Consider the following 576,716-nt stretch of genomic DNA (forward strand, 5'->3'; position numbering starts at 1 on the left):
GAGATGCTGGGAATTGAACCTTGGGACCTTCTGCATGCAAACCCCTGAGCTACAACCCCTCTCTTGAATTTGTTGAAACTCTATTAAAGAACACCAGTATTCCAAAATGGTGATGGACTATTTCTCCCCACCCCTTACAATTAAAAAGGGGGGGGGGCACATGGGAATATTTTTTCCCCATTACTGTGTGTAAACGACTAAACAGTTTGTCCCTGAGTTTATCAGTTTGGCTTGGATGAAACTTGGTTGATATTGCACTTTTCATTTACCTGAATGGCAGAAACTGCCAAGGTCAGATAGCCTTTTACAGAGCCAGTTTTCTTGTGAGGAGGAATTTAAGGTTTTTCTGTATTTCCCTAGGTAAGCCATTTTCAATCACTGTGCTGTGGCACACTGGTGTGCCATGAGTGGTCCACAGGTGTGCCACAGAATTTGGGGGAAGGTCATTTATTAATAGGACCAATGGGATTTGTTAGCCTCCACTGGCAGCATGGTGTGCCCTGTCAATTGTCAAATACCTGGTGGTGTGCCTTGATCATTTTAGTGCCTTGTCAGTGTGCCATGAGTTGAAAAAGGTTGAAAATCACTGCCCTAGGTTTTCCCCATTTAATTACAAATGTACAGATTAAAATTGGGAGAGCAGGCAAGCACCCAGACAGACTTAAAGAAGTGTTTGTTTCCAATGAGTAAAATAAGATTACAGCCTAAGAGCCCAATCCTATCCATGTCTATTCAGAAGTAAATCCCATTGTAGTCAATGGGGTTTATTCCCAGGAAAGTGTGGATAGGATTTTAGTCTAAGGCTGCAATCCTAACCACACTTTCCTGAGAGTAAGCCCCATTGAACAAAATAGGACTTACTTCTGAGTAGACCTGGTTAGCCTTGTGCCCTATGTCTTACTGAACACAATGGGCTTACTTCTGAGTAAAATAACACTGTTTTTAAAACACTTCCAGTAATGCATATGCATTAGGACAGTGTATCTCAAACTGGGTTGGGACCCACTATGTGGGTCGCGAGCCAATTTCAGGTGGGTCCCCATTCATTTCAATATTTTATTTTTAATATATTAGACTTGATGCTACCATGGTATGTGACTGCATTTGGGGAAATGTTACAGACCTGTACTTTTAACAAGCTACTATGTATATTCTTTTAACAATGATAGTAAATGGGACTTACTCCTGGGTAAGTGTGGGTAGGACTGCAGCCTAGGATTGTTAAAAATTTTCCTGCTTGATTATGTCATTTCTGGTCATGACATCACTTCCGGCGGGTCCCGACAGCTTCTTATTCTAAAAAGTGGGTCCCGGTTCTAAATGTGTGAGAACCACTGCATTAGGATATGCATGGAGACCCCAAGATTGCTGCAATATTCACTGTTACAGCATCTCTCTTTTGCTGGCTGCATTCCAGCGGTCCGACCTTTTCTCTCAGCATCCCCCAACTTCAACACAGGTGGAGTTAGAATTGTAGCTGGTATCCACCAGCCTTCAAAGGTTGGCAAGTCTCTTCCAGCCTTTAGCCTTTCCTACTCATGTAGGAAGCATCTCTAGCACTTAGTTAAACAAGAGCTTGGAGTGCTCTTCTCCCACACTGAAAAGATGCTGCTTAAAACAATGGGATTTATATGCAGCAGGCATGCAAAAAATAAAAGGGAACGAAGCTGAAGTCTTTAAGGGAAGTGATAAATTATCTGTGAATCTTCTCTCTTGGTTTGTCTCTAACTTGGGGGCCTGTTGGATTCTGGAGCTGCAGATTGAAGCTCAGCTGTTCAAGGGAAGGTCACCTGCTGTCAGCCACCCACAAGGCAGATCTGTGACAAGATGGGGGGGGGAGGGTGCCAACTTTAACTCTGAGGCAGACGTGTTCCTCATTTAAGATTTAATTGGTAAAACAATTTTTGTAAAATGGTGTTGTTTAATTTGCTCAGCTTCTTGACCCTGAAAGGATAGAGAAACTGGCCATACTGCCTCATTGGGAAGGAGAGGTCATTCGGCCCACACCCAGAAGTCCTCACTTCTCCAACCAGGTTGTGGGTACAGAGGAAAATAGGACCAAGTGATGGACTATGGTTGCTTCAGAGCAGGAGATAGAAGTAAGGGGAGGTTGAGTGTATTATGAGGTATAACATCTAGTGACTGACACCTCCCACTCCCTGTTTATGGCTTCACTCTCTTTGTTGGGTAAATTGGAATTGGATTGAGGAGCGGTCGTTTTCACTGCCACCGCCCACAGACAGAAAGAGACCTCCTTGTGAACATCTCTCTCAGGCTAACAGATCTGGAGGTGGGGAGATTCTCTTAAAACCAACCAGGAGCAAAATATGGGAAGCAGGGCAAGCACTCCTTCTGAAGTGAACTGAGACTGATAAATAATAAAAAAAGACGTACTGAGAAGACGAAAAATCATCACAACAGAGGGGAAAACGCAAGGAATAAAAACAAGGCACTGACCAACTAGCAAAAGAATAAAAATGAGGGTGGTGGCAAATGTTGGCAAGGATGTTAAATGCAGTCAGGAAACAAAACAGAAATCCTGGTGGGATTTCTCTGGGTGCTTCCTGAGCCTGCTTACTCATGCTGTCTACAGTCCTGGTCCCAGCATGCACACGTACAGCAAAGTAAGCAGGTGAATCCCCGAGAAGCATCACAAGCTTCTGACACTGGAGCTGGGCAAACATGCAAAGGAGTGTATGTGTATATTAACCAGATTTCAACTGTGGGATTGGGTACTGGTAGTTGGTCCAGAGTAGTGGAGGTTGAACCTCCCTGTTCAGGGAGTTGCATGGAGGCCAAGACCCTCCATCAGCCATGACACTATTTGCTTTGTGCCCTGAAGTTGAAAAACTTGGCAGGCACCTTGTTCTGTGACTGGATGCCCTAGTGGCCTTACTGGAGTTGCTCAACAAGATAATGGCTAGGGGCCGAATCGTAAAGCTTCTCAGTGCAGGCACTGAGCTCCAGCGCTGGCACTGGGTGTCAGAAACGTGCTGTAAGGCGCATATGTGGCACCCAGAGAGGATGTCCAGAGCCAGTTGGTGCTGAGCCTTAGTGTAGTGAGGAGGGCTGGCTGGCGCTCCAGCAGCACTGGTCAGGGCGGGGGGGGGGGTGTAGAGAGTGGGCAGAATGGGGTGCAAGAAGGTGGGATTGGCAGAGATCTTCTCTGCCAGATCCCAAACTCCATGTCGGGCTTGAAGGCCCAACATGGAATCTCTCAAGGCAAAACAGCCAGCACGGGCTTGACAAGCCCCATTGCGGGGCTTGGAGCTTCACTGAGGTGACTCCGAATGGCTTCCCAGCGCCTGCTGGATAAAGCTGTAGCCACTTTGGTGCCGCTGCTCCAGCAGGTGCCGGGAAGCTCCGGATTTGACTGTAAATTGTCTGGCTTCGGCTTGGGCATTTGAGCCCAGTCTTCAAAACCTCTGCTCAACAGGATGTCTCTGTGCACAGTCTTGCCAACACCACCACCACCTGCTCAAGTTCTTACCACTAAACTCCACTTCTAATCCTGTTTTCATCCCTCTTACGTCCATTTGCCTCTCTGTGTCCATATACAGTATGAGTGTTGGTGATTCAAGGCCGTCTCCAGATGTGCTTTCCTCTCTCTCTCTCTCTCTCTCTCTCTCTCTGTGTGTGTGTGTGTGTGTGTGTGTGTGTGTGTGTGTGTGTGTGAGACATCATTTGTTGTCTGCCCACCCCTGCTGACAGTTATTCCTGTCTGCATGGATGCTCCTACCTCCTCGGTCATGCAAAGGAACATTTTATGAGCCAGCCGATGAATGAGCCAAGGGCAGTTTTGAAATAACCCATGCAAGCCCTGTTTTTTGCAGAAAAACTGCTCCTGTTTTCTGATAACAAGCAACTGATGATGCAGATGACCTCAAGCACCCATTTCTTGGTTTATTAGTAGTATTTAATAACAAGAAAAGGCAGTGCTCAGGGTACACAAAGGTTCAGCCTCAGCCCTCAGAGACTATTTTCAATGTCAGAGCTTGATTCTGAAACACATGTAGCAATGCTGGCAGTTCTCAGAGCATGTGAAGGGTGCTTTTCATTCACAAGTCAGTTACAACTGCTAGTTTTCAATTATCTGGGATGAGAGGGCAGGGCATTTCTGCACTAACAAGCCCAAGCAAAAAATAAACAGAAAATCTAATTTTGGAGGTCAGAACACCTTATGCAAATTGAGTACTCACTTCCAGAATTTTAAATTAGTTTGATGCATGGGGTGCGGCTGACAGAGAGGAATAGAGAACGAGGATAGGCACTTAACCCTTAATCATATGGTTTGTATGCAACCAGGTTGCCTATGGGTCAAAAGCCAACTACCTACTTGATCTAATACATTCACCAGTATAGATTGGATGTCAAGACCAGTCAGCAGCACATTTTGAATTGATGAGCTGATGGATGTCAGAAAGTGCTGCAGTCTGTGCAGGGTCAGCCCACCCTTGAGGCCAACGGAGGCAGTCACCTCAAGCAGAAGAATGATAGGGGAAGCCCACTTTTGTCTCTCCTCTTGCCTCCACTGATGCTCCTCTTTGTGCACCCTGAACTGGCAAAGGAAGAAGTGGATGAAATGGAAGAGGAAATGTGGAGGAAAGGAGAGAGGTCAACAGTGGTGTCTGGTGCTCAGCTCATCACTTTCTTGTCTGCTCCTTCTCCTTTTTTCCAATCCAGGAGCAGGAGGAAGAGAGGCTGGCCCAAAACCTCCTGACAAGGCCAAGCCAAATGCTCTCCCCCTTTCACTCAATAATGTGCCTTCTCCTCCCAGTCTCCAATGTTCTAGCTCAGCACTCCACATTACGTCTTCCTCCCAATCCCCAACCCCCCTCTTCCTTCCACTTCCCTGGAAGTGGAAGGAGGAGCAATGAAAGTTAATCCACAGACAAAGATTAGTGCCCACCAACAATTTGCTGCTTGAAGTGATTTATACAGTTGGCCTCATAGATGGGCCAGGCCTGGGGTGAATCATCACAAGTTAAGTGGGGCATTATTTGGGACACTACCTCAGGTGCCAGGAGGACTTGGGCTAGCCTTGTGCCCGTGCATCAACATCTGGAGCTGGCCAAAACAGGGAACTGCAGCAAGACTTGCCATGCCTGCCAAGGAAGTCTATCTGCATAGATCAGGTTATTCTTCTGATTCCCATTGGGGCAGTGTGACCTAGAACACTGTCTTACCTCTTCTGCTGTAGCTCTCTATAAAATAAAGCTCCTTACCATGCTTCTCATGTGGTTTCATCAAACCCAGAAGTGCAAACATTTCCAGTTTTACTTAAAGGGATGGTGCAGAAAAAAGGAGCTATAGTAAACCATCCCACCCTCTGCACAGGAGTTGAGTCTGACAATGAGTTCCAGACATCCCTTGTGGTTTGTGAATGTTGATTGTAGGAAAAATATTGAGGGGATAGGGATCTACAGAAGGGCGTATGAACTTGTACAGGGCAAAGGCCTAGCTTTCACAAAGCAGCTGAGGTGGCAGCTCAGGCTGTGTCTGGCATGTGCCACCTCTGACTGCAGCTGTATGAGGGGTCTCATATGTCCAAATGTTCCTCCATACAAAAAAACAAAAGCAAAATGAGAATATCAGGGAGATGGCTGGGCTGGAATCTTTGTCCCTCACTTTCCTGTCTGCAGGGATCATTTTTGTATGGAGGAGAATTCAGGCATGTGAGACCTTTCATCTGTAGTGCCACCTTTTCTGTGAGAAGGAGACCTAAGAGATGCCTTCCCACACAAAACTTTTAAGGTTGCCTAGTGTGAGTCCAGCCGTGGGCATGTGTTAATTCAGTGTAGCAGAGCAGTGTATTTAAGTGCAGTCAGATCTGACAAAACGTAGCAGAGGGTGTTATTTCTCCTGTGCCATTCAAGAGCTTTAGATTTAGTTCAAGTTGCATTGAATGCTTTTGGCTAAAATCTGAAGCAGACATTTGTTTCCATGGTTGCCACACATGGGGAGAGGTACCCAGTTGGCCAACCTCATGTTGCAGAAGCACGTTGCAGAAACACAAATGATGGAAACAGCAAAACAATTTGTGCAAACTTTTTCTCTTCACATTTATTTTTCAACAGATTTTTGAAGTCTATTCCTGTGTCGGTTTCTTTGGAGCAAACCAGGAACACCAGCAATTTGCTATGCAGTAATCAGGCAAGTTGTCCTGTAACTTGATTTTGTTTTCCAGCTCTCTGAGTTTATTTCCATTAACATGTTGAATGCTCTTGACTGTAATAATCAGACTACAGAAGAATACAACTTCCATTTAAAAAAAACCCAAGGTTTGAAATAGGCACAACTCATGGTGGATATCCCGCTCCATCCTCATCAGTGTATGAGCTGGAATGTGTGAACTTTACATGGTGAGATTAAAATTAAGCACCAAAAAATGCTGGGTTCTGCAACCTGTATGCAAAGACTATGCAAACGGAGCAGATTTGCATAATTTCTTTTGTTTTATGTAATTAATCCTGCAGTTTACTATTTTGCATAATTTATTCTGGTTTTGTCAGTGATGAGGCACAAAACTATGCAAGGCACTGAATCCCATTCCTCCAACCAATGGAAATTTTATTCAGCCATCTCTTGACTTTTGAGACTTCAGCAGTCATTACTCAGACACTTCTCACAATCATAAGAAACTTGCTTGAAAAGAAAAGAAAAGAAAACTTAAGAGCTGGAATTCTCAGGAAGTTGAACTCTGCACCCGGTATACCATTCTGTGACATTCCCATGCTCCCATTTGATCATGACATATGCAAAGTACTTTGTATGAAAGGGAGTATTATTAATAGTGATGTCTCAGTCACTGACCCAAAGGTGACTGTTTTGTGTACAAAGCCTTTCTCAGTCTGGATTTTTGTTTGTCTTGTAAGACCTAGAGCAGCGATTTTTGGACTTTTTGCATCTCTTGGCACACTGACAAAGCACTAAAATTGTCAAAGCACGCTATCTGTTTTTTGACAATTGACAAGGTACGTCACACTGCCGGCAGAGGGCTCACATCCCCCAATGGCCTCACTAATAAATGATCCTCCCCCAAACTCCTGTGGACCATTTGTGGCACACCAATGTGCCCCTGCATGGTGGTCAAAAACCACTGGCCCAGCACATGACATGATTTATCTGTTAAATAAAATATTTGTACCCCAACTTACTGCAGATTCAAGACATCTGACAACCACCTGAGAATGTCCATATTGGGCTCCACCAGTTCCACTCTCCTTCTGCCTGGTTCCTCCACCTGCCCTGCCCTCCGCCACTCCGGAACGCCCCTAAGGCCCTCATCATCGCACAGAGCTCGGGGCGACATCTGTCCAGCACCTGGCTCAGCGCCAACTAGCACTGGGCTGGCACTGGGCTGGCACCAGTGCTCACTCCTCTCTGGGTGTCATGGATGTGCCTTATAGTACTTTTGCAACACCCAGCACCAGCAATGGAGCTCAGTGCCAGCACTAGAGGCCCATAGGATTGGGCCCCAGATTAGTTCCTGGCTGAGGACCACATCCATCAGAGAGCCTGTTTAGCCAGATGCTGCACCTTTAGTACCACTGAGAGTGGTACTGTCCAGTGTGCCTGTGGAGGGCACCCGGGCTCCACAGCAACTTGGCACCAGGACTGGAGTGGTAAACTTTCATCACAGCCCAGCCCAAAACTGGCTAGTACTGGATTTACTCCACAGCCTTGAGTGAATTTTACATACTCACATATGCCCACACGATACAAATATAGGTTAGTTTTATACTAGTTTAGCAAGTATACCCACAGGCCCATTCTGTCTCTGCCTCGTTTTCACTCCCACAAAGGCCTTTGCTACTCTGCTTTTGCTTGGCATTACTACCCTTGCCACTAGCTTGGCCTGGTACATCTCGCCTTTGTTGCTTGCTAGGGCTTGCTGGCCTGTTACTCATCCACCTTGACATTCAGGTTCCCACCCCCACGCCCTGCCCCACGGTGGCACGTAACCACCTGTTCTGTTTGGCTCTGTTCGTCTCGTAAAACCCAGAAGCCAACAAGGGAGGCAAGGGCAGAGACAGGAGCTGCCCAAACCTGCACTTGATTGGGAGATGCTGTGGAATGGCTCAGGAAACACAAACGCGGGGTGGAGAGCTGGCATCTGGCTGTGCTACAGAAGGGATTATCCAACTCAGGTGTGTCTTGTGTTTATCAGAGCAGATAGAAGCCCAAATACTAGTCACTAAGCCTTTTCAGTGGCTTTGCCAACACTGGGCAATTCCCTCCACAAGGAGGTTTGCCAGACCAGCTCCACTAAGATCTTCAGGATACCAAAAAGACGTCTGTACAGTATTTCACCAGAGTTTCTGCAAACTATCATACGGTTTTATCTTTTAACATGAGATGTTACTGCTGCTGGTGTTTTGTATGTTTTTGTTTTATGAACTGTTTTATTGTGATTTGATTGTAAACTGCTTTGAGACCACTTATAGCTGAAAAATGACCTATAAATCTCGCTCTAAAACAGATAAAACAAAATAATAGCTTTATAAAGTAAGCTCTGTTGGCTAGGGCAAGGGAATAAGCTTCCATATTGTATAGAATTCTTGGTTGAGAGATGGGAGAAAAATAATAATAAAAGAGCCAACAGCAAATAATGCCCATGAAATAATTCCAGGTGTCCTCCGTGGTGTTCAATTCTCCCACCAGTGTTAATTTCTTCAGAGAGGTGCTGGGCATCAAACCTGCCTGGGGTTGTGTGCCTCATCCTATGAACCAGAAATCTTATTATGCCATAAACCAGTGGCAGGCCTGGGGGGCAGGGGGGGGCAAAAGCCCCAGGTGCCACACCTGCAGGCTCCGTTGGGGTGGTACCACCGCACCCGCCATGGCATTGCCTCCGCCCGCTCTCTGGAGCTGTTCTCGGGCCAGGCGAAGGCACGTACTGTGGCTCCATGGTACTCCAAAAGCCTTTTGAGCGCCTTTAACAGTACTTCTAGTTTCCATTGGGAAACCAGATGTACTGTCAAAGGCATTCCAGAGATCTCAGAAAGCTTTCAGAGTGTCGAAGAAAGTCACGCAAAGCTCCATAGTGAAGGTAAGTATTCCCTAGGGGGCCGGTGTGTTGAGGACCTGGCACAGGGGCCAGGTTCATTTCTGCCATGAACCCCTGGTGTGTGAAGACTGGCTGGAGTTACCCAGTGTCCATGTCACTTGGGGCATGCGATGAAGTTCAGGGGATGGGCTGCCAGCCAGGTCAGCCTCACTCTCAGTCTTCCATTCATTTGACATACCTCAAAAAGGAGGGGGAGTTGTAGGAGGGGAAGTCAGTTTCCAAAAAAAGGAAAGGAAAGGTATGACAATCAAAAAAGGGGGGGGAAGGCCACCCCCTCAGTTAAGAGTGGGTGCTTCAGATGCCTTAGGAGAGGGTTAAGGCAGTGGTTCCCTAACTTTTTCAGCTAGCGGCTCCTTGACCTACTGGACCATTGGCCGCAGCTCCCCATTAGGGCTACAATCCTATACAATCTCCAGGAATTGCTTGAGTCAGAGTTGGCAACCCTAGACTTGGGGCCAGCTTGCCTGAAATGGTAGCCTCAGGCAGCAAATTGGGGGGGAGGGGAATCCACAGCCACCACTCTTCCTTGTCCTGCTCCTTGGATTTAAAATGGAAGAAGGGAATGGAGTAGAAGAGGAATTGGAGAGAAATGGAGTGGAGAGGGACAGGCTAGAGCATCTCATCTACTTCTCCCACATGGAATGGAGTAGGAGAGGAGAGTGGCAGGCTAGAGCAAGGAGAATGGCAGACTAGAGCCATGGTATCCAAACTTTTCGGCACAAGGGCTGTAATGTATATCTGACATGTTGCAGAGTGCCAGGAAGTAAGTAAGTAAGTAAGTAAGTAAGTAAGTAAGTAAGTAAGTAAGTAAGTAAGTAAGTAAATGGAGAACTGATTATTGAATGCAATAAGTGGGTGGGGGTGGAAGGAGGAGAGGAGCAGAGGGCAAAATCGACTTGCACAGGAAGGGGAAGGTGCATTACATTCATCAAATTATGCATGGGAAGGATAGAGTGGATAGAGAGATGCTCTTTACACTCTCGCATAACACCAGAACCAGGGGACATCCATTAAAATTGAGTGTTGGGAGAGTTAGGACACTCAAAAGAAAATATTTCTTTACTCAGCGTGTGGTTGGAACTCCTTGCCACAGGATGTGGTCTGGATGCCTTTAAAGGGGAATTGGACAAATTTCTGGAGGAAAAATCCATTATGGGTTACAAGCCATGATGTGTATGTGCAACCTCCTGATTTTAGAAATGGGCTATGTCAGAATGCCAATGCAAGGGAGGGCACCAGGATGCAGGTCTCTTGTTATCTGGTGTGCTCCCTGGGGCATTTGGTGGGTGAGATATAGGAAGCTGGACTAGATGGGCCTATGGCCTGATCCAGTAGAGCTGTTCTTATGTTCTTATCGCCTCTAGTGGCTGAATATACCTAGAAATGTGTCTGAGTTATTTTTAGCCCTGAGAGGCTGGGGAACCTTGGGGACCAGATGAAATCTTCCCAAGGGCCAAGGTTTGGAGACCCCTGGGCTAGAGCATCTCTCATGTTTCTCCCACAGTATTGCCTCTGGCCCATCTTCTTTTGTCTCTTCTTTCTCTTTATTCCCTAGACCTGCGGTTTTCAAACTCTCCGGGAGTTTGAAACCCACAGTAAGTCTTTGCGGGGTTGGGGAGAGGCAGCAGGGGCAGGGGGAAGGGACTGTTAGGGAGCTGTAGGGACTGGGATGCACTCACCAGTCCCTGCAGCAGCCATCCCTGTGTGCGGGGAGCCCTGCGCGAGCGCCTGCAGGGCACCCCTGGTCAGGGAAAGGGAGAGTGGAGCGATCTGCTCTGCCTCCGCAAAAGTGGAAGTGGAGCGCGATCGCCCCACTCTCCCTTTCCCTGACATGGGGCACCCTGCACCCCTGGGAGGCTGCAGGAGGCTTGGGCAAGTGCACCCAAGCCCCCGCAGCCCCCCTGAGTGGCGTGATCCTGCAGATCGCACTACTGCCTTCCCCCTGTCTCCTGGCTGTCCCGCCCCTTAAAAGGGCAGAGGCCAGGACCCACAGGCTTGGGTATCGCGACGCCCCAGTTTGAATACCACTGCCCTAGACCTGTATGAATCCAAGGAGCATGAGGAGAACCAGTAGCTCCAACACTGGGTAAGAAGCACTGACATTTAGTGTGCTGTCTCAGACACTGGGAGATCTTGGGCCAGCCCTGATGGAACAAGTTTAAACCCCTCCTAACTGTTTTCAGATGACAGCTCTTCTCTTTTGTCCTATACCACTTCATGGGAGCCATGGGAACAAAGCCAGCTACTAACTTAACTCCATCTTGGGTTATGGTTCTTGGCACTATATACTGCTGTAGATTGTGCTGAAACCTTGGGAACTGGCTTTTATGTATATATTTGTATTGGCAAAGTACCAATCATTATGACAAAGAGCTGGTATATTTGTATGGAACCTTTGGCTAGTGTGTCTCTCTGTACACTGAAACATGTTGCAGCCCCTCTAGGATCCATGTCACTGAGTCATTCAGTGTCAGGGATGGAGAGCAGGTTGCTCTCACTGCAACACTGATCCCAAATGCTTTGCTTTACTTCTGCCCCTTGATCATGAATTACTACCATTATCTTAAATCAGTGGTTCCCAAACTGTGAGCTGTGGCTCCCCAGGGAGCCGCAGAAGCCAACCAGGGGAGTCGCAGAATCCTTGCAAAAAACCCACTGCTCTACACAATATATAGGATTGTAGCCCTAACGGGAAGCTGCAGCCAGTGGTCCAGTAGGTCAAGGAAGCCACCAGTCAAAAAAAGTTTGGGAACCATGGTCTTGAATGGAAGAAAGTAAAGGTGTTTTATTTGGGGGTGTTGTGGCAGGGGGTAAGAGCTACACTGGCACCATATCCACAGGTGAATCCAGACAATAGGAGCAGACTTCTTATCTGCATAACCCCATTCTGTATTCTCTTTCTTGGTCATACTTGCTAGGGTGAAAGAATGCTAGAAACTGACTTACAGATGGATTGGGTAAACCGAGCCTTAGTGGCATAGCTAAGGGGGTGCAGGAAGTAGCACGTGCACCAGGCAAGAAGCTTAGGGTGTCAACAAGCTGAGCTTGACACTAGTGGCCAGAATTGTGAAAACCTCTTATGTACGAATAATACTATCATGTTATATAACATTGGAAAGGTAATTTAATGCAGAATACAATGCAGAAACAAACCGTACTGGTATCTGTATTCTATCAAAGGTTATGGCCAATTAACCAGAAAATGAAAACACAACTGCCTTATGGAACAAAAACTGACTCAAACTGACTCTTTAACTCAAAACTGACCTAGGAGACTGATTGTTCTGAGAGCCAATGAAATGTTATTATGATGCAGCAGGGAACCAATAAGGTGTTAATATGAGTCAGCTCTCATTTCCATGTATCATAATACAGTTACCCCTGCTAACTGGGTAAAGAGGCACTTTTTCAAGTGGTTCTCCTTTTAAATTTAGCAGGGGGAGAATAACCAGAATAACCGCCCCTCTTCACCCCAGCACAGTGTCTTTAACTAATAAGGGGCACACTTTTTATTTATTTACTTAATTAAATTTGATTTTGTCCTTTATGGGGGACTACAAAATCTTCTTTGACCCCAGGTAGCAGATAAATGCCTTAGCTATGCCACTGGCTGGGGGGAGGCGGCAGAGCAAGTGAGTGGCGAGCTGCTAGGGGGAGGAGGCATGTTTTCCCCCTTTTTTCACTTTTTCAAAAGCTTGGACGTGATATCACTTCTGGCTGTGACATCACTTCTGGGGCATCATTTTTAGCTCGGCACCGTACCACATGAACATTAACTGCTCCACTACTGAGCATTTGCTCAGAGCTATATACTTTGAAGCAGTTGCTTCTATCCAGTAGCGCTCCCAGAACACACCACCCCAGGAAAAATAACATATTTGGAAGTCTTGATCGATGTGGGAGGGGAGCTCTCAGAGGTATACTGCATTCTGAACCCCCATATCCTGTGTATAATACTCAAAGCACAAATGCATGCATTTTGACGCAGAAGACAGTTCCACTGGTTGCAGTGGGACTTGCTCCCAGGTGAATGTGTATACAGAATTGTAGGCTTAGGTTGCAATCCTATATACAGACTTCCCTGGGAGCAAGCCCCATAGAATACAATGGGACTTACTCCTAAGTGGACCTAAATAGGACTGCACTGTAAAGCCTTATTATGATGTTATTTATAAGGATGCATGAGCTTCCTAATCATTACTTTGGATTTGAAAACTGGGCGTGTGAACCCAACTCCCACTGCAGGTGTGGGCATGTCATAAAAACATGTTCTTTGTTGATATGTTCGGAAATCATGACTGATTTTAGGGATGGAACAGGATGTTTTTGCCTGCCTTTCTCCACCCCCTTTCTGACTCTCAGTCTGTCTCTAGGTTTGATATTATTGAGATTCTAGTTTCCCTTTTCTTATGGATGCACTTCAGAAAACATTTCATATTTCTGAGAAGCTTAAAGAAGGGAAAGACAATAATGTTTCAGGTGGTGTAGCTGTAGTAAGAAACAGTAATAGTTTCTTATTAGGTTGTGTGTTGCATTAATCATACGTTTAGGGCTGTCAGCACCCTGATTGCGATCCACCCAGAAATACTCCTTTCGCAAGTCCCATTGAAATGAGTGAGATTTGCATCTGCTCCAATACAGCTGCCAGTCATTTAAAGGGGGTTTGTGCAAGTGGAGCTTCCAGGTGGACTGAGAACAATATTTTTTTGAGGGCCCAATCCTATCCAACTTTCTGGCACTGATGCAGTTTAGCAATGAAGCGTGTGCCTGTAGTGTACCTGAAAGGGGAAAAGGGGGTCAAATGTCCCAAGCAACAGGCTTGGGGGGTTAATGCCGCCATCCATCCCCAACAGCACTCAGCTGTGCCAATCTGAAGGCTACTCTTGAGGGCCTTTTGCCCAGAGGCATTCTGAGGGATGGGTAAGCAGCGTGCTGTCTCCTTGACCCTCCAAAAGCCTTGTAAAGCCCTTGAAGGACCTAAAACCATTACTTCTGGTTTCGTGGAGGAAACCAGAAGTGACATTTTTATGCCCTTTTTATGCCCTGAGGGCCAGTTTCCTCCGTGAAACTGAAAGTGATGGTTTTCAGTCCTCCTAGGGCTTTACAGTCTTTGGAGGGTTGGGGAGGCTGCACAGTCTCCTTGGGCCTCCAGAAGGGATGCAGGCGGTGGCAGCCTAGTCAGAGGGGGGAGTGTGGCAGCGTGGCCAGTGGGGGGAGCAGTAGCTTGCGGTTGTGGCCCCAGGCAGTACTGGGGCCAGGATTGCCACTGGCATGAACTACATCCTGTGGTGGGGGAGCAGACACAGAAGCACCCTCAAGTTAACTGAACATTTGCTTTGCAGTTGCATTGGTGCTGGAAAGCTTCATAGGATTGGGCCCTGAGACATATAGCGAAGAAGCAATCACCTACAATTGTAACTTCTAAATAAAGCAAATCAATGATGGTGTATTTATTATGGGTAATTGGTACACCAAATACCGGTGTTCTGGACAGGGCCACATCAGTTCCTATAGCTGATAGAGACCTCTGTGAGATTTTTTAAAAAGCTGCCCATGTTAGCTGCCTTTCTCAGCAGAGGGGTCTTGTGAGCCAAGATGCTTGCTGTTCCCCATGCTGTTCCCCATGTTCTCATTCCCCAGATACCATGGAATATTTGGGGAGTAACTGAATGTTAATTCAACTGATTCTGCAAAGCAAACTCCAGCTGTATTTTTTCCTGTGCACAATCCCCCTTCCTCACAGCATTATATCTAGCCTTCAGTAAAGAGGCGATGAAAAGGGCTAGATAGATTCATGGAGTTTAGGTCTCTCTAGGATAAGAATAGGCCCTCAGTTTGGCTGCACTTGTCATAAGAGGCGACTAAACAGCCACCGGGTAGATGGGACTCGTTAGCCTGGGAAGGCAGCTCATCTGAGAGAAGGAAAACTCTGATCCCAAACCTCCACTGCCTTCTGGCTACATCCAGTTATGGAAAAGGCTTCAGGAGTCAAAAGGCTTCAGGAGCCGGAGTCCCTGAGGCAGTTCATGGCTGAACTGGCAAATCACGTTCTGGCAAATCCTGTGACGCCGCTGGAACCAACCGTATTGGCTTCTGCCTTTCCATTGGATCATTCCAGCGACGTGGAGAGGGGGGATTTGCTGCATGGGAAACAGTCTATCCTCCATATCTACTCTACCCAGGCTTCGTGCACTGGAGAGGACACTGTTCCAGAACCACTATTCAGAGTGCGATACCAGAGTCTTCCGAGACTGAAGGATGCCACCAACAAGGTCTCTTGAGAGTTAGTATCCAGGATAGCTAAATAGCTGCATTAAGAGACAGTGTGCTTCCGAAGACTGGATTCTGGGAACAAATCACAGGGAGACGCAGTAGCCCTTATGCATTGCTTATAAGGTTTCTAGGGGCATCTGAATGGTTGCTGTTGGAAACAGAAGGAGTACTTTTAGCCACTAAGGCGAGAGCAGGAGGAAAATACCTGACTGGGAAACTTTGTCAATTTCACTTTCTATTACCATAGAAATTTTAAAAATTTTAAAAGCTGGGGTGATATATACAAAGCAGCAATGGGAAGGAAAGCTGAGCAAGATTACTGAAAAGTGGTTACCAGCAGGGGCATGGATCAGGGGTGTCCAAAGTTATTGGCAGGAGGGCCACATCATTTCTCTGACACTGCGTTGGGGGCCGGGGGAAAAAAAGAATTAATTTACATTTAAAATTTGAATAAATTTACATAAGTTTACATAAATGAATATATTAAAGATGAACTTATATGAATGAATGAGGGTCTTGCAATAGCTCAATGCCTATCCTTGCACAAAGCAAGGCTGGCCTTTCCTTTGCTGCCACTGCTGCATCACAGATGTGAAAGAGCAAGCAGTGGAGGGAGCTCTCATCCCACAGCTCACACGAGAGGTCAAACAGTCACCCTCACGCTGAGAGAAGTTGCGTTGGGCCAGTGTGGGCTTCAACAAATCTCCGGAGGGCCAGAGGCTCATTGGAGACTTGGGGCTCCCTGAGGGCCACATTGAGAGGTCTCAAGGGCCACAAGTGGCCCCCGGGCCGGGGTTTGGGCACCCCTGGCATGGATGAAGGGGGAAGAGGAAATTCTGGTATTTTCTTACCCCTTTTGAAGAAAGAAGCATTCCAACCCCACAGAATGAAGAGGAAAAGCATCCCTAAGATTTGGAACATGAATAACCTCCTAAAAAGACAAACGAAGTGGCATTGCCCATGGATGTAGAGGAGCTATGTTGCTCATTGCTAATGAAGGCATTGGCAGTATGGTGGTGGTATTTGCGTAGTATTGTCAGTGTACAAGGCACTTTACAGAATAACAGAGATAGTAACAGGCAAAGTAACAAGGCACTTTACAGAGATGCAGAAGACAGGGTCCAGCCCTAGGTGACTGCTATTTAAATTTAGAATGTGTGTGTGTTTGTGTGTCTGCACCCATGTATGTGAGAGAAAGAAAGTTGCATGATGGACAAAAACAGGAAGGAGAGAGTTTAAGGCCTTACCCACTAGGATTCATGCAAGATTTCTTCATACATGTTTTTGTATCAAGCTAAAGGAAGCTTGGCCCTCTTTGAAAAGACGAAACTTGGACTATGCCAACAACAGTTTCACATAGACAGACCGATAGAGATTCCCAGACGTTTCCTGTGCAAAAAACGGAGTCAAGCAAGAGAACCTGTTATCGGAAGTAGGATGTTTTCTAGACATTTGGCAGCCTTTGTTTTTCCTCCTTGAATAATTTTTGTCACTCTTAGTGTCACCCTATCATTCTTTGAAGTGCAATATGTATGACTTCACCTACATCCCATCCCAGGGAGTTCCTCAGGTGAGTCTAGCTGTTCATTTTGCTGCCACCCCTGTTAAATGGAGTGTTTTATTATTTTGCTAAGGAAGGGCAAAATATCAGAGATAATTTATGCTGGTGTCCGCCTTATATTTTTAACCCGAGAAACAAAACCTGTGCAAGCAGCATGGCCCTGAACTGGAACTCCAAAACAATGCTCCTCAGTTTTTCTCTATAGTTGGCAACCTTCAGTCTTGAAAGACTATGGTATAAGCCTACAGCACCTGGTATTCCCTGGTGGTCTCCCATCCAAGTATTAACCAGGCTTGACCCTGCTTAGCTTCTGAGATCAGATGAGATCAGGTATGTGCAGGGTAACAGTTGCTGCTTTTCTCTGGTGCAGAGAATTGCCTGTGAGGTATTGCTTCATAGCAAAGGCGGACAGTAGCGAGAATTCACTGTACTCTTGGCCATTGCTGTTCAGCTGGTGGTTCATGGTGACCATGCTTAGGTCACTGACAGCCCGATCTTATGGAGGGCTTACAGTGACAGATCTCCCAATCTGCTGCCATAAATCCTTTTACGACCTTGTAAATGCTGTTGCCTGCTGCGGGGCCACTGGTGCAAATGGTCAGAGGCCCTTGCATGCGTCAGTGGCTCCCAGATGCTGTGCCAGTGCAGGTAAGCTGGCAATAGGGGCAGTTTGTGGACAGTTTGGGAAAGGTTTGGACAGGGAGTGGGCTGCGCAGGGGATGGAAGAGGTGGATTTCAATGGTAGCAGCACATCCAGGAGCCTATTCCCATTTTGGGGCTCATGCCTTGACCTCTTCTGCTTTGCAGAGTTATTTCTGCATCAAATAAAAATATGATTTTCCATGAAAGTAGAAAGTGATATTGGGCAAACTGGTTCAAATAATATTCAAGAGGGACAACAATAGCAAATGTGGCATGCATGTGTCTCAACACACACACACTCAGAGAGAGAGAGAGAGAGAGAGAGAGAGAGAGAGAGAGAGAGAGACTCTATAGCTTCTGTTGTATAAGATCAATGATTCTTTCCAGGAAGGATACCTTCCAGTTAAAATATGTTAACCTTGATAACGCTTCCCCCCCCCCCCCATAAAAGCGCCAGGTATGATGTTGCTAATGCAAAGATTAGTCTGGATATTCTTACATAAGAAGTATCTGTAGTTATTTATTTCATTGATGATGACAATAAGTAGCATTTATTATGGTTCTATTTTTGCCCATTGCAGAGTACTGAATGTATGTAACGCTACATTTAAACATACATTTAAAATCTTCTTAAATGTATCTGCCACAGTGTCACTCAGTTAGGGAAAGACTAGCTGCTTTAGATATCCATAACAGATGCATAAATCCCTTTGCTTCAGAAAAAAAACGGTGACTGGTTCATCTGTAAAAACAACAAATGTGTTGGAACACCTGAAAGACAAATGTATTGTGAAAGATATATTGTAGCTTAAGCTTTCATGGACCGCAATCCACTTCTGTAGATTTGTTACAGTGTAATCCTAGGCATGTCTACTTAGAAGTAAGACCCACTGAGTTTAATGGGCCTTGTTCCCAGAAAAGCCTGTATAGTGTTGCAGCATTTGTCTTTCAGGTTGTTCAAGACTCTTGGTGGTTTTCCTGCTGCACCTAACTCAACTACCCTACTGGAATTGATTCTTCTGTTCCTCTGAACCTTGTTCTGGTTCTTTTGAGATGTAAAAAAAGTAACCACAACGAATGCTGTTAACAGACCCTGCTTCTTTTTCTTTTTTCTTTTTGCAGTTTAAACTTGAGAATATACTGCAATAGACCTTTGAATTTATCTTGACTCCCTCACCCTGAAATCTCTTTGCCCCTAGCTAAAATTTGGAATAGTGTCCCTTCTTTGGGGGTGGTGCCATAGGGGTGGCATGCCCTTCTTCAAGAAGTCCTCTGTGCAGGGCTGGCCCATTCATGAGGCCAGTTGACGTAGGTTTCATCAGTGGTAGATTGTGAGGGGTCTGAGGGGGCATCGGATTCAGGGTGCCTTTCGCCCCAAGTCAGCCACTGCTGCTGCTACACTTCAACCCACTGCTGATGCAAGTCACAATTATCTGCTTCCTGCTCCTGCATGGCAGCAGATAATTGTGCTCCTTTTGCGCTGTCAAACCCTCAAGTGCAGGACTTCTTGTTTTATTACAGGGACCATGCAAACAAAGGAGTACTTCCAGATATGAAGACAGTGCATGAGGACCACGGTTAGGGTTAGGGTTTTTTTGGAGCATACAGATAGCAAACTCAAGATGTCATCAGGTGGCATTCTTGGTCATGCTGCCCCTGCTTCCATGCAACATCTTTATTAAGTTTTAGAAGATTGGTGCAAGCCTACAGCCCAATCCAATCCACACTTTCCTGGGAGTAAACCCCATTGACTCTAATGGGACTTACTTCTGAGTAGACATGCATAGGATTGGGCTCCTACTCATTCTGGTAGGCTTTGGGGGATAATGATTGCTACTTCAGTAGTGCATGTGTTTTGCTCATCTTCTTTTGGCCTGGAAGTGTCCTCATAGTTTTTCAGAATAGCATGGACCTAAAAGACGAACATGACATGAAAAAACTGTCATAAAGCAATGGCAAATTATTACTAATTAATGTTACAAAAAGTACAGATGAATGTAATTGTTACAATTACAGATGAAACTGAACCCCAGCTAATTGGGTAAGAGGCACTTTTTCAAGTGGGTGCTCCTTTTTTTAGCAGGGGGAGAGTAACTGGCCCACCTCACCCCAGCACTGTCTGTTCTAGTGGCTGTCTGCTGGTATTCTTTTGCATCTGTTTAGATTGTGAGCCCTTTTGGGACAGGGAGCCATTTAGTTATTTGATTTTTCTCTGTAAACCGCTTTGTGAACTTTTAGTTGAAAAGCGGTATATAAATACTGTTAATAATAATAATAATAATAATAATAATAATAATAATAATAAATACAATTATTTTATACATGGATTTTATCATTATTGCTTTATGCTAATATTACTTATTTTATACATAATGTAAAAGTATAATTTTTATAATGTAATAATGTAATGTATAATGTAAAAGTAAAAATTTATGCTAATATTATTTATTTTATACATAATGTAAAAGATCTTTAGAAAGAAAAGATCTCTAAGCCTTTTTGTAGTCTTTCTGAAGATATCAGACTATTTTTTTTAATGTATCCAAGTCTTCAAAAGCATATACAGTCAGGGTTACCAGAAGTCCTCTTTTTCCAGGACATGTCCTCTTTTTTAGACTCATGTCCTGGAAAAGAATACAAATGTCCTCCTTTTCCCTGTGAGCAGGCCCCTGCAGGCAGCGCAGAACCTTCTTGTAATGGATACATTTTATGTAATTATATGTAATGTAGCTTTAAATTTAATAATAAGTAATAGAGTGTTTAAATTAACCACATGAAATCAATATGCGAGTGTTTTTAACTTTTATTTTTCTTGGATGTCCTACATGTTGGAGTGCCTGGTCCTCTTTTGCGGTTATGACATCTGTCACCCTGTATACAGTACTTCCTAGGGAGGATAGGGAAACAATTTCTGTAAAAGCCACTAAACAAAGGGGGGGGGGGAGGATATTCAGTATAATAAAAACCTCTGACCCAGCCATTTTCAACCACTGTGTGCTGTGGCACACTGGTGTGCTGCAGATGGTCTGCGGGTGTGCCGTGGGAGTTTGGGGGAGGATCATTTGTTAGTAGGGCCACTGGGGGATGTGAGCCCCTGCTGTTATTACGGTATGCCTTGTCAATTGTCCAAAAAACTGATGGTGTGCTGTGCTGTGCTTGGACTCTTTTTAGTGCCTTGTCAGTGTGCCGTGAGATGAAAAAGGTTGAAAATCGCTGCCTAACCATTCGGGCAACTAAAAGGATGCAGAATATTTCACTCCATGGCCCTGAGAGCTATTTCTGCAATCAAGACTCAAAGAAACCCCAATGAAACTTGCAACATCATCACCTAACCAACCTGATCCCTCATCCTCAGGCTGTTTGTGGGGCTGCCATCCTAAACACACTTTCTTGAGAGGAAGTCCCATTGCACGCACCGGGACTTCCTTCTGAGTAGACACGCATAGGCTTGCGCTCTGTGTGTGTGTGTCTGTTTCTGCAGTGCCAGCTGAAGAGGTGTATCTTGGCTTCACTGCCCCATGCAACAAGTGCAGGCAAAAGGGGGGGGGGGGAGAAAAAGGAGTGGTGCAAAGAGGGAGCGGGGGATCGGAGAAGGGGAAGGCCGGGGCGGGGCTGGGGGAGGCTTGCTACCTTCCCGGGGAGGAGGAGAGCTCGAGACGCCTGCTGCTGCTCGCCGATTGGAGCTGCCTGCCTCTTTCCAGGCCAGAAGCGAGGAGAAGGGGGGTTCCTGCAGGAGGAGGGGGCCGAAGAGAGAGGGACCCCCCCATGCATCCTCCCCTGCAGACAGGCAGGAGGCTGCATCAGCCCCCACTGCTGCTGCTGCTGCTGTTCCCAGTGGCCGCTGCCTCCCCCGCTGTCATGAGCATCCATAAAGGAGGATCCCCCTTGCAGCCGCAGCCTGGCGAATAGGAGGGCGCCCGGAGTGGCAGAGGCGACGAGGCAGGAGCTGCGTGGCGGCGGCGGAGGGAGACAGAGGGCTTGCGGGCTGCTGCCTTCGGCCACCGGAGAAAGCCCTGGTGGGGTCGGGGCGCGCGCCTCGCCTCGCCTCGCCTCGCCTTGCGCGGGGCAGAATCCATCCAGACTGGGCATCGCCTCCTGGGGTGGCCAGGAGCACCGCCTGCCTTGCCACCCCTCCCACAGGTCTCAGGACTGCCAGGACGCAGCGCCATCGGGGGTGCCTCTCCAAGGAGAGTCAAGGAGGACAGCCCCCCTTCAGCCTGCTCCCTCATTCCTTCCTGCGCTTCGCTGGATTGGCCCCCATCCCCCTCCTGCCACGGAGGCAGCTCCTTGCCACCCCCTGATCCGGATTTTTCCCGTGCCACCCCCAGCATCTGGCCCAGCCATGGCTCTCTGATCCCAGGTTCTCAGCCCCTCACCTTGGCACTCCAAGCGACCCGCCCCTGATCCCCCCAGTTGTGGCCAGGGCTGAACTGAACACATTGGATCACCCCTCGTCCTGGGGCCCTGCTGCGCCCCTCAGTGCCCCCGCTGTGGCAGGCGGGATGAAGCCTCTGGAGAAATTCCTGAAGAAGCAGGGCTCCCACTTGGCTGCCCGGGCTGGCCCCGGGGCCGGGGGGCAGATACCCCGCAGGCAAAGCGTCTCCAAGATCCTGCTGCCTGGATTTCTCAAGGAGCCCCCCGAAGAGCCTCCCGAAGGTGGCACAGAGACCACTGGGGATGGGCACTGGCTGGAACTGCGGCCCCCTGATTCTGCCCTGCGCTCCCCAACGTCCTTCTCATCCGAGGAGTTGTCCCCGGGAGGCGGTGGCGGGGGTGAGACCCAGCTCAGCCCCGAGTCTGTACCCACCTGCTGCTGGGCACCCCTGGCCGAACCCGAGAGTCCTGATCGCTTGCTGGGAAGACTTTTGGAGAGACTGGGAGAGGATCCGACAGCCCCTCATGGGCATGGCTGTGGTGCAGGTAGGGGACAACTGGGCTGGGGCCCTGGAGTGTCAAGGCAGGAAGCAAAAGACAACATTATGTCAAGATCATGTCAAGAATGCTAGGGGAAAAGAGAGGGATAGATTTGAGGTTGGGGATGGATTGGACAGGTGGCCAGGTCTTCATGCTATGCTCTGGATTTTGAGTGCCAGGGCATAATTGTGGAGAAAAGAAAAGCACTTGCCCTGTGTCCTTTTCTCCTGAACTGCAGCCTGCCCCCAGTAAAGGCTGCGCTCCTGAGTCCAAGGGCCTCATTTACAAGCTGACATGAGCTTCAGCGCACAGACTGTGCATTATAGGCCTGCTTTTTGAAGAATGAAGTGGACCAACTAGGAATGCAGGTTCCCGTCTGCTTAGAGAACAGGTCCTGGGATGATGGGATTGGCATCCCTCACCTGGCCATCTGTTATCACCTGAGTTGAGCTGGAGGAATCACAAGTCCAATGCAGAGAGAATTTTCAAGGGAATCAGAAAAGGAAGGTGGACCAAAAAAAAAAAAAAAAATTGAGAGGGGGCATCCTTTCCTGGTGATTGCACCTGTGTAAAGCATGGGGGCAAATGAAGTCCAGTCCAATTCAAGTCCAGGAGCACTTTCTGTTTGCAGGAATACAGGAAGGCAACTGGCATGTTTGTGTGTGTGTGAGTGGGGCAATGATGGGGAGAATTGGGATGGTTATGTTTGGCAGGGCTTGGGGAGTTGCTTGATGCCTGGTAGTGTGCAGTAGATGTTTCAGTTTTGGGAGGAGGTGTAGGTGGGAAGGAAAGCCCAAAGGCTTCTGCTGTTTGTTCCCACCAGATGTAGCTTTCTGTAGATCTGGTAGATGTACATCTGTACAGATCTACAGATGTAGATCTGGTTTGTTCCCACCAGATGTAGCTTTCAGTTGAAGGTTAATGGCATGATAAGGCTTTTAGGATGAACAGAGGTCAAAGAGAGAGGTTATTTAGGGCTATGTCAGGGAGGAAGTGAGGGGCATCCTGAAAGCTTCATATGTGGTTCATGGAACATAAAGAGGCATGAACTCTCAACCAGTTCAAAACTCCATGAAATCACACAGCATGTGATTTCAGAGCATTGTCAATCGGCCTCAGCTGGCCTACCTTGCTGTGTTGTTGTAAGGATTATTGATTACTACGTGGGAAGCACTTTGAACCCTTTGACAAAAATCCTATGTAAAAAAAAATCCTTTTTCTAGAAGTGTACAAAATGTTTTATGGTAATTGTCTAATATATATATATGTGTGTGTGTGTATATATATATATATATATATACATATATATATATACTCAAAGCAGCCCTGTGAGAAGAATTGCTATTTTATTGCAGGCTTGTAAATAACTACTTGACTGGCTGCCCATGGCTGAGTATGAAACAGATCCAGGCTGGGAAGCATTTGTGTTCTCGAAGGCAACAGCTGTTTGGTTTTTTGTTTTGTTCTCCTTTCAGGCAATAAATGACTAACAAGAGGGCTAATTTTAAAAAGTGTGTACAGACTAGTAACTTTTGTGAGTTGATTTACAACTGTAGGCCTGTATTATTCCCATTCTGTGAGTGGGGAACTGAGACTCAGAGGGCGACTTGCTCAAGGTCAGTGAGGAAGTCCCATTTCTCAACAGAATTTGAACCTAGACTATGCATGCATTTCACCTGATTACTCTGACCTTGGTGATTGGGAGCAGAATTTGTGAACTGAATTCAGTGGTAAGCATTGCATTTGAGGTGATGTTGCAAAATGATATGATAGTTGTGCTTGTAATGTTAGATCTGTGATGGTCCACTCACTCATAGAAGTAATCATTGGATGAACATGCATGTGTGAATGTGCCCCTGAATACACCACAGTAAATGTACTTTTGAACCCACCTCCCTCTTTTTTGCTCTTTGGGAATATGTGTGAATAACTTCAGTGCTATTTGAATGTGAAAGGAAGCAGTTGAGAAACTGTGAAGGGAATTTACATTTTCACAGTAACAGTAATGTGCTTCATGTATCACTGATGAGCAGACATGGTCTACTTGAAGCTCAGCATTACCATAAAGCTCTATAATACTGAAGTTTTCTGAGTGATAATTAGTGTTTTTACTGTCACATGCAAAAGTGCCCCAAGTCCAGGATTCCATCTCTGACACCAACCCTTTTCAAACTTTCTGCTTTCGGGGAACAGTTTCTACAAACACTCATCTGCCTAGGACCGCCCTTGTGTGTTGCAGAGGATATTTGAATATTTTGTACAAGGTTGCACGCTCCATTCTTGAAGGGCATTTGCTGGGTCTACTGGGCCTCACTGTCTGCCTTGGTAAATTGAGAGTGTACCCTGTAACGCACTCGACTCTCTCCTGTGGCTGCACATTGCGGGAAAAGAAGTGGTAGTGGGGGACAGTTTGTCTGATGGGGGATTTTGTCTGCCATTACATTTCTCTCTACATGAGCATATAAAGGCATACTCCAGAGGTGAGCATCCATCCAGAATCACCTCTCTTTTTCTTTAAAACAGCTGTGTAGAACAGCAATCCTGGTTGGAATCAGGGCTCATGAAGAAGGGGAAGTTAATTCTTCCCCCACATGCTGTTTTAAATCTGAAAATCACCCCACTGAAAATAGTGATTTGCTCCAGAAGTGAAACAGTACTTAAGGGGCAAATCCCCTCTTTGGCAAAACCATTTTCAAGTTTCAAATAGTAGATGTGGGAGAGAATGAACTTCCTTCCTTCCCTCTTACTGTGTGCCCTAGCTCTGATCAGGATTGCTGACCCATGTGGCCAGGGCTAGTACAAAATCTCCTGGTGCCTGAGGTGAGGTGGCATGCTAAATGCTGCCCCCCTTATCTAATGGTGTGCCAGCTTCTGCTTCTTCCACTCCTCAGCACTCCCCTCCCCTTTACATTTTCTTTTCCTCTGTATCCCCCTCTTTCTTTTCCAGTTCAGCGAGTGGAAGGAGGAAAGACAGTGGAGGGAAGTAGGTGGGCAGAGATGGTAGCCCCCTCCACCAGTCTGCCCGAGGCAGCTGCTTCATTTGACATCATGGATGGACCAGCCGTCCATGTTGATGTTTTAAAGAAAGAGGTGCTTCTGATTGGATGCTTGTCTCTGGAGTACACGTTTACATGCTTATGTTGTTTGGTCCTGTGAACCTGGGACACAGTTAGAAAAGCCACTTTCCCTATGCCACGCATGAACTTAGGACAGATAATCTAGCTTGGTACTTTCTATACCAGTGTTTCTCAAACTGTGGGTCAGGACCCACTAGATGGGTTGTGAGCCAATTTCAGGTGAGCCCCCTTTCATTTCAATATTTTATTTTTAATATATTAGACTTGACGCTACCCTTGTGTGTGACTGTATTTGGGGAAATGTTACCCATCTCTCCTTTTAACAGGGTACTGTGTATATGCTTTTAACAATGATAGTAAATGGAACTTACTTCTGGGTAAGTGTAGGTAGGATTGTTAAAACCCTTCCTGCTTGGTGATGTCACTTCCAGTCATCACATCACTTCTGGTGGGTCCTGGCAGATACGCAGTCTAAAAAGTGGGTCCCAGTGGTAAAAGTTTGAGAACTATTGTTCTATACAGTATTTCAGACAGAACTCTTTCCTAAGCTGGTATAAAGATACAAGGGATTGAACCTGGAATCCTTTGCATGTGAAGCATGTGCTAAGCTACAGTCCCATCTCCAAAGGTGCTGTGTCTCAAAAAGTGATGGAGATGTGAAGCATGTGCTAAGCTACAGTCTCATCTCCAAAGGTGCTGTGTCTCAAAAAGTGATGGAGATGTGAAGCATGTGCTAAGCTACAGTCCCATCTCCAAAGGTGCTGTGTCTCAAAAAGTGATGGAGATGTGAAGCATGTGCTAAGCTACAGTCTCATCTCCAAAGGTGCTGTGTCTCAAAAAGTGATGGAGATTGGATGAGGTGGAGATGGCTTAGAGCAGCAATCTTCAATCTTTTCCATTACAGGGCACATTGGCAAGGCACTAAAATTGTCATGGTACACCATCAGTTGTTTGACAATTAATAAGGCATACCATACTGCCAGCAAGGGGGGGGGGCTCACATCCCCCAATGGCCCTGCTAATTAATGACCCTCCCCCAAACAGCACACCTGCAGACCATTCATGGCACAAGTGTTGCCATGGCATACTGGTTGAAAATCACTGGTTTAGAGAAACCAAGGAGAGGGGTGTGTGTGTGTGTGTGTGTACATTACTGAGCTAGATGGTCAATCGTATGAGAAAAATTCATAAGTTTGTGCATGTGTGATATGGGTAATGCGACTGTAAAAAATATTGATAAAGATTAATATTTAGAACGATGTCACAGTCTTATTCCTTTCTTTGGAACAAAACTTTTCCAAATGACTTTTTTTGTTTTAAGGAAAAGGGGATAATGCCCCAGTTTTCAGTGGTCTCATTGCAAATGTAGCATCTCCCCTGCAAATGTTGATGAAAATGCATTTTTTTAAAACTCCCACCCCTCCCCCCAATTTATGGGGGGGCGAGGTTACCTTCAATTCTGGAGCAAAACTCAAAATGCTTAGAATGGTTGGCAACCTTCAGTCTCAAAAGACTATGGTATAAGCCTACAGCACCCAGTAGGTCTCCCATCCAAGTACTAACCAGGCCTGACCCTGCTTAGCTTCCAAGATCAGATGAGATCAGGCATGTGCAGGGTAACAGTTGCTGTCTAAATTGCTTAGAATCATTGTAGTAATTCGAAAGGAGCCTTAGTGCTGGTGTCTCCCTCCTTTCTCCTCATCTCCCCCTTTGCCAGGACCAAAATTGGTAGACTTCACTGCCATCATGAGTTAGAAAGACCCATCCATAGAAGCCTCCCTCTCACTTGTGGGGAGCATTCCCCCAAACCTAATAGTTGGTACCCCAGGTTTGAGGAAGAATGTGGCAAAGCTCTCACTGAATTTAGCCTACAACAGGCGGGAAAATTTAAAAGACAAAGGCTGCAATCCTAACCACACTTTCCTGAGAGTAAGCCCCATTGAACAAAATTGGACTTACTTCTGAGTAGACCTGGTTAGGATTGTGCCCAAAAGCAGTTGATTAAAACACAAGAAAAGGTGGGCAGGTGGATAATACAAAGAATAGAACAAGCAGTCTTCGAAAATGGCTTGGGCATTGGAAGTGCCCAAGTGTGGAACTTAGGAAAAACAAACAAGCAGGTTTTACAAACTTCAAAAGAAAATAATTTTCTAATGTGTTTTAGCTTACTCTGGTCCCTGTCTGAACTTACTCAGGGCCATTCCAAATGTCTGTACTAATTCCCATTGAATCGAATGGAACTGGCTACATGCAGATTCACTCTGAGAGACCCAGAATAGAACACCTATGAGCATCCTTGGATCTTTAGTATACAAGATTACATGAGATCAGAGGTCCATCCAATTGGATGGTTTCTGATCACGGAGCATCTCTACCCTCTGACCTGGTTAGATGCCTGATCAGCTGATGCATTCCAATCCCAACAGGTAGGCTGGGTGAGAGTTGTTCTTGGTGGACTCAGGTGATGGAGAGAACTAATCAACAAACAACCAGTCTGCCTGGCCATTTGGTCTTTCTGCAGTTGCACTCATTTAAATGTGTTGCAGGGGAACTTCTTTCCTCTTCAACATTATATTGAGAATTTTCTTAAGGAAATCATGAATAGAAGAAGGGAGCAAGGGAAGCACCATCTTCATACCCGTATTAAGTGAAATCCTAGGGTTGTGAATCTAAAAGAATGATAATTTTCTTTTATGACAAGTTTGCCATGTTGAAAACTAAAATTTGGTATGTTGTGACTTTGCTGACTCCCTGAAGATGAGCCATAAATTAAAATGCAAAGTTTTATCTTCCTTGCTTGTCTATGAAGCAGTAAAGTTAAGTAAATTGCTGTATATAAATACAAAAACCAACTATTTAGAAGATTAATTTTCAAGGCATTTTTAACATGCAACAATCACAGGGAGGTAGCCAGCCATTATTTGTAATTGAAAGTGGGAGATTGACCCATGTCCTCTTGCATATGCCAAGGCTTTATGAAGGGGAAGGCTCAGTCTTTTACCATACTAGACCTCGGATACAGTAGTGGTAAGAATCTCTCTCTGCCTCAGAGCACCTTCAAGAGTGGCATGAAGTGAGACACCAACACCTCCCTTCTCTCAGGTATCCAAATGCAAACTTGCAGTTCATTTTGGTTTAAATAAACCATTAGACAGAAGAAATCAGTGGTCTGGTGCTACATAATTCCTTCGGGGCACAAAACAGATGGCGTGAACTATATTGAACCAGATGACATGGGTGGACTTTGGTTTTGACTCTTGCATGGCACATAGCATTGATAGCATAGGCCCCAAGTTCACTGACCTCTTTGTTAATCTTTAACACCACTCTGATGCTAAATGTAGCTGTGATGGGTAGGAAAAGACAAGAAGCAACTTGGAGAAGCTTTTGTTCTGCCTGGAGAAGGATGTTTAGCAAAGGGAGGCCCCTCTCATGTGTTGATCCTCCACCCCTTAGGTATAGCAGACACACCCCTTTCAAGAGTTTCTTGAGGATTATGGATGCTGTACAATATACTCTTTCCCGCTTGAGTTACAACAATTGAAACTTGAATAGCACAGGAATCGTGATGTGATAAAAAGATTCAAAGACATAAAAGTATAAGGGGACTTTCCACATGTACTCCTTGTAGAGTCGGCTAGTCATTGCTTTTCCACTTGCAGAATTCCATGTAGAATTAGAACTTTTCTTGCACACCACAGTAGATACAATGTATTTTTGGGTCACAGTACAAAAACTCTCCTCCTTTTACCCCTTCTGTTTTCATTGTGGTCTGTTCAATCTGAGCACGTGGCTCGCTCGCTCTCTCTCAAAAAGGGATGTTAATACTAATGACTGTCTGCATGTGTGTTAGTTGCACTGCTGTACCATTGTTCTTAAGAGGTTGAATATTCTGCATTAATAAAAGTGACAAGTGTGGGAAAAACACAGGTTTGAAACCTGGCTGGCCCACCTATGAGGCCGATTGAGATGGTTGCCTAAGGTAGCAGACTGATGGGAGATGCCCTCCTCATCCACACTGTCTTCTATTGCTGCTGCTCTTCCTCCCAGTGCTTGGATTGGAAAAAGGAAAGGGAGATGGAGAGGAAGTATGGAGGAGAGAGGAGTGATGGGCTAGAGCAGCGGTGCCAAACTCGTTTCATACAGCAGGCTGAATGACATTCATAGTGTCTGCTGAGTCCCGGAAGTGATGCCATTAAGTAGGTCATGATCAGAAATAAACACTTTGTTATCACCTAGAAACTCACTAGCTGCAAATGGCAGTAGAGAAAATATGCAAATCTTGATCATATTTTCAAGATGTGGGAAAACCCAATTATCATGTGAGCTGCCCTTTCAGTAGTGATACCTCAGACAACTCAGCAGCTGAGAAGAGCTGGTGGTGGTGCTGGGAGAGCTAAGGACAGCATAAAGAGCTTCTGTGGGCTCCATCCATCCCATGGGCATGATGTTTGACACCCCTGGGCTAGAGCATCAGAATAACTCCAACCCACCTCTCCTCTTCCACTCTGTTCCCCTCTTCTTTTTCCAGTCCAGGCAGTCAAAGCAGCAGAGGTTGACACATCACCAGGTAAGGGGGGTAGCATTTGGAATTCCATCTCAGGTGCTAGGACATCCTGGGCTGGCCTTGCTTACAACCGATGGATTATCTTGAATGAACCTCCCTCAAGAGTGAGTGAACAAACAAAATGTGATAATCCCAGACTCAATACCTCATCTGGAAGGGATGTTGTGGATCCAACTTGTAGCTCTCTGGCAGTTTTCCACATGTTCCGCCCCCCCAATGTATGGGTGGGGCTTGGAATAAACAAATGTTGCTGGTGACTTTGGTGCTAGTTTGTTTTCTTTCTGGGTATCGCCTTTGAGCAGAACAAAGTTATAATCTGAATACTTTGCCTCAGGTGGAGAGTTAAGCAATACTGGAATATGGCTCCTAAATTCTCTGAGCAGGAAGAACTCTCAGGTCTTTTGCATGATTGGGTTCCTTGTGAGAAGAAATTACTGAAGACCTGTGGCTTCTGTTGCCTATGTGATATCAGTTTGTTTATAAGATGTGTGTGTACACAAGTTGAGCTTCAGAAAGCAGAGTACCATCCCAGCAGCAAATCTTTAGAGCAGCTTCAGTCCCCAAGAAAACGGCATATTCTTGGAGCTTCCACTCAGTTACAAAAACACAGTCTTAGCTACCTTCACTGATTACAGTCCCATTCTCAAACTGCTTCTCTCTAGCCATATCCCCAAACAAACAGAACAGCTTCCGTCAGGGCTAGCCAAACCATGAGGCCAACAGAAGCAGTTGTCCCAGGCAGCAGATTCAGGGAGGGGCACCCATCTCTGTCCACCTACTTGCCTCTGCTTCTCCTTCTATTCCCTGGATTGGACAAGGAAATGGGGAACAGAGAGGAATGTGGAGGGGAGGAGAGCTAGAACATAGGAGAGTGAGAGGGACAGAGTTTGGAACATCATCGGGTAAAGGGGGGCAGTGTTTGACATGCTGCCTTAGACATCAGGAAGTCTTTGGCCAATCTTGGTTTCTATCCTAGATGGGAAATACTTCAGTGCTTAGTTGTTATCATGAGATTTTCGCACAGTCAGGTAGGTGTTATTGACTGGTTTGTTTTATCCAGACATCAAGTCCTTCCCAAGGATCTGGGATGCCTGGTTTTTATCCTACTTTGATATTATAAATACCTTTGCAAAATGCAAGCTGTTCCCAGTAAAGCTGCTTTTTGCAGTTGATTGATGGTAATTTCTGTGGCCCCAATGCTGTTCAAGTGCTCTTTAAGGTGTTTTGGACTAGCACTGAGGGTGCCAATCACCCCTGGGGTCACTTTGGTCTTCTTCTGCCACAGCCTCTCAATTTCTATTTGTAAATCTTTGTATTTTGTTTTTTCCCCCCAGTTTTTTTTTCTTTTACTCTGCTATCACCTGGTATTGCTATATTGATAGTTTTGACTTGTTTTTCTTTATTCACAACTACAGTTATGTCTGGTGTATTGTGTGATAGATGTTTATCAGTAGTCTGAAATCCCATAATATTTTGGCATCTTCATTTTCAACTACTTTTTAAATTTTGTGGTTCCACCAGTTTTCGGCTACAAATAACTTGTATTTTTTACAGATGCTTCCTTATATCATTGTTGCTACCTTGTCATACCTTTGTAGTCCATTTGTGCAATCTTTTTACAGTAAATAATTAGGTGGTCCACTCTTTCATTCGTTTCTTTACAGAGACGGCACTTGTTTGTTGTTATTTTTTCTATTTTTGCTTGTATTGCATTTGTTCTTAATGCCTGTTCTTGTGCAACCATTATTCGATCCTCTGTTTCTTTCTGGATGCTCAACTAAGGGCCCAATCCTATCCAGTTTTCCAGTGCCAGTGCAGCCAAACCCATGGGGCATGCACTGCATCCTGTGGTGGGGAGGCAGTTACAGAGGCCTCCTCAAGGTATGGAGACATTTGTTCCCATACCTCGAGACTGCACTGCAGCTGCACAGTTGCTGGAAATTTGGATAGGATTGGGCCCTAAGTTGTCCTGAGTTCTGTAGCCCACTGATCACCAGGTGCCCAGGAACTCCAGCACCTGGCACAATCCTTGTTGACCCAGATGATGACCAAACCAGTATAGCCTTGGTATTCATTTTTCGCACTATACTAGAATGGGTTTGGGACACATTTAGTCTGATTTCTCAGCAGGGGCTTGTCTGATTTGGTGGCCCTGTCTAGCTTAGCCCCCTGCCTCGCTGAAGTACACAAGCTCCACCACCACTACAAGGTAGCATCCCATGGGGGTTGATGGTGATGATGATGATGATGAAATTAGATTTCTATACTGCTTTTCTAAAAACCCAAAGCAATATACAAACATAAACACACAAAGATAAAATATTAGAATCAAATATTAAAATAGAAACCATAAAAACCATTGTAACAATTTTAAAAATAACGATGAAAGTGAAAATTAAAATGTCACTAGTGTACAGCAGCAAAAAGGAGTTAAGAAGGGGTCCCTAAGTAGTGCTTCCCTCTTCTGGCAGCTGATTCCAGAGGTGGGGTGCCACAACCAAGAAGGCTGTACACCTCGCTGCTGTCCCCCTGGCTTCAGATGGCAGAGGTATCCTAAGAAGTGCCCTCGCAGGGGATGTGCAGGAATATATGGGGGAAGGCGGTCCTTGAGGTGTCCTGTGCCATATAGCAGTGGTTCTCACACATTTGGCACCGGGACCCACTTTTATAGAATGAGAATCTGTCAGGATCCACCGGAAGTGATGTCATGACTGGAAGTGACATCATCAAGCAGGAAAATTTTAACAGTCCTAGGCTGAAATCCTATCCACGCTTACCCAGGAATCAGTACCATTTACTATCATTGTTAAAAGAATATACATAATAGCTTGTTAAAAGTATAGTTCTGTAACATTTCCCCAGATGCAGTCACATACCTTGGTAGCATCAAGTCAAGTATATTAGACCAGCCAAGTTAGAGACGCTGTGAAGGGCAAGGAAGACTTCCTTCCGTAAATGGAAGTCTTGCCCTAATGAGGAGAATAAAAAGGAACATAAACTGTGGCAAAAGAAATGTAAGAAGGTGATACTGGAGGCCAAGTGAGACTATGAGGAACGCATGGCCAGCAACATTAAGGGGAATAATAAAAGCTTCTTCAAATATGTTAGAAGCAGGAAACCCGCCAGAGAAGCGGTTGGCCCTCTGGATGGTGAGGGAGGGAAAGGGGAGATAAAAGGAGACTTAGAGATGGCAGACAAATTAAATGAGTTCTTTGCATCTGTCTTCACGGCAGAAGACCTTGGGCAGATACCGCTGCCCGAACGGCCCCTCCTAACCGAGGAGTTAAGTCAGATAGAGGTTAAAAGAGAAGATGTTTCAGACCTCATTGATAAATTAAAGATCAATAAGTCACCGGGCCCTGATGGCATCCACCCAAGAGTTATTAAGGAATTGAAGAATGCAGTTGCAGATCTCTTGACTAAGGTATGCAACTTGTCCCTCAAAACGGCCATGGTGCCAGAAGATTGGAGGATAGCAAATGTCACGCCTATTTTTAAAAAGGGAAAGAGGGGGGACCCGGGAAACTATAGGCCGGTCAGCCTAACATCCATACCGGGTAAGATGGTGGAATGCCTCATCAAAGATAGGATCTCAAAACACATAGACGAACAGGCCTTGCTGAGGGAGAGTCAGCATGGCTTCTGTAAGGGTAAGTCTTGCGTCACGAACCTTATAGAATTCTTTGAAAAGGTCAACAGGCATGTGGATGCGGGAGAACCCGTGGACATTATATATCTGGACTTTCAGAAGGTGTTTGACACGGTCCCTCACCAAAGGCTACTGAAAAAACTCCACAGTCAGGGAATTAGAGGACAGGTCCTCTCGTGGATTGAGAACTGGTTGGAGGCCAGGAAACAGAGAGTGGGTGTCAATGGGCAATTTTCATAATGGAGAGAGGTGAAAAGTGGTGTGCCCCAAGGATATGTCCTGGGACCGGTGCTTTTCAACCTCTTCATAAATGACCTGAGACAGGGTTGAGCAGTGAAGTGGCTAAGTTTGCAGACGACACCAAACTTTTCCGAGTGGTAAAGACCAGAAGTGATTGTGAGGAGCTCCAGAAGGATCTCTCCAGACTGGAAGAATGGGCAGCAAAATGGCAGATGCGCTTCAATGTCAGTAAGTGTAAAGTCATGCACATTGGGGCAAAAAATCAAAACTTTAGATATAGGCTGATGGGTTCTGAGCTGTCTGTGACAGATCAGGAGAGAGATCTTGGGGTGGTGGTGGACAGGTCGATGAAAGTGTCGACCCAATGTGCGGCGGCAGTGAAGAAGGCCAATTCTATGCTTGGGATCATTAGGAAGGGTATTGAGAACAAAACGGCTAGTATTATAATGCCGTTGTACAAATCTATGGTAAGGCCACACCTGGAGTATTGTGTCCAGTTCTGGTCGCTGCATCTCAAAAAAGACATAGTGGAAATGGAAAAGGTGCAAAAGAGAGCGACTAAGATGTTTACGGGGCTGGGGCACCTTCCTTATGAGGAAAGGCTACGGCGTTTGGGCCTCTTCAGCCTAGAAAAGAGACGCCTGAGGGGGGACATGATTGAGACATACAAAATTATGCAGGGGATGGACAGAGTGGATAGGGAGATGCTCTTTACACTCTCACATAATACCAGAAGCAGGGGACATCCACTAAAATTGAGTGTTGGGCGGGTTAGGACAGACAAAAGAAAATATTTCTTTACTCAGCGTGTGGTTGGCCTGTGGAACTCCTTGCCACAGGATGTGGTGCTGGCGTCTAGCCTAGACACCTTTAAAAGGGGATTGGACAAGTTTCTGGAGGAAAAATCCATTATGGGGTACAAGCCATGATGTGTATGCGCAACCTCCTGATTTTAGAAATGGGTTATGTCAGAATGCCAGATGCAAGGGAGGGCACCAGGATGAGGTCTCTTGTTATCTGGTGTGCTCCCTGGGGTATTTGGTGGGCCGCTGTGAGATACAGGAAGCTGGACTAGATGGGCCTATGGCCTGATCCAGTGGGGCTGTTCTTATGTTCTTATATTAAAAATAAAATATTGAAATGAATAGGGACCCACTTGAAATTGGCTTGCGACCCACCTAGTGGGTCCCGACCCACAGTTTGAGAAACACTGTCATATAGGACTTTAAAGGTAATCACCAACACCTTGAATTGTACTCAGAAAGGAAGGGGCAGCCAGTGTAGCAACCAGAGCAAAGGCATAGGAGAGTCCACGTGCTGTGCCCCAGTGACCAACCGAACTGCCGCATTCTGCACCAGCTGCAACTTCCAAGCCATTTTCAGGGATAGCCCCATGTAGAATGCATTGTAGTAGTCTAACTGACAGATCTGGCTGCAGCTGGCACACCAACTGAAGCTGGGCAAAAGCCCCCTGGCCACAGACCCCACCTGACAGCTGCGTCTCCAAGAGGACTCCCAGGCTACGAACCTGCTCTTCCTGCAAACCTGCCCATCCTGAGCAAGTTGTGGGTCTAATACCTGCATAGCTGCCTTCCTGATCAGGACCTCTGTCTTGTCTGGATTTAACTGTTTATTAGCCCTCATAGATGTCATTGCGATACAAGGACATCTGCAAGAGGGATCTGAAGGCCTTAGGAGTGGACCTCAACAAGTGGGAAACCCTGGCCTCTGAGCGGCCCGCTTGGAGGCAGGCTGTGCAGCATGGCCTTTCCCAGTTTGAAGAGACACTTGGCCAACAGACTGAGGCAAAGAGGCAAAGAAGGAAGGCCCACAGCCAGGGAGACAGACCAGGGACAGACTGCACTTGCTCCCGTTGTGGAAGGGATTGTCACCCCCGAATTGGCCTTTTCAGCCACACTAGATGCTGTTCCAAAACCACCTTTCAGAGCGCAATACCATAGTCTCTCGAGACTGAAGGTTGCCAACAACAATAGGCCTCATCCAGGTCCCAACTACTTACAAACAGCTCTTCAACAGCTCGCTTAGAACTTGGTGGAGAAGAGAGATAGAGCTGGGTGTCATCTGCATATCAGTGGTACCCAACTCCAAATCCTCCCCCGCTGGTTTCATGTAGATGTTAAACAACATGGGGAACTAGATAGATCCCTGAGGCATCCCCCAAGTACGGAGTGTCCCCCAGTCTCACCCATGGGGGAATGAGTGTCCCCCAGTCTCACCTTCTGGATACGATCTGTCAGGAAGGAGCGGAACCACTGCAAAACAGTGCCTCCAAGCCCCAACCCAGTCAGCCAGTCTAGAAGAGAACCATGGTCAATGGTGTCGAAGGCTGCTGTGAGGTCCAGCAGAACCAACAGGGACACATTCCTCCTGTCTAGTCTCTGGGGCAAGTCATCAAGCAAAGCAACCAAGGCCATCTCCATTGTGTGACCCAATCTGAAACGAGACTGAAAGGGGTCCAGATAATCCGCTTCCTCCAGAATTTCCTGGAGCTGAGACACCACTACCTCCTCAGTCACCTTGCTCAAAGACAGAAGGTTGCTACTGTCTATCAAAATCCCTTTAAAGGTGCATTTTTTAGACCCAGTTCCCACTGAGGATTACTAGATAAACTACAGCAGTTTGAGTGCTGTGGTGGAACTGCACCTCCCCAATGCTCAATGGCAGCTGAATGTGTGAACTGTCTCATGGTTAGGCTGACATTGGGTGCTATGATGTTTCTATCCATAAAGGTCAGTGTGTGTTGGCTCATTTGTACATGCATGTCTCACCACCTGATTCTCAAGCTGACAACTTACCGATGCCAAGTGGATTGACTAGTTGCCATATCTGATGGTGGGGGTAAAGAATTGGCTCAGCTCACTTGTGTGACTCATCCGTAGCTATTTGTTCTGCAGGGACCTTTCCGCATTGCAGCTGCTGTCTGTCTGTGGCACACGTGGCCTGATCTGGGTAGGGAGCCAGTGGGCACCTGCCTTTGGGCAGAGGGTAGGATCAGCTGGATTTCCGTGTGTTCAAACTATGGCAATACAACGTTGAAAATAGTGAAGGGGGAACACTTGCTCTCTGCACTGCTTGACTCCACTATTCCTTCCTTCCTTCCTTCCTTCCTTCCAGCTGATCTTTTGCCACTTTAAGTAGGGTATGCATTCAAAGCCTTTGAACTCGAAGCTGCTTGATTTGCCCTGCTATGCATCTACCAGAGCTCACTGGCTTTCCTCTTACTTCAATAATACCTCCCAGGAGGTGTGAACATGTCAATTTATAATGTCCATCCTCCTTGAGTTTCCCCTTCCCTTTTGTACACTGGGCGGACCAAAAGTTCTGTACAACATAAAAATTTTTAATTTCTTATCTCTCCCGTTGAAGGTGTCCTCTACATAGTTAGCAATCACATAGGAAGTTGGTGTGCACAATTTTAAGAGGCTCAAATGGGAAGCTGGGTCTGCAGGATTCAGCAGATTCATTAGTTCCAAATTGCATGTTTTGTTAAGCACAATGTGCTTGTTTTCTTCTCAAAATAGTAGCTACCAAGGAAGCCAGATTGGCACCATGGAGTGGGGGAGGGGCTTTAACTCTTTTGCCTCCACTGTGTTCTGATCAGTCCTGACCTCCTTGTCTTGCAGCTCCTATTTTACCCAGGACTATAGCTCCCAATGGCACCAGTGGGGATAATAAAGCAGCCCCTTTTTGTAGACAGGCAGTAAGAGGTCTCCAAAACTAGTCAAGCCAAGAGACAGTGCCAAAAGCTGGGCCATTGGTCCTTGCCTTGTCAACACAGCAGCATTCTCTGTTGCTGCTCTGTAGTCTCCTGGCTTGCATTCCAGCATCCTAGTGTAGGAGGTCCAGATCTCTCTGGATCCTCCTCCTGTCCAACCCTTCTTTACTTATTCTGGCTCCCTTTGCCAGCTGCCTCATTTCTGTTCCAGCCAGACTTTGAATTGTCCATTCGGCAAGAATCTATGATTTGATACATGCTTATGTCCTGGCCATGCTATCTCCTGGTCATCATTCTGTACCCTGGAACATTTCCTTAGGCTGGTCCAGCTTGTCCACCCACCAAGATAATCTGCAACAGTCCCAAGCCTGCAATTTACCGCTAGGCATGATTCCATAGAAGGCCATCCACAATCCCAACTTGACCCTCCTCCTCTTTGACAAAGCAGGTGTTCCATCCCCCTTGCAAGTGCATAACTTGAAAGTGATGGAAATTACTCCAGAGGAAGGTGTCTTTAAAGCAAAGCAAACAGCATGCCCTCTGCTCTTGTTAACTTTTGTTTGCTAGGTACAGCACAACTCCTGCCCTACCTCGGTGGAGACAAGAAAGAAGTGAAGAGACTTTAAGTTTGGGGACTGTATAAACTGTGGGGATTGGATATTTACTTGACGCATATCCATGACATAATCCATCTTCAAAACTGCTATGCAGATGCACCTCCAGTGTATGCATTTAGAGCCAGAGATTAGGGTCCCATAGGGAGGGACAAGATTATTTGTTGGGTGAAAACACCATTTAGCTTTCTCAGCCACCATGATTACTAGAACTGTACTGTATTCTTTTTAACAATAATAACAACAATAGCAGCTGAGAGTCACAGGGCTCTGTAAGAAAGGATGATGAAAGCCAGCTTTGTTTGCCTTGTGGGGCACCTGGCAATTAAACAGAGTGTAGCTCCTCGGGGTTGAATCCCATGGAGAACTCTACTAACTCTCCACCCTAGCCTGGGGTTCTTAAATTGTGGTCACTGTAGATATAAGAAGTCGCTTTATATGTTGAGTCAGACTAATGGGCTGCTGACTCTGGACTGGAATTGTTGATTGCAAATCAACCCATCTTTCTGAGTTGAGGGGGCAAAGATTTGTTCTCATCCAGGATTCTTAACTGGATTGAATGTAGACTTTCAGAGGAGCAGGCCTGGCTTCCAGGGAAACCTGAAAGAAAGTTGGGACTCTGTGCTGAACCCCCATATTTATTAAGAGCGCAGTCCAAAAGGAGCACTTGGCTGCTGGCCTGGGAGGGTTGCAAACATGCCATAAAGCACGTCTGCACCGAAGTCGGCCGAGCTGGCGCAGGGATGCACACTGGCCCACAGAGGCTGCATCCAGCCTTCGTGCTGACCGAGACCATTGAGTCCGTGCCAGCCAAGCTTGGGTGTGGGGAGAGGGAAGGAGGCAGGGAGGGGGCATTTTGGGGTGGGGGAAGGGAGGGTGGGTGGGGAGCAGGAGGCAGAAGCCAGGATTTGGTGCTTATACCAGATCCTATCCCTGTTCCCGGGCAGCCTGGGGCAGTCCGGGGCTGCTCGGATCTGCGTCACCTCTTTAGGTAGTGCAGAGCCATGTAGCCCCATTAGGGCTGCTGCGGCTCTCCCTGGGGTAAGGGGAATTATTTCCCCTTGCCTTGGGCTGAGCCACAGCCAGCCCCAAACTTGTGCTGGATACAGCGCAGGCCAGCTGACCTGCCTGTTCCAGCACAAGTTAGGATTGCACTGTAAAACATCTATGTTTGCCTTTCCACAGATTCTGCATATCCAAGGCTGTTTACAAAAGTAGTTTTTAAAAAGTAAATTAAAAAAACTAACTTCAGACTCAAATTCGGTTTAGGCACTTCACCTGACCACCAGGAGCACCTGTTCCCAGAAAGGTGATTTGTTTCAGCCAGCAGTAATTATCCTATTGTTGTGCCCCTGGAGGATAGAAGGAGACAGCGCTTCTGAGACTGTGCAGAGTGTCTTTTCAGTTATTACCGAATAACCACAGCATCTGCCAAAGCTGAGGAGCAGGGATTTCATGTCAGATGTGTGTGGCTTTCAGGAGGTTTGAGCCTCAACCAAGCTCTGCTTAATTGCCTCCTTCCAACCACAGAGATTCCCTCTTCATTTCACCCCTTTTCTTCCTCCTCCCCCACCTAATGGTATGGCCAGCATCTCTCCCATTTTGTCAGAGGCTGCACAATCTGGGACTCCTGGCTCCTTGAAGTTAACTCATTAGAATCCAGGAATCTCAGCTCCCAGCTCCCCACTCCAACCACTGGAGACACAAGCTCCTTTTATGTTGCTCCTCCTTAGGATATAATTATATGCCCTTTTTTCCCAAAAAGAAATGCAAGACCCGTAGGCTGTTGAGGGCTGGCTGAAATGTTTGCACAGGCCTGCCACGCCTGGGAAAAACCAGGTTTTCTTTTTTCTTCCTTTATTGTTGTGAATTGCTCATTGCAGGACCACCCCAGCCTTGGAGCAGGGCTCTCATTGTGCAGAGGTTTTTCCTTAATCCTTCCCTCTCTTCACCACCTCTTGCCACACTTGGGCAACATTCCCCCCCTCCCCCCCCCCCCCCCCGCAAAGCGGCCTAGAATTGCTTTGATCTGAGCTTGACATCCCAGCCTGGGTTTCTCTGCTAGAGTGAGGATTTCCCAGAATTCATGACCTCTTTCTCCCAGAGGCTCACCGCTCACATGATGAAAGAAGGTGGTAGCTTCTGCCATTCATACTGAGAGGGAAGATGAGACTGTAGGAATTGTTTTGTTGGATTAGATTGAAGGCCCCCAAAAGAGGTCAGCCAGCTGTCTCTGAGATGCTCGCAAGCAGGGCATGATGTAAACAGCTGCCTCTTGGTATTGCATCCAAAATCTGATAAGTGGAGGCATCTAGCCTTAACTGTCATGGCTCGTCCCTCTTCTTCAGACTCTGCCCTGACTTCCTCCTCTGTTGCTCCCCACACCAGCACCAAATCCTCATTTTCCAAACTCTCTCGAGAATCAGGATGGTGCAGTGCAGTGGTTCCCAAAGTGGGACGCTTTCCCCGCCAGGGCAGTGGGTGGTCTGCAGCGCCCTGGCATGTGCCTTGAAATGTCCCAGGGCATCGCAACACACAGTTTGGGAACCACTGGTGTTGTGGTTCTGGTGTTGGATGTTGACCTGGAAGATCCAGGTTCAAATGCCCGCTCAGCCATGAAGCCCCCCCCCCACGGCCTGTCACTATCTCTCAGCCTCACCTACCTCACAGAGTTGTTGTGAAGACAAGGGAAAGGGAGGAACTGTGTACACCACCCTGAGCTCCTTGGATGAAGGCTGGTGTAAAACTGAAGAAATAAAAATGGATTGGGCCTCATCCGCCTCACCCCTACACCAGAAGTACAAACAGCGTCAGGTCAGCTTTTGGAGGCCCTAAGGCAAAAGCTTTGTGGGGGATCCCCAATTGTTTGGTTTTAGAGGCAGGCTGCCTCTGATTGCCAGCTGCTGGGGAGGGCACCGGGACGCAGGTTGTGTCTGTTGTCTTGTGTGCTCCCTGGAGCACTTGGTGGGCCACTGTGAGATACAGGAAGCTGGACTAGATGGGCCTTTGGCCTGATCCAGTGGGGCTCTTCTTATGTTCTTATGTGTCCCACCATGCACATGTATGCATCAGCTACCCAAACACCCACGGTGCTTGGGCAACCTGAATGAGAGCATCTGGGGTTGCCACCTGCTCCCCACCACCTGTCTCCCCATTGGGTCCTGGGATCTACTTGGCTTACCAGATGATGGTGAGGAGCAGCAGCAGGAGCAGGCTCTGTAAAATGGCACTGGGGGAAGAAGCGGACAGCCCACTGCCGCAGCTGCTGCGTCTCGCTGTTCCCTGCTAAGTCAAGTGGGGAAGGTTTCCCTGCTTTGCTAAGGGAGGCTTCAGGGGCATGAGTGTGAGATTTGGAATGAACCCATGATGTGGGAGGAAGGGTTGGACCCCCTGTCCTCTGTACTGTGGCCCCAATCCAAATCCCCCCTTCCCCATGGCAGCTTTTTAGAAAAAAAAAAAAAACAACCATCAGGAGATCCAACCATACAACTCCTATATTGTGTCTACTTGACCCCTTATTCAGCTGCAAGCACTCTGGGAATGGATTGTATTAAATCTGTGACTTGAACAGCACCTAGCATTCTGTTGGGGCTCTGTAACGATTTGGTCGGAGTAAAAAGAAGGGGATTATTTTTCTGTAGACTGTTCCCTGGCGGTTATCCAGCCATTACCATCTTTCTCCATTCTTCTCCTTCGGCCCTGGGCCAAATAGGTGGTCAGCATTTGTATGTGGGGTTCTGTGCCACGGAGGGAGGGTGAGTCTGTGACACTTTTTTCCTGCCAATCCTTTCCCTATACCGCAGCCTTCGGAGCCAGTTGGCTGTCTCTCCCATCTCTGAGTAGTTTTTCCTGGCTAAGCATTTGGGTGACTTTTTGGTATTAATTACGCTGGGCCTGGATTGCTGCACGAAGAAGTTATACTCCAAGACTGTCGCCTCCTTGAGCAATTTCTTTTTGCTGCTGCTTTTTTTCACATCACTATCTTCTTGGCCCTTTTCTTGCATCTCATTGGCCATCCTTTTTGCACCAGCCTTCTTTTTTTGATGTCTTGTGTTCATCATCTTTATCAGGCCTGGTATTCCATGTTTAAGAACCAAACTAGGCAATCATAGATAATATGATTGGAGCCTGCATTTCTGTACTATAGTTTTATATTTAAATAGCTGCTGTATGCACCCTCTGATTTGGATGGAACCAGAGCGGAGTGGGGGAGTAGAGGCCACCTGTAGTTCCTATTTTCAAGGCCCCTGCCAAGAACTCACTTAAGCAAATATCTGGCTGTCAACCTTTCAGGGCTGTTGTACAGATCACTAGTGAGGTAGCTGCTTGAATTAGCATATAAAGTGGTTATGCCGTATCCCCAAGACTAGAGCCAATCAGGCAAAACGGATGCATTTTTGGATTCAGCACCCCAGATGTACCCAAGAATAGGTCTAATGTTTAAGACAGCAAAATGTTTAAGGGCTTGTGTAATATGCTGAAAACTCTGAAACACCTTATAATGCTAAGTGTTATTTTTACTACTCTCCACTGTATTATGCTAATTTCAGGGGGGGGGGGGAAATTCCAGCTCCAGAATAAAAGGCAGGGTGTCTGTTTTGGCTCTCTTCCAGCTCTTAGTGGTTAAAATTTAAATCCCCAAATCAGACAGGGGCTAAAATCCAAGGCCGCTCTGATTGCAGTGACCAATATGGCCCAGTTCAAAGAGTTCTGGGCTACAGGTTGCAGCAGGATTTGTAGCTGTGTTCAAATACTGAAGCACAAAATGTGCACAGTCTTTTATGTCAGGTTCTAAAGGGCACCTACATGTGTGACCTAAATCTTTCTCCTCTAAAAGACTCCTGATTCTTTCCCTGTTGCTCCTAGTAATTATTTTGACAAGAAAAGTCTCTCCCTTTTGCATACGTTTGATTTGTCCAATTAGAGCCTGCCAGTACTGGAGCCATATATCTTTAACCCTGCACGGCGAAAAGCAAGTTGCAGAGAGCACTTTTGGCAGTCTCATGTGGAGGAGAATTATGCAATTCTTCCTATCGCTGCAGTGATAACATTTGGAGCCCCTGTTGCAGTACTGAAGTTAAAAATATTAAGTATTTATATAGGGTATTAATTAATATAAATATTAATATTGAGACAGTTCATTTGTCCCTTACAGAGGTGTAACTAGGGCGGAGTCTGAGGGGAATGTGCCCTGGGCACTATGCTGGGGGGGGGGGCATGACAGCCCCACAGGCTTTACCCCGGCTCCACCAGGAGGTGCTGGTGGCTTTGTGCCTCCCCGTTCCTTCTCCTTCAAAAGGCAGCCTCCACAGGAGAAGGAATGGGCTGTGCAAAACCACTGCAGCAAACACTCCCTCCTCTGCGGAGAACCTGGAAATGATGTCATGATGTCACAAGTCCTTGTGTTGTCACTGCCCCAGGTACAGGGGCTGTGCATTACACCTCTGGTCCCTCATGTCATATCTTGTTTGGCTCTGAGACCCAGGTTTAAAGGCAGTAGTTATGAATGCCCCCCCGTCCCCGTCCCCCGTGTGAGCTTCCCTTCCTACTGTGGTCCTACTGTGGTCCACAAGCTCCTTCAAGCCAGGGTTTTCAAGCTCCTTCCAAGTACCAGTCTTGCAAATGCTACTTTCATGAGTACACCTGCCAGCCATGACAGTTGCTGTCTTCAGGGGCTTGCTGCACTGTTGTCCCCTTCTTCCCCAATCTGTATCTCTTTCAAAGAGCCCAGTTGTTGCACAGGCGTACACTTGTGCCCTAGCCACCTCCACTTATAGTGGGCTCAGGCTAGGCAGAGCAGTGCCACATAGTCATGTAGTAGGCAACCTTCAGTCTCGAAAGACTATGGGCAGGAGGTCTGGTCTAGAGGGGAGAGCCTCCGTCTGCCTGAAGATAACATCCACAAGGTCGCCAGTTCGAGGCCACCGGCACCGTGCGACCTTGGAGCAGCTGACAAGCTGAAGCCGAGCAATTCCATCTGCTCTGAGCGTGGGAGGATGGAGGCCAGAATGTGAAGCCAGATCGGAATGAAACACCTTGAATGTAGTCGTTCTTGAAAGAAAGAACCTTCTTTGAAATTGTAAAAATCCCTATTTAATAGGGATTTAATAAAGCCTGCCTATGTAAACCGCCTTGAATAAAGTCTTGAATAAAGACCAAGAAAGGCGGTATATAAATACCTGTTGTTGTTGTTGTTGTTGTTGTTGTTGTTGTTGTTGTTATTATTATTATTGCGCTGTGAATGGTGGTTCTGGAACATCGTCTAGTGTGGCTGAAAAGGCCAATTCAGGAGTGACAATCCCTTCCACACCGGGAGCAAGTGCAGTCTGTCCCTGGTCTGTCTCCCTGGCTATGGGGCTTCCTTCTTTGCCTCTTTGCCTCAGCCTGTTGGCCAAGTGTCTCTTCAAACTGGGAAAGGCCATGCTGCACAGCCTGCCTCCAAGTGGGCCGCTCAGAGGCCAGGGTTTCCCACTTGTTGAGGTCCACTCCTAAGGCCTTCAGATCCCTCTTGCAGATGTATTGCAGCTGTGGTCTACCTGTAGGGCGCTTTCCTTGCACGAGTTCTCCATTGAGGAGATCCTCATGACAACAGTGGAATCAAGTGATACATGAAAGTCATGACTTTTGGAGACTGTGGTCCAATTCCCACAGCCATCTGAAATTTGGCTGGCAGCAAATCCTTGGCAGCTACAAGGAGCAGGTTTTTCTCTGTGGTGGCACCTGGTCTGTGGAACACTCTGCCAAGGGAAGTTCACCAGGTCTATCCTTTGTGCTTTTTTTAAAAAAATCTTTCAGAAGCCCACTGTCCCTGGGGATGCTTATCAGGTGATTGTGGGGAAGCAGCAGGAGCAGTAGACAGTCTGCCATTCTATAATTCCCAGATGTCCTGTCCCCCAAAGCCGCATTGGGGTTAAGGCATTGGGAAATTGTTAAACACTACCAGAGGGGTGAAAGAGGATGGCTGCACTACTGCCACCTGTTCTCTGTTGTCTGCTGCCCAGCATCCCCATTGGGTGCCTGTCTGGGCAAGCTAACCAGGAACTGGGCAGCAGACAAGCAAGAGTCCTCCTTCATCACTGCTCTTCTAGCTGCAGGTGGTGCATAATGGTGGTGGTGCAGCTGCATGATGGAGGATTTGCATCCATGAGGGAGTAGCTGCTGACATGCACATGAGGTATGAAAGGAGGCCTGGGCATGCTTTTGTCCCAGAGTCCCCTTAAAGCTAGAGCCACCACTGTTCCAATGCCCTTCAAGGTTTCACAGATGAAAATAGGGACATGAAGGCTGCAATCCTAACCACACTTTCCTGAGAGTAAGCCCCATTGAACAAAATAGAACTTACTTCTGAGTAGACCTGGTTAGGATTGTGTCCTGATTCACATTGGTCCTGATCGCTGCTTGAGTGTGAAATATGCCCCTTCTGGCGCTAGTACACATTACCCAGGGCTCTTCTCTGCATCCTGCCCTGCAGTGGATTAAAAGCTGAAGAGGATGATAGTTACTTTGGGTTAAAAATTTCCTAGCACAACATGGTTGTTTTATGAAATGTTCAGAATGAACCTCATTGGCTGTAGTACCCTTACAGAGCGGGCTGTGCCAATGTATGGGGCTCTAGTGCGTGTGTGCATGTGTTTCTGCATATATGAGCGTGATGCATCTACTTCCACTTGAATTGAGCTTCTGGAGCCTTGGGGAAAGGGCTGAAAGATGAAGAATGGTAACTGCAGCAACTCCCAGTGAGATCAATTTTTCAAAGGCGCTTCGGACAATAATTACCACGAACAAATACCAGAAAAATCACAACTATCCCAGTGAACAGAGGCCACTGGAGCGTTTGGAACCTAATCAAGTTTTTCGCCCCCTTTCGTTTTCTTCTGTCCCTGGTGGGGTTTTGCACAGAAGGCATACCTTCTGGGGAATTTTGCATAACTGTCTGTGGTGGTGGTGGTGGTGGGGCCTCATGAACTATTCAGACTGGGTATTATACTAGCTTAGCCTGGTATTTAGAGTGGTGGAAAGCCCCGCCTGAGCCTCTCAAAAGCAAGGGGTTTATCAAAGGCCTGGCTGAGCCCCAAGGGTGGCACGAGGCAGATCCAAATGGGCGTGCTTAATTGGGGAAGCAGAACCGCATCATTCCTGGCAGCGCAGCTCCCTTCTGGACAGGCTTAATTGGCCAAACCAGGAAGGAATGCTGATCTTGTTACAATATTGGGGTCCTGTGAGGTTTATCATATCCACCCAGTGTGGTGTGAGTGTGTTTCTAGGTTATTTCCTTCCTTGAAGGTTTACATGCTTTTGCTGAGAGACTCCAACCCAATAAATAAATCTGGCAGGTCAGGGCCAGCTGAAGACTATCTGATGCTTGATGTGGCCTGCCCAGTGCTGCCCCTGCTTACCCGATGACACACCAGCCCCTGCTCCTCTCAGTCTTCTGGATTGTTCCCTCCACATTTCCTCTTCCTCTCCCTTTTCCAATCTGGGAGAGTGGGAGGAGGAGGAGGAGGAGTGGAGGCAAATAGGTGGACACAGAGTGGTGCCCCTCCACCAATCTGCTGCCTGAGGCGACTGCTCCATTTGACCTCATGGATGGGCCAGCCCTGTGGCAGATCCTAGCTTAGCTCTTTGAATTATGTGGAATCCAAAACAGCATGATTGGCGTGCTAGTAAACCATGTCCCCCTGTTATATGTATGCTCCTATGCATGTCTTCTCAGAAGTAAGTCCCACTGTGATCAATGGGGCTTAGAGCCCAATACTATCCATATCTACTTGTAGCCAATGGAGCTTACTCCCAGGTAAGTGTGGATAAGATTGCAGCCCTCCTCCCATGAGTTTCTTGCCGTGTTTCCTGGTGCTCCTGTACTTTCAATGCTCTTGAAATGTAAGGCCTCTCACTAGTGTTGCTACTGCTCCCACCTTGGGGACCTTAGGGAGAGGAACTGGAAAAGAGTTAGTACTTGAGTGGGGAAGAGGCAGTGTAACTGCTAAGCAAGTACTTCTCTGGAGGTGACTGGGCTGAAGTAGGCATCAGTGTCCAGGCATCCTTTTCTACATTGCTAATCTGCACCCTTGCCAGTTTGGCTTGGATTCTCCCCCCATTCATGCTTTTCTCTTTCATTCTTGGGGGTGTTGTCTGGCGCAAGGGAGGGAGGAATCTCTAGATCCCCGTGGACCATTTCCCCTCTCCAATTAATTAAGGCTTAGCTCACCAACCGGCAGGGAGCCAGCTTGGCAAGCTAGCTGGATTGCGGAGTTTGCGATGAGCTCTATTAAACGAATGGTGCTTAGCAGTGGCCAGTGGCTGCCTGAGACTTTGTGCTCTTCTGGGGAAGACACTATATCCCTCCCTGTGCTGACCAGGTCTGTGACAAAGTAAGACACACTCCTTAGGACGGTGATGTGATTGCTGTATCTTCAACCTGATCATGGATGAGACTCAAAGGACTTGTGTGCGCACTACAGGGGTGGGGCATGCAATCACAAGTTTGCCCCCCATTTATTATTTTACCTTAGTAAGGATATGTCCCATCGCACATGCCCTGGTGGCTCTATTCTTACAATGGCATGCAAATTAGAATGTCGTCTTCAGGTCAAGTTCTTATGTTTACTGAGCAGGAATTAATAAACTGTCAAGTGTGTGATGGGGCTCTTATTGCCCACTTCCATAGAGCTTCTCAACATACAAATGTGATTTAAGTGTATTTTGTTTATTAATATATTTTCAAGAAAATTGATTACCTCTTCAATTATCTGGCAGGCTGACAAACTCTGCTGCAGAAGGGATATTAACAGCAGCCAAAGTCTAAATTATCTTGTCAGCTCCTGGGTTAGCAGGCTGAACAGTTGCTCTGTACTCATTACAAGCAAATACCAGTGCCCCCAGTCCAGCAACGCACAGCCAGTGTGCGTCATTGTTGCAGTGCACATCTGGTCCCTACTGAGTTGGCTGGGTTCGTCTTGGAGGAGGATGGGGATCGGCTTCCCCGTTCTAAGCTGCTGTTTGTGTGAGCAGCTAGGAGTGTGTGACCAGAACTGGATCAGGGCCATTGTGTTCTGCAATACTTTTACCCTTTAATTCATCCTGAAACTCGCCCACCCCCCACCCCCCAGGACACATACGGGTCCCGTTGTGGCTTACAAGAACTGTCATGCTTTTTTTTCTGCTGAAAAATTTGGCCGACGTTATTTGTGAAAGAGAGAGGCAGCCACCAAATCCTGAGCTTTGGGGAATTTTGAAGGATCTCCAAACAGAGTCAAAAGTGGGCCAGTCCTCTCCTCACTGGGGAAATGCCAGAGATAATTAGGCCCCAGCAGTGCAGGGAGTGTTTGCTAGGACCCTGTTTTGTGGCTGACTTAACACAATGACTAATTCAGCCCACCCCTAGGCATTCTTTCTCTTGATATATAGAAGCCTGTGTGCATCTTAACAGTTTACTTAGGGATGGCAGCCTGGGATTTAGAATGCGGTGGCTTGGAAAAACATAATACAAAGGTGGCTAATTTAACTTCTTCTTGTTTCCCCCCCTCCACACCGCCCTTCATCCCCAGTCAGACAGTTTTGATTATCCGAGAGCCCAGCTCTGAGGATCCTGCTGTCTTTTGATGTCTAGCTGATACAAAGGGATTAACATGCTGGCCTCCTTTTTCCTCCCCACCCCCAATATACTGAAGTGAATCCAATAGGATTTTCTTGCTTGCAGGGGCTGTGATAAATTTGTCAGGAAGGCAAGAAGTTCTCTCTCTCTCTCACACACACATACATACACACACACACACCCTTTTCCTTGTCTAGCTTGTGGCGCAGTGCAGAGAGGAAGGAGGGACAAAAGCACATTCTTGGTTGTTGGATTAGCTGCCACAGTTCTACCCCCGAATTGGCTACTATTCTGAAACCAACATGAATGCACCTCTCGAGTCAGGGGTGGCCCATCTATGAGGCTAATGGTGCAATCCTAACCCCTTATGTCAGTACTTTCCAGCACTGGCATAGCGGTGCCAATGGGACGTTTGCTGCATCCTGCAGTTGGGTGTCACTCACGGAGGCCTCCTCAAAGTAAGAGAATGTTTGTTCCCTTACCTCAGAGCTGCATTGCCATTATGTCAGCGCTGGAAAGCACTGACATATCGTTGTTGGCAACCTTCAGTCTCGAAAGACTCTGGTATCGCGCTCTGAATGGTGGTTCTGGAACAGCATATAGTGTGGCTGAAAAGGCCGATCCGGGAGTGACAATCCCTTCCACGCTGGGAGCAAGCGCAGTCTGTCCCTGGTCTGTCTCCCTGGCTATGGGCCTTCCTTCTTTGCCTCTTTGCCTCAGACGGTTAGGATAACCACTGACATAAGTGGTTAGGATTGTGCCCAAAGTGATGCAGGTTGCCTCAGTGGCGGACTGCAGGGTAGCGAGAGGCAATATTCCCACAAATGGGGTCTGTACCATGATGGGGACTCCTTCCCTTACTCTGTGGCATCTCCTTGGCATTTCCACACAACGATAATGCCAAACATCATCTGATCTTCCAGGAATGCCAAGCTCCAAGCTGCAGAGAGCTTGATTTTGATGGAGTTTGAGCTGCATGGCATGGCAAAAGAGGGTGCCAGATTTGGGGTGCATTTCAGCTCAAGCCTGTCGCTGCCACCGTCTCCTTCCCGCCCAGCCTGGGGCAGTTTCCTCAAACACAGACGTGCAGGATTTCTGGTTTGATAGGTAAGGACTACACAAATGAAGGAGCTCCTTCATTTGCACAATCCCTTTAAATAAAATGGAAAGTCCTGCACTTCTGTGTTTGAAGAACCTGTGCCAGGAGCAAGGTAAGAGGTGTGTATGTATGTGCCTGCAAAGGCAGCAGTGTCAGACCGGGGGAGGCATCAGGAGTCATTCTGAGTCGCACCACCCCTGTCTCCAGTGTGCCTGATTTCCTTCCCTTTCTCACACTTCAAGGTGGAGCTGATGTGCTGCCTGTGAGTTTAGGCTCTTGCACCTCAAGTAAAAATATCTCCAGTAGGAAAGCTTGTGAAGAACTTTGCCTGAGGCTGGAACTCAGCAAGTAGGAGAGATGTGTGGCTGTTGCTGGAAGCAGCAACCCCATTTTTCCTGACCCTGATAATAAGGAAAGAAACAAAAAAGGTGTTGTTTGAAAAATGTATTTTTTTTTATTGTATCCAACTTTCTTAGGCAAAACCCTCTGAAAGCAGCTAAGATGCATTAAAGAAAAATCCATAACAACTGTGCACCGGTTAAATCATCAGAGCAAGAGTGTAATTTTCTTCACAGTGGAAGCTGCCTTCTTCTCTTTGAGACCATTGGTCCGTGTAGCTTGGTAGTGTCAACCCTGACCAGCTGCAGCTCCCCAGGGTTTCAGACAGGAATTTTTCTCTGCCTTTCCTGGCAATGCTGGGGATTTAACCTGGGACCTGGGATGTTGTGCATGCAAAGCAGATGCTCTGCCGCTGAGCAAGGTAGGAATGGAAGCATCAAAGCACAGTGGTCCAACTGGTCCAAAAGACCAACTTAGTCAACTGGTCCAAAAGGATGAAATGACTGATGGTACTGAAAGCCACTGAGAGATCCAGGAGAATTAGCAGGGTCACACTCTCCCTGTTCTCCTGGCAGAGGTCATCCGTCAGGGTGACAAACACTATTTCAGTGTCCAAACAAGGCTGGAATCTGGATCAAAATGGATAAGGATCATTGGTACCATCGAAAAATGGCCAGTTGCACTACCACCACCTCCCAGAATGTTTTGCCTCCCAGAAAGATATATCTGATAGCTGGAGCAAAGGCTGCTTCTTGCAAGGAGGAGTAAGAAATGCAGAATTGCTGCTTTCATTGTCAGCCACACATTTCTCACATCATCTGGTTCCTTCCTGAGATCTTGGACTACCACCTAGATCCAGCTGGTCCACCCTTCCCTTGCGTAATGTAATGAGTCAGGGTGGGCACTGGTAAATGGGCACTCCTCCAAGCACCTTGTTCATGTAGCTGGACCTCAATATCTGAAAGTCATCCCATAACACAGGCTGAGTTGGTGCTCAAGGGCACAATCCTAACCAGGTCTACTCAGAAGTAAGTCCAATTTTGTTCAATGGGGCTTACTCTCAGGAAAGTGTGGTTAGCACTGCAGCCTTAGCCATGTTGGTCTGCAGATCTGTAGACCACATGGGTTCTTTGTTGGCACAGGTACAAGCATATTGTTGGTACAGGTATATTATTTCCAAAGTGCTTTGCAAAAGAGTCACAGCAGACTTCTGAGGGATCCACTTCATTCACCTGCTTCATAGCTCATAGCTCCTCAGTAAAGCTCCACTTTACTGAGCTTCATAGCTCCACTACTGACCAGCTGGAAGAAGGCTTTGCACCACTTAGAGCCATCCCACTAGAGACGGTTGTTCTTATGTTGTTCTTATGAGGACGTTTTTATGGTGGACTCAATGGTGGTAGAGAAGTGTTGCTTTTTGCTGCCAGCTCTGACACATGGTAGGCTCTCAAATGAAATCTTGAGCACAGCTGTCAGCTGAGGCTCACGGCCCATCAGTAAATGAAATAACTGAATGAGTTCTGTTTGGAGGGAGCAGGCATTTAGGAGCAATTGTAAATAAATCCAGTTTTTCTGAGAAGTTTTATCGTCTCTAGACCAATTCTGCAGTAAATTCTGGCATGGTGCAGGTTACTGGAAGGGAGTCTCCCTAATCCCTTCAAGACCTTTCGAAGAATGAGGTTCTGGCAAGCTAGGAAACTGGTGTCAGCGGAAGAACAACCAGACGGGTTGGGGTCCCAAGTCATAAACTTTGAGAGGCACAGCCAGAAGCAACCAGATCACCCCAGCTCAACTACCAGGTCTCAGTAATGCATGCCAGGTTGACTGGCACCCTCATCGAAGACTGACATCATCTCATGACATGACCTGTCATGTGACACTCTGAGTTTCAACACTCTGAGAGTTGCCCTTCCCCTGTTGCTTGTGGGGACAAGCAGACTTGGAGCATGAAGACTTCACAACCCATGTTTTGTTTCTCTACATGATACTGCAATAGAGAGGAGGAAGAAATGTAGAGGTGCTGCTTTTATCTCTCACTCCATTCGTTTCTACTTGAGATTTCTGGACAGATCTTGATGCTGGTCAGAATGGACAGTACCAGGCTAGATGGATCAATGGTCTTGCTTGACACTGAGACGTTATTAACTGATATGGCCTGCATTCTGCATGCTTTGATATGTTTCCAGCTAACACTGAAAATATCCATCCAAGGACCACTCATGTGTATGAAGATACAAAGTGCTGGTAGGGTGATGATGCCATTTTAAATGGCAGCTGGTCTCCAACCCTCTATCACCTGTGCCACCCATGTTCAGTCCCATTAGCAAGACAAAAGGATTAAAGCCTCATGGGCCTGGCATGTCAGAGGCAAGGTGCGTGTCAGGTCAACCCTGTTCAATTCACCTTCTGCCTCTGACTCCTTAGCTCTATAAAAGTCTTGCCTTCTTGGCTCTCACATGGGTATCCAACCATAATCTGCCCTCAACTGCTTCTCTTCTCTTGCACACACCCCCCCCCCCATCATACCCTTCTGTGCCTTAACTGGATCTCCTTTCTAGGGCCAGTCTCAGCCTCTAAGCAAGACACGACAGAAGGAGGAAATCCCATATTCCTCCATTGAGGCACATTTGTGGATTTTTTTTTCCTGCTCTCTGCTGAAGTGCTGGCTGCTGTATGCTTCAGCATCCTAAACAGGAGGCAGTGTAAGGAAACCACTTCAGATCCCACATGTGGCCTCACATCAAAAAGAAAAGGCTGCCTGTTCCTGGAAGAGAGGAGAGAAATGAAGTGGAATAGCACTGTATTCACACTAGGCTTCACACTAGGTATTCCTGCTTTGACAAACACCCCTGTTATCTATTCATCAAGTTGTACAACAAGAGTTAAAAAAAAATTAGTGCAACAAATGTTTGGGGGAAATAACCTGATCAGATGATAACACAACCCTCACGTACAATTGTACGTGAGATCTTTCCCCAAGGTGCTTTTGAGAGCAGCTTAAAAACAAGAATCAATTGGTTATAGGTGGGGCTTCCCACTCCAATTCATGTGTTTCGTAATCCAGACTATTTAATGTCTTTTCTGAATCAGTTTGGTGCTGAAGGGAAAAAGAAGCAGAGGCAGATATAACTTTGGCTTTGTGATCTTGAGGGAGTGGTGCACAAGCGTAACATCAGCCAAAGAGTTTAAGGAATGGATGCTTCAGGAAGTATTATGAAGCTTTAGGGATTGATTTCATTTTTGTATACAGCTGGCTTGTTTGTTGTTGATTTAGGGCCAAAGAAGACATGATGTAAGAAGCACGTTCCAACATTTTTTGTTTCCATTTAGCAGTTGTGAAGGGTTCCAAATTTGATCAGACCAGCAGTGGGGGGGAGGGGGGAAGAACAGTTTCACCTTTTCTCTACAGGCTTTCTGGGTCAAAATCATTTTCCCAAGAAGCTTTCATTCATTCATTCATTCATTCATTCATTCATATGCTACCTTTCACAAGTAGACCCATGGGCAGTTATAATGAAATCTCAATAATTAAAAAAAAGGGCACACAATAAAACCAGATAAAAAGTAGTTGTTCAAAGCAGCAGACAAAAAATAAAATTTTTTAACAGCAGCCCACAAACCAAAAATCTGGCAGAACAGGTGAATCTTAAGTACCTTTTTAAAAGCAGGAGAAGGGGGTATTGAACTCCCTGAGTTCCACAAGGGGTGGGGCTATCATGGAGAAGACTCTGTTCCAAATGCATGCCAGGCAAGCCTTGCTCAATAACAACATGCAAGGCAAGGCAGCTGCCAAAGTTCTTAATGGACAGATGGGTTTATATAGTGGTTTCTCCCTACACAGAGGAACAGAGGAAAGGGGTACTGTGTCCTTTCTTGGCAGGCTATTTTCCTGAACAAAATTCCACCCCGCACCCCCCACCCCAATTGTTTTTCTCCCTACATAAAGGAGGTATCTTTTACACATGAGAAGAAAAGCTGTTTGGGGTGAGTTTTTCATTTGGAAAATTTGTTTCGGGGACAGGGTTAAGTACCACTTCTCCCTTATCCCCAATACTCTGTTCAAATTCAGAGCCTCCCATAGCTATATTAAAGCAAAAACTACTGGGAGGTGCTGCATCTATCCCCTATGTAACTTCTCGTTTTGCTGTCTTATTATAAACTTAAATCTGTTCATGTGTCATTTTAAAAAAATGATATATTAATAGTAATAGAAATCAACAATGGTAAACCACAATCTCAAAGGTCTTAGACCTCTGATTTTTGTGCCTCCAGGGGGTGCAGGAGGGGGGAGGATGCCTCTTTCTTCACTCCCGAGGAGGACCTTCAAAGAAGGATCTGACTTTCTTCCATATCCTTTAGATATAGTTATCTACCATCTCTTTGTGCCAATTAAGTACCCTTAGGAGGAACTGGTTGGATGCGGTGCAGGTGTTGTAATGGAGTGTTGTGTGTCCTCGGACATGTGCTGAAAGTACGTGGTGCAGCTGGGGAAGAGATGAGGTGATGTTGAGGGAAGAGCCAGGGAAAGAGAAATTAAATTCTTAGGATCAGCACTATGAATGCAGCAAGCCAAAAGAAGAAAGATGGCGTCCTTGGGAGAGGACAGGCACATATAAATAAATGCACAAGTCTCCCCAGGGCAAGGGCTCAAGTTGCTGTGGAAGGAGCTCTTTTGTCACAGAAGGGACTAGGATAAGAAGAGCTCTAATAGCACTCCCATAAGCGACTGCTATGCCACTGCACAGAGATCAAGGCTGGAAGCCAAGCAAGACAGCTACAAGTCCAGTCATGGGGCTTGCTGTCACTAATGTCACACTCACCTTTTGCATGACTGGCCAGAAACAAAAAGAGGAGGTGGAGTTGTCTGGAATTCACACTAGCCAGTTTCTTTGGGCTTGTATGTAGCATAGAGCCCCTATTGCAGCAGCCTGTCCAGAGAGAGAGAGAGAGAGAGAGAGCATGGTAGAAAACAAATGACGTGATCACAAGGGATCACCCCCTCATTGCCCTCCCCAGAACCCAATAAATCAGAGAGTGAGGATGCTGCAGACCTTGGGCCCTGGTAGCAGACAGTCCCCTCCTTCCTCCCCATGGAGCTCCACCCTGAGGCTAACTGATATATGAAACAGCTAGGGTGGGGGAGAGAGTATCCCCACCTGCTAACAAAGAGAAAAGTGTGATTTAGTCAGAGTTTTTATTGCACAGTTTCAGAAACTGAGCAGCATCTGAAAGAGAGACACAAGATGATTACCAGCCGTCTCCTCCCAGCAAGCCTCTTGTCCCTTTGCAAGTTGACAGATAGCCAACCAGTAGGTGTCAATGCGGTCTGGCTGCGCCAATTAAATCACTGTCTGTCATGGAGTTTGCATGGTGAGATGGTTCTGTCTGGGACAAGTAGGTCAGCAACCTTACAGAGGAACAGCTGGGATCACACTAGTCATGGCTTCCAGGCATGCTGCTGGCTTCTCTTGTGGTCTGTCTATTTGGAGGGTCTTGTGTCCTCTTGCCTTGTTGGATAACTGCCTGTAGAGAACAAAAAGAAGCAGAGAGAGTGTTGCAAGACATAGTAGGATCAACAACACACAGTCTCTGGATTGGAATGCATACTCCGTGTTTGTGGGGGAGAGTTGCGCTAGCTGGATTCACATGCAGGAATGCCCTGTTGAGGGTGAGAGTGTGGTGCCCGAGAGCATGGCCTCGCCCGATGGAGATTGCAGTGGAACTCTGGGAGAAATGACTGCTCTGTGCCATGTGGCAATGCCACAGTCCTAAAAACAAAAAGGCTCTTTATGAGTGTTTGACCAGCAGTTTCAATGGTTGTAGTACCTGGTATTCCCCAAGAGAGAGCAGACACTCAGTGATGATAGCTGTTGCAACAGGAAGGGATGCTTAGGCCACACAGTGCACGGCACAGGGGCATTGGACAATACCGCGGGCAGAGGAGAGACATGAGGCAGATATGCAGCACCAGCATGTTGAGATATGAAATTCCCTCCCCTCTGTCTATGTGGGGGGCATTGTCCTTGCTCCTGTGTTTGTGTATAGAGTACCTGCAGTAATTATTCTGAGAAGATGTGTGTTAACACAGTATATTGCCATCCATGTTGTGAAGGCAGCAGGTTGTTTTTGGAAAGAGCCCTTTCTTCATAGTTTGCATCCCCATTCTCATGCAAGCGTGTGCTCTTAAGTGTGCAAGACATGAAGTCAGAGAGGTAGTCCATGCTGCATACTCTTGCATCTGTTCTGGGCTCCCTGGCAGGGGCTTAGTGATGGGCTGCAGTTAGCTACAGAGTATTGTGTGTATCCTGTGCTCCACTGTAGGAAAGTGGGCAGGGAAGACTTGTGGGATTTTCTGGCATTTTTATGGCAGCTCCAACATTGATGTAGCATTCTTTTAACATTTGGGTCATGTATATTGTTCAGAGGGGTTTTGCATGTTGGCAACCTTCAGTCTCGAAAGACTATGGTATCGCGCTCTGAAAGATGGTTCTGGAACAGCGTCTAGTGTGGCTGAAAAGGCCAATTCGGGAGTGACAATCCCTTCCACACCGGGAGCAAGTGCAGTCTGTCCCTGGTCTGTCTCCCTGGCTATGGGCCTTCCTTCTTTGCCTCTTTGCCTCAGACTGTTGGCCAAGTGTCTCTTCAAACTGGGAAAGGCCATGCTGCACAGCCTGCCTCCAAGCGGGCCGCTCAGAGGCCAGGGTTTCCCACCTGCTGAGGTCCACTCCTAAGGCCTTCAGATCCCTCTTGCAGATATCCTTGTATTGCAGCTGTGGTCTACCTGTAGGGCGCTTTCCTTGCACGAGTTCTCCATAGAGGATTTTAGAGGGGTTTTAGGATATGACATACTTCAGCTCCTTCCCATCCCACACCATCCCCCATGTCACCCATGTCTCCACCCTATTTTGGGATTTACACGGGCTGTAGTTGTGCTGGTGGTTAAGGTATGTCAGCATAGAATTGGTGTCTGTGGCACATGGTACTGGGCAGTGGCGTCACTGGGGTTTTGTCACCTGGTGCGGGAGGTCAGCGTGTCACCCCCATAATAAACTTCCTCCCATGCAGTGGCAACACCCAGGGCAGTGGGCGTGGCTATGCATCATTGCCCCCATCTCCGCTGGTTTTTTGGCTATAACTTTTGATAGAATAGAGGTATTTCAGCACGGTTTATTGTATTGCATTCTGCTGTAAATTACACATCAAATGATACATAAATAATGGTATAATTCCTAAAAACTGCAATTTTAACAATTTTGGCCAATAGTGGTGTCACTCCCCCCAGTGCACGTCACACCCCTAGCGATGTCATTTAACTGGGGCTTCAATGGCAGGGCTTGACTAATGCTGGTGAGAGGCTCCTGTCTGGAACAAGTAGGTCAGCAACTTCACAGAGGAACAGCTGGGATCACGCTAGTCCTGGCTGCCAGACATGCTGCAGGCTTCCCTTGTGGTCTGCACAGCTGGCCACTTGGAGTGTCCTCTGTCCTCTTGGACAGTAGACTTTAGAAAGCAGAGTTTTCTATATAGAGATTATAGATCTATAGTTGTGCCAGCAGAGATGTTACTGTGTTGGCATCTGAGAGCATGTGCCATACCCTGTACCCTGTATTTGTCAAGTGTAGGATTGTGCTGTAAGTGGTGGGAAGGGGTGAGAGAAGGTTCTTAAATTATGAGTGCTGTGGAGATTGGATAGAGAGAACATGTCCCCTTCTCTCACAGTACTAGACGTTGAAGTCACCTAATGAGCTTTAGTGACCAGCGCAATAACCAGGGCTGTAGGGGTTCTGCAGTATGATCCATGTGCTTTCTGGAACACTATTGGTGTAGAGATGCAGCGTAAACTGTGGCTCTGTGGCCTTTGTTTCTGTTGTTAGAGACAAAGTAGCTATTTTTTCAGTATGTAAAAAATAGTAAAATTAAAAGGCAAGATCAAGGAAGAAATATATGAGAAAAAACTTGGTAGGATTAGGGGTTGGGTTGCGATTGGCTTAATTTGTATGATAAGATATATGGGACCTCAAGAAATTGCACTGTGTCTCAAAAGCTTTCTTTCTCATGAAAAACATATAGGACCTAATTATGGTTTATTCATTGGTTTTGCAGAAACACTCTCTACACATGCTAATGCTCTGATTTTATTTCTCATGTTCAGGATCTGAGCTCTGGGTCCTAGTGTGCCAATTTCTGGATTAAATCAGGCTCTGGTTTTGATTATGTATGGATGGAGAGAGTAAAAATCAGCGATAAGGTCCAATATTTCCCCACTTGAGGCAAAAACTCATTGCAAAAATGCAAGAGGCGGGGCCCCTGAAACCTGTTTGATTTGGGCGTGTTTCAGCCTTCTTCTGACCACGTGCAAGGACTGTTCACATGGCGGCCTGCATGTCCCAACCCGCTACATCACTCAAGAAAAGAGGGTGGTCCAGATTCCCTGTCGTGGCTGTTGCCTTGTACTTTGAGGGCGGGACAGTGGTATCATCTCTCTCTTTTTCTCTCCCTCCCTTCCTGCCTTCTCTTAGACCTGCTCTTAGATGACATCGTCCTCACCCACTCGTTGTTCCTGCCCACAGAGCAGTTCCTGCATCAGCTGCACCAGCAATATCCTTCCTGTGTGATGTTGGGAAAGGGACTTTTAAGAATGGTGGTGTTTGGGGTGGGTGGCGGAAGGGGGGAGGCGTGCTCTTCTGGCTCCTTAACTACTAGGGAAACTGGAGCTCCATGATTCCACACTTGCCCTGCACTAACTCCTCATGAGAACCCCAGCTTTAATTCTTCTTTTAAAACAAAGTTTCTAGTCTTTACGGCTTGTGAAGGTGGTCTTGAAAATGTTTCTGCATTGCCTTGGTGAAATCACAAGCCGGAAAAAGAACATTTCCAGTGCCCAGAGTCATTTGGCTTCAGTGTTCCACCTTGTATGCTGTCCTTCCCCAGGGCTAAAAGAAGATGAATAAATTATGCCAAGCGAGAAGATTAGCATTATCTTTCTTCTGGCTTATATGAGGAGGATTCTGCTTTTTCTCTGTTATCACCGTTCTAGATTAACTTACAGCCAGGGCTGACTTTTAGGCAATTCAGGAGATTTTGCCCAAGTGGGCCCCGCACTGCCTGAATGCCTATCGCTGCTTCCCTTTGGCCTGAAATTGGATCAGTTTGGAAGCAGCTCCCACCCATTGTTGCTGGCCCGAAAACTGGGGCTATGCGGGTGGCAGCATGCACACCTCACTCTTTCCCCACCCTCGCAGCTTCCGGTGCCAACCACTCTCCCGTCCCAATCCAGAGCGGGCTGCTGTGATCAGGGCAGTGACAGATAAAGTTGGGAAGTGCTGTGGGCTGGGTACGCACTCCCTCCGGCTGACCTCCCAGGTGCCTATTTCGCGCAACCACTAAAGGTACAGGAGCCCTATCCACTTGCACAGAAGTCACAGATGTTTATTTCTTGGTCTGGCTCCTTTCAAGCTAAGAGCTAAAAAATTTAGAGGGGGCCCCGCAAAAATGTTTCCAGTTGGGCCCCGCAGCTCCCAAGACTGGCCCTGCTTACAGCACAATCCTGTGCATATCTACTCAGAAGTAAAATCCATTGTATTCAATGAGGCTTACTCTCAGGAAGGTGTGGATAGGATTGCAGACTTATCCTGTGTTTGGATGGCCAGTTTCAAGAGGTTGCTTGTAGTGCAACAACAAGGGAGGTAATTACTATCCTGTTCCTGTTCAACATTGATGAGATCTTTATGGGAGGCTCCATAACTTGGTGATAGAGCTTAGTCTTTGGCATCTCCAGTTAAAAGGATCTTGAGTAATCTAGACTTTGGGTAGCTTCTACCAGCCCAATTTGGCATTATTGGGTTATGTGGACCAATAGCCTGACTCAGCATGAGCCAATTTATGATTAGTCAGCAAATCCATCTTACATTCAGCAAGCATAGATAGTTTCCTGACTACCACTGCATGGCAAAATCTCTCCCAGTTAGAGGGCTGTTTAAAGCACACATAGGAAGAATTCACCCTTCCATTGTGAACTTTGTCCCATTTGTTCAGACAAACATTCTAGATCTCACTGAAAACCTTTACAGCTCAGCATGCTTGTCTCCATGTGCTGTGGCTTGCTCTTTGCTGGAGTCTGAGCTTCAAGAATGATGCATACTTCGTTTCCTGGATGTTTACTATTAAGTGTTTGGAGCTACTCATGGGCCCCTTTTTTGCTGGCAAGGAAGCATCTGAGCAGTGTGGATACACTCATGACTGAGCGTGAAGGAGTGAACTATTTAGTCCCCCAGATGTCCTCATTCAAACATCAATTAAGCTGATTCACACTTAATAGGACAGTCACGTTTTGCCACCTATGTGTGTAAACTACAAAGGGACAGCATGCATCTCTAAACACATGTGGCAGGAAACTGTGACAAAATGTTTCTTCCAAGGTGGAAGACATTCACCTTGAGTCTGCAAGTATTTGAAGAAACACATACCCTTGTCATGTTTTACAGGTATATGTAGTAAACATGATTGCTGCATAGGGTGAAAACAGCTACAAACCCCACTCGGGGATCTTGGACAAAATCAATTCCAAACAACATCCTGTGGTGAGATGCACAGGGACTCTCAACACATGTCTTCCCTCACATCTCCTGGGCGATGTGTAGTTTTTGAAAAAATTTGATGTGACGCTATTGTGTTTTGCATTTTCCTCCCCTCATTCCATGCTGTGGACAGTTGCTTGGATGGGTGGGTAATGCTAACATGATGTTATCACATCATGCCTCATGTCTTTGCAGCGATGCTGGAGAGATGTGGGTTTGGTGATATCCACAAGTCCTTTGTAGTTTTGGCCTCAATCTAATCGACTTTATACCATTGCTCTGAGGATATAGTGATAATACATGGTTATCTCCCCATGGATGTCCCCTTCAGCTTTTGGGAGAAAGTGCGGCTCTGACAAGACGGAAAAATGCTAATGAGTAGTGAAGAATACACTGGGGGAAGAATACAGCAAAATTTGTGAAGAACTAGACTCAGTTTTAGTTAATGCCACAGGCAGATTTAATCTTAGCCTAGTTTGCTTGACTGGGGAATTTAATCTGTCTCCTCTGGCCTCCTGGATGAGCTTCTTTGAAAGCGAATCTTGGCACACAAGGCTTTTGCCCAAGTAAGATAATGTAACGTGACTGTGTAACATAAACAGTCTGTTGGACTTTGTTAATATCAGCCAACCAGTGATAATTAAGGTGCCCATCCCTGTTACCAGTCTGTCCGTCCCCTGCCACAAATATGGGTTTCAATATGTGCAAGGGTGTGTGTATGAATGTGGAATGTTACCTTCTCTGGTTCTGTGAGTTTCCAGGGATAACTCACACATACACAGAGATGTACACACTAACTTCTGTATTGCAACAGTGGCCACACCTTTTAAGAAAAGAACTAAAAATAATTTTTTAGTCACTCCCTGCTTAACGCATTTTCTTAGATCTGGTTTGCACATTTTGACTATACATGAGCAGTCTCAACATGAGTATATCTGCAACTAAAAAATCTAGAGACTTGCTTTCATTTTCTTCCTATCTTGAAAAGGAAGGAATAAGCTGAGTAACGAATAAGCTGCACTTAAATAAGCTGAGTTTCCCATGATTCTTGGCATCAGTAGGAGCTTTTCTCCTGGGCCAACAGCAGACATGTGTGGAGAAGATTTGGATTGAGGCCATAACAGGGGTAGGATTAAGCCCCCCCTCCCAGCAGTGGTCTCAATCTGTGGGGGCACAGGCTGATAGCTATTTACCAAAGAAAACTGAGGTTTGTAAGTGTGCATGAGAGGGTCAATGTCACATTTATTTATCATGTATTTCGGCCCTTGTGAAGATGTTTATTATTGTTTTCATTTCAAGTTTCTGATTTTATGCTTTAATTGTAACCTGTTTGCTGCTTTAAATAAAGCACACTTGCAGGTGCGCGATAGATGAATGGGATTGCACTGCCTTGCAGTGCAATCTTATGTGCATCTCTTCACAAGTAAGCATCATTTTGTTCAGTAGGACTCCCATGCATGTATATAATATATAAGATTGCAGCTTCCACTTATTAAATATAAAAATAATGTATATTTTTATCACTCTCCTTCTCCAATATTTTATCCTCACAATAGCTCACTCAAGTATGGGCCCAATCCATTGCTCACCAGACTCTGGTGCTGAGCTCCAGTACTGGTGCTAAGTGCTGTAAATGTGCCGTAAATCATGTTTATGGCACCATGGGAGGAGGGAGCACTGGCATCTGGCCAGCACCAATCGGCGCTGGGTCCAGCGCCAGAAGGACGCTGCCTGAAGCAAGGTAAGAGCTCCAGGTGGCAGTGTGGGCTTTTGGGACAGTGGAGGCATTCTGAGGCAGGGGAAAGGCAGAGCAGGGGGAGGAACTGGCCCGGGAGGGGGTGGGACCAATGGAACTCTGCTCCACTTGATCCTGTCCTCTGTGTTGGGCTGGAAAATAGCCAGTGCGGAAATGAGAAACCCCATTGCAGGGTTTGGGGCTTTCCTTGGGGAAAGAGACTGAAAGTCCCCTACCCCCGAGGAGACCTCCAGTGGCCTCCGTGAGACTGCAGGATACAGCAGTCACCATTTTGGTGCTGTGGCAACCGGCAACCGGCAACCTTGCCAGGGATAGGATTGGTTGTAAGAGAACTTATGTTTGGTCCACTGAACTTCACTGAACTTTGACCCCAGACCTCCTGGCCTGGGGAGGTCTGACATCAAGTGGGATTCTTAGGGATACCTTAGATACCTATGTGCACAAATATGTAGTTGTTTGGAAAATATATATAATATATATAGCACAGGGAAATGGGAATAAATGGCCCATTGGCATCCTTTGCAGCTCTTAACATTCTCCAACCTATACTTGACATATTGCTATCCGTTTTTGATATATTTCTAAAAAGTTAATCCCATACCCTTTCCATTGAAAATGCAGCTTACATTATAAAGAATAAAAACAATACATTCAAGAAAAAGCAATTACAAAATTAGTAGAAAAACAATTGGCGATTAAAATAAAGATCAGAACAAGGTGAGGGTCAGAACCGATCTACATTCATGATAATTACACAAAGGCCTGCTGAAGAAGTCAGGTTTTCAGCTAGTAGCATGTGTCAGTAGGGGGGCCAGCTGTACCTTGCAGGGCAGGGAGTTCCACAGACGGGGCAACCACCAAGTAGGCTCTCTCATGGATAGTTACCAACTGCACTTCAGAAGGAACTGGGCCCAGATTTCTTCCCCTCCAAAAAAATTGCCACTTGGAATGTTTGTATCTCTTTCGATCACCCTGTGATTTGTCCTTGACCTTCCTGCGGTCACCTTCGTGACAGCATCGACAATCCCAGCACCGCCATGTTGGAAGGAAGGCGAGGCCATGCACCGGAAGAGAGCTGTCTTGGTCATCTTGTTGCACTTCTTAGAGACCTACAAGGGGATCTTGCAGGAGGAGGAGAAAGCAGGCAAAGTCATCAAGGTACAGTTTGGCCATCCTAATCCCTCCCTCCATAAGAACTAGAAACTTACTGAGGTTTGTTTTTTTAACACATCCATACTGCCAGAATGCAAGATAATGCTGCAGCCAGCGTTTTCCTATGCCAGCACACCTCCTGATATAGCAAGACCAAGCTTTTTGCTGGAATGTATCAGGTGGGCACGAGCAGCTGGTGTCCCTCAGCATCAGTGCACTGTGGCCCAAGCCACCTTCTTTCTGTTTTCTCCTAGGATCTGTATCTGCTGATCATGAAGGACTCTTCTCTCTATCACAAACTGGAAGATGAAATTCTGAAACTACACCAGCTGGTAGAGACCGTTGAACTCAAGTAAGTAGAGAGCAGGAAGATGTAATTAGGAAGAAGGTAGAACGTCTACTGCACTAGCAAGCCCTGAGGACCTAGGAAGCATTACAGTGATAGCGTTGCTTTCCCCAAGTTATACCCACCTAAGATGTCATTTCCTTGGACATAAAGATCCAGAGACAAAATTGTCTCTTGCTTTGAAAATCAGTGTTGCTCTGTGGATATGCCTGTTTGGGTGCAGCAGACATGACTGCACATTCCAGCTTAGCCATACATTCAGGCTCATACTAGATGTGATGCATAGTTGTGTCTGTACTTCTCCGCTACTTAAAAAAAAAAGATAGCAAGTTTTAACTGAGGAAGAAATGGCAGGAGGAAAGGGTAACTTGACCCTTTCACCTTCTGGCCATTTTTCTACCCAAATGTCTCTCCAGGTGCTTTTCTCCTACTGAATATTTGTATTTTTCTCTCTCTCCTGCAATGGAATAGCAGCTCAGGGATGGGAGATCTGAAAAAACTGCTGGCGTGAATGGGCTAATCCCTGTTCCTACCACAATTCCGCCTCTTAAACTCATAGTCTCACAAATCTGCTTTTAGTTTTTAAAGACGTGTGGGGAACAGTACATATATGCAACTTTGTTTCTTGTCTAGTTTGGTCTTCACAGGGTGGCTTTTGGTGAAACCCAATAAAATGGAAATGCTGGTGACAGTGCAGGCTGGGCCTCGGTACCTGCAGAGGATCGGTTCTCGGAACCCCCCCCAACAGATGCCAAAATTCACAGAAAAGCAAATCTGCGATTGGTCCCTTTAAGCCCTGTGAAGCCCTGTGAAGGTTCCCTGTGAAGGGAACCAGAGCTGTGTCACCTTCAGGGGCTTCCCCAGAGTGCCATATATGGCGTAAAAACCCAGTTTCCTTTGGGAAACTGGAAGTTGCATTCTTTCAGCCCAAACAGCCACTCTGAAGCCCGCAGAGGCACTGGGCAGACATGCATTGCCTCTGCGGGCTTCTGAAAGCCCTCCAGTGGACCCAGATGGGTCCAACTCCACATGGGTCTGCGGATATGGAGGCCCTACCTGTATTTCATTTTTATACAGCATTTTTCTAAGCTCTCAAAGCACATCACGCACATCATCTCAGAAATTCTTACAGCAACCCCTTAAAGCAGGCCAGTGCTTTTGGTCCTGTATGAGATGGAAAAGAAAGGGTAGAAAAGCCATGGCTCGCATAAAGCCACGCAGAAGGTTTGTGGCACAGAAGAGATTAGAACTGGGTTATCTGAGCTCATCCTATGGCACCAGCTCTGAACAGCGGAAGCTAAGATAAAGCTGCGGTAGATGTCATGATGCCACCTTGCGACCTGAAGACACTACCTGTGCCAATAATGGTACTTATGCAGCACAAGAAATTCCTACAGCTGGGCTACCTGCCCATTTTCTTCCTGGGTCCTTGTCACTCACTTTCCTCCCATCTGCTGGGTTATTAATGTTTATCTGTGAATAAAGGAAGGGCGACTTGGCAATGAACAGGGAGATGGAGCAATGACTATAACCTCTCTTGAGGCACTGGTACCTGAAAAACTTTGACAATCTTAGGTAAATATTTGAAAAGTGTCCAATCAAGGGTCAGATTGCGTGTGGCAGAAAATGATGAGTGCTTCTGTGCTTATTTTTCTTCAATAAATAGTAGCAGGATTACACCCACCTCCCTCAGAGCAGGACCATGGCAACGGTTAGAAGGATTTAACTTTCTTCCACTGCAGTCCCAATTGGAATCCTTTCCTGTGGCTCCTGTTTGTCAAGGGGAAAAAGCTTTTGTGGGCACTGCTGCCAATGGAAGCTTTTTTTGCCTTGACAAATAGGAGTACCACTGTGGAGCAGGGGGCAGGATCTGGACTGGGACGAGGGCAGGACCACAGGGCTAAACTCCTTAATTCCAGAGCGGTCATCCCAATCTGTGGGGGGCCCCAAGACAGCTACTGTTTGTGGTTGAAAAGAACAACAAGCATGGAAATGCTAAACTTGCACGTCCTGTAATGTGTAGTTTGATCTTTGGTGGGTTGTTGGGCCAGCTACCAAGGGACTGCTCTCATTATTTATTATTATTAACTTTATTTATATCCCGCCTTCCTCCCTGCAGGGACCCAAGGCGGCTTACAACAATGGTTAAAACATAGATTAAATAATTTAAAAACAAAATAAAACATGTTAGCAAAAACACATCTTAAAAACACCAGTCAGATAAAAGTGTAAAAGAGCACAGAGCAGCAATTTATAAAAGGATCCAGGCCTGTAACCAGGTGTTTAAAAAGTATTGAAAGATGTTAAAAATGATGTTTAAAAGGCCAGGAACTCAGAAGGCTTGTCTAAGCAGAAGAGTCTTCAGGCCTCACCGGAAAGTTTCAGGAGAGGGAGCAGTTCGTAAGTCAAGGAGGAGGGAATTCCATAGCTTTGGTGCCACTACTGAGAAGGCCCTATTTCTTGCCGCCGCCCCACGCACCTCCCTGGGCAGCAACACTTGAGACCATATGGTCTCATGGCCATATCCCTATCCAAAATGATCTCTGAACTCATAAGTGCTCCTCAGAAACTGCATTTCCCCCCCCCTTTCAGAAATTGTGACAATTTTGCATGATTGTATCAACTCCCTGCCTGTATAAAAGTGGCACACAGTACAATCAGGATTCTTTGCCCTTTGTTGACTTCTCAATCTTGCCTTCTGGCTACAGGGTGACTGAAGAAAACCATCCCCCCTGCAAACAAGTCAAGCCCCTTTTCCGTCATTTCCGGCGCATAGATTCCTGCCTTCAGACACGAGTGGCTTTCCGTGGGTCAGATGAAAGTGGGTATTCACAGGATGGATTTCTCATGGGTTATCTTTAAAATTCTGATGAATAGCAACAGCAGTTTTGTCATGTGTTTTCATTCATAAATGCTTTTCTTTATTTACCATAAGTAAAAGCAGAGGAAGTTGGAAGTCAGAGTGCCAGATGGAGAGTTCAGTATTAAGTGATCGATCTCAAAGTGTAAAATGTAATGTGGTCATTTATGGAAGCAGGTGTGTTTAAGCCCAAGTCCACTCCCAAGCATTCCTGGCTACTGCCACAACCTTGGGATTCAGAGTGCGTGGTTAATCCAGGAAACACCCCAAGACTGTGAGCCTGTGTGACCAGAGGAGATCCAACCATGGCAGATTCCCAATTTCTTCCATGGCCTCTCAGTTATCATTATTTCAATCTTCTGCAGATTCCATTTGTTGACCCACTTGCACTCAGGCCTTGTGGCCAGTTCATACTGTTGTTTGTAGGACTACAACCCATGATTGCCATCCTCTGCAGATTGCACATGACCACTCCCCACCTTTTGTCCTTCTAGTCTTCTGCCGTGTCTACATGCCCGACCACTCCTATGTCACCATCCGCAGCCGCCTGTCTGCTTCTGTGCAGGACATACTCACCTCGGTTACAGAGAAGCTACAATATTCTGACGAACAGCCCACACGGGAGGAGGCACTAATTCTGGTGGCAGTAGCATCATCAGGAGGTAAGTGTCACCTGGGAGATGTGATGGAAACCAGGCAACAGCGAAACCTGACAAACTTTTGTCCCTGCTCAGAAACTTTCTGTCTGATGAAAAAAAAAATCAGACAAAAAATTTCCATAATTTTCTTCCAGTATGTTAAATGTTATGAAGAAAAGAACAGCCTGTTAGTATTATCTTATCACAGTTTAGTACTGTAGACAAAGGAGTTGGATTGTCACCTTTTTTAATTAGCCATAGCTCCTGTACAGCAGCTTGGAATACCAAAATATCGCAGGTTTAAAAAACAGTTATCTTCAAGGTAAAATGATGAGGAAAATTTCACTGGCTACCTTTCTAGGTACTAAAGACTTCGAGTTGAGACTGGAGAAAAAGGTGTTAACTATATCTATTGCTACCAATGCCATGCATGATGTTAGGCACATTTGGGCTATTAGTCATAAGACTGGAAAAGATCAAAAGTTCAAGCAAACAGTGAGAGGCACAACCATCCATCCACCAGGCTTCCAACATACTAACCTTCTTCAAGGTGCTCCAGGTTGCTATGCTACAATAGGAAAAGAACTATCCTTCTGGAAGTTGTCCCTATGCAACCAAGACCATGTTGTGCTTGTAGAAGAAACACTGAGGAGGAGCACTGCATTAGCTCCATACGTGTCAGACAAGCCAGCTGGCCTGCATGCTGTCGCAGAAGGGTGGGGAGCAAGCGTCACTAACCCTTTTGACTTGGTGGAAAAATCCCCCTTGGCCTGCAGTTCCCAAACTGTGTGCCATGGTGCCTTGGGGTGGCACAGTAAACTCATGCTGGTACTGCAGGCTATTGTAAATTTCCAAGAGAAACACATCAGCAGAACAGCAGGGGCAGTGTGAGCAGATAACGTTTTAGGAACTTCTGTCCTAGGCCACAAATACGGCAATTGATCAGACAGTGAATGTGTGCCAAACCCCATCTACCCAAGTTTCACCAGAGAACATTTGACTTTCCTCTGATTTTTCAGCCATTCTAAGCAACTCATTATCTGTTCCATTCTTCCTCACCCCTAGAGAAATCTGTGCTGCAGCCCAATGAAGAGTGTGTTTTCACAACCCTGGGGATAAACAGCCATCTTTTTGCTTGCACTAAGGATACTTTCCCTTCTCTGGTGAGTAAATGCCCCTCCTTCCATTTATATGTTATTCTTGTGTCTGGAACTGAGAGGGCTTGGGGTGTCCTTTTGCTATGTGGGTGTCACTATCTGTTTGTTAGTGTAAGCCTCTATGTTCACTATATCAGTATCTTCCATCTTTACCTCTTGGTTTTAACCCAAAGAACTATGTGTGGTGTAGTGGTTAGAGCAAGGGTCTACATAAGGCCTTCTAGCCGAATGCGGCCCCCAGAATTTATCCATTCCCCATTATAACTGGGCTTTCCCAGCGTGATAATTGGGCTCTCTCTTATCTTGAAAATATGGAAAAGATTTGCACATTCTCTCTTCTGTCATTTGCAGCTAATTCTATGTGAGAACAAAGTGTTTATTTCAGGCCATCATCTGCTTAATGATGTCACTTTCTTCTTAATGATGACACTGCCAATTCTCAGCAGGCACCATGAATGCTAGCTTTGGCCCTCTGTATGAAACAAGTTAGGTTAGAGTGTTGGACTAGAACCAAGTTCAAATCCCAAGTCAGTCCTGAACTGCACTGAGTGACCAGTCATGCACTCCCAGCCTAACCTACCTCACAGAGTTATGAGGATAAAATGGGAGAGAAGGAAACCATGTACACCACTCCAAGGTCTTTGAAGGAAGGGCAGGAGAGAAGTGTGGGATCAACAACTAATAAAATAAATGGTGGAAATTCCTTTCCCCCACCTGCAATTGACCTTTCCTCCAGGTCCCCCTCCCTGATGAAATCCAGGTATCGCCAGGTGACACAGAGATCCATCGGATTGAAGCTGAGGATGTGGCCAATCACCTTACTGCCTTCCACTGGGAGTTATTTCGCTGTGTCCATGAGGTGAGAGAGCTGGATGCACCTAATAGCTATTGGAGGATGAGGGATATGTCTGTTTCCAAGGTGTGGAAGTTGGACAGTTTTTCTATTTAAGGAGGAATTGCAAAGTTGTTTAATGATGTGCATAGTCTTTGGGAATAGTTGGGAGCTGAATTAAATGGCAGTATCTCAGTCCTGATTCCAGAGAGACTGCAGAACCCCACTGCACAGAGGGCTAGAATTGGGCTTGAGAGTCCTGTGTTCCAATCCAGTTTAGCTGCAGACTGAGTGCTGATTCTTATGGTCAGAAAGGCCGTGTAGTGCAGACCTTGGTGGACTGCACTGTCTTGGAACACTAGGCTAGAAAGTAAGAGCTCACATTATCCACATCACAGGGGCTCCTTCTGAAAACATGAACTCCTTCCCCACCCTGCTTTACATCTTTGGCTCCTGCAAGCAGGGGAACACTCAGTGTCATGATGCCAGGATACAAGATGCTGAACTACACGTCACAGAGGGGGAACAGGGACCTTAACAAACAGCTGGTGTTTTCAACAGCAGGCCCTTGTTTCTGATAATGTGTAGTTCTGTGCTCAGCCTTCTGTTTGACTTGCTAGCTTTCTGTGTGTAGGGAGAGTCTGACCAAAGGCCCATTCAAACATGTGCTCTCTGAAGTGACGGCTGTACTATGTGCCATTCTTGGATGCTTGAATCAACTCTCCCCCCCCCCAAAAAAGGAAGAAAGCCTTTGTTTGGGTCACTATGTCTTGACCTCAGTTGTCCATCTGAATAAAGGAACAAATGGAGGGGCCATAGCTCAGTGCTAACTTTGTACACAGAAGATCCCAGATTCAATCCCTTGGCATCTCCAGGGAACCCTGTCCAAAACCCTAGAAAACCACTGTCAGTCACCAGAGACAATACTGAATAAGATGGACCAACTTTCTGACATGAAGCCACCAGTATAAGGTGTATTATGACCTTCAGAATATTATGAAGTGCTCTGTATGGAGAGGAACGTATACCTCATCTTCTACAACTGCAGTACAACTATTGGCATGTGTATTTCTTCACTTGGTGCATTCTTCACATGCATTGTTCCTTCTTCTGCTAGCCACAATCCAAGCTCCCATTCAGACATGCTTCAAGCCCTTCTTAGTGCTCTGCTCGGAGATGCTGCCTCTTGAAATTTCCACAGGCATTGCCCACACACCAGAAGGGCAACTAGGGTGGAGCCTGAGGGGCACATGCCCGGGGAGGTGCATGACTGCCCCTCAGGCTCTCCACCCTAGTTATGAAGGAGGCGCTGGTGGCTTTGACCTGCCCCGTTCCTTCTCTTTCAAAGGGGAGCCTCCATAGAAGAAGGAATGGGGGTGCGAAACCACTACAGCAAGAGCTCCCTCCTGCAGGGAGAACCTGGAAGTGATGTCATGATGTCACATGACATTGTGATGTCATTGCCCCATGTGTCAGGGCAATGTGTTACAACTCTTCCACACACTTTTTAAGAACTAGCTGGCAAATTCCCATAAGTCACAGTCCCATTCTGGGCTGATTGCAGTCCTACTGAGACCTTTATATCTGGCACCAGTTGTGGTTGGGAAACAATTTGGTAGCAAACCTATTCTTACCAAAATGTCACGTCTTGGCTGTTATACCTCCTATATCCTATGCCTAGTTCTTGCTGTGTGTGGACTGAACCACTTCAGTCCTGCAGGAGCTCCTGTGCTCCTTATTCAAAAATTATTTTCCTCCACATAGGACACTAGCTCAGCTGTGTTAGGCTGGAATCCTTTTCCTTGGCATCTCATTTTCTATGTGGAAGGATATTTTTGTTTGAAGAAACACTCAGTGATATGACCGCCCTACTTCTGCAGTTTGAAGTGGTACATCCCAGACATGGGGTATATCACCTCAGTGAGTACAAGGCCTTAGCATAAGTTCCCTTTATCTGTATTATATATGAATTAATGGAAGGACAGGGGACGGGAGGGGTACTTATCTTAATAGAATGTGTTGTGGTTGTAGTCTGCGGGGATACTCGCTTTCACTCCCAGTTTGGGGATGGCACACAGGATAGTGATTTTCTCATGTCCTTGTTGGCAGCTGGAATTTGTGGATTATGTATTTCACGGGGAACGTGGCCGACGGGAGACAGCTAACCTACAGCTGCTGCTGCAGCGTTGCAGTGAAGTTCAACACTGGGTAGCCACAGAGGTGCTCCTCTGCGAGTCCCTGGGAAAGCGGGCCCACCTCCTCAAGAAGTTCATCAAGATTGCTGCTGTGTGAGTGCTGCTCCTCATCTTTTTACTGTTGGTCAGCATGGACACCTACAGATACTTGTCCCTTGGTGACTGCTTAAAACTCTGGCAATGTCGATCATCTGTCAGTTCTCTGGTTTTACACAGTTCATTCTCTCAGGGGAGTAGCTTTATTAGTCCACTGTTGCAGGAAAAACAACAAGCATCTTGTGGCATCTTAAAGGTCAAAAAAAATTTGTGGGCTAGAGCCCATGAATGCATATGTTAAAATTAGTCAGTCTTCAAGGTGCCACAAGATTCTTCTTATACTATTCTGAGATGCTTGCTATTATGCCCAGTTTATTCTGTTTTTGCTAGTCATAGGCCAAAATCCTAACCAACTTTCCAGCATTGACACAGCTGTGCTAATGGGGCATGTGCTGCATCCTGCAGTTGGGTGACAGTCACAGAGGCCTCTTCAAAGTTAGGGAATGTTTGTTCCCTTACCTCGGAACTGCATTGCCCTTGGTGCTAGAAAGTTGATTAGGATTGTGCCCACAGGGAAATAAAAGCATTATGCAGGACTTGGAAGCCCAGACAATCTTATCTGGCCACTTGTTTTGTCACCTGAGATCTGCACAGGCACTCAGTGGCAGGCCTCCCCAGCTTTGTGCCCTGGGGCAAAGATCCTTGATGGCATCCCCTTGCAGGCTGTTGCCACCCCTGCAAATTCACTCCCCCCACTCACCTGAGGCTCACGGAGCCTCACACAACCCCAGGCTGCGTTGACTTCGCTGTCGCTTACTGAGGCTTCGCCAACACTATGAACCGTGCTTCCGGAAAAATAGAAGCACAGTTTCCGACTCTGTCGAAAACCTCAAAGAGGCTTCCATGGGGTTCTAAAGACTTGCGCCCGGGACATTTGCCCCACTGAATATAATGGGAGGTCTGCCACTGCAGGCACTGCCTGCACACTTTCAAACAACTCTCAATACCCATAAAGGCTAGAAACGTGTTTTTGCACAATCAAGAACCAAAATTCTCAGAGAGCTGAATTCTGTGCCAGTGCTCATATTCTGTGCTTACACTGCACTCTTGAAGAATCACATCGTGCATACACCGTAAGCAGAGAAACCTGTTGTCAACCAACATATTTGTCTCCCCAGGTAAATTTGGTAAGCTTGGAGAGGGGGTTAGAAAATTATCTTTCCCCATTACAGAAGATGTGAGGATCTATTCTCCTCTCCCCGCTCACTATCCCCATAAATGTAAATGTGCTGGCATCTTCTAGTATTCTTCCTGCAGAGCCACTGCCAGCCAGAAGTTGCTTCCATACCAGGCATTTAACCTGGGTTGTCATCCATTGTTCATTCACTTTTAATGAGAATCAAACTACATCACTGCCAATTCATGACATTTCAGTGCTTTGTGTGCTGTCCTCTCCCAGATCTGATTTGTGACATTTTTTTCCCCACTTAAAACACTGGACAAATTGACACCACAATGTGGATGGCGTAGAGCTGTTGAAGTTCCTCATAAGAAGAGCCCCGCTGGATCAGCCCAAAGACCCATCTAGTCCAGCTTCCTGTATCTCACAGTGGCCCACCAAATGCTTCAGGGAACACACTAGACAACAGACACAACCTGCGTCCTGGTGCCCTCCCCTGCATCTGGCAATCAGAGGCAGCCTACCTCTACCCTGCACATACCTACCATGATTTGTAACCCGTGATGACCTTTTCCTCTAGAAATTTGTCCAATCCCCTCTCAAAGGCATCTAAGCAAGATGCCATCACTATTTCCTGTGGCAAGGAGTTCCACAGACTAATTAAATGCTGGGTGAAGAAATATTTTCTTTTATCTGTCCTAACTCTACCAACACTCAACTTTAGTGGATGTCTCCTGGTTCTGGTGTCACGTGAGAGGGAAAAGAGCATCTCTCTAACCACTCTATCCTTCCCATGCATAATTTTGCATGTCTCAATCATGTCCCCCCTCAGGCGCCTCTTTTCTAGGCTGAAGAGGCCCTCTGGTTGTAGCCTTTCCTCATTGTAGCCTTTCCTCATAGGGAAGATGCCCCAGCCCGGTAATCATTTTGGTTGCTCTCTTATGCACCTTTTCCATTTCCACTATGTCCTTTTTGAGTTGCGGTGACCAGAAACCTCAAAAACCTTCTATCTCTTTATTTAGATGCATCCTCCTCTAGAAAGAATAGCTTCCTTAGCTTAAGAATAACTCTCCACTAGAAAGAATAGCTTTCTTTTAACACAGCTTCTTCTTGTTCAACACAGTCCCAAAGGGTACAGGTGACTGTGAAGTTTTTTGTTTTCAGTTAATCAGTGTTTGGTTCTGGTTTTTGTCTGAATCTAATCTGACTTTTTTTTCACTTTTGCAAAGTAGAAAAAAGAAGGATTCAATACCGTAGCTAAAGGGGCAAGGTGCTGCAACATGCCATGTAAGCATTCCCTCCCACTCACCATCAGAGCCATTCTGGGTGGAAACAGCAATGCACAGGAGATGCTGTTTGGTTCATCGAGTATCTTTGTGTTGTCATTGCTGCCCAGAATGGTTCTGACAGCAAGTGGGAGGAGGCATGTTGCAGTGCCTGCAGTACTTACCCTTTTTCTCCATCTCTAGCTATGCTACTGCAAAGATTCTGGAGATGAGATGTCCAGAGTTGATAGAACATACTCTATTTGCACAGTAAAATTGCTGCATTTTAAATTTATGTTTGTCTCAGCCACCAGGATTTCCTTTCTACCTTTCTCCTGCCTATTCAGTCCACCTTCTCCTTCCTCTGTTTCTCTTGGCACTAATGGCTAGCAAAGTCACAACCTTGACACCATCACCCAGACTGACTTTAATAATCCATGACACTGTTATCATTGCCTGAGCCGCCTCCTCAGCTTGCATTTTACGTAGGAGGTGGGATTCTGCAGCAGAGGTGCTGAGAGGTGGGATGAGCAACTCAATAGAACCATGGTATTTACTGTACATTGAAAACTGCAAATCAACATTAGTATCAAAAAAGATCTTTAGGTGCTGTCTCTGTGCCTCAGTGGCTTCCAAACGGTGCTTAGTGATTGGTTTTGCTGGGGGACCACTTTGAGAATGGGAAGGAGCATTATTTCCCAGGATCCTGCTATTACTATGGAGAATGAACTTCTGGCTATGGTTGGCAACCTTCAGTCTCAAAAGACTATGGTATAAGCCTACAGCACCCGGTATTCCCAGGCGGTCTCCCATCCAAGTACTAACCAGGCCTGACCCTGCTTAGCTTCCAAGATCAGACGAGATCGGGCATGTGCTTCTGGCAAGTCCTTTGGAAACTCACACCTCTGGATTGGCAACAGCAGACCAACTGTTGGTACTGGGAGGGTTAGATTTGGCCCAGAGGATGCCCGTTTCTGATCCCTAGATTGCAATCTGTATAAAAGGGACAAGAGTATGAAGCAAGGATTAAGGGCCGACAGAAAAAAAGAGTGGGGTTGATTGACAGCTATTTTTCCTAATATGTCTCCCGTGCCTTTAGAGCAGAAGTTCAACAACAGAAGTTTTTCTCATCTCTGCATGTTGGTGTTGGGAAAGCTGCATCTACTGAATATCTGCCTGCCACACAGCTGTTTAAAAGGCATAGAGCTTCTGTTTGAGGGAAAAGGGTGTCAGCCCTCATTTGAAGGGCAAGAGTAGTGAAGTGGAGACTTCTCGTGTTTTTATATGTTGCTGTCTTAATTCTTAACTGCCCCCCTCTTTTCTGCCCTGCAGATGCAAACAGAACCAGGACATGTTGACGTTCTATGCTGTCGTTATAGGACTGAACAATGCACCTGTCAGCCGGTTGCGTCTCACCTGGGAGGTAAGCAGGATTTTTTATTTAAAAGGGGAACAAGTCTGTTTCATGTGTGTATGTATTCAGGGGTCTGCACTATATGTAATCCCCACTTGCCCCCTCTAGTTTCTGCAACTAAGCAGTCCACCTTTGCAAAGGCTATACTCCTAACAATGTAACATTTTATTTTGTTTAAAAGTCATAACTTGCCAGACTAACCAACAATAGGCCTTTGTGACAGCTCACGAATATTTAAAATATAATTAGCATCTTAAAAACAATGCTAAGACATAGGTTCAAAGATGGCAAAGAACCCACAAGGCATAACAACAACCACTCACAAACCATTCCATGTTAAGTCACCTCTATACAAGGAAATTCAGCCCCTACAACAACAAAACCCACACTCAACAAAAAGCACATATATGTGTATATTGGCACACATACTTGTGTATTAAGAGCTGTTGGAAGATTATTAAACCCAAACATATTGTACATACACACACACCCTCTTTCCTTCATTGTGTGTGTTCAGCCCTTTTGCAATAGCCACCTTTCCTGTTTACCAGGAGTTGTAGGAGCCTGTGTTTTATCAAACCCATTTTCATTTCTTATGCTCCGCCCTACAATTTTACACAATCTTTGCCATCAAACTGGGTCATGACTGAGCAGGAGACAAACAAAGAACATCTAGGTTTCTGGAAGGAACAGGATTCTCTCCTGAGGGGTGACCCCAAATGGTGACACATGTAGGGCTTCTGCAGAGGGTACTTTGTCATCAAGTGCATTGTGCTGGTGGTTGTTTCACCCCAGATTTAGCTGTGTCGTGGTGCATAGGCCAGTGGTGTTTGCGTCACCTGGTGCAGGATGCCAGCACGTCACCCCCCCATGCAGTGGGCAGGGCAACACCCCAGGTGGTAGGTGTGGTGATATACCATCACTCCTTCCCCACTGGTTTTTTTGACTGTACCTTTTGATAGAACAAAGACAGAACACATTCTGCATGAAATGACGCATTGATTTATATATAACATAATGGTATTATTCCTCCAAACTGTGATTTTGGTCACTAGTGGTGTCACACACACACACCCCCCCCCAGGGTGAACTTAATAACACCTTATTGCAGCAGTTCTCAAACCTTTAGCACTGGGACCCACTTTTTAGAATGACAATCTGTCCAAATCCCACCAGAAATGATGTCATGGTGGAAGTAATATCATCAGGCAAATTAAAATAAATATAAATAATTAAAGTAAAACAAATAATTAAATAAGCAGAAGCCAGCCCTGTTCCACCAAGTGAACATCCTCTGTAGCCTGCCTGCAGTAACACCCCCCCCCTCCAAAACCAGTAAGGTTTTCAGCCCTGCCCACTGCCCAGTTCAATTTAAAAACTTCTGTTTAAACCAGATCACTGTCAGGATCCACCTGGCTTTGCAAGTCTCAAAAAGGTTCACCTTATCAGCTGAAGCTTGTTTTGATCCTTTTTAGTGTGTGTGTGGGGGGGGGGGGAAGCACTTCTGGAGCACTTGTTTAGCTGCAGGTGCATAGGATCAGGACCATTCTGGTATTCTTGCACTCTCCTTCACCTGATCTTCCACACCAGCCAAGGCATGTTTGTTTACTCATGAGTAAACACGACCATGAGGCTTATTTTTGCTTTCCATAGGGCTCAATACATTCGTCTGCTTGGAGGGAGGGACTTCCTTCTCAGGTGTTTTTGGGGGCTGCATTCATTGGATCAGGACCGTTCTGGTGTTGTTGGATTCCTCTCAGCCTGCCCTTTCTGATGAACTAAGGCAATTTTGCCTACTCGCAAGTAAACATGCGATACAGTTCACTTTCCATAGGGCTCCATGCATTTTTTTGTTCTCCAGTTTTTTGGCCCTAACTTTTGAAAGAAAGGAGATATTTCACTCTGGTTTGTTGCATTGCATTCTGCTCAAAATTCCACATCCAACAGTATATAATATGATGGGGTTACTCCTAACCACCGTGATTTTAGCATGTCACCTCCCCTTGTGCATGTCACCCAGTGTGGCCCGCACCCCCGCACCACCCTAGCAATGCCACAGCATAGGGCCAATATATTTGAGAGACCGCTCCCCAATTCACTTCCTGTATCCCATCATAGTATTGGTCAGAGCCTAAGAACAGCTTTGGCAGCCAGATCCAAGTAGCCCCATTGGGCAAGCTGGGACTCAACATGGGGTAAAAGGGAAAAAAATTCCCTCACCCTGAGGTGACCTCTAGCAGTCTCCTAATTTGCACTGGGTGCAGCGCAGGCCACTGCTGCCTGGCTGCGCAGGCACAGGTTACTTCAGGAATTATTCAGAGGGCTGGTTGCCCTTTTTTCAGCCAGTTTTTCATAGATTTCAGCCAAACTTACATCTAAGTAAGTGATTAAAGGATGACACTCTTCAGTTAATGAATGGGTTGGGCCTAGCATATCTCAGGGAGCACCTTCCTTCCATATAAAGCTGCCTATTTTTGATTGGTTAAAATTTCTGCCCAAGGTTGCATATACGCAACAGGGACCAAATGTGTACACCTGTGGGCTGGGCAAAAATGGGTTGAATGTTCTGAGCAGAGTATTTTCTATAGCAGTACTGCAGTTTTGGACTTGCCTCACCAATAAGGCCCACCATACAATCTCTCTAACTTTTGATGTTAAGTCAATATGTTGTTTTGCCAGGTTTTTCATTCTTCTTAACAGTTTTACTGCTAGAGCTAGCTTTTAAGAATACCCTTCAGGTTATACATAAGATGATGCATTAGTTGTAGTATGGAGTTACACTTTCAGGGCATAGTGCACTTCTCAGTTTCACTGATGTCTGTGTATCTGTGTATGCTATCCCAAAGAAATGAGTGGAAAGCAAAAGATCTTAAATTGTGACTGCAGGCCATGAACTCTGATAACTGAATACTGTACCAAAATTAATGATGAACCTCCATGCACAGAGGCAGTGTATCTCTGAAAACCAGATGATTCTGGGAACAAACAGGGGAAGGCCATTCCCTCTTTGTTCTGCATGCATAGTCCAAGGGTCATCTGGCTGACTTTTGTTATAATGTGAGACTGCATGGACTTCGGTCTGATTCAACAAAGCTTATCTTAAGTTCTTCTGGATTGTGCCTGTATTTGAACATAAGAACATAAGAACATAAGAACAGCCCCACTGGATCAGGCCATAGGCCCATCTAGTCCAGCTTCCTGTATCTCACAGCGGCCCACCAAATGCCCCAGGGAGCACACCAGATAACAAGAGACCTCATCCTGGTGCTCTCCCCTACATCTGGCATTCTGACTTAACCCATTCCTAAAATCAGGAGGTTGCGCATACACATCATGGCTTGTACCCCATAATGGATTTTTCCTCCAGAAACTCGTCCAATCCCCTTTTAAAGGCGTCTAGGCTAGACGCCAGCACCACATCCTGTGGCAAGGAGTTCCACAGACCGACCACGCGCTGAGTAAAGAAATATTTTCTTTTGTCTGTCCTAACCCGCCCAACACTCAATTTTAGTGGATGTCCCCTGGTTCTGGTATTATGTGAGAGTGTAAAGAGCATCTCCCTATCCACTCTGTCCATCCCCTGCATAATTTTGTATGTCTCAATCATGTCCCCCCTCAAGCGTCTCTTTTCTAGGCTGAAGAGGCCCAAACGCCGTAGCCTTTCCTCATAAGGAAGGTGCCCCAGCCCCGTAATCATCTTAGTCGCTCTCTTTTGCACCTTTTCCATTTCCACTATGTCTCTTTTGAGATGCGGCGACCAGAACTGGACACAATACTCCAGGTGTGGCCTTACCATCGATTTGTACAACGGCATTATAATACTAGCCGTTTTGTTCTCAATACCCTTCCTAATGATCCCAAGCATAGAATTGGCCTTCTTCACTGCCACCGCACATTGGGTCAACACTTTCATCGACCTGTCCACCACCACCCCAAGATCTCTCTCCTGATCTGTCACAGACAGCTCAGAACCCATCAGCCTATATCTAAAGTTTTGATTTTTTGCCCCAATGTGCATGACTTTACACTTACTGACATTGAAGCGCATCTGCCATTTTGCTGCCCATTCTGCCAGTCTGGAGAGATCCTTCTGGAGCTCCTCACAATCACTTCTGGTCTTTACCACTCGGAAAAGTTTGGTGTCGTCTGCAAACTTAGCCACTTCACTGCTCAACCCTGTCTCCAGGTCATTTATGAAGAGGTTGAAAAGCACCGGTCCCAGGACAGATCCTTGGGGCACACCGCTTTTCACCTCTCTCCATTGTGAAAATTGCCCATTGACACCCACTCTCTGCTTCCTGGCCTCCAACCAGTTCTCAATCCACGAGAGGACCTGTCCTCTAATTCCCTGACTGTGGAGTTTTTTCAGTAGCCTTTGGTGAGGGACCGTGTCAAACGCCTTCTGAAAGTCCAGATATATCCACGGTCCACGGGTATATCCAGAAAGTCCACGGGTTCTCCCGCATCCACATGCCTGTTGACCTTTTCAAAGAATTCTATAAGGTTGGTGAGGCAAGACTTACCCTTACAGAAGCCATGCTGACTCTCCCTCAGCAAGGCCTGTTCGTCTATGTGTTTTGAGATCCTATCTTTGATGAGGCATTCCACCATCTTACCCGGTATAGATGTTAGGCTGACCGGCCTATAGTTTCCCGGGTCCCCCCTCTTTCCCTTTTTAAAAATAGGCGTGACATTTGCTATCCTCCAATCTTCTGGCACTGTGGCCGTTTTGAGGGACAAGTTGCATACCTTAGTCAAGAGATCTGCAACTTCATTCTTCAATTCCTTAATAACCCTTGGGTGGATGCCATCAGGGCCCGGTGACTTATTGATCTTTAATTTATCAATGAGGTCTGAAACATCTTCTCTTTTAACCTCTATCTGACTTAACTCCTCGGTTAGGAGGGGCCGTTCGGGTAGCGGTATCTGCCCGAGGTCTTCTGCCGTGAAGACAGATGCAAAGAACTCATTTAATTTCTCTGCCATCTCTAAGTCTCCTTTTATCTCCCCTTTCCCTCCCTCACCATCCAGAGGGCCAACTGCTTCTCTGGCGGGTTTCCTGCTTCTAACATATTTGAAGAAGCTTTTATTATTCCCCTTAATGTTGCTGGCCATGCGTTCCTCATAGTCTCGCTTGGCCTCCCCTATCACCTTCTTACATTTCTTTTGCCACAGTTTATGTTCCTTTTTATTCTCTTCATTAGGGCAAGACTTCCATTTACGGAAGGAAGCTTTCTTGCCCTTCACAGCCTCTCTAACTTGGCTGGTTAGCCATGCGGGCACCCTCCTGGATTTAGTGGAACCCTTCTTTCTTTGCGGTATACACCTCTGCTGGGCCTCTATTACTGTTGTTTTAACATTTGTTTCATTATTATCCTGCGGGTTTGTTTTTTTAATGTGAATGATAGTTTTATAAACCCTTTTGGGTACTTGTATTTTTTTTTTTAGAAAGGCAGAACAAAAAATGTGAAGGGGGAAAAATATTTAACAGTTCAAAGCACATTTTGGGATGGAATGTTTTTGAGTTTCCTTTTCTCTGAACCAAACTTGCCATGCCTTGTGGTGTTGTTGAGGGCAGTGCCTGTTGTCAGGCGAGTCATTGCACAAGAGATCTCTCTTCCAAACAAGCTGTGCAACAGGATAAGCCAAGCACCAACACCTAAGTTGACTCATTGAGCGAGGCAACTCTGGCTTGAAATGTTTGGCTGGATGGGCTCATCATCCATCCCAAGTGCTTGAATTGAGCAAGGATATTATCACAAGAGAGCAGAAAATGCTGTTCCATTGCATATGTGGGTCACTCCTCTTATGCCAGCTGTGTTGGTGCAGGCTTGGATGTGGGTGGTCTACACTGTAATCTTAGGTAATTCTAATTTAATCTGTTTGGGACCATAGAGAGCTGCATATCCAAATCCAGACCTCATGTGCAGACTTTCCAACGCAAAGTCCCTGTTCCTGGAGCTCGAAATGGAATTTGGGACAAGCCAGAGCCTGTAGTGTAGGATGCAGAAGGTACTGCTCTGTTGAGACAGGAGCAAAATGTCAGGCTCCTAGTATTTATTCTAGGCTTGGCTAGTTGCAGGGACTGATGTTGCACACATCTGTTTTCTGTACCTGGCACCAAGACCTGAGCACACAAAGTCCTAGTTGTTTCAGTTCCAACCCAGTGCCAAAGTTGAGTTGGTTCAAGCCCTAGACTCCTAGACAAAGGGGCAGCTTGCAAAATCTTCCAGAGCAAACAAGCTCCCTAGAATGTCATCTTTAATTGATACTGGTATGTTTTCTATATTGGGAACCTTAAACTGCATGAATCTTACATGTCGTTCCTCTGTGTACGAAAACTGCACATGTAACTGGTTCACCACATGTACATATAGCAAAACAGAGACCTGTGTATTTTCAACTGCATGCTATTTCCTGCACAGGAATGACATCTCATCTCATGTGTTTTCAGAAATATATGTAGCAAAATCCTATGCATTTTCACTTGGAAGTTACTTCAATATGCCAAGGATTGCAGCTATGTGGCATGATTCTGTGTGTGTTTACTCAAAAGTAAATCCCACTGAGTTCAATGGGATTTCACATGAGTGTGCACACAATTGCAACATTAATTACTGACTTTAGTGCAAACGCCATCTGGAACAGCTTTCCTAAGCATCAAATGACATGTTACAGTACCAAAAAAACACAACAACCCTCAAGCCTTTTTTGGGATGAAAAGAGGCTTCAGAAGATGGCAACTAGGAGTGGATAAATGGCGGTAGGATGGAGACACTTCATGCACCTGCCACTTTCCCAGCTCCATATTTCCTCTTCCTAGCTGCTTTTCTTTCTATAGGATTTTAGATGGGTATCTGCCCTTGCACTGAGTACCTAGAAATTGGGATGAGATGCATTATGTTTCACACTGAGGACAACTATGAGGTATTAATTTGGTTTATGTCTTCATGGCTGTTGTTCAGTACATCTTGCTGTCCTTTGAATATTATGAGTTGGTTGTGGCTGGTACACTTGTGACACCTATGATTCATTTTCCTTTTGCAAAAATCTTGATTCTTTGGGGATGAGGGAATTGTGGAAGTGAAAATGGTGAGGGACATGTCTCCTTCTTCCATAAATTGTACCTCCCCAAATTATGTACCACAGCAGCTTGCTAGAGACACACATCTCCATGTTTTGAAGTTTGGTACAGTAATTCAGCACTCAGCAGCCTCACAGATTAACTCACATCAATTGCAGCAAGAAAAATAGACAACTATCGGTACACAAGCTGTCTTAAGCCCCAATGATTTTTATGCTCTTAATTAGCAGTTTGGAATGGAGCCTTTCCTTGAATGTTTTGTTTTGTTTTCCAGAAGCTTCCTGGCAAATTTAAGAATCTTTTCCTGAAATTTGAGAACCTCACGGTGAGTCATTCACACAGACCTGCTGTAAATTTAGGGGCTAAATATATAAGATAGTCTCCAGTACAAGAACTCTACTGCTTGGCCTTAGGGAAGCCCATGTCTGCCCTCTCAGCCTCACACTCATCATTTAATAGGATGTAGCATAGTGGCTAAGATACTGAGACAGGATAGAATTAGAAATTAGGACTTCCCTCTTTCCAGTCTCACCTCTGCCATGAATTCTTACTAGGTGGGTCTAAGGCAAGCTACCTCAGCTACAATATGGGGATAATAGTGCTTATGATAAAGGTTGTTGAAAAGATAATATCACGATAATACAGGTGAAGTATTTTGCAAGCTCAAAAATTGCTTTGTAAATGTTAAATATAATGTAATGCCTGTTTTGCAAGATTACGGTAGCAATCCCTGAAATGGTGTGTGTGCAACATTTCTGAGAGTCTAGGAAAACATCTGAGCATGACAATACTGCTTGGCAACCTTCAGTCTCGAAAGACTATGGTATAAGCCTACAGCACCCAGTATTCCCAGGCAGTCTCCCATCCAAGTACTAACTAGGCCTGACCCTGCTTAGCTTCCAAGATCAGACGAGATCGGGCATGTATAATAATCCCTTTCTCCACCCCCCCCCCAACAGCTCGATTAAGCCTTATTCGATTAAGGCACAGGTCTTTTGCCCTTTGATTAGCTATGTTTGGTGTATGAAACAGGGCCTGCCCTATTGCCACGTCTCCCTTGAGATTTCCATTCTCTTTTCTAATATAGCGGTTCCAAGCTGTATCTTGAGGAAACCTGATGCTCCTTGGATGTATATTGGAGTTCTTCAATGAGAAGATCAGTAATGGCAGAGAAGCTTCCTTGTAAAGCACCGTTCCTGATCTTTTCATACAAGATGTCCAGTTGCAGGAATATGTTGGGGTTGTTCTAGGTTGTTCTCTCAGTTTAGATGGGGCAACGAGCGAAGTCCAATAGCCAGTGTCCTGTGTGAAGTGAGGCTGTGCCCTTGAGCACGACCCAGAATTCTCTGCAACCTATAGAAGTTCCTAAACATATGAATTGATATGAAAATTCCCTGACGGTGCACAGTTTTGAAAACCACCACCCTGATAAATTGACTAGGGGAGGTGGGTTCGCATTGTGAGGACCACAGATAGAAGAAACTTGTTGACCTTTCCCTCTCCTTTTCCCTCAGTTCCCAGTCCTTTCATCTGAAAAAAAAAGGCCACATGGAGGCAGGGATGACTTTGAGAAGCATCATAATTTTAAAATACACTTAGAAAATACACATGTCTGCATATTCAGTCGTTTCCACCATCAGAGTTATCTTTTGACAGGACAAACCCCCTCTCACCTATGACAACAGTTGATTTTCTATCTTCCTCCACCCCAGAAACCATTTTATCTTTTTCTCTTTGCATTGCAGGACCCGTGCAGGAATCATAAAAGCTACAGAGAAGTCCTCTCAAGGATGAAGCCCCCCATCATTCCCTTTGTGCCCCTCATCTTAAAAGGTGAGCAGCACCCACTGTGGGCTTTGTGCCTCTGTTCCCTCCATCAGGACGCATTGAACTGGAACTGCGAAAAAGTCTTAGTCTGGGCTTAATTTGATTTAGGGCCCAATCCTGTGGCCCTGTAGCACCGCACTCTAGTATAATCAGGAACGAGCACCTAGGATAGGTCTATACAGGTTCAATGCAGATGATGAAGTGGAAGCAGGCTGGGTTCCCAATGAATGGGGTCACCAGAGGCAGGGGTTTGGCCCGTACGCCAGAGGTAACCTTCAGTTAACTCCTTTATTTTCTCCCCAGTATATGAAGCTTTCATGTTAACTCCTTTGGGGAGAGCTAAAGCACTGAATTGGGGGGGGGGGGGAGGGCATGATCTTTTTCTGCTGTGTTGAAGACAATTCTCACCTTTCAATCTCGATATTAAGTGCCACAGCCATCCCTGACTGGGGTCTTGTGGAATATAAACATTTCTGCATGCACAATGTGTTTCAAAGCACTGCGTTTATTATCATCATAATTATACTGCTTTTCAGCAAAAAGTTTTCAAAGTAGTTTACGTGGCAAAAGAAGTGAAAAGATGGCTTCCAGTCTCAAAGAAGCTTACAATCCAGTTAGACACAAGGGATGAATAGGGACAGTTGCTCTTCCTGATAAGGGAACCACCATTTGAAAGGAATCTCTTTTTGCAGTCAGCACGACATATATATGCTCTCCCCTACACGCCCACTGCACTTGTCATAATGATGGATATTTTACAACTAACAATGACAAGTGCCTTGGAGCATGTGCAGAACTGTCTTTTCTCCCACTCCAGAATGATCACATTCCAAGCCATGAACTATGATTGTGACCTTGGACCTTTCAAAATTAGAAATTAACCACTGCCTGATCTTCATTTCTCCTCTCTCACTCATTTTTCCCCCTGTCTGTACACTTTTAAAATTCTCAGATCTGACATTTTTGCACGAAGCCAGCAAAACCTTGTTGGATGGATTGGTCAATGTAGAGAAACTGGTAAGAACCTGCCACTCGCTTTTCCGCCCTCCCCTGCTTGTTTCTTTCCTTGGTAGCAAAAACATATGTCCTCACTTCCTCAATCTGCATCACAGGAATGATGACTCCATAGAGTTGGGCTCCCAAAGGTGAAATAGCACCCTGTTTTACCAGGAACAGACACTCCAAAATTGTCCAGGGATTTACCAGAGATTGCCTCTAGTAAATAGAGTCCATTGGAGTCTGAACTTGGAGAGCGTGTTCTCCATTTCAGGATTCCTGAGGTCAACAGCTTGGACTTGGGCTCGAGGGTAGAGGGTACTGCCCTGTTGGCTGGGTAAGGGAAGAGGGTCAGGCTCCAAGACCTCCTGAGGCAGTAGGCCAAATGCTGCTCCCCTTACCTGGTAATGCTCCAGCCTCTGCTTCTCTCACTCTCCAATGTTCTAATTCAGCACTGTCCGTCCTGCCCGTCTTAAATGTTCAGCACATTTAAGAACATAAGAAGCTGGATCAGGCCAAAGGCCCATCTAGTCCAGTTTCTTGTATTTCACAAAGGCCTACCAGATACCTGCATCCTGTTGCTGCTCCCTTACATCTGGTATTTAGAGGTGGCCTACTTCTAAAACCAGGAGGTTTTATATACCCATCATTGCCAATAACCTATGATGGACTTTTCCTCCATCAATCTGTTCAATCCCCTTTTAAAGGCATCACCACATCCTGTAGCAAAGAGTTCCACAGACTAATTACATGCTAGGTAAAGAAATATTTCCTCTTTCTTTTTGCTCCACTGTTCCGTTTCCAATCCGGGGTGTGGAAGGAGAAGGAGAAGTAGTGGTGGCATGTAGGTAGACAGAGATGAGTGTCCCCCACAAATCTGCTGCTTGAGGTGACCACTTTCGTTGAACTCATGGATGGGCTGGCCCCACTCCTAGTATTTACACCAAGCCTGGCCAATCCACAGGCTCCATACAGCTTGCTGACTGCAAGAGCCAGTTGCAGAACTCTGTCCATGAATTCATCAAAGGGTCAAACAAGGTGTGATATTGGGAGATCAGTGAGAATATGTAGGATCTCCTGCTGTTTCCCACACACACACTATTTGTCCCATGGGGAAAAACACAGAGGTACTCTACTGGGTTAATGTACATGGGGAGAGGTTTTTTTTTTCCTTCTGTCTCTCTGTGGCCTAAGAAGAAACAAATGTTTGTGGGTGATTGAACCTGCCCCTTTTGTTTATTCTTGCCCCTTCCCCCCCCCCCCCACTGATCATGTTGCTCACCCAGGAGGGTGCAGGATGAGTCTCAAAAAACCTCACTGTGATTTTTGCTCCTGCTTTGTATCTGCGGAGTGACTGCCTTGGTTAGATGTCACATGAAGCCCTGCCAGGCAAATGCAGTGTGACTTTGTGAGGGTGTGAGTAAGAGTTCAGGTGGTCTCTCCCCACCCCCACTCACCCCCTCTGCCATCTCCCCCCCCTTCTCCTGCCCTCCAGGGATTAACGAGTGGTCGGTCCTCTGTACATCTAGGCTGGTGTGACAGTGGCGTTGCCACAGCAACGGCTTCTTCGCAGAAGCTCCTCCAGCTCTCCTTGTGAGAGGGATGTGGAAGGGAGAGGGGGGAAGGGATGATCTCTGCTGGAGTTGGCCCAGATTTTCCTGGCCCCTGGGGAGGAGGGAGTGCAGGGCGGGAAGGGGGGGTGAGAAAGGAAGCTACCTCCTGTTAGCTGAGTCCTAATTTCCACCCTCATCCCCACTCTGGTCTAAAAAGCACAGTATGCTGAACACTCACATCCTCCAATAACAGTCCTCATTCTGTAATTAATTAACATAAAGTATTCCAAACAAGGAGATTAATTTCTTCCCAATGTTGCATATACGCAACAGGGACCAAATGTGTACGCCTGTGGACCAGGCAAAAATGGATTCATACAAAAGTGCTTATTTTTACAATGAGATAGTTGGTCTACTTTGAACCTGATTGTTGTTTTTTAATGGAATCTAGAGCAGAGCAGGGTGGGTTTCTGAGGTTCAGCAAGGAACAACATATTAGGAAATATGTAATGAATAAGAAAGAATATAGGATTCTACCGAAGGAAGGAGCAAAAAGATCCAGTCAGATAATAGGAGAGCCATGCACAGCAACGGAACTCCATCCTTTAAACACCATGGCATTTTTGCTGAGATAGCTCATGCTACCATGAGGGCTAGGAACATGATTTTGAAATAATAAAAAACAGACATTTAGGAATCCAGAATATGTGCTGGAGAGTTTACAGCTGTATGTGCTAGAGTTCATAAGAATTATTCTGCTGCAGTAGACCGGTAAAGCTGAAAACATATTCACACTTCCCTGGGAGTAACACAATGTGCCTTACTTCTGAATAAACATACATAGGATTGCACTGTAAGTTGCCTAAGCACAGCAATCTGTAGTTAGACAATGGGGCAGTATCTGTGTTTCTGGGAAGTTAATAAACCTTATCTACCCAACCATTGTTAATTTCCGGCATTTGGTAATCAGAGGCAGGGCACACCACAGTTTCACTGATTTCACTGCTTGGGTTCACACCAGGATATGTGATGCGCCACAACAAAAGGGTGAGTTTGAACATATGAAAAATTAAGCGCACTGCTTGTTGAGCAGGGAGTAAGGAATAAGTATTTCTACTTTGACAGCAGCTACACACAGGGTAAATGCAGATATGTGTTACTGGGAGAGGAGTCTCCAGCTGTCTTGGCTGGAGAGAGATTGCCTAGCTGTAAATAGCAATACTGAGGAAAGACAGTTCCCCTGCCCCAGTAACATGTTGAGACACACATGTGTACCATCTAAAACCAAAGGAAGTACAGTATGTTTTTTCCTTGAGAATTATTGTCCTTGTTTTAACACTATCTTATTAAACTCATAAGTAACTTATGAAGATATATTTTTTTTAAAACAGGTGGTAGCCCTTGTTCCCTCCTTTACTTTTCTAATCATAGCTTGAAAAACAAAAGTCATGGGGTTTAATTAAAGAATCCCAAAAGGCCAGGCTTCTTAAATTGACCCTTTAGTACCTAGTGGTGAAATAAGCAATATATCAAACGGGTACTGGTTTGAAATGTCTTGATGGAAGATAATTTCAGCATATAACCTCTCCATTTTCCGCCCACAGAAAGGGTTTCTCTTGGACTGTTTCAGTGGGATGGTGCTCCCTCTACTGGTGCAGCACCATAAAACAAGATATAAAATGCATCTCACAGCAAACATCTTATTTGTAGATCTTGGTAAATCCATGTACCAAGCCTGGAATCCTGGTCAGCAACTACTTTTACAGGAGTGCCACTTGGAGGAGAGAATGGAGGGTGAGGGATTAGAGTCCTTCCCCCATTCTGCAAAGTGGGCTGCCAACAAGTTTTGTTTCCACAGACACCTGTGACTCCTTCCTCTCTTGCTTTTGGGTTGGCAGCAGGAGAAGCAACTTGTCTCCTCGGGAGGCCCAGATTTGTCCTCTCATTGCTAATCACTATGCTAATATTACTTCTAGACTCTGAGCAACACAGGCATTTCATTTATTCAAATCTGTGTTCTACCCTAACCCACAAGTATAGGCTAGAAAAAATGGTGATAGATGGTGATAGAAAGACAGAATAAAATTATATATTTTTAAAACTTGCAATATATTACATTAAAATGTCCCCTTATGATCTTAACTCCTCCTTACTGAGAGGAGACTTTTGACAGGGACAGTGAGTGATTTAAATAATGATAATTTTTTAAAAAAATCTGAACCGAAAGCATGAATTCTGTGGCTCAATAGCATTCTGCAGATTGACAGCAAATGTGCATGTTTTTCTTATTTTATAATTTATACTTCAGTGTTTTGCTATTTGGTATAATTCTGGTTTTACTAACCATGCAGAAGGGCTAGGAGTTACGCAGGTCTCTAAAGTCTTCACCAGCTACTCATTTTATTCAGCCTCCTCACTCTTGCTTTTGGGGCTGTTACAGTCACTATACTTTCAACCAATATTTTGCAACTATTACAACTAGAAATTTCCCTTTCTTTTGTGCTTGAAAGCTGAGATTCTTTGTAGATTTTTGCCCCACATTCCACATTCTGTGCTTTTAGAAGACTCCAGTGGAAACAAGGCAGAAACACAGGCCCTTGTGCCAGCTCCCAGCTGTTGCGAACATGCTGTAAAGTGTGTTCGCAATGACTTGGGAGTAGGATAGAAGCCGGCTCTGCTCCCAGAGGAAGTAGGTTTGTGCCGGCACAGGGGGTGGGAGAGGGTGGAGGGAGAGATGAACAGAGGTGGGGAGGGGGGTGTTTCAGGGTGGCGAAAGGCAGCCCAGGAGTGGACCAGACCTGGGGGTGGGGGTGGCCGTGGTAGTGCAGGCCAGATCCCAGACCCAGTCCCTAGCCCAAGTGGTGTTACTTGGGCCACTCAAAATCACTGATGCAGGTCCAGGTAGCCCCATACAGCTGCCTGTGGCATTGCTTGGGGTAAGGGGACTATAATCTTCTTACTCCAAGTTGTACCTTGGGCCGCACCAAACCTGTGCTGGATACAGTGCAGGCCAATGGGACTGTCTATTCCAGTGCAGGTTAGGATTGCATCCTAAGAGGTGCTCTCAGTTGCTTATGGAAGTGTCCATTTCGCCCTTCGTCCAGTTCCTCCTCTTATTATTATATTGCTGTGGAGTTTGTTGTGTTTTCTGTGTTGTTACTGAACAGATAGTGGATTAGGGTCCTGTTGAGAGTGTCTGCAACAGTAACACCGTGGGATGTCTAACTAGACAAAGCTGGCCCATTCTTGAGGCCACTGAAGTGGTCACCTCGAGCTGGGATTGGTGGGGAGCACCCATCTCTGTTCGCCTACTTGCCTCCCCTGCTCCTCCTTCTCCTTCTCCTCCATGGTTTGGAAGAGGGGGGACAGAGGGGAAGTGTGAAGGGGAAGAATGTGCAGAGCTAGAACATTGGAGAGTGGGAGGAACAGAGGGTGGCACACAGGGTAAGGAAGGGCAGCATTTGGCATGCTGTCTCAGGAGTCAGGAGGTCTTGTGTCAGCCCTGTAACTAAAGATGTTTCAGATCCAATACCTACAACAATTAAACTTTCTCTTTTCTTTTCTCACATCTGCAGCACTCTGTAGCAGAGAAAGTTCGGACAATCAGGAAATGCCGGAGCCGGCCCCTCTGTGAGTACTGGTGCTCATAAAAGAAAGGAAATGCAGTCACTGTTTGTGTGTGTGTGTGTGTGTGTGTTTTACTCTTTGTACATATAGAGCTAGCATGTTGGTGAAAGATTGGTACTAGTCCTGTTCCGGACAAATAGCAGAGGGGCTGCAGTAGTTCAGTGGTAGATCACATGTAGAACATTTCAGGTTCAGTTCCCAGCATCTCGATGCTGAAAAATGCTTGAGAAAAATTCCTGTTTGCAACCTCAGAAAGTCCTAAGCATTGAGAATATGGAGCTATGAATATTGAAAATACAATGGTCCAATTTGGTGTAAGGCAATTTGCTAAGTGTGGAGAATATTTACATGGCAGGAGCATTCAGACATTGAGCTCCCTCCCTCCCCCCCCCCCCCACCTATCAGGTGGATTTCTGCTTATCTGTTGAATCTATAAAGCTGCCTTGTACTTTTGGTCCATCTAGGTCAGTATTGTCTACACGCAGACTGGCAACAGCTCTCCAGGGTTTCAGATAGGGGGTCTTTCTCAACGCTCCCTGGAGATACCAACCTCTTTGCCACTCAGGTGCAGCCTTCAGCTCACATGATAGAAATCCTTTTGTGGAAAGAAAATATTTTAGTCAGTGTAGGTGAGGCCATTGCATTAAGTCTGCTTGGAATGGCATGGCATGGCTTTCAGTCTGACTAAGAAAGGATGTGAGATGTGCACTATGCTCCCTGTACCCATCATGCCCTTTCCCGAGTGACACCTTTTCTTCTGCCTCTTCTTCTGGCAGGCCTGGACATGGAGTCATCTCCCCAGCAGCTACAGACAAAAGCTTACGTCCGGCAGTTCCAAGTCATCGACAATCAGAACCTGCTGTTTGAGCTCTCGCACAAGCTGGAGTCAAACAGTCAATGAGGCCACTGCCCAGAAGCTGATATCACTAGCAAAGAATGTTTACTCTGCGCGATACTCAAGCACTTTTTGGATGTACAAGGGTTCCTCCTCGGGTTTGCTGTGGTTGGAGAGGACAGCACGGAGTTGCCAAACGGCAGGGATAACCAACTTTGGTCAGGGATGGCCCAGGACATTTTGGTGCCTCAAGTGGAATATCCAAACAGCACCACCTTCCTCCTTACACGGACACAGTCTGCTGGGGAGTTCTCCTGCCAGGGCCAGGTCAAGATAATCTGATGCCAGAGATCTAAGAGATCATTCCTCCCCCCCCCCAGTTAAACAACAACACTATTTAAATATCAATCGCTGCCTTTTAATGGCACCTTACATTGACTGCCTTTGCCTGACAGTGAAGCCAGCACTGTCTCTTGCACAAGCTTCATGGAAATGAATGAGAGCTGCTCAAGAGCATGTTTGAATGGTGCTTGTGCAGGAAAACCTTCCAGTGGGTTGTGGCCCCTTGATCAGAAATCTATCTCCCATTCTGCCACTTTTAAAGGCACTCAAAATCTACCACACAAGGCAGCCACCTCAGCGTGCCTCACAGTGGAGCTTCTTTTGACCTTCGTTTTACTAGAGCAGTTAGACTGGAAAATACAAGACAGGAGATGCAACAGTGTTTTGTGGAGGAGGGAAAGCCAAAACTGGACTTCGTATCTTGCTTGCACTGAAGGTTGGTGCTCTGCTCGGACAATTTCTCTCTCCATCGTGAGCATAAAGGGAACAAGTCCTTGAAAATTACACATTTTTGAATCAGCTAGATAAGCTTCCGGTGTCATGAATCGGACACATGACAACCACCAGAGACAGCATGTGCAGAAATGTTGAGAAATGTTACTTTTTAAATCTTTTAATCCTCCTCTTATGTCTACAGTGTTAGATGCGTACAGTTAGATGACCATTTAAGAAAGGTTTAATGTGGACACCTTTTTTTAAAAAAACATTATTATTAATTATTCCCAGGAGGCTCTTGGTAGAATCTTCTCAGGTTTTGTTCTTGCAGATGGCTAATATTAAACAAAATAACCACACTCTCCAGGTAACTAAGGTGGGGAAATGCTTTTGTCTTTCTTTTTAAAATCAGCTTTGACTTTTAATATGTGAGAATTTCCATTTTGTAGAATTTTAGCTGCTGGAATTTAAAACGCTACATCAAAATTATATGTCTATTTTAACGCTCTTTGGAGCACATCTATGTTACAGATTTTAACTGGCCTAAAGGTAATTCCATCTCCCCAGAAAACTACAGTTCCATGATGGGGACGAGGGCTAAGAATGTCTAACGGAGAATCATCAGCAACCCTGCCAACTACAGTAGCCAGAATTCTTTTGAGAAGCCATGACAGTTCCCCTGATTTAAAACTTATATACATGGTATAGATATATGTGGTTTCTGGTTCTGGCTCCTGTCTGGATTTCTTGTCTGGTGTTGAATCACTCAATTTGCGGATTCTTGGAAAAGAAGCCAATACTTTCTCCTGTTGAATTAGGGTCACCTCTGAGCTTTGGAGTGTTTACTCCAGCAACTTCAAAGAGTCATGAAAGGACAGAGGGATTGGCACCTCAGGGTCATCCTTCTCTATAAAATCATAGAAATATTTGTAAGAAGATTAGATACATTTCAGTTACCCCTTGCTGTCTACAGAGTCTTGATGATGATTACACAATGACAAAACCACCTTGTTTTTACTCTTCCAAAGTGCCTTTAAAGGATATGGCATCACAATTCAAATCCATCTTCAATCCAGATGAATTATCTGGAATAAATTATCAGGATTAATATTGGGGTAACATTTCATAGCCATTGATAGAAAGAGCTTATTGGAAAGGGAGTTGCTCTCTTATTATCTGTTGGCCCCCCTCCAACTGTGTGAACAAAAAGTTGGTACAAAATGTACTAAATTGTTCTTAACCCTGCTGACAAGTGATCTCAAGAACTCTTCCGTTCACAAGAGCATTAAATGGAATCTGTGTTAGCAATTTTGAGAACAGAATCAGAGACCATATTTTTTTCTGGATTAATTCATTTTTGTGGGTCCCACAAAGGTTTTAGATTTCTTTCTTGGGACAGAATAACAAACAAACCCACCTACTTAGACCCCTCTCGCTCATAATCAGTGGAAAACCCATCAACCTTGATTGTGAATATTGGCAGGAGGATTCAACAGGGCAGGCCTTACTATTTTGCAAAAGGTGCCTTGCTTCTTAGCATCTCCTTAAGAGCCCTTCGGACATCTTCGAGATTTGTATAGCCCGTTTCTCCATCCCTGCCCCATCCTTCTGTCTGGGTCTAGTCTCAAGATCTAGGCAACCAGACAAACGATCTGTCTTTGTTTTTCCTGGAAAAGCCTGAAAAGTTTTTTTATGGACTAAGAAAGTATCATATGGTAAGATATGATAACCCATATCATCATCATTCCATAATTCTTATAAGAAAAAAAAACTAATACCTCAGGACTCCGCTTGGTTTGAGTCCTGGATTTTGTTGTCAGTGCCATGGGTCAGTCCTGGAAATATGAAATCATGAGTGCCTCTGAGCATGTCTAGAGTGCATCACCCACACTACTGAGTAACCACAGCCCACTTCCACATTTTTTGTTTCCACATTTTCTGATTAGGAGGCAGGGTTTTCATGTTAGAGAATAAGGCTTAAAATTTGGGTGCTTTTCTTTTTAGAAATGAACTGCTCTCCCTGCCGTATTTCTAATAGCTTTAATATTTGGTCACACTTTTGATAAAAATAAAAAATAGGATATCAAAGAGCCTTCTTGCTTTTAAACAATTGAGTTTGTGCTTTGCAGCTGGCACAAAACAACAAAAAGAGTTGTTTTTATGGTGGAGGGAGGTGTTTGCCAATCACGGCTTTTTGTTCAGGGACTTTTGTTTCAGGGTCTCTAGCTTTTCTCTGTATTACTTTCTCTCTCTCCCGGTGAGAGCTTCAGGTCCTAATGTGACAATGTGTGTATGTGCGTGGGTGCGTATGTGTATATACATATATATATTTTTAACGAGACACTCTTGAATTGTACATTTATTTTTTAAAAAAGACTTGTATCATATCTGACCATTGTACAGTGAATTTTCTACTGCTGGAATGAGGGACAGCTTTGCCTACTTATATATCCCAAAAGCTTCCACGAGGTGGAATGTAAGATGTGCTTGTGTTGTACTGGGGAAGCTCAGTTTATTTTGGGTGTGGCTGTTATTATTATTATTGTTATTGTTATTATTTTCCTACAGAAGCACTTGGATGAGAAGCCAAATGGTGGAAATTAAAAAATGGTGAAAAATAAAACCAGTGATTGGCTTTTCTGTAGCTCAGGATGTGGGCAGATGTCAGGTTTAAAGACCTTCTTTACTTTCACTAGAACCCCAAAGGCTCCTCAAAGCCAAGTCCATAATGCTGCCTTGGGTAGGGTACAGAAGACTGCTTCCTACACCCCTGAATCATATTCTTGGATCTGCAGATATAGACATAAGCAGGGATGTGCCGGAGAAACAGCATTGAGTCCTGAGTCTCTGCCCACCTGGACTTGAATTGCCCATGAGCCATAAGGGTAGCCATTGCAACTCATCCAGAACTGCATTTTGAGGCATTTTGACTCATCCGAGTCATTTCGAGAAACAAGTTGAAGCTTGCTTCACAGAAGCTCCGAAAAAAATCCCTGCTTAGCTTCCTGGGTGACCTTGGGCCAGTCACTTTCTCTCAGCCTCACCTACCTCACAGGGTTGTTGTGAGGACAAAAGGAGGGGAGGAACTGCACATCACCCTGGGCTCCTTAGACAAGCGCTGGTATGAAAAATAAAAATGCTTGGGCTTAAGAGTGCTGAACTTGGAACAGGAATACTGATATTCAAACACCTGCTCAGCCATGAAGCTTCCTTGGGTCTGCCACTATCTCTCAGCCTAACCGACCTCACAGGGTTGTTGTGAGGATAAAATGAGAGGGAAGAGCCATATGCACCGCTTTGAGCTCCTTGGAGGAAGGAGGGGGTATAAAAATGTGAACTATAAATGAATATAAATAAATAATGACTGGCGCATCCCCTACAGCTGCCCCAGCAATGTTGTTGCAAAGGAGATGTTGCATTAGGTTCCCAGGCACTTGGGAAGCGAGCCTTGCCTCGGCTCTGCAGCATGACTTGAGAACACTGCCTGCTTGCACACTAGAAGATCCTTCAGGCGGTGAGGTCACGGGGCGCCACCCCTCAGATGTCTCCATTGGCTGTCCCTGCCAATGCAAATCAGGTCCTAGATTTGCATCCTAGAACGTCATGCAGAACAAAGTCAGCCACACCCAACTCTCAGTCCCCCCCCCGCGGGAGGCAGCCAATGGCAGAGAGCGCCAATGGGCAGGGGCGGGGCCTCTCTGCACCCTCCATACCTAGAATGGCTTTTGCTGCAGTGTCAAGTGTGTTTAGTAGGGGTTGCTTTTTCTGTTGCTGTCTACAGTTCCAAAACAGCTATAGGAAAGTGACCAAAAGCTGGTACAACATCACTTGCAGCAGACAATTTAATGACCCTGATTGATGTGCAAAAGTGTGGCTACAGTGTACTAAACCAGTGGTTTCCAACTGGTGATATGCATACACATATGGTACGCATATGATACGCAGTGGTATGCATACCACCGGTGGTACACCGGGTGGTGTTGGGTGGTGCGCATAGCACCCACCACCCGGCAGTGAGATTGTGACAGGAGCTTCCCACAGTAATAGGAAGCTAGAGCTGGCAGGCAGAGCACTCGTACGCGGTTTTTGAGTGCAAGGCAAAGTTCTCCCACCCGTGCTGAGCCTCTTACTGACCTTGGAAGCTCCTGTCGCGGTCTCCAAAGTAACTGGTGATAATGTCATTGCCAGTTACTTCCAGTGGTACCTCTGAGGACAGTGCGACAGTAAGTGGTACGACAGAACAGCAGCGATAAGAAACGCTGTACTAGATGTTCCTAAGTACTTATTTGCAGTGAGTGGCCACATGGCATGGTTATTCAAGCCACTTTCAGGGCCCAATGCTATCCAACTTTCAAGCCCCAATGCAACCACAATGGAGCCACAACATAAGGGAACAAACATCTCCTTTCCTTGAGGAGGCCTCCTTGGCTGGCCTGGCCCTCCGCTACAGGATACAGCAGGGCTTTTCAGACTGGGGCATCACGATGCCCCAGCCTGTGGGCCCTGACCTGTTTCCCCTTAAGGAGCGGGGGCAGCCAAGAGGCAAGGAGGACTGGGAGGAAGGGAGGAAGAGCTCAGGGGGGCTGCAGGGGCTTGGGTACACTTATCAGAGCCTCCTGCAGCCTCCCGGGAGTGCGGGGAGTCCTGTGCTGCTGTCCACAGGGCTCCCCGAAGCTTCACAAGTGAAAGTGGAGCAATCGCGCTCTGTTTCTGCTAAACTGGGTAAGTGTACCCAAGCCCCTGCAGCCCCCCTGAGCTCTTCCTCCCTTCCTCCCAGTCCTCCTTTCATGTCTGCCTTCCCCCTGCCCCTGCTGCCTCTCCCCCTGCCCCTGCCAAAACTTACTGTGGCTTTCAAACTCCCTTGGAGTTTGAAAACCGGAGGGATACAGCGTAAGCACCATTGGCACAGCTACATCTGTGCTAGTAAATTGGATAGGATTAGGCCCTCAGCCTCCTTTCCTCATCCCCTCCAGCCACTGAACTCACTCTCAGGGTCACCTTCCACATATAACATTGACAACACTGCAGAGCTATTGTAAAGTAGGGCCCAATCCTATCTAACTTTTCTGCACTGATGCAGCCATACCAATGGGGTGTGGGCTGGACTGGACACTCCATAGGGTGTGCGCTGCCAATGGGGTGTGCAGTGGAGGGACAATCATGGAAGCCTCTTCAAGGTAAGGGAAGATTTGTTCCCTTACTTTGAAGCTCAATTGCAGCTGCAACAATGCTAGAAAGTAAGTTAGAAACTTTGGTTAGAAAGTTGGAGTACTTAGTGCCCAATCCTATCCAACTTTCCAGCACTGATGCAGCTGTGCCAGTGGGGCATACGCTACGTCCTGAAGTGGGTGGGCAGCTGAGAAAGCCTTCTCAAGGTAAGGCAGCAGTTCTTCCCTTACCTCAGGGCTGCATTGTGGCTCCATTGGCACTAGAAAGTTGAATAGGATTGGGCCCATAGACCCAAATCCTAACCAACTTTCCAGCACTGGCACAACTGTGCCAATGGGACGTGTTCTGCATCCTGCAGTTAGGTGGGGCTCACGGAGGCCTCCTCAAAGTAAGGGAATGTTTGTTCCCTTACCTCAGTGCTGCATTGTCCTTATGCCAGTGCTGGAAAATGGGTTAGGACTGCACCCTTAATCTTTCACCCAGCACCACATCACTCAGACTGCAGTAGGGGGATAACCATGGATTGTATTTGCATTTGCAGCACAATTTTTTTTTTAAAAAAAAACTACATTTTCACACAAAATAAGACCAGATGAAGAAAACCTTCAACTTCTGTCTTTGCTATGCTTTTGGGGGGGGGGGGGCTGCTGCTATTGCTGCTACAACTCAGTTACTACGGTGATTAAATTCTGCATTTCTCCAACATAAGAACATAAGAACAGCCCCGCTGGATCAGGCCAGAAGCCCATCTACTCCAGCCTCCTCACAGTGGCCCACCAGATGCCTCTGCGAGCACCCAGGACAACAAGGGACCTGCATCCCGGGGCTCTCCCTTGCACCTGGCCTTCTGAGGGAGCCTCCTTCACAAACCAGGAGGTTGCACACACCCATCACAGCTTCTAACCTGTGATGGACTTTTCCTCCATCAATTTGTGTCCATTCCCCCTTTAAAGGCATCCAGGCTAGGTGCCATCACCACATCCTGTGGCAAGGAGTTCCACAGACTAAACACACTCTGGGTAATGAACTATGGCTCATCCTTTCCTATGAGCAGCTGTTATGCCTTAAGAACCCAATCCTATGCATGGCTACTCAGAAGTAAGTCCCATTATCATCAATGTGGATAGAATTGCAGCCTTTATCCTGCTGCTGACACAAAAATGGCGCCTAATGTACGTCTCACTCCCAAATTCAGGCAATGGGATTCTCAGTCTAGACTGTTTAAGTCTATGGTGTTTATTTAACGGCCTTCCCAGTGTGAACCCGGAATTACCCCAAGCCTGCAGTGGAGGTGTCACTCTGCCTTTATAGCTCTATGTTCCGCTCTTCCCTACAGCGGAGACCCCTCAGTTTTGCCTGAGCGCCTTCCTCCCCCTCAGGCGACAGGTGGAGGGGGCGGAGTCACTTTGGCGCATGCGTGCTGGCCGAGGGGGTGCGCCTCGCCGCCATTTTGTGTGGCCGCCGGGCGGGCGCGCGGCTGTTTCCGGGTTGGAGGCCCCGGGTGAGAGAAGCCCGCAGAGGGCAGCGGCCCTTCTGACCTTATGCGGCGCTCGGGCTGGTGAGGAGGAGGAGGAGGGCTCTTGATGAAGAGGGGTGACCTTTGACCTGTGGGCCCCCCTGGAGGTCAGGCTTGGGAGGTGTGAGGACAAGAGGTAGGGCGGGGGGCTGGTGGTGGGCTGGGCAGTCCAGGCCCTGGTGGGGGGGCAGGCTCGTCCTTGTGTTGGGGGCGTGGTGAAGGGGGGCTCTTGGTGGCCTGATTGGGGTGGTGGGGTGGGGTAGACAGGGCTGTGGTTTAGCACCTGGGCTGGTTGAGGTCGCAGTTCTGTCCACTATCATGGGACTTACTTCTGAGTAGACCTGCATAGGACTGGGCTCTCAATCAGGCTGCAATCCTATCCACACTTTCCTGGGAGTAAACCCCACTGACTGTCATGGGACTTACTTTTGAAGAGACATGCTCACGATTGGGCACTGAGTTGGGGGGTGAGAATCAGCAGTGTTTGATGTTCAGCTGTCTGGATTCTTTTAGTCCTTTTTTGGGGGGGGGAGAACAGGACATTACATATTGGATGAATGGGGTAAGGGTAGTGGGTACATCTTGCCTTTGAATGGGTGGTTCAGAAACCTCTGATATCTTGGTTAGCCACATCATAAAAAATGGTGGTATAGATGAATGTTGTTTTCCAGGTAAGGACTGTGTTGGGATATGAAGTTTTTGTGAGTGAATTGTCCATTGGCTTATAAATAGGGTTGCCACCTACAATGGGGGACAAAGGACCTATATTATTATTATTATTATTATTATTATTACAGTATTTATATACCACTTTTCAACAAAAAAGTTAACAAAGCAGTTTACAGACAGAATCAAATAACTAATGGCTCCCTGTCCCAAAAGGACTCACAATCTGAAAAGGTGCAAACAACCACTAGAAAAGTCACTGCTGGGGTGAGGCGAACCAGTTACTCTTCCCCTGCTAAAAAGCGGAGCACCCACCTGAAATAGTACCTCTTGCCCAGTTAGTAGAGGTACCTTTAACTATTGTACAGAAGATGGGATTTTGGCAGGTGCAGCTTTTTAAACCCTTCCATGTTGAACAGCACCTGCCAAAATTTCCACTTCAGAACAGTGGTTAAAGGTATAGGCACTCTGTCCCACTTTGTATCTGGTAACCCATGTTACCAGATACATGTTAGTTCATGTTACTTATAACATGAATAAGAATGAGTGAATGTGAAAATTGTGGGAATGTGGATAAGTCACATTTATGATTTATTGTGGTTTATTACCATGTTGGGTGGTAAACTGAGGGGGAGTAGGTGTGTGTGTGTGTGAGTGAGTGACAGGTTAGTGAGGCAGAACAAAGTGGTCATGGGCTGAGAGGTCTGTATGTGGGAGATTTGTTGAAATTTTGGTGGGGTGTGTATCCCTGGGAGTGCTGGAGTAGTGATTGGTGTAGGTGAGGGTGTGGCATGAGAAACTACCCTTTCTCTCTCTTCGGTTTCCAAGTTGTAGGGAGTTACGTTCATAGATTATGGGCACAGATTAAGAGTACTGTATGTCCTCCCTTGCAACTTTGTCCATAATCTGTTGCTCATGATTCTTGTATGAAGTGCTGAAAACCCTGCAGGCAGAGAGATGGGATATGTTTTCTTGAGAATGCTTCCTTCTGAAGGTGTGTTTATGTGTGTGTTGAATCCAGTATGCTTACTGACAGTCTCCTGAATTTTTAGTTGTCTGTTATAGTCCTTTCAGTGTTCTTCCCAATCAAGAAGTAACATCCTTTTTATCCTTTTTTGCTTGTTGTCCTTTCTCTATTCTTAAAAAAAGTCTTTTTTGCACTTCCTTAACATTAACAACCCCCCTCCTGTCCCACTGCAGGTGGAGGTTGAGCTGCCTTTCTTAGGATGCTATGCATGTCAGTCTGGTTGTGGTGTGTGCTGACTGAATGTGGAGTTTTCCACATTCCAGCATACTTGGGAGTGGAGGATGTGAAAAGATTGGTCAGAGAGAAATCCTGGTAGTGGAATGAGAGATTTATCAAGTTAGCTTGCTACCAAAAGACTTCCTCACTAGGCAGAATCATAGCTTTTTTTATATACCTGTTTGCCTAGTGCTTCCTCTTTCCTCTGCCCCTCTTATAATTTGAGAGTTGGACCTAGACCTGGAAGATCCAGGTTCAAATCCCTGAACAACTACAAAGCTTCCTTGGTGACCTTGGGCCAGTCACTATCTCCCATCCTCACCTACCTCACAGGGTGGTTGTGAGGACAAAGGAGGGAAGGAACTATGTTTATCACCCTGGGCTCCCTGGAGGAAGGGTGGTTTAAACATGTGAAAAAAGTTGGAGCCTTGCTTGCTGTGGATCATGTTGAGAATCTAGTAAGGTGGTGGAGTAGAATAAAGGATTTTGGTCTGGGTTCAACCAAGTGTTTAATTTGTTAGGAGGTTTTAGGTAAGTTACAATTTCTCAGATTCCCCATGTTATCAAATGATCATGATGGCTGACTTTGCAAAGCATTATGCATTTGAAAAGTGTTATGTTAATGTTCCTGTTGGAGTGTTTGTTATGACATTTCTAATATGCAAAGCACTTCCTAGTTATATCTGCATGTGTAGCTATTTGCATGACAATGGTGGTCAATTGTATTCCAAAACAGCAAAATCTTGCCACAGGTCCAGACCTAAGTTGCACAGGCATCTGTTCACAGTGAGTTTAGGTACTGGACCACCAGTCCCAGTGGGAAATTAATTAGGTCGCAATTCTAGATTCACCAACCCTTGGTTGTCAACACTGTTCTTGAACTGACTCGAAGCCTGCTTTCCCTTGGTACCAGCTCTAGAATAATGTGTGTATGTCCTTACAGTCCTTGTATGTACTTCTAACCTCTCTGACCCATTTAAGTCTTTCTTTGCCTACATTCTTGTCTGAACCCTGTTGCGCTTCCACCCTCCAAGATTAGCTGCTATACAAAGATGCTGGTCCTCATGCTGGTCATAACTAAGCAGGCTACCATGCTTTTCACACCTTTCTAAAACTGGCAAAACAAATTGCTGTTGGCAGATCTCTAGGTAAAGAGTAGCCTGGTCTATATCTAAAATTGATCCTGCGCGCCGGCTCTCTCTTTACCTAAACTAGCTTTTCACTTCCTTGGCAGAAGCAGCATTGTTTTCAACATTGGCATGTTAACCATCAACAGTTACAATTCTATGACACTATAATAATTGAATAATATAATAATTGAATGCAATGCGACCCAAACTTACCTTCACTGCAACACCCTCTGTGCTTCAGTCATCACAGTGGTGATGACATACTATAATGACACCATTGCCAGCTGAAGATTATGGAGAAGCACTGAAAATGGCAGTAAGAGGTGGGCCCTTCATGCACCAAGCACTGTCTTCCAAGTCGAGCTTCTTATTGCCAGTTTTCAGTGCTGCATTGGGTGACACTATGACAGAAAAGGTTTTGTGTCTTATGCCTGTCTGCTCCATATCCAGTGGGACAGAGAGAAGGGCCTCAGAAATAACAGTAGTCTATTGTGCAGGTTTGTATGGGAATAGGTGATTCCTAAATAAACATTCTCCCGGGCTGTTAAAGGCTGTAAAGTTCAAAATGACCATCTTGATTTGAGTCTGGAAACAAACTGGCAACCAGTGAGACTGCCCAAAGCCTGTTAAATAATCCAACCTGTAAGTGACTAGTGCATGACTGAATAGTGTCTCAACCCATTTAGCTGCATTTATCAACCGGGGCCAGCCGTTGCCACCTTTCATCTCACATAGTCTTGGTGTCTTTGCTATGTTCAGTAAGCTAGAATTAATATATGTTGTATAAAGTGTGTACATACACCAGTAAACTCTGGTTTGCAAGTGACTCGATATGGACTCTGGGTTTCCAGGGAATTAAAAACTGCGTTGTTGCAATGATTAAGGGTAGGTGTCTGTATTCAACACAAAACAAGTGAAACCTGCAGAACTGTACAGTTTCTAAGCCAGCAACTTTCAAAATGTGTCCTTCGGAACCCAAGGTTTCCTTCAGAATTCTTGGGGCTTCTTAAATTGAAGATCAGTTATGGCAAATTAACTTTTGTGAAAGCTAGTTTGACTATCACAACTGATTTTTCCTCCAGAATACATGGCTTCCAAGGCATTGAGTTTTTCTTAGTTTTCTTAGATCCCAATCTTATACTTACCGTGCATCCACAGTGAAGATTCTCTGTTGGCACTGAATGTCATAAAACTGTCAGTGCCAGTCGGAAAAGGTGCTCCTTCAGCATGCTGCACAGTGCATTGCTGGGAACACCTGTGGGAAGGCCTGTGCCTTCCTGGCCACATTGGAGCTTCTCCTGCTGATCACCAGAGCATGTAAGTGGCAGGAGGGTGGAACGAGAGCAAGGAGGAGCAATACAGAAGGGGGTAGGCCAGTGGTTCTCAAACCGGTAGGTCATGACCCACCAGTTCGTGTAATGCTTCCCCTGTCCCTTTAAGGGGCGGGGGAAGGGGAGGGACAGCTAAGGGGGGCACGAGCGGAGTGCTTTGCACTTACGTACTTCAAGAAGGCAGGGCTGCAAGAGGTGCAGGTAGCCCTGTGCAGGGCTCCCCGAGGCTTGGAATGTTTGCTAAAAGTGGGCGCAAAGCACTTCTGATTTGCACCTCCTGCAGCCTGTTGCAGCCCTGCCTACATAATGTGAGTGCAAAGCAGCCCCCTCACCCCCCCTTAGCAATGTGATCCTGGGGATTGAATTGCTGCCCTAGCCCCTCCCCCGCAAGAACTTACTGAGGGAGTAAAGCTCCCTCAAAGTTTGAGAACCTCTGGGATAGGCAGATCGGACCCAGGAGGGGGGTAGGATTGGTGCTGCCACTGATTTCCTAACCTCCTTCCCAGACCCAATCCTGCAGTATGGGTGCATGTGGACTTTCGACAGCTATTTATCTGTTGCAGGTCCAAATAGACCCATCCGTGCCATGGAGGTTTACCCAAAGGAGGTCTCCAGGACTACCACCAGCACAGGATGCAGTGGTCACCATTTTGGTATGGCTGCATTGAAGGGGCGGTATTGGATTGGGCTGCAAGAAGAACAGTGAGGTCAAACAAACCTGACCAGATGTGTGTGTTTCCCAGAATCTTCTGTGCAAACAGCAGTTGTTTAGCAGGCAGGTCAGTATGGAACGGATTGGTAAATAGCTTAAAAATGATATATGAAAATAGAACAAGCACTCATAATACCAAACAAAAATTATCCTCCAAAGAGTCCTATAGCACCTTAATGACTAATTTATCAAATTAAGTAGGTTGTTGGCTCATACAACATCATTTGTTATCCTTTAAAATGCTGCAAAACTCTAATCATGTTACTGCTGAAACAGCAAAACTAATCTATAACAATTTCTTGGTAACCCAGGAAACCCTTCTGTGCTGGATGACTAAAAGCCATCCCAAAGTAGAACCAGTGTTACGAGAAAGTGCTTAGGCTCCAGTTTTGGCATAGCACATAGGGGAAGCACATTTCAACAGCTGTGCATTATGTATCTTGGTCTCTTTCATCAAGAAAATATCTAAGTCAATCAATCAATCAATCAATCAATCAACAGTATTTATATACCGCTTTTTAACTTAAAGTTCACAAAGCGGTTTACAGAGAAAAATCAAATAACTAAATGGCTCCCTGTCCCAAAAGGGCTCACAATCTAAAAAGATGCAAATGAATACCAGCAGGCAGCCACTAGAACAGACACTGCTGGGGTGAGGTGGACCAGTTACTCTCCCCCTGCTAAAAAAAGGAGCACCCACTTGAAAAAGTGCCTCTTACCCAATTAGCAGGGGTTGTCCTTTCCCAGTCAGTGACTTGAGCAAGCCACTCTCCCTTAGTCTCAGTTACAGAAATGGAAACTAGTATTTTACTTCAGTGTTGTGAGAATAAACCAGGATAAACATGTGAGGAACATTGGAAAAAAATGTTCAAATGCTATGCCACTTTAATATGAGCAAACGTTTCTCATATGTCAATCTATTGGTTGGGGGGAGATTAACCTTTGTCCTGTCACAGGCCATTTGTGTGTCGTTTATTCTGATCACTTTGATAGTGTGCTGAGGATGCTAAGTAGTTGGGGGAAAATTATATTTATCATAACTGAGTTGAGACAGATCTTTACCTGGCATTTCTGTTAGTCATTTGCTCAGGGTCGGTAATAATTCACTCTAAAAATGAAGCAGTTCCTACCAATTTTGTAGCTTATCAGGTATTCAAGCAGCTTTCTGTCCCATTATATTTAATGGTCTTACCCTCATGTTTTCTTCCTATTTCTCTCTTTTCTGTGCTGCCTTTCCTGCATCTACATCTCACCTTGGCAAATACTTTCCAGATTTTGTGCAAATTTGAAATACTAGCCTTCCAGTTGCTCTTTTAAGGCTTACTGAAATGATTGTATTGAAAGATAGTAAGCTTTTAGAGCCAGTCTACTTTATCAGATGGTGGCATGGAGCTGTGGACTGAACGTCAGAACATTTGAATGTTCATGTTCTTCCTTCATCTTTGAGGGACAGTTACTTGTACTACAAAGTTACTTGCACGGCACACAATTAGAAGTGCCTTCTCTTGTCTTAATCTGCACATGGGGCTGTAGGTAGTGACAGAGCATCTGCTTTGCTTGCACAAGGTCTAAGTTTCAGTCTCTGGCATCTTTACATAGGGCTGGGAGAGACCTCTGGATGAAACCCTAGAGTGCTACTATAATTGACAGTAGCACTCTGTGGTTTCAACCAATACTGAGCTATGTGGACCAATGCTCTAATTTTGGTGTACATCACTAATCTCACTATTGGGGGAGAGGCAACCAAACTCCTTTTTAGGCCCTTGTTGTCACTTTTCCAGCTTCAGCTCCCCATGCACAACACAGGAAAGTACGTCACAGAGTTTTTGTGAATGAATGAATAAATTCCTGTTTTGCATATCATGCTATTTTGCATGCTCCAGGCATCCACAGGGATTGGTCTTCCCGGTAATGGTTGCTGTCATTGTCTGGGAAGGGCAAAATGTTCACTCATAAGCTTAATATATTCTTTCTGTCAGATATATGTCCATTCATTCTGTTTCTAAAACAGTAGTCCTCTCTGCCCAGTGTGGCTTGCTGTGACTGATGTTTTGTGCAAGATTTTATGTACACTACTTCAGTAACTTTGCAATTGAAAGTGCTGAAGCTATAGGTGGTGGTGTTCGATTTTTCTGATGATGTTGCTAATAGCACACTGGGCACTTGGGTCTATATTGTGCTCTGATGTGATTTTTGTTAGTGTTCTTGTGTAGTTGTCCTAAGTTAAAGGATTGCTGGTGTGTCAGCATTGTTCTACTCCTCACAGCCTCTCAGAGTTGATCAGTCTCCAAAATTAGTTTATAGTATCAAGGTTATGATACATTGTATCGTATGATACTTTCTGGAGAGCTCAATCTGTGGTGTTCTGCTGCTTCTCTTGTGCAGTTTATGATGTATTCGTTGTGCCCTAGGTATTGGTATTCATAGCTTTTGCACTTTGGTTGTTCACTCTCACTGGGTCATATCTTAGACTGAGCTATAAATTGTATATGAACTGTGCCATGTGTTTGCATCATTGTTGGGAATTGAAAGATGCGGTTATAAAGCATGGATTGGGTATACACTATAGAACTTTCTGTCTTATGGCTGATTGCAGCTCATAATATGAACTGGCTTTCTGTATAAGGTAATTTACTGAGTGATTGTAAAGTCCTTTTAAAAACAGTATGATTTCTAGAAACTCTATATTCCTTAGCCTCCTCAAGTAAGGAGTTTGAAATCTTGATGGAATCTCATGAGGAATTCTTCACCTTGAATCCAGTTTAGGAATGTCCTCTATACACTGAGGTATATGGTGAAGGCAAGTGGTAGCTTCTTGGGAAGCACTGCTGTTAGTTTTGGTGTATGTTTAAAATATTTGTCCCACTTTCCTCTCCCAATTGGGAGGTGGCTTGAAATCAAGTCTACCATAAGCAAACTTTTATAATACGTTGCCCTATGTGTATTAATGACTGTGTTTTGAATTTGTTGGTGTAATTTATTCAGAGATTTTATGTATTTGCACGTGAGGGCAAAGCATGACAGTACAGTGACAGTGAGAGCAATTAATGACTCATGTTTAATCTCCTGCCCTTCCTCCAAAGAGCTCCAGGCAGTTTACATAGGTTAACCAAATTTTATCTTCAGGACCCTGCAGGGCAAGGCAGATTAGACTGAGAGACAGTGATTCTTACAGTAGTTAGTTTCATGGCTGTATGGGGATTTGAACCCAGGTTTCCTCAGTCTTAAGCCAATATAACTGTTGTGCCACCCTAGCTTAGTTGCTCTGTCTGGAATGATGATCATGAGTTGCCTGTAATCTGTTCTCACGCAGGATGTTAACACAATGTTGGATTCAATATCCATGATAGCTGAGATGTTTCCTTCCAGGCATTCCTTAATGTTGCTCTCTGAAGCTGTTTTCTGAGATAATGTAGAATGAACTGGAATACTTGGCTTATAAATTTTTAGCACCAGATGAAAGGTACAATTTTAGTTGTATTGTTGTCTCTTATGTCGACTGAAAAGAGCTTCTGTAACTTCAGCACATCTACTCTCATTTATTAGCTTATTTGGCAATGATATTTAGATTTATGAGATTTTTAGTGGCCCTTGGTTCCATTAAGGGAAGGTTTTGCATACTTGGAGATTTCTTGTTTTATGACTTGGGCTTATCAAACACAATCTACATGAAATTCTGGTTTTAGCAACATGGCTTGGTCTGGACATGATGTTAAATCATTGCATAGTTCTCCATTTTGGAACTATTAAGTGGCAAAAGAAAGTTGTGGATTTACTATGTATCTGCATTATGTGGAAGAGTTTTGGAGGGCATAAGAGTTGCCCACAAGAAAGTGTAAAATGCTCTTCTATCCTTGGTGGAACATGCAGCTTGATAAGTTAATGTGATCTGGAGTATCTTGATTTCCTAAGTTTGTGGTCCATTGTTATATCTGTCTGTATAGTTCAGGGGTGTCCAAAGTTTTTGCCGGAGGGCCACATCATCTGATGCTTTGTCGGGGGGAAAGAAGACTCTGCCTTTGCACTGTTTTGCACCAGAAGTCTGCTGAGAAATTCTGGGTGATTGATCACTTTCCATATTATGTTTCAGCTTTTTTACTGTGCTGGTTTTCAATCACTGTTTCATACATGAATTGATGACCAAAAATTAGCTATTGGGGCTTTCACAGCCAACTAGCTACCTCCCTTCCTGCCTTGCCGGTCCTTGGAAGGCATTCGTGTCTTGCAAGGCATTCTGGAGCATGACCTGCCTTTTTCTACCATTATTCAATTCTTTTTCAAGTACTCTAAAGGTCCTGTTGAGTGTCCCTGGGAGTACACGAATACCAGGTTGGGAACCACTATTTTACTGGTGTGTTGTTTACAGTGCACTTACTCTGATAGTGCTTACAAAAAGGTGATGAAGACCAGAATTTTAAAAGAATAAAAATGCTTCTTATGATCTTTTGCTATGTTCTTAATAAATTAGAGACTACAGTTCTTAGGTAACAGTTAGTGGTGGGTTATTTTTCAGGATCTGGCCTCAAATAAAATCGGACAAAACTATAGTCTGACACCCCCCTAAGTTTAACCCCCGACTTATCCGAGGGTCATAGAAAATACCATGATGGTTGGCTCAAAACCTGCCCTCGACTTATCTGTGGGATCGACTTATAGGCAAGTGTTTGCGGTGCTTCAGTTTGATGACAATTAATGTAATTTAATTCATCCAGGACTTCAGAATGAAAGTGGGAATTGCATGTATGCCAGTGTACATTTTAAAAAAAACAAAACCCTTCACATGGATAGCTTGTATATTTGGGCAGTTAGGTTAGAATCTTTCTCCCAAGTGTGCTGGCTTTCCAAAGGTGTGGAGTTCTCAGTGGGAAAATGTTTCAACGTGCAGTCTCTCCTTGCATGCATTCTGAAGTGGTACAGTCCTGGGTAGTACTTTATCTGAGGCTGTGTTTCCAAGTGGGGGTTACAGTTTTTTTAATGCAGCTTATAGCCTAGTGCCTTTGGTTGTTCTCCATTTCTCCTTGCAGGAACCTTTAGCATGTGAAAACATTAAAAAAAAGGGATGCCCATTCTTGTAGTGGCTGTCTGCAGCAGGAGTGCAGGGTCTTCCTTGAAGAGCTCATCCTTCCACTTAATGTGAAGATTACTCGAATAGTATCTACCCCTTTCCAAGATATTGCTGTTTGATTCTATATGTGCTAGTCCTAACCAGAGTGGCAATCCAAGTAAATATACCTTTCTGTTGCAGATTGATTCACTTTGGAGAACCTTGCATGTTTGAACTTTGAACTTTTTTTTTTAAGGAATACACTCCTATGTATAAAGCATATGCAAGCAGAAACATGGACATTCATGAATAGCACTGTCTGAACTATCAACATAATGTCTTTCGCTCAAATTCTGTCAAAGAATGTGTGGGAAATGCAGTGATTGGATAATCATGTTTTGAAAAGTTTGTCTTGTTCAAAGATTCTTTGAGGACCTTGAGCAGGATCTTAGTGTTAAAATGTTGTCAGCTCATATGGAAATTTCATCTGTGTTGGCCTAAGTATTGGAACTGAATGTGATCTTAAACTTTTTTGCTCTGTGTTGCACCTGCCCTGGCATTTGTGCAGGAGTCAGATAATATACAGTACTGAATTTGGATGGGGGAAAGACAACTTAGGAGTCCTTTTATTTCCTTGGAGTGCCTGCCTTTTATCCCCCAATGTGGTTGAGAGTGCTTTTGGCAAGATGCTGTGCATTGTGGCTGCTGTGTCGAGAGTCCTCATTTAACCTGCATCAGGCTGTGCTTGAGAGGCCTGACCATTCATGCGGCAACTCTACTAGCCCTTGCCAAAGATACCAACCTAAGCAAATGTTCCTCACATCACAAGTTGATTTAATTTAAGGTGCAGTGATGCCCTACTTGGCATGTTCAGACTGATGGGAGTATGCCCTCTGAGGCCCTGCCACCTGAGCCTATCTCTTGTGGTAGTCTCATCTTGGATTCGGTTTCTCACAACCTGGAAGATCCAGCTTCACTTTTCTAGCAGCAAAGCTTTAGAAATAAGTGGTGTTGTATGTATGGCTTTTCAAGTGCCAGACAGCCAGCTTCTTATGCCTAAGCAACGGCAGAGGAATCTGTCTTCTTCTGAGTCAGACTCTTGATCCATCTCACTCAGTATTGTCTGTACTGACTGGCACAATAGAATGGCATATTTGAGACGGCTTCAAGACCATGGCTGAACTGGAGCTAACCTGGGGATAGCTTCTTAGCAGACATGCCCACAGTCTGTAAGGGACCCTGGGGCTCAGTTTTGTTATTGTGCTACTACTAATCCAGACTGCACTGGAAGACTTCCTGGTCTGATACCTTTCCTTAAGACAGAATGTTCTATAGACAAAGCTACACCCATACTGTCCAGTATGACTACTGAATAGATAGACCCATGAAATGTGTCAGAGGAGAAGCAGCCAAGATGCTCCACACTAGCCTTATTTCAGGGACTGTTTAGAGAACAGCAAGTTGGCAAAGCCCTACAACACTGGGACAGGGAAAGATAGAGTTTCTGGTCAGATTTGGAGCATGCTCCTCTAGGTTAATCAAGGTGTTCTAAGGCAGAGCACTCATTTCCTGAAGCTGTGTGATTAAGTGAGTAAGAACCAGTCACTTCCCCTCCTTTTCAGGTGATCATGCTATGAAACTGGTCATGCTGCCCTCATGCTATTACGGTGACTTCAGGGGCAACGTGTCTTTGCATGTTTGTAAAACCAAGAGCATAACTTCCTAGCTGGAGAAGGGCAGAAGCAAGAGAATGTTTTGGTTCAGGCATCTGTAGGTGAAACTGACCATATTGTGCTTTGTTGCTTCTTGATTGTAATTTTCCAAGTAGGTACCTTTAACGTTTACTCCAGCTTGCAGTTGTGGTGATTTGTTGGTACTTGTAAAAAACCCTGTAAATGTAAGAAATGTTGGTTCTGTTTTTATGGTGTCTGCGCTGATCAGGTTGCAATTCTCTTCATGTTTAACTTGGAGGAAATGCTGTTGAATGCAGTGAGAATGTGTGTAGGCATGCTCTGAAATTTCAGGTTGTCTGAAGGGGATTAGCATCACTGGATGATGACCAGATGTCTATCTGGTTTTGGGTATAAATATGTCTATTTAAATTGCTTTTAATCCAGTTTTTTTTCTCACTCCACGCATGCTGCATTTCTATATCGTAGACTAATGGGCTGAAAAGGGGGATTGAACACCTGAGAAAAAGTTGAGCATGGGTGGATAAGAAGTAGTTAATACAGTTGCCTCTTAATACAACTGGTACTGTATAATACTTCTTAATATACCAGTTGTAGTGGATCAGTGTGCCTTCATTTCTTGCTAGTGGGCTAGGCAGAGATGACTGGTGTATCACTGTGGGATTCCAGATGCTGGAATAAATGGGCCTTTGACCTGATCCAGCAGAGCTCTTCCTGTGTCCTTATTCCTTTTGGCACTAGGAAACTGGGGCAGGTAACCAGTTGATCCTGCTGTCATAGGGCAGTGGTTCTCAACCAGTGGTATGGGTACCACCAGTGGGTGGTGTCTGGTGGTCCGCACAGGACACCTGAACACCTGTTGTCAGCAGCAAGACCACCAATGCAATATGACAAACAGCAGTAGAAGGCTTGGCTCAGTGGGCAGAGCTCCAAAGCATGCTTTTCTGCACTCAGAAAAACCCTCCTGACATCCTGAGCCTTGTACTTATGTTATATTTTGCCTCCCAACCTGGAAGTAATGGGTGATGATGTCATTGCCAGTTACTTCCAGTGGTAGTTCCCATAAGTGGACCATGACAAATGGTAGAGGACAGATGTTGAGAAACAGTCATAGAGTCCTCTTGTTTCAGCTTGCTGGATGGGGCAAAAATTTATTTTATGCCAGCTTAATAGTTTGATTCAATCAGCTGAAAGTCTGACAATAAATTGATCAGAATGTCTTTTAATTGTCTTGAATCCATGGTGTCTACCCTGTTAACATGTATAAAGGCAATCACAAATGTGCAAACAAATGAGTCAGTGTTGCAAATAACAAAAATAAGCAATGGAATAGAAGGGTGTATATTCTTACAGAAGATTACAAGCTGACTGTTCCTAGCCAGCTAACTTGGTTGTGGGAGGCCACCTTGAAGGTTAAAGGGCTTACCTGTCATGGGTGAGGAGCTTTCATTCTTGCGCAGATGTCTCACACTATTCACAAAATAAAGATTCCCCCCAAAACCAGCATTCCTTGGGGCTTCTATCGAGCAGCTGAATCCTATGATGCACCAGTGCCCGGTGGTACTGAAATGGCTGCCACTATATCCTATGGGGCTGGGGCAGCTGCTGGAGTCTCCTCAGGGTAAGGGAATGATTGTTCCCTTACCCCATGTTGAGCTCTGCAGTTGGCAATGGGTTGCCTTGGAGCTGTGCCCACTATTTAATGGGCGCAGAACTGAGGAGGCCCATGTCAGCCTTTTGGGCTCTGGATGGGGCATAGAATTTGGTGGCAGACTCTGCTGCTGTCCCCTCCCCCTGGGTCTGATCCTCCCTTTAGTTCGTCCTCGCTCTGCCCAGTTCCACTTTCTCCCTCCCCCCCCCCCAAAAGCCTCACCCCCAGCTGGTGGAAGCACTCTTTGTCTTTTGCCAGCTGCTTCACTCTGAAGGCTAAATCTTTCCTTTTCTACTAACTTCTGAGTTACACACAGGTCACTTGTTTTCACAAGGGAGGCTAGTAAATAGCCTGATCTAGCAGGTTAACTCATTTGATTAGTCACCTATGGCAAATAAGAATCAATCCCAGGAGACCAAGCAGGAAAACTTTACAAAAAGTAGTGTGCCCCTCCATCTTTTGACTCTAAGTGAGTGACTTAGGAGTATGTGTAGGGGCAAGCAGATAGTAAAAATTTTATAGGGAGTCATTTTGTGTCAAATCATCACACTTAATAATAATTTTCTACCTCATTCTCAGATTTTTGATAAGACTTCTCATACTTAATGAACCTATGTAGTTATTGAAGAAATGCATTTTTTTATTTTTAAACTCAGAGAAAAAATATGCAGCATTTGTCTAAATTTTTATTTGAAAAATGGCATGCGAGTGATACTTTATCTGTAAATCAGACACTAGTTGAGATACAGTGCTAGGAGTGGTCTCATTTTAAAACATCTTTAGTGAGTGTTCTTGTGATAAACAACACAATGTGTTTAATAATTTTTTTAATTCAATTTAAAGTTTTAAAATCAATTTTCTCAACTGGACATTTTTAATATAAATTAACTTTAATATGAGGTCATGCCCAGATCTGTATCCCCACTGGCATCTGATTTACAGCTACTTAAAAGTATCACTAGCATGCTATTTTTTGATAAAATTCTGAAAATTTACATAGCTATAAAATCTCACATAAAGATGATTGGCCACTGAAAATTAGTATTTTTACATTTACACCATAAGATTAATAATAATAATAATAATAATAATAATAATGCAGGTATTTATATACCGCCTTTCTTGGTCGTCAGATTTCTCCTCAGACTTTATTCAAGGCAGTTTACAAAGGCAGGCTGTTCTAAATCCCCGTAGGGATTTTTACAATTGAAGAAAGGTTCTATTTTTCAAGAACCACAACATTTCAGATGGATCTTTCTGTTCTGGTATCACATTCTGGCCTCCTGTTTCCTCCCACACAAGCTGACAAGCAGCTCCTTCATCTCTCGCATGGAGGGCAGCCAAGACGCTTCTTCACTCACACCAAAGAGCAGGTGGAATAACTCGGCTTGGCTTGTCAGCTGCTTCAAGGTCTCACCATTCATGCTGTAGGTGGCCTCGAACTGGCGACCTGCGGATGTTATCTTCAGACAAATGGAGGCCCTACCCTCTAGACCAGGGGTGCTCAATAGGTGGATCGCGATCTACCGGTAGATCGCGAGGCAAAATGAGTAGATCATGGAGTGCTGACCCCCCCCCTTCAGGTGCCTCTGGGAGGAAATGCCGGGAGTAAGGCCCATTGTACTCAATGGTGCTTACTCCCAGGTAAGTGTGACTAGGATTGCAGCCTCACAGCCTAATCCTAGGCATGTCTACTCAGGAGTAAGTCCTGTTATACTCAGTGGGGCTCAAGGTACACCAACATACATTGTACACATAAATGTTATATGTTATGATGGCGCGAACATTGTAAAAAAAACTCTGGTAGATCTCCGGGCCTTGCTGGGTTTCAAAGTAGCTCTCGAGCCAAAAAAGTGTGAGCACCCCTGCTCTAGACCATACCTCCTGCCCCAAATAAGCACCCGAAATTTCATAAAAATCTAAGGAGGTTAGTTAGAAAAAGTATAGTGAGTATGGAATGACCCCTAGGGTAATAACTTTTATAGATTTGTTTGCAGGTATGATGTAAGGGAAAGTTATGAAACTTGCATTTGTGTTTTCAAACTTATGGTTTTAACCAAAGTCCTTGTTGTATTACATTATCTCCCTTTCCTTTACAGTAAACCCCTAATTGTGTCTTTGCATTCCACTGTTGCATTTTGCTTGACTCCTAGGAAAAACTGCACTTGGATATTTGTGAAGAAGCACCCCAGCCCTATTGTGCTACATAGCAAACTTGCAAGGGATGGTGTTCCTTATGATGCCTATCGCACGTAGCAAAAACTGCATGGAAGTTATTACGACTTTAATGAAGTTATAACCAGAGCTGTGGAGTTGGTACCAACTTCGCCTCGACTCAACCCCAAAACTGCTTCCAACTCCACCCCTGCTTAGTGAGAGTCAGAAGCAGTTTTGAACTGAGGCAGAGTCAATACCTACTCTACAGGCCCTGGTTATAACTTCCCTAGAAGAATGCTGGAAGTGGAGCCCATAATGCTTGAGCATGCCCAACTCTATGCTGAAGTGCAAACAGCTTTGCATGCATTTTTGATGGAAATAGGAACAGAAGGTATCTAATCACTAATGTGTCCATTGTATCGTAAGCCATATCATGGGGAAGGCAGCTGATATGCATACCATCTCTTTAAACCACAAGGGTTGGAAGTTAGCTTTTAAAAATCAGATTTTTCTGGAGTCTGATATGTACTCACAAGTTGTATCTAGCCTGAAAGCCATGACTCTTCTTGTCTGCCGTGAGCAAAGTCTACTGCAGATGCGTGCTCCTGCTTCTTCTGTTAGTTTCAGCAGATCTTACCTTGCACTTCTCTTACCCTGGTGGACTGGGTCTGTAGACCAAGGAATTGCTAACTCATGTATCTTCTTAAAGTGGGCACAGCTGAGGTTATAAATGTTAAGAACTCAGTTTTTGATCATTCACTCTTAGCTGTCTTTTGACCAGCATTTGAAAAGCTTTATGCTACTTCTAGCAGGACTAGATATTAGTCAAGGTATCTAATCACTTATGCAAAATAATTCACATTCAAATACAAGGATTTCAGGAGCGTCAGCTATCTTCATGGAGGCTTCTCATTTCGAGTTCACTGGAATACCACCATCTTCTTGTCTTTGTGATTCTTGCTTTGGCAGGCAGCTGCTGAAGCCAGGTGCATTCCAGTAGCATTAGTCTTCCTTGAATGAAATAGTTCTGACTGATGTGACTTGATGTTGTTCAACCTGTGGTTTCGACAGGTATCGGCACTGTACTGCCTGGGATGAGTCATGCCTTTTCCTGTATCTGTTTCCTCTGTTGTATTGCATATTTTGTGATGTGGTATCTGGTGGAGCTTCATGTCTTTCAGGTTATGCAGAGCTGACATACTTGTGGGATACCAGCAAGTGTAGCGGTGCATCAAAGTGATTTCAAGTTGTACTCTCTAATCCAAATCATAAGCTAAGGCCTACTCTAGAAGGGATATTGTATTACCATCCTAGTCTGTTGACTTGTTTCTTTTTGCTTTTTGTAATGGTTTCCTTCTCTGTTTTGTTTTTAACATGTAGATTTATGAGTGACCAAAAGTCATCTTTACGCTGAGCCAGCAGGGAGTGAGGTAAAGATGCCAGTACCTCCTCCCCCTCCCCCTCCACCTGGACCACCCCCAACCTTCAGTCAGGTAGGTTCTTCTCCTGCTTTTACATGATGTCCTTCTGTACCCGCCCCCCTCCGGTTTAGCCAACAGGGGATATTGGCCACCTTCTGGTTATTAGAGGGCTAATAGCAGTGGGAAGACCATCTGTCTTCCTTGGAGCATCTTCATGCTTGGATAGTGTGGCTGGGAAAAACGTATGCCTGAAACATTTGAGGATGATAGACAGCATAAGCTGAAACATTGATCTGGTTCAGTGTAAGGCAGTTTCTTGTATGAGAAGGAGCCACTATTCAAGCATAGCTTATGTACTTGTCTGTAAACGGGTCCCGATTTTGGTCCTTGGCTGCTCCACTTCCAATGATCTGAAGCAGTGGAGCTGAGAAGTATCTGTCTGATTAGATGTTCTGGCTAGATAAACTGGTATAGGTATAGACTTAGACTTGATATTATTGCTGTCCAGCTGCATGCAATATCATCATATAGGCATAGTACAGTTCCTATGTAGCAGCTTTACTATCTATTTTGGATCAAGAGGACTGATGTGGAGCCAGCAATTAGAGTGGGATATAAATCCTTTAAATAAAATGGCAGAAGGGGATTGGGTTGAGAGATAAGGCACTGGTGGTTTGGTGCTGTTTATTTCTGTGAGACTTGAGGGGAAGTTCATGAGAATCCCTTACCCATCTATATGTTTTAGTTACACAAACGCAGGGTGCTATACACAACATTGGGCAAAACATGATTCTAGGCTGTCTTGCTCTGGTTACAGTGTGTACCTCTTCTATGTAGTCCCTTTCATTCATTGTGAGAAGCTGCCAGAGGGAAGAGAGAATGTGGCTTCTCATTTCCAAGAAGCAGCTGTTGAAGGCCTACAAAACTACTTTAGTGGTCACCTTTTCTTCATTTGCTTGCCATTTTCTTCCTTCAGGCAAACACAGAGCCTCCCAAACTGACCAGAGATGAACAGCGAGGGAGGGGGGCCTTGCTGCAAGACATCTGCAAAGGGACCAATTTGAAAAAAGTGACCCAAACCAATGACCGGAGTGCACCCATCCTTGAGAGTAAGTATGGGGGCGTTTGTAAGAGAAGGCCCTTGCTAACCAGTTGAACCAAAGTTATCTATGGTCATTAAATACCATAACCCAGTTTCCAGGTGGCACTCTTTCAGCTAAATGAGCTGAGAAAATGATTCATCAATGAGAACTTCCACAAGAAACAGCAGATAGGTTAGTGTGTATGCAATATTTATTCATACTCTGTAGCAAGTGACTTGGTTCACTTGCTTGAGTTTTCTGTAGCTTATTTACAAGCATATGCCGTGATGCAACCTCAATACTCCATCCAAGTTCCAACCACAGCTCTGAGCAAAATCCCCCCACTGTATACACTAACCTGCTTGGGTCACTCATTTGAGACATCTGGAACTATTGGCTTAGCAAGCAATTTCTAAAGTCTTTTTGCTTTTAGCTTATTGGACTCTGTGGTCTAAACTGCATAGCTTGATTGCTGGAGGAAGGCTCACTTTATCATGCTGTGACTGGGAGTCATGCAGGAGAAGGAGTCAGGCAGAAGTAATTGGACAACCATTGTATTGTTAATACAGGTGGCACCTCAGAATCTGCTCTTGGACTCCCTGCAGATACCAAAAACCGTGGGTAACCTGTAACCTGTGGTTTCGGTGCCTTTAAACCACTGGTTTCCAATCTATGATCAGTGGACCACAGGTGGTCTATGAGACCCTCAGAAGTGGTATGCAGTACCCTCAGAAAAAACAAGATCACCTTTGATCCAACATCTCAGTGAGTAAGCATTCCCCTATGGACCACCAGAGAGGGCTGAAGTGTGGATTGTGGGCAGTTCATTCTCCACCATCTCTGGTAGTCGCTGGGACAGTGCTTGCTCAGGAGATGCTCCCCGACGGACCGCCAGAGAGGACAGAGAATGGACCACCTGCAGCCTTAGACAACAAAAAAATCTTTTCTATAAATAATCTAATACGTCTAATAAATCTTCTCTGTTACAAATTTAATTGTATTTTTGTGTGTGCAGAGGGTAGGGAGTTGCATGTGGTCCACAACAATTTCAATTTTTGCCTCAGTGGTCCACAGGCCACTAAAGATTGGGAACTACAACTTTAAACCCTCCAAAGATGACTGGAACAGTGCTCTGGTCCCCTTTTGGGGGGGGGGGGGTGTTTCTGAATGAAGCCCTGAGGCAAAAAAAGCGACTTCTTGTTTCCCAAGGAAACCGGGAAACTGGAAGTTATGTTTTAATGCCTTGCAAGGCATTCTGAGGCCTGGTCGCCTTCGGAGGCCTCAGGCTGAGCCAAGTCTGGCTCAACACGGGTCCTGGGGATCCATGTTGAGACAGATCTGTGGATATAAAATCTGAGGATAAACAGGTTCAGCCTGTAGTGATGTTTATTCACTTCATTGCTGTTTGCACTGTCATTTCAGCTGGGAATGAATCCAGTACTGGTATCTTTGCTTAGTGACTGCTGTTTTAGTTAGGGGCTGTCTCATATTCTCATGTGTTGAATTAAGTATAGAGGAAGCTGCCCATGAAAACAGCACTTGATGTAGCATAACAGAAATAGTTAATGGTCCTTGCTCCAGAACTCCTAGTGCCATCTGTTTGAAGTCTTCCTAAGGGGGGGGGGGGGGACAGGAAAGCTATTCCTGGATTTTCAACAATTTCACACCAAGTTGCCATTGCTAAGTGCAAACCTGATAGTGATAGGAACACCATCACTGATATTCTAGCAGTAAACTGCCTGCTCAAGCATTGCTTTATTTGATGTGTTATCTAATTTGGGAACATTTTCTTTCAGAATCCAAGAGCAGTAGCAACTACAGTTCCAGTTCATCTCCCCTGCTGCCAAAGGGAGGCCTCTTCCAAGGGGGTGTTCCCAAGCTTCGACCTGTGGGAGCAAAAGACTATTTAGGTGATTTGGCCACGTTCCATGAACTGGATTAGACAAGGGTGATTTAAAACACGGTTTGAAACGCCAATCTTTGCTGCTTAGTACAGTGAGCCCTTGGTATCCGCCGGGGATTGGTTCCACAACCCCCATGGATGCTGAAATCCATGTAGGGCCAGGGTCATGGTTTCACAATAACTTACCTAGTGGTTGTAGCCAGCCCTTCAGAGGTTGCACCAACCTCCTCAGAAGGCCTTCTGAACATGACCTGAAGCCACTTCTGGTCACATACAACAAGTGCTCTGAGGCTCGGGGAGGCTGCACGTGACCTTCCAGGTGCGACTGGAAGTTGCTGATGCAAACCAGAAATGACTTCCATCCAGGAGGCTCTCTAAGTCGTGGGCTTGGCATCCACAGATGCTCATATCTGCGAACGCTGAGCCCATGGATAAGAAGAGCCCATTGTATTCATGTAATCCTGTATTCATGTAATCAAGCCATGAGTTATTTGGTTTTTCTCTGTAAATCGCTTTGTGAACTTTTGTTGAAAAGCGGTATATAAATACTGTTAATAATAATAATAATAATAATAATAATCAAAATATTCTGCTTCCTCAAGATTGACTTCTAACTTGATATTGAGACGATCAGTAAACATTCTCATTGAGTTCTAGTGGCTGTTAATGGAACTGAGTGGTCTTGCTTATTAGGTAGTGTAAACCCTGACTAACATACATTATTTTGACTTGGCAGCTGTTTTGGAGAGGAAAGTGAACATCCCCAAATGTTTTTGAAGAGTGCTACTTCCTTGAGAGTAAGGAGTCAGTTTGGCTAGAAAAAAATCTTACAAAGTTTGCTGGTGGCAGAAGGGAAGAAGCAGAGAGGAAGAGGCAGGAGTTCTGGGAAAACAAGGAGGTGAAAGCTAGGAGGCCAAGTGAGCAGAGTTGTGGAGGAATGCAGAAGGTGATGGACTGAGAAGTGGATATCTGAGGAAGCAGAGTAGGCCAAGAATAAACTGTATAAGGAAGGAGGTCATTCACTATACTGGAGGGTAGAATAATAGAAGAAGAATAGCATGCTGATACTATTAGCATGGGTGGGGTGAAATTAGGGGTGGAATTAGATAGGTGATGAGATAGTTGTCCCAAAATCCATGGGAACAGGAGGGCCAAGGATGAAATAACAAAATTCGTATTCCTAAATGAATTAACTATCCCCACTTGGCTGTATGTCTCTAGCCAGAATAAAATTATGAACCCCCAATTGCTTTTCTTCAGCATTTAATATGAGCTGCTTAGCTCATATTGCTAGAGGAAATGACTGAAATGTGCAACAAGAAGCTAAGACACTGGGGTTACTGCTGGAAATGTGTGCAGACCTCTTATTATGTAAAATGTTTATGGCCAGTATACCACTGCTAGAGACCCAGTGCAAGAAAGGTCAGTCACTTTCACTGAATTGGATAGTAGAGTCCTGCAGTGGGCACAGTACTCGTATGAGGAACAGTATGACTTTTTTTTTTTTACTAAGATCAAAGCTGTTTTATAAGAATTCAAAGTTGACCTATTTAACTTCACTCATGGGTAATCTTGTATGCCTTTTATGGTTTCAGAGAGCCCCTCTGGGAAGCAGTCACTGCAGGTTCCTGGATCCAGATCAGCTGCACCACGGCCTCCTGTGCCTGCCACCAGCAGCCGGCCCCAAGATGACGCTGATAACAGCCGGGCTTCTCCCCCAGAGCTTCCGCGTATGCAGAGACCTTCCTTGCCAGATCTTTCACGGCCAAACAGTGCCAGCAGCACTGGCATGAAACACAGTTCATCGGCTCCGCCACCTCCGCCACCAGGACGCCGAGCCAACGCACCCCCTGCTCCCCCTTCCATGCACAGCAGCAAAGCACCTTCCTATAACCGTGAAAAGCCATTGCCACCAACTCCAGGACAGCGGCTCCCTGGGAGTCGGGATGGACCACCAGCTCCTCCCCCTATCAAGCCACCCCCTTCTCCAGTGAATATCCGAACAGGACCAAGCAGTCAAGGCCAGAGTCTGGCACCCCCTCCTCCACCTTACCGGCAGCCCCCTGGTGTTCCCAATGGCCCTGCCAGCCCTACCAGTGAATCTGCCCCTGAGCTTCCACAGAGACACAATTCCTTACATCGGAAGACTCCGGGGCCTGTGAGGGGCATGGCACCTCCCCCACCACCTTCAACTTCCCCTTCTTTACAGAGCAGTCGGCCCCCTCCTCCCGCCCGTGAGCCTCCAAGCCGGGGTGCAGGTAAGAGCTTTTTCCAGCTGTGGTTTTTCTCAGGAACCCTGGAGGTGAATTGATACTATTAGCAGACTTGTTAGTGTCTAAAAAGAAAGGTACTGGGGTCAAACTTGTCTGAAGGCTAAACAACTTGATTTGGAAGCCCTGGTCTTAATCCAAGGATTTATGGGAATGAACTTCCAGAAAACTGGGAATATTGGGTAAAAACTGACTTCATGTGTGATTTCATTTGCTGCCAGTGTGAAATTGTTGAATTAAAATTCCTGGCTAGTCTTATGTTGGAATGTGTCCCTCATTTCTGAAGAGAGGCATATGTCTGTCTGTATGAGTTTGCCTGGACTCAACGTCAACAACACTGCCTCACTGTCCCACTCCCAGTAGCCTTCCACCATGATCGCCCATCATCAGTGTGCATGCTCATTGACTTTCTTCTGACCCAGGGTTTCTCAAACTATGGGTCGCAACCCAGTTGGTGGGTTGTGAAGCTTTAGCTGATAGTTGAGAAGGCATGGAGCCCTATGGAAAGTGAAATGGAGCCATATTGTGTGTTTACTTGCAAGTAGGCGAACTTGCATTGGGAAGGACAGGCTGAGAGGAATCCATTAACACCATAGTGGTCGCAATTCTATGAACGTAGCCCCCAAAAAACGCCCGAGAAGGAAGTCCCTCCTTCCAGGCTGAGGAATGTATTGAGCCCTATGAAAAGCGAACATAAGCTACATGGTCGTGTTTACTCATGAGTAAGCAAACGTGCTTTGGCTTGTGGTCAGGTCAGGCAAAGAGGAATGCAAGGCCATCAGAATGGTCTCAATCTGATGAAAGTGGAGCTCAACAAATGCTCCAGAAGGCATCCCCCCCCCCCCAAAAAAGAATAAAACAGACGCTTGATCTGGTAAGGTGAATTTTTTTCCTTTTCAGACTTAGAAAGCTAGGTGGGTTCGGATAGTGATATGATTTGAATATAAGAACTTATATTGAACTGGGCACTGGGCAAAGCTGAATATCTTACTGATTTTTGGGGGGGGGGTTATTGCAGGCAGGTTGCAGAGAAAATTCACTTGGTGCAACAGGGCTGGTTTCCTCTTATTTAATTGTGTATTTTATTTCACAATTTATTTTAATTTGCCTGGTGATGTCACTTCCGTACATAACATCACTTCTGGTGGGTCCCAGACCCATGCTAAAAAGTGGGTCCTGGTGCTAAAAGTTTGAGAACCATTGCCCATACCAATCCCATTGTTTCTTACGGGGTAGCCAGTTTTCATTTATGCATTTTCAATATATGCATGCTTTTCCAGGAACATAACCCCCATGTGAATCAAGAGCTGCCTATATTGGAATGCATAGTAAATACTAGTGGGCCAGGAAACTTCAGCTCCAGAAAGAATGAATTGGCAGTTGGCACAGTGAGCCCTGATTAGGGTACCCAGTAAAGCAATTGTGTGGCTGCTTCAGTGAATGCACTTCCCACCATGTCCCAGTAATTCACATCTCACTATGCTGAAATTGTTTGTATGTATATGTAAGAGAGAGGGGGGGGGGCCTCTTCAGTAAATAAATTCCTGGGCGGAATTGGAGAGCTCAGAAAAAGTAAAAACCTGTATTACAGCTGTGGGGCAGGGCATGGCTGTTGCAGGTACATGGAATTCATGATGTTGTTGGAAAAGTTGGATGTTGTATGTGCCAGACAGCTTGACTACCCAGAGATAACTGCCATGTGCACACACCCCCTAGCTACTGAACTAGTTTGAAATAATACCTGACCTGAGGAATTCTCATTGCAGCCCCACCCCCACCCCCACCACCCCTGAACCGGAACGGCGGTAGGGATGCACCCCCACCTCCACCCTACCGAATGCATGGGTCTTCAGATCCCTTGAGCCGTGGGAAACCGCCCCTGCCACCCACCAGGACACCAGTTGGACCGCCGCCGCCTCCCCCACCAATGAGAAATGGTCACCGGGACTCAGTCTCCACTGTCAGGTCTTTCTTGGGTGAGTAAAAGAACTTGCTATTACCTTCCTAGAACTTGGATGGTGTTCGGCTAGGTGGTATGCTCTGGGTTCTAAAACTGCACAGCTGACCCAGAACTGAACCACTCTTACTGACCTTACTGACTCTTACTGTCAAGTTCAGTTATTATTGTGGAGGTTAGGAAAATATTACAGTTGACCAGGGCAAATTGTGAGGGATAAATAGGGTGGGGAAGGCAGGATCCAAACTCATGTATTCAAGATTCAGAGTATTCAAGATACTTTGGGGGCTGGCATTTTTTGTAAATGAAATTCATATCTTAGGCAGTGGCTCCCAGTGAGTCATGGTTCCATGGGACAGTGTGGCAAACACACAGGAGCGTCATGGGCTGCTCACAGCCTGAGCTACTTAGTAGTGAGAACACAACACAGTGCTTAAGACCACGGAGCAGAGGCTCAGCTCCATGGGAACAAAAAGCCAGCCTGCCCTGAGCTGCTTATCACGTTTTCAGAGTCATTTCATGATCTTGCAACCTGGACATAATCGACAGTCGCGTCCTCATGTCCTTGTCAATTACTTCTGGGTGCCAAACTCAGCATCTGCAGCGCTGAGGGTGTCATGATGACATTAAGCATGGGGGCCACTGTCTTAGGGTAAGAATTGCCAACCAAAGACCTTAGGGCAATTCTTTCCTTAAAACAGTGATCTTCAAGCTTATTGTCGTCATGACATCCTTAGTGCTGCAGATGCAGAGCTCGGCACCCAGAAATAACTGGCAATGATGCAAGGACACATGTTTTTATGTTCGGTGCCTGTGGCCCTGTTCATTTCAGATGAAGGTGTTGTACAAACCTTGCCCTCGTTACCACACTTGTAAGGAAAATAAACTTCAAAGTCATGAGAGAGTCTATTTTGTTACCCTCTGAGTTTTGTATAAAGCAGATCTATCTTTAATAGACTGCTGAGGTGTATAGCAACTCAGAAAATGAAAAGGCTGTGTTTTGCATTTATGTTAAGTGCCCGTGTGCGCATTCTGGATTGATGTGGTTCTTTACTTGGAAGTCAGATGAGGGAATGGACTACATTAGTGTGGTGCTGCACTTGGGAAGCCCTTACTACTAGTTGACAGTAACTTCCTGGTGTGTCATGTCCCAGATCTCTCTCACTCTGAATTGTGCCCAGAACCTGCCACAAAAGGGGGCCATCACATCTGTAAGGCAATCTCGAATAGTCACCTTATCACTTTCGCCATCTCTTGACCTCAGCTCAAGGATAAAAAGGAGAGCAGTAGGAATCTCCTTAGTCTAGTGGACTAGATGCCTACCTCATGTTGTCTACCACCTTGATGAAAACTACTTTTTTCCCCTGGTCTGCAGATGACTTTGAATCCAAATACTCATTCCATCCAGTTGAAGATTTCCCAGCTCCAGAAGAGTTCAAGCACTTCCAGAGGATTTATCCTAGCAAAACGAACAGAGGTGAGTTCTGGTTTGACTCTCCTGTTTCTTGAAGTCCAGGGCCCAGTGGAATCATTTGTAAGCAGTGCCATGCTTTAGTAAGAAGTGATGGGTGATTTAAAGCCGTTCCTTGGGGCTGAGCACAATTTGTCAATACAGGTATAACCTAATTATCCACAGATTCTTTTTACCTGTGGGTTTTATTTTTAATACTTGTGATGAGGGCCCTTTAAATTAAAGGAAAAAAGTTGTTTAACAATAGCCTCCTCAGTGGAAGAGAGGGCAGTCAGCTGGCAATTCATCAGTAATTCTCTCTCTGGGTACTTAGAATGGAGAGAGACTGACTGATGGATTGTCTGCCTAATGACTTTGTCTTATATCACAAAGGTCAGCAAGGCTGTTTTTAAATCGCCTGGCAAAGGAACATTGTTTTTTAAATGGATTTGCTTTAATGCAATTTTGCCAGTTGAGTTCTGGGAACAGAACCCTCTCAAATAAGAGACTCAACCTGTACTTTACCCATCCATCCATCCCACCTTTCTCCCACACCAAAGGGGACTCAAGGCGGCTAACAATGTAAAATCATAAAAATACAATTCATTATATATTAAACATTAAAACAATTTAAAAACACCCAGGATCACAGTTATCAAAATATATAACATTAAAAAGCACCAGCCCCCAGTATCGGTTAAAAGCCTTCCTGAATAAGAAGGTCTTGAGGCATCTTTGAAGATCTCCAGAGGGAGTCATTCTAGGGGAAGGGAGTTCCATAACGGAGGTGTCACCACAGAAGGCCCTATTCCTAACAGCGACCCCCTAGCAATTTGAATTCAGTCTGGAAATGAACCATTTACAAGAGGCATTTCACCATTAACTACCAATCGTTCTGTTTCCAGCCTTTCTCAAATTCTGGGCATGTTGCAGCTTTGTATAAATTTGTTTCCATTACATACATTTTGGTTTGGGTTTCTCCAGATTCAAGGAGCATTGGCAAGGAAGAATAGGGGAATACTCAAGTCTACACCAAGTCTGCCAGTATTGCAGAAACTGAGTGAGAAGCAGAAGGGAGGGGGAAGAGGAACTTGCAAAAAACATATTGCCCTTCATGATAAATAATGTGTAGGTGGCACTGTATTCCAGCTGCTCGGGCTCCTTTGCTTGCTGCCCGGCAGTTCCTCAGCATTTCCAGACTCAGCTCAACTTTGGAGAACTTTGAACTGTGCAGCTTAAAGGGAACAGCAAGAGGGAGACAGGTATAGGATGTATAGGATCTATTGGATCTGCCTGAGAAGTTAACGATCTCTTAGGAGATAGACAGGAAAACTGACACTTTGAGGGAAGGGGTTTGTTGAGGTTATTTAGAATAGCCTCAAAATCTGGAAGGAGACATTTGCTTGGGTTAGTGGTAACAGCGTGGGAATTTATAGATTTCTCTTGCTTGGGAGCCAGAATCCTTGCAGAAGCTGGCAGCCTGTTGCATGGCATTTCACAGCCTCTACTGTTTTTTCAGCTACTCGTGGGGTCCCACCTCTGCCTCCCATCCCCAGGTGAAAAACAGCGGTTGGACATCGTTGCGCAGCACCAAAAGAAATGGACCGATGTTCTTCTGATTCCCTTCACATTCTTTAGAAACTTGCATGAGAAACTGCTGTTTTATTTTTTGTTTTGTGTTTTTAACTGTTGCAAGCATCTGGATGAATCCACAATTTCTCACCTCCATCTATGCATTTCACATCTGGACTTGTGGACGCCTTTTGGCACAGTTGGGTGAGAATCCGCTTTGGCAGATCTGCATCGTTTTCCGCTTTCTCTACTGCTCCTGTCATACAAACAGAGTCCCTGGTTCAGGAACAAGGGTGCGGGAAACACTTCCCAGAAAAGCAAACCCAATAGGACACATTTTGGAACTGTGGACTGGGGGGGGGGGTAACTGTTTCTAGGTGCTCACCTGATTTAAAGAAGGGAAATGGCCACCTGATGGGAAATTCTGTTGAAGAGAGACAGCGTGAAAACTGTATGTGTCAAGGACTGAAATATCATTCCATGGTTGAATTGAGACATTGTGTGCTAACTGGCTAAACTGAAGAAGAGGGGAGGGAAGGACAATAGTATATTAACAGCTTCCCTTGGAGAAAATTCTGAATGGGGAAAACTGCACACCCATGTGTGATTGTTGATCCTGAGAGAGTATGAGACATTTGACAAAAATTCAAGGTTGTTTGACATAACCCTTGTGCTTCACATCCTGGGCTTTCCCATGGGTGTTGGCTGTGTCCCAAGGCTGTTGGCATCCCACTTCAAGCTGCTGTGACTTCTAATGATACTGCATCTGTGCCGTGTAAAAAAAAAACCAGTGAACACAGACGGTTACATGTGGTGGCCACCAACCTATGCATGCATAGTCTTAGTACATAGATGAGGGGGCAGAGAGGCTCAGTAGTTTGATAGGAAGAATACAATAGGATGATGCCCATGGGCTTAGATACCGCAATAGTGCAAAATGTGTTTTGTGCCCCACATTGATGTGGGGCTGTGACCACTGATTGCCCTGCTTCTTTCTCAGAAGATCATGTTCTGCTTTTCCCTCAAATAGAGATACATCTCTGGCTTATCTTCTTATGCTGTGGATAGCTTACAGAAGGAAGCCTGTGTTAGTTCACCTTTGTGCTTAAGGGGTGAATGAGCACTGGCTGCCTGCCCACTCTAGGGAGGACACTTACCAGGTATTGGAAGGAGGTCAAATTGAGAAGTAACTTTTTCGGTTGATTAGTATACTGCTCTGGCCATATCTCAGATTAGTGTGTCTGATTAAAACACTTTAAGTGCTTAACCCAACTGTTTTAACCCAAAGTAGTTGCTTTGTTTAACCCAAAGTAGTTACTTTGAAAAAGTAACTTTTCATAAGAGCACTCTTCATGTACTTTTGGTCCATTGTACACGAAGTCTGTTGTCAGTAATTCTTTGATATAGGGGTGGAAGAGGTTGCCATCCAAGTGTGTAGCAGCTGGGGATACTGCTTGTATCTCCTATGGCATGCTGTCGGTCTGATCCTGGTCTTTTTTTATTAGAGCAGTGGTGTTCTTATCTTTAAGGGGTGGAGCCCCAAGTGGTGGTCTTGCTTGTTTTTCCGGTCATGAGGAAGAAAAGCTTATTGTGAGTTGCGCATGTGCTTCTCAACACAGTAACTTTCAGCACAGACAATAGCTTCTTGTGGGAATGCATGCCTCTTGTCTTGGTTCACATGCCGCCCATTGGGAAATTAGTGCTTGGCTATTTCCCAGCAGTAGACGCGTCCTGTGCTGCTGCTGCAGAACACCATAGATCTGACCCCTGGTAGAATTTCTCTCCTCTTCTCATCCTTTACTGTTCATATTTTATGCAGACAGTTGCATAAAATAGCCTAGCTTGCTGGTTGGTCTTTGCCTTACACACTACTTCCGTCATGTGATTGGTACCAGATTTATTATAATTATTGTGTCTAATTACTCTTAAGTAACTTAGGGTGAGAAATACGTGTTATAATCACAAATATTGATCTATTTTGTATGTTGTAAAAAGTTTGTAATATAGGATCGAGGTGGGCTTGCCAGCTGTATGTGAAAGAATTTATCTCACCTTCCACTTGTCTTTTTTTCTATGATGATGGAAATTCATCTGCTTTTATGTTAACGACCAGGTAGCCCCTCATGTTGAGGGCCAGTGCTTGGTTGGAGGAATTTCTTTTTCTTCTGGAGGAAAATTAAATCTTGCCCAGCGTAGCTGGCTGGGAACAGAAGTTAAATGCACTATGCATTGAGGGGAGGGGGGTAATTTTTTTAAAAGGGTATGTTCCCTGTAATGTTAGCTTCCAGTACATAAATCCTTTGTTTAGGAAGCAACTATGAAGGGGGGTTTCCTATGCTTGGAACAGCAGTGAAATTAAACAATAAAAGAGGCACATGTGTTTTACTTGCAGGCTCTGGGCCAAATCACTGCTTCTTTCCTCTCTTTTTTCCCCCTGTTGGGTTTTTCCCCTGTGTTGGGTTTTTATTGTCCAGTGTGTGTCTGTTCTGCATTCCTTTACTAACCAAAAGTGTGTTTGTACAAGGGGAAGTAAAGGTGTGCATTGCCCCTGCCACATTCCAGAAGTTCAGAGCAGGTTTATGCAACACTTTAAAAATCATTAATGTAAAACTCCCCAAGATCATCACCATCAAGATTACGTTTTCTGTTTGCCCTCCCAGCTCTTATATGAACTCTTTCAAATTGCATTTGAGCGTATGGTGAAGGCTACTGCCACACACCTCCCTGATTGCAGTGACTGGGCCAGTTAATATATTCAGCAGAATCAAGCATTAATTCTTTCCCTGGGCTGTACCATCTTGAGCTGCAGGTGTGGAATTGCATATTGAATACTATCCCATCTAAAAAAGTGCCTTGTACATTGCACATATACACCCAGGCCCTTATCAGTGACAAGGCTCAGCCTAGCCTTCCTGATTTGCTGTCTTTCTAGGTGCAGGCTAGATTTTTTAATGGACGAGTGTTCACATATGTGACACACACTTTTACATACTGAAGGTATAGCCCAGGTAAATCGTTCTTGCTTGCGTCTACTAAATTATTGGCCCACTGACAGAAAATGCTATCAGTATATCAATTTTGTAGTATCTGTTTCAATTTCTCTAGCTTTGTCCTGTTGAAATTCTTATGGGATAATTTATCAACCAACGTAATTGGATAATCTCAGAAAGTAACCTGGGATGCAACTTACAGGGCTCTGCTGTTTGCTAAAACAGGCACTCTTCAGATTTGGTTTCTCAGACAGCAACCTGACATGACAGCACAGTGTAGATGTTAAGTTGCCTCTGACTGTAAAAGACTATAGATTATGGTGCTTTCCATAATCGGTTGCACCATGTTTTAGATGCAAACACTATGGATTGGTTACCAGCAGCTCTTGGGGCCAAAGTACATGTGGAATTAATTGCATCTTTGAAAGAAGGGCAGAGGTGGACCAGAAGCAGTTCATTTATCTCCAAAAGTTAGCTGAGGTGAAGGGAATTTGCCCAGGAGCATATGCATGGCATGTATTAAAAACAAACCTTACAACACCGCACTGTGTTTGTGCCAAAAATTATTCCCCTTTAGCAACAGCAAAAGGTTCCCCTCCCCCAAGCAGCTACTTGCTACAAGCTGCCACCGGGAGGGGGTTATATTCAGCATGCAAACTAGACAACAACTTCATAATATGTCACATCGCTGGGCCATATCAAGCCCCCCCCCCAACTAATTCTTAGGGAGATAAAAGGACTGCCTCCACTCCCATATTTTTGCCCGTCTTCTAGAAAGTTATTGTCATGTGCAGTTTGTCACTTAATCAGCACTGTGTGTTCAGTGAGTCTAGTAAAATACTCGGAGATGTCCTGAGTGCACAATTGGCAAGTTGAGAGTAACAAAGAAGTAACCCAAAAGGTTTTAAGCTTCCAAGGGATGCCTGGAAGTGTGTAGGCTGTGGTTTCTCAAAAACCAATGGGATAATTGAATATTTTTTGGTAGCTCAGGGAAAGGATTTCATTGTCCTGTATAGTTCCTTGACTAGCAAAAGTGGAATAAATGATATATTAGAATACATCATGGAACAGTCTTGCAAATCTGCATAATTGGCATAACTCAAAGCTTGCAAAATTCCACATTTTTTGGTGTGGAATTTCGGCTACTCTGGCTCAGTCATTTTTCCTTATTCCACCTTTTGATGTTGCAGTTGTACTTGTCTTCCATTGCAGCTGAAGTATGAAACTGCATGAGTGTGCCAGAGTGAAAGGTGTAGTATCCATTGTTGAATAACAAGTTTGTCAAGCTTCACTCTCTGTGCCTTATCCTTAAGTAGGTCCCAGTGTTGGTCTTCTAACACATGTCAACCTTTACTCTTGTGAGCTATCATACATTCTTATTCTTAATCTTAATTCTTTTGTTTAATAATACCACTACTCTGAAGAAACACTACTGAGAGCCACTTCCTGTGGCTTCAAGAACCAGAATTTGGTCTCTTGCACTGATACTTTGTTCTGAGTCTGCGCTTTCCCTTTAAAATCGAGGGGGGAAAAATCTCCTTCATATACTCCTCCAAACCTTGCTTTTCTTTGTGAAGGTTTGGGGGGGGGGAGAGCAATCTTTTTCAGTCTTGATCTGCAAGTGAAGAATCTTAGGATTCTTGAGTCTTTTGTACGGGGCAGAGACGTATCTAATTTTTGTTAAGGAAAGGGTTTTTTTTTCTCAGTGGGCTTGCATAACATAGACAATTTTCTTACCCCAGTGCAAGGTGATCAACTGAAGAGCTCTCTCCAGGAGAGATTCTTGTTAAGGCATTTGTATTTCTTTGGTTTTACATTCATGTCATTAAAATGATCACAATGGTTTGTTTGAGATGCTAGATTTCACAAATTGTGAGTTATGCCAGTAAGCACAGATCATTTTCCTGTATGCTTTTGCTATTCTTGTATGAATGGAATATATGATTGGTTTTTTAAATATACTAGGCATTCCTCTTTCTGATGCTCTTTTCTAATGGGATAACTGAAGAGCATTATCTGCCTGTTTCTCCAAGAGTAATTTGCGTTGAGCAGTAGTTACGATGCAAGTTAATAAGAGTGACTGTCTTTATTCCCAATGCTGCTGCCAGAGGGGTTTAGGTAGGAGTCAGTGAGTAGTTGTGCTGCACAACACAAAGTGAGATTTCATTTGCAGCACAGTCACTTGCCAACCCACTGTACTATACAGCCTGGATCAGAAGATGGTATGTTTTCATCGTCCTTCTCATGATTCCATGCCATTCATCAAAAGTTTAGCTTCTACTTCTTAATGAGCAAATCCTAGGCTTTGATGTTACAGAGATGAAGGTTGAAAATGAAAGTAGCATCTGCTGGAGCTTCTTGAGAGGCAGGTTGGACAGGGTGAAGGACGTCATTCTGCTCTCTATGTACTGTGTTCTGCGGTGCCTCCTTCCCTCTTACTATTTCACTACTTCGCAAGACACTGTATCTGACCCACACTAAGTGGTGCCGTCTCTACTAAAATTGTAACTGCACCTGTTGATGCAGAGTTGAGTCTGTGTCCATGATCTAATAAATTAATCAAATACAAATAGCGTTTGTGTCATTTGTTTAATTTGCACTATGCTTGCAGGCAAAGAACATGCGGATTCTAAGTAGCCTTCTATTGCGGTTTTAGTCTTTCACTACACTTTCAGATTCACATTCAAAAGTGTTGCTGCTTAGTATATTATCTGGTAAGCTGAAAATTCTGTATAATTTAAACAATATCTGCCTGTCCCCCGCAGGGCTCACAGCTGAAATATTAGATTTGAGTGGCTTGACAAATGCAAAAGCCAGCTTGGGTAGAGGAACCTACAACTCCTGTTCACTGCTGCAGTCTTACTGCTCTTGTTCCCTTTCTCCCAAAATGCAGCACTTCTACTTTACAGTTTGTTCTAGTTTCATGTTTCTCCCACTTTACTTGAATTTTCCGATTATAAACAAAAAGATACAACAAAAGGCACACTGGAGAAAATTGGAACTCCCTCTTCCCCTTAAAAACAAAATTTGGTTTCTTACACTGTAGTCTGCTGTGTGAGGGAAGGATCCTGTTCTCCTTGATGTAAGCAAGGTCAGATGATAACATTGCCTTTTCCTTGACTGGTGTCTTAGAAGGAAGTTGGATCTACGGTAAATGGCTCCTGGGAGGAGAGCCGCCTTCTAAGGAACTCAGAGCCATATATATGTTGACTCAGTCCTTTTTCCTCTGCTAGGCTTTTATGCCACCATGATCAAACCTTAATGCCTTTGCATGTTCTGGGATGCTATACAAAACCTAGGAAAGACAAAGGAAACTTTATTCTTTGTAATGCTAAAATTCAGTACAGGACCAACCTTGTTATGCATAGATTTTTTTATACACGGATTTGACTCAACAGGAATGGCCACTGCAAATGAGAAAGTACTGATCCCTGGAGAAGGGGGAAAATGCATCCCTTTAAAATCAGTTTTTAAAACTCTGCTAGTGTCCAAAATTTTGGAAATCTTTTAGAAAGTATTTATGAATGATAGCATCTTGTTACATCATTGGAAAGGTACTTGCATGCAGAATATAATGAAATAAACCATGGTGAATTATCTGTATTCTATCAAAAGTTATGGCCAACTAACTAGAAAGAAAAACACAACTGCTGTATGTAACAAAGTGGATTTAATTATCTCAAAACTGACCAAAGAGACTGATTGTTCTGAGAGCCAAACATGGTGTTATGACACATCAAGGAACCAATAAGGTATTAGTATAAGTCAGCTCTCATTTCCCTCATACTAGAACTCTTATTCAGTTGTGTGAGTGTCATCAAGTTGGCCGCTGGTTTCTTTTTGGGTACTTATATATTGGGTGACCTGTACTGTTACATATTAAATATAGTTTGTAGGAGTTACACTAACCCTAGTGCTGACACTGCATTTAGACTTTTGTATGACATTGCAATTCTGTCTGGTACGGGAGGAGGCCTAGCATGGGAGTGCTGCAATGAGCTCTTGCATCAGGCAATGCACTCTAGTGATGCCTCTCTTCCCAGGTTAGGGGAGATGGCCTCAGCATGGCAAGCAAGAGTGTCCTTAGGACAAAGTAGAATATACCAGTGGTTGTCACACCTTTAGGGCCGGGACCCTTTTTAAATAAGAATCTGTCAGGACTCACCGGAAGTGATGTCATGAGCGGAAGTGACATCATCAAGCTGGAAACGTTTGCAATTGTTGGTTGCAGTCCTACCCACGCTCACCCAGGAGTAAGTCTCATTGACTATCATTGTTAAAAGAATATACATAGTAGCTTGTTAAAAGTACAGGTCTGTCACATTTCCCCAAATGCAGTCACATACCATGGGAGCATCAAGTCTAATATGTTGAAAATAAAATGTGGAAATGAATGGGGACCCATCTGAAATTGGCCCGCGAGCCACCTAGTGGGTCCTGACCCACAGTTTGAGAAACACTGGAATATACAGTGTAGAATAGACAATGTGTGGGGTGGAGGTTGCCCCATTCAAATTTCATGCCTGTCCACTTTTTGGACTACATATCCCAGCATACTTCGCTTCAGTCTTTCTCCACCCCCTCCAAGATTTGATGGGAATTGACTACTGTTCTGGGAGCGGGGGAGTACAGACATAAAAAAGCTAGAGTCAAATGAACAATATGGGCTTTCTGAGTTATTGGCAAGCATGCAGATACCTTGCCTCTTTTGCCTTTGATCCCACGTGGTGTTACTTTTGGTAGTCTAGCCTTTCCAGCTCTATGCTGAATCTATTTCGAATGCTCAGACAGTCCCGCCAGGAAGGGAAGAAGGCGATTGGCTGGAGAGCAAAGGCGGCGCGGGAAAGGGATGATATGCACTTGGCGCGAAGAGCGGTGATTGGTTGGGAGGGGAGGGTGCGAAGTGGGAGCCAATGGGTGGGCTGGATGGCTTACAGGGAGCGCGCGGGCTGACGCTGCTTGCCAGACAGGCTGCCTGACTGCTGAAGCGAGCGGAGGTGCTGTGCCGGCTTGCCCTGAAGGTTTGAGTGGGGGGAAGGGGGTGTGCTTGCTGCCGGGGTCAGGAGGGGGGCTGTGCAAAGCTGTGTGGAGGGGGACGTTGGAAGGAAAAGGAGAGGCGGGGTGGTAAAGAGCTTGTGGAACTCCCTGCCACAAGATTTTAAGACTGCAAGCTAAAGCATGCTCACTAAGGAGTGTGGATCTTGGGGTTCTGGGTAGATGTTGGTAAAGGCTTAGCTTATGGAACTCTCTGACACAATTTTTTAAGGCTGTAAGCTGAAGCACGCTTAGTAGGGAGTGTGGACCTTGGGATTTCTGGGTAGATGTTGGTAAAAGCTTAGGTGATGAAACTCCCTGCTGCCAGATTTTAAGGCTGCAAGCCGCAGCACACTTACTAGGGAGTGTTGACTTCTGGGGTGTTTGGGAAGATGTGCTTTGCCTACATTTCTGACCTCCTGCAAGGCTGTAAGGCTGATAACATTGAGAGAGGTACTGTGCCCACGCCCTAGTGCTATTGCTCCTTCAATCAGATTCAGAGCCATTTTGTGCCTGTTTTAAAATCATGTATTTTAAAAGGAAGTCACTGGATAGCAGATCGCAAAACCCCTGAATAATCTCTGGGTGACTGGCCCAGCGTCACCCAAATAACTTTCCAGGCTGAGTGGAGTTTTTAGGTTTGTGTGTGTTCTCTTTGCTTACACCTCCCCAAAAAGTATAAGGTTGGCACGAAACTAGGGAGTCAGTCTCTGAACACTCCTTGGCTAAAACGGACCCTCTTGAGCGATGCTGACTGCTTCCCATGCTGTGTCTTTTACCAGCCTTGGGTATGGAGAAAAGTGGAAGAGTATGGGAAAAAGAGGTACTTCTGGCAACAGGCCTTATTACCAGGCCACTTTCAAGACTAAGAGTTATGAATAATAACAGCAACAATAATTTGTGCTGGGGTGAGTGTAATTAATCTTGAGAAATGGGGGGATTTGGAAGTAGCGGATAGCTTGCTGAAAAGCTCATCTTAAAGCTCTGTCTTCTAATCCTAGATGTAGGAGGTTGATGGTATTCGCTCTGTGAGAATGGAAAAATATTTGGCACACACTCCAAGCCATTCTTATCCTCATTATGTGCATAGGAAAGAAGTGTCTATGAAAGATAGGGTAGTTATAGGGGCTACTTTGTTGTTTGCAAAGTTTTATTTATTGAATGTGCATACTAATCTTGTATTTGCTTTCTTTGTTATCAGACTTCATGATGCCTAGTACCAGGTCCCAATCCCAAAACCAGAGTACTATCAACTTTCCAAAGCGGAAATCCAGCCGGACACCTCACAAACCTGTAGAGAAGGAAGTGGACCTGCCCACATTGTCTCTCTCACCACTTTCCTCAAGGGAGCAGATCTTGCCTCTCAGCCCCCGCAAACGCCTAGGTGAGGTTTCTTCTTTCCAAAATATCCTAAAATGTTCTGGTAGGGCATGTTTCTATGTTCTGTCTTTAGCACCAACCTATGAACATATTCTAAAGCTTTGCAAATCAGTGCCAAGAAGTGGACTTTTGCTGGCTGCAGCAATGCATACAATACCATGTTCTGGTAATTAGAAAAACCCAGTGACTTCCCCAAGCTGAACAGTGGCATTTATGGTATTCATGTAGCTATATCCTATGCAGAGTTAGGCTGTGCTTAACCACTTCTGACTATTCTAGGATAGTTCTTGACTCTCCTATTTAGTTACATATCTGTTGAGCCACTGCTGATTAGAGTATTTCATTTTCCATGAAAGGTAATTCTTTTGGGTAGCTCTGATGGCACTGTTGGTCTTAGAATAACTGCTCTGCTTAATCGTGTGTTGCATGTGTTCTGAACCCAATGCTTGAGTTTTTGGAATGTCAGGAAAGGAACAAGTGGAGGGTTAGTAGGATTGTTTCAGTAAGTGTACATAATAAAAAAAGTCTGGAGGAAGTCTTAGGCAGGGCACATCAGTTCTGTTCTCCTAAAACTTTCTTCCAGAGTGATTCTTCTAGGTATGAGAGAACATTTTTAAGAGAAAAAGCAAAAATCTTTTTTTTAAAGTTATCTTCTGTGTTAGAAGTTGATTCTGCATAGACTAAAAGACAAGCAGCCTATCTTTGTCACTGAATTCTTGGCTTTCATTCACTTTCATTTCTGCCTCTTAATGCTTTCTTCTGAACTAGATGTCTTTGTTTTCCACAGGAGATGACAATCTCTGCAATGTTACTCAGTTGTTACCTTGCTCCCCAACCAAGAAAAGTAAGAAAGAAAACAACTTTCCACCCACGTCCCCAAAAGGACGACGTTTACTCTTCAGTGAGCATTCAGCCCCCACATCTCCAAATAAGAGTAGCAGTTTGGTTCCCTCTCCCTTCCATAGGGGCCAAGAAACTCCCAAGCCTTCACGGCTTCACCATCCAAGGAAAGAGCTGGTGTGTACTCGTCTGTTTAAGCAAGAAGGTAGGTAACAGTACTGTGCATGGTGAAGGACTGGATTCTGCACCTCCTGTGTCATTTCTGATTTTGTAGATATGCTTGTTAACAATTGCTGTTAGCAGTTGGGCTGTTTTATACTGTCTCTGAGATCTTCCAGGGAACTTAAGCACAACATTGTGCTAGTAGAGTGTTCTTTCTTCCTTTCATTCTATTTTCTAGTTATTTAATGTTTTAGAGAATAGTGCTAGTTGTGTCAGTCCTACAGATTGGAGAACCTAGGTCATGGCTGCGCCACACATTTAAATTAGTTTCCAGGCTTGTTTAACAGTGAAACTCTTTATAGACAAAGAGACTCATAGCACTTCTATAAAATGGGTTTGGGGGTCTTACAGCCCCATCCTATGCATGTCTATACAGAAGTAAGTCCCATTAGAATCAATGGGGCTTACTCCCAGGAAAGTGTTGATGGGATTGGACTGTTAATTCTCAGCATCTTCACAAAATGACAATTTCTGTGGTATTGGAAACCAAGATGCTTAAACTTCTAATTTATAGTGTAGGTGTGAGCACAGAAAGCTTGAAATGATGTACATGTTCAACCTTGTTATAACATACAACAAACCTTTATTAGGCATATAGTTTTACAACTAATATCTCCAAACAGTCATGTATGAAGGTATATATTAAAAGAGAGATAAGAAATAAGGGTTAAAACACACCAGTTTGCTTACACAGTTACTCCAAGTTGCTTAGAACCAGCAACTTAGCCCGCTTCAAGTTGCTCAAATGTAGAAATTTAGCAACTGGAAGGGTCACAAATTCAAATTCACCTGCCAGCAAAATTTGTAAAGAGGTGATCTCAGAGAGACCTTTTTTGTTTCCTGATTATTTCTTCTTTTTTTTTAATGCAGGCACCTGTTACCAACAGGCAAAGAGTCTTCTGCACACGGCTGTTCCAGACCAGTTGCATGCAAGGGAAAAAGAGACTGCCATCCTTCACCAGTTCCTCAGGATGCATGTCTGTGGGGAGAAGCCTGGAAGTCTTTATATCTCTGGACCTCCAGGCACTGGGAAAACGGCCTGCTTCAACAGGGCCCTACTAGACTTAAAGGTCTGAATTTGGATGCTGAGGCTTCATGTGACCTTTGCTGTCAAACTTAATGTGTGGTTTTTTGTTTATTACAAATGAATAATCTCTTCGTTCTTATTAGACTTGACTTTAACAAACTATGGTTTCTTATAAGAATAAGCCACACCAGTTATTTTCTTTTGTGTGACTTTCATGTATGAGAAGAGATCAGAAGTGCCTGCTTCTAGTTTGCAATAAACCACAGTTGACAATATTCTGATGAAATGGAAAACTGATTTGTTCAAATCTGTATCTGAAATGAAGATTTCAGATCCTGGTTTGAAAGCAACCTGTGATTTGAACCATGTTTCATTGTCTTTGAATCAGGCCTGTGGTTTAATGTGGTGTCTAAATGGACAAAAGCCATAGGCATAGTTTGTTTGGCTAGCTGCAAATCTGTGATTTGAAATGGGCTTGCAAAGTGTTTTAACGTGATATCTCAGTTGACAAGCCATAGTAATGGATTACAGGAATGAATCTATGGAGCTGATAGGAGCAAAAGTGGACAAGCAACTCTAAAGCATAATTTGCTGCTTATACGTTTGAATGCTCAAACCATGGTTCATTACAAGAAACAAACATTTGTTTTCTGCTTTACACTTGCAGTGAATAAATACCACACAGGTATTGACTGAGGCTGCCTTTCACATAATTTAACTTGAATATGGACTTGAGAGAACAAAAAGCATGCCACCTGTCAGGTGTGAAGGGAACGTGGTGTGTTTTGGCACACACTGCATCTTCTATGATATATGTAAACTGAGGGCCAAAACAGAGATTTCTAGAGTTCCTTTTCCAGGGAAGAGAGCTATGTGCTCATCATTTGTGCCTGATTGTACGGCTCAGCCGAATGGAAGTTTACCTGCATGAATGTGCATTTGTCCATCCAACATGTTGGATTATTGCACTCCAGGGCCCAAGAAGGTTGTTGCCTCCAGTGTTCAGAATCCTGTCTCAGGTCCTGTTGTCAAAATTTTCAAAGGATTTTCTCAGAGGTGGTCTGCTACTCGTGCTTGGCATGCACAAGCACTCCATTGAAAAACTCTCCTCTGTATTTTTCTTTTGTGTATGTCTCTGGCAGACTGAGCTTACTGGGATCCAGACTGTGGTCCTAAACTGTATGGCCCTGCAGAGCTCCCAGGCTGTTTTCCCAGCAATTGCTGAACAATTGGACCTGGCCGGAGCAGACAGAAAGGCCAGGAGTGATGTCATTAGAAAACTGGAGACATGGCTGACAGCAGAAGGTGCACCCATGGTGTGAGTAAAAGCCACTGGGGGATGTGAGCTTTCTCTTCTGATCTCCAGAGAGAAAGTGGTTCGCCTTCCTGTGTTGTGCATGTGGTATCCTTCTAGCAAAAGGTGGATCAGGCCCTATTCTGGTAACATTAATACAATCAACCAATTTGGGATAGGAGTACTGTTTGAAGAGGAATTGCATGCCTTCCTTGTGCTACCTCGAACACTCTGTTAATATGCTTAAAATCCCTAAAGAATGCTCACTATTTGATAAACTGAAATAATTGCTCATGTGTTGCATGTTCTGTGATTAAGCCAGTTCACAGTTACTCCTGATGATGATAAATGATGGTTGTAAAGACACTCTGTATGCTGGAAGAGCACTGTAGAAATAAGACAACCTTTATTGGTGTTGTTTTGCAGGAGCTACTTTGCAGAGAATGTGCAATTTCAATCCTGTGCTAAGCACTTGGAGGCTATCTGAAGTTGGTGGGTGTTGAGTTATCAGAGTGTGGCAGGAAAGACATAGCGCAGCATCTCTTTTCTTTTCAAGGGCATCTGTCAAATTCTATACATTACTTTCTCCTTATCCCTTAGAAGGGTTGGTGTTCATATGCCTACTGTCTTTCATCTGCAGTTTGGTTGTGTTGGATGAGATGGATCAGCTGGACAGCAAGGGACAAGATGTGCTCTACACGGTGTTTGAATGGCCCTCCCTCCCCAAATCCCGGCTCGTCCTCATTGGTTAGTATGGAAGATGCAGAAGTGTAACCTTACTTTCGCAGGAGAGCAGAGGAGGAGGGTTGGAGTTAAGAGTAGCAGGGTTCCAGGATCACTGTCAGAGGCTGGTATAGACAAGCACCTCTGGAGGTTCACAAGCACCTCTGGAGGTTCACATCTCAAAACCTGCCCATGCCCATGCCTGGCTTCCACTGCTTTTTGCCCTTGCTGCTGGTTTGGCTGCTCTTCTCTCTCTCTCTCCCCCCCCCCCCACCGGTCTAGAAAGGGCAAGTCAGTGGCAAGCTACTACTGGTGCCCTTTCCTTCTAAATGGCAGTGGAGATTGGACTCAAGTTGGGTCAAATTTCTACTGTAGCCTGGAAGGTGAGATGATCAATGGCAGTGAGGAGGAGACGCCATGCAAAGGGTGCCTTATGCAAAAGTCTCCCAAAACCTGGAGGTGGCACCACACAGCACCACCTCCAGCAGAATCTATCTCACAGCCTCCTCCTTTGAGCTGCTTATGGGAGAAAAGGTTGTTCAATAACTGCTTCAGTGCATCATGTAATGGCAGTATAAGTTATAAAGAGAGACCAAGAAGCAAACATGCCAACCCAGCCAGGCTTGCACAGCTCACCTATGCGATCTAGATCAAGCAGACGGAAAATACCTGCAGTGCTGTAGCTCTAGATCAGGGGTGTCCAAAGTTTTTGGCAGGAGGGCCACATCATCTCTCTGACACTGTGTTGGGGGCCTGGGGAAAAATAATTAATTTACATTTAAAATTTGAATAAATTTACATAAGTTTACATGAATGAATATATTAAAGATGAACTTATATGAATGAATAAAGTTCTTGCAATAGCTCAAGGCCTATAAAAGGCCTTGCACAAAGCAAGGCTGACCTTTCCTTTGCTGCTGCTACTGCATCACAGACGTGAAACGGCAAGCAGTGGAGGAAGCCCTCATCCCACTGCTCACGCAAGAGGTCAAACAGTTGCCCTCAAGCTGAGAGCAGTTGTGTCAGGTCAGTGTGGGCTCCAACAAATCTCCGGAGGGCCAGAAGCTCATTGGAGACTGGGCGTTCCCTGAGAGCTGCATTGAGAGGCCTTGAGGGCTGCAAGTGGCTCCAGGGCCAGGGTTTGGGCACCCCTGCTCTAGATGACTTGGCACAATATGCAAATATATGGCAACGTGCCTGTTGCAAAGAAACATCTGATAAACAAATGACAAAGCCACTAATTGTGATGCCCTATATGAGGTCTGCACCTCTCTATTGTATTTTTGAAGAGCAAGCATTGAAGGGAGCTGAAGCACAACCTTGTATGTTGGCTACCTGGCAAAGCAAGGCAATACAGTATGGACAGATGTGTGTGTAGGCAGTGGGGTAATGGAATGGGTATGATTGGCATTTCAGACAGCAGGTGCAAGATGAGGATTCTGGATGAATTCTCCCAAGTGTGCATGTTGTGGGAAAAACCTTCATTTCTGGATCAAACTGAAAAGTGGGATGAAGTGGAACAAGTAGGAACCAGTACCTTCTTTGCCTCCTAAAAAGTTTTTTGCTTGACAGGAATAGCAAACGCCTTGGATCTCACTGATCGTATTCTGCCACGCCTGCAGGCCCGCCCCAAGTGCAGGCCCCAGCTGCTAAACTTTCTCCCATATAGCAAAGACCAGCTTGCCTCAATCCTCCAGGAACGCTTGAAGCAGGTAAGACCTTAATAGCTCATCTCTAAAGCTGTTGTCCTGGAAAAGGGAGGCGCATCAGGCTACAGCCTTATGCAAGTGTTCCCATCCTGTACATTGGACCAGGAGCTTCTTCAAAATTCCCTTGGGTGAAAAGCAAACCAACTTTCTCCTTGTTGCAAGAGAAGGGAGCAATGGCCCTTTCCTTAAGGCAAAGGAAGGCTTAGAATACTGGTAGTTTTATCGACATGAGAATAATAATACTCTGCTGCCCTAGTTTGTAGGAGCAAGTAAAAACAGAGTGGACAAAAGAAGGGAATGCAGAGGACCTGGGAGTAATTCCAGAACACAATTTAGAAGGTTGCAATTACGTTATGTTGCTAGAACGCTAAAGGGTGCTTGTTGCTACTTTGCCCAGTAAGGCATAGTACACCTTTCTCTCTTTATATGTAGCTGATCTGTTCCTGAAAACAGCCCTTGTAATGAAAATCTGGATAACAAATACAGGTTTGCGCCACTTAATGATGGGGAAAGTTCTCCGATCCCTGTTATGCGATTAGGTCATTAAGTGAACATTCAGTCCAATCTGTTGCCTTTGTTGTGTAAACAGACACTCCCTGCCAGATACTAGCTGACTGCACAGGCTACTGGAGATAGACTGCCTCTTCTTTGCATTAAGAGCCTCTTTGTTGTGGAAACAACTCTGCCACTATGGGAGACACGATTGCCTCAATCAATCAATCAATCAATCAACAGTATTTATATACTGCTTTTCAACTAAAAGTTCACAAAGCGGTTTACAGAGAAAAATCAAATAACTAAATGGCTCCCTGTCCCAAAAGGGCTCACAATCTAAAAAGATGCAAAAATGAATACCAGCAGACAGCCACTAGAACAGACAGTGCTGGGGTGATGTGGGCCAGTTACTCTCCCCCTGCTAAAAAGAAGAGCACCCACTTGAAAAAGTGCCTCTTACCCAATTAGCAGGGGTTAAGAGCCTCATTAAGAGCATCTTTATTGTGCTTTGACCACTGTCATATATGCAGTCTGTTGTTAAGTGAACAGTTAAGCAGCACCAGCATGTTCAATTATTACATAAATTTCAATGGAAAAAAATTCTAACTCATTTCAAGTTTGCCATAATGCCTAATAGCGCAAGGAAGAAATAGTGTGACACAGTAAAATAGAATAAACATTCAATAACATTATACAGCATCAATAAAGTGTTAACGTTGACAATGAAAATTTTAGTTGTAGTATTGTAGAGTGAGGTTTAGCACCTCAAGCTTTAGTTGCAAACTACAAGCAATTCTCTTATGTGTCACACATTTTTCCACGTCTTCCATGATTTTTTTTCCATCTTTTTCTGTTCTTTAGGACCCATATTCACAGTAATTTGTAGAAACATGCACAAAAACAGCTACACTGTAAAAGGGAGCATGCAATTCATGTGCATTTCACTGTAAAGAATGAGAACCTGCTACCCATTGGGCATCTCGCATGGAGAGCTTCTTTCCAGCCATGCTCAGTCCAAGGGTCCTGAAGGGCACTTTCACTAAAGCCCTGTGCACACCCAAGAAGGGGGATGCTTTCTGGACCTCTTTCGTACCAGGGGGAGAAATCCAAAATTTGATCTGACCTCAACTTTGCATGGGAGGCAAATTTGTCCTCTGTAGTGCAAAATGAAGAGGTGATGTACCCATTGGGTGAAATGGGAAGGGAAACAGACCTTTCCGCTGTTGAAATACTTGGTCCTTCGCCCTCCCCCCACCACCATTCGCAGACCTTTTTTAAAAAAAATGTTGGCATGGATAACGAGGGACTACTTGCTATGTACAGTATGGATAAGTGAATATCTGTATGGTGAAAGTACGGTACTTAAAAAGAGGGAAGAGTGTATATGCTGAGAGCTCTGTACCCGTCTGTTACAAACTACTTGGAATCTGTCCTCATATAACCCAGTAGCCTGATAAACCAAGAGGCCTGACCTTAGCTGTAGTTCCTGCTCTGAGATTCTTGTTCTCTCTTAGCAGCTGGGCTACTTCCTGATGGTACCAGATAAGGCAGGAAGTTGGAGAATAGTAGCAGCAATGTAGGTTTGATGAAGTGCAAAGTCTTGGGCTGCAGTGAAGGAACAGTCTGTATACATGCCCAAAACAGTGTCAGTATTTTTTTGACACTAGCAAGATGTTGCCCAAGAGGGACTCTCAAGATTAACTACCCACTTTTCTTCTTTGTCCCTAAGGTGTCAGGGAAGCAGGTGTTGGACAATGCTGCCATCCAGTTCTGTGCTCGAAAAGTCTCTGCCATCTCTGGTGATGCTCGCAAAGCGTTGGACATCTGCAGGTGAAGAATATATTGCACTCTAAAATCTGGGCTAATTACAGCACATAGGATGTGATTTAAAGCTTCATTATGGTCTTCAGTCCCCCTGCCTGAGAGAGAGGGAGAGAGCCCTCACGTCCTTGTGGTGAGCAGGGAGAGCACTGCCTCCTGACTGTGCTAATGTCTGGAAATGTTCACAGCCCATTACCTATGAAGGGTGAGAGGAATTGATCCTCCCTGCTGCGATTAGAGATTGGTTAATTACATTTGGATTGCAAAAGGCTCTCATTAACAGTTCTCAAGCAGACATCTTTATGGTGCTTGGAAGTGTTTTCTTTTCCCCTGCAAGTTGCTTTATAGGGGTTGCGTTCTGCTTTCCTTGACCTCACTTGGGGGTTGGCTTGGTAGCCCCCTCTGCCTGGGTTTGCCTCCAGAGCAGAGTAAAAATTACAGAATGCAGGTCTCTTGTCTTGTGTGCTCCCTGATGCATCTGGTGGGCCACTGTGAGGTACAGGAAGCTGGGCTAGATGGATCTTTGACCTGATCCAGCAGGGCTTTTCTTATGAAAGGTGACAGGGGTCACTCCCTGGCAGAGGAAAGAGCAGAGCTGTTGCTTTCAGGTCAGATTTCTTTGGTAGTAGATTAGGTACCTAAAGGCTGGGGAACTGAATTCTTTAAACCTGTCCTGTCCCAAGGCAAGACCCTGCAGCACACATTAATCCAAACCAAAAGCAGAGATTAGGAGCAAACAATGGGCACCACCCCAAGAAATCTGCAGAACAAATAGCTCCAGGCAGCTTACTTGAGTTAGTCAAGCTGTAGGGAGTGGCATAGCTCTCAGCCAGCCTGAACTTCATGGGAGGAAGAATATTCTTCTTAAATGTCAAGTAATAAAAAAAGAAGCAAAGCTTCAAATGCTCAGAGCTCAGAAGCAAAGCAAATGCTCAGAGAACAGAAACGTAAACTGTGTTGTTGATGTTGACATTTATATTTACTCTTCCTCCAAGGAGCTCAAGAAGGTGTATATGGGTCTCTTCTTCACCATCTGATACCACTGTCTAATTGCCCTCCGGTTCACTTGAAACATGTTTCTTTAATATTTGCCCTGTTCTTCAAATAAAAATGATGATGTATCAGAATGAGGGAAAAGGGCTTTTTATACACCTGCAGGGAATTCCCCGTGAAGCTCCTGGCACTAGACTAGAGCAGTCATTTTGATAACAGCGTGCTCTAAGTGAACTGCTGCTGCTTAGACAGTGAAATAAGATTGTCTTGTCTGAAAAATGACAACAGATAGTCAAACCATTAGGATATATTAAGCACTTGACTTTTTTGCTTTTTGGCGTGCTGCCCTCCTTCAGCTTGCGTTTTGACTGTATAATCCTCAACGCCACTGTAAGAAATTCTTTTTTTTTTCCCCACGCACCCTTGAGACTTGGATGGTAGAAGAAAATATTAGTTTATCTGGTTATGAAACTTGGGGATTGTCAGTAATTAAACTTGGGATGAAGGGAAAGCACGTTGCTTTTCAGGACTTCATGTAAAAGGCTAGATTTCTTTGGTGGAGTTAAGTAACACAGTTGCAGTCATAGGGGATAGATCAAATGTTAAAATAAATACTTCCATTTATTTCAATGGAAGAGCATTACATATGTACTTGGAACTCTCACTATAATCCTATACTATACACTAGGTCGCCTACTTAAGTAGAGGTTGGGTTCCAGGGTTCTCTGGTGTATTGGCTTAGGAGTTGGACTATTCCAGGTTCAGATTCCCATTCAGTCATGAAACTTCTTGGATGACCTTGGGCCAGTTACTCTCAGCCTCATCTACTTCAAAGGGTTGTTGTGAGAACAGAAGGAAGACCCATGCACTGACCCTGACCCATGCACTGACCTCCAAGGACCCTGAGCTCCTTGGAGGAAGGGCAGTAAAACACATGAAAAATAAATGCTTAAGCCTAACATTTGGTTCTTGCTGGCCTAGTGCTATTGTGCTTGCACAAAAGCACCACTGAGGAATATACTGTGAAAATGCCTGTGCAGCTGTCTATAACTCAAGGAGCCAGTGTAATTCAAACACTTGCCTGTGGGCAAAAGGAGGGTGCTGTCATACAAATGTTCCTTTGGTCTTAGTTTTTGGTCATATTAATTCTAATTAAACTAAAAGGTTTAGATTGTAATATGTTTTTCCTGTGTTGCTTTTTAAAGAGAGTAGATGTAGGGAGCCTTGATCGTATTCAGCTTTAACCTTTCCCCCTCCTTTCCAGCTTGGTAGTTGTAAAAGGTGGTTGTGTTCTGTTGTTGGAGCTGCCTCCATTCAGGGCCTACTTTTTCTCTTATAGTATTAATGTTCCCCTGCGCCTCCAAGTATCTCCCCTCTCCCTGTGCCCAGTCAGCCTTGGCCATTCCGACCGCTTTCTTCATTCTCTTCTTACCCCCAGGAACCCTCTGATTTAAAATGTTATCCAACATTATTGGGTGGTTGTCTTTCCTATTGCCACAGCAAGGGGTCACTGTGTTCAAAATTATTGAGCTGCTCTATAGACTCCAGGCAGCTTCAGTGGTTTTGCCTTGCAGATGTTTTCACAGCTGTGACTGCTTCAAAGCCCTTCGAAACCTGTTTTTAAGTCAGATGTTTTGTAACTTGAACATCTGTAAGTCGGAAACCCTCTGCACACTCTTCTCTGAAAAAAGCCCCATTGAATTCAATGAGATTTACTCATGAATACACATGTGTAGGATTACACTGTAAGAGCATGTAACTGTATTTGGATTGTGTTCGCTGTATTTTTGTTGTTGTAGGGGTTTTGTATCCATTCTTACTGTTACTTGCATTTCTAACAATTTTTAAATATTCTGTAAGATTGTTCTCCAGAAGGTTTGATTTAACAATCTAAGTATGGTTGGTTTTTTTTTACACTTATCCCATTTGTGTGCATGAACTATTTTTGCTACCATCCAAACCTTGGGGGAGGGGGAATAGGTGGGGAGGAGTAACAGAACATGAATTCATGGGAAACTGAGAAGGTCCCAGAACATAATTTGAATAGACTTTCATTCAACAACAAAAAAATGCCATTATGAAATATATTCACCTCCAAGAGAAATCTTTTGTTTGTGTGTGTCACTCTTACTCAAAAATACTTATGGCACTATTCACCTGGTTAGAGGGTGGTAGAGCTTTTTCTTTTATCGAAGTCTTGATTTCGCATTTGAAGGTACTTCCCTGGGGGGGATTATCAGGAAGGACCGATCGTGGAGAAACAGAAGCTGAGATGCTTCAAAAAACTGAGTTTTAATCTATACATCCCTATGAATTTGGTTCTAACCAAAGGAGAATAATAAGTAGGTATCTTCTAGGTAGGCCTCTCTGCTGGAAAATATCCGGCATGCACACTTAGAGCATGAATACTGGAAATTGTGTGACTCCTCATGCTCCCTGCGGCTGATTTGGGGGGCAGCTGTCGAATAGGACAAGTTAAGTCTAGGGATGTTTAAGTAAGGGGGGGTTTGAGCAGGTCTATGAATTTTTTCTTCGTGAAGTTATAAAAACGGTCCTGAAAGTCCAGGATCAGCACAGTGTTCCTGATTACAACTGATTGAGGGCCCAATCCTATACAGTGTGTGCTGGCTCACCGCTGGCGCACACTGTTGGGAAATGTGCCTTTGCAGGCCCTAGCACCAGTGCTTTGCCAGTGCTAGCCCAGCGCTGGCCGGTGTTGGACGAGCACTGTGGGGCAGCAGAGCTCCACAACTCAGCAGTCACGCGGACTGCGGGACAGCAGAGAGGTAGGTGGGGGCATAGGGGAAGGCGAGAAGAAGGCGTTTCGGGGCAGGAAGGTGGTGTGTCTGGGGGAGGGAGTGGGGTGGGGTGCAGGTGGGACCTGTAGAGCTTTGCTCCACCGGATCTGAGCCTCCGTTTTGGGCCGGTGGCCTGACACGGATCCACACAATTCTGTGCGGCTCCTCGGGTCGACATAGAATTGAGTGGCCACATTGCAGGGCTACTTGGCTTACCCAGGGGAAGGAGATGAAAGTCCCCTTCTCCCAAGGAGCCACTGGTGCTGCCTGCAGAGTGTGCAGGATGAAGCAGCAGCCATTTTTGGCACTGCTGCAGCCCTGGGCACCAGGAGCGCCGGATTGGACTGCCCAGTAGTTGCAAAATTCTGCTTCCATGCTAAATTTTAGATTTATCATGTTTGGGAGATGTTCTTATAGACACCTGCTTTTAATGAGCAGACTCTTGCCTATTTACAGTACTATGCTTCCCTTTGCATTTCCCAAGAAAGCAGATTCTTCTGTTTGTAAAATGTGCATGCTTTTTTGGAATTTAAATGATTCCCCCCCATATTTACCGTCCCTGCTAGAAGTCAAAGCAGATTCTGCGGGGCTCCTTGTGTTGTCTCCCATCTCAGAACCAACCAAATCCATGCAGCTTTCACTGAGCTAAAGTATTAAATTTTTTCAGGCCATCCATTGAGCCCAGATATTCAGTCTTAAAGTACAAGTGTGGCAGCACAACTCTTTTCTCCACCTCAGACTGTTTGTTTTTTTAATTATACATGAATGACTTCAACATCATTAGCTGCTTTGAGTTCCCAACTGAGAAGAAAAGTAGGATTGTAATTTTGCTAATAAAGAGATCAGAGTTGAAGCATGCAGTTTTATAACGCCCAACATCCCATTTTTGGTTTTGGCTGCATCCCTGCAAGAGGTGTAGGACGAGAGAGATTTTTAACCCATGGGGTGCCAAACCAAAACACTAGAATAAAAAATCATTTATCTAGCTCTGTTTCAAAATCAGCAGGATTCTTTGTTGTCAACATAATTTTGCATCTCTTAACTGTTTGTTTTTGTTTGGATTTGTGACCTAAATTTTGTTCTAACTATTGAACAATTGTCAACTTAAAGAGAGATTTAACCTTGCTTCAAACCACCTATGGAGTCGCTCAAATTAGACAGTGCTTGGCACTGGGGCTTCAGGTGGGAGACTGCCTCCAGCGTTGCTTCCACTTCAGCAAATAGAGCGTTTGTCTCATTAAGAGGCAAGATGATAATGAGCCCCATTAATGGGCCATGTGTACCACCTCAGGTCTCAAAGTGTAGGGTATGGTTGTATGGTTTTTTCCTCTTGTGGCTTTTTTTTCAGTACTTTAGAAGGCAAGAAAGAGAACTACAGATCAGATAACCATGCACTAAGAAAATGTTCGATACATTTTTAAAACCACAGGCACAATTCTGGGTGTCCCATCTTTCTAGGCTATTGTCTTTACCCCTTGGGTCATGGCAAAAATTGGATCATGGGCCAGCATGAGACTGCAGCTCTCAGTTTTGTTTTGTCTTTTTTTTCTCCATTTTTGCTTTTATAGAACCAGGGAAAGAGAGGGCAAAGAAGGAGGTCTATGGGGATGGGAGGAGAAAGTGCAGAAAGATGAACTTATAACCTGCTTGGACTAGCAAGTTTCTAGTGGAAGCAAGGTATTGGTGTATATGAGCATGACTTGTTTGGGGTGAGCTCTTCAAAATAAATTTCATAGAACTTCAGGCCCCATCATCCTAATTGATTAACTTTCTCCAAATCCTCTATCCTGATCTCCTAGATCGGCGACTTTCAATCTTTTTCATTTCATGGCACACTGACAAGGCACTAAAATTGTCAAGCACACCATCAGGTTTTTGACAATTGACAAGGCACACCATGCTATCCGTGGGGGGCTCACATCCACCATTAGCCCTATTAATAAATGACCTTCACTCAAATTCCTGTGGCACACCTGTGGACCACTCATGGCACACCAATTTGCCATGGCACAGTGGTTGAAAATGGCTGTCCTAGATATAAAATGCCTGGGACAGATGCTCGTCCAACATTTGCTGGGGAAAATCTCCCACTAAGGAAACTTGTGGGTAGAATTCCATGGCAGTGCTGCTCCTGTTGATCCAGAATCCTTTTCCTTTAGCTGCATAAGAACTTAGGCCTTTGCCTGATCCAGCAGGGCTTTTCCTATCTAGTCCAACTTCCTGTAACTCACAGTGGCCCACCAGATGATCAGAGAGCAAACAAGATACCTGTATCCTGTTGCTACCTCCTTACATATGGCATTCTGGGATAGCCTTCTAAAACTAGGTGCTTGCACATACCAGTTACAAGCCATGATGGGTAATGGGCTTTCCTCCATAACTCTGTCCAATCTCCTTTTAAAGGCATCTAGGCCTATTGCCATCACCGCATCTATGGCACGATGTGGCTTTGAACTCCTTCCCAAAATACCGATGTGGATCCCTCTCTTCTGTCCTTCAGAGATGTCAAATTTCCAGAAATTTTGAAACAGAGGAAAAAACAAAAATCTGGGGCAAAACTGAAGTGTATGCAATATTTTCTTGGTAGATCTAAAGTTCTTTTACTAGTTTAAGGAAATTGGTATGTATTGTGTGCAGTGCAGTTAGCACATAACATTATACTGTTTATGAAATTTAAAAGTACAAATGCATTAGTTTTATTCAAAAAATAACTGCAAATATCGCCATTACTAGAGATGAATCAGTTACTCGCTGCTGCCAGAGGTACCACATGGTCTTAATTTTTGCCACTTGTAACAACAGGGGAAAAATAAAAACTGGAACAGAGACCATCAACATTTCTGTAAATACTAGGAAGGTTTTTTCTTATCTGGACTTAAGCAGTCTTCTCTCTGTACTGGATAATATCAGCATATAGTATGTACATAGTATATTATGTCATCCAGGAACAGAAGAAACTATGTAAAAGCATGGAATGTCTATTAGAGTCAGAATGAGTATACACATCAAAACAATCCCTTTTTCAAACTGCTGTAACTCTGGAAAAAGATAAATCTGCCTCCTGCTTAACCGATCACTGTGTTAATAACCATTAATCAATTTTGAGATTAAGGGCCAAATGTGTATTTCCAAACACAGCCCAGTTTCTTTCCCATGCTGCAGAAGATGGTTGAATCTGAAGTGGGTGAACAGATGTGATAGCTGTATGTGTGTGTAGTGTATAGGAATTGTGATTGCTTAATCCTATAGATGGTCTTTCATAATGATTAGAAAGCATTTTAAAAGAATAAAAGGCAGTTACAACAATATTTTAAAGCCTTATCTTGGGAAACATTGCGGTCATCGTTTTAAGAAAGAAAATGTAAAAGTTTTTTTCAGTGTTTGCCAACATTTCTAACTTTTGAGGGCTTGGGGTACTCACATCTCTTCTTAAAACTAGTCTTTTGAGTGAAGCCATATGAGTTCAACTAGTCCTCATCCTCAGCTGAAAAACAGTAACTGATTTTGCTCGCCTCCACCTCTTCTGTTGCCCCCTTGTCTAAGTTGAGTGTGTGTAAGCTCTCCAAGCAGGGATTTGTCTTTTTTAGTTATATTGCTCTGTGAAGTAATTGAGGGTGCTGCAGTATTGATATAAGTGGTTCAAATTCTTTACTCATCTTAGGGGTGAATAACTGTCCTCGCCCTCTTGAAAGTCAACAAGCATCATCATTTTACCTCACTACTTCTTCGTCCCCTGGCAGGCTTCAGACATTTCTGCTTGAAATGTTCCATGATGGCACCTTAGACATCACCCTGGTTTTTGGAGAAAGAATCCACTTATCTCCATTGGAATTGCAATAGTGAAAATAAATAGCTGCCCCCTTTGGCCACTTGGTAGCTTCTCTTAAGTTTTTTGCACTACGATACACTTGTTGTCAGAGGACCAAGCATATTTGGTGTGCTGTGTTGCTTAATTCACTGCTGTGGAACAATTATTTTTTGCATTTTTATGCCACTTATCCTCCAAGGAACTCAGGACAGGGTTCCTTTCCTCCGTGTGTCCTCACAACAACTATGAGGTAGGTGAGGCTTAGAGATAGCAACTGGCCCAAGGTCACCCAGGAAGCTTTGTGATAGATCAGGGATTTGAACCTGTATCTTCCAGGTCTAAGTCCAACACCAGAACCATCACACCATCCTGGCTCTGTTTGAACATTTGAGATTCCATATTAGTATAGGCTCTGTTCATAATGCAGCCTGTTCATTTGTATGGGTAGCTCACCCAATTGAAATAAGTGGGTGGCTAAGCTGAACAGGTTTCTTAGAGAGCAGCCAAATTTCACTCTTTCAAACTATTACTGCTGTGTAGAACCTCAGAAGGTGTTACAAAATCTCTTGGTTTTATACACTGACTCATTTAAAATATAAAAGTTTTACTGGAAAGATGCTTTCTCGGGAAGAGAACTTCTCATGAAGAAGATCTGATGCAACTATTGCTTCAGAGGGAAAATGAAGTTGCTCAAAATGTGTCAAGGCCCAGTAAACTTGTAGAATGCTGTTTATATTAATTTTTTCATGGCATCATTTGAGATACTCCTTTTTATCCAGTTTGATGTCTAATGCTGCCTTTCCTTTATTGCTGGTTGTTCTGAGCGATGAACAGACACAGAATGTGACAGGAACATAAGGTTGTAATTTGTGTGCATGGTTGTAATTTGTGTCTTTTGCACTGATGCTAATGTGTTGGGAAGTGACTCTTGGATTTGGGGAGGAAGCTACTGGTTTGTCAAATTAAACAGTAGGCTTTGTTGCACACAACTTGATTGAAAAAAAATCCAAAGTGGTTCTGTGTGTTGCATATTTCAGAAAAGTTAACACCCTGGTCTAAAACATTACTCTTGTCCTTAGGAGGGCCATTGAAATTGTGGAGTCAGATGTGAGGAGCCAAGCTGTCCTTAAACCACTGCCTGCCTGTAAGTAGCTTTTTTCCACTCTTCCCCCCCTAAGCAGGTCATAGGCTGTGGCGCTATGCTGTCATGTTTCATTAAGTGTTTCCCTGATCCCGATTAGTAGCACATCTTTCCAGGGACTTGTGTAGACGTACTGTGGGGAAGATGTGTTCATGCAGATGGCTGACACAAAACGTATTTTCCCTTCCAGCATTCAGGAAGCAGACAGCCCTGTAGACGGAGGTTACACCTGCTCCCTGCCTCTCCTCTCTGGTGCTGACTTTTAAGTGTAACATGAGTAGTGTAAAAGGCCAGGTGTGGAACTGCTATGAATAGGTAGCAAAAGACAGGCAGTGTCCGTTTTTTCAGAGCATTTCCCAGACAACATCTATAAATTGTTGCAGGTTTGGGGCTGTGTATTTATTCAGCGCATTGTGTGCGCGAAACACATATTGAGGCTGCAAGATTGTGTCCAGCCCTGCTTTCATCTCCACAGACTTGCTGCAGGGTATAAATAGCACATACTCTAGATAATACATGATCTCTGTTTGCTTAAGTTAGGGGGGCCAGGCTCACATGCGTTAGCACTTGGTTTGAAAGCATGCAATTTCAACAGCCTTGGTAAAGATGGACAAAACTAGATCTGGTTTGAGTGGGAAGCTGCCTAGATTTTGCCACCTAAAACTCTTTGGATGAAAGATAGGATATAAACACATGCACTCTTTGTATATAATGGGAATGAAGCTTGCCTTGTTTTTTGCCTTCAGATATTTAACTGTGTTGCCCTGCTGTGTCCAACTGGTTCCCCCCCCCTTTTATTGCTTCTGTTAGGCAAATCTCTTTCTAAAGCAGCCACAGACTCAACCATGCCCAAACAAGTGGGACTGGTCCACGTGTCCCAGGTGATCTCTGATGTGTACGGCAACCGGATGGCAGCTGGTAACAGCTGTGGTGATGCTGACTCCTTCCCATTGCAACAGAAAATCTTGGTCTGTTCCTTGCTGCTCTTAGTCAAGCAGCAGAAAGCTAAAGAGGTGACCTTTGGAAAGGTAAGTGTGCAAATTTCCTCCAAGTGCTGCTGTGTGCATGTGTTGTAGCAATTTTAGCTGGAAGAATGCTTTGTTAGGTGACACGCAGGTTACAGTGGTTAAGCACATGAATCTTACCAGGGGCCTACTTAAAAATGTTTCACGGTTGTCTTTGTGGCCATCACACTCGGAACTAGAGTGCAGAAACCTGCCAGGTATTTGGTATCATCTATTTCCCTCTACCTGTCCTGCCACACATCCTATACTCCTTTTTTTTTTTTTTAAGAATTATTGAGATGTGGTTACTGATGGAAGTCTTTTTTATGAACTGAATGGAAACTCTGAGATAACTGTTTGAAATGTACTCTGGTGCGATGTGGGTAGACGTCCTTGCACCTATAAAACTACCTACTTTATTTCCCATCTTGTCCTCTTTTGAGGATCTGCTGGGTTGGGAGGGGTGAGGGTGGAGGAAAAGCAAAAAGCTCTTCTTTCAGTTCCTGTCTTTTCCTGCAAGGGAGACTGATACAGGGATGAGGATAGGCAGGCTTGGCTGACTGTTCCCTAGTTTACTCCACAACTCACTGCAAGCAGTCATAATTCCAGTTTTGCAACTAGGGAAATGGCAAGCATTATTTTCTTGAGGCCATCTGATGAATTTGTGAGCAAAGGGAGATGTTTAATACATGTTCTGGATCTGTTGTGATTGCATGTGAAGGATGTCTCTATTCCCTTCACTCTGCTGTTCCTTTTTTTAGAAGTACACAACATAGTAGCAAAGCTCATAGCCCAGAGGGGTGTACTGATCTGATGAATTGGCTTCTGAGCAACTTCCTTGGCTGGGTGCTGTGAGCCACAATCAGCAGCAGCATCCAGTTACGTACCCTGATGAGAGATCAAGCTAGCCTGGGGTGTTCTGATGAAGCCAGAGCGAGCAAGTTCTATCATGCATGCTTGTCTGTGTTCCCTTGTATTCAGAAGCTCTCTTTTCACTAATATTTCCTCTTCCCAGCTTCATGAGGCCTACAGCAAAGTTTGCCGGAAGCAACACGTGGGAGCGGTTGACCAATCAGAGTGTCTGTCACTCTCGGCCCTTTTGGAATCCAGGGGCATTGTGGGGCTGAAGAAGGCTAAAGAAGCCCGACTAACCAAGGTAGCACTGCAGAGCTACTTCTGCTATGGGTGGGTCTGCAAAGGGGACAATTGAATCCAAGCCTCTTATGCATATGTTGGTGGCAGAGCACGTATTTCGGTAGTAGAGCAAAGCACAGTGTGCTTTGCATGGTGAAATTCCTTTCCTAGGAACTTGGGTAACAGGGCAAAGTAAAGACTTTTGCCTTAATTCCTTGGAGATCTGTTGACAAATAACCTCACTCTGTTTCTTCTATTTGGAGAAATCAACCGCTAGTTAATATTGGAACAAAACCCTATCTTGATCTGAACTGTCGTTGATGATAAACATGTCCCAGAGAAAGGGAGGTGCTTTGCCTTGACAATTCTTAACATTGAAGTTAATCCCTTGTCTCTGAAGTTGTTAGATTAAGAGCCCACACTATCCCTAAGGGCTCAGTGTGTGTAATGCTTCCTTATTACATTGATCCCTGTCACAACTCTTTTGAAAGAGTTCTGTTTTTCCACCTACTGATCTATTGGAAGAACTAATGCTGAGCAATGATGACTCATCCTGTATTTTCCTGGTTTCTGTCTCCTTTGGAGAATCTTAAGTTCTAAACTGCTGTGATGCTGAGGAATATACTGCTGGCTCTTTTCTTTGGTGCAGCTTCCTGTTCCTCCTAGGTCTATCTTAGCTTTGTGTTGGCTGAAAAGCTGCTACCTTCACACTCTACTTTGTTTATAGACAGTCCACAGTCATGAGAGGGTCACGGCGCCAGCCCCTTTTTGTCATTGCTGACCAAAGAGGCTCTGCATGGCCGTGAGAGCTGGAAAAATCAAAGGACTCAAGTATAGTAGTACCTCTCATAAATGCTGCTTCGTTTAATGCCATTTTGCTACAGCCCTCTTCATCCTTTGGTGTGATTTGACAGCTGTTGTAGCTAATGAGAGCAGTTATCCTGGTTAGCGTGAGGTCAATCCAGCCCAATTTCCTGTCTCATCGACTTCTCCCATAGCGCTGTTTTACACAGCAATGCACGACTTTTGGGCAACATATTCCCCTTGTTATTACAGGTATTGCTGCATCACTTTCTTGTAGGCAACAAGAGAAGGAGCACATGCAGCACAGTGCAAGGGCCCAGTGGTTTCTTGCTTAGGTGGGTTTGATCTTCACATATAAGACCTGCCTTCACCTTCAGTGTGCCAAACAGTGGTCATGGCTCTACTGTATGGAAGAGGAGGTCCCTGCATTGTCTTGTCCTTCATGGCTCCTGGAAACTGTGGCAAGTGGCTCTGCTGATTGAATTTATGGAGGAAGCAAGTCTTGAAGCACTCCCTTTAGAAGGGGTGTTGCACTCTAAAGAAGGCCCTGCACATGCAGAAGTCCTGAGGGATGCCAGAGTATGAACCAGAGGCAAAACACCTGACTTTCCTGTCTCTCAGGTGCAGTGTGGTTATAGGGTGAGGCCAGTTCTTAACAGTGAAAATCCAGCTATGGCACAAGGAGACAAAGCTAACCATGATTCGTAGGAATTGTGAGCTTGAGGGAAGTTTATATTCCACAGCCAGAATAATATATTATGCAAGAAAGAAGATAATGATGCACAGTTGCTAAATGTTGGCAAACTGGAAAAATGTTCTGATTTTTTTCTTTGCTTTGAATGTAGCATTAGCTGTGAATTGGGGGTAGAAATAAAATACTGAATGGAGGAAGTACAAAGACCTCCAGAGCATTATTGCACCTGCTCTCCCTTGTCAACTAAACAGAGACCAGGAAATTCTCATCATCCTGTAATGTGTTCTTGGGGTTGTATCTTCTAGCAACAATTGGGCACTCATCGCTTCCCATCACTTTTCTTTCTAGGTCTTCCTGAAGATAGAAGAGAAGGATATAGAGCATGCCCTCAAGGATGGAGTCCTGATCGGCAGTATCTTGGCTGGAGGGCTTTAAAATTGTTGCTCGACTCGCTCCTTGTACAAGAATTATCAGTGTCTTGTTATAAAGATGCCCAGCCTGGATTTATTTAGAAAGACCTATTGTCAACTGTACAGTATTCTGCCTGACTGAGATTTGGGTGGGATTGATCCAATTCTGCTGTACTTAGGATGTGGACTTCTGCGTGTTGCCTGTAGATTGCTACCATCCCCTTCTCAGTCCCCTTTTTGAATTTCAGTGGGATTCCCCCCCCCCCCAAGTGTTGACATCCTTTTCTCCACCTACCTTTTCTCCACCTACCTGTTCACGCATTGGAGCCGCCTGTGCTACTTCTGGTCTGTCTTAAAACGTCAGAGATGAAAGAGGATGAAGGGTATCGGCAAGAGAGCTCGTTCATAGAAACAGTACCGTTAATGTCGCAGGAGGAAATAAGAAGGCAGCAGCTCCTCTCCCGAGCTCCTTTGAAGTTGGACTATTTCCGTGAAGCAGATGTCAGTCATGCTGAGGCTTAGCATCTTAGAATCTGCAACAGGGCTTAGTGAGAGAGAGACACAGACCCGAGGGCTCTGAGCGCCTTAACGTTTATGAGCTGCGTACGCAGTTACAGCACTGGTGCTGGTTTAGGCCTGGGGCAAAGAGCTGATGTGTTTTATTTCTGAGCTGCTTCTTGCAAAAAGTTAGTTGATTGATTTGCTGCTTTTGTCTGTACGAATCTAACGCTCTTATTAATAGCGTGGCGTTCGTGCATGTACCATACAGAGGCTGACTTCTGAGTTGGCATCTTTTCTGCCTGTCTTTTTTCCCCTACAATTTTTCTCTGAACAGTCTAGTTACAGATCAAAGTGCTGTGCATGTTTCCACATCGCTCCTCCTCCTGGAGTGGCTTGTAGCGTGAGGAGGGAATGTTGGGATGGTGCCCCCTCTAATGCACTAACAGTCTCTGACATAATGAAATGTACCTCCAGCCAGATGTTTTAGCAGCTGAGAGTTTTAACATTCCCCTTTTTAATTTACAGATTAAAACAGTCTGTTTATGGTTTTGATGTGTGTGTGGGTGTGTGCATTGTGTAGTTTGGCTGCTCATATCCACATCTTTGAATTAGCTTTCTTAGGGAATGGGGTGGTACCGATTAATTGGGAATTAATGATTCCATTCTTGAGGTATTGCATTTCCAGCAGCTTGTTGGCAAATGAGGAAGTAGCTAGTTTATAGTGTAGGATTGCAACGGAAGCAAGTGGCAGCATCTGGACTTTCTGAGGCTGTTTCAGTGTGCCCTTCCAAGCTCTTAGATATGGCAAAGCAGGTATGCTTCTAGCTCTCATGAGTGCAATGTTACATTTTTGAAATTTTGGAAGAATATGGAAATAAGCAAAGCAGCAGCAAGTACAAGCAGGTTGTCCTGCCCTTACAACCTATTTAAGATATCTCAAGGGGTAATCAATCAGATTTCTCTCTCCTTCCAACAATACTCATATTTAGGAGTGGGTATTTCATATTATCTATTTTGCATTGTCCTTAATCAAGTAATGAAACATGCCCTTCTGGCTGTAGTTTAGTATCCACTGAATTCCTTGCTGTCTGCTGCCTTAAATGTCACAATATGCAAATATACCTATATTTCTAGTACTGCTCATAACTTGCTCCAAATTTTCGCACATGTTCAGAGTCCATCATAATTGCTTTTGTCTGATTTTTTTTTTTTTTTTTTTTTTTTGGAAGTGGGGGATACAAATTTAGCAGTTCATCCTTCCGCTGTTCTGCCATATTACATGGCTTTTGGGGGGGGGGGTTCATAGTGCTGCCGCAAACAACTGGGGTTCTTCTGTTTTAATTCATGTTTTCTTAATTTTTCATGTCACCCAGCACCTCGGTCCAAAAAACCTTATTTAAGCTGACTTGCTAGGGCAGGAGAAAGACTGCATGCATTTTTTGGCAGGCCACAAGCAGTTTGGCAACTCTCTCTTGTTCAAATATAGCAGAGTGGGACGACTTGACCCATCTGCAGCCCTGATGACTGGCTCCTGTAAACCACAGTGGCATTCAGTGTTAAAAATCCGTGACAGTGTTAAGAAAAACCAGCCCAGCCCAGTAATAAAAAGGGGATTTTGCGGCTGTTGTCCCCTTGCCTTAACCTGTGGGTGGTTAACCCTTGTGAAACTGCTACAGAATAGGCAGCAGCTCATGGATGCTGGTGAAATACTGCCAGCCTGTAGGACTCTTGCTTCTCTCCTTCCCCAAGTTTAATAGCTTTCTCTCCTTCCCAGAGTTTAATGACTGTTTTGCCCTCCCTCATGTACAGGGTTTAAGAGAACCGTTCCTAGACTTGGGACTCCCAATGACGTAGCTTGCTCACAACAAGCAAGTTTTTGAAGGGTTAAAAGCCTATAGCAGGCACAACTAATAGGAAGCAGGCTTTGAGAAGGATGGAGAGCAGATGGGCAGCTGGCGTTTTTAATCATATTTCACTGGTTGCTGGGACCTTGAAAGCAAGCCGGCATTCAGCTACAACATGGGTTTCTATTGTCCACCCTGCAGCTGTATATAATCTGTCAGTGTTTAAAAGTTCTGCAGGTAGCGTAAATTATTTTCTTGCTTCCCAGATGTGTTTCCAACTGTTGGGGGAGAGGGAGAGAGAGGAAAGGGCGAATGAAGAAATGCAGTTGTCATGGGCACGGCGTGCATCATGGTAGCTATAGAGGAGGAACAAGGTGTCGCATCAAGACTCCCATGTGGCGCCTTGTCCCACTTCCCATCATTCTGCATCATCCCCATCACTTAATGTTTAGCTGCAAAACTTGTATACTTGCTTCCCTTTTCCATGTGAATGTGGGGTAAGCTAAATAAGGGCCCTGGAGTACATTAGTTGTCTGGGGTGGATTTTGCATGCAATAACTCCACCACCCTTTTTAGGAATGGGTGGGGGGTATTTTCTTAATGCTTACTTGTTAAGGAAATTTGACCAGTCCCTTTCTAGTCAATCTTATGCCCATTGCCTTCATTTTTGTGTCTGTTGGCCTTGAGCATTGTACACAACTGCTTTTTTTAAATATACAAAGTATTGTATATATATGAAGAAAAGTACTCCTGAGTTGATTTGGAATGTAAGCAAGCATGGACTCGCGCAAACCTTTCTGGGGTATAACAGCTAAAATGTTTGGGTGTACGGTACCCCCACTTCCCACCTCCATCCCCTACTCTACCACATGCTAAAATAACAAACTATGCCACTTGAAGAAAGGAATAGTGACCAGTGGTTACATATCTGGACATTGAACCCCTGAGCGGTGATAAGCCAAATAAAATATAAAACAGTCTATATTAAGCCAGTTTGATGATGATGATGATGATACAGGTATTTCTATACCGCCTTTCTTGATCCTCAGATTTCTCCTTGGACTTTATTCAAGGTGGTTTACATAGGCAGGCAATTTAAATCCCCATAGGGATTTTTACAATTTGAAAGGTTCTATCTTTCAAGAAACCACAACATTCAGATGTTTCTTTCTTGATCTGGTCGCACATTCTGGCCTCCATCCTCCCACGCTCAGAGCGGATGGAATAGCTCGGCTCAGCTTGTCAGCTGCTTCAAGGTCGCACGGTGCCGGTGGCCTCGAACTGGCGACCTCCGGATGTTATCTTCAGGCAAATGGAGGCTCAACCCTTTAGACCAGACCTCCTGCCCTCCTGCCAATGATGCAGTTGGCAGACTGTGAACCAATTCATGGTTATTAATTTATGTAAAAGAAGAATGGGGTGGGAATGTGAGGGATTTGTTGTTTAAGTTTGGGATTTGGGGATTTCTCTTTGTATTAATGCTTTCTGTAATTTCTTTAGAAATCAGTCTTTAAAAAAGGTAAGCTATGGTGATAAGGGAATGAGTTCACATGTGACTTGAGGACATGGGAAATTTGTGGTTTTTGCCATATGCGGGTGTTTTTTTAACAAGTCCATTTAAGGGAAGAACAAATGCAAGGAACCTGCTCATCTAGAGAAACACATTTTTACAAATTTATCTCCCTGGATAATTAGTTGCTGTTGAACTTGAACAGGATTCCCCCCAGGAGCTGTGGATAGATGTGGGGGAGGGGCAGGCTTCTGCTTTCACCCACTAGCTGCTTGTTCCCTGGGAACAAAAAAACAAGAAGGATCTTCCTTTAAAATTTTTTTCAATGCCTTAATTGGGTTCTGAATCACGCCAGCTTGCTTTGATTTCTCAGCCGGTTCCCACACAAGTCCAAGAACAGCCTCATCAGCAGTTTCTAATGAGCAGGCCGTTGGTGTTCTCTGGTCCGACTTCTCTGGCAATGAAATGGTAAAAAGGAATCAGCTGCTCAGACATGCTACCGCCTGTGAGGCCTACAGTAATGAAGTATTCAACTGCACCACTTGGAGAAACTTGTTAGGAGGCAGAGGTGGGACTTGAGATGAGTTCTGAGTTATTCCTACCTTGGTTTAAAATTGTGGTTGTGAACTACAAATCAAAAAGATCAAGACCTTTTCTGCATTAACTGGACACAATAACCATCCTCTGCATCTTTACTTACAATCTAATTTAGTAGATTCTACTTCTATATGTGCATAGAACAAGAAGTGGGGATCCACCTTTGGGTTGATAACACAGGCCTGCAAAATGAGGGTCAGAAAAACTTTTAATCAAAATTTATGGTGGTTTTGTATGAATTTGGGGTGCTGATTCCAAAAATCAGCATCGGTTTTGCTCTATCGCATCTAGTTCTGGAGGTACCGTATGGTTCAAGCAGCTATTTCTCATCTCAGTAATGATGTGGCTTCTTTCAGTGGTAAAGATATGGTGCAATAATAAATATGGATGCAGTTGGACTCCAAACTGAAGTCTCTTCACCTGTCAGTAGGGACAAGGTGTGATGCTCAGCAGTAACAAATTCAAGGAGCTTGCAACATTTCTGAAATGTGCTTAGGCTTTGGCAAGACTAGCTGCATAAAATTGCACAGCTGAGAAGCAGCTAGTAACATTCTCTCTTGCTTGCTTTTGGTGTTGATACCTTGGTGGAATTTAAATGTATGTGATTGGTCAGTCTTAGATATTGTGAATAGAGCAGAGAAGAAGACGGTCTTGCAGGTAAGGCTCACCCAACTTCCTTAGAAGTTTTATCAGAATGTGGATTTGAACCAATCCTAGACCTCATTTCCAGTGCCGGAAATCGGAGAGGTTTGCACTTGCTTCATGAAAAGTCACAATAGAGGAGAGCACCTCGGAGCAACTGGGGGAGTGTCTTTCCTTCCATACTACACAATTATCCAGAATTCCACCCCTCCCCTTTGCAACACATTTGGGCCAAAGAATGGTTGGCTACCAGGCAAGAGGAAAGGCCTTGTATAAATTTTCTTCAGGAACAATTATGCTTGTAGCTGTAACTGTTCAGCACCTTGGATTTGTGCCCAGGCATAAGTAGAGCACAAGTGCACATAGATGCTGGGGTATTCTGGGAGTGGGGAGAATCCCTATGGTCTTGCCCATAGAAACTAAATGGAAACTGTCCCACTCGGTTTATTGAAGTTCAAATGCAAAAAGAAAAAGATTCCATTATTGGCATTAAAAAACAAAACCTGACTACTAAGAGCCAGAGGGGAAATGGACTGTGGTCCCTCTTATAACAAAATTTGCTAAGGGTGTGGTTAAAATTTTGATCTTTGGGAGAGGACGAAAGCTATAGATGGAATGAAGACAGTGGAGAGGAAAGGATAACTAGGAAGCATTTCTCAAACTGGGTCAGGACCCACTAGCTGGGTCATGAGCCAATTTCAGGTAGGTTGTGTAGCACCTAGATCAGCTGCCACTGCAAATACTGGTGGCATAGCTAATGATCATGTAGCCTGGTGCCAAGCTCAAAATGTTGCCCCAGAAATTATGTCACAACCGGAAGTGACATCACGCCCGGACTTTTTAAAAGTGAAAATTGGGAGGAACCCACCTCCTCCCCCCAGCAGCTCACCACCCACTTGCTCTGCTGCCTCCCCCCAGTCAATGGCATAGCTAAGGCATCTATCTGCTACCTGGGCATTGAAAAAGATTTGTAGCTCCCCCCCCCAGACAAAATCAAATTTAATTAAGTAAATAAAAAGTGTGCCCCTGATTGGTTCAAGACACTGCTGGGTGAAGAGGGATGGTTATTCACCCCCTGCTAAGTATAAGAGGGGCACCACTTGAAAAAGTGCCTTTTTACCCAGTTAGCAGGGGTAACTATTATGTTACATGAAATGTGAGCTGTCTCATATTAACACTTGATTGGTTTCATGTTGTATCATGATAACACATCATTGCAACATGTCACTAACCCAATAACATGTCTTTGGCTCTCAGAACAATCAGTCTCATAGGTCAGTTTTGAGTTAAGAAATTCATTTTTTGTTCCATAAGGCAATTGTGTTTTCATGTTCTGGTTAATTGGCTATAACTTTAGATAGAATACAGCTGAGGTATTCAATGTGTGCGTCCCACCTTCCTAGTGAGGTGTGGCTAGCCTCCAGGGGCATCACCAGGCATCTTGGGGAGAGAGGTGGCCAGCAGCTGCTCTGCTGCTGAGCTCTGCTCTGCTGCACGTGCTGCCTGCTGACTTGCTGCTTTTCTGCAGCTGTGAACGAGGTGGCTGGGGCAGCAGGAGGCCGGGAGAGCGTGAAACATGGTGGGGGGAGGTGGGAGAGAAGGCTGGCTCTGCAGACAGAGGTGCTGCATCTCATCATGGAGCGCTCTCCATGTGCAACCTTGCCCCAAGGACTACATTTCCCAGTGTACCCCTTGCCCTGGGCATCCTGGGATTGGTCAAGGCTGCTTGGGAAGGAAGGAGCCAGCCTGCTCCCAGTGCGGGGGTGTCCAAATGCCTCAGTCTGCATCCCTCTGTCTTGCCTGGGGAGAACAGGGGTGGCATCTGCATGTTGGGTGTGTGTGTGTGAGCAGCCTGCATCTACTTTGGGGTGAATTGTAATCTTGCTGTATGTGGCTGCAATCCTTTCCACACTTTCCTGGGAGTAAGCCCCATTGACTCAAATGGGGCTTACTTCTGAGTAGACCTACATAGGCATGGAGTCTGTGCCAGTTTAACCCAGGATCTTCACCTTTCTCTTTTTCCTCCCTTTTCAAAAAAGAAAAAAGCCACTCTTGATGGCTTTGTCTTCAAAAATTGATTAAAAATAAAAATCCCCATTCCTTTTTTAGCCATTCCCCTTTTTCCTCCTACCTCCTTTTTTTTGGGTGGGGTGGGGGGGGCTCTGTTGGCTGCTATTGTAAGACAAAAGGCACAATCCTAGCTAGGTCTACTCAGAAGTAAGTCCTATTGTGTTCAATGGGACTTACTCCCAGGAAAGTGGGATTAGGATTCCAGCCAAACAGTCTCTAGGTCTCAGTTTGCATCAGTTTGCAATTAGCAGATACACACAAAACAAAGTCTTCCCCTCCTGCAAATTCATCACTTCCCCCCTCCCTTTCCAAAACCCTCTAGGTGTGCTGCTAACAAACTCAGGGCACAGTCCTAACCAGGTCTACTCAGAAGTAAGTCCTATTTTGTTCAGTGGGGCTTACTCTCAGGTAAGTGTGGTTAGGATTGCAGCCTCAGATTGCTGGCAGCCTTGTTTCTAGTGTATAATTATAACACCTTCATCTCCATTTTGGGGGTAACTGAGGTGAGGTGTTGTGTTGGGGAGCCGCGGCCAATGGCTACAAGGATCAGGGGAGGTGCGAGCCAGAAAAGTTCAAGAACCACTGGAACACAGATATTCCAATGCAGTTTGCTTCATTGCATTCAGCATTAAATTACCTTTCCAATGATATATAACATGATGGTATTATTCATAAATACCAAGATTTTCACAATTTTGGTCACTACTGCAAAGCTCAGCTTGTTGCCCCCCTAAAGCTTGATGCCCGGTGCAACTGCTACCCCCTGCACCCTCTTAGCTATGCCACTGGAAAATACAGAGCTGAAAATACAGCGTACAGAGGTGCAGGGTGCACTCCTGGTGAGAGGCATGGTGCTTTGCCCTGTGTTCGTGGGAAGATGGGATGCTGGAAAGGGGGGAGGGCTTTGTGGTTGGAGTGGGATCCAAGTCTGTGTTCTGCTTTGACTTCCAAACCGCAATGTTTGAATTCCGAGCTATGCAAAATAACAGCACAAGGGTGCAGTGTAATGGGATCTTTGGCTGATCATGGTTTCTGTTTGAAGCCTAAATTGATGTCACTTCTGACCATGACAACACTTCCAGGTTAATGGCATCACTTCTGGTGGGTTCTGGCAGGCTGTCATTCTAAAGTGGGTCCCAGTGCTAAAACATCTGGAGAACCACTGAACTAGGGGGTGCTTTCAAGGTGGAGTCTCCACGTAATTTCAGTATGAGGCTTAAGTGCGTAACCAGTTGTAGGGAGATTTCCTTGTTTGCACATGTGTTCGGTGGCCATGACTTCCCATGTGTTGATTACAAGGGTACTTAAAGAAATGCTGTTTTCAATTTTGCTATTGCTACACTGCAATGAATTACCCTATGGATTTTAGACTGGAGGGGGGAAGCTTTGTATTTCTTCCCCACCCTGTCTGCTTTGGTTTGATTTGTATAAAGTGCTTTCCTTTCCTGTCTCAAGTTTTTAAAAGTCAACTGCTTCTGCCTTTCTTTGACCTTCCTAATTGTTTTACTTGCTCCTTAATGCATCAAGTATTGGTACGACATCTGGCATCGATTACAAGGAAGGCCGTGTTTGTGGATCATGGGACCCTCTGGGAAAGTGGTTTTCAAAATGTCTACCTTATGAGAACTCTTTCTGCATAGGCCAAAGAATCCCCAGCTGTTGCAAAGGATGCTGGTTGGGCACGTACTCCATTCATGTAGGCTCCTGGCCAGGCCTGTTCATCCATAATATTGCCTTGTATGATCTGAGTTTCCCTTCTAGGACAAACTCCACATTCTCAAGCTGTGTGTTATGACAGAAGATGATACCGGAGAGTAAATTGTCTTTCATGGAAACATGTCCACCATGAATGATTTTCTTAAGCAAAAGCTTCCAAGGAACTCCCAGGCTTCTGTAAAACAGTCCTTGAAAGCCACATTTCTGGAATATTTAGTTTATTTTTCCACATATATATCCTGCTCTTCCTTTACAAAGCACCTTCTATTATCCCCACAACAACCCTGTGAGCTAGGCTTAGAGACAGTAATGGGCTAAATGTTATGGCCCTGCTATTTATTTACAAAACGTTCTATCCATTTCTTGTAATGAGGCAGCCCTAATTAACTTTAATGAATGCTCTCCTTCCGTTCCTGTTTCTCCCCCCCCCCCCAAAAAAAAAATAAAATAACACAACAAAAACTACTGCTTTGAGGGCAATCCTTAATTGGGGGCATCAACTAAGTTACATGTGCCGGCTAAGATACCTTATGCCACATGCTTGCAAACTGCAGGAGCTCAGCTCTTTGCAGAGCAATTAGCGATCTAATCTTTGTATAGCCTCAGGGCTTGAGGTAATTAGATCAGTTTTCTGATCTTTGCATCACCAATGTTTTCACTGGTGGCTCTGCTCAACACTCTAAGACCCACGCAAAATCCATGACCCACAGTTTGGGAACCACCTCTGTAGTCTATTACTTTCCTCTCCTCTGCACTTCCCCTTCCGCTCTGTTTCTCTGTCTTTCCCAGTATAGAAAGTAGAAAGAACAGAGGCTGGTACGTTCCCAAGTAAAGGGGGGCACATGTGATATGCCACACTGGCTCTGGGAGGTACTTGGCTTGCCCTGTAGTTATGGTGAGTTGGTTCTGAACATTACTGCTTTCAAGTTAAGCAGCAAGACTGAAGCAGGGTCACAACATTGTTGATTAGTTTAATCAATTTAAAAATGCTCTGAGTAAAAAAAGAAAATAGCCCCCAGTTAATGGGCAATTGCTTTTAATGCCCATACTTCTCCCAAACTATGAGTGGCAGGCACCGTCTTGCAAGGGGTGTTTTCTCTCACAGGAGAGACGCCACTGGCTGAGTGACGCAAGTGTGATTCATCAAAAGCAAAGGCTGTTACTTGTCTTCCAAACTGCTGTATCCACTCATGCAAATGTACTCCTAGACAGGTAACCCTAGACCTCTGTTCTTGCAAAAACCGCAAAAAAGTTTTATACCACCTAAAGACTTAACACATTTATTTCCATGAAAGCTTATGCTATACAAAGTGTATTAGTCATGAAGATGCCAAAGCTGTCTGTGGCAGTGTGTCCCAAACTTTTTAGCACAGGGAACCACTTTTAAAAATAACAATGTATCGTGACCTACTAACCAGGGGTGTCCAAAGTTTTTGGCAGGAGGGCCACATCGTCTCTCAGACACTGTGTCGGGGGCCGGGGGGAAAAAGAATTAATTTATATTTAAAATTTGAATAAATTTACATAAGTTTACATAAATGAATATATTAAAGATGAACTTATATGAATGAATGAAGGTCTTGCAATTGCTCAAGGCCTATAAAAGGCCTTGCACAGCGCAAGGCTGGCCTTTCCTTTGCTGCCTTTACTGCATCACAGACGTGAAACAACAAGCAGTGGAGGAGCCCTCATCCCACAGCTCATGCAAGAGGTCAAACAGTCTCCCTCAAGCTGAAAGCAGTTGCATCGGGCCAGTGCGGGCTCCAACAAATCTCTGGAGGGCCAGAGGCTCATTGGAGACTTGGGGCTCCCTAAGGGCCGCATTGAGAAGCCTCGAGGGCCGCAAGTGGCCCCGGGGCTGGGGTTTGGGCACCCTTGCACTAAACAAAAGAGAGATATTAAAAGAAATATTTTAGTTATTAATTAATAATTGGGATCCTGTGTTCTCGAGCCTACTGAAGACCTTACATATTGTGTGTGTGTTTGTGTAGATATTGCTCAACTCCCCTTAGAAACAGAGTTCAAGGACTGTTTCCCCCAAACCTTTACAGACATTCTAGGGTACCCAGAAGACTGAACTGGAGAGCAAGGTGCGCAGCTGGGGACTTCTAGTCCAGACAAAAGGCTGAAACTAGGTTCACTTTTCATGACCCACCAAAAATTGTCTTGTGACCAGCTGGTGGGTCCTGACCCACAGTTTGGGAAATACTGGTCTGTGGTTTTGTGAGGCCAATTTAAAAGAACTCTGTATCGTTTGTGATTAATAATCTGCTAAGATTTTGCTGGGAGGGGGGAACAGCTCTGTGTTTCTCCTTGCAAAGTACCCCTCCAAAGTGAACATCAGCAGTGGCATCTAAAAGCTGTTGAAATTCAAGGCACTCAAATAGAAGGGCTTGCTTAACTAAGAATCTGGGTGAATGGTGGTTTTCTACCCAAGGAAAAGCCAAAGGGACACAGCCAGGAGTAACTGTTAAGATTGAGAATCCACCTGGAAGTTCTCCTGTATGTGCTTTCCCTCATTTGAATGGGCCTTTTGCAAGCGCTCTTCCAGAGGGATCATGGCCAGGAAGAATACAAAATGTGCTCTAGTTGCCAGAGCAGTAAACACATCGCAGACATGTTTCATCAGCTGCTTTCCTATTGATTTCCAAGTGTGTTCAGTGGCAGCAAACTTTGTACTTCTCCCTGGCCCTCCCCCAGTCTTCCCAAGTGACCTTTGCAACCGGATGAAAGTTGAACAAACCCAGCAGTGCCATTCGCTGTACAGTGCAGCTGTGGGAAACAAGAGGCCGGTGAAGGCAGGGTGTTAGGACCCAGTGGGAACTGGCTTCGGCTTGCAGCGTTAGCAGACAGACCGTGCACTGAGCTAGACAGAGGGGGAATCCTGTTTGCCACCAAGAAGGGCTTCCCCCGGGAGCTGAGCAGACCCAGCTCTCCTGACAGCTCTCCATCCTGAACCAGGTAAGAAATCTCCACTGTATCTCTATACATGAATGCAAATGTTAGCAGTGTTCAGAGTACAAGGAGAATGCTTTGCCATTTTCTTAAAAACAGAACCTTCCGTTTCCTTTTCTCTGTCTGATCTTCCCTTCCCCTACCTCCAGGTCACCCCCTGTTCCCAGTCTGCAGGTGCTGTGACCCCACTGGGACCTCCGCCCACTGAAAAGTTGTGTGCAGGAGGCAGAGAGCTGGATCAAATGGCCATGCTGCTTGTGTGTCAGTTTTGAAAGGTGCTTCCTTTAAACGCTTGCATGGAACTCCCCTTTCCGTTCAGCACAGAATCGGATCTTCCCCAGCAAGCTGCACCAGAGGATGTGGAGAAAGTTGGGATAATTGTATAAAAGATGCTTGTCCTTGCAGAACTCCTGGTTCTGCCTTTGTGGCAGTTCTAGTATTAGCAGCTTTGCTTTTCTGGGTTCAGTTCACATAGTTGTGCATAACTGTTTTTCGTGCTGTGGGAAAATAGAGTCATGGATTGGAGTCATGTAGGTTCCAGTGCTATGTGGTCAGTAAGGACAGCTAAGGGTAATCCACTGGTTTTTTTAGCCTAACCTCAAGGTTGTGAGCATTCCAGGGGTAAATCATATCTGTGTTCCTTGAGGAATGGTGAAATTTTAAAAATGAACTGACACAGTCAATGATTACGTAGCTCCAAATGGAAGTGGTCACAACCAGAAGTGACGTCACGCCTGGGCTTTTCAAAAAGTGAAAATTGGGGGGAAACCTGTCTCCTCCCCCCCCCCAGGAGCTTGCCACCCACGTGCTCTGCCGCCTTCCCCCAGCCAGTGGCATAGCTAAGGCATCTATCTGCTACCTGGGGTCAAAGAAGATTTTGTAGCCCCCCATGACCAAACCAAATTAAGTAAATAAATAAAAAGTGTGCCCCTTATTGGTTAGAGACACTGTGCTGGGCTGAAGAGGCACAGTTATTCTCCCCCTGCTAAATATAAGAGGAGCACCACTTGAAAAAGAGCCTCTTTATCCAGTTAACAATGGTAACTGCATTATGATCCAAGGAAATCTGTCTCGAATCAAAACCTTATTGGTTCCATGCTGTATCATAATAACATCTCATTGGCTCTCAGAACAATCAGTCTCATAGGTCAGTTTTGAGTTACAGAAATCTACTTTTTGTTCCATAAGGCAGTTGTGTTTTCATTTTCGGGTTAATTGGCCATAACGTTTGATAGAATACAGATATTCCAGTACGGTTTGTTTCACCGCATTCTGCACTAAATTATCTCTCCAATGATATATAACATGATGGCATTATTTGTACAATACCAAGGTTTTCACAATTTTGCCCTCAATTTTTCAAGTTGTTGCATCCCTAAAGCTTGTTGTTTGGTGCAGTTGCTACCCCCTGCACCTCCTTAGCTACGCCACTGATTACTCCCATTTTATAGCTTGGAACCTAGAGGCTGAGATACACAGAAACAGTGTACATTGAGTTCATCACAAGCTGTGACTGGAAGCCAGTCTCCCAGAGCTGACTCTTTAACGCCTTGGATTGCATTAAGAGTCTTCTGGGTAGATTGTTGGACTGAGGTTTGGGTTTGAGTGCAGTTCTGCACTCAGTAGGCTGCTGAGTGACTTTGGGGAAGTTGTTGCTCAGTCTCTTGACCTTGGTTATCTTGTCTGCAGGATGAGTGCATGTTCATACCCTACCTTTGTGCAAGGTACCACAAGACAGAGGCACTAAGTAGTTTGCAGAATAAAAGTGATTTGTACACATGACTCTTTTGAACCAGAGTACCACAGCAGTCCCTGAGATCCAGAGATGACATGCAGTTCTACAATTTTCTGGCGGATGTTAGTGTACTCCAAACCTGTCTACTCCCCTCCCCACAGCAACCAAAAGATAGCATTGCCCATGACTTTCCTGTTTATGGCTGTTTCCTTGACAATTCCCAGAACTTTTTCAGGGTCTTCCGAAGGTCCGAGTTGAAATCTGATTGAATCAGACTTAACTCAGTGTGTTGAGAGTGGCCCAATAGTAGTAGTGGCTTCCTTGGTGGTTCCAGGAGTCAGACTTGTCATAATCATAAGGAAAGCAGAGATGGTCTTGAAATCTCCCTCAAACAATTTTATCTGACCCTTGCATCCCTATGAGATTTTAATCAAGGGAGTGTAAAGGTTGGAGCTTATAAGGAAAAGCCTCAGTATTTGGTGCTTGCAAGTTTAGATGTAAAGATGATAAAGAGGAGATATGATAGAGCAGAGGTGGCCAAGCCATGACTCGCAAGTCACATGTGGGCTCTGGCATATAATGTGTGGCTCTCGGAAATATGTTGGCTGTGCTTCTTTTTTGCATTGCAATTAATATAAAAGGTATATAAGACATTTTTCAAGCTTTATAAATTATTTACCAGCTATAAGCTGAGAGTCCACTGAATTAAAACATAAGTTTAATGTTTGTGGTGAGTAAATATATTTATGAATTGAAATGCTTCTTAAATATTGCGGCTCTCTCAGGCATCTGAAGCTTATTGTATGTGGCTCTACCGTTAAACAAGTTTGGCCACTCCTGTGATATAGTTTACTAAATACTGCATGGGGTGGGAGACAATTTTTCTCTCCCTCACTACAAGAGCTTGGGTTGACCTAATTAAGCTGATTGCCAGGAGCTTCAGCACTGTCAAAATGAAGTCCTCCTTCCCCAAACTTATAAAAGACTTGTGAAATTCACTCCTACAAAGGTGGTGATGGGTGCTTGCAAAGTTTTAGAAATTCGTAGGTCTGGAGCTACCTTCTTCCAAGTCAGACAGTTGCTTCATATCTCCATAGCTCTCCAGGGGTCTTCCCAGAGACTACAGTATCTGTCTCCAAAGCATGTACTCTATTATGGAGCCACAGCCCTTCCTCTTTAGCTCACCAAAGTTTCAGAAAGGGTTCTTTCCCAGCTAGGCTTGGGGAGGTGGGGGTTGAACCTACCATCTTCTGTATGCAAAATCTGGGCTCTACCACTGAACTATAGTCCAATTCCCTCAAAACCCACTGACAGGTTTGTTTTTAGCCGTGACAGCTAAACAGAACCTCCCACACAGAGGCAGGATACTTGTGAAGCCTACATTCTGAGGACCAATGCAGAAACTGTCACCTTTGTACCTTGATTGAGAATTCCCAGAAGCATCGGGCTGGCTGGCTGCTGCTGATGGCAGAATACTGGACTAGAGAGACCTCTGTGTGTTCCAGCAAGGCAAATCATGTGTTTTTAGACAAGACAATTTATTCTTTTCCTAAGTAATCCCTAGCATGTATTCACTGCTGAAACAGAGACGCCTGCGTTGGCTTGGTCATGTCGTGAGAATGGATGATGGCCGGATCCCAAAGGATCTCCTCTATGGAGAACTCGTGCAAGGAAAGCGCCCTACAGGCAGACCACAGCTGCGATACAAGGACATCTGCAAGAGGGATCTGAAGGCCTTAGGGATGGACCTCAACAAGTGGGAAACCCTGGCCTCTGAGCGGCCCGCTTGGAGGCAGGCTGTGCAGCATGGCCTTTCCCAGTTTGAAGAGACACTTTGCCAACAGTCTGAGGCTAAGAGGCAAAGAAGGAAGGCCCATAGCCAGGGAGACAGACCAGGGACAGACTGCACTTGCTCCCGGTGTGGAAGGGATTGTCACTCCCGGATTGGCCTTTTCAGCCACACTAGACGCTGTGCCAGAACCACCTTTCAGAGTGCGATACCATAGTCTTTCGAGACTGAAGGTTGCCAATACAAGTAATGGAGCTAATCCATGCTACTGTTGCATTTCTCATTAGATTTTGTATACAAGGCCACAGTAATGGTTTGGTTGGCAACCTTCAGTCTCGAAAGACTATGGTATAAGCCTACAGCACCCAGTATTCCCAGGCGGTCTCCCATCCAAGTACTAACCAGGCCTGACCCTGCTTAGCTTCCGAGATCAGACGAGATCCGACATGTGCAGGGTAACAGTTGCTGTCAAGGCCACAGCAGTTTCTCCAGAATAAATGCCCCAATTTTCTTGACACAATTATCACCCTCTCCCCCTCCTGTTGCACTGCCGAGAGGAGAGGATACAAAATATGGCCATTCCTCATGCAGGGGATGAGAAGAAAGTGGAGGGCAGGACATAAAATCCACGAAAAGCCTCCACTGTTTTGGCTAAGCAAGGGTGAGAAGGTTTGAACCTTGCTATTGTATGTCATCTTCATTTTTCCAGATGTTTATTATTTAATATTGTTGTTTTATTTGAGGGTTTTAGATCTTGCCCTTCCTGCCAATGCCAGCCCAAGGCAACTCGCCATGAAAGAAACAAACATCATCATCTAAAATGACAAATTAAAACAACCAGGCAACAAAGCTAAAAACACTATCAAAGCCCCAGCATGAAAGCAAAGGACAGTTAGCAGATGAACAGCAGCAACAGATGGTTGTGCTAAAATCCATGCTATGATGTGCTCTGCTTCTGTTGCATGTAGAGGGGCTTGGTGTGGCAATCCACTTTTGGGGTTCTGTACAGGACACATAGGGTTGTTTCACCACCTGCCTCTTCCCTAAATTTTTAGGCTTCATCATGGCTTAAGAGTCCTGTTTTCTCCCAGCTCCTTTGTTGGATCTGTCTTAGCACTTGAACATGTCACACTCAGGACGTGGCAGAAATAAAGAAATGGATGACAATATGAGGAGTGTGGAATCAGGGCTAGCTTTAAGCCGATTGGGCCATGCATCTAAGGGCCCCCTGTGCTAGGGTAATCTGTTCTAGTCTTGTATGTAATTTTATATGAAAATGTCCTTAGTGCATGTTTTTGATTGCTTTCCATTCTGCCACAGAGATAAGCTTTATAATACATTTTATTTATATATTATAAGCTTTACAATACATTTTATTTACTTCTCTAAAATTCTACAGACCTTGGCTGTGAACCTGGGGCCATGCAAAAAACATATTTCCAATTGGACCTCACAGCTCGGAAGCCTGGACCTGACTGGAATGACTTCTGTAGTGGGAGGAAGGGCCCAAGATGCAGAGTCTCTTTTTCTTCCAGCTCTGGTCCTTTTATATGTAGCCTGTTTACTAGATGAGCCCAAGGATGTATTGGGGGGAGGGGTACAACTTTTGCTATAGCAGGAACTGGGGCATCATCAGTAAGAGGGCTCAGATGCTGTCTTTGAATTCCCCCCCCCCCCCAAAGATTCTTAGATGAAGAAACGGCATCACGCTCAGCAGGAAGCAAACAGAGAAATTTGCCCTGGGACATGCATTACTGTCTAGCTAGCTGATCTTTCTGAAGAACTGTCTGCAAAACGGTCTGCAGCTCATGTTACATTAAGACTACCATATTATGCAAATCTACCTGTGAGTAAATCTTATTGAAACACAGTGAGACCTGCTTCTGAGTAAACATGCAAAGGCTACCACTCTCACACCTTTTATATTTACCTGCGACATCTTTAAATTCAGTTTTTACACATTTGGTAAACTATTGCAACCCACTCCAAGAGCCTACAATGAAATGAGCTAGAGATCTTTAAGTGGAATATAATACGTTTCAAAATAGGAATAAGCAGCAGGAGAAGAAATCCCCCTAATGAAGACATTTAAAGTTGATTTTGTTGTTGTATAATCTTAGTTGGGTTTGGCTAAGGGGGGTGTCATTATGACTTTATGCTCTTCAGAATTTACTGCTATACCACTGGGCAATCCTGCGTTTAAAAAAAAAATAAAAATTGCCTATGTGTGTGAACTGGAGAAAATATTTAAATACTTTCAAATATGTGTTCAAACAAGTGTTCAAAATGTTTCGTATGTGTTCTATTCATGGTGCCTGCTGAGGGCTGGAAGTGATGTCATTAAGCAGCTGAAGACCAAAAATAAGCACTTTTTTCTTACTTAGGAAGGAAAAGTTCTGCAGAAAGCCTTCCTTCTGTGCCCCCACTAACCCCTGCCCTTGAGTTGATCACCTTAATCATAAAGAGGCTGAATGCCCAAACTCTATGGCCTCTGGAGATGATATTGGGCAAGTTTCTGCACAATCTGCCCAGCTGTAAACATTACAAAGAACTAATCTTCAGTCATGTACTGTATATGGATTGTACCTGGGTTTTGTCTGAAAAAGTTTTGCCTGGCTGGGATGGTACTTTTCTGTAGTTCTGCCCTTCCCAAACAAACACCAGCAGCATCTCTTCCTTGTTGTTTTCATATGACACCACCAGCTGCCAGCAACAAATCTGGGTCATGAAGATGGGGGGAAAAGCAGGGAGGAGCCTGCCTCTCCATCACTGGAATATAGTGCAGTATAAATTGCATAAATGGATGAGGGTGGGGAGCGTGGAAAGGCAGCTTCAATTGTATTCATGGCTGCAGGTGATTCTAAACTCCACCGCTTTTGCCAAAGGAAGGGTGCACAATGAATTTTGAGCCCAAATCTACTACCAAAATTCATTTGTGGCTCTTTACGGAGCTGGGGCAGATTCCTCTCCCCCATGCCTTGTTGAAGATCTGAGTGTGAGTTCTCCTCTTGAGCCTGTTGATTTCCACCCTGCTTCGCTCTAGAAAAGAGACAAGACTGGATCCCACATATAGGACAAAATAATTCGTCATGGGTAGAAAAAAAACTTCCAAGCCTTACTCTTTCATCTGTCTATGCGCACATTAGTTTTACTCCACAATGCTCATACCTCCCATGGCTGTGTGCCAGCTGATGCAAAATATTTGGGTTGGCTCCATATCAACGTGGCACGCAGTGTCCTGCTGTGGTGCAGGATTCAGGCCAGGGCTGACCCAAGTGAGGGTTTCTTTTTCCCCCATCCTAGGTGCATTAAACTGTTGCTCCCTCACCATGTCATACGCTAAGCAGCATAACAAGAGCACATTAAGAATTGACTGGACACTGTTTTCTCAGTTTCATGTCTTCTTTATCTTTACAACTATCTTTACAACTTTACAATCCTGGAAAATGAGTAGCACTGGGATGCCTCCTTCAGTCAACAAGCAACTATATGGGCAATTCTGCCTCCGAATGAGTAGGCAGTGGTGTTTGCAAAGCGAGTCAGGCATCTGGGAACATTGGTACCCCAACTGCCTGTCTTTGCCTCGAGTTCTGCATAATCACAAATGCCTACACCATCTCTGCTAATACAGTTCTAAGGCCTGCATGTTGTAAGAAAGCATTATGGTCAGTGTTTAATTTGCAAGCAGAGTTAAGTATCTTAAGAAAGCACAGCCAGCATAGCTAAATGTACTTTGGGTTAGGGATCAGAACACATGCTTCTTTAGGGTGCACTTGTCCTGTATAATGTATCTGTAAAGCAAGAGACAACTTCTATCTCCCAATACCAGATTGTATCTGTTAATGAGGGAGCTTTCAACACAGAGTGCAACATTATGGGCCAGATTTTAGAGGAGAAATTCTAGTTCAAGATATCCCAGCTGCCACTGTTCCAAAAAACGACTACCTACCTCTTTCCAGAACTGTGGGCTTGGATTTTTTTCCCCCCTAAAGTGGATTGGAACATTCGCACCCTTATGTATGTGATGAATTTGATGCAGTGTGTTGAAAGAGGTGAGGTCCTAGGGATAGGCTTGTGAAGTACCTGAGTTGAGCTTCTGCTAAGAAAAGAATTAGTGGAAGAAATGAGCAACCTGCCTAGGATGTTTGTGATTGCAATGAGACAACCTCAGTTGTCTCTGGTGATGATGAGAAGGTGAACAAGCCACGCAGAGCTAAAGTCTCCCTTGACCAGTGGTGGGATACTGTGTGCCTGTTTCAAGAGGCACAAAATTGCATACAAATCAAGCTTAGAAGTGTAGTGCGAAACAGGGACATGGCAATCTCATCCAAGGAAGTAGTGTGAAAAACATTACCTCCTAATGCAACTTCAGTAGCGGATGGTACAGAAAGGCACCAGCTTTGATGCACCCTAAGAAATTTGCCTAAGGTTAAGGTCTGGTTCACACATGGTTCTACAGCTCTTAAGTTCTCATCACTTGACTATGTAATGCTTAATAACTGGCAAATGGAGTTGATTAAAAAGCAGCATTTGAGATGATGTGAATGTTCTGCCTGGAACATTGATCTCTCTGATGGTTGTCTTGCATGTTTTCTCACTTAATGTTGCAGTCATCAGAGAATAACCATGCACGTGTGACCCAGCCCTAAGTGGGCTTACCTAACACCAAATCACCACAGATCCTTGACAAATTTTCAGCTGCCTTTGCATGAATGCACCTGAGAGTGATAGAGGAAGAGGTCCTACTCAATCCAGTTCTTTGCCCCACCACTTTGTGACCCTAAAATTTGGGTGGGGTGAAGCATGACTCAGTTGTTGGTTGTTGTGTTAACAGGAAATAATGCAGGGCATGATGAACCAAATATTTTTCACAAACACAATGGCATTTTAGCTTCAAAACAATGCCGTGCAGTGTTCCCATTTTTGCAATTGGGGAACTGAAACTGTTTGTTCACCGTGTGCCCGCAGCAGAGTCCAGAGTTGAACCTGGGGTTGGGTTGTTTACTACTGACAGAAAAACCCTTTGGTGATGGTTCACCTTGAATTTAACTCTGGTGCTAGTATATTTGCATGAGAATCTGCTCTGCCTAGGTCCTGCAGGTCAGGATTGGGTTAGAAGGTATATTGGGACGTACTGCTGAACCTTGGGATGATTTGCAGTAGGCTAGCAAAGCATTCTCAGCTCCGATTGCTAAACAAGGACAAAAAGGCTTCCCTCTGCCTCTAAACTAGGTTGCTGAAAGAAGGAAATCCTAGAGGGGGGAAACCAAGAAATGGCTTTTTCGTGAAAGGACTGTGAGTTCAGTGCTGATAGGGTGAAAACAAATTCCTGGACTGAGAAGTGCATAGCGTGCAGCAGGGTCTTCATGGTGTGGCCCCTACATTTTGGAACACCTTTCTTCAACAGCTGCATTTGATTTCTCTGTTACAAAGTTTGTTTTTGTTTTTCCAGCAAGTGAAACCATTAATGTTTCTTGGGGCTGGGGGACGTCCCAGTCCCTGAGGCTGTATGTCAAATGCAGCCCCCTCCCCTTACCTGATGATGTGCTAGCGTCGCCTGGATTGGAAGAAGGAAACAGAGTGGAAGAAGAAGTGTGGAGTGCGCTTTTCCAAGCCAGGGAGTGGGAAGAGGATGAGGAATACTGGGGGTGAGTTGGCAGACAGATGTGAATGCCCTCTGTCCACCTTCTTAGTTGATTTCTAAGTAAACAAGATGGGTATAAGCATGCCAGGAAACCATGCCCCTGGCCTGAAAGCCTGTCCCACAGTCCCAGGGGGTTGTGTGGGGTGTGTGTGCGTGTATGCATGTGTAGCTGTGGGGAGTGAGGAGGGGTAGAACCAGGCCAGCCTGAGACCACCTGAGGCGGCACACCAAATGCTCCCCTCCCTTAACTGATTATGTGCCAGTCCTCAATGCTCTAACTCAGTACTCCACTCTTCCTCTCTGTCCTCTCTTACTTTTCCAATTCAGAGAGTGGAAGGAGACTTAGGAGCACTGGAGGCATAAGAACAGCCCCACTGGATCAGGCCATAGGCCCATCTACTCCAGCTTCCTGTATCTCACAGCGGCCTACCAAATGCCCCAGGGAGCACACTTGATGACAAGAGACCTGCATCCTGGTGCCTTCCCTTGCATCTGACATAGCCCATTTCTGAAATCAGGAGGTGGCACATACGCATCATGGCTTGTAACCTGTAATGGATTTTTCCTCCAGAAACTTGTCCAATCCCCTTTTAAAGGCATCCAGGCCTTTAAAGCGCTGGAATGATAGCTAGACTTGACTCTGAGAGCTGGTTCATTTATGTGCATGTATGTCAAGTTTGTGACTCGCAGCTGAATGTGCGAACTGGCTCCACTGAAAAGCTATGAGATTGAGGCTATGTAAGAAGGTATGAAAATTCTGTCTGTGGTGTTCAATCTGACTTGGCTCGGTCATGCGAGTCACCCATTGAGGTTGCCACCAGCAAGTGAGGGGCGACGTCAGAGGCTGGTCAGGCCAGGCACTGGACAAGGGCCCACACCCATCAGAGGGCCCATCCAGTCAGGCCAGCCCCTGAACTTCCAGTACCAGTGACTGCAGTGCTGCCCAGTGCATTATCAGGAGGTGGCAAGCGGTGCTGTGGCAGTCTTGGCCTGAAGACTCCCCAGCAACCTGGCACCAGCACAGCATCAATAATAATAATAATATAATATACAGTATTTATATACCGCCTTTCTTGGTCTTTATTCAAGACTTTATTCAAGGCGGTTTACACAGGCAGGCTTATTAAATCCACGCAGGGATTTTTACAAATTGAAAGAAGGTTCTCTCTTTCAAGAACCACCACATTCAAGATGTTACACTCCGATCTGGTTTAACATTCTGGCCTCCATCCTCCCACGCTCCGAGCAGATGGAACAGCTCAGCTGCAGCTTGCCGGCTGCTTCAAGGTCGCACGGTGCCGGTGGCCTCGAACTGGCGACCTTGTGGATGTTAATCTTCAGGCAAATGGAGGCTCTACCCTCTAGACCAGACCTCCTGCCCAAGTGTCTTGAACTACCCTCTAGAAAGGGTCCAACGTGGGAAGTGGGCTTTCTTTGGCTTCTCCTTGCAGGTCTTCTCTCAATGTGCCTCCCCCTCTCCTTGTCTACAATGTCGGTGAGTGTCCTGGAGCCTTTATGTGTGTCACGAGGTCTGCCTCTCCTCCCTTGACTCAGAGAGTAGTTCTGTTATTTTGTCACTAGTGTTAAGTGAAGTGTGGGAAGGAGTTCCCTTGGGTGCTGAGCACCTGCATTCCTTGGAGGGTCAGAACTCTCTGGCTTCTGGTGACAGAACTAAAGAATGTGAAAGTGGGGCAGGGGGGAGAAAGAGAGAGTGAGGGAGTGGATGGATGCCAGTTCTCATGTTCCCCTGCTCCCCCCTCCCGCTTCTGTGTCCCTGTGGCTTCACCAACCAATCGAATGCCTATGTGAGCTAATCGGATCTGACAGCTGAGAAATACTATGTTGGCTTTTAAGGCCAGAAATGGGCAGGAAGGGGGGGGAGGCACGGTGTGTGTTTGTGCAAAGTGCAGATTGATCTTAAAGGGACTGTATGCTGCCCACAGCTAAAAATGGAAACAATACTAGAGACCATCTCTGAATGCTAAGTGTTTTGAAGGAAATGAGGCTGAAATGCTCAATGCTCTGCATTTGCTGAGGAGGCAGACTGATGTTGCTCCTCACCACTCCCTCCTGTAGCAGGGAGTCCCAGGGGCTCAGGAGAGACCACTTTTCATTTCAAGTCCAAGAGCTGCTAGACAGTTGGTGAGAAAAAGAGATGTGAAAACAGACCGAAAGAGCAGCAGAGTTGAGAAACTGAGGGGGCTGGAGTGGAAATCACTCACTCCTTTGTGTTCATTGTCAGAAAAGCCAGCACTTCTTGCAGAGTCGAGAGAATAACTGAGATTTCCCTAGCAATTGTTAGCATTTTGGCATGGTGATGGAGGGAGCTGGACTAGATGGGCCTATGGCCTGATCCAGTGGGGCATGTTCTTCTGTTCTTATTCCCTCTGATATCTGGGCTGGTGTTTCCCAGTGATTCAATATAATGGGGGAGGGGGGAGAAATATTATTTATTTGCATAGTACCTTCATTATCCAGCTTCTTTACCCTAGAATCTTTCAATCTCAGTTTTGCCAAGTGGAAAAGCAATAAAGGGAAGGTAGGATGAGTGGCAGGGGTAACAAGGGTCAAATGTGTGTAAGGGCAGTAACATGTACTTGCAGAATGAGGAACAGACTTTAAGGAAAAGAGTAGGATTTGAAGGGAGAGAGAAAGGTAGTGGGGGGGATCAGGAATACAATGGATTGTAGAATATATACATCTTAAATCATGCCACTGGTTGAGCTCCAGTTGCCTCCCAAATGCAGCTGACTGTGGTTGGTTGAGGCAGGTTCATTGCAAATTGGCATGCTAAGCTAATACTGTATGCAGATTTAGTCCAAAAAAGCCTTTCCCCCCAAAAAACCACAGAGTTAGGCAATGTGAGCAAGAGAACTCTCTGCATTTTACATCTAATTTGAAGATATTGGAAGTTCCCACCAAACCGTGTAGAAAAGGATCTCTTTTTTCCTACTAAAAGCAACGATATTGGAACATTGCATTTCTTCCCATTGCTGATGCTGTGGTGTAGTCTTGGTGCCCCCGCACTGGTGCACAGTACTACTTCTACCCTTGCTTGAAAAGTATACTTCAGTATGAACGCTTGCACAAGTTTGAATACAGCAGAAGCTGGCAGAATCAAATACACAAAGCAAGCATTTGCTCTCCTGGGGACGGACGGACATGGCTCTTGATATCAAGTCCTAGATTTATGGCCAGATTCTTATGGTCATTTGTTTAACCTTCACAATAAACTGGGAGTTCTGCTGGTGACTATACATTTCTCATCTTAGAAACTTGGCAAACTGAAGTTGAGAGTCGGGGACTTGAGCAATAGAATATGTGGACTGAGCCTTAGGATTTCTGTTAAGCCTGGCTAGTGCTGGTGTGAGGTGGTTGTGTGCCCTGGAGCAAAGCCCTGTCCTTGTCTTTCCATGGTACCCCTACTCACCCATCTATCCCCGATGACAAATCATGTGCTACCACTTCCACCAGTACTTCCACTGGTATAGGATCTGCCTGGCAAGGTGAGACCTCCCTTGGGCATAGATCCTTGGCAAGCACTCATCCTGACCAACCCTTGATGCCACCCCTGAACATGACTTTGACCAGGACTTAGCCCCAGAACATATCTTCAGTGCAAGGAGTGAGCTCTAGACAGTATGAAATTCTATCGAATATTGTGCATTGATTATTCCTGAGTGGGAAATCTTTTTGTTTCTGTTAGCAGCTGTCTCTGAGCTACCTTATTCTTCCGTTATATATGTACATTTGGGAGATTTACCTATCCTAAGGTTATTTCAGACCAGATAAATATAATTCCCTTCTCTAGCTAGGTTTACTTGGGAAGCTAGAACAGAAGAACCTGCTTCAGTGCTTCATTCTGGCCAAGTCATGCAAGTGAATTGGTTTGCTTTGGAAAAAGCTCTTCCAGAAGGAAGATTCTAAAAGTAGGAACTTTTGATATAGTGCATTAGCTGCAACAATTTTTCCATGAAGCTTTTAAGAGTATGTGCCTCTGAGCATGTGTAGAATGTTTTTCTCTTATTTATTGAGTCATAACTCAGGCGGACTGTGTTGAGGAACAAGAGATGGAATCTGAGGATAGAGGAAAAAATGGATTGATGCTGTGATAAAGTGAAGTGGCCACCGGGTGTCAGCATTGCTCAGTGTAAGAGAAATAACAGCTTTGGGGCAAGGACCCTGAGGGAAGGGAGGGGGGTGTATGTGTGTGTGTGAGAGAGAGATGATCCACCTCCATCACCTACCAACCCAAGTGTAATGTGATGTGTTAGGTTTCAAGAAGATCTTTTAACTAGTTCCCCTAACCCCATAATTGAGAGGCTACCATTCACCAGAAAAAGAGGGGCACCAATAACACACAAGTGTTCCTGTGGATCCTTTGGAAGTCTCTGGCCAGCTACAAGCTCAAATCAAACTGAAATGAAACCTGGGCCCAGTACTCCTGGCCTCGTGCCCTGGCACCACCATCCCTCCCTTCCCCTCAGCCAGCTGCTGATGTCTCTCTGACCTTTTGCCAACTTGGCAGTGAAAAAAAGTTGTGGCTTGGAGCCTGATTGTGGGAGTGAGCAGGCTGGGTAGGTGGGTGGGGGATGCCTCCCAACCAGGAATTAACCAATACCTGTCCACCAAGCCCTTCCCCAAAAGTGGCTGTTGAGGAATCGGTGCTAACCTCACCCCAAAACTCTAGAGTTTTCTCTCCCATCTATCGGCAGGAACTTGCTGGCTCTCAGGATGCCTTATTTATAACCCACTTGCACTTCATTCTCATCCCAGAAAAGCAAGTCAGGAGACCCTGTTTGCTTTTTGGAGAATCCAGGCATTCAAATTTTCAGAATTCATGGGAATTCTCTCCCATAACGTATTAAATTCTCCTGGAACCTTGGGAGTCCTAATTCCCAGAGGCTCTCTTTGCAAACCTATATAGACCCTTCTGTTGTCCCCAGGACAACAGTGGTCTGACTCCCAGAATCCTCTGCTCTAGCTCACTGTACTTGTGTTCCCAAAGAACCCAGGAGTGCTGGCACCAAAAGTCCTTTGCTCTTACCTGATTCACCCTGCAGTAGAGAATGGGCGAGTTCTACATCGCCTGTTGTAACCCATTTCACTCCTTTCTTAGAGTGGCTAACAGGACCCAGGAGTCCAGGCTGTTCCTTGCCTCACAAGATGAGCTGCATTTCCTACACACACATACACACAAAGCAGATAACACCCCCCAGTGACTATTTATAGTACATAGTCCCTAGTGTATGTGTGGTACGTGCTCAGCAGCATAAGAGACAGGCATGGAGGGAGGGAAATGTGTGCCAGGTTCAGATCAGGATTCTGGCCTCTTCAGGGAATGTGGCCTGTGCCAGCTGCTTGGCTCATCCCACCATCCTTCACGTTGCTATGGTGACTAGCTCAGCCCTGGGGAGTCCCCTGACAACATAGCCTCTCCTATGGGGGGAAATGAAGGGGCAAGACTGCGAGTGGGGGGGAGGGAACATGTGTGTGTGTTTTGCTTCAAGCCCTACTTAATTAGAAGATGCACATTAGGGATGTTAGGACTAGGTAGATCTTGAGATGATGCCATGTCCATTGTTTGGTGTAGAGCTGGCACTAAGACAAGTTGACAAAAATGGGGGAGGAAGCAAGCCCCAAAGTGCAGCAGCAAGATGTGGGGTAAGAGTTGTTGTGGAGCTGCAAAAACATCAACAGTGCTTATGAAGGAAAGCAGGCTGTAGCAGTCTTAAGGCAACTATAGGATGTTTTGCCACCACACCTCCTAATTTTAGCCAAGGGGTTCGAATATCGGGAGATCTCATTGGTACAGCAAATGCTGTGTATGTGCACAACTTCCCAGATTTAGTACCTGGGGTCTCTGGTTAAAAAGAGATCTTGGGAATCATCAGGACTACCTTCCTGAAAAGCCCCTTCCTGAAACCTTGGAGGAGCCACAGCCAGAGGAGACTGTACTGGGTAAAATGAGCCAGTATTTGGTCTTGTTTGCTGTAAGGCAGCTTCACACAGGTTTCCAAATGCACTGCGAACCAGAAGGGAAATGTGTTAGACACGGGGCTGCTTTTGGGAAATGTTTAGAAATTTGAGTTAGAATATTGTAGTGGTGGTCAATTGTTTACTTGAGACCATCTGAACTGCGCCCATTTCACCAGTGTGAAAGATTTGAACTGGTTCCCAGTTTGTTTCTGGGTGCAACTCACAAAGCTGGTTTTGACCTCCAAAGGCCTAAACAGCTGGAGAGTGAAGAAGCATTGTCTCCTGCATGTGTGATGCCTGTCTATTGATGTCATTATAAGAACATAAGAACAGCCTCACTGGATCAGGCCATAGACCCAACTAGTCCAGCTTCCTGTATCTCACAGCAGCCCACCAAATGCCCCAGGGAGCACACCAGATAACAAGAGACTTGCATGCTGGTGCCCTCTCTTGCATCTAGCATTCTGACATAGCCCATTTCTAAAATCAGAAGGTTGCACATACACATCATGGCTTGTAACCATAATGGATTTTTCCTCCAGAAACTTGTCCAATCCCCCTTTAAAGGCGTCCAGGCCAGATGCCATCACCACATCCTGTGGCAAGGAGTTCCACAGACCAATCACATGCTGAGTAAAGAAATATTTTATTTTGTCTGTCCTAACTCTCCTAACACTCAATTTTAGTGGCTGTCCCCTGGTTCTGGTGTTATGTGAGAGTGTAAAGAGCATCTTTCTATCCACATTATCCTTCCCATGCATAATTTTGTATGTCTCAATCATGTCCCCCCCAAGCGTCTCTTTTCTAGAATGAAGAGGCCCAAACGCCATAGCCTTTCCTCATAAGGAAGGTGCCCCAACCCAGTAATCATCTTAGTCGCTCTCTTTTGCACCTTTTTCATTTCCACTAAGTCTTTTTTGAGATGTGGTGACCAGAACTGGACACAATACTCCAAGTGTGGCCTTACCATCCATTTGTACAACAGCATTATAATATTAGCCGTTTTGTTCTCAATACCATTTTTAATGATCCTAAGCATAAAATTGACCTTCTTCACTGCTGCCGCACATTGGGTCAACACTTTCATCGAGCTGTCCACCACCACCCCAAGATCCCTCTCCTGATCAGTCACAGTCAGCTCAGAACCCATTAGCCTATAAGTGAAGTTTTGATTTTTTGCCCCAATGTGCATGACTTTACACTTACTTACATTGAAGCGCATCTGCCATTTTGCTGCCCATTCTGCTAGTTTGGAGAGATCCCTCTGGAGCTCCTCACAATCACTTCTGGTCTTCACCACTCAGAAAAGTTTGGTGTCATCTGCAAACTTTGCCACCTCACTGCTCACCCCTGTCTCCAGGTCATTTATGAAGAGGTTGAAAAGCACTGGTCCCAGGACAGATCCTTGGGGCACACTGCTTTTCACCTCTCTCCATTGTGAAAATTGCCCATTGACACCCACTCTGTTTCCTGGTCTTCAACCAGGTCTCAATCCAGGAGAGGACCTGCCCTCTAATTCCCTTTTTCAGTAGCCTTTGGTGAGGGACTGTGTTGAATGCCTTCTGAAAGTCCAGATATATAATGTCCATGGGTTCTCCCGCATCCACATGCCTGTTGACCTTTTCAAAGAAATCTATAAGGTTCGTGAGGCAAGACTTACCCTTACAGAAGCCATGCTGATTCTCCCTCAGCAAGGCCTGTTCATCTATGTGTTTTGAGATTCTATCTTTGATGAGGCATTGCACCATCTTACTTGGTATAGATGTTAGGCTGACCAGCCTATAGTTTCCCGGGTCCCCCCTCTTTCCCTTTTTAAAGATGGTGTGACATTTGCTATCCTCCAATCCTCTGGCACCGTGCCCGTTTTGAGGGACAAGTTGCATATTTTAGTCAAGAGATCAACAACTTCATTCTTCAATTCCTTAATAACTCTTGGGTGGATGCCATCAGGGCCCGGCGAAGTATTGATCTTTAACTTATCAATTAGGTCTGAAACATCTTCTCTTTCAACCTCTATCTGACTTAATTCCTTGGTCAGGAGGGGCCTGAGGTCCCTCGAGCAGTATCTGCCCGAGGTCTTCTGCCGTGAAGACAGATGCAAAGAACTCATTTAATTTCTCTGCCATCTCTAAGTCTCCTTTTATCTCCCTCCCTCCCTCACCATCCAGGGGGCCAACCACTTCTCTGGTGGGTTTCCTGCTTCTAACATATTTGAAGAAGCTTTTATTATTATCAGAGGTCTTGCTCTGGGAACAACCAATTGCAGAAGTGAGTCTGATGGCCACCAAGGACAGGATCTTCTCTGTGGTGGTACCCTTTCCAGAGATATTCATGTGACACTTAGGGCCCAATCATATCCCACTTTCCAGCAGTGATGCAGCTGCAATGCAGCCCCGAGGTAAGGGGACAAAATTCCCTTACCTTGAGGAGATCTCTATGACTGCCCCCCCCAAGAATGCAACCATTCCAGCATTGCTGCAGTCCTATACACACTTACCTGGGAGTAACTCAGTGGGACTTACTTTTAAGTAGTCATCAGGGATGGGCGAGTCAGTGTGGCTTGACTAGACTCGAGTCGCAAGTCTCCATCCCCGCATCTCGACTCGAAAATGAGTCCTAACAGATCGACTTTCTGAGTCGTCCATAACATTTTTGTGACTTGAAAAGGCTTGAGTTGTTCCTTTTGAAAAGTCTGCCATAGCTCAGTGGAAAAAACAGGGCTGCTGCCAGTCAGTTTCAGAGTTCCTTTTAAATACTCCCTTGCTATACCAGCCCATCCCATCTAAGGCTGCAGTGCAGAACTCACAGATCTTACCCCTGTATGATCCCATCCCAGCCGCAATGAAGGAAACTCACCCCCCTTCACATCATGGGCACAGTAGCCAAGCTTCTGTCTGTGTGTCTGTCTCCTCGTCCTCTTGTCCAGGGGTGTCTAAACCCCAGCCCGGGGGCCAAATCAGGCTCTCAGGAGGATTTTCCAGGCCCCCGAGGTTCCCCAGCCTCTCAGGGCCAAAAATAACTCAAAAGCTGCACTTCTGGGTATATACCATATTCAACCATTAGAGGTGTTGAATGTAATAGAAATAAATCATTCCATTACATTGCTATGCATTCAGTACCTCTAGCGGCTGAATGAGATATATGCCGATGCTGAGAGACCTGGAATATAAACATAATGTTAGTTAAAATGGAGCAGAAACTGAGATAGAAGTTTGAGATTTGCATCATAGGCTGCTTGATGCTTTTTCAAAACCCATTCCTCCTTTTTCCTGGGCAAATCAATTTTGCCCTCTGCGACCCTTCTTCTTCCACCTCCACCCACTTATTTTATTCAATCAAACTCTCAGCATATTGATCCTAGATGCATTTATTATTTATTTTCTGGTCCTCAACACTGTATCAGATATGCAACGTAGCCTTCATGCCGAGAAGTTTGGACACGCCTACTCTTGTCTATTTCCAGACCGTATATCACTCTATCCCTTCCCATTCCTTCCTGTTCTTCACACTTTGCTTTCAGGCCCTCAACCTGTTCCACACTATTGCTGCACCCCAAAGCCAGCTATATTGGGTCAGTGCAGTTTTGCCACAGTGGATAGGAAAGCATACTGTTGGCTACTGATGGAACATGTTAAGTTTACAGTCTTTTCCTTGCTCCTCTTTACAGGGCTGGCTTCAGCACATGGAACCCTTGATTCGTGACTGCCTCTGAGGGGACCACAACTGACACCTACCTTGGCCTCCAAGGAGGCTCAAGCCAGAAACTAGTGGTCTTCAGCTGGGTAGACTTCCTTCACCTTACCTAGGCAGTGGATGTGACAATAGACATGAGAAAAAAAATAGCAACCTGCATCTGATGTCACATTCCTGTCAAGATAAGGGGAGGGACCTTGCTGAAACCCCCCCCCCCCCCAAACTTGGAGCAGGCCCTGCCACTCTGGAACTGTCCATTTTCCCACAAAGAAGAAACTGAGGCTTGGAAGTAGTGGTATTCTAGTGGTATGCCATTGTGAATCTGTAGCACAGTCCATACTTCATACCGCCTTGGGCCTTTTTATTCTAAAAAGGATATCAATGTTTTAAAAGGAATAATTAACACTCTCCCAATTTCATCCTCCCTGCTTGAGTTCTATCTTTGGTCCTTCCAAGTAATCGTCTTCCATCTTGGCCAAGGGTGACTTATCCTGATCTTTGTTCCAATTTTCCCATAAGGAACATCTTGTTTACCTTCTCCCTAACTCCCAACCCTTGTTGTAGTCAAGTTCAGTTCCCTCCCAGCAATATAGTGGTCTTCTGCCACTCTGCTTTGCCTAAAATAAGGTCTAGGTATAACGACACAAGGACTAGAATTCCCTCTAGGCCACTTTCTCAAACTGTGGGTCAGGACGCACTAGGTGGGTAGCAAGCCAATTTTAGGTGGGTTCCCATTCATTTCACTGTTTTATTTCTAGTATATTAGACTTGATGCCACCATGGTATCTGACTGCATTTAGAGAGATCTGTACTTTTAACAGGCTACAATGTGTATGTTTTTAACAATGATAAGTCAGTGGGGCTTACTCCTGGTTAAATGTGGATAGGATTGCAGCCTAGGATTGTTAAAAACTTTTCCTGCTTGATGATGTCACTTCCAGCCATGACATCACTTCCAGGTTAATGACCCACTTCTGGTGGGTCCTGACAGATTGTCATTCTAAAAAGTGGGTCCTGGGCTAAAAGGTTTAAGAACCACTGCTCTAGGCTATACTCACTCACACCAAAGCCCAGCCTCTCAGGAGAGGGCCACAGATTAAGATAAATGAAATAAAAGGTGGGCCTAGAGCCCCTCAAAATAATGTAATAATTATAATTTTTATAATAAAAGAGACTCAAATAGCTTAATCCAATAGACCCTGTTCCCAAAGCCCTGTTTTGACTCCCTACCCTGAAATTGAGACTCATTTCCCCTTGCAGACTTTGAGAGAAATTGGAAGTCCTGTCCCCCTATTACAACCAATGCACATCCCACTCTCCTCTCCCCAGAGCTGCAACCCTGGAATTATGGCTTTTAGTTTAATTTAACCAATCCTATTTTCTTATGTTTTCAATTTTTGCCATTGCTGTTTAGGGCAGGCCTCCCCATCAGTAAAGCCTTCAGAGGCCCAAAATGTGGAAAGCTCAATGAAGTATTTAATGATATACCACAGCTGTGTGAATGTAGTGGTGATGTGTGTGCGCGCAAGGGGCCTTCTTTGTGGCCGAGGCTGGTGCATGCTGGCTGACCGCAGGGGAATTCATCTTCCCGCCCTCCACTCCCGTTTCTGCCGCAGTGCGTGAAAAATCGATGGCGCAAATTGATTCACTCCCGCTGGCGGCAAAAAAAAAAACACCCCCCCCAGCCCCCTCTTCCCACGGGAACCGTTAATCAATTCCCTCACCAGAAGCTCATAAACAACTTCTCCCTGGTGGGATACAATGAGGGCTGGGATTGCAGAGATGGAGGGAGCAGGTTGTGAAGAGGGAGACGGTTGCCCCACACATTCCATAAGGATCAAGATCAAGCAAATGGCTAGTTGGGATTGTAAGGGATGATCCTGACAGAAGGCGCAGCGCTGAGACTATTGGAGGTGGTATCTGTAGTGGAATTGATGAGCACCATTGTGCTTTAGCCAATGACTGGACAGGGTAATAGGGACACAACAGAAAGAACCTTTGTACAGTAACTCAAATGAAAGACTTTGTTCAAGGATGAGGGACAGAACCTTAGAAAGTAGCAAGGTGTGTGCAGTTTGTACCACATTGTGGAAACCAAGGAGAAAACGACTGGAGGGACAAGAAGGGTCTAGTACTTGTACTGGGCTGGATTGAGGGGCTGGGAGTTATCACCATACTGCACTCCCCTCCTGTGGTGGTTGCTACGTAACATGGACACCACAAGCTCTGTCCTCCTCTAAGTTAGTGGCTAAGCCACATGCAGGCCTTGGTCATCTAGCAGTGTTTGCTAGGCAACACAGAAGCTGCGGTTTTTTGATAGTCACTAGACCCTAGCCTCCCTCCCAGAAAAAGCACCATTCCATCCCTTCTCTAGTAGAATGTGTACTCGTGAATATTTGGCCTGTGGTATAGATGTCATAAGTGGCAAAGGCAACAAGTATTTATGGTATGCCTGGACAGGACCTGGGGAAGGCAGGGGTCCACAGGCCTTGTAATGGCATAGACTCAGGCCTGAGCTACTGAGTGCTTCTCCTGTGCTGCGCTGCTGCCTGTTCACTAGGCTAGAGCAGTGGTTCCCAAACTTTTTTGACTGGCAGCTCCTACTGGGCTGTTGACTGTGGATCCCCATTAGGGCTACAATCCTATACATTGCATAGGGTGGTGGATTTTTCATGAGGATTTCCACGGTTTCCCAAGTTGGTTTCTGCTCCCCGGGGAGCCATGGCTCACAGTTTGGGAACCGCTGGGCTAGATGCAAATTCATGCCAAAGCTGCATATATAACGCAGCGCTCACTAGAATGGCAGGGTCTCATACTCCAGATGTGATGTTTGGCACACTTGCTCCAAAAGTCAGCCACCACTGGACCTGGGCTAAGTAATGCAGAAATGTGGCTCTCTGTCCTATTGTGACCTGGACTGCCCTGGTTCTAATCTCAGCTCTGCCATGTGTTCACAAGATGGCCTTTTAAGCAGGCCAGCCTCAACTCCCAGTCCCAAAAAAAGGTTAACAATGCTTCCCTTAAAGGGTTGTTGTAAGGTTCACAACACGACGATATATATGAGAAGTGCTTTGAACACTTGAAAGCGCTATACAAGTACTAAATATTATTAAATCCACCCAACCCCCCCCCAAACAGTAGCAGCCATTGCTAGGCAACATTGAACATGTGGCTCTCCATTCTCCTCTAGCATGTGGTTAGTAGGCCACATAGGACTATGGTACTCTATTCCCCCAAGCATGGTGGCTGCTGTCCATGCAGAAATTATGGTGCTGCCACCCTCTAGCAGTGACTGCTAGGCAACAAGTTATGGCAGGTTGTATGGCTACTAGAGCTTCCCTTGCTAGCATGGGTTGCTTGGTCCAACCCTGCTTTCTCCATCTACTGTAGTTTGCTATACTACTCAGAAGCTCTGAATCTTTTATCTCCCTACAGTGGTAGGTTTCATGGCCACAATCCATGAGATCCTTACCTGAGCCTGGGTTAGCAACTTCAGCGGCAATGGCATCTACATCGAGCCAACTGTCCCATACCTCACTCTATAATGTCTTGATATATAGAAAACGGTAAGCGTTGTGTTCAGGGGCGAGAAAAGTCCTGTCCCATTTGCCTTGTGGAAGAGACCTCCCCCCCATCTTCTGTGGAAGCCCACCCCAATCTCCAGGACGCTCCCTCATTCTGCTGCCTGCACCGCCTGCGCCAGCCTCTGCGTCCTGTCCTCCCCTGCCCTCCCCTTACATAAGCCGCACGTGGCGATGTCACCGGCTTGGCCCAGATTTCTTCTGACAGCAAGTGTTTTCCACACGGCTGGGCTTGTGCTGCTGCTAGAGGAGCGGTGGTGGGGGATGGGGACCCCAAGTAACCCCCCTCAACAAAGGAGAGCCTAGTTTTTCCCCCTTGCTGTTTTCCAGTGAGGTGAAAATTCCTGGGACCATGGCGGAGGGTGGGGTCTGTCCATGCTTTTGCTTTTGCTCCAAATTGATAGGTTTGTTTGTTTTTTTGCAGTGATGTGGTGCTATCTAAATGTGGGGCACTGATGGAGGCAGGCCTATGGGTCAGGATCTGAGTGCTGAAAGTGCTATTCTGGAATGTGAATGTTTTCAGACTATTGACTCCTCCATTCCTAGATTCAATTTATGACTTCTGAGCCATTACTCATAGCTTGGTTTACAATATATTGGAGTGTGTGTTGTTGTTGTTGGGGGGGGGGGGTTGGTGTTTCTCCATACATCTGTCCCAGCTGGGCCAAGGCATCAATGCAGTAAAGGGACCAGCGGGTGGGCGGGGAGTACCTTTGAGGCTCCCCCCCACGCTCACTTTTATGTGTTCACTCCTTGTCCCTGCAAATCTGTTCCAGCTGGTTGAATTGTGTTTGGGCTCCAGATGAAACCAGGAGTGCCAGTGGCTTATGGAAGTCTGGAATTGGTCCCTTTGCTGTCTGGTTAGGATAGGGATTGGGGGAGCAGAGAATACTTGAGGGTTGGTGCAGTCCTGTACCTCTCAGAGGAGCCTCCCAAGCCAGCTCTGTTGGCCTCACCATCAGGGTGAGAGTGAACTGCGGCCAGTTAGAGAATTTCATCTCTTGCATACCTCTCTGATAACTGTGTTCTGGGATAATGATGCCAACCATATGTTCCCAAGCCTTAGTCTGAGACATGACAGAGACCAGAACCTTTTTTGTCAGAGCATCAAAGAGTCCAGCTCCAGAGCATGAGAAATAATCATAAGGAAAAGAGGGCCTCTAAGCATGTGGAGAGTGCAGCTAAGTAATCATTGTCAAAAAATGGTCGGCAACCTTCAGTCTCGAAAGACTATGGTATAAGCCTACAGCAGCCAGTATTCCCAGGCAATCTCCCATCCAAGTACTAACCAGGCCTGACCCTGCTTAGCTTCCAAGATCAGACAAGCTTGAGCACATGCAGGGTAACAGTTGCTGCACAACCCTTACATATTTCAGGTTAAGAGGGTGGGCTTCCAAGTCAGAGGGTGTTGTAATGTTTGAGCAAGCTTTAACCCTGGCACCTCTCTCTCTCTCTCTCTCTCTCTCTCTCTCTCTCTCTCTCTCTCTCTCTGTTTTTAGACATTTAAGCACTGTGTGTTCCTAATCCAGGATTTATTATCTGTGCTGCAGAGGAGCAGGGAGCACAGATTGGGACCCATGAAACTGCCTTCTTACAATGAGCCCCAGGGAAGCAGCATGTGGCAGGGTAATATTTATCTCCTTGAGAGTCCGTCCCTGTCCACACAGTCAGAGAAAACTGGCTCCTGCATGCTACACTTTGTAATAGCTGATTTTGTTTAAGGAAAATCCTTTTCAAAAAGTTTAATTTACTCTTTGCCTCTATCTCTGTCCAATATCTTCTGAATCACAGAGTTCTGCTTGTCCCTGGATTATTGCTGGTAGGGTGTGGAAGGGGCATGAGCACACACATCTGGCAAACATTTGGGCCATTCCTGGCAGCTGAGTACATGGTGTCGATGGATGGGTGGGCCTGGGGAAGGGGCTGATTGTGGAATCAGCCTGAATCTGTCTGAATCTGCTTGCTTATTAATGTGTGGTTTCTTTCCCTGTTTCCTAGGTATAAGTCCATCCTACCCCCCCCCCAAGCTACCTACGATACAAAAAACCAGTGCAAAAAATATGAAGGTTACATTATATGATGGGATTTTACAATGCAGTTCCTTTCTGGATATGGTCTCTATCTTGTAAGGTGTGTCGAGTCAGTGTGTCTTGGAAAGTGGGACTTCTGAGTTCTTAGAAGGAAATGTGGGGGGTTAGGAGTTTGCAGCAGGGGTCTCTATTCTAGAACAACGCGCATCATCTTTTTTTCCTCTGCAAAGGAAGCCCAGCTTAGAACACAGGAATCTGCATCCGAGTGTTCTCAACACCGTCAGCTTGTACAGCAAAGTGGAAGCAAGTCCATTCCACCACATACCTTAGAGAGCACCTGGACATTTCATGTTAATCTATCTGAAATAGCTCTTGCCTCCGAGTTCTGTGTGACAATCACTACAGTAGTTATGCTACACTTGTAAATTGCTCCTTGTCTGGTTATCTGTGACAAATAAGAATCACCTCCAGGTGACCAGATGGGGAAAACTTTTCTTGTGAATGACTGTACTGGAAGAGACTTGGTTCCTTTCTTCAGGCTGTGAGAATGTATAGACTTTGCAGGCAGGCTAGTAGCATATTATTTTGTGGGCTGCTAGTAATTTTTGTGGAATTATTTGCAAAACAGCCATCAACATACATGGGGATGTCAGCCCTGTTGCCAAACTTTTTCAGCCACTCTGATTGGGATTAGGAGAGCAATTAAAGGGTGCAAAAGGTAACAGATACTTGCTAAGTGAGCACCTAAATGAACTTTTAGGTGTGAGAACCTGGACTGGAGTTCAGTTGCCAGGTTTGGCAGCAAAGCAGTGCTGTGCAGTGTAGCATGTTAGAGAAGGTGGTGGCAATAAGTTTCAGTTCTGTTTTTGCCTCTGGAAAGAACTAACTGAGCCAAGATTCCAATGTTTGTTCCTCATGCTCTAGACCAGTGTTTCTCAAACTGTGCTTCCAGGAGCCCTAGGGCATCCTGAGACCCCTTCAGGGTTTCATGAGCACACATAAGTGGCTGCAATCTGCCCCCTGCCTAGTTTGCTTGTCCCTCCTGCCTCCTCTGTTCATAGCCCTCCTTCATTCTTCTCCTGTTCTAGCTCTTCATTGATATTCAGCCATGGACTTGGTGCTATGCCATTCTGCACATGCACCAGCACTATGGGGCATCGTGAGACTCTGCACATGCACCATAAGGCTCCCTGAGACTCTGCACATGTGCAGTCATGGCTCCCTGAGACTCCTAAAAGGAGTGTAAAGGGCTCCAAAGAGGAAAAATTTGAGAATCACTGTTCTAGACCAGCCATTCTCAACTGTGGCCACATGGTCCCTGGGGAGCCCTGGCACATTTGAAGGGGGGCACAGACTGAAACCAATAATAAATGATTTTATATTTATCTGTTTGTGTTGTATCCTTGTTTGACAAGACTGGTCAAACAAGTCACAGACTGAAACCAATAATAAATGATTTTATATTTATCTGTTTGTGTTGTATGCTTGTTAGACCGGGGGCCCTGGAACCTGAGAAGAGCTCCTAAGGGGCTGTAGCTCCTAAAAGGTTGAGAATGGCTGTTCTAGACAATTACTTCTCATGGGGGTGAGGAAGACAAACATCTTGTCTCACTGAATTATTGCCTTGTTTGTTATTATTATTATTAATAACAATAACCATTTTCTTTACAAGATTTGGGTGATAGAGATTTTAACATGGAACAGAAGCATTCTGAAAATAGCATTCTGTGATCTGATGAGGGTGACACTGGGGTGTGTGTGTGTGTGCGCGTGTGCGTGTGTGTGTGTGTGTGTGTGTACACACTGTAGCAGGGTCTGTTCTCCAGCCAGCTGCCCTCTGCCTGGGCCCCTCTCCTGGCTTCAAAGGGTCCCGGAGGCCTTTTACTTTGTAGGAAAAGATAAATCTGCCACTCTCCCCCAGCCTAGTTGGGGAAGGAACTTGAAGGCTGGGCTCCATCAAGACTGACAACCAACTTGCAGGAGCGAGATGGGAGACTAGCATGATCTTTTTAATTTGTCTAGAGATGAGTGTCTTCTTCTCTGGTGGGGTTCAAGCAGTCTGGCAATGTTTGGGGTCAGCAGTGGGTGGGGCAGGAACTGCATTTCTGGTCCTGAGGGTGATTATGAAACCAATCAAAAAGGTTCAAGAAAGCTGGGTAAACCAGTATTGGACACAGGAGACAAAAATACGTACTGGGGCTGATTGGGACAATCAGATCTAATAGAGAAATAAAGTCTTTAGGAATTGCTCCCTACAATTTAAAACTGGAGACCATCCTAGAAGGATTTGAGGAGAGCTAAGAGGATGATTAAAAGAGATTTTTAAAGAGACAAGATGAAATTGCCCATCCCTGTCCCTCTGTCAGATAAGCCTGTGCATTTGTCTGGGGAGAGGGGGTGAGATAGCCACAATTTAACAGTATCACTAAAACAATATTTGCTGAAATGACTGGTATCTGTTTGCTGAGATTTCCCTGTGCGTGGAATTTCATGCAGAATCTGGAATCAGTTACAGGATGCATAGCCCTTGGAATTCCAGCTTTCAGAAAATGGAAGGTTTGTTCAGTCCTTTAGAGCAGGGGTGTCAAACTCTTTTCATACCGAGGGCTGAACAGCATTCATGATGCCTGCTGAGGGCCGGAAGTGATATCATTCGGCAGAAAGTGATGTCATTATTCAAGATATGAGAGAGCCAATTTTCATGTGGGCTGCCCTTACAGCAGTAACACCTTGGCACTGCTCGGCCACTGAGATCCTGACGGCCGGATAAAAAGCTTCCACAGGATGCATCCGCCCCCTGGGCCTTACGTTTGACACCCCTGCTTTAGAGATACATTTTCACAAAGTGCAGACAATTGCTGGAAAATGCTCCTGAATGTAGGGGAATTGAACATTTGTATGGCTATCAATCATACATCCGTCTCTGCCTTCTGCATCTCTTTTGGCAACATCCCTACTCCTTCATGCAAAGAATCCCATTTTCAACAGGTATATTGAACAAGGTTATGCATGTATTTGCATGTAGTTGCATATTTAGAATACAGCCTATATTGTTCTTACTGCCTAGTCCCTTTGGAACTAGAAATTTGAACTATAGCCCATGTCCGATCTTGTGAAAATAATATTTAGAATATGCAAGTTGTTTATCCTTAATGGCAAAGGAATAGCAATGGAACCATAAGTACTTTAATAGAAGACTCTCTGTGTAATTCCAGGTAATATGGGTTTTTAAAAATCCAGCTTACTTAAGGCAGAAGCCTTTTGTTACATTATATGCAGACCAAGCAACCCATGCTTTCCTCCCTTCTCCATCTCACTACCCAGTCTAAATAGAAATTACATAGGCTAGGCTAAATTGTAAAAGAAGGCACAAGGAAGTCACTCAGAAAGCCAAACCAAGCTGAGAACAGGACCCACAAATCCTGGTTCCCAACCATGCACTGTTCAGGCCCCCTAGTGTCAGTAAGAGGCATCAAAAGTTGTCAGAGTAAATATTGCAAGCCCAGCTGCCATCCTTGTGCACAGCTTTCCACCTGCATTCGGACCAGTTTGTGGCGGCATACAAAAGGTAGCTTTTGTTTGCAGAGAGGGGCAACCCAATCGTATGCTTCCCAGTGCTACGGGTTACAGCTGTGCCGAAATGGCTGTGGCTGTATCCTGCAGGGCCTGCGAAGCTGCCGAAGGTCTCCTCGGGGAAGGGGGCATTCATCCCCGTACCCTGAGTAAAGCCCCAGTCCCCACCATGGGGCTGCTCAAGTTTGCACCAATCGCTGGTGCAGACTTGAGAAGCCCCATGTTGGACTTCCAAGCCTGACATGGGGCATAGGATCAGGTGGAGGAGGCCTCGCCAATCTCACTCTCTTCCAGGCTGGTTCTACCCTTGTTCCACACTCCCCCCCCCTGCCAGGAATGCCTCCCTCTGCCTTCCTACTACCATCCCTGCGCCATCTGGTGCTCACCTTTCTTCTGGCGGTGGCCAGGTCCTCTTCAGTAGCATTGGTTTCCCCACTGGTGCCACCTACTCCATGGGTGCCATGAACCTGCCTTATGGCATGTTGGCGACACCCAGCACCAGCAGTGCAAGTGTACCACTGGCACTGAGGCCCATAGGATTGGGCTGTTACTTAGATTCTGCATCAAAAAGGAGCCAACTGCAAGCAGTGCAGCAATGGGAATTTTGTCCTGGCTACATTGGACAGGGTGGGAGAAGAGAAAAGGAGTGCATGGCAGTGAGTGGACCAGAACAAATGGGAAAGAGTGGGGTTATGTTAACCTACAATAAACTCTGAGGTATTTTTGAGGTGTAAGCACAGGGAAGCCAAACACTTACAAGAGCAGAGAGAAGCTTATCTCCATTAATTCTACAGCTCTGACATTCAGCACAAGCCTCAGAGGGCATAGCCCTGCCTCCTCCCCCCATCTTGCCTTGATTGCAGTGGGGATGGGGGGGCTATGGGTTGTCACAGCCTCCAAGCTGGATCCAGCTTGGCAGTGGTCTTGTGCCTTTCCTGGCAGAGGTCTGTGCCTCCCTAGTGACTCCAGCGCTTCGAAAACCATTACACAGACCTGAATGTCTTCCCAGAACTGGGGAGAAAAACCTAGGAATTCTGGCTTCCATTCTCTGTTTCTTTAACGCAGGCAGACCCACTCCAGTGCGCTGGCTGCGCAAGCCAAGCAGATCTAGTGAAAACCCCCTCTTTCCCTAACAATCTTGAAAAATCATTGCTGTTCCTCCTCAAGACACAAGATGTCCATTTCCAACCAGCTCATCTCTCTTTCTTCCCCCCCCCCGCCCCATCGTGATGCCCAGAAACTCCCGCCTGGGACTCCAGGCCATAAATCAGGCCTGGATTGAAGTGGGGAGACTTTCCCCTCCTGCTTCTCCTCCCCCTCGGATCCGTTTCCGGTCCCTCTCCAGCAATTAATATAAATGGACAACAACGGGCTTGGCAAGGGGAAACACAGCCTTTGCCATAGTGTCAGGGGGCCAACTGGGGTTTTGGTTGGGAGGGGGGAGTTGCTCCTTATGCAGACAGTTCCTCCCAGCTTCTGGCAAGGAGAGGCAGACCCACCCCTTAGTCAGGCTCCCATTGCAAGCTAAGGCTTGGCTTTGGGATAGCTGCAGTGCTGAAGACCCAACAGAATTGGTTTCCCATACTTCTATAAAAGAAAAGAAAATTAACTCTTCTGTAGACTGCCGGAAATATGAGTGCTTTGGGTTCTGATTGTGGGATTATACCTATGCTGAAGAGTCCCATCTGTATCCCCAGCTCCCCAAAAGGTTCTGATTTAATATATCAAAAAGTGATTGTTAAAGTTATTTTTTAATTAGGATACAGTCTTGAGTCAGAGTTCGTTGGGAAACTTGTGCTGAAAAACAGAAATTGCCTTTGAAAGCCAAAGATCACCACTAGGTCACTACACCTTGACCCACACATCTGGGATTAGGGCAGGTTTGCACAACTGGTGATCCAATTGTCCAAATGCAGCTCACGTGAGCTATGTCTTCTGACTTGTCCAGTGCTTGACACCTTGTTCTCTGCCCAGTTTATAGTTCCATGTAAGCAGGGAACTAGGAACTAGGCTTGCAATGCAATCCTATTCTTGTGCAGGGCTGAGTGATTTTGTGGGGAGGTGTATTTTTCTGTGGGGGAAGGTGGAACGGGGGTGGGACAGGCCCAGGTGGGGGGCAGGAATGGTGGAGCAGGCCTCTTCCATATCCTAACCCCCTTCCCTGGCGGCATTATGCCCGGCTTTCTGGATTTCCATCACCTAAATAGCTGGTGCAGATCCAAGAAGCCCCATAGGGCAGGTTGCGGCTTTTCCTGGCATAAAGAGAAAAATATCACTTTACCCTGAGTTAGACCTCCAGCCTCCTCCTAATCTGTGCTGGATACAGCATAGGCCATGTGGCCTGGCTGTGCTGGTGCAGGTTAGGATTGGGCTTTTAGTCAATTAATTGATTATCTTGATTTTTAAAAATACTTTGATCAATTAAAAATGTGTCCCCTATTAATCTGCCAACTTTTAAAACATGTTAATTATTTTTACCAGAACTTGTTACAAATCCAGGGTGGCAGGTTCTTTCCTAGATAACTTTACTTTTTAAAATTATATCCTGCGTCTTTCCTGCAGATTTAGGGTGACTTGCTATGTGAACCATACAAACTGTTACAAAATCAATAACAATATTCATACTAATGTTGTAAAGGCCAAAAGAGGCAGAAGAGAGACAGCAAGAGGGCCTGTTGAACCTCAGAAGGCAGGGAGATCTACAGGGTGGGGACAACCAGAAAGTCTCTTTCATGGGTATCCACCAGCTGCACTATAGTAGGAAGTGGAACCATATAACAAATCCTCTCTGAAAGATTGGTCAGGGCAGGCAGATTCACACAGGAGAAAGCAATCCTTGAGATGTGTTAGTTGCAAGCCGTGTGGGACTTTAAAGGCACTTTGAAACAAGCACTTTGAATTGCGCCCAGAATTAAACTGGTGCCCAATGCAGCTGCATCCAGTAACCTTGTGGCATGATCATACAGCCGGGCACCTGTCACACTCTGTACCAGTTGATGTTTCTGCAGGGTCTTCGTGGGCAGCCCCTAGCATGACAGTAATTATGCAACATAACTAAAGCATGGGTAATAATGGTGATTAGGCCTGTCTGAGCCAGGAATGGGCATAAATGGCACATGAGTCAAAGCTGGGCAAAAGTACCCCAGGCTATGGCCAAGCCCTGTACCTCTAGGAGCAAGACTCCCTTCAGCAGTACTCCCAAGCTGTGAACCTGATCCTTCAGAGGACCACTCGTCAAGAACAGGCTGACCCATTAATGCCACCCCTGAAGACTTTCCTATCAGGAGAGCCTCTGTATTGTCTGGACATAATTTCTGCCTGTTAGATTTCATCCAGCCGTTTGCTAACACCAGACACCAGTTCAAAACTCTCCCTCCAGCTGGGGATGGTAAAGAGATAACATTGCATATTGATGATCCTTCCACCACAAATCACCAGATGACACCCACCCCACCCCCTGATTTCATGTAAATAGCATGGGGGGGGGCATTGAGGTATGGTACATGATAAGCCTTGGTGTCAAGCAAGTATCCTGCAGCAACACCCATTGGATACAACCCTCCCACCCACTCCTGGAAGGGCCAGAGCTTCTGCCAAATGGTCCAGAAGGATACCACAGCAAGTCACTTAAAGGTTCAGCAGGAATGCACTCCCCCTGTCCAGTTCCCAGCATAGGTCCAAGGTCAGCCCAGCCAGGAGACCTGGTGAGGCACGCCAGTGAAGGTGGTGAATTGCTGTGATCCTGCAGCTGCTTGCTACCCCCTAGCCATGCCATGATGGGAGTGGCAGAATTACCTCTTCCTCCAGGGCTGCTGCTACAAGCTATTGATCACAACAGAGAAGCAAGCAGGGTCTCTGAAGCACCCTCTCTCTCCTTATGAGTCTGCCCATCCACTTCACTTCAGGCAGCAGTGCTGTAGGTCTACCTGGCAGGTAGATCTGGGCTCCAAATCCAAATGGAAGCCAAGGTCTACCTGCCTAGAAGAGGGCTCCAGAGGGCAATTGGAATGGGAGCCTTGGTCTACCCAGCAGGTAGATCTGGGCTCCAGGTTTGGACAGGAGCCTAGGTCTACCTGCCTGGAAGAGGTGGCTCCAGAGGGTAGTTGGGATGAGAGCCCAGGTTGACCCACCCCACAAACCTTGGATACAGAGGCCCAAGTTCAACCAGGAGTCCAGGTCTATCTACCTGGTTGATCTGGGCTCTGGAGAAGATAATGCTCATGTCCCCCTAACACAAACACTGGATCCACGCATGGTGTCATCCCTCGGAGTGTCACCTTGTTAAAACTTTATTGGTTCCATGCTGTGTTAATAACATCTCATTGGCTCTTTGAAAAATCAGTCTTACTGGTCCATTTTGAGTTAAGGAAATTGTACTTTGTTACGTAAGACAATTGCATTTTTGTTTTCCGGGACTTTTTGGCCATAACCTTTGATAGAATGGAGACGATTCACTCTGGTTTGTTTCACTGTATTCTGCTGTAAATTATGCATAACGTGATAGTATTATTCCTAATAACCATGATTTTAGCAATTTTGGTCACTAGTGGTGTTACCCCCCCCCCCCAGGTTGGCACCAGGAGCAGACCACCCCCGCCCCTCATTAGCTGCACCACTGCCAGGCAGTTTGTGTATGCAAATAAAACTAAAAGAAAAATGTGTACAAAATTGGGAATTAGGTTTGCCAGCTCTCAGGGTTTGATCTGAAGTTTCAGATTTTAGCCTTCAGGGTCTCTAGAGCAGAAATGTCAAACTCATTTCATACAGGGGGCCGAAGTTAGCATTCATGCTGCCTTCGGAGGGCTGGAAGTAACATCATTAAGCAGGGGATGGCCAGATATGTGCACTTTTGTTCTCACAAAGAAACTCATTAGCTGCAAATGTCAAAAGAGAAAATGTGCAAATCTTGTTCATATTTTCAAGATATGAAAGAACCCAATGTTAATGGGGGCTGGAGAAATTGCTTTGGGGGGCCACATTCGGCCCACGGGCTGTACGTTTGACACCCCTGCTCTAGAGGATGTACTGAAATCTCAGGATATGGGGACAGAAACAAAGAACAAAGTTTTTCTACTTAGTTTTGATATTATCACTGCCCCCATTTTATTCCCCTGAAATGTCTAATTCCTCCTTCTCTTCCCCATCAGACCTCATTTATATTCCACCCCTCTTCAGTCAGGCCCCGCCTCCTGACCTATTAGGCACTATTCCCAGGCTTTGCCCTCTATGTTTCGGGATCTGAGAATCAGATGACCTGGCAATCCTGCTGGGAGGACAAATTCCACAGTGCAGCATTTCTCAAACTTCTGATGGCTGAGGCGCTTTTGTTCACTTAAAAGTAGAGGCACATGTCACTTTAGCTAGTGCATGAAAGGTTTCCTTTTATAGCAAGTAAGTGTAAGAGTAAGAATTACCCACCTTCGCAGAAGACCACTTTCTTGCGCTTATGCATGATTCCAGCATGAGTTCTGATAGGAAGGAAGGAAGCCCACAGAAAGAATACGTTCAGAGACACAACGTGCAGCCTTCTCTGAGGACTGGTAATTCTGAATGATCCAATCACACCCAGTGCAGTGATGGAACAGAAGTAGTTTTTCCCAAAGGAGACTGATTGGAAGGAGACAAGACCAGAGTAGTAAATCATTAAGGGACACAGTGGGCAAACTTTTTGGAGGGTGGAATTTTGAAACTCACACAGGAGTCTTTCATTACTTATTTAATTCATTTGCTGCGGTGCATGAGCACTTAAAGCCCAGTAGTATCTCTTGGCAGATCATTTTCAAGGGACAGGGATGGGTGGATTGCACACCTCCAATGGACCACTGGCTAATTTCTAGTAGACCAGCAAGTGCCTGCTGATTGCTGGCACTCTTGCAAGATGTGCTGAATTGAGTGCACTGTGGTCTGCTCTTGCAAGGCACTTCTTAGACTCAAGAGTGCATCCTCAGGATCACTTAACACAGACTTATTTCTTATAAGTGAAGGCAGAGTTTCTGGGCATGCATTCTTGCTTTTTAAAAGTAAAATACACCAGTGGACTACAGGAGGTTTTAGGGCAAAGGTAAGTACAGCACAGAAGACTGAATGAAGTCAGCTCAGCAGTACTTGAACTTTTGGATCTGCAGAGAAATGCTTAAAACAAATTGACAAGTGTCCTTTAAAAGAGGAAGGACACAAACCTTAAGCCTAAGCCTGGGTCCCTAGCTGGGCTTAATGTATCCCTTGATGTTCCTGCATAAGTGTGAGCCTACAGCTGTTTGCCAATAGAGCAGAGATAGCAGGACCAGGTATTTGTTCTACAAAGAGATGCTTCAATCAATTTAAAGATTCCCTTATCATTTAAATAGAAACTATGGGTAATTTCCTATTGGTTATGACCTGCACAGGCAGGTACACACCCCAAGCCTTTTATTTACAGATTTATGTTATTTTATTATGGGTACTTACTGATTGGGACTTTGTTTTGGTTGATTTAACCACATTTTTATTTTTAATTCTTTTAAATTTTCTGTTGTGCAATGCTCTATGCCTGGTGACGAATCCAATTACAATGCTCTTTTAAAATTAAAAATCTCGTAGTGCCCTTCTTTAGCACAACATCCTGGAGTTACATATTCCTGAGTAATTCAAATAAATGAGCACATGCATTCCTTACACTTTTTTCTTCAGATACACCTTTCATAGGAACCTGGATTTCCGTATTACCCACTCTTTTCAAGGTCTAATTTGAAGCAAGTTTCAGCATTGGAACCTTAAGAAAGAAAGGAAGAGAAAAGGCTCACAGCCCAATCCTCTTTACACTCTCACATAACACCAGAACCAGGGGACATCCACTAAAATTGAGTGTTGGGAGAGTTAGAACAGACAAAAGAAAATATTTCTTTACTCAGCGTGTGGTTGGTCTGTGGAACTCTTTGCCACAGGATGTGGTGGTGGCGACTGGCCTGGACGCCTTTAAAAGGGGATTGGACAAGTTTCTGAAGGAAAAATCCATTGTGCGGTACAAGCCATGATGTGTATGCGCAACCTCCTGATTTTAGAAATGGGTTATGTCAGAATGCCAGATGCAGGGGAGGGCACCAGGATGCAGGTCTCTTGTTATCTGGTGTGCTCCCTGAGGCATTTGGTGGGCCGCTGTGAGATATAGGAAGCTGGACTAGATGGGCCTATGGCCTGATCCAGTGGGGCTGTTCTTATGTTCTTAATCCGATGCATGCATACTGGGAAGTAAGTCCCATTGCAGCCTCAGGCTGCAAACCTATCTACACTTACCTGGGAGCAAGCCCCTCAGAAGAATGGGACTTTCTTCTGAGTAGACATGCATAGAATTGGGCTGTCAGTCTTTAAAAGTTTAAAGTTGTTGCTAATGTTTTAACAAAGGCATTCCTCTAGGCATGTGTAGAGTGCTTTTTCTTTCACCTCTGGAGCATAAAATTGCATTATTGTTTCTCAGTGGGGCTTCTAATTGAACGGTTAGTTCTGCTTTAATTTAACAGAGCACTTTATTTTGTCAGCATTCCTGTCCTGGGAAGGGACATCTAATGCTCCAGTTTTATAGATTATTAGGGAGAACCAAAGCTGAGAGTGACTTCTCCAAGTCCCCAGGATGAGTCTATTGGAGAGCTGAGTCTCAATCCTAATTCTTTCAGTTCTTTTAAGTCCAACACTCTAGCTACTACATACACTAATATTGTATCTTAGATTAAGGGACAATGCTCCCAGATTGAAAGTGGTCTCCTATGTAAACTTTAATAATAAAATAATGATGGCACTTAAAAGTCACACAAACACATACATACACAAATCCATAATAACCTTGTAATGTAAGCCAGTGCAATTATCCCATATCGCAAAGGTGGAACTTAGAGACAGAGCAGTGGCGTAGCTAATGATTGTGTAGCTGGGTGCTAAGCTCAAAATTATGCCCTGGAAGTGATGTCATGCCTGGGCTTTTAAAAAAGTGAAAATGGGGGGAAATCCACCTCCTCCTTTCAGCAGCTCACCGCCTCCCAGAATCCCTAGCATGTATGCACTGCTGAAACAGAGACACCTGTGTTGGCTTGGTCATGTCTTGAAAATGGATGATGGCCTGATCCCAAAGGATCTCCTCTATGGAGAACTTGTGCAAGGAAAGCACCCTACAGGTAGACCACAGCTGCAATACAAGGACATCTGCAAGAGGGATCTGAAGGCCTTAGGAGTGGACCTCAACAAGTGGGAAACCCTGGCCTCTGAGCGGCCCGCTTGGAGGCAGGCTGTGCAGCATGGCCTTTCCCAGTTTGAAGAGACACTTGGCCAACAGACTGAGGCTAAGAGGCAAAGAAGGAAGGCCCATAGCCAGGGAGACAGACCAGGGACAGACTGCACTTGCTCACGGTGTGGACGGGATTGTCACTCCCAAATCGGCCTTTTCAGCCACGCTAGACGCTGTTCCAGAACCACCATTCAGAGTGCAATACCATAGTCTCTCGAGACTGAAGGTTGCTAACTACAGTTGGTTCCCTACTGTATCATAACAACACCTAATCGGCTCTCAGAACAATCCATCTCATAGGTCAGTTTTGAGTTAAGAAAATCCACTTTTTGTTACATAATTTAGTTGTGTTTTTATTTTCTGGTTATTTGGCTACAACTTTTGATAGTATAGAGATATTTTGACACTGTTTGTTTCTCTGAATTTGGCATTAAATTCTGCATATAGAAGGTGGTATTATTCAAAAATACTCGGGTTTTCACAATTTTGGCCACTAGTGTCCAGCACAGGTTGTTGCCCTCTCCTCCCAAAGCTTGTTACCTGGTGCAATCACTACCCCCGGCACCCCCCTTAGCTATGCCCCTGAGACAGAGTGGCTTGTGTGTGTGAGGACTGTTGAATGGTTCACACACCTTCTTAATTCCTGCCCAGCCCACAGGTGTACACGTTTGATTCTTGTTGCGTATATGCAACGTTGGAGGCAGAACTGGCTTAACGCTGCACTACATCAACTTTTGCAACGGGGGCACCTCCTTTGGGGGAATTTTTAACTTCCTTCTAAAGGGACTTGCAGCCCAATCCTATGCATATCTACTCAGAAGTAAGTCCCATTAGAGTCAATGGGACTTACTCCCAGGAAAGTGTGGATAGGATTGGGCTGTGAACCTGCCTCTTTGGAAGCTGCAGTCCTGTGCCCGCTTGCTTGGGGAGCCAGCCCCCACTGGATCTCATGCCCAAGGAAGCATGCATGCTCGGAAATGGTCTGGGGTGGCACCGGCTCGCACGTCAGCCTGCATGGGGTTGCCCTGCACCCTGAGAAAGCCCCAGAGCGTTGCTTCCGAGTAAGCCTGTTTACCATCAGGCAGCCAGTTCCGCCTTCCCCTCCCCAACGCCTGCAAAGCCAGGCACTTCAAAGGCTACTCCGCAACCACCGAGGGTAGATCTTTCCCCAGCCTTCCCCCCTCCCCATCTCATGCCCCTGCGGCAGCGCCATTGGCTGGGAAAGGGGAAATGGGCGAGGCCCGACCCACCTCTGCCTCCTCCCCTCTCTGCCCTCTCCCCCCCTTGCAAGCCCTAGTGTAAAGTTTCACCCAAGCACATGACTGGCTCTAATGGCTGCTGAGCGCTGGGCGCGCGCTCTCTGGCCAGCGCAACGTTCCATTCCCTCCTCCTCCTCCTCCTCCTCCCCCCTTCCCCGCCCGCCCCAGTCCCAGTCCCAGCACGAGCAGGGCTCGCAAGTCGTTCTCCGGTGACTTTGCAAGGCTGGGAGCGCGGGGAGGCTGAGCGTCCTTGTGCCTCCGCGGGAGGAAGGCGAGCGCTGCTGGGCTCCGTCCCGCACCAGGGCTGGTGGGAGCCCAGCAGAAGGAAAGGGACCTGCCTCCAGGTAAGAGACCCCGCTGGGGTGGACCCAGCCCCCAGCCCGCCTCCCTTTCTTCTGCAAAACTTTGCCCTGGGTGTGTTTGCAAAGAAGATGGGGCAGGAAAGGAGACTGGGTGGTGCATTGGGTCCCCTTGCAATCTCCATGTGCAAAGTTGCGGCGGGGGGGGGGGAGATAGAAAAGTCTGCCCCCCTTTCCCCCCTCTTGTTTTGTTCCTAGTAGATCCCGGTCTGAGGCTAGAGTTTCACTGCTGCAAAACCCCCCATCGCTTTTCTCCTCCTGCCTTCCCCACCACCTTCCTTTCCAAAAGTTGTGCTTGGATTCCGGGCGGCTTGGCTAAAGGGAATTAAGGGAACTGACTTCTGAGTAGACATGCATAGCGTTGGGCTGTCTGTCTGGCCGCCTCCTCTTGGAAACGACATCCTCCCATCTCCCTGCAAAAGTCCCATGGAAGTCAAGGGAGCGTTAGTGGTGTGTATGTTTTGTGTGTGTGTGTCCCCACCAACCACACTGCCCAAAGATCCTGCTGCAGCTTATGGCACTGATGTTGAGAGCGCAGACTTATTTTGGGGGGGAGGAGGGAACAGCTGCTAGAGTGATATTTTTTGGGGGGTGGGGAAGGTGATGGTGCAGGCTGATTGTTTAATACCAGATTGTTTGTCTCCTCCTCCCTATCCTCCTTTCCACTTCTGAATCAAACCCAACTGTTGCTTCCAGTAGTCCCGTCCAGCTGTCACCAGGGGCTGTCCATTTCCCCACTGCCACTGTCTGCTGGAAGGGTTAATCAAGCCAGCTGGTGGGTGGTGGGTTTCCGTGGGGTCCTACAAATCCGGCATTCTTCTGCACACACGTCTGCCTGTTCTGCTCCCCCCTGCATTTATGCCTCTCCTCAATTTATGGAGGACATCTTTTGTGTGTCAGTGTGGTGGGACCCCATATTGTGGCCAAGGAGGTTTTTTAAGGCTGATCATGGTTCCTCCTGACTTTCCCATCACTACATTAAATGCGCTTGCGTTGCATGAAAGTTTTTTTTTTCTTGCTTAGAGTTTTGGGTTTTGGATGGAGAGTCCAGACTGCTTGGGAGGGGGGATCGCTTTTCTCCCTCTCTGTTTATCTGTGGGTAGCTCTCATGTCTGTCTTCCCAGATCTTGGAAGAAAAGGCGAGCATGTTCTCAGTGCCACGTGTGGGTGTGGCTGGCGGTGCCTCAAAAGGCACTTTTGTACTTAGTTTTCTATCATTGGTGACTGGTGTATAATTTTTTCCTCCCAGTTACATCGCTCTTGTGGGTTTTTTGTGATTTTTCCCCACCACCACCTCTTTATTTCAAGGTGCTGTAGAAATGTTACTGGCTGTGTCACCTCCCCGGCATGGTTGCAATAAATGTCCTTTGCAGGGAATCTTAGAATTGAAATGGACAGAAAGCCAGCAGCATCAGTCCTGCCAAGCTGCCAAGCGGTTGGTCGACCCGTGGGTGGAAAAACAAGACCGTGGCTTAGCTTTCAAGAGGACATTTCCAACTTGGTCTGTGTTTTTGCAGCGTCTGAGCAGTCTTGTGGGTGTGAAATCGGAGCCGTGGCTCTCGCATTTTTTTGTGCCCAGCTCCCATAGCTGGATATTCAGTCCCATGGTGCTCTTGTGTTTTGGGCTTAGTGATATTTGGTTAGTCATTTTCAAGCGCCGCTGATGCGTGGTGTCGTGTGTGGCCTAGGCCCGCAAACTGTTTGCAGTGGAACCATAGAAATGGCCTGGAAGACTCCTGAGTGCAAGGTGGCCTGGTGCGCATAGGTGGGTGCTTGGAGTTTGAGATGGTCATGGCAATGTGCAAGTCCAGCTCTGACAACTGCCTGTAACAGTCAACTGCTTTTTTTTTTTAAATGAATCCCAACCATGGTTGGGTGCATAGCTGTCACTGATGAAGAGGAAGATCTTTAAGAAAGGAAGCAGTCATCCATTGAGAGGAATTATCAGCTGGTGTAACTTCAGATGTCAGGGAGGCAAGGGAAGTGTGTGTGTGGGAGGGATTCCCCCTTAGCATTTGTTCATGATGCATCTATGGCTGTAGAGCAGTGGTTCTTGCACATTTAGCAGCGGTACCCGCTTTTTAGAATGAGAATCTGTCAGGACCCACTGGAAGTGATGTCATGATTGGAAGTGACATCATCAAGTGGGAAAATTTTTAACAATCCTAGGCTGCAATCCTACCCACACTTACCCAGGAGTAAGTCCCATTTACTATCATTGTTAAAAGCATATACATAGTAGCTTGTTAAAAGTGCAGGTCTGTAACATTTCCCCAAATGCACTCACATACCATGGTCTATTAAAGACACCATCAAGTCTATTAAAAATAAAATATTGAAATGAATGGGGACTCACCTGAAATTGGCTCACAGTTTAAGAAACTCTGCTGTAGAGAATTCCAGGTTCAGGAGGGTGGAGTTCTTTCCCCCAGTGTGTTTTCATTATATTTATTTATATCCCACATTTCTTCCATTCCCAGAACACAGGGTGGCATACCTGGGGTTTGCTGGCCAGACCCATAGTATTCTAGTTTCATCGAGATTCCTGCCTCGTGCCTTCAGACGAGATTCTGGGAATTTGTATAGTGCTTTAGAGTATCCAAAGTGCTTCAAGTTACGATCTCTCAGCCTTGTCTACCTCGCAGGGTTGTTGTAAGGACAATAGGAGGGAAGGTATACCACCCTAAGCTCCTTGGAGGAAGGGTGGTATAGAAATGTGATAGCATGGTTATTTTTACAGCAACCCTGTAAGGTAGTACTTTCTCAGTCTCTGGTCTGCAATATGGATATTATAATCCATTATAATATTTTATATTATAACAACATTATAATTCATTTTAATACCATATTGCAGACTGGAGACTATTAATTTGCCTTAAGACCACATAATGAAGCCACAGAGGAGATGAAATTTCAAATCAGGAGTTTCGGGTTCACAGCTTGCTGCCTTTGTTACACTAACTCTGCTAATTTAATGAATCTGTCAATTGTCCTTTAATAAAATTAGTGCCTGTTTCCCTTCTGACAAGCAACTGGATAGGATCTAGAATGGTTCAGGATAAATACACCTTTATTCCTAGTGTGTGTGTGAGTAAAGTAGAAGCTTCTAGGTTGCACAAAGCTCTTCTTCTAGCAGGAATATATTTTAGGCATTCTTTTATTACAAATGGGTATATCCTACCTTTTTCAATAAAAAAATGTCCAAAGCAGCTCACAATGGAACACTTAATTGCAACTTAGCTGTGCATTGCATGTTATATGAGAACTTTCAGGATCACTCTGGCACACTATAACCCTCTAGCCACAAATCAAGGGACTGTACTTGGCAATAAAACCTACATGACTTATGTCTTGGCTACCCATTTTGGGAGGCAAGAGCCTTTCAAATCAGTGGGGCTTATTTCCTCGTAATCTCTTCTAAGATTGTGTAAGAGACTAACTCTTTTCTGTGACCTTGCAGGATCAGTTGAGTTAAATGCTCTTTTAATTATGCCGTCCACGTAACTGAATTTGTACCTCCAAGTGCATGAGAGAATGTCAGAACGTAAAAATTGCTCTGTGTAATCAGATCAAATATCTGTGTAACTGAGTACTTTGTCTTCAGTAGTGACCAGCCATTTGTTCCTGGGAGGCTCACATGCAGGGCAAAATGGAAATAGCTACACCCATTTGTTGTAAATTGACGATATAGTGCCTCTGACTATGAGGTTCCATTTTCAGCTGTCGTTGGAGTTGGGCACAACAGTAAAAGAGCCACAGTTCCAATTTCATGTCCACAAGACCTTTCAAACATACAGACCAATTTGGAAACATCCTCTTCAAAGCTAGCTGCCATCAATAGACCTGTGTGCCATGCATTTGTCTAATCCCTTCTTTTAAAGTCAGGGCAACTGACAACTATTGTATCTTGTGGCGATGAATTCTGCAAGTTAATTATACACCATGTGATGACATTCTTTCTATTGTTTGCCTCGTCAGTGTTCCGTGTGGAGAGTGTTCCAAAGAGAAGAAGCTTTTCCACAGCTGTCAAATTCACTCCCCAAGCCAAATCTTGAGGGTCTTCTAGATGTGTCATAAAGATGATTCTGTTCAATCTAGTTTAGATATAAGGGCTTAACTTATTGTGAGTCAGACCACTGAACCATCTGGTTGAAGCTAGAGCATACTACTTGGCTGCTTTCCAGAGTTGTCTGGATGAGTCCGTTCCCAACCCTCCTACTTTTTTAGTGGAGATATTGGGGGGCTAAACCCATAATCTTCTACGTGCAAAGCACTGAACAATGGCTTCTAGCGACAAATCCTTTCATGACAATTTAAAGTCTTGAATGTATTTTGTGTATTAAGGCTGCAGTTGTAAACACAGTTACCTGGGGGTAATGTCCACTGTACAGAATGGGACTTACATGTGAGGAAATGCATATAGAATTGTGCTGTGAGTGGATGTTTAAAGCAGCCTCATGAATGGATCTACAAAAGATAAAAAGTACTGTAATGGCATTCTTGCCCACACATTATTAATAAGAATATTTATATACTGCTTTCAACAAAAAAGCTTGCAAAGTGGTTTTGCAAAGCAAAATCAAATATCTGCTGGAGTCATTTTTGGCCTAATAGGAAAAATTTTTTATTTTGTTATTTTTTAATGTTGTTATAATAATAATATTTGTAGCATTTTGTTCCTGGTTGCCTAGATGTGATTTTTTTCTTGCCCCAGGTGACCAGACAAGTTGACAAGCCTGGTGTATAGGCTTATGCTGAGTTTATACATCTAGATTGCAGAGAAGACAGCAATGCTACCAAAGTATGACAGACTAAAAACAAAAATATGCTTAACTTTCTTTTCTTTGTTCACGTGAAGAAGAAAAAGCTGTTGCTGACATAAGACAGTCTTTAGTCTTCCTAAGGATGTTCATGGGATTGTTCTTGTGATGCAGTGTTAAGACCTGTAGCTCCTATCCAGAAAACTGTGGGAACAGCAGGAGTCTGCATTCGTGTTGCAACAGCCATGAATAAACAGTGCCTAGTGCACACAGTCTTTCTAATAGGGGCACAATGCACTCTCTTGTGGTGTTGATTGTACCTTCAGGCACTAATTGCTTGCAGTTTTTGCCCCCCCCCCCACACTTTTTTTTTTTGGTACTAGTTTCTACAGTTTATGTATGCAAATTGCTTTTGCTGGGTGGCATTTTTTTCCCTTGCCACCCAAGTCTGCGAGTTAGGCTGGGTAGAGAGGTGGGGTCTTGCTCACAACCACCCAGCAAGCATTGTAATTGACCGAGAATTTGAACCTCATCTTCTCATGTCCAGAACTACTACATCATGGCAGTTCTGGTAGGAAGAGCATTGTAACCCAGACCAAACATGCAGTACGTTCTTGGGGAAATTGCATCCATGAGTTACATCTGTGAGTGTCAATGCACGTGGGATTTGCAACCACAGATTAACCAATTTCTGCCCAGCCCACAGGTGTACACATTTGAACCCTGTTGCATATATGCAACGTTGGGCATAAATGTCTTACCTTCAATCTGTGGGTTTATCTGTGGGAAAAAACTGAACTAGTCCCTCCTCTGGCACTGTCAGTCATCCTTCAGCCAGCTTCTTTTGCCAGCTCATATCCCAGCAGCACTTGCTCCCCAACTTGGGATGGGAGGTTAAAAACTTGAGAAAATGAGGAGAGAAAGGGACCTCCCCTGGGAGAGAGTCTAGGTCTAGGATGCTGTCTCATCTCCTGAAGAGTCAAAACCCACAGATATTGGACAACCATGTCAGTTTCCTGCCATACATTCAAAACCCACATGACTGTTTCTGAACTTGCAGGTTAAGAAAAAGGTACATGGCTAACTCCACTGGGGGGGGGACACTTGTAAATAAGGAAACACACCTGGGTTTTGCATCCAGACATGTGTTGCATCTGTGAGAAATGCTGATTTCTATGTGGATTTTTGCACATTTGTTCAGGGCCTCTGTTTTCTGAACTTTTATGGGTGAGGGGTCCAGCCTAATGATTCCCATGTTAACATTTTTATATAGAGGCAGGTTCAGGAGGGAGAGAGTATGTTTGTGATGCAAACATGACCATGGCATTGTCTTGTGTATTGATTTATTTTGATCCCACTTATAATGCCTTGGAAATCTCTTCCCTGCTGTCACTGCCTAACTTGTGTCTGAATCCCACATTAAACAAAAACTTTCCCCATTTTGGTACCCATGTGCAAACCAGCATTGGGGAAGTTGGCCCTGGGAAGCAAGTGTTCCACATGGCAGACATTTGTTTCGGTGATGACTTCTCTATGCTGCTTGTCTGGGCAAAATTCACACAGAGGCAACGGGACACAATCAGTGGCTCCCTGTATGGAATTGGATGCAGAGGAAGTCCTGTCTCACAGGTAGTTGTCCCCAATGTCTCTGGACACCCATGTCCCTGTTCATGTGTCCCTTGTCTCAGCTGAATGAGCTGATAGTGTAACCAGTGGGACAGGGAAGTGAACAATGAGGCAGGACTGTTGGAGCCATGTAACATCAGTGGGGGCAGGGGATTAAAAAGAGATCTGTGGTGAGGTTGCTTTGTGTGGTTGTCTGGTTTAAGTGGGAATGCTTATTATGAGTATAGAGAAGGTCTGGAAGAGAGTTGCTAGTCTCTTGTGGTTGATCTGAGCTGTGAAACCCACGCAGTGACTGTTCGCTGAGACAGTATCCTTGTGGCTGGACTGTTCCACCTCAGACTGCAGGCAGGGGCTAATACGACAGAATGCTCCCTCACGCGCACACACACAAAAATGTTCTTGCACATAGAAAAGTAGATTGTTGGGGGAGGGAGGAGACGGCTAAGCTAGCATCCTTCTTGCTGATATGGTAGTTATCTATGTGCAGAAGTGTTTCTTGTTCTATTGAATTGCATTCAGTCATATCAGCCCTTCCCCCAGATCTACAGCTTGAAATGGTATAGTCCAGACGCAGGTTTTCTGCTTCAGTGAGAACTGGAGCTGAAACATCTGGAAAGATGCTGCTTGTTTGTCATGAGTTTCAGTCCGCCTTTTGATATCCGCTCTTAAGGTTTCAAGTGCTTCTGAAGAGTTGGTTCTGACAATCACGTTTTCCCCCTCTAAGCACAAGAGGCTTGATATGATGTCATTCCCTTTCACAATGAATTTGGGCAATCAGGCATATATTCCACCAGTAAACTGATTTTTTTTTTTTTTAGGTCCTGAGTAATGAGAAATCCATTGAAATGCTGATAATGCATCACAGGGGTCTCCCCTCTCTCTGCTTGTGCAAAGCTCTCTGTTCCCATGAGCGGAGAACCCATGAGCCAGCAGCTTGCAGTTCTTGGCTAGAGCAACTTCTGCAATTTCCCAAAGCTCTGAAATTTGTCTGAGATCACTGTGGTTGCCAGCTGAGGTCTGTGAGTTGTGTGTGTGTGTGTGTGTGTGTGTGTGTGTGTGTGTGTGTGTGTGTGTGTGTGTAGGGGGGTGTCCCATGATGCTCATGCAAATGAAGAACTCCCTGTGAGTGGGGTGGGGGGAGCAGGGAAATGAGCTATGGACACACTTCAAGATATCTGAAGGGTGCAACATCATGTGGCCTTTGCCACTACCACACACATGGAGCCGGCTGACGGATTCAGATGTGACAGAACAGATGCGCAACAGACCCATGTTCTCCAAATTTTGTTCTCCAAAATGTTCTCCAAAAATCTCTAAATTTTGAGTCAAATGATGTTTTCATTTGTCCTGCGAGGGCAATTATTTATATGTCACTCTTGCTACACATTTTATTGTGTCAGATGTTGATTGGGTGCAGTGGATCGGTTGGTGAAGTAAGAACAGTGTTTGATTCTGTTGGAACTCTTCATAATTTTTCTGCTTGTGAAGAGTGCAAAGGGAGGGTGTCCGTTTTTGAAGCAGTTCACATTTTTGTTACATTTCTCTTGGTTGAATCAAGTAAATAGTTTTTTTTAATTTAACTACTTCAAAGCTATTTCATGCGCAGCTCAACCAAATTGCAATCACAGGAATGTCTTAACCGTTTATTCGCAAAGTGGCTTCATGGTCTTTATTGTGTCCATCCCTTCATCAGTCCTTTTGAGGGAGGCCCTGCTGTTCCCATTTTTGCAGGACACACAATCTATTCTGTCTCCCACCCCTCTTCTTTTTTTCTGTACCTCATCCTTCCCCCCCCTCCAATGTTCAAGTTGTGTTCTTAAACTTTTGCAGAACCAGGGACTTTGTAGTTTTGAACTTGATTTACCATGTCAACGGGCAGAGCAATCAGTTACTTCCTTTTTAAAAGCAAAGAAGACGCACGCACTGATTCCATTCTCAGCAGTCTGTTTGCAGGGATTGCAAAAAAAAGAAAAAAAGAAGAGAAAAATTGGGATGTTGAGTGGGCTTGACTGGGCCATGAATTGCAGTGGGAAGAGTAGGATGGACTGACCCTGGCTGCTGTGTGTAAGTAAATTAGCCCTTTTGTTCAATGGCTAGTGTTGGCGGTAGTCTTCAAATTCCAGCAATACAATTTGGTCTGATCTTGAACTCCTCAGGTCAACTGAGGACAAGATTGGCAATCCCGTGCCTTGTGGTTTTTTTGGCCTGATTTTCAACTTGTGTGTGAAACAGAGATGTTGGTGAAATGGTTTTGGGGAGTTTTACATCTTGAATGCTCCTCCCTGGAGTATCTAAGTATGTAGTGAGTGACAGCAAGACAGATCCATGAATGGAGATCTGGGCTCATGTGGATGAGGACAGTGGAATCCCAGGTGGGTCCTCTGAATAGGAGCAGAATTCCTGGGCATCTTTCCTGAGTAGAAAAGGTGATGGGGTGTCTCTGCCCCCTTCCCTAAAGTTGTGGGGAGTTGGGGTTGTAATTGTAATAGAAGGATGCACTGGACTGAGTTATCTTGTTGCACTCTTAAGAAGGGGGGAATGTGGGCAAGGAAAAATGGCTGGCATTGAGAACCAGGACTGAAGGTCGGCTTTAGCAGCTTCTTGCTCAAGAGGCAGGCTAAGAATAGCTGAGCCCTGACGTCACTGTCCCTTTTAATTGGGGCCTTTCCCAGTCCTTGGCTGGGCACTGCCTGACACTTCCAGGGGTCCGTCAGCCAGGGAGGGAGTTGTACATGTTCCATTATCAAGGGACCTTGTTTGTACAGGTAACATTATTGCACCTGACCATTTCTCTTGTCAGAGGACCCAGACTGTATTAGGAAGTCTTTAGATCACAGACGTCACTTCTGGTTTTACAAAACTGGTCATGTATTTCAGTGTCTGTCCTCAGGTTAGACTGCAATGTGCCAATGCTGTTTATGACTATGCAGGAGATTCTGTGGCATTCTCTTATGTACAGCTCTGTTTCTCCACCTGTCCTGGGACAGTTATGACCGCTTTGGGAACTTTTTGTTGAAAAGCGGTATATAAATACTGTTGTTATTATTATTACTATTATTATTGACTGAAATGGTTCTGTGAATCAACCGTGAGAGGAAATCAGTAAGGAGGCGGAAAAGGTGTCGAGGCATCTTCTTTTGTTTTCTGTGTTTTTGGGGTGGGAGGAGGGCTGTGTTCCTCGCCTCTCCTGAGAATTTTGTTTAGCTCTTGTATGAGTCTTGACAGGTTTGTTTGCTGTTTGGAGTCAGGTGTGCTCCACCCCTTCCCAAAAGTGCAGCTGCTCAGTGTGTGAATGTGAGAGAGACTGAGACTCCCTCTCTAGAATTGGCACCCAGCAGAAATCCCCACGTAGATGTCACTGGGAGAAAACACCAGGGAGTGTTTTAAAAGTGTGTGAGATAAGTACGGAAATGAGACATCTGCCCTTGAATAACCCTGGCCAAAGTACCTAGTTGTGTTGATCTTATTTTTGTGAACATGACTAAAAGAAAAAGTTGGGGGGGGGAGAGAGAGAGAGAGAGAGAGAGAGAGAGATGAAATCTCAAGCTGTTACTCAGAAATAATAATTTATTGGTTCTTGTGAATTACTGAGGTTTTAATGCCTTCATGGGACAAAAAAAAGTACTTTTGGCCGTCTTGATCTTGGACAGTGGCAAGATCAGTTTTCATTTCTCCCTTCTGTGCCTGCCTTTTTTTCCTGTCTGTATTGCTTTTTTAAAAAGGCAATGAGAAAAGAAAATCTGGGAGAGGGAGGGTTGTTTTATGTGTGCCTGTGTAAATCTGCTATGGTGCAATGATGAATCTTTTTGCTCCCCCCCCTCCGGTCTGGTTTGCTAGTGGAAAAGTCCTGTGTTCGCAGCACAGCAGCACCTCTGCCTTGTTGCTTGGCCTTGAGATTAATACACCAAGTGTAATATACTTCCCACTCTGCAGTCCCCCCCCTTTGGGAATTTTACAGCTGGGTCTTTTGGCTGATGTGTTCGGCTGTGTTTATGCAGCTATATTGATTATTCTCCAGAAATCCATTGAAGGGGGACTGTGGGTCAGGGAGGTGGCTCTCTTCAGGAATCAGTTGATATTAACCCAGCTAAAGAGTGGTGGTTCTTTTGCATTTAGCAGGGCTTGAGCAGTTGCCCCTTTCCATTAGCATCTTGTCCAGTGGCTGTTTACTGGTGTCTCCTCTGTTTTGTTTCAGACTGTGAGATAGGGACTGTCTTCTTGTTCCTTTCACTCTCATCTCTTTGAAACTACTTTGTGAACTTTTGTGTTGCTGTCAAGAAGTGGTGTGTGTAGAAATTTGCTGAATAATGTTAAAAATGCCATTTAGGAAGCAGTTGCATTTGGAGCAGGAGAGGATTCTTTCTTCATTCAGCCTTGTCTTAATTTTTAACTTCTGCGTTGGCAAGCCCTCCAAATTAGGTCGCCGTTGTCTTAAGAACTGTGTGTGTGTGTTTTTTAAAGATGCAACATTAAATGAGTGCAGCCTTGCATGAATAAATGGCTTCGGCTTTAATCAGTAAGGGCACAAGAAGATGATGCTTAATGGATCAGAGCAGGATCCATATTGTCCAGCATGGCTTCCAACAGCAACTGATGGCATGCTTGTTCAGAAAGGGATGGTCTCTCCCTCTTCTCTCCCAGCACTTGAAATTCAGTGGTTATGCTGCCTGGAGGTTCCATTTATTTAAAATGCTTAATAGCTATTGACAAGAAAAATCACCTCTATGGCTGGCCAGCACCACACCTTGTGATGGTGGTAATGAATTCTGTCACCCAGTTGACTGCCCTAGGTGATGCTGAGTTCCACAGGAGGGATCAGAGGGTTCCCCAACCCCAAAATAAGAGAGGCAGGGGCTTAAACATGTCCTCTTCAGTGGTATTGGGAGAAGGGGAAATAGCAGACCCTACAGCAACTTAATATGGTGCCCTATCCCAAAGGAAGTGATGTGGTGGTTACTCAGCAGGTTTATTTCTGTGGCTTTTTATTTGGAGGTGGTGCAAATGGCGATCCATTGAGGATGACATATTTTCCACCACTGTACTGCATGCGCACTGAAATAACCAGCACCCTAAAAACATCAGCTTTCAGTTTAAACACAAAACCCCCAAGTTTGTAGCCCTCTGCTGCAGACAGAGTCTTAAAAGCATAGGGGCAGTTACTAAAATCTTGGAAGCTCGTGCAGATTTCCAGCAATCAGGAGGGGAGGTTTCAGTGCTCTGCATTAGGTGGGAGGGATGCAAAGAATAACTTGTGCCAAGAAAGCAAATATATGCAAATATACTTTGATTTGTAGCCTTTAATATTTTCTTGGCATGAGTTCCAGACTACTTTGGACCGGAATTTAAATGACGTGAGTATACTCAAGGTTTGTATGTGCACTAGGGATCTACTGAGCGCAGAATGTTGTGGTGGACACAGAATTAAAGCATGTGAGCCTCCTATCTTTTGTTTTCCTAAAAATCCAAACCCCACCCCACAGGTTTCTGGCCCTTGTGGCTTCAGTGCAGAGAAATCCTTGAATGTATCTGACCAGTGCCTGCTGAAATATAGGGTCAGATTGGTGGCTGAAGAAGATTTCTTTAGATCAGGGGTGTCCAAAGTTTTTCGCAGGAGGGCCCCATCATCTCTCCGACACTGTGTTGGGGGCAGAGGAAAAAAAGAATTAATTTACATTTAAAATTTGAATAGATTTACATAAGCTTACATAAATTAATATATTAAAGATGAAGATATGAATGAATGAAGGTCTTGCAATAGCTCAAGGCCTATAAAAGGCCTTGCACAAAGCAAGGCTGGCCTTTCCTTTGCTGCCGCTACTGCATCACAGACGTGAAACAGCAAGCAGTGTAGGAAGCTCTCATCCCACAGCTCACACAAGAGGTCAAACAGTCGTCCTCACGCTGAGAACAGTTGCATTGGGCCAGTGTGGGCTCCAACAGATCTCCAGAGGGCCAGAGGCTCATTGGAGACTTGGTGCTCCCTGAGGGCCACATTGAGAGGCCTTGAGGGCCACAAGTGGCCCCAGGGCCAGGGTTTGGGCACCCCTGCTTTATATGTTGGGAGGGGCTTCAGCACCATTCATAGGGAATTATCTTACTCCCTACAGCAAAACCAGAATAAATAATGCAAAACACAGAATACATTTTACAGAGCAAAGAGATGCAGATGGAGCAAATTGACATGTTTGTGTAGCGCACTGATCTCAGCCTTGTGCAGAATTTGAATTTTCTGAGTGCAGAATTTTACATTTGTGTTTGGCACAGAGTACGCACAGCTCTGTGTATACCACAGCCTTTATGCCACACCTCTGTGTATACCACAGCCTTTATATTATAGATCTGTGTATACCTTTGTATAGCCTTTATACAAAACATAGAAAAGTTTCCATATCTACCCCGAAAGGTTTGCAGGCAGCTTGCAGGGGAGTTGCTTCTGTCTTGACAGCCGAGTACCCATCAGGGTAGGATAAAGTTGGGTTGCATTTGCAGGTGTGACAGAATGAGGTTTGGCTGGTTTGTAAAAGGTTGTGCTGAAAGTATGTTATCATGGGGCTATAGGCATAAGGAGGCAGCTGTAAGGAGGGGGATACAAACCTCTCATAGTGGGGCTGTGTTCCAGGTCCTATAAATTTTAAGGTGACTCTTCTTTCTAATGAAAGCCTTGGAGTTAAAAATGTACAGGTTGTATTTAAAACACTCTTCTTCCAGTATTCAAATCTATGGACTTGATCAGATATAATGGCAAACCATGGTTTCTCCCTACATGAACATGGCTTTGAACCATCCCAAACCCATGCACTCTTTGCCCTCCCTTTCTCTTGTTTCCTTCCCTTATGTTTGTCACCATCCTTTGTGTTTGTCACCACAGCTTGTGCAAAGCTGGGACCCGTGGTTTAACTCTTATCTTCTAACCAGGATGTGAAGCTAACTTCAAAATCAGGTTTCACATCCTGGTTTGGACATGGAAGATAAGCCACAGCTTCTGGCTTTGCACAAGCTAAGGAGCTGTGATTGAATTGAACCCAGCTGTTGATACTGCAGCTCCACAACAGATGTAAAGGGAGGAGGGAGCACCTGGGCTTAAGAGAGCTAGAAGCCAGGTTTATCTCATGGGAAACCACAGTTTCCTGCCACGTCTGAAGAGGGCTAGTGAGTACAAAGGCACCAGGAAGGCTGACAAGCATTCGGGCACTTGAGAAAATGTCAACAGCATTTGTTTTTAAAATTTTTGCTTTTAAGAACACCATGTTAGTTGTATTTAGGATTTTCTGTTCCATGTTTTCTGATGGCTGTCACAGTAATATATCTCTTCCCACCCTAATTTCTTGTTATGGACTTGAATATTCTGTAGGGCCCATACAGGGTGGTAGTAATTTAACAAACAGAGCAGGGTGACATCTAAGATAACTGAACCCAGTGTGTGTGAATGGGCAGTTGGTAAACCCTACAATGCACTCTCTCTCTTTCTCGGAATCCGAGCATACCTCATTTGGATATACATTTCTACACATACTGCTGGCATAGTGGAAGACAGCTGGGTTAGGTTTCTGTTCCTTCCTCCCCCTCCCCCACTGATAGATGTTCCTCTTTAGTTGGAATTGAAACTGCGCCATGTGGGTGACATCAGGAAATATTGCGTCAAGGCTGACGGCTGGGTTCTCGTCACTAGATTTTTTTTCCTTTAAAAAAAAACAAAACTTGGGTTTCCCTGGGAAAATTGGGTGTCTCTCTTTCTCTCTGTCTGCAAGAAAGAATGAGAGTGAATGAATATATTAAGTCAAACATTAATACGAAACTGGATTGTGGGGACATTTCTGGGGGATGTGGGTGGGTGATAGAAATCAAAGGTAAATGTGAAGCTGTCATCTTTGACTGTGCTATGATTTCCTGGAGCTCTAAGAGAAACACGATATGTGTGTGTGTGTGTGTGTGTGTGTGTGTGTGTGTGTACCTCCACTCCTTTGGTTGCTAGGCAGTGCCTTTAAGATAAGCAAAAGAAAGCACTGTTTCAGACCATGCTTTCCCTCTGTGGAACTCTGTGCCACAAGATACTGTGACAAGTCATTTGCGATTTTCTGTAAAGAACTTGAAATATTTTTGGTCGCTATTGATAAGTACGGTTTTAAGGGGAGCAGAGTGGGAGAATAAGCCTGGTGGCTCCTATTTTAACCACAAAACCCAAAAGATCTTCAGAGATGGCATACTCATGACTACCGGATGCTGAGAGATTTGCTGAGGGTAACTGCTGCTGTACTGCTCTTCTACCTCTCTATTTTTGGCGATGATTGATTGCTGTGAGAAGACAAAAATTGTGAGTTGGCTGGATTTTTGCAAGTTCCATTATACGTATTCTTTGGCTATGTCCATTTTTATTCCCTTCAATATCTGGGTGGGTGTGTTACCATTTTTCTCCTTACTCTTAATGCTGCATTAGATCACCTTGCCTTTTGGTTTGATATCGGTTCACTCCCTGGTTATAATATGAATAAAGTAGGACAGGAATTTTGGGAAACCTCATTAAGCAGAGAAACGTGCATGAAGTTGTTGAAGGTGTAGGTTGTTTGTGTCTAGTTCTCTCCCCCCTCCCCCATTTCACATAAGTACACATTAAAAGGCCAAGAGAGCTTTATTCTTTGAGGACACCTGGACTAATTTTTTTTATGATTGGATGTGATGGCTAAAGGGCAGCTATAGCCCTTTAACATGATGGTTAATGTGATGGCTTTAAAGGGCAGCTAATCCACATTTTGTGGTTTTGAACATGCATCAGCTAAGTTTTACAAAAGGAACTCTGGGCTACTAATATCTGCAATTCCAAAACAGTGGGTCTTGGACACTGTTGTTGAGTGTTGGAATCAGGAAGACAAAAGGGTGTGTGTGTGATTAGAGCCGAGAGACGGACTCTTGTGAACGAAAGCAAAAGTTCCGTTGTACATCCTCTTTGATGTGTGGGTTCTTGCACATCAGTAGGGTATTCTATCATGATTGAATGAAGCATCCTTTGGTCAAAGGGTTTCTGGAATATAGTTTATCCTGGCAGGAACTTAAGAAATGCTGTTTTTTTATCCCCCCCCCCCCAACGTGTGATATATTACTTTGTGTCTTCCTCCTCCTGTAGAATGAGAGTAGCGTGCCAGCATGTGGACAGATCTTTGCCCCCCAGCAGGCAGGCAGGAGAGTAGCACAGAGGGGTCCAGACAGGTGCCCTTCCTTCCCATTGCTTCCTGCCCAAGGGCGGTGTTGGTTCAGTATCTTAATACAGCTTGACATGGTTATGGAGCTGAGCAGCTGCCTCCACCTTTCCCTCCCATCACTTGGCCAGTGTGACCTTTAGATACAAGGAGTAAACCCAACTCCTCACGCACCTAGGGGAGGCCTAGACAGGGCTTCTCAACCTTTTGTTGTTGTTGTTGTGAGAACCTGTTTTGTGACTACAACTGCCTGGTGGGCTGCTTGCCCCACAGTTGGGGCTTTGCCCTCACCCTTCTTCCCCAAATTACACCTCTTTGGGAGGGCCTGGCGGTTGCAGAGTCTCATCTCGCCCATTTTTGCAATCTTGCCTACTTCCAGCAGAGTTGGGCCAGGCAGTGCCACATGGTCGTCATGACAGTGGGGCCAAGTGTTACCTGCCGTACTGCCAAAAGAACATCATCTAATCTGAAGGCCACACATCAGCCTCCTTCTGTGTATGTTAAGGCACATAATCTGAATCGCAGTTTATCGCAGGCAAAGAGCTTGTGGGTGGAAGAGCAATAGGGTGCTTGCAGATTGGATAACTCTAGGTGTCTGGCACAAGTGAGCCAAGTGACATGTGGGAGGAGTAATGCTAAATAACTTCCACCTTCACCAGTTAGTCTGAGCTGGGGAGAAATTCTTTGCTGGCCCCAAACGATGACAGTAGTCAGAGTGTAAGGCAAACCTCTCCGGACTTATTGCGCTATTCTACAAACAAAACTTGTTTTTCAGAGAAAGTGTTATCTGGGGGTAAGTACATTTTTTTAAACGTTTGGGGAAGTGGCTTTTTGTAGAATACAACATGCATTTGAGGCATAACCAGCCGGTGTTATTTATTGCCAGGTCCACAGCTTTGCTTTGATTTTTCTTTGTCTTTATTAGGAAGTTAAGGAACTTAAGAGGATTTATTTTGGTGTACTATTATAACTTAAAAAAAAACACACGTATTGTATATTAAAACTGTTTAAAGAATGGCTTGTAAGCGGTCTCAAATTCACGTGGGACATTGAGAAACTTGTAGGCGGTATTGGGATTTCCCTTCTGAGGGTTGGAACTATTTTACTTTGTGTGTTTCTGGAAGCTGAAGATATTTCCAATGTGTGAGCATATGAGAGAGAGAGAGAGAGAGACAATTTGCAGTCATTTATCATTGCTAGTGTTCAGATATACTTCTAGAGAGATGGTAGTACCCACCTACCTCTGCACTACTTAAGGCCTGTTTGTACCATATGTTGACCATACCGAGATCCCCCTTCCCAAGTTAGCTAGCTTCTGTTATTGTGTAGGTATATTTTGGCTGGTCAATTTTCTCCTGGGATGAGGAGAGCATATTTTGATCTTACCACCATATGGGTGTAGTTAGGATGCAAGGGAAAAAAATACTGTATCTTATTTTCCTAAAAGATCCTCCTTCTGTCTCATTCCCCCTCCCCCCCAAGTTTGCTTGCATTGGGGCTGGTTTCTCCACATTTATCTTCAGAACAAATGTTGCCTTTGCCTCCCCACCTCATCAGCTTGCTTGCAAACAGTGCTCTGTTAATCTCCCAATCTGGGGAAGATTTGCTTGGAGATAAAGACTTTAAAACCTAACCATAGTTAGAACTGTAGGAAGGGTGGGGGCTTTTATGACTCCATCCAGCTGTTTTCTCTCTTTAAAAAAAAACTTTCTCTCCTGCCACTGGTAAGAGGCAATGACTCTATTTGTGTCTCCAGGCTCTGCTCTGTTGGATCCAAATAGCACAATGAGAGACTGCTGTAGAAAAAGCAAGGCTAGCCTTGAAGGTTCAGGCCAGGGGTTTGTGGGAAGGAAGAGACGAGCCAGATTGGAGTGCCACAGCGCAGGTGAGGTCTTAGCTTGTGTGTTTGGAAAAAGCTTGGCACTGGGATGACTTTGAGGGAGTGCTTGGGAGAACAGAGCTGCCATATTTGATCAGTTGTTGTTCTTGGGCTATACATATGTTATGCATGATGTTGGGAGCAGTTCAGACACTTGGAGAAAGTTGAGGCTTTAGTTGGGGGGAAAAATCAAGTTTCTATCCCTTAAGGCCTCTAAAGCATACACTGCATAGGGGAAATCCCTAGTTAAATCTCAGAAGCTTGGTGGGGAGATTTGGTGTTCCAGTAGTCTAGACATAGAATTTCAGTGTTCTGCAAAGATCCCCAGTCATGCGAAACTGGGGAATACATGCCACTGTGTCTAACATGCAGGGCTTTGTGTTCAAGTCAAAGAACTTTGCTCTCTGGAACAGATTTTGGATTATTCTGGCATGTGTGGCCCACCCTGATTTGACAGAGCCTTGTGCCTCGTCTCTTCTTTAAGGCCCGTTATCACAAATAGTATTTGAGAAAGCAGAGTTGCAATTCGGTGATTTTTTTTTTCCTGCTCAAGATCTGCATGTTTGTGTATGTGTGAAAGGGCTTCCATGTGGTGAGATTACAAGTTACCCTGACTTGAGAAACAATTCTGCCTTTCTTCCCCCTTCATCTGCTAGTGACTAGTAATTCAAGATGTGCTAAACTATCGGTTATTACAGTTATTACTAGGAAGCCCACTTGCAAGATCGCTGTCCCACACAGTTATAGATGCAGAAGAGAGTCACATGGTGATTATCATGTTGAATGTCATGTAAATTCACTAGGGAAGGGGCATTTGTGCTTCTTGGAAAGGTGGGAAAACAATCCGTTTCTCTCACCACCCCCCCAGATTTTTCAGTCTACCCTGGGAAGATCTTGTTCTTTCACTTGAAGATTTTTTCCAGTTCTTACAATTGCAAAATCATCCAAATTTTGCGGCGTTTTATTACCCCATTTTACTCCTTGCTTCCCCAACCTATTGTTGAGAAATACCAGGAATAGTTACTAATAAGAACTTTTATGCATTGATTTCCATGCCCTCAGAATTGTCCGTGGTGGTGTTGGGAAGATTGTTTTGTGTGAGAGAAGGGACAATGCTTTTGGGTCTGTTTTCCCATTGGCCTTATTGATGCCCACTGCTTTGTTGAACAGCAGCAACAAACCACTGAGACTCTTTAAGACTGGTCTGTACTGTAGCTAGTAGCAGGGAGTTCCATGGGCTTAAAAAGGTGCATTTTTGGAAAAGCGTTGATTATATACATGACCTAGGGTGCCTAGGGACCAATGGGACATGCTGCATCCTGCAGTTGGGTGTCACTCATGGAGGCCTCCTCAAAGTAAGGAAATGTTGGTTCCCTTACCTGGGAGCTGCATTGCCCTTATGTCAGTGCTGGAAAGCACTGACATAAGGGGTTGGGATTGCGCCCCTAGTCACATAAAACCTAGTGCATTAACAGCGGAAGTGATGGACAGGTAGCTAACACATTAGGATTTTAAGGCACTTTTCCTGTTACTCAGATCCTGCAAACATGCCCCTTCAAAAACATATGTTCTTTTAAAAATAGAAATGTTCAATCCTAGTTCTCCCCCTCTCCCAAGGTCCCAAAGGCACATGTTTATTTATGCTTTAAATAAATACAAATGTAACCATAGGCTAGTTCTTTTGGAGCAGGAGCCATACACTAGTGACTGTACACTTTGTATGCGCCAAGTCCCAAGTACAGCTGAGCAAGACGTTGGCTTGATACCCTGAAGAATCACGGCACTTTGTCTTAGACAGCTCCTTATCTTTTTGGATCGACATTGTCTCAGGTCCTGCAAGTCTTGAAATCCAAATTCTGTCCTCTTCCTGCACCCATCACCTTGGCAGGTGCGGCAGTAAAGGAGAGTGTAGTCAGTGGTGATTGTGCGTTGTATCCCTCCAACACCCCAAGAAGCTTCCTTGTTCTGCATTCAGATTACAGCTCCCTTTTTTGTGTGGTTTTTGCATAACCTAAATCTGATTTGGGCCGCTGAAGGATCTGGATAGTGTTCCCATTTTTACAGGTTGGGGGGCATCTGGGCTTTGTTTTGTTCATTGTAAATATTTATATCCCGCTTTTCCATTCCACATTACAAATGCTCAAGGTGACTTGCCTGAGACTACCCACTTGCTCCGTAGCAGAGCACAGACTGGCATCCAGGGTATAGAGATCCAGGGTGGTGCCCTGGTTTTGGGAGTTGGACTAAGACCTGGAAGTTGAGGTTCAAATACCCGCTCAGCCATGGAGCTTCCTGGGTGACCTTGGGCCAGGCACTAGCTCTCATCCTTGCCTACCTCGCAGGGTTGTTGTGAGGACAAAAAGGAGAGAAGGAAGTATGCATGCTGCCCTGATCTCCTTGGACGAAGGTTGGTATAAAAATGTGAAAAAGTATAGTTGGCAAGTGCAGCTTTTGAATTGAAGCAGTCCTATGATTCACAACCTTCTAAACCCAAATGGATGCATCTCCCCCTCCCCAAATCAAGACAAGCAACAAGAACCTCAACACCTATTCTCCCCTTATCATTCACCCACCACCCAAATGCCAGTGGCACTAACCAGGTGTGGGGAAGTGGAGAGGGTGTTTGAAGGTTGTTGCAGTGCTGGGGGAGCAAATGCTGCCAGCCTTCCCCTCCCTCCCTTGGGTTGCAGAGCCAGTGAAGGGAAGGAAGAGGGGGGGAACCCATGTGGTTCTTGAGGATGGCATTTCAATGCAGTCCACTGATGCATCCGTGTGCCTGCAGGGTGTGCGCGCCTGGGCAGCATGAGCAGCGGCGGCTGTGAGTGGGTGGGGAGAAAGCAAACACTTCTTGCCCCAGCGAGTGCCCAGGGTTTCCCGTAATTGAAAAGGGCACGGATTCAGAGCGGCACGCACCGCCTGCCGCCTTCCCCTGTGGCCCCCAGCACTGGTATTTACGGACCTTTATCCTTCTGCTCTCCATCTCTCTTCGGCATCTCTATTTATAACCGGGAAGTGGCTTAGGTTGCCATGTCTCTGCTGCTGCTTTCCTCCCAGGCAGACTGCTCAGGACCAGCCCTCCCTTATGCTCTCGCCTCTTCCCAGACTCTCCCCCCTCTCCATGGATGGGAAATTGTTTTCTCCCCCGGAATTGAGCCAGAAAAATGATATTTCTCTCCCCCCTCCCCCCCTTTTCCCTTTTGACAATGAGCTGGCGATGGAAATGTCAGCAGCTGTGATTTAAGAGGTGGCGGGGCGCCAGGACTCCTGGGTTCTCTCCCCAGCTGTAGGAAAGGAGGGAGTGGGCTTTTAGGGAGGTAGTGAGAAGAGGAGGGGAAACAGGACTGGATAGCCTGATAAGCTCTGGGGAAAGAGTGGGGCTTAAGGGATATGGAAGTAAACCCATACCTTGCCTGGGGATGGGTAGAAGGGTTTGTTTCTGGTGAGTACGATAGGTTTACAGCCTCTTACTGAACACAATTAGTTTATGAGTAAGGTTTCTATGCCAATAAAGGTTGCTGAATTGATTAAGGTAAAAAACAGCTCTAGGTATGGTCCTTCATGCATCCCTTCCACCTAGGTCTTGATCATGTGCCACAGGGAGCTCCTGTTTTTTAAAAAAGGCAAAGCCTTTCAGTAATTTCCACAATTTTGTGGGAATAACTTCAGCACCTTTTATTCTGGAGACACTCACTTTCTCAAACCCACCTACCCACCCCTTCTTTACAGCTCCCTTTGTTTCAGAGGCTCCAAGCAAGAGGTAAACTTCCTGCAACTCATTTTTGTCACAAGATATATGATTCCCTGGTTTTCCCACTTTACAAATAGAGAAACTGAGGCTGTTAAGATGATGGATTCCACTCAGTAAAGCTGAAGCCCAGCTGTGCTTTTGAACCTAGAACTGGAATGGGGGGAAAAAAAGATCCCAGGCCAGTATATTTAATACTCTGCACTGTAGTGATGGAAGGTACTGACACTTTTAGGCCTGCAACCATATAGCAGTACAATTGTTTTTTTACATGCATGTGTGCAGGTGTAAACTTGCAGAATTAGCCGTCATCTAAGCGACTACAGATTCCTGTCCAGAATTATGTATATACGTATAACCAGGCATCCTGCACTGTGAGATGTGCAAAACCAAAGCAGGTTCTTAGCAATGTTATAAATACAGAAAACTGGAATGGGTGGATGTGAATTACAGTCAGAACCCAGAGAGGAGAGGCTGTGCAATGCAGGGTTTCAGTGAACGTGCAGAAACCACAAAGGCAAGAGGAAAAAAAAATCACTTTTGCTGTGATGGGGTATTGTGGCCATTTTAAGAGACCAGTGGACCAATTCCCTCCCATCCAGAAACAGTTTTATTTGAATCTTCCACCCCAACTATTTTTGTGAAGGTGTGTGTGGGTTTGTCTTTATCAGCAGAGGGTGCTGAAATGGTGCTGATAATATGGAAATTAAATAATTTCCATAATTATTAGCTTAATCTGTACTTTTTATTTGTTTCTTTCTGGTAAACAAAGTTTGGGACTACTGTCCATTTTGCCTATGGTGAATTTCCGATGTGGGTAACTACCTCTGTGTAGGAAATTGGGTTTCTGGTGTTCTTATTGTTTCATGTGATGAATGTACATGTAATATGTGGCAGGGACCTTATGTGTGGCTCCTTAATATATGTATATATTGTATGCCGGACAGTAGTGTATATGAGCGTTCCAGTGCAGAAATGTGGAACGGCCTTCTCTAGTCAGCTCTTATTGCTGCTAGGGTTCGGTTCCTGGAAAACCTAGTGGATAGTGAATTCACAGATAATGAACTGTTGATCATTGGGTTTAGGTACAAGGGGTACCCAGGGTGGAGGGGAACCATCTGAAGAATCCAGCAGAGACCCTCAGGAAGCCAGCTGAGTACAGCACCAAGTGCCAAAATATCTCTGAACGCTGCAGAGACATTCCAGATGCTGGAGGGACCTTCACAATGACACCTGCAAACAGCACAGACCCCTTTAAAATGACAGGCAGAAGCTCCCGCCAGCCATTTTAAAGGGGTCTGTAATGGTCACAGGTGCTATTCTGAAGGTCCCTGCAGGTTCTGGAAAGTCTCTGCACAGTGGATAATGAGAACAGAGGTGTGGATAAAGAGTGAAGGTAGCAGTTCTGCCCCTCGTAGATAAGTGAATTTGCATACAGCAAATATGCATATAAGGAGAATTGACTGTATATCGGAGAAGTTGGGTCTTGGTTCAGTTCATGTGGAAGACCTGAGACCTTGCTGGAAAGAAGCAACCATGCCCCTCTGGTTCCTCTTTGGCTATTTTGTAGAGCAGAAACAGCTTTAGATTTTCAGGCTTTTCTCTACACGGACTAGAAACGTGAACACTTAATTTTAAAAAGAAAAAAAGTATGAAAGCAAATTCTCAGCGATCTTGAGAAGGCCTTTACTGACTTTCTGCATGAAGTGTTGCAATTCCAGGATCGTGGCCAAATAGCTTTGCAGCATTCAGGATCTTTTGGAACTGAATTGCTCTGAACTGATCTGTCAGTTTAGAGAGGGTGGACAGTCTCTGTTCTTTTGTGTGTTTTTTAGAGTTGGGGCCAGGCCAGGGGGGGCAGAGTTGCATTAATCTTGCTGCATCTCTGTATTTCCTACAGCCCTTGAAGACTGTTGGAATGGTTTTTCTGGACGTGCTCTTGAAGTAAATGAGAACTGAGTGAATAAAGTGACCACATTAACAAGATGTAGGCAGTGCAGCCATCCCCAGAGAGGGAAGGAGTAATTACCTGTCCATCCTGCCATTGTTGTACCTCCCCCCACTGGCACCACCTCCACCCTGTTCTCTTGCATTTGCTCTCCACCCCCCCCCCCCAAGCTGGTCACTGTGCACCCAGTTGGGCAGCGAACTGTAATCACATTTACGGTGACAAATGTGGTTATTAAAGAAAATGGGTTAATCCGCCTCCCGCAGCTGGAGGTGGCTTAGTGGGGATGGAGAAGGGGAGGGGCTCCCTCCCAATATCAAAGGGGCAGGCAGAGTGGTTGAGGAGGGGAATGAGTGACTTGGGCAGCTTCATTAACCCCTGTGGTATGGGAGGGCAAACCAGGCAAACAAAGGGGAGGATGGGTTCGTGCTTTAGAGAAGCTCTGCTGACAGCTGAAATTTGGGTCTACTGACTTTCTGCGTGGCCTTGGCTTGGTCCTTTTGCCTTCTATTATGGTTATGGCAGGGATTCTCACTCCTCTTTTCCTTGTGATAAAAAAAAACAAACACACATAACCCCATCATCTAAGTGAGTTTTGTACAGATTTGGAGGAGGGGACTCTATTACGTTAGTTCTTTCTCCCCATTCCTCCTCCCAACACATTGTTAACAGTGTTGGGTTGCCAGCCAGTTCTGCCGTCACTTTGAGTTCTGGTTGGGGCATGCACGCCTCCAGCCTGCCTGTTTTGGGGGAAGGAAATGTATGAGTCAGGAAGGGACCTCCTGGTCAGCCGGGCTTGGTCTTGGTCGCTCCATGGAGACTGCTGGCCAAGGAGAGTGTGTGTGCTTCCCTCATCTGTGACTAAGGCCTCAGCCTGCCCCACTGCAGGCTTGGGGGTGGGGAGGAGGAGATGTCCCTTTGAACAAGATGTGGTCTGTAATTGCCAATCAGTTGGACAGTTCTGCACAGCTGTCCCCATACAGTCAAGGCTGTCTGTCTTGCCTTCTGCAGTTGTGCTTCACGCATCTGGAGTTGGGTATTGGGTGCAAGTTTCAACGCCCTTGACAGCATGTTTCTTGCCCTTTATGGCTGTGAAGAAAGACCTGAAAGCAAGCAGAAAAAATCTCATTTCTTGGTGGGGTGGCTAAATAGGACTTCCAGTGTTCAAACAGAGGAAGCTTAGCTTGTCATCATCTTCTCCTTTGCCCCCTCCCCTTTGCTCAAGAGAATACATAATGCAAATATATTCACAACCTTTGTTTGGAAAATGTATTCTAGTCACTATATTCAGCTTTGCCTGTACTTCACTGGGGTTGCTATTTATTTATATATAGGTTTACATTCCACTTTTTTCCTTAATGGGCACTCCAAGGCGGATTCACAACAATTTTAAAAAAGTATAATGCAAATAATACATAATGAAACAAAATCAGTACAACAAAAAAAAGTTGGTTAAAAAATGTAAATCACCAATGACTAAGAAACAGCAGGAGGACCATCAGCTGACTATCTGGGTCAACTGCCACTGCTAACTTTACTATTAAAATGTACAATATTTCATCCAGGTTTGCAAATATCTTGCTTGTTCGCCTGGGGTGAGGAAACATCCCCTCTAGGCAACCAATCACCGAGTGTTTTAAGATATGGGTTCTTTTAAGGCACAAATAACAAAAACAGGTGTGTGCTGTATGCATGTGAGTCAGAAAACATTGGTTGTGCTAGTAACTTCTGCAGCATTATTTGCAGGGCCGTGTCAGTATTTTAATGGTGGAGCATATTGTTTGCCCTTACAACTCTGTGAGGTAGCTTCCTTTTCTAATGCTCATTTTGTCTGTGGGGAATTGACACTGATAGCAAGTGCCTTTTACTTAAGGGCAAGTAGTGCTTTGACCCCCTGTCTAAGTGAATTGCTTTTTTGCAGGGGTGGCCAGCTGGCATCCTCCCAGCCAAGACGATCCTATTTGGCCCCTGGCAGCACTTGGCAGAAAGCTTGCCTGCACTTTCATTTTTAAGGAAAAGAAAAAAAAAATGCTTTCAGGATCTGTGAAATGGAGATTGAGAATGCGAATATTATGTTTTGCTTTTGGAATGTGTAGGTGCCATGGATGTCAATGTGCATGTTTGTATAAAATGCTGTGTTCCCCACAACTTTGGAAGCCTTTGCTCTTGGATGGGAACAGCTTTCATGATTACTTGAGAGAGGTTTTTGTGGCCAAATACACTTGCGTTCCCCGCTGCCCATACTGCCAAAGAACAGAACAGCCTCTGAGAATGCACAAGTTGGCCATTCTTGCTTTCGTCTGTAGCACTGCATTGATATGTCTATTTTATTAAATCTCTCCCCCCCATTCCATTTGTGGGTTACCTGCACCTGAGCTTCTGGTGAGTGCATGATGGATAAAGTTGAACACCTGTGCTGTGCTGGTACAAAGGGGTGTAAATTCCACGGCATCACTCTGAGTAACCTGTGGTAATTTCTGTTCTGTGAAGGAGATGGGGATGGTTTGGGATCCATAACAAAGAGCTGAAAGTATCCGTGCAGTACTACAGTTCTTTGGGAAGGTCAGGATATACAGATTTAAAACTTGTTCAAGCTTGAAGCGTAGATGTGCAGTTTCCAGTTCTAGATTTGTGCCACATGGAACCCACAGAATGGGTGGGGTGCAGTTGGAGGGATGAATGGAATTGGCTTCCCCAGTGAAGACTTCTCTCTCTCTGTCTTTCCTCTTCTTCCCTCTTTCTCCCCCATCCCCATTCCTTGTGTCATTCCCAAAGACACTGCCTGACTGGTCTTGAAAAATAGGCTCTATTATAATCTTTTTCTCCCCCCTCGCCCCTCTTCCAAAAGCCCGTAGCCTTTTTCTGAAGGCGTGGGAGGATAGGTGGGGCTCTGCCACCTGTCACTTGGGCAGGATGGCGTGTCTGGGCCTCCGATGGGGTAACCGGAGTGGCACATTCTTGGCGGTAATTTTAGCTGCTCAGGCTGAGCCGCTTCAACAGGTGGAATTTCATATTGCTATTGAAAGGCCTGTTGTTGGGAGGAGGGAGAGAGAGAGAGAGAGAGAGAGTGTGTGTACAGGGTGGCGGGGAGGGGAGGTGGATATAGAATATAATATGCTAGACATTGTTCTTAAGACTTGGGAGGGGCGCTGAACGTTGGCATCCAGCTCTCCCCCTTGCTGTCCTTGGAATGTTGCAAGTGCGATAGGCCCACCCCAACAGGGTGGGGAAGGGGTTTGGAGGGCTCTTTTCAAGAGTCTTGCTGAGTAAGCCCTGAGTAATTATAAGGGATATAACCACAGCAGTCAAGGGAATGTGTGTATTGTGTTGGTGATATTTAGGTAGACTGATCCATTAATGTGTTCCAGTAAGAGTGACAAGGTGCTCCCGATTAATTGGGCAGCACACTTTTACAAGAAACATTGTTTTTTAATATGAGTAATTTATAAAAACTGCATGTGACAGACAACACCTTTAGAAGACACATTCCCACCCCCCCACCCCCGGAATGTCTCTCCTAAGATGTTCTTGTGATGTGTGGGCATCAGGCATAATCTAAGTACAGTGTGCTTTATTGTCTTGATATGAGTTTCATATGTAGATTGTATCTGCAATCTTATGTGTACTTACCTGGGAATAAGCCAGATTGAATACAATTGGATTGATTGCTGTGTAAGCATGCTTAGAATTGCGCTGCAAAACTCAAGTTGTTCAGCGCAGTCCTAGCCAGGATTACTTGGAAGGAAATCTGACTACGTTCAGTGGGATTTCCTCCCAGGAAAGCATGCCTCTGATGGCAGCCCAAGTTTTGTTTTAACTGAATGCAAAAAGAATCTCGACACACCGTCTTAAGCGAGCTTTTGAGTTCTCCAGAATGCTTCATCTGCTGGATGTTATAGCAAAAAGTGCATTGTTAATTTTTACTGTTATTGTATCAAATGTTCTAATGACCTTACCTAGTACATTAATGAATAATAATGTATAATCATGAAAACAAATGGCTTTTCCTGCCCCACCTCCAGTGATGAAATATGTTTTGAAAACCCTAGGATCTGGCCACGCTGTGTTTAAATTTTCAGTTGGATCTAGCAAGGATTTTATGTACTTTTGCTGATTCAGTTAAAATATTTATTTCTTTTGTTCCCCAAAGTAGTTTACAACATAAAGCAATTAACAGTGAAGGAGACATTAAAATAATTTAACAATATAAAAATCTAACATTAAAAAATATCAACAATAGAATAAGCAGTGTTATGTCAAATTATTCAAGCGCACAGTTTTAACATGAAGCCTAAAGATTTGTTTGAAGAAGCGAGAATTTGAGGATGAAGGGGCATTGCTATCCTCTCTTACCACCTTCATTGATTCTCTGTCTTGTCCTTCCACCAATCCCTACAAACTCTTGGTTTTCCAGTTGCCACTACCTCCATCATACTGTCTTCCTGGGGCTTCCTCCTTGTACGCACCAGTGGAGTAGTGAAGGGAAAAAGAAAGACAGCACAACTTCTTAAATGTGGGCAGTAAGTGAAATTTTTGGGAACTAGAGTCTTGTGCCTGGAGACCCTGGTTTTAAATGCACCACTAATCAGAGCTGGCTGGTTAGACAACTTCTGTTTTCCCATCTGTAAAATTTGAATAATGGATGTGTTTAAAATTGATGCTTATAGTTTTAAAATGTCGCTGTAATGTACAAGAATCCCATCATCTTACCTAGGGGTTTATTTAGCCAGTTGGCAAGATTCTGTAGACTGTAGGACAGTGGTTCTCACACAGTTAGCTTTGGGACCCACTTCTTAGAATAAGAATCTGTCAGGAACCACCAGAAGTGATGTCATGGCTGGAAGTGACGTCATCAAGCAGGAAAATTTTGAACAATCCTAGGCTGCAATCCTACCCACACTTACCCAGGAGTAACTCCCATTGACTATAATTGATAAAAGAATATACATAGTAGCTTGTTCAAAGTGGAGGTCTGTAACATTTTCCCAAAAGCAGTCACATCCCACGGGAGCATCAGGTCTAATATATTAAAAATAAAATATTGAAATGAATGGGGACCCACCTGAAATTGGTTCGCGACCCACCTAGTGGGTCCTGACCCACAGTTTGAGAAACACTGCTTTAGGATTTGTGTGTCTTATTAATAAATGGTGTGTCTCAACGAGGAGGAAGTGAGAAATGTTGCCTCTTGGGGTTCTCCTCTTTGGGCTCCAAGTTAGACACAAGAGTCTTGTCCAATATAGATCCAGAGTCTGGCAATGTTAATTGGGAGGAGGAGACAATACTGGCACTAACCCAAAATCTTAGCTGAAAGGTGGCATATATGAAGGGTGTTGATTTTGTGACCTGCAGACAAGTCTCCCTAGGGCAACAGGATGGTGCTAAGCGCTGCTTTGTCTTACCCTGGCATAATTAGCTTTAAAAGAGCAGGAAAGTAGATGCACCTCAAAAAGTAGGGGGATCTTTAATTTCATGATGTGATATTTTTGAGGCTAGGGGAGATGTGTGTAATTTCATGCTCTGAATGCTATAAATGAGGGATTGGGTTAGTATTTATTTTTTCACATTTTTATACCGCCCTTCCTCCAAAGAGCTCAGGATGGTGTATGCAGCTGCTCCCCTTCTTTTGTCCTCAGAACAACCCTGTGGGGTAGGTGAGGCTGAGAGAAAGTGACTGGCCCAAGGTCACTCAGGAAGCTTCGTGGTTGAGGGAGGTAGCTAGGTAGTAGGTAGGTTATGCCACTTGTACAGTACGTGCCAAGCATGTTTTCACTTTGGCACCAGAGCTGGTGGAACTTGAGTGACAAACCGCTGTCTCTTATTGCTTTGGAGTTGTGTGTGTGTGGAGGTGTAAAGTAAGCAGACATGAGAGTTACAGAGAACCCCTTGCCAAGGAAAATTAAAAAGTATTGCTACAACATGATTTGGAAGGAGCCCGAGCAATTTTGGAGCCTGAATTATTTTGGTTTTGTTTATCCGTTCTGACGGTGGCCTGATGCTTCCCCCCATCACAAAATGAGAATTTTGCTCATTCATGGTCCCCTCCCAATGCACAGTACCCTTAGGTTACTTCTTACCTAAACAAAAGCATTTCTGTAAATGAGCTACAAAGTATACCTACTGAATTGAACTTCTTGGGCCTCCCTTCACCACTCTGGAGATTGGGCAAACTGAACATAGTCAATGTGTTTCTCAGCTGTCTTTGTCTTGCATGCGGGTGCCATCTTTCTCAGGCATCTGGAGGCAATCAGCAAAGCTAGGTTCCTCTTCTCATCTGCACCCTGTGATGTGCCACCGCTGAGAGCTGTGTGCAAAGACCTGACGGAATAGTGGTGATGGAGAAGGGGCTGCCTGAATCCAGAGTGATTCATGCCCTGTTCACTCTTCTCTTCCCCCCACCTCTCCCTTTCAGGAGAATGACTATGACTCAAAGGTGGTTGTCTGAAATGCTCCAGGGCCATGGGATGTCTACAATTGAGTAACCTCGTCTTCCCAATCCCCTGGCTTTGTTTATAACCTTTACTGCCAGGCTGGAATCAAGCTGTCCGAATATCCACCATAGCTCCATTTTTGGGAGGGCGTGGGCTGGTACATTTTTCTCATTCTCATGGATCTGAGGCTCTTTCTTCTGCCCCTCACCCTTCCCTGATGCTGGCGGCTGTCGCGTGTGAGCCCAGCGCGTAGAGCAAGGAGGGAAACCGCAAAGCTGTGACCACACATCAGATTGTCATCACACTTCCTGTCTTGTCCCCAGTTCACACTCGTTGGGGAAGTGGGGGGGGGTGAGAGGATGGCACTGTCATAGCAACAAGTTCATAGTCATTGTTGCCCTGCTAGGGCTGCCTACCTAGCTGCTATCTGAGAGTGACTAATGCTCACTTTTCAAGTTCTTTTCAGTCCTTGAAGTAATGGGTCCCCAGGTTCAATATAGTAGTTATACATTTCTGGTGGAGAGCATAGGAAGTAGTGGGAGTGTCCCTGCGAAAGTACAGGGTGCCTGCCCACAGCAATTTTAAGGAAATACAAATGGCATGTTGTTTGGAAATTAACCTACAGGTTTTCAAGGTGAGAAACTAATCAAATTTTTGTCCTTTTCCAGATAATGGGGGAGAGTGGAAATTCTTTGGTCTTAAAGCTTCTGTTTTTTTAGTCTGACATTGGTTAATTGGAATGGGGGCAATGAAGGACCGTCACTTGTTGCTAAAAGGAAAGATGCCCAGGCTTGCAGTTTCATCCCCGTGACGAGGAAGGCTGCCTTTTAATCCCAGATGAGCAGGGGACTGGCTGTGATTACACAGCTGTGAGGAAAATGAACTCCATGCACAATTGGATGTACTGTCATGTTACTTAAGTGGTTCCGGGTCACCGAACTCCGCCATTGACCAAAGGCTCTGGTGCTTATTCCCACTCAGATGTGGCCCAGATACTAAGAGTGAACCAGCAATTTAGGGTCGACACTGAGAGACGTTGATTGGGTTCCTGTTCCGTGCCTGCAACCTCAGCCTCACCTGCACTGGCTAATTCAGCCCCACTCCCGTAGCCCAGCTTAGTATGAAAAGAGACAGAGGAGAAGAGGTGTCTGTTGAACCACAGACAGCGATGTAGGCCTTGCAAACAATCCATGTTTGACTTGTGAGGAGAAGTGAAACTGGACAACACTGGGAATCGAAATTGGCGACAGGGAAGTTGTGGGTGGGCACGCTCTAGTTGCAGGCCTGACAGGAAGTCCTTGGTTGGCATTGTGCCTAGGGAGGGTAAGGGTGGCAGCCACTTTGCCTGGCAGCCATTTGCAGTACCCAGAGGCCTACGATGTCACTCACCTGAGCCACCATCTCTGCCCGTCTAGCTCCCTGGGCAGGGAACATCATCACATTCCTCCTTACTCCATGGGTTCCATAATGCCTGTTTTCTCATGTGATACTGTCATCTAGTTCCTGTGTCCCTTGGGAGCATTGCTCTTCAGCAAGCATGTGTGAGATTGTGAATGGATGTGCCAACCAGGCAGAATAGCTGTACCCAACTTGCTTGCTTGGGGGAGGGAGACTCTGTCCTTGAGTAATTTGCATCCCCTCCCCAATCCTATTAGCAGGCCAGAAATTATCATGGCACCCTGCCTTGCCCACTATTCCTGTTCTGCCATTCTATCTCGCACACATTCTGGCTACCTGCATCTTGCCATTGCCCATTCTATGTTTGGGAGGGAACTTATGTTTTGTGGCTGTGTTGCAAGTCCAAAAGCTGTGTTGCTTAGGGTTGTGTATCACCCAGCCTTGTTGCATACAAAACATCTAGATCATGATTAGAAGGTGCTTGCAAATCTAGATTGGAGAGGGCAGGTGAGGCTGCCAAGGTGTTCTGAGCATGGAGGATTGCCAAGTCCAGGAGGTGGGGATCCCTCATGCTCTGTAGGTTGGTTGTTCTGGACTTTTACTTTCCCTGTAGCTTACAGGTGACAGGTCTTCAAGAATCAAGAGGTAAAATAACCTGGTCTCCTTATTGGATGTTGTGCTTAGTGAACTGACAGTGGCAGCTTTGCTGGGTGCATTAGACTCAGAAGAAGGCTTTTAATCACAAGGGTTGTGTTGTCCTGGAGAAGTCTTTCTGCTAAGTTATAGAAACCACCTAGGTTCAAGATATAAGTGGATGCATTTATGAAGGATAACTTGATCTGGTGTGTCAATTGCTGTCTGTTCCTGGGCTGGAGAAGTTCCAGGCCCCTCTTGAAGCTGCTAGGTGCTTCATCAACATCAAGCTTCTAAGTGTGATTTGAATCTTTTGTATGGAAGAAATTTAGGGCCCAATTCTGTCCAACTTTCCAGCACTGATGCAGCCCTGAGGAAAGGAAACAAACATTCCCTTACCTTGGAGATGATTCCATGACTGCCTCCTTACTGCAGGATGCAGCACATGCCCTGCTAGCACGGCTGCACCAGTGCTGGAAAACTGGATAGGATTGGGCCCTTAGTCCTTGGAATATGATGATTCCTCTCCCCTCCCCCCTTATAATACAATTCTTGGCAATGTGCAGTTGCAGGGAAGTGCAGGGCGTGTTCTAAGTCGCAATTTCGGTTCACAGCTGTGAGGCCCAAGGGAACAGGCCAGTGCCCTTGTTTCAGAATCCCCTGCAGTGCCAAGGGGTTCTGTGGCAGACCAGCAGTGGTTTTTAAGCAGATGTCAGCGTGGAAAGGGCTCCCTGAAGGTAGACTGCTTCAATATCACTAGTTTAAACCACTCTTAACATTTCTGGAGTAAAACCAAGATGAGAGCATAAGGAAAGCTGCCTTTTGCAAGGTGGACAGCATGTTGTGGCCATTTTGTCTATGATTTGACTCTTGCTTTCCCCAACCTTGGGGACAAAAACACTTAATTTGTATTTCTCTCTTCCCACCTGCTTTCTTCCTCTTTGGACCTACACAAATCCCACTAGTGAATTACTGCATCCTTCATGCCTGACTGCAGCCTTGCTCCCATTTCTAGTTTCTCATCTATTACCAGCATGGCTAAATGCTTCCCAGGATAGAGCTGTGCACTGGACAATTCTGCTGTTGCCATTTGATGTTGGGTAATTATGCTTCAGTTTTCCCAGACAAGCTCTAGAGCAGTGTTTCTCAAACTGTGGGACAGGACCCACTAAGTGGATCACAAACCAATTTCAGGTGGGTCCCCATTCATTTCAATATTTTATTTTTAATATATTAGACTTGATGCTACGTGGTCTGTGACTACATTTGCGGAAATGTGACAGACCTGTATTTTTAACAAGCTACTATGTATATTCTTTTAACAATGATAGTCAATGGGACTTACTCCTGGGTAAGGGTGGGTAGGATTTCAGCCTCGGATAGTTAAAAAATTTCCTGCTTGATGATGTCACTTCCAGTCATGATGTCACTTCCGGTGGGTCCTGACAGATTCTCATTCTAAAACGTGGGTCCCAGTGCTAAATGTGTGAGAACCACTGCTCTAGTGTCCTATATACTGATCCTGCTGTCAGGTGTTGCATTTGGGGTGGGCGTGGGATAAATCAGGTTGCTTTTCCAAAAAAGAACATGAGGATGAGGACACCTACAGTGTTGTGAAATTTCTCATCTGCTGGTGGTCAGGGGCAATGCCCACAATTTTTTTTTTACCAACGCACTTCTATTCCATTTGAAGTTAGAATCAAACTTTCAATTACACTGTAAAGTTATCTAATTATAATCTGTATATTCTGAAGTTATTTTGCAGGGGTAAATAATATTCTGTAGTTCAGGCAATTTATCTGCTCTTAATCCAGGTTGAGCTTGCATGTGATAACAGGTATTGTATCACAGGATCACAGGAGTAAATCATTTCCCCTATTCAAAGACATCTGTTAACCAACCCCACCCCAAACATACACAAAATATACCATCAATGACAAAAGGTGACTCTGGGACATGCTATAGTTTTTGGGTGAGTCAGCTCCTAAGTTCTGTTGAGTATTGCTTCCTACCCATCAAACTTTCAGTGACTTTAAGTGTGGTAGCAGTGTGTCTACAGGTCCAAATGGAGGCCCTTTATGTATGTACAGTATTGTATGTTCAACACCTCACTGTAAAGCCATATTTGGACGAATGCCAAGTTCAAAGCCTTGAGAAATGTTCAGCGTTCCTGCCAGGAGGAAACTAGGTAGGTAGGAGTAATCTTGAAAGGATAGGTACATTACAGAGAAGCCTGTGGGCAGTTTTCTGTTAAAGTGCTTAAAGTCTGGAGGAAGTGGGTCGCACCTAGTCCTCAAACAGCTGCAGAAGACTTGCAAATAACATCCAGAAAACTTCTACTATCCCCCCCCCCCCTACATATCAATATGAGTCATTTATTGCATGGAACTAACTAGGAAACCTCCCTTCCCACTGTCGAGTACACAAAAGTTCTCTATCTTTTCCCCAGTAGGCATTTCTCATCACAATTGAATAGGTAACTATTTTACAAACCTGAGCTGCAGAGTGGTGATGTTTCATGCACTCAATGGTCCCCATCATGCAACCTCCCCTCCTTGCCTTTATCGTTCAGGTGACAATTACTTCTGTGTGCATCCTCTTCTCTGTAAGATTTTTGCAAGGCGTGTAAAAGGCAAATATATTGGCACAGCAAATAATGATATAAACAGAGCATGCCACTGTATAGGGATTCACTGTGTTCGTGTAATTTATTCAATTTGTAAAATTTGCAACTCCAGTTGCAAAATCTGCAACTTCTTGGTTGACGTGTGTTAAAAGCAGAACTTGCAGGTGCAAAAATTCCATCGTTGTAGCCAGTGAAATCTTAAAAGTTTAGGCCAGGTGATAGGTACCTGGGTTGCGGGCAGAGGTTAGGAAGTGAGGCTCTCTTCCTGTTTGGCTCCTAGAAAATCTTTTGGGCTCGTTTTATGCCCCTGCCCTAACTGTAGATGAGGGTACTTGGGCCTACAGTGTGGCATGTATACAACTGACAAACTTGGAGTTGCCTCATTGTTCCCCATTCCTATATGTATGTGTGCAGTTATGATTAAAATGTTGGAGGAGGGTATGACTTTGATAGAGAGAAGGGGATATGTGGTGTTTAGTGCATTGTTTCTCAACCAGTGGTCCTTGTACCACCAGTGATACTTGAGGTGATGTCAGGTGGTACTTGTGGGACTCACAGACCCTTGCCGCTTGGCAGCAAGACCAGCAATGCAGTTTGACAAGTAGTGGTAGGAGGCTTGGTTTGGCAGGTGGAGCTCCAGTGTGCACTTTTTCACATGCTCGAAAAGCGCTCCTGTCAGCCCTGGCCTCTTACTGGTGTTTATCACATTGCATCTGACCTCCCAATCCAGAAGTACAGGTTGAGTCTCCGTATTTGCAAGGGTTCCATTCCCAGAACTCACATGGATGGCAAAAATCGCATTAAAGCAAATCCATTTAAAAAACAATGTTCCTTTGCTAGGCGGTTTAAAAACAGCCTTGCTGCCATTTGTGATATAAGACAGAGGCATTAGATAGACAATCCATCAGTCAGTCTCTCTCCAAGCCAGCCATTTTCAACTTCTGTGCCGTGGCACACTGGTGTGCCGCGAATGGTCCACAGGTGTGCCACAGGAATTTGGGGGAAGGTCATTTATTAATAGGGCTAATGGGAGATGTGAGCCCCCACTGGCAGCATGGTGTGCCTTGTCAATTGTCCAAAACCTGGTGGTGTGCCTTGACCATTTTAGTGCCTTGTCAGTGTGGCATGAGATGAAAAAGGTTGAAAATCACTGCTTCAGGTGCTTAGAAAGGCTTCACTTCAAGCCAGCGACCCTTCCCTTCGCCCAGAGCTCAGTGCTGGGAAAGAATGTAAAGTGATTATCATTCTTTCACGTGCTCAGGGGGAAGGGAGGGGTCTCTTGCCTTGGAGTGAAGCTGTTTTAAGTGCCCAGAGAGAGAATGATTGATGGATTGTCAGCCAGCTGCCCTCTCTCTCATTAACAAGGCTATTGTAAAATGACTTTTTTCCTTTAATTGAAAGGACCCTTCTCATCGCATTGAGATAAAACAGTGGGTGGGGGGGGGGAAAAAATCCGTAGATAATTAGCTTATACCTGTAACTGGTGATGACATCATCACCAGTTACTTCCAGTGGTACTTCCAATAGATAGATAATGTGAAGTGGTACAGCAGGGGACAAACATTGAAAAATACTGGTTTAGGACAGGAGTGAGCAAACCCCAGCCTGGGGGCCATTTGCGACCCTCAGGTTCCCCCAATCTGGCCTGCAAGGAGCCCCCAGACTCCAGTGGGCCTCTGCCCCATTGGAGAATGTTGGAGCCTGCACTGGCCCACAATTGCTGGTTGTGACCGCCATACGCGAGCTGCAGGTCGAGTCAAAGCAAGGCTTTTTATAGTCTCCATGTGTGTCCTGCTTTTCCCTGGGCATGATTTTAATCCCCTCCCTACTGCCTGTGAACAACTTATGTCTCCATGTGTTTCTGGATTGGTCTGTATATTCTCACTGTGCAAGAGGTGTGTGGCAAACAATTCATAGTTCTCATGTGCTTCTACATGCCTGTATTATAGTTCTTATGTGTATTATAAATAAACTCAGTAAAAGTCATTCATTCATATCAGTTCTGCCTCTAATGTATACATTTATGTAAATTTATTCAAATTTGAAATGCAAATTAATTCTTTTTTTCTTGGCCCCCAACACAGTGTCAGAGATGATGTGGCTTACCTGTCAAAATGTTTACCCACCCCTGGTTCAGAGTGTTCTCTCCCCTTCCCCCTGGCCGTAGGAAATCCAAGTCCTGGTTTAAGGATTGAAGAATATGTTGTGGACCTCCCTAAGAATGATGTGGCTATTTATTTGTTTTTCACTATATAAACTGCTTTGTGAACTTTGTTCACCAAGTGGTGTATGAATATTCTTAATAACAGTAATATTTGTTAGGAGAGATTTTGCCTCCTAGTGGCAGAGTGCAGCTCCCTACACCCTGTAGTAGGGAAGTGGTGAGCAGGGTTGATAGCACATACTCCTTTCAGTCTTTTTGTTCTTCCATGTGAGCTACCTCAATCCTTAAGGATGTTAGAGTACCTGATAGTACATCAGTGCAAGAGAATAGTGTTGGGGAGCAGGGCTTCTTCAGTGCTGTCCCCGTGTTATGGAACTTACTTCATCCCTAAAGAGGCAGTAACTATATGGAGTTTAGAAAGTTGGCAAAGACCTTCCATTTAGAATGGCCGTCGGGGAGTAATTTCTGACTGTCTCATGTCCTTTTATTGAACTGATTTTCAGTTTTGTATTGGTTCTAACTGTAATTATTTAGTGATTGTTTCTTGATGTAAGCTACCCTGAGGGTCTATTAGGTCACTGGGTGGGATGCTAATTGAATGAATTGCAGCCACTTGTTGCATGGACCCAAATGGGTTAAAATATCCTACATGGTAGCTCTAACAGCAAGGACAGCGAGAAGTAGGACCAAACGCCTGTAGCTAGAGGGAAATACAAGAAAATGGCAGTGGTGATGCCATGCTAGTCAGACACTGCTGTGTGCTCAGACACTATAGTCTGGTTCTCCAGGCCATTAGAGGTGCTCCTTGAAAGACTTTTTTACAGTGACCACCAATATGTGGTGTGTGGCTCTTTGTATCCAGCCTTGTGCCAATACGAACAGCTCTAACTCAGCAGAATGACCCAGAAACAGCAGTAAAGTAGTGAATGTGTATTTGTGTTTCTCAACTTTGTAAGGAAATGCCCAAGCATCACAGGAAAATTAGTTATTGAGCAAAGGAAGGGAAATCTGCCCCCTGAAGGTTCTCCTCACCACTACCAGTGGTGGTGTCTGTGACTCTGAGCCCCCACAAAAGTGTCTTTGCAGTTACTTGGCCTCTGTCATTCTCTCTCCTGTTGTCCAGATTGGCCTGGAATCTGCTGCTTAGTGCCAGACGTAAGAGGCGCTCCAGCCAAGTCCCCTGCCTGGCCAAGAGGAGGAAAAGTCTGTCTTGCAGCAACTCTCCTGCCTCAGGCCAAGATGCAGATCTTGTACACCCTGGGAAAGGAAAGAGTTATTCTTATGGAAACGGTCCTTACCATCTCCAGCACACAGTCCAGCACTGAATGTACCCAGATCCCCATTTCACTGGAAGCGCAATCTCTTCCACCTTTTGCAAGCTTTTCTACATGTTTGGGAGGCTGCTTGTAGGCTTCTCAGGAGGAAGGCAATCCGTATACTCCGAAGGCTTTCCGATGTTGTCCTGAGTATCCTGGGCTTAGCACTGCAAACCATTCCTGAGCCTTAATTCAGTTTCAAGCCTGGCTATTACTTCCCACTCCCATTTTGTTTAACTGTTTTTAATCCAAATTGGAAGGGAGGATGCAGCTTTAGACATGTGTAGTGCTGGTGGCACTGACCGATGGAGTTGGAGGAAGAGGATTGTGGTGGAAGCTTGAGCTTTCTGTCAGATTGATGGGAGTGGATGGGTTCACACTGAACCTTCTAAAGAGCTGACGGAGGGAGGGGAGGGCAATGTGGCAACGAAGGGTTATGGAGGCCTCACCACAAAGTAATGGAGGCTTAGGCAGTAGATTGAGCCAGCAGAGTGGGAGTCACAGGCCGAACACATGGACACAATATATTCAGAAGTCATCCTGCACAACCCCTGTTGTAAAGAATTGCAACTGTGCAAGAACTCTAGACGTTTCAGAGGTTCACAATCGGGAGAACTTCCCAAATGCACTGAACTCTGTGTTAAGTAGTGGGAAGAAGCCATTTTGGATTTAATGTCATGGGCCAGCCCCCCTGTGAAGTGTGTATCTGGGGGTGGGCTGTGGCTATGGCTATGACAGCACCCCCCCCCTTTTCTATTCAAAGGAATTGGTTTTCTCCATCTGCTTCCTTGGGGAGAGGGAAAGTGGGAAGGCTTTTTATTTTTTCTCTGTTCATTAATCAGCATTTCTCCTTAGTGGTCTATGCTCCATCCTCCCCTTCTTCCCCCCTCCCCAAGTGATTTATGGCTAGGCGGGGGCAGCAGGTAGCCAGACCTCCCGACCTCCAACTCATTTGTCTGGAGGGGCTGGACTGCCTGTCACCTCCTGTCAAGGGAGAGCGATAAATGGTCTCCTGTGGTCATTACCCACCCGGGAAGGGGGAGGTTTGGGGTTGGAGGGTGGTGGTAACTGACCTGACTGGCAACAAAGACCAAGGAGGAATTGCACCCTTTGGATTTGGGGCTGGGCATATCCAACAGCTTTAGGGGTGGAGTAATCTGTGTGTTTGTGCATGTGTAAGGGCGTGCAAAGATTCCTCTGAATTTGGGACTTCCCTTTCAGTTGGCTTCCCTTGACTTAAAAAAACTCTCCTTTCTTCTAGTAGGAAAGTAACCACATGGGTAAAATTGAGGAGTATGGTAGGTCAGGGGCAAAGCTTTCCTTTCACTACTCTCTGGGTGTAGAACTTGGTCATTTTTCATGGATAGGAGTTTCCCATTAACACAGTATTTCTCAAATTGTTGATAGCTGAGGGACGGTTATCCCCCCTCCCTACAATGGCTGTTCTGATCCATGTGAACACTCTCATCATTCCCTGACCTCTCCTTCCACCCTTGTCCTACCCTGTCTGTATGCCATTTTGTCCGCTTTTTGCATCACTTCTACGTTTGGTGCAGTGATTAGCACTTAGCAAGCTATCGCAGCTAATTATCCGTTTAGTAGCATGGATGTAATGAAAGTCTTCTTGGGTCAGACCAGAAGTCCGTAGCATTCTCTTTCCAGTAGTTGCCCGCTACCGCTGCTAAAATATCTTTGTCTTTTTTAAAATTAACACCTGGTGTTCAAAGGTATACTACGTCTAAACATGGAGGCTTAATTTACTTTCCGTAAATTGTCTGACTCTTATAAATCCAAAGGAAAACACACCAAGGGGGCCGTCCTTATTTAGATCAATCAATCCGGCCTAAAAGTCCTGGAGAGAAGAAACAGGACAAAGCCCATCTGTGTGAAGGAAACGATATATTGACCAAAATGGCAGGGGAAATTCAACTAGTTCTAACTTTATCAGAATTGAGACCTGTATCTTTTTCCCAGAGGCCTGATGTACCTGTTTTGCTATAGCAAATTGTCTGAAAAGCTACGAAAGGGGAAGGGAGACAGCATGTGTCTCACCCTGATGCTTCTATACATAACTCTTTCCATGTGTTGGTGTATAAAAATAATTCAGTGAAAAAAAGCAGCTAACAGAGTTGCAGGAAGTAGGCTTTGCATCCTATAGGGATACTGTCCAGCACTAAATAATATCTAAATAACCAGATGACCAAATGGAGAACATTTTAAAATTTTCATCCTTGGCTTTAGGCTTGTCTATGGTTACACCTCCTCCCAAATGGCTCTACTGTGTGGGTTAATGATTTTGCTTATTGTTATACATTCTACATTTATTGTGAAACTTTGTAAGCCGCTGCGGGCATTTGCTTCAGCATGGGAAAGGCAGGATATATTTTTTTGAATAATTGAAACATTTCCACCTTCACCTTCATTCATAACACGGGTAAGCGGACTTGTATTTAAATCATAACTACATTATGGATGAAGATGGAAGTGGAAACACTGAACATTAAAAATGTTAAGTATGGACTACTTGGTCAACCACTTATTTAGATAATATAAACCATACATATATTTAACCTTTATGTACATTAAAGCGTGCAAGATAGGAAAAAAGGTATGTTCATAAGATGAACTCTGAACTACTGTAGTATCTATTGGGAAATATAACTCATGGCAGGTTAGGACTGTGTTCTGTTGCATTTCTCTTTATATACCAGAGCGGGGGAAGAAGGTGAGCCTTAGAAGGTGCACACAAATTTTATCCTTATGGCCCCAAAGATTCTGGCTGAAAACCTGTCTGTAGGATGATTTCTAATGCTTGTGTCCAATCTGAATTTACATCACAAGTCAGCACCTTGCTCACTGTTTACCTCTTCTGTTTCCACAGTGGTGGCCCCAACTTCAAGAGCAGACCTTGCAGTGTCTCCTACAGTGTTTACTTTGGAGGGAACAGCTCCAAGGGGGAACAACTTGAGAGAAACTCTGAAGCCTTGAGGATCCTTTCCGCTTGCTTGGGGATTTATTCTGTGGACGGACGCTTGTGGCCATCTACGACACTTGCCACCTTGGCCCCAAGGACGGGGGAGACTGTGTGGACTGATCGAGTTTTGATGGTACTGAATTGGTGTTCCATGGCCAGCGCTCCATACACAGCCCCTATGTGAGGCCCTTCACCGAGGATCAGGCTAGTGGAGAGGGCTAGCTATGGCAAGCAACAGCAGTTCCTGCTCAACGTCAGGGAGTGGGCATCTCAACACCTACCCAGTACCTCACTATGCTTTCTTCTTTCCACACATGATTGGGGGCCTGTCGCCTCCTGGGGCTCTTCCAGGGATGCAACACCAGTTGCCGGTCAGTGGGTACAGTACACCATCACCAGCTAGTGAGTACCCTGCTTTCATAAATAGGGGACGGGTGGTCACGTCTGCATGTGTGGCCGTTGTGGGAGAGATGTGCTCAGGGTGATGACAGATGCAAGAAACTTGGAGCAGTGACTGATTTAGGAAGTAGCTTTCCTGTATTTGATACAAATACTTCTTTTTCTGTCCTGGGTGTACTCTGCAAAAACTAGCTCCTCAGATTTTTGTGCATGGAGAGCTTAAGTTTGAATCAGGGGTGGAAGTAGCCTGAGTAGGGTGGCTATTGGCTTGCACCGAGTGTGTCACGAACACACCTCTCTAGTCCCTGGAGCATGTTTGCAAGTCTTTGTGGCTCTTGGGGACAGGGGGAGTTGAAGAATAGACACGCAAATGAAAAAACTTGTGCCTGCTTTCAAACTTTTTTTAAAAACCTGGGCAGCCTGATGCATTAAGGATTGGGCAAGGCCAATGGCTGATTGAATGTTCAGTGTCCTGGAATGCAGTGGCAAAATGGGACTTGTACTGCAGGTGTAGAACCCACTGTGACTGCTCTCAAATTCTTGTTTCTGACATTGCCCTGGACGGGAAGCCTCTTCTGTGTGGTTTATTTCGGTTGTCCTACAGGAGCGATTCTGTTGCATCGCTTAGTCTAAAAACCCCAGAAAGTTGCATCTTGACACTCTCATTGTTTCAAAAGCTGACATGAAAATGTGTGCAAATTCTTGAAGCTGGATACACTTCCCAAACATCAAAATGAAAAGCAGTGTTTTTAAAAAATTGTCTTTTTCTGCTTAGTGTCTCGCTCAATACCAAAATTGTAATGCTGAGCCATTACAGCATTCCAGAGCTAATGAGAGCAAACTCTGCCAGCTTGTTCATAAGGTTTACAGCCACGTGACTTGACACAGCTCCAGGCTCTTATAACAAGTTGAAGAATTCCTTATTTTGACTGCGGCGTGTTTTGATATTTTGTTAAGTTTTGAAAACCAGGTTCTTTGGGGCTGGTGTCCAACTTTTGTCACTGAAATGGATGTGTAAATACGCGTAAACATTTGAGCAGGCACTGCTGCTAAACATCTGGGTTCTCCCCCTTCGTTTCCTTGAGTACGTGTCTGTTTATTGCACGGTATTCAGTCTTTCCTCCAAGGAGCAGGCAGTGGTCCTGTAGGTTATGCTGAGAGTCAGTGACTTGCCCGAGGCTTTGAACTTGGGTTTTTTTCTGTCCAGGCCCAGTGCTTTAGCCATTGCACTACATGACTCTGGGCTGATAAATTCAGTTTTGTCGAGACAAAAGTGTATTGGATTAGGTGTCTTGGTTGAACTCCCAGCTCTGTTGTGCAGCCTTACGCAGGTCACTCTTTTTCTTCTCTCCATCCTCAGTTCTTCATCTTTTAAAATGGGAGGTGGTGACCTACCTCACAGTTCATGTGCTGCTGTCAGGCTAAACTTGACAAAGATTGCATGGTGCCTCCCATAGGAAATAATAAAGGATGGTAAGAAATGTTGCCCAAATCTGGGAACTGTTTGAAGTTAGACTGTTACAAACAGATCTAGAAACTTGAGTTACCTTGTTAAATTCATTTTTAAGCTCTAGGCTCTGTACACACAAGAAGCGTTTCTCAGTTGTGTGGGACTGAGTCTTTGGTTAGTTCAGTGCAGTGGTTTTCAAACTTTCAGCACCGAGACCCACTTTTTAAAATGTCAGAACCCACTGGAAGTGATCTTGTGACTGGAAGTGACCTCATCAAACAGAAACATTTTTAACAAACCTAGGCTGCAATCCTATCCACGTTTTCCCAGGAATAAGTTCCATTTACTATCATTGTTAAAAGCATATACACACTACCCTGTTAAAAGTATAGATCTGTGACATTTGACCAAATACAGTCACTTACCATGGTAGCATCGAGTCTTCTATATTAAAAATGAAATATTAAAATGAATGGGAACCCACATGAAATTGGCTCACAACCCACCTAGTGGGTCTTGACCCAGAGTTTGAGAAACACTATTTTAGTGTGTTGAAATGTTAAGAGTTTTGCATTCTTGCTTTGCTGTGCTGTTCCCACCATTCTTTAATGTAGGTAAATGCAGAACTCCTGGAAAGAGGATATCTGAATGTCATGCTTCTCTGTGGCAAAAATGTGTCTTGTTAAGGCTTAGCTTGTTTATGGGAAATATTTTCCAAGTATATTCTCTTCCCAGGACTATCAGGTGTTTCCTAATATAATTGATTTCTTATAGTAGTTTGCATTAGTTTTTTATCCAGTGGTTTTAAGACATCGTATAATCTAGAGACCCATGCCCTTAATGTTGCACTCATGGATGCACATTTCTGCTGTGCAAGCAATATGCCATGGCTGCTCTGTGGGGATCCCTGTGGGGTAACGTATGTGTTTATTACAGCTCTTTGGGGAGTGCTGTTGTCCATGTGGCAGTAGGCTTTTGCATACCTTTGTAGCTGATTTGATCTCGGAAGCTAAGCAGGGTCAGGCCTGGTTAGTACTTGGATGGGAGACCGCCTGGGAATACTGGGTGCTGTAGGCTTATACCATAGTCTTTCAAGACTGAAGGTTGCCAACCATTTTTGTAGCTGATTCACCTTTGGAAGTATGTTCCCAAGTGGCAATTATATTTTGGGTGGGTGGGGGGGGGGGTGTACAAGTATAGGATATTTGAAAGCAGAATCACTTTCCAGCTTATATGAATCTTGCAGGAAAGGTATTCTCTAGTTGTGGGAAGCTGCACTGAGCACATCCACCACATCCTCCTGTTTAAAAATTATGGACAGGTACTATACTGTATATTGAGTTGATATTGTGGTTTGGTTTTAGGGAAGATTTTCCTTGAGATATGTAGGCATTTTGGTTAGCCATGGTAAGTTTGAATTTTAGGTTAATTTACAGCATGATCTTATGTGTGTTCATTCAATGATGTCCTAAAATGTTCAGTATGACTCTCAAGAAAGTGTGCATAGGATTGCAGGCTTAGTTTTGAAAACAAAGCTGTCTCAACCTGGCCTGTCACTCTAGGCTCAGGGGATGTGACAATATACTAAACGGATAGAATTTAAAAGCAAATTTCAAAAATCCATCTTGTAAATAAGTCTTCAAAAGTTGTCTGGGCATCACAAGGGCTGCAATCCTGTATTCACTTATCTGCGGGTAAGCCCCTTTGAACTGAATGGGACTTGTTTCCGAGCAGACAGGCCTAGGATTGCACTGTAGGTTAGTTATTTGTGGCTTTAAAGTTAAAAGGATAAACTTTCATAAGGCTTCCTTTCTGATCACCTGGAGGAATTTCTTAGTTATCACAACTGACCAGACAATAGCAGCTGTCAAGCCAAGTTGCATAGGTGGCAAAGGGATAGGCAATGTTCAGGAATTCAGAGAGAAGCACAGTCTGTATATATGTTGTATTCAAGAGTATATGGGTCTTCATATAGACGTTTTTATAATTCTGCACAAATGTAGTCCAGATTCTGTACTACAGAAAGCTCAATTCTGAAATCGGCATGCATTCTGCATGGTAAGGAAATATGTGTGTATATATTTGCCTTTGGGGGGGGGGGCAGAATTATGCATGGAAACAAGCAAACAGGTAGATAACAAATTGAGAAAATCCTGCTCGTTCCTGCATATACCTTCTCTTCAATTCTTGGAATCTCACCTGGCTTTTTTGTGCACATTCAAACCTATTGTCTTATTTGTTAAGGGCTAGAAACTTGCATTTAAAAATTTAAAGCTGATCTTATCGGGCCAGGCTCATTGCTACACTCAGTATCGGATATCATACCTGTACAGCAAACTTGCAAGATATACCCAACCCTTAATGTAACTTGCAGATCCTTGTCACAAACAGAGTGGATGACAGATCATGATTTGGTCCTGCTGTTCTCATTTGAGATCAATAATTTAATTCTGACATCAATATCTTTGAATCTGGTGAACTTAGTTCAGTGCTAGAAGAATGAACTTTGGAATCATGAAAAGATTTCTGCCTTGTGCTTAATTACTTCCTTATTTCTGACTTTTCTGTGTGGGATTCTCTAGTTCATTTCTCTTACCATCGGAATTAGAAAGTGGGTCATATGTTGGATACCTGGGAATCATTTATTGTGTATCTCTAAGCTACACTGTTTTGTCAAAAACACAATGGACCTCTCCTTTCCTGTCCCTCTTCCCAATCCAAAAAAAGCCATAACTTTGCCTTAGTGTCCTGAGGTGGTCTTGTGCTGCAGCAGGTGGGTTGACTTTTTAAATAAAATAAGCAACTTTTTCCTTAAAGATGATGGTGCACCCACTGCCCACACCCCCACCTTTTCCACTCCTCCAATGTTGGCTCTTGCTGCATCTCTTTAAGACAGTTAGTGTTGCAACTGGGAAAGGCTTAGTGCCAGAGGGCAAAGAACATCATTTTGCAATGAGGCAGGAAATTAAAAAGATGGGGGTGAAGGGTGTTGCTGCCCTGCCAGGAGATAAAGATGAAATGCAGGAGCCCCCATAACTGATATGCAGTAGGATACCTCTTGAGCTTTGTTCTAAGCCAGCGATTTTCAACCTTTTTAATCTCATGACACACTGACAAGGCACTAAAATGATCAAGGCACACCATCAGGTTTTTGACAATTCACAAGGCACACCATGCTGCCAGAGGGGGACTCACATTCCCATTGTGATAATAATAATCTACTAATTATGCCCTACTAATAAATGCCCTTCCTCCAAATTCCTGTGGCACACCTGTGGACCACTCACGGCACACCAGTTTGCCATGGCACACTTGTTGAAAATGGCTGTTCTAAACCTTTGTTTTTCTTTCCTTCAGTCTTACCTGGTTGCAGTGGGATCTTTAGTTTGAATAAAGATTAAACTAGAGTTGACTTGCACATACCCCCTGATGCCTGCTGCTGTATTTGTAACTGCCATATCTCTTACTTGATGAGCATCTCCGTTTTGGAGAGGTGCATGATTTTTTTAAGCGCCAGGGGTGTTTCTCAAAAGCTTTGTGGTTGACATCACGAAGTGCTCTAGAACAGGGGTGCTCAATAAGTGGATCGCGATCTACCGGTAGATCGCAAGGCAAAATGAGTAGATCGCAGAGCCCTGTCTCTCCAAACTGTTAATATGTCAGTTTCCTCTAGTGACTAGATGAAACTGACATATTTAGCTGACACTAAACTGACACTGAAACTGACACTTTAGCTGCTCTTTAGGCATGCAGCAACAAAACTGACGAAACTGACTAGACTCCAGCAGGGGCTCCATACATTAAAGGGGGTGTCTGTCAGACGCTTCCTTCCCCCCTGGTAGATCTCTGAGCCTTGCTGGGTTTCAAAGTAGCTCTCGAGCCAAAAAAGTGTGAGCACCCCTGCTCTAGAATCTCTGGCTTTTCCCAGAAACCTGACAGCATTTTGAAAGACAAAAATGTTTCTAGTTCTCAGGAGGAAATGCTTGGGTGGCTAACAGTTGAAATTGGAGAGCTCTGCATTGATTTTTGTTTTGCTGGCACTCAACACGGGTCCTTGGAATTCCATGTGACCATCCCAATTTGTAGGCTCCTTCTCCTACAACTGTTCCCCCCCAAAAAACCTTTTCATGTTATCAGTATTTGTAATAGATAAATATGAAATTTTTCCAGAGCAGCACCAGAACAAAATTTCTTTTACAGTTTTACCTTTTGCATCTGATAATTTTTGATTTGGTTTTATGGAAAAGAAAAGGTTTGCTAAAGTTGAAAGATACAGGAATGGAACTCGAACCTGAGCTGGTCCTTCTGTTCTGCCCATTACAATCTGCGCTTCAAATATTTCTCTAGATTCTGCATTTTGCAAATTCTGCACTTGGCATATATTCAGGTTTGTGAATAAACTAAGCTACAAAACAATGCAGACCTTACACAGAGAAATACCGAACTTCAAATTCTGCATATACAGTGTTTTCTTACTTTGCATACATAGGTGTGCTGCTTATAAATTTTGGGGTGGAGCAAGGAGCTTTGCACTAGGCCCTCTGTCTACTGGTTCAGCCCCACTCTCTGGCTTTTAAAATGTTACTAGGCATTGTCCCTACCTTTCAAATCTGCAGCCCCACATGCAGCCCTGCATATACAGTACTGTGATTTTTAGGAGTTAAACATGATTTTACAGGCACTGGGTTTATGAGAGTGTGTTTTGCTTTTCCTTTTCAAGCAGTGTAAAGTTCAAGGCAATCTTTGTATAGTTGGCTTTCTTTGGAGGGGAAAGAGCACATATTGTGGACTTCTGGTGTTCTTGTAAAATGTTGATTTGCAGACTGAAGGATTTTAAAAGGATGCACCCAAGGCAGGACTGGTGCAAGCATTGCCAGGCAAACTAGGCTTGTTTTTCTTTGGCTGTGATGTCAATATAAGCTGTGGTGTCCAATATAAAAATTAATTAATTTTTTCAAAAAACAAAATTCGCTGTACATAGCTTCCAGAGTGACCTTCTGAATATTACAGGGCTAGACAGAACAAATCATAAGGCTACTTTAACTGAAGCAAATGGGCTCTCCGTCAATTTTAATTGCTTCCAATTGATGATGGGCCTTACCCAGGTCAGGCTCGCTAGAGAGGATGTGTTGTCCAAACACTGGATGCATTTATAACTGGATGCACTACAAGCTGGTGTAGTGCAGTCGCAAAGAGTGTTAAACCTGAGCCAAGAAGTCAGAGTTCAAAACTCGTTTTCATCACAGATTCATTTCTGTCTTCAAGAAGAGGATGAAACTGCCCTACTTTACAGAGTTGCTGTAAAGACTACCAAGGTAATGTATCTGAAGCTCCTTGGTATAATATGCAAATCTTATTAGTGTTGCTGTTACCGTAAGCCTTTGTTTCCTGTTATTCAGGAATAACAAGGAGGAATGATATACTATTACTGTATTATGGAAGATGAACTTGCCTGTGAGGCACAATGAATTTTTGTGTGACCCTTGCAGAATCCCCTGCCCTGAAAGCAGGGGGCCGGGTAGCGTTTTGATCCCATTACTGGTGACCCCAAGTGTTGGACTTCACACTGCCAGCATGTTCAGCAACCATTCGTTTATGGTTGGCAACCTTCAGTCTTGAAAGACTATGGTATAAGCCTATAGCACCTGGTATTCCCAAGCGGTCTCCCATCCAAGTACTAACCAGGCCTGACCCTGCTTAGCTTCCGAGATCAGACAAGATCAGGCATGTTCAGGGTAACAGTTGCTGATATTCGTTTATGGCTGAGGGAGAAAATAAGAGGACCCTTGAAGGCATCATGAAGATGGGAGTACTGTATTAGCTGGGGTGGCCAAGGTTGAGAATCAAGTCTGTTGCTCCAGTTTGCACAATTGTTTCTGCATTGAGTTTCTAGGTCACATTACGGTGTGACATAATGTTGGGAAACTGGCGTCATGTCTGTTTCTAGCATGTGTATTATAAGGTCATGGTTCAGGATTTGGACTCACCTCCCTGCATTACAATCTCTGCACATGAACTGGAGGTTCACGGACTCTTCGCTCACAACAGGAGAGGAAACTGAACGCTTTCCACATGCGCTGCCTCTGACGCATTCTCGGCATCACCTGGCAGGACAAAGTTCCTAACAACATAGTCCTGGAACGTGCTGGAATCCCTAGCATGTATGCACTGCTGAAACAGAGACGCCTGCGTTGGCTCGGTCATGTCGTGAGAATGGATGATGGCCGGATCCCAAAGGATCTCCTCTATGGAGAACTCGTGCAAGGAAAGCGCCCTACAGGTAGACCACAGCTGCGATACAAGGACATCTGCAAGAGGGATCTGAAGGCCTTAGGAGTGGACCTCAACAAGTGGGAAACCCTGGCCTCTGAGCGGCCCACTTGGAGGCAGGCTGTGCAGCATGGCCTTTCCCAGTTTGAAGAGACACTTGGCCAACAGTCTGAGGCTAAGAGGCAAAGAAGGAAGGCCCATAGCCAGGGAGACAGACCAGGGACAGACTGCACTTGCTCCCGGTGTGGAAGGGATTGTCACTCCCGAATTGGCCTTTTCAGCCACACTAGACGATGTTCCAAAACCACCTTTCAGAGCGCGATACCATAGTCTCTCGAGACTGAAGGTTGCCAACAACGATTATAAGGAGATATCTGTGCCTTTGTGCATGAAGATGCTGTGGAGTGCCATCAGCATAGAACTGACCAGGAGTAAAAATTGCCCCTGGGAATCTGCATTCTGGGTGGTGCAGAGAAGAATTTTGGGCCTGGATCTTGTTTGCTGCTAGTTGCTGGTCTTTTGCTACCGTGGCCTTGACAGGAAATGGCTGCAGCAGAGTTTCTTAACCAATAACTCCTTTCTTTTTCTGCCCGCTCCTGTCTGGCGTGAATGGTCCAGATGACCTGTGTTGCTGCCCCCACAGAGTGGGGTATGTGGCAAGGGTTGTCTGAATGATAGCCTTGGATGATGTCAAGACATTCTTTCATCTCTCTCTGTTTTCTCTTTTTTTCTCTGTCTCCTCCCCTCCCTGCTTTCCAAGCAAGAGAGGTCCTTTTTATAAATAGCTTGAATAACAGGAAACAAAGGTTTAAAAGGAATAAACAAACCTCTTGACATACACTGAGGCTAAGGAGGCGAGCTGGGGAGCTGGCATTGAGTGGGGACTGCATAAATTCAGGGAGCTTGCATTGATCATTTATTGCCTCTGTCCTTTGAGAACCTGGATGCCTGGGTCCCTTTCCTAGCTTTTCAAGTGGGAGCAAAGACAGCAAGGACTTGGGCCTCCTGGGCTCTGTGTACCCTAATCATGGGCTTTCTTTCCACCTTTGGGCTTTGTATTTTGGTTTGTCTTATTTGGTGTTCAGGTAGAAATTCACTGTATGGACTAAGATTCCAGGTACAGATATGGGAGAATGTGAGTGACGTAAATTGACGTCACTGCCTACAGGGTTAGGACTGCCCACTAATGCAAATTGTAGACCATGGATGATTTAGTTATAGCATTGTAAGCATGCTACCTACCAAGGCCAAAGCACAGACCCAGAATAAATGTGCAGAAACCCACGTGGAAGTCAGCATTTCCCATGGATGCAGTGTGTGTTTGGATGCGAAACCCACATGTGTTTTCCTGTCTCTAGGAAATGATTTACAAGGCCAGGAGGTTTACTGCCTCAGAAGGCAGGAGGTCTGGTCTAGAGAGTAGAGCCTCCATTTGCCTGAAGATAACATCTGCAGGTTGCCAGTTGGAGGCCACCGGCACCGTGCGACCGTGAAGCAGCTTACAAGCTGAGCCGAGTTATTCCATCTGCTCTGAGCGTGGGAGGATGGAGGCCAGAATGTTGCGACCAGATCTGAATGTTGTGGTTTCTTGAAAGATAGAACCTTCTTTCAAATTGTAAAAATCCCTACGGGGATTTAATTAGCCTGCCTGTGTAAACCGCCTTGAATAAAGTCCGAGAAGAAATCTGAGGCCCAAGAAGGGCGGTATAGAAATACCTGTAGTATTATTATTAAGGGCAGGAAAATCTGCCTCAGAAAAATACTGCCCCTTTTGATGGGTATGCACATGCAGACATAAGGCAGAGCCATAAAATGATTAACAGTGTTTGAGAAGGGACTAACTTGTCTTCCACGAATAATCCCTGGATTGGTTGCAAATCCCACATAGGTTGAGACTCATGGATGTAATTTCCCAGGGAATAGCTGCATGTCTGTGGCAAGTCTCAAAATTAAGGGACTGTAGCATAAGGCACTTATAGATATTGTGTGTGTGTATTCCAGGTTTTGATGTTGATCTCTTGACACTGGCCTACTCAGTAAAGCAGCAATTTTCAACCTTTTTCATCTCATTGCACACTGAGAAGGAACTAAAATTAACAAGACACATCAGTTTTTTTTTTTCACAGTTGACAAGGCACACTGCACTGCCCAATGCTCTCATCCCCCAATGGCCCTTATAATATATGACACACACCCCACACTCTCACAGCACACCTGCAGACCATTCATGGCACACCAATGTGGCACTGTGGTTAAAAATCACTGCAATAAAGGATCATGTGGGTTCAGTTCGTTTGAAAAATATATTTACTTGAAAAATGTAAACAAGCAGGGGCAAGTATGTGTTGCAACTGTGTGTGTACATTCACTCAGGAATTGCAATTGGCTACATTCCCTGCTCAGTGTTCTTACACTGCCAAGCCTGGGTATTCCTCCATGTATGGATGAGCAAACCAGGCAGGGAGCAGATGGTGGGCACTTATGGGTGTGCTTGTGGAACCCCTGAAGGGCTCTCAGGGAGCCTCAGGGCTCCCAGGAGCACACTTTGAGAAGTGTTGACCTAGGGTTTTCAGGAATCAGTGTCAATATCCGGGTGACTCCTGAAAGAGTTCCTGGAGATTTTAAGAGGACCCCCAGGAATTTCCAACATTTCTATCATGCTGGAGACAAAGTCTCCAGGAGTTGCATTAGTCTGAGTTGGCAACCCTAGTCCTAAGGTTCCTCGTAGGACTTAGGGGACAAGTGAGATGTTGGCAGAGAGGAGGTGATAAAGAAGCATCTCCTTTGGCTGACAGAGTGACTCCATCACACCTGCACAAAGGTCGCGGGTCCAGAGACTGGCAGTCCAGTAATTGGCCCTTGACCCGCTGCAGTTGGCTGATGACAAGCCCTAATGCCAACCTGGTTGATAAAATGCAGAATTGGGCAATAGTAGTATTTTATGTCCAATGCATATTTGGGGGGGGGTGTCGAAGCCCACAGTGGCTGAATAAAGTCTAGCTCCTGCAAAGAGCAGGGCATATGTGTTTGACCTGAAATGACAGGAATCTTGCTTCCCAGCTACTCCATTTCACAATACCCCCCTACTGCAAATGCCACTAGACTCTCCTCCTCCCAGACCATGGAATCCTGTCTGAATCTTGGCATCCAGCCCTTTTCTCCACCTACTTGCTTGCTTTGTCTGGTGCGTTCTTAGCATTTGCTCAGTGGAGCAAAGTTCACCCACCTTGGCTCTCCTGAAGCTGATGAGACTGGTTCCATTTGCCTCAGGCCTTGAGTTGCACTGGCATTGTGCCCACTTCTTCTGCAATTGGATACACTTGACTAATTGTTTCTTCACCCTGCCCCCACCCAAAAGGAATTAATACATTTTGCCCTGGAAAGCCCAGTGACTGGAATACTTGGTGAATGGAAGGCGCTCTGCACATGATCAGAGGCACAGATGTTTAAAGTCCTGGTGCAGATTGCAGGTACTGGTGCGGCCTGACCAAATTTCCTTCCCCCCCCCCCCCCAATAGGTCTGGTTTTGGAATTTGAAGAATCCCTAAGCTCAGATTGGTTGCATGGTATCTGGGTTTTCTTTTCTATCTTCTAAATTTTCTTCTACGGCCTTACTTGTGGAGGTCTGAGATAAGGTTGCTTGATCACTTACTCTGCCTCCCATTCATTCAAAATGTGTGGATACTGCTGGCTTGCCCCTCAACCTCTGCCAGCTGACTTAATGGCAGAAATTTGTAGCAGTGCCATTGGCTGCAACAATATTATTTTAAAATTATTTTACTCATTTTTGAAAAAAGAAAATACTGTATTCCAATTTTTCTACTGGAAAAACTGGGGAAATTTGTCTCCCCAAGTTAGGATTCCCCCCCCCCCTCAATTTTCTCATCCCTTTGCTGAAAAGCTCTGCAGTGGCACAAAATTTTTTGGGTCATGAAATCGGAGTCAGCAGTGAGCTACCATTAGGGACAGCTGTAGACTCTGATTCCTTTGTCTCAGGTTTTGGGATGCCCCTCATCTGGCAACCCTCATCTTGGCCTAATACTGAATGGTAGCTGGTCCTTAATAGTTGGTTGCTTATTATGGGAGCCTCTTTTTGGACTCTGGCGTCCAACCCCAGAACACATAAAGTAGCAATGATTAAATAGAAATTCAGGGCTGTGTGTGGTGTACTTTTTTCCATTATAGTCAGGCACCTGAGGCAGAAAATCCAACCTGCACCTGCTCCTCCCAACCTCTTCTGTGCACACCTGGACCTCCCTGTTGCTGATGTACACAAATCTACATGTTGCTAACAAAGCACACTGTTAAAATAATTTGTTACCTCTCTCTCTCTCTCCCCCCCCCCTTCCCGTCACTGTAATGGCCCAAAAATCAGTTTTAGAGTCCCAAATCATTATGTTCCAGGGATTCTTAACTGGGGATATCCATACCCCTTGTGTATAGTAATGAAATTATGGGAGTATGGGACTCAATCAATTAATAAAAATGGTTGTTGGATTAGATTATTAACTGGCACCATTATTAATGCAGATTGAGGCATGCTAGCCATGTGTAAAATAAAATAGTTGACATCTTTTGAAGCCATTTGGGTATCTAATAGGACCGGTGATGGACTGGTGATGACAATCTGGAAAAGGAGATATGGGGACATGTTAAGCAATCCTTTTCAGGGGGGTGGGGGTGGTCTGTAATTGTAAAAAGGTTAAGAACCCTTGTTCCTAGAAGAACACATATGCAAGATGACTTGTAGTTTTTTTTTTTAAGCAACTGTTTGTGGTCCCCCAGAGTCTGCCACCTGAGGAAGCTGCCTCCTGTTAAGCCCAGCCTTGCCTAACTTGTATTTAATGGCGTGTACTGGAAGAAAAGGATATTGGGGGATGGGGGAGATAAGTACCGTAGATGCTTAAAAAAAATGGGAGTAACCAATGCAGACCTTGCTCCCCCCTTCTCCTCTTGTCCCCCAGCCCCCTTCTAAGACTGCCTTTATTTGATAATTACAGTGTTTATGCCTCTGCCACATTAACAGCCTGGCTGGATCCAGTTAATACGGGAGTAGTGAAATAGGCCTTGCTTCAATTAGTGGTGAATTGGGCACAACACGTAGGAATTTGTGGGGGGGGGGTGAGCTCTGGTCTAGCTTGGTGTCTGGCTGGTAGCTGTTTGAGTTGTGGAATAGGGAGCAATGCATGTATATGGTTGGGGTGCAGAGCAGGAAGATTTTTCAGTGGTTAGCTGTGATTTTTATTCTTAGAAAAAGTAGTTGATGGATGATTTGGGCACAAATGCCTGGGGTGGGGGGGTGGGTGAGTAGAACTCCTTGTCCAGTTATGGGGGAGAGAGGAGGGTGCCTTTCTAATGGATTGGACCTAACCTATTGGAAGTGGATTCTCTTGAATCTGGCTAACTCTGAGAAGAGGGTGGGTTTGTGACCTGCCCTGTGGGAAAGATCAGTGGAGTATTATGTTGAAGGCATTCTAGCAGAGCAGTGATTCTCAAACTTTTAGCACTGGGACCCACTTTTTAGAATGAGAATCTGTCAGGATCTACTAGAAGTAACATCATTAAGCGGGAAATTTTTTAGCAGTCCTAGGCTGCAATCCTACCCACACTTACCCAGGAGTAAGTCCCATTTACTATTATTGCTAAAAGCATATACAGAGTAGCCTGTTAAAAAAGTACAGATCTATAATATTTCCCCAAATGCAGTTGCTTACCATAGTAGCATCAAGTCTAATGTATTAAAAATAAAATATTGAAATGAATGGGGACCCACCTGAAATTGGCTTGCAACCCACCTAGTGGGTCCCGACCCACAGTTTGAAAGACAGTGCAGTAGAGAAAATCTTCTTGGAATAAATTGCAACTTTCCACACTTCCTTCACTGCCTTTCTCTTCAAGACCTGATCTAAACGATACAGATGCCACAAATTATTTTCACACAAGGACGAGTCTTTTGGGGGGGGGGGGGTTTGAAGTGGATATCTGAGGTTGATCAGGGAGGAAATCTCATGTGACCATGCAGCTAAACAGAACCCACTATCATATGACTTACATACTTGCCAAGCGAGTGTATTGTTTAGATGGGATATAATTAGTTAGGGAATTTACCAAACAACTGTGGGGGGTGTTAACATGAAATTTTGTGCAGTTGTTATGGGGGTTCTCCAAGGAAGGGCTTCTGTTCTCATGGAATCGTAGTCAAACTGCATACTGGGAAAGTGTGACATATTTTTGTCTAAAGGTTACTGTTCTTTTGTAGGCATTCTGTGCTTTTAACATACAGAAATCTTCCCTGACGTGTAGAAAATTTGCAGATGAAGCTTCTTTTGTCAGTTCCTCTCCATGCTACAGATATTTACCCTCTGTGCGTCAGGTGACTGTTAAAGACACCGGAACCCCAACTGGGAGAAAAGTTGGCAGCCCCATAAGTTTGCATATGGATTGTGGGTGTTGTATGGAATGTGCTTGCACAATTGTTATGAGTACCTGTTGAATGACTGTAACTTCGCTGCGAACAGTATAACTCCACACCTATCCACTCACTTCTACACACTGGTGTATGTGTAAATAAATCTTATTTACTGCTTTAGAGAGCAAATTCTTGCCCCTTTGATTCCTTACTTTAAAAAAAAGTGACGCATCAAGCCTGCCTCTTTCAGGATGCTCATTGTATTTGCACAGGCTACCGTAGCAGTGGATTGAGCTAGCACCAGTATAACACAGATGGTAAAATGTTGTTTCTTTTTCCTTTTGTCTAAAAGGCCAAACAACATGAAGGATTGGCCCAGAAGCCGTGGCCTTGAACCATAGATGTTGATTTAGTCGATTTAAGTTGAACAGTAGGCAGAATTTCTGCCTATAAGAATATCTTCGCAATTGAAGAAACAGCTTCAGGAGGCAGTGCATTCCTTTTTCTTAGACATTTTCGGGAAATGTCTTCTGGGGTGGCTTTCAGTGTGGCAGACTTTGTCTTAGAGCAATGGGGTTGGATCCCTTCCGATTTTGTCATTCTGTGGCATAGTGGAAGACTGACAGGCAGGTTTCTTTTTCCCTGATGGAGAGCTGGGTGGGAAAGACCTGACGGTTAGAGGAAAGCTTTGGCAGGGGCAGTTGCTTGCGATGCTTATGTTCTTTAAAAAAGCAAGTTAGGTTGGGGGTGGGGTGAGAAATAGGTTGGAACCAGGGCTCCTGGGTCCTTGTGGTGGGAGAATGTATGAGTCCAGTGAATTGAAAGAATGGCAGGATGCTGGAGGTGGTACCTAGCTCATTCCAATCTTTCCCCAGCACCTTTTTCTCATATATAACTTAACCCAGTGGTTTCCAAACTGTGAGCCATGGCTCCCTGGGGAGCTGTGGTAACCTTCCAGGAGAGCCGTGAAATCCTCATGAAAACCTGCTGCCCTATACAATGCATAGGATTGTAACCTTAATGGGGAACCATGGCCAATGGCCCAGTAGGTAAAGGTAGCTATCAGTTGTAAAAGTTTGGGAACCACTGACTTAACCCTTTCTAAAAGGGGGTGCATGGGTTAAGCTCAGATGGCAGATTCCCTTTCCTATTTGCAGTTGCTGGGATCCTGAGTGTGTGTGTGTGTGTGTGTGTGTGTGTGTGTGTGTGTGTGTGTGCGTGCATGGCGAGGGTTCTCCCCTCCTCATCCCCAGAAATCGCCATACCTAGTTTTCCTGGCCCCTTCACTTCTCTCCCACACCCCCTCTGCCTCTGCTCTTGCCTTTGATGCAAATTCTGGGGTCACGGCTTGGGCTCTAGGACTGATTAAAAGCACATGGGCCTTATTCCTTGTCTCCTCTCCCACCTCACAAACATTCTTCAGTAAAGTTTTCTTCTCTTCCTCCCCTCCGCAGCGCTGAGATGAACTCAATCTTGTTTTTTTTGGCAGCGCCTCTTTCCCTGCCCTCATACCCTCTTTCAGGTCTTCTTTGTGACTCAGAGCTCTGTGTTACTATACCTTGACGGTTAGGTCCCGCCTCTTACTCTGTTACTTAGTGTTATCTCTTCTCTTGCTCTACCTGTGGGGAAAGGAGGCACCCATGCCCATCAGTAGCATGGAGACAGTGGTTTCATTCTAGAATCATAGTGTTGAAAGGTCAACCCCCTGAATCTTAGGAAATCCTACTAGAGGCTCTGCTTATTCTTGGTTCCAGATAGGGCTGTGGGAATGGGCCAAATTATAGGAATGCATTCTCTGTATGCTCAGGAGCACCCCCCCCCTTTATTATGACTTCACCTGATTCAGGTCTCATGCCAACTGTATTCCACCTCCAACTTCCTAACACATCTGTATGTAGCAAAATACATGCCAGCGCAATTGTTATTACTAAGTATATTTAAATGTATTGCTTTTCAACAAAAAAAAAGTTCACAAAGCAGTTTACATAGCAGAATAAATACAGAATAGATTTCCTGTCCTTAAAGGGCTCAGTCTTGGAAAGGTGCAATCATTGCACTGTAAGAAACTACTTGGCATGCCCTTGGAGATGAGGAGGCTCTGATTTTTGTTACTCTTGGTCATTGTGTTGCTTTAAAGCCCTCCCTGCACCAAGGTCTTTTGGCTTAAATACATTATTAAAAACCTATAGGTCAGTCCATGACTCGCTGCAGTACAGAAGTGTACTCAGGACACTGCAGGAGTCTGCACAGGACTGCACAGGACTGCAGCGAGTCATGGACTCTTCACTCACAACAGGAGAGGAAACTGAATGCTTTCCACATGCGCTGCCTCCGACGTATTCTTGGCATCACCTGGCAGGACAAAGTTCCAAACAACACAGTCCTGGAACGTGCTGGAATCCCTAGCATGTATGCACTACTGAAACAGAGACGCCTGCATTGGCTCGGTCATGTTGTGAGAATGGATGATGGCCGGATCCCAAAGGATCTCCTCTATGGAGAACTCGTGCAAGGAAAGCGCCCTACAGGTAGACCACAGCTGCGATACAAGGACATCTGCAAGAGGGATCTGAAGGCCTTAGGAGTGGACCTCAACAAGTGGGAAACCCTGGCCTCTGAGCGGCCCGCTTGGAGGCAGGCTGTGCAACATGGCCTTTCCCAGTTTGAAGAGACACTTGGCCAACAGTCTGAGGCTAAGAGGCAAAGAAGGAAGGCCCATAGCCAGGGAGACAGACCAGGGACAGACTGCACTTGCTCCCAGTGTGGAAGGGATTGTCACTCCCGAATCGGCCTTTTCAGCCACACTAGACGCTGTTCCAGAACCACCTTTCAGAGCGCGATACCATAGTCTTTCGAGACTGAAGGTTGCCAGCTATGGATAGGGTGTATGTACCTTCTTGACTCTGTCCTCTTGTCCTTGGAGTGACTATTTGATTTTTATCTTGTATTGATTGTTCTTCTTCCCTGCGCTATACTCCACCTGTGACGTCCACACTCACTGTTTCACATGTTATGACAAACTCAAGTTTGTTGATGTGTCGCTTGCAAGCCATTTTCAGGTGGGTCCCCATTCATTTCAATATTTTATTTTTATTTTTAATATATTTTTTATTTTTAATATATTAGACTTGATGCTACCATGGTAAGTGGCTGCATTTGGGGGAAATGTTATAGATCTGTACTTTTAACAAGCTGCTATGTATATGCTATGTATATGCTTTTAACAATGATAGTCAATGGGACTTACTCCTGGGTAAGTGTGGGTAGGATTGCAGCCTAGGATTGTTAAAAATTTTCCTGCTTGATGTTACTTTCAGTCATGCCATCACTTCTGATGGGCCCTGACAAATTCTCATTCTAAAGAGTGGGTCCTGGTGCTAAAAGTTTGAGAACCACTGGTGTAAAGTGTATGCTTGACAGCAAGCTTGAACAAATTCTGCTTGACGGCACACTTGTACCAATTCTGTCTCTCTCTCTTTCATGATTTCTAGAGGGGTAGCTGCTTTGCAGCCCAATCCTATCCACACTTTCCTGGGAGTAAACCGCATTGACTCTAATGGGACTTACTTCTGAGTAGACATACATAGGATTGGGCTGTTAGTCTGTGACACCAAAAACAAGTCTTGTAGCACCTTAAGGACTGAGCAGTTTAGCAGTTTACCCTGCTAATTGGGTAAGAGGCACTTTTTCAAGTGGGTGCTTCTTTTTTTAGCAGGGGGAGAGTAACTGGCCCACCTCACCCCAGCAGTGTCTGTTCTAGTGGCTGTCTGCTGGTATTCATTTGCATCTTTTTAGATTGTGAGCCCTTTTGGGACAGGGAGCCATTTAGTTATTTGATTTTTCTCTGTAAACCGCTTTGTGAACTTTTAGTTGAAAAGCGGTATATAAATACTGTTGATTGATTGATTGATTTCAGCATCTGACTACTTGTATGAGCATACCTCTATGAGTTGCGGGTATTTCCATATAAACATATGAAGCTCTTTATATCCTGCATCGTAACCCTCTTTTGTCATTGCCAGCAAATCTACATGGTCTGCTTCTGGCAGGGGAGTCGGACTAGATAGCCTTTAAGGACACTTCCAACTCTGGTTGCATGGGAAGGAGGCTTTTCTAGTCCTGCTACCTGAGATCCTTTGAGCAGGGATGGTTTGGGAGTGAACAAGTTACTTTCTCCATTATAGCAGGTCTCCTCTGTCATTGAAATAGCAACCCTTCCAAACATTCATGTGTTGCATTTGTGCATTAGATTTTTAGATGTATACCTGAAAAAACTAGTGTGTGAAAAGTTGCTCAGTGTGACACAGAGGCTTGGTTTGAACTCAGGTTTAAATTGCTGCTTGGTTGTGAATTAATGGGGTACTGCTGTGAGCAAAGCCTGGCCAGTTTCTTCTGTCCATAAAATGGGCATGGTCTAAGCATTCTTAAAGAGGAACAGCAGCAAAAAGTCTTAATGGCTCTTTAAAGGCTAATATGTGTATTGTCTTGTGAACTTTTAAAGGTCATACACAACCTGTTCCATCAGCCGCATTACAGGGTAGCTTCAAGAGCAAAGAGTTTAAAAAGCATTAAAAGAAATCTTGCAGTTGGAAAGCCACTGATGAATTTATTTAGTGTATGGCATATAATACATGGACTTATATATCAATTAGACTAGATCAAATGGCAATGTCCAGTTCGTCCAGCCATTCAAGGACAGAGTTACCTTCATTGAAAGAGTCAGACCATGGGCCAGTATACGCCAGCAGTTTGCAGCCATTAATGAATTAACTTGCAGTGATGAAACCTTAGAGGACTATCCAAAATAATTGCTGCTCCCTTACCCCCTTCCAGCTTGGAGTTCTTCTCTCTTGCTTTCCCTGCTTCCCCCCACTAAGTGTAATGTCTTGTACTCTCCCCCGTTAATATAATTTGATATACATTTCTTCTTCTCTTCCCCTTTACCATTTTTCTCAACACCTTTCTGTTTACTCTGATAACAATTCAGAATCTGCACGCATGTGTGCATTTCTCTGCCTGGGATGGGGGAAGGTGGGGGCAGTCCACATGGACCATTCTCTTCTCTACAACTGTTATTTCCTCTTTATTTAAATTGAAAGATTGGGTGGTGTAGGGGGAGAAAAAATAATGCCAGTGAGGCTTGTGCATGGAGGAGGGGGAGAGGCCCCAAGACCTTAATTATGCCTTTAAATCAATGTGTAAAATAAATTTAGCCCAAGGCAAGTTAACGTTGAGATGATAAAACTCTTTGATAAAAACTTGGCGCTGGGTATACAGACAAGAGATGGACAAAACAACTCTCTCCCCCCTCCCCAAATAAAAAAAAAATGCAATGTTCTCTTTCTCTCCCCCCCCCCATGCCCCAGGACTTTGGTGGTTATTAATGGTGTCTTTTGTTCAACCCACAGCATACCCCCCTTCACTTAGCACCCCTCCCCCCCCACTCCAGCGTCTGCCTGCCTCTGGGCCCCTGGAAGCTGCCGATCGGTAAAAAGTGATAAATACAATAATCTTGTCTGCTTCTGATTAAATTTATTCCTGACAGCATCGTTTATCACAAGAGGCTGGGATAATCACAAACATGCTGCAAAGGGTCTGCAAAGTGCTGGGGGGTGGGTGGGAAGGGAGGATCTGGTGGGTGGGAGGGGGTAGCTGGCTGCCTTGGTGCTTTTTTGAACAATGAAGGTGGAGGTGGGAGAGAGCCAGCTACCAGGCCGTTCTGCTCGCTCTCTCTCCCCCTGTAGTGGAGACCTGGTGGGGAGGGTGTTCTCCAGCAGTTGGAGGAGGGAGAGCAACGAGAAATCGGGCCTGAGATTGCGCAGTTGGTACCAAAAGTTTGCGAGGATTTGGGCCAGGGGAGAGGGTGTCCTGAACTTGGAGTACTCAGGTCCTTAGGCAAACAGGTTCTCCTTTTGGATGAGGCCTGATTCTTACTTGACACGTCTTTCCTGCTTGTGTAACTGTGTTTGCAGTGCCCAAAACTGAAGGAAGGAAGTCAGGAATGGGCATCAGGTTTGGCTACCAGCTCTCTACTACGTATTCCCCAACGGTTTGAGATTTTGGCCCTGCTTGATGGTATTTATTGCTGTAAGTAGCAAGCTTTCTTGTCCTGTATAGTGTAAATGAGCTCTTTAGAAATGTAGGATTATAGGTCTAACACAGGCACCTGAAAAAAGCAGAATCTTCCCATGCTAGCCCCCACCCCACCCCCAGCTCACAGTTTGTCACAGTCGGAGAGCAGCTGTGCTTCATGAAGATGCCTGCAGAGCAAATAACTCCAGGACCAAGCTGGGATGATTGTTGCAGACAGGTCTCTTTAAATGCAACCCCCCTCCATCACATTTAAAAGGGGGGATTACCATAGTGTGTGTGTGTGTGTGTGTGTGTGTGTGTGTGTGTGTGTGTGTGTGTGTTGAAAACTTCCCCACCACCAGAGCAGCCACCTTCATTTTCCAGTGTCGGAGCTTTGGTGAGAGAGAAGCCCCTGAAGGGATACAACCTTAAGGGGTAAGCAGCAGGAACCCATGTCCAAGGGGGGGGGGCATTGTTAGCAGATGGGGGCAGACTTGCATTTAAAGGGATAGGTTTGCTGCTGTCATTCCTAGGTCAACCCCTAGTTAGCTCAAGCAAGCTAGCCAAGTTGCATATGAAGGGTAAGAGAAATTCATGTCCGGCTAGAACTTGGGGCTGCTAAATGAAATTGATTGTCAGTAGATTCAGTATGGATAAACATAGTGTGTGACTAAATTGCAGAATTTGCTGGTGGAAGATCAGACCACTGGCACATGCTGCTTTAAAAAGGGGCTAGATAAATTTATAGAAGATAGGCATCCATCAGAGGCTAGGAGGTATGATACTAGATGGGGCCTCTCTCTGTTTGGGGCAGAATAGCTCCGAGTCCCATGTGCAAGGGACCAACAACAGTGGAAGTTTGCCTTGATAATCTCTCTGTGGGCTTTCTGAAGTTATCTTATCCCAGGTGAAAACTGAATTTGAGACTACGGACCCTTGATCTTATCCAACAAGACCCTTATGTTCTAAAGTAGTGATTCCCAAACTGTGGGTCGTGACCCACCAATAGCTCATGATCCGATTTTGGTGGGTCGTGAAAAGTTTTTGAAACATTTTTTTAAAAACCTTACAAGCACTCTTGCCCAGTTTGTAGAAGAAAATGGTTAGCTGATATGAGATAATCCTAATACCCCCAATTCAAAAGTCATGATTTCCAATTTCTAAGTAGTCATTGGTGCACCATAGATCACATGTGAACCCAGTTTCAACCTTTTTATCTGACCTGGAAGTCCCTAATTGCACATCTTGCATCTTGTTCAGCCTTCTGGGTACCCTGGAATGATTGTAAAGGTTTGGGGAAACAGTCCTTGAACTTCATTTCTGGGAAGAGTCAAGCAAATTATCTACACACACACACAAGATGTAAGGTTTCTAGCAGCCTCAGGAGCACACCACCCCAAATATTACTAATTTATGAATACATAAAATATTTATTTCTAGATTTTTTTTTGGGTCACCATAGATTGTCATTTTAAATATGGGTCCCAGTGCTAAAAATGCAGTGAAATGTGCAAATGAAATAACAGTAAGGGCAAAATTCACAGGGTCACTAGCAATCAGTGACCTTGGTGCAAATTCTTATTGACATGAGCTGGTGACCTGACCTGAGTCAGAATTTACCCCTAGGTGTAATCTGTTTGGGAAATATTGTTCCCTCTTCCCAGTTACCTAACTTGGGGCATTTTTGATCCAGTTTTCCACATTTTCCCAGCTGTTGTCGCCTTTTCCGTTGTACTCTCTCAGTTCTGGAAGCAAGAAATCCTAAATCATTTGAAAATCTAAACCTTAGGGGCAGAATAAATTATGCAAAACTACTCTGTGAAGTGGCTGTCATTTGGATAATACCACACATTGAATTGGGGTGTTTGGAGGGGGGCTTACAAAGGAAAAAGGCTAGATGCCAGCATTAATTTCTTGGGTCCTAGGATTATTAGTAGTTATGTTGTGTAGTTTTTGCTGTTTGCTACACACAGAGTTAGAAACCAGATTTCTATCAGTCACTGTTGGGAGGTCTAAAAAAAAGCATGGCCCTGATTTCAGATTGAAGCAAAACATGAAGAGCATGGTTTTGTGTGGGTATAAGACTTTGAAATCCTTGGGATGTTGGCTGTCTCAAAAATCAGGAGCTGAGGGTAGCTGAGTGATGGTCTAGAAGTCAGGATTGCAAGAATAAGAACCCCAAAAGATGCATCGAGTCCGACTTCCTGCATCTCACAGTGGCCCACCATATACCTCCAGGAGCACTCAAGACAGCAAGAGACCTACATCCTGGTGCCCTCCCTTGCATCTGGCATTCTGAGATAGCCTGTTTCTAAAACCAGGAGGTTGCACATTCCCATCATGGTATGGTGCAAATGGAAGCACACTTGCTCACAACTCATTGTTACCACTTTCTCCTTTCTCCCTTCTTAGCATTACCCAATCAGTCTGTTCTCTGTCACTGCAGTTCAGTCAAGAAAATCTAAATTATGTAAAAATCTGGGACACTTTGTAATCATGCATTATAAGTTAGGAGACTGAGGGCCCAGTCCTATCCAATTTTCCAGTGCTGGTGCAGCCATGCCAGTGGGGCATGCACTGCATCCTGCGGTGGAGGGGCAGTCACAGAAGCCTCCTCAAGATATAGGAACACTTGTTCCCTTACCTCAGGTCTTCGTTGCAGTCGCACCGGTGCTGGAAAGTTGGATAGGGTTGGGCCCTGAGAAGGTAGTTTGTTCAAGTAGATTTTTGCTCTGTTTTGTTTTGCTCTCTTTGTGTGTGTGCATGTATTCAGGATTTTCAATATTTTTGTTTGTCCTCGGCAATGTAGAAGATGAGGAAGGTGGATCAGGATAGTGCTATCTTGGTGTCCCAAACATGCCCCCCTCTATGCAACTGGAAGTCCTTCTCAAGTTCCCACTGGTTTGCCGCCAACTACATGCGTATTTTCTGGCACCATTTTCTGTGCCCATGAACAACTCTCTCTTCAGTCTTGGTCATCTTGGTTCTCTCTTTCATGGATTGTTGACCAACACTGTAGCTGAACCCAAAGGATTTTGTGCTATGTGGCAGTCACTTAAAACTTTAGCTCATGGTGTCCATAACTGAAGGGGGGTGGGGGAATGTCTGTCTTCTCCAACCTTATGATTAAGCCGTGGTTGACAGTCTTTTTGCTTCCCTGGTGTTCTCTAGACCTTCACAGAGGAATGGTCCCACAGGACATGATGCTTGAAGATCACTGCCAACCACACAGGTGTCATGCTGCAAGCTTTTAACCTCCTACTTGGTGTATCTTGATCATCTGACTCACCATTTCTCTGGACCCTGTCAGTGGGAATTTGCCCTGCCATCGCTTTCTAAGCCTGATACTGCTAGTTGTTGGGGTGTAAAAAGGGCCATGCTTTCTGAGTTGGGGGAGGGAGCGAGGGAGTTAATTTCTTTAAACTCATTATGCTGAAAGCAGTCTCTCCAACAAGACACGGTGTCACCTGCCAATACAATATTCATACGGCACTTAGGAAGTCCTGGATATTCGATGCGAAGTTATGAACAGGATCCTTTCAGCAGGGTCGGGTGGGGGAAGACAACTGCAACCCATCTGTGTATCTGTTGAAGGGTAGGGGTTCCGATAAGCCCGGAGAAATCTTTCAGCGCATTGTCGCCAGTGGTGATGGGTGAGCAAATGATCCCAGCTGTCTCCATGCTGACGGCGACTCTCTTCTTCACTAGATTCGTTCATTAAGATCCTCAATTATTGATAGGCATGTAGGATGCAGCGCCTTGTTTGCCACTGCTGACATAAAGGCCTTTTAATAATCCTCATGGATGCTTGAACTTGATTAGGGGCTGGGGGTTGGAGCAGACTGGATGCTTCCTTCATTTACTGCACGCACACAAAAAATCAAAGCATAGGTCAATACGTTCCTGCTTGGTGGCTAACCCCCCAAGACAAATTTGCTAATTTTTGAAAGCAAGTACCGAGGTGGAAAAGTGTACTCCTTGTACTTCATTTTAACCACCCAGATTGCATGAATCAAAAGGGATGAGATGATATTTAAACACTCTGGGACATTAATATGGGGAATAGGTGCTGTTCTCTCTTTGGTGCTGGTACTAGTCTGTTAGCAATTGTGGGAAGTGGAATTAATTGTTTCTGACAAAGGAATAAATATGAAATAACAATAGCATGAATTGCATATGACCATGTGATTCAAGTGGTTAAGAGCAGGAACTTTGAGCTCTTCAAATCTTTCCCTCATTCAGAATACTTTGCAGGGTGACTTTATGGGCATAAAATTACTGCCCTTGTTGGCATCCTTCAGTCTCGGAAGACTATGGTATCGCGCTCTGAATGGTGGTTCTGGAACAGAGTGTCCTCTCCAGTGCGTGAAGCTTGGGTAAAGTAGGGTAAAGCCTACTTTACTGGGTAAAGCCTGGGTAAAGTAGATATATAGGATAGACGGTTTCCCATGCAGCAAATCCCCCCTCTTCAGCATACCACGTCGCTGAAATGGTCCAATGGAAAGGCAGAAGCCAATACGGTTGGTTCCAGCAGCGTCGCAGGAGTTGCCAGAACGTGACTGTGTTCAGCCATGAACTGCCTCAGGGACTCCGTCTCCTGAAGCCTTTTGACTCCTGAAGCCTTTTCCATAACTGGATGTAGCCAGAAGGCAGTGGAGGTTTGGGATCAGAGTTTTCCTTCTCTCAGATGAGCTGCCTTCCCAGGCTGACGAGTCCCATCTACCCGGTGGCTGTTTAGTCGCCTCTTAGGACAAGTACAGCCAAACTGAGGGCCTATTCTGATCCCCAGCCCCCAGGGGTTACTACCCTAGTTTATAGGTGATTGTAAAGATGGTTGAGAGAAAGAAACAAAGTGCTAATTACATTCTTAGGCATATTTGATACATTTTTCTTGCTAAAAGGTCAGTACTTATTTTTTGGAGATGCGTTTTGAACTTAAGATAAGCAGCGCACTGCTTGTCGTGTCTCATGTGAAACTTGATGTGTCTCATGCTGGTTTTTAGTGTTGCTCAGTCATTAGCTTCCCTCCTCTGCCCCCCCCCCCGCAGCATTCCAGCTGCGGCCAGATGAGGCTGCAGCTGCCTTTTGGATTTTGCTTGTCTTGGCAAGTGGTTGGAAGAGTCCTCCCTCCACTCCATTTGTCCAGGGGTGGGTGTGCATGGAATGATTCCAAATTGTGAAATCCAGGCATTAGGAGCAGGGGCATGTATACAAACTCCATTTCTGCAGCAACGTTACCCATGTTCTGCACTGAGAAAAAGCTGAATTCTGCAATCCTGTCTAGATGGAGCACGTTTGCGTCCATTCGCTTGAGCTTGCATATTTCATTTTGTTTCTGCTAGCCGTGGGGGTTCAGGCAAAGAGCTGTGCAAGTTGCTGAAGACGGTTCCCTGGAAATACTACTGAGATTCTTATTTGCACACACTTCTAGGGTTTCACCAGATGTTGTTTCATGCCTGTCTGCCCAGAAGCTTGGGGCCTAGAAACTTGTCTTTAAGCCAGACTAAAGTGTAAGATCTGAGTAGGCTGAATTCTGAATGGAATAGTTTTGCAATGTAATAGTAGAACCCATGCAGTCCTGATGATGGGATAGCAATTACTGGAAAGACCCACTTTGAAAGGAAGGACTGAAGCCTTCTGAGCTCTCATAAGCATACCAATTAAGGTGTCCTATTCAAACAGCCACTGAGTGCACCTACTGACCATGTCCTGGACTTCCCAACGTTCATTTGGTCTTCTGTACCAAACCTGCATGTGTACTGATAGGCTGTGTACAGTAGATCAGTTGAGTGTGTAGAAGTTGGGGTGTGAAGATAGCGAATCCCCACCACATCTCCGTGTGTTCAGTGTGCATTTGAATGGGACTAGTAGCTGTCACCATGGAGTGGTGACTTGCGTGTGCCACTTCAGGTCAAAGCACTGCAGACAAAACTTTCATATCACCTCGTGTGTCTGCCAGGTGCTTTTCACTTGCAAAGGTGCTAACCTGAGATTCCGAAGAGAGTAGACTTCAAAACCTTTCTCCTAGCTAGGTTCAACCTTACTGAACTTGATGGGACATTGGCTTGAGGTGGTTTAAGTGGAGGCATGTTTTCATGTTGCAGATGTGGAGTAGGAATCTCTGGCACTTCAGTGTTCCCCCTTTTTTATTGTTCCCTGCCCCTTCCCCCCGCTTCTGGATCTTATGGCTATAAAATATTGTCTTGAATGCATTTTGAACAATGCCTGTGGAAAGTGGCCTGAGCAGGATTCTGGTAGCCCACTGTTGGGCTCCACTCCTCTCTCTGCCAGGAAAAATAGAATAAATTATGCAAAGTTTTCCTGCATACATGCAAATTTGCTTGCTTTTCACAATTTATTTGGGTGGTGGAGTATTGTGTACACGCAGCCCTGGGCAGCTACTTATATCTTGGTTGTCTTGAATCGAACTTGATTTCCCTTGCTCCCCATGCCTTTTTGATTCCCCCTCCCCCTTTCATTTCTGAGATGTATTTCAGGGTGGCAGGGGGTTGAAGGGCCGATGAGATTGCTTCTCTTTGTCCTTTTGGCTCAGTGATGGGAATCGGATCTCTGCCATATCATTTCCCTGATCCTCTTCTTCCCCCCCTCCCCCTGGCTGTGCTGGGGCTGTGTTTTCAAAATAACTCCAGGAGTGACTCTACCTTCCTACCACCTACACCTGGAATAAAAAACACCAGACTTTGTCTTCCCTCTTCTGGGTTGTGAATTTCTGTTGCTATTTGTGTTTGATATTGTAATGATGTGTTTTATAACCAGAGTTTCTCAAACTGGGTCAGGACCCACTAGGTGGGTTGCAAGCCAATTTCAGATGAGTCCCCATTCATTTCAATATTTTATTTTTAATAGACTTGATGCTACTACGGTATGCGGCTGCATTTGGGGACATGTTGGGGACATGTTGGAGATCTGTACAACAGGCTACTGTGTATATGCTTTTAACAATGCTAGTAAATGGGACTCACTCCTTGGTAAGCGTGGGCAGGATTTCAACCTAGGATTGTCAAAACTCTTCCTGCTTGGTGATGTTATTTCCAGTTATGACATCACGTCCGGTGGGTCCTGACAGATTCTCTTTCTAAAAAGTGGGTCCTGTTGCTAAACGTTTGAGAACCACTGTTTTAAACAGTACTCCAGGTCCAGGATCCGCGGATCCAGTAACACCCATTACATAAACATTTATTGTAGACTTGCTTGCAGCACAGGTGCTTCTTGTTTAACCATCTTGCTGAACTGAAGAACCGAATGTGCAGGCAACCAGTCTGCGTGCTAGTGGCCGACTAACAGGAAGCAGGAGGTCTGCTTAATTCTCTCTGTAGTGTGCAGGCTAGATGCCTGCGCAGTCAGCTCTTCTGTTAAACAAGAAGCACCCTGTGTTGTATAAGAAATATTAAATATGTTTAAGAAGCACTCATGCTGCAAGTACTTGTTAGAAACGGCTCAGACCAAAATGATAGAAACCACACTAGGCAATGAAACAAAGATGATGTAATGGGCATGTGGGGATGCGTATGGGCTGCTGTCCATACAGGAGCACCCCAGTATCTGTGGTTTCCGTATCCAAGGGGGACGAAGACAACAACGACGGGGATAGATACCCCCCATGGATATGGGGGCCTGCCTGTACCGTACGTTATTTTGATAACACTGTGTAACAAAATGAACAATATCAGGTTTGTCTGAATGTTCTGATGTTTCTTAATCTTGGTGCGAGGATTTCAAAAATGCTGCTGTTCTTGGCATAGCATCAATAGTTTAGCCGTAATTTATGCTGTGCAGTTGTATAATACGACGTGTATTACAATGAATTAGGCAATAGGATAGAATAAAAACATAAAATTTAAGCTAACTAAAAAAGTTTTGATGATAGGAAAAAAAAGTAAGATTACTGTTGGAATCAACAGCTCTCTGTTGTATGAGAAACATTAAAAATTCAACATAAACAGTTTTTGTGTTGCACAGTGTAATAATTTGTTTTTGATCAGTGCAATAAACTAACGTTCAGTTCCATGATAATACAGGATAATCCCTGTACCTGTGGACCCCATATCTGTGAATTTAGTTACCCACAGATGGGATCTGTGGACTTCCCTGGACACACGCCTCCGGAGGCAAGCTCTGCTCCCGTCGCCTCTAGAGCAGGGGTGCTCAATAGGTGGACCGTGATCTACCGGTAGATCGCGAGGCAAAATGAGTAGATCGTGGAGTGCCGACCCCCCCTTCAGGTGCCTCTGGGAGGAAACGCCGGGAGTAAGGCCCATTGTACTCAATGGGGCTTACTCCCAGATAAGTGTGGCTAGGATTGCAGCCTCACAGCCTAATCCTAGGCATGTCTACTCAGGAGTAAGTCCTGTTATACTCAGTGGGGCTCAAGGTACACCAACATACATTGTACACATAAATGTTATATGTTATGATGGCGCGAACATTGTAAAAAAAAACTCTGGTAGATCTCCGGGCCTTGCTGGGTTTCAAAGTAGCTCTCGAGCCAAAAAAGTGTGAGCACCCCTGCTCTAGAGAGTCCTCTGAGCCTAGCAGAGGCTGTGGATGGATGTCCCTGGCCTCTGCCAGGCTCAGACTGAGCTATGCAGTTAAAATACTGAGCTGTGAGCCGCCTTGGGTGCCCTTTGGGGAGAAAAGCAGATTATAAATCCAATAAATAATAATAATAATAATAATTAATGCAACTACGGGTTTCAGGGAGAAACTGGAAGTGATGTTTTTAATGCCTTATGAAGCCCGGGGAAGTCTCTGGAGGGTGGGGGGCAGGCACTTACACATATCTGTGGTTTCAGGTAACTGGGGGGGGGGTTCGGGAACTGAAACCTCACAGGTACGTGGGCTCACTTGTACTGACTGATACTTTCAAAAGTCTGTTTTTAAAAATGTGGTGCTGGAGTCCTAGAAAAAGGAGCACTAGGGTTCCACCACCCTCTGATACGGAAGTCCCTGTTGGCCACCTGCCTCAGTTCCTGAAGGAAGGGGATTCTTTGTGCCTATCTTCACTACCAATTGAGATCTTTTTTACACCACTTCTTCCCTACTGCCCTGGAATTGATGTTGGTGAGGATCTGACTGTTCCTCCCCTGAACTGCAGTTCCCTGGGCCGAGAGAATGACTGTTAAACTGGCGTAAGTTGGTAGTGTAGACTTAGCCTCTGTAGTTACTTTAGAGAATAATAATAATAATAATATTTATTATTTATGAAGTGCCTCACTTTAGACTCGGCGCTGTATGGTAATTAAGTGAAAAAAGAGCAAACCCTGCCCACCGGGCCTATGATCAAAAGAAAGGCAGAACTGTAAGGAAGGGGGGGGAAGGAGAAGGAGAGGTGTAGGTAGGAAGTCAGAAACTCAGGAGAAAAGGTACATTTGTGAACCTGGTTTAGCGGCTGTAAGGAGAGGGGTGTTGGGAGTCAGTGAGTTATGGAGCAGTGGTCTTCAACCTTTTTTTCATACCGTGACCCCAATAAATAAATAAATGAATCAAGTGTGAGACTGGGGACCTACCATTGGTCCAGCCCCCCCATCCTATCTGCCTACTCCCTGCCCCTGTTGTCACCGCTGTCATGTCCTCCCAGCACTGATCACTGTAACCAAATATTCTTATTGGAGAAAGCAGAAAAAGTTACCATGAAACCTGGCACTAGTGAAAGCTATTTTAGCACAATTGCTAACCACCTGAGCAGGACTAGGACACAACCTCCTGATACCAAATGCCTGCTCCCTTTACTGGTGGTGCTCACTTCACTTCTTCAGTACCTTTATTGGCATATTAAAAGTTTACAGAGAATAAATAGCATAATAAAATAGAACAGCTTTGGGAATGTTAACTTCAGACTTTGGCCTTGGAGACTACCGCTAAAAATTCCGCCACCAGATTGGTAATAGGAGGGGAATAATCACTGAGAAGAATTGGGAAAGGATCTACAAGGGAAACAGGAAGAGAAGAAAGAAAAGAATCAAGTAAGTGGGACCTGAGGTTGTGATGAGCAGTGCACCGAAGAAGGATATGATCCAGAGTATCTGGTTCAACTGAACAAAATAGACATAATCTATTTGGACGAGGAGTTTTAGAGAATCTCCCTTGATGTAATGCCGATGGAAAGATATTCAGTCTCGCCAGCATAAAGGCCCATCTTTTACTAGGGTTGGTGTTGGGTAAAATAGTTCGCCGGACGGCCCAGAGAAGGAGACAAACTAAAAAAGAGAGGCGAGCAGGTCAGATTTAAGCTAGACAGTAAAGTTGCGTACACTCCCAAAGTTTAAGTTTAATGAGATGATGCTCTTTTTGAAGGTCCAAATCAGCTAAGAGTTCAGGAGAAAGACCTAAAGAAAATAGTTTTCTTCTAGAAAAAAGACCTAAAGAAAATATTATCGATACTGATGATGCTGTAGTCCAGTGGTGTTCAAACTTTTTCATTCCTGTAAGTTACTGTGAGCTCCCAACTGAGGCTTCGCTTACCCCATTGTGGTCCTGACCCCAAGTTTGAAGAATATTGTTATGGAGGGAAGGAGCATCAGTGGCTTGGAGTCAGAGAAGTAACGCAAGGTTTAGTCAAGAGGAGAGTATTGGCTCAACAAAGACCTGAGAACATGGGAGAGAGACTGGAAGGGATTTAAAAAGAAAAAGACGGAACTTGAAATGGATCCCATAAAATAATGGAAACGAATGAAGGAGAGTAACGAAGGAGACAAGTGACAAGGCAAGATGTGGGTTGAGGGCAAAGCCCTCTATTTACTTGCACTGTTACAGGAGTTAAGCCAAACATTGAAAACAAGTGCTGGAGCTACGTCCTGGCACACATTAAACCCAGAAGGAATGCTCAAAACAAAATGGGTGAAATAAGCCCCTTGAGTAGTCTGAGTGCACATGACATTTTGTCCCCGTGATCTGCACAATTTAGATGTGTGCAACATGCCACATTTTCAGGAGCTTTGGGTGATCTTTTTAGTTTTCCCTATTTTTGCTTTATAACAACTCAACAGCAGCTGGCCCAAAACCAGCCCAGTAAACTTCATGGCTGAGTCAGGATTTGTACCCAGGTCTCCCGGCTTGGGGTCTAATGCACTGCCCACTGTGTAAGTGAATAGCAGGGATGGGAAAACCCAGCGTGGCTTGACTTGACTCGAGTCTAGAGTCACCACCCCCTGCGACTCAACTAAAAACCAATCATAACGGGGGGGACTTAGTTGCCCCTTCATGACTCTAAAGGACTTGAGTTGCCCCGCCCCCTTTCAAAACCCAGCCATGGAAATAATACTGCCAGGAGTGTATGTATGTTGGAGTTTTCTTTAAACACTCCCTTGCTGTCCCCACCCATCTGTAAACAAGGCGGGAGGGATGGGAGGGACTGTGAGAGTGGGGACAGAAGCTGCAAGAGAGGGAGGGTCACGTGCAGCAGCTGCGATGCTTACCAGGACAACCTGATCCTTGGCAGCTCTTTTCAGAAGTAGCCCCACTTTAGTCAGTCATTCAAGGAGGGTTCCTCCTCCTCAACAACCATGCAGTGGAAAGCGTGATCTCTATGAACTGCCTCCCCTCTTTCCTGCCTCCTCCCCCTCCCTGGGCTTCTGCAGCCAATCGTAAGGCAAGAACCCCTTTGGGCTCATCCTTCTGCTCTACTTCAGCCAAAGAAAGAACACCCATGCTTTGTTCAATGATCATTGGTCCATCCTTCCTATGGGAGATGGGCAAAAGAGCTTTCTTCTGCCTCTCCCCTCCTGCACAGACACATTATTAACCCTTCCCTGCCTCGTGGCTGGAACTCCCTGCTGAACTCTCGGTCTGAATGCTGGCCCCACAAGGTCTTTCATGCTGCAAAAACACTTAGCAAGCACACCCAGACACAGGCAGAAACAAGTCTAGCATGCATGGGGTGAATGCTGAGTCAGGGCACCCCTGACTCAACTGTTCTTCAGAGTCTTCCATGCATGCAGTTCATGAGTCAACAAGTCACCAAAAAATGTGCATTTTTGTGACTTGAGTTTGAGTCACTGACTTGAGTTCCCATCCATGGTGAATAGCATGCCCAGGTACATGCTTGTTTTAGTAGCAATTCACATGATCAGAGGTCTCCAGGCCACGTATGGTTCATTAACACATTTTTTACCAGTCTGCTGAGCTTCTTGGTGTTAAAATTGCATGCCCCCCAACTCCTTCCTCTTCTCTTCCCAGCACGCACCTTCTTCCTTCTGCAGGATGAAGAAGCTGCTGGGTTGGGTTGCTCTGTTTGAGAGCCCAGCTGAGAGACTTCAAAGAGCCCTGCAGCTGCAAGTATTGCAGGTGTTTTGCCTATTATGAATATTTTGAGTCATGTACTACATTTACCTATTTTTGTATTATTGTTCCAGTCTGGTCCACCATAAGGGCAAGACCATGTGATTGGGTTGAGTTTTGGGGACCTCTAGTTTAGCCATAGTGTTCATAATTATTTTGGAGGAAGAACTCTGGCTTGTATTAACTTTATACCCAAAGAAGGCTACTTTGTACTTGAAGAAACTCAAAATTTTCAGCATTTTTGGGTGAGAATGGGCTACTTTCTTGAATTGTCCTGATGAGGAATTCTGCATAACTCAAAAAATGTTGCTTACTTTTCTAACAAAAGGCAACCAATGAAAAGAGATCCACCCTTGCAGTTTAGTAGTTGCGGGTTTCAAGCAGTTTATTTTTGGTGATTATCCAAAGAAAATTTTTTCATTCAGAAAAACTGTGGTGATATTAATTGAATAGCTGCAAGAAATATTATATGCATTGGCAACACTGTAGTATTAATTCCCCCTGTTAATTGATCAGTTAATGGAAAACCAATTAATTGATTAAGACTTTAATTACTCAGCAGCCCAAATTTCCATCTTTCACATATTTCAAAATTTCAGTGCTTCCAAATGGGGATTAGCATAAAAACTGTGTAGAATAGATTATCACATCAGAAGGTCTTGGGTGCAACGTTTTATTTTTCAGTGAGTATAACTGTGGCCTAAAGTCTCTTTCAGTTGTGGCTGCCCAATATATACACACTCCAGCAGACCGTGCAATAAAAAAACTCATGTCTTGGGTTGACCTTCAAGGGTATATCAACATCACAGAAGTAAACTGCTTTAAACACCATTCCCTCTACCCAGGGAAACTTGGGAACTTGTATGAATGGAGAGTGCTGCGAATCTCTTGTGGAAAAGCAAGTCAGCACAGTATCCAATTTTAGGGCTTAAACATAAAAGAACCCTAAAGTCTTTCAGCCAACTATAGTTTTAGAACATATAAGAACATAAGAACAGCCCCACTGGATCAGGCCATAGGCCCATCTAGTCCAGCTTCCTGTATCTCACAGCGGCCCACCAAATGCCCCAGGGAGCGCACCAGATAAGAAGAGAACTCATCCTGGTGCCCTCCCTTGCATCTGGCATTCTGACATAACCCATTTCTAAAATCAGGAGGTTGCGCATACACATCATGGCTTGTAACCTGTAATGGATTTTTCCTCCCCATTCCTTTGGGGAAAGCAATGATAGCTAAACTGATGTGACTGAAAATACATAGCTCTGATCATGCCTCGACTTCTTTGGACTTGCACCCTACAAGTGGTGCCTTGGTATCCACTGATTTGGTATCCACTGATTTGACTCACCACTGATATTGAGGTCCACATTTAAATACCTTGTAACAAGGGGAAAAAAAGCACAAAAATCCAATTTCCTACCTTTGTGCTGTTAAATGGTATCAGCTGCAAGCTTCTTGGGGATAAAGATAGCTTTAAAGACCCACTTCTGAGTTTCTTGCTCCTCCATTCTCGCTCCAGAATGCATCAGTATAGACGCTATCCGCATTCAGCCACTTGTATGGGGTAAATAATGGATTTAATGGAATCAAAATAAAATAAAAATAAAAATCCTAATAGAATATTAGGAGCAATGGAGGAGCAGGTAATGTTGAAGTGGATCTTTAAAGTTTTTCCCCCACTGATTTGGTATCCACTGATCCATGGAACGGAACCCCCAGGGGGTAACGAGGCATGACCTATAATTGCATTCGCCCTCATAACAGCTACACTGCCTTTCTATACAAATGAAGTCCAAATGTGCCTTTTGCACAGAACTAAATTGTGTTGAGGTGAGCTGGGCTCCTAAGCTTCTGTATCTTCAGCTGGTGCCTGTGGTCTTCCTTGACTATTGTGTACTATCTTCACGTAGTCCAGAAGAGGGAGGATGTTCCAGAAGATGGGAGGATGGGAGGCAGTACTTTTTTGTTGTGTAGATAGGAACTTTTGGCCTGAGCTGTGTCTTTCTGCCTACTCCTTGCCTCACCATTTCTGAACCTTTGGAGAAATGACCCATTGCGCTGATGAAAGCCAGGGTGGGGGTGGGTGGGAGGGGCAGCTCTCCTGTTTTTTTTGATGGGCAGTGGGATGAGTGCACCAATAATAGAGGTTTCCTTCTTCTTTGCTTTAATCTAGATGGGCAGCTCAGCCCTGTGTAACTCCCTTGTAATGCAGCTGCACTAGCAGGGTGTACATGGTATCCTGTGGGGGAGTTTCAGACCCTGAAGTTCTCCTCCAGGTCAGAGAACATTTGTTCCTTTGCCTGGGGGTAAGCTCTCACCCCCCTGAATAGTTGGTGCACGTCTGAGTGAGTCTGGCAAGGTAGGTTGAGATCTGGAAGGGGAATAGGATACATCTCCCTTCCTGGCCTCAGCCCATCCTCTTCCCCACCTCATCTCTGCCCTGTTGTCCTCCTCCTGGCCTCTGGGCTGACCTAGCACTGCCAGGAGATGTGGACTGCCTGTTGTCTTGTGGACCCAACTGCTTTCCACTTGCTGCTTGTGGTGGTGGCCAGGCCACACAGAATGACCTGTTAACGCTTTGTGAGAGCGGTACAGGGCCTTAGGCTGCCAGAACACTAGTTCAGGGAGCCTAATGTCCTGTTAGGGTTGGGCTATTCACTGTGAAAAATCATACTGCCACATTAGTAAATGAGTGCAAATAGCACTTTCAGTTTTTTAGTTTATGCGGAAGCCTTTTTAGTGATCTGAATGTTTATTGTTGTAAGGAAACTGTATATTTGTTTTTAAATGCCCTAGAGATTCCCCTGGTGAAGATCAGTGAAACATGTTGGGGACAATGTATTAAATAACTACTCCACTTGCCAATTTGCCTCTTCCAACTTTTGTGTGTTCGGTGAGACAGTGAATTTGAGCCAGTGATTGGGGGTGAAGGTCCTCTCCTAGAGAGGGTGTGGCTTTGGGAGCAGAGTTGAAGTGATTCTTTGGGAGGTGGTGGTTTGGAGGTTTTATGTGTGCTTGCCTAACCTGGGGTATTTGGGTCTTCCATGTAAGATGAGGGTATTTATGTGTAATAGAAGGATGAGGTTTTGAGGATAAATCCCAAGTTGGGCTAGAGAGTGCATGTGAGTTTTGTGAAATTGGTTGTTGCTGGTGCTGTGTGTTAGGGTGGGGAGAAGGCTGGGTGAACAGAGCATATCTGAACATTTTTGAATCCAGTTACTGGAGAGATGGAGACACTCTGCTAATAAATTTTCATTATTTGATTCTTGGCCACCCACTTCTTCACAGCAACAACCACAAAAAAAGATAGCAACTCTTGCTATCCTGTCTCTCCCCCCCCCCCCGGCCTGGAATTGAGTTAATTCTCTGGTTCCATCCACCCTTCCAGGTCAGCGACACTTAAAGCGTTGCCAGTTGAACATCTGACGTGATCTGAGCTGTCAGCTGTATTCATGGGGCGTTATTAGTGAATCTCTTGGGCTGGCCAGAGTGTGGGGGGCTGTATGGGAATGTGGGGGGTGGTGGGAGAAGGCAGGGGTAAGAGACAGGCTGCTGTATATGTGTACGTGTGTGGGTGGGAAGGGTGTTGGCTGCTGGCTCTATTTTTATCTTGTTTTCAACCCCCCCCCAGCAAAAGCTGGAAAGCAGGCCTGTTGACGACAGATGATTTTTCTAAATGCCCACAACCTGAATATGTCTTTTTTTTCCCCCTCCCCACTCCACCTTTTCTCATATTATCTGACTGGAGGAGGAGCAGTACCGAAAAAAACAGGGAGGCGTTAGACTCCCCCAGAATAGTGCACTCCTCCACTGCTCATGTTTGTTTAATACCATTAATGTACCAGGTGCTGTGTAGAATAAGGACATTTGAAGGACCCTGCCAGATCAGGCCAAGTATCTATCCAATTTTGTATCTTGTTTGTCTCACTGGCCAACCTGATGCCTCGGAGAAGCTCATAATTTGGGGGTATGAAAGCAGCAGCCCTACTCTGCTATTTGACCCCAAGACCTGGGATTTAAAGGTGTTCTCCCTCTGAACACAGAGATTCTTCTGTTTGGAGTTATCATGGCTAACAGCCATTTGATTTGTCATTAATTTGTCTCAACCTTTTCGAAAGCCGTTGAAATTAGTGGCCGTCACCACAGTCTGTGTCACAGAATTCAGCCTGTCCTAAAATCCTTGCCTAGAAGGCTTGCAGCCCATGTTTAGTGGAAGGGGAGAGACCTGACAAGTTAGAATTAGGAAGTTTGTGTTCCGTAGTCTTTGTCTACTTCCATCTTGATTAGTCTGTTCACAACTTTGTGGCCACTACTTTGTGACTTTTGAATGGTGTGTGGAAGAGACCTTAAGTAGTGTTTTGCTCTCTGAATATTGGAAATTTTGGGGTGGGGCAGCTCTGAGAATGAATGTCATGAGGTACTATGTTTGCAAGTGATTTGTGGCTGTGGGAATGTGGCTCAGCAAGGGCCTGGACGTGCTGTGTAATGGGGATGTAGTCAGGAATTTTGGGGTCAGGAGACCTCCTGCCAAAAAACCCTTAAAAAACCCTCTGTATAGATGTTTTGATCAGGGTATTCCCATCAGCACAGGAAGATGGCTTATTTGGGGGGGGGGTGATGCAACAACAGCAAGTGGAAGCGAGGGAGAAGGTGGCGCAGCTCTGCTCTGAGAAAGTAGGTCAAGAGCTTATCGGGCTGCAGTCTTGTCAGTGGAAAATAAGGGCTTGGGATTGTGTGTGTGTGTGTGGGGAGAACTGGAGTGAAAAATACGACAAGGAATTGTATGTGTGTGGGAGAATAACTCTCAGCCCCACCCCACCCACCCTTGAGCTTTAAACTAAGGTGCTAAAGCCCGCTAAATGCAGGACAAAGTGGTTTGGATGTGAGCGATGTAAAAATGCTTGTTTAAAAATTAAATTCAGCAATAACTTTGTGGAAGAGTGAACCTTTTGAGATGGGCGGTTGTCTTTGGAAGCTCTGGGTGTTCTTCAGAGCTAGATTGGCTGACCCACAGCTCCGTAGGGAGATAAGTTGTGTTTTAAGGGTAGAGGCATATAGTTCCATGCCCTGCCGCTGGGAATACTTCTCCCACTTAGCTGCAAATGTCACATAGCATTTGTATAGAACCTACCAAACGATTAAGTTGTTTCCTAGATTTTGTGTGCATTCAGAATTACATAGTTCTAGACCCAGGCATATTGAACATGTATGAACACCCGTGAATCTGAACCAGATTGCAATTTTTCAGTCTTCTCTGTTTTCAAGACAATATAGAGTTCCTTGAGATATGTGGAGATATGCAATAGTGTTACTTTGGGTGCCACCTTTGTTTCCTGTGGCTGAGTGAATAAGGTAGACAGGTAGGTTATGGGCTGCTCCACCCAGCACCCAAGGGGAAAAGAGGCTGTCTTTGTGCCAGTGGGTACAACTGGATGATGCTGTTTGGGAGGATGTGGGCTGGTGCAGTGTAGACTGACTGCCTCTGGTGCCATATGTGCAGTAGCCTTCAGTAACCAGCTTGTGCCCAAATGCTGCAGTAGAGAATGTTCATGCTTTGTATGCAGAAGATCTTGGTTTAGACTCTGGTTTGGATCTCTGACATATCCTGTTTAAAAAAAGGACCTTGGGCCACAGGAAAGGCCCTTGCTTGAGATTTTGGAGAGCTGCTGTAGTCTTAGTTAGATGGACAAATTGGTCTGACTTAGTATAAGGGAACATCTTCTGATTATATGTTTACAGCTTGATCAGCTTCTTCCTTGCCACTCAGCTGTGCCCAGTATACACTCAGCTGCGCCCAGTATACACAGTATACAGCTGCGCCCAGTATACAGGGCTAAAAGTTTCCACCTTTGAAACCAGTGAAGCCTCCCCTCCACCATTTGTGGCTTTGAGATGAGTGGTCTGCTCACATGAGTATAAGCAAGCACTTCCCTCCACCCCTTAATGTATATGTTCAGCATTAGCTACTGTGGATGTTATATAGGTGGCTGTGTGTTGGACTGTGTTCACACAAACTTTAAAGGTTTAAAAGTAGGTTGCCAGCTCCTGAGAGACAAGGATCTGCAGTGCCCAGCATCATAAAGGGTGGAGCCCACATCTCTCGGGACCGAGTCCTGAAGTAGACACTCTGTTTATCGAAGGTGTGCATGTATTGCCTGCTCTTACTGGTCTCCAGCCTCCAAGCAACACAGCTATACATAATACCAGGCCAAAACGCTTCAACTGAACTCAAGCCAACTGGTTCACAAGCCTAAAGCAAAAACAACACATGCAGAGTTTGGGCAAATGAGTCCTGAGGTCAGATCACACATTAGGATGCTTCCAGCACACGTGTATAACACACTTGTATACAGTGTAGTAGGAAGAGAACAAGCATTTAGAGCAGCAGGTTTCAACCTTTTTAATCTCACAGCACACTGACAAGGCACTAAAATTGTCAAGGCACACCATCCATTTTTTGACAATTGACAAGGCATACCATGCTGCTGGTGGGGGGCTTATATCCCCAGTGGCCCTATTAATAAATGACCCTCCTTCCAAACTTCCGTGGTACACTTGCAGACCATTCACAGGTTGAAAATAGCTGATTTAGAAATACTGTATTGTAGAAAACTGTGTACTATTTAGTGCCTGACCCACACTGAGGCTGAGTACTTCTCACTTAAAGCAATGTTTCTCAACCCAGTGGTATGAATGCCACCAGTGGTACTTGAGGTGGTGTCTGGTGGTACTCACAAGACCCCTGTAGACCTGCTGCCCGACAGTGAGACCAAGAACGTGATGCAACAAACACCAGTAGGAGACTTGGCTCGGTGGGCAGAGCTCCAAAACCTGCTTTTCCTTCCTCAAAACAGCCTTCCTGTCCACCCTGAGCCTCTTGCTGGTGTTTGTCATGTTGCATCTGGCCTCCAGACCCAGAAGTAACTGGTGATGATATCGCCTCTGGCCGTGCTTCAAATAGGTGGACAGTGTGGTATGGCAGAGAACAAACCTTGAGGAACACTGACCTAAAGGATAGCTGATGACTCCATGCAAGCACTCAAGGAATTGAGCTGGTTCTTCCACCCACCTGCCGCTGGGCTCACTAGCCAGACTGGGGCGTGAATCTGGCAGGTGAGCCACTTCGAAGCAAGTATGCTAGGGTTAGGCATTGAGCTGCCGCCGCCCTGAGCTAATGCCATTGCAACAACCTCACTAGGGGCCAGTCAGCCGGCATTACTGTTCAAAGTGAATGGGCTGGGGTCAGCCTGCCACTGTCTCCCCTCTTACCACCCCAACAGGAAGAGCAGCCCAACTGGCAGCTTCCTGAAGCCAAGGTGGCCTAAGGTGGGGCTGCTGCCATTGCCATCTCTGAGCTACCTCCTTTTCCAGATTTTGCACATGCAAATGCTTGAAACTTCAGTTCGCTATAGTGCACATATGTGCCCAGTGTGTGCCTGTGCAGAAAAAAAATAAATGTATTTTTTATTCCCCCTTCATTATTAGTCTTTCCCCCCCCCAAATAACAAGGACCCCCCCCCCCCCATGACAACTGACCCTCCTAAAGATCAACCAGTATTGTAAGAAATCAGGCACTTGGCAGCCTGACATAAAAGCAAGAATAAACCACGCTGGAGGGATTCAGGCAATATTGCAAGAGTCACAGCAGACTACTTAAAAAGATGTTTAAAGGGGCAGCATCTACACAATAGGAGACAGCTGCGAGAGCAAACGAGAGCATTGGTACTCCCCACGCCCTCAGCCCATTGCTCTTCATCTTCCTAATGGAGATAGAAAAATGAACCTGGAAGCCCTGCCTCACTGTATTAATTTACTAGTCTCCCAGGGCTGTGAATGGCACCTGGAATCCCTTTGCCTTGCTAGTCCTACTCCATCCTCCTGTGTGGACTTGGAAGCCTTGGCTATTGGCTCAGTTTCCGCGAACACGCATTTAAACTCTGATGCCCTCTGGAATTTATGTTATAACTGAGGAATAATGACCTGAATTGTGCTTTCATCTGTTCAGATTGCTTCACATGTGTTATCTTGATGTAAACCTTGCAACAAATCTATTTTCATGTTGCAGGTTGGAGGGCTAAGGGAGCACCTTGCCTAAAGCCAACTAGTAAGTCCGTGGCAGAGCCAAATTTGAACTGGGGACTGCTGATTCTTATAGCTCAGACTCTTAGCCACTACACCACACCATTTACCATCTGGATTCCCAACATCCTTTGCTCTGTCACGCTGAGGCCCTCCAACTTTGGGATGGATGTGGGGGACACTTAAGGGAGAAACAATATCTTCTCCCACCAGTGTAAAAGTATAACAATTTGTCAATGGCAGCAATATTGGCCATCTGAGGTAACTATTAGTGTTGCCTCTAAAAATTGGCGCCACTGCGCAGTCTTCCCATGGCTGCATAGCAGCATGGCAGTGTCTTCCCAGGGTTCAGCAATGATGTTACATCATCGCCGACTCCTGGTTCAACCAGAGCTTGATCGGGGGTCATTCAGTTTAGGAAAAATGCTGATCACCACCCCACTTTCTCTATGTATGTGAACCCAGGCTGGTGAAACCCCAAATCCTTCCCATTTCTGTTGGGGAAATAGGTACATTCTCTTCCTCCTCCAGCATGTCGCAGTCTCCCCCCATCCCTGGCATGCTGCTTTCCTCCATTCTGTACCGTGGCTGTTTCTTGCCACAGCAGAAGGGGTCCAACCAAGCGTGGCCGATAAAATATTCATCTCTCTCACTCTCTTACAAGCCTTCGAGAGTGCCTCAAACTGAATGTCCATTATTCAGGACCTCCCATGCATTGCGTGATTGTTGCTGGGCAAAGAGAAATGAAAGGGGGTGGGGAGGATGTTTGCCTCTTAATTAAGGATGGAGCTTGGGCGAGATGTATATGGGGAGCATTTGTGGAACAGCCATGTAGGAGTAATACAGAGGCAATTTCAGCATGTTCATCCCACACTGGTTAGACCTCTGAGTGCAACCCGGCAGAGCTGCTGTTCTTAAAGTGGGCTTAGAATTCAGTGTTGCTTCTTGCAGTCAAGAGCAGTAGGGCTTAGTGGATTTGAAACAAGAGTGTAGCTAACTCCTGAAATCTCAGGGTCTGATCTCTGGGAAATGGAAGCTACAGATGTGTTTTTTTTTTTGGGGGGGGGGGGAGAGATCATTCTGACAGGCATTTGTATTATAAAGTCAATATTTCTGGTTGCGCCCCTAAATTTGAAAGCAAAGGCTCTTCAGTCCAAGGCCTGGTATTGACAAGAGTTTTTTGACAAGGAGAAATTGGGCCTGACTGATAGAATGGCATCCCTCTCCATAGATGCTGGTTTCTGATGCAAGAACAGACTGTAGGACAAAAAAAAAATCCTTATAAATATAACATACTTTGTTCCCCTGTCTTGTGAAATGTACCATTGGGATAGAGCTTTGCATGTGTGTCTTTTCTGTAGAGATGTACTTTAAATTGTGGGGCAGGGTAGCCACCTCCAACCCTGACACTTCAGGGCTTTGCACCTGTGGGCTATGGTGGCTACCAGCACTTTTTCCTAACTGCGCTCTGACCACTGAACAGCTTGCCCTACCTCCTCTCCCCAGGTGATCACGTACTTTCCATTCTGTCCCTGTATCCTTAAGGATCAGAAACTGGTTTTAAAAGAAAAGACAGCTGAGATTCTTAGGGTATTGATTTTTGCTTACCTCATTCCATGCATGCTCTGTAGAATCTCTTATGCTCTTATATGTTCTGCATATAAGCAATCCTACCCAGTTCTTTGCCTGTGTCAACTTCTTTGCCCACTAGATGAAAGCCTGGAAAGGAAAGAATACCCGCTGAGCCCCTCCCAGTGGCAGTTCTGCTCTCTGCTTTTGTCCTCCCCCCTCCAAACAACTGCACCACACCCTTTCTCTTGGGGTCAGAAGCAGCACGGTCCATTAACACCTCCTGTTGGCACCCCTGTTTTTTTTTTTGCTGTCAACACCCTGCCCTCCCCATACTTCACACTTCCTGTAAGCAGTTGCAAAAGCTGCTTCAAGCAGTGTGCCAGCCACTGTCTCCCAGTTCGGCAGACTGAAGCAAGCGTGAAGGGGTAACCAGCCACAAGGGCAGTATGCTGTCGCCTCAAGCAGTTCCCAGCATTGCTGCAACCTCCACAACTGCCCTGGTTTTGCAAGCACTCGGTACACATTTTTTGTGGTTCTTCAAGTGTTATTTATCCTCTCCCACACCACTGTTAGCTCTCCCAGCCTCTCTTTCTTGCCCTCTCCCCAGCTGTCATAGGGGGGTGCACAGAATGTTTGCTGCCAAACCCCCCAACTAGTTTGACCACTAGACATTCCTGCTTTCCAGGTGTTCAGAGGAAACTCGAGCCCTGACTCTACGCTTTGCTCAAACATCGCTAGTTTAAACCCTCCTAGGATCTGTCCAGGAGTCCTGACACCCTGGTTATGTGAGCTGGCCTGTCCGCTGCAGAGTTTGGTGGTGTGAAACCCCCTGTTCTTAATTTTAAAATTGAAAGGCTTTAACCTTCCTAGATGTAGCAAACATGTTTGACCTCTGTGGTGATTCTCAAGTTTTCCTTTGTCAGCTTTCCTGCCTTCTTTAGAACATGTGCCCACTGGGTTACCACTTATAAATGATGAAAACAGTACATTGGAGTGGGGCTGTATTTTAAGTAGGTAAATTTTTTTAGTGTACATATCCTTTTAAAATAAACAGACACATAATAAAAAGGGCTAGCGATAGTAAATGTTATTAGCAATAAGAAAAAGAACTTTCCTCTTGAAAAGCAGACTTGATCCATTGAAGTAATGAAGTCAGCCAAGTCACAGAGTTCTCAAGACTTCAAAATTTATTCTTTTCAAAGGTTTCAGGCTCGAGCAACCCACCCTAAGCAACTGTCCTAATGTGGCTGAGGCAGTACATCACACCGGAGACAGCCGTTTTGAAGTTGAGCAATTAGTTTTTAGAAGCGTGCCCAGTTGAATCTGTCGGACCCAGTGGCAGTGTGTTTTCCTTGTTCTGTAAGCAAATGTGGCCTTAAGGGTGCACGTAGCCGATGTGATGGTCACCATTTTTGTCTTTTATAAAAATGCGAAAGCCATACTTGCTCTTGGTGGGCTTAGCGAGGAATTGAAGATGCACACGCACACACAAGGGGGTACTTTTTCTGAGCACAAAAAAGTTAGCAGTTGCCCGTGCATTTGGCACGATGTCGCAGAAGAGGCACAGAAAAATTAAAAAGTAATTTATACGTCTATTCTCCCCTTTTGTGCCGAAGCAATCTTTGTTTGTACGGTATTCCCAAGACTTAGACCTTTGCCTGCCAAGTTCATGGAACTTATTGTTAAAGAGTATCAGGCAAGTATCAGGCAGGCAATTGCAATCAACTGTTCCTAAAAACATTTTTCCTGCAAGTTTCGCACCAGCTTCTCTACCTGTTTGCTTTGCTGCCTGATGAAATTCTTAGCACAGCAAAATCTCATTCCTTGTTTTCTCATTCCTTGCTTTTTTCCCCACGAAAGCGGGTGTGAATCAGTGTCAGGTTCTCCCCTGCTCCACTTTCCATCCTTTTCTCCTCTGCTGCTGCTGTCCCCCCCTTCACCTGCTTTTCTCTCTTTTGACGTGGAGTTAAAGATTAATTATAGCTGGTCTTCCCCAGCTGGGTTGCTGAACGGATGGGAAATACCCATTAATAGAAGGATGGCTTTTTATCATTCTGTCAGCGACTGGTGGTACAGGACGACCTCAGGATTCTCTGCTTGGAATTTATTCACCTTAAAAGGGGGTTGGCTGAATTGGATAAATGAGTTTCTCTTTTTTGGGGGTGGGGTGGGGTGGAGCAAGAAGATTGGAGAGAGGGTGATGGAAACGGCAGGAGGGGAGAGTCCCTGGAACAAAAGCCAAAATATTTAATCAGAGACCATCCTTTAAAAAAAAAAAGGCTAGAGAAAAGAAAGAGGAGGAGATGAATTGTACATGACAATAGTTCCCACAATGCATTGTGGAAAGGGGTACCAATATGCTGACCAATTCCTACTTTGGGTTAAACATTTATCATAGGCAGAATGGGAAACTTATGTGTTGTAAGAGTGGATTTGTCTAAATGGGGGAAACTTCCTGATGATCAGTACAAAGAGCATCACACTCTTTTATTTTCCTCTTGGAGTGGGGTGGGTGGGTGGGTGGGTGTGTGAGTGAGTGAGTGAGAGAGAGAGAGAGAGAGCAAGATAATTGGAAGAGCCTCTTCTTGAGGTTGAAATGTGGTGATGGAGGTCTTCAGTTCTGCAAAGTTAGCTGTTTTTGTTATAAACTGTGGTTGGAATTTTGCTTGTCTTCAAGCAATGTGAAGATGCCATTTCAAGTCTGATAGAGTTCTTGGGGTCAGCATAAAGCCCTCTGTTTGGGGCGGGGGACACCCACTGAACTTCCAAGAGCCATGTCTGGTTGGAGTACAATTTTTAAAACATGAAATTTTGAAAATAGCTTGTTAAGGCGCAGGGTGCTTGAATCTGGGAATCCCAGCAGAAGTGCTGGAGGAGGAGGAGTTGCAAATTTTTCTTATTTGGGATGCTTCCGGATAAGACTTCAGCTTCTGCTCGATGTGCTCCCGGAGTCAGCGTTAGTCTAGCACAGTTTCTGTTGCGCCATCTGTAAAATGGAGATTGTGAGAAATCTCAAACACCCCATGTACTCAGCAGGCACCTTGGACTGGTGCAGCTTGTTTGCTCATTTTCTTTTGCATTGTGTATGATGCTCTGTAGTTGGGCATGTGTATAAGTAGCCTACCAAGGCTGTGAGAAGGGCAAATAGAAAAATGCAATTCTGTACAACTCAGAATTGGAATACCATGGACATCTTAGTGGATATAGATATTAACAAATGACATGTAAGCTGTTAAGTGCAAGGACTGTTGTATTGTGTGGCTCCTGCTTACGTTTCTTGTCTATTTGAATTCAAACATATATAACAGAGTTCCAACATGGGCAAAAACTTGTCCACAAGCCAACCTGTTGCAACCAGGTTTTCACCCCATGTCAAAGCCCTATTTTACGGATTTGGAGAACTAAGACTGAGAGAAAAGGATAGCCTCAGTGCCTCGCAAGAAGGCCTTGTCAGATATAAAGTTCCAAACTCATTCCTCCACAGATGGTGGTGTTCAAGAGAGCACTCTCATTGGGGGCACTGGGCACTGTATTGTGGTGGCAGGAAGGAAGCTGTTTCCTTGGTTATTTTAAATTGCAGGTGTCTAATGAAACCTCGGAGATGCACCATAGCAAAACAGATAATTTGATTCTTAGAATTCTTGAGATTTGGTCTCCTTTAAAACTGTTCAGGAAATCATGGGCCTGGCGCACACATGCATGTACATCTCTTGATTACTGTACACGTGAACTGATTAGTGAAAAACATTATGTTAGATCTGTGATAGCCAGTTTATTTATACGTATGGGTCATTACTTGATACGGCAGTCATCAAGCAAATGAACATGCATGTATGAACCAGTCAGTAGCTTACAGTGTCTTCGAGGCTTGTTGGGCTGTGGTGATGACACATATATCTTGGGACACTGCAACTGGCACAGTGCCACCATTTCGTTGGCTCATCTCCAGGGCATAAACTTTCCGATATTGTGTGAATACTATTACCATTGTTGCTATCTTCTCCTCAACGTGCACACCTGCAAGCACAGACATCAGATTGAGATCTCTGGCCCTAATGCATCTGAACTGGCAATACAAGCCTAGCTTGTCTGTTGACTAGGCATTGTATGGGAAAGATATCTCTTTCTCTCCTTTTTACCCCCTTCTCTCTGATGCGCGTCTTCCTTTCCCTCCAGCTCCAGCTGCCTCCACTAAATGCTTCTCCCCTTTCATGCTTTTATTTTTGCTGTACTGACCTTGGTTGACTAAAAGCCCAGAGCAAATTGGAGTGATGTCCCCCCCCCCCTTCATTTCACACATCCGGGGTCAGGATTTTGACTTTGCCCTAGTTTTAAATCTTAAATGGAAAGCTTGGAAGACTTTTCTTGTTCTTCGTTTGGGTGTGTGTGTGTGTGTGTGTGTGTGTGTGTGTGTGTGTGAGAGAGAGAGAGAGAGAGAGAGATGATATAGGGGTGGTGTCTCTAGTGCAGTGAGAGGAGGAGGGTGGTGGGACTGGAGAGATCCCTTCCCTCTTCTCTCCAGGTTCCCAAGCTTTATAGGTTTGAAAAAAAATGCACGCAAATTCCTCCAGACGCTTTATATGGATTCCACAGTGATTAAATGATAACATGAAAAGGGGGTTCTGAGCAGATGTAGGGCAGCTGAGATCCTGGGAAATGCACTCCTGCAGCTGGGCTTAGCTGAGCCTTGCAGGGTTTTGTGGTAATCTAACTGATGGAAGATTAGCAACATGGAAAGGTTTCCCTGGTCACCCCAACTCCAAACGAACAGACAATCTGTTATGTGCTTTATAGGTGTGGAGGGGGGGGGGAGAGCTAGTTGAAATGTCAGCTAATCCCACAAGGGGAGGGTATTTGGACAAAATGTTTGGGATGGATACGCACGCTCTTAGAAGCCTTGATATCTGAATGTTCCTCTGTACTGTAATATCGCATCCTGATTACTTGCAGTTTGCAGGCTGATTAGAGGGTGAGAGTGCTTCTGAGCATACACAGTATGCTTCCTGCAGTTAGGTGTCTGGTTCTTTTTTTAGGAACTAGCTGGAATTCTTCCAGACCTCGAGTTCTCCATTTACCCAATTCTGTGAGCACTCCATTGCATTATTTATGTACAGTTGTACCTCGGATTACACACCTTTATTTAGCGATGATTTGTTGTTGCACTCTTTGTCCTTGTTTCATTGACAGCCATTCTACCCAATTGGAGCAGTGCATTTTGGGCCAATCAGCATCCTCTTCTTGCCTAGTAATGTGTATTCTATGATGCTGTTTTGTATAAAATTTGACTTTTGGGGAATGTATTCCCCGTGCTGTTGACAATATTGCTATATTCCTGTTTCTTGGCTGCCACAGCAGGGAGTTATGATGGAGCTCATAACACCCGCTCCTCTGGAAACCAGCACTGGACTGAGTGGATGGTGCAACCCTCCCCTACCTGCCCAGGGACTGCTTGAGATCCGTGTGTCCCTGGGAGAGGAAGGAAGAAGAGGTGCCCAGGCCACAGGGAACCTGTAACATCAGCTCCTGTGGAGTCCAGCACTGGCCTGAGAGTTTTAGTATTGTATTGTTTAAAATGTTGCATTCTGTATTTTATTGTTTTTATGAATGTTACCACACTGGGTGAAGGCAAGGTGGGATAATAATAATAATACTACAGGTATTTATATACCGCCTTTCTTGGTCATCAGATTTCTCCTCAGACTTTATTCAAGGTGGTTTACATAGGCAGGCTATTTAAATCCCCGTAGGAATTTTTACAATTGAAAGAAGGTTCTGTCTTTCAAGAACCACAACATTCAGATGTTTCTTTCTGATCTGGTTTCACATTCTGGCCTCCATCCTCCCACGCTCAGAGCAGATGGAATAACTTGGCTCAGCTTGTCAGCTGCTTCAAGGTCGCACGGTGCCGGTGGCCTCGAACTGGCGACCTGTGGATGTTATCTTCAGGCAGATGGATAAACGTTCACTAAACAAATATCATATGGTCTCAAGTTAAGGAGTGACATGAAAATCTCAATCCAATACACCATTCAGGTGCAAGATCCATTATGCAGTGACCTCATCCTTGCTTATCTAGCCAAGCAAGAAGTTGTAGCCCTCCAGTGGGCACCCTCATGTGGGGCTTTGAGGAGTCTCCAGAGTGGAAAAGCCACTGAGAATACTTTTTTCTGTGGCTGGATGATGATTGGAAATCACATCATTGTGTTATTAGCAGGGAGGCTTGCCATCTGTAGCCTCATATATTTAAGGCAGGGGTTTCCAAACCCCGGCCCGGGGGCCAGATGCGGCCTGCGGTGAGCCTCTATCCGGCCCGCGGCCAGCATCTTGTCCCCTGAAAGCCTCTGGCCCACTTGGCCCAACATGATTGGAGCTGTGCTCTGGTTGCATCTGGAGGGTGTTCTAAGGGCCAGAGAGGTTGAATCAATGAGCCCATTCATTCATTTATTCACTCATCTAAGTTCCATCTCTAATTTATTTATATAAATTTTATATTTAAATTTTTTTTCTGGCCCTCTACACTGTGCCAGATATTTGAGGCCAAAAAGTTTGGAGACCCCTGATTTAAGGGATGCTGCCCTTCCACAGTGCCCTGGAAAGGTAGTGATGGGGACTCGAAGACTTGAAACTGGAATTAGTCCAGTGATTCCCAAAAGTTTTAGCTCCAGGACCCATTTTTTTTAAACAGCATCTTATCAGGACCCACCTAGGTTCATATGACTGAAAAAGAAAGTTTTCCAGCCATTCAAGCCCCTGTTTTTATGCTTTTTACTATGGTGGAGGAGCTGCGTTCTGGAGTGTTTGTTGTGCTCCATGTTTGTTGGGTTGGGACCATTCCGGTAACCTTGTGTTCCCCTTTGCCTGACCCTTGATAAAAATTGAGGCACAGTTGCCTACTGACTAGTGATCATGGGCATGTGGCTCAGTTTGCTTTCCATAGGGCTCAATACATTTTCTTTCTCAGCTTGGGGGTGGGTGGGTGGGAAAAACTTCCTCCTTGAGAGTTTGTTACGGCCTATGTTCATTGAATCTCAACAAATCTGATAGTGTTGCATTCCCCTCAGCCTGCCCTTCAAAGTGGACCAAGGCACGGCTACCTAATTGCAAGTAAGCACACGCATGCTGCTCTATTTCGATTTCCTTAGGGCTCAATATGTTTTCCTAGTCAGCTGTCAGCTTGTCCGTTTTGCAATCCACCAAAAATCTGGTCGTGCCCCACTGGTGGGTCTTGACCCATGGTTTGGGAACCACTGGTTTAAGTGCTGCTGCCCTTTCACAGCACCTCAGAAAGCCTGTGATGGGGACTTGAAAACTTGAAGCTGGGACTACTAGCCTGATGACCTGAGATTGTTTATGCTCAGACCCCTCTTCAGGCACAGAAGGGAACTAGAAATGTGTCACAGCAGTTGGCCACCAGAATGAGGTCAGGACCTTCTCTTGTGCCTGTTACTCTTCAGACTGTGGCTTCAGCCTCTTAGCAGTCCTGCTTTGAAGAACATGCTTTCTCAGTCTGCTTTGGGGGTCTGCTACCTATGGCCTGCCCCAATGAGTGTGACTGCTGGTCTTAACTACCCGATTTGAGGCTACAGGGCTACTTCCCCATGCAATAGGTTACCCACCAACTACAAGGTAGCGCCTGATTTTCTAAGTCTGTCCTCATGATACAGGATTGGTGCACAAAGAGTATCACCAAGTGGGCATTCTCTGATATTCAGGGCTGAAGTACTTGTTTGTACCCAGCTGGAACTCCAGCAAACAGTAGGACTCTCAGCTTTAAGCCTATGATAACAATTACAACAATATTTTCCAGTTACACTGAATAAAAGAAACCCGTACTGGTGTGCCAGTTGTAAGTAGAGACTTCAGGCCCCTGTCCTCTAAAAATTAGCTTCAGAAGGCTGCTTTCAAATTCATAAACTCAAAAAGTACACTGCTGGAATGCACAATGCTCTCTGATTACCCAGGTTTTGCCTAAACCAATTTTCATCTCTGTATTGTTTTGCATGATAGTAGGGGGCTCCATTTCGCTTTTCTGTTCCTAGGAAATGACCTATAAAGATGCTTTTAGAGGGTTTAATGTTTTCAGAACCTCAGAGAGCAGCTCTTTAGAAGAGTGCCTCTTTGGATGTTGAATGGAGTATACAAGGCATTCCTTTACCCCATTTTTTGAGGGTATGGCAAAACAATGTTGGAAGTGTGAGTGGTTCCTCTAGGCCAGGGGTCTCCAAACTATTTGGCCAGAGGGCCGCATCAAATATCTGGCAAGGTGTTGAGGGCCAGAAAAAAAATTTAAATAAAAAAATTTAGAGATGGAACTTAGATGAGTGAATAAATTAATGGACTCATTCATTCAACCTCTCTGGCCTTCAGAACACCCTCCAGACACAACCAGAGCACAGCTCTGGTCGTGTTCAGTTGAGTGGGTCAGAAGCTTTCAGGGGACAAGAGCCTGGCTGTGGGCCGAATAGAGGCTTGCTGCGGGCCGCATCTGGCCCCCAGGCTGGGGTTTGGAGACCCCTGCTCTAGGCTCTTCACACAGACACATAGAGATTCTGTGACCTCAGGCTTATATACAGCCACTCACCTGGTTGCCTACGGTAAGTTAAAATTACAGCCAAGCAGGGAAGATTTTGCAAATGAGGAGATAATTGCTACCACATTTTAAAACGTTTTCTGATATGCTAAGAATCACTCGTATGGTTTGTGCTGACATGTGGGCTAATAAAACTTTTTGTGGGCTGGGGCTTATTTGAGAGCTGACTTAAGTAATGCATGCTAGGCATTACTTGTTTTGAATAATTCATTTCAGCTTCTAGTCATGAGTACGTGACACATAGGGCATGTCTGAGAGCCAACCTGCGTGCCTTATGGCTAAGGAGGAGTTTGATCCAGGCTCTCCATAGTCCAAGCCCATTTCACACCCAACCAGATCCACGTACCCTTATGATCAGTGAATGGAAACGCGTCACTTGTTAGGAAAGTTGAAATGCATCAGTGGACCACAGGGATTCTGGTTTGTTTGGTTTTAAAAATATATATATATACCACACAAGATTGAAGTGGTTTCACTGCTGTTATACACCAAAGGCTCCTGTTGGTTAAATGTATTTATAGCTTGTTTCAAGATTACACATATCCTGAAAGAAGTCAAGGTGACATCCATGGAATTCCCAGGTGACTCTCTTCCAGATGCTGGCCAACTCTTCACCTGCTTAGCTTCAACAAGGCAACTGCCTCAGTGTGCTTTCAGGGCAGACTCTGGCAGCAATGTTGTTAAGCGCAGTCACATTTCAATTTAATTCGTCCCATTCACCCAGCCACCCTAACCCTGGATAGTCACTGGCAGGGGAGTTAGGATTGCTGGATCTTGCTTGTGGCATGCCAGGTTTGCATTTCCTTCTGGGAAAAAGAGGTCTTTGTTACCCTCATTTTTTTGTTTTCCAAAACCCATATATTAGCACCGAACTACATGGGATATTAAACACATCAGTTTGTAGTCTTCAATTTATTTCCATGTAGCATCCACATGGGGTTAGACTTTGGAATGGCGTGCCATTCCACGTGCTACGGAAGCGTGGATAGCGTGCCACGGAAGTAGGGAGTATTTATTTCTGTGTGTTGTTTTCCCACTGAAAATTGCACCCTTAAAGCAACTATTTGTCCTAACTGTGCACTATGTGCATGGAGGTAAAGAGTTAAATACTCCCTATCACTGTGTTGCAGCCCCCATCTTAACTGTGGTCCTGCACAGCTGATACACGGAAGTAAACTCAAACTACACAGTTATGTGTTTAACGTCACGTCTAGTTTGTAGCTAGGGAGGATGTGGAGAGTTAGGGCTACATGATTGAATTCCTGAATGGCTGAGTCAACCCTAGCGTGAAGCATCTCAGGGACAAGGGGATGGAGGGGGGCTTGAACTAGGAACATCATGACTCAAGGCTGGGCTCTAGCTAGGTTTAGCTGCCTGGGAATCTGTATGTTCAGGCCTTGGAGCCCCCTTCAGGCGTAGAAAGGAACATGTTGTGCAACACAGTCCTTGCAGTTATATGAAGTCGCTGGATTGGTCAGACCTGGTATAAATATAGAAGCCTGACTTCCAGCCCACATCTGGTCAGTACAGCAGCACCTTTTGCCTGTTGCCTTTCAGGATCCACCTCTGGCAACTAATCTCAGGGACCTGGGCAGGAGAACCCACCCCCTTAACCTTGATTTGGATGCAGCTCCACCTAACTTGGACCTGGCGCAGTGATCCATTTCCTTGAATGCAGTACCCTCCACCCTCCCACTCCACAGTTTTAGCCTGACTTGCATGCTTGATCCAGAGGCAGATGCTACTTACCCCAAGTAACTGAGCAAGGTACAATCCTGCATCAGCCATCCAGATGATAAATGCCAAAGAGGAAAGTAAATGTGTGTACAGATGGCAGATGAAGTGATTTTGCTTGTAGGTGCTTTGTCTTTTCTTTTGTCCACATGTCCTTTAAAATGCGGACAATGAAAACTAGACACAGTCCTCTGAGCTGAGAACTAACTGGAGAAGAGCCACACTTCTTTCCTCTAATGTTGTGGATGCAAAATGCACCCACTGATATATCCCTGGATGCAAACAGTGAAGCGCAAGTTTGCTTTGTGTAGTTGAAAAGCAGTACATAAATATTATTAATAACAACACAGTCCAATGCAAATTTTGTTTGTAAAAGTTAGACCTATTCTTGGGTATATTTGGGTGGTTGAATCCAAAAATAGGATTGGTTTTGCCCAATTGGCTCTAGTTTTGGGGGTATGGCATAACCACCCTTATATACAGATTCAAGAAGCTTCCTTGTGAGGAAACCAACGCCATAGTTTCCTCATGAGGAAGCTGCTTGAATCAGCATATAAGGTGGCTATGCAGTACCCCCCAAAACCAGTTGGGCAAAACCAATGCCAGTTTTGGATTCAGCACCCCAAAAATATCCTAAATTCATTCAAACATACTTGGCAACTAAAAAAAAGTTTTTTTATTGTAGACCTGTGTAATAAATACAAGTTCATGCATTTTAATGGCTAAAGCAACGATTGCACAGAAGTATGAATATATAAGTTGGTTTTGCCTTGCTGGATTTTTGGGAGCGGATTGCTAGGTGGAAACTGGTTTTATTTTCCCCACTCATTTCTTCATTATTATTTTCCATAACTATGGGAAGACTAGAAACACCAAGAACAGCCTCTAACCATGCAGTCCTATGCATGTCAACTCAAAAATAAATTCAACTTGGTTCATCAAAACTAGTTCCCAGCTAAGGGCATATATAAGATTGCAGCATAAATCACATTTCCAAGTGAGGAGTGTTTAATTCTCCTTACAGAGATGGTTCCCTTTTAAGAAATCCAGGCACATCCAGCTCCCATTTATTGCAATGAGAGAGTCCAGCAGGGTCTTTCTCTGGCTTTGTAATCAAGGAATCTTAAAAGTACTCAACTTTGACTGGATTGTGTCCATAGTCTTAATAGCAAGAGCAGCCCTTTCCAGTCAGTTTCTCAACTTTCTTTCTTTGCTTTCATGTACTGCTCTCTTTTCTCTCCTCAGCACTTCCTATTTTTTTCTGAATATTCTCTTTGTTTCTTTTTTCCCCCTTTCATATAATCAGTATTTTGTTTTTGTTTTGGTAGGTTCTATTATTTCTGCTTTCCTTATCTACTTTCTCTTGTTCTGGTTTTGGCTTCCCTCCCTCCCTACTCTTTTTTTCTTTCTCTTCTGTTCCCCCCCCCCCACTTTTTCTTTCTCATACATATCTCTGTGTTGCTCTTTTCTCATGCATATCTTCTCTCTTTCTATCTCCTCCCATATTTAATCTTTTTTCTCTTTCTTTGACTTATGCTCTATTTTCTTTCTTATGCTCTTTTTCTTTCTTTCTTTTGTCTTTCTCTCTCTCTCTTTCTTTCATCACAGTCTTTTACTAAATGAGTCAAAACAGACATTTGTCATGTTCCCTACAGGAAGTACAGGGGCTTTTGTTCGAAAAGCTGCTGGCTAAGCAGAACCCCTGACTTTCTATTATTATTTAAACAGGCCCCACTGAGCTTTTTCTCTTGAACACTGGGAGCACACACACACATGCACATATAAACTGCCATCTTTTGCAGAGTAGGATTTCATTTGAAACTCTCTCTTCAAATAATAAATTCAGTCCTACCTAGTTTAGTATTTTTGATGGGGGGGGCAAAGTATAAGTATAAGACTAAGCATATTTTGAGGGATCAGAGAGAGAAATTGGGGGGGGGAATTCTGGGTTGCAATCTTTCAAGCAGTGTGTGTTTATGTGTTTTAAATCAATGTAATTTGCACCCACATAACTGACCTCAGGCTGCAGTCACATAAATATGAAGTTTTTCTATCAAAGTTATTTAGGAGTGTCTTGTTTCTATTTTGTTCACACATGTTTTAAACACAACAAAATATTCTGTACCATCCTCACAAGTGGGAAAATAGCACTGAATGAAATCTTGTAAGGATAACCAAAGTGCTCTGTTCTTTAGAAAGTATATGGTGGACAGAGATATCCTGGAAAGGACCAAAGAGGGCTTTCTTCTCCTAATGTTCATTCTGGGGTTGAACTATTTAAGGAGTTAGGTGTGCATATTCCCCTTTAAAAGAGGACCCTATATTCATGGTTTGTGTGTGGGGGGGGGGCAGGCTGTGAGTAAAAGCCAATTATTCCATGGCTCAGTAGAACCTGTGATGGAAAGGAACAAATTGAAGTATTTTAATTGTCTACATTAAGGGTTTAAACTAATGACTTCTTTATGATGGCTAAAAACCTTTTTTAATATACTAGTATAATAGATTTCTAAATCGTATTGTAGAATCACGTGTATTATCATTAATTTGATTAATATAATCAGGCTTATCAGTCTTTCCTCCCCCCTCCCTTTTTCAAAGTACTGGATTGAATAGGTATTGTGGGGTTTGATTTTGTATGTTTCGCAGTTCCACGATTCTCCCCACTGTTTTGTAGCCTACTTAAAAATAAGAAAAACTGTCTTTAACAAAAATAAGAGAATCTTATATGCCTCGTCCCATTTCACTTTAGTTCGTTGACAGAATAGGGGTTGAAGCATTAATAAATTACATGCACACACCAGTGGACATGGCCCCACTCTCAGATCCCAAATTAGGGTGTTGATGTGAAAGTCCAAGGTCCAGTGAAACCATTCAGACTTCTATGAAGATAAAACGTTTTGGGGGGTCAGAATGAATACTTGTTTCAGCCTTAGCAGTGCTGAAGTGGGGGCAAAGAGGTCTTTCAACACATCCAGAGGCAAAAAACAGCTGGAAGAGAGGTTTTGAATGATTTTATGTGGGGGGAGAGGAGGGTAGATGGAGAGAAGCTTGATCCCTGACCTTATCACCTTTTAAGGGTCTCTTTTGAGGAGGAATTGCAGGGCGTTCAAAGGCTTGAATTGCTCTCTATTTATTTACCTGTTACTGTTTTACCGAAGCAGCATTGTCTTGTCAGAGAGAGACAATAGTACCAAAGTGCCTCTCCCAGGCATTTTCTGAACAGCCCTTGCCATAAACAGCCCCCTCTCTAGTCAGGTTGTATATCTCCCACAAGCACTTTTCTCTTGAAAGGAGATTGGGGGTGTGTGTTGTCTTGTTTTTGTTTTGTTTTTTAACTTCTTTATGGTACCCTTATGTCAGAGATCTCTTGAGGGCTTGAAAGATAGAAAGTGTTGGGAGGGCTGTTTCTACACTGTACCAAGTATTTTGTGACAGAAAGCCCTGAGGATACTCTTTATCAGATGAGAGCAATTTTTATTTTCTGGCTGTTTTAAGTCTCCCAGTTCCGGATTTCTTTTGAAAGTGATATGATGGTGTGATCCTATCCAGCCTATTGCTTGTTGTAATTCTCAGTCCTGACAGGATGGCTGAACATTCATCCACTGATATACCTGGTGTTTAATATTTAGAAAAAAATATATGCTGTGGCTCAGTTTTGTTTGTCAGAAAACTATCCTTTGATTCAGAGGGCTTCCCCTCCATTTGATTTGTGGATAATTTTCTTGTTAGTGAAAAGGGAAGTGCACCCTCTGCCTGCTCAGGGATGTTTTAATCTATGGTAATTTCCTGTAATCCAAGATGCAAGTCTTGGCATTGAAAATGGGTAACAGGTCTTAATCTTGGTATCTTTGGGCAAATAAAGCCCAGCACACGCTATTGCTGATTGCCCAGAAATGTGCAAACACCCCTCTGTGAAGGTTCTTATACATGTGTCTCATAAACTCACCATGTGGTATAATCCCTGCCATACAATTTTCCTCCATAATGTTGCAAACATTGTGTGTGTGTGTGTGTGTGTGTGTGTGAGAGAGAGAGAGAGAGAGAGAGAGATTTCTTCAACTAACATATCTATGCTTTTATCATTACTAATTAGTAGGTATATATTATTGTTGATAATATTTCGATTCTGCTTTTTCTTAAAGAATTCAGGACAGCATATTGGTTCCATCCTCCCTTTTGTTTCCACAACAACCCTGTGAGGTAGCATTCACTGAGTGTACAGGCCGAAGTTCAATTAGCAAGCCTCATGAATTGAGTGGGAATAGAAAATCAGATCACTCTGGGTCTAAGTCCAGCACTTAAGTCCAGTGTCGTGTCCCCCCCCCCCCAATGATGTAAATCACTCTTGGTATCTGGAACTGTTTTGCATTTTGTATTATACTTGGGCTATTCTTCATCTCTGCTTGTGCCATGTTGTGTGGTATGGACTATGTAGCAGATATGTGCAGGATCCTACCTTGCAAGCAGTAGACAAAGGAGGTGTATACAGTATTGGGTGCTGTTTAGGGGCTTTTCCAAACCTGTGACACTGTGTAGAAGCTAAGGGTTAAAGTAATGCATGGGTAGGCAAGAAAATAATGCAGGATAAAGACCTGGCAGGCAGTGAGCTTCTGAAGCCCCTTCCCCCTGTCCAAAGGGTCCTCCGTTCCACCATGATTCTGTGGGAAAGGATGCATGTCCAGAAGAACTTAACAGCTTTGGGAATGCAAAATTGACATGAAATGTTTGTAGGAATGATCTGAGGACCTTAGAAGTCTTCCTGTCTGTTCCTGTATCTGCAAAATCTGTGCCAGTAGTATGCAAAACCCTGTAGCAGGGGGAAAAGCCTGTCTAAGCTGTTCAACTGCAGCAAATTTTAATGCCTTGATATAGTTTATTGTGCTTCCACTCCTCATGGGCAGAATGAGGGGAAAGAGGCAGGATGCATGCAGGAAACTGATGCTCCCATCTCCTGAGTGCTAAAAAATCCTACCCAGCTTCCGCTTTGGTTTTCCCAGGCACTGCTCCAGTACTTTCAAGCTTCACTTCACTTATGTAAGGACTAGAAACTTGTTTTCTTTTCTGTTGCTGAATGAAATTCCAAGGCCCTCTATAGGCTGACTTTTGCAACCAATTCTCAGTTTTGCCTTTACACAGAATTGCAAGGTAGAGAAAGCTCCAGTGATAAATTCTGCTGTGATGCTTGCTTATACAGTATTCCCTCTGATCCTGTTTTCCAGGAACAGCCCTTATTTTCTGGTACCTGTCCCCAGTTAACCACTGTCCCTATTTTTGCCTTTGGAGAAGTTTTTAATGGTGTCTTTAGGATGTAAGGAATTAGCTCACACATGAGCTAGAATTATTCCTGAAGTTTTATTCTCTTCTGCCTAGTCTCTAGCAGTTAGGTCTCAGTTGGGAGCAGATTAATCTCATCTCCAGTGCATATGTTGTATAAATACACACATGTGAACGCTAAGGCATCACCTTGTGCACAGTTTGCCATTTCACATGTCGCAATTAGTGATACTCATTGAAACTGTGACGCACGATTCCACATCATGAGACAATTTTGTTTTTACATAAACTGCCTCCCCCCCTTTGCTGACAATCATATGACCAGGTCTTGCTTGTTACTGGGTTAATTTTCTTTTTGTGGATGTCTAAACACAGGATGCCAACATGCTGCTGCTTTTCTCTGCTTCACAATCGCCTATCAAGATGGTAAAAGGTGATGGAATGTGTGTTGAGTTGTAACTCTTCTATAATGAGCATGACCAGATCCATTGTGAGACTGGACATCCTTAAGTTTTTTTAAAAAAGAAGACTGTTGTGAATCTACTGACAGAGCCTTCTTCAGACGCCAGTGCAGGACAAGCTGTTGCAGTTAAATGACTGCACTGTGGAGAAGTAGAGTGTTCAGCATTATGGATTGAGTGGGTGTATATGTGTATGGGCAATTCAGCCAATGATCTTTTAAGCAAGAGTAGGAGTGTTAACAAGGCTACTTGACTATTTTAATTTATGAAATGTTGGTGGGGGATGTGCTTGGATATGTTTCTTTACTTGATGTTGTGGAGAACACTTGTTGAAATTTGCCCTGGATGTCTTTGGTAGCAATAATATTTCTCCCACAACTGCAAGGACTAGAAACTTGTCCTTCCTTTTAAATGAGAATTGGATTCATTTCTTGGGGAGGTACTAGCTTCTGCACACACATACATACACTTAACAATATAATAAAAAATAGTATATTTTCTGAATATGGAAACCGATCCCATAAAATGTATTGATGAGTTTAGTCGATAGGGGCTAAGAGCTGTAAATCCTCAATTTGTCTCTCATCAACTGTAAGTCTGTGAGCTGACGAGGCAAACTTCAGGCCCTGTTTTGTACTTTAGGGATAATTCTTGCCTATTTTACAGGGTGATGGTTAGGATCAGTCAGACAGTAGAGTAGCTTGAGCGCTTGAACGTTTGTGATGGTTTTAAGTGCTTTTCTTCTTGTTAAAAGAGCAACCTGGTGAAAAGTCCTGTGTGACGTGAAAGTCTGTCTGTCTGACTGTCTGTTTGTCTGTCTGTCAAGCATCCGCATTCCAAAACACTGGCTTACATGTCTCTGTTTTGTTTTGCAAGACCCAAAGTGGCTGCTGAGACTTTAATTCTGTTTTTAATATTAGAAGTATTTCAAATATTAGAATTTCCACAACCTGGTCTAATGAACTCCACGTCATGGTCCTGCTTGCCGGCACGGTGGGCCAAGCAGAATTGGAACTTGCAGCTTTGGACATGGAGGGGTTTGGCATATTTGCCTTGATTGCTGAAATTGCTTGCTTAAATTTTTTCCCCCTGCTTCCTAAAGAGAGAGGCTTGTGTGTTTGTGTACCCAGAAATATAGATCTGTATAAGAGACATCCCTTCCTCCTTTCTTCCTGCCCTGCCCTCTGCGGTCCCGTCACTGGGCATCCCTGCGTCCATTGGCGGTGGGTCTGGTTTTGGCTGTGCGGTGGCGGCAGCGGCATGCCGGTGGCAGGCGAGGAGGAAGGGGGGAGCGCCCCTGTGATGTCACCGGGAAGGAGCAGGCCTGTGAGTGGGTCATTTGGAGGTGAAGCTTTTTTGCAAGGAGAGTTCAGGCGGAGTTCAGCTGCATAGCATTACGCAAATGAGGGGCGGCTGGAGCAGCAGCAACAGCAGCAGAAGCCTCCCTTTCCGAGAGGGGTGATGCAGGCAACAGGGGCCGCCCTGGCCAGTTCCTTGCCACAGCAAAAAGAGGGGACCCTCCTGCTTCTTCTCCTGGTGGAGCTCTGGGCATGGAGAGAGCACACAATGATGCAGCTTGGTAGCTGGAGGCAGCTGCTGCTGGAGAGGCATCATTTTTTTGTATGCCTGTCATTTTTCCCCCTTTGCATTTCTCCTCCCCTTCTTTCCTTCCTTCCTTTCATTCATTCATTCATTCATTTTTCTCTCTCTCTCTCTCTCTTCCTTCCTTCCTCCTTCCCCCAGCCTGTGCTTTCCCGCAGCTGGTTGGGGCTGCGCAAGACGCAGAGCGTGTCAGGTAAGGAAAGAGTTAAGCCAGCTGAGAGCCGACTTTTCGTGTCAGGAAAGATTTTGCGCTGCCTTTAATCTATCTGTCCTGCACATCACACGCACGCAGGCGCGCAAGCAAGCAAGCACACTCTCCCCCCCCCTCCCAGGGAGAGAAGGACCAGGCAGCTGGAGAGAAAACCCTTCTGCATCCAAGGAGACTGGAGGGTGCTGGGCCTCTGGCACCACCTCAAGTGCTGGGAGACCGACCGAGCATCTGTACATTTTAGTTCTCGTCTTCCTCCGCCTCTTTCTGTGGCAGGGGGCAGAGATGTGATTTTGAAATATATATATATATTTCTGTGTGTCTGTATATATAGACCATAAGCGCAGTCTCTATGCATTACATTCAGTCCTCTGCCAGACAGGAAAAGCTCTTGAATTCTAGCCGGAAGCCTTACTTTTTCTTTCTTTTTTTTTGTATATGTGAGTGTGTGTGTGAAACTTTTTTCCTTTTTTTTTCCTGGAGGGAGTTGCTGCAAAGAATACTTCCCCCCCCTTCTTTCGCTTCTCTCCTCTTGTTAGTTTGGGAGAAGGAGAGGGGATCATGGAACTGAACAGGAGGCGGAAATGTGACCAAAATGCTCTCTAATACCAGGGAATCTACTTCTGCTTCTTCAAAGAATTCTGCTTGTGGGAAGGTTGAGTGTTTGGGATTTTATTATTTTTTTTCAAGTAATAATTCCCCCCACCTCTTTTGGATTTATAAATATCTTTTGGTCTTGAAACGGGAGAAGCGTCTCAGCCCTGGATTGGCCGTTGTGTTTTCCCCAGGGATGCGCCTGGAATAGAAGATTGAAGACTTGAATATTATCTTTTGGGTATTTTTTTACTTTAAGCAAAAACACTGGTGGCCAACCGGGCCTGTTTGGCGGATTCCCCAGCCGCATTTGGATTCCCTAAATACCTCCCCGCTAGGGATTGAGAGAGATCAGAAAACAGAAAACAACCAGACAAACCTCCTCTCATCCCTCTGGATTCGTCGCCACTCTTGGATTCTGCTCTCTGATCCTTCGTAAACCAAACTTTTGCCCCACGTCCCTTCTTCCCGCCCCAACCCCCTTTTACCCCCTTGCTCTGCCTGGAGAAGATGTACGAAAGTGTGGATGTAGCTGGCTTAAACAGCAGTCCTAACCCCTTCTTCATGATGGATTTTTACAACCAGAACCGTGCGTGTTTGATCCAGGACAAAGGACCCGGGAACCCCAACCCATACAGCACCCCTGTGCGCAACCAGCACTGGAACAGTTCCAACCACTGTACGTATAATGAGATCCTGGGCCTGACCTAACTGGGGTCACACCCCTCCCCTGTTGCCAGCTTTGATGCAACCTTATTAATAAGAGAGGGCAGAGGCTGTAAAGTGGCCGGGGAGTGGGGGCAGCTGGGAATATGGGATCTGTCATCTGTACCTTTGCAAAGCCTGCATTGCTTTATAGGTAGTGTAAACCCACTCTATTGTGATATAAAATCAGTCAAGCCGTTTTAGGATTGAGAGCACAGCTGCTGTGCTTTTAATAGCAGTTTTGTGTGTGTATGTGTTACCTACTGCGTGATGAGAGACCCTCTTTGGAGAGAATTGTGTCCTTCTAGGACACAAGACTTCCTCCTCCCCATCACTCTGTTTGAATGGTTTCAGATTCTCAGTGGAAATTCTGACCTTTGGCTCTCCTATTAATCTGTAGATGTTGGTGAATCTGTTCAACTCTGTTTCATCTGGCAAGTTACTTTTACATTTGGTTGAGAGGATTTTGTAATGGTGCCAGGATGTTCAACCCCAGTCTGTAGAATGCTGTGGTTAGGTTTTGGGGCTCCCGCTTACGTAGTAGGAACTCACTCTCTCCCTGAATCTAAGCTACCATCTTCCTTGGTGCAAACAAGGACAACTTCCAGTATGTCTTTTATCCATAGATACATTGGATTGCTTTCTTCTTTCTCTCCACTCCCCCCACTGCCCCACCAAACCACTCCCCAGTTGTGGATACAAAGTCCGGCAGCCTATTTAGTGTCTCCTATCTGTTGTTAAGCACTGTTTCTAGGTAACACTCCAGAGCTGCCTTTGGGGGGGGGGGGGAGATAATATTTTTTTTGTTTTTGTAAATTTGAGCCAGTTCTGAGGAGGAATGCAGGAGAGGTTTGCTGTGCAAAGTTAAGGCCCTCTTACCCACTCACCCCCACTTCCAGCTGGGTGTTCAGTTCCCAGCTCCTGATAAGGTCTCTGACAAAATCCAATTAACTAAACAGTACACCAAGCCTTTAATCTTTCTATATATACATATGCGAACAGCCTCTGGGTGGGTGGGAGGGTGGGTGAGCAAGTGGAGTGGGGAGGGAGTAGTGATAGCAGGGAAATGGACTGAATTTTGGGTGCTGACTTCCTGCAAAAAAAGAAGTTGTTTTGATTTTTTTTAAAAAAAATAAAGTGTTATTTTGTCATTGTTCCCATGCGTGAACATGACTTAATGAAACCACAGACCTTTCTAACCAAAAATCCTGCCTCTCTCCCTCCCAGTCTGTTTCTTGGCCAAGTAGACCTTATTGTTCTGCTTAAACCTCTCTCTAATTGCTATCCCAGGCCCTTCCTGGAGCGTGTGGGTTGTTAATCAGTCTGTGATTTGGATTGAGTTGTATATATTCCCTCCCTCCACCTCCAGTTTTTTCTTTTTTCCCCTCTTTCCCAGACCAGGGATAGAGATCATAGCATCAAATCTGAAACTTCAATTTCTTTTGCACAGAGCCTGTTGGGGGAGTGTGTGTGCATTGGGGGGGGGGGGGAAACGACCTGTGACAGAACCAGAATTCCACCCCTGGCTGGGAAGCAGAGGGTGGACTTTGCATAGAAATGATGAATTATGTGCTACTTAGATTACGTGCCTGTCATTTGGGAACGAAACCCAAACATCAGAGAGCATTGTCTGGTGTTGGAGAAGTAATACTGAGCAGGATTTGACTGTTCAGATAACTTCATGTGTATTACCTCAGGGCCAGTTTTTAGAGTCAGCAGAATTGAATGATACTGTATAGGTTTTCCTAGACTGTACCAATTCAGTCTAAAGCCAGAGTGGGGTGTGCGTGACATTTTTGCATACTTCTCTGGGGGGGGGGGAAGCATTAATTTTCTGCATGTAGAAAATTGGGGAGAGGAGAGATCTCATCTAGCTTTTGTTTTGCTTTGTTTGCTTTGTGCAGTTGAAAGGTTCCCCTGTCTGTGGGAAATATTTATTTTTCACCTTTTTATACCACCTTTCCTCTAAGGAGCTCAGGGTGCTGTACATAGTTCCTCCCCTCTGTTTGTCCTCACAACAACCCTGTGAGGTAGATGAGGCTAGGAGAGAGTGACTGGCCCAAGGTCGCCCAGGAAGCTCTGAGGCTGACTGGGGATTTGAACCTGGATTTTTCAGGTTTAAGTTCAGCAGTGGAACCACTACAGCATCCTGGCTTTCAAATACTAAAACATGCACCTACACACAGACCCCTGCATGCTGAAGTGATGCAAACTGTTTTAATTCACTTCCCATTAGACATACAGCAACACTAAAAGGCAAACCTATATTATTACCCAGTATTGTAGTTTCAGAGGCCTGAGGTGAGAGAATTTGGGACATCCCAGCCACCGCCCTTGGTCAACTGTACCACACCTGTGTGGAAGGTAAGGCAGCCTCACCTGAATGACCCTTATAAGATAATCTAATGCTGCTTGCCTCTCTTCATACAAACACCTCCCTAAAATAACTCAAGGATTAGTTGGCTAGCAGATCATCCTGGAAGCTGTGGGCAAGAGGAAGGAGTAGATCCATAAGTGGCTGGGTCATATCTCCAAGAAAGCACACACATCTGCTCCAAAATTCATAAACACATCTATTAGCCTCCTGTCCTGTCAAAGTCAGGATCTTCCTAGCTCACCCTAGCTCTTCTGCCAAAAATCCCCCCCCCACAGTGAAACTCTGCACAGCAGCAGCAGCAGTGTCCATACAGCTTCTTGCTGAGGTTTGAAATTTTGTGACCTATACACAGCTTCCCAGGGCGGTAACCTTATTTTCATGGGGGGCTACTGTGGGATGCAGCATGCGTCTTCATTGGCATGTGCAAAAGCCTATAAATGTTGTGTGGAGCCCTCTCATGGGAAGGAGCTTTTTGGAGCGAGGTAACATTTGAACCAGCCCTGAGATATTGGAAGGATGAATAATCCAGTGTAATGTAGTGTTTTAAGTTTGCAAAGTATTTACCTGGCTTTTATGCTATTGCTGTATGCGCATGATAGGGAGACACTTCTTGAAATGAGAGATCTTATTCTGCAGCCTTCTGAAACTGCAGTAGAAGACCCAATGCTACTAACTAGAATGCTGGGGTGGGATGCAGGAAGATCAGATATGATTTGTTAGTGATGAAGCTCTCTGGAAGTCTTAGGTCAAATTATCTCTTGGCCTAACCTACCTCTCAGGTTAGTACATTTTTTTTTCTCAGCTTATATACTTTTGCTGTTAGCTGCATCCATGTTAGGATTAAATCATTGAGGCAGAAATGTACATTGGAAACAGAGACTCATAACAAGATAATAAAATGGAATAATCCCCATCAACCACACAGCTTCTTGGTGGAAGGGCAGCACACAAATGTAAAAAATAAACTTGCTACAGTTGACCCTGTGAGGAATTTCCTGGCTCTTATTTTACAAATACAGTAAAATAGTGGTTGTCACACATTTAGCATTGGGACCCACTTTTTAGAATGAGAATCTGTCAGGACCCACTGGAGGTGATGTCATGACCAGAAGTGACGTCATCAAGCAGGAAAATTTTTTAACCATCCTAGGCTGCAATCCTACCCACACTTACCCAGGAATAAGTTCCATTGACCATCAATGTTAAAAGAATATATGCAGTACAGGTCTGTAACATTTCCCCAAATGTAGTCACATACCATGGTAGCATCAAGTCTAATATATTTTTTAAAAATCTTGAAATGAATAGGGACCCACCTGAAATTGGTTCACAACCCACCTAGTGGGTCCTGACCCACAGTTTGAGAAACACTGCACTAAAGGACTCTGGCAAAGCTAAGAGTGAGTTGCCCAAGGCCCATAATCAGTCTGTAGCAGAGGCAGGACTTGAACCCAAATCAGATTCAAGCTCACCACTAACACTGGGTGATCAGGCTCTGTTCCTCACCCAAGTTGAGAAGATTTGGGAATTTATTTAGGAAGGAGCTTCCCCCGCCCATGCATTCATTTAAAAGCCCCTTATCTGACTCTAATAAAGACTCTTGCATCGCAGTATGTTCTGCCAGATGTTCTTCCCATTTAAGAAACTTGACTGTCTTAAGAGGGTGTCCTCCTAATTCCAGGACAGTATCATTCTATAGCAATAAGGGAACCCTAATACAGTATAGCCACATTCCATTCTCACATAGAATGGATAGAGTTCTCTTGGGACAGCATTTTTGAACCTTCAGTCCTGAAAGGTGATCTCACCTAGAGCGAGAGCAAATGTGCCTGTCTGCACACAGAGGAGCAAGCTCAAAGAAACCCAAGCAGTGAGAAAAGTGCACAGACAAAAGTAAAGAGGACTGTGCAAACAACAAATGGAATGTTTGCCTGGGTAAGAACATATAGCTAAAAAACCACACCCTCAAGCAGCCTGAAAAGCAACTACACACAGAGAGGAACGGCTGCAGTAAAATGCAGACTTCAACATGCTCAAACACAGTGGCGTTTCTGACCTTGATGGTTCAAGGCAAACGTGCAGGCAGTTAATGGCGTGTGTATATGTAAGCTGGGAGAAACCGTACATGGCTATGCAGCTCTCCCTCTTTCCCTAAATGCAGGCGGAGCACACAGGACCAGAGACATGGCAGATGCACAGAATTGCTCTTCTTGTAGAGGAGAGAGAGAGGTGGGCCAAAAAGATTCAAGGCCCCCAAATTTGGCTGCTGTTTGCCACCAGTGTCTGACATTGCTAGCTGACCTTTCTCCTTTTTCTTCCCTCCCCACCCCAGCCCTGTTTCCTTTTCCCAAAAGACCACGGTAAAAAAGAAATTAAACCAGCTCTGCTTCTACCATTCTCCAAAGGGATCTGCCCACATCTATCACAAAAACCTGGTTTAGAAGCTGTATTCCAACCAAATCTTAAGATGTGTTTGAGCTTCTGAAGTGAATGGCCTCCGGGGAGATTCCCTGTGAGCAGCATCCTTTGGCCTTAATCCACAAGTGGGCTCATTATGTCTCAAGAAGCTCCTTTGTGTATCTTGTCTCTTTCTCCACTACCTCTGGGACACCCCCTTCCCCTTTAATCCCAGTGCCCCCACCCTTAGATAGGATGGGGAATAGCCCCCCCCCCAATCATTCTTCTGTGGCATGCTGGTTTATTTCATGCTTTTCCCCCCCTGCTGTTCATTCTCCCCCCCCCCCTTCAAGGGAGTAAGCCAGGAGGGTTTCCCCCCTGGAATAAGTTGCTTTGCTGGTTTCCACTGAGGTCCCCTTCCACACCTTCTGTTTATTTTGAATGAAAAAGAAAGCACTTGGGGGAATCACGGCTGTTGTAGGATGCATATATGTGATGGAACAGGTTTCAGGGATAGAACCAAAAAGCTGTGCATGTGTGTGTGTGGGGGGAGGGGGGGAAGATGCATTTTCTTTTCCCTGCTCCTTCCCCCAGCTGAATCATGCAAGACCCATGAGAAAATCAGAGGGGAGAGGAAGACGTCAGACCTCATTTCTGGCGGGCCTCCTCCTGAGAATTTGCTTGCTTGCTGTCATTGGTGATGTTTGTGCCTGCCTGTGAAGGAGGGGAGGGCAGGAGGGAGGAGGGGGAATGGCAGCAGGGGAGAGCTGCAGAACCGGAAGTCAGGGATGTCTGCAGCAGGGTTATTTATAGCTGAGGCTGGCTTTCCTGGAGATTTGCGTGGCGCAGAAGGGAAATCTCTGGCAGTTCCCTATGGCTCACAAGGGAAATCCTTTTGGCGTGGGTTTACATGGGAGAAGGAGCCCTACATCACCCAAAGAGAAGATTGAGGTTTATAGCAAGTTTCTCAGGCTTGGTTTCCGCATTGGTCCTGATTCTTTGTTCTCGGGATCCTTTTTGTTTGTAAGAACAAGTGCAGCTGGGGCTAGAAAAATACGCCTGATTTTTTTTTTCTTAAAGCCAGCATCTGTTTTCTATGCATATAGACATCCAGATCTCTAGGATTTTTTTCAACCCCATTCCTCACCCCAGTAGGAATGGATCTCCCATGTGTCATTCCACAGAAACTCAGAAATGACCCCTTCACCACCTCCTCCCCACACACAAACCCAGTGACACAAGTGTAGCCTTGCAATGCACTGTGTGTAACACACATCTTTGCTATCCCCTCTTTTTGACCACAGCCTCCACTTTACCTCTGTAGGTCGCTCAATGGTAAAGCTGAAAAAATGCTCACGGTAGCATTTTAAAGCTAGGCACCCTAGAATAGAATCATACCCAGGACTGTCCAAATTGTGGTCCAAATTCTGCCCCATGGAGATAAGAATTCTAGAACTGAAAGGAATAATGTGCTTTACATGAACTTTGCATAGTGTCTTCTGCTTACAGAGGTGTAGCTTTGGGATTTTAAAGCAGGGACGTGAAACTTGGTTTGCAAATTAAAAAAAAAATTGGACAGCCATCTCTTCCCATAGTAACTTTTGCAGTTATGCAGGGAGTGGTTTAGTTTGCATGTCTGACAAGCGGTGGTATCTTCAGCCAGTATTCATTGGGTGAGCTGTGATATCCCTGCTTTGAAATCATAGCCCTGCTTTGAACACACTACAGGAAAACACCATAGTGAAATCACAAGAGCAAACAGTTGTGGAATTCACGGAAACTCTTTTATTCACCAGATGGTATAATCTCAGCCTCAGGACCTTACAGCCATAAAAACTAGAGTATTAAATGACTCACTTCATAAGATTGTTGTGAAGGTTGGACCAAGATAAAAACTTGTAAATAAAATGTGCTATTCATACACAAAGATGTTACAGATGAATGAACTCCTTTGCTTTCCGTAGAACTGTCTACCATTCCTTATAATGAGTCAAGTTCTTTCTATAGTTGCTGTAAAAATGAAGCAATATAGCATTCAATAAAATATCAGATATTTTAGGATAGGACAGGATAAAATAACATGAAATAAAAGATCAAATGCAAAAGCTTTTGGCAGAGTAGACACATTAAATGCCTTCAGTGCAGGACTATGGAGAAGTAAATGAATCAAACTGCCAGGATTACATTAATGAGTTTGTCTGTGATCTCTTCTTTTGTTTAATTGAGTGATAGAAGCATTCTCTGACCCATGGCATCCATGAATCCATGGCATAAGAATTTGGTGGTGAGTATAAAAGTTAACGAAAGACAGGTCAAAATAACATCATGTGCAGATAAAACTGTAAATGCAATAGTGGTTTTCAAAGTGTGTTTCAGGGGCATCTTGGGGTTCCTTGAAAACTTACTGGGATTGTTCTCTGCTGCATACTTCTTCCCAAGTCCAGAGAACGGGCATGGGGGAAGGTGGGCTATTTATTTTTCACATTTTTATACCGTTCTTCCTCCAAGGAACTCAGGATGGTGTATGTAGTTCCCTCCTTCTATCTTTACAACAACCCTGAGAGGCTGAGTGACTCAAGGTCATCTAGGAAGCTTCATGGCTGAGTGGGGATTTGAACCTGCATCTTCCAGATCTGAGTCCAACTCCCAAGCCACTATGCCTTCCTGACTTTAATGTGTAGCAAGATGAAGCCCAACTGCAGATTCCTTTGCAGGCAAATCAAAATGGAGAGGATTCCCTGAGGGTTAAAAGTATGCAAATCATAGCACCTGCCCCAAACCTGTCTGTGGCACATCTGGCAGGGAATGGGGCCCAGGGGTCCACTCAGCTATAAAGTCTTATCCCTCAAGAATATCTCCCTGAAACCCAAAGCAAAGCTTACTTTTGTTAGTTAACAAAGCCCATTATATCTGAGGTCCAGGTTAATGTTTTGTTCTTATCATGAGGTTTAACCAGACTTTTTTTTTTTTTTTTACTGACAGCCTGCACCCTATATATCAGTGATTTTTCATCTTGTGGCACACCAGCAAGGCACTATAATGGCCAAGGCACACCATCAGCTTTTTGACAATCTACAAGGCTCACTGTGCTGTCAATGGGGGCTCACATTCCCCAATGGTCCTATTGATAAATGATCCTCTGCCAAATTCCCGCGGCACACCTGGGGACCATTTGCGGCACACCAGTGTGCCACGGCACAGTGGTTGAAAATGGCTACTATATATATTCACTTAAAAGTAAGCCCCACTGATTCCAATGAGGTTTAACTTGCTTGTACACGTACATAGAACAATCTTCTAAATACTGCCAGGCTTTTGATAGTTTGAAGACTGCAAATTTTGGGGGAAGGAGGATGTGGCCATCTGGCAGCACTCCAATCTCTCCCCCCCCACATCCCTCTTTGTGAAATATTTACTGTCGTATTTGGAGGTAGTGTGGGAAACAAAAGACAATTCCCCCCCATCCTGCAAGTCTGTGAAGTCATTAGGGACTTTCTGGAGCTTTTCTATTTTTGAAAGTAGTTGCTAACTTTTTCCCCCCGAAGAAATTTGTAGGAAGTGACCAACAGAGGTGATAGGTTCTGTTTTCAATCATGGTTTGGAAGACTCCTGAACAGTGTTGGGAGGGAGCGACTGTGGTAGCATGACCAGAGAACTGGTGTGTAGTGGCTAGAGAGCTGGGTTTGTATGTAGGAAACAGAAGCCTAGTTTTCACTGTGATCGTCTTCTTGTGCCCTGACTGTAGCAACCTCAGACTGCATGAGGGCGCATGCGACTGAAATTCACCCATACAGAAAGGTTCCTGTGCCTAGAAAATAGTATGTCCAGGAAAAGACTAGACTAAATTTAATCTGTGCAGGGAATTTTTATTATTTAAAAGGGTGTTGTGACCCCCCACCTGCAGTTTGAAGTGGTACAGACAAGGGACATATTTATCTTCTTGGTGAAAGCTAAACCTTAGATTCAGATTCTCTCCCAGGGTCATGATGGAAGTAATGAGGCCTTAGGTAAGTCACTATCTCTTAACCCAGCATTTGTCAATGTTTGTCACCCACCGTACCACTTTGCATGGTCCACCTATTGGAAGTACCAATGGAAGTAACTGATGATGATGTCGTCTCCAGTTATTTTCAGATAGGGAGGCCAGACGCTACACAACAAGCGCCAGTAAGAGGCTCAGGGCAGACGGGAGGGCTTTTTCAAGCATGCAAAAAGCACATGCTGGAGCTCTGCCCACTGAGCCGAGCCTCTTGCCACTGTTTTCATGTTGCATTGCTCATCTCGTTGCCAGCTGGTGGGGGTCTGGAGGTACTGCGAGTGCTATCAGACACCACCTCAAGTACCACCAGTGGTATGATACCACTGGTTGAGAAACACTGTCTTAACCTAACCCTTGCAAGGTTCTTGAAAGGCCAAAATGAGAGCCAGTTGGTCAAGTGGTTCCGGAGTTGGGACTTAGACCTGGAAGACCCAGGTTCGAATACCTGCTCAGCCACGTAGGTTACCCAAACCTTGGACCAGTCACTCCCTCACAGGGTTGTTGTGAGAAAAAAGGAGCTGAGGAACTATGCACACCACCTAGAATTCCTTGGGGGAAGGATGGTATAAAAATAAATGTGAAAAATAAATGAGATCATCCCTTGCCAGCTACTCCAAGCTTCTTGCTAGAAGTTTGGAATACAAAATATGGGAAATGAAATAGCTTGATGGAGAATTTAGGTACGGGCTTTTTGGGCCTGTCTAGCCTTCTCTTTTAGAACAGAAGCTTTATAGGTTTGAAACATCCTTGGTGTTTTTGTTATTTGATTCAATACTGGACGACTCTTACAGTTAAATACTACTTTCTCTGTAGGGTTGATCTGGGATCTACTTTCCTGTCGTTTATTCTATGGATTCTTGGCCAATCGTAGTGTACAGTACTGTACAGTTTGGTCTTCTGTTCCATGTTTGCAGGGAGGTGGAGCGCAGAGAGAGAGAGAGAGACCTGTTTTCTGTAATGTTCATATGTATTTTATGTCCAAAAAGCACATTTCTGAGTTTATATACACAGTGTCTTGGAGTACAGACCTGAAGGGGAGCATCCACTCTCATTTACCAGAGAATTATAGACTCCTGAAAGGTTGTCTCCACCTCTAGTACTAACATCTCAGCAAGTGGAAGACCAACCTGTTCTCAGTCATCTGTTAGAGAAGGTCTCAAAATAATGTATTTTTAACTATATGTTAGCCTCCTTAAGCCATGGCAGGGATAAAAAATAAATGAGGATTTCCCAGATTCTGCTCTGCCTTTAACAGAAAAAATGGTTTAGTAGTACATTGGCTACAAGTGTGATCTATGAACTGAGAAGTTCTCCGATTGGAATCTCACCTCAGCCACAAACAAGCTTGCAGTGCAATCCATGTTTACTCAAAAGTCCCATTGTACAGTCCCATTACCTAAGTGTGTGTAGGATGGCTGACTTTAAGCTCTCAGAGATATCATCCTATCTATAGTATGGAGATAAGAATGCTAACCTAGCATTCTAGGGTTGCCAAAGGTTTTACTGTATGAGAGGCACATTGAACATTCAAAAAGCTCTAAATATAAGCTAAGCATAGCTAAATGTTCTCATTATTAGTCTGTCTCTCATCTTACAACTTAGTGGGAAAGAGCTCTGTCCAGAATCGTAGAGAGCCTCTTCCAGTCAGTGTACTGAGCTAGATGGACTAGTAATCTGATTCAACTCGAGGCAGCTTTGTATATGTTAAGATGATGCTTAATATTGAAAATTAGAATCGCTTTTCCCCACCCACCTGCCACTATCATGGGGTACAGTCCACTGGAACATTCTGCTGCACTAATTCCATTGGGATTAATGGGGGGTGTGAAATAACTTTATTGTGCTCTTGCAGAGATCTCATTTATTTTAGCAGGGCTTATGCGGGAGAACTTCCTAGGGATGCCCCGGGCATCAGATGCATCTGTCTCCCATGCTGCCACCCTCCAGCATTTCAAATCTGCCACCTCGGGCTGGTATCGTGCCTCACTTGCCTTATCCTAATCTGTTGCAGTTCAGGTTTGGGGCCAGACAAAACACTGGTGCATCTACAGAAAGCAACTGCAGTTCTTTTCATTGCCAGTGAGGGAGGGGTCAGGGGGTATCTCTTTATATGCTCTGGCCTGTTGCTGCAAGGAGGCTTCCTCAGCTAGTGTGGCTGACCTCCCTGTAGTCCTTTCCACTTCCTTTGGCCACTGTTGGGTTATGGTGCAGAATCTAAACCCCTGGCTGCCATCATGGGTTCAAGGCCCACTGAATGCTTGATTTCTGATACTTGTCCCTCTGATCTAGTCTGTACATTGGGCATGGATCAGGTTGCTTCTTTCCACTGTCGCATCACCTGTCCTGCTGCTGCTAAATGAACCTTAAAAACATAGTGCTGAATAGAAAGGAGAAAATGTGCAGTTAGGTTCAGCATTGAACGTTGTGTGAAAGGGTTAAATTAGTGATGGGAATATGACTATCAGTGGGATTAGTTATGATAATGCAGAGTCGCAAGGGTACAGGATATTATTATTATTATTATTATTATTATTATTATTATTATTATTATTATTATCATCAACTTTATTTTTACCCCTCCTTTCTCCCCGAAGGGACTCAAGGCGGCTTACAAATAAAAAAACATAATTTAAAAACAGATAAAAACATAACATATCATAAAAACAGTAGTCAGATAAAAAAGTAGTCAGGTAAAAGAGCATAGCACAGCAAATTAGAAAAGGATCAGGCCTGTAACCAGTTGTTAAAAAAGATGTTTATAAGATGTTAAAAAGGCCAGGAACTCAGAAGGCTTGTCTAAACAGAAGGGTCTTCAGGCCGAAAAGTTTCAAGAGAGGGAGTAGTTCTTAAGTCAAGGGGAAGGGAATTCCATAGTGTTGGTGCCACTACTGAGAAGGCCCTGTTTCTTGCCGCTGCCCCACGTACCTCCCTAGGCGGCGGCACTTGTTAAAAGGCCTTTTCTGATGACCTAAGAGGATGAACCGTATTGTACGGGAGTAGACGATCTCTAAGATACCCTGGCCCCGAGCAGTATAGGGTTTTAAAGGTCAAAACCAGCACCTTGAATTGGACCCAGAAACGAATGGGCAGCCAGGGCAGCCGCTGGAGAAGCGGACTGACAGAGTCAAACCGCCTACCTTCAGTAACTACACGGGCCGCCGCATTCTGCACTAGTTGCAGTTTCCGAACCGTCTTCAAGGGCAGCCCCACATAGAGCGCGTTACAATAATCTAGCCTCCATGTCACCGTGGCATGGATCACCGTGGCCAGGTCTGCACGATCCAAGTACGGCTGCTGATTAGGATTAGGATACTAGTAATTAGGATACTAATGCATGGGGGCAGAACTGAAGTGGCAGGGGTCTTGTGTTTCACAGAACCCCTGTCAGAGAATTGATTCAGGGATCTTGGGATTCAGCTCTCACCTGTGCCATATACTTAATGGTGTATCGTTTGTTCTTAGACTTTAATAATTGGAGCATTTGGATCCGCATAGGAATGGTTGGGAAGATGAACAAAAAATATGGTAATGTGCTCTGCAAGCCCATATGAAATAAAGTGACAGCAGACGTGCGTCTGTGAACAGATACAGCTTTTGTAGGACCTAGCAGGCAGGCAGTTGGTTAGTTTCTACAGCAGTCATTTAGTTGGTCTGTTTTTCTGGTCCACTTGATGTGATCTGTTTTTCATATTGTCCTCTGAGGCTTGCCACAGTGACAGCTTTCTGTACTCAGATGTGAAAATGAGGCTTTTGAAGGCTTCTTGACTTAGTGCGGCAGCACAGTGACAAAGCAAAAGAGCTCTCGCCGGTGTCATTAGGAAGGAATTAAAATTGTTGTTTGTAAAGAACCAATTCTCTCTTCGGAATCTGTGGGCTGGCTATTAACGAAATGCGGCTTGTTTGCATGTTGGATGGATCTCGGTGGAAGGAGGCTGAGCTGCCAAATTGACGAAACGTATTCAGGCTGCCAGTGTGTCTTAACCCCCCTCCCCACCAGTGTCTGTAGTGAGTGGGTGGAATTTGATATGATGGAGTTCCGTCAGCTGGGAAATTGATGCAAAGGGATTGGAGAACAGACTTGAAGCTGGGACAGAGAGAGAGAGACAGTGTAAAGTGTGTACCAGAGGGACTTCTCCAGCTCCCTCATCTTTGCACAGCATGTTGCAGTAATCATGTAGCACGAACCTCACCCCCTTTGTCTGCCCACCAGGATCAGGTCACTTCTTTGTTTGCTTACATTTGTCACACAATCATAACCATATTTATTCAGAAGTAAACTAAATTGATTTGAATCTCAAGTGTATTTAGGACTGTGATCTTGCACTTTTGTCTTGTCCTGTCCTGGCACTGGGCAAGTAAGAACAAAGCTATCAAAACTAGCCTGGAAATATGAATGGCAGCATATACATTTTAATAACTGAAACAATACATTCATTGTCTTACTTTGTTGATTTTATTTGGTAGTCTAAGAAGAGACTGTGTCTCATTCTTGCCAACTCGATAACTAAAATCAAAATGATCTTCAGCAAGGTCTTGAGATCTTTCTATGGATTCTAGAATAGCGTTTTCAAACTGATGCTCAGAATCTTGTGAGGGATTTCTCCAGAAGAGGATCCAGTTATTATATTACAGTACAATATACTACATTTATCTTTCTTTCCTGATGGGACTCAGTGCAATGTACGTGACATAGGCAGTCCCCCTCCAGCCCCTATCCAGATCCAACTTGCTTAGCTTCTGCTAGGTGGCTGCAACACGTGCCCTGGGATAGTGCCCTGGAACCAAGCGACAGTGGCCAAGGGTCCCCGAAAGTCTTCCTCTGCAGTGACTGGTCTGGGAGTGACTATTCTGGAATGCTTCCCAGAATCCTCTGCAACTTTCAGGTGTGCAGGGGTTCCTTGACAGGAATGGTGATGTCCAGAAGGTCCCCCAAAGTTAGGCAGCTTGAAAAGCCCTTGGCTCTAGAACAGGGGTGTCCAAATATTTTGGCAGGAGGGCCACATAATCTTTCTGACACTGTGTTGGGGGCCGGGAAAAAAAAGAATTAAATTACATTTCAAATTTGAATAAATTTACATAAATGAATATATTGGAGATGCAACTTATATGAATGAATGAAGGTCTTGCAATAGCTCAAGGCCTATAAAAGGCCTTGCACAAAGCAAGGCCGGCCTTTCGTTTGCTGCCACTGCTGCATCACAGATGTGAAATAGCAAGTAGTCGAGGGAGCCCTCATCCCACAGCTCAGGTGAGAGGCTGAACAGTCATCCTCACACTGAGAGCAGTTGCGTCGGCCAGCATGGGCTCCAGTAAGTCTCTGGAGGGCCAGAGGCTCACTGGAGACTGGGGGCTCCCCGCGGGCCAGATTGGGAGCCTCTGAGGGCCGCAAGTGGCCCCCGGGCCGGGGTTTGGGCACCCCTGCTCTAGAATATTGGTGTAGCTGGCTTCTGACTGACTCGCTGCCCTTCTGCCACCACCAGCTACAGTCTCCAGTACTCTTCAGGGGCAGCCTTTAGAAAGACCCAGTGGTATTCATCATGTGTATGTGCAAGGCAAGTGAAGTGGCAGACTTTTTACAGTTTTAGTGAGACATAGTGGTGTAGAAAGTATTGTTCGCCTTGGAGAGGCCTGAGTTTAGAGTCTCATTCAGCTGAGTTTGTGGACAGGTAGCCTCAGGCCCTCTCTGGTCTCCTAGTCAACAGCTCAGGTTTGTGGTTTGTTGAGGTTATCCCATGCAGTGCCTTGAGTTCTGTGGAAGATGGAATTTTTTAAAAATGCAATAAATATGAAGTATATTGAACAACTAGCCATCAAGGTTCTGGAATGGAGCACCCAAACTGTGTATTGAATGTGGGGAAAAAAATTAAGCTTTTTCTTATACATAGAGGTGTTTGAAAATGGTATTGTTTACCTTACTCAGAAGTAAGCCCATTGTGTTCAGTAAGGGGCTGTAATCCTGTCTTAGAAGGAAGTAATCACAAGCCTTTTACCACAAGGTACATTTGTTAAATTTCTGAAAAGAGAGAGACAAGTATTTCTGCCTGCCTGGAAGCCTCAGATTTAGACTTGCAAGTTATGCTTTCTAATTCCGGATGTGTTTTGGGAGGGATGTACTCTGCAGTTGCTCAGAGGCAGCATCCTCTTATTTAATACAGATGATTCAAAATGAAATCTGCTCATTGAGAATAAGTTCCAGAGCTGAGATAAAAGCTGCAACTGGGTGGTGCTTGAACCCCAGGTGGGGTAGGAGGGAGAGTGCAGGTGGCACCAAGTCCAGAGACCTTTTCAGCCTCCTCTGCTTGTATTATCTGTTAGCTGCTGTTTGTGGAAGGGAGTTCTCTGTCTCTTTCCAGCCAGCACAGGAATTCAAAGCATGCTGGGGCCCTTCTCTGCTGAGATCTTATCTTCAGGAAGCTGCAAACAGGCACTGCCTCCCAGCCACGCCCTGAGATGTAGCTGACAGGAGCCAGAAGGGAGGGAGGAGTCCTGCCTTTGGGCCCCTGACAGAGAGCTAGGGTTGCAATCTGACTCTCCCGGGCTTTGCTTCCTATCCTTTGTGGCTGGATTCTCCAGAAAATGGGAGAAGCTTTCACGTAGTTCCACATCATGTTTGGTTAAAAATGTAGTGAGACTGTATAGCGCAAAGGTTAAAAGAGTTGGCTGCGGGGGGTGCCTGTGTGTTGGGGTTTGAATCCTACCTTGGTGGCTATATCTCCACATCAATTTCCTCTCTATAGAATGAGACTACACACAGTGTCCTCTCCTGCAGAGCTGCCGGGAGAATGAAGGAGACTGAAAAACAAATGTTTAGTATCCTTTTGCAAGCTGAAAGTCTTGCATAAATAAGTGGTAAAGGGCCCAGTCCTATGGGCTAGGACTGGAGTCCAGCGCTGGCGCTAGGTGTTATAAATGTGCTGTAAAGCACGTTTATGGCACCTGGGGGGTAGGGAGCATCGGCGCTGGACCCAGCACCAGGAAGATGCTCTCATGGTGATGGTGAGTAAGTAGCATTGCCAGGTGGCAGTGCAGCTTTTCAAGGGGAAGGGGATGTTCCAGGGCAGGGGGAGGGACCAGTGGAACAATATAGCTGGCGCAGACTTAAGCAAGTCCATTGCGGGCCCTGCACCCTTACTCAGGGAAGGGGACCAAAGTTCCCTTCCCCTGATGAGACCTCTGTGGGGCTGCTGGATACAGCAGTAGCCCTTATGGTGCCATTGTGCCCAGTGGCCTCAGGTAGTATTGGGCTGTATAGACATAAATGGATCCGGAGGAAGTGGGAAAGACTGAGCAGTTGGGACTCCTGGGATTGCTCCTCAGTACCTGTGAAGACAAACAGAATTTAAAACTGTGTTTGAGGTGTCCAAAACCTTTGTTCAAGCGGAAGACTTAGTCTGAATAACCAAGAGATATTTTCCTGTCTCCAGTAAATAAACATAATATATGCCTTCCCCTTTTGAAAGGCATATTGAAAGGTGTCCCATTTGGAACCCAACTATTGCGGTTTTTAGAAATTATAATTCAAGAATGTTAGAGTTGGCAGGGATCTTGAAGGTCATCAAGTCCAACCCTCAGCCAATCAAATCCTACAGGGGGGGAGGGCGTAAGAATGAAGTGGAAGGCCAGTGACCAGGATTCCTGTGCCTTACGTGTGACCAGCTCTCAGGAGATTTGGGACCTCATGAATCCTAGGAGGAAAGTTTTGAAATGTGAGAACCAGAACTCTTGGGTTCTTGTCTTTTATTGGGTAAGGGTTAGAGGATTGAAAGAAGAGATATGCATTAGAATTGGGGATCCCCATCCTTCTGCCATAGTGTCAGATTAGGACTGAGAAGACTTGGGTTGAAATCCTCACTTAGGTCACTGAGTGAGAATTAATCATGTTATCTCTCAGCCTAACCTACCTCACAGGGTTGTTGTGAGGGTATAGGTAGAACCATGGATGCTCTCATCTAAACTTCTTGGAGGGAAGGGTGGGATACAAGTAAATTTTTAATCACCTCTTTGGGTGTGGCATCTGCCACTGTGTATGGATTACAGAAGTAAAAAAAAATGGCCTCCAGGTGACTAGGCAGAGTATTTTTTGTAAATTGGAAGAGAATTTGATGATGAGTTTTTTTTCATTCATGCCCTGTACCTGAAGGTAAGCACAACAGGTAAAACTGTGTGTGGGCTTATTGACAAGCTTGAGTTTCCCAGTCTAAGAGCTGGGGAACCCAGATTTCTGGTTTCCATCCCTGCTTCCCTTTTCCCTTTTGTGAGATAAGGGCTCAGGCAGGGCTGAGCCTGTGAACCTTTTTCCAATATTGGGTTTCCACCTGGAACCCTCAAAACCACAACAGTGAAGGGAAGTGAGTGCTTTAGTGCATGCACAAAGTATTTTTTTGTTACAGGTTTCTAAGGCAGATGGTGTGATCAGATAGGCTTAGAGCGCACTTAGAACCCACTTTCCAGCACAGACATAAAGGCAATGCAGCTCCAAGGTAAGGGAACAAACATTCCCTTACTTTGAGGAAGCTTCCGTGAATGCCAACAAACTGCAGGATGTAGCATACATCCCATTGGCACAGCTGTGCCAGTGCTGGAAGGTTGGTTAGGATTTGGGCCTTAGTCCCCAGCACCACTTGTGTTCAAGGAATAGTTTTCTCACTTTTTTTTTCTTTTATTGAAAGTGTGGGCCATCACCTCCCATTTCCTTTCTGCTTTCGTTCATTCTTGGTATTAATTTAGATTGCGGTCCTGTGGACAGGGTCTTGTTGCCTTTATGTTCCGTAGAGCACTTAATTTGTAGGAGCTTTATAAATACATAATGAATATCCTTAAATGAAAACATTTAAATGAAGCGCTGGATCTAATTTATCTTCTCTCTGGCGTGGCTCCAAAGCTTGCCACTGGATTAAGTATGGATTAAGTGCAGAGACCACAAGTTGAGACGGGCTGCTCTGGGACTGGTGTGCTGAGAGGCATCTGTTGACCCAGCTGGGAGATGCAGAGTCCTGGCAGGGACAAGATTCCTATTTATTCAGTGGCATCCTGCTGGGTCAGAGGTGGGGGTCCTTTAGTGGCGAGGAGGAGTGTGCAGGTCCGTAGGAGCTCCCTCCCCTTAGGGATGTCTGGGGTGTGTCTGACTGGGTTTCCTGTGCAGAGGGCTCAAGGAAAGCAAAGCCATGTGGATTCCAGGCTGCTGAGTGAGGCGGCTATTCCCCTTGGCAGGAAGGGAGGGTTCCCTCCAATGCTGGGCCAACATCTGGTTCGCAGTCGGACTTCTGTTTTCATGCTTATCTATGGGGAGTGGAGGAGGGGAGGTGGAGCAGAGGTCCAGTAGGTTAAAGCAGAGAATGCAGAGATCCTCCAGGACACGCACACTAGACAACTGTTCTCTTACTCTAGATTAAGTAATGTGGATACACCTTGTGCCTGGTTGTTTGTCACAGTTGCTGAAGTAGAATAGAATCCCTGCTTTGCCCAAGAACAAACAGGGAGGGGAGGAAGAATCTACCTTTACGGTGTACAGGCTTTACGTGGCTTTCAGTGCATGTCTTTCTCCTTGACAATAACTTCTGTGCACTAAGCCACAACTCCCCCAGAGAGGGAGAAAAGAGACAGAGAGAGAACGGCCATGGAATGAGACTGTGGCAAGAAAAAATTAGAATCTGCCACATCCAATTCACTGTCAACTCACCACATCAAGTCTTAAAAAAAGACATAAAGCCAAACCTTTAGACTACATTAATTAATCCAAATTCTCTTTCTGTTGCTGTCTTTCCATGTAGATGAGGAACCCCATGTATGCACTGAATATCTGGTAGAAACTTGCCTTAGAAGATATGTTGTATATTTGAGTATCTTATAAAATCATATAAGTTATCTTGCCTTTGGCAGTTTGAGGGACCTTTTGCTGCTAATAAAAAGCATTAAATACTATATTAAATGTCCAGGGTGCCTTTTATAACAGGGTCTGCTTGCAGTGCTGTGTGAGGTTTCTTACTTTACAGCTGTGCATTGGAAACAGAGAGGTGTTCCTTGACCTTAAGGAACCTAAAAATGAACCTTAATTCCAGGTTTCCCAGAGCCAAGTTCAGTCGAAAAGATTGCCTTAAGTTTTATTTCCAGTGGCCTAGAAAAGGACATTCAGTGGATGAAGAGATCACAATGGACTGGGAGAAAAACTAGGCATGATGTTAAGTATGTACTTGAAGCTGATGTGCTTCATCAGCATTTTTGCTGTCAAAATAGTGCCCCCCCCATTGTTGCTATTTGGATTGAAAGTATGGCAGGGGCAAAGTGTTGAACCTCTCCCCCTATGCTACAGTTCCAATCCAAAATGCTCTCCTTGCAGCTGCTGTTTAGAAAGTTAAAAAACCAGCCCATTGGCTCAAAACATATGCATGTAGGTTGGCCTAAGATTCTTAAATTCTTCCCTTTAAATTCTATGAAGGTTTGAATGCAAGAGCTTGGTTTAGTGTTATATAGGCATGTTGTGACTTTTCTGTTTGTAATCAAGGCTTTGTTCATTCTGCTCAGTCACTGCCCAAATAGAGAGTTTAGTGTTTCTGAAAATCTCCACTCTTCCTCTTTTTAAAATGCAAGTTTCTAGCCCACAAGGCTGATGTGGAGAGTTTGAAAGTACTTATCTAATTCCTGGCAAAGAGTTCCAGTGGTCAATAAATGGGGCTTTGGCACCCTGCCTAACTCTTTAATAGAAGCAGAAAAAATTATCCAAAATAAGCAAATAGCTGTATAGTTTGCATAAATCTACACAGGTGATGGAACTGCACGAAGTATGCATAGCTCTACTGCTTACTCCTTAATTATTCCAAGGGAGTCACAAGTGAGTAAGCCAAGTCAGGGATGCTTCTTGCATTGGTGTCCATAAATACTACTTGAATATCTGGGGGTTGGGGTCAGGAGTAGTACATTGGGTCGCTCATTTTAGAAGACAGTTGAACAAACCTGAGGATATGGGTGGTGATGGGGAGATGCATGGCAGCTGAATGGGACCCTAGTCTCAGAGGAAAAAGACTTTTGAATACCAGTGGGCAAATGATGGGGGGTTTTTGCCTTCATGCTGTGCTTGGGCCTCCCAGAAGAAGAATGTGCCTGGATACTGTTGGGAATGGGATGCTGGTCTCATAGACCTTTGGTCTAATCCAGCAGGGCCTTTCTTACTGGGTTTCAGATAGCCTACACGTTTTTATTGAAGCTATTCTGAAAATGGGATCTGTGCCTGGTGCTCCAGATTCCATAGCACAAGCAATGAGTGTTCTGGTTGCTTTTCTTTCAAACATCTCAGTCTGGGGTAAAGGTTCTAACATCCCTCTTCTATCTGCAAGCGACTACCCCAAGTATGCAGCCCAAAAGCATATTCATTCTCGCTATCTCCCTTTTCCCTTTTGAAGTCTGTGTGTTGGGAGGGGAGGAAAGAAGTCCTTCCTCCCTCTCCTCCAGCTACACGCCACCACGCATTAAAATCTTGTGAAATCTGTACTTTGCCGGTGCTTGCTCTCCGCAGGGAAGTTCTTAAATTATATAAAAGAGGCGATAAATTATTGACACCTCTCTCTCCGTCACTTTAATGGATCCGCTTGCTAAAATGGGAGCTGTGATTTATTCAGTGTACAGGCTTAGGGGGGTGGTGTTCAAAGGAATTGCTACATGCCTGGCTGTGGTATGCATTGAAAATAGTCCCTGTTTCCACCCAGGGAGTATGCGCCCCTGTTCTGAATGGATATACTGTGGGCGACTCCCCAGACAGTTTGGGGAGCTGGGTGTGCTAAAGGGCAGGGTGCAGCAGTCTATAGCAGCGGGAAACCATTGCCAGTATTCTCTTTGGAAAACCTTCTAAAGAAATAACTCTGTGATTCCCAGCAAGAAAACAAGAAGCAGTCCTGTCACAGGATGAGAGGAGTCTCCTTGTGTTCACGCAAGCTAGCGTTCTGAACATCTTTAGTGACTGGGCTTTAGTGACTGCTCTCTGGGTTTGGGCAAGAAACTTTTTCGTTTCCAGGGAGACAACTGAGCCGGAATGGTGCTTAACAGGCATTTGGATTGTACAAATGACATAAGCAAAAACTCCACATTATCTTGGGACATGTGTTTTCCCAAACCTGAATTTGCTGAAGCAGAGTGGGAGAGGCATCTATAGGTGAGAATTGGAGGAAGAGGGTTCTTAACGTGTCCTGCACCTGTGGATTTAGTTCCTGCTGGTAAATATTCTGGTTGTTGGAGGCAATATTTGCACTTTAAGCCATTTCTGCCCAATGTTATATATATATATGCAACAGGGATCAAATGTGTACACCTGTGGGCTGGGCAGAAATCAGTTCAGTAGACTCCCTCTTGCCTACTAAATCCTCCCCACAAACATCCCTGAATTAATATTGCAAGACAGAGATCTCTGAATGTGTAATTCCACCTTAAGATTTGTATTTGATCATGGAACTGGAGGTGGTGTCCAGTGGGACCTACCAGACACTCAGACCCCTGCAACCTGGCAGCGAGACCAGCAATGCAATGTGACAAGCAGCAGTAGGAGGCTTGGCTGGGGTGGGGGGGGGAGAGCTACCAGCAGCCAATTTTTGCGCACTTAAAAAAGCCCTCCCGTCTGCCCTGAGCCTCTTTCCAGTGTTTGCTGCATTGCATCTGGCCTCCCAATCCAGAAGTAACTGGCAATGACATCATTGCCAGTTACCTTTGGTGGTACGTCCAATGAGTGGATCATGCGAAGTGGTACGCAGGGGACAAACATAGAGAAACGCTGCCCTAGGGTTGTAAGTAGGAGTAGGACTGAGGCCCAGAACGTGTTCTCAGTACCAGTGTTGCCTTACCAGAGCTCTGCCCTGGGATATGGAAAGTGATACTTGAGAAGAGATGGGGAGATTCCTTCTCCATCAAATAACTGCACCCATCTCTAGCGCCTTTCTGAACAGGGGGCAGATTTCCAGACTGTCTTGATACCTAGGACTGCCTTGTATTGTAAGTTAATCGTGGCTGAACGGCCACAGGAACATACAAGCTGTTGATGTCTGCATGTGAAAATGAGCATTCTGGCCTGCAGGGGAGCAACCAATGTTTTGCGTGTTTCATTGGCAAGAGTTTAATCTGTCAGGACAAATTCTAAACAGTGAGACTGAAAATGAGGGGAACGCTTTTGAAGCGGTTTGAGTCCTGTTGTTACTGTAATGGGGAATGAGAAAAGGAAATAGTTTAAGGCAAGTTTTTATTTAAACTTGCGCAAGTGATGTTAACTTTTCTTAAATTATAAGCCCTCTTACAACATCCTTCAGGGAGCAATCCCAAAATGGAGATGGGCCAGCTCAAGTCTCTTGCGCCGGCCCAGAGGTGTTGCAAACGTGCTGTGAGGCCACTGAGCAAGGAGGGAGGCCAGCCCGAGCCCTGTGGGCCAGTGCAAAATGTAAGCCCACGCCGGCCAAGTCAGGCTGGTGCAAAGGTCTGAGGGGGAGGGTGGGAAGGAGGTGTTTTGGGGGCAGGTGGTGGGTGGGCCCGTAGGTGGACCACAGGTGAGTGGGGGTGCGGCCAGTATCTTAACCTGGGCAGCCCTGAGCAGCTCCAGACTGCTCAGATCTATATCTCCTCTTGAGATTGCGTCGATCCAAGTAGCTCCATTGAGGCTGCTGTGGCATTACCCGGGATAAGGGAAATGAATACCCCTTGCCCTGGAGCAACCAGCCCCAACCCCGCGTAAGATACAGGGCAGGCCATCCAGCTTCCCCATTCCAGCATGGATTAGGATTCGGCTGTCAGTGTCTCAAAAAAGCACCTCTGATGACATTTTGGTAATTTGCCCAAGTATTTCAATACAATGGATAGATTGACTAGATCAGGGGTGTCAAACATAAGGCCCAGGGGCCAGATGCAGCCCACAGAAGCTTTTTATACGGCCCTAAGGCTTTCAGCTGCTGAGTAGTGCTGAGGTGTTACTGCTGGAAGCCCTTTCAGCCCACATGAAAATTGGGCTCTCCCATATCTTGAAATATGATCAAGATTCATATATTTTCTCTTTTGTTATTTGCAGCTAATGAGTTCCTAAGTGAGGAAAAAAGTGTTTATTTTTGGTTATGACCTGTTTAATGACATCACTTCTTGCCTAATGACATCACTTCCGGCCCTCAGCAGGCATCATGAATGCTATGTGGCCCTCCGTATGAAATGAGTTTGACAACCCTGGACTAGATCGTAAAAAGACAGATTGTGAAACATCTAAAAAGTCTTCAATCAGATAATAGCCTTCTTTTAAAGATCTCTTTAAACATTCTTTTAATTTAAAAAAAATCCCTCCGAATACAGTTTAGGGCCTCTGGAAAAAACACCCATCTCATGTACTCTGATTAGGATTGTACTATGAACTCCCGGTGCTCCTATCCTCTACTGTCAGATGTTGAAAGATGTGCAAACAGAACGCTCAAGGAGCATCATAGCGCATGCTCAAAGCTCTTGAAGAAGAAAAGCACCTTGACCCTTTGGAGCACCTTTGGAAAACAATTCTAAAACCAACAAATGTATGCAGGGTCTAAGGACAACAGTCTTATCCTTTTTAAAAACACTTTGCTGTCAGGGTGCCCCAAGGCTTGCCTCTCCCCCCCCCCCCACATTTCTTTTGCTGTTCCTTTCATTCCTCTGCAAGCTGGAGGCCAAGCAACGCCAGGTAAGAATCCCTGTTGACTCACTTCCTCAAATAAAGGTGTGCTCTATAAACACAGGTAAAAGCCTTGTTTGAGGTCTTCTAGAATCCTTTGTTGAGGGTTTGTGGGGGGGGGGAAGGGAGAGAGGAATAGCCTCCTCCTTTTGAGGTTTCTTTTAGTCCAAGCCTTGCCATGGGAAGGTCAGGCCCTGCCTTCCTAAATGTGGAAATTTGGGGGCAAAGATGTTTTTGGGTGAAGAAAATTCTTTGAAGATGGGGCTGACTACTATATTACCAATCATTTTTACACTTTCTAGCATTACAAGTCATTTCAACACCTGGGACAAGCTTCCAATTCTCTGCCTCCTGTTTACTGAAGTTTTTATTCTGTGTATTATGTGCAAATGCTCTAGACTGCCTGTTGCCGAACCTGTCAGGACAGTGTACAGTAAGATGGGAATAAGCAAACAAATACAATATATAAAACCACAGTTAGCGTCATCTGGTCCACCATATGGCAACATATTGAGGGCTGACCATGGGTGCATGCAACTCCTGTTTCACATAATCTGCGCTGGTCACCAAGATGCTTCTGGCCTCAGTTCAATGTATTGGTTTTGATCAACAAAGCTCTAAGTCAGTGGTTCTCAAACTGGTGGGTCGTGACCCACCAGTTCATGTAACACTTCCCCTGTCCCTTTAAGGGGTGGGGGAAGAGGAGAGGTAAGGAAACAATCCCCAGGATCCCTTCCCTAAGGGGGAGGTGAAGGGCGAGTGCTTTCACTTGGACTCCGCAGGGCTTCCCGAGGCTTGGAATCTTGAAAGAGAGCAATTGCATAGCACTTCCTGTTTGCAGAAGGTGCGTTACAACCTCTCCATTTCAAGATTCCAAGCCTCAGGGAGTCCTTGCATCCTCCTGCAGCCTCCAGCAGCCCTCACTGAGCCCAAGTAAGTGAAAGCACCCCCCCCTTCGCCCCTTTACAGATGCGATCCTGGGTATCGATTCCCTGCCCTTGCCCCTCCCCCACAAAGACTTACTGAGGGAGTAAAGCTCCCTCAAAGTTTGAGAACCAGTGCTCTAAGAGTGGTTTAGGACTGAGATTCTGGTGGGATAGTTTCTGTAGCTGTACTCACATTGCATTTACTGCTCAGAGGATAGAGTTTGCTTCACAACAACAAGGATCTAATAGCCAGTTTGCATTGCCCTTTATTTTTTAGACTTTTACTAGGTTAAACAAAGCGTCTGTTTAAAGTCTTATCCACGACCACCAAAAGCAAGTCTAAGCAGAAGGGCGTCATACTTTGTTTCCGAAGAAGCTTGTGTGCATCCGTGAGTCTGCAGGGTGACATGGTTTCAGGCTAGTGGGGCAACTACCAAGAGTGTCTCTCAGTATGCTCTTGGGAGATCCAGTATGGTGTGCAAGCAATATAATTCAGAGAGCGTTGTCAGCAAATCTGAGAAGCACATGTTGAGCATGGAGCTGAACCAGCAGCTACACCACCATGTCAGATCCTAAGTAGTGTCTGTGTTTGTGTATGTGTATCTGCCAGCTCTGCCATATGCCCAGATGGTGGCTCATTGTGCCATCAGGCTTGTTGCCATGTGTGTGTGTGATTTTGCTGCTCACTGTGTGCCCAGTTAGCACATTCTTTGCCGTTCTTATTGCATCCTGTTCCACAACTCTATTTGGGTGTTTGAGGTTTTGTTTTCTGCTGTAGCATGTAGCTTGGCACACTTTTCTTGAATCTTGTGAGCAAAGCTGGCCAATCCATGAGGCCGGCTGAGGCAGTCACCCCAGGGAGCAGTTGCCAGCAGATCTCCATCCATCCATTTTAAGTCATGTCAGGCCACCACTGCCTCCACACTTTCTCTTCTGCTCTTTCCCCTTCCCTTTCCAATCCAGGGAATGGAAGCAACAGAGACAGGCACAGAACCAGGTAAAGGGGCCCAGTATTTGGCACACCCTGTCAGGTGCCAGAAGGTCTTGGCTTGCCCTGCTTGGGAGGCTCTCTGTTCTGCAGGCATCTTATTCACTTCTGCTCTCAGTTTCTTGTGCAATGAGCAACCCAAAAGAATTGACTTTTGTTTGGAGGAGGGGGGTGTTGATGTGTGAATTTTACTATGAAGGCTTTTGCCTGAAGAGAAGGTGCTTGGAATTGAGTGCTGAAGAATGTACCATCTCCACAACTGCCTCTTGGTCTGTCTATATAGCAGAACCCATCTATTTTTTCAACATCTGGGCTGACAATAATTCTGGTGGATTGAGACCTGGGGATAGAGAAGTTGAGACTAGGAGAACTCTTTGTTGTTTTGGTGCGTATTTGTTGGAGACGGGGTTGGTTCTGCCTTTATTACTTTTTCCCCTTGCTCCCCCCCTTCCTGTACTTTCCTCTAAATATATATATCTGAGTGTAAATGTGTAGCAAGTCCATGAAACTGTATGCCACAACAAATGTGATACACTACCACAGACTTAGCACGGCTCCTCACTATGGAATACTTTATCTAGGGTGTGTGTGTGTGTGTGTGTGTGTGTGTGATAGATGTGCCAACCCATTTCTTATGGGTTGGCATGTGTGTGTGAGAGAGAGAGACCATGGTTATGTGTCAGCTTAGGTTAGTTGTACATGCACGCACCTATGTCAGCATTTCCCAAACATACTGTGGTCACAGTGTCCTTTCACTATGGCCTCTTCTTCCTTGCTGTCCCAGGCACCACCATTTTGGATTGCGGCACCCGCCACAGCACCTTTGGACGCTGCGCCGCACAGTTTGGGGACCACTGACTTATGGAATGAGAGTTGTCATATGTTTGGTCTGCAGATGTAATTAGGAGAGCGTTAGAGCAGTTCAGATGATCATGTGTCAGCTGCTATACAATCAGGAATGTGGGCATGCATATTTCAGCCCTTCCTGGCATACTGTTATGCTTTCTATAATTACATGGGATGATTGTTTATATCAAGTAGAATGGTGTGTGTGTGTGGGGGGGGGTTTGCAAGATGTGCCCTGTTGTATTGTGTGATAGATGGGGACAAAGGTACCATCTTTTTTCCCCTCTCGATATATTGGGCAGATGCATCTTCCATGTACGATCAGGGTGTATTGGGGGTCGTTCATATTTGTAGCCACATTTTTGCCAAAGCATCAGCATGAGGGTTATCTGTATCTGTATCCATAAAACATACATACATACAAATACACACTCCTAGAAGAAGCACACTTACAGCCCAAGCCTATGCAGGTCTACTCAGAAGTAAGTCCCAGTGTGTTCAGTGGGACTTACTCCCAGGAAAGTGTGCATAGGTTTGTAGCCCTAGTTATGCTGATAGTGCGGGCTTAGAGGAGACATGCACATCTGATAACAATGCACATCCATTGACCATAGTCCCTTTTGGATGTTACTGTAAGGCATGGACACTGTCCACACATGCAGCACATCTAGGAGAGCACTAGAAAACTGCACTACACTGCCCAGCTTTGCTGTCCCTGGGGACAGCAATTGTCTGAAGAGGCAAATGTTGTGCCCAGGAAGATTCTTTCCCTTTGATGTCAAATGCTTTCAGTAGTGGCTGAACAGGGTTCATGTCTCTGTGGAGTAGATTTTTCTGCTATGGATGGATTTCAGTTTGAATCTAAGGCTGCAGTCCTAACCACACTTGGTTGAGCCTAAGGTTCACAGAATCCTTATGTTACTGACTCCCAAATAGACAAATCTAGGATCAGGTTTTTTAAAAAATTATATGAAAGGGGTTTATATATCATATGATATTTTCTGTGTCTGAAATCCATGAGAGCTGGGGATTATCTTTTGCTCCTCAGCAAGGGGAATTCTTTTATGAATATGTGTTTGTATTTTCGTATGCTTTGAGGCGTGTTCCTTTGATCTGTCTGTGCCTGCCTATATATTGTGTGAGCTGTATTCCTTTTGTAAACCCATGAGTGTTGTGTCATGAGACATTTGATGTTGCCAAATTTTATAGCTGTATGGGATAGGCATACTGAATATATTTGGGAAGGGAGTGGCAGAGTCACCTATCTAGGTTTCTGACCAATTCATTTTCTTACAAATTTTTATTTAAGAAATTAAGATTACGAACAGGTCACCGTTTTAACCAAGCCAGTAACAAATCCGAAACACAGTTCATATGATCTTTTCAAGCTCCAGAAGGTGCTCATATGAAATCCTGTTCTCCATAAACATTATTTTGACATTTAGCTTTCTTTACGCCGTTTGTTCATATTTCCCATAATTTCCTCAGTCACTCTGCTCTGTTCAAATGCTTTCATGTTTTTCCCAGTATTTGCAAAAGGAGGTGAATTAAAAGCAAACTTGACACTTGTATGTTTCCAGAAAAACATGATGCAATATTCCCTAAACCCAAGGAAGCAATGGACACTATCCTATCACTGTTGTTGTTTCAAGCAGGCTGGGGATGGAAATTTGTGAAAGGTCTGTGCGACTGAGCAGGCTGGTGTTAGGATTTCTAAGGGATGGCTTTATGGAGATATGGACATTTTTAGTGTATTCTGCTTTGAGGAACTGCAGATATAATTGCAGATTGGATTCGGAAAGATAAAATAAAAATTTTTAGAGGCACGACCGCAGGAAATTCTCCTGTGCAACTCCCATGAATTTCAATGGCACTTGCACAAGAGAACATTTTGGGTGCAGTCCACAAAAGCAATCCCACACATGGAGAAAGCCCTGTAGGGCACCAGATACTAGTTTCCCCTGTTCCTGCCTTGGTACATACATGTGGGCAGCCAGTGAACCAGGCCATTGCAGAGAATAGGAGCCCTGTGTGCCTTCTGTGTGGCTATTTAGTTCTCCTCACTCTGCTCGGTCAAGGATGTGAGTTCAAGGGATGAGGGAATGGCTGGATGGGGGATATCGAAGGCGCATGCAAGATTATCACTCTGGTAGCAGCCTGGTGCCACTTTCACCCCAGTGGAAGAAGCGAACCAGGGCCCTGCTGCATCCTAGGGAGATTCCACCAGAGATGGTTGCTTTGGCTGTGAAGGTCTCTATTGGGCCCATACAATTGGTGTTTGAGGCATGGGGTGTAGCTGACGCTAAGCAGGTTCTGATCAGGTCATTGGATCTAGGTGGGAGGCTGCTTGTGAACCCTCATGTGCATCTTCTTGAGTTCCACCATGGCAGAAAGGAAAGGATATAACAGTAATGATAAATTCAGATAAAGGTCAGCTTCACCTCCCATAGCACTTGGAACAAAAGTGCCACTTTTGCACAGTTATTGCTCTTAAGAATATCACTTTGTATGCACACCATGTGTGCATATACTGGGGTCGACTGTGGTTTGTGTGAGTTATCATTCCATTGTGTTATGACACCATGTGCAGTGTGCGTCGACTTTTGTGCATTTAGGGTATGAGTGAGTCTGTAGGCAGACCCTGTGTTATCTTTAGGCATTTCTGACTGAGAGAGATAATAGGCCCAGCCCAACTCTTTCCCCCAGTGGCTCCCCTTGACTCCTCCCCCGCCATGACCCTCTCTCCCCTCTTGCTTGTCCATTGTCGAGTGCAAGTGCACCATGGCTCTCTCTGGCCCCACAATGGTTGCCTTTGTGCCGCTTGCAGCCTGCATCCTTTGTCAAGTGCCCTTTTTAATGCCTCCCTGCCCCTCCTCCAGGCAGCTCTGCTGATTACCTCCACCTCCCTCACCACGGTCTAGTCCTGGCTGGTCTGTTGGGTGTGAGTCAGGGGAGGTCACTTCCCTACTGTGTGTGTGTGCTGCAGTTAAGAATCTGGTGGAGAAAAGGGAAACTTTTTTCTCCGTTTCTCATAATCGGAGAATTTGGGGGTCATCTGACACAGCTGCTGGCAGTCTGTTCAGGACCGACAAAAGGAAGTCCTTCTCAGCACAGTGCACCATTATCTTATGAAATTCACTGCCTCCAGCTTACATGATGGGAGCTAGCTTGGGTGACTGTAATTAGAGCCATGCATTGAGGATATATGTCTGTCCGTGTCCCTTATAGACGAGATTCTACTCGGTAACTGCTTTGTTTCACTCGCACAATAAAGTTGTTTACCATCTGCTCTGGTTTCTTGTTTCCTGAATTTTGTGCTTTTGGTAACAACCCCGTATTCCTGTGCGGTGTGGACAAATAAGAAGTTGCTTCTGCTAAGGATTTTCTAGCCAATTCCTTGTTTCCAGGAGGCCCCAAACTACGTAGTTAGTGGGAATCCCAGAAGCTACATATTGTCCTGTTTGAGTGCTGGTTTAGTGGGATACTTTAAAAGTAGTGCTGGTTTTAACCTATTGAATAGAAAGTCGCACATGCCTCTGGAGCGTATTTTTTTGTTTTGTTTTTCTTCAGAGTACTTTCTTAACCAGAAGTGACTGACCTATTCTGACTCTTTGTGTTCTCCACTCACTCCCCATCATGCATTAGTAAGGTATAGGCTTTAAACATTTCAAAATCATTTTTGAGCTGTGTTGTCAGACTTTTATCAAGAAGTGTGGGTAGTTCTCATTTAACTGCAGGTCTGCCATCTGCTCTGGGAGGAAGCCTTGGAAAGAATGATATGGAATCAGACTTTAGTGGTGAGAGAAAGACACTTGGTACATTTTCAGGTGTCTGTTTCTTTACTGTATTAGTTTATGCCTGTTTCTTTTTAGAAAGATTGTGATGCTAAATGGGTAGAGTTACAAATCCAAGGCCTACAGGATCTGCAAGAGATTTCTTCCACTTATGGTATCCTGAAAAAAAACAGGGAGAAAAGGCTGACACTGAAAACATGATTGTGTGCGAACATGTTGGCAATTCCCTGAGTTCTGCAGTGTGTGTGTGTGAGAGAGAGAGAGAAAATTGTGAAAATGCTTAATAGCATCATTTCCCCCCCCCCCCAAAAAAATTCGGTTGCCTAAGGGAGGAGTCAGAGTGTGTTGGGAGTGTCCCCTTTTTCTTCCCATCTTTCAGAGAGAGATTCCAGCAGCACTGACCCCCCCCCTTGCAGCTTTCCCCAAAGAATACGACCTCTGTTTGCTATCTTGGGTGGGAGGTGGGCACCCTGGGCTCTGGCCCAGAAAGGGCATGTCGGAGAGCAGTTAATTTGCGCCTCTGTGGGTATAATTGGGCAACCCGACAGCCGTCCCATTGGCAAGGGGAACAGTTGCTCATTGTTCTAGCTACTGGCTTTCTCTTTTGTCTTTGCCCTGGGCGTTGGGAGCAATCCATTGTGGACTGTACATTCCCTGTTCTGATGCCTAGGTCTGCTTGTGAGGTGCTGGAGTGACTTTTTCTTGAACAGCAGCTGCCCCATTTGGATGAATGCAGTTCTAGGGATAGGGAGCAAATTGGGGCCCAACCCCAAGCCCTCTTTAAACCATCTTGAAATGAATTATGTCAAACTTTCTACAGAGAACTGAAATGAACTGAAACTTCATCAGAAGTGGTGGGGCTTCTGGTGAAATGGCGATTGTTTTTTGGAAGAGATGGAAGTTAGCAGGAATGAGAATGCCTTCTTCATAAGGCTCTGTGAGGACTAATTCTGCAATCCCATGCACACTTACCTGTGGTATGTCCCATTGACTATCTACTCAGAAGTGAGTAGATGTGCATAGGATTGGGCTGTAAGGCTGTCCCGTACAGTGACAATGTGCTGATGAGAGGCACATTCTTCTCACACACTTACACCTATTTTCCTCCCAAGGATGATGCACTGCACTGGAAGTACATAATGATTTGTGGTGCCTTTAGAACAAAATTACTTTAATTTTAAACAGAAAACATAGTATAAAAAAAAACCCCTGGAAACCTACAATATCAAGAAGTGCTTTGCAATTAAATTTGGCATTTACATTTGCAATTAAATTAAAAGATCAGACTACATGGCAAAAAGGGGGACATTGTAAGAGAAATGGCTTAATATATGCATGTACATACATGCACGTGCACTCAAATGAGAATCATGTTTAGCACTTGAGAGTGCTTCCGAAAGAGAAGCCTTAGGCTGATGAAAGGCATAAAACAACTAAGCCTAATTTAATCAGTAGTGTGGAATGCTGGTGGATGGACATCACTTTTGGGGAATAGGATGCAAAGCAATTTGATGTCACACGTTCGCTGCCCTTCCAAATGCAGCAAGTGCATGTTTGTGCCGCTTCCACCTCTCTTCAGAATGTGACATCTGTCTTCACCCTAGGATCCCGGCAGCCATGACTGGAGGCAGGAAAGCCCAAGTCTGGATGAAAAGAGAACTCTGAAAGCTTAGCTCTTGAACCTGCTAACCTGTCTTCTCTCTGCTGTCACTTTCTCGACTCAACTCTCCTGTTCCAAAACTAATGAGAACCTGGCTCCCAAATGCCCACTTCTGCTAAACCTGGAACATTCTATTGGTCTTGCACATCCAAGAGCGAGATGTCCTGCTTTGACTCTCCTTCCAGACTTAAAAAGAGGTCCCCGCTCCCTTTTGTGGATAGCCATTCAGCAAGATCCAGTGAACTTTTTCACTTCAGATTAGAGAAGCGGGTATTTGAATGCTCCTTCACCTCAAACAAATCCATCTCCTTGCACGTACAAAACGAATATGCTACAAGTGATTCTGTCTAGCCTTTTCCCTGACTAGGCTGTCTGCAGAGACTCTTTCATGGAGCAGCATTCTAAAATCATTATGCATATACTCTTGCAGCCTGAAGTGATTGAGCTCAGGAAAAGCCTTTCCATTTCATTCTGGCCCTCATTAGTATCCATTTTGGCTTCCAGCCTAGACTAGTTCAACAGGACAGTCCTTTTCCAGACTTAAGAACACGACCAAGGAATCCTGGTTACGCTCGCTGTAGTTAAGAACTTTCTCTTTTTTAACTAATAGTTTGAGCCAAGTTTCAGTTCTAGGGATCAGCTGTAGAATTTCTGAAGAAATAGAGAGAATTGCCTCTGAGCATTTGCAGAGTACATTTCCCTTATCACTGCTTTACCCACAGCCAATGTCCTACACAGCTGGGATTGTAGCTAAGGAGCTTTCAGTTCAAACATTTATTTTTCACATATTTATACTGCCCTTCCTCCGAGGAGCTCAGAGTGGTGTACATAGTTCCTCCCCTCCTTTTGTCCCTACAACAACCCTAGGAGGTAGGTGAGGCTGAGAGAGAATGAGTGACCCACAGTCACCCAGAAAGCTTCATGGCTGAACATGAAGCCATTTTCTCTGGCTCTTCTTCCCCATCCCAAATTAAGCACCGACACCATCCTACCAGGCCCAACTGGCCTTCCGGGAATTAGGAACAGAATTGAGTTCTTGGGACACATAGCCACCCGCCTGCTGCCTTTCTGCTTGGGTAGACGCGCTGCTGTGTCTCCCTTGTAGTTGGCTTTGGGCCACGCCTGTGTGTGTGTGTGTGTGTGTGTTGGTGGGAGATCAGCCTAGTGAGGCCTTGTGTTTTGTGCCATCAGGGTGGGGATGTCATGGGCTGTGAGGGAGTTGGTGCAAAGTCCTCAGGGTGCATTCCCCAGCTGTGAGCCTCTTCCTGAGCGGAGGCCCCACTGAACGAAACCCCTTTCATGTCTAATCTCCTGGCATGCGCCAGTCCTTTTGTTTGGCGGGCCACATCCTGGCTCCTTTCCCTGCAAATTCTGTGTGAGTGTGTGAGCGAGTGTGTGTACGTTTTTGCTGAAGAAGGGGGAGCTAATCAAACCCATCCTTGGGGGACTGGCCTGGAGGCCTTTCCCATCTGAAGGCCTGTTCACCCTGCGCGGGGCCAGGCCTTTTAATATCCTGTCTGACTGGTTTACTCCGGACTCTGGCTTGAAGAAAAACATCGGCAGACATCCTACAGGAAAGGGGCCGTGGGTGTGCAGCCAAGCGCCTTAACCTTTTCATGCCTAGGGGAGCGGAAAACACATCACACATGTGCGAGCTGCGTATTTTTCTTTTTTTGCCCATGTTTTGCTGCAGTGCACACGTCAGTCTAGCAAGTCTCCACATTCACATGAACACAATTTCTCCTTTTGTGTTTGTGTTAGCTAGAACCCATCCCCTTTTGAAAACCATAGCCACCCCCCCCCCCCAGCATCTTGGTTCCCACTTCTCCCTTGCTCCTAGTTTCTAGGTCAGTTCCCCCCTTCCCCCAAGCTGGGCTAATAAGGCCTGCCCTGGCTACTTTTTTTACTCCTGCAGGTCTGGAGACTCACACAGTCTCCAGAACTAGGGGTTGTGGGAACTGTGGCTTCTGAACCAGATTATGCCATAGCATGGGCTTCAGTAGTAAACGTGTGCGTGTGGGGGGTGTGTGGAATTAATGTGTTACATGAGGCTGGATTACAGCCCTAGAGTGTTTGAGAATAGTTCCCCTTTGATCCCACCTTTCGTCTGGGTAGGATGTTCTTGAAAATGTACTTAGATGTCCATTCTTTGTGTTAACAAATGTACACAAGGGTTTCCAGTGCACATAAATTAAAATGACACACACACACACACACACACACACACACACACACACACACACACACACAGGTTTCCAGTGCACATAAATTAAAATCACACACACACACACACACACACACACACACACACACACAGGTGACTGCCGTTAGACTACACACTCTTCCCCCAGTTTACTAAAGTACCTTTTCATCCTCCCCAGGAAAGAGTTCTGTGTCATTCTGAAAACTTCCATGTTGTTTACCGACACAGTTTGATTCAAAAAAATTATATTCGTGCTTTTAACTGGTTGGAATCCTTTCCTTATCTAGTGCTGTTACCGTTAGAATCCTGGCCGTACAGCCCTATTGCTGTACTATAGTTTGTGAAGAGCTCACTTCATTTTATGAAATTGAAATGGCTCCCAGCCTTCCAGGCTCCTAGTCACATCCTAGTTTAACCAACCTGGACTTGCTTCTTTCTGCACCTAAGGATAGGAGTCCAGGTTCCCAGACCCTTATCCTCTGGGGAACAGCCATAAAATGTTTTTTGAAGACCTTTTTTCAACCTACAACACATGCCGATACATACACGGTACCAGTATTTTGTGGAGGAGATAAACCCAAGAAAGGCCGCTCAGTATCTTATGTCAGTGCTCAGTATTTTTTTACTTTTTATATACAGCAAACATGAAACTTGACATCCACAAAAAATAGCAAATAATTCCAAAATATAAGAGGTTGCATGTTACTTATACTCAGTAACTTTTGAAAACAAAGTGTGTCAGGATTCAACCCTCCCCATCCTTTTGGACCTAGAAGACTGGGTTCTTAGTAGTGAGGGGAGGTGTTCAAAGTTGGAGTTGCTTTTACATATTATGTCCTCCTATGTCTGCACTATCTTATCGCCTCTATCCACCCACCCAAAAGCATCCCCCGCCCCTCCTGCAGCTGGAAATCCAACCACATCAGCCACTGCTGTCGTGCTGACTACCTTTTTCCCTCTTTCCCTCTCTCCCCCCCCCCCCCGGTAGTTGAGCTGCAGCGCAAGCATGTAATGCTCCTGGGATTGGTTGCGTCTGGCTCAATCTCATGTCTTATTTTTCTGGCCTGAAAATGTCAACTCACATATTGCAGCAGTGCCATCTTACCCTGGCAGAGGGCATGCTGGAGGTGGCTTCCAAAGCTTTCAGGTCTTTGGGCTTACTGATTTTGGGGTTGTTATTCCCTGTTGGGCTGTTGTCACACACACACACACACACACCAGTGTTCTTATAGAAGTCATCTTAAAGATGTTCTGGTTACCAAGACCTGCCTGGCCAAAATACAGGTTGCAGAAAAGCCACTCCTCCAGGATGCAGTGCCAGGATGGCTTGCGCTCAGAAAAAGAATGGTGTTGCCAGTAGGCCACCTGATATTTGCATTGGGATCTGCCATTGATCAGAGACCATGTATGTTCTGCAGGCAAAAAATATACTCCTTCAATTTCAAGTTCAGCCAGGAACCCCATATTCAATGCAAAGAATAGCTTTGCTTAACAGACAACATTTTCTTCACCGTACAGTAGTGCCTGAACATTTCTCTGGAGGATTTTTTTTAGCACAGGTTTTACTACAACAAGATAACACAGTAGGTGAGGTGCCACAAAGTTAGTCTAAGTAAACAAGCATCTCAGAAGCATATACCCATCCCTCTTGACTGATGACCTGATTCTAAGAAACATGGAACCAGTTCACACCTGTGCATGTTTGCCACTGGATGATTTGTATATGTGAATCAAATGCCGTTCTCCTCACGGCATCCACCTCAAATGCAGTGCTGTTTGATGGATCCAGTTCAGACATTCAGCTGCAAGCCATCAAGCGTAGTGCAATCAAGTGATACGTGTATACCAGACCTGGAAGAGACTCAGTAAACTGAATTGGTCAAGCACCTTCCTTGCACAGAGAATTAGACAAGCTCATAATCTTATCGCATCTTTTTTTTGTACTTTTGACTTATTTTCTCTCTCTTTCTCTTTTGCTGCAGCCATTGAAACACAGAGCACCAGTTCAGAAGAGATTGTTCCCAGCCCACCTTCTCCACCTCCACTGCCCCGAATCTACAAACCCTGTTTTGTGTGCCAGGATAAGTCGTCTGGCTACCACTATGGTGTCAGTGCCTGTGAAGGATGCAAGGTGAGAATGGGCATGGAGGAGTCCAGCACTGCAGAGAAGTTACGGGTGACATGGATTTGTTTGGGGGTTCAAATTCCCTGTTTGCAGTCTCATTTTTAGTTATTGCAGTAGAACCAAGGCAGCTGGGAAAGAGGTACAGTGGCTGTGGAACCTGGGAGAGGTGATGTGATGCCATGGGGACAACAAATGATGGAACACAGCTTCACTCTTCCTTCTGTTACCAACGTTGTGCGGTGCCTTTGATTTCCAGGTTGGCCTTATTTCTAGGCCCACATCGCTCCACAAAGTCCTTTTTCCTTGTTTCTTGCATCTGTTTCCGGATGTTGGAGCCGTCTTATCCATTGATCAGCTGGCTGCCTTTCGTTTGGGTTTTGCATTAGTTCTATGGGCATAAAGGAAGGGGGGAACAGGTGCCAAACTTTTAGCTCTTCTACTCCCACCAGGAATTCATGCTGCCACTTGTCTTGCCTCATCCCACCCATGGATGGCTCTGGTTTTGTTCAAGGGGAAGGATAGCTGGGGAGGGCACAAGGGAGTGGGCTAGTGTCCCTTCACCAGAGCACGTTCACTCTTCCTGTGTGATTATTTATTCCTTCTCTTTTCATCTGATTATATCCTTCCCTCCTGCTTGCAAACATTTCTATTTACTCCTCTGTCCTATATCTAAGTAGGGTATGTTTTTGTAGTTTTGTTCACATACACGCCACTACTTGTGCCAGGTTGACCAGCATGACCTCAAAGGTCAGGTTGGCACAGATCAGCCTGGGCAAGCAAGCGCTGTGCTATGTGCCTGATCCCCACCAGCAAATCTCCTTCCCTCTGGCTCATTAACACAAGGCCTTTTGTGCCTTTGGTTGCCTAAAATAAAAGCCTTTCTCCTTCCCCATCAGGAGTCCCTTAATCTCATTACAGGGACGTGGCAGTGTTGTCCTTGCTCTCCTGTGCCATTCAGCAGCCTGGGCTCTGCTGTGGCCACCCAGAACCCCCGAGCCTCCACTTTTGCAAACTGTAGTTCTGCCTAAGCAATCGTAAAGTAGCCTTTTGGGAGGTTTAAAATAGAGAGCTGATGCTGATTTGTTCTCAGAGAACATAAAAAAGTTTTTAAAGGTAAATAAAGAATATAAAGTCTCTTTTTAAAAAGCAGGACTGTATGCATTCTATACAACTGTGGGCTTTCAATTTCACCCAGAAGAGAGCAATCGGGAGAATCTCAGCTTTCAGTTCTTAAAAATATTTCTAGCCCTTGTGCTGCATTAAACAAAAAGTTTTCCTTCTTTCTTTTTGTCATTTGTTTTCTTTGCTAAAAGGTTTGAAAAAGCTGACATTTTAAGCAGCAAAGACATTTAATCTGCAGAATTCTGAGCACAAAATCCTAAGTGGTGGGAGACCCAACTCTGTGTGTCACCACATATCAGCCCTTCAGTTCCACAGAAGTTAAGGGTAGACAGAACAGGCCCATGTGTGTGAGTGCATGCATCTTGCAAAGACTCACATGCCCTCCTTTGCAGTTGTACCCCAAAACTGCAACTGTAGTAAAGATGACATCTGTGTTGCAGAACTATACTGGTTTAACTGCTGTGGCTACTACCAAAGAGGCCTTGGGAAACGAAGGTTGTGTGATGGTGGAGGGCTAGGTTAAAGGCCCCAGGAGGCTGCGCCCCCTGACTCTCAGAAAGAGCACCATCCATCAGCAAGAAAAGGAGCAGCTGTGGGGAACGTGCTTTCTCCCTCCCTCCCAGCAACAACACTGTGCCATTTGCCCTGGACTTCAGAACTGAGGGGAAATACCCTCTGGCCAATTCCATTGACCAAGGGGCTAGGAGCTGCTGTTCTTGTATTTGTTTGTAAGTCACCTTGGGCATCATTTGGATTGAAAGGTGGGGCATAATGTGAATATAAATAATAGACGAATTCTCTGGTGGTAGTATCCTCACCTACCATATAGGGATGATTATCCCAACCTATCTTGCAGGGTCATTTTATTGGAAAATGTAAGTGAAGGGCTTTGATTCCTCTGACAGCACTATATATATGCTAAGGATTGTTCTGATTGATCCCCCACAATATCCTTGATTCTCAAGATCTCATGACAACTTACCTATTATTTAAACACATTTGCATTCGGTTATATAAGCCAAATCTTCATGAGAATGTTGGGAACCAGGGCCACTGTTTTGGTGGTGAGAGAAGGAGCATCTTACAGATTTGAAAGGTGCTAAGAAGCCAGAACCCAACTTACTTCTTCCTCACATGTCTCAAAACCCGCCCCTACCTTCCTGCTCCTCCCTCTCAGACTTACTTACAAAACCCAGGCAATGCTGTGCCACAATCACCTCTTAACATTTTATATTGCCCTTCAGTGTACTGAAAGTATTTCACATAAATTTTCTCAATAATCCTTACAACAACCTAGTAAGGTAGGCCTGTTTTATTATCCCTATCTATTTTAAGAGAGAGAGGCTCGCCTGAAGCCAGACAGTGAGCTTATAGCTAAGGTGGGATTTGAACTGGTGACCACACTCACTCTTCACCAGTACACTACATCTGCTCTTGGACAGCAGTCTCACTGCAGCAAAGTTGCAAACTACTACATGTGGATCGGAGCCAGTGAGCCAAACTGCATCTTGTGACGGAGGAGAGAGTTGTCTTCACTCACACCGTTTCTCCTCTCTTTTCTCCCCACTCTTCAGGGTTTCTTCCGCCGCAGCATCCAGAAAAACATGGTATATACCTGTCACCGAGACAAGAACTGCATCATCAACAAAGTGACACGAAACCGGTGTCAGTACTGCCGTCTGCAGAAGTGCTTTGAAGTTGGCATGTCCAAGGAGTGTGAGTGAAGGGCAGGAGGGGGTGGGTGGATGGGGAAGTTTCTGGCTTCCAGCGTTGTGTTGCAGAATTGGGCTGTTTCTTAGCAAATTCCAGATGTCACTTCAAGTTCAGAGCTCCCTGGAGTCAGGGTTTACCATAAATCTCCATTAATCCATGAAGGCCACTGGCTGGTCTTTTTGGTTACATCACAAATTTTATCTGTCTAGCCCAGTAAAAATTTTCCTCCTCAATTATGTCACTTCCAGTCATGACATCACTTCTGGTGGGTCCTGACAGATTCTCATTCTAAAAAGTGGGTCCCAGTGCTAAATGTGTGAGAACCACTGGTCTAGCCTATTTGTTAAAGCAAAAATGAGAATCATGAAGCATTTCCAATTGGTGATTCAAACCAGAGTGCCACAGATAATCCCCTGTGGTGGAAAGGTCAAAAGGGTTAGGGCTCCAGTGGCCCAGGAAAGGGAGATGACCTGATGGACAGAAGGAGAAACTCATTCAGGTTGGAAAGTGAGCAAAGAGGGACCATTTGTAGGTTTTCTTATGCAGGTGGAGCAGAATGGGCAGATGAGAGAGCCAGCAGAAAGCTGTTTTTAGAAAAGATTTCTAGTCTTCAGAATCACTGAGGCACATTTTAAAGTCTGCAGTCCTGTCTGAAAAAGAGTTAGCAAAGAGAATGTCCTTCACTGGGCCCTGCTGTGGTTTCATGTGATAGTCATTACTTCCTGCCAGTATTACCACCTTCTTCCCTCTTGCCCCACGCCTTTTTTTTTGGGGGGGGGGGTTGGGGGGGATGTAGCTTGTGCACAGAATCGAATTGACCAAGTATAATTTTAGAGATCACCTTTTTGCTTCAATATGTAGGTTTTGTGTCAATATTTAACTCTTGCTTAAGACATTTGGGACTGGGTTGATATTTTCTCTTCAGTCAGTTCTTGAAGGAATTGTGTTGCAGATGGGGGTGTTCAACCTATTCTGCCAAACTGTGGCAAATGAGATTCCCTTCCTCTTCCACCACCCCCCAAAAGCTGCCATTGACACACAGGGATTTTTCCAGTTTTCATCCAAAAGAGATGGTGTGTGGGGTTCACCCCTCCCCTTTGTGCTTATTTTGAGGGTGTTTCCTCGGCAACCGGTGATTGATGATGTCAGAGATAAATGACGCAGACAGGGCCCTCCTGGCGTCTGCAATGCCTAGTTGTCATGGCTCCCGACTGTAACGGGGTGGGAGGGAGGGAACCCCACTTCGCCATGACAACTCCAAGGGTTAGATTAATAAACCCTTGGGTTGGGAAAGCGGCAGATTGATCCAGTGGAGAGGGAGGGGTGGATGGGTAGCTGATCTGGCATGGGCCAGATCCTGTCCTGTTTTTTCTCTACATCTTTTCTCAGAGGTAAGGAGAAATAGGCTGGCATGGAAATGGGGAGGGGAAAGAAGGGAGAAGCTAGCCTGGCCTGAGTGGTAATATAGAAAGGACCCAGGTGTCCTACTTGGAGAGCCCATCTGTCTGCCCTAGAGATGCTGTGGAGAGAGGAAGTGGAATTGGCAGAGGGAAGCTGACTTTGCCACCCAAATACTAACAAGCAAATACTGGATGAGTCAGGTTGTGCAAGGTGAGTGGGACGAAGGTCACTTAATAATCAAAGACTTGTGAGGTTTGTTTGAGGAAACTGGGAAACCCACATAAGATAGAGCTAACTGCCCCTTTTGCCAGAGGTTGGTGGGGACATTTCAAGTGTAGATCAAGTTGAAAGGTAAGGGTAGAGGTAAATCAGAACATTTTGGCTACCTTTTCCAAGCCTGCTTTTAAGATGTCACCCCGCAACATTTCCAAATCCCTCTCGCACCCACTTCTCTTGGCGCCTTTCGTTTCTCCTTATGCCAGCTGCTTTTCTTCCCCCAGCCTCCTGTGTGATGATGGATGCAGTGTCCCCCCCCCCAACTGCCTGTCTGGACTGCGCTTTATTGAATTTGCCAAGCAGACATGACTGATTTCCGAATTATCCCCCTTTCCCCCTCCCCCACCTCCTTCCCTCAGGCAGGGCAGTGAAATGTACCAGCCCACCACAAGTGAAGAGCGCATCTGGCAGCACTGATGCCTCATGACTTGGGTGGCTTTTAAAAATTCATTTTAGAAAATAGAACCTAAAAAGGACCCTCACAGTCCCAAGGGGAAGCCACCTTACTTCTTCCAGGAAGCCCTTTTGTGACTTCCATGCAAAGACACACATCAAGAGAGATAAAATCCACATATAAGGCTTTCTGCAATCTCAATAAATCCCATGCACATAGAGGCAGTGCGCACAAACCTGACATTCACTAGTCTGCATTCTTTCATCTTTTTGTGGCCTATGGGCCTTAATATTGTAATTTTTTGTCAGTCTTGTTTTGGGTTGGTTAGCCAAGTACGTTCAAGTTAATTCAGGGGCTGTTGTGTATATTTCTTCTGCATATTTACATTTCTAGCTTATCCCACTTGTAAGGACTCTGGCAAGTCCTTTTTTTTTTTTTAATTAAGGTAAGATATATACAAAATTCAATTTCAAATGAGTTAGCATTCATACATCACAATGTATGTTCAAACCAGGCTTCTTTGTTACCCCCATGCACCCACTCCACACTGATAAGGTTTTGCAGTGCTCCCCGAAGATGTTTTGACAGTGGTTAGTTTCTAGTGGGAGGGAGTTCCACAGTTCAAGGATTGCCCCTGTGCTGGACATTGCTAGGTTAATGGTTAACTAGCCTGCTCAAGAGGGCATCTTGCAGTAGTTCTTAGAAAAATTTTAGAAGAGGAAGAAGTGAGAACTAATGTCTGCAGGTGGAATATTGCTGATGGGCTAGCCCAGGTTTTGAGGGCCATTGGTTCTTCCTGCTCTGGGAAGGGTTACGCTCCCTCTGAAGGAAAAAGTTTGTAGTCTAGATATTCTCTGGAAATCTGCTTTGCTGCTGGATTCTCCTGGTTGGCAGGAGTGACTAGAGGTGCCTTTCACCAGTGTAGGCTAGTTGCGGCTGTTTCTCTCTCATAGTGTCTGCTTGCATGTTCCTTGGTATTAAAGGCTGCCACTAACATAGATGAGATGTTGCGTGTCACAGCATGACACCCAATAAAATGACCCAGTGGACAGATTTTCTTTGTATGTAGGCTCTGACTAATCACCATGTGTGGGGTTGGGAAGGAATTTGATTGGCTAACAATGCAGAGAGGGTGGTCTTCCCCTGCATCATATAGTTAGGTTTACCTTGCTTGAGACTTGTGGAATTCTTTGCTCTTCCTGTAAGATGCAAACTTTCTGATTCTGGTGCACTCTGGTCTTGATTTATGAAAAGATTCACAGGGGCTAATAACTAAGCTGCCCTGCCTTTGAGGTTGAGCTAGTTGCCATGTTGCTCCTCCTCCAGTTCAGTAGCAAGACGAGTAGCAAGCAAGTGGCAAGATGAGGCCACCTGCTCAGATGCTTTGGGTGTGCTTCCAGCCCCTGCAGTGTGCACATAAAGAACCACTGTAGTTCTTGCCCTCCCCCCTTCAGTTCCTGGAAGTCCGCACTATCTAGGAGGATCAGCTACTTCACTGAGGGAGGATCTGCACCAGCCATGAATTCTTGAGGTTGGATTTCTGGTTCTTGAGCAGGGAGAGAAGCACTTTCTTTCCCTTATCCTAGTTGAGTGCCACATAAGCAGATTGGTGTGCCTGCAATGCAAAATAACGCAGTTATTATTTTGCCCTGAGTTTTGGTGGTTCTTGCTCAGAGAGACTCTTCAGCTGTCTTAATTTGCTTCTTCAACAAAGCTTAGAAATAACGTTTCATATTTTGCAAGTCGCTACCATTCAAATACTAGGGACCTGGCAAAAAAATTTGCCTGGGATTTTTCCAGCTCTGTCTTCTTTACCTGAACATTTTCTTTCCTCTCCATTCCTGCTACCACTAGCTCCTTCTGTCCTTTGATTTTCCCCAACCTACCTTTCTCATTGGGCCTTCCTTTTCTTAGTTCTCTGCTTCCTCCCCCTCTCAGGCTTTTGTTTCTCAGTTCTCTGCTCTCTTTCTTCAGCCACTTTTAGTGTTCTTGTCTCAGAGCATCTGTACCCACCGGGTCGTCTTCCTGCTCAGCGTTCAAGAGATCATAAGAACGTAAGCCCTGTTGGATCAGGCCAAAGGCCCATGTAGTCCAACTTCCTGTACCTCACAGTGGCCCACCAGATGCCTCAGGGAGCACACAGGACAACAAGAGACCTGCGTCCTGTTGCCACTGCCTTGCATCTGGCATTCTGAGGTAGCCTACTTCTAAAACCAGGAGACAGTGCATACTTATCATGGCTTGTAATCTGTGGTGGACTTTTCCTCCAGGAATTTCCGCCAATCCCCTTTTAAAGGCATTTACGCCAGATGCAAGGAATTGCACAGTCTAATTTCATGCTGGGTAAAGAATTATTTTCTTTTATCTGTTCTAACTCTCCCAACATTCAATTTTAGTGGATGTCCCCTGGTTCTGGTGTTGTGTGAGAGGGAAAAGAACATCCCTCTATCCGTCCCCTGCATAATTTTGTATGTCTCAATCATGTCCCCTCTCAGGCACCTTTTTTTCTAGACTGAAGAGCCCCAAACGCTGTAACCTTTCCTCATAAGGAAGGTGCCCCAGCCCAGTAATCATTTTGGTTGCTCTTTCCTGCACCGTTTATATTTCCTTTTAAAAATATATTTTATATTTATGCACCTTAGCTACCAGTGGTGTAGCTAATAGGGTGCAGGGGGTAGCGGTTGCACCGGGCATCAAGCTTTAGGGGGGCAACAAGCTGAGCTTGACAGTAGTGACCAAAATTGTGAAAATCTTGGTATTTATGAATAATACTGTCATGTTATATATCATTGGAAAGGTAATTTAATGCTGAATGCAAGGAAGCAAACCGCATTGGAATATCTGTATTCTATCAAAAGTTATAGCCAGTTAACCAGAACATGAAAACACAATTGCCTTATGGAACAAAAAATGAATTTTCTTAACTCAAAACTGACCTATGAGACTGATTGTTCTGAGAGCCAAAGACATGTTATTGTGTTAGTGACATGTTGCAATGATGTTATCATGATACAACATGAAACCAATCAAGTGTTAATATGAGTCAGCTCACATTTCATGTAACATAATACAGTTGCCCCTACTAACTGGGTAAAAAGGCACTTTTTCAAGTGGTGACCCTCTTATACTTAGCAGGGGGTGAATAACCATCCCTCTTCACCCAGCACGGTGTCTTGAACCAATCAGGGGCACACTCTTTATTTACTTAATTAAATTTGATTTTGTCTGGGGGGGCTACAAATCTTTTTTGACCCCCAGGTAGCAGATAGATGCCTTAGCTATGCCATTGACTGGGGGGAGGTAGCAGAGCAAGTGGGTGGTGAGCTGCTGGGGGGAGGAGGTGGGTTCCTCCCAATTTTCACTTTTAAAAAGCCAAGGCGTGACGTCACTTCCGGTTGTGACATCATTTCTGGGGCAACATTTTGAGCTTGGCCTCAGACTACATGATCATTAGCTATGCCACTGATTTCCACTATATCTTTTTGGGAATGTGGTGTCCAAAACTGGACGCAATACTCCAAGAGTGATTTTACCGTCGATTTATACAATGGCATTATAAAATTGGCCGTTTTATTCTCAGTATGTTTCCTAATGATCCCAAGCATGAATTTAGCCTTTTTCACCACCGCCACACATTGGGTCAACACTTTCATCGAGCTGTCCACCAGCACCCCAAGATCTCTCTCCTGGTCTGTCACAGATAGCTCAGTCCCATTAGCCTATATATGAAGTTTTGATTTTTTGCCCCAATGTGCATAACTTTACTTACATTGAAACGCACCTGCCATTTTGCTGCCCATTCTCCCAGTTTGGAGAGATCCTTCTGGAGCTTTTCACAATCCCTTCTGGTCTTCACCACTTGGAAAAGTTTAGTGTTGTCTGCAAACTTGGCCACCTTACTGCTTAACCCTGTCTCCAGGTCATTTATGAACAGGATGAAAAGCACCAGTTCTTGGGGCATTCCGCTTTTCACCTCTCTCCATTGTGAAAAGTGCCCATTGACACCCACTCTCTGCTTTCTGGTCCTCAACCAGCCCCTAATCCAGGAGAGTACCTGTCCTCTAATTCCCTGACTGTGGAGTTTCCTCAGCAGCCTTTGGTGAGGAAACTCACCACAGGTTCTCCTTCATCCATATGCCTGTTTGCCTTTTCAAAGAATTCTAAAAGGTTTGTGAGGCAAGACTTACCCTTACAGAAAGCCATGCTGATTCTCTCTCAGCAAGGCCTGTTCGTCTATGTGTTTTAAGATTTTATCTTTGATGAGGCATTCCACCATCTTACCCGGTATAGATGTTAGGCTGACCGGCCTATAGTTTCCCGGGTCCCCCCTCTTTCCCTTTTTAAACATCGGCGTGACATTTGCTATCCTCCAATCTCCTAGCACCGTGGCCGTTTTGAGGGACAAGTTGCATATTTTAGTCAAGAGATCAGCAACTTCATTCTTCAATTCCTTAATAACTCTTGGGTGGATGCCCAAGTGGGCCCAGTGACTTACTGATCTCTAATTTGTCAACTAGGTTTGAAAGTCTTCTCTTTTAACCTCTATGAACTTTCCTGCTACCTAGAACTCTCACCTATGTTCTGGGCTTCTAGTAAAAACCCCTTTTGTCCCTAGTTGCTTGTTGGACTTTTTCTGGTTAAGCCAGCGGTTCGCTTCCCTTGCAGAAGCAGCACTATTTGTGGCTATTCTGTGGCTGACTTATTCACACTGGGCAGCGACAATTTTTGCAGGTGCTGTGTGACATCATAGCAGCCATGCCCATGGCTGGAGCATAGAGATAGTAAAGCGTGAAACACAGCATGAACTTCTGGTAAGAAATGCAAGTTGCCATTAGCTGCTGTTCTTAATGGGCACAGAGTGGTGTTGCTTTATCCCAGCGGTTCCCAAACTGTTGGTCCGTGGCCCACCAGTGGGTCACAACCCAATTTTTTGGTGGGTCACAAAACTGACAAGGCAGATTAGGTTATGTGCATTAAGGATTAAACAGCCTGCTACTTGAGGTGAACACTGCTGCCCAATTACTGTTATAGTCACAGAGGCTTGAGCAGCTGGTAAAGTGAAACTTTTTTTAGGTGCATCCTGATGACGAAAGGTTTGGAAACCACTGCTTTATCCTTTGGCACCTGTACAGTCAAATCCAAAATGCTTCGTATTTGGACAAGTCGAAAACCCAGTTTGGTTTTATGCTAGAAGTATCAGAACGGACTGCATTAGTGCATCAGTCAAGCTAAGAAGAAAGGAGAGGGGCTTGCAGGCATGTAGGCAACATGTAATAAGTGAGATAGGTATCTTTCCCAAAGGGAAGTAAATTTGCAGTTCACTGTTTGCAGTTTTGGCTTCAATGACAGGTAGGCAGAATCCAAAAAGCTTCAGGTCAGTGTTTTTTCTTTTCAATTGAACCAGCTCCATTTACTCTCTGAACAACAGTTTTGTGCAGCCTAACTCCTGTTGCCCTCAGTAGTTCCTTTGGGTTGAGTTAAAAAGGTATCATCAGAACCTTTTGGATTTCATGTATCTTTAATTGTGTGAGTGTTTAATTTAATTGCCTTGAGTGTTAATTTCATTGCCTTGATTTAATTTAATTTAATTAATTAATTTAATTTAATTGCCTTTAATTGCCTTGAGTGTTCTTAATTGAATAGAAAAGCGGGATATAAATCTCTAAAATAAATAAATGTCTTAATTAAACCTTTTTATAAAATGAGTTATTAATAGCAAATAATGGTTAAGAGAAAGATGGACCATTCTCCATTGAGAGGTTCTTGATTTCTTGCCTGCTCAGAAATCAGTACTCACTCTTTGCACCCCCTTCTTTGCTTGCCCTTCCAGCCGTCCGGAATGACAGGAACAAGAAGAAGAAAGATACCCCCAAGCAGGAATGTTCAGAGAGCTACATCATTACGCCAGAAGTGGAGGATCTTATTGAGAAAGTGCGGAAGGCCCATCAGGAGACCTTCCCTGCCCTCTGCCAGTTGGGCAAGTATACCACGGTAAGTGGTGTCCCAGGTGGACAAAGGGTGGTCCAGAACACACAGATATGTGGGAGGGTTTGGGAGAATTGCAGGGGGCCCAAGGATGCAATTGGTGCAGGGACTGCCAGCTGAGCAACAACAGATCCGGGGCAAGACTGTGGCTGGGGACTATGAGTACTCTACCCCTCAAATTTTGCCAGTGGTCAGATCTGCACACACATCTTATTTTGTGTAGTTCTTGCTTTGATGGACTCTAGGCAGGTTATGCAGAATACTCCACTTGCTTTTGAGACTTCAGGCACTTGCCACATATTCAAGCTTGAAAGGCCACGATAGCTAGACACTTATTTCTTCTTTGTTTTGTTTTGCTGCTGTTATAAAGTAGAAGCTGAGAGTCTCTCCTCAATTTGGCCAGAAGTTCTGTCTCATCAAGCCAAGGCCGACGTTCTTGTAACTTACGAAAGACAGCTTCCATTGCTGTTTTTGCTCTCATTTCTTAAATGCAGAAGGATGCCAGAACAAGGTTACAAACAGCTTCAGGTGGCTGAAGCTAAGTGGACCAAGTCAGAGGGAAAGACACATTCACCAAGGGTCACCAGCCAAAGCATCTTGGGACAAATTTCTTCCTACTTCTCAAGTCAAAAAAATTGACTGGACTTTTGAGTGTGAAGCAAGGCCTGCCTCCTTAGGCATTTGAGGAAGGAGATTCTGGTTGAAGCCCAAGTCCACCCCTTTTTGAGTATGTAGCAAATGCCGTGGGTCTCACTCTTTTCTTTTTCTTGTCACCCTTACCCTTCTCCCCTCCACAGAACAATAGCTCAGATCAGCGGGTCTCTCTTGACATTGACCTATGGGACAAGTTTAGTGAACTGTCCACAAAGTGCATCATCAAGACAGTTGAATTTGCCAAGCAGTTGCCGGGTTTCACCACTCTCACCATCGCTGACCAGATCACGCTTCTCAAAGCTGCCTGCCTGGATATTTTGGTACGTTTGGGTTCTTCTTCATCTTCAAAGGTCTGTTGGGGCTGAAGGAGTTTGAAAAGAGGTAGTTCTTGCCCTATTTGGAGGATGGGTGTAACCCACCTGGGTCACTGAAGAGCAAATTTATCTCATGATGCCTCTCCCGTTCCTAGATCCTGCGGATATGCACACGCTATACCCCAGAACAGGACACCATGACCTTCTCAGATGGCCTGACGCTCAACCGCACTCAGATGCACAATGCAGGCTTTGGCCCCCTCACAGACCTGGTCTTTGCCTTCGCTAACCAATTGTTGCCGCTCGAGATGGACGATGCTGAAACAGGACTCCTCAGTGCCATCTGCCTCATATGTGGAGGTGAGTGCCATTGCTGGAAGAAGGTTAGCACTAAGGGCCCAATCCTATGGGCTCCTTCTAGTGTTTTGTTAATGGAAGGTCCTCTCCACTGGTCTGCAAATGCAGCAGTGACTCACACAATGGGGCCGCCAGCACAAACAGCTGGCAACCCCATGTGCATGCCTCTGGAGCATCCAGGCACTGCTGGAGGAGTGCCTGGCACTTTGCTGGGGGTATACCCAGGCACTACTGGAGGAGGAGTTGCTGGTAGGCATGGGTAGTGTTTGGAAGAATAATGGCACTTGGAGGGAAGAACCAGGGGGACGTGTTGGGGGAGAAATGGGGTAGATCTAAGTGGCTGTAACACCTGCCAAATTTTATTGCCTATTTTATTCAGCCCCCATGCCCCTTGGCTCTCCTCAGACTTATGCCAGCTCATATAGCTGGTGTAGGTCCAAAGAGACCCATAAGCCATTGTGGGTCCTATGCAGAGGTAAGGAAACAATATTGTCCCTTACCTCTCACAGGCTTTCTGATCATGCCCCCCACCATAGCATAGGGTGTGCACCTCCATGCTATAGTGTGGAGGTGGATAGGATTGAGCTGTCAGTCACTGTGCCCATAATGCTGAAGTGGGCATTGCTCTGGTGGCTGTTCGGGCTCAATAGCTCTTGCTTTGGTCCTCGAAGGGCTGATAGACCCTTAAAGACCAGAAGGTAAGAGGGAAAGATACAAGCACAGTGGCATGGGGGCCACCTGTCTTGGATTTAAATAGCAAGGATGAGCATGTAGGATGGAGGCTTATTTCTGCAGGTGCCAAATACCTGTTCTGACATAGCGTGTGTGTATGTACATCAGGCGTTCTATGGGACCAACCATTATATTGAAATTCATTCGGAAATACTTCTAGGCTCTGTCCCCAACAATTGCCATTGGTTTGCTGGAGTTCTGTTGCAACAAGCCAGTTCTGCAAAATGCAGAAATCACATATGACTGCAAATGTGTCCCGCTCCTCCTTGCAACTCTGGCAGGTGCTTGTTTGTACTGAGATGGGAAACTTGTGTAAGGGCTGTACTGCTTCAGGCTGCAGTTGAGGCTCTGAATACTCCTCTTATTTATTTTTAATCTCTTCATACAAAAAATGGCATCAGGGAGAGGGCTAGGATCGAACTCTTCTCCATGAGATCTTTGTTTCCCTCCTTGCAGAAAATAGGAACGTTCTAGCCTATCCTTCTCCCTGGCAAGCTAGCTTTCTGTATGAGGAGACAGCATTCAGTCATGTGAATGAAGTGGTGCAGCCCGTACACAGATTTAGCACCTCAGTGTGAATTAGGCTAAGAATATACCAAGCTGGTGCTGAATTCTTGACAACCCCCTTGTCAGAGGTGAGAGCAGATGCCAGGACTCTGTTCCTAACAAACCAAGATGGCAAACCAAGACTCTACACCAGAAGTTCTCAAGCTTTACAGTCTCCAGAGCCCTTCTAAAAGAAGTCCTGGGGAGCCTTGCTGGTCACATGTGGAGTATCAAGGAGCCCCAGAATGCCAGTGCATATGTAGAGTGGCACAGCACTGAACGGATGGCACCTTCATAGGGAGTGCTCATGGAGCCCCTGAAGGGGTTTCAGGGAACCCCAGGCTTCCTAGGAGCACGCTTTGAGAAACTCTGCTCTAGAGCAATGTTCTGAATTCTCCTTTTTCACTCCATTTCCCTCTTCCAGAGGAGGAGAAGTGGTGGGAGTAGGCAGAGGTGGGCAGCTGCCTCAGTTGTCTCATGGACAGGCTCACCCTGGAAGCTGCCTTCAATACTTGCTTTAAATAAAAATGCTTTTGGAAGACACTGTTGGGGCTGGTTTATACATTCAGTGGAACTGAGTAATAAAATTGTTTCCAGACTATTCCACCATTCCAGGCTCTAGGTGTTTGAATGCTCCCTCTTAAAAACTCCCCCCCCCACACACACACACCTAGTATGTGAAGGAGAATAACATGGCCTAGCTTTTAGCCTAGTTCATGACATACTGTTTGAGTGGGGTTTTTTTCCTCTGTGGGGTAGCATGTAACACAGGCACCACCATCAGCTCAGGAAAGAAACTTTGCCCCAAGGTTCCAGAGGTGGTGGATAACATATTTAACAGCATACCGTAAGTAAAACATGGAGCTGTGCAAAAAAATATTTGTGTTTTTCCTGCCAGCTCACCCTCAACCCCTGGAAGCTACAGACCAAGTCTATCCTGGTTTCTAAGACAATGCCTGCCCTGCCAACCCAAACCACTCATTTGATTGACTTGGCCTCTCCCAAGTTAGCCTGGGTCATTGTAACTTTGGAAAAGGGCTAAGGATGCCCTGTTTGAGAGCATCCTTGCACATAAATTACAATCCTCAGGGGCAAAGACTCTTGGCGGTTAAACCAGAGAGAGTTTGTGAAGAGAGATTCCTTGAGCCTTTACCAGATATTACTCAGCTGCCTTTCAAAGTTTCCTTTGCTGTGATGTGAGCTTGAAACATCATTAAAGTCTTGGTTCTTCTGTACCAAGTAACAGGTTTTGGTCTTGCACTGCAAAGTTGTGTGTGTGTGTGCGCGCGCGCATTGCATACTCAAACCTAATGCTAGGAGAAGGGAGCGCCTCTTTAGTGTGCCACTTTCTTGCCCAATTGCACCGCCTGGTGGCAAAGCTAGGAAGTTCTGAGGGGGTGGCCTACAAGAGTTTGTGCTTATAAAAACTCTTGATCAGGGATGTCAAACTCGTTTCATACAGAGGGCTGAAGTTAGCATTCAGGGCTCCTGCTGAGGGCCGGAAGTGATGTCATTAAGCAGAAAGTGACATCATTAAGCAGCTAATGGCCAGAAGCCAGACCTTGTTCTCATATAGAAACTCATTAACTGCAAATGACAGAAGAGAAAATACGCAAATCTTGATCATATTTCAAGATTTGGGAAAGCCCAATTTTCATGTGGGCTGCTGTTTCAGCGGTAACACCTCAGCAACTGAGAGCCTGAGGGCTGGATAAAAAGCTTCTGGAGACCGCATCTGGCCCTTGGGTTGTGTGTTTGACACCCCTACTCTTGATAGACATAATAATTTCAAATAACATTTCTTCTGACTAAAGCGTTAGAGGAAGTAAGGTTCTCCATATTTGTGACAATGCTGTCATTTAACACCATGTCGTAAAAGTGTATTTTCACTGTGCAGGAAGAAATTTGAACACAGTGTATGCGATTGTCACGTGCAGCAGACAGTTATACAGTGTCTGTTTTACTGTATGCAGATGGTGTGCATCATAGATCACAGTCACAGTTTCCTTAGCAGATGTACACTATGCAAATAAACTTGTGTGATGCAGTGTTGTCACATGCAACAATCACATTTGTGCTTTTCAGAATGCTATCTAAACATACGTGATTTCAGTGCAGCAGTTTGAAGCGACACTGGGGTGTGACACAACCCTAGCTCCAAAGATAGACAGACTTATCTGTGAGGCCTAAAAGATATAAAAGCAAATGGGGGATTAAAAATCTAGCCAATTAATTTTCTTTCCACCCACAAAAGCCCTGGGATGTGCATATTTTCTATATGTTGTATTAATGATCTTATCACGCCGTTGTGGCTAAAGTGATTTCCTGGCCCTTATGTCCATGCACATACATATGAAATGAGAAAGTTGTATACAAAGACCTGCATGACTAGTTCCACTTACCCAGGGAAGATGTGGAGATCCAAAATGTTGTGCATGCCTGTCGTGCATCTGATAAAAGCACAGAACATCTCTGGGTGGGGAGTGGGGGGTGAACCAGATCCATGCTGAGTAGTGCCTTTTCATCTCAGAGACAAGGAGAGAGAGAGTGAATGAGTGAGTGATTTCTAGGAGCGTGAGGCTTCCATGTCTTGCACGGCTCCTGATCCCTTCTCCATGACTAGCTTGGAAAGTATCATACTAGAACTGGAGAGACCTGGGTTCAAATCCCTGCTCAGCTCATTCTGGGCCAGCTGCTATCTCTCAGTCTCATCTACCCTGCAGAGCTTAAGAATAAAAGGGAGTAGAGAGAATTTTGCATGCTACTCTGAGCGCCTTAGAGGAAGGCGTGATAAAAATGCAGTTCATGAACTAAAGCATTTTAAAGACTTAAGTTTCGTATGCATTTGAGCCTCATGGAAAGTACCTCCCTTTTCACACAGAATGTGGGATCTTTTAAGTGCTGTGTTTGCCCTGTGTTGTTTAGCCCTTTTTGTGCCAATTCATGCTCTGCTCTTCTACCCCCCCCCCCCCAAGATCGGCAAGATTTGGAACAGCCAGATCGAGTGGACAAGTTGCAGGAGCCACTACTGGAGGCCCTGAAAATTTACGTGAGGAAACGAAGACCTAGCAAACCGCATATGTTCCCCAAAATGCTGATGAAGATCACAGACCTGCGAAGTATCAGTGCAAAGGGTAAGCTTCAGTCTTGGAGGTGCAGAAAGGGAAAGGACCTTTTATTTCTTCCTTTTAAGCTGTTCCTTCTCTAGAACATTCCCTTGCTACATATGGAAACCCTGCCTCTAGCCCAGAAAGGAACAATTCAGGGTTTTGGGAAAAGATGGACAGAAATGGCCACACACCGCAGGCACCCGCCCATAAGTCGACCCCACAGATAAGTCGAGGGAAGGTTTTGAGCCAACAACCATGGAATTTTCTATGACCCTCGGATAAGTCGGGGATTAAACTTAGGGGGTGTCAGACTATAGTTATGTCCGATTTTATTTGAGGCCAGATCCTGAAAAATAACCCACCACTAACTGTTACCTAAGAACTGTAGTCTCTAATTTATTAAAAACATAGCAAAAGATCATAAGAAACATTTTTATTCTTTTTAAATTCTGGTCTTCATCACCTTTTTGTAAGCACTATCAGAGTAAGTGCACTGTAAACAACACACCAGTAAAACAGTGGTTCCCAACCTGGTATTCATGTACTCCCAGGGACACTCAACAGGACCTTTAGAGTACTTGGAAAATAATTGAATAATGGTAGAAAAAGGCAGGTCATGCTCCAGAATGCCTTGCAAGACAGGAATGCCTTCCAAGGACTAGCAAGGCAGGAAGGGAGGTAGCTAGTTGGCTGTGAAAGCCCCACCAATAGATAGTTTTTGGTCATCAATTCATGTATGAAACAGTGATTGAAAACATATGGAAAGTGATCAGAATTTCTCAGCACACTTCTGGTGCAAAACAGTGCAAAGGCAGAGTCTTCTGTTCTTCAAACAGATGAAAAGAGAAAATATGTGATGAATACATGAAGTCTGGGCTTTCATATGGAGGAGATGAAGGCTTGTATTATTAATTACAAACATTTTGCTAATATGAAGGGTACAATTTATGGAAATGGGCTGCCAAGGGATATGCAAGTGAAGAAGGTTGGGAACCACTGCAGGAGATCCATGAATCAAATCCACCTTTAAGGTGGACATGAGGAGAACAATGAATCAAAGACACCTTTAAGGTATCTGGTGTGTTAAACCAGAAGCTCAACATACAACCCATAACACATAACTGAGAGTGTGCAATTCAATTCACAGCAGAGAGATGAGAAATTTGCAACTCTTTTTACTCAGAAGTAGACCCACTGCTTTCCATGGGTGTTATTCTGAAGTAATGGTGCACTGAATTGTAGCCTGGGAAGGAGGGTCCCATCCTGGTGTTTCAAAAAACAGACCTGCTGTGCAAGCATTTGCCAAGCAGAACCAGGCTGCTACAGCAGAAGGAAGGAGAATAAAAGGTTAACTTTGGTTGGAATGTCCCTGGAAAGTAACTATAGCAGCTGATGAGGTGCCTGCCTGAGCTGAGCAACAGCTCAACTGAGAAAGGAAACTGTTCAGAGTGGAAAGGCTCTGCCCTCTGATTGACCTGGAGATCAGGCTAAGTGAGAATTGGAGCTTGATTACTTGGCAAAAATTTTACTATTATATGTGAGTATCTACCGTAAATTCAGCTGTAGATCAACACACATGAGTAATTCCTTTTGCCTCTGAAGGTTAATGTCAGGACAAAGTTGGGTGCATGTATTCCAAAGGATGCATCACAGTTTGGTAGTGAGAGTTAACTTACAATATACTGCAATTTCAACAGCCACCTTCCTCAAGTTTTTGTTTAAAGGTAAGGAGGGTAATTCCCCCTCCCCATGTTTTCAAAGTACCCTTCAGTTTTCCAAGTAATTACTGGAAAGATAAGATAAACCTAATTTATCTAAGATGAAATAAACCTAATTTATTTTATATAAATAAAAAGCCACCCTTCACACTAGTTCACAAATGTGTGCAGAGGGGGGAAAAAACATATGTTCTTTGTTTTAGAATGTTGCTTTGGAGAGCTAGCCTGATCTTTGTGGGGTTAGGATATGTGTCCCCCTCCTGGCATGCTTGGGAGAAGTTGCTTGGGAGGGTGTGTGTGTGTGTGTGTGATTTGTCATACTTGATTTCGATATTGGTATGACGCCCTTCACCCCATCCCACAATTATGCAGCTGCTCCCAGTCAAGCCCAGAGGTGGACAGGATATGGGTTGTTCATATAGGCCTCACATCCTAATCGCATGAAGACTGGGCAGGTTAGACAACCATGATCCGGACCAGCCCACGATGATTTTATGTGACGAGTAAGATGAAAATATTACCAATGCTGTTCACAAGGTACAGTTGACTGCCTGTGCGTCTCTTTTAAGCACCACATTTATTAACAGAACTATATAAATAAAAGTAGTACAAGCCATTCTGAATAGGTAGCATGAAATGGATTGATTGAGACAGTTATAGGGTACAAAGGACTATTGCCTTGATGTCCTGTTCATGGTCTCTTCAGGGATATGTTGTTGGCTACTGTGGAAAACAGGCTGAACTAGATGGACCTTTTCGCCTGATCCGGTAGGGCCCCTCCCACATTTAAAAGTTCAGTAAAATAGAAGCCGCATCAGGACCACAGCAGGGAATAGGAGAGCTTTAATCCTTCTGGAGTCCAAATACAGATATAAGGATGGGTTGGGATGAAACTGCTATTTAAGGGGAGGATGAGAGCGTTTTCCCTCAGATAGGAAAAGTTAAGCCTTCAGCACTGACACAGGGTTAAAGTAAAATACAATGTGGCTGAAACTGGGCAATACAGGTAATTGCCCTTTATCCAGACATCTGAAATCTAGACATTTTTGTGCAAGATTTTTTTTTAAACTTTCTGCTGTACGAATGCTCGAAGTGCTCATTCCCACATACACTGCGGGTGCAGGTATGTTCTATTCCCACATATAGTGCAGTTCTATTCTCTGCTCTGTGCATTTTGAGACATTGCTGAAAAATGTCAGAGACCAGTAAACACCCATATGGGTAACAGTGAACAGGGCAAAAGGAAGCATTCATGCAACTATTCCAAAATCCAGAAACCTTTCTGCCCCATGCAGTCTGGATAAGGGATACTCAACCTGTAATTCCTTTCTGAATCCAGAGAGTGCAATTTGTGAAACTCAACAAAATCCTTCCATTAAGGACTACCTCACACATTACACTTTTTGGTACATATTTTAAGACTGAAGTGCACACCTAAAAATGTAAAATATGAATGCAGCCAAAGTTTGAAAACACTTCATCACACTGGTACACATGCCAGAGATTTACAACTACGTATCTTGTCAAGCATACGTTCAATAGCATAGTCTGGATCTGTGATTGTGTAATGTGTGAAATAGCCCTAAATAATCTCAAAATAGGTTTCTTGGGAGTACTAGGCATCCAGTATACAATGGGAGGTGGTGGATGTCAGAGAGACCTGCATCCTCTCTAATCCAGTGATTTTCAACCTTTTTCATCTCACGGCACACTGACAAGGCATTAAAATGGTCAAGGCACACCACCAGGTTCTGGACAATTGACAAGGCACACAGTGGGGGCTCACATATTCCATTGGCCCTATTAATAAATGACCTTCCCCCAAATTCCTGTGGCACACCTGTGGACCACTCGCGGCACACCAGTGTGCCACAGCATAGTGGTTGAAAATGGCTGCTCTAACCTGTCTGTCTTGCCTCCTGAAGGTGCTGAAAGAGTGATCACGCTGAAGATGGAGATTCCTGGATCGATGCCTCCACTCATCCAGGAGATGTTGGAGAACTCTGAGGGCATGGACACTTTGGGGGCCCCAACGGGGGGCCCCTCCCGTATAGGCAGCCTAGCCCCACCTCCTGGCAGCTGCAGCCCCAGCCTCTCGCCGAGTTCCAACAGAAGCAGTCCTGCCACCCATTCGCCATGAAAGTGCTGGCCACCAGGACAAGCTGCTTGAGCCCCTCCCACACACTTTGGTCTTTTGTTCCCTGGGATGTCTGGACAAACATCTGAGGAGCAGGGGTGGGGTCAGGGTGAGGGGGAAGCAGTGGGACTGCATGCCACTGCAAGTGTTCTCCCTCCCCAGGTCGTGGTCAGGCCCGAGGGAGTGGGATCCATGTACCTTTGCATACCAGCACACTATCTTTTGTTCAACAGTTCCAGCAAAACCCCATTTTCCCTCGAGGGAAGACACGGATCATATACAGGAAGTTCTGAATTCTGCAGACAGACCCGACAAGTAGATCTGAAGGACATATGCTCAAAACTAGGAGCAAAGACTTTAAAAAAAAGTTTTTAAAAAGAGCAACCGGTTACAGAAAAATTCACCTCCTACGTGGCACGCACCTCCCCACTGTCCTCTTCACCCTGTTGTGTGCACATTCACACTTCCACAAAAGGGTTGCCTGCTTCTTGTTGCAGTGAAAATGAAGTGGTGTTTTTTTTTTTCGGTTGAGTTTGCATTTCAAATGTTTCAGGGGAAAGGGTGTAATGTTTTCTGTTTTTTTTTTTGGTTTGTTTTTTTTTTTTTAAATTGCTCAAGCCCCTTTTCATCCTCAACTTGACCACCTAAAGTTACCTCTCTCTCTCTCCTTCCCCCTACCTCCCCAACTCCTTGTCCACTCACAAATGCCTACAAATGTCACCAGCAAATAATAAAAAAGTAAAATTAGTACTTCAGGTAAAAAAAAAAATAAAGTACACATAGAGCAAGGAGGGAAGGATTCATTTAAGAAAGAAGAAATATTATATATATAAATATCTATAAATATATATATAAATACATTTTAAAAGAAAACTTTGTAAAAGTTTGGAATTTGGAGGGTTTCTAGAAAGAGGTCGGCAAGGAGAAAATCAGGAAAAAAAAGTCAATATTCTTGTATGGGGTTGGTCACAGTTTTCTTTTTAGATGTAAGATGTGGTTATGATCCAGGTCGAGTTGAGTGCTTTTAGATCCCATTTATTTCAGTGGAAGCTATTAAAGCATGTACTTAACTCTCCCGTTTTAAAATCAGGGCAAGTTTAAGGGGCTGAATTATGGCTGGATTGCATCCTTGGGTTTGTAATGGTTTTTATTGACAACAGATCTTGCTGGATCAGTTTCAGATACAAAGCTAGAATTTGGCAGTTTTCAACCTTTTCTTTTTTGGCAGCTGAAAATTTGGGAAACAAGGCAGGGCTGTGAGCTCTGTGATATATGTGTTCTTTTGAGCAGAAAGCATCCAATTTTCTGAAGGAAGGTTTTAAAACTTCCTATGCTTCATGTTTTCAATAACCCCCCCCCCCCGATCTTGATCTTCATGTTTAAATATTTTGAAAGAAGAAAAAATGAGGTTTTGTAATCCACAGAATTGTTTGGGGTGGGGTGGGGGAACAATGACTTTTTACTTTTCCTTGGTACTTCACCTTTTCCCACTTTTCTGGTTTCTGGACAGAACAGTCTTGGTGGTGTTGCACCCCTTCCCTTGTTGGGGGGATCGAAAGAGGCAGTGGTAGGGCCTCATATTAGCCCAATGAAATTCTTGATTTTCCTTCTCCCCCTCCCCACAACATCTTGCTCTCTTGCTATATTACAAACTACTTGCCATACCACATGAGTGGAGGGTGGGGGTTGGTTTTCAAGAAGAACAAGACTGAAGCCCCCTTGGGGTAATGGAACTAGTTCCAAGGTTCTTTGGATCCTGGCCAAGAAGCTTCAAAACACCCGCAAGGGATGTTCCTGATTTATCTGTAGATCTTTTTTTAAAAAAATTTTAAGACACTAAACAAAACAAAACTGTGACCAACTCTAAGCCTACATGTATTAGGATGGGGGGGGGGTGAGGGAATATCTTGGTGAGGGGGTGGGAAGGGTTCCACACAAAGTTTATTATTGAATTTTTACTTCTGTTGAGATTTTAGCGGCTTTAGAATCTAAAACCTAAGCAAAATGGGGGTGGGGGGATGTCAGCAAGAACATTTCTTTTCCAAAAGCTCCTCCCTCAGTTTGAAGGGCATGTGCTCCACACCTCTCAGATATGTATATAAAGCTGTTGTTATTTCATATAAAATGATACTGGTGAGTTTAATCCTACCGTAATTCCTGCATTGGGGCATAAGGTGGGCTGTCTGCTGTAAGCAAATTAAGTTGTCCTGCTGCGCTGGGGGTACACCTATTCATGAAGGGGAAAGCCAGTCGATGGCTACAAGGCACCCTAGCTCAGTGAGATCTGCTTGTACAGAGACCAGTCTCTCTCTCTCTCTCTCTCTCTCACTACCCAACGCTATGGACAAACAGCTTGGGAAGACCATCACCTTCATTCCCTGTTTTGAGGTTCCTAAAGAAATTCGATTGGGCGCAACTGGAAAATGGGTTACAGGTAGAGATGGATCTTGATACAACCCTACAAGGCAATTCTCATATTTCATATATACAGTATTAAGAGAGAGAATAAGTAGCACCATATATTATGGCAAACACCTGGTGCTGTTCTGCGTTTTGTTGAGAGACGTATTGGGTTGGATCCTAGTTTTAGTTAGATATGATTAAGTCCCATTGAAATCAGTGAGACTTAATTATGACCAACTTCTTTAGTCAAGACTAACTAAGCCTAAGCCATTTCTGCCCAACTGCATATATGCAACAGGGATCAAATGTGTATACCTGTGGGCTGGGCAGAAATGGGTTAACTAAGCCATTGTTGCCAGGCACCCCCTCCCCCAATGTAACTACTACTCTGCTCAACAGTGGAAAGAGTACATCACAGGGCCCAATCCTGTCCGACTCTCCAGCACTGCTACAGTTGCAATGCAGCCCTGAGATAAGGGAACAACCATCTCCTTACCTTGAGGAAGCCTCCATGGCTGCTTTTCCACTGTAGGATGAAGCACACACCCTATTGCTGTGCATCAGCAATGGAAATTTAGAGAGGATTGAGCCCCCAGTCCTGGGACACTACAGTGCAATAAGACTGATGACAGGCAGGAAAGGATAGAAGATGCTAAGTAGGCACGACAGTTATCTGTTGCTGGACAAGCTGAAATTGGCACAAGAATGTGTAGACATCTGTTTCAAGTAAATGACTCACCAGCAATGTAAAAGGACAGGACAATCCCTGCTATGTATTCAGTAGGGGAACTGCCAGTTTGGGATCCATACATCCAATGGTGCATCCTGGTCAGAAAGACTGGTTTTCACGGATAGATCTGAATTGGCTGCAACTAGCATATAAAGAGGTCTTGGGCTAATAGTGAAAAGTTTGTAGACAATAGCAACTTGTTGTCTGCCTTTGGCAGTGGAAAAGCAAATTCAACATAAGGGCTTGTTAGGAAAGGAATTGAAAGCAAAATAGAGAGTAAAGAATTATCTTAGAAAAAAGCACAAAGATAATTTTTCACCAGATATGTAATGTACACAATGTATGTCCACAAACAAGGAAGTAGATTAGATAGTTTCAATCAAAGAATTAGCTGAATTTCTGGAGCAGAGGTCTATAAGTTGCCAAAATCAAACCTCCATTGCTAGAGATAGAATATCCTCTTGATCATGCCCTATTTGTAGAATATCCTGGTACATATGGTTTGGGCTGGGCTAGAAGGATTTTAGCAAAAGAATTCTTGTATTGAGAAATTCTGCTCCATTCCTATTTTGCCTGGTGAAGGATTCTGTGTCACTCCAAGACTTGCACTACCTTTAAAAAACTCACTGAAATTGGGTCAATAAGGGATCATCTCTTTACCTGTTTAGTGTCTCTTGTTCTTTGGATTTAGTGGAGCAACCACTGCCTGATGAAGCTTGAATTCAACTACTTTGAGCCAATCAACTTAAAAGCAAGCCCTTTGAGGACTAGCTGAAGATGCTGCATGTGTTTAGCCTGGGGGCAAGAAGCCAAAGGGGGAGAGGAGAAGCTGGCATTGTTTAAATATTTAAAAGGAGACTCATAAGCAAGAGAGTGCACCATTTCTACAGTATATGCTGTTTGTTACCGAACAAGAGACATTAGGGTTGAAATGGCAGGGAATGAAATAAGGCCTTTCTAAGTTATTTGAAGTTGAAGGGCTGATTACCAATGTTCAAAACAGGTACAGTTCGTAAGTGCAATCCTGCATGGAAAAAATTATTTCTGAGGACCTTACGGAACCCCCCCAGAACATACGTTTACTGTGGCTGGAGCTATAAAAGAGTCCTCTGCAAGGTGGAAGACACTGCCTCCTTTGGAACATGATCATAGATGGTATCCTGAAAAGCTGGATTATATTTTTTATATTTTTGTATACCATCACCTCAGACATTGCAGTATGTTTAGTCCCTGGCTTCCTTCCTGTGGATCAGTAAAGGGAAGAGGTGTGTGACTATTTTGGGCTGGCAGACCTCTTGAGTATTCAAGAAATGCATTGCAGGTAGAAGTTCAATAGGTACAACTTTCATAAACATGGAGGTTATCTAGGGTAGAAGTTTCATATCTTGAGATTTCTGCCTTTCATGCAATTGCTTAAGGCACAAGTTGTCTTTGCCAGGAAGAAGGTGGCAAAAGGGGAGGGGGTTACCTTGTGTACTGTTCACAAGTGGTTTTTACATAGGATATAGAACCCCTGCTTTTATCCACAGAAATTGAGTCAAAACTTCAAAATTTATGGTGGTTTTATATGAATTTAGGGTGCTGATTCCAAAAATGGCATCAGTTTTGCCCTATCACATCTAGTTTGGGGATATGGTATAGCCTTGGTAGTGAATGGTTCAAGCAGCTTCCTTGTGCGGAAGCCACGGTGAAGGCTTCCTTATGAGGAAATTGTTTGAACCATTCTCCAAAATTAGTCATGATAGGGCAAACTGATGCCATTTTTGGAATCAGCACCCCAAACATAACCAGGAAGAAGTCTTAACTTTTAAGAGCACGAACTGTGTGTTGGCCTGTGTTATTGCTGACGTTATGGGGGTCCATCTGAAGAAGTTTTCCTTGCCAAATTTCCCTACAGTTCCTTCCCATCTAGTCTCTACCTTTCAACACCAAGTGTCACCAAGCGTTGCCTGGTTGTACCTTGCAGGTTAAATCTGTCTCCCATGTTTCTAGGCTGCCTCTGCTCTCTGTCACTTAGAAGTATGCTCTTGCTAGGAGGGAGAGAAGTCACCATTTACTCAACAGTGCACATGTATAAAACAACGAAGCACTTTGGGGCCTAGCTACATGGGATGAACATACAACATGGCTCTGTGTTTAGGGACATGAAATGGCAAAATGGGGGGGGGCACCAAAAAGACTTTTGTCCTCTATCTCAACCACAAACCTAATCCTGATTGTGTCCTCCTGATGTGCTTTGGGGATCAGTAACATTGTGTTGTTTCTGTACTGGCTGTACCTTATGTGCACACAAGGTGATTCTGCACAAAGGGATCTATTGTTTTGGTTTAATTTGTATTCATTTACACACCTGCATATTTTCATACACATTGGTCATCTTCTGCTGGTCATTTGGCAAGAGCCATGAAGGGCAGTAGAAACCAGGAGCACTGGGAATCATCCTCCCTGTGGTTTCTATTGCACTTCCCACACTAGCTTTCTCAGTCCCAAGGACAAGGTGCTTATCCGAGCCCAGCACAGAAGTGGTGGCAGGGTGTCTATATCTTATCTGAGGCAAATCTCTCTTGTGGGGGAAGCTTTGCAGTCATCAGACTAAAGATTACATGCCAGACAGGGTGGGCTCTTGGATTCTGTACACAGGCAGCCCCACAGAGGGGCAGCAGAAGAAGAGAAGCAAAGCAAGCTCAGAAAGAAGTGGGCCTTAAGAAGAAGGAGATGGCTTCATGGCGGCTGTTTCAGGCAAGGAGAGGAAAACAAAATTGCAAACAGCAGCTAATCTTGAGGGTAATTATAATTAAAGGAAGGAAACAGTCACAGTGTGTGTGTATCGGTAAAACCGAAGTAAGTTATTGCCACTAGAATTGGAGGAGATGCAATTACTTGGGGCAGTGGTTCCCAAACTGGTGTGTCGTGACCCACCAGTTTGTGTAACACTTCCCCTGTCCCTTTAAGGGGCGGGGGAAGGGAAGGGGAGGGACACGTCACTAAGGGGGGTGAGGGGGTGCTTTGCACTTCAAGAAGACAGGGCTGCAGCAGGCAGAGGCTTGGAACGTTCGCTAAAAGTGGGTGCAAAGCACTTCTGTTTTGCAGGAGGTGCTTTGCTCCTGCTTCTAGCAAACATTCCAAGCCTCGGGGTGCCCTGCGCAGGGCTCCCCGCACCTCCTGCAGTCTGCTGCAGCCCTGCCTACATAACATGAGTGCAAAGCACCCTCCCTGGCCCCCCTTAGTCCCTAGCCCCTCCCCTGCAAGAACTTAGTGAGTAAAGCTCCCTCTAATTTTGAGAACCTCTGCGCCAAGGGACCTGGAAAAGGGCCATTCCCCCTTAAGGGAAATGGCCCAGAAATGGGTGCCCTGACTGTGCAATAGTGCCATAGGGGCCGGGGGCTTTTTTTAACTCATCTGGAGGGCAGCACCAGCCTCCTGCAGAGTTGGGGGGGGGGGAATCACACCCACCCACTGTTCTCAGTGCTGCTAAGCTGCTTCTGGTTTTCACATGAAAACCAGAAGTAGCTTTTGATTGGAGATATACACTGCTTACAGCTGTGTTGTGGATATCTGAGAGGGCTGTAAGCTCCATCCCACATGCTGCAGGAGAACAATGCTGCCCTCCAGGCAAGTGGGGAAAAAAAAAAGCCCCTGGGTGCCTGCAATCATTGCAGTGCCATTTGGGCACCTGCCCTGCCCCCACAACTACTTACCATGGTCCCGAAGTCGGGGTAAGGCTTTCAAAACTGCTGACTTGAGGAGTAGGGCAGGGACAAGACTGAAGACGAAGGGGGAGATTGTGCTTGCCTTGGGAAGGAGGTATAGTTTAAGTGTTCAGATTGTCCATCTGAACCTGAACTGCCAGAGAGAGAGAGTTCACCAGGCTAATTGGATCTGGCTGTGATGAGAGGGAGCAGATGAATCTCATTAGTGTGGATCAAGAAGTTAAAGGCATATCCCTTGGGCGCCTTTATAGAGGATAGCAAATAGTCCTGTGGCACCCTAAATGTCAAACAAATGCACTGCAGCCTGAGCTTTCATAAACACAAAAGCAGGAAAACTGGTGGCAGGGATTAGATTCAAACCAGGAACCATTCAGCTGGTCCCAGTAGCTTGCTCTTGTGCTTGCCCTCACACGTGTTATGCTCAAGTGTTCTCTCTGGGCAGAGCCCAGGCTGTGTGTCATGCCAGGTGTTTCTAATTTTTGCAAGCACTTCCCATTTAAGTATCTGAAGTGATGTTTGCAATCATCCTTAGGCGCAGAACATTTGGAGCTCTTAGACCAGTGATTTTGAATCTTTTCCATCTCCGGGCACACTGACAAGGCACACCACCAGGTTTTTTTGACAAGTGACAAGGCACACCATGCTGCCAGTGGGGGGGGGGGGAGAGGTACACAGCTCCCATTGGCCCTACTACTAAATGACCTTCCCCCAAATTCCTGTGGCACACTTGTGGACCACTTGCGGCACACCAATGTGCCATGGCACAGTGGTCGAAAATGGCTGCTTTAGACAGTTGCTCTCTCACCACAGGGTTTTGCTACACGACTGCCTTGCAAACTATACATGTGCCCAAGGTAATACTGTTGTCTCTGTCTATGTGCATGTTCGCAGCATACACCAGTTTTTCATGCTAAAAACTTTTTAATGCTAAAAGGAATGCTAAGAAACAGAAGTAGTAACAGCGTTCTATTTTTTCATGTTTTTAGCCTTTTTGCAATAGTCTTTCTTCTGCTGTATTTAATTATGAAGGCCTGGTCCAAGCCGTATTGGTGGAAGGGGCAAACAGCATTTCCTCTCACTAATGGGCATGGTATAAAACTAATACAGCAACAATTTTCAGCCTTTTTCATCTTATGGCACGCTGAGTAGGTGCTAAAATTGTCAAGGCATGCCATCTGTTTTTTGACAATTGACAAGGCACACTGCATTCCAGCCAGGGGCTCACCCCCCCCCCCACGGGCCATACTAATTTATGACGCACACCCCCAAACTCCTGCAGCGCACTTGCAGTGGTACACCAACGTTCCACAACAGGGTGGTTGAAAATAACTGCACTAAAACTTGTTGAAATGAATGGGCAAAGGGCAAGAGGGCTACCCAGTGAATTCTTGCTTTTCCCCAAGGAGGCTTACACAGGAGAAGCTCCATTCTTAGTGCTTCAAACTGACCAACAAACCATGGGTAGGGCCCCTTCATCTCTGTGCACATACCATTTTATCTGCTCACAGATAATCTAGCTTGGCCCTCAGTCAAACCATATTGCCCTGTCTAGCCCAGAACCACCTACTCTGTCGAGAGCTTCGTCTCAAGAAAAGGCCCATCCCAAACTGAGACCCTTCCATTTGGAGAGGCTGCTGTTGAACCTGAGACCTTATGCAAAGCATAAGAGTCCTCTCTGTTGGCTTTTCACACAAAACTTGTGCAGTTTTTACCCACAATCTAGTTGTGTACATGCGCGCGCGCACACACACACACACACACACACACCCCTGATCAACAGGAAGCCTCAGTTCCTGCATCTATGAGGAACACCACCACCACTGCAAACCTTGCTGAACTGCAAGTACCGTGTTTCCCTGAAAATAAGACACTGTCTTATTTTTTTTGACTCAAAAAAACACACTAGGTCTTATTTTTGGGGTAGGTATATTTTTAATGTACAACAGTCTACATTTATCCATGTACAAAAATATACCATACAAAAGTGTCCCCTCAGCGCCCAGGAGGATGCCTGCCTACTCAGAAGTCAGTCCCTTTATAGTTAATGGGACTTACTCCCTGGAAGGTGCGGAGAGCCTCAGAGCTGGGTAGGCAGGGTTGCCTTGCTTACTGCTTCCTGCCTCCTGCCTCAGCCTCATCAGTGTCCTCTGCCCAAGGCAGCACAGCAGGCGCTTTCTAGGTGGTGCACACGGGAGTGCAGCATTCCTGGTCATGTTGTCCACCCGCCCCTCCCTGAGGACCCCTTCTGTCTCGCCCCCCCCCCCAGCCCTGATCACAACTAGGTCTTATTTTTGAGGTAGGTCTTATTTTTGGGGAAACACGGTAAGCAATGTGCATTTGCATGTAGGAAACAGGCACCTCACTATGTGCATGTACAATTTGCAGCAGAGTGATGTGGTGGTGGCATTCTCCTTTTTGGCCACTTGATGTCAGCAAAGAGCCTGTTGCCATCAATTTGCATGCAACAACTACAGTACTACAAAGAAACAACCCAAGACTTGATAGTGCCCCTTCCAATTCTTTTTTTAATCTAAACAACATGGCCACATTTACTCTATTCTGGACTACCATTTAGATTCCCCCCCCCTTTCATCTTGAAGTTCACACATTGAAAATAAATCACTATGCTCCCCCCCCCACCCCAATTTTATTGCACCGTATTTGCAGGGCTGAAACTCTTGACATGGCACAGATATGATGACTGGGATTGTTCCTCAGTGGCCAAAGCAGTTTCCATTCAGCCAGTTATGAGGAAAGCAAGGGACAGGTATCTGGCATTTGAACCACACGCAAGGGTTTGCTGAGAACTGGGGAAAAGGGCTGGGAGTTTGTGGCCTAGAGGTTCCAGGAGCCCAAAAGCAAGGAGGCTGAAGCTGGAAATAGCTGAAAGAGAAAGTGGGGAAGAGTTGTTTGGGGAAGCAAGAAGGGGCTGATCGGGGGAACTCTGAAGAACCCTCCACAACAGTGTTTCTCAAGCTGTGGGTCACCAGCCAATTTCAAGTGGGTCCCCATTCATTTCAATATTTTATTTTTAATATATTAGACTCGATGCTACCATGGTATGTGACTGCATTGGGGGAAATGTTACAGACCTGTACTTTTAACAAGTTACTACATATATTCTTTTAAAATTGGTGGTCAATGGGACTTACTCCTGGGTAATCGTAGGTAGGATTGCAGCCTAACATTGTCCTACTTGATGATGTCACTTCTGGTCATGTCCTTCCTTACAGACCCAGTTCACTTCACTTCCAGTGGGTCCTGACAGATTCTCATTCTAAAAAGTGGGTCCTGGTGCTAAATGTGTGAGAACCACTGCTCCGCAATAATTAGGAGGAGGAGAGGCTATTGGTGGAGAGAGGATGTAGTTCTAAGGAGGCTGGGCAAGAAACATGGCTAAAGACAGAAAAACAGTGCTTTTCAAGTGTTCAAAGCACTTCACATCTTGAAGTGCACCTCTTGCAACCACCCTATAAAGTGAGTCACTATTATTATCCCAGCTGAGGAACTGAGGCTGCAAGGGAATGTCTTGCTTAAGACCACCTAATGGGAATTCATAGAAGAGGCATGATTTGAACTAAGGATTTCAGTCCTGATTCATAGCTCTCTTTCTCTCTCTCTCTCCTTTTTCTACAGCAGCTTTCATAGTTGGTGGCCTTAAAAGCCAAGGCAGTGGGTGGTGGTGCTAAAGACAGTGTTGGCAAGACAGTTTTGGCAGGACGGAAGTGAGCAGCCAAGGGGGCCATAGCCTTACAAGCTCTAGCCCCAGACAGGGAAAGTTTGTTCCTGTTTTTATTTATTTATTTTTCACATTTTTATACCTCCCTTCCTCCAAGGGAACTCAGAGGTACATGTAGTTCCTCTCCTCCTCTCCTTGTAGCTTTTATCACATCTTGACTGATGAAAAAAATGGAGAGGTTGCCGGTAGAGTTCTGATGGCAGCCGCTGTCAGCTTGCATAGCAGGGGAAGCCACAGCATGTACAATAACAAGTAACTTCCCTTCTTTGTTCCTCTTCTCCTGCTTTGGGATCTGGTGATGTATCAAGCCCGGGGTGCCATGCGGGGCAGTTGCTGTGCTCGCCTCAGTGGGTGGGGAGAGGGCTGCTGGCCATGGGCCAAACATGGCCTTTTGGTCACCTGCTTCCTGTTGTGCAGGGGATGCGGGACCCTGACTACTGAGGTGGCTGGAAAAAGGGAACAGAAAGAAAAACAGGGAGGGATGTGGAGCCTCTTCCTGTTGTCCTTCCCCCTCTCCTCTCCAATTAACCCCTTCTTTTTTGCATCGGAATAGGAGGTGTGGGTTGCGCATGATACTCACTAGGAGGTCCTTGGCACACTGCTGTTGCTTAGCCCAACCAATCTATAACTGAAGATGCCCTTGGTTTATCAATGATTGCCAGTTCAGAATGTCGAAATAACTCTGTAGTGCCTCCTTGTGCTCCACCTTTCTCTGTCTGCCTCTTTTCCATCAATGCCACACACAATTTCTTGCCTCTGAATCATCAGTATGGGGTGGGTGGGCAGGTTCCTCATTGCTGTTTGGATGGTTCAGTCCTCCACTACATCCACCTGTCATCAGAGGCTTTCAGAGGGATTGTGGAGAAGACATCAAGAATGACTTTCCCTGGGCAATCCCCTTCCTCAGCCCCTGAGCTGTGGGCAGGGGATCCAGCAGCCCCACAAACTCCTGCCCGATGGTCCTACCGCCTCTGCTTCCAGCAGCCCAGGAGAGGCGTGTGGTAAAATGTACTACATAGCCTGCATTGTGTGGTCTGCACAATGGGCAGGGCAGGTGGTTGGCAAGGTGGGGAAAAAATGGAGGCCCCAGGAAGACTCACTGCAAATTGTCAAGTAACAGGGTGGCACTCAAGCCCGTTTCCAGCCTTCGCACACACAGTGTCCACACAAGCAGGCACGCAAATGGATTAAACTGCTGCTGCATAAAATGTGGTGGTGGACAAGGTTACCCACTGGGTTTTTTGTTTTCTTGTGGGGCACTGCCTTCTTCCCTCTTGCCCGAACGATGGCATATAAGAAAGTGAAAGACGGAGGACTAGGGGTTTGGGCCCTGGGACCTTTGTTCTTGGCGACCTTTGTCTCCTATAACTTTGGCACCTGGGCAAAATGGAGGCAGAGGCCGCAGGAAGGGGGAGCCTTTGCATCTGTATGGGCCCAATTCGGAGACATTTGGGAAAAGACGACCTGGGGACAGAAATGGTGGGTGAAAGAAGAGACGGGATACGTACTCACTCAGGCGATAAAACGATCTTTGCAGGAGTACATGAGGGAGGTGGTGACTCTGATGAAGGAGATGGGGCTCTCGGCCAAGCCTTATAAAACCAGCGGGCTGGAAGGGAAACAACTCAAGCGTTACGTGTATGAAACGACAGTACAGGAGTTTATCATGAGGCCTCACCAAGAGAAACAGCAAAGTAAGACGCACCGTTCTGCGTACCTCTTGCAGGAGGAGGTGGTGCACAGTGACTTTAGCAAGAAGAGAATTCCCTTTAGTTTATGGGAATTAAGGTGGAGGGCTTTCCATCAGGTCCTCAGGGTGGGAGTGGCAAACCCATGGTTGCAAAAAGATCAGAAGAGGTGCAAGAGGCCAACCTGTTCGGGGTCAGGACCCTCTAGATTGGTAGGCGCCCCACTGCTGATAGAAACTGTAGCCCATTTCGTCCAAGCGTGTACACCGGCAAAGGAGTTGTGGAGGGGGCGTAGCGAGGGCCTTTAAGTGGCCCAACAGGCCTGGGAGATTATTGTCTCTGGGAAGGAGCCAGCGGGAGGTATGAGGGGACCCAAGAGAACGAGTAATGCGGGACAACGGAGGGAAGGAGACGATAGATGGGAGGTGCCGTGGTCTACGGTAAGATTGATAAATCTGTATGTCCTTTTTGTGCTGGGCATCCAAAGGGGCAAAGAAATAAAGGAGAAAAAGTCCACCAATATGCAGGGATGGGTCTGCTTTGTGGTCTCCAGAGTATATGGCGTCGTGGCTTACGAAAGGGTGAGAACTGGTAGAGACAGGCGGAAAAAATGGTGGGAGTGGTTAGATGGGGTGAATCCACCTATAACGTGATGTGTCTGCATTCTAGTTAAACAGTGGATGTAATGTGACTGGTTGAAAATGTAAAATGTGATTTCTTGCCTTTGTATTATTTATTGTAGTATGAAACTTTTTAAATAAAAATTATATTTCTCACAAACTCCTGCTGAAACTCAGGAGTGGCTCCACAGGGGAGCTGCTGGATTCAGAGCTTGGCAGCTACAGGGTCTGCTCTGAAGAACTGGGTGAAACTGCAGACTCAGAGATGCTGGAATGGGCTGGGCTGATCTCCGAGGATTCCAAAGAGCTGAGAAATTTGAAGTCAGCTTCGCTGGTTGCATTTAAGGAAGAGGAGAGACTGGTGTAATTGTAGAAGGTGGCACTGTTGTAGCCAGAGGGCTGTCTACCAGATAGGGGTTGCTCCCCAGGTGCTCTGTGGACCCCACATTTTCTTCCCAGTCTACCTAAAGATAATGATCAGGAGTGGTTCAGGACTTTGACATGGAAGATCCACACTCCAATCCACACTGCCCAGACATGCAGCTTCCTGGGTGACCTTGGGCCAGTCACTCTCAGCCTTGCCCACCTTGCAGGGTTGTTGTGAGAACCAAAGGAGGGGAGGACCCACGTACACTGCTCTGAGCTCCTTGGAGGAAGGATATTTTTAAAAGTGTAAAATATTTAATTCAGGGCCCAAACCTATCCAACTTTCCAGTACCAGTACAGTCCTCTGCGATTCCCCTCCCCACCGCCACAGTATGGCTGCATCAGACTCTGCGAGAGCTGCATTGACATAGGAGAGGCAGGCAGTGTGTGTGTGGGGGGGTCTGTGCTGAGATCTAGAGGCCTGGAAAGAGGGGCACAAAGGCCAGAGCTCTTCGCTGCAGGCGTTCCTGGGCAACTGGCATGCAAAGATAGACTGCCTCTGCAGCTGGAGGTTCTGTTGAGCTGTCTGGCAGCCCACTCCTATGCATGCCTACTCAGAAATAAGTCCCATTAGTGTCAATGGGGCTTACTCACAGGAAAGTGTGGCTAGGATAGGGCTGTCAGGCTGCAGTCCAACTGCAGCCAACACCCTTGTTTGTCTCCTTTAGACCCCACAGGAGGAGCTAGAGCCAAGAGATCGGGTGGAGATGCCTCCAGCCAGTGGGGGGTCTGCACAGGTGGTGTGGGGGTCTAAAGGAGACAAGCAGGGGGAGTTGGCTGCCAAAAGAGAGGTGTGTTTGGGCTGCCAGAATTCAAAGGGCTCCTGTCTTAGCCATGGAAATGCCCAAAACCATTTTGAACCACTGTCCGCCACTGGGGTCCACCTTGCACTTTACAGTCGGAAGGAAGCTACCTACTTTACTCGGCAGGAAGCGACCTCCTTTGCATGGACCCTACACTGGGCCCTTCCCATCTCCATACTCTCTGGTCCAGCTATGCAAAGCCCTGTTCCCCCCCCCCCCCCCATAGCAGCAAGGATCCCCCCAGGAGCATTTGGCAGCAGTTCCATCCAGGCCGGGCTCAAGAGGTTGGCTCTCCCCTCTGAAGCCCTAAACCTCTTGGGGGGGGGGGCAACAAGGGCAGGGCCTAGGAGAGGGGGGTAAAGGGAGTAATTTGTACCCAGGCCCAGGGTCAGAATGGGGGCCCAGGAGCCAAAGAAGGGGACCCAGAAACTTCCTGGGATCTTCCATTTTCCAATCTCACCCAGACTCACTGCCCACATGGGATGCTGGGGGCATTACCGTGGATACATGGCAGCAACAACTGCCACAAGCCATACACACCAGACCCAGGAATGCATACGTGTCAGGTTGCAGGTTAAAGTGTCAAGCTTGCTCTGCTCCCCCCCCCCCCCCCATAGCAGCAAGGATCCCCCCAGGAGCATTTGGCAGCAGTTGCATCCAGGTCCAGCTCAAGAGGTTGGCTCTCCCCTCTGAAGCCCTAAACCTCTTCGGGGAAAACAGGGGTGACGGTTGAGCGAGTCGCACAAAGGGAGACACAGAGGGCAGGAGACAAGAATTTTTCTCTGTGAATGACAGCACCAGGAGAGTGCCACAGATATGAAAATAACACAAGCGTTGAAGGTTGAATTTTCAGTGTTCCCTATGCAATTCAGAAGCACTGATTCCAATGGTAATCTTAGATTTGTTGGTGGTTTTACAGTTGCATCAAAACTTTAGTTATCTTAAATCTTGGGTACAGTGCCCAGTGCCTTGTAAAATATGATGTGTCTTACAACTGCTCAGCTCTGAGCAGTGTAAATTGCAGCTAAGCTCTTGGAACTATGCCAAAAAATAGCCTTATTCTTAAACTTCCACACCAAAATAATAATAATAATAATAATAATAATAATAATAATAATAATAATAATAATAATAATAATACAAGTATTTATATACCACCTTTCTCGGTTATCAGGTTTCTCCTCAGACTTTAATTCAAGGCGGTTTACATAGGCAGGCTATTTAAATCCCTGTAGGGATTTTTACAATTGAAGAAGGTTCTATCTTTCAAGAACCACAACATTCAGATGGATCTTTTGCTGATCTGGTATCACATTCTGGCCTCCAGTTTCCTCCCATGCAGGCTGACAAGCAGCTCCGTCATCTCTCACTTGAAGGGCGGCCAAGATGCTTACAGGTGGAGTAACTCGGCTCGGCTTGTCAGCTGCTTCAAGGTCGCACGGTGCCGGTGGCCTCGAACTGGCGACCTGCGGATGTTATCTTCAGGCAAATGGAGGCTCTGCCCTCTAGACCAGACCTCCTGCCACCTCTAGACCTGCCCTCCTAACATTTAATTTTAAATTAAAATTAATAAACATAAGAATATTCAGATATACTGTATAAACTGCATCTGTAGACTGTAAAAACCTGGGCATGTGCATACCCGCTTTTTTATCAGATGCAAATAATCAGTGTTTAATTTCTAAAATGAGGTATACGGCCAAAGCTACCCTAACCTGGGATCTCTTTCCTCTATCACAAAAGCATGATAACTGATCCAGGTTTCATTTTTTGCCAGGGCTTGATACCCAGATCAGCCATAAAACATATGAAGCCATAAAGGCAAGATAGTATCTGAGCACAAGCATTATGCCTCCCACCACCACCACAGAGAAAGGCTTCCTACTTAGGAGGTGTGACTTTGTGCTAGGCTTTGAGCACCTCTTTTCTTCAAAAATAAGATGGCAAACAGATTGCATTTATTTAATAGTGAGGGGTTTATATTTTATATATGCTCAGGGGCACTCTCCTCTTTCGTATCAATTCACATTTTCTAAGGCTTGGCCTAGAATTAAGACCGACGAGGCATTTTCAATGAAACATGATCACATCCATGACAGCCTCTGAGGATGATGGAAACAGTAGCAAGGCCTGTAAGGCATAAAAAAAACGAGTCTTAGGGCACAATCCTAACCAGGTCTACTCAGAAGTAAGTCCTATTTTGTTCAATGGGGCTTAATCTCAGGAAACTGTGGTAAGGATTGCAGCCTAAATCCTCCAGTGCCAAATGCTGTCCTGTCTCCCCCACATGATGATATGCCTGCCTCTATTTCTCTCACTGTCTGGTTTGGAAGAGGTGGAAATGTGGAGAGTCCGCCACTCTCCTCTAAACTTCCTTTACTGCTCTCCCCTGTCCTTTTCCAATCCAGGGACTGAGAGGAGAAGGAACAGCAGTGGAGGAAAGTTGCCCCCACCCAAACAATCTGCTGGTACTCTTTAGTCAGCCTCATGAAGGGATCATCCCTGAGAATTAGTAGTTCCAGGGCTGCACACTATTATTAATCAAACTGGAAGGCCAATCAACTCAAATAATGTGTTGATTGTGGTTTGCTGTGGCTCCAGCATCCCTACACAGTTTCTTCACAATCTGAAAGTCCACTGATTAAAAAAAGGACACTGCATCTTCAGTGCATTGAGATACCCATCTAAACCAGTGTTTCTCAACATCATACTACATATGGTCCACCTATTCAAAGTACCACAGGCAGTAACTGGCAATGACATCTTCACCAATTACTTCTGAGTTGGGAGGTCAGATGCAACATGGCAAACACCAGTAAAAAGCTAAGGGTGGACGGGAGGCTTTTTTTGAGCATGGAAAAACATGCTTTGAAGCTCTGCCTGCTAAACTGATCCCCCTACCACTATTTGTTGTCTTACATTCCTGGTCCTGCTGCCGGACAGCAGGTGTCCAGGGGTCCTGTGAGTACCATCAGGCACCACTTCAAGTTCCACTGGTGGTTCCCGTACCACTGGTTGAGAAACACTGGTCTAAACTTTGACCACACCACAATGGGTGAAACCATTACAGTATCTTCTATGAGAGAGCAAACAAGAGGTGCACTGGCTTTGCTATGGATTAGTGAATGTAGTAGGAAAAACACTCTCCCTGTAAAAACAACTGGCAATGGAAATAGGGAGGAGGAGGAACATTTATCATGGAAATGTTAAAAATAGCCTAGATAAACATCTTTCTAGAGACAGGGGTTCAGATAAATTATCTCCCTGCCCAAGTCTGTCCTCACCTGGTGAATGAAAAAGTTTTGCTAACTAAACCAAAGCACATACACTTTTAGAAATGTTACAAACAGCTTTTTAATCAAACATTCCCCCATTTAAACTTCATGTTAAAACAGTGAGTTATGCACCAATTGCAGTACAAGAGCAAACTATTGCTTCTCTCCTCCTCGTGACAGCTGATTTGTACAGAGTATATATATTAAACAAAGTAAAAGGGGCGGGAGGAGAATTTCTATATAGAAGACATGCAATTGTGGATTCAGCCCCCAAAAGGGCTCTTGTCTAAATCACAGCTTTCTCCCAGGCTTGTGCCTCACTGGAGTAGCTATAAAGAGTGGGTAATTTAATGCACCTACACCAAAAACATCAGGGCATGGTTGCAGGTGGTCCCAGGAGTTATGTTGATATGGCTTAAGATGCATCACTTTCAAGACAGGCAAAATGCTCTCACTAAGACACAAGTTTTGGGGTTTGTTTTTTTTAAGATGATGGAAGTTGTGTGTGGACAAACATTCAAATACAACAACTTACAGGCTATTGTGGTTGTTGCACATTGGCCGGGCTACCCTACCTTTGTCCTTCCCTTATTATGTTGGGCTACCCAACCCTAACCCATGCTGGAACAGGCAGTGCGCTGTATCCAGCTTGTGGTTGGGGCTGCCTGTGGTGCAACTCAGGGCAAGGGGAAGTAGTTCTCCTTACCTCAAGTAATGCTGCAGGGTCCCCAATGGGGTACTCAGATCAGCACCACCTAAAGAGGTGGCGCAGATCCAAGCAGCTTAGCTCTAGGCCGGTCTGCCTAGGAGTAGGGTTAGGATCTGGCCTAAGTGCTGGATCCTGACCCTGCCCCCTGCTCAGGCCTGGTCTGCCATAGCCTGCCCGCCGCCCGTCATCCCCCCATCCCTGGAACGCTCACTAGACCCCTGTGCCCATTGCACGCCGGTGGTGATCACCTACCTTCCTCCAGTGCAGGGGCCCCAAAGTTGGCCTCCAGAGGCTAGCGCACATTCGTGTGAAGCCTCCTGACTCACCAGATGGCACAAACATGCCTTACAGCACTTTTGTGACACCTGGAGGCCAGGACACCTAGGGCACAGTTAGGATTGTGCCTTTGGTAATACTCTTCTCCAATTCTCCTTGACACAAAATGTTCTCTTGCACCTGGAAAGCCCATTCCACTTGGCATATGCCTACAATTGCACATTTCTGTATTATTTTCCTATGAGTATTTCCAACTGTGCAGTTCTGCATGAAAGCGTAGCAAACAAATGAAAGCCCTGGGCCAGGATTAAGGAAGGATGAGGCATAGGTAACAATCGGAGGACATTTGTTTTCGTGTAGAATGCAGTACGCAGATCTGAATACACATAATATTGACTTATTAAACACTAAGGTTAGCATAACTGGAAGGCTGAACCCAACTGCAAGAATTCCATGGGCCTCCCAGGAATCAGAAACATTGGCATTATAGAAGGACAGCTCTGAGTTGCTTTTCAGAGATGAAACATTTTCAATTGACACTCACAGTGTGTGCACATATTTTTGGCCAGTACGGGCAACTTTCTCCGACATAGGGCTCTTGTACAAAAGGGAGCAGACCCAGCTATCTTTGCAAAACCTAGAGGCCTCTTTCTGATACATGCTCTGTTGCAGACAGCAATGCAGAACTCTATCCAAGTGATAGCACTAGCAGGATATAAATATTATCAGTTTGGAAATGTATTTTGCATTCCTCAATTCCTCCTTTGAGAACGTTACCTCTTTACCCTGATCCTTCCCCACAGAGCTACACTTACAGGCTCCTTGTCTATTATTTTTTGTGTCGCTTTGATGCCTTGTTTCCATGAACCTAAAGAAGTTTAGGTCAGGAGCCTCTCCTGTTTCCAACAAGGGATAGCTATATAAACACAAATTTAGTTATCATGAGAAAATGAAAAAGAGATCGGTTACTGAAATTGACCAAGTCCAAACCAATTTCATGGAAATTGGTATAGTGGCAGACAGTCTTGTAAACACCACCTAGAATCCAGAAACACAGCTAGTGCAAGAATGTGCAGCTCAAAAATTGAGGGCTGGGGGTTCTCAGTCACATAACCAACACAGTGAAAGATCTACAGGTTCCGCACCAACTGAATCGCCCACTGTCTCTTCTGCCCCAGAAGGCACAATGACCCTATACTCTGGGTCATCATAATATGCCCAGCCCTCTCTCAACAATACATAGCAACCGATAAGGCAAAGGAAGTAACGGCGCTTTCTTCTGAATTGACCTTTGACTATTTCCATTCCATTCCATTCTCAGATTTACGGATTCTCCTGACCACAAAGTTGTGTCCCCAGCTAATCAGGTTAACTGGAAGGTGTCTAAGCCAATTTTTTAAAAAATTAGTTTCAGTTAAGATTTCTCCCTTTTGCAATATCATGCGACACAACTGTGCTTCCTAAAAACAGAACTCTGCTTATTGCAACCTTTCTAGCCTCAACAAATCTAAAACAATACTAATCCACAAAAAAGGGTCAGCAACAGCCACCCCATTTGATTTTTATCTGACATTACTGATGCTACAGGCCAAGTAATTTCCAAAGATTTGGCTAATTCAAATGGGGAATTGCTCATCCGACACTCCCAACAGAAGTCTTGTGCATTGCCAGGAATGTGACTTCCCAAATGCACTCCTTTTATTCCAAACATCTGCTGCATGTAGCTTACCAAGTCACTTCTTGCAGGTTCTGAACCAGTGCATTCTTTGAAATGCACCGTTAATAGATCACAATAGTCCTCTGGGAAACATATATAAAAGCAAAGCATGAAATTGTCAAGGATAGGAGCAGGGCCCATTACAAACCAGAGCAGACACAGTTCAGTCCATGATTATTCCAGCCCCAGAGGAGTCCAGCTCATCCAGAAAGCGTAATCAGGAAAAAGAGCTTGCAGCTCCTGCCACTCACACTGTCAAGTCAGCTCTGGCAGAAGAGCGAGAAGATCGGCTACTTTTGGTAGAACTTTTGTGATGGAAGTGGGCTGGGGGCTCATAATGGTTAGGAACCCTATCAGGGGCTGGTGTCCCTTTGGCAGCCCCATCTGACAGGCCCAGAAAGTGCTGCGATTTTTCTTGTTTCTGATTCGACCAATTGTCCCGCTGTTCATAAGAGGCAGTGGTGGGAGGGGCAATCACATGGCCTCTCCTACACCGGTCCTTGAAGAAGAGGTGAGCCAATTCGACTAGGCTGAGCAAAGCTGAAACCAGTCCCACCATGAAGTAGAACTGGACAAAGATGGTCTTCTCTGTAGGTCGGGAGACAAAGCAGTCAATCAAGTGAGGGCACATGGGATGCTTGCAGATGTACTGGTATCCCACCTGGAAGCCATACAGCATCCACTGTCCTATAAGAAAGCTGATCTCGGCCACAATTCTCACAACAACATTGACTATGTAATAAGTCTGGATGTTTCGGGTGCGTTGGTTTGGCTGAAGCCTAAACTGTGCTTGGGCTTTTCCCCCTGTCTTGTCGCCTTCATCCTCTCCTGCTTCCTCTTCCGCCTGTTCATGCTTCATCTTTGTAGCCTGGTGCATGGAGTAGATAACGAAGAGGATGGCTGGGGCCGAAAGCACCACAATGTGGAAAACCCAGAAGCGATAGTGGGAGATGGGAAAAGCCAGGTCATAGCAAATCTGCTTGCACCCAACCTGCCGTGTGTTGCATTCAAACTCCTCCTGCTCATCGTCAAAGACACCGTTACCCACAGTGGCCAGGATTAGGATGCGGAAGATTAGCATCACCACCAGCCAGAAGCGTCCCACCATTGGTGAGTGCTCCTGCATTGCATCCAGAAGGGAGCTCAAGAACCCCCACTCGCCCATGGCTGCTGGATGGAAAAGGGACAGCAGAGATGTCAGCTTGACAGGAGTGTCCTTCCACAGTTAGTGGCCTTGCTAAAGATCGGCACATGTAATTATAAGGTTGAAGTGTCAGTCATTAAGTAGTAGGCGATTTGGAAGCCTTGCTGATGACTGGAGCATGCAATAACAGAGCAGGAGCTTACTACGATCAAACAGGTGCATTCAGGTAGGTAGCAGTCTTGCTGGTTGTTGACAACACATGCATACCTGCTTTCCGGAGTTAAGGGGCAGGTATTGCCTGACGCTTGGTAATGCAATTATGGGAAAAGACCTTCCTGGAATAAAAGAGGTAGAAGTTACTTCACTAACTAGGCAACTTCAAGCACTATCCAAGCATTGCTGCCTTAACAGTAGTTAAATTCCCCAACTTACACCCAGGATACCATAGTTTTTGAGATATGCCAGGCCTCAAAATTTGACTTGACTGCCATCTTAGCTGGGAGCCCTAAAGAATCTGTTCAGCAAAGTAACTACAAAGCACTGAACTGTAACCAAGGATACTGGACTCAAAGCTCACTGAATAACCAGGGCCTGCCTGCCTGCCTGCCCTTCTTTCTTAAAACCTACCTTAAAAGGTTATTGTGAGGATCAAAGGGGAAAAGACTGTGTGTGTCATCCTAAATTCCAGTGGAATGGTAGACTCAGATGTATCAAGCCTCTCTATAGCTCCGTTGGAAAGGGAAAGATACACTGCACGTGTTTAGGGACTTTATTTTACTACAAATGTATGAGGAAAGAGCCCAGGCACAGGAAATATGTCTTCACACTAAACTCTGAGCTGTTCTCACCTGGAAAATGTGGAACAGAGTAATCCAGTAAAATTTGATTATCATCTTGCAAGGAGAGGCCATCGTTGGCCCAATGCACGTGTGTCCTTCAACTACCCACTTCAACCACTGTGCCACTTTCTGGCTTGCAGCCAATTTTTAACCACAATTTAGAAATTCAAATGCAAGACTTTAGCAGGATAAAGTTTCCTTAAACAAACCATGGTTAAGAGTTATGACTGCAGAGGGCCATGGTTGGTTACTGTGGAGAGAGCAGGCACCAGTCAGGAATTGTCAGGTTAACAGATCAACTCAGTTGAACCTGAAGTTCTGATTTTTTACTTGGATTAATCTTCACTCTGTGCACAAGGTTTTCTCATTCATGCCTTTGTCCTATCAGTCTGGAGCCCTGCAAGGGTGGAGTAAGATTTTGGTCACACATTGTTCAGGGTACAGCTTCAGAACCCACCTTGAATAGACAGACTGAGTTCCAGAAAACGGGGTGGGATATTAACATACTGATTTCCTACATGGGTGAAATCCATCCAGTTCTTACAAGGATTCTTTTTGTTTATCGGGATTCAGGAATGTCTTAAGGCAGTGGTTCTCTTTAGCCCAGGACTCACTTTTTAGAATGATAATCGGTTGGGACCCACTGGAAATGATGTCATTAACCTGGAAGTGATGTCATATGGCTGGAAGTGACATCATCAAGCAGGAGGAATTTTTAACAATTGCAGGCTGCAGTCCTATCCACACTTACCCAGGAGTAAGCCCCATTGACTATCATTATTAAAAGCATATACATTGTAGCCTGTTAAAAGTACAGATCTCCCCAAATGCAGCCACATACCATGGTGCAAAGCCATACTAAGGGAAACTGACAGCAGACACATGTGTGTATATACGTGTACATGCGTGTGCACACACACTCTCTCCCCCCCTCTCTCTCTCACGCACACACACACTGTAATGCACAAAGTGGTACTAAATCTCCCATTTGGGATCTAACTTGTGTCATCCTTGCCAGAAAGTTTGATGACCATCGCCATCTGAACCATTGCTATCACAAAGAAAGAGAAGGCCAAGGTCTGGCTGATGATCAGGAGCTGTACATACAAGGCAGGAATCCTTTTCCCCCTCTCCGAAGGTGCTCCAAGTCAGTCAGCAAGCACTGAATGTCTGCACCGGCTAGATCTTCCCACTGCACTCTATCCCTCTAACAAGACCGTTTTTAACTCTGAGCGGGTAGTGAAAGGGGTATGACCTTGGCAACAGCAAGGGAGGGTGGGAGTGCTGGTGGATGTTTTATGTCTGTTGCCAGGTTATCTGGAGAGGGGAGATAGTATCCGATGGCTTGAACCAGCCAAGGCCGGCTGAGTGTGCAGTGCTGCCGGGGAAGGGGTTTGCGTGAGGGTGGAATAAATACACGTAGAGGTAATCCTTAGAGAAAACCAGTGCGTACATTAATACATTGCTCCCTCTGATAGCTGAGTGCATACTTATACTCAAGTAAAATTGGAATCACAGTTCACTCTCATTTGAAAAGTTTACTTTTTAAAGTGTGTAACCGTAAAAATTAATTACCTGCTTCCTGGAATTTAATCCCTGTCCTTCTGCAGGAGTCACTGATCTGGGTATGAGTTCCAACTGGAAGGAAGCATCCTTGAAGCAATAACTCATACAGAGATGACAGAGGCAGCCTCTGAGAGCAGGGAATTCTGCTGCATGTCTTTATCCAAGAAGCTGCTGGATGTTCAGTTTGGTGCTACAAGGAAGTCACCTGCCCCAAAGAGGCTGATTGGAAGCCAAGATTAGTAGGTTACACAAAGATACAACAGATGGTCACTTTGGGCTCACAACAACTTTTAATTCAAATTTCTCACAGCATACTGCCAGTTTGGTCTCAGCGCAGTTGTGTGAACTGCCCACAATTTGTGAACTGCTGATATTTTTAGATATAAACTGCCTTGAGGATCATCATCAATACAAAACAACCCAGTAGCCCTTCAGGCCTCTGGCTGATGAGAGAAGCCAGGGGATGCTCCTACTCACTACAATTCAAGCAGAGCTCTTCAGGCAGGGAGGGGTAAGAAAGCCCCCTAAAAGTGCTCCATTTTACTAGTCTAATTGTGGGCACCAGGCTGATCTTCCTTAGCTGTGAAGAACCCTCACAGGGACCATTGGTCCTGATCATAAAATGTACCCATTTGATACAGAATCAGATATAAAACTGTCCTTCAGTCTGACTTGCCAGCCACTCTCAAGAAAAAGGAATTCCAAATTGCTAAGTTTAGCTGTTTTCAGCCGAAGACAGTCACCTTTGCTCTCGTGAGAAAACAAGGATGAACTAACATGATGATTGGACCTGTTCATTTGCAGCATAAGATCTGGGAGGCAGATATTGCAGATGAATTTAGAAACAACTGAGATGTTTTGTGTGATAGTGGCTGTGCCACTGATAGCAGAAGGGGCATCCTGAGGTTAAAGTCTTTCAAAGAGCCGTTGGCGTCCTTCGTCCCGTCCCCCCCAGCTCTTTGCAGCTACATGGTCTGCAAGGGAAGCATTGCTTTGCCCCCCTCCTCAAGCTGAAGTCTCTATAATGGCAGAGTGTTCTGCCCCCACTGCACACACATAGCAGAGTAGTGGGGGTTGGTCAAGATGCGTCTAGACTATGTAGGAGCTAGACTGAGTTATTGGATGCTCTGAAGAAGAAACTGAAGAAGACCAGTTTAACCTGATTTGTACTGGAAATATTTTGGTCTTGAGAAAATTACTTCGAGACCTCGCATGTGTTTAATCTGTCACCTCTTTGTTCACCTGGTCACTTACTGAAGTAGCCATAGGTCAACAAGGACAGTCCAGGTGGACTTACTGCGAGGAAGGGGTAGCATCACATTTGAGTCTTAAGAGTTATAATTTCAATACGGGATCAACATCAACAGCTGTTACTCAACAGATGTTCAAGTTGGCCTGTTCTGTGTGTTAAGCTAAGAATTCAGAAGGCCAGTCAACAATCCAGATGGCTGCCAGAGGCTCCGATAGCTATATCTAAGAGGTGAAATGGCGTGAGAGAGTGAAAATCGCTTTCTAAGAGAGCCAGGATGGTGTCGTGGTTTGGGAGTTATATCTGGAAGATTCGGGTTCAAATTCCCTCTCAGTTATGAAGCTTCCTGGGTGACCTTAGGCCAGTCACTCTCTCTCAGCCTCACCTACCTCACAGGGTTGTTGTGAGAACCAAAGAAGGGAACTAGTCATGTACACCACCCTGAGCTCCTTGGAGGAAGATTGTGAGCCTTTGGGGAACAGGGAGCCATTTATTGATTTGTTTTGCTATGCAAACTGCTTTGTGAACTACTTCTTGTTGAAAAGTGATATATAAATATTTATTATTAATAATAATAAGGGTGGTATAAAAATGTGAAAAATAAAAATGTTAATGGCCCAAGAAACTCCTTGAATGAGAGCCTCCAGCAGGACTTTCAAGTACATCTGCCTGAGAGGAGGGACCAAGGCATAAGGTGATTCATCTCCTCCCTTGGGAGTGAGTGAAGCGTGTTTGCTGATGGACTCTGGGGGTCAGAGACAGCACAAGTCTTCAGTGATTTCTCCTCCAAAAGGAAGCCTAAAGCCAGGATTGTGCTGCAGCTCCTGGAACTTCTCACCACTCAGAGAAGTGGGCAAAGAGGATACAACCGTGCAGAACTCTTTTGGTTGCAATGCAAGACTATAATATGAATAACTACCTGAGAAAAAAATATTTTTGAATTTTTAATATGATTTAAAAAAAGACGACAACACAGCTACAAAGCTGTATATCCAATAGCTGAACCTCTTGTTTTGAAACCGTTACTGCTTTGTGTGTTTAGGGGGGGCTGGTTCCAGTGCAAGGCAACTAAAAAGTTTTAGATTCAGTTCTAGTTCTCTGAAAAAAACCTCTCTGAGTTGTTTTGGATATGACATGACAGCAAGAAGCTCTCATCTTGCACTGTATTGTACGCACGCACTCATGCAAACAGACACTTGCAATATCAGGGCCGCACACTATTATTGATTGAACTGGTAGGCCAATCAACTCAAATTTTAATTGCCAAGTAGGGGCCAAAACCTATTCAACTTTCCAGCCCTGGTGTAGCCATGCCGATGAGGTGTGTGATGCATCTTGCGGTGGGAAGGTAGTTATGGAGGCCTCCTCAAAGTAAGGGAACATTTGTTCCCTTACCTCCAGGCTGCACTGCAGCTGCACCGGCGCTGGAAAGTTAGATAGGATTGGGCCCTAGGTTGCCTAAACTCTTTCCTGGGCCCAATGTGTACAATAAAAAAAGCACTCCAAAAGATAGCGCTTCTTTCCAGCTAGCATCGAAAGCAAGTAAATGCAGGTTGCAGTGGCGTAGCTAAGGGGGTGCAGGGGGTAGCAGTTGCACCGGGCATCAAGCTTTAGGGGGGCAACAAGCTGAGCTTGACACCAAAATTGTGAAAATCTTGGTATGTATGAATAATACCATCATGTTTTATATCATTGGAAAGGTAATTTTATGCTGAATGCAATGAAACAAACTGCATTGAAATATCTGCATTATATCACAAGTTATGGCCAATTAACCAAAAAATTAAAACACAACTGCCTTAAGGAACAAAAAGTGGATTTTCTTAACTCAAAACTGACCTATGAAACTGATTGTTCTGAGAGGCAATGACATGTTATTATGTTATTGACATGTTGCAATGACGTTATCATGATTCAGCATGAAATTAATAAAGTGTTAATATGAGTCAGCTCATCTCATTTCCATGTATCATAATACAATTACCCCTGCTAACTGGATAAAAAGGCACTTTATCAAGTGGTGCCCCTCTTATACTTAGCAAGGGGAGAATAACCATCCCTCTTCACCCCTGCACAGTGTCTCTGACCAATAAAGGGCATAGTTTTATTTATTTACTTAATGAAATTTGATTTTGTCTGGGGGGGGGGGGGGACACGACTACAAATCTTCTTTGACCCCAGGTAGCAGATAGATGCCTTAGCTATGCCACTGACAGGGGGGAGGCAGCAGAGCAAGTGGGTGGTGAGCTGCTGGGGGGAAGAGGTGAGTTCCTCCCAAGCTTCACTTTTAAAAAGCCTGGGCATGATGTCACTTCCTGTTGTGACATCACTTCCAGGGTAACATTTTGAGCTTGGCACCGGGCTACATGATCATTAGCTACGCCACTGGCAGGTTGTTTGTATTTCATCAGGAAAGCACCATAGGTCTCCATCTTGCAAATGACAACCACAGACAACTGGAAAGAATGATAGCTGGAAGACATTGGTGTAAGCTTGTATTTTAAAACCTAGATCTTCATGGTCCCAAACAACTGGTGGATTTGAATTTTTAAGCAGCGAACGTTACTTTGATGAGGAATGCAGTCAAGATTTTTCAGTGGGTGAAAGATAGTAAAGCTATGGCCATTTGTTCTAGTAAAATGCAGAAGTAACCCCAGCAAACAGCCACTAGAAAGGACATAATGCTGGGATGAATATGGACAGTTGTTCTCTCCTGTTAAATATAAGAGATGTTTAATATCTGTCTACTTTGTTTGTATCCATGTTTACTCAGGAGACTCAATGGGATTACTCTTAGGTAAGCATGCATAGAATTTCACTTAAACTGCACATTTATTCATTCTATACAGAAACAATGCCTTTTCTCAGCATCAAAAGAGCACTTATGTATTTTATTCATATATAATTTTTGATTATTAACAGTGTAATGGATGATAAACAGAGTATAACTCATTAAGTCAATTGACAGTCCTCACGTAAATATTCTATATAGTTTTATATCTAAATATATTTACTTCACGGCATGTAACCTGATACTCTTATATTTGGCAACATTATTGTCTAATTTTCTTAGGCTAGGACATATTTTTTTTTCCCTAAATAGGCATTTTGGAGCAAAAGGGTTTGTTGTACCAAATCATCTTCGAAAGGAAAATAAAGTTTTGGTGTTTTTTTCTTAATGCTTCTGCCAGACCCTTTAAAAAGAAGTCTAAATTAAACTGTTTCTCCTGATGCAGGTGAATATTAGAATTAATTTTTACAGTACAATTAAATGTACAGAGATTTTTTTTCTCATTTAGCTAGCTATAATCAAGTTAACTGCTCCCTGCACAATCTGGGTGATGCTAGTAGCCTAGCGCATGTTTCTCTCCAGTTCTGGCGCCACATGTGCCCTTATCCCCCAACTGTGACATCCTCCCCTTCCCTCCCAGTTTGCCCTGTTTCATGCCAGAGACTCCAAAATAGGACAAATCTTGTGGCTAGAATTACTACTGGATCACTCAATAATTGCCTGACACTTACTGCATGGCAGGCAAGCAAATAAGAGGCTCTCTCCTCTCTCAAAGGCATCTGTGCCTCAGGTAGCCTCTGTTGCCCAAAGATGATGGAAAACACAGCTGCTAAGTGGAGCTAGACACTCACACTCTGCAAGCTGTACTGCACACGTAGACCTTAACGTCATCTCTCTCCCACCTCTCTCTTTCTGGGACAGACAGTACAGGCTTCAAAAGTTGCTGGTACATTTACATAATTTCCCCCCCCCCCCAAAAAAATATTAATGCAATTCCTGCTCCCGTCTGCCCCCCACCAAGTTTCTACAGAGATACCAGGTGCTCATTACCTGATGCCTGCGTGGTGTTGTCCACCTGTTTCAGTGTGCTAAAGTAGCCTCCCGGGTTGAGTTGGCATCTCCTCTTTTGTTCTCCCTTTACTAGCTTCAGCTCTGGCTGGGACAGTTGCATACTAGAGAGAGGGAGGCAGGACTTTCCCTGTAGTAGTGCCTGGAAGCTTTTAAAGTGACAGGACTGTCCCTGCCTGCTGTTCAGCATTTCCCCAGGGCTTACTGGAGAGCCAGATCTAATCCCACTTGTTCTCTGAGGGGAGACAGAGCAAGCCCAAGGTCTCATTCTTCAGGAAGCACAGGCTAACTAGACCCCTACCGCAAAGTTTGCAAAGTTTTCTCACTTGCCAATTAAAAAAATGATTTGTGGTCACTTATAAACAAAATAGCTAAATAGCCAAAACACTGCAAAGAAAAGCCACTTTCTTGATGGCATTCTTAATCCTCCTCCTCCTCCTCCCATCCTTTAGTCCTAAGCTCCTCCTCTCTTATCTAAAAACCATTTAGAGAAGGACCTCAGGAAGAAATCAGAGACTTCCTTCAGGTTTCTTACAGTTCGTCACTCTCCCACATCCTAGAATCAGCCCACCCATAAAGCCCTCTGAGGTGGTCTTATGCAGCAGTGAGAGTTTCCACATCTATCTGTTCTCTCACCTCCACTGCCATCACCTCCTCCCCTGACTCCCTTGGTTGGGAAAGGAGGATGGGGCAGGAGAGGAGTGTGCTAGAGTGTTTTCAGCTCTGTCCCCCGTTTCTTTCTCCAGTCCAGAGGATGGGAGAAGTAGAGACTGGCACATCATCATCATGTAAGGAGGGGGGAAAGCATTTTGCACATTGATTCAGATGCTGGGAAGTCTTAGGGCCCAGTTCTATCCAACTTTCCAGCAGCAATGTAAGAGAACAAATATTTCCTCACTTTGAGGAGCCCTCCATGACTGTAACACCAGTGCACACTCTGTTGGTATGGCTGTATCGGCGCTGGAAATTTGGATAAGATTGGGCTCTTAGAGACATGAAGCTGGCCTTACACCACGTTAGTCCTTTGGCCAAATTAGCGAACTCTCCTAAGTCTCCAGGAAAGGTCTTTTCAGTTCCTGTAACCACGATATTTTTAAATGGAGGTGCCAGGGATTAAACTGTTACTTTAGGCAAGAAGGTGATGTGTGTTACCCTGGTCCCGGGCTCTTGAATCATCATAAAACTCATCCGATTCCCCTTAAACCCGCTGGAATATCTACAAAGGAAGAGGCTTCCTACCACAGAATAAAGAACGTTTATTCTTTAAGGTTTATTCTATAAAGACCAGGGAGATAGAAGGAAGTAACACCATTCTGCTGGACCAAAATGGCAAATGTGCACTTTGCATTAAAATAAAGGATATCATGTAATGTTTAGTCAATTACATCTGTCTGATTTAAAATTCTGTTGATCAGCCCAAAAAATGCCCTTGAGCACAGACAGACAGACAGAAAGAATCTGCAGGTGGTTAGTGCAATGCCATCCAAAAAGAGGCATTCTCTCACACAGGAGGGTTATGGCCACTGAGACATACATACAGAATGAATTACCTGAAAACAAAAAAAAGTATTCTTGTTTCTTCAGAATGATGTCTTATTCACATCCAAAGCAATACTGAAGTAAATAAAGATATATTCTTGACAACACAATCCTAACCATGTTTATTCAGGAGTCAGTCCTAGCAAATTGAAACCCTTTTTTAATATGAGAGAGAGAGAGAGAGAGAGAGAATGTCAAATTACATGAAAAGAACATAGAACCGCCACTCAGCTGCTGTTACATATTCACTGACCAAATTAATATCATAAAATGAAGATATGCATCAAAGTGTAATTAGAAGAATCACACATGCAGTACTGAGTATCAGCACATGAGCCACAGGTGATAAAACTAAGCATACAAAAACCAAATCCGACCTCTTTCAAAACTTAAAACACAAATATTCACCAACTTTTGTTATATGGATCATTCGTCAACTGTAAGGGACTCTGCTTCGATGGAAATTATACTTATGCTTCATGAATTCTACAAAAGGGGACCAGTGCTAATGGAAAGTGGGGTGTTTCTTTTTTGGTCTTCTCAGTTGGATAGTTCCTACAAGTTTTATCAGTCACCTTCCATGTTTTCAGCAACCATTTCTTCAAAACAGGATGCCTCCATCTTTGGGCTATAAGCATTTTGGCAGCTTTCAGATGATTCCATACCAACTTGCCCTTTCCCCAATTCAACTTGGTAATCAACATACTTCAAAAGAATCTTTAGTTTATTCAATGGCAATTTTAGAGGTAACTATTGAAATGATACAGATTGGCTCTCACCAGAAGTTGATTATGGGACACTTCCGTCAGATACTGGGAATGTATGTATGGGGTTGCTTACATCACCAGGAACTTGTCACAATTCCTTTAAGTTTTACTCCAAGGGGGAAGAAGGTGAGATACCACCGATACAGTATTTTATATAATTTTTGTCTGATCTTAACACAGTATGAGTAAGGCTGTTGGTGATTATTTTCCAAACGTATTAGAAATAATATATCCAACAATTTTATCCCACTTCCTTTTGAAACTGTTACTCTTTTCATCTAGACAGATAACAACAAAACATTATCTGAGACAGAGAAGCTCTTTCTACCTCTTTGTGCTAAGGATTACAGACTCAGAGAGCTTGCAACTCAGAGCATGATCCCCGATACCCTGTTCTGTTTGTGCTCCTAGTTGAAAACACTGCAATCACAGTGGGGCAATTCCATTTAGAATATAGTTAATCCAAATGTAAACACCTCGGAGGATGTACAACTTCCATAAATTCAGTCACTCCACATCTTATCTAAAGGAACTGTCACCTCCTAATACAAATAAAGAAGACAAAGAACATTTGGAGGACAGTCCACAGGTGTGCCACATGAGTTTGGGAGAGGGTCAATTATTAGTAGGGCCATTGGGGGATATGAGCCCCCTGGCAGCAAAATGGTGTGCCTTGTCAATTGTCCAAAATCTGATGGTGTGCCTTGAAAATTTTAGCACCTTGTCAGTGCACCATGTGATGAAAAAGATTGAAAATGACTGAGCTAGAGGAATACAACTGGCACATTTTCAAGCATGCAGAACTCTTGGGATATTATTCATTCTGACAGCAGTCATTCTTCCTGAAACAGGGACTACAGAACACCTGATTTCAACATCCATGTTAGACTGCAGCTCAATACTGTATTTATTTTTAATTGGATGACAATCCTACATTTTTTACAACATAATAAAGAAAAGACAACTTGAAAGGTTTCAGCCAAGCCCTGGCACAACTTGCAAAGTAATGGGAAATGGATGTAAAGAATCCACCACATAGTTTTCCAACCAACCCACTAGACATTACAGCCAGACAAAGAGAAACGAACCCATTCTACTTCTCAAATTGCTGGGGGAGGGGGGCTTCTGACTTTTAGAGATTACTCAGCCAACAGATAGAACAAGTCACTGGCAATTTATTTTTCTTCATTTGTGAAGGAGAAATATTGGTGACCACCTTAACAGAGATTTGTTGCAAACATTATTACTATAAAGATCTTGTCAATTAAATGATTAAAAAAAAAAGAACCAACAACATGGTCTGCAGTTTAAAGAAAGTCAAGGATGTGTTTTGTCTTGACTGGGTTTTTGCCTTTGCAAGCATACAGTGGACAAAGCCAAGGACAATCTATGCCATGCTGATTTCCCACTATCATGATGTATATTTTACATTTAAAGCTTGTCCCACACGAAAGGTTCCAAGTGCGCTATAATTAACACACTAATAATAGCCAGCAAATTAATAAATATTGCACCAATTAAAAGCTAAAGCACCTCGTAATAAGAGCCAGCCAAAACTATGAAATGCATCCCAACAAAATTTTAGAGGGGAGTCAGCCAAAGTTATGAAGCTATCAAGAATGCCTTTCTAAAATACACGGTGAAACCGTGATATTTGCTCCATTTTATTTCATTTTGTTCTCTTGATCAAGTGTAACCTGAAGTTGACCCAAGTTACCTAAATACCATAGGGCGCAATCCTAACCCCTTATGTCAGTGCTTTCCAGCGGTGCTAATGGGATGTGTGCTGCATCCTGCAGTTGGGTGTCACTCACGGAAGCCTCCTCAAAGTAAGGGAATGTTTGTTCCCTTACCTCAGAGCTGCATTGCCCTTATGTCAGTGCTTGAAAGCGCCAACATAAGGGGTTAGGATTGCGCCCTCAATCTTTTTTTTTTTTTTCCTTCAGAGTCCATGCTAATTCCTAGACAAGAGAACGTCTTTGAAGAAGAAAGCTTGGTGTGCACATCTATGCCCCTGTGCTCCCTTAGTGACACCACTGGCTCAACATACAGACCCTTTTCCCTCTAACTTCGTGACTTTCAGAAGCTTCATGTCTCCCAGCTGAAAGGGCAGGCCCCCGTTTCCTTCCATAAACACACCTACTCCCAGTTGAAGCTTGTTTTTTCCCCTTCCCATCTTTCTGCTTGAAGCCAAGAAAAAGAGAGATGGGAGGGGGAGTCAAGACAGGCCTTCCCACCAGGTTGGCAATAAAACAAGAATCAAGGTTTAATGGTCGCAGCAAGGGCAGCTGTTCTGAACATCCAGATTTGGTCCCATTCAGCTAGCACGTACCCTGTATTTTTTACTAGGGTGGGGGGGCTGTAGCCATATCAAGTATGCTAAGTGTTTCTGTCTAGGCTTGCTGCTGCCTTTACACATTTATCTGCTGTCGCTGGTGGCTGCAGTCTCGGTATGCATAAAGAAATGTACTGGGATGCTATCAGTCACAGGCCACTGGCAGCAGCAAGGAACATACATCAGAGGCAGCATATCAAAGAGCAGTGTGGCCTAATGAGTCATGCAGGACTACAGTACTGTGAACTATTTTTCTGATTACCAGACTCAAAAGGTCGCCTACCTTTTCCAAAGTCTTCTCAACACAATGTGGGTTCCAGAGAATGGCATTAATGTCAGGATCTTTGGAATTTTGGTTGCACAGAAGGTTGCCAAGCTCTTCACTAACTCCCTCTGCAGCCATAAGGCCCACTGTTAGGTCCAGCCTGTGATGTTTTTCAGTTTGCCCCTTCCTGAAGAGATTCTTGGAAACAAATCAAGCTGTAATGGAGGGGAAGGGTGACAAGAGATTCTTTCTTGTCACCCTTCCCTTCCGTTGTAGTTTGATTTATAGCTATGATTTATTTCCAAGTGAGAAAACTGGATGCAGGTGTTGCTCAAATCTCAACAGGACATAAGGATGTGGTATAAGTGAGAATGCAAAATGACACCCTCCAAGAATGTTTAAGGGATGATTTTGGCTGAACTCTTAGCCCACTCTCGTCCTGAACAGAGCTCGCCAACCCCCTCTTTTCCCCAGCTAGAAAATGGCTGCCCTACAGATTGCTCTGGCTAGGAAGCCTGCACTCCCTCATTGGTACTGAAGGGAAAGAAATGTGAATAGGTCCTACTTCTAAAAAGCATTATACACAACTTCTATGAGGCCTCCTTCCCCTCTCCTTTACTGTGGTATCAGAGAGCGGGCACTGGGCAAGAGCCCACACGGCTAGTCAACCCTTGAGCTATTTAAGTACAAGTGGCAACAGCTGACACCTAATGCTAACAAGAGGTGAGCAGAGGGAAGGTCAGGGGGACCCTGGGGCAGGTCTCTGCCTCAGGGCCCACAGCACTTTGCACCAGCGTTGACTGAGGGCAAGGGGAAATTATGACTACTATACAGATCCAATGAGAACTGCTTGAGGCGTCTTTCCCTGTTTGTTCCTGTATTTTAGGGGGGAAAAGACCCATAGCGTACAAAGGTCTAAGAAACAGAAACAAACATAAGAACATAAGAACGGCCCTGCTGCATCAGGCCAGAGGCCCATCTAGTCCAGCTTCCTGTATCTCTCAGCGGCCCACCAGATGCCCCAAGGAGCACACAAGACAACAAGAGACCTGCCTCCTGGTGCCCTCCCTTGCATCTGGCATTCCGACATAGCCCATTTCTAAACCTAGCTAAACTATACATGAAAACTCCTTGTGAGGAACATAGCAAAGGAGGATTCATTGCAAAACTCATGCCTCACCAGCTAGAAGAGATTGTGAAGAGGAGGTGTGAAGAATCTAGAAATCCTTCCTTGAGAGATAAAGGACAAAAAGAACAACTTCTATAACAGGAATTCATGGAAAAACCTGCCTGTTTCTTTGAAAACCAACAGACTAACCAAGGCTGCCTCTCTCTTCCCAAAGCCAGGCTTCCCAGCTGATAATGGCCCCACAGGTGGCATGCAAGCACACAGCTGAAGGCTGTCTACACAGGAGGGAGACTTATAGCTTGTGGCCATAAGCATATTTAAAGAACATAGCTTTCCTTGAATGCTTGCCCCAGTTGTAGTGCCAGCACCGCTAACCCACATGCCCCAAGCCCATGTGGTCCTTCTCTTTCTCAAAATTAAGCTCTTCTTCCTGCCAGTGCCCAACCTGCAGATAATATAGAAAGCTTTGCTTGCTTTGTAAAAATGCATATTAGGCCATGTAACTTGTCCAAGAAGCTTCATAGCTTTCAGCTTTCTACTCCCCCCAAAATATTGACAGTACAACTCTACATAAGTCTCAGAGTTTGATTCCAAGTTAGTGTACATGAATTGCAGCCACAGTACCCATTTGTCATCTTGTTCATCATAGGGACCCCTCAATGTTAACTTAGCAGCTCACAAGAGCATGCCATTCTGTTTTAATAGACACTGTACCAGCTCAACAGCAGTTACTTTGAACCACCTTACACGTGACGAAGTTATGTGTAACATGGATAATTGCTTCCATCATTTTGAACCTTTAACCAGTCCAATAAATAGTATCATCTCATAGGGGGCTGCTAGCAGGATGGCTCATATAACACTTCCTTGAGGTTGCCAAATGGGGCAGGGGAAGAGATATGTGTTTCAGATACCAGGACACCCGTGTTCATGTTCACCGTACAAACTTTCCTGCAGAAAATGCTGCAAGATGGATTGTGCAAATGACCACCAGTGCTTCCTGCAAGGCCCAAATGTAGGCAAAATCTCTGTGGGAACAAACACGTTTGAAATCCTCAAGGCTTAAGGCATCAGGCCTTTGGGTGTGCTGAGGCAATTGCCTCAGGCCTGACACAGGGAAGGGGTCATACCAACAAGGAAAAACAGCATACTCAATGAGAGAAGGAAAGTGGTGCCTTAAAATGAATACTCAGCCTGTGATTCTCAGAGCCTTTAAAAATTAAAAAGGCCTGTTCTACAGTCAATTCTCATTATCTGCTATGTTTAGGTTCCTGGAAAACCTAGTCGATAACAAATTAGAGGATACTGAATCACTGAGCCTATGGGAAAAACTGAGTTAGGTTCCAGGGAACCCTCTATACCAGTGATTTTCAACTTTTTTTGTCTCGCAGCAAACCAACAAGGAAGTAAAATTGCCAAGGCACACCATTTGTTTTTTTGACCTCTGACAAGGCACACCATGCTGTTGGTCAGAGGCTCACATCCCTAATGGCCCTACAAATAAATGACCCTCCCACAAACTCATGAAAATGGCTGCTCTACACTCTGTGAACCTGAATCTTAACTTGGAAGTCTATGGGGCTGGCAATAGTAAGGGCTCATTAACTTCCCTACATCTGCACTTGTGCTAAAAGTTTGGGGTCTAAAAGGGGTCTAATTTGGTGCAAGCTTCCCATGACTTTCAGGCATGTTCCTATAGTAAAACAGGCCATCTGATATTATATACCACTGATATTATACATCTGAAATTTCCAGAGTGGAAGCATCTCATCAGATCAATGCAGTCTAAATACAGTAGCATTATTTCAAGAAACTATCCCATTTAAAACAAGGCTGTTTTCTTGCATCAACTATCTTCACCAGTTTAAAAGGAAATCTGTCCAGTGTGCAAAAAGATGTCCAGGCTGGGGTCTAATGTTCTTTGGCCGCTTGTACAAGGCATCTGTAGCAGCTCCTGCCTACACAGAATCGTTTTACAACCTCCAGCTTTCTAAGATGTTTTCAAATCTGGAACAGACTCATTCACTGGGATCCTTTGTAGCAACTCAAGGGCCTTTAAATAGCACAGCAGAGAGGAAACTAAAAGTGTTGGCTGAGTCTATGCAGAGTCATCCCTCTCCACCTCCACCCTCACCCCCTCATCCCAGTGGAAAATCTGACAGCTCTTTCCACACTTGACTGCTTTCCAATAAACACACTTTAGTCTGACTGATACTGGGTCCTGGAATGTCATTTTAATGATCAACATTGGGTGGAGGGGAAGGGGCCACGCCAATGGGTTTTGCCAGACAGTATCCCAGACTGTATTGCACTCAGACTTCATCTTTTAAAAAGGTATAAAAGATTTCTAGAACCTGAAGACAGAATAATTTTTACCTACCCATAGAGAAGTGTCTATTTCTCTACTGAGACACAGCCTAATCCATGAATTTCAAAATTGTATGTTGTGAGGATTGCACAAATAATGAAAGGTTTACAGTTCCCTTGTCTAGTGGGAACCTGCCTGCCACATCTCTGCATGTTTCATTGGAATGAACCAGCTTACTGGAATTGGCTTTTGAGCCATCAGAAGGGCATTCGATTCTGGTACAAGCTTGGCTAAAAGTAATGCTACCAGTTAAATGCTATCTTCTAAGACACAAATGGGATTATTTTCCAAGGCTCAAAGGAAGCTCTGGAGAAAGACTGGAGACTCAAGGTTCAAGTTCCAAATGGTTCCCCAGTCAGAAGAGTCTAATGTATGGGTGGCTAGAACAGGTCTTCTTTCACAAGAAAGTTAATGGTGGCTCCCAGGGGCTTGATGGTGTTGGCTTTCAGGTCCTGATCTAAATTCTCTTGCAAGAAGGATATAGGATATCTTCACTTCTATGGAAGAGACAGTATTCCTAATACAGTACTGTACATTTTGTTCAAAATACCCAAGAAAAGCACAACCTTCAAGAAGAAACAGGTTTTATTAAGCAAATATAAAAGCAGCAGTTGGAAGAATATTTAAAAAAGGAAAAGAAATATTTAGAGACAGACAGAACAATGATAAAAGCTTAGCACAATCAACAAAGCACTGGCTATAGAAAGCACTTGACATCTGTTGCACCATATGTATGTACATATGTATACACACACACCCTTCCAATCAGATGGGACAAGGTCCTACTTGTGCCCTCTCAATAAGAAGAGGTCCTACGTGTGCCCTGTGTTACCACCCTATTGTGACTCTACCCCACGAAATTTATGGAACCAGACAGGCAGCCCAATCTTTTGCTGCCCTGGCACCCAGAGGGGCAACAGTGCTGCTGTATCCTGTGGTCCTGGGGCAGGCGCCAGAGTTTTCTTGGGATAAGAGAACATTTGTTCCCATACCGTGGATAAAGCTCCAGTGGTCCCAATGGGTCTCCTCAGAGCTGCAGCAGTTATTTTGCTGGTGCAAAACTGAGGGCCGTGCAGGGCCTCCAAGCTTGAGAGGGGGCATAGGATACAGCAGCAGCCTATTGCCGTCTTTGTCGCTTCTGCACCCCCCCCCCCAGTTCTGCCCTGAAAAGCTGCTCTACCTGCTGGCAGAGAAACTTACCACCGCAGGAGTGTCTTATGGCGGTTTTGTGACGGTGGTTGCTGGGGTAGCGTAGCAGCCGCTGGCACTGACCCAGTGAAGGTTGGGCCCCATACTAAGAGGCTCAGAGGATAAAGGGGGAGGGAACACAACTCTTTCCCCCATGAATATATCATCTTGTGAAATGGAATACCCAAGGGTAAGCCTGATAAAAGCTATACTGTATTAATATTCACAACAGAGAAGCTCTTTTGCAGGGGCATCTCACAAAAAATATTTAGTAAACCTGCTGTGCAGTTTTGAGGGGAGAAAATTAACTACTAGGCTGTGTCTGACAGCAAATTTTGTGACTGGCTTCAGACAGCCCATATATCTTAGAACATATCATCATCTGACTCTTCCAGGTACTGGACAGGCTTCTTGGCCCGACCTGGCCTTTCACGGGGTATAGCTGGGCCAGGCAAGTCTTCATCTGAATCTAGTTCAATGGAGAATGACTCATCCACCTTCTTGGATTTCTGCAAAGCAATGGAAGAAAACTGGTAAGATCCCAACATATGCTAGAAATTCAACATACAGGGATAGACACCATCAGCTTCCCCACAAGAGAGCAACATTTGTTCTAAGCATTCTTACATTGCTTTTAGGGTATTTCTATGCTCCTCTCTGAAACCAGGTCCCCCCCCTTTCAAAAAGGGTTGATTAGGTTACGTTTTAAAACATTTGTCATATATCAACTAGCTTGAGGCCCTGCAAGTCTAGACCTAAGCAGTTCCCATATATAAAAATGCCTAATTTTACCCAGGACTTCCAGAGACAGGTAAAATAAATTTATTTTACCCAAAGTAGATTGTGAGCCCTTTTGGGACAGAGACATTTCGTTAATAGATTTTGTCTCTAAACCACTTTGTGAACTCTTTTGTTGAAAAGTGGTATATAAATACAGTATAATAAGTGTTCATGATACAACACTGTGGGCAAAGCGGAGCAGTATGACCAAATAATTCTTCAAAATTATTCCCCATCTTGCAGTGTTGGGACTAGAAGAGTGGAACATGATGTGGGGCAAGCAGACCTTAACTGCTGTTGATTTTTTAACTGATGGGCCAAAGTCAGAATCCAAGTCCAGGGAAGAGGAAGAAGAAAAGAACGGCTTCCTTTTGGCAGGTTTCTTTATCTGGGCAGGTGCAGATGGCTTAGAAGCTGCTCCGTCTGTGGAGGAATCTGAACTCTTAACTTCTGTTGCCTTCCTGGGTTTTGCAATTGTTTTTTTCTTGGACAAAGCATCAATAATGGAAGGCTGATTATCTAAAAAGCAAGAGAAATCCATCAGGTCTTTGCTGCCACCAGACCCTTTGCCTCTTTCTAGCAGGAAGTTGGGTCTGCCCAAGCAACATTTTTAAGCCACTGCCACAGAACTGATTCTGGCATTTGTCAAGACAGTGGTTGCATTCAGATGCCATGTTTTCCAATCTCACAAACCACAGTAAACTATGGTCTGAGCAAGCCCTTCAAACCAAGATCAAACTGTGATTTGCAATTCTGGTTTGGAGGGCTAGCTCAAACCAGTATGCCAGTTTAGGCATAACAAAAAATACTGGGTTGATTTCAATCCAGGAATTGTTCTGTTACACTGAGCAGGAAAGAGAAGGAAAGGGGATGTGTATACAGGATTCATCCCCAGGAACACAATGTCTGAATGTGCCCTGCGCACAGCTCAAGACAACAGCTGATAAAATTGAAGCATACCTTTTAGGAAACATGGTATTTTTTATGTGGAAGCGGTATTATAACCAGTGCTGAAAAGTATCTTGACTGTGAAAATGGGATATTAAATTGTCAGCAGCAAAAGCTGCACAATTTTTTTGTGGATATTTTTTATCAGCAACAGACTTAAAAGTGAAAGAATGCTCTCTTCTGGCTTGATGGTTTCCTACAAAGTCCTGGTCTTCTGGCAATTGAACAAGAATACTAAACAACTGCAATACAACTTGCTTTATGGATATGGAGGATTCCGATCAGATATTTTTTTAAAACAAGAAAGCCAAGGAGTAATAACAATCTTCTAGCCCACATTGTTACCTGAATCCCCAAGACAACAAAATGAGGCTGGCTGGGTTGGTCATTCATGCCTCTAATCTCTAACTTTTAGTTCCTCTGCCAAGAAGTCTCTCCTTGCAGTCTAACTGAAAGAGCAATTCAGTGATGGAACAATTGTTCCTAGAGCCTGTGGAACCATGTTCCTTGAAAGTTTTCAGGTCTAAAGATGGCTGCTTACAAAATCCTTGCCTCAGAATAAGCAGTTCAGTATGACTCATTGTGTCCTTTCCAACTCTTCTTTTCTAAGCACAGTGAAACTGTGAACCTCTTCAATGCATTTTCTGTTTGCACAGAATCTGAAGTTACCTATAGGTCACATATGAGAAAGCCTTCTGATCATTTCAGTAGTAATGCCATTGGAATACTTGGCTCCAAATGCACATACCTCCAAAACAGTTCTTACCTCCAGCAACACCTTTTGTTTTCTTGGCTGGAGCCCTCTTTTTGGGTATGGGTTTCACTGGCTGAACGGCAGGCAGAGAGAAGGCTGTCAAAGCTGACTTCGCTTCATCATAGTCCTCAACATGAACTTTAATACAGAAACATCTCCAGTAAACAAAAGGGACCCAGATTGTTTGAATCCTGAGCTTTTTTCAACTTTGCTCTCAGGCCTTTAATTTCTACAAATTGCATAAAATGGATGAGTGGAGACGAGATGTTTGCTTGAGTCAAGAGAGGGGTAGTAGTAATGCAGATGTTACTATGTGCTCCCAGGGCAGGCCTGCTCATAAGAAGGCCCTTACTGTATTTGCAGCCCCTGAGGGAATTTTAACACTCCTGCTGTTTGTGGCCCTTCCTCACATCTTTGTGAAAATATCCAGGGCTCACTCAAGCTCATCAGAAAGGAACTGAAGATGGGAGAATCCCTACATCAGGGGTGCTCAATAGGTGGATCGCGATCTACCGGTAGATCGCGAGGCAAAATGAGTAGATCGCGGAGCCCTGTCTCTCCAAACTGTTAATATGTCAGTTTCGTCTAGTGACTAGACGAAACTGACATATTTAGCTGACACTAAACTGACACTGAAACTGACACTTTAGCTGCTCTTCAGGCATGCAGCAACAAAACTGACGAAACTGACTAGACTCCAGCAGGGGCTCCATGCATTAAAGGGGGTGTCTGTCAGACACTTCCTTCCCCCCTGGTAGATCTCTGGGCCTTGCTGGGTTTCAAAGTAGTTCTTGAGCCTAAAAAGTGTGAGCACCCCTGCCCTACATCATCCTGTCTGCCTTGCTTCTTCTTCTCTTCTTAGAGTCAGAAGTGCATGGTGAATTTGGTGTCAGCTTTCCCAGCCTGGTAGACACAGCCTGCCACGCTACAGAACCTACCTATGCCTAAGACACCAGCGTACACAAGCAGAGACTTAACAAAAAGAGGAAGGGAAGTGATGTGCACAGAGCTATGGGCTACAGAGAGAAAAGAGCAAGCATGCTCTGTGCAGTGGGGTAGAGAGAAAAGGGGGTTAACAAACAGAGCAGTTTAGTGACACCTATAATCTTGCAGAGACTGAAAAGTAACGGGTTAAGAAACCACTGTGAAAATTGCTAAGTTTGTTTACAACTACTAGCTATTGCTGCTAAGGAATGCACATTACGCCATGCAAAATATTCAAACAAATACAGAATCAATCATTTGGACGTAATGTTGGAAAGAGCAAGAGGTATCTACTAACTTGATTAACAGTAAAGTAAGTCCCACTGTGTTCTTTGAAATTTACTCCCAGGTAAGTGTGTATAGGATTGCAGCCATGTCATGTTTGATGACAACCCTGAACCTACCATTTCCATGCAGGTTTGTTATGATTTTGCCATTATAATAGAGATCAGTCAAGCAGTTTAAAAGCATAATGATGCATCCAAAATACAGGGGAAGCATTTGGCTGTGTCAAGCAAATCTGACAAGCTAATTCGTGGGAAGAGATTTCAGCTGTGGCAGACTAGATCAGAATGGTTTAAATCAAGTGATACACTTACCTGAGATAGTACTTTGATGTTCTGGCAGTCTTCCTTTAACCTCCTGTCCCCTGGCTTTCCTAAAAGACAGAGCCAATATTCAGAAATGTACTTGTCCTCATTTTCATATGCCTGCACTGTAATCAATAGAGAACACTCAGTATGAAGCAGAAGAGTCCTGGGTTCTCTGCAATCCTATGGTTGGACTCTGGACTTTTAAAATCCAAATGTTCCACAAAAGTTTGCTTTTTCTATGAGATGTTCTAGGAGACACAACCATGACACTCACATGCTTTGGAACTGACACAATTTGCTGAGCAAATATGCAAATCAAGGGGGGGGGAAAACTGAGAGCATATCAATATTTACGAAATCAGACTGCATAGTAAACAAAAGACAAAAGTGTTTCTCATGTAAAACATGTTGATAATGCCAAGGCTAGCAACATCTTTCTCTCCCTTCTTGACTTTTTCTGAGTTCACCAGACAACCCAATGAATAAGGAGGGGCCTACAGCTCAGTGGAAGAGCAACTGCTGTGCAAGAATAAGGCACCCGTTCAATTTGTGGCACCTCCAGACAGGGCAGAGAAAACTCCTGCCTGAAACCTCATAGAATCCTCACCATCATCGCAGACAGCACTCAGATGTACTGCTTACTAGTCTGACTCCTACATTCTTAATTTTGTGCAGCTCAAAATCTTGTACGCTTCTTTGTCAATCCTGATTAACCCTCAAAGATATTGTTTGCTGTCCTGGTTTGAATATTTTTGCATATTCAGAAACTCACTTAGAAACAGCCTTTAGCTTTGCAGCAGGAACCTCTGCATTTTCTTCAGAAGGCGCATTGTCCGCCATTTCCTCCCGAGCATGAGGTTCCACATCTGTACCACTGACGTCAGAATCCGAATTCAATACATAGTTTGCTAAATGAAGCAGAGTCAAATTTAGGATAAGGTTTTAGCAGTAATGAGCCAACTCTTTTGGCCTCCCTCCCAAAGACTTAAGTTCCTTTTTAATGCCTTTTGAAAACCCACCTGCAGCTTGGTGGTGTGGGATGTTTGTACGAGGCAAAAGCTCCCCACTGTCCTCTTCTGATGATTCAGTGTCAGACCATGGATTCTTCTTCTTTTCTTTTTTTACTAGCTTGAATGGCAGTGTGGATTGTTCCTTGGCATCTTTTAAATGTTTTAAGAAGTTTAATGTCATATGAATAAATTCTACTTTCTTGCACCCTGTGCTTAATATGAATATTGAAGACACTCTGATTTTGGGAACAAGATAAACCCAGACCCTTCTAAGGCAAAACCACCAAAGAAAATTAAAAACATTTATAAGCAGTTTTTACCTGACTCTGTTTTAAATTTCTTTGCTAATCTTTGTTTAAGGGTCTTCGGTTCCTTCTCAGTCTCTAGAGAATCTCCTTCTTGATTCCCGTCATGCTCAGGTTTTTCAGTCTACAAATAACAAGGGAGAAATAATTTGGTCACTAGAGTGAATAAGTGATAAGTATTTTAAAAGGCACAGGAAAGAAAACCCTATATACATTACAAATACTGAAAATACACACATCTCTAACATGTGAACACTTCCTATTTTACCTTGACTTTTCTTTTTAATTTCTTTTCTGCCTCTGCTTTCATCTGCTCAGTCACTCGGGGGATGACTCTTCTGCCATGTGGAGAGGGCATGATTTCTTTGAGTTGCAGCTTCTTCACTGTCAACTTCCCTCCTTTCCCTTTCACAGGCTTGCCAGCAGTTCCCATCATCTCATCCTGTTTTTCCTTGTTTTCTAGAACCTAGAGGACGACAGTCCAAAAGTAAGCCAAAGAACTAACATTCTGCAATGCTTAATTTTACTGCTTCCCATCCAGCAAGGAACACTTTTTGGAAGGAGCAGGAATAGACACCAAGCCTCTACTTCATTTTTTTTTTTAATGGATACCAGAAAACAAGCGTCACCAGGATCTCTTTGCTCCCTGGCACTTCCTTCAGAGATTTATCTTAGAACATATTAATAGCCCTTGGCCCCAATCGGCCATCTCTTCTATATTTCTTTCAGATCCTCTGGGATCACAGAACTCCACTCTGAATGTGCATATGTACATGTGAGCACATACACACTTCAACTTAAGAATAGCCCCTGCTATGGAGCAATCAATAAAAGCCAGAAACTGGTTAGTTGGTCTTTTTGCCCAAGGGTCACATACATCAAGAGCCTCAACCAAGGCAGCAAGATCTTCTTTCCATAAGTCATCAGGACTCTTCCGCTTCAGGTTTTCCAGCTCAGTTTCCTAAGGAGGACCAATGAGAAACAATTAAAGGCACATCTGGGTCCTCAATGCTGACACCACTCAAGCCTACAGCTCATCATCCACCTACTTTGTCATCCCGTTGTTTGCACAGCTCATCCTTTTTTTCCTTTGTTAGATACCAGAGAGGCATGTTTAGAAGGTAGTTGAAATCTGGCCCAGTGGCTGTAGCCGATTCATTTTCCTTTTCACTGTCTCCCTCTTCACTTGTCTCATCATCATTGGTCTGGAGCGGGAGTGAAAAAAGCAGGTCATTTCTTAGTAGCGATTGAGGCTACCTGCAACACAACACAGCTTCCTAGCCTTTCAGATTGAGGTGGTGGTGATCATCTCCCCATGCTTTTCTTTGATTTGGAAAAGCAGTGGCTTCCCTCCTATACATTAGTTCCTAGCTGTTAAGAGGTCTAAAACACAGGCTCTTATCTGGTATCACCTCTCTGTCTCAAGAGGTGAAATGAGGCAACACTGGGAGAGACAGCAATGCTGACAAACCATGCTAGCTGTGCATACTATACTGGGGGGGGGTCACCTTTCTGCCTTAAATTGGTAGGGAGGTCCCAAGGCATAATGAGAGTCATGACAAAGCCCCATTTTTCCATGCTGTAGCATCTGCTAAAGCAGTGGGAATGGAAAGCTATATGGTAGCTCTCACTGCTGAAAGTAGGAAGTGTAGGAATCCCCTGAAGCTCCCAAAAGTCTGCCTCATTCCCCAGGGGCTTTAGGTGAATCCCTGTGGAGTATGGCAGCTCACCAGCATTTTGGCTTACACAGAAATAGCACTGGAAGAGCTGGATGACTGGAAATCCTATCTCCTGAAGTGCTTGCTCATTGACTGGGCCTTGTTTTAGTCAACTGGGGTTGATGCACAGGCTTCCCTCTTGCTCCCAAACCACGTTCTCTTAATTTGGGAGCCTTGCTATGAATGAGTCAGAGAACTTGAAGATTGAAACTGGGGTCAGAAGTTGCTGAAGTAACTGGAAAAGGCCGAGGCTGCTAATACCTTCTGTTGGGACTCTTTCCATTTCTTCACTGGATCAGAATCGTAACCCCTCTGGATAAGGACCTTTATCAATTCTTTCTTGGGCTTGTTCTCTAAAATCAAAAACATTTTCCGGTTACCACATGGCATGAGCCCAGGTGAACAAGCACTCTTACAAAGCCAAAAGGAAGCCTCCCCCCCCCACTTAGCATTTTGGCACCAGGACTGGCACAAGGTCAACTTGGATTTCCATGAACAGAAAAGCCACATCTAATCAGTTTACTTTTAACTCTCTTATCCTTCCCTACCAAGTTAGCACAAAAGTAAATAATTTAAAAAAGACTGGATTTATTGACTCCAATTTTGGAATTGACTCCAATTCAAAGTAAGCAAGAAGGTACGTGCAAACATTCTTCTAATGAATGTTTGCACGTACCTTTTTGCTTACTTTGAGTGAACTCTGACAAGACTTACCAATCACAATTTTGCCCTCTATCTTTTCCAGGATGAAGCGAGCCTGGTTGTTTAGTTTTGCAGACTCTGCACCCAGCATCCCAGCAAGCCAGTCTTTTCTTAAGGTATAATAACGCAACCTGAGCTCATAGAACTCCCGAAGAATATCCTCTGCAGTTTCGTATTTCTTCAGGCAGCCAACATGGTCAAACAATACCTGAAATAATAAGTAATGCTCCAGATGTCACAATCATCAACGTCTGTGTGGGTGGGCTCTGAAAAGCTAGACTGACTATTTTGGGGCCAGGTAAAGAATTACCATTAACCTGTTCTATTTCTTTGTTGTTCTGTTCAAGTGCATAAATATTTTTATAAGTCAGTTTTGTAAAACAACCACTGAGAAGAAGCAAGTTGAAGAGAGCCAACTCATTTCTTTCAGGCAACTGATATTCTTCAGGTGGCTTTAACGGAAGATAGTGGGCAGGCTGACTAGCCACTCATTTGAGGACATAACAAGGCTGGTGCAAATTGTAGAGTTCACTAGCAACTGGATAATATATCAATCTTCAACTAGGAAGCATTTTTTGAAAGCGAGATGACAAACTTTAATCAATTAATTGCTGAAACCAACAAAAGCTTCAGTTGAAGTTGGACTGACAAAGACTTCATAACTAAAGACATTTGCTGCCATGTCAGCTATGCAGATACGACACTTGGCCTCTTCCCTATGCCAGAACTGTTGCAGAAATTGGAAGATTTGTCTTTCTAGTTTCAGATTTATCCTGCCTTCTTCAGAATCCTCAATTTCACTGAGGTTCTGCAAAACAGAAAAACTAAAAGATTGCAATGAAAAATCTTGTCTTATCACCTTTCTAGGTCCCATCTGGGTTCATTTATTGTTTCAGAATCTCTATACTGTCTTTCTTATAGAATCAAGGTGGTTTACATTGGCAGGTTGGCCATAAACCCCATGTTTCAAATGGGGTTTTTACAAGCATTGTTCTGTGTGGAATCTCATGGAACCCTTCATTTCCCTTCGCAGTGCCAGTCTTTTCTTAGCTGCACAGCTCTCATGCCTTCCGAGTTTTGGCAGACAGTAGCTACAAATCATGCCCAGGTTCTCAAGTTTTTATTCTTGCCATACACTCCTCTGCCATGTCACAGCAGCTTGTCAGTTCCATTCTCTCACAATGGCTTTGACAGTGACTTCTGGTCTCCCATCCAAAGGCATGATGGGAACTGATTCCACTTAGCTTCCCTGGCCACAGCCACAGTGCAACCTCCAGACCACACCTCCTGCTTCCATTTATGCCTGAACAAATAGATGTACCCTCTACACCCACCACCTATTTTCTTACACCCTAAGAGCTGGATTTTTGCTTACCATGTTGTTGCAGGAAAGAGGTGTCTGCAGTTTGAAGACCTTGTGGAGACCAGCTGCCTCTGCCTCCACCAGCTTTTGCTCACTCATCTTTATTATAAATTTGACTGTGGTGTCGGTATGGTATTCTTTGTAGTCAGTTATTAGTGGGGGAGTCTTCTCTGTACCATTCAGCATAGGCTCCAGAACCTGCTCTTTATATACCTAGGTGAAGATAATAACACAGACCATCATATCTAGTTTACCTTTTTTTCTTAAGTGTGGACCTTCTGAATATCAATTGTTTAAAGAGCATAACACAAGATTATAGCATGTCTTACCTGTGTCCATGTCCGGACAGGAAGCTCAGAAATTTCAATGGTGGTTGAATCAAGAATGGACACTTCCCCATTGACAAGGTACTGACTTTGCCCAAGCGCATCTATGGTACCCTTGAAATTCTTGTAACTAGGGAACTAAAACATGGAGATAGTAACTGAGCAGGCCAAACCAAAAACTTGAGCAGAACTGTATACATTTCTTAAGGCTGCAGAATGTGATCTAGATTCAGCAAGACCATCCCAACCTCTCTGCTACGATGTATGAAGTTTTGGCCACAAACTATAACAGTGAAGGACAACAAAGCAATATGAGGGGTTTGATTGTATAGAGAGAACAGGACAATGACAGGACTCCATGGAGAGTAGCAAAACCATCTTCTGGATGGGTAACACTTATCAATTTTGTTTTCAAATTTTTTAAATATAAACCCTCATTTAAAGCTTTATATTCACCATAAGGCTTGTCAAACATTCACTGACTACTGCTTTTAGAGAAGAAATCTTCAGCGGACCCAAGACTATAGCATACAATACCATGCCTTGTCCCCCCCTATCCTAGCCATTATTTCCCTTTCAAAAATTGTTGACCTGTTTGGATGTGGTTGCCCACAATTTGTTATTACCATTGGTAGTGGTTCATCTCCATCAAGCATGCGTCGAATGTTATTCACCACTTCTCGGATATCATAGTTGGGAATCTTGCATGACCAGCCAGTCCCAATGCCCTCTGCACCATTGATTAGCACCATGGGAATTATTGGAATGTACCATTCAGGTTCCACCCGCTGGTTGTCATCATATAGAAATTTTAGCACACTGTCATCCACCGTTGGAAAAACTAGCCGTGCCAAAGGGCTAGGGAAAAAAAGTGACATTTGCTTAAAACATTGTGACAAGAACCCTAGAAATAGCAGAATTGCCAAATAGGGAAAAGAGATCAAGGATCGTTTTACTAAATGTCCTGCAGCAGGACTTGCTACGTCCAGTCCATATGAAGAGATTAGACTTAAAACAGGCTTATATTAACTCACTGCACGTCTTTAAGTCACCGTAAATGTTTCAACAGCCACTATAACCACCTAGTCAACTCCAAGAAAAGTACAGCTACTGCTACTAACCTGAGCATTGTGAAGATGTATCGAGGGCTGGCAGAGTCTTTCCCACCATGCAGCCTGGTGCCAAACTGACCAATGGGTTGAAGCAGGTTAAGGTTGTTGCTACCCACAAAATTTTGAGCCAAATTGATAATGGTCATCATTAGTGATGCCTGAAACAAAAACACAATATCTAATGGCACAAACATTCCTCTTTGAGCACAGCCAAAATAGTGTTATAGATTTGGAGGGGCTGGCAGGGGGAATAAGGCTGGGATCGTAAATAATGTGATAAATGCAACAATCCAAGTCTAAGGAAGCAGTAAGAGTACCAGCAAGGAAAAGACTAGTCTGGCCTCGGCCGTTGAACAGAAATTCAACAACTGCTGAGAGCCTACTTCATCCTGACATGACCATTGCTCCATAGCTGGAGCAAGGTTAATTGACCTGTGGCTATAGAGGCAAGGCGAAGGATACACTGGCCAGAGGTTGATGGGTCATCACTTCCCTCCAAGTAAAGGAGAAAGCCATCGCTTTAGTTCTTCTCACCCCCTTTTTAACATGTAGAATTTGTGTACACTGCTCAATACCTTTGCGGTTGAGCAGGATATGTATGTCTAAGTCCCACTGTGTTCAGTGGGACTTAGATAAAGGTACGTGCGTATAGGACAGCAGCCTTAAAGCACAATCGCTGAAGCGAAGACAAGGCAGTTTAGTTTGTGATTATGTGAACACACTTTGCCCAACAAGACTATAATAAAGCAGACTGGCCCAACTTAAGTTTCAAAACTTCAGTACTGCCTGCTGATCTCGACCTGATTCTCAACCCTCATTTACTTACCTCTCCATGGTGATAAGAGGACATCTCAGCCACTGATCCAGCCAACTGGGCAACCTTCACCTCCCGCTTGTCATTTCTTTTAAAGCAAGTGAACAAAACTTTCCTCTGACCTGGTTTCAGTCCTGAAGGGGTGACAACTTCAAGTCAGTTTAAGGCTTTTTAAATTACATAATCCAGGGCTTTTCAAATTGGGGCGTTGCGACGTCCCAGCCTGTGGGCCCTGGCCTCTGCCCCCTTAAGGGGTGGGGGCAGCCTGGAAGCAGTGGCGCGATCCCCAGGATTGCGCCGCTCAGGGGGGCTGCAGGGGCTTGGGTACACTTACCAGAGCCTCCTGCAGCCTCCCAGGGGTGCGGGGTGTCCTTCGCGACCTTCTGCAGGGCTCCCTGCAGCTGTGAAAGTAAAAGCGGAGCAATCGTGCTCCACCTCCGCTAAAGTGGAAGTGGAGCTCCGCTTTCACTTTCACAGCTGCAGGGAGCCCTGCAGAAGGTCGTGCAGGGCACCCCGCACCCCTGGGAGGCTGCAGGAGGCTCTGGTAAGTGTACCCAAGCCCCTGCAGCCCCCCTGAGTGGCGCAATCTTGGGGGTCATGCCGCTGCCTCCCCCTGCCCCCACAAGCACTTAGAATGGCTCAAACTCTTCATGAGAGTTTGAAAACCACTGACATAACCCATAAGTATCCTCCAAGTTAAGGCAACCGAGGCCACTAATACATTGCAACACCAATTACTTGTAAACTGCATGAGTTTTGCAGAGACAGGAGGCAAAATCATGGATGCATCAGCGCTACCATACTGCAACTAGGTCAAGCCATCAGGCATCTTCCCTAGATATGTCTCCACAAAAAGCAATTGCCAAGTCAGATCTGCCATTACTTACCATAAAACAAATCAGATAATGTGGGAAGTTGGAGCTTACTTTTAGCCAGAGTTTGGTCCTGGCACTTCCTCCTATCCAGTGTGGGGAAAAGAAAGAGCAACAAAACTCACCCCAATCACCACTATAAGAATGGCCAAGCCAAACAGCAACAAGGATTGTTCCCTACACTCACCTGAGTATGTAAATTAAGTATGGTATGGGATCATGGCATCCAATCGTGGACAAGTCTAAGGTACTTTTGATCTGAGATTTGTGATCCAGGAACTAGATTGCCCGCTTGTTCTGGATGGGGTTGCATTCCCCATGAAGGATCAGCTTTGCAGTTTGGGGGCACCTCTGGCAGCAGTGGATCTACCACAGATGGGGCAAAAGCCCCAGGCACCAGCTGCTAGGACCTTGCGGAAGCTTCTGAGGCTCCTGATGGGAGCAGAAACTATGCTTCTGGTTTCCCGGAAGCAGTTTAAAGCATCGGGGAACTTCACAGAGGTTTTCCCAACGTGGGTGGAGGTTGCACGAGGGGAGCTTTTTGAGCGAGGGGGGCTGCGACAGCCCGCAGGGGGCGCCATTGCAGACATTTGCCCTGGACACGGGGCTGGGGAGGTCTGCTGCTGACCTCTGGACCAGACTTTGAACCTGGTCGGCCAGGCAATGGACTGCTTTTAGGTAGCTTAGGCTGGTGTGTCAACTGCATCCTTTTTTGTTTGGGTTAGATTTATTGTTACCCATGCACAGGTGACTTTGAGATTGAACTATTGTAATACACTCTAACAGACTGCCTATGAAGACTGTAGTCTTCCCAGAGGACTGGGCTGTATATAAAATAAATCTAAGCCAAATTGGTCCAGAGCACTTGGGCACATTTCAAACATTTGTCTGTAATTTCCATGTAGTTCATATGTAAAACTTTTCTGACAATAGCGAGGTCCGAATAATGCTCAAGGTCCTAACAGAAGACTGCCAGCCTAACCCTAACATGCCTTTCTCAGCCTTCTTCCTGTTTCCTCCCACAGTGTAAGCACTATTGAGGCAATGTATTTTCATCCCCTTGACATTAGTTTAGTGCAAGTGTATCCTCTACATCAGTGGTGCTCAAAACATCGCTTGCGATCTACCGGTCGATCCCGAGGCAAAATGAGTCGATCGCGGAGCCCTTAGTCTAGTCACTAGCAGTGAAGGGGAAGGAAGGCGGGAGGAGCGTGCGCACGGTGGGGGCGCCCTGAGAGGGCGGCGGGGAGGTTGGAGCAGGCAGGGCTGCGGCCCTGTCCACGCTTGCCTGGGAGTGAGCTCCAGTGACTCTAATGGGACTTTTCTGAGTAAACCTGCATAGGATGGGGCTCTGGGGCTGCAGTCCTAGCCACACTTGCCTGGGAGTAAGTCCTAGTGACTATAAAGGGACTTACTTCTGAGTAGACAGGCTTAGGATGGGGCTCTGAGGCTGCAGTCCTATCCGCACTTGCCTGGGAGTAAGCCCCAGTGGCTATACTGACTTCTGAGTAGACAGGCTTAGGATGGGGCTCTGAGGCTGCAGTCCTATCCACACTTGCCTGGGAGTAAGCCCCAGTGGCTATACTGACTTCAGAGAAGACAGGCATAGGATGGGGCTCTGAGGCTGCAGTCCTATCCACACTTGCCTGGGAGTAAGCCCCAGTGGCTATACTGACTTCAGATATTATATATCTGGACTTTCAGAAGGCGTTTGACACGGTCCCTCACCAAAGGCTACTGAAAAAACTCCACAGTCAGGGAATTAGAGGACAGGTCCTCTCGTGGATTGAGAACTGGTTGGAGGCCAGGAAGCAGAGAGTGGGTGTCAATGGGCAATTTTCACAATGGAGAGAGGTGAAAAGCGGTGTGCCCCAAGGATCTGTCCTGGGACCGGTGCTTTTCAACCTCTTCATAAATGACCTGGAGACAGGGTTGAGCAGTGAAGTGGCTAAGTTTGCAGACGACACCAAACTTTTCCGAGTGGTGAAGACCAGAAGTGATTGTGAGGAGCTCCAGAAGGATCTCTCCAGACTGGCAGAATGGGCAGCAAAATGGCAGATGCGCTTCAATGTCAGTAAGTGTAAAGTCATGCACATTGGGGCAAACAATCAAAACTTTAGATATAGGCTGATGGGTTCTGAGCTGTCTGTGACAGATCAGGAGAGAGATCTTGGGGTGGTGGTGGACAGGTCGATGAAAGTGTCGACCCAATGTGCGGCGGCAGTGAAGAAGGCCAATTCTATGCTTGGGATCATTAGGAAGGGTATTGAGAACAAAACGGTTAGTATTATAATGCCGTTGTACAAATTGATGGTAAGGCCACACCTGGAGTATTGTGTCCAGTTCTGGTCGCCACATCTCAAAAAAGACATAGTGGAAATGGAAAAGGTGCAAAAGAGAGCGATTAAGATGATTAAGGGGCTGGGGCACCTTCCTTATGAGGAAAGGCTACGGCGTTTGGGCCTCTTCAGCCTAGAAAAGAGACGCTTGAGGGGGGACATGATTGAGACATACAAAATTATGCAGGGGATGGACAGAGTGGATAGGGAGATGCTCTTTACACTCTCACATAATACCAGAACCAGGGGACATCCACTAAAATTGAGTGTTGGGCGGGTTAGGACAGACAAGAGAAAATATTTCTTTACTCAGCGTGTGGTCGGTCTGTGGAACTCCTTGCCACAGGATGTGGGGCTGGCGTCTAGCCTAGACGCCTTTAAAAGGGGATTGGACGAGTTTCTGGAGGAAAAATCCATTATGGGGTACAAGCCATGATGTGTATGCGCAACCTCCTGATTTTAGGAATGGGTTAAGTCAGAATGCCAGATGTAGGGGAGGGCACCAGGATGAGGTCTCTTGTTATCTGGTGTGCTCCCTGGGGCATTTGGTGGGCCGCTGTGAGATACAGGAAGCTGGACTAGATGGGCCTATGGCCTGATCCAGTGGGGCTGTTCTTATGTTCTTGAAGACAGGCATAGGATGTGGGGCTCTGAGGCTGCAGTCCTGTCCACACCTGTCAGGGAGTAAGCTCCATTGACTATAATGGGACCTTAGTAGACAAGCATCAGACAGGACTCTGAAGCAACACTGGTGCCTGAGAGGAACCTTGGGGCATCTCTTAAAGGGAGGGAGATGACCATGGGGGGGGGGCAGATGGCATGAGAAGCCATCTGGGCAACATGTAGACATTGTTGACAGAGGGATGGGTGGCCTCCAAGGCAGAGAGCAGACAGCCCAATCTTATCCACACTTTCCTGGGAGTAAGCCCCATTGACATTAATGGGACTTCTGAGTAGACATGAACTGTAAATTGACAGAACTGGAGGAGATGAGGAAGGTAAATGGGGCAGAAGCAGGTGGGAAATTCTGTTATGACAAATGCTATTATTGTAAAAAAAACTCTGGTAGATCTCCAGGCCTTGCTGGGTTTCAAAGTAGCTCTCGAGCCAAAAACGTGTGAGCACCCCTGCTCTACATTGTGTCAGAACAACTAATTTTTTCAAAAATACTGAAAGCTTTCTAATGCCCTCATTCTGCTTTCTGAAGGAATTATAACTTTATGATTGCTGTTATTAAAAGGTTTTTCCTCTGAGGAACCTACTCTGTGTTCTTTGGGGTGACAAAGAACATGATGCCACAAATTTCAAAGACAGGGATGGCTGTCTAGCTTTCAAAGATGTCTACATAATTGAAAACTTACCATCGACCAGGGATGGGATGGATCGTTCATTGTCCGAGTTTGAGAAGAGAACAAGTTCCTTGTTGATGAAATCATTGTAGGTCAGGTAACTTGTCGCTTTTCCATACAGGTAATCCTAAATGTGGCAAAGCTATTTAAGTCATTGTGCTGCATAATGTAGCATTGTGCTGCACTACAGTAGCCTTGCCATTTCTAACGGTTTGCTCCCTTGATTAGGCAAAAGAAACAGCATGCTGCAATGTAAAGCCTGCCTTATCCTACCATTTGGACTGCACACAGCTAATTATGTTCCTGTGTTGAATTCACACATGCAGAGACATCAACTACCTCCACCAAAACCTTGAGTTTGAGATGCCAAATGATAAGAAAGTTAGGCTTGTGATGACCATTTCCCATCTGTAACTCAGTGCTTAGCATGGCATAGAGCAATGAACATGTATATGTAAATCCATGCATCATGTGTAACTAAAACAAATGTGTAACTCTAAAGAGAGCTTCTACCCAAACATTTAAACCAGGGGTGTCAAACATAAGGCCCGGGGGCCGGATGTGGCTCACAGAAGCTTTTTATCTGGCCCTCAGGCTCTCAGCTGCTGAGCACTGAGGTGTTACTGCTATAAGGACAGCCCACGTGAAAACTGGGCTCTCCCATCACTTGAAATATGATCAAGATTTGCGCATTTCTCTTCTGTCATTTGCAGCTAATGAGTTTCTAAGTGAAAAAGTGTTTATTTTTGGTTATGACCTGATTAATGACATCATTTCCTGCCTAATGACATCACTTCCATCCCTCAGCAGGCACCATGAATGCTATTTGGCCCTTGATATGAAACTAGTTTGACACCCCTGATTTAAACTGCCGTATGCTCCTTCTTAATCCATTCTCAGACCACAAAACTAACCTGTCCCTCCTTCCCCTTTCATAGAGTTGTCCAGCAGCCCAGCTCTTCCTCAAACTCTCAAAAACAGCTGCAGGTGCATTTTTAAGTCCCCTATAGAAAGGGGGTCTTCATAGAAGACAAATGCATGTGGGTCTAGCTCCATAACCTCCGTGTTAGGCTAAACATTCCAGGCTTTAAAACAAAGAAAAAACTCCCCTCAAGTTCAGCATTTCCCTCTGTAGACAAGCACTTGAATGAGGGACAGAACTCATTCTGTCTCATCAGAAGGGAGCAGAGTTCAGCCACACCACCCTGAAGAGCCCTTCATGCATTTGCCCTGCATGGAGAGCCAAATATCTGAAGAGAGATTTTACTTAAAACCACACCTATCACTGGAAAAACAGTGAAGAGAAGCCACTGCTCCTTTTTCCTGCATTATAATTTGATTAACACCTATAATATTACAAGCATCCTGTGGTCAAAATGAAACCTAATTGGGTAAAATAATTTTGTAAGTGTCCAGCCTCTATTTTCTTATTGAGTGCAGTCAAATTAGTAAGTTAATTATTACTGAATGATGTAAGCATCATGCCTGGTGTATCAGGAAGCTATATTTCCACCATAACATCAGTGAATGTTACAGAGGGTGGTCAGGTGAGGCACAGACACGACAGTGCACCTCCACCAGATGTCCTTTTATGAAGTATGTACAGTGTACATACTTTATGTACAGTGCTGAGGCAGCACAGCAAAGCTAAACAGCACAGATATAACTTGACACAATCTCCGAACACCAACTCCACTGATGTAGCTTCCGGCAGACACTCCACATAACATTTCTCACACAGCAGCCTGTACAAGCCCAAATATACGCTGGCACTGGCCAAAGGGAAGTGGGTTATGGTCTGGTGACATTATGACTCATAGTCCTATGACATGGTATTACATGCTATTGCATCATCCATACCACGCCTTGTAGCATCAGCCAATCCCATGATGCAAAAGGACTACATTGTATGCACTCAGGCCAAGACATCAGGGCCTATCCTTGCCCTGTTCAAGGCAAATCCTGTAAATTCACATAGGACTGGGGCATATATCACAACAGGGTCCCTGGCCCACAAGACTTTTGGATTATTCACCAGCTACACTGAATACGGAATCCTTGTAAATGTTCTCAATAGATTAGGTTAATTGGTTACTTACATCTGGCAGGCCATGCAGCTTCCGCTGTCTCCGATCCTCCATAAAGTTTGTCAGCCATTCCTTTCGGTCATCAACTTTCTTTTTGCTAAAGGCCTAAAACATGACAAAATGAAGAGAGAATTGACTGAGGACAGCCACTTGTCCAAACAAAGGAGAATAAGTAAAAGATTCCTCCCACTCAAGAGATGCTAGTTTCATACTGCTTTTCAAGCTACTGGAGACGTCAATATGCAGTTTAAATACATTTTAACTTACTAAATTGTCCACGGGCTCAGGTTGTCTAGTTCATAACAACTTCTTTCTCACAACTGGGCAATGCTAATAAGTGTATCCCACAGCAAAGATTCACTAAGGGCAGAGAATGCTCAGATTAGATTGTTGGCTCCAGTTTATCAAGACACCTCCAGATCAGGGACTCCATCAGAGACAGGTCTGCACTAGGTTTCAGTTTAAGTAGTAGTCAATGAATGCTACCAGATTATCAGCAAATCCTGAGGTCAGACACCAGAAGGCTATTCTCATGCCAGAAAAAGTTCCCCCAGGTAGGGCATATGTTAGATTTTTCATGCACAGTCACTTTGCAGAGGCAATTTCCAAGCCACAGAAGCAATTTCCCTACCAGAGTGATCGCAGCATCATCTTCAGGACCAGTATACTTGAAAGGTATGCGATGTCTAGTCATCTCCGCAAAGTACTCTTTTGCCTCCTTTGATGTGCTGGTACCCAGACCTATGGAGATAAAAACAGACAATCAGTTACATACCTAGATAAAACTGATACAAATTGTCTATCACATGCTGCATGTACAAGCTCCAAAATACACATTAGCAAAGTAGCTTTTAGTGAGTGAAAACACTAAACCAGAAGACTGCAGAAGCAGAAAAGAACTTACTCCATCTTGGCACAAGCAGCCTTGTGCGTAGCTACATAGCAAACTAGGTAGACTCATCCTCTTTGTATCATCTACATTTGAAAGTCAGGCCTGGTTACTAAACCAGTGTCATAACCCAAGTCAGTTCAGAAAAACAGAGGATGGTTCCTCATGTTTGGAAGTTGTAGCAGTGGTAGGAGCATGAATCAACTCAGCAGGTCAGAACAATTTGCAAGAGGGAGAGTGGTTAAGTCAAGCAGAAGGATTTCATTTTCAGGCACACTTAGCTGGTGTTTTTCTAGGCCCTCTCTAAACTCAGGGCAGAAAGTGCCTGTTCACATCAGAAAATCTTATAACACTTCTGAAATACCAATTAGATTTCTGGTGAATCCCTAAGATAATGAAGATTCAATAGATTCATAGGATAATGAAAATTAATATAGAACTGCTATTGTGAATGCCCTTCTACATATCCTTGACATTTTAAATTGGTATGTCAAAGGTATTGTTGAGAGCACTTTCAGCAGACCTTGGGGTTGCTTAGAGAATGTTAAGAGCTCCAAGATAGTCCATTCGCAGTATCCTTCTGTTTGACATACAATCTGGCAACTATAAACAGAGTTCTCCAGTCCCTGTACAGTTAACACTGAACACTATTTCTGTACACCCAAACAAAAGTCATTTGCAAGGTGTAAATAACTGACAGCAACCAACCACTGTCCCATAGGATTCCAAGTCAGCTGTGTTAAAAAGAACTCTGTTTCACATGTGCAGCAATAAAACTGCTCTTACTTGGCTCATCTGGCACTACCACACAGGGTTTTCGACAAACCTTTGTAGTACTTGATTTTCCAGTTTTTGTAGTTAGGATTGCTGACTTTCCATTCTTCAAATTCAGGAATGCTGTAGAAAGAAATTTCTTCTTTGTTCTTGGAGACCTAGGATGAAGAAGAAAAAAACAGAAGCATCCTAAGTTTGACAAAAGTTTGACAAAAAGGAAGAATGTTGACAACTGCTGGTCACCCAGAAGAAAGAAAAAAGCTCACCTTTATGATTGGGGTAATGAATTCCTCCAGAAACCGGTGTCTCAGAAGAGAAGGCCAATTGTGGTGTATGAAGTTAATCAGCAACCCTTTGATGTGGGAGCCATCTTGATCCTGAAAGGTATTCAGAAGACTGGCCTATTAATGCTATCAAGGCGGTGAAAGAATGCTCAGCACTCTTGTATTCAGAGATCATTTCTAGTTTAAAACTGATCAGTGGTGGTCTTAGACCATCATTCAGTGGTTTAGGCAAGGGACCTTCCTTCATAGCCCCCAATTCCCCACCTTTAAGATGGAACAGCAGGAGTCTACTCAAAGGGCTGTTGTGAAGGCAAAAAAGCTTATAAAGCAAATAAGCAGTACAAAAATGATTCATAAGTGAAAATATGTAATCATCCCAGTGAAAAAACAGAAGATCATTGGGGGGGGGAAGTAAACAAAGAGTCCAATTCAGATGCAGTAATAAATCATGTCTTACATGGATGAGCCTTAGAGAACCTCTGGCTAATATGCTTCCTGATCTCCTCTTGTACACAAAAAGAGAACAAAAACTTTGTTGAGAATAAACCAGTTTTGTGTTATGTACAAACTCAGGGAACTGCAATTTGTTCTAACTCTAGGTTGAAAAAAGTGTAGACATCAAACTAAATGATGTTATATATAATCTTCTTTAGAACATGTCCATTAAAATGGCAGCATTGAGATAGAATAAATGAAAAAGACAAGGGAGAAGACTAACATTGAAAGAATTAACATTGAAAGCCTAACACCTAGAAGAATTTTAACCATTTTACCAGCCACACACCCACCCACAGTGCCATAGTATTACTGCAGATAGCACAGATGGAGAAGATCTTTTTTCCCCTACAAGAGCCTGACCTGATCTGTCATGATCATGATCTTTCCATAACGCAGGCTCTTGAGCGATTCTTCATCATCATAGCTCTTCTTATACTGCAGGCCAACAATCTTGATAATGTTGTTAATTTCAGCATTCTCCATTATCTGAAAAGGAACAGAGTTTCTTTCCAATTCAGTTATGAACCTTCCCTAGACTTCTCCCTTTCAGGAGATACAAACTGACAGCTATGATTTAAGTTCATTTCTTCTTTAGTCCAGTTTGTGGCATGTTTATCTCAAACTGCTTAACCTGCCTTAAAGCACTTGAAAACACAAAGTTTGTACCCCATAAACCAGCCAGTGTCCTTGGGCAAAGTATGACAGTTGTCAGTGCCAAGTTCCAAATCTGAAAGACAGATTGCTAAGGCAAGGAGGGTCTCTGCTTTTAGCCATCATTGCTGCAAGGTTTTATAACACATTCAATTTCAAAGACAGAGTTTAAGAACTAACAGCTTTTGTTTGCAACTCCTAAAATCAAGTCCTAGTTGGGGGGGGGGTTGTAAAATATTGCCAACTAACCTGTTTGTGAGAGGCTTCTCGTACATTGAGCATCTTCCCACGGAGAGGAAACACTCCAAATTTGTCTCTGCCCACAATTCCAAGGCCAGAAACAGCTAGTGTTTTGGCCGAGTCTCCTTCCGTCAAAATAAGGGTACAGTTGATGGAATTCTTGCTCCCTATAAAGAGGATTCAGTGCTTTCATCCAGAATGCTCCATTTAGAAATTTGGGCACACATTTTTTCCAATATTTAAAAATGGGCTGCCAAGGTTAAGATTCCAAGAGTAGGCCTTTTCCATCAATTGTGAGGTGCAGTTAGAAAGAGGTGGGTCTCAAGGCATATTGGGCAAAAGAACAGATGGTGGCTTCATCTGTAATGCAAGGTAGCCCCACCTATACAGAAGCAAGGATCTGCTCCCGCTTCTCAATTGCATCTGCCCTCCCAAGTAAAAATGCCATGTATGCAATAATACTATCTCCTCACCAGTCCCATAAGCATACATCAGATAAATCTGCGCATGGGTCTTGGAGTTTGGGTTGCAAAGCCAAGCCATCTAAGGACAGATATTGAGCTTCTAACAAACAGCTAGGCTTCTGTGCTTGTAACAGTTGGAATACTTACCAGCATCATTGGCGTCATCCAGTTTAGGTATTCCCTTAATTCTAGTGTGTTTTACAGCTGAACATTTCTTGTTTAGTTGTGTCTGAGCTTTAAACTTCACCCAGTTCAGAATGTTTTCCACAATGCCACAACTGACTGCCTAGAATACAGAAAAAATTGTCTGTGGTAGATGTCTGAAGCATTAATAAGATCGCACACTTGGGGTGCTCTTGTTAGAATTCACTTTGCACCTGACTCCAGTTCAAGATCCCTCCTCAAATTAGGCAGCTGCTGGCTTAATGCATAATTCAGGACTTACCCCTTTGATAAACTTTTCGCTCAACTTGCATGTTGAGCCAAAGCTCTTGGCTTGAAGTGTCATATTTTCTTTCGTTTGGGAATCAAATGTTGGATTTTCAATCAGGCAGTTTACAAAGACCCACATGTGGTTCTTCACCTAGAATTCCAGTACAGAAATAATTAGAGCCTGCAAAAATTTATTGGATAGCCTCACCCCTCTCCATCAGAAGAGCTTGAAATCTGACAGCATGGCACTGCCATTGTTTAATATAGGAATTCATTACCCATTTGCCCATTATACATGCAGATGGCTAGAAGCTGCAAATTGAAGCCCACATTCACTTTTGCGCTATAGCAGGGGTCTCCAAACCCCGGCCCAGGGGCCAGATGCGGCCCGCAGCAAGGCTCTTGTCCCCTGAAAGCCTCTGGCCCACTCAACTGAACATGACCAGAGTTGTGCTCTGGTTGCGTCTGGAGGGTGTTCTGAGGGCCAGAGAGGTTGAATGAATGAGCCCAATCATTCATTTATTCACTCATCTAAGTTCCATCTCTTTAAATTATATATTTTTTCTGGCCCTCAACACCTTGCCAGATATTTGATGCAGCCCTCTGGCCAAAAAGTTTGGAGACCCCTGCGCTATAGCATCAGGGTGTTTGCACTTATGCAATCTGAATACAGTGAGATTTGAGCTTAAGAACTTGATATTTTTTGCACAACAGTTCAAAGTGCAGCATAAAAACAGGAAAGTGTGAGGTTTGCACCTGGAAAGGCTTCACTCCAACTCCACCTTTGTTCTTCTTCTTTACCACATCAATGAGCTTGTTGACAATCTGGTCAGCAATATATTCTACATGCCTGCCACCCTATAAACACAAAAGCCCAGTATTAGTAAAGATTCTTGGAGAGCAGACAATGTGTTAGGATGATGCAAGGGGCCATGATTTACAAATTTACTACAATCCAGTTGTGACTAGCCTAAGACATTGATGAGGCCTCTGTGACTGCCCTCCCACTGCAGAATGCAGCAAATGCCCCATCGGCATGGTTGCATAGGTGCTGGAAAGTTGGACAGGATTTGGCCCTAAGTTGTCTGCCATGAATCTTACACAACTAGGTAAAAATTGAAAGGATAAACACTTTCTCAGCTGTGTTTTTCCTACAGTTCAATTAACTGCTTACTTCTTGGAATGACTAGTGCCAGTTCACAAGTAAATAGAGTTTACACAATGTAATAGCATATGTTTTAGGCTACTATTGCAACCCACCACTTTTCCCTCCAACAACGTTAACAGAAGGAGAAAAGCGTCCCTTACTCAAAGACCTTGTCAGAGACTTAGGCTGCAAGCCTAACCACACTTTCCTGAGAGTAAGCCCCATTTAACAAAATAGGACTTACTTCTGAGTAGACCTGGTTAGGATTGTGCCCATCATCATGTTTGCTTGAATTCCAAAATGCCAACTTTTCTTCCCATTGGAGTTTATTGATGACAGTAATACAGTGGCTCAAGAATAAGGACTGCACTACAAGTTCACTTGTGAACTTTATAGTTGATTATCTGTCCCTGACAGAATCATATTAATGATTATAACCTGTAAAAGCTATTGAAATATTCATCATAGCTCTAAAAACCAAACAGATCATGGTTTTCAAAACAAACCGAGTTTACAAGTCTGCAAACCAGGATTGCTGTCATGTCTGTTTGGGATAGATTTAGGTGCGTTTGAATTCTTAAGTCTGTGAGTTTTAACATATAAATTAGGCAAAAATAAAATTTCAGAACTGTCACAACTTTGGGGGAAAAAAATCTGTACAAAAATTGAATTCTTAAGGTCTAGCTTTCCAAAGTAATCACATGGAAATGTTGGCTCTTTCTTTCAATGAATGTTCTGCCAAGTCTCAGTTTATTGCTAAAACTAGACAGATTCAAGAAACCCAGACTACACCCCCTGCAACTATTTACCTTTGTTGTAGCAATGCTATTGACGAAGCTAACTTGCTGGAAGCCCTTTTCACTCATTGTTAGGCACACTTCCCATCGGCCACTAACTTCTTCATGAATAACCTTCAAGGGATTGCCAGTTTCATCCAACTTGTCCTTCACATACAGATCTACATAGCTGCGGAATCCTTTGATCTAAAGAAAAGAGAGGCAGGTTGGTTTGCAACGGCTCTTGGGAAACACCATTGCTTTGGTTGTTAATGTGAGAGGGTGCAAGAGGGCTACTGTCAGCCAAAGAACTCTACACGTTAACCATTTGGTTCTTCTAGTCCCCTAAGCCACCTAATTTCTAAAGTGCAAGAAAAACATGATAAGCCATTCACTCACAGGTAGTTTCTTTCCATTCAAGAAGACTTTGACATCTTTAGCGGATCCTGCAATGTCATAGGCTCTGCGAGACATCAGAGCCACAATGTCCTTGTCCAGAGTGGTCATTTTAAATTTTGACAGATCAGGCTGGAAAACGATGCATGTAAAATCCTCACCATCAAAGTACTTCAGTTTCATCTCTCCTGCCTTAGTCATGTTGTCAGTCCAAGTCTGAAGGAGAAAATTGAGAACTGTTAAGACATTTCAATTACAGAAACAGCCAAGTGAGTTTCTTCCCCCCAGCTAAAAGAGACAGTTTGTAATCATGGAAGAAATATAGAAGGCAGATTGTAGGCTACACTGAACCACCATGTGATTTTCAGTAAGTGTATTTAAGCGGTATAAGTGTATTTAAGAGGTATATTTAAGTGTATTTAAGCGGTATATAAATACTGTTAATAATAATAATAATATGAAAGCACAACAGTAAGAACAGCAGATCAGCTGGGCCTCCAATATCCAAACCTAAAGCAACTTAGAAGATACTGAAAGGAAAAAAAAAGCCACCACCTCTGGATACTGCAACTCCGCAGCACAGGAATCTTATTACGTACATGTGGTTCCATACCTGCTTAAAGTGCTTCTTGTATTCGCTGCATGCAGTTTCCACTGTAAATTTGGTACTAAAGATGTTGCACAGTTTTGCTCCATAACCATTTCGCCCACCTAAAATGATGGATAATAAATCAAGTAATGTCGCACACTAAAACTTTGTGGTGTTTTGAAAGGTTTAATAAAAAATGTGAAGCAAAACCAAACTAGAATAAAACTCAGTATTCTAGCTTTGAATCCTTTGCCCTACTACAGTACTACGACACACAGGTGGGCTATTTCTATTTCACTGGAATGCCTCTATTCCAGTGGGTCGGGATCCACTAGATGGGTTGCGAGCCAGATAGGTCTCCATTCATTTCAATATTTTAATTATACACATTATGTGACTGCATTTGGGGAAATGTTACAGATCTGTACTTTGAAAAGGCTACTATGTATATGCTTTTAACAATGAGAGGCAATGGGACTTACTCCTAGGTAAGTGTAAGTAGGATTGCAGACTAGGATTGTTAAAAATTTTCCTGCTTGATAATGTCACTTCTGGTCATGACATCACTTCTGGTGGGTCCTGACAGATTCTCACTCTATACAGTGGGTCCCAATGCTAAAAGTTTGAGAACCACTGCTCTATTGTCCTATAGCAGCAGATGCTCCCCTAGGGTAATACTTTGGAATCTCCACATTTGACCACCTTCTCTGAGTGGAGGAAAAACACATTCATTCCTTCTTGGTTACTCCAAAGAAACTTTCTCTCAGTACCCTCTTCAAACTTGTCATCAACTCAGCGGGAAAAAAATTAGCACAACTCATCTAGCATTCCACATTCTGGCAACAGGACCAAACACCATCATATTTCTATAGCCCAACCTCACAAGTCAGTGGAAGGACAAACCCATTCCTCAGTTTCTACCACTAAAGAAGAAACAGGATTGCAAGCTGAAAATTCCCAGTAAAGACAGAAGATTTTTTTCAAAGGGCTTCTTAAGCAACACCTTCCATAATACTGCTTCCTTTAACACTGATTTGTTACATTGCTCTTTGTCCTAGTGTGATTACCAGCTATCTATCCAATGGGAGCACAGCATTCTGGAAAGCATGGGGCCAATTACCATCAGTTTCTCAGACATAATTGAACTCCTATAACGCTGTTTCACACAGTGCTCGACTTTCCAGAATGGATTCCCCCACCATGTTATGAGAAGTATTACTTTACTCAAAGTAACTTTAAGTCTGTTTAATAATTTATCTTGAAGTTTTCCTTCTACCTGTGACTTTCTTTTCATCATCATCATAGTTGCTGGAGGTTAGCAGCTGCCCAAAAATAAGAGCTGGCACATAGATTTTCTCCACTTTGTGCTCTACAACAGGAATCCCTTTGCCATTGTTCCACACGCAGATTGTGTTATTCTCCCTGGAAAGAGAAACCAGACCCCTTAAGAATCAGGATAGGTAAAGCCATGCTGGTCTTGGAATTCACTCCTCACTCTCACTAAAAGAGCTATTAAGCACTATCCTCCCTCCATCCCACTTTGGATGGGATGACATTGAAACATTGACATTGTTTCAATAATGGTCAACTCTGCATGCTCAAAGTTATTTACCCAGTAACAGGCAATCCTCAGCCTGCAAATCCACTGTAAGGGTGATTGTTCAGAAGTATTCCTTTTGAAAACAAGCTTATACCTCTGACAGAGGTTTCATTTTTTTAGCAATACTTGAATTTAACAGAGTCTTTTACAGTAACTTACTGGACATGGTGCTTTACAAGATTTGTCCCAGGAATTTGCTTACCCTTTCACCAAGGCTATGAAGTGCCTTGATCTCTCAAACTTTACCTAGTAACTTGTCCTTAGGATAAATTCAGTCAGTAAATGACTGACATGAAAGTCACATTCACAAGCAAACTCTAAATGCAGAATGCACAACAGACAGCAGAGGGAGCTCAGGCAACTTAAGCCTGTAATTCTTTTCAGCAGCTTACTAAAATGATCTGCAACTAAAAGAACCCACCTACCAACTGTTGTTTGGGCATCCAGCTATTTGCAACCCCTTTCCTGACCAGAAAAACTAATGTATAATATAGACTGCATACAAGCTAAGATTTCCCTTTTAAAAGAGTTTGGCACATAACAGGAGCAAGGTCATGCCAACCTTGCCAGGACTATTACTTTCCTCAGATCACTATGGAAGGAGTGATCCTACAATTCAAATCTGGGTTTTGATGTGAATGGTCTTCTGCCTAAACATTAACAATTAGGATTCGAAACATAGCAAAAAAGCACACTGAGGAACAGTGTGTTAAAGGGTTACAGAGGACAATTCACCTTCAGATGATCACATTGCCCTGTCCAATGAATTGGACAACCCCTCAGCGTGCATCAATGCTCAGACTGCAACAGTAGCCAAAGTAGTTAATAAATACCCAGTGAAAACCTGAACAAGACTTACGGGTCAATGTTAACTTTGATACAAGACATGCTCTTATCTCTTTGCTTGTTATCGGCAGCATTGACTAAAATGGAGAACAGAATATAGTTTAGGGAAGGAAGAAATTGGTACTCATCAATAAGTACTTTCTCCTGGCATTGGAACCCAACCCCAGCCACCCAAATCAGAGTAACTAGTTAGCCCATATGGATTACTCTGCCTGTGCTTATAATTCACATTTTACAAACAAGGCAGCAGTAGCAGCTCATTGACAGCAAGTTTAAGTCTGAGCTAGGGATTTAATTTCAAGTCCACCTTACTACATCTGGAAACACAAGATGCATCCATCAAATATCTGAATTTGTGGTGAACAGAACATTTAATTACAGAATGAACACATACCTAAGATTTCATCAAAGATTTTATAAAGCCCAGGCACAAAGGTGACATCCCTGCAATTCAGTCCCACATCTTCATCAAACACCCACATTTGCTGGAAAGGAGAAAATTAAATATAAATAATCTTGTCATAACTTTAAAGAATTTAGTACAGTGCATTGTTCTAGGGCATTGGTTCCCAATCTTGCCAGAGTTGAAATGTCGTTAGAACCAGGAAGCGAATGATGATGATGCAAAATGCATCACTTCCATTACTGCCAAAATGCATTACTGCCATTCACTTCCTGGTTCCGAAGCCTAGCACAAGCCTCTTGATTTTCAACCTTTTTCATATCACGGCACACTGACAAGATACTAAAATTGTCAAGGCACACCATCGGTTTTTGGAAATTGACAATGCACACTATGCTGTTGGGGGGGGGCCCTATTAATAAATGATCCTCCTCCAAACTTCTGCAGCACACCTGCAGGCCGTTCACGGCACACCAGTGTGCCACGGCACAGTGGTTGAAAATGGCTGCTCTAAATAGTGAAAAGAGGGTCAGGGTGGGCAGGCTGGCTTTTCACAGCACATGGTTTTTGCACACTGCAGCTCTGCCCGCTGTGCTGAGCCTCCTGCTGCTGTATGCCCAGCAGTCTCAATACTGGGCAATGGGTGCCTGCGACGCTTCAGCAAGGATATCACAATGCACAGACTGGGAACCCATTCTAGGGAACCATAGTTAGAAAGTTTTTTACTGAAGAGGAAGGAATTTAGAATGGAGGGATAAGAAAGCCAGGAAGGCAAGATAGTTGGCAGTGTGCACCATTTTATTTGTTTGATGAAGTAGTAACTTGCTGACAAAACTTACTTTTATGTTAAAACATTTATACTTGCTTCTCTCTTTGAAAAATAAAGAATCAAGGAGACTAACATTAAGAGTTTCAAACTCTTAAAATAAAATACAATGATAAAACACGACTGGCATTAGTGTCCAACTTAAAACATTGAGACATCACTACCTAGATACACATCGATGGCAGGACAAAATTTCTCAAGAACAAACAGATACCACTGTGGTGGTTCTCATCAGCCATGAAGTCTAACTGGGGCCAGCATGGGATGCTATAGCCAGCACACCAGAACTGCCGAGATAAGTTGGGTAGAAACCACCCTTTCAACCTCTGAAGTGAGAATGGTATACAAGAGGATGTTTTGGGCAGCAGAGCCTATACTATGGAACCCTTTCCCCAAGAAATTCATACAGGCCCCTCACTATCTTTTGCTGCCTGGTTAACTGTCTTGTTCACAGACGTTCTCTATCATTGTATTGTGCATGTTATGTTTTTTCTCTAGTATCTTGTTTTCCATGTTTAATTATTCTTGACTGTTTTTAACTTTTGTTGCACATCACTTGGGAGTGTTTTCCATGGAAAAGCACTTGAGGCATTTAATTATAAATAAACTAGCACAAGGAAGCAATTGAAAAAGCTCCCTTCAGTTCGATGTCACCCATTGGGCCTCTATTTCCCACCCCAAACAATCCACTTTTTACCTGCGTCACTTGCTCCACAGAGCCAATGTAAGTATCAGGCCGGAGCAATATATGCTCCAGCTGGGTTTTCTTCTGGTAGATTCTTTCAACGGACAGCCTCTTTTTTGGATCCCCACTCTTACTCACTTTGGGGTTGGTATCCACAGACTGAAAAAGAGAACAAAAACATCAGTTAAGTCATTTCTGCCCTGTTGTTGGCATCCTTCAGTCTCGGAAGACTATGGTGTCACGCTCTGAATGGTGGTTCTGGAACAGAGTGTCCTCTCCAGTGCGCGAAGCCTGGGTAAAGTAGGTATGGAGGATAGGCTGTTACCCATGCAGCAAATCCCCCCTCTCCACGTCGCTGAAATGGTCCAATGGAAAGGCAGAGGCCAATATGGTTGGTTCCAGCAGCATCGCAGGAGTTGCCAGAACGTAACTGTGTTCAGCCATGAACTGCCTCAGGGACTCCGGCTCCGGATTTTGCCTCGAGGTTGACTCCTGAAGCCTTTTCCATAACTGGATGTAGCCACAAGGCAGTGGAGGTTTGGGATCAGAGTTTTCCTTCTCTCCGATGAGCTGCTTTCCCAGGCTGAAGAGTCCCATCTACCCGGTGGCTGTTTAGTCGCCTCTTACGACAAGTACAGCCAAACTGAGGGCCTGTTCTTATCCCCAGCCCCCAGGGGGTCATTTCTGCCCTACACTGCATATATGCAACAGGGATGTAATGTGTACACCTGTGGGCTGGGCAGAAATGGGTTAAACAGCCTGCAAAGAAAAGCTGGCTGGGGGGGCTGGAATAAAGACTGGATGGAAATGAGAATACAGGCACCCTCCCCATATACTTGTATGCATACTGATACATTGCGCTCATGACTCAGAAGGTGAGGAAGAACTAACAGGAAGTGGAGTCTAGCATTCTCTGTCTGCTTCCTCTCCTATCCACTTCCTGTTAGTGTTCTCTCCGTCACCTCTGGTAGCATTAGTCTAGCAGTTCTAAGACTAGTATTCTCAGTGACTGGTTTTGTTCTCATGACTTTCTGTAGCAAAGGAAAAAAAGATATTTTTTAAAGCCTTGGCAAAGGAAGAGAGGCAAATCATGAGTGTGATGAGGGGATTTCAGTGGGGTTCGCTGCTATCCATGGTTTCTGGTATTGGCGGAAGCAGCAGGAACCTACCCCCCTTGGATACCAGGGAACAGCTATGCACACCAAACATGGGAACACATGGTTGAGCTAAAGTTTCCCATGAATTATTGAATCTTTAGAAGAGCTTGTGCTGGAGAACAGGTCAACTGATATTGATAGCTAAAATAACCTCCATGATCATAGGCAACATATCTTTGAATATCAGTTGCTGCTGGTTAAGCAATGCAGGAAGAAGCCTTCTTGCCCTGCTTGTACACTTCCCAAACAAATCTGACTGTCCACTATTGGAATCTGGGCAAGGGCTCTTGTTATGCTGTTCCAATTTCTTCAAAAATGTGTATCTCACTTTTCCTGCCACTTCAGGTCAGCTAACAATTCATAAACAATTAATAAAAACGCAATAATCAAATCAAGCAAACTCAAAGGCAACCAAATAATCAAGCCACAATACCAGTATTGTATAAGCTACCAGACACATCATTCTCCCAAAGAAGCAGGTCAAAAAAGTACCATTTTCATACAGTACTTGGAAAAATACAGAACAAGGGCCAGGCAGACCTCAGTAGCGAAGGCATTCCAGAGCCAGTTCAACCACTGAAAAAGCAGTGCTCCCAGCTGGTGGATACAGAGGGCACAGACACATGGAACAAGGCCACAGATGATCATGATCAGCATATACAGGAACACACATAAGGATAAAAAGAATCTTCAGGCACTTGGGTCCCCAACCATTCAGGGATTTAAAGATCATAAACAGCATCTTGAGTTGAGCTGAGAAACAAATGGGTAACTAAGGCAAATCTCATAAATTTGAGGAAATGGGGTCCAAACTGGCTGCCATATTTTGTATCAAAGGAAACTCTGAACGCACTTTATGGGCAGTTCTTCTTAAGGTGACCAAGGCCTAGATCAGACCAGATAAGATGGCAGCTGACAGGATAGTTGCAGCTGATAAAAAATGTTGATCATCACTAAGGGCCAAATTCTAACCAACTTTTCAGCACTGGCATAGCTGTGCCAATGGTACGTGTGCTGCATTCGGATGGGTGGCACTCACAGAGGCCTACTTAAAGTAGGGGAATGCTTGTTCCCTTATCTTGGAGCTGCATTGCCCTTATGTCGGTGCTAAAAAGTGAGTTAGGATTGCTAGGTCCACAGCCTCTAGAACAGGGGTCTCCAAACTTTTTGGCCAGAGGGCCACATTAAATATCTGGCGCAGTGCTGAGGGCCAGAAAAAATTTTAAATATAAAATTTAAATAAATAAATTAGAGATGGAACTTAGATGAATGAATAAATGAATGAGTGGGCTCATTCACTCAGCCACTCCGGCCCTCAGAACACCCTTAAGATGAAATCAGAGCACAGCTCTGGTCACGTTCAGTCAGGTGAGCCAGAGGCTTTCAGGGGATAAGAGGCTGGCCGCGGGCCGGATAGAGGCTCGCTGTGGGTTGCATCTGGCCCCCGGGCCGGGGTTTGGAGACCCCTGCCCTAGAAGGAAGCCAGGTTCAAGGAATACCCCCAAGTCTGCAAAGTTCTCTCTCCAAACTAAAGGTACCAGGAATTTGTGAGAGAGATAATGGAAATTAGGACAGAATCAAGCACAACCTCAACACTAAGAAACAAGTAGAAACAAGATGCCTAGTTTGGATGTCATGCTGCCCAAGTGCCAAACCATGCTCCATTCTGCCCTCTTGAGAGATCCCATGACAAGACATTTTGTGCCTAGTTTGTCAAACTAGATCTTTTCCTGTACCCATGAACAAAGAAAACATATGCCCAAGTGAAGAAATATGAGAACATATGAATCTAAGGGGCATGAGAACACCTGCTTTCAAATAGTAGGACGGTGGACTATAAGAATGCTTCCAACTTCCTCCCTCATTAATTCTGAAGACAGCGTGGGGGGGGGGGGTTACAGGTGAGACGGGGTGACAGGTGAGACAGGGGGGACAGGGTGAGGGGGGACAGGGTGAGAGAAACTGTACGCATCATAATAGAACAGGTGGTAATGAATATAAGTAAGAATATAGATAGGGGTTGGGGACAGATTTTTTTTTTAGCACCAGAAAGTATATCCTCCTTAGTTTTCCCAATTGTGTGAGGTGGGTAGTCCAAATCATATCTGCACATGGTAGGAAAATTAACTGGGTATGAGGGGCTAGGACATATGCACAGCATCGGTGCTCTATGTTACTGGATGGGGCTGATTCCAGACTAAAAGTATGAACCAAACAGCTTCTAACAGGACTGCTTACATCCCTTACCAATCTTGATATTGAGATCTTCTCTGGCAACCCACCTCGGTGTTTGGAAATCAGGCATGTGACTATTAAGGATTTCTCTGTGATGGCACCCCCAGTTATGAAACTATCACATATGTTTGCCTGGCATTAACCCTGTTAAGTTTCAGGCAAGAGCTCAAATGATGTTCTTTGTCCGTTTAACTGCAACGGGTGTTTCCATTGTTTTGGAGCGTTGGCATGGCTCTTTGTATTTTGTGCTAGATTTTAGGCCATCATCTGTTGCTTTTTTATTTGGTATATGATGGTACATTGTTCCAACAATGGCTCTTATGTAAGTTTAATAAAAGGACAATTATACTGAACCTGAAAGGCTAAAATTATAATACCTATGCAACACCGGGTGACTGTGGCCAGTCACTGCCTCATGGTCTGGCTGAATTCACAAGGATGATGTGAGGACAGAATGGCAGGGGTTTGGGGAAGAACCACCCATCCTGAGAAATCCTAGTAAGAATTTCTCTGTGAAGGCACCCCCAGTTATGGAACTGCCTTCCCACAGATGCCTGCCTGGCATCAACTCTGTTAAGCAACAGGTCAAAATGATGTTATTTGCACCTGTGCTTTTAACTAATTGAGTGTTTGTGTTGCTTTGGAGTGTTTGTAAGGTTCTTTTTATTTGGTGCTAGTTTTAGGTCATCTTCTGCCACTGTTTTATTCGGTATATTGATGCTGCATTGTTTTAATGTCTCTTTCTTAAGTAAGTTTAATAAAATGACAATTATATTAAACCCAAAGGGCTAAAATTCTAATATCTATGCAACACTGGGTGACTGTGGTCTGTGCCTCATGGTCCGGGTGACTTCACAGGGACGCTGCGAGGACAGAATGTTGGGGGTTTGGAAAGAAGAACCACATATTTACTTCAAATTTACTTCTTTGATGACTAGAGTATGAAATAGGGTCTCTTTACTTGAAAGGAGCGAGAGATAACATATTTTTCAGAAAAGACAGAAGAGAGGGTGTCCAACCACAGCAGATGAAGGACTGGTAAGTGTAGGAGGGGAAAACAAGGTGGCTGGTGATGGGGGTTTGACAAATACAAGTTGTTAAAAACAATAATTTAAATTTATTATTATTAATATATCACTTTTCAACAGAAGTGTTCACAAAGTGGTTTACAGAGAAAATAACAAATGGTTTTTTATTGTAAACGGGATTGGGGAGGTGATATGAGGAGATCAGAACTGTCCCAGAAAGCACTTTAAGAAGAATCCTGCTGGATCAGGCCAAGGACCCATCTAGTCCAGACCCCGGCATCTCACAGTGGCCTACCAGATGCCTCAGGGAGCACCCAGGGCCATAAGAAACCTGCATCCTGGTCCCATCCCTTGCACCTGGCCTTCTGAGGCAGACTCCTTCTCAAACTAGGAGGTCACACACACCCATCATGGCTTGAAACCTGTGATGTAGCTTTCCTCAAGAAATCTGTCCCATCCCCATTTAAAGGCATCCAGGCCAGATGCCATCATCACAAGGAGTTCCACAGACTAATCAAAACACTGGGTAAAGAACTATTTTCTTTTGTCTGCCTTAACTCTCTGAACACTCAATTTGAGTGGATGTTCCCTGGTTCTGGTGTTGTGTGAGAGGGAAAAGAGCATTCCCCCAATCCTCTCTATTGATCATCATATCCTGTGGCAAGGAGTTCCACAGATACTCAATTAGGGGGGTTCTAGTGTTGAGTGAGAGGGAAAAGAGCATCCCCCAATCCTCTCTGTTGATCACCACATACTGTGGCAAGGAGTTCCACAGACACTCCATCTGAGTGGTTCTGGCGCTGCGTGAGAGGGGGAAGATGATCCCTCCACCTGTCCATCCCCTGCGTGGTTCTTATGCCTCAGCCCTACTTCCCTCAGGCGCCTAGACTGGAAAGCATATCGATCCCCCCCTCAATGGAGCCCACCCCAAGTTAACGTGCCTGGGGGGAAGACTCACCTTGAGAGGAGAGACGGAGTCGTCGAGCTCCATGGCGGCTGAGGGGAGGACCTGGGGCCTCACTGAGGGGACTGGGGGGTGAGCTGAATGACCCCAGCTGGCACTGAGCTCTATGGGGGGAGGGGAGGCGGACACAGAGGCTCCAAAACGACCGTTGCTCGCCTCGAGCCTTCCCACCAACCGCCGACCGGAGTCCTAACGGGAAGCGACCGGGAAGGCAGCGACTCGCAAAGGCGAGAGGAACTACTTTAAAAACTAGGCAAACTTCAAACGAAGGGCCGCAGCCCGCTCAAACGCGCCCAGCCAATCAGCGACGACCCCTCGTTCTGCCGGACCAATCGCCGCTCGACGGAGAAATCCGAATGCGGAGGGGGCGGGGCTTAATCCCGCCAATCAGGTCGCGATTGGAGCTTTCAAAAGAAAGAATGAAGCGCCCACGCACTGTACTCCTCTTCTTCGTAGTGGAGGGCGGGCACATGGGTATGCTTGGCCAATCGGCAAGGAGAGAAAGATGACAGGCGTCGCTCTGGACCAATGAGCACTAGGCCTGTGCAAAAGGGTGCAGTTTGAATTATCTATTTGTGCCTGCTCCTGATACCTGTCATTGTTTTAGGCAGTTAGTGTGGCAAATAAGTACTTCTAATGAATGGATTTAGAGACTCTGTGTGTGTGAGGGATGAGGGGGGAAGGCAGGCAGGTGAGGCAGAGCCTCCCCACTGGAGTCCTGTGTGTGTGTATCAAGGATGGGGGGGAAGGCAGGTGAGGTAGAGCCTCCCCACTGGAGTCCTGTGTGTGTGTAACAAGGATGGGGGGAAGGCAGGCAGGTGAGGCAGAGCCTCCCCACTGGAGTCCTGTGTGTGTGTATCAGGGATGGGAGGGAAGGCAGGCAGGTGAGGCACAGCTTTCCCCACTGGAGACATAAGAACAGCCCCACTGGATCAGGCCATAGGCCCATCTAGTCCAGCTTCCTGTATCTCACAGCAGCCTGCCAAATGCCCCAGGGAGCACACTAGATAACAAGAGACCTCATCCTGGTGCCCTCCCTTGCATCTAGCATTCTGACATAGCCCATTTCTAAAATCAGGAGGTTGCACAAACTCATCATGGCTTGTACCCCGTAATGGATTTTTCCTCCAGAAACTTGTCCAATCCCCTTTTAAAGGCATCCAGGCCAGATGCTGTCACCACATTATATGGCAAGGAGTTCCACAGACCAACCACACGCTGAGTAAAGAAATATTTTCTTTTGTCTGTCCTAACCCTCCCAACGCTCAATTTTAGTGGATGTCCCTTGGTTCTGGTGTTATGTGAGAGTGTAAAGAGCATCTCTCTATCCACTTTATCCTTCCCATGCATAATTTTGTATGTCTCAATCATGTCCCCCCTAAGGCGTCTCTTTTCTAGGCTGAAGAGCCCAAACGCCGTAGCCTTTCCGCATAAGGAAGGTGCCCCAGCCCAGCAATCATCTTAGTTGCCCTCTTTTGCACCTTTTCCATTTCCACTATGTCCTTTTTGAGATGTTGCGACCAGAACTGGACACAATACTCCAGGTGTGGCCTTACCATCCATTTGTACAATGGCATTATAATATTAACTGTTTTGTTCTCTACCTTTTCTAATGATCCCAAGCATAGAATTGGCCTTCTTCACTGCCGCCACACATTGGGTCAACACTTTCATCGACCTGTCCACCACCACCCCAAAATCTCTCTCCTGATCTGTCACAGACAGCTTAGAACTCATTAGCCTATATGGGAAGTTTTGATTTTTTGCCCCAATGTGCATGACTTTACACTTACTTACATTGAAACACATCTGCCATTTTGCTGCCCACTCTGCCAGTTTGGAGAGATCCCTCTGGAGCTCCTCACAATCACGTCTGGTCTTCACCACTCAGAGAAGTTTGGTGTCGTCTGCAAACTTAGCCACCTCACTGCTCACCCCTGTCTCCAGGTCATTTATGAAGAGGATGAAAAGCACCGGTCCCAGGACAGATCCTTGGGGCACACTGCTTTTCACCTCTCTCCATTGTGAAAATTGCCCATTGACACCCACTCTCTGTTTCCTGGTCTTCAACCAGGTCTCAATTGAGGAGAGGACCTGCCCTCTAATTCCCTGACTGTGGAGTTTTTTCAGTAGCCTTTGGTGAGGGACCGTGTCAAACGCCTTCTGAAAGTCCAGATATATAATGTCCATGGGTTCTCCTACATCCACATGCCTGTTGACCTTTTCAAAGAATTCTATAAGGTTGGTGAGGCAAGACTTACCCTTACAGAAGCCATGCTGATTCTCCCTCAGCAAGGCCTGTTCATCTATGTGTTTTGAGATTCTATCTTTGATGAGGCATTCCACCATCTTAACTGGTATAGATGTTAGGCTGACCGGCCTATAGTTTCCCGGGTGTCCCCTCTTTCCCTTTTTAAAGATTGGTATGACATTTGCTATCCTCCAATCCTCTGGCACCATGGCCGTTTTGAGGGACAAGTTGCATATTTTAGTCAAGAGATCAGCAACTTCATTCTGGAATTCCTTAATAACTTTTGGGTGGATGCCATCAGGTGACTTATTGATCTTTATCAATGAGGTCTGAAAAATCTTCTCTTTCAACCTCTATCTGACTTAATTCCTTGTTCAGGAGGGGCCGTTCAGGCAGCGGTATTTGCCCAAGGTCTTCTGCCGTGAAGACAGATGCAGAGTACTCATTTAATTTCTCTGCCATCTCTAAGTCTCCTTTTATCTCCCCTTTCCCTCCCTCACCATTCAGAGGGCCAACCGGTTCTCTGGCGGTTTTCTTGCTTCTAACATATTTGAAGAATCTTTTATTATTCCCCTTAATGTTGCTGGCCATGCATTCCTCATAGTCTCGCTTGGCCTCCCGTATCACCTTACACTTCTTTTGCCACAGTTTATGTTCCTTTTTATTCTCTTCATTAGGGCAAGACTTCCATTTATGGAAGGAAGCTTCCTTGCCCTTTACAGCCTCTCTAACTTGGCTGGTTAGCCATGCGGGCACCCCCCTGGACTTAGTGGAGCCCTTCTTCCTTTGCGGTATACACTTCCACTGGGCCTCTATTACTGTTATTTTAAGCAGCCTCCATGCACTCTGGAGAGATTGGACTCTTTTTACCTTCTTCTAACCAGCCTCCTCATTTGAGGGAAGTCCGCTCGTTGGAAGTCAAGGATTTTTGTGAGAGATTTGCTCGGTATTCTTCCCCTGACATGCATGTCGAAACGGATCACAGCATGATCACTGTTCCCCAATGGCTCAGTAACATTGACATCTCTAACCAGTTCCTGAGTACTGCACAATATTAAATTCAGAGTCACCTGTCCTCTGATGAGCTCCATGACTAGCTGCTCTAAGGCAGGGGTGTCCAAAGTTTTTGGCAGGAGGGCCACATGGTCTCCCTGACACTGTGTTGGGGGCTGGGGGGAAAAAGAACTAATTTACATTTAAAATTTGAATAAATTTACATGTTTACATAAATGAATATATTAAAGATGGAACTTATATGAATGAATGAAGGTCTTGCAGTAGCTCAAGGCCTATAAAAGACCTTGCACAAAGCAAGGCTGGCCTTTCTTTTGCTGCTGCTACTGCATCACAGATGTGAAACAACAAGCAGTGGAGGGAACCCTCATCCACAGCTCACATGCAACGTCAAACGGTTGCCCTCACACTGAGAGCAGTTGTGTCGGGCCAGTGTGGGCTCCAACAAATCTCCAGAGGACCAGAGGCTCATTGGAGACTGGGGGCTCCCTGAGGGCCGCATTGAGAGGCCTTGAGGGCCGCAAGTGGCCCCAGGGCCAGGGTTTGGGCACCCCTGCTCTAAGGCACAGTCATTTAACATGTCAAGAAATCCGGTCTCCTTTTCGTGACCAGGGCACAAATTGACCCAGTCTATATGAGTATAATTAAAGTCCCCCATGATTACAACCCTGTCCTTCCTTGTCACCTCCCTGATCTGTTTCCTCATTTCAAGGTCCCTTTGAAAAGTGCCTCTGCTGTGTGAGGCACCCAACCACCCACAACCCGCTCTGCACTCCCTCCCTCCTCGCATGGGTTGTGGGTGCTTGTGCACTTTCACAGGGTGGGGGTGCTTTTCAAAGGACTCCAGTGGGGAGGCTCTGCCTCCCCTGCCTCCCCCACCATATAAGGAACAAGTTCAACCCAATATGTAGTAGTAGTACAGACAAGGGAAATTCCTCATGTAGAATGTAATCCCCCCCCCCCTCCAAAAAGTCTTGGGGCAGCAGGTCTCAGGGGTTACATCCCCATCTTCACAAATATGCCTGCCTGGTTGTATCCCCTTCCTTCCCATTCACTGAGGAAACAGGGAACAGCAGCCTCAGTTGGGAAAACCTTTCAGGGCAGAACACAATCCCTATCCACCATACAAAAAAGATGTAGGGATAGGGCAGCAAATGTTTGCCAATAGCTGCCGTTTTTGCACTGGGTTGCGGCAGGACCTTGGGAAAGCCCTGCACCACTCCACATGGTGGCCCCTTGATGGGTGCTACTTGATTGGGTGCTACATGGGGCCCCTTGATTGGGTGCTACTCCTGCCACTAGTAGTGATGGCTCAGGGGTTGGCCCTGTTCAGCCAGGTGAGCCTTCTGACTGGAGTGGGTCCTCATCTGGCTGTTAGCTGGGACCCCTGCTGGCAGGCAGCCACAAGCAGAAAGTCCTTAAAAATGCCCTGGACTTTGCCCTATAGAGAAAGCTGTTGGTTTCTTTTATTTTTGATATTTAGTTACTAGCTTTCTATTCTAGAAGGCAACAAAGTAGTGAACGCAAATAGTGTACCATTTCAAATATTAGTTAGAATCTGCAAAACAAGTTAAATGAATACAATAAGTTAGAAGAATATAAATGTGGCACGATGGTCGGGGTAGTAGTGCCCTGGTGCTGATGCCCTCCTTCCCACCAGGTGTGCCCCTTTCCCCAGAACCAAAAGGGTAGATTCCATTGTTACCATGAGGTCAAAGTTAGCTAGAGCTAACCCATCCCCGAACGCTCCCTGCTGGTTTCACGGAAAATCCCCCCAAAACTAGTCAGTAGTGTGTAGCCAGTAGTCCAGGAGGGCTGGGGCAAAGCTCTGGTCAAGTTCAACTGATAACAGGCAGGTGAAGACTTAAAACATAAAAACATTTTTATTAAAAATAAAAGGGGAGAGGGAGGTAATACAAGGTGGAAGGAAAAAAGAATAAGTAGGTAGGCTCACAGAAAATGGCTTAGGCAACAGAAGAGCCGGAGTATGGATCTTAGTAAAAGTACAGCATGCAATTGTAGACAAAACTTAATGCAAAATGTGTTTCATTGTGCGTACTCGAAAGTCAATTTTCTGGACTCTACGGCACCTCTCCAAACTCAGAGAATGTGGGTGGTCTTAACTATGCACAGATGAACGCTGTGGGGTATCAAGCTGGAATGCACACAAACATTCTTGGCTTGACTTTAAGTAACTTAGGTCTGATGAGGTTTTATGACCATTAACACCTGCTAACTGGGTAAGAGGCACTTTTTAAGTGGGTGCTCTTCTTTTATTTAGCAGGGGGAGAGTAACTGGGCCCTCCTCACCCCAGTACTGTCTTTTCTAGTGGCTGTCTGCTGGTGTTCTTTTGCATCTTTTTAGATTGTGAGTCCTTTTGGAACAGGGAGCCATTAGTTGTTTGTCTGATTTTGTCTGTAAGCTGCTTTGTGAACTTTCAAATGAAAAGTGGTATATAAATACTGTTAATAATAATACTTGGGCATTTGACCTTGTTGGGTTACCTGGAGTGCCCAGTGGATCAGCACATGCTTATATCACCCAGGTGGTCAGCCAAAGGAGACAAGCAGTCCACAAAACAACCTTTCAGCCAGGTCTCACAGTCTTTCTGTAATGGTGCTGATTTCAAAAGGAAACAGAGAAAATAAGGGGGCAAGGGGAGTTCAATCATCACACATGATAACTAAAATTCATGCCCAGTGTAAAGAAGATCCTAACATTCTTTCCACAGGCATCAACAGGCACTTTTCTCTTGAGGCAAACAGCAGCCACAAGAGAAAAGACCTACTTGGATCAGGAATATGAGAGGAGTAAAGGTTAAATTCTCTTCCCTTTGCTGTTGTCCCAGTCTGAGTCAGACCTCCCCTTTGTGTTCTCTGCCTCAGAAAAATCAGGCATGCTCTTCTCACACAACAGGTGTCTAGTTTACTTTAGTCCTGTGATAGAAAGCCCAGCTCTGCATCCTACTGGAACTTACTTCTTTGATGGATAGAGTTTGAAATAGGGTATCTGCTACAGATCTTACTAGACCCAGTGGTGTAGCTAAGGATGTGCAGGGGGTAGCAGTTGCACCGGGCATCAAGCTTTAGGGGGGCAACAAGCTGAGCTTGACGCAAGTGACCAAAATTGTGAAAATCTTGGTATGTATGAATAATACCATCATGTTATATATCATTAACATGGAAAGGTAATTTAATGCAGAATGCAATGAAAAAAACCACACTAGAATATCTGTATTCTGTCAAAAGTTATGGCCAGTTAACCAGAAAATGAAAACTGCCTTATGGAACAAAGTGGATTTTCTTAACTCAAAACTGACCTATGAGTCTGATTGTTCTGAAAGCCAATGGTATGTTATTATGTTATTGACATGCTGCAATGACATGTTCTCATGACAGTGTCTTGAACCAATCGGGCACACTTTTTATTTACTTAAATTTTGTCTGGGGGGGGGGCTACAAATCTTCTTTGACCGCCAGGTAGCAGGTAGATGCCTTAGCTATGCCACTAACTGGGGGGAGGCAGCAAAGCAAGCGGGTGGCAAACTGCTGGTGGGAGGACGTGGGTTCCTTCCAATTTTCACTTTTTTAAAAGCCTAGGCATGACATCACTTCCGGTTGTGACATCACTTCCAGGACAACATTTTGAGCTTGGCACCAGGCTACACGATCATTAGCTATGCCATTCACTAGACCACTTTTAGCACAGAGTATGGGATATTGCAAGATGGAAGCCCCTTAACTAGTAAACTTCTGTTTTCTACAGCAGTGGTGGGTGGGGTAATTATTGGATTTCTAGTATATTTTCCTTCCATAGCAAAGCAATGAAAAACAGTAGCACTAGTGCAGGAAGAGGGGGAAAAAATGAAGGAAAAAACCACTGCCCCTCCTGGGGAACAGACACTGGCTAAATTAAAGGCCAATTCATCACTAACCCCCCCCCCCCCACATGCTGAACAGAAAGCAACAGACCTGTAAATTAGATGGCTTTAATTAAAGGCCAAGGAGCCCTTGAAACCTCAGTAGCATTTTGCCTGGCCACATTGTCAATAGAACTACATTTTATTGCAAGGAAAAAGGTTGCCATTGGTCAAGCCTACAAAAATACAGGAGAACAGCATAGAAAACACTGAAATGCAATGGTCTTCCATAAAAGGTCAAAACTTCTAAGTCAGCGGAGGATCTTTGCTGCTTGGGAGTTTCTTGTGAATAAACATAGAAAGATTTTGGTCGGGGGAAGGCCATTGCAGGTAACATTGAGCTATATTAATAAGTGCTGAGCGGAATCACTGTATAATTCTGTTTTCAGCTAATTTGCAATGCTTTTCAGAAAAGCAATGCTTCAGTAGGGGAAAATGGCCAAAAAGGCACAAGTGCTGGCATCCTACATGCTGTCTTCTCACTTTCAGGTACAGCTTCCCTTAAAATGTTTTTGAATACCCATTTCATCTTTCTGCTGCTTTTCTACAAACCAGGGAGACATTTCTTATAAAAGGACATCTACACATGTGCTGAAGCAGCAAAAGACAAATGGGACCCTTTGCATCTGGTGGCTACCAGCTGTCATTCTTGCACAGGTTGCGCACACAGATCAATTTGCAGTGATGCTGGCAATGCATGGCTTTACTTTCTCATGTGCTCCTTTTCCCTAAGACAATGTGGAGACATGAATGATTATGCTTTCCACCTCAGGGTCTTAGGGGCCTGGGCCTCTTTCATTCAACTCAGTCCAGGCTTAGCAGCAACCAGATCTTTCTTGAATTCCTTGCCAGTCTGACATTATGCTCAAGACATATGAAAACTTGTGAAGGCGTTCTCCACACACAGAACGATCAGGGACTCTGAACAGCTGTGCCTCTCTTCTGTGGGGAATTTGCTTCCAGTTGGGGGTGATGCAAGGCCCTCTGATTCACTAGATGCTGTCTGCCAGTCCTGACAGTCTTGATTTGAGGACTGACCTCCCCACTGCTTGATGCCATGCCAGACTGCCTTATGAGTCCTAAACATACAGTAGGAAAAAAAGGACAGAAGAGTTCAGCTGTAATGTGCAAGAAGGCCACACAATCCTAACAACTATCCTTGCTTCCATCTGCTGCTCTAAAGGTCAAACTAGATAAATTGCAGAAGTTTTGTGCAGTATATTTGAATATGGAACTTCCCAAGGACATTGAAACAATGGAGTGGAGGGGGTCTGATTTTAATTGCAAAAGGGGTGTATAGGTGAAGGGCAATGAATATCCCTCAAATGCAATACTTAGCTCCCTGCAAACCATCTCCCCACATGCTTTATGTTACCCGCACATGTTAACAGCCATGGGATGCCAATCGAGATGGTACCAGTGGGAGGTTTCCTTCCAGGTAAAGAGCAGCTGATCCAGATTGGGATCATGATGGGGGCAAAGAGTGAATGCTGGTACACCACTGTAGAAATCGGGATGCTGGACTAAATTGAATGTGTAGAGGGGAACCTCTTGTTGAAGTAGGCTATGTCTTTACCACTGAAGAGGGAACTCCACATTTTTGACCTGATCCAGCAGGGCTCTTAGTTCTTTAAAGCCCTCTTTCCCTATGCTGCAATCCCAGTCCAGATCAGACCCCCCCATGGCTATTTACTTAGGTAAAAACAAGCATGTGAGCCCTAATAATGGTCTTCACACAATGTGCTGCTTTCCCATCAGTAATTCTTACAACAAGCCTGTAAAAAGCTTATCAGTAGTATCCCTGTACTACAGATGGGTGGAAGATGTGGAGGATGAAGCTGAGAGAGTTGCATGCTGAACAAGCAGTCATATTGACTGCTGAACTGAACTTTGAATTGAGGGCCTGATGGGTCATAGAGACATCACTATCCCACCCCATAGCGATGCTCCCCAACTAGGCGTAATCCCTTTTTATCTTCACACTTACAGGGCAGCTGGTGAACAAGTTTGTGTTTTCGACAGTCTAATACCCCAGTGCATGCTTTTTCCTTCCCACACCATGCTTACCACATGGGATCGGTCATGACATTCTGCCCACTGAATGTGTAGATGGGGAACCTCTTGCTGTTGAAGTAGGAAGTGTCTTTACCATTGAAGAGGGAACTCCAGCTCTTTGCCAATAGCTGACCCTGCAGCAGAAACAATATTTATGAAGCTGGTTTGTAAATCAGCAGACCCTTCAAGCCTCACATTTCAGATAATCGGCTCTAAAGACATCATCAAGGCACCTACAAAAAGATACCCCCCCCTTTTTTTTTTTAGAAAAATGTAGAAAGTCAGGTAGGGTCCTCAGGGGTCAAATGAAGGCTTTGCCAACACTTCTTGTAAGATAGAGAAGAAAAACACAGGGCAGTCAATATTCGACACTTGCATAGATTTCCGAGTGTGCCAAGCACTTCACTTGAATTAACTTGATGTTATCCTTACAACCCCATAATGTATTATTAATGTTATACCTGTACTGCAGCAGGGGCTGAGAGGGAGCAGCCTGCCTAAGCCAGCCTAGTGAGAATTTGTGGCCAGAGCAGATTTGAACCAGGGAAATCCCGATTTGTAGCCCAGTCACTTACAGCCCAATCCTTCTGAAACCCTCACATGCTGATGCAGCAATGCCAGCACAGCCTCCACTGCATCCTGCAGGGAGGTTTTGACTGCTGGAGGTCTCCTCAGGGTAAGAGAACACTGGTCCCCTTGCCCCAAGGTAAGCTGCAGCAGCCACAACAGGACAACATGGACCTGCCCCAGCGATGCTGCTGCTGCTGCTGCTAGTCTGCATTGACCCATGCAGGCCTAGGAAGAGGGTTTAGATTTGGTGGGCACTGCCACTGAACTAGCCCTCCTCCCTGGCCCTATGCACCCATCCCCCCTCCCTGTTCTGCCCCACCCTGTTCCAGCCCTCCCCCTGCCCTATTGTACCCCTGTGCTGGGCTTATCTGCTTTGGCAGGCTTCCGGAATCTACTGGCACATGTGGGAACGTTCCAGCCTTCCCACCAGCACACTAGCTGCTTGCACTGTCACAAAGCGCTTTATGGCTGCTTTGCAGCAGCGTGCACCAGCAGAACACATGTTCCACCAGCACAACTGCTTGATAGGATTGGGCCATTAGTCACTACACTACAGCAGCGCAACCACCAGTTTCCTAGCAACTGCCCACAGACTCCTCAGTGGTAACTACATCACAAACTACAAAAAGTAACTGTTAAGCAAGTGCCTCCAATAAGGAAAGAGCCCAATATCAGTTCAGGAATAGTCAACAGAGTGTTGTTACTTGCCTTAAGGTTGACAATAGGCAGGGTTCTATCAGTTCTCTTCACTATTGAGACAAGGCTCTGAGTGGACGAGGACAGAAAGGCCCGGAATGTTCCATTGAGCTTCTCCTCTTGTGACTGCCGATAGCACTGCTGGTCAGCACCGCGGATCCCATCCATATTACCAGTTAAAGGGACGTTGAGGGCCACTAGGTGGAGCTGGAAAAGTGGACAGATTTTGAATACATTGCACCCAAGAAGGAGGACTTGATTCAACAGAGTGGAGTTGTCAGTGCAGTTCCTTGATCAGTCAAAGAAGAAGCTATCCATATCCTCACCTCCACATAATGGCCTTTCCAGATTCCACCCCATATCTTCAATGAGCTGAATTTACACTACAAGTTGAAACTCATTCACAATCCTAGGCTGCCTGGCGCTAGAGCAGCAGCAAAGCCAAAATGACTACTGCTGTATCCTATGGGTGCTGCAGCAGCTGCCTGAGAGCTCTCCCTGAATAACAGCAGCAGCTGCCAGAGGTCTCGCTCTGAGTAAGGATATAAGCCCCACAATGGGTCTCCTCCAGTCTGTGCTGGCTTTTCAGTCTGACATGGAGCACAGGATCTGGTGGAGGCCTCCTCTGCCAATCCCACACCCCTCCTGGACCTGATCCTCCCCTCTCGCTGCCCTGTTCCACCCACTCCCCATCCCCCCCCACCCCAAAAAGACTTACCTCCTACCAGCACTGCAGGAGTGCCAACCAGCCATCTGCACCACACTGGGGCCCAGCACCAACTGGCGCTGGCCTAGCACTGGTGTTCCCTACCAGATACCATAAATGTCCTTCTATGGTGTGTTTATGACACCCAGCATTGGTGCAGGAGCTCAGTGCTGGTACAGGGGCCAGACTGTATTGGACCCTCAGTTAACTGTTGTGGCTCCAGAAAAGGAACTGTGCAAAGTATAGTTTTATGAAGAAGTCTCTGAACTCTCCCCAAATCTACTGTTCCCAGGGTCCTGTGGAGAAATCTGTGACAGTTAAATCGGATACAGCCAGGTTTAAATTTGGAATGCCCAATAACTTAATCTTTAAAGAAGAGACATGGCTTTGTTTTAAAGCTAAAAAGGTCTGGTTTGATATACTGAACAGATAAGAAAATAGAACTGTCTTCTGCAAGAAAAAAGCATAGGCTAACAACCTATAGTGCAGGGGTCAGGCACTGCCAACTCTACCACTCTGGCCCACAGGTTCGTAATGAACTGTAACACATTTAGCTTTCGCAATTTCATGAGTCTGAGCTTCCCAGTATGCCTTGCAAAAGGAAGAGATAAGATTGGTGTGTGCTTCATAGCAAGTTCTACCTTTCTGAACTTGTCTTGTTAGTCTGCTTTTCAATGTTTTTTTTCCTGGTTGCGCTACACCACATTTTTCCATTAAAAAAATTTCTTGTCCCACCCAGTGTATGCAATATGTTAAAAAGGCAAACAGTTCTACCAATTATCTGATTTACATTCACCTCCTATGGAACTTACTGAAGGAATCCTCTGTGAGATTCTAGTTGACATTACATGAGCTGCTGCTTGTCTTTCATCCTTTTGGTTCTAGAGAGAGATGATTACTGGTGAGGCAGAATTAATGGTGAAACAAAAACATTCAACAAGACTCAGTCAAAGCCTGAACAATATCCAGAAGCTCTGTAAGCCTTCTGTGAGCTGGCTTTATTGATCAGAATAGCCAGCATGGTGCCATTTTAATTTTGCATCCTACATCATGAATTTTACAGTTGATTACTGTAGACGGTATGTAGAATGTACAATCTGATGCACAGTTCAGGCATCCTGAGAATCTTACTGTCATGGGGAGCCATTTCAGCAATGAACATTCTTGTTACAGCATCAGCCTGCCACCTGTAGTTTTTCTGGCACTGAAAACTGCTGATTTGTGTGGAGTGCGATAAGGGCAGTATGGATTGTATTGGAGACCCTTAGGCCTTTTGTTTTGATACTCTTGCCTTATTTTTTCTGTGCAGAATTAGAAAGCTTGCAGGTTCAAGAGTCACTGCCCCTTTCTTGCAAGGGCAATAATCTCTGCGGTATTATGTCAAAGGTTCAGTTTTATTCCAAAAAATACAAATAATGAGCAGAAGATAATACAGAAGTCTAGGACAGCAGACCATGATGGCACTTTTAAGTCCTTCTAGAGACCTTCATCCACAAATGTACAATATTTGGTTAGTTAAAATCAACATAGAAACCATGAGATCCTCGTTGACTCCACTCCACCACTCCAGCTCCTTGCTTGCTAAACTCACATCTAATCTTCTACCCCAAGCTCTGAGAATTTGTCTTTCATCCTAAGCAAACTGAATGTTCACTTGCCACACAGAAACAGCACTGCCAATATTCTGTTGCTGGTATAGTAAGGGATAGGAGCAGCCCTTAATTTTTAATCAAAGAAATGCGAGGGCGTGAGCATTTCTGAAAGTCATGACAAGCAGCCAGTAGATTTTGCAGCCATCAGCATTATTTCAGAAGTTGACCCTGGGGAGCTAGTATATCTGTGAATGTCCTAAGACATTATACAGGATGCTCATCACATTTGCAGAGCTATCACAGTCATAACTCAGCCTTGCCCAAATACAGCATATAGATGTTTTACAGTGAGCCAAGAATGCATGCATGGTAGATAAGCAGTACACAAGTGCCCTTCCTCCCACTACATCATCTCATCCACTGTTAGCTATGCACTAAGGAAACCTGGAGAGAGGTGATGATGATGACAGCACTACAGTCCCTTCGAAGCTGAGGAGTGGCTGTTGGGAAGAGTGAAATTGAACTGCTGCGTTTGGACAGAAGGAGGGTTGTTGTGCTGTGGAGGGTATGTCTTTGGCTGTAAGCGGATTTTGGCAAGTGTAACCCCCCACTCTAAAAAAAGGTAGAAAGAACAATTGCAGGCCTGGTTACAGATCTTACTGGTCTTGTGATCCGAGCCATGGAGGCTGGAGTAGAGTCCCGGTGATGTTTAATCTGCTTTTGATCCTTCTCGTCCTACCAAAATAATATGAAAGATACAATTTTTGTATTAGATGCAACCAAACCATACGTGCTATCAGTCCATTTAGTTGGCAGGTTAAAATGTTGGATAAAACAACTATCAGGGCTCAGAAAATTCTGTGTCAAGAAAGTTTGACATTCTGTTCCATGTCATTCTTGATCCAAAGCGAAATTTTTCCTGGCTCTTCAATATGCATTATTACTATTTATTATTCAGATTTAAGGAAGCAAATATTTCTCTTACAGCTCCATCCTATCCTCCCCCCCCCCAATTGGTGAAACCATGCTGAAAAGGAGTGTGCTGTATCCAGCGGGGGCGGGGTGGATCGGGAGGCTTTGGAAGGTAAAGGGGATTTAAATTCCCTTGTACCTCAGTAAGCCTCCTGCTCCACAATGGATATCCTTGGACTTGCACCAGCTATTTTGCTAACATAAGTCTGAGGAGAATAAGGGGGCACGAAAGCTGCTGATTGAGGGGACAGGATCCAGTGCACATCATCACTGCCGGATTCACCCACAGTGGAACACAAGTTCCGCTGGCAGCTGAGCCCAATAGTCTGTTACTCTTCCAGCTCCCATGTCCAATTTAATAACCTAATTTGAGAGCCAAACTAGATATGACACAGGAGCTGCATGCTTCTTTTTTCAAATGTTTTTAAGGCAGAAAATAAGTCTGCCTTATTTGCAGACTTTTGCAAATAGTCTGAAGTCTATTTTGCAAATAGACTGAAGTTTGCAACAGGAGACTTTCCTTTCTTAACACTTTCTTTTCTGAACGTGTCTTTTCAAAAACATACCCTGCCCCCAGCTATATCCCATCCATGGAGGAAAAAAGATATGAAGTCTTCACACTTGCAAGATGAAAAGCAGCTTTGGGAGGGTGATTCTGACTGAAAATGACTTGACTTAGGGTGCAATCCTAACCCACTTTCCAGCATCGACATCAGGGCCTTACTTTGAGGAGGCCTCTGTGAGTGCCACCCAGCTGTAGGATGCAGCACATGTCCCATTGGCACTGCTATGCCGGTGCTGGAAAGTGGGTTAAGATTTGGGCCTGAGAGATTTAAAAGTCTTGCTTCACCTGCTCCTCAGACCTACTGCCTACTGAGGTTGCTTTCAGTTAAAAAAGCAAAGCCCCTTGGCAAAAGTATCATGAAACTCCATGTACACTCCAGCTTAGCCCCAAGTTGATGTAGGGGAGGTGACAAAGATGCCGAAAAAGGTACAGTACATTTTTAGAGGGGGCAAAATTCTCATCCTTCTGCCCTACTTCACTGTGCAAGGCACTTAATGCTACTTCTGCTAGGGCAATATCCAGGGGTGACAACTCCTGGAAAACAGAACCACTAAGCATGTATTGGCACAGTATCAGATACTGAGAGAATTCCTCACCCAATCTTTATCTGTAGACACCAAAGGGTCATCACCGATCAATGGAGACTCAGAATCTGCCAGCTGATCAAGAGATAAAGATAGACAGGGATAATTTAGGACTGAACTGGAAAGGAATAAGGATGAAAATGATTATTTGCTCTTATTTATGTACGTGATTTATATTCCACCTTTCCCTTTGAATAAAGAGAGCATCGAAGGTACTCTTATATGTTAGCAGCTATCATCACAGTCAGATAACTCAATTAAGTGAGCCAAGCTACACAATTAAAGCCAAAAATACCCCCACCCTGGGTCATCGGCTAAGCTGACCTGGGGAAGAGAAAAAGGAAAACATTCCTTCCTCATTTAAAATATAGAATCAGAATGAACCATGCACATCAACAATATTGAACAGATAGTCATTAAACAATGCATAAATTCTTTTATGGGATTACTATTGAAGTTACCAATGTCTACTAATCCCTGCCAAGGGAGCATACCAGAAGCCGACTCCATCCTCCTTCAGTCCGGAAGAAAGCTTCACTCACTTCACTGATGTAGACCAAGCTGCCTTCAGGAATAGATGAGGAGGATTTGAACATCAGCTCTTTAGACTTGAAGACCCAGGTGGGGCGCTGAAAATTGGGGAAGAGCAGACACCTTTTCACAGAACATCATTCAGAAATCTTGAACTGGGAAAGGATTTGTAACAGCCTTGAAGTTACCGTGTTTCCCCGAAAATAAGACCTACCCCCAAAATAAGACCTAGTTGTGATCAGGTCGGGACAGGAGGGGGGGCAGAAGGGGTCCTTGGGCAGGGGTGGGTGGACAACATGACCAGGAACGCTGCACTCCCATGTGCACCACCTAGAAAGCACCTGCTGTGCTGCCTTGGGCAGAGGACACTGAGGAGGAGCTGAGGCAGGAAGCAGCAAGCAAGGCAACCCTGCCTACTGGGCTCTGAGGTTCTCCACACCTTCCAGGGAGTAAGTCCCATTAACTATAAAGGGATTGACTTCTAAGTAGACAGGCAGGCAGGCATCCTCCTGGGCGCTTAGGGGACACCCTCTCCACACCTTCCAGGGAGTAAGTCCCATTAACTATAAAGGGACTGACTTCTGAGTAGACAGGCAGGCAGGCATCCTCCTGGGTGCCGAGGGGATATTTTTGCACGGTATATTTTTGTACATGAATAAATGTAGACTGTTGTACATGAATGATTGTGGATTGTTGTACATTAAAAAAAATAAGACCTACCCAGAAAATAAGACCTAGTGTGTTTTTTTGAGCCCAAAAAAATATAAGACAGTGTCTTATTTTCAGGAGAACATGGTAGTAGCTACTGAGGGCCCAATCCTATCCAATTTTCCAGTGCTGTTGCTGCTGTTGCTGTGCCAATGGGGTATGCACTACTTCCTGTGTTGGGGAGGCAGTCACAGAGGCCTCCTCAAGGTATGGGAACATTTGTTCCCTTACCTCGGGGCTGCATTGCGACTGCATCAGTGCTGGAAAGCTGGATAGGATTGGGCCCTAAATCCCCCCACAACTTGGGCTACAATGTTTAATTGATTTATTTGTTGGATTAATTGATTAAACATCATTTTGAATGAACCCTAAGTGCGCACACACCCACCCACAATTTTTGTAAATACAAGTATGGATAACAATTGCAGATGGCCAGTTCTGTCTTAAAGAGGCGTTCCCTCTTTTCTCTTACACAGGAGAGAATGCCTCTTCTAAGATGATGCCTACTACATTCATAATCTAGAAACTATATGCTTCAGAACCATTTTTTATTAATAAACCAATGTAATCCAGAAATTAGGGGTGCAATCTATGTGCACTTGTCTGGGAGTAATCTCCATTGAAGATGGTTGGACTTTTGAATAAACATGTTCAGGCTTGCACAGTAAGGGCCCAATCCTATCCAGTTTTCCAGGGCCAGTGTAGTGGTGCCAATGGAGCATGTGCTACATCATTTGGTGGGGAGGCAGTCACTGAGGCCTCCTCAAGATATGGGAACGTTTGGTTCCTTACCTCAGGGCTGCATTGTGGCTGCAGCGGTGCTAGAAATTTGGATAGGACTGGGCCTTAAATCAGCTAAGATTTTTTTTTAAACTGGGTGACAGCCTTAACAACAACATAACCCTTAGCAGAATTTACAATATCTGCTCCATCTGCAAAGATTAATGTAACTGGCAACACTAGGTTCCAAATAGGAAGCATGTTGTTTCAGACTGGAGACCAACCAGGACTGCTTTTAGAGAACTGACCACAGTTTGACGGAGGGATCACAGCTCCACTTTCACCTCCAGTCATCTGGTCTGACAAACACAAAAACGTGTTGGACCAGAAACAACAGTGGGAGAACATCAATGTGTGTACTGTACACCACTGGAAGTGATGGTTCTTTCAAATTACTGCCAGCTCTCTTAAAAAACTATTGCTTGACTCTAGCCTTGTGCTATGAATGGCTTGCCTTCTCCTTTGTGACTGTGAACTTTTTGGAACAAATGTTTTACCAAGGAATGAGGGGATAACAACCATTAGTTATGGTGGCTAACTAGACTCTCCGTGTACAGAGGTAGTATATCTCTGAATATCAGATTCTGGGAACAAACAGGGCACGGCCATCAGCTTCATGCCATGCTTAGGAGCTTCCCCCCAAAACATCTGGCTGGCTGCTGTTGGGAACAGCTACATGGGTCTTTGGTCTGATCCAGGAAGACATTCTTATAGGAGCAATTCAAATTAATTAGATCCCAATTCACACAACAACCACCACAACAGCTGAACTCTGTAAATCAACTAAATCTCATAACATCTGATTTTCTTCTTCTCCCCACACTCCAATGGCACCCTCTGCCTTGTTTGCCACAAGCAGAAGCTACCAGGTTTGCATGCTGCTGCAAGACATACAAAAAGATAGCAGAATCTGCTCGGGTTCAGCAATCTGAACCCGATCTGGTACTTGACTGTTCATCATAAACAGGGAGTTACTATAAGCTGAGGATACTGTGGGTGCTACAAACCTGGCAACATAGTGATTTGATGTTGGGGTTGATTGCCACTGCTTCATACTGAATGAATGAGAAGTCTATCAATCCAGCTGCCTAGCTACACAGGAAGATCTGGATCTGTTCCAGTCTGGTATCACCACAAAGAGTGGACATTTTGAGAGGAAGCAATACCTCTGACTTTCAGATCAAACAACAGAGGTTGGATATCACCATGCTGCCCCCTGCTTACGAAGCAGAGCATCTAGCAAGAACATCAGGACCTGGGTTTTCTTCCACAAGCAGCCTTACTTCAAGATTGGTCTTTCTTAACTTATTAAAAAGGAAAAGTGCCAAATGCCTGAAAACAGCATCCCTTCCTGACCTGGAAGCTCCATGCCCTAAGTCTAAACTCATGACAGCTGGCTGTAGTCTCATAGGGAAATGCACCACCCTGCAAGTCCTCAGCACTTTCCCTCACACTAACTATTGAAGGAGATACTGCAAAGAAAAACACAAGACAACACACCTTTAATCCATACTGGTTTCCAATGGAAGAATCCTCCACAAGTAGCTCAGCACCTGCACAGCCGAAATATGACAAAATATGTCAAGTTCTCCTCCCAGTGATCTATTGCCCCATCCCTGCAGGATGCAAACATTCCAACAGCTGTTCATGAACAAGAAGCCTGACCTATTTCCTACAAAGTGAGTTAGCTTAGGACTCTCTAAACAGCAGCCTGATATACTAGAGATCAGTTACTGGCAAACAGAATGTCTGGCAGAGGACAGTCCCTTTTTTCTTACTTACTCCCGCCCAAGGACATCCTAACAGTCCTGGGAGGAAGACTGCAGGAAACACAGAAGCAGTGCACCCTGCAAGTGTTTTTGCCAGTTCCTCCTTGGCATAAATTGGCTAGGATTAAAAGTCTGCTAGAAAATAAATGTGAATGTGTACATGTGAGGGTGTTTGCTGCCTACCACTGCTATACATACACTCCAGGAGCTGTTAGCTTCTAAAGAGATGAGGTGGAGTCATATCTGTCACAGATAAGCTTGTTAGGTGCACAGCTTCTTTGACCTTGTTGCTGCCAGGCTTGTAAAGGAGAGGCAACATGCCTCTGAATACCACTGCAGCAATGGGGGGAGAAAAATCTGCCTTTCTCTGCTGCTTGCACGCTTCCCAAAAGCAGTTGGTGGACCACTATGGGAAACAGGATGCTGGATAAGATAGGCCTTTGGCTTGATCTAAAAAGGATTTTCTTTTGTTCTTAGGGAAGATTGATGAGGGCAGTACTACTGCCTTGGGATTCCCCCCCCCCAAGTAGCTAGAAGAAGGACTGAAGGCATCTCCATCACCTCTTCCTCATCTACTCATCTTCAAGCCCAACTGCTCTTATGCATGGAGCAGATGACAAGGGTAGAAAATGATTCCAAGTCTTTTCCATCCTCATGCTCTCACCAGTAGCCAAACATGACAATGGGGAAGTAACAGTGTATGGGGAGCTGCACTGAAAAACATCTGGTTAGCTCAATCCTACCTGTAGGCCTTCTTCATTCCAATTTGTCATCCCGATTGTATCACTGCACCTCTGTCTGAAACAGAAATGCACTAGTGTTTTGGGAGGGGGGAATACTAAGTTTTTTTAGGCACAGGGATGCCTGTGACTGGCTCTGAAGGCAAAGGAGAGGGGGTGCTTTACAAAGGCATCTGTGTGCATGAAAAAAAACTTAGCCTCCCCCCCACCCAAATGTCAGTGCAGAAATATATCCAAATACAGAGAGAAGGAGACTTATACCTGAATCCCAAGATGGGTCCTGGGTAGGCTGGAAGAAACAAGAACAGAGAAATTAATGCCATATCACCCAAGCTAGATCTACTATGAAAGAAGTCTGCATGAAATCCTTTCCCAGTGCAGGATGGGATCAATTGGTAAGTGCCGTCTGTCAAGGGTGTACACTTCAGGTATGAAGCGTTGCCTAAAGTAGGATCAAGACAATGGAAGGGCAGGGTCAGAGAGTGCAGCACTGGGGTTTTTCAACTTTGTTTTCTCACAGGACTCTGATGCCTTGAATTGCCAACTAGAAATGAAGAAGGTGAGGTCTTCCAACTTGCAGATGTGATCAGGGCTAGCCCGAGACTTCCTGATGCCTGAGTAGGTAGGCTAACTTTCACCCCCTTACCTGATGATGTGCAGCCTCTGTTCCTACCACTCTCTGGACTGGAAAAAGAAAAGGGCTAGATGCCCACCACTCTCCATACTTCCTTTCATTCCATACCCTTCTTTCTTTCCCAATTCAGGGAGTGGGAAGAAAAGCAATGGAGAGGAGTGTTAAGATGGGTGTCGTCCTGCCAATCTGCTGACTGAGGCAATTCCCTCAATTGCCTTCATGAATGGGTCGGCCCTGGAAGTGATGATGAAGGCCTCTCCTCCTGAATTTCTAATTGTCAGTGCAGCTAAAAGTACAGGAGCCCTCCCTGCAAACATTTGCTATCCTCTGTAGCTCAGGAAAAGCCAGAGCTATTTATGAAAGCCAGAGTCACTAAATGCCAATCAAAATTCCAGAGAGCAAGAGTATCCTAAAACTCAGCAGAAGAGAACAATCCAGAACCACCAGCCCACAGTGGCTCTGTAGAGGAAAAGCATTGTCAGGCTTCTGACTCTGGACCAGCTGACTCCAGTTGTGCTTTGCAACACAATTTTTTTGGTCATTTCCCCTGTCAGACACTTTTTATTGCCAAGGATGCTGGGTTTTCCAGGATGCTACTGAGAATTGGAAAAGATAACCATTTGGTTCTGTGAACTTACCGGCTGCCTGCAGTGTGGCCTGGCTTGGATGGGGTGTAGTCTCTGGAAAAAGGTAGGGCAATTAGTGCTTGACATGACAGGCACAAAAATTAGGGGGAGAGAAGAGGAAGCAAGGAGACAGGTTAAAGGGAAGTGGGGTTTATGTCTCCCCCACCTATCTCAGGAGCTCTTAGTATAAAATTGTACAAAATAAAGGACCAACACAAGCCAAATAAACCTCAACCCATACTCTCAAAAGTAATAATCCTGCTCCCACCCAAATGTTCTAAGCAATTAGAATTGCCACATTCTGGCTTTGGTTTTGAAAGTTTCACAGAAGTATCTAAGCCCTGGTTTTCAAAGCTTTGGACCTGCAGGGAACTCTTTCCAAATCCACTTGTCTGCCAACAGACCCTCGTGTGTTACAGAGGATTCTAGAACATGTTCTAGGGTACATGAGAGGCACTAGCCCAGGGTGTCAAACACAAGGCCCCGGGGCCAGAAGCGGCCCACAGAAGCTTTTTATCTGGCCCTCAGGCTCTCATCTGCTGTGCAGTGTTGTGGTGTTACTGCTGAAAGGGCAGCCCATGTGAAAATTAGGCTCTCTCATATTTTGAAATATGATCAAGATTTGTGTATTTTCTCTTCTGTTTTTTGCAGCCGAGTTCCTAAGTAAGAAAAAAGTGCTTATTTTTTATTATGACCTGTTTAATGACATCAGTTCCTGCCTAATGACATCACTTCCAGCCCTCAGTAGGCATCATGAATGCTATTCGGTGCTTGGTATGAAACAAGTTTGACACCCCTGCACTAGCCCCTTGAGACCTCAGAGTGGAATACATTCATTGGTCCCCTTGCGCCAAATCAAGAAGAATGCACTTATACAGGTGCAACCTATTTATCCACAGATTTTTTATCTGAGAATTTGTCTCAATGTGAATGGGGTGGGGGAACTGAAAGTCGAACACTCCTTTGCCCTGTGATGGCCTCTCCATGGATGGATCCCTTTCCAGGCAGCCCAAAACACTGCAAAAAGGCTCCGCCTGGCACAGGCAGGGAATAGCCCTGGAGCCTTGGAAGAGGTTCCTCTTTGGAAGGAACAGTAACACTCTTGGAGTCCCTGAGCCAGCAAAGAGGGGGGTGGATAGAGCCAGAGCATCAAGGTGGAGCACTCACTCACTCACACACACAGGGGCAGGTGCAGTAGCAACAGAGGAGAGTGCTTTAAAAAACCCAGGGAGTGTTTGCTGAATTCCCTCTCCCCCCCACTGAGATTGTGCAGGCTCTCCTGCTCCAGCCTACAGAAACAAAACAGCCCAGCAAGCAAGTCTTCCCAGCAATCAAAGCATGAGATTTAGGCTACAATCCGATCCACGCTTTCCTGGGAGTAAGCCCCATTGACTACACTGACTACAATGGGGCTTACTTCTGAGTAGAAATGCATAGGACTGGACTCTTAAAAGCTCAGCATCCCACCCGTGGAAGAAGTGGAGACAGCTGGCAACAGGGAGGGCTGAGTACAGAGGGGGAGGCAGGAGGGGGAGGAGAGGGGATTGCTTTAAAAAACCAAGGGAGTGTTTGCAGAATTCCCCCCCCCAATGGTGCAGGCTCTCCTGCTCCAGCCGCAACTGAGAGGGCTGAGTACTGAGCAAAGGCGGGGAGGGGACTGTTAACAGCTGCCTTAATTTCCTTCCAGCCCCAAGTGTCAGGCTGCAGCGTATTTGCTTAACTCTAAATCGGCTCCACTTGTATATCCCTTATTCCCTCCACAGATAAAATTGGCCCACACAATCCAGACCTGCAGGCAGAAAGGTTACCCACAGGATCATGCAGATTTATCAGCTAAACTACTGCTGTCAGATTCTGTAAGGAAAAGTACAAATGTTCCCATGAAATCCTAGAACAGAGTTGAGTGGGTCTGACGTGGGTAGGTGGGTGGAGGAATAGAGCGATTGCTTAGAAACTGTGTTTGAACAAATACATCCCTCTGAAGGCTTAATTAGGATTTAAATGCCTCTGGAATCTCATGGGGAGATGGTGGAGGGAAGGAAGATGCAGTGAAGGAAAAGCAGGCAGGGAGAGGGTTAAGGAAATCCCCCCCCCCCACACCCCATGTTCATTAAAAACTGCTTCCCTCCCAAGACTGCTTTTCCTTACTAAAAGCAGCTGTTGAGGTTTTAATACACATTTATGCGTGCAACTTCTGGTTAAATCCTGAGGCAGTATACAGCTGCATCCCACTCCTAATATTGAATCACAGTGTAAGTTAACTGAGTGTTGGTGACACTGAATGGAAGAGTCACTTACATTAAGATAGACAATGCCTGGTGATCCAGGAGGGCCTGGGAGACCAGGCTGGCCAGGATTTCCTGGAGGGCCTGGAGGACCCTAGAAGAAAGGGGGAGGAAAGAGTGTGAGAGTGTGCATTTATCTGCATAATTCATATCCCAGAACTAAACTTTTCAGACACTAGATATTTTTCATAAGCCACACCTACACCTGTACATAGAAGTGAACTGCTTGTCTACTTGTAAAATTTGTGTGATTGGTTTCCCCAACAGACCTGTGAATTCCAATGCTCCAAGCAAGCCACATAAAACATAGAGCCAATCTAGAAACTAGTTTGCATCACTGTTTTAGGGCAAAGTGCTTTCCTAGAAGCAGAGCCAGGATGAGAGCCACTTTGAAGGTCAAAATGTAAAATACAAATTTAGTTTTCAAAATAGCCAGAATCGGGCATTTTGAATTGCAGGGCATCTGCTGAAGCAAGCACTGCAGCTGGAAGATAGCTGCAGTAAATGAAACCTGTCTCTCCCCAGTTGGGGGATGGGAACCAGAGTCCAGCCCACAGGGGGCTTCTGCTGCACGGGGGGGCGGGACCCTTACACCTTACCGCAATGAACACAGGTTGCAATGACAACACATGCAGCAGATAAGAAGTAAAGGATGGCGGTTAAGGATGTCCTTGGAGATGAACTTTGGACCAGGTGAATCCAGTTGGAAGGTGAATCTTCCATCGAAGATCCTTTTTGGCAACTTATAATAAATTATATAATATATAAATAGAAACGAATTCCTATCAAATTCCCAATTGAATAGAAGAAACCAATATTAAGAGCAGAGAGAACACAAATGTATTTTGTGTTCTCCCTGCTATTATTATTATTATTATTATTATTATTAATTCCATCAATGAGAGGGCCAAATGGGCCTCCAAGGGAAGGGAGTTCAAAATCCTGGGGGCTATGACAGAAAAGGCTCTGTTATGAATGTCTTCCCAGCTGAGAGCAAGGAGGAAATGGAGCGGGGGCTCCTGATGTTGAACAAATTGGGAAAGAACGATTATAGCAATTATACGTAGTTATGCAGGATTGTAGTTAATGTAGGTTCTTGTTGGTGTATCTTCTTTTGGATGAATATATGCAATTTTTTGAATTTTGCGTATTTTGCAAAAATAATATGTTGCAGATACAAAGTTAGAAGACACTTACGTGACTGGCAATTGCACCATATAATTCTACTGGTATCTCTCCTTTGCCATTCTGGATTAGAGCAAGAGAATGAAATGTATTCAATACCCAGATACTATTACAGTATCCAGTCCTATCTTCTGCTGGTTCACAATGTGCAGTGCCACCCAAGAAGCGTCTGCTGCATGCTAAGGGCTGGCTGGGGACCAGGTTGGCCAGCAGAGGTAAGAAATTTTTTACTTGCCCCCTCAGCCACTCCATAATCTCTAGTGGGTCTACTCAGATCTATATCATTCTGGCTGCATAGTTTTGGTAAGCCAAAGGGATTGAGGGACAAAGGGGGGTAGGATTTATCCCTTCTCCCTGATTTCTTGTTTTCGATATGCAAAAATGTATGTGGCAGGAACATTTAAACAGGCAAAAACCATTGTACCCACAGTCTAAAATGGTACTGACCAAAACTGTACCATGTGATCTGATCTTTTTGTAGATCATTGATTCCAAAACCAGGGGTTACAAGTTAAACAAGGGTTGTGTGGATGTTTCTGAGGGTCACAGGAAGCAGCTTTCCCTGTAAGTTGCGCAGCTGAAATTGAAGCCTCGTGTAGCTTTCCTGTCAGCACTCCAGAGCTTAGCAATGATGAAGACATCATCACTGAGCGCTCTGGAACATTATTATTATTATGATTATTAACATGTACCAATTCTGTGGGTCTCTGAACTGAGAGAAAAAAACCTGCGTTTAGGGTCGCAGTCAAAAAGGTTTGGGAAACACTGCTGTAGTAGATCAAGGGATGAACTACATATTATGTGGAAATACTGCCATAGAAAAAGTATGTGGAGAGTTCCAAGATCAGGCTAATCTGGAACCACAGCATGGGAGACTAAGGGCATAATCCCAACCCACTTTCTACCACCAACATAAGGGCAATGCAGCTCTGAGGTAAGGGAACAAACATTCCCTTACTTTGAGGAAGCCTCCATGAGTGCCGCCCAACTGCAGGATGTAGCACACGTCCCATTGGCACAGCTATGCCAGTGCTGGAAAGTTGGTTAGGATTTGGGCCTAACCCTCTGCCCCCCACACCGTTACCCTGTGCCAAACTGCTGTTAGCCATGGAGGGAAAAACTTACAAGCACAGGTTTGCCTATAAATTTTCCCCTGTGCAGCTAACAGCAGCTTGGGAATGTGTGTAGAGATTTAAACTGGGGAATCACTGTAGGAGTAGACTTTCCACTTACTGTGCCACCGACCCAAGCCAAATTGCCTCCCCCTCCCCAACATGGCTATGGGAAATTCAGATTACAGAATCTCCACAGAATGTGCAGTTCGGCCCTATGCAACTTGCCCAAAATCACATCCAAAAGATTTGCCAGAAATGGGGACTCCACAGTCCTTTTGGTGCTAAATCATCTATCCTTAAAGGGGCACAAATTTCTCTAGAGATACCTCTTGGTAGGTGAAGGGCACCCAGGAATCAGATGACTCTGAGAAGGTCGAAAAACGCAGGCCAGTTCTTGCTTTTTTGTAGAAGCTCTGGCAATTCTGTGTGAGAAAACAGCATTTCTGAGCCTTAGAATGACAGCTCCATCCCTCTCTCCCACTACGTCATGAAGGAAAGGGATTGGCCATGGGTAGTGTTTGTGCAATTACATACCACCTCTCCAGGGTCTCCCTTTTCACCCTGCAAGGAACAAACAGGTGATCAAATTGCACATGTGAGATACCTTCTCCGAGCTGCTTTCTGCACCAACTTTCTACTCCTGGTGCCAGAGAAGAACAGCCATTTAAGGGAGGTAGCAAATGGTGGTGGGTCCTAGTAGCTGACCTTGCCAGGTGTAGGCAGCAGCCCTGCAGTACAGTTTGGTGCCTAGCTATTCAGACCTACCTTAAGACCTGGAGGTCCCAGAAGCCTTGTGCGAGTATTACACTATAAGGAGAAAAAGACATGCAGTCCATAAAGAAGAATCCAAATCCCTAAGCTCATTATACAGACCATTACATCTGGGCTGTATATTTTTTCATAATGTGGTGGGTGGGGGTGGAGAGAAAATACAAAACACCTTAAAATTTAAGACTTAAATGGTGCAAATTAATAATATTTTTGCATATGTCTGAATTGTTATGATTCCTGCCAGGCCATTTTTTTAGTAGGCAGATTACTCATAAATGGCCTAAGGCAGCTGGTTGATGTGTCTCTTAATAAGAGCTAACAATTGCTTTTTTTTGGAATGGGAGAACCTAAGTAGATGAAACATTACATCCTATCCAGCTAAAGCAGGGGTGCCCAAACCCCAGCCCTGGGGCCACTTGCAGCCCTCGAGGCCTCTCAATGTGGCCCTCAGGGAGCCCCCAGTCTCCAATGAGCCTCTGGTCCTCCAGAGATTTGTTGGAGCCCACACTGGCCCGCTGCAGCTGCTCTCAGCGTGAGGGCGACTGTTTGACCTCTCGCATGAGCTGTGGGATGAGGGCTCCCTCCACAGCTTGTTGTTTCACGTCTGTGATGCAGTAGCAGCAGCAAAGGAAAGGCCAGCCTTACTTTGTGCAAGGCCTTTTATAGGCCTTGAGCTATTGCAAGACCTTCATTCATTCATATAAGTTCATCTTCAATATATTCATTTATGTAAACTTATGTAAATTTATTCAAATTTTAAATGTAAAGTAATTATTTCCCCCCCCCCCGGCCCCCAACACAGTGTCAGAGAGATGATGTGGCCCTCCTGCCAAAAACTTTGGACACCGCTGAGCTAAAGGGTGGAGGAGTTTTTGTGTTCATGAAGACAAACAGCATGAAGAGAGAGAGAGAGAGAGGCGTGCAAGAAGGTTGAAGGCACCTGATGGGATGGGGTGGAATGGTGTGACTGGCCTGGCAGAAGCATGCATGCTGCTTGCCTCTATGCATACATGCTCCATGCTCTACCTGTACTTTGCAAAATAAAGAAAACATTACAAAGAAATCTCATGTCTCCAATGCTCTCTCCTGCAAAGGAAGCCAAAACCAAGTAGTATTGTTCCTGGAACTTCTCACTGCTAGGCGGTGGGGAATGGGCAACAATATGCAAAATTTGTTTGTTCCAAGATCCATTTTAACACCCCCCCCCCCCGGGAATAAGGGATTTTTATTCTTTTGGCAAAAATTGTAGAAGCAAAAGGAAGGAAGGATGTGGAAATCTGGCTGAGGGGCTGGGAAGAGGAAAAAGCAGCTGTGCTGGGGCTAAAAGCCCAAGAAGCAATGTAGAGCAACTGAAGCCCCAGCTTCTGATTACTGGAAATTCCACTTTCTTTTAGCTCTCGAAATGAAATCAAGATCTCCTCAATGCATTTTCAGATTTATACCCACAGTCATAAGGTCTAGGAACTTCCTTTAAAAAAGATAAATGAAAGGCAATGCAACTCACAGTCCCCTCCACACTCTCTTACTGGCACTGGATCATACCATGCCCACAAGCTACCAAATCAGCAGTGGATATTAAGGAGGACATGATCGAGGGTGGTGGTGTTTCCTTCTCACCTGATTCTCACCAGGTGTACCAGGAGGCCCCTGGGGACCAGGCAGACCTTGAGGGCCCCTTTCGCCTGACAGTCCTGGATTGCCAGTGGGACCCTGCAAGCCAACCTCACCTTTCTCTCCCTGCAAAGATAAAACATAGAAACGATCATGCCAAATTAATTAATTAATTAATTAACAGTATTTATATACCGCTTTTCAACTAAAGTTCACAAAGCGGTTTACAGAGAAAAATCAAATAACTAAATGGCTCCCTGTCCCAAAAGGGCTCACAATCTAAAAAGATGCAAATGAATACCAGCAGACAGCCACTAGAACAGACAGTGCTGGGGTGAGACAGTGCAAATCCTCAACTAGACCCCCCTGATGGATTCCTGGGTTTCTGAGGACATATTTTGGAACCTGCTGCACTAAAGCATTAAATACAATATTTGATTAAAAGAATCACTAGATGGTGTGAGAATAGGAGTGTTAAGTGCCATAACTTAACTCTATTCACATCAACACCCAAGACAAGGAACACCCCCCCCTCATCGTTACAATGGAAGGAATGAACAGAACACTTTTAATGGTAGAAAAGTACAAGAAACTCCAAAGATCTGTGTTTTCTACACACAAAAACGCATTGTACCCTACCCAACTCTGGGTCCTTTAAATTGGAATCAGGTTCACCTAGTATTGGGGTACTTTTGCTTCCTCCACAACAGCATCCCCAGGCACACCTCTCATTCCCTCAGGGATACAGTTGAGATTAGGTGGCTGATGCCCCCAGTTCCTTGTCCCTTCCCAATACTCTTGCCAACTGCACTCTACTTATTTTTTTCCCCACTAAAGAGCTGTTGAAGCCTGCACCAATTTGCATAGCCCCCCCCTTCATCTGTATCAGCCTGACATAGATGTCCTATGCGAGTGCAACAAAATGGTGGAAAGGGGCCTTCATATATGCTGGCTACCAAAATGACTGTCATTACAAGGTCCATGTGAAAGGAGGGCTTACATTTTACTGTCCCTCACCTTATTGTGCTTCATCTTTCCCATCATCCCATTCTTATAGTATAAAGCCATAATCTCTTCCTAATGTTTTTTATGGCATTGGTTACCTTTGACCCATCTTTTCCTGGAGGCCCTTGTGCTCCTGGAGGTCCTTCCTGACCAGGGAAGCCTGAAGGTCCTGGTGGCCCCATGTGGCCTGGAATACCTGGATGTCCATCAGGGCCTATGATTCCTTGAAGCCCATCTGCCCCTGGTGGTCCTGGAACACCTGGTACCCCTGTGGACCCAGGAGGGCCTGGCTGGCCTGGTGCACCAGGTAAGCCTGGAGCACCTTGCTGACCTTCATGCCCTGGGATGCCCGGAGGTCCTGGGGGTCCTTCACGCCCTGGATAACCTTGAGGTCCAGGAGGTCCAGGGTGCCCGGTCATACCCTGTGGTCCAGGGATACCTTCCAGGACAGTGACTTCCTAGAAAAATAATTGTGAAATTAGCAAGAGTAAGGGCACAACCCTAACCAGGTCTACTCAGATGTAAGTCCTATTGTGTTCAATAGGACTTACTCCCAGGAAAGTGAGATTAGGATTGCCTAAGTGAGATTAGGATTGCCTAAGTGACTGAGGAAAAGTTGGTTCCAGTGCCTATGGGAGGCCGATAACTTAGGGCCCAATCCTATCCAATTTTTCAGTGCGCGGCACCCTGTGATGATGGAGCAGTCACAGAGTCTTCCTCAAAGTATGGGAACATTTGTTCCCTTACCTTGAGGCTGCATTGCAGGTGCATCAGTGCTGGAAAGTTGGATAGGATTGGGCCCTCATTTGTCAAACAAAACAACTCCACAGAAAACCAGAACTCAGACAAATTGCACATTTTGAAGAATGTGCAAGTTTGGACTATTTTCTGTTTTCTTTTTAGCACCAGGGGGTGTGCATGAGCATTTGCGCACTTAGCCCATCCCACAGTTCCTATCCTGATCACATGCTCTCCCAAACACTATTTTCAGTTTTAAAAAGCTTCACCTGAAATTCAAATGAAGCTTAAAATAAACTAAATAGCATGCAGGAAGGTGCCTGATTGGAATAGGAACCACAGCAGAGACTAAGCACAAAAGCCATCCACCCCATTGCCCTACAGTGGTGCCACCCCATTTTGTACCTCCCCTAGAGACATTGATAAAAACGGGAAATTAACCCAAGCCAACGTGTAATGTGTAGCTTGGGCCTAAGGCCTAGTTCTTACTGAGACAGTAAACTTAGGTTTAGGTTGAACCAGATTACAGATATGGACTCACTTCCCTGAAAACTCTTCCATACAATTGTTGCAATGTAGTCATAACATCATCTGCAGGACACCGGGTATGGTGTATGGTCCAGTGGGTAGATATCTCAGAGAGGCTACCTGTCTCAGATCTTTATTCATTACCTGTTGAGGTATGTCTCTACCTAGTTCTCCCCCCCCCCATCTTCCAATGTGCAAGCAGCTCTCTTCATGAGCTCTGCCAAGCTGCATTGAGTTCATCATGCTATGAACTCTCACTCACACAACGTGAATAGCGCTAGATTTCCCTGCTCCAAAATCTAGGACCTGTACTACTAAGGTGTGTGTGCTTTTAAATAGCAAGTAAAGTGCTTTTATCTTTTGAAACATTTTCACTGCCTCTTCTCCTGTATTATTGTTAGTAGCAAAGTTGTTTCTGTACAGAAAGGGTGCAAGTATCACTTTAACACAGTTTAAAGGGGTGCAAAGGGGAAGTGCAGGGAATCTGCCCCTCACTGATGACTGATCATTAACACCTTCATTGCTTATCTCTCCTCAGTCTAGGGCACTTACCACAAACATTTTTCTCCTTTCCCAGCTCCAGTACAGGAATCGAGGAGATAATGCAGAGAAGCACTCAGAGTAGCAGACTCACGTGAGACAAAGGACAGGATGGGATGAATGTTCATATTCCTCCCTCATATTTTTCTTTTAGTGTTGAATAAGACCTTCACCCCAGCTTTATATATGAATATACTTCAAAATAAGTAAATATATGCAAACACTTGCTTATGTTAGACCAGTCACAAAATACAGTTTCTCAACAAGGGATCCAAGAGCTAGTAGGGCACCCATTGAATGAGAAAAAAGTGCACAGATCTCACCCCATCCCAGTGTGTCTTTTTTTCTGTAATGATATGTGGGGGGTGTCAGCCAAACCATGCTAAATTATGTGCTTTCTTTGACTGCAATTCCATACAGACCTTCCTGGGAGCAACCCCCACTGAACACAATAAGACTTGCTTCTGAGCAGACATGCATAGGATTGCATTGTTAATCAACCACTCATTTTTGGAATTCAAAACCTGGTATGTTTATTTCTCCAGCCCACCTAAGAGCCTGCCAGACCACAATGCATGGTTGGTTTGCTGTCTTTCTCTTGTGGGTCACAAGTTGTGCAGGCCTGTGGTAAGGTGATGTCTAAACTTGTCCAAAACCACAGAAATATGCATACAAGCCTCTATGTTTTTGGTTTCGTTTTCTTGAATCAGTATTTGAAATTTTGTGTGTATGTGTTTGTGTGTGTATATGAGGAAAGCACGAGCAGTTCTGACCTCACACTGAAGGATACATTTAACTCCTGGAAAAGAATTAGCCCTGTATTGCAGATAATGATACATTCCTTGCAACCATGCCACACCTCACCTTTTCAGTTTTGCCATTTCCATCTCCGGAACCAGCACATTTTGATGTTACTGGAAGGGACAGGCCTGGTGGTCCTGGAGGCCCTGAAGAACCAGGATGGCCAGGGTTGCCCACTTGCCCTCTCTCCCCTGGCAGCCCTCTCTGTCCTGGAGGGCCCTGGTCACCTTTGTCTCCCTGTCACAGAAAAACATTGGTAATGAGGAGTGTAGCATGGATTCAAGCAACAGAGCCTGAGCAGAGAATCATTCACTACAGTGCCTTTCCCTGGAAACTTCATGGAACAGAATTCTGCACACAAGCCTGGATGCTTGAGTAGGGCGCAGCTGACTACAACTCATTGCCCTTTGGGGTGCACTTTTTATGAATGGCCCAGGCTTGTTTGGGAATTTCATGCACAGGGGGAAATGTGATCCACATAAATTCCTTCCGCAGTCAGTCTTTGAAACTAGGTCCCATTGAACTCTCAATTAGAAACACAGTATGGCACCAAACCCTCAACAGGACACATTGTTTAGTTTGGCTGTCTTCTGGTGCTCAGGGTTGCTGACTCCTCCCCTGCAGACCTTTCTCCATGGTTGTGAGTAGCTCAAGAGGGTCAGTGCCTCTTAGCCGGAAGAACAAAAGGATGGGGAAAACTGAACCTGTTGAATTGCTGACCATTATGAAACTGTTAAAGACACAGAGCTGTTTGGGGAGAGCAAAAAATGTGTAGATGTGGCCTTATCTGCACTGGGGGAACACAAACTTTATTTTTGTTGCCTTGGGTTGGTTTCCTAAGGCAGTTCCTGAGTCTGAAGCCATCTGTTGTATATTCAAGGTTGGCTCAACTGCAAACTGGCCTTGATTCACCCTAACCATAGCAATCCAACAGGGTGGAAAATAATTGAATGCACACCTTTGGACCAGGATGGCCTGGTGCTGCTGGACAGACACACTGTGAAAAATCATTAATCTAAGGAAGACAAAAAAAGAGACAGATATTCATATGTGGAAATCATCCAGCAGTCAGAGATGACATGTGCATTCTCACTCCTAGCCCAATAAAAATACTCACAAGGTTCTGATTTTTTAACACATGTCCAACTTATTCAGCCAAATAATTACCAACAAATATCATACCAATAACACTAAAAAAAAAGCAACAACCAGAACAATGTCCCTGGGCAATAAGCATCACTTCTTTACACACTTAAAAACTCACCTCTCCATGTAACAGCTGAACTCTAGCATACCTGTTCTGCAGCTGAATTCTTTCCAGTTGTGGATTGCTTAACTGAAGGTGTCAGGAGTTTTAAGGTCTCTTGGGAGGTCTCCTACAATACAAGATGATGACTGGACATAGTTCTTTCTAAGGTACCTCATGAGATCAAGTCTCCCCTTCTTCCTCCAGAAGAAAGATTTAGGGCCCAATCCTAACCAGTGCATGCTGGCTCACCACCGGCATGCAGTGTCTCAAATGTGCCGTAAGGCGTGTTTACAGGCCCTAGCACCAATGGACCACTGGTGCTATACCAGTGCTGGCTGGCATTGAACTAGCACTGGCAGAGTACCGAAGCTCCGCTGCTTTGCGGTCGCACGGACTGCCAGGCAGCGGAGAGGTAGGTGGGGGCAAGGTGGAGGAGGGGAGGAAGTGTTCCAGGATGGGGGGAGACAGAGGGAGGTTGGGGAGGAGGCATGCTTGGAGGAAGGAATTGGGTGGGAGGGAAGTGGGACTGTTGGAGCAAAGCTGTCCACCTGACAGCTTTGCTCTGAATTCTACGCCAACCCTTGGGTCATCATAGAATTGAGTAGCCCCACTGCAGGGCTACTTGCTTTACCCAGGGGAAGGGGACAAAAATTCCCCTTCTCCTGAGGAGGTGGCAGTGGCTGCCTGGGGTGTGCTGGATAGAGCGACAGCCATTTTTGGCACCACTGCAGCCCTGTGTGCTGGGCAGCTCAGGATTGGGCTACCCGTTAGCAAAGACGAATGGGAGAGATGAACATGAATTGACAGCAGCAGACAGGAAGAGTGGGAAGGACAATATGTGGTGAGACATGGGGATACCATGGAGCCAAGCCTAGGAGAGGGGAATTAAGGGAGTAGTTTGTACCCAGGCCCAGGGTCAAATAGGGGGCCCAAGAGCCAAAGGAGGGGCCCCAGAAATTTCCTGGAACTTTACATTTTCCTATCTACTCAGACTTAGTTGCCCACACGGGATGTTGGGGACACTACCAGGAGCGTGTGATTGCAGCTACTGGCAAATTATATACACTGGGCCAAGGAATGCATACACGACACTCCTTAGCACAGTGTCAAATGTGTAGCACACAGTGTCAAACTGTAGCAGACCAGTTTCCTCCCAGAAACTGGCCTGCTACTGTAGCTCTTTGGCTTGTGGATTTGCTTGCCATGAAGGAGTGTATAGGAGCTCAGGGACACAGCTGCAGGACTACAGCTGCTGTAGAAGCATGTTTTGGTATACACAGAACACTTTCCATTCTAGTGTGGATCTAAATATGATGATGCTAATTTTCTGCATGATTTTCTATATTTAAAATATTTTAGAGAGACTTAGGAGTGTATTTGGTTTTCCGTATGACTGTATTTAGCTGCCAATGCCACACGGATGGGAAGATCTGGGCTCCAAAGACTTTTCCAGCTGTTTCCATCCTCCTCCCACCCTGTTTCGCCTTTCCCTGCACCCATTTTGCTCACCCGTCACCACCCTCCCCAGCTCTGTTTCACCCCTTCCCCTTTGCAAAGGGGTTCAAAAGAAATTTTGTACCCCCTGAGAAAATTCCTCTCAGAGGCCCTGCATGGAGCAACGTGTTCTCCAGTAGCTGGATGAAGTCTTCCCCAACAATTTTTCTTTACCTGGAGAATAGGGATAGTAGTAGTCTTGGGGGAGAAAGTGGATGAGGTCTCCTCCTCCGTTATCACCTGCCAAAAAACAAAACATACACTCAAAAAACATAGATCAGGTACACCGACACACCCTACGACAAACAAGTATCAAACACCAATTTCTTTGCCCCATCAGGTTTCTGTATTGGGGAGCCTGCAGCATCTTGACCACATGCCACAGAAATAACTGAATAACCTTGCTGCTAGAAAACAGCAAAGAGCTGACCAGTAATTGAGGGCTCCTGAATTGCCTTGGGTTGCCACAGGCAAGAAAGGTGGGGTAAAACAGGTTTAAAATAATAATATAAAAAATAATACTTTGTATTGGCAACCTTCAGTCTCGAAAGACTATGGTATCGCGCTCTGAAAGGTGGTTCTGGCACAGCGTCTAGTGTGGCTGAAAAGGCCAATCCGGGAGTGACAATCCCTTCCACACCGGGAGCAAGTGCAGTCTGTCCCATGTCTGTCTCCCTGGCTATGGGCCTTCCTTCTTTGCCTCTTAGCCTCAGACTGTTGGCAAAGTGTCTCTTCAAACTGGGAAAGGCCATGCTGCACAGCCTGCCTCCAAGCGGGCCGCTCAGAGGCCAGGGTTTCCCACTTGTTGAGGTCCATCCCTAAGGCCTTCAGATCCCTCTTGTAGATGTCCTTGTATCGCAGCTGTGGTCTACCTGTAGGGCGCTTTCCTTGCACGAGTTCTCCATAGAGGAGATCCTTTGGGATCCGGCCATCATCCATTCTCACAACATGACCAAGCCAACGCAGGCGTCTCTGTTTCAGCAGTGAATACATGCTAGGGATTCCAGCACGTTCCAGGACTGTGTTGTTTGGAACTTTGTCCTGCCAGGTGATGCCGAGGATGCGTCGGAGGCAGCGCATGTGGAAAGCGCTCAGTTTCCTCTCCTGTTGTGAGCGAAGAGTCCATGACTCGCTGCAGTACAGAAGTGTACTCAGGACGCAAGCTCTGTAGACCTGGATCTTGGTATGTTCCGTCAGCTTCTTGTTGGACCAGACTCTCTTTGTGAGTCTGGAAAACGTGGTAGCTGCTTTACCGATGCGCTTGTTTAGCTCGGTATCGAGAGAATGAGTGTCGGAGATCGTTGAGCCAAGGTACACAAAGTCATGGACAACCTCCAGTTCATGCTCAGAGATTGTAATGCAGGGAGGTGAGTCCACATCCTGAACCATGACCTGTGTTTTCTTCAGGCTGATTGTCAGTCCAAAATCTTGGCAGGCCTTGCTAAAACGATCCATGAGCTGCTGGAGATCTTTGGCAGAGTGGGTAGTGACAGCTGCATCGTCGGCAAAGAGGAAGTCACGCAGACATTTCAGCTGGACTTTGGATTTTGCTCTCAGTCTGGAGAGGTTGAAGAGCTTTCCGTTTGATCTGGTCCGGAGATAGATGCCTTCTGTTGCAGTTCCAAAGGCCTGCTTCAGCAGGACAGCGAAGAAAATCCCAAACAAGGTTGGTGCAAGAACACAGCCCTGCTTCACTCCGCTTCGGATGTCAAAAAATAATACTAAATGCCACATTTAAAGTGTGCTGGTTTTAACTGCAGTTTTACAGGGTGGAGACAGGAATTCTGGCTGCAGTGAATTAAAATACAACAAAACATATGATGTGTACACTCTGGGGCTGACTTGAGGCAAGTTTTGATTAGAAAAGTGCTTTCAGCACTAGGGATTGGGTAGGGGATTAGAGGCTATGGAGTTTCAGCTGGGTCAAGTGTAGCTCCTCTTGGTTAAGACCACTGATACAATAACCTCTCAGAATCCTAAAAAAGACATGCAACCAGTCCTGGCATCAGGGAATCATATGGACCCAGCTGATCATCAGACCAGCACCATTTCTGCATAAAACTTCTTTAGCTGTTTGTTTAAGACAGGGTTCTCCAAACTTTTTGCCCAGAGGGCCGCATCAAATATCTGGCACGGTGTTGAGGGCTGGAAAAAAAATTTAAATATAAAATTTATATAAATAAATTAGAGATGGAACTCAGATGAGTAAATAAATGAATGAATGGGTTCATTCATTCAATCTCTCTGGCCCTTAGAACACGCTACAGACACAACCAGAGCATAGTTCCTGTCACGTTTGGCCAAGTGGGCCAGAGGCTTTCAGGGGACAAGAGGATGGCTGCAGGCCAGACAGATGCTTGCCGTGGGCCACATCTGACCCCCAGGCCGGGGTTTGGAGACCCCTGGTTTAAGAGAAATGAGAGAAAAGGAAGCAACTGTGTCTTTCAATGACTCAGAAAGCATGATCTGGGTGGAGGGACTGTTCAACAGCCAGGGACAGTACTTTTCTGTACATTTTCCTAGATCTCTGTGGAGGTCCTGAAATGGTTGGCAACCTTCAGTCTCGAAAGACTATGGTATAAGCCTACAGCACCCAGTATTCCCAGGCGGTCTCCCATCCAAGTACTAACCAGGCCTGACCCTGCTTAGCTTCCAAGATCAGACGAGATTGGGCATGTGCAGGGTAACAGTTGCTGTCCTGAAATGCTTCTTTGAATAGTCCAGCAAAATACTGCACAGTATTTCTACACCAGGATAAATTTGACAAGGAACTCCTCACTGTGAGAACAACTACTGGATTATACAAAATTGCCAAGGCAAGATGCTCTTTTCTAGCAGTGCTGCATGGATTCTCAAATTAGGAAGACCAGAACCCTTCATTGACTCACATTAGCCCTTTGGTGGTGTCTCTCTGTTGTTACTGAAGGCAACAATGAGACTGCAGCCTCCCCTTTTGTCTGAAAGGTGAAGAAAAGAGGAATAGTTAGTTCAGTCTCTGGGAAGAATGAAGAAAAGTACTTTCTAATTGGATGCAAAGTACAAGCCACTGTAAACCATTATCTAGTCCTGTCATCTTCTTTGTGACTGTTGGTTCTTGTGATTCTCTTTTGGGGATATCCATATTACAGATTTAAACAGTCATGCATTCTTTCTTTCCAGGGTACTGTAGTATCTTAAAGAAACCAATAGATCCCTAACAAAGCAGTCAATACTTTAACAGACATTTCCCAGATTCTTTGAGAGAATCTACAGATGATGTCCCTGACCTGTGGCTATACGCCTCCCCAAATCTCATGCAGAAGGCAGCAATCCAGCCTCTTACCCTGCTTTTCGACTGAGAAAACATTGAGATTGTAATGGGTTGGCAGCAACACCGATTGTAATCTCACCTGTTGTATAACAGTGGGGTTAATTCCAAAGAAAATGGCTGGTGTGGAAGCAGTCTGTTCAGCCAAATGAATCTCTCATGCATCATATTTAGTTGAGAGAAGACTTTTGGATAGAATCATGACTTTGCAGCACATGCGTATGTGTGCCTACTATGAAGTAAGTCCCACTGAGTTCAATGCAACTTAATCTCAGGTAAGCATGTACAGGTTGAATCTCATTATTTGTGAGGGTTCCATTCCAAGAACTCATGTGGATGGCAAAAATTGCACTAAAGCAAATCAATTTAAAAAACAAGGTCCCTTTGCTCCCTTGCTCCCTTGTTTAAAAGGGTCCATATTAATTATTATTATTATTATTATTAACAGTATTTATATACCACTTGATGCCCTGATGCCAGGACTGGTTACTCCCTTGCTCCCTTTGCTCCCCTGTTTAAAAAACAAGCTCCCTTTGGTGATTTAAAAACAGCCTTGCTGACCTTTTGAAATGCACACTGAGGCATTCAGTCTCTCTCCAGGTGCTTAGGCTTCACTAGGAGGAAGCAATCCCTCCCTTCTCCAGGAGCCACAGTGAGGGGGAAAGAATGGAGGTGATAATCGCTGCCATTTAGCCTTCTTTCACTTGCTTAGGGGGAAGGGAGGGGTTTGCCTTGTGCCTGGAGGGAGAATGATTGATGGATTGTCAGCAGGCTGCCCTCTCTCACATTAAGGAGGCTATTGTTAAATGACTGTTTTCCTTTTATTTAAAGGACCCTTCTCATCAGATAAATGAGATAGAAAAATCAGTGGATAATTAGGTTATACCTGTAATCACCTGCATGACTGTCTTTCTACAACAGTAAAAAGCAGTTTTTTAAAACTGTGATTTTAAAGGGCTGCATTTTTCCCCTTCTCCAGGGATCAGCACATTCCTTCTCATTTGCAGCGGCCATTTGTGTTGAGTCAAATCCATGTATAAAAAATCTGTGTAAAACAAGGTTGGACCTGTACAGAATTACTTAGCCATGTTTGTTCAGAAGAAAGGTCCATTGAATTTACTTCCAGGTGAATGCGCATAGGATGGCAGCCTTAGAGATGGAGATTAAGCAGATAGTAGCAACTGTGTGAGCCAGACTTCCAGCACTGAGGGACAAAAGCAAGTCCGCAATCCACTTGTTGCAGAACATTAGGGGGCTCACCAGTCATCCTGCCACCCTCTTCCCCACTGTTGTTACCTGTATCTCCAGAAACTCCGTATCTCCTTCCTCAGTGCTACCTTCAAAGTCCGTGAAGAAGGGAAAGCCAATGTCAGGAGACACTTCCTCCTTGTCAGCTGCTGAGGTGGCCTGCAAAGACAGGGGGCAAGAGAATTTGTGTCTATCTACACTCTGACCGGGCAGAATATGGATGCCAGTTGGAGATCCATATTATACTATACACAGGAAGGGGACTGCTGAGTGCTTTTTTGCATATTAATCTTGGTGCTGGGATGCAGGAAAGTTGCATATTTTGCTAGGTCAGAATAATAATATTAGTGTTTATTTTTCCTATCATTACAGGTGGGAAATTTCACTACATCTCTGAAAAGAAAAGAAACATTAAAATGCTAAGGCTCAAGCCTACCTGGAAGTATACCCTTTGGATTCAGAAGTTCCTATATCTAATCCTGCCTGTATAGGGATTGGCTGTGGTTTCTCAATGGTGATAAATAACTCTGCACATGCTCAAGGCCAATCTAGATTTTATTATTATTAATTCGATACCCTATTCAATTATAAAAATGTTTTTATTAAATCACAAAGTATTCCAATTAAAATCATTATTCACACGTACTTCACATCTTCTAAAGCCTTGACACTGAAAAAAGTTGTGGGTCTGCACATGGGCTCAATCTAGGCTCTCAACAAGGAATGGGACGGTCTAAGTTAAATGATGGATAAAATAAACTTAGTAACATGGCTTGCTCCAGGAACAGCAAGGCAGGCATTTGCCAGCAAAGGGTTTCTACACAAAGAGCACTGCAACAAGTATTTAAAAATAGCATATCAACAATTTGAAGTGCTCTAATAAAAAAGACAAACTACAAATATAATAACACGAGTCCTGAATCACTACACAACTAATAGCTATTCCAAGTCTAACAGAATCTGCTAGTTCATCAGTATCCAGGCAGCCCAAGAGAATCCCAGTTGCTTCAATAGCTCCTACTTTTCACTGTCTTGTCATTTAGGGAGGTGGTGTGGGGCACTCTTAACAAAACACTGTGGTGTCAAGATGCTAGAGCGTATGTGTGTGTACTTGTATGTACAGGTATGCACACGCAGACACACTTTGACTACAGGGCACACGCCTATAAATGAAAATGCATGAACGCTACAGCCTCGTGTTATGTGCAGGCTGCCATTTTGCATGCTCAGTTGGCAAGCTTCATTTCAAATGCTTGATATCCTAGTACTGTATAGTACAACTGTGGTTTTCTGATAAAGCTTTAACCAAAAGAACAAACAGTGCCTCTGTCAGCTGTCTTTAAAGTGAGAACAGAGTGTATTTTCATTCATTATATGATGGGGGTTTCTCCCATTCTTCCTACCAGTCAATGTTTGTGACATGTATTTGGTTAGTGATACAGCGGTTTCAGGGAACAGAGGGTGGACATAAGGGGTGAAGGCTGAAATTCTCTACAATACATACCTGAGAGTAATTCCCATTGAAGACAGTGGACCTTACTTTCTAACATATGTACGCTGATTCTGACACGTTAGTTGTTCAGACAACAAAGGTCTCAGAATACCAAAAGCATGTGTTCAGTCTGTTTCAACCAAACTTAATAAGCCATTTCTGCACAACATTGCATATATGCAACAGGGACCAAATATGTACACTTGTGGGTTGGGCAGCAGTGGGTGAAGTGGTTATGCCTGTCTTCACCACATTTCATTTGAGAAGGATTCTGCTCTTTTTGTGCTATTGCAACTGGGGAACTAGGTTCTTTTTGAGAGGACTTTGTGCATTCTACTCATCTAGTTTCTTTCCATGTGTGAGGGGTTTTAATTCTCATCTTTTGAAATGTTATCACTGCCACTGGGGGTTCAGGAATTACCCTGATAGGTGGGCCCTAAAGACATGGGTCCTCAACCTGACTGACTCCTGGCACCATCCTGATCCTTATAGCAGTCTTGTAAGATAAGAAAAATGCAAAAACTGTTACCCTGCACATGCCCGATCTCATCTGATCTCGGAAGCTAAGCAGGGTCAGGCCTGGTTAGTACTTGGATGGGAGACCGCCTGGAAATACCGGGTGCTATAGGCTTATACCATAGTCTTTCGAGACTGAAGGTTGCCAACCATCCCCACTTTGCAGTTGGGGAGCTGGATCTATTTTACCTAAAATCAACATATAAGCTAATGGCAGATGAGTTTTGTGAGAGACCTTGTGATCCATAACTGACCTACTTTTTAAAAAAGCTGTATATAAATATCCTTAATAATAATTATCAACCTCAAGTACCTAGGAGAGAGAACATTTCCTGCCTGGAGCAATGGAGAGCCACTGCCAAACAGTTTCAACAAGACTGAACAAGATGGTTCCATAGTCTAATAATACAGGGCAGCTCTTGTGTACATGTGTGTGTGTGTGCACAAGAGAGAGAGAGAGAGAGAGAGAGAGAGAGAGAGAGAGAGAATTTTCACCAGCTCTCAGTTAGCTCTTGAATCCAGACTTTTATACAAGACCTGTCATTCAAAGCCTATCATTAGAATCCTTTTGGAGAATTTTTGAATAGTGTCTACCTCTGACAATGTGTTTGAAGGTTCATATTTGTAAGTCACAGGCCTGCTTCACACATTCATGCTTATCCCTTGCATGTGTGAATGGGCCGTCACAGATTCAGCCTTCGGACCACCTCAGTCACATAAGCATATATAAAACTACCTTATGAATGAATGGAATTGAATTGGGTCATTAAGGACACAATCATATCCTGCGCTGGGACAGGCAAGCCAAGAGGCTGGTGCTGTATGCAGCGCGGGATAGTGGCCCAAAGTGGCTCAGCCAGAGGTAAGGGAAAACTTTCCCCCTTACCTCTAGGTAAGGCACCCTGGCCCCTATGGGTCTCCTGAGGTGGCACAAGTCAGGGGAGAGCAGAGCAGGTTGAAACCACTCCAAAGTCCCCAGGGAATGGAGGTTGGGATCTGGCATAACTGCTGGGTCTCAGCTCTACCTCCCGCTCCCCACCCTGCCCACCCTGGAACACCTCCCTTCCACCTTCTCCCCGCCCTCCTCCCTGCTTGTGTCAGCCTCTGAGCCAGTGTACCTGTGCATGCCAGCCTTGCCGACTCCCGAGGAGGTGCAAATGTGCCTTAAGGCACATTTGCTACCCTCCTGGGCGCCTATGGATTGTGTCCTAAACCAATGAACATACCCCTGCTAACTGGGCAAAGAGCACCATTTAAAGTGTGAGTTTTCTTACAGTTAGCAGGGGGAGAGCATGTGTCTCTATTCACGCCAGCACAGTGTCTTTTCCAATGGCTTTTGTTAGGGTCTCCCTTGTGTCTTTTTTGAAATTTATTTTTTTGAGGCTCTGAACACCTTTGGGGTAGAAAATCTATTTTCTCATTGCTTTTGCTATGTAAACTGCCTTGATAACATTTTGTTGAAAAGTGCTAAATAAATAAAGTAATACAGTAATAATAAAGTACATAATGACCATGAGCTGATGCCATTAGATATCTGTGTCTGTCCTTCATGGCCCTCCATGTGGATTTGTTGATTTTTGGATGTGCTGAGTTAATAAATACTCCTATTGCTTCTCTTGCGTGGGTGGATTAGTCATTCTATCCAGATTGCCTTTCTCCTTGTTCAGTACATTTGCATGGGGTGCTCCCTTTCTGCCAATTGCCTTTTGACAAAATTAAGCCCTGTCCATAGAATGAATTTCTGATCCATGCGCCATGCAAGGAGGGAGGAGAGGAATGAAGGCTGGGCATGCCAGCTCAGGTCATCCTGTCACAGCACCCAAGGATTTGTTGTGTCTGTCAGGGCTCTGATAAGATAGCAGGAAAAGGGTAGTTTGGTGTGGTGCAGAGAGTGAGTGAGAGCACGACTGTCACAGACCGGGGGAGCTGGCCTTGGGACTTTGGCCTATCTGTGTCTCCCACCTAAAGACCACACTCCAAGATTAGGAGCTGCCTGGGTCATGCAGCCTGGGTCATGTCACCAAAGAAGCCCAGCGTGTATTGATGGGGTGGGGGGAGAAGCTATGAGGTACCTGCAGGGTGACAGCCAGAAGAGAGCAAGGAGAGTAGTATACCTTGCAGAAGATATGAATGCACACACAGCTACAAAAACACTTTTGCACTGGCATTCATAACCCCTAAATTACACACTGGTGCTGGTCTACCTATGAGACTGACTGAGCTGGTCACCTCAAGCAGCAGGCTGGGAGTGCCCACCTCAGTTGACCAACTTGCCTCCACTACTGCCGCTGCTGCTGCTCCTCCTACATACAACACTCTAGCCCAGGGGTGCCCAAACCCTGGCCTAGGGGCCATTCGCGGCCCTCGGGGACTCCCAGTCCGGCCTGCAGGGAGCCCCCAGTCTCCAATGAGCCTCTGGCCCTCCAGAGACTTGCTGGAGCCCATGCTGGCCTGACGCAACTGCTCTCTCAGTGTGAGGGCAACTGTTCGACCTCTCACGTGAGCTGTGGGATGAGGGCTCCCTCCACTGCTTGTTGTTTCATGTCTGTGATGCAGCAACAGCAGTGAAGGAAAAGCCAGCCTTACTTTGTTGCAAGACTTTTTATAGGCCTTGAGCTATTGCAAGACCTGCATCCATTCATATATAAGTTCCATCTCTAATATATTCATTTATGTAAATTTATTCAAATTTGAAATGTAAATTAATTCATTTTTTTTTGCTGGCCCCTGACATAGTATCAGAGAGATGATGTGGCCCTCCTGCCAAAAACTTTGGACACCCCTGCTCTAGCCCATCACTCTCCTCTCTTCCCTCTTTTGTTCCTTCCCCCATCCTTTTCCTCAAGCAGCAGGTTAGCACTCAACTCCACTCACCCACTCACCTCCACTCCTTTTCCTTTTCCCACTCCTTGGATTGGGAGACAAAGGGTGCAATCCTAACCAACTTTCCAGCACTGATTTATCCACAATGCAGCCCCCAAGATAAGGAAACAAATATGCCCTTACCTTGAGGAGGCCCCCTTGACTGCCTGCCCGCTGCAAGATGCAGTGCATGTCGCATTGGCACAGCTATGTCAGTGCTGGAAAGTGGGTTAAGATTGTGTCCAAAGTGTGGTGCGAAGAGTGGTGGGATAGAGCATTCTGACCCACTGCTCTTCTCTACTCCACGCTTCCTCTTCTGCTCCATCCCTTTCTTCTTTTTCCAATCCAGCGAACAGAAGGAGCTAAGGCTAGTACATCACCAGGTTGGTGGTGGTGGTGGGAAGGCTGCATTTAGCACACAGCCTCAGATGCTGCAAAGTCTTGACCTGACCAGAAGTATTAAGATCTCTCAGCATGGTTAGAATGATTACTGCACCTCCATAGTCTTTTAACAGCTCACAGCCAGGAGAAACTCCTCACTCCTCACCAACTTTCACACAGAATGGAAGGAGGAGATTATTGTTCATCAGGTGAATTATTACAGAGTCCCAGGGTATTAACTTAAGTTCATACATTCTCCTTCTGGTGCCCAGGCTCAACATACTAGTTCAAGTAGGAAGGTGCCTACATGTACTGAAACAATTACACTTTCCTGCAAAGCGCACTAAAAGATGTGACCTTTCAGATAACTTCATATGCTATATGCATTCTCTATCAACATCTTTTTACTCAGGGAGTGCAGTGGCAGGACCAGACAAAAAGTTGGGAAGGGACACAGAAGGTGCATTTCTGGAGGGGTGAGTTTTGTCCCACACGTTGGATTTCTGAAATAAAAACAGTACGCTGTATTTTACAAGAATGCTGTCATGCAGAACATAAATGACTCTGAGCCCATGGGGAAGCTGCTCTTTTATACATATGGGAGATAAGAAATAAAAGTGCTCCAAGTACATGAAAAATGTTTTTCCTTCAAGTAACCACAGGATCCTAGCAATGGAGCAGGCAGCGGGTATGACCTACGTGACTGAGGAGCATATGCCTCTCCTCATCCCTTCCTCCTCCTCTGGTGCTGCATAGGAGAGAGTGGAAAACTTTTAGAAGGTTGGATCCCCCCCTCCACTTTTACACATTTATAAGCCTTGTCCCATACTTGCCCCATACGAGTGTAAACTCTAGTAATCATTATCATAATTATAAAGCACCTAAAAAACTGCACGAGACCAATTCTTTTAAGGTTGAAAATATGCACAGTTAGCAGGTGGTAATTATTCTGGATTGTCCCTTTCATGAAAAGGATCTGATCTTGTGTATGTGTGATTGACAACATACACAAATATGCACACTATTCTTTGGTTGTGTCCTTTCTCCTGCACGCACTCAGTTCTGTGTGAATTCACACCCAGGATCAAAACACAGACCACCTCATAGGACACATTCAGGCCCATCACCCATAGCCAGTGCAGCACAGTGGCTGTGACCTGAAAAGGTCCTAGCTTATATCTCACCTCAGTCCCGGATTCTTACTAGGTGGTCTTAAGTAAGTTGCTTCCTCTCAGCCCCTGTCTTCTTTTCCCAACAGATATGGGGATAACAACACTGAGAGCCTGACTGTATAGGACTATTATGGTCTACTGTGATGATGTGTAACACTATAAATTGTGCTAAATAAATGCTACGAGCTGCTGTCACTCTGCTCAATAATCACCCAATGTACCCATGTTTGTAGGTGTTGTAAAAAAGTATTAAGGGCGCAATCCTAATCCCTTATGTCAGTACTCACCAGCACTGACATAAGGGCAATGCAGCTCTGAGGCAAGGGAACAAACTTTCCCTTACTTTGAGGAGGCCTCCGTGAGTGCCACTCAACTGCAGGATGCAGCACATGTCCCATTGGCACCGCTATGCCAGTGCTGGAAAGCACTTGACATAAGGGGTTAGGATTGCACCCGAAGCCGTTTTATTCTTGGTCCCAGGGTGGTTCAGCAACAAGGCTGGTTGATGTGGCTGCCCTGAGGCTGGGATGAGGTGGTAAACTGGCACGGACAGAGCACCCAATGCCTGCCCTGCCACTTCCCCTGGCCCGCCACCTGCCTGCCCACTTCCTCACCCTCTTCTTTTGTGTTGAGAAGAGGATAAGGATGAGGGGATTACTTCCTTCTCCAGTGTTACAGCCATGACTGTGGCAGTGGAGCTGCAGAAGATCACTGTAGGGAGTGCTTGGGAAAAGAGCCCTGTTTCCTCCTCCACTGCTTCTAAGCTAACCAGGCATCAGCAGAGAGGCTTTACTCCAGCTCAGCCACTTTAGAATTAGCAGCTAAGGATAATGCTGAGATGTTCGTGTAAAGGAGGTGGGCATGCATGGGTCCAAGGCTAGCTGGCATGGGCAGCAGAATGGGGGGGGGGAGAAGAACAATGGATCGGCTGTCATTTCAGGTGGCAGATGAGTTTGGGCTGCCCCCACTGAGCCATATCATTGGTCCACTTAACTTAGGCCGCAATCCTAACCAATTTTCCAGCCCTGACATAAGGGCAATGCAACTCCGAGGTAAGGTAAGGGAACGAACATTGCCTTACCTTGAGGAGGGCTCTGTGACTGCCCCTCCAGCTGCAGGATGCAGCACATGCCCCACTGGAACAGCTATGCCAGTGCTGGAAAGTTGGTTAAGATTGCACCCTTAGCACTGGCTGACAGCAGCCTGCTATCAGATAGCAGCTCTCCAGGGTTTCAGACAAGTTTTTTCCCCAGAGAGAGCCTGGAGCCTTTAGCATGCAAAAACAGGTACTGAACCACTGAGTTACAGCTCCTCCTCCTAAAGCTGTTCTCTCCCTCCCCTACAAACAATAATTTTAGATACCCTCCAAAGGTACATTGTCCTGCCTTCTTCCTGGTGAGGCTCACTTGCATTTAGCAGCCATGTGACAGCCAGAAATTTGACAGGTGAAGCTTTAATCTGAACAGAGATGTAGTCATGGGGACAGTGCATTACCTGTTATGTTTTATTTTATTATTTATTTATTTTTCACATTTTTATACCGCCCTTCCTCCAAAGAGCTCAGGGCGGTTTACACAGCTGCTCCTCCCCTCTTTCTTGTCCTCACAACAACCCTGTGAGGTAGGTGAGGCTGAGAGAAAGTGACTGGCCCAAGGTCACCCAGGAAGCTTTGTGGCTGAGGGGGGATTTGAACCTGGATCATCCAGGTCTAAGTCCACCTCCCAAACCACTACACCACCCTGGCTGTACCACCAAGAGGCATGTTTTCTGCCTCTTGCATTGTTGCTGAAGGCACCAAAGACTTCTCAGGTGAAAAGTTGGGTAAAAGAAGTTTTCCCAACAACTACAGTTCACTATTTGCTTGATTAGAGAATATCAAGTACAATCTGCCCAATACTCAGACAACATGTGGCATTTTGCTCACCCGCTCTAGCGTTTTTTCAGTTGCAGTGGTCTCCTCTGCAGGTAAGTCTGGCATACTCCAAGGAGAGGGGCTGCTCTGGATTGTCTTCTCAGGTGGCTGTGTCTCATCATCTTCCTGTTCTGGGACAGCAAAGGGAAAACAGTTAAGGGGCTATCACCATAGCAGAGTATCCAGCCTGTAAAGGAAAAGGCTTCAATCTGCCCACAGAAGAGAATCAGCAGGATTGGGATGGCACTTTTGCTTGCTTCTGTCTTACAGTTCTAGTTCATCTTTCCTCCTTGGATCTCAGAAGAGGGTGCACAACAACCTTGTGTAGTAGGTTAGGCTGAAGAGCAATTTGTTCTAAACCTCAGGCCTGTGTAGGTCTCAGTGTGCAGGACTTTGACTACAATCTACTATACACCACTGTCTCTCCCTGGATTCCCTTGGCCAGACTCCTGCACATTTCAACACTGAACAGGTAGAAAAATCCATAGGTGCAACCTTCCTTCTGTACTGTCCTATGGTGCAGTAGATGCTTTCAGAGATAAAAGCTTTGTACATCACTGCATCACCATGCAGGAGAAAGCAGCACCTGTTGAATGCCTGCCTGTCCTACAGCTATGTAGAAACCTGGCAGAGGAATGGAAGTCTGATCAGGACACAAAGGTGGCTACCCTAATTTCTAGCTCCCAATATCTTTTGTTCCAAATTACTAGGCTTCAGTCCCATGCACACTTCCCTATTCTATACCTACATGTACCCCAACCAACTCCATGCCCTCCACTATTACAAACACTGGATGGCACTCCCTCTCAGATGGAGCCTTCTGCATTCCCCCATCCTTCCAACCCCCTCCCTATAGGGGAGCAATGGAGAGGGAGAAAGGAAAGGTTTGTAACCATATCTTTTCCACATACCTTGGGGGGACGTAGACATCACAACAGTGGTGGTTACTGCTGTGGTTTCCGCATCTGAATTTCCAAAAAGCCACCAGCTGCCATATTGAGCAGTGCTGGGGGCTACAATCAAGAAGAGGCAGAGAAAAGAGAAAGGCTGAGCTCCCCTAACAGTCTCCATGTCCTTGTCAGCTCTCCAAGTCTCTGACACCCTAACCTTTGGCACCTGTGATCCAGGCTCTTATCAGCCTGTGTTGCCCGCCCATGACACTCTCTCTGCCAATCAGCTCACATCTCCTTTCAATGCAGTAAATTCCCCTTGGTTTCTATAAAGGACTCCTGACAAAGCACTCCACTGGAGTTGGGCAGCAGCCCACTTGCCCTTGTTGTAAAATTATCTCCATTCTAGCAAGACTCCTGATCCCTTTACCATCTCCACATCTCCATGTAGATGGAGATCTTCCACATTACAACTGCTGTAACAAACAGCAGCATAACACTGATGCTTCCCCCAGAAAATACATCACGTGGGGACATTGCACATGCTCCACATAGCACCAGTGTGTCCACCAGAGAGTTCACAGTGCATGGTGCATGCATCTTGGGAAACTTGGCTCAACTGCAGCCATTTCAAACCACTGTGCTGTGGCACACTAGTGTGCCACAGGAATTTGGGAGAAGATCATTTATTAGTAGGGCCAATGGGGATGTGAGCCCCCCACTAGCAGCATGGTGTGCCTTGTCAATTGTCAAAAACCTGATGGTGTGCCTTGACAATTTTAGTGCCTTATCAGTGTGCCACAAGATGAAAAAGGTTGAAAATCGCTGCTTAATTGGATATCCTACATGCACAAATCCTGGCGCTAAAGGACGCATGCACACTTGTGTGTGCCATCCATACATTATGTGTTTGCACAGTGTGTTTCCCACAGTAATTGTAATGTGTGAAACTGTTTGGGGGGGGGGAGAAAACAGAGGGAAACACTCCCCTGTGCCACAAAGAGAAGGGCTTCTTTTTGGTTTGGGTAGGGGAAAGTAAGAGGTATGAAAGGGAGTTATGAAAGGATTTTTACCTCAGAAAACCTTGAAGAGCAGAGCTTGAGGTGCACGCAAGAGAAAGGAAAGGGGTTGGAATTAACAGGTATAACTGACTGCAGACTAGCTGAAGACTAAAGGCCCAATCCTATCCAATTTTCCAGTGCTGGTGCAGCTATGCCAATGGGTCGTGCACTGCATCCTGTGGTGGGGTGGCAGTCACAGAGGCTCCCTCAAGGTTTGGGGACATTTGCTCCCTTACCTCGGGGCTGCATTGCGGCTGCACCAGTGGTGGAGAGTTGGATAGGATTGGGCCCTAAGACTGGGAAGGAGGATTAAAAGTTCTCTGAGGCAGCTGAGAGAAGCAGCACTGTTTACCCATTCTGGAGTCAATTCATCCTGTCCTTCGCCACTGAGTGGACAACTCACTAAGTAACGTACAGACTAAACACCATCTACAGGCGTCAGTGAGATGATAAGGCCTTGGTGGAGTGAGGATACCTGTTTGGGTTTAGAAAACCATTCAAGGCTGCCTTGAATCATGGCTAGCCGCACTCTTTTGTCTCTGGAGTGAGGGACAGAGCAGGGGGATGGGGATGGATAAGTGTAGACAGCCATGATTCAAGTCATGATGGAGTCATGATTCTTGACTCCAAGAACCAACTAAGGAAAATGAAATTTACTCCACGGATGTTTTTCACACTGGACACTGCAAGAGCTGACATATGTGGCAAAACCACATACTATTTCTTTGCTATTTTTATTTCATTATTCTTCGCAATTCTTCATTTGCACACATGTAAAATAAATATTTCAGATGTACAGTATATAAAATTACAGCGTAGATGTAGATGGGCCCAATCCTATCCTATTTTCCAGTGCTGGTGCAGTTGTGCCAGTGGGGTTTGACCTGCATCCTGTGGTGGAGGGGCAGTCACTGGGGCCTTTTTAAGGTATGGGAACATGTGTTCCCTTACCACCAGACTGCACTATGACTATACCAGAGCTGGAAAGTTGGATAGGATTGGGCCCTGTGTCATCTTTATATTGAACATTCCAAAATCAAACTGATAGGACCAGGACTACATAAATCTATATAAATAAAGAGAAACTTTATATCTAACCTGCTGTTGTCTACAGTCACAGATATGGGAACACAGTTATTTTTATATATCCGTTTATTTTATATTAAACATTTGTTACTGCTTTCCCGCTCCTTAAATGGAGATGCCTAAAGTGGCTAACAGTTATTGCTGCTATATACCCCTAGCTTTGCACACCAGTGTTACATGCTTGGTGGTGATCTCTTTCTCCAGTAACGCACAAGTGCTTATTTTAGCAGAAGTTTAGACGCAGAATAAATTCCAAACCAGTGTTTTTCTGCCAGTCACTCAAGATAATCCAATAACACTACAATGAGATCACTGAGAGTAAAGTCATCTGACATGCTTCATTTAAATGTCTTCTCATGCATCTGTTTCATTGCCCATACATGTGGCAGAGAGCTGCCTTCAACTTAAGAACATAAGAACATAAGAACAGCCCCACTGGATCAGGCCACAGGCCCATCTAGTCCAGCTTCCTGTATCTCACAGCGGCCCACCAAATGCCCCAGGGAGCACACCAGATAACAAGAGACCTCATCCTGGTGCCCTCCCTTGCATCTGGCATTCTGACATAACCCATTTCTAAAATCAGGAGGTTGCGCATACACATCATGGCTTGTACCCCATAATGGATTTTTCCTCCAGAAACTTGTCCAATCCCCTTTTAAAGGCATCTAGGCTAGACACCAGCACTACATCATGTGGCAAGGAGTTCCACAGACCGACCACACGCTGAGTAAAGAAATATTTTCTTTTGTCTGTCCTAACCCGCCCAACACTCAATTTTAGTGGATGTCCCCTGGTTCTGGTATTATGTGAGAGTGTAAAGAGCATCTCCCTATCCACTCTGTCCATTCCCTGCATAATTTTGTATGTCTCAATCATGTCCCCCCTCAAGCGTCTCTTTTCTAGGCTGAAGAGGCCCAAACGCCGTAGCCTTTCCTCATAAGGAAGGTGCCCCAGCCCCGTAATCATCTTAGTCGCTCTCTTTTGCAACTTTTCCATTTCCACTATGTCTTTTTTGAGATGCGGCAACCAGAACTGGACACAATACGCCAGGTGTAGCCTTACCATAGATTTGTACAACGGCATTATAATACTAGCCGTTTTGTTCTCAATACCCTTCCTAATGATCCCAAGCATAGAATTGGCCTTCTTCACTGCCGCCGCACATTGGGTCGACACTTTCATCGACCTGTCCACCACCACCCCAAGATCTCTCTCCTGATCTGTCACAGACAGCTCAGAACCCATCAGCCTATATCTAAAGTTTTGATTTTTTGCCCCAATGTGCATGACTTTACACTTACTGACATTGAAGCGCATCTGCCATTTTGCTGCCCATTCTGCCAGTCTGGAGAGATCCTTCTGGAGCTCCTCACAATCACTTCTGGTCTTCACCACTCGGAAAAGTTTGGTGTCGTCTGCAAACTTAGCCACTTCACTGCTCAACCCTGTCTCCAGGTCATTTATGAAGAGGTTGAAAAGCACCGGTCCCAGGACAGATCCATGGGGCACACCGCTTTTCACCTCTCTCCATTGTGAAAATTGCCCATTGACACCCACTCTCTGCTTCCTGGCCTCCAACCAGTTCTCAATCCACGAGAGGACCTGTCCTCTAATTCCCTGACTGTGGAGTTTTTTTCAGTAGCCTTTGGTGAGGGACCGTGTCAAACGCCTTCTGAAAGTCCAGATATATAATGTCCACGGGTTCTCCCGCATCCACATTCCTGTTGATCTGCTTTCATGTGCACACACTAGCGAAGCAGACGCATACAAATTTGTCACGCATGATGAACTAACACCAGAGCTTCTCATTCACCTTGCAGGACTGTAAGACAAAAATGGAACCCTCCTCACATATGTGCTTTTCTGTAAGTGCTTTTAAGGAAGACTGAAATAGATCTATATTATGTGACTCAATACATTCTAGTTTTGTAAGCAAATAATTAGTGCATATAGTCATGTAAAAGGCATGGGAGAAAGCAAACACACACACAAAATTGTCCTTGTTGAACTACAGTATTCACAATTTGGCCTGAGTTAACCACTATACTTGTAACCTTACCTTCTCACATTTTTCTTTTGCTGTGGTGCCCTCTTGTGTACATTTATGAAAATGCAGAAGGCAGAAATGCACCTATAGCTGTCTGCTCTTCCATCTGTAATATTCCCAGGCTTCCCTTGTCACCCATTCAAACTATAGTAATCCTGATGATTATTAGCAAAGATTTTATTTAAGTTTGAGTTGGAAACATAGGGGCATACAGACAACAATATGCTTACAACAAATTGCTCTGTTGCTCAGGGTTTGAAGAACTCTGAGGAACTTTGGCTGGTTCAAAACACATCAGCAAGGCATCAACTGATTCTGAAGAGAATGACCTTTCTCTCAGGAAAACATTTAATCAGTTGCTTTAACCAGTGAAATGAATGAATGGATATAAAATACTCCAAGTAATTTTGCTTGTTTTCGTTTAGGGTTCTGTACATACTGAAGTTCCCACCCCTCCCATTTTATTCTTACAACAACCCACAGAGGGAGGACTGTGAGACAGTGCTGGTGCCAGGGTGTTAGGAACCCTGGGGCAAAGTCTTGCACTGCCCCCCCGGCACCCCCTGGTGCTATACTAGATGCTAGCACTGCCACTGGTTCCGAGAATTAATAACGCAAGAAGAGCCCTACTGGATCAGGTCAAAAGCTCATCTAGTGCAGCTTCCTGTAACTCACAGTGACCCACCAGATGACTCAGGGAGCACACAAGACAACAAGATACCTATATCCTGTTGCCACTTCTTTGCATCTGGCATTCAGAGATAGCCTATTTCTAGAACCAGAAGGTATACCCACCATGGCTTGTAAACTGTGTTGGAATTTTCATCCATAAAATTGTCCAATCCCCTTTTAAAGGCATCAAGGCCAGGTGCCATTACCATACCCTGTGGCAAGGAGTTCCACAGATTAATTACACACTGGATATAGAAATATTTTCAGGGCTCAGTGTGCCACATGGGCTCTCTCATAAACATGGGCCTGTGGCTGGTGCCCCACCCGGTCAACCTCTGACCCCACTCATGGTGTGACTGGCTCAAGCTCACCCAGTGAGCTTCAGAATTGAGTGGGGATTTGATCCTGTGCCTTCCTGGTCCAAGACTGACAAGCTAACCACTACACCACACCCATCTCTGCCTCTTTGCCAGCCCACCCTCTCCCATCCTGTGGAACCCCTTCCTTGTCCCTCCCCTGCCCCTACACTGAACTTACTGCTCTAGTAGGTCTCTGTTGCTCTGCAAAAAAGAAGGCTCCAGCCTTCCTCCTGATGCGCCTGGGACTTATGCTGCTGCAAACCACTTTACCAACATGCCCAGCTCTTCCTGCCTTGCTTAACAACCAACCTGAAGAAGAGTTCAGGGCACCTTGATAGGTTGCTGCTGCTGCTTACTCTGATATTTTAGGTGATCCAAATAAGGGCATCATCCTGGACTTTCCCCCCCCCCAAAGAGCCAACGCAGGCTGCAATCCTAACCACAGTTTCCTGAGAGTAAGCCCCATTGAACAAAATAGGACTTACTTCTGAGTAGACCTGGTTCGGATTGTGCCCACAGCTGCCTACAACTTTTGTGTACTCTGAAAACCACCAGAGGGCAAGCTTTAAAACATGGATCGCTGCTTATCTCAAAGAGAGTCTCCACATCCCCACCAACTGGTACCAGGAATATATGGCAGCAGAGGCTGTTTGCTTGATGGCAGCGAGCAACATGATAAGTTGTTCTGTACATCAGGTGGCAGTCAGAGGCTGCAGTCAAAGATTTAGTTTTACTTCAAACTGATTTGCAATTCCTCGCTTCTACAGCTCTTGGCCATTGTCTCTTCCAGTTCTCCTCCTCTGTATCTCCTCCCTATGGACTACTCCTCTTCCCCTGGAACACCTTCTCTTCTAAATTTCAAGACCCCCCAATTTTTATATGGCGGTTTTCAGAGCAGCATACCAAAAGAATAACAACAAAAATAAAACCACCACTTAAAAATAAACAGTTCCAGAACATGAAAAACATCAGTAATTAAAAGCAGCAGAAAGCTCCTAATTTCCTAAATCCTCTGCATTCCATGGCCTGCTGTATTTGAAGGCTGCCAGACTCTTCTTTTCCTAAGCCCATTGTTCGGTCCTTTCAGCCAATGAATGACGGAGGCTCTTTTGAACAGCCTGCCATGGGACGTCCCAGCTGTAGTCATGGCAGCTTAGCCAATCGCCACTAGAGGCTAGACCAGGGGTGCCCAAACCCCGGCCCTGGGGCCATTTGCAGCCCTCGAGGCCTCTCAATGCGGCCCTCAGGGAGCCCCCAGCCTCCAATGAGCCTCTGGCCCTCCAAAGATTTGTTGGAGCCTGCAGTGGCCCGACGCAACTGCTTTCAGCGTGAGGGCAACTGTTTGACCTCTCGTGTGAGCGGTGGGATGAGGGCTTCCTCCACTGCTTGTTGTTTCATGTCTGTGATGCAGCAGTGGCAGCAAAGGAAAGGCTGGCCTTGCCTTGTGCAAGGCCTTTTATAGGCGTTGAGCTATTGCAACACCTTCATTCATTCATATAAGTTCATCTTTAATATATTCATTTATGTAAACTTATGTACATTTATTCAAATTTCAAATGTAAATTAATTCTTTTTTTCCTCGGCCCCCGACATAGTGTCAGAGAGTTGATGTGGCCCCCTGCCAAAAACTTTGGACACCCCTGGGCTAAACCAACCCTCCCCTACCTATCCACTTAGCACATCACAATATAGATTTATGTTAAATGCATTGAAGAGACAGAATCATTCTTGTGTTTGCCGCCCTGTGAGAAAGCTGGCCGTGATGTGTTCCCTTTGCTAGGAACTTTCAGGTGGATTTAACAACCTCAGCCCTTTAAACTCAAGGAGGATACTTCAAACATAGTAAACTTTGCTCTTTTATGCATGTTGCTTGTCCATATGGCTGGCTTCCCACAGGACGGTATTCTAGGGTGTGTACCTATGGATGAAAACAGACATAAAGTTAAGAAAGAAAAAAAGTGAATGAATCAGTTTCTTTTCAGGCTTGCAATTTACTGGCAAACGAATATACCAGTAAACTGAACATTGGCTCACATGACAGTTTTGTCCCATTCCCAAGTCTTCAGATGGGCCACCCATCTTTCTATATTTTATTTGTCAATGCACTGCTTGTATATATGATGAAAGCCAGTGTGGTATAGTAATCAGTTGCTGATGTAGACTTGGGTTAAAATTCCCCTTTCTAATCATGAAACTCACTGGGTGACCCATTGGATCTAGTTCTACTCTCAGAGGTAGTTGAGAGCAAATTTGTTCCTTCTTCATATTTCAAAAGCACTCTCATATCCCCTCTGACTGATCCAGTCAGAGGGGATGTGATGTGCTTTTCAAATACCAGAAGGGCTGTCATATGAAGAAGGAGCACATTTGCTCTCAACTAATTCATAGAACTAGATCCAGTGGGTGCAAACTACAGGAGAGGAGATTGCAACTGGACATCAGGAACAAATTCTTGATGGTCAGAGCGGTTCAGCTGTGGAACAGTTTGCCAAAGGTGGATACTTCCTCACTGGAGATCTTCAAGCAGAGGCTGGACTGGCACCTGCTGGAGATGCTCTAGGACAGGGGTGCCCAAACCCCAGTCCAGTGACCATTTGTGGCCCTCAGGGACTCCCAATCCAGCCTGCAGAGAGCCCCCAGTCTTCAATGAGCCACTCTCCAGTGATTTGCTGGAGCCCATACTGGCCCAATGCAACTGCTCTCAATGTGAGGGCGACTGTTTGACCTCTTGTGTAAGCTGCGGGCCAAGGGCTCCCTCCTCTGCTTGCTGTTTCACATCAGTGATGCAGGAGCTGCAGCGAAGGAAAGGCTTGCCTTGCTTTGTGCAAGACCTTTAAAAGGCCTTAGCTATTGAAGACCTTCATTCATTCATATAAGTTCCATCTCTAATATTGTCATTTATGTAAATTTATTCAAATTTGAAATGTAAGTTAATTCTTTTCTTTTCCTGATCCCCAACACAGTGTCAGAGAGATGATGTGGCCCTTGTGCCAAAAAGTTTGGACATCCCTGGTCTAGGAGGATTTCCTGCTACAGGCAGGGGTTTGGACTACATGACCTTGTGGATGCCTTCCAACTATGATTATATTAATTCTCACAGGATGGTTGTGATGGTAAAAGGATGGAAACAATGTATGCCACCATGGGCACATTGGCAGAAGGGTAGATATAAATGCAATCAATTAAATTATCCATTGGTTCATTATCTTAACAACGATAGGCATTATTTTAAAAGTATAGACCTGCTCAGGTGAGAGGCTTTGGGCAGCCCAATCCTAAGCTTCCCTAGCGCCCAGGGATGCCAAAATAGCAACTGCTGCATCCCATGGGACCTGGGAAGCACTACCAGGTCTCCTGGGGCAACTTCCCTTATCCTGTGCAAGACTCAGGCGGCCTCAATAGGGGCACAGATCCGAGAAGGCCCATGTTGGGTTTCTGGGCCTGGAAGGGGGGTTAGGATATGGCGAGAGAGACTGCCGCCATTTCCGCCCCCTTCCCGGGCCCATTTCTCTCCTGCCCGCTCTCCCCCTGCCCTGAAATGCCCTTCCGCTGGCTGGCAGCAAAACTTACCACCAGGAGCCCTCACTGCGTGTCCTCCGGTACCATGGCCCTATGCCAACTGCCACTGGGCCCAGCACCAGAGGTGAGACTGTACCTCTGGCGCAAAAGAGCCTTATGACACATTTTGCAATGGGCCAGCCTATCACTACCTTGCAGATGCCTGATCTCGGAAGCTAAGCAGAGTCAGGCCTGGTTAGTACTTGGATGGGAGACCGCCTGGGAATACCAGGGGCTGTAGGCTTATACCATAGTCTTTCGAGACTGAAGGTTGCCAACCAGCTGTGCCGGCAGAGAGCCAGCACTGTGCCTGATAGGATCGGGTCCTTAGTAGTATTACAGAACCTAGCCAATCACTGCTGTGCAGTCTGCTTCTGTTGCAAACTTTTAAACAACTTTTTTTTTTCTAAAACTCAAACAAACCTAGAGAGAAAAGTATATTTGTTCTAAATGCATTGAAGGTGTTTCCTCATTATACTGGTCTAAGAAGGCCACATCTTTCCTCACCTACTTCTTTTTGGGAACTATCTCCAAAAACACCAAAGAGGCTGGAGACTCTACACCCCCAAGTCTCACTGAAAATTACTCTAAGATGCACATCTGAAAATGGACTCAAATCTGTTTAACCTCAGAAGGTGAGCAGAAAAGAGGCTGGTTGGTTTGGTTCCTTTAGTTTGGATGCCATTTCTGAAGTACAAAGAAGTTTGTAGCTACCTTGGTGCATTCTAGGCCTATCAAATAATCTTCCATCAATATTTTGGAAAAATAATCAGGTACAACCGGGACATACCTGAAGCTTGCCTTTTCTTAATTTCTATGGAGATAGAATGGGATGGGGCCTGTCCATCTCTGTATCCAAGAAGTTGATTTTAAAACCACATGAGGGAGCCATTCCTGAAGACTTGAAGGCTGGTAGCATGTGCCTATAAATAGAGGGCACATGAAAAGGAGATTGATCACACAGATGCCAGGGGTTACATTTTCCCATTGCATCTGGCAGCTGGACAGACTGTTGGCTCAAACTACCATATCTAGTTTGGTCTTGGCAAAGGAAAGAGAATGAGAAGCGGCTGAAGGAATTTTTGTTTTAAAAGAAGGCCATAAAATTCAACGCAAGGGCCTTGAAAAACTCTGATTTGGTACTCGAGGGGGGGGCACTGTTTAGTCATTGAAAGCTAGCATGATGATACTTGTATGTATTATAAACTGATATTTACACATAGAGCCTACAGAAAATTTGCTAACAAAAGGACTGATGATTTGACTGGTGATTTATTTCTGTTACATCTATATTCCTCCCCATTTTTCAAGAAGCTCAGATTGGCATGTTTACTTGGAAGTAACTCCCACTATGTTCAATTCCAAGGGCTTATTCCCCGGTCAGTGACTAGAGGAGGTTATTTATTGTGTCTCTGACTGAGTTACTGAACAGTTTGGCCTTCTCCTAATTAGTTTGTGTAGAAGGCAATGGCTTTTTTTGCACTAGATATGGTTAGAGCACTCAATCATTCCTGATACGACTGCAGAATTACCCACCCTCAGAGGAGCCTGCCCACTTGTGTCTGCATCAACAACAACAACAACAGGTATTTATATACCGCCTTTCTTGGTCTTTATTCAAGACTTTATTCTAGGCGGTTTACATAGGCAAGGCTTTATTAAATCCCTATTAAATAGGGATTTTTACAATTTCAAAGAAGGTTCTTTCTTTCAAGAACGACTACATTCAAGGTGTTTCATTCCGATCTGGCTTCACATTCTGGCCTCCATCCTCCCACGCTCAGAGCAGATGGAATTGCTCGGCTTCAGCTTGTCAGCTGCTCCAAGGTCGCACGGTGCCGGTGGCTTCAAACTGGCAACCTTGTGGATGTTATCTTCAGGCAGACGGAGGCTCTACCCTCTAGACCAGACCTCCTGCCCTCACTGGTCTCACTGGTCTCACTGCTCTCACTGGTCTCCTTCCAATCAGAAGCCATAGCCAGAACAGTGATCGAACAGGACTGCATCTGATGGGCTCCCTCTGAGGGCAATTCCTGTTATTACACCTACAAAAATAAACTGTTTCTGACTTGAGAGTAAAGTGTATTGTTCATTTTCATTCTAAAGAGACTCAATAGTTATCAAATTTTTGGGGTGGTCGACTGAAACAGCCAATGGGCTTGTACACACATGCAGATTTATGAATTAATGACTGTAACATGAAGTAATGGCTCCCTCTTGTGAAAGAGTAATCACAGTAGGGGTGGTACAGCTTTTGTATTAACTTGACAATACCTTCAGCATACAATACCTGGTGATGGGAAAGTAGGTGATATTTGGAATGAAGAAGTTGTGGGTGGAGAGAGGATTATTTTGCTGTTACACAGTCACCTCTGTGGTTCAACTCACTCCTTTCCCTTTAAAAAACAAGAAAAGGTCATTGTGGTCTTGCAATACGAACTTGTGTATATCACAAGTCCCTGTCTTGCAAAAAATTTTTAGGCCCATGCCCTGGTGAGCCCTGTCTCCAATTAAGACCCTGAAACAGCAATTACTTTATGCGGCATATTTGAAAAGTTCTGTCCTTTGATGACCCATCCTGTCTGCTTTTCTCGATAACATAATTTTCCCCATCGTGTGCCATAAAGGGAAAATCTCTCTCATCCCTCAAGCCTTCTGGGCTGAATCAGATAATACTTGTCCGGCCAGACCCAGTTCACCTGATCAGTACATGTGCACTCTGTGAGCGCATACATCATGGTTCTCGTGGCAAGCTGTGAGTACTGTAGTTGCCTAACCTCATGGAGCGGAGCTGGTCCAAACTGGCCCTTTGTCTCTGCAATTGTAAATAATTGTAAAGAAACCAGCCTCAGCTCTGAACCTGAAAAAAAGCTAATACTCTTGTGGCTCAGTTGTGCATTAATGTATAGCCAAGCAAGTTCTGTGGCAACGCAGTTTGCATTGGGCATTTATACATCAGCAGATAGTTGGTGCAAAATTGGTCGGTGCCCTTTTCCAAGAGTCTCTGTGGCCTCTTGGTGGTGCCTTCATGTGCCAAGTTTGAACAAACAGCAAAGGCAGACAAAGTGGTGCCCACAGGTTTTTTTTTTTCTTCATATGAGGGTCAAAACAGACATTGAGGACCCAATCCTGCCTGGGCCTCATGCTGGCAGATCTCACTATGCTGTGGCATGGCAAGTGTGCCACTGTTCTATGTGTCACTGCTGCCAGCACAAAGCCTCGGAGACCATGAGTGGACAACAAAAGCCCACAGAACCTCCTTTGTCACTGGCCAGTTGGCAATAGGGGTGGATCAAGAGAGGATTGGGGCAGAGACTGGACTGGCCCAGGGGTGGTTTGAGGGTAGGAGGGGTGTGGATCTCAGTGGCAGCTGCGCATGCTGGATCCTATTCCCCTCTCCCAGCCCCTCTCCCCTCTCCCAGTATCTGCTTTCTGAGTCTCTCAGACCTACGCCAGCAAAAGAGCTGGTGCAGGTCTGACGTGGCCTTTGGAGAGGTAAGTAAAAATGTTCTTACCTCTCCTAGACTGTTTCGTCTCCTGCCAGCTCATAGCATACAGTACATGCTGTGTCAGTGCATGGGGGATAGGACTGGGCTGTGAGTTTCTCTTACACTACTGAAGATAAAACAGAGAAGAGGCATTTGTAATACAAATGAATATTCTGTACATTTTATACAGATTGGCTTGGTTGGGACATGGCTGGCTACGTGGTTCCCCCCTCCTTTAATTTTCACAACAACCCTGTGAAGGAGAGTATGCTGAGAGACAGTAACTAGTTTCATAGCTAAGCAGGAATTTGAACTTGGCTCATGCTGGTGAAAGTCCAAAACTCTATTACGATGGTTCCCAAACTTTATAGCATCAGGACCCACTTTTTAAAATGACACTGTATCAGGAACCACCTAGATTTATCAGATTTTTAAAAAAGGAGATCTAGAAAGAAATAATATTTATTTATAAGTAATAATAATCAGGGAAAAAAGACCAACAAACATTTATTTCCCTATATTTACACATGCTTGCAAACTGCAGGAGCCCAGCTCCTTGCAGGGCAGTTACCAACTACAGTACCTAATTTTTGAATAACCTCGGGGCTTTAGGCAATTAGTTATCTGATCTTTCCACCCACCAAAAATCAGGTCCTGACTCACCAGTGGCTCCTAACCCACATTTTGGGAGCCACTGCTCTATCACATTGGCTGTGTCTGGGAGGAGGGCACGACCTAGACTGGACGGGGGCAGGGGACAAACAAGTTAAATCCCTTCTCCAGTCTTGATTCAGAGATGCTATCCCGGAAACAAAAACCAAGCATGCAACAGTCAGTGATGTGCTTAACCTAATGCACAGTTTGTCCCCCAGTTAAGGGTTGAATGTAAACCAGCGCTCATCTATGCTGAAAATTATTTTAATTGTCAGGTCTGAGTCCCGGAACAGGAAAAGTAGTAACAAAAGACTGCTACTGAGCATGCTTAGAGTGCCTTTCCCCCATCATCATATAAGTACAACTAGCCCTCATATATCTGAAATTGTCCGTAAAGGTGCCCAGGGCAGAGGGAGCACATTCAGGCAAGTCTGAGTTCCAGTACCTCTCATTTTAGAAAATTGAGCTTTGTTGATATAAGAGTTCACTTTCTTTATATTGATCTAACTCAGGGGTCTCCAAACCCCAGCTCGGGGGCCAGATATGGCCTGGGGAGAGCCTCTATCCGGCCTCTGGCCAGCCTCTGATCCCCTGAGTGCCTCTGGTCCAGTTGACCAAACACAACCAGAGTGTGGGATGGGGGAATGGGAGTCCATTTAAGTGTATACTTTATTTCTTGGTCTGTGTTGGTGCCTGGAGAAATCCTGGACATTTGAGCCCATTCATTCATTCATTCATTCATTCATTCATTCATTCATTCTAAGTTCCATCCCTAATGTATTTATTTAAATTTTATATTTAATTTTCCCCCCCGGTCCTCTACACTATGCCAGATATTTGATGTGGCCCTTTGGCAGAAAAGTTTAGAGACCCCTGATCTAACTGGAGATCACACAAACTTAAACCTTTAAACCACCACTCCTCAGCAGGGGAAGCCAATTTGAAGCAGTGACGTGGTGGGCAGAGAAAGATGTAAGTATCTTATTTGCTATTTCTCAGCTCTCATTCTTTCTTCCCTATCTCAAAGTGGTTTTTGAAAAAGAAAGAAAGAAAGAAAGAAAGAAAGAAAGAAAGAAAGAAAGAATGGGGTCAGCAGTGGCATCACTAAAGTTTGCATCTCCCAGTATGGGAAGCCAGCACATTACCCCCACGATGGACCTCCTCCCATGCAGTGTTGATACACCATTGCCCTGCCCTGTTGGTTTTTTTGCTTTAAAGTTTTATAGAATAGAGATATTTCAATGTCCTTTGCTTCATTGCATTCTGCATGAAATTACACATCAAATAATATATAAAATGATGGTATTATCTGAAAATACCAAGATTTTAAAATTTTTGGCCAGTAGTGGTGTCACCCCCCCGGTGCACGTCACCCAGTGCAGCGCACCCTGCCGCACCCCCTAGCAACGCCAAGGACCCACAGTTACATGTGCAGTGCATGGGGGCGGAATATGATCGTGGTTTGCAAAATTATGAAGGTGCAAAGAGTGAATGTTCTCTATAATTTGGAAGCATCCCATGAAATTCACTGGCAAGGTGGTATAGGACAAACAAACAAAAATCTACACCTAACACATAATCAGTTTCAGATATTATGCAAATGCGAGAAAAGTGTCTGAATGGGAGAGTGGTCCATCCACTTTACCCTCTCCCTCACTGTGGTGTCCAAGGGCCACTGTGTGCAAGATTTTGGAATCAATGCACCTTTGTAGCTGAGAGAACACAAGATCGCCCTTTACATCAGTGTTACATGGATGCAAGGAAAGCCACTTTTGGCCTCTTCCAGGTGAACTATGAAGAGGAATTCATTGCTGCAAGACCCAGTCACAACCCCAGGTGCAGAAACATTTTTTAAAAAGGATTATATACAAATTCAAGGTAAGGCGTCTATCCATCACTAGCACCCATAATAGCTAAGAATGGAGCTTCCACAGTCAAAGGCAGTCGCCCTCTGATTTCCAGCTGCCAGGAATGAACAACAGGGGACAGACAATGCCTTCATGTCTTCAGCTTGCAAGCTGTCTAGTACTGGAGACAGAGCACTGGGCATTTCTCCTGCTCTGGCCATAATCAATAAAATGCTGTGTGGCCCAGCCTGGGAGAAGCAGACCTATTATAGTTGCGGCATTCTGTTTCTCCCCACACGGGCACTGGTAAAGCATGCTTGTAACTTACCAAAGTAAGAGGAGAAGCATGGCTCAAGGCATGCTGCTAGTTTCCAGTTCAGCGCAGGTTTCCGTCTTTGCAGCTGCTGTTGCAAGCTCTTTGTGTTTCCTTCCTCAGGGCAAATAAGGTCTTTTCTCAGCTGTGGGGCAAGCTGCCTTGGTTGTTGCTGCCTGGGCTCTGCCTCTCCCTGGAGCAGGGAGGTGTGGCCAGAGAGTGGTATAAAGTCCAAAGAATGAGCTTCTCCCCCGTTCAGTGCAGAGTCCCCGTCGCTGGAGATCAGATTCTCTGCTCTGCCAGCAACACAGTGCTTTGCAACTTTCTCCTCTTGGGCCCTCACTGCTCCATAACACCTGCCTGCCATGTCCTCAGGGACTGTGCCTGTCACACTGCTGCTCCTCGCCCAGGTGGGCTTGTCCGTGAGCCTCGAGCCCATCCACTGCCCGCCATGTTCCGAGGAGAAGCTGGCACGCTGCAGGGCACCCGTCGGATGTGAAGAGTTGGTGCAGGAGCCGGGCTGTGGATGCTGTGCAACATGCGCCTTGGCAAAAGGGATGCCCTGTGGGGTCTACACACCTCGCTGTGGCTCTGGGCTGCGCTGCTACCCGCCGCGGGGCGTGGAGAAACCCTTGCACACTCTCATGCATGGCCAAGGGTTGTGCATGGATCTGTCTGAAGTTGAAGCTATCCAAGAGAGCATCCAATCCACAGGTAAGGGGGCATCAGGGGATGGGGCATCCAAGGTTGGCAGTGATTTGCAATACTCTGTGCAAGCTAGTTCTGAGAAAATGCCTGATCCTGTTAATTCCAGATGTGGGAAAAGACAGAATTGTTTGGGGTGCCTTGCATTTGTGTGATGTCAGCTCTGAAAATCTGCAGGGCACAATCATACCCATCTGCTGATGCCTGGCAAGAAACTGGCACCATATTAACAATGAATGCCCTTGTTTCAGGGTAGAGTAACCTTGCCCTCTCCTCTCTCTGGGGAGCCCTACTTTGTGTAATGTTTGTGGCTAACAATATACTTCTTGGTTGCCAACATAAAACAGAAAAGGACTTGCCACAACATTCAAGGTGGCCTGTGGCCAATACGAATATGTAATTTACCTTTTCTTCTTACAGGGCATACTCACAGACATGGTTTACCTTCGAAATTTTCTTCTGTGGTAAGGGGGAAAAGTATCCACATATGCAAATGCAACAGTGTTAAGGGGTAGGGCAGAAAATTCACCCTCTGCCTAGCTCCATAGGGAAATAATCAAAAGCCATGTTAACAGGTTGTTATACTGTTGTACTATACTCCATTATATTGCTGAACAGGATTTATATCTTGCACTTCTATTTCTCCAAAAAGCTCAGGGCAGTGTGCACACTGTCTTTTCCCCACTTTTATTCTCACAACAAACCTGCAAGGTGGGTTAGACTAACAGCAAGTGACTAGTCCAGGCTCACCCACTGAGCTTCCTAGCTAAGGAGCGATTTGAACCTGGGTCTCTGGTCCTAGCCCAAAACGCTAATCAGTAAACCACATTGTCTCTCAAGAGTCAGTCTTTTGGTATATGTAGGTATTCAGAAGGTAGTACAGGGCTGATCATAATGGGCGCATCCAGCTCCTGACAGATTTTGGCACAGGAGAGAAAGGGTTAACAAGGAGGCTGTGCCAGCCACCCCATCTTTCCTATACATAGGGCAAAAGGGTGGTTTGTGTTGGAACCTGCCTCTTCTAATGTGGATCATTTATACCTCTGCATGCTTCCACCTCTGTTCCTTAACAATTACAACAAAAGAGAAGTTAATGCACATAAAAGGGGTAAGTGAATGGTGCAGTTGAATGGCCAGCTTTTGTTCCCTTTCTTTTTCAGGGCACACTTGGGCATAAGAAATAGAATCTAAAATACATTATATGTCTTATATAGGTGCACATGATCCATATACAGGTGCCTGGTTTTCCATGTTCATTTCAGATTGTTTCTGGCTCTGTAGGTTCATTTAGTGATGCAGATGAGAATTCCAATTTTGCTCACATGCATGGAATGAAAAGGCGGGGGGAAAAAAATCTATGCTCTGGCCACTCTTCAAAGACCACAACTATAAAAAGCAGAAAGGTGGCTTAAGGGTGCTAAAGCAGAATTAATCCATTTTAAGTGGCTGCAACTACTCCTTCCAACTGCGTCTACAGCTCTGCTTTTTCACTCTGAACGGAGACATTCAGAATAACCATCACTCCTGCTTCTCAGCCACGGATGTTCGTTTGCACCCATGCTATAGCTATAAATGAGCACTCAAAGAGGACAAACTCTTTTCAGTAAGGTTAAAAAGGGTCCCATGTAGGCCTCCTGAGCATCTATTCTAGCAGCTGCATGATAGAGAGAAATTCAACAGGTGAAGCTCCCCAATGTTAATCCTGTCCTTGGGCAAAGAGCACCTGCTGGTATTTCTGTGTCACTCCTGTCTGATGTGAGCCCATGCCGAAAGGATACATTTATGAATGACACAGGCACATGGGCAGAAGCGGTTAAGGTAGGCCTTTCTCAGGCATTCAACCTCCTGCTGGGCAGGATGGTGCAAATCGGGAGGTCTGTGTAATCAGCTTCAACCACATGTCAATCCCACAATCATCCCTGCAGCGTGGGATTGTACCACATGTGGTACAAGAGGCTTCTACACTGCTTGGAGTGCATGTGATGGGGCATGACAGAGTGGGTATAGCACATTAGGAGGTGATACATGTCACTGTTATTAGAGGTTTTGGAGAAAGACAATTTAACTATTGTGACAGTTCTTTCAGATTAATTACAGAAAGGGGATACGAGTTTGTGTGTGCCATTTATTCTGCAAAAAATGGCAAACAGTTACTTGAAAGCATTAGGCTCTTGAAGCAGAAGATGCCTGCTAGAAATGTGCGTGTGCAGGACAGACTCCAGAGAACCATATATTTATTACACTTTTATACCTTCCGCCAAGGAGCTCAGGGTGGTGTACCTGGGTTCCTTTCCTACTTTTGTCCTCACAACAACCCTGTGAGGGAGGTGAGGCTGAGAGATAGTGACCAAGAAAGCTTCATGGCTGAGTAGGGATTTGAACCTGAGTCTTCCAGGAGTAACCTGGGCTCCAGGTCCAACTCCCAAACCACGACATCCATGCTGCCTTCTATTGGTTAGATGCAAGATGATATCTTGATGGATGGAATCACATGGTCAGAGAGAGCTGTGGGGGGAGGGAGCTGAAGGGGAGTTCATAGACTTGTCCTATAGCAGGAGCCGTTATGTCATCATTTGATGACACCTTTTTTAAAGGACCTTAGACCAAAAAAAAGCATTAGGTTTAGCAGAAGGCAAACTCAGAAATTTGCCCAGCAGCATATGCTAATATTTAGGCCACTTCTTTCCCAAGGGATACATGAGAGACAGTAAGGAACTCCTATGGAACTCATATGTTTAACATGCAGGGCTTTTGATAAGTGACATGTATACCAGGGTGAGAGAAATGGCTCCTGCTGAAATTCCCCCTTCTAGATTAATATTAAAGGTACATGAGGTCACCCTCCTCTGTATCTGATCACCGCAGTACTTACTTCTACATTTTTACTGATTTACAGCCCAGCCCTATCCACACTTTCCTGGGAGTAAGCCCCACTGACTCTAATGGGACTTACTTCTGAGTAGGCATGCATAGAATTGGGCTCTTATTTATTTATTTGGAGCACTGACCCAGGGTGTAAACGCCCCAACACATTTTGGAAACCTGTTGCAATTGGAGCTCACTGCTTCCTGGAAAACCTCTCCTGTGTGGTCTGTGCCAGGAAGTGGCACACAGCATGTTTCAAGGACTTGTAAATAGCATGCAGTCTCAAATGGTCAGACCCCCTGCCCTGTAATGTTTTGGGGAGGCCTGGTGCCAATTGGGTTGGTTTCTGCTGCATAGAACCTTATGCTTAAAGAGAGGAGGAGAATGTGGGAAAGAAGGGGATTAACCGCCACCCCGCCCATGGATCAGTGAGGTCCAAGTGTGTTGCATGGTTTGGCTAGCTCATAAACTTTTACTAGTTTTCTTTCACTGCTGTTTGCATTCATAATGGCTTCTCTCCTGGGGCAAATAGCAGCTTGGGGTGGGGGAAAATTTTTAGCCAGGACTGCTGCAGCAATGGGCAAGGTTAAAACAGTCTGTGGCCCCCGCCCATGACTACAACTTTTTCTTTTTGAAAGATGGAAATATAGAGATGCATTTAGCATTACAGATCATTAAAATCTAAGCTCAGGGACGATGACAAAGGAAAGGTTGCCAACTGATCAAAAATAGCTGGGCCAGCCAGCTCTTGCGCTTTTGGGAGCCTTGATGCACAGAAAGCAGCAGGTAAAATGTTCACAGCAATGAAGTAAACGTTATTGCCTGCCAAATGCAGCTGATCTAATTGTAATTAAGGGCACCTCTACAAGTGCAATCTTATCATTCTTTTAAAATTATAAATTAACATATTTTCAATGGCATCCAGATTAACAGCCCAATCCTAACCATGCCACAGCACGCAGCCTTGTCAGCAGAGCATGTGCTGCATACTATGGTGGTGCGGGAGGGCAATCAGATGGCCAGCAGAAGGTAAGTAAAAATGATTACCTATGGGTCACCTTGGACCCATGCTAGTTATTTTGCTGGTATAAGAAGAAAAGGTTGGAATGGGTGGGAAAATTGGGCATAAGATCCAGCATGCACCTGGGGATAAGATCCAGCATGCATCATGTCACCAAGATTCACCCCCTCCAGCCTGCTGCTCCCTGCCCCCCCTCCTTCATCTTGAACAACGCCTGAACTTCCCACAGCCCACCCCTGCAACCACTTTATTTGGGCTAGCAGTGTCTGGGCAACCCTGGTGCATTAGCAGCTCCACAGTGCACAACAGTCGAAAGTCTGCCACGCTGCCACAATGGGGCCTATGGCAGCAGATCATGAGATCTGCTGCTATAGGCCCTTGATAAGGTTGGGCTGTAAATATTAAGGTGTCAATTACAGGTATGTCTAGGAACACAGAACGTGTTGTTGAAAAAAATTACAATGCAAAAATGTAATTGAGTTCAGTGTTAGAAAAGTAAGTCAAGCATTATTGTTATTATAACACTAAAGGTAAAAACAACAACAGCAAACGCATACGTCTTTTAAGTTTCAGCAGTACCACCGATAGAGGACAATATACAAACATGTACGGCACAAATATTAACTCTCAGCGGGGTTGCCCGACTTCTGTATTCTAGGAAGCTGGTATTCTCTGGACTGAACAATTCAACACCCTTACAGGTGGTCAGAGTCTATAATAAAGGTGGCATTGCCTAATGGAAAAAGCTTCATAGCTAGGAAGCACATTTGTTCACATAGTACGAAGCCATTGGTGAGAGTGGGGGGGGGGAGGGGAGAGGCAAATTAGAAGATGATGCTTTGCCTTCACCGAATTAGCATGAACTATTCAGACCTTGTATTATTTGAAAAAAACAAAACAAAACCAAAAAACCAAAAACCTGAGGTTGAATCTGTGCCCTTTGGCATCTTTAGGTCCCTTCATTGAAACGCCTTGCATCCTAGCTGCCTAGTTTGTACTTATAGCAATGGGTAAGGGTAAAGTTGCCAAGCCTGCAGGACTGGACGGGCTACCTCAGAATGCCAGGTGCAAGGAAGGGGCACTAGGATGCAGGTGTCTTGTTGTCTTGTGTGCTCCCTGTGCTCCCACATCTGGTGAGGCCTCTGTGAGATACAGGAAGCTGGACTAGATGGGCCTTTGGCCTGATCCAGTGGGCAAACTTTCTTATGACTGGCCTGGAATCTCCAGGAATTGGCACTGATCTCCAGGTGGCCACTGCAAGCAATCCTGGGGATTTTAATGGGCTCTCTTTGGCTTAACAGCATTATGTGAGGCTAGGAAAAAAAAGGACACAATCCTAATCAACTTTTCAGCAATGAGGTAAGGGCAACGAAGCTCCAAGGTAAGGGAACAAACATTCCCTTATCTTGAGGTGGCTTCCAGGATTGCCCCCCCAACCTCAGGATGCAGCACATGCCCCATTGGCACATCTATGCCAGTGCTGGAAAGTTGGTTAGGATTTGGACCAACATCTGCTGAAAGAATTTCCATCAGCGGCCTAAAATATGGGATGGATGTATGGATTGTATTCATTATAAGTGAGTGAACAATGCCCTTGAGACATTGCTTCCACACCCTGGAATCTAGTGCCAAGTCTTCTATATACAGTACTGGAGATCAGAGACTTAGGCCACAATCCCATCCACACTTTCCTGGGAGTAAGCGCCATTGACTTTAATGGGACACTTTTGAGTGGACAAGCCTATGCATGGCTACTCAGAAGTAAGCCCCATTATAGTCCATGGGGCTCACTCCCAGGTAAGTGTGGTTAGGATGTGGCCTAAGGCTGTGGCCAAACCAATTTTCCAGGACTGATGCAGCCACAATGCAGCCCTGAGGTAAAGGAAGTAACATTTCCTTATCTTGAGGACACCTCCGTGACTGCCCCTCCACTCCCGGATGCAGCACACGCCCCATTGCTGGAAAACTGGATAGTTTTTAGCCCTGAATTATTTACAGCCCTATTCAATCTAACCCTTTCCCCCTATGGTACAGCTGCACCACTGGAGCGCGTGCGCATCCTCTGGGGGGGGGACAGTCTGGGAGGTCTCCTTCAGGTAAGGAAGAATTTGTTCCCCTGCCCTGAGTAATCATGTGCTGCCATGATGGGTTTAGTTGGACCTGTACCAGCAACCTTGCTAGCACAAGCCTGAGTGGACCAGGAAGGTGTATTGAGGCCAGGAAAGCGAGGGTAGGATATTGATGGAGATGCTGCCCCTTCCCAACCCTGTCACCTCCCTCCTTGTCCCGGACTCCACCCATTCCTCCCCCTCCCCTCCCTATTCTGACCACTCCCCCATGCCGTCTCACCAGTGACAGGGTTTTTCTGTGTTGCTTGTTCTGTTGCAACGCAGCCTTGGATTGGTTCCGGCAAACCTTACAAAATGCAGACATCCCGTACAGATGCAAGAAAATAAGCTTGCAGAAACATTCTCCAGCATTATCTATTATGTGGCCTCATTTTCCCCTTCCTGTTAATAGGTTTGCAGCCCAGGTTCAGCCCCTAAACCTGGAAAAAAAAGTGTACCACCCCCTGGGCTCGGGCCCCCACTAACACGCAGAAATTAAGCAAAGCTTTTCCTGGCATGGACTTAAGCTGTGGGAAACGCATCACCACCTGCTACATTTCTGGGTGTCAAGCGGCTGTTAAAAAGCACACAAGCAGAGCCAGTAAAAACAAGGTTTCTTCAGCAATTGCTGCAAGCTTGCAGGGCTCTGACTAGCCATTTCTCTGCCTTGAGGCAGCGGGGTCCAAATCCTTCAGCCCTCCTGCTGAGGTCTGGCACCTTGAGCATTTTTAAAAAGTCACCTGGGAAATTATATGTCAATAGCTAAATGTATAAAACAGGAGTTTGCGGCAAGGGATGTAGAAGGAAATGATTCATCTGTCACCGCCAAGGTAATAACATCTTCAACCTGAACTAAGACTCCGACGATTGTCTGTTGCTGTTCAAGATTCCTTCCATTGCTTCAGCAGGCTGCCCTAATAGCCTGCCTACCTGTCTTTTAGGAGTCCCAGACTCTGAGGGACACTAGTTTAGATTCTACAGAATGAATGCAATTCTGTGTTTGAAGGCAGAAAAACAGAGGTGAATCTGCCTCTCTAATGTTGAAATTAGTGAAATACTGTACTGTATTCAACATAATTTTGAATTTTGAACATACTGGTTGTTGGCAACCTTCAGTCTCGAAAGACTATGGTATCGCGCTCTGAATGGTGGTTCTGGAACAGCGTCTAGTGTTGTGCCGACGCCGTATGGCGAAGTTGGAGTGTCTTCTCCAGTGAGCAAAGCCTGGGTAAAGAAGGTATGGAGGATAGGCTGTTACCCATGCAGCAAATCCCCCCTTTCCACGTTGCTGGAATGGTCCAATGGAAAGGCAGAGGCCAATACGGTTGGTTCCAGCGGCGTCGCAGGAGTTGCCAGAACGTGACTGTGTTCAGCCGTGAACTGCCTTAGGGACTCTGGCTCCTGATTTTGCCTCGAGGTTGACTCCTGAAGCCTTTTCCATAACTGGATGTAGCCACAAGGCAGTGGAGGTTTGGGATCAGAGTTTCCTTCTCTTAGATGAGCTGCCTTCCTAGGCTGACGAATCCCATCTACCCGGTATTGCAGAGGGAGAGCAATACTTCCGTTTGCCTCCTCCCTGCTCCCCCTCTGCAATTCCCCCTCTGCAATTTGAACATAATTCAACAGGGAATAAACATAATTTTGTTTATGGGTGGATTTTCCTACACCCTTTCAAAGCATGTTTAACTCTCATTCTTCTTTTCTATCTTTTCCTTTTCTGAATTGGAAAGCTTATGTTCAGGATTCCATCATATTAAGTGCACCACTTTCTAGTAGTGGATCCACTGGCTTACTTTATGTGAGCCACCTCAATTGTTTTACTAAACCATTTCTCAAGGGAGTCTTTCATACAACTTTATATCTGTAGTTGTCAGCTTTTTTGGGGGGGTGGGCAAGCCTCCTGCACCTTGTAACAGCTGCATAGCAGGCAGAAATTTAACAGGTAATGTTCTCCCTCACTAAAGCTGTTCCTGTGGAATTTCTGTCACTCTGGTGTTCCAGGCATTTGCAAGACTGATCAAGGATGTTTCCCATCATGCCCTCTAATCAGAAAAAAAGACATGAATTCTTAGCACACCTATGGACTACAACTGAGTAAAAAATAGATTTTCCAATGAGAAGTTTAATTAATAATTAATATTAATATACTAACTCGGAAGTCAACCTTACTGAAATCAGAGTTACGGTTCACTATATAGAGATACCCAACTTTTCAGCACTTGCACAAAATACCCATGTCTCCTCTTGGGGATAAAAGAATGATTCCAACTAGCACTCAATTTCTAAAACAAATACCTTTAAATAGGGACAAAGCTTAATAAGCTTTGTGGATTGAGGATCAAGAAGGTTAAAAACAAAAGCATATATGTAGAGAGAGATTTCACCAACCTGAGAAACTCAGCTTTCGTTTTTCCAAACAAGGATGCTTAATCATACGACGTGCCTCTATACTAATTGATGCCCCAAACCTATTGGGCCCAGCCGCCAATGTAATGCATGTTCCACTGGTGGCAACTGCCTTATGGCAGTCATACAGGTGTTCTGGCAATGTGCAGAGTAGCGTGCAGGAGCAGCAGCGAGAAGGCCAGAGCTTTCCCACGCATGCTAAATTATCACCAATGACCTGCTGAGGCAGGAAGGTTGTGGGAGATGCAGGATGGGGGAGGGTAGAACGAGGTAGTGATGGACGGGGTGGGCAGATCGGGTCAGAGAAGGGGGCGGGTTTGGTAGCAGCAGCAGCTACAAAATCCTAACCCCCTCTCTGGACCTGATCTTGCAGTGTGGGTCCCTGTGAATCCGCATCAGCGAATTCAATTGCTTGGGACCAAGTAGCTCTGTAGCTACTCCATGCTATGGAGGCTTACCCCAAGGAGACCTCCACAACAGCCCCCCACCCCCCCGCAGGATGTAGCATGAGCCGTTTTGGTGTCACTGCTTCGACCAGGGGGTTGAAGAAAAGGATTGAGTTGTTAGACTGTCAGTCCACATAGCTCAGCATTGTCTACATCACTGTTTCTTAACGTTTGTCCCCCGCTGTACCACTTCTCATGGTCCACCTATTAGAAGTACCACTGGCAGTAACTGGCAATGGTGTCATCACCAGTTATTTCCTGATTGGGAGGCCAGATGCAATGTAACAAACACCCGTAAGAGGCGCAGGACAGAAGATGGCTTTTTTGAGGGTGTGGGAAGTGCATGCTGGAGCTCTGCCTGCCCAGGGTGACCAGATGCCCTCTTTTTCCAGGACATGCCCTCTTTTTTTAGCCTTGTGTCCTGGAAGAGAACTTAAACGTCCTCCTTTTCCTTGTGAGTAGGTCCCTAACGGCAGCACATAGCTGTTTTGTAATTAACAAATTATATGTAACAAATTACATGTAATATAGTTTAAAATTTAATAATAAATAATATGGTATAGTGTTTAAATTAACCACGTGAAATAAATATACAAGTGTTTTTAGCTTTTATTTTGTCATGCCCTACATTTTTTGGATGTCCTACATTTTTGGATGTCCTACATTTTGGGGTGCTTTGTCTGCTTTTGTGGTTACAACATCTGGTCACCCTGTGCCTCCAACTGCTACTTTTTGTGTTGCATTGCTGGTCTCACGGCCAGGTAGCAGGCATAGGAAGATCCCATGAGTACTACTGGTGGTACCAATACCACTAGTTGAGAAACACTAGTCTACATTGTAGACAACATGCTCTGAGTCTACAACATAGCTAGAGCTCTCCAGGGTTTCAGATAGGGTTTCCCAGCCCTACTTATTAATCCCAAGAAATGAACCTGATATCTTTTGCATAGAAAACATGTACTGTACTACTGAGCAATGGCAGTGTCATGCCTTTATGGCTACACCGAGAACTTTGCATGTGTGTGGGCAGTGTCCATTGAAGTTAGTGCAGGAGAGAGATTGGTCAAGGATTGGGCTTCAGTGCCCTGCATAGCTCCTTCCTCTTTCCCAGGATTAAAAGAAGAAGAAGGAAAAGTATGCAAGGATCCTTAATTTGCATATTTATACCCATCACAGAATTCCAAGCTTAAAATCACAGCCCTGACAGCTTCCTGTCTCTACATTTATTTATTTTTTTGCTGAGGAGTGTCTTAAACAAGTGAGCCTATCATTTTGAGCCTCAGTGGTGTCTCTGAGTGAGGTTTATGGAGGCAGGAAAGTCAGCTTCCTGCTGCAATTTCCAGGTTAACATCCTCTGGGATGTCATGATTTAACAACACTGAGTTCTACAAAAGGTTGGCAAACAGGAGTCCTGCCATTTTCAAGCCACATGGCAGGAGGATGTGTGTGAAATCCAGCAGGGAAAACAGAAGATGAAATCAAGAACCAAAGGGGAAACACAGTTCTTCTTGATTTCATCTTCTGTTTTCCCTGCTGGATTGCACACACATCCTCCTGCCGTGTGGCTTGAAGATGGCAGGACCCCTGCTTCCCAAACTTCTGTAGAATTCAGTGTTGTCAAATCATGACATCCCAAAGGACGCTACCCTGGAAGTTGCAACAGGAAACTGACTTTCCTGCCTCCAGTAGTAACTGAGGATATGAGACATCCGGGAAACAGCTGGGGCATCAGAAGAACATCCTTTCTGAGAATGAAGGCTGAGCAAGGGCTTCCTCCATCAGTGGACAGAAACACATTTCCAGCATGTTAGCACTGAAATATCAGTTTTGTATTGTGCTTGTGGCAGTGAACCCTCCTGATACTGAGTGGTTCAGCTGGTGCAATGTTATGGAAGGTCCATGAACATTTCAGCTGCTTTGGGAACAAAGCATGGACAACAAAATGTTCACAGTCCAAATGCTATGAGGGAAGGGAAAGTTTTTGCTGGGATTAACAAATACCCTGAAGAAAGAATGGGGCAGTTTTAAGACTGGGAAGCTAACTGGGAGTGAGTCCCAGATGGTGAAGTACCTAAGGAGAAAGAGGAATTTTAAGCAAAGAGCAGGTGGAAGTGTGAGACTACGGGAAAGGGCTTTGGGATTGTAGCCCAAGGGGTGAAGGAGCAACATGTTCACTAGACATGACCCTTCAGAGCCTTTAAATGGGGTACAGAAGAGAGCTTTCAGGGTCTTGCAATCATAAGGGGGCAGTGAGAGCAAAGAAGCAGTGAAATGGGGTGGAGCTAAAAGTTACATATTGATCTGAACTAACTAGCTAATTCTTTGAATTCATGCTTCAGTTATTTGTTACCAACAAAACACCCTTACTTTCTCGGAATACAACTCCTTAGTATGTACGTGGCCTGTTCAGAAAAACCAAGTGGTACAGCTCTCTGGAGACGATCCCACTTCACAATGCAGAGGGAAGATTGTTTGACCAAACAATTCCTCAGGTAAAAAAACTCCCTACCGGAAGAAGGGTCTAGCCTAGCTATTTTCTTGGTATCCAAGTTTTCGCCACACAGTAGCGTTTTGTCTATTTTTTCTTAATGGTACCATCCAAGAAGGGCTGTACTACAACTGTCCATATGTTTTTGATTGACTTTTCCAAGATGATACCTTTTGCACAGTTATTACGTTCATCATTTGATAATTGACTCGACATATTGTATATCAGTAGATATATTGTATATCTTCAAGGCAGGGTTTTTTTTTTTGATGATGTACACTGATCACCCTATATAAAATAAATAATATAGAATTAATAATGTAAGGTGGCTGCTTTATAACCTTGACCAGAGCCTATTTTGTATAGCATTCCAAGTGGAACAGTGGCCGTGATGTATGTGTCCACCGGTCTCCGTGTCTTGTTGTTGTTTGATTGCCAGTAGATGCATGTTGTTTTTCAGAGTTACTACAGTGGATTTCACTGTTGTTGTTCCTGAATACACATTCTCAGACTCTGGATGTGTGATACTACATGGGCTACCAGGAGAAGGGTCCGCAATACCAGTGGATAGGAATTGTATATTCCAACATTCCTTACTGGGCAGATGTTGCACCCCTAAGAATTCAGCAAGGGCTCCTCATTGCTAGCAGTGAACCTCCTGTACTGACCTCAAAAGAAGTAAAGCGACTAGCTGAATAGGAGAATAGGCTCCTCTATCTGTAACAGGTATGAAGAAGAGACCTTTCAGCAGCTGCAGCTTTTCTCACCCCTGCAGGAACAAGCTGTATCTGTCAAACATTTCTCTTCTACGCACCTGTTAAAGGCACAGAAGCCCTGTCCTCCTTTGCATCTGGTAATTCTACTATGGAGTTCAAAGTTGTCGCTACTGCAGAACTATGAACAACCTATTTATTTTTCACATTTGTATACCACACTTCCTCCAAGGAGCTCAGGGTGGTGGATATAGTTCCTTCCCTCCTTTTGTCCTCACAACAACCCTGTGAGGTAGGTGAAGTTGAGCGATTGTGTCTGACCCAAGGTCACCTAGGAAGCTTGATAACTGAGCGGGGATTTGAACCTGGCCCTTCCAGGTCTAACTCCCAAACCACTGCACCATCCTGGCTATTGTGCCTTGAATGGTCCCAATGCAGCAAGAGGGGTTGTCTTGCTGTACCTCCTACCATGTTTCTTCCCAGGCCCCGTTGGTCACCCCTATCTCCTGTGAGATGACGTCAATGTGTCTCTTTTCAGCAGATTGAGGATGACGGTGAGCAACAGGACTCTGTAAGGAATGAGGCAGGAGGTTCCTGCTGCATCAGAACTGTTAAGAGTTACAGGCTGGCAACCCTAAAACAGCTGTCCCTGCATGTGTGTGTGTGTGCACGCGCGCGCGGGGGGGGGGAAGACTTATAGTGCTCCATGGTTCTTTGTTGATGCTAAGGCAGCAGAATGAGGTGGCAAATACCGGTAGCAGGAGTGGCCTATACTAGTGGTTCCCAAACTTTTTCAAGTTGACGTAGTGGGTCATTGGCTGCAGCTCCTCATTAGGGCTACAATCCTATACATTGTATATTGAGTTTTGTGAGGATACTGTTGCTCCCCTGGCTGGTTTCCACAGCTCCCTGGGAAGTCATGGCTCACAGTTTGGGAACCACTGGCCTATATCTACTTGTGGCTGCAGGAGGGAGATGTTCTAGCCCAGCCCGCTCATTATTGTATTGTTTGTCTGCTTGCAGGTAGTGGTTTTTTGTTTTTTTTAAACTTATTTGTTTAAGGTAGGAGGACATGATTTCCACTCGCATGTACACATGTACACATGTGCAGTCTTAAATAACCTATTCTGCCTTCTTTCTTTCTGTTACAAATGTGGATCAGGTTTGTGTAAATGGACTCAACTGAAAAGCATTACTTTTTAGTTAATGAGAATTTTGAAAGTCCCTCCTGTGATGTTTATATCCACTGATGGCCAGGGATAGATGCAAGTTCATCACTTGATTTTGCAATCATTTACTGATGAATCTACATGTGTCAACCAGCGCACAATTTGCATGGTCTTGGGTGGCATACTGGCCAGAGCAAGTACTGTTGTAGATGGAGGACTTCCCGTGACAATGATATAAAGCAGGTTGGGAATGAACATAAGGTAATTTTAAGGTACTCATAAAATGCATAGTTTATCTATGTAAAGCAACTAGGTATGCACAAGAGCTCCAATGCTCAAATTATAGGGGATCAAAGGGGTACTGGCCCTTTTATTTTGTATCACAGTCCCCCTGTGTGTGTGTATGTAGATGATTTTGCTAAAAGTGGGTCAGGAGGTAGTGCTGCTGATTTCATGAAGGATGGTTCTACCTTTTGTTCTGAACTTAAGCACTGGAAGACTCCTTTTTGAGAGAGAGTGGAGGATGAGGGAGCAAGGGCTTACATACTCCACCCCAAAGTGGCCAAGTGGCAAGACCCACTGGCACAATTGCTATTTCATGCAGATGTCTCTTTGTCTCAGAGTTGGCATTGGGGAGGGGGACAAAACAGCTCAGGGGTGCCACCCCCTACCTGGAGATGTTCTGATGGCCTTGTAAGCATCAGGTGTTCTGTAAGGCCTTGTAAGGCCTCCTGGAGGCCGAAAATTGACACTTCGGGTTTTCAGCTGAAAGCCGGAAGTGTTGATTTTCAGCCTTCAGAAGGCCTTACAAGGCCGACTTGGGAGACTGTGTGTGGCTTCCCTGGCCCTCAGAATGCCTCTGGGGGGATGGCCTTCGGATCAGCACACTGATATCGGTATACTGACTGAGTCCTGGCGGAGCTCTGCCAGGGCATGGCGACACGCCGCTGCTCCCCCCCAAGCCCAGCACCCAGGGCATTTGCACACCTTGCCTTCCTCAGGTACGCCACTGGGACAAACATCATCCCTCAAGAGTTCTGGATTTGGGCCACAGTTACTTGCTTAATGTCAATCATTCATGTTGCAATTGGCAATGTTATCGTTGGCTACTAGCATAATTTTTCTGTTTTGTAAAGATTAGATAAGTATACACAGGACTAGAGTAATTGGTGGCTCCTGGCTATGACAGCCAGGAACATGAACTTCATATTCAGATGTAGTATATATCTGGTTACCAGATGCTTGGAGTATAACTATCAAGTATGGAACCACGTTCATGCTATGAGGTGAATTTCTTGGAGCATCTGGCTTGGGACAAGACAGAACACTGACCCAGTAGCATGCTGACTTCTTACTTGTACTTACTTACCTGGCAGACACCACGACTAGGTTCACACATTAATTTGGGTTAATGTGTAACCTAGAGAGCAAACATTTTGTCTCTTGTTGCCTCAGTACCAGGAATGGAATCTTCTGAAATTGTTATTTTTGGCTCTGCCCTTTACAGAGTGAGAAAGCCAAATCAGTGCCCTTGGCGGTGGCCGGAGGGAGGGAAGGAAAAAAGGAGGGGGAGGAGCAAAGGTGATTTAAAGCCGCAAGCTGGCAGGAGATAAGTTTTTCTAGGAATAGAAAATACCAGTGTTTTGGAAACAGGTTTTTTTTTTTTTTTTTTTTTTTGGACCATGGCTGAGCAAAGTCTGATGTAAAGGGAAGGTACTGTGAGTACTGATCCCTTTAGCAATAAACAAAGTTAACCAATTAAGTGTCAAACCTGCCCACACGTGGTGGTGGATGGTAAAGGCCTACATTGAAAAACTGCCAAGAAATGAGACACAACTATTCCCCCCACCCCATGTGGGGGCAAGGCAGAGGCCGGTTCCTCTCACTTACATCGCCTCTCGCTTACACAGCAGAGAGGCCACAATATACTGTCCCCCTCTAGTGGTGATCATGAGCCAACACAGAGTTATCCTGCTTTAATGTTGTTACAGTACTTGGAATATCCATCTTTTCTCCTATTAATTCCTGAACTACCAGCTTGGTTCTTTATGCATTTCCACCAAGATCTTCCTTTCTGGTCCCCCACCCCATGTTTTTCTGACCTGTTTTCTCTTCGCCCTTCAGCCAGGCAGGATCTTCCTTTTGAGCTCTGATGAAACAACCAGTGGCTTGTTCTGGATTGACTCTCCCTCTTGCTTTTCCGCCTCCACTTTTATAGTCAAAGGCCAAGACCTCTCTGTTATTTCCCAGTGAACATTAGCCAACTCTACCCAGGCCAAAATGCAACAAGATTTATTTTTTTTAAAAAAAATTTGCAGCAGACAATATCGACTGTCCCAAGGAAAGCAGCTAATACGGCTGGGAACATGCCCTCTAAAGGTCCCCCTCCCCCACCTCAACCCTTTTGGCAAGCATGGCATATTCCAAAAATGGCTTCATTGTCATTTTGCGAAATGAAATCTGCTCCCAGCGTCATAAAATTTTGGTCTCGGCCATCGTTCTCAGTCATATCTCACCATAATTCAATAGCAGCCTGTAATTTTACTCACAGTCCCCAGACTTGTTTTCAGGATTCAGGATTCTCAAATAGGGAGCATGTGCAGTGTGCCGACTTCTCTCTGCCCAACCTCAACTAACTCTCTTGAGGGCTTGCGGGTCCAAAGCGAGGGCTTCCAGCCTGGCTGGGGCAGTGACACACATCTCGTGTTAAGAGGGGATAGTTGATACAGAGCTTGGTGTGGCACGGAGCATGTTTATCTTGGTGGTCTCAGGGAATTAAAGCTACTAAAACAAGTAAGGCAGACAGTTCCGCAGGTTAAGAAAGAAAAAGCAGAGAAAGAACAGGGGACGATGAAATCATGACTGGGAATAACGTTAAGTGCTCATGCCCCACTTCTCGGGCAGGTAAGATGTTCCAGTAGCTGCAGCACAACCCAGCTGCAGGATGAAGGAGAACTGACTGGACACACATGGTGTCTTTGTAATACTTCATTTCCAAATCTACAGTTTGAGCACTGAATGACGTGGGTAGTGCATGCCTCCTGCAAGCAACATCAGCTAAATGTGTCTTCTAAGCACGGGAGCAGGCTGCTAGCTACCAGTTCCTTCTCTTAGCCTGCATTGCGATCTCTCCCAGATCAAATCCCATCTCAGTCTCTGTCCTCCTCCAGAATCTCCAGCACACTGTCTATATCTTACTAACTGAGAGGGGGAGGAATCATCGATGCTCCAATGCAAGGAGTTTCTTGGACCATGACATTAGCAAACTCTCTTTTATCTGCTCCAGGCGATTTGGCTAAGCATGGCCTCACTATAGTGCCATGCTCATTCACAGCATCAAATCCCAATCTCCTAACAACAGGATGAAACTGTGCTGCTTTATTGCTCAGAATGCAAAAGCTCTGTTCTTCTGGCAGCAGGTTTAATATTCATAACACCACAGGCGCCAACATTGATGGATCTGGTGCACATTTACTCTAAACTCAGTATTATGAAGCTCAACAGGAGCCAGGGTGGAATCAGAGGCTCTGCCTTCAAGGTGTGTTTTACTCAGCTTTGTGTGTGTGTTTTTTAAATAGTGCAGCAGCTATGTTTTTATAGTTCTGTACTGTTCATTTATTACTAGTGCAATGGTTTTGTAAGCTGTTCTTTTTCTGCTGGGAGAAAAGGGAGCATTGGCTCCTCCTGCCCCGTCCTGCTTTCCGCCACTCCCTCCCTGAATTGCTGGAAATAACCTACTCTGCCACTACATGGGGATGATTTCCAGCATGATCTGTGGTGAAAGGGGAAAGGGAGGACCCAGGGCAGGTGGACAGGCTGCTGCCATTTCTGCCATCAGCATGTGAGCATTAAAAGTACAAGCTGATCTCCAGTTTGGCTCCCCCAGCAGCCCCCCTGGCACTCAGTCTGCGCACCAATTTCAGCACGCCAATCTGAGGGCCACCCCCTAAGGGCTGCCCCCCAGAGGCATTTTGGGTTGAAAAGTGTTGACCGGAAGTGTTGATTTTCCGGTGTCCAGGAGGCCTTACAAGGGCTTCAGAGGGCCGGGGAGGCTGCATGCTGTTTCCCAGACCCCCAGAACGCCTTCTGGGGGTGAAAATTTTCACCATTTTTGGCTTCCAGAAGGCCTTACAAGGCCTTTGGAGGGTGGGGGAGGCCATGCGCAGCCTCCCCGGTCCTCAGAATGCTTGGGGGGGGGGAGGCATGCACCTCCAGGTGGCACGGAGGGGTGACTCCTCTGGGTGGGGGGGGGGACTGCAGTGACCAGGAATGCCACTGGGATAGAAAAAGGAAGAATGGGTCAGAGAGGGGAAGAGGAAATGTGGAGGGAAGTAGAAAGGCATATTGCATGCTGCCACAGTTGTCTGTAGATCTTGGAGTGGCCCTGACTACATTCACTCAAAAATCTTTACAGTGAAGTAGACCAGTATTATTGTCTTATTGCAGGTGTGTCTGTGAGCGTGTGTAGTATAGAGCAGCAGTGTTGCTGGACTAGCCGGCACTCAGTGCAGAGCTCACTTCACAGAAGTTCAGGATTCTGGAAGTTCAGCTGTGACATGATGATGTTGTCACATCATTGCGTCACTGCCAACAGCTTCTGGAGTGCCCCAGTTTGGAGCCAATTGGACGCAAGGGCGGGTAGGAGGGCCTGGCGCATGGAGAAACATCAGAGTGTGGAGCTCTGTTCAGTGCTCCAGGCCTCATGGGCAACAACATGGCGAGGGCTGAAAACTTGGGTGGTGATATGTGAGATACAGGAAGCTGTATCTCACATATACATGTATCTCGCTGTGAGATACAGGAAGCTGGACTAGATGGGCCTATGGCCTGATCCAGTGGGGCTGTTCTTATGTTCTTATTATGTTCTTATGATGGTGCTCCCCCAGACCGTGATGTGTCAGCTTCCTGGAGCCTCATGACAGCCTCATGACAGCCTCAGTCATGATGCTTCTGGTATGGAAAATGAGGCTGGGAATTTGCTTAAAAGACCACCCAGCAAGTTTATAGCTGAGGTGACATTTATAAGGGAGAAAGGGTTTTCCAGTTTTATGTTACAAGGGATACCTCCAAAAAGCTGAGATTTTTGATGCCAACCCTGGTGATGTCACAAGACTGCCACAGATTTAAAAACAGCGGTAGTGGGGAACCTGTTAGTGAGGTGGGGCCTAGTGGCAGCCTAAACATAGCTTGAGATTAACCTGTCACCTATGCACCAGAGAAAATAAGTGGAGAATCAGGGTCATTTGGGGCAAACTGGCAACCCCATACAAGTTCTGCATTAGTAAAGCAAATTAAAGGAATTACATTTCTCACATTGCACACAAATCATAAGAACATAAGAACAGCCCCACTGGATCAGGCCATAGGCCCATCTAGTTCAGCTTCCTGTATCTCACAGCGGCCCACCAAATGCCCCAGGGAGCACCCCAGATAACAAGAGACCTCATCCTGGTGCCCTCCCTTGCATCTAGCATTCTGACATAGCCCATTTCTAAAATCAGGAAGTTGCACATGCACATCATGGCTTGTAACCCATAATGGATTTTTCCTCCAGAAACTCATCCAATCCCCTTTTAAAGGCGTCCAGGCCAGACGCCATCACCACATCCTGTGGCAAGGAGTTCCACAGGCCAACCACACGCTGAGTAAAGAAATATTTTCTTTTGTCTGTTCTAACTCTCCCAACACTCAATTTTAGTGGATATTCCCTGGTTCTGTTGTTATGTGAGAGTGTAAAGAGCATCTCTCTATCCACTCTCCATCCACAGGATGTTGAAGTGGCTGCAACTATGAAAGGCTTTTGAAAAAGGTTTGGAGAACTAGACATTTTATATTGATTTAATTTTTTTTGTTATAAGCTGCTTTGAGTCCCCTAGTGGGAGAAAACTGCTGATGTTTGCTATGTGAAGAATAATGACAAACTGAGAATTAGACCTATAGTCAGTAGAGAGTAGGAAATTAAGGTCAGCCTTTTCTTCCAAATCTGTCTCTATGATCAAATTTCCTTTCCCGGTGGCCAATGCCCCCCTCCTAATTTTCATGGTGCTTCTTATGTTCCATTGACCTTATTAAAAAAAACAAAACAACCCAGATTCAGTTTGCATCTGGCTTCATTCAAGTTCGTTTTATTTGCTCCCATTTAAATCCAACACTTTGAGAGAGAGTGATTGAAATTTTTGTGGTATGGGCCAAGACCACTTCCCCTGCCCCAAGCAGTTTACATAATGGGCACCAGAAATGCAAACATTTCTGTATAATAACATACAGTTTGGTCAGACAAAGGAAAAGGAGGAGGGGTGTGAGCACTTGCAAGCTCATTCCACAAAAAGAAAATCTACTTTTGCAACAAAACAAACCTAACTAGCTCATGGTTCGCACTTGAACAATGAGTACAACAATGGCTAAGGCTAACATAGATTTGCTGAATTGTCGAAAGCCAACAAAATTATTGGAGTGTATAACCAATTTAAACTGAGACTACAATTGCCGTGGCCTCCCTCCAAGCAATTCCTGCTTTAAGCGGGCAGCAGAATGAAGCGGTGGTATCTTGGAGAGGTATAGTGAACAGGATTGCTGCAAGTGGGGAGGTCACGTTTTGGACTGGTGCCCTTAAATAGAACAGTGGGGAGTTGTAAGTCATCAAAAGAAACAATGAGAGGTGTTAGGAACTCACATAGGTTTCCCACCTTTATTCATTGATCTTGCTCCTTTACCTTTAACAGCAATCTGACCAATACTAATTAACCAGATGGCTGATTTCCCCATGACCGTAACTCTATCACTCAATGCCAGAAAAAGTTTCTACAAGTTGCTTTTAGAGGCAGAGGGCCAAGCCTAGTCAAAAAAAGAAAAAAAATGGCAGCCATAATTCAAGTCTGCTACAAGTCTCATGCTGTTCATTGGATGCTCTTTCCATTAAATTTCATGATATCAGCAATTGTTACCCTGCACATGCCCGATCTCGTCTGATCTTGGAAGCTAAGCAGGGTCAGGCCTGGTTAGTACTTGGATGGGAGACTGCCTGGGAATACCGGGTGCTGTAGGCTTTATACCATAGTCTTTCGAGACTGAAGGTTGCCAACCATCATCAACCATGAGGAGATTGGTTTTGCTTAACTCAGGGGTGGTAGAAAGGCACTTTGCACATGCTCAAATATATACCATCTTCTTTGCTTTTATTATGTTCTTATGTTTCCTATTATGTATTAAAAACAGATTTGAGAGTTAAGCCCTGCTTCTCATTATATTCTGCTTGGTACCGTACATACTCAGAGACACTCTTGTTGATATTATTATTCTATACATGATCTAAGGGCTTTCTGAGCTCTCTGTGCAGTTTCTGATACTGCACTCTGACTCAGCTGAAACCCTATTTATTATAGAAGCACCCTCATCCAAGAACTGAAGGTAGTAATTCTTTATCATGGAAGATATTTTCGGGATCTGCTATTCATGCAACTAACATAGGTGGTTGCTTCAAGCGACAGATTGGCTGGTAGCACTGCCAACTCTGCCTGAAGTTATTCCTGGAGTTTTTTTCCCAGCATGGTGCAATGTTGGAAATTCCTGGAGGTTCTGTTAAAATTTCCAGAATTGCTTTTGGTAGTTACATGGAGATTGACGATGATTCCAGACCAATCCCGGAGGGCTGGCAACTCTACTGGCAAGGAGGTGCCCTCTGGCCCTTCCCCTCCTGCTGCTGCTCCTGAACTCACTGGCTGGCTTCAGAAATGGAAGAAGGAGTTTCTGACCTCTCCTCTCCATTCCCCTCCTCCTTCTTGAATCCAGGGAGTGGGGGGAGGAGTGTCATGTCTGGTGCATGGTTTGGTAAAGGAGTGACATTTGGTGTGGCAAAGAACTCTGGGGACAGTGGCATATGGCACACTGTCTCAGGCCCCAGGAGGTATTGGGAGCCATTCCAGGCAGTGATGGAAATGCGCAGGCCACCACTGAAACAAACAGCATCTCCTACATGTTGTTGTCACTGCCCAAAATGGCTCCAATGGCAAGTGGGAGGGGCGACTTAGAGCCCGATCCTGTGGTTCGCGCCGCGGCTGCACGTCGCGGACCACAGTCGCAAACATGCCATAAGGCACGTTTGCGGGGCTTACCACCGGGCTCCCGCCGGAGCTAGCCCAGCACCGGCTGGAGCTGGGCAGGCGCGTGGTGGGTGCCCGGGTTCCACGGTTTGGAGGTCTCCTGGACCGCTGGGCTGCAGAATGGGAGGTGGGGGCGTGGCTGGGGGCGTGGGGGAGGGGGTCCAGGGAGAGCGGAGGTGTGGCCGGGGGCGTGGGGGAGGTGTGTCGGGGCGGGGGAGAGGCGGATCCACAGAACTGAGCTCCGCAGGATCCAAGGCGCTCGGGCAGGGCTGCTCGCCCTACACGAGCGCCTTGGTCGCTGCTAAAGTGTGTAGTCCCATTGCGGGGCTGCGTACCTTACTTGGGGGAAGGGGATGAATGTTCCCTTCTCCTGAGGAGTCTCCCACGGTAGCACAGGGGGCACAAGATCCAGCGGGAGCCCGCCATAGAGCCGCCAGACCTGGGTGCCGCAGGCAGCTCAGGATTGGGCTGTTACATAGCACGTTGCTGTGCCTGCAGTACTTACCATTTTGCCCCCCCCAGCTATGCTACCAATTTTGGGCTGACCTGGGTATACTTACACTATAAGCTTATGTATCAATTTTATACAGGTATAACTATCATGGTTTTTGTCAAAGAATCCTGTACACACTGTTGTTTGGTGAGAAAGCTCAGAGTTCACTATTAAAAATGCCTGGACCATTTTATAGAGTTATAGTTCCCAAAGATTCTTGGACAGAAGGAGTGACAATTAAAGCAGCCAACGTCTGGAGTGTGGCTATGTATTGACAAGCCTCTTGGCTGATGTTCAAGCTGGGGGATAATGTCTCTTTGGAAGAATTAGAGTGTTTTCCTAGAAAAATGCCTTACAGATTAAGCTGAAAATAAACAATGAACAGAATTGTTAGGTGGGTAGTGGAAGACAGGGAAGACATTGACCAATTAGTTGTGAGTTGTAGCTTTTGAGTTGTTGTTTTTCCCCAGACTTTAACCCTGCAGGGAAGAGAAGGTGAAGAAACTATCTCCTGGCAGCACAGATAGAGAAGGACATGTCCTACATTTCAGAGCTTCTCCTAGACATCTCTCCTGCCATAGTCACTTGCCTCTTCACACAAGCTGTAGGTAGTTTCATGAGAGCATAGGTTTCCACAGGAAAATAATCAGGCCCTAACTAATGAACTAATGCATAAGGAGGAGAAAATTACCCCGATCCAGAGATGTGTGTTGACACAACTAAGGGAAAAAAAAACAACAACCTGATTTTGCGCCCTCTTTGATCCTACTGCTCGAAACAGAGGCCATCTGCTGCCCACAAAGAACAAATATGTGAAAAGAGGAACACCCTAATGTATACAGGACCAAAGTCATTCTGGGCTTTAGATAATAACCTGCATGTCACAGTTCCAACCAAAATGCTGCCTCCCAAGAGACATTCCCCCTGGACTTGTGTCCAGTAGGCGCTTCTGGAGTATGGAATAATGAGAAGGAAGTCTCTCTCTCTCTCTCTCTCTCTCTTATAGCAGCCTACCATGTGATGCCAAACACCTGCCTATCCACAAATCAAACAAGAGCACGGAGGCAAGGCAAAGGCTGTGGTGCCAATACAAAAATGAAAGAGCAGCCAATCGCATCAGTTTTAGATTATTGTATGCAGGCGAGATACATCTCCCATATCTCAGGAATGAGAAGACATCCATGTACTTGAAATTCCCTACAGTTAGAACAATAATAACAGCTGGATCCACTGAGATTCATATTGGATTGAGATGGAGAACTGGTGTAGCATAGTGGTGAAAAGCATGAGCCAGGAGCTTGAGAGTCCCTAATAACTGTGTGTTGGCAACCTTCAGTCTTGAAAGACTATGGTATCGTGCTCTGAAAGGTGGTTCTGGCACAGCGTCTAGTGTGGCTGAAAAGGCCAATTTGGGAGTGACAATCCCTTCCATACTGGGAGCAAGTGCAGTCTGTCCCTGGTCTGTCTCCCTGGCTATGGGCCTTCCTTCTTTGCCTCTTTGCCTCAGACTGTTGGCCAAGTGTCTCTTCAAACTGGGAAAGGCCATGCTGCACAGGCTGCTTCCAAGCGGGCCGCTCAGAGGCCAGGGTTTCCCACTTGTTGAGGTCCACTCCTAAGGCCTTCAGATCCCTCTTGCAGATGTCCTTGTATCGCAGCTGTGGTCTACCTGTAGGGTGCTTTCCTTGCATGAGTTCTTCAGCTGTGAACTCAATGAATGGGCATTAGGCAAACCAATATCTCTCACTTGCTGTGAGCTGGTCTCTCTCATAGGACAAAACCTAACTGGTACTGCAGATCTTAGAATGGGAGCTGTGCTGAGCGTTCCAGTTGTTTGAGAAGCTGCAGGAAAGCTGCTTGAAAAGGAAGCCTGGGTCTGACCTTCAAGCTTCCCACTAAACTGTTGAACACAGTGGAATAGTACAGTGCTACCAGGGGTCAAAGAAGATTTTGTAACCCCCCCCATGATGAAATCAAAATTAATTAATTAAGTAAATAAATAAAACGTATTAGAGACACTGTGCTGGGGTGAAGAGGGACAGTTATTCTTCCCCTGCTAAACAGAAGAGGAGCACCATTTGAAAAAAAGTGCCTCTTTACCCAGTTAGTAGAAATAACTATATTATGATCCATGGAAATGAGAGCTGACTCATAGTCACACCTTACTGGTTCCCTGCTGCATCATAATAACACCTGATTGGCTCTTGGAACAATCAGTCTCATCTGTCAGTTTTGTGTGAAGAAAATCCACGTTTTGTTCATAACGCAGTTGTGTTTTTATTTTCTGGTTATGTGGCTATAACTTTTGATAGAACAGAGGTATTTTGGCAGTTTGTTTCATTGCATTATGCATTAAATTCCACACTGAATGGTATATAACGTGATGGCATTATTCAAAAATACAAAAATTTTCTCAATTTTGGCCACTATTGTTAAGCTCAGTTTGTTGCCCCCCTAAAGCTTGTTGCCTAGTGCAACTGCTATCCCCTTGTACCCCCTTAGCTATGCCACTGGTTGAACAATAGACTAAAGTGCCCTAGACTCATACTCACCCACACCATTCACTACAAAGGGGTGAAAAGATAGAACACTAAGTAGGAGGTGAATTTGACTGCACACAAGACACAGTAGATAGAGGGGAGTTTGTAGGGCAATGGTCAGAGTTGTCTAAGGCCAAGTTTATTTAACTGGATCTGCTGAAGTGAGCTGAAGTGAGTGGAGCTGCAGAGATCATGGGGGAAGGGAGCCAAGGCAGAGTGCTCTCCTGGTTCCAAGGATGGGGAGGGGGAAGCAGAAAAAAGGTTGAAAGCAAACCAAGGAGAACTAGGCAATAGCTTGAGCTTGTTCCAGGGAGAGAAGCGAGGCAATGGATCCAAAAGTGCTCTGCTGGGGAAGGGAGCCTGGAGAGGTTGATCAGCTGGCACTGGAGCAACATTTTGCAAAAGGGAGGGTGGCTCACTGGCTGCTTGCAGTAGCGCTTGGGGGGAAGGATGTGGGGAAGTAGGGAGAACGTCTGGAAAGGAGCAGTGTGATATATATCTGGGCTGCAGGCTGGCACAGAGGTGCTTGGGTAGCAGAGGGAATGGTGATGCCTGGGGATGGGGATGCCTGTAGCAGCTGGTTGGTTGGCAACCTTCAGTCTCGAAAGACTGGTACAAGCCTACAGCACCCCAGTATTCCCAGGCGGTCTCCCATCCAAGTACTAACCAGGCCTGACCCTGCTTAGCTTCCAAGATCAGACAAGATCAGGCACGTGCAGGGTAACAGTTGCAGCTGGAGTCATTGAGCAATTCATGAATGGCAGCAACAGCAGCAAGGATGACAAAAAGACAGACAGTAGATACAAGGGATCTGCGACCCTGCTCTTTAAAACCAAAAATGCTTCAAGGAAAGTAGAGGCTACTGTGGGGTGAATTCATCAAGAACAGTTCTCTTGTTGCTTGGTGTCCCTCGGTGGTCCACTTGCAGCTCAAGACGGACGCCTCTTTTGTTCTGCATCCTACAGAAGGTGCAGCAGAGGGTTCCTTGACTGCTCAGGATGTCTGAGGCTTAATCATGCAAGTCTTGATTGAGTTTACAATGAGACTGGCGAGGGAAGCCAAGGTTGAAGGCTTCTCTTCTGTGTCACTAATGACCTTGCATACCCCAAGGGGAAGACGCTGCCATGATGTGCCTTGCATACAGATTCAAATCTGCTAACCAAACAAGGAGCGGCTGGCCATGAAATTTTCCAAAATGAGAAAAAAAAAATGCAAGGCTTCTTCTGAGACAGACAGAAAGCTGCACAGGGCAGGGTTGCTCGGATCAACCCAAGTTTGGCCTTTTCCCTAAAACCTTGTGGAATCTCAGACCCCCCCTGCCATCAGCCCAATTCAAAATGCTGTGAGCCTGGCCTGGGTCATGCTCACCTAGCATGTAGTCGGCACCAAAAACATGGGTGCAATGTATCAGGCAACAACTTTAATACATGTAATAGAGTCATACATGAAGAGTGATTCCAAATTCAGAGATACATACACCATGGCTCAGAGGTAGAAAACATGCTTTGCACCCTTAAGGCGCTAGGTTCATTTCCTGGTACGTTCAGTTCAAATATCTCAGGTAGAGCAAGGTTGCGAAACGTCTGCATCTGAGACCTTAGACAGCCACTGTCAGATGACGTAGGCAGCAGTGATGGGCAACAGTGACACAATTCAATGCAGGTCTACTTAGAAGAAAGCCCCACGGAGTTCAGTAAGTATGTAAAGGATAAGGATTGCAACCCAAGTCTGGCTAGATAAGTGGAAAGAACCCATGCACTTTGCTTTAGTCCAACCAGAGCTGGTCTTAGGGCAATTAGATCAACTTGAGAAAATTGGGGCCCACACCTAGAGGGATCCCACACTAGAGCAGCGAGTATAGCGCCCCCAGCTGGCACCTCACTCTGTAGCTGACGCTCCAGCATGGAACCTTCCGTGCTGAGATGTCGTGAGGAGAGTGCGGCAAGCAGAGCATTGCTGCTGGACGACCCTCTCTTCTGCCTGCCCCGGGTCCAATTGGCTTGAAATTCCCTGCCCCCGGAAGCAGTTGGCAGTGACACCACTGTTGGGTGCCTCACTGCTGCTGCTCATCATGGGGAGTGGGGGGGCACGGGAGTGGGGGGACCCCTGCAGAAATGTTTTGCATTCAGCCCCATAGCTCCTAAGGCCGGCCCTGGGCCCAGCTAAGCAGAAAAGATAACTCTGTATGCAGACCTCAACTGGTCATTCCCAAGAATAAACTTTTTTTTCTGTAGTTTTTAAAATAAAGAGCTCTTTAAAATAAGAACTCTTGGAAGAGCCCAGGAGGACTATCTGGTAATAAGTGGGAAATAATAATATAGCATGCGGTCAACACAGAGTCACCAGAGGGACTATTAGAATCCTGGACATGCTGACAGCTTCTTTTGCTCCCCTTGTTTGCCTATCTGAAATCTCTACTATTAAATGGGATACCTGGCTCCAGATCATCAAGAGTTGTCCTGCATTTTTCCTCTAAGAGCTTGTAGGGCCAAAATTTCAGGTCTCGTCTACCCCATCCTGACAGCTCCAGAGCACTTCTCACAAAGTGCACAGGCTTCCACAGAGGGACCCTGTTCAGTTTCAGTCAAAGGAGCTGGCAAGAGGTCTGGGGCTCTGGCAGCCGCTTTGGTTTCAGTCCGCCAGCACTGCTCATCCTCAAATGAAAGCGCAGTGGAGCTCTTTTCCGTTCACAGAAATCAATAATTCGATACAGACTGTGGTGGGCGTGGGAGTGTGCGCTTAACGGCATGACATCTCGACCTTGCAGCTGCAAATAAGTTCAGCAAGAAGAGAAAAGGAGAACACACACACACACACACACACACACACACACACACACACACACACACACACACTGGGGAGAAATCATGTTTGTTCTACCAAAATATGAAACTTGAAATACCCTGAATTCACAGCATCCTAACCAGATGTGCTCTCTTGACACTTGCCTTCCCGACTGCCAACAATGCATCTGGTTATCCCACTGCTAGAATCATATTTAACCCAGAAAGCAGTTGCCTGGACTCTCCCCAATCCAAGTTCACTTTCATAGTTCTTGCAATATTTTCCCCCTCCTTTTGTTTCCTCTGTTCATGTTGCTTAATAAGTTGCTGTTTGTAACTCCCCAGAGCTAAGCGTGGGGCTCCTTTACTCTTACCTGGCCAGAGTATGATGCAAACTTGGGACCTTTCCATTCCCAGCCAGTCCTACCATCCAAGAGTGTGCACCAGACTAGGCAGTTTGATAACAGAGTTTCGCTCTGCCTCTTAGCAACTATAGCTGGAGATGCTGAAAAATATGGCACGAGACAAACAAGTTAGGGCCCAGTCCTATCTGATTTTCCAGCACTGGTGCAGCCGCAATGCAGCTTTGAGGAGCCCTTTATGATTGCTTCCCCGCCACAGGATGCAGTGCATGCTTCATTGGCATGATTGCACCGGCACTGGAAAACTGAATAGGATTGGGCCCTTATTCAACAATGGAAAACACACAAGTAAGAGGTGATCCACATACTACTGTGCTGCATTTACATACCATAAAGGACAAGCAGCATTAGATAGCCTTGTAGGTATAATCTGGGAGAGTGACTTCTGTGAGATGAGCCTTCATCAGGTCCAGTTTTCCAACAGACATAATCTCAGATGCACCTCAAACCAGATGCAGCTCAGAAATTCAAAAACAGGGCATGAAGGCAATGTCTCCCAGAATTTGGCATTAAGCCATTTCTGCCCAATGTTGCATATATGCAGCAGGGATCAAATGTGTACACCTGTGGACTGAGCAAAAATGGGTTAAGATAAAATCTCTCTGAGCTTGGAAGTTCCATTTAGCTAATATAGCGTAGGTCTCTGTTCCAAGAATTTGTCTCATCTTTTCAAAAAACTGTGTTTTAAAACTTATGCAACATTCTCCTGTTGCGGTATGTCTTGTGGAAGATTGCTAGTTAATGGATGAGCTGCCTTTAGGGAAGATTGTGCAACAACAACAACAGTATTTATATACCGCTTTTCAACAAAAAGTTCACAAAGCGGTTTACAGAGAAAATCAAATATCTAATGGCTCCCTGTCCCAAAAGGGCTCACAATCTAAAAAGATGCAACACCAGCAGACAGCCACTAGAAAAGACACTGCTGGGGTGCTTGTGCACCATCATTGATCTCGTAATAAGTATCTAAAGAACCTCAAGGTTTCCCAGAGCACAGTTTCAAAACCATTAAATTAAGTCAACCCTCATTTGATCAAACAGGAAACTGAGCCACAGGGAAGAATGAACCGCTCGGGTTCACATGAAGAATCTGGGGTGCTGCAGGGACTAGAACAAAGACTCTGATACCCCTCAGCCATATATTGACTGTCCCTTGCAGGACTCAGCTTCAGCATGGGGAAGGGAGACTGCAGCCTTCTCTAAACTCTGAACAGCTGTTTCCCTGGCACTGCGCCTTCAGCTTGCTCTGTTTTAAAATGTATAAATAGAAGTGGGGCAATGTGGGGGAGGGAACTGGGCTAAGGCTTTTATAATGGTTACCAAGTTTTCTTGGGTAACTGCTGAGATCCTTGGCCTAGAGCCAGGTTGAAATGCATCTGTGCCAAAGAGGCCCCACTGATGAAACACACTCTGGACAAACTTCTCTTTGGTGAAAGTGAAGGAGGAGAGCAGTGATGTCACTGGCAATTTGGGTAAGGAGGACTTGTACTCTTGAAACCATCTACCAAATCCAGAGAAATGCAGACCTATGCAAGACCATATCTAGAGTCAGAGCCATTGGTCCATTAAGCCCAGCATCACCTGCACCAAATGACAGTAACTCTACAAAGAGGATCCAAACTATACGTTATGCGTATGTGTCGGCCCCTTAACTGCCTTTCTTTTCCAAGCCAAATAGCAGGGGACGGCAACAATACGTAGAAAAACTAAGGTGGGGGAACTTCCCATCATGGTTCTCGTTGGGATCCCTGCTTCAATACTCTGCCTGTCCCGTCCCCCCGCCAATTGTGAGCAAGTAGTACATAGGTTGCAAGATTGTCCTGGGCTTGGCTGCTACTGGAGCCTAGTGGTACAGCAATAGCACAGAGTCAACTGCTGCTGGCAGGATGCTGTACTGAGACAGAGATGAAGGAGCCGAGAGCTGGGGCAAGTTCTCTGCTGAGACTGTCAGGTTAGCAATGTGCCCTGTCAGTGTGCGAGAGCACTCTGTGTGTATGAGAGAGAAGCTGTGTGTCTGTTATGTATGCTCTTGTGCATTAGGTTGTATGAAGAGACGTGTGCTTATTGTATTTTTCTCATGCTTTGCCATTTTTCATCAGCAAAATGAATGTTTTACTAGATGTTTAATTCCTTGACTGTATCACGCATATACGAGATATGCATATACGCATATCTCCCCTTACCTTAGGGCTGTTGCAGCTGCATTGGTAGGCCTTCTCAAGGTAAGGCCTCCTCAAGGTAAGGGAAGATTTGTTCCCTTACCTTAGGGCTGCGTTGCAGCTGCATCGGTATTGGAAAGTTACATAAGAACATAAGAACAGCCCCACTGGATCAGGCCATAGGCCCATCTAGTCCAGCTTCCTGTATCTCACAGCGGCCCCACCAAATGCCCCAGGGAGCACACCGCGTAACAAGAGACCTGCATCCTGGTGCTTTCCCTTGCACCTGGCATTCTGACATAGCCCTTTGTTGGGTAATTGGGTAGGATTGGGCCTACCTCCCCCCCCCCCATGAAAAATTCTTGCTGCTTCTATCTGTGAAATCTGCTCTATGAAGCTTAGAATATAAATTTCAAGAGGGGCAGGAAAGAGAATGGAGGGAAGGAGGAGACCAGAATAACGGCCGAATGTGAGTCACACAGAACACAGTGACTAATTAAACAAGCACTGTAAGCTTTCCCTTGTGAAATTTGGTAGGATGCATTTTCATAAGGGCTAGAATGGTATCCTTCTTGGAGCGGGGAGGGACAACTGACAATCTTCAGGCCACCTATGCCAGGCCAGATCGGGCCAACTCACCTGGCAGGCATCCCTCTGGGCAGAAAATAAGAGCTGTCCTCTCATTTTCCTCTCAGTGACACCCCAGAAGCTGCTTTTGTCTGGCCAGTGGCACTTCCTGAGAGACTTCACTCAGGAAGAGATGCTGGGTGGTCCAAAGTGCAGAGCATGACTCTCAGGCGTGATTCTTCTCCATTGGCTGGCAGGTGCTTCTTGCCAAATCTTCTCCAAGTCTTCCACTCACTTGGACGTGAGAAGCCCAGGTGCCTCTGTGACCTCTGGGGCAATTGCCCATTCCCCAGTGGGAGAAGCTTGCACTGTCTGAGTCAGAAGCAACATGTCATGTTATAATATCCACAAAATATCCAGCCTTTCAGCTTAAGGAGACTTTTACTTTTAAAGATTTTGCTGAAGTGAGAAATTCAAATGCCTGTGCCAAAATCTCCAGTTACACAGCTATTGAAAGAACAGGAAGTTGACCAAATAGTCATAGAGGCTCCCATTGCTAGAGGTATTGTCATTATACAAAGGGGATCCCCACCTTTTCCCCGGGGATGTTCTGCTCATGAAATGGTCTTATTGTCCAGGACCTGATTTAGGCCAGGATCCAAGCACAGAATCTATTTCTAATCCTGGTCTCGGCCCTAAAACATGAACTACTCATACAGATGAGGGGTCTCTGAGCATATGTAGAGTTTGTTGAGCTTTTTGGGGGACTTTGACATACCTGGCATTATCTTTGTACATCTAGCATTTGGGAACAGTGCACAGATTCAGGGCTCTGCTGAAACCTTTCAGAGGGTGCAAAGGGATTAAAAACACTAGAATGCAAGAACAGATCCAATGATACCATTGCAGAGTGGGAGGCTTATGCAGGGATAAGGGAATTTAAATACCCTTTCTGTGCTGAAGCCTCCTAATACCCCCCGTTTCATACCATGCACCCGTTTTTGGTGCCAGTGGTGGATTGGGGGTGAATAAGATTGGACTGTTAGTAAGATAAAAACATGCAATAAAAGTTGATTGAATTGCATTGATGAAGACAATGAGCTGGAGGTTCTGGAGGACAGATACTGAGATGCAATTTCATCCAGGAGAGACTACAATGCAAGCTCAGAGAAGAGGCTAGCAGCTGCAACCATGCTTAGAAGACTAAGGGCCCAATCCTTTCCAACTTTCCAGCACCCTTTCCAACTTTCCAGCAATGCAGCCCTCAGGTAAGGGAACAAAAGTTCCCATACCTTGAGGAAGCCTCTGTGACTGCACCCCCAACACAGGATGCAGTGCACGCCCCATTAAAACTGGGCCAATATGTATCCCCCCCCCCCACACACACAGAGCACAGGAAGTGAATGCTCAATGTATTGCTGAAACTGGGCCTGAGCATTTCTCGTGGGATGTGTGTGTGGGCAGGGCCAACCCATTCATGCAGCCAACTCAGGGCCCCATCATATCCAGTTTTCCAGTGCCGGTGCAGCTGTGGCGGTGGGGCATGCGCTGCATCCTGTGGTGGGGAGGCAGTCACAGAGGCCTCCTTGAGGTATGGGTACCTTTGTTCCCTTACCTTGGGGCTGCATTATGGCTGCACCAGTGCTGAAAAGTTGGATAGGATTGGACCCTCAGGCAGCAAATTGTCAGGGAGAGGACGGAACTCACCACTGTTCAGAACACATCCCTCTGTTGCTCTTTCTCCCACTTCCTGGATTGGAAAAGGTAAAGGAAATGGAAGAAGGGGACACAGCAGAAGTATAAAGGAGATCTGCTCTGTCCCTCTTTTCCTTCTCTAATCTAGGGAATGGGAAGAACAGAGACTGGCATATCACCAAGTAAGGTGGGGCAGCATTTGACATGCCCCTTCAGGTGCCAGGTGTGTGTGTGTGTGTGGGGGGGGGGTGTAGTTTGCTCTCTTGCATTTACCAAATGGATTTTCACACAGCACTACCAGATTGCCCTTACGGGGTGTGATTGGCTTTGGGGAGGAGGAGAGTGCTACTTGTAGGGTAAATCCCATCTCTTTCCCCTTGCAGGCAAGCAAGCCTGCATCTCCAGTGTTTGTTAACTTATGAGAAGTTGATCCAAAGTTGCACATAAATTCATGGAAACTTGGATGCAAACCATTTGGAAAGGGGAAATTCAAAAGAGAACAGCCATGAGGAAACCCCAAGACAGCCAACTGGATAGGCTTTTGACGAGAAAAAGGGTAGTTAGGGGGAGGTGTTGAGACAAACCATGGCAGGCCTGTGTGTGGGCCAGCTCAGAGAGGGATTGGCACAAGAAAACCTTCATGGCCCAGTTTGCTGGCCACACATCCTTCCAAGGATTGATTTGTGCCAGGACACAACCCCTGGCTTCTGTCTTGATTGCTGGCAACTGAAACATGTGAAGTAATAGCCTCTGAACATGTGTAGAATGCCTTCGTTGTACCACCTGAGCAGGCCTTAATGTCAAGCAAAACACTGGAAGGGCTGAGTCTGTGACCTGCTTTCAGTGCTAGGAGCACATACTAAAATAGGAAGAGTGCCTTTCTGTCCTCGCATTCCACATATGCAATGATAGGATGGTGCGGTGAGGTTTCTACAGGTCACAGGCCTTGCACTTTGAAGGGCTTTTCAAAGAAGCCTACACTTTTCCCATTATGGTGATTCCCTGAGTGGTGATCCCCCCCCCCCCACCATCACACACATGGAGAACAGCAGCATTGTAATTGGGAGATGAGAGCTGGAAACTCATCCATGCCTTGAGAGCAAATGGTCACTTTGTTCTGTGATAAGGCTTTTCCTAGAAGTGCACCCTCAGGGGCCTTTCAAACAACTGGCTTACAGAGCAACAAATGGTAAGTTTGGCAGTAGTTCCTATCATGGTGTATTACTAATAGAGATGCCAGGTCATAACCTGGAAATTTTGCCCTGTCCCTTTAACAGTGCTGGTCCATACATGAGGCCAACAGAAGTGGTTGCCTCAGGCAGCAGATTGATTGGGAGGGAGAATCCATCTCTACCTGACTACTTGCCTTCACTGATCCTCCTTTGCTTTCTGTGGATTGGAAAAGAAAGAGGGGGACAGAAGAGGAAATGTGGAGGGAGGAGAGAGATCTGAGACAGAACACTGGGAGCAAATGGGAGAAGAGGCTGGAACATCATTGGGTAAGGGGAGCAGCATTTGGCATGCCACATCAGGCCAGTCCTGCTCCTTAAAACACTGGAGTAGCTGGATCCAAATTCCAGGCTGGCTGCAATGTTAAGGCTGAAGCAGCATTCCTTGTAGCTCCAAGTCAAAGACAAACCAAGGTATTCCAAAATAAACTTTTGTTGACGGTCCACTTCAGCAGATGCAAGAGGTATCTCATGAAATCTGTGAACATTTACGCTGAAAGAAACCTGGTTAGTCTTTCAAGTGCTATGAGACTCTTTGTTGATTAGAAGGAGACACCACTGCTTCTCCAACCCATTTGTTCATCTTCACAGTACTTTGCTTCCTATCTCCCACACTTGCCCCAGGAAGGCAGTATTCCTGGATCCCTGCTCCCTACAGTAGATGGTGGAGGGGCAGACAACAAGGCTGAAGAGAGGGACAGGCAGGGGAAGATCTTGTGTCTACTACATCCATTGTTCTTTATCTTTTGAGTTTTAGCCTGACAAATTAAGGTTTACACAGTGGGAGATGCAGGGATGCGATCTATGGTATATAATTGTCCTGTACAAGCTCCACATATGGGAGCTATCCATATGTGCATGCCACAAAAAAACTATTACCTGTTCAGTGTATATCAAGCCACTCTTAGGCCCATACTAGGTGTGATGCAAAATGTGCACCCACCACCAAAATTATCTAGCTTTTCCCAAAACTTACTCTACCTGCCACAGTATAGGTATCAGTACACCTGACAGGAGACAAAGGGGAAGCTAGATGCAGGCTCACCACTTCCAGTGGCAGATACCCAGTTAGCATCATAGTCTAGTTTGAGCCTTAAAGACACATGAGGAAGGCTAATAGAAAGTGACAGCAAAATCATTAAACCGCATTTGGTAGTTAAGTTTCTGGCTTGGAGAAAACATGAATGACATAGAAGTGAAAAACCAAAATTTCTTACCTGGGAATTCCTCTCTAGATAACACAAACTTTTTTTTTCTGGTGCACTCCAATTTCCTTTCAACTTGTATACCACATTGCTGCCTCAACTAAACCCACTTCCAGGCAAGACCAGAGCCAAACAATACGGTACAAGAAACATGTGTTCTGGCCAGGTCTTCTATTACTTCAAATTGTGAGCAGGGGGCAGCAAACTTGTAGTGGAGTAGAGGTAGTAGAAGATGGGCTTTATTTCCCCCTACTGTAGTTTCGACTGGGATTTGCACCCATCTCCCATCTTCCCCCTAAGAGAAGGAACTGCAAAATCTGGCTGCTCTCCATCCCCTCAGCCCAAACATGCCAGTCTAGCCAGCCCACACACCAGATGGGAACCACCTTGAGCCATGCAGCCCACATGAGAGCAAGGGCAAAAGGGGGGCATCAGGGAGCAAGACACCTGTTTGAGAACAGTGAAAGCTATTGAGTGGCCATTTGCTAAAAAAGGAAATGATACAGGAATCTGCTGGGATGACTATGCCCTTAAAAATATGACTTCTTTTTTTTCCTCCCCTCCCCCAATAAAAATAACCCTCTCTGTCGATCCTTTTCATGCCCTTGTGGTTTTGTTCCTCTTTAGAGCAGGAGGAAATTGGCCTCCCTAACACCAACTTCAGCCCCTGCAGCAGCCATGACAGGAAGTGCCTTCAGAAGCAGCAAGCCAAAGTACGTGAGAGGATGACTAGCGGCTCCAAGATGTCGAATATTGGAAACCTACCTGCCCGGCCGGACATCCGGCCGGTGGTAAGACATTCTGCTTTTCTTCAGGGGAGGGAGGCCATAAATCATGTCTGAGCACACATTTCTGTCACTCAGCACTGCTATTTCCTTAATCAGTACGTTCCTCATAAGAGGGCTAAGAAAAATAATATTTCTATCTGCTGATGGCTTTAAATTTTTTAAAAAAGGAATTTATCCAGCTTGCTTCAGTGCACCCCACTGCTTGCCATTTAAGTCCTTTTTCAGTTGCACATTTTCAGCGACCTACATAGAAGTTTCAAAACAATATATATGGCGTTAACATTTAAATATATGTTAAAGGTTTGGAAGTAGTGTAAAGGTAAAACCTGTGGTTGTGAAAATTTGCACTATCATGAGGAAGTACTTGTACACTTTAGGACAGTGGTTCCCAAACTAGGAGCCATGGCTCCCTGGGGAGCTGCCAAAAGCAACCAGGGAAGCTGGGGAATTGCCCCTTGAAGCCTCTCCTTCCTCAAAGCCAGCATTCTTGGAGGAAAAACCAGAGACATGTGGAGACTGCAGCATTCTCTCTCCTTGGCTCACGGATGCTGCCTGAGCCCAGGTGGGGCTTCTGCTCCTGTTATTTTACTTTCGTCTCTTTGGTGCAATAGTTAGCTATAAAGACTTCCTCAGAATGGTGAATTGCAGGAAAATGGGTGGGGAGGGAGATTAGAAACTAACATTCTGAATGGCTTCTCTTGACCCTCCTCCACAAGGCGAGAGCAAAGTGCTTCTTCTTCCTTTGGCTGTGGGCATCAGGTTCCCCATTTTTTGCCAACACATTCTGATTGCGTGTCTTTCCCTGTCCTTGCAATAGGTCCAAGGCTCATGTCAGAATGAACTTCACAGAGCGCTGGAGAGATTAGCAGCTTCCCAAACCAGAACTCATGAAGACTTGACCATCATCCCTATTCCCAACTGTGACCGCAATGGAAACTTTCATCCCAAACAGGTTACATCACCAGAGCATTGGCTTGCCTGTGTTTTTGCAACCTTAATGTCACAGAGGAAACATGAAGATTTGTAGCTGTCTTCAACAGAGTCAGGCAATGGGTCTAACTAGCACAGGGCTGGCAGTGGCTCTCCAGGGTTTCAGTTGGGGGGGGGGGTCTTTCCAAGCCCTACTTGGCAATGTCATAGATTGAACCAGAGGCCTTTTGCATGCAAGGCAGCTGCTCACCACTGAGCTCCATTTCCAAGGATCATATGCAACAAGCCCTCCTAACCTTCTGAGCTAGTCAAGTATAGTGGCTAAGAGACTGAGCTGGGAATCAGGTAGTCCCAGCTCAGATTTCATTCCTGTCTTTATCTCATTTGGGGAGGCTCAGGCAAGGCCCCCCCCTCACACACACACAACCAGCAATAGGAGAAAGTAATACTGACTTTCTTTCCGTGTATGGTTTAAGACAGTGCTTCCCAAACTTTATAGCATTGGGACAATCTATCGTGACAGGTCAAACAGAAACAAATTATGTATTTTTCTTTAATATCCCCCACCCCTTCCCCATTTCAGGTGAAAACTTTCCAGAGTGGCTGCCAAATTTTTTTTTTTTTTTTAAATGCATGAAGCATAAAAATCAATAACTCTGAAAACAGACTCAGAAGCATTATTTCAAGTTTCAAATTTGGAATTTTCCAAGTTGTGCAAATGAAATGCAATCTTGAGAGATTTAAAGAAAAAAACCACAAATTTAAATCAACTTTTAATCATGAATCTTAAGGCAATTGTGGTATCAATTTTTTTTTTTCCCAAAGGAAAAAATCCTGTAACCCACCAGCACTCAGGAAAAAAAATGCATTAGGAAACTACCATACATATGTTAACACATTCGCAGAATTTGAGAGATTATTTTTATCCAAACTCCTTCTAGCTTTAGTAAACTGGTAAAACAGGTGCCTTTGCTATCCTAGTAATGAAAATGACTTCATCTATCTTTTCTAGTGTCACCCAGCATTGGATGGGCAACGAGGGAAGTGTTGGTGTGTGGACCGGAAAACTGGGGTCAAATTGCCCGGAAGCCTGGAGTTTAAGGGAGATCTGGATTGCCATCAACCTGCAGATGGAGCTCAGGAATGACACTTGACCAATGATAAGTGGACAAATGAGGCTTTCCTTGATGCAGCTGCCAAGGAAATTGGTGGTGCTGTTTGATGAGCAGATGGAACACAATGGGGACCTTATCACAATGGGATTTTTTTTTGGAGGGGCAATGGTAATGGCAGCAGCATCTGCCCCACCCCACCCCCATAACTGCAGTAATCAAAGCATGACAGGGCTTAGCCAACCCACATCTCTCTGCTGTTTTAATTTGGTAGCGATGTTTGCAACCATGGTTCTTTCTTCAGACTCTGGCAACAACATTCCGTTTGTGTGACCACCAATGACAAAAAGCAAGTCCTATGAGCTTTAACTTTCTACTTGGCTGGGCTTTTTGAGAGTGTCCCTGGGGTAGACCTGTTTTGCTTTTGGTACAAACCGCTGGACAATTTTCTCCTTCTTCAAGGTTTTTTGCTGAGACAGGAGGAGAAACAAATGACAAAGAGAATCTTTCCCACCAATTTTTTTGGGGGGACTCCCAGGCAGGCAAAATAGTGCCCTTCAACCTTCCCACCTCCACCCTCCCAGGTATATTCTATTGCTCTGAGGCAAGGGATAAATAAATTAAATTTGGGGCAAGATTAGGCAGAGATAAGCTTCTTGGCCTGTTTTTTCATGTCTTGGAACATGTGAAACAACAATCACAGATGGAGTGCTTTTGCATGTGTGCATCTTTTAGGCCGAAAAAGCAAACACAACTGATCTACTCCCATAAACCTGGATTAGTATGCAAGATGTTCAGGGAAATACCAGCATAATCTCCATGATATGCTCTCCCTTTTGGAGCAGTGACAGATTCACAGTGTAGTTTGGAAGGGAAAAAAACTGGTGTTGGATATATAACTTGCCATCTGATAACCTCCCTTTTTAGTTTTGAAGAAAGGAAGTTTCTAGACCAACGAATTTCAACCTTTTTTTTTTTAATCTCATGGCAGACTGACAAGGCTCTAAAATTGTCAAGGCACAACATCAGTTTTTTTTTTTTTACAATTGACAATGCACACACAGGACTTCTAGTAGAGGGCTCGCATCCCCCAACTGCCCAACTAATAAGTTTCTCTTCCTCAAACTCCTGTGGCACTCCTACAGACCATTTACGGCACACCAATGTGCCATGGCATGGTCGTTGAAAATCACTGTTCTAGACCTTGAGGCTGTGGAGACAGGTTTGAAATGGTGCAAGCAGTGCTGAGTTTAATTCCAGGTTCCTGGGAGGAAGGAGCTGAGCAGGGTTTCCAGCAGGAACAGAAAGTAGGACTTTGGGTTGTTCCTCCCCAAGATCTGCTGAATCTATTAGAATATGAAAAGTATTTGCAAAAAATGGCTTATTTTTTATAATTTATATTGGTAGCAAAATTCAGCTTTACATGGCACAGAATTTTGCTTTCTGTTCTTTTCCTTTTTGTTTTCAAAGTGCAGGGTACAACCAACCTCAATGTTGACGATAAGGATTAGCATAGATGGGGTAGTTCCCATCTATTCAAGTAGGCCCTCAAACTGTACACAGAACACAGGAGGCTGCTTTTGGCCAGTCTTAGATTCCAGAATACAATACAGTCAGACTCAAACTCACTTTTCCCCAGCCCTCAGTTGCAAGGGAGTTAACCTTCTATGCATTATATTTGTCTGTGCAGAAAATGTAGTGCCATCAGGTGCTCCTTGCTGTGGGACAATGACATGTTTCCTCAAATAAAATGGTTCCCATTAACCAATGGATTCCATCCCATGGGGTTAGGCAGTTCTCTACATGCAGTAATATCCTATATACTTGGTCATGGCATGTGTGGTTCCTCAATCCAGCTAATAAAAGTGTTAAGGAGAGGATTTTGAAACACCTGTTTGACCAGGAAGTCTCTCCCTTGATCAACTGTTTTGCATTCCAGGAGAACAAAGGAGAACAAACATGATAAACTGAATCAGGGCCCAATCCTGAAACTCATAGCACCAGTGGTATGCGTGTACCAAGGCTGTCAGTTCGTGCCACTTTTGCTGGACTACAGCACTTAAGGCCGCAGATGGAGGAATCCCATGTTTGAATATTGTCTGCTATTAAAACATGCACGTGTGTGCAAGCACACACACACAACTGCTGCTTGCAAAAAAGTAACATGTTGAATACAAGGCATTTTAAATGCAAGGAACTTAAAAAAATGTTGGAGGGGAGGCATTCAAACATGCAGTTCCCCACCTGATATGGTACACGCGAGCCTAAGCTATACTACCCAATTTTGCCACTTGTGTAGCTCAGTTCTCAATCATCCTAATTGTCCTAAACCGGCTGGCAAATCATGGCATGTAATTGTGAATCTAAACATTTATACCTCCACATGGGGCCTGTAACAGTGACTTAAGATCTCTGTTACATTGTGGACACTGTTTGGTCCATCCACTCCATCCTTAGCACTTACCTGCTGACACAGCCATTCTTTGAAGATTGATTTACAAGACACCTAGCACTTTCCCACATTGTCCCAATAAGCGTGCAGCAATGCGTGGTCCAGATGTCGATGCTGGACTACTGTTGAAGGGATATTGCATTTCCTTAGCATGGGATGTGCTAGATTTTGTACCTGGGAAAATGTGATTCACCCCCCAATGATAGTGGAATACATTGATATTATGATTGCCATGTAAATTACGGCTGTTCAGCTGCAATAAGCTCAAACTGGTTATTTCCTCTAATACATGTAGTGAAAAGCAACACATGCTGTGCTGTGCCATAGTGTGAACTTTTTTGGTTAAATTATGTGCCTGATGACTGTGTGCTCTTTGATGTATAATCCCAGAACTAAGAGTACTAGGTAGTTTTCTTTCTAAGTTTGAAGAGTACTCCCATCTCCTCATACTGCCCTGTCATTATTAGGATTTAATTTTTTTTTTCCTGTCATGTATTCCACCATTGTGCAAAACCATTGTTGGAATGCTTACCCAGTACCATTCTTTAAACCAGGTGTGGGCACACTTTCCATTTTAAGGATCTTGGACTTTTAACAATTCTATAGAAGAGGGAATTTCAGCAGGTACAGCTTGTCATCTCACAGATGAAAAGCTGCACCTGCTGAAATTCTCTCTCCTACACAATTGTTAAACGCCCAGGAGCCCTAAAGTTGAAAGTTTGCCCACTCCTGCTTCAAACTAAATAAACAGCAGATTGCCTATTCCAGGAGTGTCAAACATAAGGCCCACGGGCCAGATGTGGCCTCCAGAAGCTCTTTATTCAGCCCTTGGGCTCTCCCAGCACCACCATCAGCTGCTTTCAGCTGTTGAGTGGTGCTGTCACTCCTGCAAAGGTAGCCCACTTGATAATTGGGCTCTCCCATATCCTGAAAATATGATCAAGATTTGCATATTTTCTCTTCTGTCATTTGCAACTAATGAGCTCCTAAGTGAGAAAAAAGTGTTTATTTCTGGTCATAATCTGCCTAATGACATCACTTCTTGTTTAATGACATCACTTCTGGTCCTCAGCAGAGATCATGAATGCTATTCAGCCCACAGTATGAAACGAGTACCCCCACGGTCAGGCTATCCCTTCATCCATTACACGGAGGCAAGATTTCATGCTGCCGATGCTGGATCAGGGCTTGCAGGAGTATTGTGTTAAGTATAAAATGTGATTGTGGAGGGCACACTGATTTAGATCATGCAAGAAGTCCCTGAAATATATATACATATATAACTGCGTGATGTTAATATGCCGAAACCTACGAATAGAGGGAATGCAAGCAAAAAACATTAAACTGTTTTTGTGAGAAAAAAAAAACACAAACCACCTTAAAACATTTTCTGAAATTGTGAATTCATTCTCCTATAGAGATGATAGCATGTGCATGTTGCACCCCCAAAACACCTAGTTTGAGCCTGCATCTGTAACGTTGTAGATTCTTTCTTTTGTGGAGCTCTGTCCCCTTTATACTTGTAAGAGCCAAAATAAGGGATGGTCTCAGTAGCTGACCTGCCCAGCCCCGTGTCCTGGAGCAAAGGTCCGCGATGGTGCCCCCCCCACAGGATGCCGCCGCCCCCTGCATACAAATATGCCCCCCCTTTCCTGGAGTGCATGGTGACTCCAAGACACCTTGGGGAAGCTTCCTGAAGGTTCCCCGACACTTCTGACCCTGTCAGGAGTCTCAGAGAGGCTTCTGTGGGGTTCAAAAGGTGCACAAGGCTCCATGTCTGGAACATTTGCCCTATTGAGTGAATGGGAGGTCTGCCACTGGATGGTCTTTGCATTAGCTTTACCTACACCAGTGAGGAGGCCAGCTACTTCTGTGTAGTGACTCCCCTCACCCTGCTCTTCTGGCAGGCTCCTTTGTGCAATTACTGCTGTGTTTCTCTGCTAATATTGGTCTTAATGTTTTTTTACTGCAGTGGACGTTATCTCTCTTAAATCGTTCTTTTCAAGTTTATGTTATTGTTAAAAGAATCACTTAGTTGAGCAGTTCTTGGAAAAGCTATTTATAAACGATAAAAATAAATGAGAAACAAAAACAAATAATGTCCGGTGTGGACAGTTTCCACACTTGTGCCTCCAAGAACATTCATCCAGCACAGACAAAGAAAGGTCCTCCGCAGTCCAGATGATCTATACAGCAAGCTGTACTAAGCTGCATAGTAGGATGACAAGAACCGTCATGACCAGGTGTTGCGTGCTTCCCGTTTTGATTACTGTGAATTAATCTGACACTTCGGTTTTGCATAAAGACACCTGATGAAAGTCACGTATTTAATCTTCATGGCTGACATTCTAATGAGCCCCAGTGAGGCTATGGGTCCAGAGTGGAACAGTGGTTCCCCTTGAGATGCCACCCTGAATCTGTGGTGGCATATTTCCTGGTAGTGGTGGGCAGTAGGCGTGATGTTGATGGAACAGGAGGAACCCCTGGTGGCAACTTCCACTCACTTTTATTAAGACCAACCAAACATAAGAACAGCCCCACTGGATCAGGCCATAGGCCCATCTAGTCCAGCTTCCTCTATCTCACAGCGGCCCACCAAATGCCCCAGGGAGCACTCCAGAAAACAAGAGACCTCATCCTGGTGCCCTCCCTTGCAACTGACAGAGCCCATTTCTAAAAGCAGGAGGTTGCACATACACATCATGGCTTGTAACCCATAATGGACTTCTCCTCCAGAAACTTGTCCAATCCCCTTTTAAAGGCGTCCAGGCCAGATGCCATCACCACATCCTGTGGCAAGGAGTTCCACAGACCAACCACGCGCTGAGTAAAGAAATATTTTATTTTGGTCTGTTCTAACTCTCCCAACACTCAATTTTAGTGGATGTCCCCTGGTTCTGGTGTTATGTGAGAGTGTAGAGAGCATCTCCCTATCCACTCTGTCCAACCCCTGCATAATTTTGTATGTCTCAATCATGTCCCCCCTCAGGTGTCTCTTTTCTAGGCGAAGAGGCCCAAACACCGTAGCCTTTCCTCGTAAGGAAGGTGCCCCAGCCCCGTAATCATCTTAGTTGCCCTCTTTTGCACCTTTTCCATTTCCACTATGTCCTTTTTGAGACGTGGCGACCAGAACTGGACACAATACTCCAGGTGTGGCCTTACCATTGATTTGTACAATGGCATTATAATATTAGCCGTTAGGATTGTGCCCTTAGACATTAGCATATGCCTCTAGGCATATTTCTCAGTTTGCCTCCTGATGACCCTCATGCTGGTTCCTTTGAAAAAGTTTCAATGGCAGCACCTGAGAACACCTGCCAGTGACATCACTGTTCCCACTGCAGAAGTAGTACTGGAGCTCTGTTTCTCCCACCTTCAACTATACCACTGCTTGTGTGAACTTGTCCTTGGCACAATGACCAAAGTCACTAGGTGTTTCATCGCTGACCAAGGGTTTGAACCAGGATCCTCCACATCCAAACCCAACATTCCTACATCACATCACTAAAACAAGCAAATCCTTGTGTGGACAAAATGCTACAGTCACGGCAACTTAAACTGTCCCTTTGTACCAGAACGTCATGTTGTTGACACATGTCGGTTTATCACCCACTATAACCCCTAAATCTTTTCTGACAAGGCTACTGCACAGCTAGCTATTTCCCTTTCCTCCTTCTCCTTCTTCCTCCCCTACTCATCTAGCAAAATTATTCTTGGCTGGATTGGTTAGTTGTCATAGCTTTTAGTAGTGGTGGTTGTTTTTATGTTTGAGAAAATGGTTGACTGTTGCCTCAGCTTGTATCAAGGTTGCATCTAGAACTGTGTGCACGAACAAAAAAACAACAACCCAAAAGAGATTTATGTCTCCACCCCATCTTTGGTGCCAATTAATAACAAAGATTATGTAGGCCTTCACACTGGAATCATTCATTTTAATGACCCTTCCATTTGGGAATGATGTGCTGATAAGATAAGTGTCATTTCCAGCTGCTCCTTCGTTTTCTTGGCAAGTCGGCCAAGAGCTCTTGGGCCCGTTTGTTCCCCCCGCCCGATCTTCCTTGTAGGCTTCAGTTGATAAACACACAGAGAAAAGCTGTGGAAGATGGAGGCAGCTGGCCAAGGGCCCCGTCAGCATGGATTCTGAACAAAAGCCAACAGCTTGCTAAGGCTTCTTCCTTCACCTCTGGCAGGCTGACTTGCCTCTTTGGGCATATCAGTTTTCTAAGGAGAGAGGGATAGAGAGGAGAGAAGACAGTGAGATCATAGAGTTAGAGAAGCAGGGGTAGAAAGAGAGGCCTGAAAAGGATGCAGCTGCCTCCTATATATACAGATCTCTTTTAAGGGGGGGGGGGCAATCCCTGAGAATCCTCCTATCTTTCTGTGTGTGTGTATACATGTGTATACATACATACATACACAGAATACAAAGTGTTTTTCATTTCTACTTCTTTCCTTTAGTATAGGATTGGCCAACCAGCAATCATTGGGCAGCATCCAGCCCACAGAAATAATTTACCTAACTCTCCTACCGTATTGATTATTATTTATTGTATGTTTGGGGTGGATGGGAACATATGAAGTTGCCTTATATAGAGTCGGGCCATTGACCTTTCGAGAGCTTAGTATGATCTAACTGGAATGGCTGATGTGCTCAAGGATTTCAAAAGTTCTTCTTAGCCCAGTCTGGAATTGAACCTGAGACCTTCTGCATGCAGAGCATGTGTTGAGATATATACTGACCTATGGACCCTTGAAACAGGGCAGCATTCATCTCTAGGGCTCTGCAGAGGCAAGAGAAAGACCCCACTACATGAGTCACGCACTTCACCTATGCATGAACAATGTCGCCAAAACGGCGACCGCTTTATCCAGCGGCCTCATGGAGGCTGCCAAAGGCTGCCTCAGGGGAAGGGAAAGTTCATCCTCTTCCCTTAAATAAGGGTGCAGGCCCCACAATGGGGCTTCTCGTGCCTGTGCTGGCTATTTTGCAGGTGGAAACTTGAGAACCTCCGTGTTATGCTTTTCGGCCCAACACGGAGGTTAGGATCCGGTAGAGGAGTCTGGTGGAGAATTGTACTTTAAGAGTTTCAAACTAATCTTTTTTTTGGGGTGGGTGGGTGGGTGGGAAGGAATTTAACTATCAATGCTATGTGATTGTCTTCCTACCTCTTTGACGTACTGTACAGTACACATTTCTATTAAGAAAGGGACCCCACCCCCAAATTTTAGGACTATCTAGCAAAGTGCCAGCTGTGTTTGTGAAAAGAAGACCCACTGGGACTGCAATCCTAAACATACTTACCTGGGAGTAAGCGCCAATGAGCACAGTTACTTCAGAATAAACATGCTTAAAATTGTACTGTCAGTTGACTACTTTGCTCTAAGCAATATAGTGTCTGCCTAAATCTTCCTTCTCTCAGGTATTGGCAACCTTCAGTCTCGAAAGACTATGGTATCACGCTCTGAAAGGTGGTTCTGGCACAGCGTCTAGTGTGGCTGAAAAGGCCAATCCGGGAGTGACAATCCCTTCCACACCGGGAGCAAGTGCAGTCTGTCCCTGGTCTGTCTCCCTGGCTATGGGCCTTTCTTCTTTGCCTCTTTGCCTCAGACTGCTGGCAAAGTGTCTCTTCAAACTGGGAAAGGCCATGCTGCACAGCCTGCCTCCAGGCGGACCGCTCAGAGGCCAGGGTTTCCCACTTGTTGAGGTCCATCCCCAAGGCCTTCAGATCCCTCTTGCAGATGTCCTTGTATCGCAGCTGTGGTCTACCTGTAGGGCGCTTTCCTTGCACAAGTTCTCCATAGAGGAGATCCTTTGGGATCCATTGCATCCTCACCGCAAACTCTACTGGAAGAGGGCATTGTCAGGCCAGCCTGGATGCTGCATTGAATTCAGAACTTTCCATCTCCAAAGGCATGAAAATCCACAGCCCATAGTGAGAAGTCACACAAGGTCACACTCGAGTGAGGCTTGACAAATTAACCATATAATCATGGATAGAACTAAAGAAGTACTGCATGGCACATTCTACACAGTCACAAAAGCTAGAATCTGTGACTTCTACATATCATACAAAGTATATGACTTTGCACAATGGCTCTGATTTTGCATTGCTTATTTTGCTGAATTTGTTTTGCTTCTTTGTCTTATGAAGGAAATCCCTGCCCGGCAATCACTCTGAAACTTGTTCAACAAGCCTTCCGGTTTCTGAGATTTCATGAACTTACAAGTTTATATCTGCAACTGTAAGGCCTAAATAAACTTCCTTAAAAAGAAATAAATTTGAGATTCTCAGAAAGTTGAATTTTACGCTTTTGCTGTGCTCCTGAGACATCACAGCTAACACACAGCCCTGCCCAAAAGAGATGGCACGAGGGTGAAACTCTCTCTAAAACAGCTAGAGGGAAGCGGAGCCAAGTTTATATTGGAACGCAAGAATCCTGAAATGGACTTTGGTTTTGGCTTTGTCCACACTTGTATCTCAGTGGCATGCAATGTACACAAAACACACAGCTATGTACACACACTCTCTCTCTCAATATATATATCACTCACACACACACACACACACACCCACACACACACTCCTTCCACCCTCCTTTGCTCGATTGGAAGAGAACATAAAACAATAAGATCTGAGGGTCTATTGTGAGGATAATCACAATTGAGGTTTTGAAGGAGCAAAGGGTGAAGTCAGCTAACATTCTGACCTGGGCCAGTTTGTTCACTAAAGGAAAACTGTCAAATATTGTAGACAAGAGTATTGCAATTTGTAAACTCATTTTCTTTCATCTAAGTTCTGAAATTTAGAAGTCTCAAAGGATGCACTCGATCAAAATAGCTTTAGCAAAACCTTTGGAAATGTTAGGTTTCCAGAAGACATCCACCAAAATGACATGGCTGTTTTCACCCAGCATGAACAGGCTTGCATGTTTTGAAACCCACAGGCTTCCGTCTTACAAGAGTATTTTGAATGTAGGAGAGACAGCTTTTCTTGGTCTATTAAAATCACACCCTTGGCCCTGCACCAAATGTGTCCAGTTGTCCTATCCAAAGAAAAGCAGGCTTTAGCATTTTAGATCTCAGCGACGGAGTGCATGAATTAGCACCCAAATTCCAGAAGAGAGAACACCTTTGCAGGCATTCATTCTCATTCATTTTCAGTCCCTGTCTTTTAAGTGAAAGTGACTTTCTGAAATAATTGAATTAATGAGTAGGAATCTCTTTATGCTGCACGATCCAGCCTGATTGGTTTAAACCAATCATTCTGAGTAGCACAGTATATGGTATTAAGTCCTCAGATGTCGGCAAAGCCACAGCCACACCGATAGAAGTGTCCCCAGAACTCCAGGCTGCCATTCCCCTCCACTGGCATATCTCTGGCTATCAGAGGCTCACAAACAGGGCAGAGACCTGAACAGGGTGGGAAAGATCTGGTGGATGCCAAGTTCTGAACTGCCTCCAGATGACAGATGTCCACTGAACACTGGCATAACGCTACACCATTTTTGGAGCCAATGTATATCTAAACGCATCTATACAAAAATCAATGAAGAGCAAACACACACACAACAAAAACTCCAAGTTCCCCAACACTCCACCCTATCTACTCTGCTATGACATAAGTGATGGAAACTTATGACATTTGTAATGGGAACCATAGATAAAGGTGCACCAAAGGAGCACTTCTTACACAAAGCCTGCTATTCTTCTGAGCCTATATAGAAAGAAAAGTATCCTCATTCCTCATTGTGTCCTCAGTGTCCTCATTCCAGGTACTCTGCATCCAAAATATGGAGGGTTCATAAACCATAGGAGTTGCATGGATAACGTATCCCACACAGGTAAGGAGGGGGGAATGAACTTTATGAAACAAATTTTATTATTCCACTAGTCTTAGTATCCCTGTGTCTCTGCTTTGTTTTTCTTTTTGTAGGCTAGGGATTCTAAGTTTAAATTCCTACAGAACATTAAATGCTCCCCCATGCACAGCCCATGATATAGCTGGGCTTCAGCCCAAGATGTCCCCCTTTGCAATGAAGTCAAATGCAGCAGGGCTCCACACCTTCGCCAAGCTCCCGTCGATCTTCATTGGGGGGCATTTTACTTTGCTTTTCCGACTCATTAAGCACGAGGCTGTGCAAACAAGAGTTTCAGCAGGGAAGGTGGAGTTGGTGTTTTCACAATGGCTGGCATAAGAAACATTCAGAAATTTCCTCTGGATCAGATATTACAAAGAAAACACCAGGAAAAATCTAGAAAACAACATGGGGCAGGGGACTGGCAATGGTGTGCACGCCAACAGTAGCAAAGGAGGAGAACTGTAGTACGATGAGAAAGGAACAAAGCCAAAACAAACAAGAATGGACCCCTTTCCTGTACATAGTTCCAGGGCCTCGGGAGACCATTCTAGCCATGCTCCTCCTTCTCAGGTACCTTCTGGAGCAGGGGCGCTCACACTTTTTTGGCTCGAGAGCTACTTTGAAACCCAGCAAGGCCCGGAGATCTACCAGGGGGGAAGGAAGCGTCTGACAGACACCCCCTTTAATGTATGGAGCCCCTGCTGGAGTCTAGTCAGTTTCGTCAGTTTTGTTGCTGCATGCCTGAAGAGCAGCTAAAGTGTCAGTTTCAGTGTCAGTTTAGTGTCAGCTAAATATGTCAGTTTCCTCTAGTCACTAGACGAAACTGACATATTAACAGTTTGGAGAGACAGGGCTCCGCGATCTACTCATTTTGCCACGCGATCTACCGGTAGATCGCGATCCACCTATTGAGCACCCCTGTTCTGGAGGAACTTACATTAACACCAGCAGATTATTATTAATGTACTTCCCCAGTAACCTATGGGGGCTGCATAATCATCACTGAATCACCCATATTCCATATCCTCTTGGTGAGGAATATTGCCATTCATGAGCAATCAAACCACTAAGCCATGCTGCCAGTAAATGATTATCCTGAAAGCACAGCAGTGGTTGTTGTTGTTGTTGTTGTTGTTGTTGTTAACTTTTTTACCCCACCAACAAATTAAAAACAAAATTTAAAAACAGATAAAAACATATCATAAAAACAGTAGTCAGATAAAAAAAAGTAGTCAGGTAAAAGAGCATAGTGCAGCAAATTAGAAAAGGATCAGGCCTGTAACCAGATGTTAAAAAAGATATTTAAAGATGTTAAAATGATGTTAAAAAGGCCAGGAACTCAGAAGGCTTGTCTAAACAGAAGGGTGTTCAGGCCTCGCCGAAAAGTTTCAAGAGAGGGAGCAGTTCTTAAGTCAAGGGGAAGGGAATTCCATAGTGTTGGTGCCGCTACTGAGAAGGCCCTATTTCTTGCCGCTACTCCACGTACCTCCCTAGGCTGCGGCACTTGTAAAAAGGCCTTCTCTGATGACCTAAGAGGATGAGCTGGATTGTACGGGAGTAGGCAATCTCTAAGATACCCTGGCCCAGAGCAGTATAGGACTTTAAAGGACAAAACCAGCACCTTGAATTGGGCCCGGAAACGAATGGGCAGCCAGTCCAGCCGCTGGAGAAGCGGACTGACAGAGTCAAACCGCCTAGCTCCAGTAACTACATGAGCCGCTGCATTCTGCACTAGTTGCAGTTTCCGAACCGTCTTCAAGGGCAGCCCCACATAGAGCGCGTTACAATAATCTAGCCTCGATGTCACCATGGCATGGATCTTTTCACTGTAACGTAATGGTGGATGGTGATGCCCATGACATTGTTGCCAGGCAAATAGCAATTCCTTCCCTGCTTACCCATAGCATTGCAGATCCCTCTCCAGTTCTGAACTGCTGTTAACCTTTTCTAGGTGTTAACACTTCCAGGGCATGATCAGGTTTGGTCCAGGGCGAATTCTTTCTTACTTTCAAATGGCAGTAGCTCCACCCATTGTGAATACGGATAGTGCCAATGGTCAGCCAAGTTGGACACTCGCTGAGGACCCACACTCATCAAAGGGCCCACCTCGTCAGGCTGACCTTTCAATACAAGGGGCAACGATAGTACCTAATTCACCATTGGGAGCAACCTGGTCCCAACACTGACTGTGAACCTAAATAGAATCTGGAGGGAAACTCTTTCTGTTTCACTTTTTGTTCCTAGAATACTTTATTTGTAGTTCATTTGTCCTGTCGCATTTCCTCCCTAAAAACCAGAGGTCTGAGATTTTCACAACAATACGGTATCTGTAAGTGGCAGCCAATGGATGTTCAGCCAACATAAGGAGAATTGAATTCTGCAGGCCAATTTTGACCTCTGACTTAGAGGTTATGGAGGGAAAGTAAAAAGTATAGGAAAAGTTCTCCATCCATGGGGGAAGGGAAGTGGAAGAATTGCCTTGCCACCAACCTTTAAAATGTATTTTGCTTGTGGTGGAGAGAAATAAATGGATTTTTATTCACTCCTCACATTAGCCCAGGAACCGGGCTCTCTACTGAGTACCAACAATAGAACCCCCAGGAGATTAAAGCAGCAACTAACCTGTGCCAAGCTGGCAGCAAAAACTAGAAAGGAACAGTTGGCTTGGCTTCTTAGACTTTCATATATGGTTGTAAGCTTTCTATTACAACGTTTTGCTTTTATATACCTTTGTAAAGTTATATTGTTTGCTCCCCACTTTCCCAAGTGGTGAAAAGTTATAGGGATAATACTACCCAAGTTTAAATTTCTTTGGAGAAAACAGTGCTGGAGACTTAGGGCCTCTCAGGACGTTCTCAGTGGCTTCCCCAGCCCTCATAATGCCTTTAAAATGCATTAAAAATATCACTTCTGGTTTTTCAGCAAAACCAGAAGTCGCTTTTTTTTGCTTCTAACAGTCATTCAAAGCCCTGCAGAGGCCATGGATGGATGCATGTGGCCTCTGCGTGTTTGTGACCTCTGCAGGGCTCAGAAGAACCACCAGAATGTCCAAGTGAGAATCTGTGGCCATGTGGGATAAGTCTTTAAATTAACCAATAGGTGTGCAGGGGGGTACAGGGGCCCCCCGCATCCGCAGAACTGCAGATAAGTGAAACCGTGGATACTGGATCCACAGATATGGGGGGGGGCCTATACTTGTTTCATCATCTTTGCGCTTCCTTGTTCTGCCCTGTTCTGTCACTCTATTTCAAACGACAGGGCAGCAGAAAATGAAGACGTAAGGGGCAAAAGGGGCTAGGTGAGGTAGCAGTGGGGTTCAGGGCGCTGCTTCCTGCCCACCCACTATCTGTGGCAGCTCACCTCACCCTGCTCATGGCTGGGCCAGCCCTACACTGACTGACTATTTCACACTCTCCCACATTTCACAGTTTAAAATGCAGACGTGTGCGTCTGTACGATTGTTATTCTCACACCAAAGGCCCCCTCCCAACGTTACACATTAGCAAGGTCCCCTTTATGCCTGCAGTGTTCCATATTCTTTTATTTTGCCGTAGCATCTCCTGCTTTAGCTTCTGAAGTAAACTGATCATAACATTAAAACAAAAAAACAAAACAAAAAGAAACCCTTAAGGAGGTGTAGTAGAATGTTTACTCTCACAATGGGTCAGGTTGCACTGATTATGCAATAGGTACAACTCAGAAAAATTCATCACATCTGAGAAGATTCAGAATATAATTCAGAATACATTTAATACCAATCAGAAACATTCATCCAGTGCATCGACCCCATACCCCATTCAGAGGCTTTATTTCTTGAGACCCATGAGAAGGGGGCTAAAGAATGGCAATTCTTGCTATGAAAAATGTTTTAAAGCACCTGCACCCCCAAAATCTCTTGTGTGAAAAAGGAACTATGACAACTGGCAGAAAACAGGTTCTGTCCCTGGTAAAATAGTGACAGTCGGTGCATATACAAGCCCAGTCTTCACCGTGACTAAGGTGGCAAGGCAAACTGTCTCCTCCATTGCACAGTGAGTCACAGCCCCCAATTGTGGCTGGTCCCCCAACACCCTCCCTTTCCCTTCCACTGTTTTACCACTGCCACTCCTTTCTATTTGGAAAGGTTAGGGCCTGGGGAGCAGAGAAGGAAGTGTATAGAGGACAGTAAAATGATGACCTCTCCGAAGAGGAGGTGCCTTGACTCCCCACTCTGAGTAGCAACTTAAAAGTCTGAACCTGAGGAGTTAAGACCACAACTGGCTCTAGTTGTAGGCCCCAGCACAGATCCAGAAGAGGCTTTGGAACAAGAGCACTCAGGGCCCAAGGTTCCCAAACCCCTGAAGAACCAACTCCAATCAGGTGGCTCCTTGGTTCGTTTGTATCAGCAACAAACAATATGCAAGGCAGGATATGACTGAAAGAACACAAAGTGCAAGACTTCAGGCCAGAAGACTTCCCTTTGAGGACTTCAGTCTCCAGGCTGAAGAGCCTGAGTCCAGAGAGTATAGTCTGTGAGAAGATATTTAAGACCTCACTTTAGCCCTGGCCCTTGTCGGAGCAACCTGTTCCCTCTCGGAGCTGCCTGGAGGCCAGTGACTCTGACTTGCCTTGTCTACTCTTGTGGTCTAGATACAACCACAGCAGGAGTTGAGGGAGCAGTAGTCACATGAGCCAGGGCAAGGTGAGCAGGGCCACACTGGGAGGATGAATGACCAGCTAGTGGAGGCAACAGACAGGTATGTGGCATCCCCCATGAGCCTGTTGCCTGAAGCAGCTGCATCCGCCAGCCTCATCTGTGGACTGGTCCTGAGCGTACAGTACCAAAAACAATGAAATAATTCTATGCACTATGTGCATCCTTATGATCAATAAAGACGTCTTTTTAATACGTGTTCATAATGTTATGAGGCACAAAAAACAGAGCAAATACTTTTAAAATAGAGTGTTGTATTTTTTTAAAATTGCAACATGATCTTGAATGCATCTAGAATTGGACTGTTAAATCTCGCAGCTCTCTTGAAATCTGTTTTGTCCCCATCAACAGCTGCAATCTTAATGACATCTCTGTGTTATGTTACTTACGCTGCTCTAGCTTTCCCTTTTTTTTGGTCCAGTTGGACTGTTCATATGATAGCTTGTATGTTAACACAAGCAAAAAGGAGAGAAGGTGGGGGGGGGGGTTAAGAAAATCCTCAAAAATCATTTGTTGAAACACTCCTAAAAAAAACAATCCTGATTCTTTAGTAGCTTTACTAGTCTAACAGCATAAAGCTAACTTGCACTGGAAAAGGGGGCCAGCAGGCCTGCCTTGTATCCAGTGTGAGTTTTGGGCTGCAAGCAGCTCAGCCTGGGGCAAGGGGCACAAGTGCCGGGTCCTGGCCTCTGTCCTCGCACTACAGTCACCTGCCCATGGGCCCACCTACCACCCCCAATGCCTTCTCCCCACCCTCCCCATGCCCCCCAGACCTCCCAAACTGGTCAAGCATGGCTGTCACAAACTTACCCTCTGTTGGGGCAGCGGAGGCTGGATGCAGCCCCTGCGGGCTGGTGTGTGTCCTTGTGCCAGCCCAGCTGACTCAGGAGCAGGCGCAAATGTGCTTTACATATATTCTGCTCTAAGTTCCCAATATACACACTGCTTCTGTTGCAGAGGTTTGTCTGGAAGTCAGACTGTATGTACCTCAAAATGTACGGCTCTTGCTGGCCCAGAGCTATCACACCTGCACCACAAAGCACCACAAAGTTTGAACAGCACCTGCATGAAAGTGCTGATGCAGCCGTCCATAAGGTGGATGTCTGTAAGTTGGGGAGCCAGTGTATTATTTTTGAGAATCCAATTGAGGCTCGGTTGTGCATTAACAAATATTAATTTGATTACATTCAGATAAAGTGCTTGGCCTGGGGGAAACCCTTCCAAGGTGGGGGTTTACATTCAATGACTCTGCTACTGTGTGACTTTAATTCAGATTAGCTGTCCCTCATATATGACACTCTGAAATTTATCAGCTGGGAAGCATTTTTCCTTTGTTTCTGACTTCTCACCCAGTGGGTTTTGAGACTGGGAGAGTAAAGATCATGAATCTCTGAGTGTTCTTTTGTATGTTGAGAAGGAAGGAGGGAAAACTTGGTAGGGTGTCGGTGAAAAGTCTTGTTCAAGAACCAGATGATTCCCCTCCCCCCCCCAAAAGAGGCCAGCATTCAAATTCTCATAATTTTGGGAAAAGTACAGCTCATTCGCCTCAGAATATTTGTACATCTCACTGCTCTGCTGCTGAGGTTGCCCAAAGGCAAATCCGAGGTTGGCTACAAGTAAGTCAGATGTGTCCGGATTAAGGCAGCATGTAAGCAGAGCAGAGCAGAGCAGAGAGAGCCTGGTGGGTGACTGAGGCCAAAAGCCAGGGGGAGCTGGATCAAGGTGCTTAAGAGTGGAAAAAATGCCTGCAATGAAACAGCAACTGGTTGGAAGATTCCAGGATTGGGGCTTGGGCAAGCTGGGCCAAATCTTGCCCTGGTCTAAACTCTGCTGCTTCCAAAGCTTTGATTCAAAATGCTTTTATTACGACCAACCAAAACATTATAAATCATTAAACAGTATGTGTTTGAGTCCAGCAGTTGATGCTTTGTGACACTTTTATTAAGACCAACCAAACATAAGAACCTAAGAACCAAAGAAGAGCCCCACTGGATCAGGCCATAGGCCCATCTAGTCCAGCTTCCTGTATCTCACAGCGGCCCACCAAATGCCCCAAGGAGCACACCAGATAACAAGAGACCTCATCCTGGTGTCCTCCCTTGCATCTGGCATTCTGACATAGCCCATTTCTAAAATCAGGAGGCTGCACATACACATCATGGCTTGTAACCCATAATGGACTTCTCCTCCAGAAACTTGTCCAATCCCCTTTTAAAGGCGTCCAGGCCAGATGCCATCACCACAACCTGTGCAAGGAGTTCCACAGACCAACCACGCGCTGAGTAAAGAAATATTTTCTTTTGTCTGTTCTAACTCTCCCAACACTCAATTTTAGTGGATGTCCCCTGGTTCTGGTGTTATGTGAGACTGTAAAGAGCATCTCTCTATCCACTCTGTCCTTCCCGTGCATAATTTTGTATGTCTCAATCATGTCCCCCCTCAGGTGTCTCTTTTCTAGGCTGAAGAGGCCCAAACGCCGTAGCCTTTCCTCATAAGGAAGGTGCCCCAGCCCAGTAATCATCTTAGTCGCTCTCTTTTGCACCTTTTCCATTTCCACTATGTCTTTTTTGAGATGCGGCGACCAGAAATGGACACAATACTCCAGGTGTGGCCTTACCATCGATTTGTACAACGGCATTATAATATTATCTGTTTTGTTCTCAGTGCCTTTTCTAATGATCCCAAGAATAGAATTGGCCTTCTTTACTGCCGCCGCACATTGGGTTGACATTTTCATCGACCTGTCCACCACCACCCCAAGATCTCTCTCCTGATCTGTCACAGACAGCTCAGAACCCATCAGCCTATATGTGAAGTTTTTATTTTTTGCCCCAGTGTGCATGACCTTACACTTACTGACACTGAAGCACATCTGCCATTTTGCTGCCCATTCTGCCAGTCTAGAGAGATCCTTCTGGAGCTCCTCACAATCACGTCTGGTCTTCACCACTCGGAAAAGTTTGGTGTTGTCTGCAAACTTTGCCACCTCACTGCTCAACCCTGTCTCCAGGTCATTTATGAAGAGGTTGCCAAAGAACCAAAGCATTACTCTACTTTTTTTTTTGGATCAGCACAGCCACCTGTGATTTTTCTAACGCTTTGGGTTGCAAAGGGTGACTAGTACTAAGAAAGAGGGGGAAAATTAACACCGGTGATTTTTTTTTTAAATTTATAATTTTCTATGTCTGCTCCTCATTCATTTTCCTGCTGCACTCATTTATGTCCCCCTCCTTCCTCCTTTTTACTGAATCTGAATCCCCTCCCCATGACTGCTGTTGGGATAGGAGTGGAGAAACAAGCATGCAATTGGCATGCATGTGCTTGCTTTTTAGGTGCAGTTCAGCTCTCAAGTGTGTTTTTGCTGTACTGGAATAAAACACAAGAACCTCTGCCCATGAGGAAAATACATACCATGCATTTGACATTCTTCTTAAAACAGAATAAAAATTCTCCTTAAAATAAAACCCAATCTCCTCCTCCTCTCTTTTTTGGTGCCACACATGGCCTGCCCTTTCCAACAAATACAAGAGACAGTTCTCTTATCTCCAACATGTCTGGCTTGTGAGATTCCCAGGGGTATCTTTTCTGACTGTTGTTGGAAACTGATATTGGGCTACAGATGAACTCTAGCTGGGACTGATCCTGCAAGGCATTTCATAGGTTCTTTTAATATGCCACCAACAGCAGCCACAGGAGAGGGTTTTTTGTTTTTGTTTTTTTTTAAATCATTCAAAATAATACTCAATAATTATATTGTACTTTTTGTGTGTTGGAAGGGCTTCACATCCATGATCTCACTAGTTCTTACACCAACCCTGAAAGGTAGGTTGGTATTATAATACTGTACATGAGATGATCTGAAACTGAGAGATATGACTTGCCTAGAGCACAGGGCCAGCATTAGGGCAATTTGGCCACATTGGACCCAGTGGCTGGAGGGGGCCCTGCACTGAGGTGGCGAGCAGAGTGCTTCAAGCAGTGTACCCAGGTGTCAAATATCCTAGGTGTGCCACTGTCTGGGACTTCCTGATCTACTGTACAGGTGGCAATTCTGTACACACTCACCGATGAGTAAGTCCCACCAAATACAGCACTTACGAGTATTAGTATTAGTCCCAATAAGTCCAGGACTTATTTCTGAATGAATGGGTACAGGATCAGATGGCAGATCTCCTATCACTACACAACTTTCTTTGTGGCACGGTATTGGTAAACATGAGAAGGGCAGAGTCTGGCTGTATGTGAACAGGAAAATGCACAGGAAGTGCTTATGTAAAGCCACATAAACCACAGCAGGCTTGAAAGGGCAAAGGCTTCCAGGGCAGACGCTGTGCTTTTTAGGCAGGCTTGAGCCCTAATGTCTCTTTCTGAAGAGACTTTTCAGTGGCAAATAATCCTTTCGACAGACAGCAGTGGTTTCAGCACTGTACACAGCCCATATTAGGCCTCATAAGAACAGCCCCACTGGATCAGGCCATAGGCCCATCTAGTCCAGCTTCCTGTATCTCACAGCGGCCCACCAAATGCCCCAGGGAGCACACCAGATAACAAGAGACCTCATCCTGATGCCCTCCCTTGCATCTGGCATTCTGACATAGCCCATTTCTAAAATCAGGAGGTTGCGCATACACATCATGGCTTGTAACCCGTAATGGATTTTTCCTCCAGAAACTCATCCAACCCCTTTTTAAAGGCGTCCAGGCCAGATGCCATCACCACATCCTGTGGCAAGGAGTTCCACAGACCAACCACACGCTGAGTAAAGAAATATTTTCTTTTGTTCGTTCTAACTCTCCCAACACTCAATTTTCTTCTTCTGTGTCCTGCAAGCAATTGATTCCATGAAGCACTATCCTCTCTTCTCTCACCTTTGCACCTTCCTTAGATTCTGCAGGTTCCACTTTAAATTCTTTTCCGTCTTCCATCCTTGACTTATTTACCTGCCTCTCTGGGTTTTGGCTCACTGCCTCCATTCGACATCTCCTCTCATGCAGGTGAATGCTTCTGGCAGATAATGAAAGAGTTGGCTAACTACATACACTATATGCACTAAATATTCATCCTCTATATACACTCTATTTACACTATATAGAGTGTATATGTGCACTATACATTCAGTATATATACACTATATATTCATCCTCCCCTCTTCCTTGCCTGCCATCTACTTGGCCAAACAACAGTACTTCTATTCCCTAATACATACCAGCTCAAGGTCATCTTCTCAGACATGTGCAAGCTCTTTAGCTGGCACAAGTTTGAGGAAAAGAAAGGGGTGGGATGGTTATTAAAAGAGGGGACAGAATCTGGCACACACCATCGCTTCTGGATACACCCCGTCCATGCACAGGGGGCTGCCTTCCTGCCCCTTCCCCACCCTGTCCTGTTTCACCCCTCCCTGTTCCACCACTGCCTTTCCTGGTCTGGTGGGAATCAGCAGCATTGTACCACTGCTGCAGCTTGTTGCAGAACTTGCAAAATGCCCCCAGACTGAGCACTGTGTGACATCCTGTGATAGCTGAAATGTCTTCTGCTGTCACAATGTGCTCTGTCCAGCAGCCTAGTCCTCCTTAGGATTGGGCTGGCAGTGTATTGTTTTGTAGTACAGCACTATCTTGTACTTTGCTTAGGGACCAGAGCATGGCTGAAAGTAAAAAAAAATTGACGTATGTCAAAGCGTAGCTGGGACACACCTGTTTGGCACCCTGGCTCTTACAGTTTGGGTAGCCACAGGGGTCTCCTATCCCCCATGCTTTTTAACATCTATATGATGGAGGAGATCCATCCGGGGATTTGGAGTGGGGTGCCACCAATATGTGGATGACACCCAATTCTATCTCTCCTTGCTATCCTGCTCCAAGGAAGCTGTGGGGCTGTCTGGATGCAACTAGGGACTGGATGAAAGCCAATAAGCCGAAACCGAATCCTGAAAAGAAAGAGGTTCTCTTGGTCAAGAAATCCTCAATGCAGGTACTGAATCATCTAGCCACTTTGAACAGGGTTGCACAGTGGCAGATTTACCCCTACATGCTCCTGGGGCAAAGGTCCATGATGCCGCCCCCATGAGATGCCACCTCCTGTGTGCGAAGGCACCCCCTACTTTTTGAATACGATGGAATCTCGCGCAATGTTAGGACTGACTGGGGAAGCCTTCTGAGGCTTCCCTGCAGTCTTAAACTGTACTTCCAGAAAACCAGTTTCTGAACACTTTGGAAGCCTCTGTGAGGCTTCCCGCACAGTCCTAGAGTCACATGGGCTCAGTGCCCAGGGCATTTGCCTCATTTGCCCAGCACCAGGTCCACTGCTGGGGTTGTACTTCCGTTGCAAGAATGGGTTCAAAGCTTGAGAGTTCTTCTGGACTCCCAGCTCTCTCTGAAGAACGAGGTGGTAGCGGTAGCTAAAAGAGCATTCATCCAGCTTAGGCTGGTGTGCCACTGAGACCATACTTTAACTGTTTGGACCTGGCTACAGTAACCATGCTTTAGTAACTTCAAGACTGGGCTATTGCAACACACTCTATGTGGGACTACCCTCTAAAACAGTTTGGAAACTTCAATCAGTGCAGAATGCAGCAGCTCAAGGGGTTATGGGGGCTAGACTCTCCTGGACCACTGCTTCAGTAGATACACTGGCTGCCCATCTGCTTCCGATCCCAATTCAAAGTACTAGTTCTAACCTTTAAGGCCCTCCGTGATCTGAGTCCAGGCTATCTGAAAGACTGCCTCCTCCCATACATTCCAGCTTGTCCTCTTATGTCATCAAAGGGGCTTTTCTACAAGTGCCACCTTTGTCCCAAGTGAGGGGGTGGCAGCTTGGGGGTGAGCCTTCTCTGTATTAGCACAACTATGGAATTCCTTTCCAGGGGAACTTAGAACTACTCCCTCCCTCACAGGAGGGCTCAAAACATACCTGTTTTGTCTGGCATTTGGTTGCTGAGTGGATATTTGCCCTCTGTGCCTTTGAAACACAGCTGTGATTTGAGTGCTTCCCTGGACTGATTTGTTCCCCATTGGCCCAATGATATTTGTTAGATCAGTGGTTCTCAAGCATTTAGCATCAGGACCCACTTTTTAAAATGAGAATCTGTCAGGACCCATTGGAAGTAATATCATGACAGGAGGTGACATCATCACCGGAAGTGATGTCATGACCAAAAGTGACATCATCAAGTAGGAAACTTTTTAACAACCCTAGGCTGGAATCCTACCCACACTTACCTAGGAGTGACTACCATTATTAAAAGCATCTGCAAAGTAGCCTGTTATAAGTACAGATCTGTAACATTTCCCCAAATGCAGTCACATACCAGTTTAATATATTAAATATAAAATACTGAAATGAATGGAGACCCACCTGAAATTGGCTTGTGACCCACCTAGTGGGTCCCGACCCACAGTTTGAGAAGATTTTGCTCTGTTTCGTTTTAGTTTTACTATGTCATGTTAAAATTAATATTTTAATGGCTTGTTTGATGTTTTCCTTTTTACCTGTTGTGATACTTTGCACTTCATTATAAAGCTTTGTAAGCTGCTTTGGGCATTTGCTTTGGCATGGAAAAGGCGGGATATAAATTTCTTAAATAAATAAATAGTCCTAACTTGCGCTGGAGCAGGCGGGCCAGCAGGCATGTGCTGCATCCAGTGGAAGTTTGGGGCCAAAAGCAGCGCCACCTGAGGCAAGGGGAAAACTTCCCCTTACCCCATGTCGCACTGCAGGGGCCCCAGTGTGTCTACTCAGATCTGTGCCACCTGATGAGGTGGCGCAGATTTGAGCAGAATGGAGCGGCCGGGGCTGCGCGGTGCTGCCCAGGAACAGCGTCAGGATCTGGCCCCTCCTTCTGCTCCCCACCTACTTGCTCTGGGAACACAACTCTGAGCTTGGCCGACGCAAACTTACCCCGCCAGCCTGGAACTGTCCCAGGGAGGCTCCTTGCGCTGGTCTCCCTGATCCCTCAGTTGGCACAAACGTGCCTTATGGCACGTTTGCGACACCCCCGAGTCAGAGTATGTGACTTGTGCTGGCCTAACCCGGGGGTTAGTATTGTGCCCTTATTTAGCTTGCAATTTTATTTTGGCCAGCAAAAAATGTAAATAACTACAAAACACATGTGAATATGTACAAAATCTAAAAAAAACAGAAATAAAAGAATCATGCTAGAACCCTTTTCAAAGCACTAGCAGGTAGGGACAGGTACACAGTGCCAGTAAAAGGTTGGAAAAGCAACCCAGCATTCTGGGCTCCAGTCATTCTTCTGATAGTTAAATATTTTTTTCATACTTGCCCTTGTATGGCATACAGAGATGTAAAAAACAGAAGTTGAGGGCAATTTTATAAACATCCGCAATGGAAAAAGAGGTGGATTCTGATGAACCAATTTAGCCTGGCAAGAAGAAGTCTTTTAATAATTATAGCAGCAAGAGGAGAGGAAGCAGTTAAAACCAACAGTGAGGAATGGATGCCAGGAATGCAAAAAGCCAACCTTTGAAATTTTTGCCAGCCTGAGACTTTGGCATATTAATTTTGACTGGATCAAGTCTTGAAAACACATATGAAAAAGAACGCAGAGAAGGGGTAGTAAATATAATAAATAAATAATATATCTCAAATCCTTGCAGTAATGTTGGTTATGCAGAAATGAAAATTATAAGGAGATCCATTCATCATTGGCATCCTTCAGTCTCAGAAGACTATGGTATCGCGCTCTGAATGGTGGTTCTGGAACAGCGTCTAGTGTGGCTGAAAAGGCCGATTCGGAAGTGACAATCCGTTCTACACTGAGAGCAAATGTAGTCTGTCCCTGGTCTGTCCCCCTGGCTATGGGCCTTCCTTCTTTGCCTCTTTGCCTCTTTGCCTCAGTCTGTTGGCCAAGTGTCTCTTCAAACTGGGAGAGGCCATACTGCACAGCCTGCCTCCAAGTGGGACACTCAGAGGCCAAGGTTTCCCATCTGTTGAGGTCCATTCCTAAGGCCTTCAGATCCCTCTTGCATACATCCTTGTATCGCAGCTGTGGTCTCCCTGTAGGGTGCTTTCCTTGCACAAGTTCTCCAATAGAGATCCTTTGGGATTCGGCCATTGTCCATTCTCACAACATGACCAAACCAATGCAGGCGTCTCTGTTTTAGTAGTGTGTACATGCTAGGGATTTCAGCTCATTCCAGGACTATGTTGTTTGGAACTTTGTCCTGCTAGATGATACTGAAGATGTGTCGGAGGCAGCGCATTTAGAAAGCATTCAGCTTCCTCTCCTGTCATGTGCGAAGAGTCCAGGACTCACTGCAGTACAGAAGTGTACTCAAGACGCAAGCTCTGTAGACCTGGATCTTGGTATGTTCCGTCAGTTTCTTGTTGAACCACACTCTCTTTGTAAGTCTGGAAAACATGGTAGCTGCTTTACCAACGTGTTTGTTTAGCTCAGTGTCGAGAGAAAGAGTGTCAGATATCATTGAGCCAAGGTACACAAAGTCATGGAAACCTCCAGTTCATGTACAGAGATTGCAATGCGGGGAGGTGAGTCCACATCCTGAACCATGACCTGTGTTTTCTTCAGGCTGATTGTCACTCCAAAGTCTTGGCAGGCCTTGCTGAAACAATTCGTGAGCAGCTGAAGATCTTTGGCATGGTGGGTGGTGACAGCTGTATCATCAGCAAAGAGGAAGTCACGCAGACATTTCAACTGGACTTTGGACTTTGCTCTCAGTCTGGAGATGTTGAAGAGCTTTCCTTCTGATCTGGTTCGAAGATAGATGCCTTATGTTGCAGTTCCAAATGCATGCTTCAGCAGATAAGAAAATCCCAAACAAGGTCAGCACAAGAACACAGCCCTGCTTCACTCCACTTCGGATGTCAAAGGGGTCTTATGTTGAGTCATCAAAGACTACAGTGCCCTTCATGTCCTCATGGAAAGACCTGATGATGCTGGGTGGACATCCGATCTTGGGGAGAATCTTGAAAAGGCCGTCCCTGCAGACCAGGTCGAAAGCCTTCATGAGGTCTGTGAAGGCTACAACGAGTGGCTGTCGTTGTTCCCTGCATTTCTCCTGCAGCTGCCTAAGGAAGAATATCAGTGGTGGACCTGTTGGCTCGGATCAATTAGCAATATACAAAGCATTAGTAATTGGATACTTCCAGCAGATGCTGGGATTTTAAAATGATTTTCATGGATCTCTGTTTTGTTGGAAGGAGCTCCAGGTGGGTGACATCTGGAGTGAGAAAACAAGGATGGGAGGACTTGTGTGAGCCACAAAATGAAGCCATCATATCCTTGTCATATCCACCTGCCAATTCAGAATACAAACACTGAACCTCAGGGCAGAAGCACGCAGAAACCGCAGGGATCAGCCATCCCAGAATTATTCGATGTGTCCTTCCTTGGGAAAAGAGAGGCTCCAGAAAAAGATGGCTACTAATATACTAATCCATATCTACATTGGGTTGCATTCCTTCCTCAAGAAGAAGGAAATCTAGGGCTGGCCCATTGTTGGGCTAATCTTGTGAGAGGGTGAAAAATGATAGCTTTACTTTCCTGCTAATGCCAGGGATGTGCTGATCCACCGCGGTGAGACTCAAGTCAAGTTCTGAGTCCCTGTCCCCTTTGACTCGACATGTGTGAACTTTAAAGGGTGGCCTTCAAAACTTGGCCAGAGCCTTTTTGGGACTCCATCGGATTCGAGTCAGAGTCTTTTCTATAAACAAGTCAGGTGTGGCGCCGCAGAAAAAAACAGAGCTACTGGGAGGATTTGTGCGTGTGTTGAAGTTCTCATTTAACCCTCCCCTGATGTCCCCATCCCATCTGTAAACGAAAGCTCTGCTGTTCTTCGAGTGAGTGCAATAGTACAGAAGGCACCGGTCAGTTCCTTGCAAATCCAAGTTTCTGAGTCTCCACTTGTTCCTGCGAAAAACTCCAGAGTCACTTCTGGTTCCAAAATATGTGTAACTCGAGTCCAAATGAGTCAGGGAAAACACATACTTGGAGACTCAAGCGCAAATCATCCAAGTCAAGTTGCTAAAGCTAATTTGGAAGTAAATGTCTCTTTTAAAACAGTAGGTGTGAACGCAAGATGTAATGAGAACGTGATTATGCATGTTTTGGTAGCATTTTCCTACTCATGGCAGTGGAGGGTGCTTAAGTCATCTCTGCCCAATGCTGCGTATGCACAACAGGGACCACATGTGTACACCTGTGGGTCAGGCACAAATGGGTTAAAAGGAAGATTTTCCCCCCTACTCTTTCAATGTACGTTTGTGTGTGCTGTGTGGAGTTTGGTTAACTGTATGAAGAACTAAGGTACCGTCATCCTTGCCATGCTTTCACAGCTGAGTCGGAGACAATATCAGCAACACTACCGCAGGCATTATGGCTCCTGGTCCCCACTGGGCCTTGCGTTCTTCCAAAACAAACTTTTGCTCACATGGTGCTCAACACAATGCGTGAGGCTTCAGCGTTTGCTGTGCAGAGTTAACAGTCTGTTCTTTCCCAAATGCATTTTTTTCTGGAGACAGGAGGGGAACACGTCTTGACCCTAGATCCTGTAAACACTGTGAGCAAAGCTGGAGTGAAGAGAATTATAACTTTTCTCCGCCACCCCTCCACACACCTCCTTTTCCAAAGCCCTTTGGCAGCAACACATTTTTGGGTTGTTATGCATTTCTAGAATATTAAAGAAAGCAGAAAGCCGGGGGGAAAGCTTACAGAGGCCTTTGTAAGAATTCAAAAGGTCCATATCAAAGACTGAGGGGGGTGGGTTGAGGAATAAAGGTTAAATGTAAGCAGAATAAATCACATGGATTTACATACATTAATTCTAACTGCAAGATAGGGTTTTTAAAACATTTCCAGTAGAGGTTGGATTGTTGTTAAAGGGGGAAAGGACATCTTGAGCTTTAGGAGAAAGCAGGACGATAGGGGAACTTGTAGGTGGTGCAAAAGGGGATAGGGAACTCACTCACTGGAAGCTGAACAAAGTAAACCCTGCAATTAACTGAGAACAGCAAATAATGTCAGTGAAGACCTCTAAGTAATGAGGATTAGGGGTCTTGACTTCCAATCAGGGCTGAATCCCTGTATCAAAGTAGGTGAGAGGAACTGATAAGAGTCCCATTGAAGGCTATCTTTAGGATTAAGGTCTGGTTTTAAAAATGACGCATTCCTGCTCCCAGCAGGGCCAGCAGTTGGGATCAGGACAGGAGGAACCAGGTCAAACAGTGGTGTTGCTGCCCCTTCTGGCACCTAGGGCCATGACTCTCCACGTCACCCCCCCCCCAGAAGTGATTGCCATGACACAATGACATCACCACTAATTACTGCTGGTTTATGGCACTTGCTGTGAGCTGCTCTGAGTGGTTGACTGCTTTTTTCACACACAACCTGAGCCATGGGCAGGGAGACATGGTGGATGGGCTGGCTTCAGCTATGGCTTGGGATCTGCCTTTGGAGTGTGGGTTGCACCTGGTGGTACCTGGGGCAATGTACCTCCCACCTCCTTAGCTATGCCACTGGGTTCAAGGGTACAGCCTGGGCAGGATATGATGGGTTCAGAGCAGCATCTGAAGGAACCCAGAGCTAGCCCAAATCCTGTTAGGTTCAGGATGGAGTTTGGCAACATCTGGATTTTAAGAATTTTGGATCCCCAAACCGGTTGCCTAACAAAAATATGGGTTTTATTTGGTTGGTTGGCAACCTTCAGTCTCGAAAGACTATGGTATAAGCCTACAGCACCCAGTATTCCCAGGCGGTCTCCCATCCAATTACCAACCAGGCCTGACCCTGCTTAGCTTCCGAGATCAGATGGACTAGAAAAGCGATGGCTGGGTGGCAGCCCTGTTTTAGGCTTCCTTCGAGGTGAGATAACCCAGGAGGTTGTTCTGTAGCCAAATGCTATACTGAACTTCAGTTCTTATGGGTGACTGTAGTGGACCAGGGAGTGAGAATAAGGGACTGTATTGGGGTTGCCAAACAATCCCAACAACTTTCGGATCAATCTGAGAAAGTTGCTAGGCAATCACTGAGCAATTACGTCCACTGCCAACAAAATGGATACAGGGGGATACAGAATCACTAACATTCAAAGTAAAAAGTGGGGGCTGGAGAATTGCAGCAAAAGTCTGTCTAGCAGTCAGATTTTCTGCCCTGGGAATCCATTCCCCTAATCCCTTCTGATCGTAATTATTCAGTGGTGAAAGAAAAATCACTCTGCATATGTTCAGAAGTACTCTTTACTGCTGCTTCAAATGTTCCTGGCCTACAAACCCTGTCACTTACAAAATCATGGGGAGATCTCAGTACATTTTTCCAAAGAGGAAAAGAACTCAAGTCCACGAGTGGGAGGACCGGAGGGGTGGTTTAGAGGATCTTTATTTTTAAACATCTAAGAAGTGTCATCAAGCAGCAGTGTCAAAAGAAAAGGCAAACAAACTGCAAACCGAGTAGCCCCCTCTATTTTTCGAAACAGCCCCCTTGAAATTGGATACACTTAAAAGCCTAACAACTGTCTTTCTCCCCTGGCAAATGTTTTTCTGAGCTGGGTTTTGCGGCAGGCGATAAGGGCGTGGGGGGCCTTGGCTTGGCCTCCCTTCCCTGACCATCTTTTAACTGTTTTCTTTTCCTTTCAAAAAGCAATTAGAGAGAGTGCAAGGGCAACCAAAAGCAAACATTCCAGCTCCCAAACCCTTGGACTCCACTTCACCATCCAAACCTGCAGGGCTGTGTCATCATTTTTCAATTAGACCTTGAGGGCGGCAAAGGAGCCTTCCCACTATCGCCACACATGCCAGGACTTGGCATTCAGCCCCCCCTCCCCCCCCCCCACTGGCATCCGACAATGTTTCCATTAAATAAAATGCTCTTGGCCAGCAGACGCTACTCCTTTATCGGCGTGTGCAAAATGCGTCTCTGTAGCCAACACATCTGGGTGTTTGCAGCAAGCATAGGTGAGTCTATTCCAATAACAAGGCCTGCAGCCCGGTCCGATCCCTGTTTATGCAGAAGTAAGCCCTACAGAGTTGCATGGGGCTTCTCCCAATGAAATGTGCGGCTCTCAGCCCGAGTATTTACAGAGTACTTTCCTCCCCTAAGTGTTCAATGTGCTTCACATCTGTTCTCACAGTAATCTTTTGATCCCTTGATCATGGGGGTCACTGGTTTGGCAGCCAGAGATGCAATTCATCTCAGCTTACCAAGATTAGAAAGGGGGGGCGCCCCATGGAAAAGGAGCCTCAAAAAATAGAGGGTGGCTGGTCCTTGCTGTGTGCCAGCCACGCTCCAGCTTTGTGGATGGTGGTCACTCCTTCTGCTAATCTTTGCATATATATGGTGGGGTCCTTGCCTGCCATCATGGCATTTTCCCCCTTCTTCTGGGTTTTTCCTATTTCTTTCTGGTAGCTTTTTGGTCCAGACTCCTAAGGCTCGGACCAAGATGCAGTGGACAGAGTCTAGGAATTAAAGAATGGTGCCTGACAGATAGGAGGTGGAGGCAGAACCACGGAAAAGAATTTTATCAGGGTACAAAGTGTCTTTTAGAGCCCTTCCCTTCAGATGTGAATGTGGCTCCAAGCTCCCCTTTTCTTAGTTTCCTTTGGCTCCTGGGGGTCTCTTTTTTTTAACCCCCAGCCCAGGTATGATATATATGCTCTGCATCCCTCTCTCAGAGGCCCTGGGTGGAAGCTACAGGGGAAAGCAGAAGCCTTGAGAAAGAGAAAACCCCCAAATTTCAGATAAAAACCAACTATGGGCCCAATCCTATCCAACTTTCCAGCACCAGTGCAGCTGCAATGCAGCCGTGAGGTAAGGGAACAAATGTTCCCTTGGCACGACTGCACCAGCACTGGAAAATTGGGTAGGATTTGGCCCCATATCTGTATTCACTGCAGCGTTATCTAGGCTCTGGCAAATAGGAACAGGTATGTAGTGAAAGTATAAGATTTAACGATGGGGCACAAACATTCAGAGCTAAAAAAGAATTTAAGGCAGGGGTTTGTATTACCAGAATACCCCAAGAGAGTTTGGGGCAGTGCGTAGTTTTTACAGAGTGATGCCAAGGTTCGGGCCTGCATGGGGGCCTTGCCGTCTCCTCTGGAAAGGCTGCTCCTAAGTTCGGAGGGATGGGGACAGGCCCCACTTGCTCAGGAGGGCGAGGAAAAGGTACTCCGTACATGCATCGAGGCATTTGAATCCCACCTTTTGGACACAAAAGGTCAACACTTAGCAATCATTTAGAATGCGCAACACACATACAATTAACGTTTCTGCCCAACGTTGCATTTACGCAACAGGGACCAAATGTGTACACCTGTGGGTTGGGCAGAAATGGGTAAAAACTAAGCAATATGGAACAAGAATAAAAACAACAATTAATAAACTTTTTTTTTTAAAAAAAAATTCCACCTCAGAATAACCAGTGCTATCCCTGAGACAGGGTGGCAGGTAGATGGGCCCTGCATAGGTGTGGCTAAAGGAACTGGTGAAGGGCTACAAGGCTAATGGGTAGAGCAAGACCTACTTTCTACCTACCTTTCTATGAGCAGGCCTTCTTCTACTGGAAAATAGAGAGCCCTTTCCTAGGCCCAAGAGAGCCTCTGAGGTCTACCTCGGCAGCATAAGAAGGAACAGGCGAAGTGCAAGAGTCCCCAGGTGCTAGAACGGACCATGTCATTTCAGACTGCAGGTAGAGGATTTTGTTTCTGAATATTAAAAAGAAGTGCTCTGCCAACAGAAAACTAGTACAGCACACACAGATTGGGCTGAGAAAGACCCCCTTTCACTGATGTGCTAGCTTTTTACATGCAGGTAACTTAGTACATGAGTATGGAAGAAACTGTCACTTATTTATTCAGGCTGACAATCAGCCTGAAGAAAACACAGGTCATGGTTCAGGATGTGGACTCACCTCCCTGCATTACAATCTCTGAGCATGAACTGGAGGTTGTCCATGACTTTGTGTACCTTGGCTCAACGATCTCCGACACTCATTCTCTCGATACCGAGCTAAACAAGCGCATCGGTAAAGCAGCTACCACGTTTTCCAGACTCACAAAGAGAGTCTGGTCCAACAAGAAGCTGATGGAACATACCAAGATCCAGGTCTACAGAGCTTGCGTCCTGAGTACACTTCTGTACTGCAGCGAGTCATGGACTCTTCGCTCACAACAGGAGAGGAAACTGAGCGCTTTCCACATGCGCTGCCTCCGACGCATCCTCGGCATCACCTGGCAGGACAAAGTTCCAAACAACACAGTCCTGGAACGTGCTGGAATCCCTAGCATGTATTCACTGCTGAAACAGAGACGCCTGCGTTGGCTTGGTCATGTCGTGAGAATGGATGATGGCCGGATCCCAAAGGATCTCCTCTATGGAGAACTCGTGCAAGGAAAGCGCCCTACAGGTAGACCACAGCTGCGATACAAGGACATCTGCAAGAGGGATCTGAAGGCCTTAGGGATGGACCTCAACAAGTGGGAAACCCTGGCCTCTGAGCGGCCCGCTTGGAGGCAGGCTGTGCAGCATGGCCTTTCCCAGTTTGAAGAGACACTTTGCCAACAGTCTGAGGCTAAGAGGCAAAGAAGGAAGGCCCATAGCCAGGGAGACAGACCAGGGACAGACTGCACTTGCTCCCGGTGTGGAAGGGATTGTCACTCCCGGATTGGCCTTTTCAGCCACACTAGACGCTGTGCCAGAACCACCTTTCAGAGCGCGATACCATAGTCTTTCGAGACTGAAGGTTGCCAATACAATGGAAGAAAGCACCCCCCCCCACCTGCCCACTCTACCATCAGAATCTACTGCGTTTTTACCTGGGAAAAGTTTTAAGATGTTTTCAGTCAGCCACCACCTTGTGTGCTTTCCTTTATACCAAATATTAAAAATAATCATGTAGGCGGAATCTGCATATGAATATATATTGTTTTAATGGTATATTCTACTGGTGTCGTGTTTTCTAATTGTTGTTCGTGTGGACAAGCGTTCAGAAATGTTGTCTACTACTTGCCCCATCCATTCTACCACCCAAGGACTCCACCACCTTATTCTGTATGGATCTGTAAAAACTATCATGCCACACCCATACCTGCAGCACTTGATTTAAGCAAGAGCTCAGCCCTGGGATTTTTATTATTATTATTATTATTATTATTATTATTATTATTATTATTATTATACTTTATTTTTACCCCACCTTTCTCCCCGAAGGGTCTCAAGGCGGCTTACAAAACAAGGTGAAAACACATTAAAAACATAGTTTAAAACAGATAAAAAATAACATATTGTAAAAACAGTAGTCAGATAAAAGCTAGTCAGATAAGAGCATAGGGCAGCAAATTAAAAAAGGATCAGGCCTGTAAACAGATGTTAAAAAATATTAAGAGATGTTAAGAAATGTTAAAAAGGCCAGGAACTCAGAAGGCTTGTCTAAACAGAAGGGTCTTCAGGCCTCGCGGAAAAGTTTCAAGAGAGGGAGCAGTTCTTAAGTCAAGGGGAAAGGAATTCCATAGTGTTGGTGCCACTACTGAGAAGGCCCTATTTCTTGCCGCTGCCCCACGTACCTCCCTAGGCTGCAGCACTTGTAAAAAGGCCTTCTCTGATGACCTAAGTGGACGGCCTGGATTGTACGGGAGTAGGCGGTCTCTAAGATACCCTGGCCCACAGCAGTATACGGCTTTGATTTAAATGATAGGGCTCAGTCTGATAGGGCTCAGTAAATGATAGGGCTCAGTCTAAGCAGAATGAAAAGAGTGTACCAGAGCCTGATAAGAGTGTGTTTCCCCTAGTACAACTGTGTAGCTACAGCCAGGGCTTCAGAGAACTTCAGAGAACAGGGAGAAAAATTTCTATAGAGGAGGGTGTACCTGCTACAGAGCCTTTAGCCTGCAATCCCCTTTAAAATAAATACAGGAAAAGCAAAAAAGACATGGAATATTGCATGAAAACCATCTCAATGTTAGGGGTGTTTCTGATTTCACTCTAACAAGCTCTCCATCATTACCCTTACAAAAGCCCTGGATTCTCAGAGTGTGTGTTCCTGACCATCCAAAATTATACCCAATGCAATTATGTTTAATGGCTCTTAAGGAATATTGTAAGCATGCTCATCTTTTGCATGGCTAGCCAGAAGCACCCATAGCAGGGACAAAAGATGAGGTGAAAGTAAATCTTGAACCCACCCATGAAGTGGTTCTCTAACTACCCAATCTCAGCAGGGGACAAGCAAAGGGTGACTCAGCACCACAAAGAGGGGCAGCTAGCAGAAAACTGAGCCCAAGCCTATGCAGTTCTACTCAGATGTAAGTTTCATCATAGTCTATGGGGCTTACTCCCAGGTAAATGTATTTAGGGTTGCAGCCCTAGCACACTGACCAATCAGAGGGAGCACTGCAAGGGCCAGTCATTTGGCTTGAATGTGGCACAGGGCCGCTGTTGCAACAGCTTGCCTATTTAGTCACAGATACCTATGCATCATGTGCCCTTTGCATCATTGTTGATGTTGCCGTCCAGCAGCCCCAACATAGCTGTTATCATGCTTGCCCTCCCCACTGCCTACCTTATGCATCATGGTAGAAGAGAACAAGTGGCTCTTAACCAAAATGTGGTTTTCCTCCCCCCCACAGACTCAAGTAATTAGAGAATGAGGAGGATGCAGCCCTGGCAGTAGAGAGGCCTCTCCCTCCCCTGCAGAGCCCCCACCATGAGGCCTGCTGAGGTAAGAAACAACTAGGACAGTGGTGTTGGAGTTGGCGCAGCTCCATCTGCTGTCCAGAGGGGCGGGATGCTGTCCAGAAGGGGTCAAGCTATGACCCAGTGACTCTGACCTTTCTACCTGTTCTCTCTGTGATCCATGTGGGGTGTGGCCCTAACCCTTTATCCTTCCCTTCCCCTCTGAGCACTTCCTCTTGTCCTCTGACCACCGACCTGTTAAGATGCGCACACCAGGGCTCTGATGTCCAGGCCGTCTTGAGCGCAAGGCATGCAGGGCAAGGCAGCTCCAGGGCCTTGCTATCTCTAAGTGTTAGCTGAACCTCTGATCCTAATCAGATGCTGTAAATATGGACTCAATGGAACTGTAAGTAAATAACTTCTTTTTTGCAACTTTAACAAGCCATTGTCTCTTTGTCTTTTTTGTTGATTAGCAGTCAGCCGGGTGAGGGAGGTTTCCTGGGGTGATACCCAAAGGGGGGGGGGGTCTGTTGCTTAAGCTACTCTGCTTCCCCCCCAAAGAGGAAACTATTTTTAATCTCCTTCAACATGTGGTTTCCCAGCTATTTAGCACCAGGACCCATTTTTTAAAATGACGCTCTATAGGGATCCACCATCCTAGGTGTACCAAATTTTAAAAAAGGAAATCTAGAAAAAAAAATTAAGTAGTCAAAACCAGAAAGAAAAATATTTGTCTCCCTGTATTTACACATGCTTGCAAACTGCAGGAGCTCAGCTCCTTGCAGGGCAGTTGGAAGCTGCAGTATCTCATTTTTGAATAGCTTCAGGGCTTGAGACAAGTAGTTATCTGATCTTGGCAAAAATTATATGAGAGTCCAATAAGCCATTTCTTTTTTTTTTTTTTTGGTGTGCATATAGAAGAGACAGCCATGCAGAGGGTTATGATGCCAAACTGAAAAAGATTTAAAATAGATTTTTTGATCCATTCTTCAGGTATTTGTTTGGTGCACGAATCCATTTCATTTCGTATTGAGTGTGCACGTTACAGTAACATACAATAGACGGAAAGGCTGTCCTGTGGTAGAACACCTGCTATGCGTGCAATGCTCCCTGGTCAGTCTCTGGTGTTGACAGGTAGAGCAGATAATAAAAGATCAACAAAAGATAATAAAAGATCAACATCTGCAGCTCTAATGAAAAGCTGTTGCTGCTGCAGCCACTTCGTTTACTCACCTAGATGGAGCAATGGCCTGACTTAGGAGAAGGCAGCTTCCTTGGTTGTTGCCAGATTTTTTTTTTAATGACCCACCACAACAATTGCCAAGACATCATCAGTGGTGGCCAAAATACTGCAAGATGAGAGCCATGTGGCCTCCCACTTTTGCAGCCACCCCCCCTCAAAGTGTCTACTCTCTCACCAAGCTACATTCCTCTTCAACCACATTAATATTTACTTTTTAAAAATGCCCATTAGGACAACTTTTTAGAGGGTGGAAGGAAGGTCAGAATATGGAAAAGACCCCCAGAAGATCCTTTGTGCCTTTACATGCTTATGTATTTATTTAACTGATTTTTAGGCTGCCCATCAAAGAGAACTTCCAAGGTGGCCTATAGCCAGAATTAAAAGAAAATCTGCAGTCTAATAACAAATGGCAAAAGTCAAACAGCAGTGCAATCACTAAAACCATTTATTAAACAGTTTAGATTGAAACCAGCTGAAGTTACATTCTGAAGTGCCTGGGTGTCATGGTTATGTACATGTTAGGCCTTGGTTAGCGTGTGAAGCCTGAACCAAACTAAGTCAGTAATGGAGAAGTGGCTAGCAGTTCCTAGCTGCAGGAATGTGAGTAAACAAACACAAAGATTGTTGTCTCTCCTTTGCTGGCTAGAAAGGACAGGCAACAAGAATTACAACCCACTGGAATGTTAGCACCTCTGCAGACAGAAAGGCGCCTTAATAAGCTGATGGTGCAACTGTCGATCTCCAGTTGGGAGGGGTAAGAACTAAGAGGGCTCGCAACCAGGCCCACTTTGAGAAGGTTCTGTCCTCAAAAGTTTCTGATTGGACAGTCCAAATAAGTATGAAGTCACCTCAGTACTATTAGCATAATAATGAGTGCCCCAAGGGGTTCTTCTTGGACATAATTTTTGGGTGCAACATCCTGCACGCTTTGGAGCTCCATTGTCCACCATGGGCATCTGGCCTCACAGGTAGGCTGGAGCTAAAAGATCTACAAGAGTAACTGACCCAGGTGAGAGATAGGGATTAAAAGAGATAACCAGCTAGCTTTATTATTTTATTGCTGATATGTTTCCTAGATGTTTATGCCTCTAGCATTTGCTGCCTTACTGTAACTTTATGTAACCTTATGTACTTAATAAACTAAAATCTCTTTTACTAAGTTGTTTCATTGCCTGTTGGGGACAAAGGTGCAGAATCCTGCCTAGCCGTTCAGCAAGCTACCAAGTGCTCACTGAGGTCTAGTAACTTGAGAACTGAAGCTTTAATTGGAGAAAGCGCTCAGTGCCTGCAAGGGATAGAGTTAAGCCTAGAGGGTCTCAGTGTCCCTGGACTGAGGCACTGGCACATACAGGGTGGTGGCAGTACTACTGGACGGGGGGGGGGGGTCCTTGAGGGCTTTAGGGTTTGAGAACCAAGAACTCTGAGCACCTCAAACCCCCCTAAGTTTACGACACTGGGCAAATAAAAATATCTTTGCTTGGCACCAGACAGACAGAATGGTTGGTACTGGTTGAATAGCCTCAGGCATGGCATTCCGAAATCAGGTGGCTTGACTGGAAAGACCTTCTCCCAGTCATCACCCACCGAACCTCAGAATAGGTTCCGGGACTCAGATGAGGGCTTCTGATGATAGAGACCTCTGCTCAGTTAAAAGAGAGGCACTGCCCCAGTACAGCTTTTGCTCCCAATGGTACAAGTTTTACTTTCCCCCATAGGAGTAAATGGTAACTACTTAAGTGAGAGATGGTGAAGAGATGGACTGGTGGATACTATTGAGGCAGAAGCTAAACCTGTCCCCTGCTTACTCCATGGGGGGGGGGAGGGGAGACCAGATTTGGCCACTTCTCCCAGTGCCTTGTCAACTGTGGCCTGTTCAGTTTTAGCCCAATCCTAACCTGCCCTGGAGCTAGTGGGCCGGTGGGCCTGCCCCACATCCAGAGCAGGGTTGGGGCCAAAAGTGGCTCAGCCCAGGACAAGGAGTATCACTTTCCCTTACTCCGGGTAAAGCTACAGCAGCCCCAATGGGGCTACTCGGATCTAAGCCACCTCAAAAGGTGGTGCAGATCCGAGCAGCCTGCCCAGGACTAGGGGTAGGATCTGGCCTAAGTGCTGGATCCTGGCCCCACCCCCTCTACCCACTGCTTGCCCATGGGCCCACCTACCGCCTGCTCTCTCCCCCCCCCCGGAAACACCTCCCTCCCACCTTCCCCAAACACCCCTAGGGGCTTGGGCCCGTGTCTGGAAGCCAGCACACCTCTGTGCACTGGCCTCCCTTGTCTTAGGTCATCACAAGTGTGCTTTATGGCACGTTCACAACAGTAATCAGCC

General features: G+C 45.2%; 8 protein-coding genes and 6 pseudogenes across 14 annotated transcripts; 7 read left to right on the top strand and 7 right to left on the bottom strand.

Annotated features, from left to right (window-relative positions):
* Positions 1 to 17,143: 17,143 nt before the first annotated feature.
* Positions 17,144 to 17,260, bottom strand: LOC136654795 (5S ribosomal RNA; annotated as a pseudogene).
* A 4,788-nt stretch (positions 17,261 to 22,048) lies between these two features.
* Positions 22,049 to 91,771, top strand: RAPGEFL1 (Rap guanine nucleotide exchange factor like 1). Its single transcript, XM_066628920.1, has 15 exons — positions 22,049 to 22,466; positions 58,895 to 58,973; positions 63,713 to 63,866; positions 64,115 to 64,212; positions 66,915 to 67,027; positions 67,561 to 67,728; positions 68,770 to 68,867; positions 69,598 to 69,720; positions 71,803 to 71,981; positions 75,702 to 75,792; positions 83,142 to 83,192; positions 84,613 to 84,700; positions 85,647 to 85,711; positions 90,819 to 90,873; positions 91,647 to 91,771. Exons 1-15 carry the CDS (start codon positions 22,049 to 22,051, stop codon positions 91,769 to 91,771), a joined length of 1,905 nt encoding a protein of 634 aa, XP_066485017.1.
* Positions 91,772 to 99,119: 7,348 nt separating this feature from the next.
* WIPF2 (WAS/WASL interacting protein family member 2) lies at positions 99,120 to 130,232 on the top strand. Of its 3 annotated transcripts, none has more exons than XM_066629059.1 (8): positions 99,120 to 99,209; positions 116,173 to 116,285; positions 117,190 to 117,322; positions 119,092 to 119,205; positions 120,794 to 121,456; positions 123,235 to 123,444; positions 124,801 to 124,902; positions 126,395 to 130,232. In XM_066629059.1, the coding sequence occupies exons 2-8, from the start codon at positions 116,229 to 116,231 to the stop codon at positions 126,433 to 126,435; spliced, it is 1,320 nt and encodes a 439-aa protein (XP_066485156.1). In that variant the 5' UTR covers positions 99,120 to 99,209; positions 116,173 to 116,228; the 3' UTR covers positions 126,436 to 130,232. The 3 variants fall into 3 exon arrangements, with proteins under 3 accessions (XP_066485156.1, XP_066485157.1, XP_066485158.1); XM_066629060.1 differs by lacking the exon at positions 99,120 to 99,209 and adding an exon at positions 99,218 to 99,274; XM_066629061.1 differs by lacking the exon at positions 99,120 to 99,209 and adding an exon at positions 99,284 to 99,303.
* A 4,164-nt stretch (positions 130,233 to 134,396) lies between these two features.
* CDC6 (cell division cycle 6) lies at positions 134,397 to 157,821 on the top strand. The gene is made up of 12 exons (XM_066628130.1): positions 134,397 to 134,458; positions 135,673 to 135,855; positions 136,639 to 136,896; positions 137,784 to 137,983; positions 139,083 to 139,258; positions 139,875 to 139,981; positions 141,530 to 141,669; positions 143,891 to 143,991; positions 152,661 to 152,725; positions 153,533 to 153,750; positions 154,742 to 154,882; positions 156,707 to 157,821. Exons 2-12 carry the CDS (start codon positions 135,678 to 135,680, stop codon positions 156,791 to 156,793), a joined length of 1,671 nt encoding a protein of 556 aa, XP_066484227.1. The 5' UTR covers positions 134,397 to 134,458; positions 135,673 to 135,677; the 3' UTR covers positions 156,794 to 157,821.
* A 14,659-nt stretch (positions 157,822 to 172,480) lies between these two features.
* LOC136654649 (5S ribosomal RNA) lies at positions 172,481 to 172,597 on the bottom strand (annotated as a pseudogene).
* Positions 172,598 to 206,309: 33,712 nt separating this feature from the next.
* Positions 206,310 to 367,590, top strand: RARA (retinoic acid receptor alpha). Of its 2 annotated transcripts, XM_066627267.1 has the most exons (9): positions 206,310 to 206,484; positions 247,098 to 247,592; positions 344,772 to 344,920; positions 347,611 to 347,752; positions 355,651 to 355,811; positions 356,603 to 356,779; positions 356,929 to 357,133; positions 361,384 to 361,542; positions 365,162 to 367,589. In XM_066627267.1, exons 2-9 carry the CDS (start codon positions 247,415 to 247,417, stop codon positions 365,374 to 365,376), a joined length of 1,386 nt encoding a protein of 461 aa, XP_066483364.1. In that variant the 5' UTR covers positions 206,310 to 206,484; positions 247,098 to 247,414; the 3' UTR covers positions 365,377 to 367,589. The 2 variants fall into 2 exon arrangements, with proteins under 2 accessions (XP_066483364.1, XP_066483365.1); XM_066627268.1 differs by lacking the exons at positions 206,310 to 206,484; positions 247,098 to 247,592 and adding an exon at positions 308,178 to 308,880 and having other exon boundaries at positions 365,162 to 367,590.
* On the bottom strand, positions 254,673 to 254,793 carry LOC136655165 (5S ribosomal RNA; annotated as a pseudogene).
* On the bottom strand, positions 350,243 to 394,261 carry GJD3 (gap junction protein delta 3). Of its 4 annotated transcripts, XR_010794493.1 has the most exons (4): positions 394,109 to 394,261; positions 385,482 to 386,948; positions 360,811 to 360,933; positions 350,243 to 351,435 (listed from the first exon to the last, which is right to left on the bottom strand). XR_010794493.1 is itself a non-coding variant. In XM_066627271.1 (3 exons), the coding sequence occupies exon 3, from the start codon at positions 386,632 to 386,634 to the stop codon at positions 385,717 to 385,719; it is 918 nt and encodes a 305-aa protein (XP_066483368.1). In that variant the 5' UTR covers positions 386,635 to 386,948; positions 389,028 to 389,237; positions 394,109 to 394,261; the 3' UTR covers positions 380,601 to 385,716. The 4 variants fall into 4 exon arrangements, 3 of the variants coding, with proteins under 3 accessions (XP_066483368.1, XP_066483369.1, XP_066483367.1); XM_066627271.1 differs by lacking the exons at positions 350,243 to 351,435; positions 360,811 to 360,933 and adding an exon at positions 389,028 to 389,237 and having other exon boundaries at positions 380,601 to 386,948; XM_066627272.1 differs by lacking the exons at positions 350,243 to 351,435; positions 360,811 to 360,933; positions 394,109 to 394,261 and adding exons at positions 389,028 to 389,237; positions 393,790 to 394,037 and having other exon boundaries at positions 380,601 to 386,948.
* An 8,877-nt stretch (positions 394,262 to 403,138) lies between these two features.
* Positions 403,139 to 438,684, bottom strand: TOP2A (DNA topoisomerase II alpha). The gene is made up of 35 exons (XM_066631343.1): positions 438,652 to 438,684; positions 433,286 to 433,432; positions 431,754 to 431,844; positions 431,373 to 431,436; positions 430,190 to 430,335; positions 428,938 to 429,035; positions 428,328 to 428,540; positions 427,962 to 428,135; positions 426,762 to 426,863; positions 426,019 to 426,156; positions 425,721 to 425,859; positions 425,119 to 425,276; positions 424,579 to 424,704; positions 423,703 to 423,813; positions 423,489 to 423,594; positions 422,405 to 422,514; positions 421,786 to 421,878; positions 419,699 to 419,813; positions 415,139 to 415,260; positions 414,322 to 414,470; positions 413,827 to 414,058; positions 413,204 to 413,338; positions 412,887 to 413,087; positions 411,524 to 411,719; positions 411,071 to 411,162; positions 410,141 to 410,296; positions 409,969 to 410,052; positions 409,360 to 409,557; positions 409,107 to 409,215; positions 408,796 to 408,936; positions 408,549 to 408,684; positions 407,783 to 407,841; positions 406,212 to 406,337; positions 404,784 to 405,016; positions 403,139 to 404,226 (listed from the first exon to the last, which is right to left on the bottom strand). The coding sequence occupies exons 1-35, from the start codon at positions 438,682 to 438,684 to the stop codon at positions 404,083 to 404,085; spliced, it is 4,677 nt and encodes a 1,558-aa protein (XP_066487440.1). The 3' UTR covers positions 403,139 to 404,082.
* A 9,507-nt stretch (positions 438,685 to 448,191) lies between these two features.
* On the bottom strand, positions 448,192 to 486,613 carry LOC136652318 (collagen alpha-1(XVIII) chain-like). Its single transcript, XM_066629252.1, has 24 exons — positions 486,494 to 486,613; positions 485,595 to 485,713; positions 477,296 to 477,406; positions 475,581 to 475,649; positions 472,867 to 472,932; positions 471,245 to 471,325; positions 470,908 to 470,964; positions 470,013 to 470,186; positions 467,441 to 467,800; positions 466,344 to 466,463; positions 464,721 to 464,762; positions 464,490 to 464,516; positions 464,282 to 464,377; positions 462,853 to 462,903; positions 461,669 to 461,749; positions 459,383 to 459,424; positions 458,372 to 458,399; positions 457,102 to 457,154; positions 454,077 to 454,211; positions 453,595 to 453,657; positions 452,122 to 452,196; positions 450,682 to 450,750; positions 449,172 to 449,370; positions 448,192 to 448,223 (listed from the first exon to the last, which is right to left on the bottom strand). The coding sequence occupies exons 1-24, from the start codon at positions 486,510 to 486,512 to the stop codon at positions 448,192 to 448,194; spliced, it is 2,169 nt and encodes a 722-aa protein (XP_066485349.1). The 5' UTR covers positions 486,513 to 486,613.
* On the bottom strand, positions 475,274 to 475,390 carry LOC136654842 (5S ribosomal RNA; annotated as a pseudogene).
* LOC136654450 (5S ribosomal RNA) lies at positions 479,254 to 479,370 on the top strand (annotated as a pseudogene).
* A 15,220-nt stretch (positions 486,614 to 501,833) lies between the features above and the next one.
* IGFBP4 (insulin like growth factor binding protein 4) lies at positions 501,834 to 542,373 on the top strand. The gene is made up of 4 exons (XM_066627998.1): positions 501,834 to 502,274; positions 537,298 to 537,461; positions 538,276 to 538,410; positions 539,401 to 542,373. The coding sequence occupies exons 1-4, from the start codon at positions 501,926 to 501,928 to the stop codon at positions 539,533 to 539,535; spliced, it is 783 nt and encodes a 260-aa protein (XP_066484095.1). The 5' UTR covers positions 501,834 to 501,925; the 3' UTR covers positions 539,536 to 542,373.
* On the top strand, positions 522,408 to 522,527 carry LOC136654864 (5S ribosomal RNA; annotated as a pseudogene).
* Positions 542,374 to 576,716: the final 34,343 nt, after the last annotated feature.

Source organism: Tiliqua scincoides, chromosome 5, assembly GCF_035046505.1.
Source record: "Tiliqua scincoides isolate rTilSci1 chromosome 5, rTilSci1.hap2, whole genome shotgun sequence".
In the NCBI taxonomy this organism is placed as follows: Eukaryota; Metazoa; Chordata; class Lepidosauria; order Squamata; family Scincidae; genus Tiliqua; species Tiliqua scincoides.

Coding starts and splice junctions, on each gene's coding strand:
- GJD3 (XM_066627270.1), bottom strand. CDS start 386,634: ATGGGCGAGTGGGGGTTCTTGAGCTCCCTTCTGGATGCAATGCAGGAG.
- WIPF2 (XM_066629059.1), top strand. CDS start 116,229: ATGCCAGTACCTCCTCCCCCTCCCCCTCCACCTGGACCACCCCCAACC. Junction 119,206..120,793: donor GGGAGCAAAAGACTATTTAG/GTGATTTGGCCA, acceptor TTATGGTTTCAG/AGAGCCCCTCTGGGAAGCAG. Junction 121,457..123,234: donor GCCTCCAAGCCGGGGTGCAG/GTAAGAGCTTTT, acceptor TTCTCATTGCAG/CCCCACCCCCACCCCCACCA.
- RARA (XM_066627267.1), top strand. CDS start 247,415: ATGGCAAGCAACAGCAGTTCCTGCTCAACGTCAGGGAGTGGGCATCTC. Junction 344,921..347,610: donor GTGCCTGTGAAGGATGCAAG/GTGAGAATGGGC, acceptor CCCACTCTTCAG/GGTTTCTTCCGCCGCAGCAT. Junction 356,780..356,928: donor CTGCCTGCCTGGATATTTTG/GTACGTTTGGGT, acceptor TCCCGTTCCTAG/ATCCTGCGGATATGCACACG.
- TOP2A (XM_066631343.1), bottom strand. CDS start 438,684: ATGGAGCTCGACGACTCCGTCTCTCCTCTCAAG. Junction 411,163..411,523: donor AGAGGGCAAAATTGTGATTG/GTAAGTCTTGTC, acceptor TTTTGATTTTAG/AGAACAAGCCCAAGAAAGAA. Junction 405,017..406,211: donor AACAAAAGGTGTTGCTGGAG/GTAAGAACTGTT, acceptor CTTGCTTTTTAG/ATAATCAGCCTTCCATTATT.
- IGFBP4 (XM_066627998.1), top strand. CDS start 501,926: ATGTCCTCAGGGACTGTGCCTGTCACACTGCTGCTCCTCGCCCAGGTG. Junction 502,275..537,297: donor AGAGAGCATCCAATCCACAG/GTAAGGGGGCAT, acceptor GTTCCTCTTTAG/AGCAGGAGGAAATTGGCCTC. Junction 538,411..539,400: donor GAAACTTTCATCCCAAACAG/GTTACATCACCA, acceptor TATCTTTTCTAG/TGTCACCCAGCATTGGATGG.
- CDC6 (XM_066628130.1), top strand. CDS start 135,678: ATGATGCCTAGTACCAGGTCCCAATCCCAAAACCAGAGTACTATCAAC. Junction 141,670..143,890: donor TCCAGGAACGCTTGAAGCAG/GTAAGACCTTAA, acceptor TTTGTCCCTAAG/GTGTCAGGGAAGCAGGTGTT. Junction 143,992..152,660: donor AAAGCGTTGGACATCTGCAG/GTGAAGAATATA, acceptor TCTTGTCCTTAG/GAGGGCCATTGAAATTGTGG.
- RAPGEFL1 (XM_066628920.1), top strand. CDS start 22,049: ATGAAGCCTCTGGAGAAATTCCTGAAGAAGCAGGGCTCCCACTTGGCT. Junction 69,721..71,802: donor TATTTCGCTGTGTCCATGAG/GTGAGAGAGCTG, acceptor CCTTGTTGGCAG/CTGGAATTTGTGGATTATGT. Junction 75,793..83,141: donor GGTTGCGTCTCACCTGGGAG/GTAAGCAGGATT, acceptor TTTGTTTTCCAG/AAGCTTCCTGGCAAATTTAA.
- LOC136652318 (XM_066629252.1), bottom strand. Junction 470,965..471,244: donor AGAATTCAGCTGCAGAACAG/GTATGCTAGAGT, acceptor TGTCTTCCTTAG/ATTAATGATTTTTCACAGTG. Junction 453,658..454,076: donor GAGGATGGAGTCGGCTTCTG/GTATGCTCCCTT, acceptor TCTCTTGATCAG/CTGGCAGATTCTGAGTCTCC.